The sequence below is a fragment of the Sorex araneus genome, chromosome 1 (assembly GCF_027595985.1).
Source record: "Sorex araneus isolate mSorAra2 chromosome 1, mSorAra2.pri, whole genome shotgun sequence".
Classification (NCBI taxonomy): Eukaryota; Metazoa; Chordata; class Mammalia; order Eulipotyphla; family Soricidae; genus Sorex; species Sorex araneus.
This window is the reverse complement of record NC_073302.1, coordinates 88,075,031-88,624,745: the sequence shown is the minus strand read 5'-3', so window position 1 is coordinate 88,624,745 and position 549,715 is coordinate 88,075,031. Positions and strand designations below refer to the sequence as shown.

The following is a 549,715-nucleotide window of genomic DNA, read 5'->3' as shown; positions in this document are numbered from 1 at the left end:
ACAACTGTGTTTTGAAACTATATTTGAAGGGCTGTTTTTCAAAACATAGGTCAGAAGTGAGCTATGAAGTCAATTTGCCCACTCAATACAAGCATGTTCCATATGTGGAATAGAAAAGAAGAGGACAAGTGAAGAAAAGAATAAGAAAAGAGAATAAAAGAAGTTGTTAAGGGGCTCAAAAGAAGTACAGCGGAGAGGGCACTTGCCTTGCATAGAGCTAACCCAGGTTCGATCCCCGGCATCCCATATGGTCCTCCGAGCATCATGCCCCAATAATAATTCCTGAGTACAGAGCCAGGAGTAACCCCTAAACAGTACTTAATGCCTGATCTGATAAGTATTGTTTCCTGAAATACTGCTTCAGTTGAAGTAATCTATCAGCTGTGGGTTTTGGGTCATGACCTAAATTGATTGCAAAGTGAAGTTCAGAAAGATAACACTGAAAGCCACTGCATAGGCGGCAGCGCCCCCCCAGCCCTGCCCCCCGTTATATAGAAACGATCTGGATTCTGTTGAGCCGCATCTTGGGTAAGGAATAGGTGCACAGCACAGAAAGTCCTCGGATTGTGAGGTTGTGAACACTCTGTATTTTTTTTAATAATTTTTATTTTAAATCACTGTGAATTACACAGTTACAAAGTTATTAATTAATAAGTTTCAGGCATACAATGCTCCAGTACATATCCCTCCACCAGTGTCCACTTCCCTCCACCGGTGTCGCCAGTTTCCTTTCTTCCTGCAGCCTGCCTCAGTGTCAGGCAACCCCCCTCATTGCCCTGGGGTTCCCTTCCCTGACATTCCCTATACCCCTGCCCCAGGCAAGCTCCCTGTCCATTGCCTCTGGGGATCTGTTACTCCTCTACAAAGTTTCTTTGTAACACATATGAGAGAAGTCATACTGTATTTCCCTGTGCCTCTGACTCACCATACTCAACATACTCTCCAGATCTGTCCATGTAGCAGCAAATTGCATGACTTTATCTTTTTAATGGCTGAATAGTATTCCACTGTGTATATGTGCCAGTTTCTTTTTTCAGTCATCTGTTCTTGGGCATTTGGGTTGTTTCCAGTTTTTGACTATTATGAATAGTGCAGCAATGAACGTAGGTGTGCAGATGTGCTTTGTGCTCTTAGACCCTTGGGGGATTGCTGGACACTTTCATCTTTAGAATATGAGTCAGCATGGCTCACATTAGTTCATCACTGTATCACTGTCATCCTGTTGTTGATTGATTCGCTCGAGCAGGCACCAGTAATGTCTACATTCGTCCCTGTTGCATGCTAGTGTAGCTAGATGGTGTATTGGGGGCTCTTTCAGGATCAGGGGAATGAGGACCGTCGTTGTTACTGTTTTTGGCATATTGAATATGCCACGGGTAGCTTGCCGGCTCTGCTGTGCAGGCGGGATACTCAACAATAGCTTGCCGGGCTCTCCAAGAGGGGCAGAGGCTTTTGGGATGGCCTCTAATCGCCTTACATTCGGTGGACAGGTGTTCCCAGTCCACCGAATGTAAGCTTTTGGTCAACTGGCATGTTGTAACTATCTGCACACTGACAAACATGCACCTGCCTTTATCTCTGGGCAGCACCTGGGACATCTGCAGCTCAGGTTGATCTCCTTGAGGTTGGTGGAGTGCTCCCGGAGGTTGTTGAGCAGCTGGCACAGCAGGACCCTATCGTGGAAGGTCTGTACCAGGTCGGCCACCAGTGCCGAGTCCCAGGACAGCACACCACAATGGATGAGGCGCTGTGACTCAGCCCGGCAAGACAGGCGGCAATGCTGTGCCCGCCACCGCAGTTTATCCATGCCCCGCCTATGCCTTTCCATTCATAGGTTTTTCTCTTCCAGTATACACTGTATATTACTAGAACCTGAAGAAGCATTGAAAATTAGAACTTTAGCCAGAACCCCACCCTCCCACACACTTCACCCACACCCCCTCCCCCCACACACACAAAAGAGCCCCAGGGTATCTCTGAGCGAGATGTTTCCTGATACCTTTGCAGTCCTTATACTGAGGACAGAAGCTCTGTTTCCGGTAAGTTGAATGTGCTCTATTACCTTACAGTTTTAACATGCAGATGACAATGGCCATTAAAAATGAGAAACTGAATAACAGCGTACATTCAAAAAAGAAAATGGCAAGTAGTGTTTGGGCGACACCAGCAAGCAGTGACAGGGGCATGGCCATTTCTATCCACGTCTGCTCCATAGGGCACATTCTGTAGGTCCTGAAGACTGATTCTGGAGCCTGGAGGCGGTGGGGGATGGAGGTGGGGCAAGGAACAGGCACTATCAACTGTTCATGCAGTACAGTGAAAAATGATTGGATTACTCAGTTCTGTAGGATTCAGATAAAAATGTAGGTAGCTTTTATTTTTCTGCAGGATTCAGCACAACATTTGCTCAATCTGGTTTTCTTCAGTGCTAATCTCTGTTACAGCACTGTTGGCCTTTTACCAACCTAAATGGTACCATGCATACTCCTGCCCGATCCTTAATATCCATTTAAAATTACACCTTACTAGTGATGCTAAACTAATCAAGTTAGCATTAATCCTTAACATTGCTATGATTCAATACTCTGTATTTTCAAACACTGACCACAAAACCATTAGTGCAGACTTTTTCCTGGTGCTTCTCTCACCATTGTTCTAAAGTAGTCCTTGAGTGGATGGATGAAATTAGCCCTTTTTTTAACTACTATGGCATTTCCCCCCAACAAATGAGCATTTTGTTTCTTTAAACAACTAGACAAAAATGTAATTTCAAAGTCTATCGGTTGAGTATTTGTAAATTTTGTTACTATACATAAATATCGATTGGTATTATGTGTAAACACAAAAAAGGGGCAGCAACGCTCTATCTTTCACCCGCCGCCCACATTCGGTCATCTCATGCCACTTCCCCCACCCCGGGGAGGTCGATGGCGATGGGCAGGCGAAGGAAGGAATGAGAGCCAGGCTGGTTGGTCTCAGTTGCAGTTTATTCCATTCCCATCTCCATTCTCCTCTGATTCTCCTCCTGCTTCTTCCTCCCCCATGCTACTTCATTCTCCTTCCTGCACTGGGTCTGGATCTAGATCCCCTGGATCTGGCACCCCCAGCCCACTCTTACAGCCTAGTTAAATCCCCCCAGCATGTTGGGTCGGGGCTTACACATAGGTGTGGTCACAATCAACAGGGGTAAAGTTCTTCCCCTCAGGGGACAGATTCCCTTTCAGCAGGACAACCCACCCAAGGATGGAATCCCATGGGTGTGTTTCTCCTCTCTGTCCAACTAACATATAAGCGTTCATAATATCAATCATTTTGTATGGACACAGTAAAAGATATATTAAGCTTATAGAATTGCTTTCTTGGGGTCATCTCAGTCTCAGACTACAGTGCTCAGGCCAGATTAGTCTTTTCTGTCCCTAGCAGGGTCCTAGTTTTGTCGTTACTTCTGGATCATGACAGCATTTGCCCATAATCGAGCTCTTAACTTATAGTTAAGAATCGTGGCGCTTTGGCCTGGCCCATTTCGATGCCAGGGTAGCTCACAGCTTACCCTGGGTCTCTTTAGTCCCTCGTCGGGACCCTACTTTTGGGGTGCTAGGAACTAAGGGCAACTGAGGCTTAAGTCGAGAAAGCAGATGCCCGGGAATGAATAATATTCAAAGCAAATTAAATCCCAAGTTACAAAAGCATAATATTGACTGTCTTCCTTTGTCCATACAAAAACGACATTGCTTTAAAGTAAACTATTCAAGACATAAGAAGAGGAGAAAGGCAATATTTCACTCGTACATATAAAATTATAGATTTCTGAGGAATCTGACCTTACAAGTTAACAGAGTCTGATTAGGGGGAAAAGATGATAGACCGGTTGGGGAAGAAAGCATAGAGAGGAGTTTACAGATAAACGCAGTGGAATGGAAGTGCCTCAGGAGCACTGTGATAAACCTAAGCTTCCTGTGGCAAGAGGGACAGGACAAATCAATGATATCCTACAGTATCATAGTTCAGTACCCACTATAATCTTGTCTACTTGAAATTTTCTGTCACTGAAAATTTATTATTACCTTATTAACATGTTCTTTCTCATGAAATCCTTCTAACAAGAAACCGTGAATGTTTTAATTAAAAAGTCTAATAAATATGCTAAGTAGAATATACTGGAAAACTCAAGTTTCTCTTTATGCCATCATACTACCAGTGTGATGTACCATTGGCTACCCCAAAATTCACAATTTGGAGCTAAAAACATTCTAAGAAAAGTGTAGATTACATTGAGGTGGCCTCAGTGTTAATTTTATTATACTTCATCAAAATGAAGTATAATTTAAGTATAATATAATAATATAAGTTTGAGGGAGTGGTTAATAATTTATTTCATTAATAAATTTAATTATTTATTTAGATTTTGGGTCACACCCAGCAATGCTCAGGGATTACTTCTGACTCTGCACTCAGGAATTACTCCTGGTGGGCTTGGGGGACCATATGGGTGCCAGGGATTGAACCTAGGTCATCTGCGTGCAAGGCAGTTGTCCTACCGGCTGTACTATCTCAGTGTTAATTTTAGCACTTTAAATGCATAGAAATTATCAGACTTATTGTAAGGCCAGATAGATTGTTGTACGGTTTTTAAATGATCATCTTTGTATTGTGAAGATGTATTTCACATTTTAAAAAATTCCTTGCATTTTGTTCAGGGAATGTGCACTTTGAAAAATACTTTCTTACTAATTTATGTACTGAAAATAGTGTTTCTGTGTCATGCTTTTTCTTTGATAAGAATCTTGTAAGAGATGAAGAGGTTTTTTTTGTTTGTTTTTAATATGTAATTCTGCCTAACTGCAACATTTTCTTCACTTTCCTTACGATGTGAACTCCTGGCCTTGTTGCGGACATAAACCTCTGCCTTGGGTCTCTGGCGGATAGTGAGATGAGTTTCTAGCAGTGAAGTGCTTGAGGTTCGTCTCAGTCTTATTCCCTGAAAACTGATTGGCCATGCTGAGTAATGACCCACTTTTCCCCTTGAACAGGAATTTTGTCTTGCTATTAGAATTAGATTGCTTGGTAAAATAAATGCCAGTTTAACAATATAGACCTTTTTCAAGTAGCTTGACCCCAATAAAAGTTTCTAACCTTCACTCTGACTCTTACTGTTATGGTATTAATATTGTATTATGTTATTATATCATTGTTACAGTGTTACCATTATGGTGTAATTGTTTTATTGTTACTATATTATTCTGTCACATTACTGTGTTGTTGTTTTGTGAGGCGGGTTGCTGGGGATTTGGGGGAGGTGTTTTTTGTTGGGTTTGTGGGGGTGGGTCACAGTGGGGGCCACACATGGCAGTGCTAGGGGCATACTCCTGGCTTTGTGCTCAGATACCACTCCTGGCAGGGCTCAGGGAACTATACGGGATGCCACGGAGATCAAACCCAGGTCCACCTCTTGCAAGGCAAATGCCTTACCCACTGTACTATTGCTGTGGCCCTGTTTGTTATTAGTTATTGTGGTATTGGCCATGAACTGTATTATTGTTTTATGTTCTTATGTTATTGTATTATATTATTTTTGTGTTACTGTACCACTATGTTGCTGTTTTGTGTTATTACTGTGTTACTGATTTTTGGTCTGTCATTAGGTACTGGGTAGAACTAGAAAAGTGAGCAGTGTGCCTTCCTTAAATTCCTCCCTGAATTAGTTTTCAATCCAAGTGGACTTCATTCCAACTTAGCATGGTTGTGGCGACAAATCCCTGCTGGTAATAGTAAATTCTTAAGCACCAAAAGTGTATCCCTTAAACTAGTTCATTTCATCAGTATCACTGTCATCTTGTTGCTCATCGATTGCTTGAGCAGGCGCCAGTAATGTTTCCATTCATCCCTGTCACTTGCTAGTGTAGCCCAATGGTGTCTGCTCGCTCCAGGAACATAAAAAGCATGTTGTTGTTACTGTTATGGGCATATCGAATGTGTCACGGGTAGCTTGCCAGGCTCTGCTGTACAGGCGGGATATCCTCAGTAGCTTGCCAGGCTCTCCTAAAGGGGTGGAGGCTTTGAGCTCATATAGCTGAGCCAAGGTGGTTTGTGGGTGTGTCTCCCACATACCTAACTTCTGGCTGCTTAATTTCTTGGTAAATTTGGCCCCAAGTTGTTGGGGTCTGGCCGAAGGCACAGCAGCAATTTTGGGGTATCAGGAAGCCTGAAGGCACCATCAGGTGCTGATGCACTCACCCCACAGGTACAAGTTGACCTGTTGGCGGGTGGGGGTGGGGGGTATTTCATCAGTAATGAGTATATTTTAAAAATTAGTTTTGTGGGGGCGGAGAGAGTACAGCAGGTAAGATGTTTGTTTGCTTTGCATGCAGCTGGGTTCAGTCCCCTGGATTCATCCCATACAGTCTCCCAAGCTCTGCCAGGAGTGATCCTGAGTGCAGAGCCAGGAGTGAGGCCTGAGCAGCACCAGGTGTGGCCAAACACAAACAAAAATTAGTTTTCTACATGTAGACTCAATCTTGGCACACATGTGATTTGTTTAGCACTAGTATAGAAGGATTAGCCCTTCCATGACTTAAGAAAATACTCTGGGGGCTAGAGTGATAGCACAGCAGTTAGGGCATTTGCCTTGCACGCGGCTGACCTGGGTTTGATTTCCAGCATCCCATATGGTCCCCCGACCACCACCAGGGGTAATTCCTGAGTGCAGAGCCAGCAGTAACCCCTGTGCATCTCCGGGTGTGACCCAAAAAGAGAAAAAGAAAAGAAAAAAGAAAATACTTCTCGTCTCGGAGATGGTTCAGCATTGCATGCTGTGTATAGGGCCCCTGGGTTCAATCTCTGCCACCATGTTCTCCGCCCCAGTGCCAGTTGGCAGTGCCATCCCAGAATAACCTTAATTTTTGCCACCTTTGGTTAATAAATGATTCAGTAGTGCTCCTACCACCACAAGGAAGACCACTTTATTTTATGCTCAAAGACTAAAAGCAACAAAAAATTGGGCTAGCACTACAAAGGACTTAAAAGTCCACATTGATTTCCACTGTGAAGGATTCTTGAGCCTACCTGATACTGATCATTCGATAGTAGTTCCTGGCCTTCAATGCATAGTTTCCCCAGTTCCATCAGCATTGTCTAGCTTTTTGTTTGTTTTTAGATAGTTCTTTTTTGTAAATGATGATTTCTTCATTGAAAAACATCCAAATGCGGGGCCCGGAGCCATAGCACAGCGGGTAGGGCGTTTGCCTTGCACGCGGCCAACCCGGGTTCGATCCCCGGCATCCCATATGGTCCCCCAAGCACCACCAGGAGTAATTCCTGAGTGCAGAGCCAGGAGTAACCCCTGAGCATCGCTGGGTGTGACCCAAAAAGCAAAAAAAAAAAAAAAATCCAAATGGGAAGTAGAAGAAAAAATGTTAGGTAAGCATATTTGTTAAGCACCATTAATTTAGATTTACTAATTATACTTTTCTTCTAATTTCAGAGCTTTATATTCATGCAGTGGTGTTAGGAAGCAGTGTGGTTTTTTTTTCCCCCCCAGTGTCCATTTTCTTGATAAAGCAATGTAAACAGCAGAAACATGTTAGTCATTTCCTAGCAATTGAGGATGTGGTAATATGCTAAATATTAAGAAACCAAGTGTAAGCCTAGTGTGTTTAGACCCAGAAATCTCTGCTCGCTGCTCCACCCTTGCAGGTGAGATAAATCTTCAGCTGACCACACGGGTACTATTGGGAACTGGAGGTAGATCCCCTGGGCTCTGTCTCTGCAACTTCTGCACACAACCTCCACCGTGTTTACTAATGAGCCCTGGCCTTCATCTGAACCTCTGCTTGCTGCTCCGTTTCCCCAAGTAAGATCGCCAGCTGACAGCGCTCGCCCCGTTTGGAACTGGAGGCAGATCCCCCACCCTCCCAGCTAGATCCCTGCACCTCCACACCCGACCACGTCATATCAATGGTCCCACACAACAACTGAACCGCTCCTGCCTGGAAAGTGAGATTAATCTTGGGCTAAAAAACACCCACTCTACAAGAAGGAAACAAATTTCTCAAAAGTTTGAACCTAGAAATCTTTTGAAAATATATACGTGCATTCCTCCTTCTTTGTCCTCCCCATGACGGTTAGTTGGTTCGAAGCAACAGCCCAGATCCACGGGCTACCTGCTAGTGAATCCTGAGAAAGTCATAAGCCTGAGTTCAGTACATGCACCTGGAGACCCCTGTTTCTCTACTGAAATAGTCTGTTACTTGTGGCTTGTGATTGGACGAGCAATGATTTATAACTAATAAATCCACCTGGAAGTCCTACAAATCCAGCCCTTGAACCTCGGTTTCACTTCTTGGTACTGAAATCTGTCATTCACAGCTTGTATAAGAACACTGCCCTGAGCAACAAGATGCCTGCAAATGAAGACACGTAGTAGTTATAAAAACCCTAAAAGCCCACTTCTTTTACCTGGATTCCACCTCTCTATGTTTTGAAAACTTTCATTTATGGATTTTACTGACCAATAAGATACCAGCTTGTGAAGCCACCTGTAGTTTTGCAAATGCAGTTCTACATGGATTCTACTTTTCTCTCTACTGAAATCCTCAGTAACCATGGCTCGTCAGGCACCATGTCCCGAGCATGGGTGCCTGCTGACGGAGCCAAATGGTACTCCTAAAAATCCAGTCTTTGTATGTGCATCCCACCTGTCTTTGTACTGAAAAATCCCATCATATTAGGCTGGTCCAAGAACACGATTCTGAGCAACTGAATGCCAGCTAATGAAGCCATCTGGTATTCATACAAATCCAGTAATTGTGCCTGTACTTGATCTTTTTTGGTACTGATTCTTTTGTCATTTATGGCTTGTCCAAAAATACTGTCCTGATCACTGCAGATTAGATTATGAAGACACAGGATAGTCCTATAAATCTGGTCCTTGTACCTGGATTCAACTCTGCATAGAAATAAATCTCCCTTATTCATGGCTGTCCAAGTATAGAGCAGTTGGCTACCTGCTTATAGAGCCTTATGATAGTCATCAGATTCTGCTCGTACCTGAATTCTAACCATTTTTGTACTTAAAACTAGCATCATTTTGGATGTACTGATGAGGGAATACCAGCTAATCAAGCCCCATGTTAGTTTACAAATTCAGTTTTTGTACTACATTCCACCTCTCTTTGTATTGAAATATTCTGTCACTTATGGCTTGTCCAGAAACACGGTCCTGAGTAAAGGTGTAACAGCTATGGCGGCACCATGATGATTCCAGTATTGTGTATCTGGATACCCCTCTTTTTATTGACATTTTGTATCATTTACAGCTTGTCCAGGCACATGGTTCTGAACTACGGGTTACCTGCTGCTGAAATGAAATGGTAGGTCTATAATTCTAATTAATATCAGTACCCAGGCCAAACTTTACTTTGTCCTGAAATTATTCATCTCTTATGATTTGTCCCAAGCAACAGGATACCAGCTATTGACATCTCCTCATAGTTTTACAAATTCAATATTCGTAACTAGTCCACTTCTCTTTGTACTGAAACCATCAGTAATTTATGCCTCATCCAAGCACAAGGTCCTGAGCAGTCTGTTAACGAAGTCACATGACAGTCATACAAATCCAGCGCCTGTATGTAGATTCTACCTCTTGTACGTACTGATTGCCTATCACTTACACCTTCTCCAAAAACATGGTCCTGAGCATCAAGCTGTCTGATAACCACATGGCAGTGCTTCAGATCCAGTACATGTACCTTGATTCCACATGTCTCCGGTCTGAAATCATTATTAATAATTAATGGCTTGTCCTGGCCATGAAGCAACATGGTTGTTATAGAAATCTATTCCTTTTAGATTGTGTTCCACCTCTCTTTGTACTGAAATATCTCATCGTGTGTCTTCTCCATGCCTCTCAGAGAGCTTGGCAAGCTAGCGAGAGTATCTCGCCCACACAGCAGAGCCTGGAAAGCTCCCTGTGGCGTAATCGATATGCCAACAACAGTAAGAACAATGGGCCTCATTCCCCTGACACCGAAAGAGCCCACAGTACGGCAGTGTTATGAAGGATGAGCAAGGAGAAGGACTAAAATGACTGTACTTTCAATGCACATACACTGGCATCAGAAGCATCCTTCGAGGACCTGATGGTGCAAGCGCAGGAGATCAAGTACGACATCACTGGTCTGACCAAAATGAGAAGGCATCGATCACATCACGCCATTTTCAACACTGGAGAAGAACTGTTCCGCGGAACATGCAACAACAGAGGCGTCGGTGGCATCGGTGTCCTTGTCAACACGAACTTGGCCATGAGCATTGATTCATTCGAATGCCTAACAACCCAAATCAGACGATTATGCTTGAATAGTGTGGCTCACTGCCGGCAGTTTCTATCTTCGTTGTCTATGCACCAACATCCAACTATGATGAAGAAGAAATTGAAAAGTTCTACATGGAACTGGAGACGTTCTATAACGTTACCATCCATGGTAACTCATGGTTTCAGAAGGCCAAATCTAAACATTGGACATGGGAGTCTCTCGGGGGACAGTTCCACAACAAAATTGACCACATCATATTCAATCGATGGTTTTGGCTGATCAATGTTGCTGTTGTCCCAAAATTCCAAACGGGATCAGACCAGCGTCTCCTTCGTGCAAAATTCTACTTCACGAAGTGGGGAGAAAGGACTGCAAGGTTTACGTTTAAGAAAAGAACTCTCAAGATGCTGCTTTGTCTAACGTTCATCGATTTAAAGAAGGCCTTTGATTCTGTTGAGACTGAAGCGGTCATTGAAGCCCTAGCCAAACAGTGTTCAGATTCAGTACATCAGGATCTTCCGTGAGCTGTACTACAGATTAACCACCAGGATCTCACCATTCTACAAGGAAGTAATAATCGACATAAAGAGAGGAGTTCGGCTGGGCAACACCATTTCGCCGAAACTCTTCAGTGCCACCCTCAAGAATGTCATGTGACAACTGGAATGGGAAGGAATGGGAGTGAAGATAGATGGTCAGCAAGTACACCACCTCTGCTTCGCTGATGACATCATTCTAATAACACCAAACATTGGCCAAATGCTGGCCAACTTCGACTGCGAGTGTGGAAAGGTTGGACTGAAGCTGAATCTCACCAAGACAATGTCCATGAAAAACTAACTAGTCCCTGACATAATATTTGCTCTCAACAGAACGAACATCTCCAAATGCAGCAGCTCAGTGTACCTGGGTCGAGAATTCAACATGAGGAAGGACTTGGCACCAGAACTGCACAGGAGGAAGAGAGCAGCATGGAATGCCTTCAAGAACGTCAAAGAAGTGGTTAAGAGGATGAAGAACCTCTGGCTCCAGGCACATCTTTTTGATTCCACCGTTCTTCCTGCACTAACATATGCCTCAGAGACCTGGGCCCTACGAAAACAGGACAAGAACGCTATTTGGGTCTCCCAAAGAGGAATTAAAATAGCCATGCTAGAAGTATCACGTTTCATTCAAGTGAGAGAAGGAATCCGGAGTTCTGACCTCCATCGACGATCAAGAAACAAGGACACAGTCTCGTTTGCCAAGGCATCAAAATTCAGATGGGCCAAACACATAATGCGATTTAGAGACGACTGCTGGACTATAGCTGTTACCAACTGGATTCCACAGGACATCGAAAGAATGCCTGGCCACCCATCTACAAGATGGTCAGACTTCTTCATCAAAACCCGGAACGAATGGTTTGAGGCTCTTCATGTTCCTGGAGCGAGCAGATACAATACACTAGCACACGACAGGGACGAATCTCCATTCATTACTAGCCCGCTTGAGCAAATCAAAGATCAATGGGATGACAAGTGACAAGTGATACAAGTGTCTTCTCCAACCACTCAATCTTGAGGAAAGGGTAATATGCTAATGAAGTCACATGAAAAGTTATACAGATCCAGTAGTGTACCTGGATTATACCTCTCTTTGATCAGAAATCTTCTGTCTTTTATGGATTATCCTGATCGATGAGATACCATTAATGAAGCCACACAGTAGTTATACAATTACAGTACTTGTATCTGGATTCCACCTTTCTGTACTGAAATCTTTCATTTATGTCTTATCCAAGCACACCATCCTAAACTATGGGACACCAGCTGATGAAGCCACATCCATACTTCTGAGTGTATTCTATCTACCTTGTGCTCAAATCTTCCAAGCCACAAATGCTGGAAGACTGGAGCAATGGGTTGCCAGATAATTTAACCATATAGTAGCTATACAAATTTAGAACTTGTTCCTGGATTCTGCCTATGATTGTTTTGATATCATTCAAATTCAGCATGTACCTGAATTCTACACCTCTTTGTATCAAAGTCTTTATCATGGCTTATCCCAGAACTTTCCTGAGCAACAGGCTTTGTTTGACATGGTAATCATATGAATTCAGTACTTATTTCTGGATTCCACCTATCTTTGTTTTAACTTTTTTGATTGATTACAATACTGTGATTTACAGTACCATTACTGACAATTTCACACGTTTCCGACAAGATGCTTTCATGTAATTCCAACACCACATCCATCACCAGTGTACCCACCTCCTTTCCCGAAGTCCCCATTTTATGCCATTTATTTTTTAATTTTATTTTCCCCTTATATTTAATGTTACACAGATTTACAAAGTTGTTCATGATGATTTGTTACAGACATTTAATGTATCAGCACTCATCCTACTACCATTGTATCTTCCCACCGCCATTATCTCCAATTTTCCCAACCACTCCCTTAAGCTCCCCCCATAGCAGGCCCTCAGTAATTTTACATTGCTTGTTATAATTTACTAAATGAATAATCAAAAAATGTTCCCTTAGAAGAAGGTCAGTGAAGATTGTTTCATCTCACCGTTGAGCCATTAAACCCTGCATAAGAGATTACTAAGATGTTGTTACAGGTTAAGCCTTCTGTGTTTTTATTTTGTTAATCAAGATTTGTTGCCTTCTGCATACATCTCATCCAATCTGGTGTGCTACTCCTGGTTTATCACTGTTGTAGAGTTTGAGATGTCACATGCACAGCCACATGCTCCAGGGAGTTCAAAATTTTTAATGAGGTGATGCAGCTGGAGTTAACTTTCTAACTGGGTGTTGCTTTGGTGTGTGTTTGTATGTGTGTGTGTGTGTTTGTGTGTGGTGACTGCTGAGTCTTCTGAAAGTACAGGAAGGTCGGGAGAGGTAGCCTATCCCTGACTGCGAAAGCCTAGAGATTTCAGACAAAAAACCCACATACCTGAGTTTCTCAACAGATTGATTTCTGGGTGAGGTTTGTCCTGAGTAGTGGAGTCCAGCCAGAAACATGGCAGCAGTTGTGGGGTGTGGAGGCTTTTGGATGCTAAGGCTCTGTTTGGGCATGTACTGGGCGTACCCGCCCATTGACCCCCTCTGGGGTGCCCCAAATGGCTCAGCCTTGTGCAGGATCCAGAAGAATCTCTGCAACTTGTTGATCTCTTTCAAAATTTATTTATGAGTCTCTGGATCATAAGACCCCTTTTTTGATCCCCTCCTTCAATGTGCCTCAAACTCAGTTCTGTGGATCAATTCTCTCATTTTGTTGCCTTGGGTTCTTTTTGCTGTCTTGTTGTGTATCTTTAAGTCCTTCAATAATGGATTGTCCTAGCATAGGGTCCTGAGCAACAGACAATAAAGTCACAGGGTAGGAAGTTGATTTTTGCATATTTTTTGCATATTTTTCAGGTATGGTTGATAATTATGAGGCTCAAGTTCTCATGTATTTTGGCAGTGTTATTTAATATGTGCTCTGGTATCTAGGGGGAAAAAGTGTGGTCTGTGGAGTTGCAGAGTCCTAACTCTTGCTTGTGACCAGCAGGGGGTAAGGGGGTGGCAGGGTAGAGAGTGTGTCTTGTGATCAGGAAGGTAAGTAGATTTTCTTTTATGTTTGCTTTTGACCACACCTTGTTCATGGCTTACTCCTGGCTCTGCACTCAGATAACTCCTGGCAAATCATGGGGACCACATGGGGTGCCAGGAACTGAGCCAAAGTCAGCCTGTGCAAGGCAACCAGCACCCTGCCTGCCGTACTATCGCTCCTGGGTATAACTGTAATACCCAGCAAGTTGGTGCTTTCATAATCTTTACCCTTGAGGAAAATTTTCTTCCTTGGTTGTCACATTATGATGTTTCTGACAAACATTACTTACTCAGAGATATCATCCCGTGCCAAAAGCACCACCAGTGGTAAATGTACCATTGAAACATTGTATGACTGAAACCCAGTCATGAACAACTTTATAACTGTGTATCTTGTGGTAACTCAATATAATTAAGGAAAAAACCCACACCCCACATGCCTAGAGAAGAGATGAAGCATGATCCTTTTCTCCCATTTATGGTGCACACAGGAAGTTTATTCCTGGGCTATGGCAGTGTGAGGCATCTCCTGACAGAGGAGGAAGTCATTCTGACCCCATGGCCACAACCTACAGTCTGCCATTCCCACTCTAGTTTTCATAAAGCACCCGTATATCCTGAAGCCAACAGACTCTCTGTGCCCAGTGTCCAGGGAATAGGACCTCCCTGAAGCCCCTCCCCAGAGCACTGGAGCAGCTGGGCTAGATGGTGCTTCAGACCCTGTGGGTAAGACCCAACTGCAGAGCAGAGACCCGCCCTCCCCCCCCCTCCTACATGTCCACCCCATGCCGTATGGACTCTAGCCCCTTACTAAGTGACACTAATGGGTCACCTTTGAGAGTACTGTAGCAAAGTTGCTCTTGTGCTGTCCCCTCTGCATTTCCTTGCCACGCTATAATCCGTACAAAGATGTCCTATGCCTCGGTCCTGCTTTAGGACCTTGGAGAATGTGATTTGCAGGTAAGTGGCTGTTCCATTCAAAGAAAATGAACTTTTCTGACGGAGTGAAAATGGAGTCACACCTGCCCTCTCCTTCATCTACACACAGGGTGTATGGAAGAACATGGAGTGGCAGGAGCAGCAGAAAGCACTGCAGTGCAGAGGGAGAGCTGCAGCCCATGGCCACCGCCTCCACTGTTGGCGATTCCTAGGTTGAGTTTTGAGAAGTGACTGTGTTTTGAGAAGAAAGCAATCAGCATGGCTTGCCAGAAGGAAATGAAAAACCACAGGCTTCACACAGAGGAAGTCTTCCGGCTGCTGACTGGGACCTGCCTCCTCCTTCAGTACTTGGCGGATTATCAGGAGAAAATACCTGGCTAGGAGCTGTGACTTGGTGACACTCGCCAAATAGGTTGAGGCACTGAAGAAACTCAAGTTTCCTTCATAATAAATGTGGAGCAGCTCAGAAGACGGCAGCACTGGAGAACTGGGTGGCCTCAGTGTTCCGCAGCTCGCTGCACTTCCCGTGGAGGCTTCGGGGAGAGGGACCCCCTCAGCTATTCTTTGGGGGCCAAGCTCCCAATCTCAGCTCCCAAATGCTGATGGACACAAGGCGAGGCTCAGGGGCGCCCTGCCACTCCCTGCGATCTCCCTCAGCTGTTTTCAGAAGATAAGGGGGTAGACTCTCATATCCCCACATCTGCCAATTCAGCATAAAGATAATTTGGAGCTGCTAAACTTAAAGAACCAGCAGGCAAGGGAAAAGCTTTGAAAACCGAACAAGTTACTCTTTCATGAAAGATAAGTACATTGTAAGGAACAGCGTCACATGCATGTGGACAGCAAACCTCTGAAGGTTGAGAGTTACCTTTTCATTAGACCTGCACATGATAAACGCCTGTTTCTAATGCTGACCCCCCTGCCCCCATTTCTCAGGATGACTATGTCCCAAGAGACTTGTTGGAATAGGCACCAGCTTTATGCATAAATAAACTTATTCTGTTTACTTTTCTTTTGGCAACCTCCTACAACTGGCATTTCACCTCCTCCCTCATTCATAGCTTTTTAGTTTGACTAAAGATGGTATTTAAGGTGACTGACGACCACGTTGAAAGTATCTCTCATGTGTATAGGAGATGTACCTGGCATGTGAATTGTTTTTCTCTCCTGTTTATTTCTGTAGGAAATAGATGGGAAATTTCTTTTTGCGTTTTCCCATTTCTCTTGTCTGTTTCTGCTGTGGTGCCCAGGCATTAAGCGCACGCGCGCGCGCGCGCACACACACACACACACACACATACACACAGTTGTGCCTGCACATGTGACCTCCGTGCCGGGCCTGGGCTCACTCCTGTGTGCTGGATTCCTGAGAATGGGAGGGTCCGAGGCCCCTGTGTGATGCCAGAGCCTGGGTCAGACCCTGGAAGAGCAGTACCCAGGACTGACCGGCCACAGAGGCTGCTGCAGGAACTGAGCTCGTGCCTCTCCCCACCAGGGGCTTCCTCTTTCATTTCTGATTCTGTCCATCCAACTTTCTAATTTATAAAGGTTTTTTCAAACCGGATTTTTTTTTAAACTGGCTTTTTATTTTTATTTTTTTTATGTTTCTGTTGGTGCATTCCACTGAAGCAGTTACTACTCCCAGTAGTGGCCCAGGAACATTATACAACGTTTCTGAGTCACTGACTGTCAAAACTGTGGACTAAAAGAAACAACAAAATCCAGTGCTAATGGCAAGTGGTGTATTCTCAGCCTCCACTGAAAGCTCCAACATGTGTGGTTCAAATAGCAAATCTGTGATGGTAGCAGAGTTTTGGTGGAAATTAAACAATTTGGAGTTTTAGACAATCCATAGGTGACAGGAACTGGAACTGAAGTATGTATATGCACATGTACATATATGTACACACGAATGTTTTTACTAGTACATGTCAGTGGAACACTACTGCTTATCTTCAGTCCATGTACCTACCATTTTTAACCTGTTTCAATGGTCATCAAATTGTAACAATAAGATGTTACAGTCATTAATTTAACATAGAAAGTTAACACAAAAACAATTTTTTTTAAAAAAAGCCCTGGTGGCATGTTAAAAGCATACTTCAGCATGAAGACAAATAATTTATAGATGTCTTATTTAAAAAATAAAAAGCGTGAAACCCATTAACATTTTTAAAGAAAATCACTCAACTTAATCTGAGAGGCTTCAAGGCATGATCTATAAATTAACAGGTCCCTCAATACATAGGTTTTAGTGGCTATTTTAAACACACTAATTTTAAAAAAGTAAATCACAATTCTTTTGGGGAGGGAGCCATGTGTAGCAGTGCCCAGGGATGGCGCCTGGCTCTGCACTCGGAGGCCACTCCTGGTGGTGCTCAGGGAAACTTCTGGGGTGCCGGGGATCAAACCCAGGTTGACCATGTGGGAGGCAAGTGCCCAGCCCTCTGTACTATCGCTCTGTCCCCTGCAGTGACCATTCGAAGCTGTATAAAATAGTGAATTCAGAAACAACAAACTCTTGCAGACAAAAGAGGGAGGGGGGTAGAAATGAAAGGGACTTGGGAATAAAGACTTTGGAACATTTTGCTGAATTCAAATATGCTGCAAACTTCACAGCCCTCCGTGACTTGGTGTGGCCCCCGCCGGCTCAGGCTGCCTGTAGGCTGTGCTGTGGGAAGAGCCTTTTGCAGCCCGCCCAGGGAGGCAGGGCGTGCACACTGGCCTTCAGACCAGGTTGAACTCCCTCAGGTTCAGCTGCAGGATCGTGTCTTTCACGGCAGCAAACACAAAGCGGATGTTCTCGGTGTCCGTGGCGCACGTGAAGTGTGAGTAGATGACCTTCTCCTTGTCAGGGTTCTGGTCCTGGTACAGCTTCAGTATGAAATCTCTAGCAGCTTTGACATCCCGCTTCGGGCCTAGGTGCAGTGCAATCAGAGGATTAGAGAAAAAGACACGTCACTGCAAGGCTCTCCCCCAGATCACTGTCCAGATCGTCTCTGGAATCTGGCTTTGATCTAGCTCGTTGCTAGAACACAGTTTACCTGGGATGTTGACTTTGTCGTTGTATCTCATGACCCTAAAGAAATTCATTGAAAGTGTCCAACAGGATCTAAATATTGCTTGATGAAGTGTGAAACAGTGATGCGATTCCAATTAAAAATTTTGGTTCTCATCTGTACCATTTTTGGAGGAGAGGTGATCCTTATTAATTCAGGCAGAAGTGGACGAGGTGAGGGGAAAGGCTAGCGGAGCTTCATGGGCCATCTGGTCTGATTTTAAAGCTTGAGAACTCTATACTACGAGGCAAGTGCACTGAAAGGAATGTTACTTCTTCACGAAATTTGCTTATAAATGGATAGATATGGAGAGTATCATGCTAAGTGAAATGAGTCAGAAAGAGAGGGACAGACATAGAAGGACTGCACTCGCTTGTGGAGTATAGAATAATATCACATGAAGCTGACACCCAAGGACAGTAGATAAATGAGCCAGGAGGATTGCCCCATAGCTAGAAGCCTGCTTCATGAGTGGAGGGGAGAAGGCAGATGGAATAGAGAAGGGGTCACTAAGAAAATGATGGCTAGAGGAATCAGTCGGTATGGGAATGTGTGCCCCAAGTAGATAAAGGACCAAACACGATGACCTCTCAGTGTCTGTTGCAAGCCATAATGCCAAAAGTAGAGAGTATGGGGAATATTGTCTGCCATGGAGGCAGGGGGAGGGTGGGAAAGGGGGTGTATATCGGGGATATAGGTGGTAGGGAATGTGCACTGGTGGAGGGATGGGTGTTTGATCATGGTGAGATTGTAACCCAAACATGAAAGCTTGTAACTACCTCGAAGTGAGTCAATAAAATTTTTTAGAAAAGGAATGTTACTTCTCTAAATTCTTAGATGCTTCTCTAAATATCAGTGCCAAACTGAAAGCAGGGCTGGAGACAGACTACAGTGGGCAGGGCAACTGTTTCCACTTGTGGCCAACACAGGTTCCATCACCGACACCCCATATGGTTCCCTGAGCCTCACCAGGAGTGATCCCTGAGCCAGGTGTGCTCCCCCAAAGAAAAGCAGACTTAGTTTTGCACCAGAAAAGAGCACCCAGTATACATCCTGCTAGCCTGAGTGGGTAACACGTCCAAAGAATGGGACTGGATAGCACAGAGGGCAGGGCACTTGCCTTTCACACAACCAACCTGGACTTGATTCCCAAGCACCACCAGGAATAAGCCCTGAGCACTTCTGAGTGTGCCCCCCGCCCCAATAAAAGGGGGAGAGGGCAAGTGGGCACGTGCCCAGCAGGAGTCCTTTCCAGGTTTGATTCCTGGCATCGCATGCACCCCTGGAGGCCCCCAGCACCATGGGGCTGACTCTGGGATCCAATACCACAGCGGGACCTCCTGGTCACCTCCAGGAGCACACCCCATTCCCACACTGGAGTGTGGCAGGGCTGCGCCTGGGTCTGGTACCGAGTACCCAGGAGAGGCCAGTTCTGGGCAAGCAGAGTCCAGTGTCTGCCACAGGAGCTGAGTGGAGCGGGCGTGGGGCAGCGGGCTGGGGCAGACAGGAATGCCTGGGCACCATGCGAAGGCAAGGAGAGGAGGCTGGTGGGCAGAGGCAGACCGGGTGGGAACGTGTGATTATGGGGGCCCTGGAGGTGGTCACTCACCCGTGTACTCGGGGAAGTAGCTGATCAGGTGGGAGTACATGATCTTCTCCTCCAGCAGGTCCTTCTTGTTTAAAAACAAAATCACAGACGAGTTCAGGAACCAGGGGTAGGTGATGATTGTCTTGAACAGGGCCTTGCTCTCTTCCATGCGGTTCTAGGTGGCAAGCACAGGACAGCGGGTGAGCCCGTGAGCACCAGCTGACCCCTAGCCTGCCCTTTGGTCCTCTCCCAGGCTCTGTAGTTGGGGTTCAAGTGGACCCCCAAAGAGTGTCCCTGCTTCTATATTCTCATCTGCCCCTCTCACTGGCCACCCCTCTTCTCACCCCTTCTCTCACACCTCAATGAACCCAAACCGACGGGGAAAGCAGAAAGGGACTCTTGCTGATATGGGGTCCCTGGGCGTTGTAGGCAGCCTGGGTGCCTGGAGCCCCCCATGACTGGCTGCGAGCCGCTGAGCCTGGAGCAGAGCAAGGCTGGTTCTTCCTGAAGTCTGGCAGTCAGAGGCACCGGGCTCTGGCAGTGCAGAGTTTGGCACTACTGCGCGCCCCCTCACCTCAGGCAAAGGGGTGTCCTGCTCCGGAAGCTTCGCCCAGGCCCGTGGATCAGAGCACAGCCTGGCTGCACAACATGGCAGCTGGAGGTACATGCTCGGGTACACGACAGAGGGGTTTGCCATGTGGGGAGGGGAAGGGCTGAGAGCAGCCAGTGATTCTGTCCCTGTGATTCCCTCACCTGCACTCCTCACCCAGGCCAGAAACATGGGAATTGGGGCTCTGGAATGCTCCCACTTAATTCTTATGCTTAGTTAAAACTTATAACAGAGCTAAGTGAAATGACTCAGAAAGACAGGGACAGACGTAGAAGGACTGCACTCATTTGTGGAGTATAGAATAACATAAGATGAGACTGACATCCAAGGACAGTAGAGACAAGGGCCAGGAATATTGTTGGAATTTGTAGCTGGAAGCCTGTCTCATGAGCTGAGGGAGAAGGCAGCTGGGATAGAGAAGGGATCACTAAGTCAATGATGGTTGGAGGGATCACTCGGGTTGGGAGATGTGTGCTGAAAGTAGTTAAAGGACCAAACATGCTGGCCTCTCAGTGTCTGTATTGCAAACCATAATGCCTAAAAGTAGAGAGAGATTGTGGGGAAATTTTCTGCCATAGAGGCAGGGGGAGGGTTAGGATGGGGGCTGGATACTGGGGACATTTGTTGATAGAAAATATGCATTGGTGGAGGGATGGGTGTTCAATCATTGTGTGACTGAAACTCAAACATGAAAGCTTTGTAACTATCTCATGGTGATTCAATAATAAAAAAAAAAATGATGGAGGGGCTTGAGAGAGAGTAGAGCGCGTAGGGCCCTTGGTCCCCCCAGCACCACCAGTAGTAACTTCTGGGTGCAGAGCCAGGAGTAACCCCTGAGTACCCCCAGGTGTGGCCCAAAAGAAGAAAAATAACAACAAAACAAACTTATTCTCGGAGTCAGAGAGACAGTACAGCAGTTAAGGTGCTTGCCTGTAGCAGACCTGGGTTTGATCCCGGGCACCCCTATGGTCCAAGCCCACCAGGAGCACATTAGTGATTCCTGAGCACTGAGCCAGGAGAAAACCCTTAGCACCACCAGGTGTGGCCCCAAATCAACAACAAAACTCATCACGATCAAATGAGTCGTGATCTCCAGAGGGTACCACTGGTGGGAACAACTGTTCCAGGACTCGAGAGAGAGGGGCCACACATGTCTTCCACAGGGTAGAGGCACTCAGGAACCTGCACGCTGTGTGCCCATAAGCTGGGGACAGTGTCTGGGGTCCCTGTAGACTGCGCTGAGGTGCCGGCCCCAGGGACCTCTAACTCATCCCACATGGAAGTGATCCCAGGAACCAACTCAGAGTGAAGGGTCCTGCTGGTGGGTGGATAGCCTTGGTGTCCGTGGGTGGGCGAACGTGGTTGGTGGTAGCCAAGACACACAGGCAGCGCAGGGGAGGGCATGAGGGGCCTGGAACCCAGACCAGGGAATCAGGAGTGCTGGACATATGCTCTACCTCTTCTTTTAAAAAAAATACTTTAAAAATCCATATTTTTATTGAATCACCATGAGGTACAGTCACAAAGCCTTCAAGTTTGAGTTTCAGACATAAAATTATCAAACACCCATCCCTCCATCAGTATACCTTTTCCACCATCAATGTCCCCAGTATCCCTCCCTCCACCCCATCTGATCCCACCCCCTGCCTCTATGGCAGACAATTTCCTTATTCTCTCTCTACTTGGGGCATTATGGTTTGCAATACAGATACTGAGAGGCTATCATATTTGTTCCTTTATATACTTTCAACACACATCTCCCAGACCAAGCGATTCCTCCAACCACCATTTTCTTAGTGATCTCCTCTCTATTCCAGCTGTCCTCTCCCCACCCGCTCATGAGGTGGGCTTCCAACCATAGAGCAATCTTCCTGACCCTTATCTCTACTGCCCTTGGGTATTCTACCACTTCTGCTTGCTCTCTGGTCTCTAGACAAATTTGCTTTTTTTTATTCTTAAATGTTTCCTTTATTGGGGCTGGAGTGATAGCACAGCGGGTAGGGCATTTGCCTTGCACTCGGCCAACCCGGGTTCGATTCCCAGCATCCCATATGGTCCCCTGAGCACGGCCAGGGGTAATTCCTGAGTGCAGAGCCAGGAGTAACCCTGAGCATTGCTGGGTGTGACCCAAAAAGAAAAAAAAAAAGTTTCCTTTATTTTTCAGCGTTTACTTCCGGTTTTGGGCCACATGCCAGTGGTGCTCAGGGCTTACTCCTGACTCTGTTCTCAGGAATCTCTCTTAGAGGGACTTGGAGGACCATATACATGCCAGGGATGGAGCTTGGATCAGCTGCATGCAAGGCAATTGCCCTACCCACTGTAACATCTCTCTTGCCCTCCTTTGCTTAATAAAAATTCTAAATTTGGAAGAGCTGAATGACAGTCAACTATCTATTCTTTTCACAATAACACTAGTGAATGAACTTAGCCTCTGCGAATGTGACTGTGCTCTTCAGAGAGAAGGCAACTCCCGAGAAGCATAAGATACCACTGGATCTAGCTAGACTTGCCATGGATAGAGTTATGGTTGTTGGTTTTGGTTGGTCTAGGGGCCATACCAAGTGGTGCTCAAGACTTAGTCCTGGCTCTGTAATCCCTGATGGACTTGGAGACCAGTGAGATGCTGTGGATGGATGCCATCGGCACCATGCAGGGGAAGTGCCCTCTCTACTGTACTGTCACTTCAAACCCTGAAGATTTCTTAGCTGACTTACCTTCATGCTCAGAAAGCAAAAGTAAAGTATTTTTTCAGATGTTGGTGGGGCAGTGTGGACTATTCACAGGCCTTACTTTTGGCCCTGTGCTCGAGGGGCCAGATGCAATACTAGAGATCAAACCCATGTAGGCCGTGGGCAAGGCAAATGCCTTACCCATTACACTATCTATCTGAACCCTGAAATACATTTATCTAATAGAGCGGGAGGTCTAATGAGAGAGCAGGGTCAAAAATACTAGGGAAAACATTTGTATTTTCCTGCAGAAAATACCCCCAACCTTACCTAGAAGGTGACTGAAGTGGTTCGCTCCACTTTTCACCTTCTAGTCTCCTCCAGATAACGGAACGTGGGCTGTTAGCACAGACTCAACCCTCCAGAGGACACTGGGCTCCCACCTGGGGTGAATGGTCCCAGTTCCCCTTAGCAAAAGCCTCCACCCCAAAGACAGGACCTGACATCTGGACCCGGTTCCAGGAAGCCCTGTGGGGCTGTGATTTGAGAATTACTGTGCTGAGACAGTTGGGAAGGTTGCTCTCAAATACGCAGATCAGAGATAGCCGGGCTCCATTGTGTAGATTAGGAAAAATGAAATCATGAAATTTGCTTCTCCATGGATGGACATGGAGAGTATCATACTGAGTGAAATGAGTCAGAGGGAGAGGGACAGACATAAAACAATTACACTCATTTGCAGGATATAAAACAAAAGCAGAGTGTGTGAATAATGCCCAAAGATAGTGAAAACAAGGTCCAGGGGGACTGGTCTATGGTAGGAGGCTTGTTACTAAAAGGGAGTGGGAATGCAGTTAGCACAGAGAAGGGACCACTATGACAGTCATAGGTGGGAATGATCACTCTGGATAAAACATAAGTACTGGGGCTGGAGCGATAGCACAGCGGGTAGGACGTTTGCCTTCCACGCGGCCGACCCGGGTTCTAATCCCAGCATCCCATATGATCCCCTGAGCACCGCCAGGGGTAATTCCTGAGTGAAGAGCCAGGAGTAACCCCTGTGCATCTCCAGGTGTGACCCAAAAACCAAAAAACCAAAAAAATATGAGTACTGTCTCTGTCACTGTCATCCTGTTGCTCATTGATTTGCTCGAGAGGGCACCAGTAACGTCTCCATATGAGACTTGTTACTGTTTTTGGCATATTGGATATGCCATGGTTAGCTTGCCAGGCTCTGCCATGTGGGCGAGATATTTTCAGTAGCTTCCTGGGCTCTCTGAGAGGGGCAGAGGAATCAAACTCAGGTCGGCTGCATTCAAGGCAAACGACCTACCCACTGTGCTATTGCTCCAACCCACATGAGTACTAAAAGGAGGTAAAGTGATATGTGTGATACCCTTTCAGTAATAATATTGCATAAAAGAATAGTGCCTAGGGGCTGGAGAGATAGCACAGCGGGTAGGGCGTTTGCCTTGCACGCGGCCGACCCGGGTTCAAATCCCAGCATCCCATATGGTCCCCTGAGCATGGCCAGGGGTAATTCCTGAGTGCAGAGCCAGGAGTAACCCCTGTGCAGAGCCAGGTGTGACCCAAAAAAAAAGCAAAAAAAAAAAAAAAAGAATAGTGCCTAAAAGAAAAGAGAGAGATCGAGAGAGAGGGAGAGAGACAGACAGAGAGAAGCAAAGTGTCTGCTATAGATACAGGCTGAGGGGGTGAGGTGGGATTGGGGGGGCAGCATAGGAGGGAAACTGTGGACATTGGTGGCGGGAAATGTGCACTGATGTTGGAATATATAAAAATAATTTTTTAAAGGTTGGCTTCACAGGGTTATGCATGAATATGTGATGGTGGAGTTGGGGAAAAATACCCCAACTCAAACTTGGGAGATATCAAAATCTACTCTGAGGTCCAAAATACAGTGTTTTTAAAAAACTGCTTAGGAGACCCCAGTATACAACCAAGCCTGAGAAAATGTTTTTCCAGACAATTCTAGCTTCAGTGACACCTTCTGTCGGCATCCCCACCAGCCCCATCCAGAACAAACTAGATGAGAACATCTGGGGCCGGACAGGGCAGCCGGGTTCTCCTGTGATGTCACAGGAAATTCAAGGTTGCGTTCACTTTGAGAACCAGAGTTGCTGACCAGGGAGTCTAAGACGTGGCTTTTTAAATTTGAATTCCCTGGTATCTCATGCAAATGGCTGAACTGGGTCATATGGGATCTGGTTTATCTGGTCTGGACTGGTTTGCGAGGCTCACGTGTCTAGCAGAAACCCCTTTCTGCCGAGCAGCTCCTGCCTGCCTGGCTGCCTGCGGACGACAGTGAGAGGCAAGATGCCAGAATGGCCTGACTTCTCAAACAAGTGCAGGACTGAAGCTATAGCACAGTGGGTAGGGCACTTGCTTTCCACGCATCAGACGAGGGTTGACCCCAACATCCCATATGGTTTCCCGAGCACCACCTGGAGTGATTATTGAGTTCAGAGCCAGGAGTAAGCCCTGAGCACCACTGGGTGTGACTCAAAAAAAAAAATCTCTGTCTCCTATAGACCAATAAGCCCTGCACCCACATACCTCATTGTCACACTCTGCCAGGACCTGGTCATATTCACTCAGAGCAACCAGGAAAATGATGGAGGTGACACTCTCAAAGCAGTGGATCCATTTCCGACGTTCAGATCTCTGGCCGCCCACATCCACCATCCTGTCCAACAGAAACTGCATGTGAAAGCTGGGACAAAGGACACGGCGGCTCAGACCTGGGGCACGGGGGGTGAGGGGCAGGGGGCTGCGCTCCCTCTCGGGAGCATAAAGGTGTCTGCCAGGACAGTGTTGGAGCACCAGCTCCTCTGGCAGAGAAGACACCGTGTGAGCAGGCCACTCAGGTGGCACCTGCAGGGAACACAGGCGGGGATTCCACTGTGATGATCACATCAGGAAGACGGGAGCCACCCCCGCCCACACAGCACCTGCAGGCATGCGCCTGCTCCCGAACTGTCTCTCCAGCAGAGCCGCAGCTCTCTCACGCACTGGGGCTGGAGGGAGAGGGCAGTGAGGAGGGTGTGTCCCTTGCATGCAGCTGAACCTGGTTCCATCCCCAGCCTCCCATAAGTCCCCCGAGCACCGCCAGGAGCGATTCCTGATTGCTGAGCCAGGAGTAACCTCAGCTTCGCAGAGTGTATCCCCACAAGCAAAAATGAATAAATAAATAGATAAATAAACGCTTTACTTCATTCCCCAGAGATCACCATCTCTTTCTCCAGGAAGACCCACATGCTCCCTGACTGACAGGAACATCCAGACCCCTCAGATGTATCTCTGAGTAAGACTTCAGGGAATCATATGCCAAGGAGGGCGAACTGGGAGTTTCAGGGTCAGGCAGTGTATGAAAAGGAGTCAGGGGAGTTGGGGGGAAGTGAGGGGCTTCCCCCAAGCCAAGAGCACAGTGGAAGGTTACCCGCAGCCCAGATAAGGAGTCAAATGCTGGAACCATGGGCTCCCAGCTGAGAAACCAGGCATCTAAAGCTTCCAGTGAATGCTCTAATTTTAAATGTCTCAAATCCCAAAGTTTTTCCCAGAAATCCAAGTGGATTGCAGAGAAAACATCTGTGAAAGTAGAGACAGATTTTGGAAGCTGAGAAAGTGTTTTCTGAAATATTTTGATCAATTTACCAGCACACAGGTACAGGACCCCAAAGATACGAGATGCAGAGGGCCCCCGTGCGATATAGCATTCCCCCAAACCACCAAGAAAATGGGAGCGGAGAGAGGTGGACCTGGATCTCACAGGCTAGAATTGTGATGTCTTAAATAGAAGAGTGTCTGAGACCTTTATTATGAGGAACAAGATGATGGATATAAATGGATACAAATCTATTCATGGATATAATGGCCATGAAAAGCTTTGGAATTTGCAAAGCTATGCTAAAATATCATGCTATTCTTTTTATTTTTGCCACAAATAAACGCAGAAAACATTTTCTTAAAGCATCGTTTTAAAAATGTCTTGGGCCAGTGGGTAGAGCACTTCCCTTGCATGAGGCAGACCCAGGCCCGATCCTCAGCACCCCACATGGTCCCTTGAACCCTGCCAGGAGTCATGTCTGAGCACAGAGCCAGGAGTAAGCTCCAAGAACTGCCAGTGTGGCCCAAAGCAACAACAACAAAAACAGCAAAGAAGAAACTACAAGCCAAATCTCTGATGATGAACACAAAAATATTCCACAAAGTTTTGACAAGTGAATCCAACAATATTTTAAGAAAATCATTCATTATCACCAATTTTTTTTTGCTTTTTGGGTCACACCCATCGATGCTCAGGGGTTACTCCTGGCTTTGCACTCAGGAATTACTCCTGGCGGTGCTTGGGGGACCATATGGGATGCTGGGGATCAAACCCGTGTCGGCCGCGTGCAAGGCGAATGCCCTACCCGCTGTGCTATCGCTCCAGCCCCTCTATACAGAAAATTTAAGAAGCAAAACTTGTTGCATTTCTGTACATAAAGTTAGAGGAAAGAAGTTAAAACAATCTAATTTACAATCATCATAAGGATAAAATACTTGGGAGTAAAGAAAGAAGGTCACAGACCTACACAATGATATCTATGCAAGAAGCTTAAGAGAAATAGAAGACACAAAGAAATACAGACATTATTTGATCATAGATTAGGAGACATAGTGTTAAGATGGTCATAGCACTTAAAGTAATTTATAGGCTTGATACAATTCCTGGCAATATCCCGATGCTTTTCCTCCAAGGAAACATAATAAAGAATTCCAAAAATAGGAGGAAATGAGAAGAGAAAACAAATGAAAACAAATATCAGGAATGAGTTTATATAGACAACTATCAAAAAAATTTTTTATCAAAACAAATAGCTAAAAATAATCCTAAAAATAAAAGAAGAAAAAATGGAGACTTCTAGGTCTCTGACTTCAAAGTAATCAGCAGGGCACTAATAATTCAAAAGGTGTGATACTAGAACAAAGCCAGATGGAGACCAATGGAACAGACAGAAAATTGTTCATATACATATATATATATATATATGAACAAATATGCCATAGGAGTCTCTTGCCCGCACTCCTGGCTGTCTTCTGTGGAACCCCTCGGAGGGGATGGGCTCCAGCTTCCCTCCCCACCCCGAGCAGAGCTCCCGAGGCTGAAGACCTCCAGAGCTCAGCCACAACCATGCTCAAGGCCCCTCTCCACACGTTCGGATGAGCCTCACACATGAAGGTACTGGCAGAGGAACCCAGGTGTGTGGGACCCGGGGCTGAGACCTCCATGCATGCTCGGATCGGGACTGGGCCTCCTCTGCCCAGATTTCCCATTTTCCAGTAGCTAGGTGGTCACGCCCAGGAACTGTCCCCGGTGCCGTGTAATCCTGTCAACAGACAGCATCCAGAAACTTAAAAGCAAGCTCCTGGAACTGCGAGGCTGCTTTGCGGCCGCGTGATATCTTATAGCCTACTTCTTTCTCTGGGAAAACCTGGCAAACTACTAAGAGTTTCCTGCCCACATGGGAGAGACTTGCAAGGTCCCCACGGTGTATTAATATGCCCAAACCAGTAACAATGCTGGGTCTCATTCCCCTGACCCTGAGAGAGCCTCCAATGTGGCATCATTGGGAAGGCCGAGTAGAGAGAGGCTTCTAAACTCTCAGGGCTAGGAGGAATGGAGACGTTACTGAGACCTCTCGAGAAATTCGACAATCAACGGGATGATGATGATGATGATGATGATGATGATGATGATGATGATGATGATGATGATGATGATGATGCCACAGGAGCTAAGGCCATATCATGGAGAAAGAAGTGTCTCTTTGACAGATGGCACTAGGAACCCTGGACAGCACATGCAAAAGTGACTTAAGTCAGTTTTCCTCCAGGGAGGCAGCTCAAAGGGGTGGAACACATGGTTGTCATTGTGATAGCCGAGGTCGATTGAGCACTGTGTGGCCCGCATAGAATGACCTGGTGTAGCCCTAGTGGCCCCCAACACCACCTCACCTAAACAGCACGGTGAGGCCACCCCAAGCACCAAACAATCAGAACCATAGGTCCAAGTATCACTGCAGTCATCCGCAGGGCCCTAAGCACCCTGGGGATCCCTTCTTGTCCCCTGAAAATAAAGCTAGAATCAGGCCTTAGTGTCCTACGCAATATCACACTCAAATAGATTAAAGACTTGGTATATAATGTACATAGATGAAAACACTGGCACTTTGAAAACCTTTGGGAACTTGCCCCAACAGTATAGGAAACAAAAGAAAAAATAAACCCACAAAAGACTATATCCAACCAAAAGGCTTTTGCATAGTGAAATAAACCACCACTAAAACCAAAGATGCAACCAAGTAACCTGTAGGGCATATTTTTACTTGCAATCATGTATTGGGCAGGGTTTAATAGCTGAATTTTATTAAACACTCACACACCCCAAGCACAAAGAAAAAAATAGGGAGGAGATATGGACACATACTTCCCAAAAGAAGATATTCAGGGGACTGACAGATTAAGAGATACTCATCCTCACCAAGTGAAGAAAAACTCAAGGAGCTGTCAGCTTCACAACAGCGAGAAAGGGAGATGTCAGAAAAATTGAAAATAGCATGTTGGTGAAGATGCCAATGGGCCCCCCTAGGATGCTGACAGGAAGGTGAATTGGTACAGTCACAATGGAAAAGGATATGGGAATTCCTTTAAAAAAGAAACCTAAAAACAGTGTCATATGATCTAGCAATAGCATTCCTAGGCACTTATACAAACATCAAAACTCAAACAGCAGAAAGATACACACAGCCCTGTCCCTAGCAGCCAGGTCCACACTAACCAGGTCAACCTACATGCTCCTTGACAGAAGACTGGACTCAGGACTCATCAAAACACTTCTCATCTCTCAAAGAAGATGAAGTTGTGTCTTTTCACAACATAAATGGAATGTGAGGTGATTATGCAAGCAAATTAAGTCAGAAAACTTAAGACAATGGTTTTTCTCACTTGTGGACTATAAGTAACCCAAGCAAACTATCAAAGCACATCAAAAACCACTCTGAGACTGTGGAAAACAGAACAGAGACCAGAGGGGAGGTGAAGGGGGGTGAGGAGAACAGAGGAGGCCAGTCTGAGGTCACTAGAACTTGGGTCCACAGAAAGGGCAAAGTTGGGCTCTCAAAGAGCTACAAGACAATGACACAATACCATTTTAATTAAAAAATAATGAACATTTGTTGTATTTTAAAAAACAGTTTATCTTATGCAAATTTTAATAAGCCTTTTATATTCATAGTTTTCCTTGCTTAGGGACAAATACTGGGAAAAGAAGGGAAATATTTGAATTCAGGGAGAAAACACTAGTTTGTTCAATTTATAGACCGTGGAAGCCTACCTCTGTATGGCCTAACAGCAAACCTGAAGCCACAAATTAGATGCACAAACTATAGGTGGAACACTTGATGATACTAAAGCTAAAGATATCGTCTATGATTCAATACCATTGGTCAACCAAAATGAAATAAAAATTAGTATATAGGACTATAGAAAATTAAGACACTTCTGCACCACAAAGGAAATGATGATAATAAAAATACACTCCGTAGACTTGGAGAGAGTATTTTTCCACACTCATCTAATAAAGGGGTGACATTCAAGATATATAAAGCACTAATAGAACTTTACAAGGAAAAAAAACATCAAAAAATGGGGTGAGGAGAGGATGAACAGAAACTTCCTCAAAGAAAACACACAGATAGCCAACAGGTGTGTGAAAAAATGCTCTGCATCACTTATCATTAGGGAAATGCAAATCAAAACAAGAATGAGGTATCATCGCACACCAGTGAGACTGGCACACATCCAAAAGAACAAAAACAGCCAGTGTTAGCAGGGGTGAGGGGAAACATTTACTGCTGGTGGCAATGTTGACTGGGTTCAGTATTTTTGGAAACAATATGAATACTTCTCAAAAAAGCTAGGAGTTGAGCGCCTATGTGACCCAACAGTTCCTCTTTTTGGCATCTACTCCAATGGCCCAGAAAGTATTCAGAGATCTCTGCACTCCCTTGCAGCCCTATGCACAATAGCCGAAATCCGAAAACAACCCAAGCACAGATGAGTAGATAATGAAGCTGCATTACATTTACACACTGGAAGCTTCTGAGTGCTTTAGGAAAAGATGCAATCACGAATTTGCTGCTACATGAACGGATCTGGGGAGCATCATGCTGAGTGAAATGAGTCAGAGGGACAAGCACAGAATGAGTTCTGTCACATGTGGGGTGTAAAGAAACAGAGCAGGGAACAGCAAATGGTCAAAGCAACAGAAACTGAGAACTGGTCATCAATAAGTTCATCCCAGTGAGGGGTCGGGAAGAGGGGACACTGGGACAATGGTGGGGGGAAGTGGATACTTTGGTAGAGGGTGTGGTGCTGGAATGTTTCATGAATATAAATCCTATAAATAACAGTTTTGTGGGGCTGGCGGGTAGCACAGTGAGTAGGATGTTTGCCTTGCGCATGGCTGACCCAGGTTTGATTCCCAGTATCCCATATGGTCCACCGAGCACCGCCAGGAGTAATTTCTGAGTGAACGAGCCAGGAGTAACCCCTGTGCATTGCTGGGTGTGACCTCAAAAGCAAAATAATAATAATAATAATAATAATAATAATAATAATAATAATAACTGTTTTGTAAACCACAGTACCTAAAATAACAAATAAAAAATAAAATTAAATTAAAATGTATAACAGACATAAATCCATGGTAGTAAAGTTTAAAAAACACAAACTAGCTCAGGGGATGGGGAGACAGTACAGCAGGTAGGGAGCTTGCCTTGCATGTGGCCAGCCCAGGTTTGACCTGGCACTCTGTGTGGTCCTCCAAGCACTGCCAGGAGTGATCTCTGAGTGAGGAGCCAGGAAAAAGCCTTGAGCATTTCCAGGTGTGGCCCAAAATTTAAAAAAAGATAAATCTCAGGGCTAAGAGAAGACTCACAGGGCTACAGCATGGGTATTGCACACGGAATCCCAGGTTCCCAAACTACCTGGTCCCTGAACATGGCTGGGAGTGACTCCCAAGCACCATCAGGTGTGACAACTTTGGAAAAAGGAAAACTGATGGCAAAAGACATCACTGAGTCATCTTTGCTATGGAGCACAGAAAGGCGAGTCTGTCACCCTTCCAGGACAGGAAATCTGCCCCGTGCTGGGCGTGCGGACCCCACAAGGCCACACAGGTGCTTTGGGAGAGAGTCAGCCCGACGCCATCTGGAGACATCCAAGCTGCACAGGTAGGTGCTTCTGGGGCCCGGGCAGGGAGAGGCTCTCACCGGAAGATGATGTTCTCCAGGTCAAAGGGATACTCGATGATGCCAGTCGTGGGCACGCGGACACGGAGCACATCTTGCTGAGTTGGCACGAAGGAAGGCTTGGCGATCCGGTCAATGTCAGAGAGATAGCTGTGAGATTGGGGGAAACGGCACAGGATTTGCTCCAGAGAAGGTGGGAATGACCAGGAGCCTGGGGACCACACTCAGGACCCCACCCAGTGACCCCAGAGCAAACCCAGCACCAGGCCCCTGAAGAGTGATGTGTCTGCAAAAGCAGCTTCGCAAGCTCTCAGGGAAACCCCTCACCCCGTTTCTTCTGGTTCTGCACTTGCTCACGGCAACAGGGCCGGTGAGGGAGACGGCAGGAGGCAGGGACAGGATGTGGGTCTCTCCGGCCTCTCAGCTGCCCCTCCCTCCCTCTGCTTTCCCCATCCAGAGCATAGAAAAACATGGATGTCAATGGTTGATGCTTTTATTGATGAATTTCTTTCTTTCATTTTATGGGGGTGTGTGAGATTTAGGCCATGCCCAGCAGTACCCCTGCCTCTGTGCCCAGGAATCACTCCCTGCAGTGCTCAAGGGACCATATGGGGTACTGGGGGTCGAATTGCCACCTCCAAGGCCAACCCTACCTGGTCTACTATCGCTCCCGTGACTATCTACCACCCTCAATGAGTGTGTATCTAAGAGAACATAAAAATCCTACAAGCCAATGGAAAGTTCCTCCGAAAAAACAAGAAAAACCTTTCCCCGCTACACTGGAAAACCAGACATCTCTCAAAATAACCCAGAATTTGTCTTGAATTATTTTGGGCTCTATACTGAAGTCCCAAAAGCTTAAAATAGCTCTTTTTTTCTCTGGTAGAAGCAGATACTTGAGAAACTAAACTGAACTGAACTAAAGAAAAGCCTGTCTAAGAAGCAGGTGTAAGTCACACAGTGGACTGGGACTTTGGCCAGAGGGAGGGTGGAGGGTGTGTGCGCCCGAGACCAAGGCAGGGTGGCCGCGCCTGCACAGACACCCCCTCCCGCCGGGCAGGAGGGAGGGCAGAGGGACAGGGTGACAGGCAGAGTGACAGGGTGACAGGGACAGCCCTGCTGCCTCCCGCCTCGCTGCCCGCGCGGGAGCAAAGGCCCTGCGGCCCGGAGCTGGGATCCGCGGCCCAGAGGCGGCCCGAAGGCAGGGGGCTGCCTGCCAAAAGGGGCCAGGCCTCGGGGAAGGTGGCCGAGGACTCGCAGCGGGGGTGGGCAGGAGCAGGACCCTCCCCCCGCCCTGACCACACCTGCCGACGGGCACCTCTGGGAATCCCCCCCAGGAGCGCTGTCGTCGCCCGTGGAATCGCTTTGTGCGGGGAATATCGGTTCGCACCCGCAGGGACTCGATCCTGGAGCTTCGCTCGTGATAGTGTAGGGGGGGGGGGGGGGGCGCTTGGCGCCGGGTCAACCGGGCACAGCACTGGGCGGACCGAGCCCTGGGCCGCACGGGGGTGCAGAGGCCCGCGCCCCCACTAGAGGGCAGCACCAGACCGCCCGGGCCGGGCTTCCCGCACGGCCGCTTCGAATTCTTGATTTTAGCTCTGGGCGCTGCTCCTTTGGACCAGCGAACCCCCAGGGCCGAGGGACAAGGGGCAGGAAAGCTCGAGCCAGGGCATTCCAACACCCGCTAACAGTCCCACCTTTGGGGCTGGGTTTTGTTCTGGCGGGGGGGGGGGGAGGCGGCACATCCAGCAGTGCTCAAGGCTGACTCCCGGCTCTGTGCTCAGGGCCCGCGGCTGGCGGAGTTCCAAGGAGGTAGGCCGGGCCTGCGGGGTGCAGGGGGGCCCCTCACGCCCATACTCCTCCAGAATCCCACGTCTGACCAATCCCACATGGATCCCACAGAACTCCACCCTGGGACGCTGCAAATGTCCCAGTCAGCAAGGGCAGGTCGGGGGCTCCCGGTGCAGGGGGCGCGGCAGGTCCTGGTCCCAACTCACTACTTGGCCGAGTCCGACAGCTGGTACTCCCGCCTCCTGTCGTAGCACTCCTGGATGCCGGGGTCCTGCCACAGCTCCTTGATGGCCTCAGCCTGGTCCCTGGACAGCGCGGAGACCTTGCCCACGTCCACTTCTCTGATCAGCTGGGCGTTCTCCTGCGGGAGACCAGGGCTGGTGTTAGGCAGCAGGGGGGTGCGGCTGGGCGGGTGCCGGGGGCAGCGCTGCCCGCTGGGCACTGCGCAGGGCGGAAGGGGCCAGCCTCACCTCAAGGACAGGCTGTGAGTTGCCATCGCAGACACGGCTGCGGACGGGGGCTGCTGACCAGGTGGGCAGTCACAGGGCCTGTGGTCCTTAGGACTGAGCCCAACACCCCCTCAAAGTGGTAGCCAGGCTTTCTCCCTCCGGGGGAGGTCAGCACAAGCAGTGCTTGGGGGCTGGGGGGACCCTAGAGCCGTTCCCAGTGACACTGTGAAACCAGGCGTCGTGATTTGATGCTTGGGCCAGTGGTGCTGAGGGCTGGGGGCCACTGGGGGCCCCCGGCTGTGCTCAGCAGTACCTGGGGGTGGGGCCATACAGTGCCAGGTCGGGTGTGGGGCCTTGCGTGCCTCTGACCCTTTCCCCGGCATCCCTCTTCATCACTGTCATCACTGTCATCCCGTTGTTCATGGATTTGCTCGAGCGGGTGCCAGTAACGTCTCCATCCGTCCTAGCCCTGGGATTTTAGCAGCCTCTCCTTACTCGTCCTTCCCAACCCCCTCAATTCAAGCACCTGTCTTGAACTACTATAAGTCAGGACAGAGCCAAAGTCTGATTGGTTCTCACAGCCAGAACCCAGCATAGGGCATCTGAACTCTCAGCCTACCATTCCCTCTCTGGGAAAAATTCATTGTGGTCCCTCATGGCACCCCCTCCCCAAATTGCCCTGCACCTTCTTTAAGCGAACAAACAGAAAGCCCCCTCCCTGCACTGCACCTGTGGTGCTCTCGACTCCCTGCAAAGACCAGCCAGCATTCCCCAGGGACATGAGGAGCAGTGGCAAAGCGCAGAGCCTGCATGTTACAGCTGCTCCCTCGGGACAGTCCAGTAAACACTGGCGCAAAGAAAATGCCTGTGAGGGAGAAAGTGCCGTTGAGATCCCTGCAGCACAACTCACAGAGTGACAGGACGCAGCGCTTTTCACAGACCACAGGTGAGGTGGGGTCTGGGCAGGAAACACTGGATCTTTCTTTCTTTCTTTCTTTCTTTCTTTCTTTCTTTCTTTCTTTCTTTCTTTCTTTCTTTCTTTCTTTCTTTCTTTCTTTCTTTCTTTCTTCTTTCTTCCTTCCTTCCTTCCTTCCTTCCTTTCTTTCTTTCTTTCTTTCTTTCTTTCTTTCTTTCTTTCTTTCTTTCTTTCTTTCTTTCTTTCTCTCTCTCTCTCTTTCTCTTTCTTTCTTTCTTTCTTCCTTCCTTTCTTCCTTCCTTCCTTCCTTTCTTTTCTTTTTTTAAAATCTTTAGGTACCATGATCTACAATATTGATGATGATAGGGCTTCACATGGACTGGAGCAACAGCACAGCGGGTAAGGCGTTCGCCTTGCACACGGCTGACCTGAGTTTGATTCCTCTGTCCCTCTCGGAGACCCCGGCAAGCTACCAAGAGTATCCCGCCCGTAAAGCAGAGCCTGACAAGCTCCCCGTGGTGTATTTGATATGCCAAAAACAGTAACAACAAGTCTCACAATGGAGACATTACTGGTGCCTGCTCGAGCAAATCGATGAACAAGGGGATGACAAAGCAGTGCAGTGCAGTGCAGGGCTTCACACAGACAACGTTCCAACGCCACACCCCCACCAGTGTCTGCTTTCCTCCAGCAATGCCCTCACACCTCAAGACATCTACCCTTCTGCATGCCCTGATGGGGAGCTCAGGTCTGTAGACCAGTTTTCAGGCTCTGTTGGCTTTGACCCTTTGTTGTTCCCTTACTGCGCTCCTTCACGTCTGCATAGGAGCGAGGTTGTTCTGTATCTTCCCCTCCCCTGACTTCAGTCAGCACGATGCTCCCCAGATCTGTCCTCAGAGCAGCAACTGCCTGATTTCATCTTTTGTTATCGCCGGAAGTGACCCATTGCGTGTATATACCGCGGGTTCTTTGTCCACTCATCTGTGGTTGCGTGTTCTGGGTGTTCTCCAAATGTGGTCCCCGGGGTTGTCAGTGTCTTTGGTCTCTGAGTGAACCCCTTACACTGGCGGTCCCTTTTTTAAAAGACGTGTTTCCCTGTTCATTTCCTATGAAACTGCTTCTTGCCAACAAGTAGGTAAGACTGCTTTAACAGGGGCCGTCCCTCTTAGCACTGGAGCATGGACCTGGCATTCACGGTTCGATCCCTGGCTCCACACGGTCCCCAAGCACTGCCAGGTGCGACTGGAGCGCTGCTTGGTGGTAACCAGCTCCCAGTACGGGAAAAAGATGGTTTATCAGGGGCGAGAAGCCACACCTCCCAACCTGCCAGCCCACTGCTGAATAAAGCCGTGTCTCTAGTTGGCTGGGTGGCCTGAGATGCCGTGAATATGAGCGTCACAGTGACAACACGATGCTGTTTGTTTTTATTCAGTGTTGGGAGTGCCAACCAGCCCAGGAGCAACTGCCAGCTATTTCCAGAGACCTGAGATGCAAGCCAAGCAAGTGCCCAGCCCCCTTCTCTTCCCGGGGTGCTGCGAACTTCAAGACAAGTGAGCCAGGAGAGCTCTGTCAGGCAAGTTGCAGGGTTCTGGCCCCCTATTCCCACCCCCTCCACACACACACTCCTCTCTCTCTCTCTCTCTCTCTCTCTCTTTCTCTCTCTCTCTCTCTCTCTCTCTCTCTCTCTCTCTCTCTCTCCTGTAAGACAGCTTTTCTATTCAAACAAAGGCAAAGGGAAGGAAATGTCAGATTCTTGAGTTGGTTCAATAACATCAGCCGGGGTCATTCAGAGTGGAAGGACAGGGGCTGGAGTGATAGTACAGCAGGTAAGGAGCTTGCCTTGCATGTGGCTGACTGGGGTTCAACCCCCGGCATCCCATATTGTCCTCTGAGCTCCACCAGGAGTAATTACAGAGTGCAGAGCCAAGAGCAACCCTTGAGCATTGCCAGGTATGGCCCCAAAGCCAGGAAAAAACCTTAGTATTCTGGGGCCCTTGATATCTTCAAGGCATCTGTCAAAGTCAAACCTCTTACAAGCAAAGGGTTTCTTTGCCTCTCCCAGCAACTCAAAGCTCTACAGATAGTATATATGTGTATATATATTCATATATATGTGTGTTTATATAAATTTGTGGGTTTGGGGCCTCTTCTGGCTGTGCTCAGGAACCCCGTGGGGTGCCAGAGATCCAGGCTGGGTCAGCCAAGTGCAAGGCTAGTGCTTTGCCCTCCACCACTGTGTTATTACCTCTCTGGTCCTTGTACAGATGTTTAATCAAGTTTCATGCATCCTGAAAAAATATGCCAACTTGGAACCCGAAGTGATAGTAAGGCAGGCAGGCAGATAGGAAAGGGCCCCTGGCTATGTAATTCCTGGGAAATAATAAAACCAATAGCCCTGAGGCTGCGAAAAGTCCACTTTGCAGTAACAGGAACTAAGGCTTGGTAAGGCGTCACCTGGTACCAAGAGACCGAAGAAGGGCTAGACCCCTCCTGAGAGAAGCTCTAGCAGGAACTAAGGCCAGGAAAGGAATTTCAAAGGGTACCATTGGCCACTCCCAACTCAACCCCCTTGACAACCACCTTAGCAATGCACCCCTACCTAGCTAGAAAGCCCCACGTGGGGCATCTTGAAAAAAACCCACCTTGAACAGAGGAAGCACTCACAGATGCTGCCCGAGCCCAGGTGCTGCTTGTGCCCACAAGCCAAGCCCACGTGGTGCTCAAACACACGTGTCACCCATCTCCCCTCTTGACCTTGTACTGGGGCTCTCTCTGCCCTTGAGGGAGCCCAAGATCTCTCTTGACCACACTATTCTCTCCCTTTGCTCCCCCTGGAAGGCCTAGGACTGACTTTCCTTTCCTGCAAAGAGCAACTCATCACTCCAGTCGGAGGCTGTGGCTCTCAAGAAATCAGGTGGTAGGGACCAACTCCCGCGTGGAAAGGACCAAGTGGACATCAGGTGTGACTCGATGGTCACCTGATGGAGCTGGCAGGGCTCTGGCCTGGGCTACTCAGGCCTCACCTGCACTCTCAGTCCTCGTCTTCCCCACCAGTCACAGGGCGGGAGAGGCTGAGTGGGAGAAGTGACCATCTCTCTCCTCTCTCCCTCACAAGCTGCCCATAAACACAATAGGACAGAGGATGTTTGCCTGGCACGAGGCCAACCTGGGTTCAATCCCTGGCACCACATTATGGTCCCCTGAAAAAAATCTGAGTGGGTCAAAGAAATAGTACATACTTATCCCTGGTTTGGTCCCCAGCATCCAAAGGGTCTCCTGAGCACTTCAGGATTGAGTCCCAAGAGCAGAACCAGGAGTACGTCCTGAGCACTCTGGGTATGGCTTAATACCAAAACAATTAATAAATTCTGTTTTTAAAAGCACGGGTGGCTTTGCCGCAGAACTTGTCCTCGGCTTACTTGGAGCGGGAGCTTGGTCCTCGCAGAGTACTTTTTCTTCCCCCCAGTGTCCTGGGGAGCCACGTTCTGGATAGGACAACACTCTGGAACGTGTAGAAAATGGCATCACTGCCCAATGCATGGCCCAGAAAACAACCCGGGAACAGGATCTGCTAAGCATCGGGTGGCAGAGAGGTAACAGGCGAACCCCACACGGAGCTGCAGGGCAGAGCTCTTTGCTGATGCTTAAAAACAAGCCACACAGTGCCGGGAATACAGCTCAGGAGCACTTCCTGTCACGTGTAAGGCCAAGAGTTTGGTCCCCTCACCCTGGCCCAGCACTGCCAAGTGCTCACTGTTGGCCTGAACTTGACAGCAAGTGGCCCTGCCGCCCATGTCCCCCACCCACCCTCATCACAGACTTACATCACAGACGTGGCCTCTGTTTAAAAATTCAAATAAAAAAAATCACGTACTTGCCCAATGAGTAGGTGAGTTCTTTGAGTCTTAAGGCCCGTTCTGAGATGCGGCGTCCAGGCCAGTATTTCTCTAGGGGGTTGTAGAGCCACAGTGCTGCCACCAGCCGCGTCCTACTCCTTCTGTCCCCTGAGTCACGATTCTCTTAAGTTGGAATTTGCAGATTGTTGGAAACTCCAGGACTCAGCCTGACTCAGCATGCAGGAAGCAATATCATCTGTGCTGGGTCTTTAAGAGGCCACCTTCATTTACAAGATATTTAGCCTTCACTGCATATATCTATGCTGAGCTGGTTGACTGGTTGGCAGGTTTTTATTTGGGGGCCATACCTGGCGGGGTTTAGTACTTGCTCTTTAGGACTTGCTCTTTTTAATTTTTACTTTCTTTTTCTTTTATTGAATTACATGAGAACAGTTACTAAGCAGCTTTCAGGTTTAAGTCTCAGTCATACAATGATCAAACACCCATCCCTTCACCAGTGCACATGTTACACTCCCAAGAACCCCAGTATACCCCCTACCCCACTCCCCACCCTGCCAGTGTGGCAGATGATTTTTCACTTTACTCTCTTTACTTTGATTACATTCAATTTTCGACAGAAAACCCACTATTATTATTTGGAATTTTCCTCCAACAGTCAAACCTGCTGAAAGGCATCATTAAATCATTTGTTTCTATTGTTGATGATGAAGAGCATACGATGTCGGCCACGATAGCGGCTGCACAGTTTTGGAATTCTGGTATCTTAATAATTAAGTCCAGAGGTATTTCTGCAGCAGCCACTGCATTCCGAGATTGGTCTGTGTGCCTCTGGGATCGTGGCTGTTCAGGAGCGGGGGAGCTGTTTGTGGGCGTCCTCTCAGGGTCTCTTCTTGGTTGGGAGCAGGGCCGGTCCTGCCCCCCACATCTCGAGATTAGGACTTACTCTTTTCTTTTTTTACATTTTATTGAATCACCGTGAGATAGATGCAAGTTTTCATGTTTGAGTTACAATCTCACAATGATCAAACACCCATCCCTCCACCAGTGCACATTCCCCACCACCAATATCCCGGGTATAGCCCCCCTTTCCCACCCTCCCCCCACCTCCATGGCAGACAATATTCCCCATACTCTCTCTCTACTTTTGGGCATTATAGCTTGCAACACAGACACAGAGAGCTCATCATGTTTGGTCCATTATCTACTTTCAGCATGCATCTCCCATCCCAACTGGTTCCTCCAGCCATCATTTTCTTAGTGACCCCTTCTCTATTCCATCTGCCTTCTCCCCTCCACTCATGAAGCAGTCTCTCAGCTATGGGGCAATCCTCCTGGCCCTTGTATCTACTGTCCTTGGGTGTCAGTCTCATGTGATGTTATTCTATGTTCCACAAATGAGTGCAGAGATTAGGACTTACTCTTGACTCTGCACTCAGGCCTCACTCCTGGTGAGGCTCAGGGGACCCTATTTGGTCCTGGGGATCACACTTGAGGCTAACTAGGTGTAAGGCAACTGCCTTTAGTCCTGTACTATTTTTCAGACCCACTCAGATTTTTTTAAACTATTCAATCAGGAGGGTTATGTGTATGACTGTGAGTGTGGGTATATGAGTTTGAATGTGTATATCTGTGTTTGTGTGTGTGAGTGTGGGTAATGGGTGAGAATGTGTGTATCAGTGAGTGTGTGAGAGAGTGTATATGTGAGTGTGTGAGTGTATGAATGTGTGTATGAGCATGTGAGTGTGTGAGTGTGTATCTGTGTGTGTGTGTGTGTGTGCGGGCCTGCCATATGCATCCTCCAGGAACAGCACCCTAACCTTTTCATTGACAAACACCAAGTACCTGGAACACCGACTGGCACGGACACTCTTTGAGTGAGAGCTCTTTTGTGGGGGGCAGTGTGATGGTGTCCAAGGGCTTCTCTCTGCTTTGTGCTCGAGTTGCTCCTGGCAGTGTTTGGGTAACCACGTGACACTGGGGATCAAACCAGGACAAGCAGCATGAAAGGCAAGCGCCTTCACCCCTGAACTATCCCTTTTGCCTGAATTAATAAATGTTACTTGAACATCTTAACATTTTGTCAATACTGACCAAATCTATTAACTTGAGGAGCAGGCCATTTAGCAGGATGTAACAACCTGCAGAAATGTGTGCAATTGCACACCATTTTTGAAATAGCTATGGTTTTGTGTAAGAATATACATTGAGGGGCTGGAGCGATAGCACAGCGGGTAGGGTGTTTGCCTTGCACACGGCCGATCCAGGTTCGATCCCCGGCATCCCATATTGTCCCCCAAGCACCGTCGGGAGTAATTCCTGAGTGCAAAGCCAGGAGTAACCCCTGAGCATCGCTGGGTGTGACCCAAAAAGCAAAAAGCAAAAAAAAAAAAAGAATATACATTGAATAACAGAAAAAGATGCCCGAAGCTATAAGAGGATCCCGTTGGCACAGACCCCCAGTAAAGCTAAGCAAACACCTGCTGTCAGACCCCACAGCCGAGACTTGGGAGGCCAGGAAAGGTAAGGCATGGCCCTTTTGGTCCATGGATCTCAGCACCACTCACTGAACTGGCTCAAACACACTCACAAGTGGAAGACCACACACAGACAAAAGCAGCTGATCGCAGCCCAAGCCAAGCTTGAAGTTAACTCAAAAGTAGATTAAAGGGACTGGGAGCATGCACACATGTTAGGGTCCCTTGAGCACCTTGTGGGTGTAGCCCTGGAGGCTCCGGGCATTGCAAGGCAGCCCAGATAATCTCCAATAGCAAAAGGCTGGCACATCTCTGCATCCAGAAGCCCTCACAGTGACCTTCCTGTCCTGATGGCTAAGATTGTCAGGGCATGGGGAGCAGAGGGCTGGGGGCCTTGCTTCTCCACCAAAAGGATGAAAGAGTTGGATGTCAGACTCTAAACCATGGAAGAAAGCAGAAGAGAAATTCTCTATAACATTGATTTCCACAATTTGGAGATTCAACTCCAAGGGCTATAAAAGCCAAAAAGAGAAAATGAGATTCTATCAAAGTAAAAACAACAGCATGGCAAAATGGTCACTGCGATGAAGAGCCATCCTACTGAACAGAAGGAAACAGAAGACTAATCTCCAGTGGGTATGAAGAACTCACACAGGGCCACTGAGAAGGCTCAGCAGGTGCGAGCCAGGCTTAGCATGCTAGAGCCCCAGGTTCAGTCCCTGGCACCACACGGCCCCTTAAACACGGCCAGGACTGACCCCCTTAGCATCACCTGGTGTGCCCCAAACCCTGTCCCCACCAAAAGAAGTCACAAAGCTCAAAAACAAACAACCCATTTTGCAAAATGGGTGCAAGAGTTGAACATAAACTCTGCTAAAGAAGACACACACAATAGGTAAGCGCCTGAAAGTACCCATCACATATTAGAGGAAATGCACACCAACATGACAATGAGATTTGTCCTCAGAACTGAAAAATGGCTATATCAGGAACAAGTGCTGGCAGGAATGTGAAAGAAATAGAATATTTTTGCATACTGTTTGTGGGAATATAAATTGCTCTAGCCTTTATGGAAAGCTATATGGATATATTTTTAATATTCAAAATTTATGATATTCAAAAATTGCTGTATGACCCAGCGATTGCACTCCCAGGCATTCATCTTAAGATCATAAAAACACTGCAGAGATAGTGCAGAGGTGAGGGTGTCTGCCTTGCATGTGGCTGACCTGGGTTTGATCCCTAGCACCCCCGATGTTCCACTGAGCACCACTGGAATAATTCCTGAGTGCAGAGACAGGAATAAACCCCTGAGCATCTCTGGGTGTGGCCCCCTTAAGAAAACCCCTAAGATCATAAAAATACTAAAAAACATGTATGTTTACAGCTCTGTTCCTGGCAGTGCTAGTTTACAATAGCCAAGATCTGGGAACAAGCCAGCTACCTAATGACAGACAGTGGACAGAGAGAATGGGGAGGACGGAGACAGCGGAGTGTTAGTCAGCTGGAAGAAGCGATGGGATCTTGCCTTTTGTGACAACGTGGACATGACGCTAGGGAGTCATGTTACTTAGTGAAATACATTAGGAGGAGGAAGAAATATTGGACAATCCCCCTTGTCTGTGAGATACAGAGACACAGAGCATGGGAAGAGACAAAATCCAGGGAGACACCCCCTAAGACTCAGACAAGGGAGCCGTGATGGTCAGAGTGGGCAGCGCCGGGGACGTGGATGGACTTGGGGAGGCGGCTAGTGGTGTGGGAGCATATGCTTTGGGAAGGTGTGAAACTCCCCCTAAAACACATACAGTTGTGCAAACCAATGTTGTGCCAGTTAAAAACATTTCCAGGGAGGAACAGGCACAGGTAATGGGCACCTCTGAGATTCTTCAGGTTAGTAAGAGATCATGTATGTGAAGGCAGAATATTCATTTCTCCACTTCCTTCCTGCCAACTGCTCTTTTCAACTAAAATTTTCTTTGGAATACAGATCTTTCTTTTTAATTTTCTTTTGTGGGGTGAGGTGGGAAGGTCACCCCAGCTATGCTCAGGGCTTACTCCTGGCTCACCTGGGGGCCCATGTGGGGTGCCAGCTTCATGCAAGGAAAAACGCTTGACCCTGGCACAATCAGTCTAGTCCTGGAATACAGACTTCAGCAGCAAAGCAGTCTCAAAGAAAATCGGGAGCGGGCTTTTGAGGAGAAAGGGCTCGGGAAGAGGGAAGCTCTTTCATGGGGAGTTGCCGAGAGCACTTAACACCAAGCCCAGGTGAGAGAACAACTGACTCCCACATAGAAGACTTGGAGGCAACCGGCATGCACCCCAACCTTTAGTCCTTCAAGGCTGTCATTCGTGTAACAAACTGGCCTTCAAGCCGGGCCACTACTGTGAGTGAAGCTTGCACAAACAGCAGTGACGGAGGGGAGGGGGGACGGGGAGAAGTCTGCCCACCTCTCAAGGGGCACAATTCATACCACCAGGCTCGTGGCGCCACCTAGTGGGAAGCTTAATTATTGTAAGTCCCTGAACGTGCACGCTGGTTTGGCTCCAGCAGAACCACAGGGTTTGTATTTTATCTTTAGATCTATCCCAAACATTCTTATTTTCTGGGACAGAGAATAAGAGGGCGTAAATAAAAAAAAAGAACGAGAGAGAGGAAAGGATATCCTTAGGACTATATTTAAGGATAGCAGAATTAACCATGGGAAGAACAGTTCTAAGTCCAGATTTTAGTTGTCTCTTGGAGTATAAAACAATGGCTGAGAAGCTAAGTTGCTTTGACCAGTCACAGGGATAAGAATTTCCCCTTTTCCCTGAGTGGTCCACACTACCTCCTCCATGCCCTGAGAGCTAGCCAGTTGGCAAGCAAGGCGCAATCCGTGTGGAAAGCACCAAGAGTGCATAGGGAAGCTGGTTGCCCATGCATACAGATGATTTCCTCTGCATACAGGAGTTGGTTCCCGCACATGCAAGATGCGATTTCCTGTGCAAACAGGAGCCTGTTCTCCATGCACACATGAAGGTGTTTTCCTGTGCCTAGCAGAAGCAGTGCGCGTGGCACCATGCTCCCCAGGGTGTGCCTTCATCGGGAATCTGGGCTGTGGCCATCCTCATCCTACCTTACACTTCCAAACTTTGCAAATACGTGTCAATGCTGCAGCACTCCCTTTCCTCGCTGTGGTTAATAGAGCAGATCTTCAAATAGCTCCATCTCCTTTCAGAGAGATGAAAGAAAGAGAATTCCGACAATAGGAAATGAAAAGACACAACCTGAGGACCTGGTTTCCTTATACATCGTTGCATGCAGCTGCCTTTCCAAGGGCCTCTCAGTGATGTTTCATGGGACTCACTCTATTGCTGAGAATGCAAAGCTGCACCCCACCCCACCCCCAGCTCTCAGCCCTCAAACAATCCCTTGCTCTACGTTCTTTTTCCTTTTGGTGTCTCACTTTTTCCATTCTCTTCAATGGCTTGGAAACTCACAAGCACACCACAACAAATATCTGGGTCACAGCTTGCTTTAATGATGTGCTTTCGAAATGGGAGTTTTCATCTGGACGCATTGTTGGTTGTTTTCCCTTTGCAGCAAGAACCCACAGGCACTGCTGCCCAGGAGTGGTGGCGGCAGCGGTGGGGGCGGGGGGGAGCCGGCACCGCCCATGGATCTTGTCCCAGTTCTTAGTCTTAAGATCCTTACAGGGATGTCCCCCGACTTCCTCAGAAGGATCCGTGGAGACAAGAAGGCTACCCCCGTCACCACAGCCCCTTTCTGTGCAGGTGACCAAAGGGTCTAAAGGGGGTGTCGACGGAGAGGTCCACGTGACCTGAGGGGCCTGTGGGAGCCACGGGAGTTTCATGTTGGCAGCAAATGTGGCAGTATGGGAGGCTTGGAGGGGCTCAGCCCGTCTTCCCCAGCCTATTCTCTTTCTGATGGGGCAAGGCTGGCACCACGCGGCCCAGGCGCTGCTGGACTACTGCACAGAATGAACCCAGACACCAAATAGTCGTCAGAGTGTAATCACCAAAGGAGAGTAGGTGGCATGCTGATAACCTCGCTCTTGTGAGGGACAACAAATGCTTTGTTTTTTGTTTTGTTCTGATGTGTGTGTGTGGGGGGGGGGCAGGGGCACCACTGCTGATGATCTGAGGTTACTGGCTCTGCACCCAGGAATCACTCTTGGCGGTACTTAGGGGACCATCTAGGCTGCTGGGGATCAGACGCCGGTGGGCAGCGTTAGCGTTAGCAAATGCCCGATCCACTGTACTATGGCTCCGGCCCAGCAAATGTTTTCTTGAAAGGTGCTTGCCTTTGAGAAGGACCCAGACAAAGTGTCTTTCAGTTGGCTTTAGGGCAGCATCATAGCAAAAACAGAAGTCAACTCAGGAACACGTTAATAGGAGTTTCCCCCGGTTTTTAAAGACAATTTGGCCCAGCCAGGCTCTCTCCTTGGGAGGAGAAAGCAGAGGTTAGTAGCCTGAATGTGTCGCAATGAATCTCAGCCCTGTTGGCGTTTCAGAAGCCCTCCGGGGGGCACAGCCTCTGGCCTTCATGTGGTCGCCACCGTATGGAGCCCCCTGCCCACCTGCGCACACCTGGGGCGAAGTAAGGGGCGCACAAGTACCTGGGCTTGGATTTGGTCACAGCGGGCGGTGCTCGGGACTCCCTCCCGACCCTGCGCTTGGGGCTCCCTCCCGGTGGGGCCCACAGGAACAGGGGGGCTGCCGGATCAGACCCAGGTTCAGCAGCATCTCAGCCTCTGTGCTATGCCCAGGCCCTGAGCCGTGCTCTTAAGGAGGAGACAATGGTCAGTTACAAGCCCAGCATATTGGCGCACAATGCACGGGCGCGGCGGGAACAGCGGGCTGCCCTGCCGCAGGTGGCTGCTCTGGGCACTGGCCCGCGCCACCCTCTCCCAGCCGAGCCCAGCCAGGCGCGCCTGCACCCAGCTCCTGCTACTTGCCCCCAGGCCCTTATTTTTGCTATGCACAGGCCCAGGGTCCTCTCGTCACCCATGCCACCCACCGGGCGCGCCTCTCCCCAGCCCCCAGCCCACCCTTTTGGCCCTGAGCAGCTTGCGGCCCCTTTCCCCCCCCCCGCCCCCGCCCCCTTTCCGGAGCCCTTCCCAACTCCTCCCCGTGGCTCCAGTGAGAGGCGAGTCTGGGGCTTTGATTTCTCCGCCTTCTATTTATGAAATATTAACAATGCTTGATCCCTCGATAATTTCCATGTATTTTTCTTTCCAAATGTCAAATCAGCATCCTAGTAGCCAAGCATAATAATGTGTCCTTAGTCGACCCCCGCAAGCCTGCTAGCAGGACCAGAGCTTTCCACACGCCCCCCCACCGTCCCACCCCCCTGCCCCCCCATGCCTGCCCTGCCCTCTGCCACCCATTTCCACGCTCTGCCCAGTCCTGGGGCTTCACAGTGTTCCTACCCCTGCAGCCCACCTGCTTCTCTGTCCCCCCCTTCTTAAATTCATTCATTTCCTCTTTGCTCTGGCATCTCCCCCGCCCCCCCCCCAAACATGTCAAATGACAGTGAGTTCAAGAGTGTCCTCACCGAGGGGCCTCTGTGAACATGACCTTGGGAGACTATCTTTGCAGCTATGATTTGAGGTGGGATGGGAAGAAGGTTCTCCTGGATCACTGTGTGACGTTCTTCGCAGAAACACGAAAGGACCATGAGGATCCAGGGATGAAGGCGAGAGGAAGATGGGGGCAGTGACGCACCCTCCCCTTTCAGAGAAGACAGCCAGGCCCACCCTGGTGCTGGTGCTCCTTCCCAAGCCCTGCGTCGGGCAGCACGGGAGCCGCCTGGGCCTCTCTCTCGGCCCCTTCTCTGGGCTGGCTTGACACCACCGGTGGAGGACAACTGCTGTGAAACGCACGATGCTTCCAGCTCTTCCAAAAGGAGGAAGCACTTTCTCGAGAAGACCACAGGCCTTCCCTGTATTCCCCCAACTTTGGCCAGGGGACACTCTTCTTACGACCCCTTTTCTGGACACGGCAAAATGGGGAGTTTCAAATTTCCCTGGGAACACCCACTTCCCCCACCAGATCTGTTGTTCCTCCCTGGAGTGCAGGACTGTGTGAAAGTGGGTTCCTTGCGGTGAAGGGAAGCTCCTGAACGGTCTCCTAACATAACCTCGTATTGATTTCAGCTCACGCCTGGGGTTGAAAGACAAAACTCTTGATCTTCCGCTGCTAATAAGACACATGCCAGTGAAGAACACATCGTTGAACTGAATTCCCTTAAATTCTAGGGCCAGGGAGAGTGGAATATGAGAAGCACAACAGTCTGACACTAGCACACAGACTCATTGGCTCCTTGCACGGGAGGACGGACTATGGCTCTCCAGCATAACCAGTGCAATGGAGCAGTTCAAAAGCATGATTTGGACGAAGTCAATAACAAATACTACCCCCCCCCCCACACTGCAGTCTTTCTCGAGAACAGCTAATGAGAATGGTTTGGAATCGGTTGGGGCTGTTTAACAGAGAGGGGAAAGGCTGTTATGCGTAGACTGGTCATTTCTGAGACAAATGCTGACCTTAGCTTGAAAACAACCTTGCAGAGCCGAACAGCACAAAGCCAAAAGAATTAGATATGGGGTGGGGGGTGGGGGGGACACTCCAACCCAAACACCCCAGATCTTTGTCCTTAACCTTTAGCTTTTAACTCCAGCCAAACATTTTTGTCCTTTAGAAAGTGTGATTAATGTTTAAGATAAGGGTGTTCTTGCTGTGTTCTCCTCAGCAGAGTGCAGATGCAGTTTCTCAAACAATAGCAAACGCTATGAGAAATGTCTTTAAAAAATAACTTCAGTGGCGGGGGGGTGGCATAATCATGCCAGATTCAACTGGGTAACACTCCATAGCCCTGAACGCCTCCAGGAAATCTCATGGTCGGAGAACATTCTGGCAGCTGGACAGAACGAGCATAAGTGAATGCCTAAAACTTAGGAAGAATTCTGGGGATTTCTGGCTTTTTGTAGGTGAAAGTGTTTCACTGATCCTTCTCTTCTAAACAGTCATTTCAAATATCAGAAAAGAGACAAAGAAAACAAAATAAATCATTATTTTTTTTCTTTTATCATTACTATACAATTACCTTTACTGGAGATCTAGTTTTGTTTGCTGTTTTTTTGAGTGTGGATGTGAATTACTATGTTCCTAGATTTCACCTGTAGAACTTTAGCTACAAAATCCCTTTGTTCTGAAAAATCTGGAAATATATTCATTTATTTTTAGCACTGTAGCACTGTCATCCCATTGCTCATCGATTTGCTCTAGCGGGCACCAGTAACATCTCCATTGTGAGACTTGTTACTGTTTTTGGCATATCAAATATGCCACGGGTAGCTTGCCAGGCTCTGCCATGCAGGCTGGATACTCTCGGTAGCTTATTGGGCTCTCCAAGAGGGACAGAGGAATCGAACCCTGGTCAGCCGCATGCATGGCAAATGCCCTACCTGCTGTGCTATCACTCCAGTCCATTTATTTTAAAAAACAATTTAATTCTTATATAATTGACATAACGATAGGTCTCATTTCCCTGACCCTGAAAGAGCCTCCAATTGTTGGGAAAGACGAATAAAGAGAGGCTGCTAAAATCTCAGGGCTGAGTGTAATAGAGATGTTACTGGTGCCTGCTCGAGTGAATTGACAAACAATGGGATGACAGTGATACAGTGATAATTTGCATACCATACAATTTACCTATTCAAAAATGCACAATTCACTATGGATTTGATCACTAGCAGAACCCTCAAATTTTCTTTCTTTTTTTTTTAAAGCAACCACAATGGTACATTTGTTTAGAATATGCAAGGAGTTGTGCAACCATAACAATATTCACTTTTAAACATTTTTATATCCCATCAAAGAAAACCTGTCCCTACTAGCAGCCTGAATGGGCTGAATTGTGGTCCCTTCATGGCAAAAGACATGTTGAAGCATGAGTGCCTGGTACATGTAGATGTCATCCCACTGGAAGTGAGATTGTCACAGGTGCCATAAAGTTGAGGTCATTAATTAATTCCTCATCCTTGTAAGAAGAACATTTGGACGGAGACAGAATGCTGTGGGTAGTCGAACACAGAGAGAGCAGGGACTGGAGTGATACAGCCATGAGTAAGGGGACATCTGGGTCACCAGAAGCTGGAAGTAGATTCGGAGGTGCTCATGATGCTACTGCCATCCTGACTGTGGATTCCCAGCATTCAGAAAATGAAGAGAATGAATTCCTATCGTGGGGTCAGAGTGGTAATACAGCAGGCAGGATGCTTGCCTTGCACGTAGCTGACCTTGAGTTTGGTCCCTGGCACCACACGTGCCCCCCTGCCAAGCCTGCCAATTGTGATCCCTGAACACAGAGCCAGGAGTAAGCCCTGAATATTGCCAGGTGTGGCCTGAAAACCAAAATCCAAAACAAATATCTGTCATCACTTACCCAGTTGGTGATACTTTGTTATGCCAACCCAAGAAAGAAACACGGTCTGCACTTTCCCTGTTCTAAGCAAGCAGCAAACACCCACCTCTCCCAGGTGTTCTCATTCTGCAGATTTGTACAAATGGAAGCCAAGAATCTGTGGTAAGACAGACTTGTTTTCCAGCCTGATTTCAAGGTTCATCCATATTGCAGCAATATTGGATCAGGAATTCATTTCTTTCTCCTGCATTGTGTGCCTGTCCCTCATTACAGAGCGTAGGCATCAGCTGATGGTGACCAGCTTCCCCCTTTGGGGCGGGGGTGGAGAATATGCTATGAGCATCATGTCGCAGTTCTGGGGTGGACGCATTTCGATTTCTTGTGGATATATACCTAGGAGCGGGGTTGTTTAGTAAGGAGCTGTCAAACTTTTCCAAAGTAGCTGTCCTATTTTTAAAATTCTCACCAGCCAGGTATGATTGTTGCTTCCCATTTGAAGTCATTTGGCTGAACATAGGATTTTTTTTTAACAGTTCATTTATATTGGCCTGTTGCCTCTGACCTTCACCTGTCAGTCTTACTGGCGTTTCTTTGCATATGATGAGTAGGTTTTCTCTCCTTTCAAGATTTAAGTGTTGTTGATGGTGTATATGGCTGTGGGTCTTCTTCACTCTATCCTTTTTTTGTTCTGGGAAAGACTGGTCACACCAGCGATTCTGAGAGCTTACTCCTGCCTCTGTGCTCAGGGATCACTCCTGATGGACTGGAGGGCCAAATGGGATGCTGGGAGTCAAACCTGGGTTGGTTGAATGTATCCACTGTGCTATCGTCCTGGCTCCCTGTTTATCCTTTTTGAAATTCACTGAGCTTCTTGAATATCTATGTAATCTGTTTTGTTTGTTTGTTTGTTTTGTTTTGGGGCCATACTTGGAGGTATTCAGGGGTCACTCCTAGCTCTGCACTCAGGAATTACTCTTGACAGTGCTTGGGGGATCATATGGTGTGCCAGATATTGAACCCGGCTCAGCCACATGCAAGGAAAATGCTCTACCTGCTGTACTATCTCTCCAACCTCTTTAATATGTTTTCCATAAAATCTGGGAGAATGTTAGTCTAAATATTTTGAATTAAAAAATTTTTTTCTCTCCTCTATCCTTGCATTGTCATTAGGTGTACATAAAAAGGCTTATTAACATTCCATACATTTCTCTAAGGTTCTGCTCATTTTTTTAAATTCCTTTTTCTTCCTACCTTCAAATTTTTATCATCTTAATTTAGCTATTGTCATATCCATTAATTTTCTCTCCTGATATTTCAAACTTACTATTGTGGCTCAATAGTGAGTTTATCAAGTAGGCAACTACAGTTTTCGATTCTGGAATTCTAACTGGCTCTTCTGCTGGGGGCCTCCTGCTCAGGCCCTCACTAATGTAACTGCACTGGATTTGTCTGCAGGTACTTAACAAAGTGCTGAACCCAGTAGAGATTCTGTAGCTCTTCAAGTGAGCCAGGTCCATGGTGGCCTCATCTTAGTACCGCTGTCTAACCAACCAAATGCTTATAATTAAATAACCTTGCAAAAATCACAAATCACGAAATCCTCGTTAATCGTCGATTTCTCAGCGGGCTCAGTAACCTCTCCATTCGTTCCTTCCCTGAGATCTTAGACATCTCTCTCGGCTCTGCCCTCTCAACGATGTTGCACTGGAGGCTCTTTCAGGGTCAGGGGAATGGGATCCAGCTTGTTACTGGCTTTAGCATATGAATACATCATGGGAAGCTTGCAAGGCTGTCCCATGTGGGCAGGAAACTCTCAGAAGCTTGCCAGTTTCTCCCAGAGGGAGAAGTAGGCTACAAGATATCTTCTGGGAGCTTGCTTTTAAGTCTCTGGGTGCTGACCGTTGATGGGATTACACACACATGGGTTCCTCTGCCGGTACCTTCATGCGTGAGACCTGTTCGAACGTGTGGAAAGGGGCCTCGAGCATGGCTGTAGCTAGGTTCCGGTGGTCTTCGGCCGCCAGGAGCTCTGCTCGGGGTGGGGAGGGAAGCTGGAGCCCATCCCCTCCAAGGGGCCCCAGGGAAGATAGCCAGGTGTGCAGGCAAGAGACTTCTTGCCTTGCAAAAACATGCATAAGCAATTCCCTTGAAAACTTAGAAAATGGGCAGTGGCACAATAGTTTTGTTGCTTTAAGCGGTTTTGAAATGTCATCATGGTGTATGTGTTGAGTGGAATCCTCAAACCATCAGTTTACAAAGCCACTCTCTTCGCTATTTCATGATTTCACTCATGGTTGTGGAAGACTGTGATTCTCAGCTCTCATAGTCCAACAGAAAACATTGCTCCAGAAGCTTTAGACAGGACAGATCAATTATAAAAAAAATAAAAAGCACCTCTTCCTTGCCTTCAGCATCTAGCGTTTAATGGTTCCTATGAAGTCAGTTTCTATCCATTTCAAAGGGATGAAGTAAATCTATGTCTATTCATACGCAATATCTTATACATGGAACATACTGAAAAGGATATATATTACATGTAATAAATATATTCAAAACTACCAGAACTAATAAATAACCAGCACAGATGAAAGATATAAGATCAATATAAAAAACTCTTCATTTTTATGTTTTACAAATAGCATTACAAAAAATAACTTCAGAAAATTATTCCATTTGCAACATCTAAAAAAATTAAATGCATAGATATAAATATATATTTTGCTTTTTGAGCCAGACCTCGTGATGCTCAGGATTTACTCCTGCTTTTTGCTCAGAAATCACTCCCTGTAGGCTTTGGGGAGTGTATGGGATGCCGGGATCAAACCCGGGTCAGCCATGAGCAAGGCCAGCACCTTAAATCACTGTACAATTGCTCTGGCCCCACAGTGCAATAAATTTAATAAAAATAAGTGGAAGGTTTAGATGCCAAAACTATCTCTTAAAAACTGTGGAAGGAATTAAAGAAAGTCAAAATGAATGTAATATAGGCACGTAGCCAGGGATGGCACCCCATGGCAATGGAATTTCTTGGGAAGTAATAAAACCAATAGCTCTCAGGCTACAAAAAGCCCACCTTGCAAACGCAGGAACTAAGGCCTGACAAGGCTTCATCTGGAGCCAACAGACCAGAGAAGTCTGGACGCCTCCTTCAGGAGAACCTCCAGCAGGAACAAAGGCCACGGAGAGGAATTTCAAAGACCATCAACCACTCCCAACCCTACGCTCTTGGCAACCATCCTAGCAACAGATTCTTACTTAGCTAGAAAATCCCATGTTGGGCAGCTTGGGAAAAACCCTATAAAAGTCAACTTGAACAAAGAAAGTGCACGCATATGTTGTTTGTACCCACGTGGTGCCTGAGCACATGTGTCGCCCGCATCTCCCCTCTTGAGATGTGTACTGGGGCCTCTCTGCCTTCAGAGCAGCCTGCGTTCTCTCTTGAGCATGTTACTCTCTCTCCCTTTCTCTCCCTTCTTCCCTTTCCTCAAAAAGCCTCCAAATGAAATATTCTTACTTCACTGCTTGCCTACTCCTGAAACCCTGTTCTATGAGAAAGACAAGGACCCAGATGCCCTGGGTAGGGCCTAGGACTAGTTACTTTATCAGTCCTAGCCTTCCCAGCTGGTTCCAGGATGGCAAAAGTGGGTCAGGAGAAAGTGGCCATCTCTGTCTCTGTCTCTGTCTCTCCTCTCTCTCTCTCTCTCTCTGCTTCACACAAGTCACCCTTGGGGGCCCACTGACTTCAAATGGAATCATCCATTCACCCAAATGAATCAAACATGCATCAAAATCCAAATGATTAGAATCACATTTACGGCTCTGAAGACATGATTTAAAACTATTTTTCATTGATTTGTCCTTGGTTCAATTTTCTACTTCTATGTCTGCACCAACTCACCATACTACCATTGAATATCTAGAGCCACACAACCTTCAGAAGGACCCTTGAGAACCAGGTGTAACCTGAGCACAACTGGCTGTGGCCAAAATTTTTGAAAAATTAAAATAAAATAAGCATTAGAGAGGATGTACTGAACTATCAATTCTCAGGTGCTCTAAGTGGGACTGAAAACTCAAGTGGTCACTTTGCAAAGCAGTTGAATCTGTCCTAATCAATTCTAAAATCACAAGAAAATATTTTTTAAATATCCAGATAAAAACCTTGCCTACTTCACTGCAGTACTATTCATAACAACCCCCAAAATAGACACAATACAAATAACTATTAGCTGGTGAAAAAAGAATTGGAATATTATTATATAATTTAGGCAATTGAGGTTCTGACACATATTACAATGTGGATAAATATCAAAAACATACTAATTTAGTCATGAAAGGTCAAGTACTCCATGATTCTATTTTGGCTCAATTTCGTAGTCTATAAAGACTGAGAGTTGATAAAGGTTGGGAGATAATGAGAGGAGTAGAGGAGTTTTTGAAAGGGTACAGTGTTTATTTTATGGGGAACAATTTTTTTCTAAAAAAAATTTAATTACATGATAAGGGAGATGGCTCAAAGGGCGTAAGTGCACACACTGCATGTGACAGCACCAAATTTGACCTTGGCAGCCACCTGGTCCCCCGAACACCACCAAAAGCATCCCACTCCCCTATGCTTGGGGATATTCCTCGCACCTCCTATTTCCGGTGCTAGGAATAACCTTTAGGCACCACAGGATGTGACTAGAAAGCAAACACAAAACAAAACCCTCAAAAGCACTTAACTGTGCACTTGCAATGGATAAATAACATATATGTATATGTGTGTGAAATATATACATGTATTTGGTTTGAGGCCACACCAACTGTAGTCAGGACTCCCCCTGGCTCTGTGCTCAGGGATCATTCCTGGGGATGCTCAGGAGATCATATGTGGTGTGGGATGGAACTGGGTTGGACCATGTGCAAGGCACAGGCCTTCACCCCTGTACTATCCCTCAGGCCCATTTAATAGAGGTGTGAAATTTTACAAGGTAATTTTAGAAAAAGAATGAGAAGAGGGAAGATCCAGAGCCCTGGAGTTTGGGCCATGGGGAAAGCAGTGGAAGCAGCAACGGAAACTAGCTCAGTGTGGACGCCGTCTGCTAGGTGTGTCCTGGCTTTGTGGGTTACTGAGACCTGATGGAGGCAGGGGCCAGAATGGTTATTCCAACAGCTCTCAAGGTGTGCTTTAGGGTCCAGCGCAGATGGTCCCCGGTGATTCTGAGTCACACCAGGGTTGAGAACTGCTGTCACACTCCAGAAAGGTGTACGTGACTTTTACCCAGCAGCCACTGTGTTGACACAGGCCCAGCGGCAAGGCTGGAACAGCTCAAAGCACCCGAGTGATGGACAGTCATATCAGGACACTGTCACTGTCACTGTCATCCCGTTGCTCATTGATTTGTTCGGGTGGGCACCAGTAATGCCTCTCATTGAGAGACTTATTGTTACTGTTTTTGGCATACCGAATATGCCATGGGTAGCTTTCCAGGCTCTGCCGTGCAGATGCGATACTCTCGGTAGCTTGCCAGGCTCTCCAAGAGGGGCGGAGGAATTGAAAACTGGTTGGCCGCGTGAAAGGCGGACGCCTTACCGCTGTACTATCGCTCCAGCTCTACATCAGGACAATGGGGAGAAATGAGAATAGTCTGACCTGGAAGACAAAGCACTGATAAAAATCCTCTTTTCCCATGTACCACTGCAGCAGTGGTGTTTTCCCACAGAATAAACAGTCAGATGGTTGCTGTGGGTCTTTTTGTTTGTTTTTGTTTTCTTTTGTGAAAGAGAAGCAGACACTTGTTATTCTCATCAAGAATACGTTGGCCCTTAGGACTGGAACTCTAGTAAGGCTGAACTGGATGACTGGTCTTGCAGTACTGACCAAACTGGCAAATTATAGACTTAACAGTTTTGGGGCTGGAGCGATAGTACAGCGGGTAGGGTGTTTGCCTTGCACGCAGCTGACCCAGGTTCAATTCCCAGCATCCCATGTGGTCCTCCAGCACCTCCAGAAGTGATTCCTGAGTGCAGAGCCAGGAGTAACCCTTGAGCATCACTTGGATGTGACCCAAAAAAGCAAAAAAAAAAAAAAACACGTTTATTGTATATGATCTAAAATGTATCTATGGGCTGTGGGAGAAGGCTTTACTTCCTTATTACCAGTGAAGTCCAAGGAGGGAATGAGGCTTGTGGGTTCTCACTGATTTGGCCACTGGGGAAAAGCTGAGAAGCGAGAGTGAAATCACTTAATACCCTTCCTCCCCTCTCTTCCAACTGGCATTTCTCCTCAATCTTTCTGCAAGCATTCTCCCCTCCAGGATCAGGCTGTAGCAAGAAGAGCATCCAGGGAACACAATCCAAGGAGGCACATGTGCACTTCAGACCGAGGGCACTGAGAAAGGGGACGCACGTGCCCTTCAGGCCCTCAGCACTGAGACAGGAGACCTGTGCACTTCAAGTCTACAGCACCTCAGGTAAAGGTATAGGAGGGTCTCTTTGAACAGGAAACTGGAACTTCTCTGGACACAGCAAAGCTTCTGACTAATGGCTGTCTTTGGAATAAATCAACTCATAATAAAGGTTCACACGCATAATAACATTCACAGGCAGGTGCTCAGGGCTTTCACCATGGGAACAAACAATGTTATAATGGAGAACAATATTTGCATGGAGGATGTTAAGTAGAAAGAATGTGGGCAGTCTTCCTCTGCATGCACACGTCTCTGTTATCTCGTCTTTTCGTTTGTTTGTTTGTTTGTTTGTTTGCTTGGGGGCCCTGCAGGCAGTGTTCAGGCTTCACTCCTGGCTCTGCCCCCAGGGCTCACTCCTAGCATACTCAGGGGACCATATGGATGCTGAGGGTTGAACAAGGGTTGGCCATGTGCAAGGCAGGAACCCTACTCACTGTACGATAGCTCTGGCCTCTGCCTCTTCTTTTACTTTGTGTGTGTGTGTGGGGGGGTGAGCAAGCATTAGTGGGTCACACTTGGAAAAGCTCTCATGGGACAATCTCAGGGACTTCTCTTGGTGGTGTTTCAGGGAACAATGGGTAGTGCCAAGAATAGAACCAGGATGGATGACATGCCAGGCTAATGCTTTAACTGCTGCCCTATTTTTCTGGCCCTGTCTTTTCCTCTTGTAAGGACACCAACCTAATGGATCAGACCCTCAACCTCTGATGTCACTTAGCTTTCATTTGCTCCTACCTCCAGTTTTGTCACACTGGGGCTTAGGGCTTCTACCTCTGAATTCTGGATGAATCCAATGATATGAATTAAATCCATAACACATGGTAGGTGTAAAGCACATTCACTCTCCTAAAATCTTACAAAAATGACAACAAAAACTCAACCCCAAGAGACAGGAAACGTGGGGGCAATGCATGAGAAAGTTGGGAGCTATGCAACATAGAGGTTCAGGAGAGAGATAAACACTTAAAGCCTAAAACAGGTAAAGTTTTGATCAACTGAGAGGGTCCCACAAAGAAGCCAGAAGGTTGCAAAGGCTCAGGGGTCCCTGGGTTGGCAGTCCCGTTGCTCAGAAAGGAGTGCCCCTGGGACCAGTGAACTGGCAGATGGGAAGTCTGCAAGGCCCGTGGCTGGGTCTCCCGCCTTCCAAAGCATCACACCCATGCAAATACTGAGAGATGCTCCTGGGATAGACCCAGGAGGCTCTAAAATCCCCCTCCCATTCAAGACTTTTTTACATGGGCCCGGGGAACATAAGTATACAAAACAGGTAAATAGCAATCTAACATTTATCAGAAAGAAAACAAATAAATTTATTTTGAACATTTTTGACCCCCACAAATATACAATCCCATACAGGGTCATAGCCCACAGTTTAAGAAGCTAGGAACATCAAAACTGGGGCCAGCGTGATAGTAAAGTCGGCAAGGCGTTGGCCTGACCCAGGACCCACACCACAGGCCAGGCCCTGCCAGGAGTGGTCCCTAAGCACGGAGCCAGGAATTAACTCTGAGCACTTCTGAGTGTGTCCCCAAAACAAAACAAACAAAAAAACCAGAACAGTCACTGTCACTGTTATCCCATTGCTCATTGAGTTGCTTGAGTGGGCACCAGTAATATTTCCGTTGTGAGACTTGTTGTTACTGTTTTTGGCATATTGAATATGCCACGGGTAGCTTGCCAGGCTCTGCTGTGCGGGCAAGATACTCTCGGTAGCTTGCCAGGCTCTTTGAGAGGGACAGAAGAGCCGTCCAAGGTGAACGCCCTACCGCTGTGCTATCCGAATAACCTCATCAAAGCATAGGGAGAGAAGGGGCCTGAGAGATAGTACAAAAGCAATGAGGGCGCTTGCCTTGCATGTGGCCAACCCGGGTTTGATCCCTGGTATTCTATATGGTTCCCTGTGAACTTCCAGGAATGATCCCTGAGCACAGAGCCAGGAGTAAGCCCTAAACACCTCAGGGTATGGCCCAAACACATTCAAACAGACAAATAAACAAAAATAAGGAAAGTAAATGAACAGACACTTCCTCAAAGAGGATATTTGATTGCCCAGTAGGCATATGGAAATATGTTGTGGTCACATATTACCTGGGAAATACAAATGAAAATAACCATGATATTGTCACCCACTAGTCAGACTGGCACAGAGTCAGACTGGGGACAACCAGTGTTGGAGGGAGGGCCTCTGACTCAGTCTTTATGGAAAGGAGCTTGGAGATTTCTTTAGAAATAGACCTTCCATATGGCCCAGCAATGCCACTTTGTCTAACCCAAAACATAAAAAATTAATTCAAAATGGTACTTGCATACCTCTGTTCACTGCAGCTTTTTAGTATAATCTTGCTACAGAAACAACATAAGCATCCCACCACAGATGAGCAGCTTGAAAAGCTGTCATATGAAACAATGGAATGAGATGCAGCTGTAAAGAAAAGATAAATCGTGCAACTAGCTGCAATGTGGATTAAACTGTAGGGTACAATGTTAAGCAAAATAAGTCTCTGTATACCGAGAAACAAGACACTAGATGCCAATCCCTTGGTTCTGTATTACAAATTTCAGGTTATCAGGCAGGGATGGGAGGTAAGGAGAGAGACTGATGCAACATAAGGACACTGGTGGAGAGACTGGCAGTGGTGAGAGGCAGTGATGACACATCAAGACCATAGACACTGGACAGAAGAACCTGCCACAGTCATGCCCCGGACCCCGCTCCAGGCTGTTTTATTTGGGGCAACCCAGAGGGGGGTGGGTGAGTTCCCCTCCCTGTCTCAACAGAGCTAGCCCTGGTAGCTGAAAACCTCCAGAATTCAACTGCTGCCCTGCTCACAGCCACTCTCCACATGCTCAGACGGGCCTCACCCAGGAGTGAATCTATTCCTGGACATCTCATACTTTTCATCACTAATATATCAAGAGTGTCACACTGCATTTGATGAAGCATAAAGCAGAAGGCAACCACTCTTAGGGGGAAATACATTTATACATATATAATTAGTATAAATTATATATAATTATATAATGGACTGAAGCAGTAGTGCAGCAGGTAGGGCATTTGCCTTGCTTGTGACCGACCTGGGTATAATTCCTCCGCCCCTCTCGGAGAGCCTGGCAAGCTACCGAGAGTATCCCGCCTGCACGGCAGAGCCTGGCAAGCTCCCTGTGGTGTATTCAATATGCCAAAAACAAGAACACCAAGTCTCACAATGAAGATGTTACTGGTGCCTGCTCAAGCAAATTGATGAACAACAGGACAACAGTGCTATATAGTATATTTACACATTATATATAATCTGTTATATATAATATATAATATATATAAAGATTATCTGTGTGTAATCTGTATATAATCTGTATAATATATAATACATATAATGCACTCAAGTTTCAACCTTTAACAACATGTTATTAATCTCTTTTAGAAGAGCTTAATGGTTTCTAGGTGAAATACAATCTTTACACATTTTCCTTTAAGAAACCTTTTTTGGATAATTTTTAGCGGATTATTTATAGCAAGCAATATAAAATTATTTCGGTTCTACTTTGGAGGCAGGGTTTGGGATTTGGGATGGAAACATCTGAAATATGGTGGTGGGAAGGTGTAATGGTGGTGGGATTGGTGTTTGGATATTAAATGTAATCGAATATTGTGAACAATTTTGTAAAAATTAAAATTAAATAAATTTCAAAAACATAGACATTGACGCTACTGGAAACATGTTGCCTGAACTAAAACAATAATAAGAAATGTTATAAATCAATAGATGCCTTTAAAAAATTCTTTTGTGCAAAATCAACTCGGAGTCGGAGGACACAGGAGCACGGAGTCTGAACAATGAGTGCTACGAAATGATCAGCCATGCTAAGTGAAGTGAGTCAGAGGGAGAGGGACAGGCATAACAGGACTGCACTCATATGTGGAATATAAAGTAACATAATAGGAGTCAGGAGGACTGCCCCACAACTTGATAGCCGATCTCACGAGCTGGAGGAAAGGTACCTGGGGTGGAGAGAGGAGCACTAAATAAATGATGGCTGGAGGATTGCTCAGAATAGTAGATGCATGTTGAAAGTAGACTATGAACCAAACATGATGGCTGCTTGTTACCTGTATTGCAAACCATAACATCCAAAAGGACAGAGAGAGTAAAAGGGATTGTGCCTGCCACAGAGGCAGGGGTGGGAAGGGGTGAGGGTGGGGGAGGGATACTGGGATCATTGGTGGTGGAGAATGGGCACTGGTGGAGGGATGTTTGACTGAAACGCAATCATGAAAGTCTGCAAGTCTATAACTGTATCTCATGATGGTTCATTAAAATAAAATAAAAATAAAATAAAATTAAGACATTGATGAATTTTCTTGGTTCATCAATGTCTCCTTGGTCCTGAAAAAAAAAAGAAAGAAAGAAAGTGATCAGCCAGGGCATCTGTGCTGGATATGAGTGGGCCCAGGTACGGCTGGGACATCTCCGGAGCAGAGCGGTGCTAGGAGAGCATCAGTGTGACAAATGGGAGAAACGCGAGCAGGAAGAGGCCGAGGCCCCAGTGAAAGGCATCCACAGGCAGAAAGTAAGATCTGTAAATAAGAGCTTGTTTCTATCACATGAATAAGAGCTTTCTATGTCTGTCTGAAATCTATAAGTCTACAACCAGGCAGAGCCTGGCAAGCTCCCCGTGGCATATTTGATATGCCAAAAGCCGTCTCAACAAGTTTCACAATGGAGACATCACTGGTGCCCGCTCGAGCAAATCGATGAGCAATGGGATGACAGTGCTACAGTGCAGTGCTATAGTTAAGTTGCACACATAATGCAGTCTTCTTCCCTGATTTGATCCTTAGCATCCCATATGGTCCCGGAATCCTGCTAGGAATGATCCCTGAGCATTGGGCCAGGAGTCAGTCCTGAGCAATGCTGGGTGTACCCCTTGCCCCCAGAACAAAATGTAATTATGATAAAGAATGACTCAGCGGTGAACATGATTTTATCTTAGAAGATGATACAACATCAAAAGCTGTGTGTGTGTGTATGTAAATGGATAGAAAATTGTTTCTGTAGTAGGAGGCAAGAGTATAGATGAAAGCTTCAAAATAAGTAATCATTCATGAAAGAGCTTAAACTCTAAACATGATCGCTACGAGGTGCAGGAATGAAATGAGAGGAAGGACAGCATGACTTTCCATTTGACATCTTGAAGTAAAAGATTTTAAAAAATATTACGTATGTTTGGGGCCTGAGAGTGGTGGGGAAGGGCACTCGCCTTGCATGCAGCCAACCTAGGTTAGAGCCTTGGTGCTCCCTGTGGTCCCGAGTCCTGCCGGGAATGACCCCTGAACACAGAGCCAGGAGTAAGCCTGAGAACCATCCGGTGTGCAGCTCCCACCCCACCCCCGCCTTCCAAACAAACAAACAAAATTCTGTTTCCTTGACTTCTGAAGCATTTAGTTGTTGGGGGAGCTCGACATCTATTGTGCTACTCTGGTTCCTTAAATGTAATGGTGAGGGCCAGGAGGCAGGGCTGCGAAGGTCTTGGGAAGCCTACCATGGAAGCACAGAGCCACAAGTTCAACTTCCAGTGCAGTCGCATGCAGTCAATGCACCAAGCCCAGTCCCGGCAAATCCCGGCAGCTCTGTCGTCGGCCATCCCAGCACAGCAAGTGATTTCCCACTATAGTGGCCAGCTACGAGCCGTGCCCAGCAGCACTGTGACTACTGAACAAGAGCAGGAAGTCCACTTCCTGTTGAACACGTGTGTAGGCACCAAACTCAAGGTGGGCAACGAAGTCTGGTGAGCACCCAGACACCTTCGGGAACACGCACGCTGAAGTGCAGCCCCCAGCAATCATGACGGCTAAGTGAGTGCAGTGGCAGCAGCAGCTGCGTGGGACTCTCGGCCACTGCAACAGCATCAGTAAGAAAGAGACGAGAGACCAGGGTGGAGAACAAAAAATCAGGTGAATAACCAGCTGCAATATTAGCCCTTTATGAATTTGATCACTGTCACTGTATCATTGTCATCCCGTTGCTTGAGCAGGCATCAGTAACATCTCCATTGTGAGACTTGTTATTGTTTTTGGCATAGCGAATATGCCATGGGTAGCTTGCCAGGCTCTGCCCGTGCGGGCGAGGTACTCTCAGTAGCTTGCCAGGCTCTCCGAGAGGGGCAGAGGAATCAAACCCAAATACCTTACCTGCTGTACTATGGCTCCAGTCCATGAATTTGATATTTTAAAGAATTACAAGAAGTTTCCAAGGCATTTGATATTTTTTTGGTAACAAACATTTGATCCTGGATTATAGAACTGAAAATTCCAAGTAAAGGGGAAATAAGCAAGGTGGAGGGTGGGAATGAGGGGATGAGGCACATACAATGAGGCAGGCATGCAGGAACAGGGGACATTGGTGAAGGGTCGTTGATGCTTTGGTGGTGGTAAGTGGTGTTCATCAGAACTGAAAATATGGGGTCAGAGTGATAGGATAGTGGGAAAGGCACTTCCCTTGCACATGGCCAGCCTGGGTTCGATCCCTGGCATCCCAGGATTAATTCCTGAGTGCAGAGCCAGGAGTAAGTCCTGAGCACTTTTGGATTATGGCCCAAAAGAACCAAAAGGCAAAAACCAAAACCAAACCATAAATGCTAACACTATTTCAAGCATATTATCCTAAGCTATAATTAAATAATCATTTAAAAAGAAAAGAATTCTGGGCACCTAACTGTACCTCCCTGAGCATGACCTAATTTTCTTTAGTTTCAGAAGAGACACCCGGGGTTACTGTCTCACAGGCAGGTCATCATTACCATCACCAATTCAATGTACTGAACATACTTCATTAGGAGTCAGTAAACTCGAAGCTAAGAGAGCCCAAGTGACATCACGTTTCCCTGCAGGACCACTTTCTAAGAGGGGCGTGCAGAACTTGGAAGGTGCAGAGAAAAGCAGACAAAACACTCAAAGCTGTATGTCTTAAAGTACATTCCCCCAAGCCTTCTGCTAGTCATGCTTTGCTAGAGAAAAATTTCATGCTTGAAAATATTTGGGAGATACTGAAGGGATGATTTCCAGAAACTCACAAAGCCGAAATCAGAAATTCACAAAGCCTATTAGTGTATGAGGAGAGCTAAGATGGCCTCAGCTATATGTTGTTCGTTATATTTCTCAAACATGTTTGACCTTCTTATTTTATTTTATTTTTTGCTTTTTTGGGTCACACCCGGCAATGCACAGGGGTTACTCCTAGCTCTACACTCAGGGATTACCCCTGGAGGTGCTCAGGGGACCATATGGGATGCTGGGAATCGAACCCGGGTCAGTCGCATGCAAGGCAAATGCCCTACCTGCTATGCTATCACTCCAGCCCAACCTTCATATTTTTGACTTTTTTTTTAATCACACCCAGTGGCACTCAGGGTTACTCCTGGTGGTGCTCAGCGGACAATATTTGGTGCTGAGGATCAAATCTGGCCCGACTGTACCCACTGTACTATTACTCTGGCCCTGAGATGTGACAGCTGTAGCTAATTAAGGAGAAACAATTCTCTTCTCCCACCAAAATACAGAACTAAGAAGCTTTTTGCAAGCCCTCTGAGCCACAGACGTAGGAACATGACGAAAGTGGCAGGGCACAGGAAAAATAGAAGTTGTATCTTTGAGTCTCCGCGCCAGGTTGTTTTCAGTCGGAGCGCCCCAGAGGGGGTTCGGTGAGAACCCGCCCCGCCCCAAGGGACCCAGTCCTGGCAGACGACTTCCACTACCCAACCGCTGCCATGCTCCAGGCTGCTTTCTAAAGACACATCTTACCTATTTTCCATAATTACCCCACCATACTTGATGGAGTTCAGATAGTAGGCAACAAATCATAGTATGAAATAGGCACAAATCATACATATATACTCATATTCTTGGAGAGCCTGGAAAGCTACTGAGAGTATCCCGCACGCACGGGCAGAGCCTAGCAAGCTACCTGTGGTGTATTCGATATGCCAAAACAGTAACGATAGGTCTCATTCCCCTGACCTGAAAGAGCCTCAAATCGTTGGGAAAGATGAGTAAGGAGCGGCTGCTAAAATGTCAGGGCTGGGAGATAAAGACATTACTGGTGCCCACTCGAGTAAATCAACAAACAACAGATGGCAAGTGATACAGATACAGTGATCACAGTGGGTAGAAAGTGTTTTGACTGGGTACATGACTATTAGATGTTTTGTTTTGTTTTTCATTTTGGGGCCATATCCAGCGATCAGAGGTTAGTCCTGGCTCTGGCTCAGGAATCACTCCTGGCAGTGTTCAGGGGACCATATGGGATGCCGAGGATCAAACCCAAGTCGGACACATGCAAGGGTGAGTCACTTGTATTTCCCACTGTACTATTGCTCTGGACCCACATAACTATTATATGAATGGGAATAAATGCTTATTACATGGCAGCACAGTGTTTTAATTGTTACAGTGGCTAACATTATGACTATTAAGCAAATATGGCTTCAGACTTTTTAGGGCTTTGTATAAGCCATTTTTTATAGTCTCTGCAAGTTTGAGACATGCCTAGACACTTTCATGATGAATAAGAAACCACATTGTCCTGTGCCGCTAGGGACTCAGATAAATTCCTCCATCGGTTGTAGTTTGAAAGAAGGAAGCAAATAGGAGCAGAGAAGCATATAGGGGAGATTTGCGCTGCTTGTTAGCGCTTGTCTCTGTTGCACCCGAGTCCCTCCAAACTCAGTAAAAGCTGCTGAAGCCGAGGAGAGATGGACAAGAGGCTCCCTGGTTCTCCCTGAGCACTGCACGGAGGTGGGTATAGAAAAATGACTCGACAAACGACTCAAAGACTATGTCACATTTATACCTTAACACTAAGTCCAGGGGTCTGAGCAGATATGGCCTTTATCTTGCACACAGACAACCCGGGTTCATTCCCTGGCACCCCATATGGTCCCTTGACCATCACCAGGAGTTATCCCTGAGTGCAGAGCCAATAGTAAGCCCTGAGCACCATAGTGTGTGGCCCCTAAACCAAAAAACAAATGAAAAGAAAAAAACACCTCAAAACAAAAGAAAAAAAAAACCTTATATTCCAGTGTGTCAGTTAAGAGCAGATAAGATTAACTGCAACCTGGAGCAGCACAAAGCCTGACCCCACATCCTGGCAAGCCGTGACTGGAGCAAGAGAGGGTCGCACTGCTCAGGGTCGCCACCCACTATCCAAGAACTCAGCGGGAGCCGGTCCAGGGACTAGCGGCGAGATAGAGTGAGCGCAAATGTGTGCCCCTAAATCTCAGGGACAAACTTTTAACCCTACAATGTCCCAACAGCATGTGGCTGAAGTTTTCTTTATCAATTCAACACTTTAACAGTATCTAATAGGTTGGGGTATAACAGTTTCTTATAAAGCAAGTTGTTTTGAGTTAGCCAAATGCAAATGAAAAATTGCATTATTTAGTCAACTTTCTTCCCAGAGAAGATAGTGTTTCATGAAGATAATTGGTAGGTTTGAGAACTTACCCGGTGTAGACAGAGGGACAGAGACAAGTACAGTGAAGAAACAGGAAAGGTTTATTGGGGTGTGCCCCCAGGCAGGCCCTACTGACCTTTGGTGAGGTGCGGGCAGAATAGAACCTGAGAGAGGCTCAGGGACGTTTTTAAAATCCTTTGGCACGAAGGACAACAAAGTGGTGGTTTCACTGGCATGAAGGGGATTAAGGGAAGGTGTGTGCTCTTTGGTGGCAGAGAGGTAGAGGCTGGTGTGGTAGATCTGGCATTCCTTTATCCTCTATTCCTTTATCCAGGGGGTAGATGGAACGCAGCTGGTGGGACACAGTTCTGTGGTCAGGGAGGAGGCAGGTGATCCTGAGCAAAGCTTACGGAAACAAAGTTCAAGAGAGCAGGAAGGTCCCTGATTCGCTCAGCAGGAGCTGGACCCAGGACAAGCGGGAGCAATGGGGATGTGTTATCTACGGTGTCCTTGGAGTCCATTTATTGTAGCCTCTAGAGATGAGTAAACAGGGAAGGAATTTAATGTTTTGCCCTCCTTTGGTAAATGATGACATTTCAAACATGATCATGGAAAAGTACTGTTTTGAAAAGCACACAGACTTTGAGGAAACTTTTATGGAATCTGCCTGCATGGGCAATGTGTGGACACTGGATGATCGATTCACTTAAGGTCATGGGTTTGATATCATGTTCTCATAAAACATGAAACACTGGTGTTTTGATTGATGGCTACTAAGTCTCTTCAAGGAGAGTTTTGCCTACAGTGCTAGACTGACTCAGAACTTCCAGTGTAGTCTGAACCCCTGAGATGCTCTTCCACAGCCTCTCTCGGGTGTGAGGCAGGGGCGGGTGAGGAGGTTCTCTCTGAAAGGGCACGAGTCTTGGATGACATCCATTCCTTTGACCTTGGTGCTGGGGGTGGCTCACAGCACTTTTTCTGTCACCAATACTCAGCTATGCTGCTCTGCCTAAGGAAGAAAAACTTCAAAGCTCTCAGAGCTCAAACTACCCAACAAACAACTGCCATCCCTACCCTCAGGGAATTGCCCTCTCCTTTGCAAACACTGTGGAATTCACATTCCCTAAGGCTTTGGCCTGCCAGGAGCACAGAGGTAAACAAAGACCTCGGGTTGGAGTGACAAGGCATGGACCAGCCAAGAGATGTGGCAGGAAGTCTTGGCCATTTCTTTTCAGTGGCCATGAAAATCAGATGTTTTCATGGAGGAACTGACCTTTGAGCGAGAGCTTAGAGTAACAATACACCTGCTCGGGAAAGCTCAAAGTATTTGAAGATCAGCAAAGTGGAGACATATCGGGCCAGATTCATGGCAGACCTGGGGCTTTGGATCAACTATTTAGAGCAAATAAAAATAGAAAGAATAATATAGCAAATATTTTCATATTCTCATAGTTTCTATCCTGCTTTGCCAAATTATAGCAAATTGCTGTAGGTCCTCAGGCTGTAGAGAATGTTCCCAATGGCCCAAGTAGAATCAAGAACTGTTTCTTGATTCCCTTTTCTCTCCGCTGGCAAACACACTCTTGCACTCCTTTTCTTCAGCTGAAATCCGTATCCTCTCCTTCCTACTTCTCATTGGCAGATGCTGACCGACTACTTCTTTCCTCCCCCAAACTCTAGGAGAGTTTCCCACCCAGGGCCCCGCTAGAGTGAAGCTGCCGTGAATGGTAAAACCCACTGGCCTGTCTCCAGCTCCAGCTTTGCTCAAAGAGCTTAGGACCTTTAGTTCAGCAGCTGGTCTCAGCCTGAGACAGACACTTGGGAAGATGAACATCTGAGGAGACAAATACCACACTAGAGTCACAGTTCAGAAACCCTCATTTCACACCAGATCTCCCCTAGCTTCTGGTGGTCTATGACTCTAGGCAGGACACTCAGCCACTTTGTCCATTTTACATACCTGTAAAACAAAGATTCTCTAGCCTGGAGTTGCAAGCTGAATTCCTCCAGGGCTGAATGTGTGTACACCTTCACTATGCCTGCCTCCTTAGGTCCTTGAACAGAGCTTGAATATACCTTGATCAGAACATTTCATGATGACGTCATAACGATTGACTTGCTCCCACTTCACTGACATGTGACCTTCTTGCGAATAGGGAGTATGGGCCTTATATGTAATAGATGCTCAATAAGTTCTGGGTGAGCAAAGCTGATCAAACATATTTATAACAAATAGATATAGATCAGGCCACCGTATCCTTCGTGCAAAATTCTACCTCACAGAGCGGGGAGAAAGGACTGCAAAGTTTAAGGAGAGAACTCCCAGAACGACCACCAACTGGGAGATTTTTGGCACTACTGCAGCAATATGGGAAGATGTCATCATTGACAACATCGACGAGGAATACGATCCACTGGTTCAGCACCTCCATGATTGTGCAAGGAATGCAGAGAGAGAGAAAGTCACAAAAAGTCGCCTGTCTTCGGAAACTCTCGAGCTCATTCACTAACGTGATCTGGCGCAAACCTCAGGCAATCACAAGCTAACGTCTGAGCTTGCAAAGCTGTGCAGAGAAGTGATAAAGGAAGACCTCAAAGAGAGAAGAAAAGCAGTGTTGGCCGATGCAGCAGAAACCACGAAAAGTATTCACAACACCACCTGTCCTTTGCCAACTATAAGACTAAGATGGCTGCCCCCAGATGTCCTGATGGATCTATCACATCTTTCAGAAGGTCAATGGAAAAGGTTATCCACAACTTCTACTCAGATCTCTTTGACAGCCACGTCTATCTGCCCACATACCAAATTCTGCAGGATGGATATGTCATCCCCAGCATTCTCCCGTCCGAAATCCGACATTCCATTTCATTGGTAAAGCACCCGGTTCAGACCCGAACACCTGAAGAATCTGCTGCCAGTACTCGTCAATACACTGGCTCGGCTCTTCACACACTATCTGTCCGAATACAAGACTCCATCCCAATGGAAAACCAGCAGGACCGTCCTGTTGTACAAGAAGGGAGACATCCACGACATTGGCAACTATAGCCCAATCTGCCTGTTGTCTGTCATCTACAAGTTGTTCACTCAAGTCATCCTGAATTGGATTGGCAGAACACTAGACAAAGGACAACCATGCAAACAAGCCGGGTTCTAAAAAGGATTCAGCATGATCGAACATGTCCACATGGTGACCAAGCTCATTGAGGTTTCACGAAAGTTCAAGATGCCACTCTTTCTAACGTTCATGGATTTAGAGAAGGCCTTTGATTCTGTTGAGACTGAAGCATTCTTCGAAGCCCTAGCCAAACAGGGTGTTCAGACTCAATACATCAGGATCCTCCGTAAGCTGTATTACGGATTCATCACCAGGATCTCACCATTCTAAAAGGAGTGATCATCGATGTAAAGAGAGGGGTTCAGCAGGGCGACACCATTTCACCAAAACTCTTCAGTGTTACCCTTGAGAATGTCATGTGATGACTGAAATGGGAAGGAATGAGAGTGAAGGTAGACGGTCAGCAACTACACCACCTCCGCTTTGCTGGTGACATCGTTCTCATAACATCAAATATCGGCCAAGTGGCACAAATGCTGGCCGATTTTGACCGTGATTGTGGAAAGGTCAAACTGCAGCTGAATCTCACAAAGACAATGTTCATGACTAGTTCCTGATGTTACATTTGCCCCCAACAGAATGAACATCTCTGAATACAGCAGTTATGTGTACCTAGGTCTAGAACTCAATATGACAAACGACCTCGCACCTGAACTGTGCAGAAGGAAGAGAGCAACGTGGAAAGCCTTGAAGAGCATCAAAGAAGTGGTTAAGAGGATGAAAAACCTTCGGCTCTGGGCACATCTTTTTGACTCCACCGTTCTTCCTGCACTAACATATGACTCAGAGACCTGGCTCCACGAAAACAGGACAAGAACCTTATTTGGGTATCCCAAAGGGGAATCAAAAGAGCTATGCTTGGAGTATCACGTTTCACTCAAGTGAGAGAAAGAATCAGGAGTTTTGACCTCCATCGACAATCAAGAATTAAGGATGCTGTCTTGTTTACCAAGGCATTGAAAATCAGATGGGCCAGACATGTAATGCGATTTAGAGATGACCACTGGACTAGAGCTGTTACCGACTGGATTCCACGGATGCCAAAAGATCACGTGGCTGCCCACCTATGAGATGGTCAGACTTCTTCATCACAACCCTTAACAAACGGTTTGAGGCTCTTTGTGTTCCTGGAGTGAGCAGATGTCATTGGGATACACTAGCATGTGACAAGATATAGATAGATGTTTATGGCCCGTAACACACACAAACCAGAGGGCCTGGGCTTAATATAGAGTCTCAGCTCAACACAAGTACTAGCTCATATCCTCTGAGACTGACACTTGGATTGTTGCCCCAGGAACAGCTCCTGAGACGGTGACCACATTGTCTGCCTCTGACACTGGGTGGCAGTCTGGGGTCAAATCCAAGGACTGTCAAAAACCTGTGATGGCAAACTACTTCATCTATTTCTTAGTTTTTCATCTGTAAATAAATGTAAATGTAAACAAGCTGTATCTAGACATGGATTTAGGTCTATTTTATTTTGGGGGGAAATCTATTCATTTGGATCTATTCACTTATTTAATAGCATCCTTTGATTAGGGTTGGACCCATAGCAGGAAGTCAATATGTAATAAGGATCATTGTCTTAACTCATGATCAGTTCCAGGACCTCACCTTGCAGGCTATACACGCACCTCTTGGAAGCAATAGCTTTCAAGAATGGTTCATGGTGCCAAGAAAGTGCCTAGTTACCGTTCAGTCTTGATCTCAGTATCATGACCCTCAGATTTTCGCATATTGAAAAAGGACACACACTCGGTATTCCCAGAGCACAGAGATCCATTGAAGAGGCACTAATGGGTTTTGGAGACCCGGCATGGGCAGTAAGGGGGGGGTGAGAATTTTTCTTCCCTCTACCCACCTCCCTATTCTGCCAAGGTTCCTGGGCACACAAGCCTCTAGCCAACTCCATAACTGCTTCCCAAACTAATGGAGAAATGCTAATGGCTGAGAGAAATCACACAAGTGGAGTTTCCTGGTGCCTCATCCTGCTGTGAGGAGACTAAATGTCAAGTATGTCCCAGATTGGGGAGAAAAACAGGCGAACTGCTACAATGTGGGTAATCCCACAGACACATTGGAAACACAAGTCGTTATGAAGAAAAGGGTAGTTTAGCCACTGGCTACTCAAAACCATTTGAGTAGCCTTTAGGATTACTGCTCTTTTAAATGACATTTGCAATTTTTCCTGATTTCAAAAAGTTCATTTCATCTTTTTCATAATTACAAAAGTTCATTGTAAAATTCTGGAAAATACCAAAATGATTAAAAAGTAAATATGAAAACTTCACTACCAGTATTTTATAATTTATATATTACTTTAAAAAACAAGAACTCATGACCATGATGAAAAAGATTGAAAAAAAGAGTGCTTTTCCATATAAACTATGGTCATATTAGCAGTTACTAAGCAAATGCAAACTTTTAACACTTTAAATATAAAACAAGACATGAATATAATAGATCATATAATATGTATATTTAAAAAATAAGTATCCAGAAAAATCATGGAATTAGTTCTTGTTGATGACTATTTAAACACATGGATATACCATCTGTGTTTTTCCATTTTGGTGCAAACTTTGGTAGATTCTCTAGGATAAATTTTTTAAAGTGAATCTCTGACACAAAGGATTTAAAGCCATTTTTAACTTAAGCTTTTAATTTTGACAAAATTGAGGATTTGCATGTGTCTGTAAAACACTAATAAAAAACCCTGTGTGCTTCCCCTAAATTCCCTCTAATAACCAGGAATCAATGTTCTAATTGTTAATATAAAGAAAACCCCATCATACCAGAATCTCACAGTGTCCTTATTTTATACAGTCCGGCCACAAGTATCCATCCCTGTCGCATCATAACTCATGACAACCGCCAATCTGTTCTCCAGTTCTATAATACTGACATATCTCGAGATAAGATCCGGAGCTGCTGCTCTTGAAACAGACCCTCTGCTCCTAAAGACTATGATCCAAGAGGTCTTCTAACCCATTTTGGCACCCAGAGCGGCTTCTTACAGAAATACATCTAGACTGTGAATTGTACTAAAATATTAGAAATCCAAAACCTCAGAATCTTTATTCTCAGCAATGAAAAGAAATTATCAAATCATGCCTTTTCAGCAGGCCTGATTGTTGGGGGGAAATTCCAAACAATAATAGTGAGTTTTCTATTGAAATATTGAATGTATTCAAAGTATAGGGAATAAAATGAAGATCATTTAAAAAAATACTGACATATCTCTTACCATATGCAGAAGTTAATTCAAAGTGGATTAAAAGCCTGAAAATTAAACCAGAAGTTGTAAAAAAATTGAGGAAAACATAGGCAGAACTCTCCAGGATATTGAACTCAGAGCTGTTTTCAATGATTTGACTCCAGTCAAAAATAACAAAAAATAAACAAATGGAACTACATCTGATTAGAAAGTTTCTACATGCCAGAAGAAATTGGGATTAAAACAAAAAGACACTTGGGACTGGAGCAATAGTACAATTGGGAGGGTGTTTGCCTTGCATGTGGCTGACCTAGGTTCAATTGCTGGCATTCCATATGGTCCCGAACACTGCCAGGAGTAATTCCTGGGTGCAGAGCCAGGATTATCCCCTGAGAAATTCTGGGTGTGACCCCTAAAAATATTAAGGATATAGTTTATTAAAAAAGACAACTAAATAAGAAAATAATCACACTGGAAACATTATATAGGGGACTCATATCCAAGACACATAAAGCAACAAAATCACCAATAATTCCATCAAAAAATGGGGAGAGGAGATGAACAGAAGAGGACATTTGGATGGCCACAAGGCATCTGGAAAAGGGTTCACTGTCACTTAGGAAAATTAAATGAGATTATAAAACGCAAATCAAAACAACAATGAGATATCTTCTCACACCAGTGAGAATGGCATACATCAAAACATATAGAAACAAGCAGTGTTGGCAGCGATGTGGCGAGAAAGGGCCCCTCATTCAGTGGTGGGAAATGTCATTTCGTTCAGCCTCTATGGAAAGCAGTATGAAAGCTTTAAAATTATGAATAGAGGTTCCATGTGACCTAACAAAGCCACTTCTTGGCTTCTATCTCAAGAATAGTACTGGACATACTGTCCTCCTGTTGTTCATCGATTTGCTTGAGCGGACACCAGTAACATCTCCATTGTGAGATTTGTTACTGTTTTTGGCATATCGAATATGCCACGGGTAGCTTGCCAGGCTCTGCCGAGTGGGCAAGAAACTCTCGGTAGCTTGCCGGGCTCTTTGAGAGGGACGGAGGAATCGAACCCGGGTCAACTACATGCAAGGCAAACACCCTATCTGCTGTGCTATTGCCCCAGCCCATCTCAAGAATATGAAAATATCAATTAAAAATATGTATGCGTTCCTGCATTCATTGCAGCACTAGTCCAAGAGCCAGCATACAGAAATAACCCACATTTTCAATGACAGGTGAATGGGTAAAACATTTGTGATACATACCCTCAGTGGAATACTAATCAGCTGTAAAGAAGGAAGAAATCACACACTTCACAGATGCATGGATAAAACCGGAGGGCATCATGTTAAGTAAAATAAACCAGAGGGAAAGTTCAAATGCCACCGTGATCTAACACATGTGTGATATACTATAGAAACAAAACTAAGGAAGAGAGAGTAGCAAATGCCAAGCGATTGGCCCTGGATTATAAATCTGAGGTGAGCAAACAGTGGAGGGGGTGCTGGAAGTTGAATTAAGAGGTGGACTAGGAGAAATATTAGGGCATAAGTGTTGGTCACATTGGTGATGATGAGGTGTGGTAACTGCACTACAAGGCCATTAGCACTATTATAAACACGTTCCCTCAACTACAACAAAATAAAAATCAATAAACAAAAATGAATAAATGGAATCATATAGCAAGTGACTTTGAAGATTAGCTTTACTCACTCAGCCTGACTCACACAGCTGCAGTGCATGTCCAACAACATAGTCATTCCTATTTACTGCTAACTAGTACTCCCCGGAATCGACACACCATAGTTTAACTACTGAGAAAGACACGTGCATTGATCCTGGGCTTTAGCGAATACAAATAAAGAGGTACAACATTTATGTGAACAAAACTTCTCATTTCTCTGGAATAAATGTCCAGGAGTGCAATTATTACATCTGATGTTAGTCACAAGCAGGTTTAAAACACTGACCAGTGGTTTTCTGAGCTGCTTGTAATTGTTTACGTTCCCATTGGCCATGTATGAGTGATCTGGTTTCTCCAGTTTCCTCATTTGACACAGCTGTTTTCTTTTTCTTTCTTTCTTTCTTTCTTTCTTTCTTTCTTTCTTTTTCTTTCTTTCTTTCTTTCTTTCTTTCTTTCTTTCTTTCTTTCTTTCTTTCTTTCTTTCTTTCTTTCTTTCTTTCTTTCTTCCTTCCTTCCTTCCTTCCTTCCTTCCTTCCTTCCTTCCTTCCTTTCTTTCTTTCTTTCTTTCTTCTTTCTTTCTTTCTTTCTTTCTTTCTTTCTTTCTTTCTCTCTCTCTTTCTTCCTTTCTTCCTTTCCTTCTTTCTTTCTTTTTCTTCCTTTCTTCCTTTCCTTCTTTATTTCTTTTTCTTTCTTTCTTTCTTTCTTTCTTTCTTTCTTTCTTTCTTTCTTCTTCCTTCCTTCCTTCCTTCCTTCCTTCCTTCCTTCCTTTCTTCTTTCTTTCTTTCTTTCTTTCTTTCTTTCTTTCTTTCTTTCTTTCTTTCTTTCTTTCTCTCTCTCTTTCTTCCTTTCTTCCTTTCCTTCTTTCTTTCTTTTTCTTCCTTTCTTCCTTTCCTTCTTTATTTCTTTTTCTTCCTTTCCTTCTTTCTTTCTTTTTCTTTCTTTTTTTCCTTTCTTCCTTTCCTTCCTTCTTTTTCTTTCTTTCTTTCTTTCTTTCTTTCTTTCTTTCTTTCTTTCTTTCTTTCTTTCTTTCTTTCTTTCTTCTTTCTTTCTTTCTTTCTTTCTTTCTTCCTTTCTTCTTTCTTTCTTTCCTTTAATCTGATGTACAGGCTTGCCTTTTCTCTGTTTCTCTCTCCCTCCCTCCTTCTCTTTCCCTTCCCTTCCCTTCCCTTCCCTTCCCTTCCCTTCCCTTCCCTTCCCTTCCCTTCCCTTCCCTTCCCTTCCCTTCCCTTCCCTCCCCTCCCCTCCCCTCCCTCCTCCCCTCCCCTCCCCTCCCTCCCTCCCTCCCTCCCTCCCTCCCTTCCTTCCTTCCTTCCTTCTTCCCTGCCTCCCTCCTTTGCTCCCTCTCTACCTCTCATCCTCTTTGGACCACTTGGCTTTGCTTAAGACTTACTCCTGACCACACTCAGGGATCACTCCTGGAAGGCTTGGGTGATCATTTGGGATGCCAGGGATAGAACCTGTGTCTGTTGTTCTATCTAGACAGTACAGATAGTATCTATATAGACAATATAGAAAGGTAGCATTTTGTACAATCTCTCCACTCTTATTCTTACCACTTTTTGCATGAATTTTGTCTTTCATTTCCTGAAGCCTCCCCTCTTGGGACCTTGGTAACCTTGGAGATAAGGCCTTTCCCAAACTACCTGATTCCTATAGAGAGGAAAAGACCATCACTGTTGAAGCAGCACCCAAACACAAATCCAGCCAACTCTAGAGTCTATACCCCAACAATCTCTTCTGTTGGGTTCATATATTTTGGGCCACTATTTCTTTGTCCTGAAGACCCCAGAACTAGGCATTGGACAACAGAGAGCCTACATCTTAGAGCCCAAACCCACTTATCTCTCACCTGTTCCTTCCTGGGGAGACCACATTGAAGTCCATCTTTACCTGATTACAATAAAATTCTGGGAACATGTAAAACCCAATGTGCAGTAGTAAAAGTCCTGACTCCTCACTTTGAGCAGGTCTTCACTGGGGGCTTCTTTTTCCCTGTCTCTGTTCTTAGCATCGTCAGCCTCAAGTATGGAAAAGAAGCAGGATGCTCAAGTCAGTATCTGTCCTTGGCTCCTGGGGTCCTGGTTTTTTTGGGAACATCAGGCAGGACCTTTCTTCCTCTTTCTACCTTTCAGTGTCTCCTTGGACTTGTTTTGTATATAGCATCTAAAAAGTATGAGGTCGTTTACTCCATCTCTCTGGGGGCAGAAGTTTCCACTTCTTTTTAATGAATACAAAATACGCTGAACATTAGTCCTCATGGACCCGCCAACTGTGCCCTCTGGGGGGTGTGATGAACACCAATGCTTGTGGATTCATCTTCAAGCAGTTTTATGGAGATATAAAGATGAGAAAAGAAAGGAGGTTAGATGTGAAGCATCCATTAAATATGCTCATGGTAAATGAACCATTTATGTAAAAGAGTCCACGAAGTGTCAGGTTTGTGGGGCTTCCCACAGACAGAGAGAGGAACTTGCTGACTGAAAAAGTGAGTTTCAGAAATAACGATGCTAATGTTTCTCCCATTTCCCCATTTCTTAGTTCTGGCCATGAGCTAGGTACTTGTGATGATCCTAAAAATGTCTCTGCAAAGATAATGAACACTTAAAGTGATTCAGTGAACAAGAAAGGTGTTTTCTTTCTATTAGGCTAGAAGAACAGACTTTTGACACATAATGTGTATACTCAAACAAGCATGCAGGGCCAGAAAGACAGTGCAGCAGATAGAGCACTTGCCTTGTATGCGGCCAACTCAGGTTCAATCCCTGGCACTACATATGGTTCTCTGTGCTCTCTCAGGGTGATCCCTAAGCCCAGAACCAGAAGTAAGACTTGAGCACAGCTGGGTGTGGTCCAAAAGCAAACACACACACAAAAATCTAAGTATGCGAAGTTGTCCATTGTTTCTGGTCCAAATTAACCATTCCTACTGACTTCATCTTTATTAAGTTCCCATTTGAGAATTGAGAATTCAAACAACTCCTATCACAGCCGACTTAAGTTATGAGTAATGGAAACAAAATCTCCCACCACTTTCCATCACACATTCTTCTCAGGGGCCCTTATAAACACTGTCGTTTTAAAAAATCTTCACCATTGGATCACTTGCTTGAAACTATACAAACTGGATCCTCATTCCATGAGATTCACATTCTCATAGAAAACCTGCTTTTTGTAGCCTTCTACTTGCAGGGAACCCTGACTAAGACCACACAGCTCTCTTCCAAATATCAAAAGTCAGAAATATTTAAGATTAAAAAATTCTCATTACCCAGACCCGTTTTTTTTAGCATGTTCTCAATTAAAAGAAACAACCTCCAAGAATATGATCTTTTTTCTACTAAAGAAAAAAACAATAAAGAGTTAAATTCACATTTAACTCAATTGACAATATCCTCTCTCAGGAAGTCAGAGCTTCCTGACTTAGGCAATGCAGTGGGTCTATCTGGTCTACCTAAAATTTACTGGATCTTAATAGGCTACAGTTTCTGACTCACCCTGTTCTGAGAGGCTATAGACTTAGAGCTATGGATACAAACAAAGGAATTTCAAAAGAGAACCTCTCCTTTGTGATAAAGCAGATTACTGAAATTGGTCATCAATAAGTAACCCCCATCTTCTTTTTCAGAAAGTAAGTCTGACCAGAGATTCAGTTTAGTAATGGACAAAACTGAGCTTAAGGAGACATAGAAGGATGCATCATGAATATATATTTATAAGATTCTTTTGAAAACACAGGTGAATAAGAAACTACAGCCAGCATTTGCCATCTTTCAGACTCAGTATAAATTTCATAAGGCTTCTCTGATTAACTATAAATAATCAAACTATGAATTACCCCCAAACCAACTCCCAGTCAGCTTCCTGTCTTGCTTTAAATTCTATATTATAAATTACTAATGTACATGACTTTGCCTCCTTTTTTACCTTACCCCAAATTAGGAATTCTGAGAACAGAAATGAGTAGTAATTCATCTCTGTATTTCAATGACACCACACTGCAGGTTCTGAAGAACTCCTAAGGTAAACAAGTACTGCATGAATAAGTAAATAGACAAAAGGTAAAGGAGAAAACTTTGAATTGCATTCTGCTTAGTAGCCAGAAATCCCACACATGGCACACAGGGACAGAAATGAATACACAATTTTCCAACAGGCCAGGAGAACTGCAGATGAAGCAAGCTCTCGCCACTTCACCTTATTTTTATACAAAACTTAGAAGTTTACAATTCTATAGGAATGCATGGCATGTAACACGACAACACTCTTTGATTTCTTTCTGTAATTTTATTTTTATAAAGTTGTTCACAATAATTTATTACATTCAATATTTCAACACCAATCCCACCACCATTACACCTTCCCACCACCTTTATTTCAAATTTTCTCACCACCACCCATGCCTGCCCTAAAAGCAGATGCTAAATTATTTATTTTGTATTGTTAGTTATGAAAAATACACAAAAAATGATCCAAAAGAACCTAGCAGTGAGGAGTCCAGGCCGGTGGGCACCGCAAGCCAGAGAATGCTCTGGACCACAGACCAGGTCAACAACACTGGGGTGCCAGACGAAGAAGGTGCAGCCAACCCGCCTTCTCCAGATGGAGTCCCGGCAACACTGAGCTTCTACTAACACGGCTCTGATATGTGGGACTGGGATATCTCTACAAACCACTCGGCTGCTTATGTGGCCGTGTGACCTTTCCTGATATACAAAAAAAAAAAAGTGCTCAGGAATGGCTCTGCCACCCCTGAGTGGCCATTATCCCAGAGGCACAGAAACCAATCTCGGAACGCAGCAGCTGCTGGCAGACATACTCCTGGACTCTGAACTAAGCTACGGCCCGTGCAGCCATGGGAGGGGAAGGGTTTCTGTCCCTCTGCTTTTTCCCCTTTGCGACAGCATGGCGACCACCACTGTTCAGAGCCAATTGGACAGAGAGGTAGGAGCTTGCAGTGATGGGACGCATGGGGAATTTCGCGATGGGGGGCAGAACTGATACTGCTTCCTGCCCAAATGAATCCCTGAGTGGCTGCCCACAAACAGCTCCTCTACTCCCCAACAGCCATGATTCCAGAGGCACACAAACCAATCTCGGAATGCAGCGGCTGCTGGCAGAAATACCTCTGGACTGAATACCAGAATCCCCAAACTGGGCGGCTGCTTTCTCGACTGTGCAACATCATATGCTCTTTGTTATCAACAATAGAAAACATACGATCTAATGATGCTATTCCAACAGGTCTGACTGTTGGGGGAAAACTCCAAATAATCATAGTGAGTTTTCTGTCAAAAATTGAATGTAATCAAAGCAAGGAGAGAGTGAAGTGAAAATCATTTGCCACAAAGGCAGAGGGGGAGTGGGAGGGGAGTATTCTGGGGTTCTTGGTGGTGGAACATGTGCACTTGTGAAGGGAGGGGTGTTTGGTCCTTGTATGACTGAGACTTGATCCTGAAAGCCCTGTAACTGTTCTCACAGTGACTGAATTTAAAAAAATAAATAAGTTATTTTTAAAAAAGGTTTTCTTAGAGGAAGGTATGTGAAAATTGTTGTATCTCCCCTCAGAGGCATTAAGACCTTATATAAGAGGTCACTAACATGGACAATATCCTTTCTTGTGAAACACTATTATTCACAAGTTCTGTGGATTTTATTTTCTCTTTCCTTCTTACTTCCCCCTCCTTCACCGCAGTGATGTTGGCGTGTTGACCAGGAGACGCACACGCAGCTGGTCATAGCGCTCATATGTTGGCCATGGTGATGGCTGGCGATCAGACATTAGGTTTCGGTGCTTGTGTGTTTGGCCATGTTGCTTTCTGAGGTTTGGATTACTGTAGTTGAGGTGCTTCACACGCACTCACTGTGGCAGGGTCACATTTCAGTGGTGGTACACACCTTCTGGCTGTAGTGATGGTCACTGCAGTGTTCACACATACATGTCAAGGTCCTGCTTCCGGGCTGTGGTGCTCATGCATCTTCTAATTGGTGGGGTTGCAGTGTTTATACCTACCAGGCTGCAGTGCATCCAGAAGTGACTTATGATGCTGGGGATCACAGACATCAGAGCTGCCCACGTTGTATTTAGTGCATGTGGGAGTAGGAGGGACTGAATTTGAGACCAGAGGCTTGCAGAGATGTGATCTGAGCCTCTGAGCTTAGAAGAGAACTATCTGATAGAATATCATGAAAGGTTTAGGGAAAACCTCTACTTATATCTCTTTTGAAATTAAAAATCAGCCACTAGAAAAAATAAACAAATAAACCAAAAAAGGGACTCTAAGATAGCACTTCAGTTTGTAAACAATATACAAGTTGGAGTGATAGTACAGTGGGTAGGATGCTTTGCATGCTGATACCTGGGTTTGATCCTCAGCATCCCATAAGGTCCCCCAAACCCACTAGGACTACTGATTCCTGAGTGCAGAGCCAAGAGTAAGCTTTGAGCACAGCCAGGTATGGCCTATCCCACCCCCAAAATATCTCAAACAATTTTTTAAATATAAAAATCATTGAGATATCTTTATTTCTTCTATTTCTATGAAGTCTCTGAAGTCTGATGCACATCTTGATATGAACAAGCAACATTTCAGAGGTCACACACTTAGTCAGACAGATATGTTCATCTGCAGAAACAGGTTTTGGCTTTGGTTCTAGAGGTGATCAACTCCTTGAGCGCTGTTCCAGGACTCAGTCATTTATTTAGACACTGGGGGAATGGGCAAAGGTGTGCCTTTTCTTGTACGTTCCCTTAAACCATTCTCTGGAAGCACGCAGACCACACATCCTAAGTGACAGAAACAAAGAAACAAAGTAGGCTGCTCCCCATTTCACTGATACAAAGCTGAAGTCCACACATGTGGCGGTTGGAGTCACATGCCAGTAAGAATAAGGCTACACTACTAAGATGGACCTTGGACACAGGCACTAGAATGCCTTTGTTTCTATCTCTCTTCAAATCAGAACACTTCATTGCAGAGCTGGAGATGAAGGCTGGGGGGTGGGGATCAGAGGACAAAGAGTTAAGTAAGGAGGATAAAGAATGTCTCATTTCAATATGCTTAATCCAACTCCTACACAGAAAGCCAAATGGCTTGCTGGGGTGAGGACGAGGTTAGGTCTCAGAAAAAGATTATTTCCCCTACTTGAAAGAGAGACTTGACTTTCTTCCAAAGGCAGGAGAACATTTTAAAAATAAATGAATTCCTCATTTGAAGAACAGCCTTGTAGAGCATGCATGCTGGATCAAATGCCACATCGGAGAAAATGTCACCATCAAAGCCAGGCCCAGCAACTGAACCTCACACACAGGATAAAATCTTATCGGAATTCATAAAAACCAGCTGTCTTTCCCTCTCTTTTCATGGCATCTAACCTTATGTACTCTTTCTTGTTTAAATAAACAAACAAAGCATTTATTCCAACAGTCAGAAAGCTAGATTTTTCTCCCAATTTTTTTCCTCCTTCCCTAATTTTTACCCCCCCCCCCATATATCTCTCTGTTTAGTGAGCTAAGCCATGAGAACAACTGAAAAATTTTTTTCTCTCTCCTTCATTTACAGTTGTTCACATTTCCCTACTGACTTCCCTCTCCTTCACCAGGGTAATCACTACCAATGCTTCAGCCTTTCAATCTCACTCTTTGCACCCACTAAAAAAAAGCCCAAATGCCAAAAGTAGGTAACAGACCAAACATGATGACCTCTTAGTGTCTGTGTTGCAAGCCATAATGCCCAAAAGCAGAGAGAGAGTATGGGGAATATTGTCTGCCATGGAGGCAGGGGGAGGGTGGGAAAGGGGGGGGTATACCCCGGATATTGGTGGTGGGGAATGTTGGTGGTGGGGAATGTGCACTGGTAGAGGGATGGGTATTTGATCATTGTGAAATTGTAACCCAAACATGAAAGCTTGTAACTATCTCATGGTGATTCAATAACATTAAAAAAATAATAATAAAATAAATAAAATTTTAAAAAGAAAAAAGAAAGAAAAAAAACCCCAAATGCATTTGCTACTGTTATGAATAAGCTGATGTGAATTTTATTCCTGTTGCTCTCTACAAAAATATTCGTGGCGCCTTTCCGGCCCCGCACGAGATCGACCCAGGAGGCAACTGAACCACTTTGGACACGAGCGGCGCCCCCAAAATGCCTCCAAACTGTGTGCTCGGAGCTTCTGGCCCAGGCGCTGCCGGCGGGGTATGGTCTTTTCTCTCTCAACTCTTTCTTTTTGAACGCAGGGAGGCAATAGCCGGTTTTTAGACTATGCAGGAAGCCCGGGAAAGCTGATGGGGCGGGACTTCCGGATCCGCCCCGTGCCGGCTGGACATTTAAGCGCAGAGGCATGTGGGGACGCTCCTTTCCGGCCCCGCGCGAGATCGACCCTGGAGGCAACTGAACCACTTTGGACACGAGCGGCGCCCCCAAAATGCCTCCAAACTGTGTGCTGGGAGCTTCTGGCCCAGGCGCTGCCAGCGAGTGATGCAATTACCAAAAGAATTTTCCCTGGACTTCATATAGAAATCCAGAACCGCACGGCTGCAATAGCAGCCGCTCGACCTAATATCTCTTGATTGTCAGCAACGTGTAAATGTTCCTTTTTGGCAGGGCTTATTTTTGTTGAAGGGTAAAAGATTGTAGTGATAGAATTTTAGGCAGAATTTTCCCTGGACGTTATATAGAAACCCAAAACCGCGCGGCCGCGGCAGCCTAATGTCATCTAATCATCAGCAATATGAAATGGTTCCTTTGTAATGGGTTGGACTTTGGGGGGACCATAATAGGGTTAAAGTTTGTAGCGACGTGTAATTTCTGGCTGTACTTTCCCTGGACTTTATACAGAAATTCAAAGCCACGAGGCCGCTGCCATGGCCTCGCAACCTATTGTCATTTAATCATCACCAATATGAAATGGTTCCTTCTTAACGGGTCGGACTTTGGTGGGAAATCCTAACAAGAATAGTAAGTCTTGTGCTGAAATATTGAAGGCTACCAAAGTGGTAGCCATCTCTATAGACTGAATTAAGCCATATCCCCATGCCGGCTGAGAAGAAATATCCTTCTTTCTCGGGAAGAAACGCGGCGTGGCGTTAACCATAGTATGATGTCCATTAAGCTGACATGGACCTGGTGGCGTGGGAATGGGATACAAGGGAATAAATTATTATGTACTTGGAACAGCGGGACGCTGGTGGAATCTCGAGCCGGGGCCGATACCAGCGTATTACTTTTGATTCCAGAAACTGCTTGCAGACATTCTACCAGACTATCAACTAAGCCAGAGCCCCACGCTGGCTGATGACGGGAAATAACCATCTTTTTTTGTTTGTTTTCCCTTTGTCAGGCAGCGTGGTGATTACTAAACAGGCGTGATCTCGGTGGCGCGGGACGAGGAGAGAAAAAATAGAAAAGTTATGTAACAAACAGCGGGACTTAATGTCTCTACATTCTCAGCAATGGAGAGCCATCAAATGCTTCCTTGACAGTGGAACTGTCTTCTCTTTTTTTGGGGGAAACCCTAGCAACAATAGTGAGTTATGTGTTGAAACATGGACTGTAACCAAGATAAAGCATAAACGAAGTGAAACTTATCACTTACAAGGGCGGGGACTGGGGGGGCGGGAGGGGGCGGGAGGTATAATGGGGTGGTTGGTGATGGAATATGGGCACGGGTGAAGGGAAGGGTGTTTGAGTATTGTATAACTGACATAATCCTGAGAACTATGTAACCCTCCACATGGTGATTCAATAAAATTTAAATTAAAAAAAATTAAATTAAAAAAAATATTTGTGGCATTGGTGTTATGTACTTAGAATTATTTTGTTACCTGAAGGATAGACTAAATATCAGAGTCCTTCAAAATCAGAATTTTCAGTATGGCAGAAGAGAGAAAACTATGAATTGAAATGAGGTAGGTGAAAAATGAGGCTTGAATTTAAGTTGGTGTCTAATGATGAGCACGTGACATAAATTACATAAACTTTCATTATACAACAAAATAAGTTGATATTTATATCTATTTGTGAGCATATAACTTTATTTTACTAGTATCCTCAGTAAAGCACGAGAGCAGTATGACAACCAAGTAGCAACTAACTCAAGATCCTGCTTTCTGACTACAGTTACCCTGTAAAATGAATCAAATTTTCTTTGAACAGTGGCTGCATCTAAGAGGGAATAAAAGTAGATCAAAGCCTCTTGTACCAGCAAACAAAGAAATAAAGAATGATGAAGGGCACCTAATGACCCACATCAAAAAATAAAAGACACTGTGATCAACTATTTATTAGAATAAAAAGGAATGAAAGAGAAGTCGGGGTTCTTTAAATATATAGGGAAGTTACCATCTTAGGTTATCATGCTGAGCGAAATAATTTGGAAAGAGTAGGACAGTTACAGAATGACTCACTCACATGCAGGATATAAAGAAAAAGAGCAAGGGAATAACTAAGGCAATAGAAACAAAGGGCAGGAGATCTGGACCTTAACAGGAAGCTTGCCATGAGGGTGTGGGTAGAGGTCGTTAGGTCAGGGAAGGGCCACTATGACAATGAGATGAGGAAGTGGTCACGCTGGTCATGCTGACCCAAAAAGAGTGAGAACAAAAGGGAATACCCTGCTGCAGAGGCAGGGTGGGGTGGTGGGGGATGGTGTGGGGATGGTGAGAGGGATACTGGGATCATTGGTGGAGGAGAATGGGAACTTGTGGAGGGATGGGTAAATGATCACTGTATGAGTGAAATGCAAACACAAAAGTTCATAAGTTTGTAACTGTACATCACAGGGATTCACTAATAAATAATTTTTAAAAATTACAAATAAAAAGAAGAACTGGGTGCTGAAAGAAAATAAAGTGACATGCATAATAACCGATCAGTAACAGTATTAAAAACTACAGTGCAAAAAGGGGAAGAAAAAAAGAAAGAAAAATATATCTGGAATAGAGGGAAACTGGGAGCGTTGGTAGATGGAGGTATTGGTGGTAAAGGGACTGATGTTAACGCCGTACACCTGAAACTCAATCAAGGATGACTTCATAATTTTGTAATTCATGGTGTTCCAGTATTTTAAAAGTTACCATCTTGGGGCTGGAGCAATAGCACAGTGGGTAGGGCAATTTGCCTTGCACGCAGCCAGCCCGGGTTCAAGTCCCAGCATCCCATATGGTTCCCCGAGCACCACCAGGAGTAATTCCTGAGTGCAGAGCCAGGAGTGACCCCTGAGCATCGCCGGGTGTGACCCAAAAAGCAAAAAATAAATAAACAAATAAATAAGATAAAAGTTACCATCTTAAACTCAGTGTCACTAAGCAAACTTATGCTGTTGAACAATTGTCACATTATTCATCTGTAAATCATCTTCATCCTTGCAAATCAAAATTCTGTGTATTAAACAATAACTCCATATTCTCATCTCTCCCTGCTCCAGGCTACTTCTGTGTCACTTTCTGTCTTCAGAGTTTGAAGAGTCTAGGTACCTCCTAGAAAGAGAATCAGTCCATATTTGACCATGAGTGAGTGGCTGATTCCACTGGTGTAACATTTTTTAAGGGTGAACCCTGTTGATGTGTGTCCGAATTATACTTCTTTTTAAGTTAACTAATTTTCTGATGCATGTATGTATCACCTTTTGTTCATTCATTCATCTCTCAGTGGATGTGTTATTCATTTTCACCTGTGTGCAGAGAACATGAGTGGACAAATGTCTGTTTTAAAACAATGCTTCTAACTTGGGACATATCACAGAAGTGGAACTGCTAGATTATGTAATCCTATCTTTCAGTTTTAAAAATAAAAAATTTTATTTAACTGATTTTTCTGTTTGTTTTGGGGACACACTGGTGGGCTTAGTCCTGGCTCTCCACTCAGGGGCCACTCCTAGAGGGGCTCATGGGAGTTTATTCAATGCCAGGGGTCATACCTGAAGCTGGCTGCAAGCAGGGCACGGGCCTCCTGGCTGGTATTATCTCTCTGGTCATGGCTTACATAGAAGCCTAGTGAGTTTTAACTAGACATACATGTGAATAAGGCGCCATAAATGTGTCTCATTTTGCATCCTTCTGTGTAACAAATCTTACTGATAAAGATCATCATCGGATGCTAATGTGAGAAGAACACAAAATGGAAAATGCAATTCTCCAGATCAGTCATGTTTTACTCAGATAAATCAGCTTGCAAGCCACAAAAGAAAGATGTTGCTACAGCAATGGGGTGACATGAGGGAACCATGTTGTCCAAGTGATCAAAGCTTAGTATCACCAGTGGTGGGTCCAGCTGACACCAGAGTGCACACAGGGAGGTTGAGGGCACCATACTAGAATTCTTTTTCTCTCTTTTGTCGCTGTTTTTGGGCCATGCCCGTGATGCTCAGGGGTTACCCCTGACTTTGCACTCAGGAATCACTCCTGGCACATGGGATGCTGGGGATTGAACCAGGTTGGCCGCATGTAAGACAAAGGTCTTACCTTATTTTGGACTATCTCTCCAGCCCCCGAACAGAATTATTTAGTTTGTAATAAGCTTGACATAGAATTAACATAATGTACACACACCCTATGCCATTTAGACTGCATAAATCAATGCCTTTTAGCATATTCTCAGATTGTGTAACCATCACATCAGTGACTTCGAGAACCCTTTCATCAGCTCCAAAAGAAACCAACTAGCAGTTACTTCCCATTTCAACCCCCAGTTTCTTCAATGTGACAAGCACAAATCTCCTCCACAACCCCCCTTCTGTGCCTATTCTGGAACTGTCATATCAATGGAAGTACACAATATTTGGTCTTCTGTGACTAGCTTCTTTCATTTATTAGAATGCAAGTTGTGACATGTTCCTTTCTCATTATTATCAAAGAAACTTCTATTATATGGGTATGCCACAATTTGGAAAATTTGTGCATTGACGGGAACTGGTGCTGCCTCTACTTGTTTTCTGTTATGAATAATGCTGTTATGAGAATTTATTTACATATTTTGTTCCATTTCTCTTGGTTATAGACCAAGGAGAGGAAATATGGAGTCACTTAAGTCTGTTTTAGTTCTTTCCACAGTGGCCTCTTTCCTTAAGTGGCTGTGCCATGCTACACTTCTGCCTGCAGCACAATTATTAGGTACGGTATTGCCCACACTTTTATTTGAAACACACAGCAGTGCTCAGGGGCACTCCTAGCTTGGTGCTTTAGGATCACTCTGAGTAGTGTTTGAGGAACCCTGCAATGCCAGTGATCAAACCTGGGCTTCCTGTATGCAAAACCTATGCTCCAGACTGTTGAGCTACATCCTCACACCACATAGTATTCTCACCAAAATGTAGACATTTAATAAAAAAAAACCAACATACAAATACTAACTATGGAATATTATATAAGACACCAAAATCAGGTCTACATGCTTCATAAACATCAATGTCACTAGAGACAAAATATAATTACAGGGAGGTTGTTGTAGTGACAAGTAAACACAATGCAAAGTGATTGATTTATTTCTTAGTTCAGAAGTAGAACCTGCAAAGGTTGTATGGGGATACATGGAGATATCTGAGTCCACATTTATACCTAATAGTATATAAGCTCTTGAGCAAACTTCCCTGGGCATGCTACTGTAGTTTTGATTATATAGGAGGTTCAGAGAAGACACATCAAGTATTTAGGGTTGATACCATGATGTCAAAGTTGACTGTTTTTACACCAGAAAAACAGGTATGTTTGTACACATGTATAAGAGGACAGAAGAGAGAATATCATAAAATATTAACAATTTGCCAAAGATAGACGAGTATTTATTGCTATTCTTTCACCATTTGGGCCTACTTTTGAATTTTTTCTTTAAAAAGATTGAAAGGAAAAGCTATTTGAATAACAGAAACAAAAATTTCTCCAACTATATATAAAGAGAATGCTTTTCAGATGTCATTTCAATTTATGATCTTATCTTCTAACAAGCTAATATTTTTAAAAATGCAGAACTGGAACTGGAGAGAGAGTACAGCAGGTCGGGCACTGCTTTGCACATGGGTTTGACCGCCAGCATCCCGGCTGATCTGCCATGTACCACCAGTAGTGATTCCTGAGTACAAAGCAAAAAGTAACACCTGAGCATTAAGGATGTGGCCCAAAACCAAAAGAAAAAAGGTAAATAAATAAAATTTTAAAACTGACTCACTTTAAGATTCATGCTTAGAATGACCTTTCTCTCATACGTGGAATATCAAGAAATGTAGCAAATGGCCAAAGTTAAGAGAAACTGAAAAATTGCTGCCAGAATGAGCTTGCCAATAGAGGCATGCTGGTGGTGAATGGAGACAACCATAGGATATTTGGTGGAGTGAGCTGTCAGAACATTGTACGCATGAAACTCTTTCATGAACAGTATTGCAACTCACATTGTCTCAGTAAAAATGGAGGCGGGGATTCATGTTTAGATCAATGCCATATTGACAAGCTAATGTGATGCTTTCTAGTCCAAATTTGGCACATCATTTGATCTCTTTAGACTTCATCTGTCTGACTCAGAAAAGGATCTGAGTGAGCCCAAGGTATCTGAGGGGACTTGACAATTCTCCATCACTACTACTTCTCTGACTGGTACATGGCATGACTCTCTTCTCAATGGGACAACACTTAGGTGGTGTATGTCACTGTGAACCAAGAATCTTTAATCACATTTAGCACATGAGCCTCTACACTTTGGGGTTCTTACACCAAAACACGCTGCCCCCAGGTGAATCCCACTGCACATTGAGATCTGGTTCTCAGTCAATGGCCTCTGGAAATTTCATCAATAAACAAGTCTCCACTCCATCCAGGACCGAGATGCCCTGAAGCAGCCAGGGAGACAAAGCTGGAATGTTCCCTTTGGGTCTTTCTATATTGGGCCTCCAGGATCTAACTAGGCAGCAGCTCCTAGAATAAATGTGTAGGGACGTTGGTTGGAAAGTGTCCACAAAGAGGAGGAGGAGAGGAGACAAGAGGCAGACTGTGTGAAGATGTTCTAGGATTCTAAGATTATATGATAAGAAATATTTCCTTATGGAAAAGAGGAGATGCATACAGAGCCTGCTCGAGTCAGGATAGCTGGGTGGGGAGGGCAAATTCTCCACAGATTGGACCTCAAATTTTTGGTACGAAGATCACAGGGTACCACTTTCATGTCTCAAAAAAGAAAGGTTTATCATTATTATTGGGCTGGAGCGATAGCACAACGGTAGGGCATTTGCCTTGCATGTAGCCGACCCGGGTTCTATTCCTCCACCCGGTAAGCTACCGAGAGTATCTCTCCCACACTGCAGAGCCTGGCAAGCTACCTGTGGCATATTCAATATGCCAAAAACAGTAACAAGTCTCAAAAAAAAACTGGAGACGTTACTGGTGCCCACTCGAGCAAATCTATGAGTAAGGGGATGACAGTGACAGTGATCATTGTTATTATTTAAATTTTTTTTGGTTTGGGGGTCACATCCAGCAATGCTCAGGGTTTACTCCTGGCTGTGTGCTCAGGGGATATGCAGTGCCAGGGATCAAACCAGCATCAGTCACATGCAAGGCTTACTCATTCTACTCTCTCTGTCTCTCTCTGTCGCTTTCTCTGGCCCCAGAAATGTTTATTTTTAAGGCAGGAGGAGTCTAAGTTAGATGAACCTTCCCAAGTGATCAGAATTGCATGTCTGTGTTTTATTCTCCAATTCTCAGGAGGATCTTCCATTCTCCTAAAGTCCAGAAGTTAAAGATTCTCTAGCTCCAGTATCACATGTTACAAAGAAGCAGATTCAGGGAGAACTGGCAACAGCAGACATCACCCTAAAGTCTTCGCCCAGATGTCATGGAGTCCACGTCTCCTTACAGGTACACAGATGGCAGACTTGCTCTTCTCTAGGACAGAAGGTGCCCATGACCATCACTGACATGCACCACAGATGGCAAAGAACATGGAGATGCTGCAGACTTGTGTGCCCCTTTGGGAGATGGGAGAGATGGCATTCATACCCCTCTGCTTTTTTTCACAAGTGAATTAAACCAAATTCATGAGTAGGTCAGGGACTCTGAAGAGAGAGGGGCACCATGAATAAAAATTTAGGATATACTTTGGTACATGATTCAGGCACAATATCAAAGCTAAAATGAGTCCTGTTAGCACCATCAGAATATCCTCCAAGTTTTATTTGATCATTCCTGGCTGTCTGCATTGGTTCCAAGGTCAAGGTCATGTTTTGATAGTTTCTATTTGCAAAAGACATTTGAAATGATCTCCTGCTTGCTCAACTTTTCTCTTCTAGGAAAATAAAAGAAAGAAAAACAACTATTTCCAACCTTCTTAGCAGAAAGATTTTCAATATTCCAACGTCTCCCCATGGCTACATTAATCCTTATTCTCTCTCTCCCTCTCTCTTTCTCTCTCTCTCTAAAATTGCATGATCCCTCTGCACAAATTTTGAAAGATAACAGTTTGTGAGGTCGATGAATACCAAGCAGAGACAATGACACTGAGAAAGAAAAAGGTGAGAGAGAAAAGCCATCACATATGCTGTTTATTGGTTTCATCTTGAACCCCTTGCTGGAAGACTCCCTCCCACTGGACAGCCTTCCATTCTTAGAAAGGGTGAATCTTTCTTAGGGAGGGTTCCTCCTGGGATGTTAGGTCACCTGTTCTGTGCTCCAGGCACTAACCTGTAATATCTGTATGCTCTTGGGCAAGTTTTTATTAATTCCCCTCCCCAGCCCCCAGTAAATCTCAGTTGCTCTCTAAAGTGGGAGCAGCTATGAGTAACCACACTGAGAAACTGTTTATTTATTTATTTATTTATTTTTTAAATTTTATCGAATCACCATGAGATAGTTACAAGCTTTCATGTTTGGTTACAATTTCACAATGATCAAACACCCATCCCTCCACCAGTGCACATTCCCCACCACCAATATCCCGGGTATACCCCCCTTTCCCACCCTCCCCCTGCCTCTATGGCAGACAATATTCCCCATACTTTCTCTCTAATTTTGGGCATTATGGTTTGCAACACAAACACTGAGAGGTCATCATGTTGGGTCCATTATCTACTTTCGGCACGCATCTCCCATCCCAACTGGTTCCTCCAGCCATCATTTTCTTAGTGATCCGTACTGAGAAACTATTTAACACATCACGACTTATCTTCAATAAAATAGAGTAAAGAATCACACTCATGTTTGGGTCCCAAAGTAAACACAATACTCACTCTTTTGGGGGGCAGTTTGACTTTGGAGCCACATCCAATAGTACTCAGGAGCTACTCCAAGCTCAGTGCTCAGGGAATCATGCAGTGCAAGGAATTAAGTCTAGGGCTCCTGGGTGCAGAGCATGGGTTCCGGACGTCATGCTGCCCCTTAGTTCACAGTCCCTATTCTGTGTATCTGATTGTTTGTGGGGCTACACCAGTACTGCGCAGGGGCTACTCCTGGCTCTGCACTCAGAAGTCACCGCTGGAGGTCTCTGGGGCCCAGGCGGGTGCCAGGCATTGGACCTAGGACAGCTGCATACAAAGAAAACATCCTGCCTGCTGTCCAATTGCTCCGGCCCCAGAAGTCCCTATTGTTAAGGAGTCATTAAGCTTGGGTAAAGAAAGGTCTGTGGCAAGTGCTAAGACACTGACACCAGTCACAATACCTGACCCCCTCCCTGAGAGGTCTCTCACCTGGGGAACACTTCCAGCCTCTATCCCTTCCATTTCCTTTTCTTCAGCACAGCAGAGGAGGCTGAGGTCTGACAGCACATGTGATAATGTTATGGGCAAGTGTCTAACATTCCTGGGGCAGTATTAGAAACGGTGACATGACATGACTCAGTGGTGAATCCCAGTCTTTATTCTCAAATTAAATAATAAAGTGTCATATGTTGGTCACTATAAGCTTGATTTTTTTTAATTCCTATGTCACTTTAGAACTGGGGGTGTTATTGGAAGAAGGTATTCCTATTAATGGAGTCATTCTCTTGACTCTTCCTTGCCAAAGGAAGACCAAAATTGCTGTCTGGTCATTTAATTTGTTAAGAGAGATGGCCACTGACCTAACTTCCATAGGCAGAGTGCATCTGCAGCTTAGTAGATAACAAGAGCTGAACACAGCCAGTGCCATGCTTCTTGTGTTGAAGTTTGAGCCCCAGGACTATGGCAGACTTCTTGGTTATCCTGCAACTCAAAAGAAATGTTTTCCAATGCCAAACATTTTCTTACAAGAAATGCAACACCTTGTGTGTTCTCTATTTTTTTTGCTGAATATCATAACCGCAAAAAACAAGTCATGAAAAAGAAAAGTTCAGTCATCCTCTGAGATTATCCCCCTGTAGACAAAATTCTCAGATAGATTTGGATATATGATATTATCTTCATGGGTTTTCATGCTATTTCATAAATAATATTGAGCCCCAAGAGATATACAGATAAACAGAACATGATTTCCAATCTCTAAAATATCCTAACCAGAAGTGGGAGAGATGCATGAAAAATTCAAATGTAATATGCTCCCCGCCCATAACAGCCAACATGTCTACTTGTTCACAGGCCCTGTTCCTCAGATTCATGAACTAAATCTACAAGGAGATGCAAGCCAAGTAGCTGAAAATCATAAACACAGGCTGAAAACTCTGGGGTACCCTTGGGAGGTGAGGTTCAAGTCCTTACCCTGCTGAGACCCCGTCTGCCGTACACACACCCCCTGCCGCCAGCACACCTACAGCTAACTCCATGCTTCACTAGGAATCTCTGCAGCCTCATCTCAGCTCTACAGTTCCTAAAGTTTCTGGACTGTGTGACCGTGTATGCCTTTAAATTCCTCAATATTGAAATTCCTGGAAGAGTACACCAAATTAGATGAGAAGAAAGTAATAGAGAAGCCAACTAAACTCAACAAACAAAAATAATAACACAGAAGTCTCAACAGGTGACAAATAGCTTAGTAAATCCTCAAAGACTCAGCAGCCCCTTATAGAGATATAACAATTTTCACAAATTTTCTTTTACTGAGTATTTTTGATAATTAATTTTAGCCATTTGGTTGTGACAAGCAATAGAAAACAAATTATTGTGTACCTGCTAAGGGGACAGACTTGGGAAAATGGGGACCATAGTGGAGGGGTATTCACTCCAGTGGAGAGATTGGTGTTGGAATATCAAAAGCCTGTAACAACTGTATTATGAACAACTATGTAAAACATGGCGTTTAAATAAAGTAAAAAATTAAATACAATAATTAAAATGTAAAGCGGCAAATGAGAAAACTATTGATCTACTGGAAAGCCTTCTGAATCCAAAGGAGGTTGTTACAGAGAGTTCATTATGACTTGAAATGCCTTATTCAAGATAAATAAACTTTGCTATTTATGAGTGTCAGGACATTATAACAGATGGAGAACATGAGAAAACAGACAGGCATGGGCTATGCGGGGAACCACAACCAACAGGGAGAGCAGACAGGGCTGGGAAGTTTCTCAGAGATAAGCTCAGGAAAGGCCAAAATGTAGCCTTAGTGTCACCTGCACGGTCTTTTCAGACAAACCGTATTCTTCTGCACCAGAAATCATTTCTTTTTGGGTAGTCTTTTGGCTAACTGGCTTGCACTATTTTACATATTTGAGCTAAAGAAGTAAGTGAAGGAGGCTGATGCATGGCCTTCATGAAACTTCCAATCCCACGAAGAACCATAAGAGAGAGAGATATCTTACTCCGGTTTGGATTTGGTGGTGGGATTCCCCCCATTTTTACTGAGGTCTGAGGGTTTACAATAACGTTAATGATCCTTTCATGCATACATCATTTCAATACCACACCCACCACCACTTTAGTGCCTACTTCCTCTACCAGTGTGCCCAAACCATTCTCAAGTAAGACCCATTCTGTAGTCCAGATTTCCAGTTCTTTTGTCTTTGGCCATTTGATGTTCCCTTTCCAAGTTTTTTTATGTTTCACATATTACAGATGTCATTCTGTACTGTCTCTCTCCTTATTGAATGACTCCACCAGATGATGCATGATATCCTCAAGTTCCACCCATGTGAGAAATAAAGCTCTCAGAAGAGAGCAACACAGAATGAAACACTGCAGAGATGCCTCCAGACTCCACACCAGGCTGTCTAATCCAGGGCAATCCAGAGGTGAGTGGGTAAATTCCCCTCCCTGCCCCAACAAAGCCTCAGCAGCTGGAAGCCTCCAGAACTCTGTTGCCACCATGCTCATGGCCACTCTCCACAAGCTCAGATAAGCCTCACCCATGAGTGAAGCTGCTGTATAACTGTATTTTAAATTTTAGAATTTCTGGAATGAGTGGCCACATTTGTGACTACAGGACATCTCATACTTTACACCATTGATGTACCAAGAGTAGTGCACCACATTTGATGGTGCTTAAAGTAGAAGGCAACCAATCTCAGGGGTGAAAATACACACACACACAAACTCATACACACAAGGCTTAACCTTTAACAATATACTAGTAATCTCTTATAGAAGGGATCAATGGCTTCAAGGTGAAGTACAAAAATCTTCACATACCTTCTTCTACTTCTTCTAAGGAAATTTTTGGTATCATTTTTAGCAGATTATTCATAATAAGCAATATAAAATAATCATTTTAGTTCTGCTTTGGGGACAGGGTTTGGGGTTCAGGGTGGAAACATTCGAAATAAAGTGGTGGGAAGGTGTAATGGTGGTGGGATTGGTGTTTGAATATTAAATGCAACAAATTACTGTGAACAACTTTATAAAGATAAACTTTTAACAATTTTTAATTTTTTTTTAATTTTTATTATTATTATTATTATTATTTTTGCTTTTTAGGTCACACCCAGTGATGCTCAGAGGTTACTCCTGGCTCTGCACTCAGGATTTACTCCTGGCGGTGCCTGGGGGACCATATGGAATGCTGGGAATCAAATCCGGGTCGGCCATGTGCAAGGCAAATGCCGTACCCACTGTGCTATCGCTCTGGCCCCATTTTTTTAAATAAACAGTTCCACCCACATAGTAAACAGCATGATTTTATCTTTTCTTAAAGCTGCATAGTATTTCATTGTGTATATATGCCACGATTTCATTATTCATTTATTCATAGTTTGACATTTGGGTTGTTTCCATACCCGGATATTATACTAAGCACTGTAATGAACATAAGTATGCATATGCATATTTACTCTTGAATTGATGTTTTGTGTTTGGAGTCTAGATGCCAAGAAGTAGTACTACCGGGTCATAAGGCAGTTTTATTCTAACTTTTTTCTAGGAATCTCCATAATACTTTCACAGAGGTTAAACTATATGACATTTTGGTGATAGTATCTTTTTAAAGTCAAAATGATGACAATTTGAGGCGTCTCTTGATGCCCACATAGAATTTTAAAAAGCAGCTTTTGGGTGGTCTCATTCCCCTGACCCTGAAAGAGCCTCCAATGTGGCACTGTTGGGAAGGATGAGTAAAGAGAGGCTTCTAAAATCTCAGGGCTAGGACGAATGGAGATGTAAGTGAGGCCACTCGAGAAAATTGACAATCAACGGGATGATGATGATGATGATGATGATGATGATGATGATGATGATGATGATGATGAGCTTTTGGGTGATTATTTTGCTCTGCCTTTATTGGAAAGCTGAAGGAAACAGACATGAAAACTGAAAGCTCTGGGTGAGCTGGATGCTAGAGAATAGTTTCATACTACATGGAGCGACTGGTGGTACATGGTCTAGGAATACTATGAAGTGTTAGTACTTAGAAGTCCTCAGGAAACCTTCAAGAGAAACAGTAGTTATTAAAATCTTTGAAGCTTTTTAATTCTAGACGACTTGTCCACCTCCTCAACTCCAAGTTTTCATTTAGACAAATACTATGCATTTGTCCTATTTATTCCACAAAACAAGCACATATCCAGTACTCTTACTATCAGCTGAGCCCTTATCTCTAACTTCCTAGATGGAATGAATATTCAGTATAATCAGTCATTCATATTAACTTCTAGTAGCATAAGTAGCACTCAGACCTCAATGATGAGCTAGTGATGAGCCCAGTGAGGATAGGAAAAGGAAGTGCATGATGAAAAATAAGAACCTAGGGGCTGGCAAGATATTAATACAGCTAGTATTCTGTCTTACAACTGACTGACTCCTATTGCCAAACCTTTCAGCAGAGAGGGAACTCTGCCCACCACCATCCTGAGAAGAACACAGAGTTTTAGCCTGGAAATGGATCTATCTGGGATGATTTAGTGGCTTGGAGACTTGACGATCTCTTTCTCTTATTTTTCAAACTTGTCATTAGCTTTCTTTTTAAAAATTATTTAATTAATTTATTTATTAATTAGTGAATCACCATGAGGATACAGTAATAGATTTACATATTTTCATATTTGTGTTTCCCTCATACAATGTTCGAGCACCCTCCCTCTACCAGTGTCCGTCCTCCACCACCAGTGAACCCAGTATCCCTCCCACCTCCCAATCCCATCCCCTCCTCCCTGCCTCTGTGGCAGGACATTCCCTTTTGTTCTCTCTCTCTCCTTTTGGGTGTTGTGGTCCGCAATAGGGGCATTGAGTGGCCATCATGTTCAATCTATAGTCTAATTTCAGCACGCATCTCCCTCCTGAGTGGGTCCTCCAACCAGAGCTTACTTGATGTTCCCTTCTCTATCTGAACTGCCTGTTCCCCCAGCACGTGAGGCCAGCTTCCAAGCCATGGAGCCAACCTCCTGGTACTTATTTCTACTATTCTTAGGTGTTAGTCTCCTACTCTGTTATTTTATATTCCACAGATGAGTGCAATCTTTCTATGTCTGTCTCTCTCTTTCTGACTCATTTCCCTTAGCATGATACTTTCCATGTTGATCCACTTATATGAAAAATTCATGACTTCATATTTTCTAACAGCTGCATAGTATTCCATTGCATAGATGTACCAAAGTTTCTTTAACCAGTCATCTGTTCTCGGGCACTCGGGTTTTTTCCAGGTTCTGGCTATTGTAAACAGTGCTGCGATGAACATATAAGTGCAGATGTCATTTCGACTATACTTTTTTGCTTCTCTGGGATATATTCCTAGAAGTGGTATTGTTGGGTCAAATGAGAGCTCAGTTTCTAATTTTTTGAGGAGCGTCCATATTGTTTTCCAGAAGGGCTGAACAAGTCGGCATTCCCACCAACAGTGTAGAAGGGTTCCTTTCTCCCCAAATCCCCTCCTAACTTTCTTTTACAAAAAAATCAAACAATTGGAATACCATGATATGAATTTTCCTGTCTTTTTCTGCCATAATGGTTCAAGTTTTCTTTCCATAGATGCTTTTTAGTTAGTGATGTGGTACCCATTCAGTCATTTGAAAATGGTATTTTGCTTCTTTATCCAAATGTGAACAATTTATAATATTACCAAACAGAGTCATCAATTGAAGAAATTAAAAATACCAAAAGCTTGGTGCTCCACTCAAGGTTGTTGAAAATGTCAGTGACTGACAGGATAGAAAATCAATTTCCTGTCAGTTATGGTCTCAGGCTCAAACACCAAGCTAATCTGGTCTTGAAAAGCAAAACTTCTTACTGGAGTAATGACAAACACTTGTGCAGAGCCCTGGATATCAACAGATCTAAATAAGGATGATGACAGTGTTGATAACCTGATAGAGAAAAGCCCCCACACACTTTGAACAGTTATACAAAAGTAAACAATTTACTAACCAAATCCTAGAAATGGCCAAGTTCAACACATACACCTGGACCTGTACTTCTCTTTACAGAAAGTGCCGAAATGCTAGCATGTGACTGAGGAATGCACCAAGAATCAGTCATAGTGTGAAAGTTATTTTATAATACTTTAGACAGATTAGTTGTTAGAAATTGAGATGAAGTACATGAGAGATGATGTCACAAAGTTCCCTGAAAGCATATAAGCTTCCAGATGAAAGATGAAAGCATGAAGAGCAACAAAACTAGCCAACTGGTAAGCTTATTAGTTTATGGACTAGAGAGACAGAACTGGGGCCAACCTGCATGTGACCTTGCTGCCGCCAACTCCTCAATGCCTGGCACCACACGGTTCCCTCGAGCATCATCAGCCACAGTCCACCAAGCACCACCAAGATGGTCCAGATCATTGTTAGCACCTCAAAGTACAAGTACTATTACATGGATCCACCAGCCTGGTTGGTTGAGAATCATCAACCACAGAATGGGGTCTCCAGACCTCCTGAACACTGTTTGGGAACCTCCCCTACTCCTAATAACAACAGTAATACATTTTAAATAAAATATATGTTTACTGGTTTAAAAAAGAGAAAAACAGGGCCAGGAAGATGGGTCCAAGGGATATGCTTTGCAATGCAGTGGCCCAGGTTCAGTGCTTAGGAACATGTTAGTCCTCCTCAAAACTAACAATTTTTGGTATGGCCCCCAAACCAAAAATAAAGCATAAAAGAAGAATTAAAAAAATGGACACACAGAACCAACTAAGCACACACAAAACTCTTAGCAGTTCACTTCTGTTGTATTTGTTACCAAATTCCATTTCCCCCTCATACTCTGTACAAAGCTCTTAATAGTTACACAGTGCTCTCTAGAATGATTTGCCTAGCATAATGTCATAGAGCTTAGCAACCAGTTACGGAGAAAACCACCTCCAATTTCAGTATTCCCGTGATTCCCTTGGAGGGCTGGACAACAAAATGATCAAGAAGGCTGGCTGGTTCATTAGTGAAGAGAATGTACCCAGAGGCAGGACACACTGCGGTGTTTCCACCATCGGTAAGGGAGAATGCAACTCTACTAGCAAGAGCCAACTGTGAAGGAATTTACATCTAAGAGAACTTCTCCAGCATCACCAAGTATAATTTGTTAAGGAAAATTGAGTTTGTTAAATAGTTCCAAATCATGAGTGTGTTCATAGTTTTCCTCCTTTATATTTGAGTGTGAGGTTAGTTCTGTATGTCTTTTATATGATATTGGACAGAGACCAAGTACAATGCAACTTAAAAAAAACACTCAAGGCAAATAGTTCGCAAATGTTGGATGAACAGATAGGGGGTCAAAAAGATCAAGAGTCACTGGACTTTCTCGGTGACAGTTCTTTTTGAGTTTCTGCTTTTCTGCATTTTTAAAAAGTATACTTTTGGAGTGATACTTAATTTAAGTGAAATGTTGACCTCACCTTGAGGTAGAAGGGGAAGAAAGTAATATTCTAAAGATAACACAAATCTTATTACTCATAGTTAGACTCAAACCTTTCTCATCTCCCATTCCAGGGTTCATGGGTAGTGGGTGGTCAGATTTAACTATAATAGTGATTAAGGAGAAAACCAATTATTCATCTCAATGATTATATTTTCTCAACACTTACATTTCAAGTTTTGATTATAGCAATTTTCACATTAAAGGAAACATTGATTCATTGGAGAAATTTTGGAATGAACAGGGGCTTCCAGTCTAAGATTTTGATGGGAAATTAAATGTTGTGGTCCTATCTAAAAGCACAGTTTCTCGGTTAAGAGAAAAACATATCACCCAATTTTCAACATTCATTGGGAAAGGAAAGAGCTTGAATTTCACATGTGCCAAAAAAAAAAAAGAAAAAATTCTGGGCTGCACCCAAAATCCAAATGTTGATCTCCTTGTTCCCAGAGACTCATACGAAAACCAACTTTTCATGCAGAAGAGGTTGGGACTGAAAAAATATTGAAAAGGGTGATTTAAAAATTAGAAAGTAAGGGGCTGGAGTGATAGCACAGAGGGTGGGACTTCCTTCACATGCTGTTAGCTTGGGTTTGATTTCTTCCATCCCAAATAGTCTTCTGAGCACTGCCAGGAATGATCCCTGAGTGCAGAGCCAGAAGTAACCCCTGAGCATTGCCAAGTGTGGCCACAAAACAAACAAACAAACAAACAAACAAATTAGAAACTAAGAGACTCTTAAAATACTTCAAGTCATGCCAGAGAAACTGATATATAATGAAACATAAATAATCTATTTTCACTATGTGCTTTATCTCTTCATGTGAATCTGAAAAATCATTCTAGAATTTCAGTTTTTTGCTTTCTGCTAATACAAAACTGGAAGAGTGACAGATACATAGATACAAAACATTGCCAAAGTCGTTTTTGGTGTTAAAGGAAATTTAACCTCCTACGATTCTGTCCCATACAGACTTCACTGCTTAAAAAGTCAAATGAAATATTTAATGTCTATTTATACTAGATGAACTACCAACTCAATTGTCTATTAAGGAATTAAGGCATTCAGCCGTTTACTTTCGTAGTGTTATGTGCTTGTCCCACACTCACAAAATTATAAGATATTTAGTAGGTACTATTATGTATTACTATGCTGTCAGATTAACTTGTAGCCCCGAGTCTTGGCTGATCAATAAGAAAGTATAATTTCTACTGGCAACAGAAAGTAAAGGAGGGTGAGATTGTCACCTCAAAGAATGAGATACAGCAAGACTGTCAAGCCCCCATCACCCCATGATGCTGGTCTGGACCCCGAGAAACTTAAAACAAACAATCCCTGAATCTGCACTGAATTTGAGGATATCATCTGGAGCAGCTGCCCTGGCCACCTTCCCTACAGCTAACCCTATAGCTTGGTCTAACCTAGAGCTTGGTGGGGTCAGAGAAAACAAATGATTAGTGCTGCTGACTGCTGAGTTCTTAGGGTAGAGACCAAATAGGATGTTCCATAGGAAAGATAGCCAGATGTCTCCTCCTCCACCTGGGGAAGATTGCTCCGAAAGCAACGTCCAAGCTGAACTGATCCTGGTGATGTTGTAACAGACACAGCTGTGGTTTGACTGTGGCTGTCTAGTGACTGTCATGTGACGTTAGTTAGTCCCAAGCTTCGGCTATATTGCTGGATGTGTAATTCTACCTCACAGGCAGTGGATCCTGGAGTCACGGCGAACCAGCCCCTGGTGATGCAGATGTCTCTACCTGTGAAGCTCTGTTTGCAATATCCCATTGCCAGACAGACCCACAGACATTAGCTAGGGCACGCTGAGGAAGAAATGGAAACTCCAAACACAGAGGGGACCTGAAGCCAGGAGTCATTTGTTTGACTCTAAAAACTGCACGATTTCACAAAGAATGATCACGGATCTTGTGTAGCAATTCAACTGGAAAAAAGAAATCTTTTGATGGGTGTGATTGGCAAGATGGCCTGATCCAGGAGTCCACTGCCACAATGCAGTCCAGTGCTCACTTGCAGTGCTCAGTGTGCCAGAAGTCACACATACTGTGGACCTCAAATGTCAGAGCATCCAAGATGGCACTTGTGGACCCCAAATGTCAGAGCATCCTGATACAGCACGTGAAGCGGTATCAGGCATCTAACACACTGCCTCATAACTGCAAGGTGGGTGTGGTACCAACAGAGCTATCCTGGGACGCCAAGATGCTTCTCAAAAAGAATTTCAGGCTTCACACTTCTAAGCAACATTAAGTTCTAAATTAAGTACTTGGAGTGAAATGGCAGGCAAAAATATTCCTCTAGCTGTTTAATTGTCAAATCTCCTTAGGGAAAAAAAATCATGTTTTTCAGCAAGGGCGAAAAAGCAACAGTACTAGAGAGCTGGTCTAGGGAATTGAGCCTACAAGGATGGGTGGCATTTGGATGGGAGGGGTCCCTGTGACATTGGTGGAGTAAGCGGGCACACTTGTGGTGGGGGTGAGGTTAGAACTGTGTATGCAAGAAGCAGTCACTAACAGTATTGCAAATCACAGCACCTCAGTAAAGATTGGGTGGGGGATAAAATGAAAGCTAAGTAAAATAAGCTGGTTTTGTGATGAGCCTTGTGGTTAAATTTGCACGATTCATGCAAATACATGACCTCAGCATGGTTAAGAGCTCGAAGCACAAGTGCCAGAGAGACTCTGAGATGCACAGCTGAAGAGACCTGTCGACCTTATTTTTTCCCTAGGGAATCACACACCACCTAACCAAACTGATTGTAAAAGTCTGATGCCCTTGGACCTCAGAAATTCTTTATCTAAATCATCTAAGATAACTCTGCGGTACTTTTAAGAAGATCTAGAAGATTTCTGTCACTTACTGTAGGGACAAAATGAGAATTTCCTAAGCTAGACATACTGAAAACAGCAAAAAAAAAAAAAAAAAAAAAGAATTTCTTTGGGTTTTTAAGCTCAAAGAAACAATCATTGGAGAACATGAGTTATAAGCTAATGCAGACTTGGAAGTTCTGCCATTGAGCAAATGCCTTAGCAACATTTAGTCAGAAAATCATAAATTCTAGCACCCGCGGCTGCAGGCCTGCTCGGAACACCCCAGCCCCGCTTGGCAGGTCTCAGTCATTCGCCCACCGCGCCTGACCCCTGCCTCCTGTGTCCGACAGGTATATTGGCTCTTCCCCTTGGAGACCCCGTGCCACCCGGAAAAGCGCTCCCCGCGTCCCGTGCCCGCCCGAGGCTGCGGGCCCGCTCGGAACACCCCAGCCCTGCCTGGCAGGTCTGTCATTCGCCCACCGCTCCTGACCCCTGCCTCCCGTGTCCGACAGAAAATCATAAATTCTAGTATATACTCATAAGAAACTCTTGAGAAATTCATAAAAATTAAGTCTTATCAGCAGAGTAAATTCATATGAATATTTTTTTAAAAAACACAGGTGTATAAAAGATAATCTTCAAGATTACATCTTAATTGAAAAAATATGTTGGTTAAAAAACAAATGCTGACCATTTATTCAGATAAACTTTGGTTTTTATGTAGTCTGTCAAGTCAGAGACAAAGGTTTTTGACAACCTCTCTGAGAAATAATTGCACTGAAATTTACAATAAAGCTTTCTAAAATTACATTTTATTCTTTCTACATGCTCATAAGATAATGTTCCCAGGTCTGAAAATACCAAATAATGGAAATAAATGCTCAACAGTAATAAGTAAGGGCAAGATTACACCACTGAAAATATCAAAGCTAGATAAGATTTTGTTCATTTCTATCATTAATCAATTGGCTCAAGTGATACGATCCTTTGTAAAGAGGAGAACATACACTCCAAGCCTGAGCCTCATTACTTTATATTACTGCTTGATCATTTTATGGCCAGCGCTTGGGAATTTGTTTCGGTTTCACATTTGGAATGTAGACAAACCCACAGGGGGAAAATGATTTGTAAAACAATAAAGAAGGAATGGATGCCCATGACCTAAAGGACGGACAGAAGAAACAAGGAGTTTTGGGGAGTTCTTACTTTGCTAATGCCATTGGATGTGCAAAGCATTTCCTCTTGTTGGTGAATGAAGTAGACAGATGTGTTGTCTGTGTTTGGCTGACAAGGAAATCCAACATCATAGGTGTTATCTGCTTTTGCCTGGGTTTGACTTGGCAAACTAAAGCCTGTGGACTCAGTCCACTTGCAACCTGTTCTGCGGGTGCCATGGATTAAGAATGTTTCTACGTTTTGCAGCCAGAGTTAACATGTGTGCTTCACTCTTCTTGTTTCTTAACTATTCAATGCCTGTAGTTGCATTTGTTTTATCACTGCAACATGGAAGGTTTGCAACAGAGACTGAAGAGAAAAATGAAATTCTGCCCCAGGATAACGCCACCAAGCAGTGTTTTCTAAAGTATGGTGATACTGGACCACAAGGGCCCCATTTGTGTTTCTATCATTACCATCTTTCATTTCCTCTTACGCTTGTGGCGAATGTCTGTTTATTTAAGACCTTTCAGGTTTTATATTTCACCATATGTCCAGGTAATTGCTCCATTTTCTCTTAGTCTCCTATGAGCCCAAGGTCTGAAGCAGAATTAGCAGTATTGGGGGAAATTTTAAACTTACTCAGTCTCAGAAAGAACCCAGAAATTTTGAGGAATGTTTAAGATATGGAATAAATACAGCTAACATGGGGTCACTAGCAGCAGCTGGCAAGGGGAAACTGAGACTCCCTCTATCAGTATATCACTGTAAGGACATTCCTGACATACCTTTTATTGGAAATGAATGTACACTGGTGGTATCTTGCATTGGGGACCGTGAAAGACTGGCACACATTCACAAAGGTAGTCAGCATGCCACAAAACCAGCCTTCTCTCACAGAATCGTCACACTCATTTCTAGAACCTCCCAATGACTCAGGACGTATTTCTCACATTACTGGGCACAAGATGTACTAAGGATAAATTCCACCCTTCCTGACTTCCCTTATGCTACTCTAGCCAGAGCCAAACTCTTTCCAACATAACAACATTATTGACAGTTGTAGGTAAGATACATCTCTTTATTTCTTCAAAAATTCAAAGAAAACAAAAGGCCACAAACCATGAAGTAAGTGCAAGCATTGGCACACTCCATGCTTCCTTATAATCGAGTCACCCAGGACTTCAAAACTTTTATTTCTTTGACGGCTTTGGAACTCCCAAGATATCAGTTGTAAAAATATCTCTGAACACAGATGGCATGAACTAACCATACAAAATTATGTTGGGGGTTCATATTAAAGCCCAAGCTAATATTCCTTAAACATTATAGAGATTCAATGCATTTCACATAAGGATACCCATGACATTTTTCAAAGAAACAGATCAAACATTCTGGAAATTCATATGGAAAACCAAACCCCTACGAATAGCTAAAGCAATCCTTGGGGAAAAGAAGATGGGAGGCATCACCTTCCCTAACTCAAACTGTACTACAAAGTGGTAATAATTAAAACAGCATGGTATTGGAATAAAGATAGACCTGCAGATCAGTGGAACAGAGTGAAATATCCTAACACCAACCCTCACCTAATCAATAATAAAGGATCAAGAAAAATAAAGTGGAGAAATGAAAGTCCCTTCAACACGTGGTCCTGGGAAAACTGGGCAGCTACATGCAAAAAAAAAAAATGAATTCAGACCTCTTTTTAATGCCAGGCACAGATCAAAATGGATTAAAGACATCAATATCAGACCTGAATCCATAAGGTACATATAGAAAAATATGGGAAGAACTCTCTATGACACTGAAGCTAAAGGCATCTTCAAAGATGAAGCGCCACTAACCAAGCAAGTGAAAGCAAAGATAAACAAATGGGACTACATTAAAGTAGAAGCTTCTGCACATCAAAAGAAGCAGTGACCAAGATATAAAAGCAGCCTACAGATGGGAAAAATTGTTACCCCAAACCCATTTGATAAGGGGTTAATATTCAAGATATATAAGGTACTTGTAGAACTTTACAAGAAAAAAATGCAACTCCATAAAAAAATGGGGAGAAGAAATGAACAGAAACTTCTTCAAAGAAATACAAATGGCCAAAAGACACATGAAAAAGTGCTCTGCATTGTTAATCATCAGGGATATGCAAATCAAAAAAAAACAATAAGATATCTCACACCACAGAGACTGGAGCACATCAAAAAAGAACAAGAGCAACCTCCTTCATTGGTGGTGGGAATGTTGACTGGTTTACTCTTTTGGGAGAACAATATGGGCATTCTTCAAAAAGCTAGAAATTGAGCTTCCATATGATCCAGCAATACCACTTCCTAGAATATTCCCTGGGGGCCCAAAAACACACAATAGAAATGTCATCTGCACTTATATGTTCATTACAGCACTATTCACAATAACCAGAATCTGGAAACAACCCAGTGCCCAAGAACAGACAACTGGTTAAAGAAACTATGATACATCCACACAATGCAATACTATGTAGTTGTCTGGATAAATGAAGTCATGAAATTCACTTAAAAATGGATGGACATAGAGAGTATCATGCTGAGTAAAGTGAGTTCAGAAGGAGAGGGACATACATAGAATGATTGCACTCATTTGTGGGATATAAATAAACATTATATGAGACTAATACCCAAGGACAGTAGTAAGAAGGACCAGGAGGATTTGTCCGTGATTGGAAACCTGCTTCAAGTGGTTGGGAAAGGCAGTTGGGATAGAGAAGGAACCATTATGACAAGGACAGATGAAAGTGATCACTCTGGATATGAACTGTGCTGAAAGTAGATAAGAAACAAACATGATAACCTCTTAGCATCTGTATTGCAAATCAGAATGCCCAAAATATTGAGAGAGAGATAAAAGAGAGAGAGAGAGAGAGAGAGAGAGAGAGAGAGTATCTGCCATAGGGGTAGGCTGGGGGTGATGGGGTTATCGGGAGGGAAACTGGGTCACCAGTAGTAGAAAGTGTACACTGGTGAAGGGACAGGTTTTGGAACATTGATGACTAAAGTCAACCATGAACAGCTTTGTAACTGTGAATCTCACAATAAAAAAAAGCTAAAAAGACTTTAAAAATATAAAGCCCAAGCAATTCTGGTGCCTGAATCTTTTTGAATAATAGACCCACGAGAGACTGCCTTAGATAGAACTTTCCTTTTTATTACCTCATCATATTGTATCTTGATCTCAATGATTTTAAATGAATTTGAATTCTAATTTTAACATCTAAATTTAGCATCTGAATGCTGAATTTGGGTATAGTATTTTCCAAAATATTTGCATTTCAACCAAGCTTATTTTTTTTTAAGTTTTTTTCCCCCTTCTGCCTCCTTCTCCCCTGAATCCTTATTTTCCTATCACCGTTAAAGATTTGTATTTTTAATAACAGGTGGCAACAGGCCAGCTCATACCAGCGTGGTTTCTTTACTTTATGAGGGTCATTGCTAGCTGGAATTCGCAATGGTGGAAAATGACTAACCTCCAGAGAAGGGCTAACTCTTCAAATCAACATGCAACACCTGATTTTCTCTGAGCAGTTCCAGGTCATTTTCAAAACTATGTCCTAGAACAGTTAATTATTAAAAGTCAGCCATTGTAACCCAAGGCTTTTGTTACACCAGTGAAGAAATTACCCTGCTAACTTAGGTGAATGAGAAAAATTGTTGATTTTTATTTCTCAGCAACTAAACGAAGCAACATAAATGTCTGGCCATATTCTGAGTCCCTGCAGAATTCTTGCAGAACACCTTGGGTTGTAGAAATCCATCACATGACCCTACACCTGGGGTATTTCTCCTTAGCAATCTGAATTCAAAAGCTTCCTTGGGCCCCTCACCGCTTAATCAGATGTTGACCCAAGTAGGAAGTTGTGCATTTGATGGATGGGTCAGAGCGGACCATGGGCTCTAGCACGCTCACCTGATTCTGTGGGCACACATACTGTATCCTCAGCGTGTCCATGGCTCTGATCATAGCCTGCACAGCTGTGAAGATGTTTTGGTAAACCAGCTTGGTGAAGCCCTTTCTGTCTTCATCACTGTAACCTGAGCCGTGGATAATTCTCATCTGCTTGATAAAGGTGCTTTTGCCACTCTCACCAGTTCCTAGAAGACAAACCAAAGGAAAACCGGTGAGCAGAAAGGTATACCAATGAAATAAGGCCTCTGGGCAGTGCTGGTCCATAGTCTGATTATAGATCAGTGGGGTGAACTTGGAGGGGCATTACTGAATCCTGGATGTGGTTTTAAACTGTGGGGTGAAGTTGTCTAAGATATGGGCAGCACAGGATTCAGATTAGTCTGAGCTCCAGAAAGTCTCAATCTCTCTATACATCACTAACACTCTCAAAGGAGAAACAGAAAATGAACTCTCCATGTCCTTCCATAAGTACCATTGATCCTGACACAATGAAACACACACAGGTTCCAGCTAGTCAATTGATAGTTTCCAGCACATCTCTCATTCTTGGTACACTACACAGGGCAACAGAGGAAAAGTTTAATTAATTATTGAAATATCAAGTCATTTTAATTGCTATCAAATGTGCATAGCTGACTACAAATAATATGAAAATAGGTCTTATATTAATGAATGAGGATATACTGCTTGAAAATACAACAATAATTATATGGAATTCCATATTTTATGTTGTGGTTTACCCTGTGAGCATCCATGCTGATGTTAGAATATGATATACACATGGCCCATTTCCAAATGTAAGTGGGACTTTAAGGATTTCATTAACAATTCCACTTGGAGTGTCTTCAGAAAAGCAGAAATTCCTCAAATCAAAGTTAATTAAAAAAATCTTTCAAAACTAAACTGGCTCAAGAAACAATGTATGCCTTCAATGAATGGACTGTATAGTTTACAAATTATATTTCAATAAAGCTGTAGCAAAACAAAAAAAACTTTCCATATTTAAAAAAATTTTTTAAATTTTATTGAATCACCGTGAGATAGTTACAATCTCACAATGTTTGGGTTACAATCTCACAATGATCAAACACCCATTCCTCCACCAGTGCACATTCCCCACCACCAATATCCCCAGTATATCCCCCTTTCCCACCTCCTCCCTGCCTCTATGGTTGACAATATTCTCCATACTCTGTCTCTACTTTGGGGCATCATAGCTTGCAACACAGACACTGAGAGGTCATCATGTTTGGTCCATTATCTATTTTTGGCATGCATCTCCTATCCCAACTTGTTCCTCCAGCCATCATTTTCTTAGTGATCCCTTTTCTATTTCATCTGCCTTCTCCCCTCTGCTCATGAAGCAGTCTTTCAACTATGGGGCAATCCCCCTGGCCCTTGTATCTACTGTCCTTGGGTGTCAGCCTTATATGATGCTACTCTACACTCCACAAATGAGTTCAGTCCTTCTATGTCTGTCCCTCTCTTTCTGACTCATTTCACTTAGCATGATACTCTCCATGTTTACCCACTTATAAGCAAATTTCATGACTTCATCTCTCCTAACAGCTTCAAAATATTCCATTGTGTAGATGTACCAAAGTTTCTTTAAGCAGTCATCTGTTTTAGGGCACTCGGGTTGTTTCCATATTTTGGCTATTGTGAACAGTGTTGCAATGAATATATAGGTACAGATGTCATTTCCACTGTGTTAAAAAAGCTTTCCATATTCTTGCCTCACCTGACATTTAGCTACAGAGATGTGTTTCTCATGGTGAAGGGACAGAACAGACAGTAATTTGTGCTCCTGAAAAGGACCTGTCAGGACTGAGCTCTGGGGAATGTAGTCCCCATTTTGCTCTCATCAGGGCCCTACAAGCTTTGGGCTGGTCTGATCATAGACAACCCTTCCAGCTCCAACGTGGATATGGAGACAACTTATTTGATAAGATTATTATTTTTTAAGATGTTGTACTTTATTCAGAAGCTAATCAAAGTGTTGGTTTTACTTAAAAAATCTTGTTCTTAACTCAATCCAGTTATGAGGCAAAGTATCTAAATTTCAAATAGACTTTACTTCTGTCAGAAATATCTATAATTAGATTCTCGTCCTACTTGAACACAGAGCAGTGGTCAAAATAATGAATTATGGAATGGATGGATTCTGAGCTAAAATGCACAAAAACACCCTGTACAGAAAGTCTTCAGAGTGCCCAAAAACAGATGACTGGTTAAAGAAACTCTGGTATATCTATACAATGGAATACTACGTAGCTGTCAGAAAACATGAAGTCATGAAATTTGCATATAAGTGGATCAACATGGAAAGTATCATGCTGAGTGAAATGAGTCAGAAAGAAAGAGACAGACATAGAAAGATTGCACTCATATGTGGAATATAAAGTAGCTGAGAGGTACAAGCTTACAATGATGCAATTTCTGGCAGATATTTCTCTGGACTTAGTTACTAAAATACTAAAATACAGAAATCCAAAACCGTGCGGCTACTAATGCGGCCACTTGACCTCATATCTCTCCATTCTCAGCAATAGAAAACAAATTACCAAATGCTTTCTTCTCAGCAGGTCAACTTTAGGGGGGGAGAAACTCCAAATCAATAATAGTGAGTTTTTTGTTGAAATATTGAATGTAATCAAAATAATGTGAAAGTAAAGTAAAATTTACCAGTTACACATGTGGGGTGGGGGCTGGGGAGCTTGGGGGGAGGGGGGAGGTATACTGTGATTCTTGGTGGTGGAATATGTGCACTGGTGAAAGGATGGGTGTTCGAGCATTGTTTAACTGAGACTTAAACCTGAAAGCTTTGTAACTTTCCACATAGTGATTCAATAAAAGAATAAATGAAAAAAATAAATAAATAAAAATTACCAAAAAAAACAGAAAAAACCAAAATATATTTAAATAAATTTTATGTTCATGTAGTAAAAACAAATATTAAATGTAAAACAAAAACTAAAAGGAAAAAAAAATAGTCTCCATCCTGGTCATCTTTGTTCCTAGGCTGACTTCCAAGGAGTTCAAATTCCTCTATTCTACAACTAAGTAGTTGTAGCACCATGAACTTCTCTTTGTATCACTTGTTCCAGCTGCGCTTGTGCCCACTAATGTCCTGCTCCATATAATGTCTTGCTCCAACTAGACTGCATGTTTCATCAGGGGAAATAGGGGCTGTGTTATTGTGACTTAATTTTAATATAGGCTTAGTCTTTGTTCTTTTTTCTGGCAAAGAGTTTTTAAATCTCTTTGAAGATCCTAATATTTGAGCAACAAAAGAGTCTCTCATTGGGGTCAGAGAAATAGTACACTTGCCTTGCGTATGGTTCTATCCCCAGAGCCCCATATGGTTCTCTAAGCCCTGTCAGGAGAGATCCCTGAGCACAGAGCCAGGAGTAAGTCCTGAGAGCTGCCAGGTGTGGGCCCCAAACAAACAAACAAACCCAAAGTGTCTCTTATTAAGTCAACAAGGTCATTTGTGGAAAGCACCTAGATGGGGAAATTGGTTGCTAGAGGAGCCAATCACGTGAGTTTTCTGTTGTAAGAAAGAGAGATACTTGAGAGGAGGGGGGTCGGAACTTCAGTTGAATCCCAAGTTTCCCACTTTTGGCTGTATCCATCCTGTCTCCCTCCTCCTACCTCTCAGGTAACCTTATTTCTATTACCACTGTACACCGGGTGATCATGTATAACATCTTTCTAGTCTTAGAATACACAGGTGGAAGCATCCAACAATTCTTTTTCTTTCTGATTTATTTTATCTTGCACAATTCCTTTGAGTTCCTTCCATTCTATTGTGAATGGCAAAACCTCATCTATTGTTCATAGTTGATTGATAACATTCCACTATACACGTAGACACATTTTTATCTAATTATCTTCCAACAAACACGACTTCAGTTGTTTTCATGTTTTTCTATTTTAAATAATGTTGTCATACACAATGAAGTGGACCAAATTTTATGACAATGTTTTCATAGTATTCAGCCAGATGCCACTGAAAGTGAGACTGTTGGATCATATGGGAGATCTTCAGCTTCTTGAGGAAGTGCCATAGGGTTTTCTAAAATGACTGGGTCAATTTACATTCCCACCAGAGAGCACAAGAACTTTCTCTCAACATTATCTCCAAAGTGGTTATTGCTGCTTTAAATGTAAGCCACCCTCATAGACATTAAGTCGTATTTCATAGTGGTCTTGGTTTGTATTTCCCTGGAGATAAGTGATGAATGTTTGTTTTCATAAGGATAGCCCTACTTGTCCTGTCCTCCTCAGGGAAGAGAGAATAGTCTCTACTGTCAAAACTTCATACAAACTTCTGGACACATCAGGTCTCTGCGCTCATAGTCTTTTGGTCCCTGCACTTCCTCTCACCACACTGTATTCTATTCCACCCCAGCGGGCTTGAACTCTGGTTCAGTGTTATCTCCTAAACAAAGCGTAGCACTACGCAAGCCACAGATCACAAGACTGATGCAAATAGAAATATTATGTATCTGTCTCATGGCAAGTTGTGATGAGAGCCCTGAAGTCAGAAAAGTCACTCCAGATTGAGCCCAGTTCCATGCCAAGGTTGAGGACTGTTTTGTTTGTAAAGGCCATTCAAAGACACCTGCCCACCAGCTCCAAATACTCTCTTCAACAAGTCATTGAGCTTTGCTCTTGGACATGGATAATTGAAAAAGAGAAAAAGGTTAAAACCAATTTTAAAACTCAGATGAAAAACGAGGTATAGTAGTATCTGAGCGATACCAATCATTTAGATGTCCTTCTGATTTCTGTGGCAGTTACTTGAAGAGTAAAAACCAAAACAACATAGAGGAGAAAATGAAGATGAGAGGCAAAGAAGTGAATCTTGGTGTAGAAGGTCTTCTTACTTTCATGTCAGTCTCAACAGAACCCCATGAGTATCATTGTTCTCCAGAAAAGAAAGTGAAAGCCAGAGAGATTAAATTGTTTGTTTAAGCTTTGTTCAAGGCCATTCAGTTTGGGTCTTAGGTGAATCCAGATCTATGTTGGCTAGATGCCCAGCATTATCCTAAACAAACGATTAAATCATATCCCACTGTCTGCTTAGGTACAGCTCAGCTGGTACTGAGACTGCAGTACTTGGGACTCAATCTTCTGAAGTCTAGAGGAGACAGTTCCAACAGCAGAGGGAGGGGGAGGGAAGGGGAGACAGAGCAACAGCAGATGAAGGATTCATTTTTTTTTCTCATAATGGCACTTGTAGGCAGGGGGCTCATCAGCTCAAGCTAAGGGTCTGAATTGAGTTTCTCACCTGGTCTGGGCAGAACCTCAGCACGGAGTCCAGCATTGAGTACACATTTATTAAGTGGGGGAAAATGAAAATAATACAATTTTGCAGAGGAAAATGATTATTGATTTGACCACTCTTCGCATCTCAGCAAGTGATTCAGTCATCTGAGCCGTGGCAGGCTGGAGCTGGTGGGAGCTGATGGTGGGGGAAGGGGGGTGGTCGGGGAGGGCACACTCAGGAAAGGCTGAGCACCCGGACCTGATGCTGAGCAGGACAAAGAACAGAAGAACAGTTCCATTTCTGCTTCTGCTCCAAACATAAATGGGGGAAAGGGCTCTTTCCTGGTTAATTTTTTTGGGGGGATCACACCCGGTGATGCACAGGGGTTACTCCTGGCTCTGCACTCAGAAATTACTCCTGGTGGTGCTCGGGGGACCCTATGGGATGTTGGGAATCAAACCTAGGTTGGTCGCATGCAAGGCAAATGCCCTCCCCACTGTGCTATGGTTCCAGCCCCCATAATTTTTGCTTCAGTGTATTTGGAAAAAGGAACAACACCACCATGTTCATAAGTACCTTGAAATTTTTAGGCAGGGTCTGCTGGTTCCCACCCGATTGCATCAGGAAGAAAATCCCGTTCTGTGGAAGACACTTTGCTGGGCAACAGACACCCCAGTGGCCTGACCCCTTCTTGGACATGGGGTTCTGTGACTCAGACAGGAGATCAATTGAGTTTCCATTCCTCCAGGAATCTCTGACTCTACACATGTGCCCTGGATCCCTTGCACCCTCCAGCACCTTGACTGTGACTTATTTCCTTTCTGGCACTGGTCTGGGTGATGGTGAAACTGAACGTAGACAGCACACTAGGCCCAGCACAGAGCAAACCCTTGTGCTAAGACTCCCCTGTTCATCACACACACACACACACACACACACACACACACACACACACACAGAGACAGAGGCCCCTACTTTATTGCAGTGTGTACACCTTGCAGGATGGGGATGGGATGGGGCAGAGCTCTGCTCCTGTATGTCTACTCCTGGCAGTCATTTAACCTCTGTTTCCCCAAATTCTTTCATGTGCTTCTCAGCCTTGTGACTTTTTATCCTACAAGGATGCCACCTGTATGGTTGTATAATGTTTTTAAAAGTATTTCTATTGCTTGTTGCCAAAGGAAACACACATGTCACAATAAAAGGCTTGCTTCACTTGTCCTAGTTTATCAAATGAATTACAATAAGAAAATCAAGAAAATCAGAGATATTACAACTATAAAAAACTTCTATTGGGGCTGGAGTAATAGTACAGTGGATAGGACATTTGCCATGCACACGGCCGACCCAGGTTTGATCCCCAGCATCCCATATGGTCCTTGAGCACTGCCAGGAGTAATTTATGAGCACAAAGCCAGGAGTAAGCCCTGAGAATCACCAGGTATGGCCTGGGGCGGGGAGAAATTTATTATCAGTAATCTAAGTAACCCATTTGGAAAACCGTGGACACACATTCCAGTCCCCTTCCTTGCACGAATGTACGCTTTCACTTTCCATCCTTAGAGGAGCTTCGCCTCCTCTTTCTCTCTAGGGGCCTCTCAAATTCTACCCATGAACCTCCCCCATACACAAAAAACCCAAGATTTGAATCGCATGACTCTGAAAAGGGTCAAAAAATGGCTTAGCACTAACATTTAAAACTTGGCTTGGTAATCCACCTAGAGAACAGATTATGGATTCAGTTGCAGTTTAGTTTTAAATACACAGAAAGTTTCAAGGCAGTGTGGGGAGTGGGGGCTGCTTTTTAGGAGCCAAGAGGGACCTGAGGTCAAAGCAGAAGAAATCCTTCCAAGGGATACACCAAGAGCCAATTGTTCTCAAAGTTTGCTTCAAACCTCTAGTGAAGGCTGCCTCCCTGTGAGCAAGAGCTGATGAAGTTTCCCAGCCGGGCAGAGCTACCTCCATGAGTTGGGAATATTTTCTGCATTCATCTGAGAGCAGCCCTTGTTTCCAAGCCCAGTGGAACAGAACACAATGTAAACAGAACACTGTATAGGCAGAACGCAAGGAAAACACAATTCTGGACTCTGGGCGAATGATTGATTTGAGCCCAACGAGCAGAAGAGCAAAGACAGAGGTGAACGGGGAGTTGTGAGGCATGAGCAACGAGTGCCCTGTAAGAATAGGGCCCCGCCTCACTACTGCCCTGCCAGCCTTGAAGCCAAGAACGGCAGCAGGAAGAATGAAACCTCTAAAGGTATCTTAACTGGTGAGTGGATCTTTACGGGCCAAAACGAACAGTATGAGTACTCTTGGGCACCTCGGAAGAGGCAAGTCAGAACAGCACAGATTATTGGTGTACAAATGAGCATGCATGGGAGCAGATGTTTTCCCACTTAGCTCCCCCTAATGAGAGCACGGGACCAATGCCAGCCCCACAGAGAAGCTGGGGTTCTGCAATCAGGTTTCCTGATAGCAGAGGTAGACGCACTAAGGGATTTTCACCAGGAAGGAGGTGCACCCACTGTTACTGGCTGGGCTTCAAGGCAACCCTGGAGGGCCCCGTGGGACTTGATGCTGGCCTTGGCCAGCAGCCACTTCCTACAAGTAAGAATTCTGATGCCTACAAGTGTTCTAACCCTGACACCTGTTTTTCTCAAGATGCTGATATTTTAAAAAGTAGGGAAACACTTGCTCACGACACTACATGTTTCAGGTGCAAAGCCTCCCCCAGGACACATGTGTATATGCCTGGGGTCTCCACAGTGGTCTTGCTGTCATGGCCGCTGTTTAATTTCCCTCTTCGCCCTTTACTCCCTTCCTCTTGGGTCATCACCAGTCTTGGTCACAGTTAAGGCTTTGTTTTCTTTCTGCTTTGCTTGATTTGCTGTATTCCACGTATCAGCAAAATAATATGGCATCTTTCTCTTCCTTCCTTCCTTCCTTCCTTCCTTCCTTCCTTCCTTCCTTCCTTCCTTCCTTCCTTCCTTCCTTCCTTCCTTCCTTCCTTCCTTCCTCCCTCCCTCCCTCCCTTTATTTCTTCCCTTCATTCTTTCTCTTTCTTTTTATTTCTTCCCTTCATTCTTTCTCTTTCTTTTTCTTCTTTTTGTCCTTTTGTTTTGTTTTGGGGCCATGCCAGGCAGTGCTCAGGGCTTACTTCAGTTTCTGTGCTTAGGAATCACTCTTAGAAGGCTGGGGTTCCAGGGATCGAACCTGGATCAGGCACATGCAAGGCAAGTGTCTTTTTCACTATATCATCTCTCCAGCTTCTGTTTTTCTCTTTTGGATTCATGTCACTTAGCATATCACCTTCAGGTTCAACCAGATTGTAACAAATGACAACTTTTCATCTTTTTGTTGTGTCCAGCACCACATCTTCTTCATCATTCATCTGTTTATGGTCACTTACAGTGGCACATGTCTTGGCTATTGTAAATAACGCAGCATTAAAATGCAGGGGTGGGGGAAGGAAGCCTCAGACACTGGTGGTGGGAATGTGGGTTGGTGCAACCACTATGAAAGTGTGAGATTCCTGGAGATACTCATTTGTAGATAACATTGGTTTGTCCCTTCTGCCTTGCCACAGGGAGTTTAGGTTTTTTTGGTTACTCCCATCACAGTGCTCCCATTCCTCTGTGTTTATTTGTAACCTCTTTCTTTGTGCTCTGTTGACTTGTAAATATTGGTTTTCTCTTCTCCTTAAGTCCTATGCATAGTTAATTTAGAGCAATGTCCTTTTTGTATAGACACAGAAAGACAGCTAATGCTATGCTTTTGTAACTTGGGAGATAATTGACTCTGAATAATATTCACCCCTGGGCATCTGTTCTCTCGACTTAAGTCTCAGTTGCCCTTACTTTCTAACACCCCAAAAACAGGCTCCTTACAAGACACTGGATGAAGCCAGACAAACTGTGAGCTATCTAGCACCAAAATGGGCCAGACCAAAGTGGCATAATACTTAACTGTAAGTTAAGGTCACGGACAAATTCTACCATGATCCAAAAAGTAACAACTAGATAGGACCCTTCTAGGCTTAGGAAAGATTAATCAGGCCTGAGCACTGTAGTCTGAGATCTATAGCAAGATGTCTCCAGGAGAGTCACCCTACAAGCTTAATGTATCTCTTATTGTGTAAAATAACTAATATTAAGAAGTAGAATTAAGATATTAATTAAATTATTTGACTAAGAAATACCCCTAGGTGATATCTCTGCCCTTGAGCCTGATGGGCGATCAGGAAGGGCTTTTGATATGTTGATTGTGCTACTGGGCGGGGAGGGGAGAGTGGGGCCTGTCTACCCCCAATGCTGGAGAGTTGGGGAGAGACTAGAGAGAGAGGGAGCACGGAACCATGTATGATATAATGAGAAACTGATACAAATCATCTCTGGTTATGGTGAAAATATTGGCGTTTCCATGGGATGCACAGCCTTCACTTCTCAGTAGGATCATGATGGAGCTTTGTGCTCTGAGTATGACCCATTATTGTTTTACATTCCAAAAATACAGTTTGTAAGAATTATAGTAAATGGTTTCTAGAATCTTTCACAGGTCAGTGATCCTCCTGAAGACATTTTCCCATTAACATTTAACATTAACATTTCCATTAACATTTTCCCATTCTTACAGAAATGTTCATAAAGGAATTGTAACAGCTATGTATACTGGTAAGACTTTGACTTCTCAACCTTTGTAAAAATATGAGGAACAATAATATAATACTTATAATGATGAATACAAAATGTGTCTAAAGTAAAAAATCATTCCCGTACAAGTTGTGATTGTCCAAAGTTTTTTTTTTTTCAGGTGAAAGAGTCAAGAAAGACAAAGATTACTTAAAGGAAGAGAAAGAAGTTCTAGAAGGAAATTTGACACAAAAATCCTGAAATCTCAATAATGGGAGGCAAGAAGACAGGGAAGTATTTAAAATACTGTTATGTTTTGCTCAAACACAGCAGTTCTTCTATCCATCCACCCCCAGCTCCAAGATAAATGGAAACGGAATAAGTTAAATGTCAGTTAAACAAAAGTAGCTTCTAGTGCAATTAAATGTAGGATGAGGTTAAGAATGAAAACACAGGCATTGCAAAACTGTAGGATCTAAAAGTAGAATGCATTATCATTCACCTTAGAGAGTTTTTAAATGAAAAGTGTTTCTCTCACCATTCCAGCAGAATATGAACTTAGTTGTGTTCATATTTAATAAGCATGAAAATAGGTAAATGGATCTTTTGGCTATTTTGTCTTGTTGTTTGTTTGTTTGTTGGGTGGGCCTTCCAAGCTGTGCTAGGGGCCCAGTCTCAGCCAATCAGACCAGGGTTCAATGCTAGGTGCTGAGGATGGTGGGTTCTGCAGGTCCAGCGGTGCTTGAGACCACGGGGGCCATTCCACAAGTGCTTGGGAGCCTCAAAACAAGCCCTGGGATGCTTAGGAGTCATGTGGTGCCAGATTGACCGCAGGCTCCCCTAACACTACACCATTTCCCAACCTGGTATTTGGACTTTCAAAGCTTGCTGCAGGGCATATACTGCCTGAGCCCATGTGCTGCTTGCACCCGCATGGCCAAGCACATATGGTGCCTGAGCATATGTTTTGACCACATCTTCCCTCTTGAGATGTGGACTTTTATACTTTCCTAACTAACACTGAGCCTCCTGCCCCCGCGCCTAGCTGTTTTCACCGGGGCCCCTCAGAGGGGGGGTGGGTTGAGTTTCCCTCCCTGCCCCAAGCAGAGCCCTGGCAGCTGAAGACCTCTGGAACCCAGCCACAGCCACGCTCAAGACAACTCTCCACATGCTCGGTGAGCCTCATGCATGAAGGAACCCACAGAGGAACCCAGGTGTGCGGGACCTGGGGCTGAGACCTCCAAGTCTGCTCGGATTGGGACTGGGCCTCCTCCACCCAGATCCCCCTTTTTCCAGTAGCTTGACAGCCACACCCACAAACTGCCCCTGGTGCTATGTAATCCCATCAATGGCCAAGATCCAGAGACTATAAAACAAAGCTTCCGGAAGATCTCTTATTGTCTAGTTCTCTCTCTTGGAGAACCCGGCAAGCTACTGAGAGAATCCTGCTCATACGGCAGAGCATTGCAAGCAGGTAACAATGATGGGTCTCATTCCCCTGACCCTGAAAGAGCCTCCAATGTGGCACCATTGGGAAGGACGAGTAAGAGAGGCTGCTAAAAATCTCAGGGCTAGGACAAATGGAGATGTTACTGGTATCTGCTCACAAATCGATTAACAATGGGATGGCAGTGATACAGCAAAGCTGGCTTCTAAGATCCAATTAAGTGAATTTATCTCCGAAAGCTGCAGTTTATTATCAAGGTATTGGCAAGACTACATCAACCATTTAGAACCAGGGCCCTCCATTTTTGCTTCCTGAGGTTCACAGGCTGACTTGTTCAACTCATTCCCACATCTTTTTTTCATGAGTGCCCCCAAATTCCCTAAAATTAGTGTCTTCCTGATGTGACCATATCCTTAAGCACCATGGTAGCTGCAAAGCCACAGTGCTCTCTTCATCTGTAGATTTCCTTTAATTTTTTTTTTTTTGCTTTTTGGGTCATACCCGGCAATGCACAGGGGTTACTCCTGGCTCTGCACTCAGGAATTACTCCTGGTGGTGCTCGGGGGACCATATAGGGTGCTGGGATGGCCACGTGCAAGACAAATGCCCTACCCGCTATGCTATCACTCCAGCCCCTGTAGATTTCCTTTAGATTCATACTTCTACCACCGAGTCCTGTGCCACACCTGCCATAGAGAAGGTTCCCAATGAATGTATGTTTGAAGAATGAACAAGTATTACCTCCCTCAGCACTCACTCTTCATCTTATCACTCCACAGCCCTATAATCATTTCTAATTTCCACTAGGTACAAAAGGGTCTTTCCCATTGGAAAAAATTCTGAGATACAGTCAATAAAACGGTAATCACAGGGATCTAGGGGAGGAGTGAGGGTGTGAGAAGGGGCCTTGGGATAAAGGTAGGGGATCCTGCACTTTGGTGGAGGAGTTGGTCAACAGCGTTTCACATGTAAAATAATAATATTAGTTTGGTTCTTAAAAGCAAAGATAGATAAATTTTAAAAAATTGTAAAGGATGGTCTTTGGGCCACCTAGATCCAATCGTTGACACTACATCTGGTCCCCCTGGTGCTGCCAGAAATGATCCCTGAGCACAGAACCTGGAAAAAGTCCTGAGCACCATTGTGTATGATCCCACCTGAAAAAAGACCCTAAAAACAAAAAAGGGGACTTCCCCAATGTAAATCAAATCTCTCCCCCCTTTAATTCTCTTGTTGCCTCAAAATCAATGATTTCATACCTTTGTGATTCTCAAAGGTTTATCAAATTTGTTTTCATTATGGCTTCATCCAATGATAAAGAGAAATTTCTTTCTAGTGTATAGCTGTGAATTAATTAATGGCACATTTCGTTCAGGACTCACTTACAGTCATTCAAATAATTGCTTATTGAGCATTATTAAACGCTTCATCTGGGAACCAAATCAAGGTCTTTTCCACCTTGCAGGAAATACCAGTTGCTCATTTTCTTTTCTTCAAGGCTTTCTTCCTCCATGGTTTTCCCATAACCATGAGACGCAGACTCTGACAATTTTATTTGGGAGTCATATCTAGCAATGCTCAGGTATTATTCCTTGCTCTCAGGAGTTACTCCTGTAAGTGTTCTGGGAACCAAATGGAATACAGGGACTGAACCTGGGTCAATTGCTTACAAGGAAAATTCCCTACCAACTGTACTATTGCTCCAGTCCCATGAGATACAGACTTTTCTAATTTGTCTTTTACTTATATCCAAAAATGTTTTCTAAATTTGACCTATATAAACATAGACATCTGCAGGTCTAGCAAGAGTTTTTTATGCGTGAGGGTATTTTCAAAACTAGGCCAATCTACTCTCAAGAATGGTTAAAAATGACCACAAGTTTTTAGATGCTCAGTACAACCAAGATCATTATTCCCAGCATCATTTTGCATGCTTCTTTTATTTGTTTGTTTTCAGTGCTCAGGAATCACTCCCGGAAGGTTTGGGGGACTATATGGGGTGTCAGGAATCAAACTTGGGTCAGCTGTGTGCAGAGTAAATGCCCTACCAAGTGTGTTATTGGCATGGCTCCTGGATCAATCTTTTTGTACCGCACATTTTTTTTTTTTTTGCAAAACAAGAGATTTGGTTTAGACCAGTATTTTCCAACTGTGAGTCATTCGGTTATGGGATCCCTAGGATATTCCAAGGGTGTTAAAGGGAGACCAATAATATGAAACTAAGGGGATAAGTGGCAGTACAGGAAGGCTTGAGAAAAAAACAAGGTTGAAGTGGCTACACTCAGTATAAGGTTAAGAAACACTGGCTGAGACAATAAAGCATGTCGTTAACCAAAACATAACTCTATTATGTTGGAGTTCATAGATATTTTGCAGCTGTTTCAGGCATTGCAACTCAAATTTAAAACTAAATAATTCAACCAAAAATAATAAAATTCATAACCAATAAAATTTTCTTTTTCATATCTCCACTTAACAACAACAACAACAACAACAACAACAAAGAGTTCTTAGGAAGACAAATTGTGGGTATTGATGATAAATATCTTATGTTGGAAGGATGTACTTGTTTTCCTTCATACAAATCAACTGAAAAACATAACAAAACTAGCTGCTTTGATATAGAGAGTGGAAAACATATGCATAAGTGGTTATATCAACTAAAAGAAATTTCTTAATGAGATAGCTATTATCTGTATTAATTTTATCTCCAATGACCTACTTAAGGGGGAAAAGAACTTTCCACAAAAAAGCCAATTCGATATATCTTTAAAGGCTGTAATTAAACACATAAAAGAAATTCTATTGTTACAAGGAAATAAAAAAAGAAGGAAGATGAGCTCTTTTATCTTGTTCTATCATCCACTGGGTTGCCATTTTTGTAATTATAACGAAGGTTATTCCACCAAAGTGTGTGGAAGCAAAGAAGAATGAGGGGAGGATTATTCCCATCCTACCTCAATAATGAGCGAGTGAAATAAGTAATAGAAAGTTACTGACAAGATTATATCAACTACTAAAACCCAGATCATACCACACTTGACTTCATTTCTTTCTTCCCATGACTGCCAACTCCTGAGTCAACACATCCAAATCATACTCACTTTTTCTCTCTGGCCTTTTCTCTGGAGTAAAGAAGAAATCAGTAGTCAAAGCAATTCTATCTAGATGCTCCATTTTGGGTTGAGCAGTTCTGGTTGTTTTTTTTTTCTTTTTTTTTTTGGATCTTAAAGATCTATTCCATGCTAGAACTACACCTCAGACAAACTATTTAAACTCTTTGAGTCTGAGCTTCCTCTCCAGTGAAGTGGGCAGGAAAATGGCATGTCCATCATTATTTATTATGAAAATTAAAATTTCTTTAATTCTAGAAAGCAGTATTCAAATGCTTATCATTATAAGTGACAAAGGTGATAAGTGTGGAAATGGAAATAAAGAAGGGAATGTAATGGTTTAGAAAACTAAATGGCTTTGCAAGAAAATTAGGAAGGGGAATTATAATCTCTGAGACAAAGAGCTTGGTAGCATTTCTAACAATAGTGAAGTTAGAAAGGGGTGGCTGGAATAATTTCCTCGGACCCCATAAGTGGGGGGCTCACAGTAGATATATTCTCTCACCAAGGACCTGAGGAAGTCTCTTCTTGCTTCTCTCCCGTTGCCTGGAGTGAACCTTGCCATTCCTTGGTCTCGGAAACATAACCTATGTCCTTGTGTTTCCCTGATTCAGTCCTGGCATGTGTCCATCTGCAAGTCTGAGACATCTCACAAGGACACCGGTCACACTGATGTAGGGTCCACAGCAAGTGACCACACCTTGACTTGGTCACAACTGCCACGACCCTATTTTTAATAAGGTTCAGAGTTCATCATGGATTGAAGGAAACAAAGACCAGGGCCCACTTGGGAAAGTAGGTTAGAGGCTCAATAGTCAGAGAAGCTATAGATAACTACAATTGGTAGGATTTTACAGTGGTGAAAATAATAGAATATTCCCGCACATTTTCCAAACAGCAAGAATCACTACTCCCATTGTGAAAGAGGAAAGGGCTCTCCATTGCTCACAACTGTCTTAACCATCACTTATACTCTTTCTAAGCTGCTAAAAAGTTTTCTAGTTACTTCTCACTGATTTCCTCCTTTAACCAAAGTTCCTTTATGGGGACTTGTAGGCAATGTAGGCAAAACATCTGACATTGACATCTGTGTCAGTGCAGCAGCTTCACTTGAATGTCCCCTTCAACAAAGGAGACACTTGAAATCAAAGATTCCATCCCCTTTCCATTTGGTTGGTATGATACTCAACCTTCTTACCTGCTGAGCTTTCATTTGTTTCAATTCCCACACTTGCTGTTGCTGTTGGAATGACCTGAATTATCACTGAAGATCACACCTTCGACTGTGTGCTCTCACTCCTGGCTGTAATGTGCTGGAGACTACACACTTGTGGTCCTGGGGCAAGGGGAGCAACCAGCGGAGCCCTGGGGTCAAGCTCAGCACATATGAGTGGCACCAGGGATCTCACTGGTTGCCTCATGCTTTCAAGACAGCTGCTTTTGTCATTGAGCTATATCTGGATGCCAGTTTTTTTTTTCCTTGAAAATTTTTGTTTGGGTATGGAGAGTTCCCAGTAAACTTAGAATTGAACTGCATTGTGACCCAGCTACTCCACTTTGGGGCATATATCCTCAGGATATAAAATCACTCTCTCAAAAGGACACATGCACACCAGTATTCATTATTGTTCTCAGTACAATAGCTAAGATATGATATCAACCTAGGTGTCCAAGGAGAGATGGATTACAAAGATATGGTATATATACACAATGGCATACTATGTAGCTGCAAGGAATGATGAAATTAGGCAATTTACTGCAACATAATTGAACTGGAAGATATCATGTTGAATGAAGTAAACTAGAAGAATAAAGACAAATGGGATGATCTTATTTAACTGTGAAATCTAGAATAATGGATAATAAAATGTATTGTAGGGGGTGCCTTGAAGCCAGTGTTTAGAGAGGATATGGACAGAGAAGCAAAGAAATTAATGTTTGTGGGGGGGAGAGAAGAGAACAAGAAGTAATGGGTGAATAGCCATCAATGCTTCAGTTGAATCAGTGATATGAGGGTATAGCAATTTATCCAAAACACAGACTCAACAAAACTGAAGACATGAGATTAAGCAGCAAACACTGAAACTTTTCTTTTTTTTGGATTTTTGGGTTACACCCTGGGCGATGTTCAGAGGTTACTCCTGGCTCTGCACTCAGGAATTACTCATGGCAGTGCTTGGGAAACTGTATGGGATGCCAGGGATTTAACCCACGTTGGCTTCGTGTAAGGCAAATGCCCTACCTGCTATATTATCACTCAGCCCCAAGCACTGAGACTTTATAATGTGCCACTCAAGCCAACAGGTGGGTGGAGTGGGGCTTGGGATGGGGAAGGAATCTGGGATCACTGGTGGAGGGAAGTTGATACTGTTGGAGGAATTGGTGTTGAATTATTGTAACTTTAACCAAAACAACAGAATTTTGTTTTGTGTTGTTTTGTGGTCACAATCAGCAGTGCTTTGGGGCTACCTCAACTTGGTGCACAGGTACAGAAAAGTCATTCCTGCAATGTTTGTGACCCTCTGGTGCCAGGAATCAAAATAGGATCTCCTGCATGCAACACACAAGCTTTGGCCCTGGGAACCCTCTCATCATCCCCTTTTCATTTAAGCATCTTTGGAGGGGGTAATTTTTTTCCAGTTCTATGCAAACTTCCCCAAGTTCCCTCCCTAATTTCTAATGCATTAAACCAGATCCAAGTATACATTAATCTTACACACTGGGGGTTTCTGACCCTGAACCCCAAAGTCTCAAACCCTCATTCACCCTGAACCAGTCCTTAAGTTTCTCCAGCGAAGCCTGTCACTTCAATACACTTCACCCCAAGCTCCCTCACTTGACAGAGACAGTTTATCTCCTTTTCCTAGTTTACCAGTTGTCTTGTTATTCTTGACTCAGCTTTTGTCTCACCCACAACTAAATCAAAAATAGCTTTGTGTTCTGTGTCCTCCCACAACACCTAACAATCTGCATGTGGCAAACATACAAACAAGTGTTGGCTGAAAACGAAAGGGCCAGTGAGATGATGCCTTGTATTTAGGGCTGGGCCCAGTGTGCTTGAGAGTGGAACACAGACACTCAGACTGTAGGGTTCTCTCATTGCTCCCCACCCAGAGCCACTGGGGCGAGGTGATTGAGAACCTGTGTGTGCTCCCAATCTCATCACACACTGCAGCCTTTGAGATGCTGAAATATGGGTCTGGACCCAAGTGTTCCAGCCCACAGCCAGCTCCTATCCATCTTCTTGAGAACCAATGGGCTACAGTATGCACATCCCTAAATCTGAAGGGTTACTCAGGTGTTTGTGAATGCTGGTAGGGAGGATATGAACAAGGATGTGCTGTGCTGACTTGAGCTGTGTTGGGGAGGAGACTGACCAAGGGACACTTATCAGAGGTATTTATCTTTCTTCTTATCTAGATCCTGCAAATGTTTGGTGCTAATCTTGTTAGATATGCACACAGGAAAATGGCAATGGCAAAATTCTATTCCTATTTTTTACCTGACACACGCTTTCTCAGTTTGGGCACTGGAAAAGATCTACCCAGAAAAGAAACATTTGAATTTCTATTCTTTACTAAAAGACTGGCAGACTGGAAATGGAAAATGCTTATTTGCAGAGTTTGTAACGACTGGAGACTTCAATGGAACATGTAATATGACTTGGAGTAATATTACTACTAAGTATCGTAATAGAGCTCACTATTAACCAATTATGTAAGAACTCTTCTGAGTTAGACAGTGTTTCTGAACTAGTAATATTTTCCAGGGCAATCTCAGGACAATGTCTTGTGATCACATTCAACCCATGAGCCAACCAGAAATCACCATTAGCATATCTAAGTTCCAAACACAAAGAGTACTGTAAGTACATTCAAGTTAGACACTATAGCATTAATTGTATTTATCAACTCTAATTAAATGCATATGTGAAATATTTCCTAGGTGGTCATTAAATCACACTTCCTATATTCTCCTACAGTCAACCATTATCTACTCTTTGAGGTCTAAGCATGAGAGATGGAAATGAGATGGCATTGGTGGGTCCCAATCACCACCATGCTCATAGCCAACCCTCATAGGCTTCCCCCGAGACCCCCACACATGAAATTGAATCTGCTGAAAAACTCAAGTATGAGGGACATGTGACTGAAATCTCCAGGCTTCCAGAGTTGGGAATGGGCCCCACTCCACCCTCTCCCTGTGCTTCTGATTTCCTGGCAGTCATGCCCACAAACTGCCTCTGGGCGCCATTTAAGCACATTAATGGCCATGACCCAGACTCGCAAATGAATCTTTGAAGAGAGCAGCAGGCTTCAGATATTCCTCAGGACCCCCAAATTACCATCCAGTTAAAAACATTAAATCCTGTTGTAGCACCCTACAAAAAAATTGTAAAAGTTCAGGACATTTCATACAATTTTGCCACTGATACAGAGCAGTACACCATATTTGTAAAACAGAAAACAACCAATCTTGATATATATACATACATATATATATGTATATATATATCACAAGACTCAAACTCTAATAACATGTTAATGATCTCTAATTCAGGGATATAATGACTCCAAGATGATATACAACAATTTTCACACACTTTCCTCTAAGGAAACCTTTTTGGATCATTTTTAGTCAATTATTCATAAGCAGTACAAAATAAATTATTTAGCCTGCCCCTACAAAACAGTTTTTAGCAAAAGTTCTTTGATACAATTTGTTCCCCAACTGTTCTTTTTCTCTTCTCCGTATTTTAGTTTTCAATTCTGCCTTTGGGACAGGTTTGGGTGGTGGTGGGAAACTTGGAATGAAAGTGGTGGGACGGTGTAATGGTGGTGGAATTGGTGTTGAAATATTGAATGGAATCGATTAATGTGAGCAACTCTTTGAAAATTAAAAATAATTAAGTACAAAAATAAATAAATAAATAAAATGATCTCTCCACAGTCACACTCATGCACTGGGACTTTAGTCACATTAGTTTCCAAGATTAGACTTGAGACTTTTTAGCTTAGCTGTTTATAATGCTTTGGGTCTAATTACTGCTCTAAATCCTCCCTGGGAATGAAGCTCTGATTTTCCTGATGAAAGCATAAAGGATTTCCAAGTAGTCTGCCTTGTGTTTTTTGGCCTCCCCCTACTCATCCAACATACATAGATACATTTTTTTCACCATAGACTCAAGAGGAAAAAATGTTCAACTTCTGGAAGATTAACAGAGTTTCTCATTAAACCGTGCAGAATGCATATGCCTACAAATCAACAACAATCCAAATCAAAAGGCCTTGGCTGGGGACCAGGGAGATGGGTCCAGGGGTGGGAATGCTGGTTTGGGAAGCTCCCAGGTTTCCTCACACTACAGGTCCCCAAACCACAGGCTCCAGCAGCGCATTGTCAGCCCTAAGAATGACACAGTCTGGTCCTCATGCCAGGTTACATGTCACTGGCTGAGCCCCCACCCCACCCACACCAAGGACCCGGCAGACTACTTGGAAGTCTGCCCCTACAAAACAGTTCTTAGCAAAAGTTCTTTGATACAATTTGTTCCCCAACTGTTATTTTTCTCTTCTCCATTTTTTAGTTTTCAATTCTGTACTTTTTTAGGTTCCAGGATAATTCACTTTCTACTTACCTACTAGTTTTCTACAACTCTGACTCTGACCTACAGACCTAGAAGGGTTTCCCTGATCTTTCCTTCCCTTTGTTGCTGTGGCAATGTTTTTGAGTCCCACGTTTGGTTGGTTGGATGGTCACTGGGGTCACGGCTGTGATGCCGGGAATCATAGAAGTGTGGCGGGGATGTCCCTGGATAATGTGGGGCTGTGACTGGGATCAAATCTTGTGCATATGAAGCAGGTGCCCTACACCAGCCCAGAGACCTGGCCCTAGGCAGGACTTTTCACCTTTTCCCTGTGCATTGTGACTTATGGTCAGCTACTAGCTGATATAAACCCACCCTCTGTCCACCCTAACCTGCCCATTCAAGCCCAAGGGAGAAATCTGCAAAGAGTTATCAGAGACTTGAAAAACTGGGATCTCACTCAGACATCCACGTGTGCTCACCCACCTCTGAACAACCTCAGATTATTTGTTATTGGCATCTAAAGCTGCACCCAGATGGCAAAGGAAACCTCTTACATGGACACCCCCCTTGCACCTAGAGTTTAGTGAGACACCAACCCCACAGAAGACAAAAAAAAATGTGAAAAAACATGCTGGAGAGAATAGTCTAATTTTTTAAAACCACATCTGGAGACTTTATAGTTAATATTAAACTTAATGTCAAATGGTTCACTTCAGAATTTGAATAGGCATTGTCCAATTGTCAGAGTCACCAAACCCTCATCGTTTGTTAGCTACTGGAGAGCAAGGAGGCCATAGATATTTTTCTTACCTATGCATTAAAAGGTCAACAAAGGTTTATTCCATTTTATTATGAGCATATTAACTCTATTACTTGCTTAGTTTTAAACCAAAGAATTTTTGATTTTTTTTTTACAAAATTTAAATCAAGTTTACCATCATGAAGAAAAGGAGTAGTCTATTGTATTTTCCTCTCTTTTAATGAGACTGCTTCTTATCCAGAGGCTATTCAAGTATAGAAGTTATTCACTTCACATGAAGTATAATATTAACTATTAATACTCCAATAGACATATTGAGATAGCCAAGATAATTGTGTCAAAACAACCTCTAATAAACCTTTGATTGAAAATGTCAATGCTTAAAAAACAAATAATTGGGCCAGGCAGATAGTACAAGGCATAAGTCTTACACATGGCAAAAAGAAAAAAAAAATTCTTACACCTGGCTGACCCTGGTTCAATCTTGGGCACCACATCTTGTCCCCTGAGCATAGAGCTCTAAGTAAGCTAGGTGAGGCCCAAAACAAACAAACAAAAAAACAGTGAACTGAGCTGCATTTTATTTCCTACCCAATTCTTTACAAAAGTAGGAGCACCAGCCTTGCTTTAAACTGCTCGCAGACATGTGGCTTATTGCTCCGTGCTGAGAGCCAAAGCTGGGATCTCATTTCTACTTCAGCAATTAAAGATAAAATTCTGTGTTCCAATTACAAGATTTTTGTGTCCGAGTTTTCTAAAATGCACATGTAAAAGTAACACTTCATCCATCTGACAAGTAAAAATTCAAGTTAGATAAACTCTTGGTGAATTCGTGGGTAAGTTGAAATTCTTGTGCTTTGTTTTTGGGTACAATAAATCAGTACAGTTGCTCCAGATAATTTGGTAGCATTATTTAAAATTGAAATATGCATATTCTAGATTCCTACTATAGAACTGGAGCTGAAGGGATAGCACGGAGGTTGGGTGTTCGCCTTTCACGTGGTCGACCCGTGTTCGATTCCTCCGCCCCTCTTGGAGAGCCCGGCAAGCTACCGAGAGTATGGAGCCCACACGGTAGAGCTTGGCAAGCTACCCGTGCATATTGGATATGCCAAAAACAGTAACAATAAGTCTCTCAATGAGAGACGTTACTGGTGCCCACTCGAACAAATCGATGAGCAATGGGATAACAGCAGCAATGACAGCAGTGACTATATAGAACCAGTATTTTAGGAGTTAAGAGATTGTATGGATGTAAGAGAATATCATGCTACTAAGAGATCAGTGAGGGGAACTGGGAGATAGTATAGTGGTTAGGGTGACCACCTAGTCTGTGTCTGGCCCAGTTCATGTACCAGAACTTCCCCCAAACACCACAAGACGCATTTTTGGAGACCCCAGCACCAGCAGGGACCCCCAGCATTACAGACCCCAAGTAGCATCCCATTTGTGGTCCTTTCACTAAACCACCAGGCCAGTCAGCCCCAGGCCTCCTAAGCAAATCAATGATTGAATATTTAGGACTGAGTTCTGTTATACAAAAAAACCTAACTGAACAAACTAAGCATACACATATATTTCCTTCTGCATATATACAGAGGGAACCTATAAATATGTACATGTGTGTCTGTGTACACAGGCAGAGTGCTATGGACTGAATACTTGTGTTACTCCAAACATCATAGGTGGAAGTCTAACCCCAATGATATGGCATAGGATGTTGAGATCTGGAGGGTGGCGCCCTCCTGAATGGGGCCAGGCATTGACTCCAGAGAGCTAAGCCACCCCCTTGCAGCGTGTGAGGGCACAGTGGAAAGATGCCGTCCACAAGCCGGTAAGAGTGTCCTCACCACCACAGAGCCTGCTGCTGCCTTGGCCTTGGGCTTGGTAGTTACCCTCCAGAACTGTGCTGAATAGATTTCTGTTGTCTACAGCCACTGAATCTATGGCAATCTGCTACTGCAGCCTGGAGAAATATGTATGGGAAGGGAAAACATATAGTAAAATCAAAGAATCTGTTGATTTATAGCAGAGAAAAACCAAGGATTCTTGGTGCTTTAAAAATTTTTATATAGGTCTGCAATTTTGCAAAACAAAAAATTTTGTTTGATAACAAAAAACGGTGAGACCTTTCAATGCATGCAAAGTAACATGCATGATAGCACCATTTTTAACTGACGATTTGACAACTGCCCATATGTCCAAACAAATGTATGTTTATTGAATGAAATATTTTACAGCAATATAGAGGAATGCACCATACTGATAAAGGAGCCACCTAGATGGATCCTTTTTTTTTTTAATTGAATCACTGTGACATACAGTTACAAGCTTCATGATTGAGTTTCAGTCATAAAATGATCAAATACCCATCCCTCCATCAGTGCACATTTTCCATTTTCCACCACCAGTGTCTCTAGTATCCCTCCGCCACCCCCCTCGACCATCTAGATGGATCTTATAAAGCAATGCTGACGACAACACGAATTACTGGAGAAGAGCAGGCTGCCAAAGGAGTTTAAATATTTATTTGAACATTCGTTTTTTGTTTGTTTGTTTGCTTTTTTTTCTTTTTGGGTCACACCCGATGATGCTCAGGGGTTACTCCTGGCTTTGCACTCAGTAATTATTCCTGGCGGTGCTCAGGGGACCATATGGAATACTGGAAATCAAACCCAGGTTGGCTACGTGAAAGGCAAATGCCCTACCCGCTGTGCTATCGTTCCAGACCCTGAACATTCATTTTTAAGTACATACAAAATATATTCTTTCGAGCTGCATAGCTTAGAAATCTATGGAGAATGTATTCTGAGGACTCATGAAAGATACACAAAGGCAACTGCTAGTGGTATGAGGTTGTGGCACTAAAAGAGGAATCACAGCAGGATCCAAAGACAATATAAATGAAAGCAATCAGATTCTGGGCACTAAATCCAGCAGAGGTTCTTTATGTTTTAACTTCCTGGAACAAATGTCTTAGAAAAGAATAAAATGAACTCATCATAAAAGTGAATCATTTCACTCAATGTTGTTTCCCAAGCAAACAGAAACAAAGATAAGTAAATGGAACTACATCAAATTAAGAAGCTTCTGCACTGCAAAAAAAGAGAGAGAGAGAATCAGAAGAGAAAGACAACCCTAGACATGGAGAAAAATATTGACCCACCACTCATTGACAAAGGGTTAATATCCAAGGTATATAAAGTGCTTGTAAAACTCAACAACAAAAATTGGGGACATGAGATGAATAGAAGTTTCCACAAAGAAGACATAGGGATTTCAATAGGTATATGAAAAAATGTTCTGCACTGCTGATCATCAGGGAAATGCAAAACAAAACAATATTGAGATTATCATCTCACACCAGTGCAACTGGCACACATCAGAAAAAGGGGGGAAAAAAGGCAGTGTTAGCCTGGATGTGATGAAAAACGAATCCTATTTCACTGCTGGTGAGAATATCAACTGGTTCATTCTTTTTGGAAAATGATATGGACTCATCATATCAAAAAATTAAGAATTGAGTTTATTATACGACCCAGAAATTCCACTTCTTGTTACTTACCCTAGGGGACCAAAAACTGTTCAGAAAAGACATTTGCACTCATTGCAACTCTACTCACAATCACCCAAATCTGGAAACAACCAAGTATTGAAGAACAAATAACTGACTAAAGAAACTATTGTACAAACACACAATAGGATACCACTCAGCTATAAGAAAAGATGAAATAATGAAATTTGCTGCTACGTGGATGGATCTGGAGAGTATCATGCTGAGTCAAGTTAGTCAAAAGGCGAGGGGCACGTACAGAATGATCACTCTTATGTGTGGGATATAAAGAAACGTAGTAGGGGAATAGCAAATGCCCCAAGGCGACAGAACCTGAGAACTGTCTACAGAACTGAGCTTACCACGGCGGTAAGATGGAAGAGATGGAGTGGGGGTTGGGGAGAAGGTTGGTTGAGGGAAGCAGATACCCTGGTGTTGGAACACTATACTCAGAAGCCCTGCTGTTGACAGTACAGTAAATCATGGTTAAAAAAATATTAAGGCAACCTAAGTCAAAACAAAAATAAAACTGTCACTTTCAGCTACCACCAAGTTATCACCATGTATCACCATGGGGTGTGTTTGCAAATTCCAGAAAATCAAGTCCACCCCTTCTTTGCAGGTCAGTCCAACCTCAATTAGGATTGACCTATCCCCCATTTCTCTCATAACCAACCCCAGGTTTCCCAAACTGGGAACTAGTTTGGAGACTACCATGCAAGTAATATGTCCTCATACATATCCCAAAGGGCCTTTACATTTGGTTTATGTGACTAAGAAAATTCTTCAAGGCAATGTCATTCAACTCTTCATTTTGATGTGAGCTATGGCCAATCTAGAGCTTTACAGCAGGCCCCTCTGTACCTGGTGGCAAGAGGAACATAAAAAATGTATTGATAAACAATAACTGATTAAGTGAATGAGAAATGAGAAAGAAAAGAGAAAGAAAAGGGAAAGAATGGGAAAGATAAAAGCAGGAAAACAACATTTGGACTACGGTGCTCTAGTAAGGCTGTCACATCTTAACAGATGTATCACACAAGAGTAATGCTGGTCCAGTGGGGAAAGAAACACAACACAGTTTGTATCAGCAAAATCACAGTGAAATCAGGAAGAAGGCCACCTTGCTCTTTCTGGTAATTTTGTGTTCTAGGGCAAAAACATACATTTTCTGAGTGCTCTCACTTCATAATTACTCAGACAATATTTAATTAAGAATAAAATATTGGTTAGTAGAGAATGTGAACAGCTTCCACAAGGGAATCTTTTTAGCAGGAGATAAAACTGCACTTCAAAATAACTACAAAAATATGATGAAAAAACTATACCAAACTGGGGAAAATGGCATAAATAAATAAACTAAGTTTGAACTAGTCCTACTCTAGAAGATCAGTGGGTTCAGTGATGTGTGATGATTATTTCATGGGAGAATATGGTACTATAAAAGGTAAGTTACCTTTAGCTTTCATCACAAACTAAAATCCCCAATAAAGAATGAAGAGGAAATAAACTTTTGCAAACAAACTATATCACTAGCTGTGTAGACCTTATCCTCAGTGTCTCTGTGGGTGAAGAGTTTGAGGGATGGGGGCAGAAGCAGTTACTAGAGCTGCTCAAGTCAATAACCACAACTTGTGTCTGTTGGCCCCATCCACACAATTCTAAAAGTGAAGAGGCCAGAGAGCTTCTCCCAAGAGGGCACTCTCCTCTCCACCTCTTAAAGCACATCCAAGCAGTGCCAAGCAGTAAATATAGGATGGTGTTAAAGTAAGTTAACTTGGTCTTCTCTACCCCACTCTATTGTGTTAAAATCCCATCCCACCCAGTCAGATGAATTTGTTTCCTTCAACAAACTCTGTTGTAGAGGCACCAAAAGGATAAGAGACTTCTAAAGGGAGGGAAGAGAGAGGCCAGAGCACAGTACAGGGCATTTGCCTTACACTCTGAAGACATGGGTTCAATCCCTGGCATTTCATATGGGTTCCAGAACACCACCAGGAGTGACTCCTTTGCAGATCCAGGGAGCTCAAAAGCAAACAAAATTAAAGAAAGGAAAAGAAAAGAGAGGGAAGAGAGTAAGTTAGAAAACGAAAACAATAAAGCGCTGTAAGCTAGCATGAGTGGCATCAATATCTCATAGTTTAAAAGTCATCAATCCATTAACAGATGAATGAATAAACAAAATGTGATATCTGCACACAGAGGAATACTCAGAAGCCTTCAAGAGAAGAAATTCCGAAAGAGGCCATACATAAATAAGCACCAAAAACCATAAATCAAATGATAGGGGTCAGACATGAAAAGGCAAATACATGGTTCCATTTACATAAGAATCTACTTGAATAGGCAAATTAACAGAAACAGAACATGCAATAAAGTTTTCCAGAAGGCTGGGGGTAAGGGAATAGAAAATTATTCTTCAATGAGTACAGAGTTTCTCTGAGATATCAAAAAATTTCTGCAAATGCATAGAAGTGGTGTGGTGTAAAATTGTGAATGGATTTAACCACCAAGTGATCTACATAAAAAAATTATTAAGGTTGACAATTCTTCTGTGTCTATTTAACCACAATGGAAAATTTATTAAAAGCCCAGGAAAAATAGCTTGATGGCTAATGGCACTTCCTGGCAAACACAAGGCCATGGTCAAACACTGGTGCCCCAACATGCACTGAGGTGCTGAGGCCAATCCCTCTATTTGTGATGCCCTGGAAGATGGCTCAGTGGCATAGAACTGCCTCAACTTTCTCTCAACTGTGGGACCCTCCTACCCTGTTTCCTTCTGTATTCCCCTTACCCAGTTGACTCCCCAGTCTTGTGCTATGGGGCCCATTTATACATGTGAAATTTGCCTACTGGGCCCTGGTTATCCTGGACCCCAAGTGAGAAACAGTGGCTTTAAGTGCTCCCCCAGTGAGTGCGAGGCTAACAGTTCACATTTCAGTTGGGCAGGAGCCTTGGTGATTCTGACTAGCCCTTGGAAAAGGAGCCTCCTCATTGGCAAAGGAAAGAACGTGCTCAGGGCTGGGGAGATAGCTCAACATGGTGGGTTACATATTTTTCACTGATTGACCCCCCCAACTACAGGGTACACTGGTGGCCCCAAAATTGCTGGGCCTGAGCACTGAACCGTCAGGTCTATGTCACTAGGAATGTCCAAGCAGTTGGGAGATCCATATAACACTGGGTTGTCCTTGCTCCTCCCACAGGGAACTTAGGTTTATTGAATTACTCCCACAACAGTGCCCCTGAATTGGGTGTCAGATCAAATTCCATCAAGCACTAATAATCCTTTATTGCTTTTCTCTTCCTTTATGTCACTTGCATAGTTTAGCAATGTCCTTTTTTGTATAGACACAGGAAGACAGTTGATGCTATGCTTTTGTAACATGGGAGTTAATTGACTCCAGATAATATTTACCTCTGGGCATCCACCATATTTACCTGACTTAAGCCTAAGTTGCCCTTACTTCCTAACACCCCCAAGAGGAGGGTCCCAGCAAGGGACAAGGATGGACCCAGGGCAAGTTGTAAGCTACCGTGGCATCAGAAAGGGGACAAGCTAAGTGCCATAAGAAGTATAGTAAGTTAAGTGCACGATCATGGAACAAACTCTATCATGACCAAAACAGAAGTAGCTGAATGAGGACCCTGCTGGTGTTGGGAAAGACTAACCTGACCTGAGGACTACAGTCTGGGATTTATAGCGAGATGTCCCCAGGAAGAGCCAACCTTTAAGCTTAGTATATCTCTTACTGTGTCTTAACAAAATGACTAGAAATATTAGTAAGAAGTAAATTTACTATGATTATTTAAGTAGATTACCTGCTAAGGAAAGGAGAAAGCAATGCACCCTAGATGGAATCCCTCCCTTGAGTACTCTTAGTAATCTAGAGTGCTCAACTCTTAGGTGAGATTTAGTCCTTGAACCTTCAGATGAGATCTTGTCCTTGAGTTGATCTCCCAGAACTTCCCCTGAAGGAGTGGCTTTACATCTGTTTGTTGTTATTACAATGTTCAACCCCACCTACGTGTGCCTCCACCTTTCATGATTTCTATATAACTATTCTGTAAAGGAAAGAGAAAAGGGGAGGCTAAGGGCAAGGGAAGCAAAGGGATACAATGGGGAAAGGAAGAGAAATTATTATGATGCAAGGGAAAAGATGAGAGGAGACTAGAGAAAAGGGAAGAGAGATGACTATGAAGACAATGCAGAAAAAGGATAAATTACTATGCCAAAATGGGAGAGATCGACCTACGTTGTGGAGGAGAGAAAAAGTTTATATAGTTTATATCTACCAACCAGCCTGGGCCCCTGTTTCTCTGTTCCTCTGGTCCTTTGTCCACCCATAGCTGTGGGCTGGATATGGGAATAGCTCTTGGCCACTGAATGCTTCAGTCCCTCGTGCCCACACTCGTTTTAAACTAATATATATTCATACATATTTTAATGTGCTACATCAGTATCTTCGAACTCATAGGCAATGATTGGAACAATTCCTAGGATTTTATTATATTCTCCTTATAAGGCTAAGATTACTATAGTAACACATCTAAAATTCTCTATCTTGATTGGCTAATGGTTGGAATCTACCACAAGTGTGTGGGGGGCGGAGAATAGGTAAGATAGAGAAGGGCACAGTATGACAACAATTGGAAATGATCACGCTGGTCAAGAACTGATGTTGAAGTAGATAAAGAGCGATATATGATAACGTGATAACCTGTCAGTATCTGTTCTGCAAACCAAAATGCTCAAAAAGAGAGAGAGTGCAAGAGGGAGAGGAAGAGAGAGAGAGAGAGAGACAAACAGAGGTATGGTAGGGGGTGATGGGAGGGAAACTGAGAACATTGGTGCTGAGAAATGTACAGTGGTGGAGGAATGGGTGTTGGAACACTGTATGAGTGAAATCCAATCCTGAACAGCTTTGTAATGCTCTATGTCACAGTGATTCAAAAAAAGTTTTTTTTTAAATTCTCTATCTTATTTTCTTATTGCCTAGTGCCTACCAATCTAATAGGGCCTACAGAGGGCCTTTAGTAGGAAAAGTCTCATCATTGTACATCATCTTCTTTTGGGTGATGAAACCTAAACAGTAGTGAGTTTCTTTGTAGAGTTTCAAAGCCTGGGAGTCTCAAATCCACACTGAAGGTTTTGGCCACATGAAACACCCAGATTTTCCAGTAGTAATTCTAATATCCTCTAAGTCAATCGATATTTCTTAAATAGTCTCTCATTAATTTCACTAAATCAGCCAATAAATAATATCTCACCTTAACAAAATGTATTAAGAAAACTCAGAAATCACCTCAGCAAAATTTGACAATTGGATTTTGAGATCAGGCAACGTGAATGAGTAGCTTTGTGCTAGGGTCCCAAAGATATGCACTGATACATATACAGAATGGAATGCTATAAATTTATTTTTAAAGAGGATGAAATATTTCCTAGTTCAAAACCAAGGATGGAACTAGAAAGGGTCATACTTATACAATAGAGGGAGAAAGATTATCCTCAGATGACCTCACTCATACATGGCATACGGAAAAACAAAGAAAGGGGGCTGAACATGTCTAACAAAAACAAGCTATGAGACACCGATAAGAGAGCTGAAATGTCAGTGAAGAGAGCAGTGGCTGAAAGAGTCCAGTGGACAGTGGTGGATGTCTTAGCCGCTGAGCATGGTGTGATAACATTGTACCCCTAACACCAAGACAAGTGTACTGTGGTAAAGCAATGGTACCTCTGGGGCCAGGGACACAGTTCAGCAATAAGGTTCACACAAAAGGAGCCAGGAATAGGACTCAGCAATTGGGACCCGAGAGCTTGAGATTCTCTGCCCTAACGTGAACCATCTGGGCTGGTTGGCTGAGTATTCCTGAGAGCAGGCCTCAGGCCCACTGAGCACGACTTGGGAGCAACAAGTAGTACTGCCCTAAAAATGGCGCATGAGCAAAAATAAATTTTAAAAAACTGAGACTTACCAACATTCATGCTTATGACAAGTGTAGTTATATATAGTTAAGAATTAGAGGAGCTTGAGCAATACTACAGAGGGCAGGGCACTTGCTTTTCAAGTGGCCTGTCTGGGTTCAACCTTCACGTGGTTTTAGGAGCCCATCAGGAGTGATCCCTTGAGCACAGATTCAGGACTCAACCCTGAGCACTGCCGGGCGTTGACCAAAAAAGGAAAAAAAAAGAGAGTGACACCAAGCTCAAATTTATTCATACTAGGAATTTATTCTAGAAAAACACTATGGAAATGGGAGGCTGAACCCTAATGTGGCAGAGAAGGGGAAGGTCTGGATGGACGAAAGCCCAGGTTCTAGGAAGCAACTATGAGCTATTAAATATTCTGCAGAAAATTTATAATGAAAAATGCAACACTTATTTCCTACTTGATGCCACCTGTATTTTCAACAATTCTTTACAGCATCATAAATTTTTTAAGACCAAATAATTTTGTAATTTTCATTTTATTTTTCAAAATGAAATTCCAGTGGTGTCACTTCAGTCTCCAGTACTTTGCTATGAAATAACATGTCTCATTCTAAGTGGACCTTTTTCCAGAAGTGACCATCTTCAGATTATGGGGCTTTAACTTGTTTTTTACAGCCTCAACCAGACTTAGAGCCAAGCATTAGATTTCTAGGCTTCTAAGAGCACCTGGAAGCTGTTTTCAAATGTTTATCAGAGCCTGTATAAAACTAGCCCAGTATTTGGGTTGTTGACACAAATGTAGTGACTCAGTGGCAAGGGATTAATGAACCAAACTTCTAAGACCCAGTAAATGTAAACCTAGAGATTTAACCCAAGTCAGAGTAGCGGAGCTAGAGGACGCCACCATCTCAGCAATGGGAGTTAATGTAAATTTCTATTTTTCTTCAGAGCTCTTGCTACATATCATTAGGAAGGCGGTACTGAATCCATTTCCTTAGGATGTGAATCTGTTTCCATGGTGACAGAAGTGTGTGCCTTTAAACTCCAGGACAAATGAACAAAAGCAATTTCTGGGTATTTTCAAAGCATAGGAAAAGACAGACAATGGCTATAAATCTTGCCAGACTATGATTTGTTTCATTCTAAGTGCAAAGGAAACTGAAGAACATAGAAATACAAGAAAACTGTGTCCAAACAGTATTGACCTTGGTTCAAGGGTAAAATATGTTTGGTTTTCTGGCTTCCTGAGGGACTTTCATTGCCAAATGAAATTATGTTGGTAGCATTGACAGTGCTTTGCAGTTAGAGGAAAAATTTGTTTAAGACTTTTTCTATCATTAGTCCAACTGAAGTGGTGCTTTCAAAATATCAAGACTGGTTAGCATTATCTTTCCAAATGGTGATAATAAGATAGTAAATTTAAATGAGCAATTTTAAGACTATCATTCTTTCTTTTGAAAATGTCCTACTCAAAGAATTCTCTGAGTACATCGTTGGGCAAGGGGTGGGGTGTGGTCTGTGTACTCTGTTCATTTGTTAGACTCTGCCTTGAATGATTCTAAAGAACAGCATGATCATGACAGACTATCTTGGCTAAATTTGACATGCAATTGATAACCAAGAATAATAAAGTGTCTTTTTTTTCTTTTTGGATAACACCTGGTGATGATCAGGGGTTACCTGGCTTTGCACTCAGAAAGTACTCCTAGTGGTACTCAGGTGACCATATTGGATGCTGAGGATAAAAGCCTGGTTGGCCGAATGCAAGGCAAATTAAATACTCTACACACTGTACTATCTTTTCAGCCCCAATAAAGAGTCTTGTAAGGAACTATAGTAGCCATAAAACAAGAACATATCTTTCTGTTCATTTAATTTGTATTTTATCTTTAATATTTGCTTACACTCAACAGAAGACCCTTACCAGACTCCATGTTCAAACCAAGATCTATCAGATCCTTATTAAATTTTGCTTTTCAAGAAATGTTCACAGAGAGATGCTTGAAGTACACACAGTCTACATCCTTTCTTCATCTACACATCCAGTCACGCTTCAAAACCAGAGAACCTGGCAGAAGTCCCAACCAGGGACTTTGATTGAAATGGAGCAAGATGGAAGTTGGAAGGTTCAAGATGTTTTGAGAAAGTTCCCCTGGTAGATGTAAGATGCAATCCTGGGCATGAACCAACAACATTAGGGGCTAGAAATGTTCAGCTCTAAACAACTGACTTTCATAGAACTTACTATACAAGTCATACAGGAATACATTTCTCCTCGTCAAAAGAGTATTAAAGTTAAATTTGGCCTCATTATTTTTTATTTGTTTGTTTCTGGGCCACACCTGGCAGTGCTGGGACTTATGTCTAGTTTTGTGCTCAAGGATCACTTCAAGCAGTGCTCAGGGGATCATTTGTGGTGCCACAAATAGAACAGGGATTGGCAGTATGAAAGGCAAGAGACTTACCCAGATTCTCTATCCCGCTATCTCTCCAGCATTGCATTAGCATCATTGTTATTGTTCAATCACTGTCATTTAAAAAGTTGTTCAGGTATATAATGTCCGAACACCAATCCCAGCACCAGTATAAACTTCCCCCCACCAACATCCCTCCCACTCTACCTCATTATTTTTAACTGTGCTTGGCATGGACATGCCACCATTAATTTTAAGAGTCATTACACAAACTAGATACACCAATGTGGTAACCACTAGCTACATGCAACTCTTGAATGTTTGAGAGAGGTTGACATGAACTACGGTGTATTATAAGTGTAAAATATATATGAAATATTAATACTTCTTTGAGGATCATATAGCACTGTCATCATGTTGTTCATCGAGTTGCTCGAGTGGGCACCAGTAACGTCTCCATTGTGAGACTTGTTGTTACTGTTTTTGGCATATCAAATACGCCACGGGTAGCTTGCCAGGCTCTGCCTTGTGGGCAGGATACTCTCGGTAGCTTGCTGGGCTCTGGTCTGAACTCGGGTCAGTTGAATGCAAGGCAAGCGCCCTACCCACTATGCTATCACTCCAGTCCATATCATTAATAATTTTAATTGATTACCTGTGAAAAGAAGAAGGTGTTGGATGTACTAGATCAGATATATTGATCTGAGACTTCCAGCAAACACATTGGCTGAGTGTGCGAACACCACAGACAATGTGCATGACACCTGATGATTACAACAACAAAGGGGGAAGGAAAGGAGAAACATCCCCTGAAAGGCTGTGAGGTTTGGGGAGAGGTTCAGGACCTGGGTCGTGTCCCCTGTAGCAGGAGCCTGAGGAGCCTGTTCTTGGTCCAAGCACCCATGGTCTCCGGAACATGCCAGGAGCAACCCCGGAACAACCTGAGCACTGACAGGCCCCTTACCAAACAAACAAAGACAAAACAGGTTTTTTTTTTTAACCTCAGAACAGAATTCATTTGGGTTCTTGGTGAACTGATATAAAATAATAGAAACAAACTAATTCATGCATGTAAGTATGTACACATATATACCTACGGGTATATATTTATGTACACATATATTAGCCATATAAACTATGGTCGAAACTTGAATCTTGGAAGAATTGCAAGCATTAAATAATGTGTTGTTGCAAAAAATTTATTCACATTTATTTCACATTCAGGTTTATAAAGCCCTCTCAGCTTTCCCAGTCAATGCTGCCCTTGAAATAACCTACTTGCAGAGTAACTGATAATACAAGTTCTGTGCCGGGATCAGGTGTTTGCTAACACACATACTATATTTTTATTAGTGGAGATCTTGCTAAACAAATCAGCAAGTAGAAATGCACTACGGATCTCAATCTGTTATTGAATTTAAAGATAAAACCATATAAAATGTATAGGTTGCTTAATTGCACCCTGTATCTTTTGCCCCCACGCCTGCTGAGGAACCCAGGCATGCAGGACCTGGGATTGTGAGATCTCCAAGTCTGCTTGCATTGGCACTGGGCCTCCTACACCCAGACCCCCATTTTCCAGTAGCTTGGTAGCCACACCCACAAACTGCCCCCGGCACTGTGTAATCCCATCAACGACCAAGATCCAGAGACTATAAAACAACGCTCCCAGAATCAACCTCTTATATCCTAGTTCTCCCTCTCAGAGAACCAGGCATGATACCAAGAGCATCCTGCCTGCACGGCAGAGGCTGGCAAGCTCTCTGTGGCATATTCGATATGCCAAATACAGTAGAAATGATGGGTCTCATTCCCCTTACCCTGAAAGAGCCTCCAATGCGGCATCGCTGGGAAGAATGTGTAAAGAGATGTTGCTAATATATCAGGGCTAGGATGAATGGAGACATTACTGGCACCCACTTGAGAAAATTGATGATCAATGGGATGATAGTGATAGTGATATATTTTTTTAAGGATTTACCTTCTTCAATTTTTAATTTCAATATTCACAAAAAATAGAAATCATAGTAAACAAGGCTCATGTTCCAAAAATTTTGAGGGCAAGTCAAATGCTAGGTACTCTCCAACCATAGAGCTTTCGAGGAGTGTTATGACTCATTTATAAGCTTTTTCTCTTGTGAGCTACTAATAAAGAACTAATTTTAACTTTCTTCGTGGAATGAATTTGAATCATGAATTCATTCTCAGATGACAGCATGAAACCAAGATGCTTGCTAGAAACAGTTATGATTGATTTCAACCAGTCACTACCTCTCACTGTTTCCCCACTTTAAAAATTTTCTGTTGTGGATGGTGGAAAGATACAGGATTTGGGGGATTTCCCAGCATTCGGCCAGAACTGTCTGGCTCCCCAAGCTCCTCCAGGAGCAACCTCCAAGCACGGAGCTGGAAGTAGCCCCTGAGCATCCGCAAGGTATTGTCCACCCCTCCCCCTAAATGTTTTGAGGGAGTTTTTTTTTTCTTTTTGGTCATACCCGGCGATGCACAGGGCTTACTCCTGGCTCTTCACTCAGGAATTACTCCTGGCGTTGCTCAGGGGACCATATGGGATGCTGGGAATCGAACCCGGGTTGGCCGAGTGCAAGGCAACGCCCTACCTGCTGTGCTATCGCTCCAGCCCCTTGAGGGAGTTTTCTGAGTAAAATTATTCAGGCTAACAGAGGTGGGGATATGGAAGTGTGGCAGGAGGGAAACTGGGAACATTGGTGGTGAAGAATGGGCACTGGTGGAGGGATAGGTACTAGATCATTGTATGACTGAAACGTAATCACAAAAGTTTGTAAGTCTGTAACTGTATATCACAGTGATTCATTAAAAAAATAAAACTTAAAATTAAAAAAAATATTCAGGCTATGATTAGTAAGAATTGTGACGGTTTTCACCATGTCTTGATCTAAACTTGTATTTACTGACTTTCATATTTGGGCTAAAAGAATCTATCTGGATAATTAACAAAGAAAGGGAGGAGGTAGAGGAGGAAAAGAGAGAGAATGGCAGTGCACAGAAGAGAGAGAATGGTCCTTGTTTATCCTGCCATCTTCAGCTCTTAGGTCCTGGCATAGTGAATATAGCGCAAATACTTGACTAAATAATATAACATTGGGGAAAAAAAAGGTTACACAGATAATCCAAGAGTAAGTCCTGAGTTTTGTCAGTGCCACCCCCCAAAAAGAAAAGAATAGATCTTAAGATATCTCCACCCCGCCCCCGCAGAATCTCTCTCCCTCTCTCTTTCTTCCTCAACACACACACAGACACACACACACACACACACACACACACACTCTAACTCTGAGGTGATGAGTAGGTTAATTAATTTGATTATGGTAGTAATTTCACAATGTATCTCAAATCCACACAGTATACATTAAATATATTAAAAATATTTTAATGAAAAATAATTAAAATTATTACACTATACTAAAATACTTTTAGCTTGCTTCAATTATTCATTTAGACACCACGGTTTACAATACTGTTAATACTAATGTTTCAGGAATACAATATTCCAACACCTCACCCACCACCAGTGTCAGTGTCCCTCTACCACTGCCTCAAGGTTCCCTCCAGTCATCACCCCAGTACCTATCCCATTAGTAAACTTTGTTCTGAACATCCACAAATCACAGCTCAGAAGAAGTTCAAACACTGGCTGCCCTGAACTAGATGCAACAAAGTGGCCAATGACTGCTGAAGAAATGATGCCTCATTGAATCCAGTCTGAGTGTGGGGAACAGTGAAACGTGACTCGGAGAAACAGAGACTAGAAAAAGCTTTAGAAACCAGACTCAGAAAATACAATACATGGCAAAGTTTGCTTTTTACTACAATGAGAAATTAATTTAAAAAAACACCACTGTAGCACTGTTGTCCTGTTGTTCATTGATTTGCTCAAGCAGGCAACAGTAATGTCTTCATTGTGAGACTTGTTGTTACTGTTTTTGGCATATCGAATACACTACAGGTACCTTGCCAGGCTCTGCCGTGCGGGCAGGATGCTCTGGGTAGCTTGCCGGGCTCTCTGAGAGGGACAGAAGAATCGAACCCAGGTTGGCCGCGTGCAAGGCAAACGCCCTACCCGCTGTGCTATCGCTCCAGTCCAATAAAAAAGACCAACAAATATAAATAGTGTCATTGTCATTTACATTCAACAACATAAGCAGTAAGTATCAGTAAGTATTTAGTCAACTTATTAGTGGAAACGGACGTGGAAATATAAAAATGATGAAGCAATTGAGATCCCTTAACCTTTGTGTTTTTCAATTATTCTTTCTTTCACTTAGTCACTTTGCTGAGTCTTAAGAGGCCAGGTTCTAGAGACTATGAATTGAGATGTTAAAGTAGAAGCACATTTCATTTAACCGAACACTATGCCCAACCTAAAAGGTTCAAATCCAATTAAGTTGAAGACTCTGATTACCATCATAACAAGACAGTCACTTCTCCTTTCTCTCTATGTCTACAAAAATGTCACAAAGGAACCCAAAAAAGAGAGGTCTCCTTGACCCTAATTTAGGGTTTTGTATTACTAAAGAATCTGTCTTCTCTTGGTACATATTTATGGCATATAAATGTTGACACTCTAGCAACTTTGGAGAGTATAGAAAGAGTGTGGTGGCCAAGATTAAAAAAAAAAAAAACTAGCAGGAAAGTCTGAGCAGCATGAGAAGAAAAGACCATGGGAAAATCTGCAAAAAAATCTGGTTCTTTGTAAAATGAAACTTACTCTTCACAGGCAGCATTGATGTTTTAATGAGCAACTGAAAAGGAATTAACAAAAGGAACAATATTTTAAAAATATCCAGACATAAATTCCATCATCTTCCTATCATAAGTCAGTCCTATCATCAGTCCATAAAGTGAAAATAATATAAACATCTTCATCCCAAAGAACTTGTAAATAGGGTCTAATTCTAGTATACCCCAAACTCTATGTATAAGAGCAGCTTTGTTTCGAAATGCAACACTGATAAACAGTTATTTCAGAATTACAGCCTGTAATTAGAAACCACTGTGATCTTGGACTCCAGGCTCAACAAGACCCAGAAACAGAGAGCCTCTGCCTGCTTCCCCCAATCTCTAGCACCCGAGGGATCATACCCAGATGACCCCACCCTACCTGCACCAGATAAATACCTCATCAGCCAACCCCCACTACCTCCACTACCCAGCCACCGCCACGCTCCAGGCCGCTTTCCATCATAAGACATTTAATACTCATTTTCCATAATTACCGCACCATATTTGATGAGGTTCAAATATGCTGTAAATCATGGGAACACCTGTAAGGGTGATTAGAGGCCGCCCTAAAAGCCTCCATTCCTCTTAGAGAGCCCGGTAAGTTACCAAGAGTATCTCGCCCATGCAGCAGAGCCTGACAAGCTACCTGTAGTGTATACGATATGCCCAAAACAGTAACAACAATGGGCCTCATTTCCCTGACACTGAAAGAGCCCCCAATATGGCAGCGTTAAGAAGGATGAGCAAGGAGAGGCTGATAAAATCTCAGGGAAGAACTAGACTGCCAAAACAAAGAAAGATTAAAATGATTGTCTGTACTTTCAACACATGTACACTGGCATCAGAAGCATTCATTGAGGATCTGATGGTGCAAGCACAGAACATCACGTACAACATCATTAGTCTGACCAAGACAAGAAGGTATTGATTACATAACGCCATTTTTGACACTGGAGAAGAACTGTCCTTGGAACATGCGACAATAGAGGTGTTGACGGCGTCGGTGTTCTTGTCAACACGAACTTGGCCACGAGCATTGATTCATTTGAATGCCTAACAACCTGAATCAGACTTGAATAGATATGGCTCACTGCTGGCAATTTCTATCTTCATCATCTACACACTCTCTTGGAGAGCCCGGCAAGTTACCGGATGTCGACCCAACTACAATGAAGAAGAAATTGAGAAGTTCTACGTGGAACTGGAGAAATTCTATAAGAAAGAACACACCTTCTACAAGATCATTGTTGGTGATTTTAATGCCAAGAAAGGACCGAGAAGGTCACCCAAAGAACTCCACATTGTAACCCATAGCCTAGAATGAACAAACAGGGTGAGAGACTGTCTGAGTTCATCATGTCGATCAAAACCATCCATGATAACTCACAGTTCCAGAAGGCCGAATCTAAACGTTGGACATGGGAGTCTTCCGGTGGACAGTTCCACAACAAAATTGACCACATCATATTCAATCAACGATTTTGTCTGACCCATGTCGCGGTTGTCCCAAAATTCCAAACAGGATCGGACCACCATCTCCTTCGTGCAAAATTCTACTTCACAGAGCAGGGAGAAAGGACTGCAAAGTTTAAGAAGAGAATTCCCAGAATTACCACCAACTGGGAGCTCTTTGGCACTATTGTGGCAACATGGGAAGATGCCATCATTGACAACATCAACGAGGAGTACGATAGACTGATTCAGCACCTCCATGACTGCATGAGGAATGCCGAGAGTGGGAAAGCCACAAACAAATGCAAGTCTTCGGAAATTCTCGAGCTCATTCGCCAACGTGATCTGGCGCAAGCCTCAGGCAATCATAAGCTAACATCTGAACTCACAAAGCTGTGCAGAGAAGCGATAAAGGAAGACCTCAAAGAGAGAAGAGCAGCAGTGTTGGACGATGTGGCAGAAGCCGGGAAAAGAATTTGCAATGCTCGCCTGTCCTTTACCAACTACAAGACCAAGATGACTGCCCTCCGAGAACCTGATGGATCTATCACATCTTCCAGAAGGGCGATGGGGAGGATTATTCACGACTTCCGCTCAGATCTCTTCGACAGCCATGTTCACCTGCCCATATAACCTAATTTCGCAGGATGGATATGTCGTTCCCAAAGTCCTCTCTTCCAAAATCTGACACACCATTTCATCAGTAAAGACGTGTACAGCACCCAGTCCAGACAAGGTCAGATGCAAACACCTGAAGAATCTGCCGCCAGTACTCGTCAATACACTGGCTCAGCTCTTCACAGGCTACCTGTCCAAATGCAAGGTTCTGTCCCAATGGAAAACCAGCAGGATCGTCCTGTTGTACAAGAAGGGAGACATTCAAAACATCGGCAAATATCGCCCATTGTTGCCTGTTGTCCGTTGTCCACAAGTTGTTCACTCTAGTCATCCTGAATACAATAGGCAGAACACTAAATGAAGGACAACCATGCGAGCAAGCCGGGTTCCGAAAAGTATTCAACACAATCAACTATATCCACACAGTGACCAAGCTCATTGAAGCTTCATGAGAGTTCATCAATTTAAAATGGCCTTTGATTCTGTTGAGACTGAAGCAGTCATCGAAGTCCTAGTCAAACAGGGTGTTTAAACTCAGTACATCAAGATCCTCTGCGAGCTGTATTACGGATTCACCACCAAGATCTCACCATTCTACAAAGAAGTAATCATCAACTTAAAGAGAGGGGGTTCAGCAGGGTGACACCATTTCACTGAAACTCTTCAGTGCCACCCTCAAGAACATCATGCGACAACTGGAATGTGAAGGAATGAGAGTGAAGATAGATGATTGGCAACTACACCACCTCCGCTTTGCTGATGACATCGTTCTCGTAACACCAAATATCAGTCAAGCGGCACAAATGCTGGCCGACTTTGACCATGAGTGTGGAAAGGTCAGACTGCAGCTGAATCTCACAAAGACAATGTTCATGAAAAACAAACTAGTCCCTGATGTTCCATTTGCCCTCATTGGAACGAACATCTCCGAATGCAGCAGTTATGTGTACTTCGGTTGAGAACTCAACATGACAAACGACCTGGCACGTGAACTGCGCAGGAGGAAGAGAGCAGCATGGAACGCCTTTAAGAGTGTCAAAGAATTTATTAAGAGGACTAAGAACCTCTGGCTCCAGGCACATCTTTTTGACTCCACCGTTCTTCCTGCACTAACATACGCCTCAGAGACCTGGGCCCTACGAAATAAGATGAGAACACTATTCTGGTATCCCAAAGAGGAATCTAAGAGCTCTGCTTGGAACATCACATTTCACTCAAGTGAGAGAAGGAATATGGAGTTCCGACCTCCATCGACCATCAAAAATCAGGGAAGCTCTCTCGTTTGCCAAAGCATTGAAAATCAGATGGGCTGGACACGTAATCCAATTTAGAGACAACTGCTGGACTAGAGCTATTACCAACTGGATTCCCCAGGATGTCAAAAGGCCATTTGGCCACCCACCTAGGAGATGGTCAGACTTCTTTGTCAAAACCCTGAATAAACGGTTTGAGGCTCTTCATGTTCCTGGAGCAAGCATATACCATTGGGCTACACTGGCACGTGACTGGGACAAATGGAGACATTACTGGCACCCCCTCAAGCAAATCAAAGATCAACGGGATGACAAGTGATGGCAAGTGAGACAAGTGAATTAGAGACTAGAATGAACTATCTGCAAATAAAAAATCAATTAAGGAAACTCTCCTCAGTTAAGGTGCCCACAAGAGCACCTAGGCCAGAGGGGACTCCTTCTAGTTTTAGAATCGCACTGGAAGTAGAACTCTAGTCCAGGACAGGCACCAATGCAAATCCTCCCCCCCAGGTACAGCAGCAGGGTTGGTGGCCATGGCCTCTGGGTAGTGGCTGCTCACTCACCACAGTTACTTTCCCCTTTCGTAGCTCTTTGGACTCATATCTCAATCCCCATTACCTAATTCTTAGGAGACCAGTCTGACTATCCCAAATGCATTAGGCCAATAGTCCAGGAGCCTATCCAAACAAAATACTCTACAAACTCACTAAAATAATGGGGAACACAAGAATCTGAACAAGCTTAATGTAAAAGAACACAACCTATGAAGCTGCACTAGAGTCCCCACATAAGTCACAGAGGAGCACAAAAAAGGAAGTATTCTTGAAGGGGGAATAGAGACCACCATCAACTGAGCTCATCCAGAATCCTCACTTTCAGCAAGAGGGGGACACTGAGAGTGAACTGGAGGGATCCATTTCCATATTACAACAACAACATGAAGAAACAGATCCCCACAATGAGGAGTGGATGAAGAAAAGAGCCCAGAAGCCTCAATAGGTAATACCCACAAATACAATCTCTCCGATACAGAATTCAGAACTGAAATGTTGAGGATGTTCAATGAGCTCAAAGAAACGGTGGAACAGGCTTCCAGTAAATTAAATGAGGACATGAAAGAAAACAGTGGAATGGACAGCCAATAAAATACAGGAAAAAATGAGAGCAGAAATAAGAAAGCTACAACCAGAAGTGTCATTAATAAGGAATTTGGTAGATGAAATTTAAATTTCAGTGGGAACCCTCAACGGCAGAATGACAACATCCAAAGACAGATTTAGTGAGCTTGAAGATGAGCTGCAGATAGCATACAGGCAACAACATACAATGGAACAGATCTCAAAATATCTTACGGGTAAATAAGATACCTAAAGTATTAATTCAAGAGGAACAAATAAGAATCATCGGAGTATCAGAAGGACAGGGAGGCAACCCCAATGAAGTAGTAACAATTAAAGATATCATTGTTGAGAAGTTTCCAGAATGGAGGCATCCATATCGAAGAAGTCCAAAGGGTACCAACTAGAAGAGACTCTAATTAAAAGACTCCAAGACATCATAATCAGAAAAAAAGATATATCATAATCAGAACGACAAATACCACAGAGTATTTGTCTGCAAGCAGCAAGGTCAAAGAAGGAAATCACATACAAAGGAGCATCCTGTAGATTTACAGCAAACTTATCAGAGGAAACCATCTGAGACTGAAGACAGTGGTGGGATATAGTGAAAAAACTCAATGAAATGAACCTCCCTGAAAATACTTTATCTGGCTAGACTATCACTCAGACTTGAAGGAATATTACACTATCTCATGGATGACCAGTGACTCAGGAACTTCATAGACTCAAAACCAATCTTAAAAGAAGGACTAAACGGCTACTGTAAGACAAGACAAATTCCACAAGCACAACAAACCTCTACAGAAAGATGGGACAAAACCCCATGACAATAATCTCTCTCAATATCAAAGGTCTAAATAAACTACAAAGAGACACAGAGTGGCAAAATGGATTAAAAAATTGAATCCAAAATTCTTCTGCTTACAAGAAACACATCTGAACAATCAGAACAAACACAGACTTAAAGTCAAAGGATGGTAAACAAGTCTTCAAGCAAACAACTCCCTCACAAAAGCTGGGATGCCATACTAGTATTCATAGATTATACATTGAAAAAAGGTTAGAAGGGACAGCAAAGGCCATTTTTTAATAATCAAGGGTTATGAACATCAGGAAGAAATCACACTCCTAAACATATATGCACCCAAAGAGGGGCCAGCAAAATACTTAAAACAACTGTTAGTAGATTTCAAGGAGGACATTGTAGTAAAACAATAGTAGTCAGAGACTTCACCACTGCCTTATCACCTCTTGGTAGATCAGCAAGACAAAACTCAGCAAGGAAGTACTGGCTTTGAAGGAAGAAATGGAAGGAGAAGGGATAATGGAAGGACAAGGCTTTTCATCCCCCCCCAAAACTGAATACACATTATTTTCCAGTGTACCTGGAACTTTTTCCAAGATAGACCATATACTGGGTCACAAAACATACCTAAATAGAATCAAGAAGATAGAAATTATATCAACTCTCTTTTCAGATCATGATGCAATGAAGATAGAAGTTAGTAACACACAGAAACAGAGAATCAAATCAAACACCTAGAAATCAAAGAACTCAATGTTGAATAAGGAGTCAGGGAGGAAATCAAGGAAGAAATCAAAAGATACCTGGAAGCAAATGAGAATGAAGACATGAGTTACCAGAACTTGTGGGACACAGCGAGAGCAGTGTTAAGGGGAAATTTTATAGCTCTTCAAACATTTATCAGGAAAGAGGAAAGGGCCCACATAATAACTTGACTTCACAATTTAAGATCTTAGAAAATGACTAACAAAAGGAGCCCAAATTAGGCAGGAGGAAAGAAATAATAAAACTTGGAACAGAAATCAACAAGCTGGATTCCAAAAATTAATCCAAAAGATCAATGAAATCAAGAGCTGATTCTTTGAAAAATAAAGAAGATTGATAAACCACTAGCAAAACTCACAAAGAAAGAGAGAGAGAGAACCCTGATAAACTGAATCAGAGACGAAAAGGGGGACAGCACAAAAGAAACCAAAGAAACTCAAAGGATCATCAGAGATTACTTGAAAGTCTGTATGCCATGAAACAAGAAACAAAAAATGAATAAATTTCTGGATTCCTATAACCTCCCAAGGCTGAACCAAGATTTGGAATACCTGAGTAGACCTATCACTGACAAGGAAATTGAAACAGTATTCAAAATTCTTCCCCCAAACAAAAGCCCATGTACCTTTTGGCCATTTGTATTTCTCTTTTGAGGAAACTTATGTTCATTTCTTCTCCCCATCTTTTGATAGGGTTGGAGGGAGTTTTTTTTGGTATATTTTTTATTGTACAATTCTACTAGTGACTTGTATATCCTGGATATTAACCCCTTATTAGATGGATATTGGGTAGATATTCTTTCTCATTGTGGGCTCTTTCTGTATTTTGGTCACTGTTTCTCTTGAAGTGCAGAAGCTTCTTAATTTAATGTAGTCCCATTTGTTTATGTTTATTTTCACTTGGTTGGTTAGTGGTATTTTATCCTTAAAGATGGTTTTAGCTTAGGTATCATGAAGGGTTCTGCCTACATTATCCTCCATATGCCTTATGGATTCAGGCCTGATATTGAGGTCTTTAATCCACTTTGATCTGACTTGTTCCTGACATTAAAAAGAGGTCAGAGTTCTTTTTCTTATTTTTTGCAGATAGCTGTCCAGTTTTCCTAGCACCACTTGTTGAAGAGACTTTCCTTGTTCCACTTCACCCTTTTTGCTCCTTTGTCAAAGATTCACTGTATCAACTGTATCACTGTCATCTCGTTGTTCATCGATTTGCTCAAGCAGGCACCAGTAACATCTCCATTGTGAGACTTGTTAGTTTTTGACATATCAAATATGCCACAGGTAGCTTGCCAGGTTCTGCTGTGCGGGTGGGATACTCCTGGTAGCTTGCTGGGCTCTCCGAGAGGGACGAAGGAATCTAATCTGGGGCAGCTACGTGCAAGGCAAACACCCTACCCGCTGTCCTATTGTTCCAGCCCTGTCAAAGATTAAATGATCAAATATTTGAGAGTCTATGAAAGAATATTCAACTCTGTTCTATTGGTCTGTGGGTGTTTCTAGCGCAATACCATTATGTTTTAATTACTACTACTTTGTAGTACACTTTGAAGTTGGGGAAGGTGATGCCATCTATCTTCTTTTCCCCAAGTATTGCTTTAGCTATTCATGGAGGTTTAATGCTCCATATGAAATTCAGGAGTGTTTTGTCTATTTTGTTGAAAAATGCCATGAGTATTCTTATAGGGACCACATTAAATCTGTATAGTACTTTGGGAAGTATTGCCATTTTGATAATGTTAATCCTTCCTATCCATGAGCAGGGGATGTGTTTCTATTTCTTAGTGTCCTCCTTTATTTCTTGAAGTAGTGTTTTGTGATTTTCTTTGTAAAGGTCCATCACCTCTTTAGTTAAGCTGATTTGAGGTACTTGATTTTCTGAGTTACTATTGTCAACGGGATTATTTTTAAAATATCTCTTTCTTCTCCTTTATTATTCACATATAGGAAAGCTATGGACTTTGGGTTGTTGATTTCGTAGTGCCACTTTACTATATAAACCTATTGTTTCTAAAGGCATTTTTGTACAGTCTTTAGGATTTTCTAAGTATAGTATCATATCGTCCACAAATAGTGATAATTGACCTTTTCCTTTCCTATTTGTATGCCCTTGGTATTGTTTTCTTGTCTAACTGCTGTGGCCAGAACAGGATGTTGAACCAATAATATAAGAGGTTAATATCAAAGATACACAAGGCACTGGTTGAACTCTACTACAACAACAACAACAAATCCAATCCCATATGAAAATGGGGTGATGAAATGAACTGAAACTTTCTCAAAGAAGAAATCTGAATGACCAAAAAGCACATGAAAAATGCTCTTCATCAATAATCATCAGTGAGATCAAAGCAACAATGAGATATCAGCTCACACCACAGAGACTGGCACACATCCAAAAGAACAAAAGCAACCAATGTTGGCATAGATGTGGGGATAGAGGGGCTCTCCTTCACTGTTGGTGGGAATGCTGATTGGTCCAGCCTTTTTGGAAAACAATATGGACGTTTCTCAAAAAACTAGAAATTGAGCTCCCACTTGACCCAGTAATACCACTTCTGGGAATATACCCTGGGGGCCCAAAAACACACAGTAAAAACACCATCAGCACTCCTATGCTCATTGCAGCACTATTCACTATAACCAGAATCTGGAAGCAATTTGAGTGCCCAAGAAAAGATGAATGGATAAAGAAACTATGGCATATTTACCAATGGAATACTATGCAGCTGTCAGGAAAGTGAAGTCATGAAATTTGCCTACAAATGGCTGAATACAGAGAGTATCATGCTGAGTGAAATTCTACTCTCTCTCTCTATATATATATGTATATATATATATATTAAAAGAATAATATCCATGGCCAGGGAAGACAGGGGTAAGGAGGACAGGTCATTGGTTGGAACTAATCACAAGTGTGTGGGGGGCTGAGAGTAGGTAGGATAGAAAAGAGACGAGTATGACAATAATAGTTGGGAATGGTCACACTGGAACAAGATCTGAGGGTTAAATGTAGGTAAGGGATAGAGATATTCTGGATAACCTTTCAGTATCAATATTGCAAACCACAATGCCCAAAGGAGAGAGAGAAAGAGAGAGAGAGAGAGAGAGAGAGAGAGAGAGAGAGAGAGAGAAGAAAAGCACCTACCCATAGATGCAGGCAGGGGTTGGGGGTCAGAGGTGATGGGAACACTGGTGCTGGGAAATGTACACTGGTAGAGGGATGGGTGTTCAAATACTGTATGACTTAAATGCAACCATGAACAGCTTTATAATGGTCTATCTTACAGTGATTCAATAAAGCACTGTATCACTGTCGTCCCGTTGTTCAGCAATTTGCTCGAGCGGGCACCAGTAACATCTCCATTGTGAGACTTGTTGTTACTGTTTTGGCATATCAAATATGACATTGGTAGCTTGCCAAGCTCTGCCATGTGGGCGGGATACTCTCAGTAGCTTGCTGGGCTCTCCAAGGGGGATGGAGGAATCGAACCTGGGTCGGCCGCATGCAAGGCAAATGCCCTACCCACTGTGATATCACTCCAGTCCAATTCAATAAAAAGTTTAAAACATCAAGTTAGTTTTAATTAGTAAAAATGATGAAGTCTATAGAAGAAATTAAATATTTTAATGTATTAGGTAAAGAAGTGTCCAGGCTTTGCAAATTTTGCCAAAAATCTGTCATCTCAAATGTCTCCTGAAATCTCTGCACATATTAAAATGAGACCAGACCAGATCCAATTAGAAAGGTACTAACAGGATAACAGGATGATTCTGAATATTTTGTGGTCATATATTAATTAACTACACCAATAATTTAGTGCCTATTCCATTTATGCAAATCATATTGCATGGAGATATAGCTCAAGTCTATAGAAGTGAGTGGTTTGGAATTAGGCATAAACCACCGACAAGAAGTCAAAGACTTACTGTTAGTTACAAATATCTATTAGAGTATATCATTTTCTACTATATTTAAATTATAGGTTACTTTAATATATGGTTTTGAAATTATTTTCCTCAAACCTGGAAACTTTACAAATATTAGTTTAAACTAAAATTTCTGTAAAGAATATTGACATTGCAGGATGGGGGAATCATTCATAATTCAGATAGAAGTTTTAGCTTCCACAGGGATTCAACTGACCTATGCTCAAAGGACTGAATACTAATAAACTGGTTCTATTTCTCCAAAGCATCCTCAGAGCCTAATGGAGTTGGGAATGAGTGGGAACGGCACACAATGAACAAGAGAACGAGAAACATCTTTCATCACAGGCTTTGAGATGATAATGCTAAGTTCAGGTGTGGAATCTCCAAGATTCAAAGACAGTCAAGGATCAAAAATGTATTAGACTGCCTGTACCATGAGGCACTTTGTTTTTTCAAACTGCATCTGCTTTTTTGTGGTTATTAGACTAGAGACCGAGGAAACCTGGAGTGTTTGCATGTTACTAACTTCTAGCTCAGGGTAGAAGGGAATACAGCCCACATCCACTGAGCACAAGAGAATGTACAGGAAACACAAAAGATATCACTGGATACAAACAAGCGTGTGTCATGCAAATTCTCAACAACAAAACCTTTAACTTAACCTTAGGAGTGTTTAAGATATAAAAGAAAAGGGCAAAGCAAAAAAAAGTTTGGTAATTCCAGGTGAAATAAAAGTTGTTTTTGAAAAAAGTTTTAAAAAATTAAATATGATTTCACAGGTTGCCATAAATCTGTAGAAGTGGTTAAAGGGACATTACCACTACTAATGACTAATCAAAGAAAACATGCATAGATATTTACATATTGTATAAATAAATGGAATGCACATGTTAATTTTGTTGTTTCTCCTCCTGATCCAAACAGACAGAAACATAGGATTCTCATCAGTGAACATAACCAGTTGTTCCTTCATCTTGACAGTCTCCTTATGTATGATGAACAGTGGCATCACATCAGACTCAAATAGCTTTTTTGATTTATGCTCAATTCAGTTAAGACAGGCAGCCCTCCCTGTTGAAACTATGCAACCATGCGACCCATAAAACTTTGGGGCACTGAAGAGTAAAAGAGGGATGTGAAAACTCAGTGTAATTGCCAGAATGGTAGAAAAACTAAATGAAGTGTGCAGAATATCCGGTAAATACTGACTCATGTTTCTCACAAACTCCCAGCTCATTAAAGAAAAATGAATCAGCTAAATTTGTAACTGTACCCTCACGGTGACTCACTAATTAAAAATAAATAAATAAATTTAATAATAAAAAAGTATAAGAAGAGGTTAAAATTCTAGTCTTTTACACTAGAGTGATAAAATTTAAAGAAAAATGAAAGCAACTCATAACAGATGAATTAGGACTACCATTTGTTTTGTCTGTCATTCTATCCACACTGCTTTACAGTATGTATTGTTACCCTCGATCTACAGATGAATGCACTAAGCCTAAGAAAAGATTATATGATCTAGCTAAGGATATTAAAGCTGATAAACTCAGGTTCCTTTGGTTCTAATACTAGATACTCACTACCTTATCTCTTTGATCATTCAATTCATATGTCTCAAATATTTGCCACTGGGCAAAAATATGGACTGAAAAGCAGTATGGATTTGTGCATGCTTCCTCCCAAGGTGGGAGACGTGCCTGAAAGCATATTTGGCACATAACTGACATGATTTGAACTATATTGACTTTGGGCAGAAATAAGATAGACATAAAGCAAATATTGATCAGCTTTTTAATAACTCTTATCTTGTTTCTAGAACCTATTATCTTTTTCAATAACTTTCTGCTTATTTGCTTATGTATCTTTGTTTATTTTCTATTTAGAATACGCGACTTTCCTGTGCAATTTGAAAGGTGTGAAGTGGAAAAAAACAACATGTAGAAAAACATAAAAAAAAAGAAATCAGCCAGACAGCCAGCCCACAGGGGGTAAACTCAGTGAGGAAAAATAAGAAATTTGAAACTTCTCCAGAGAATACTTTTTATGTTTCCAGTGTTAGCAGGACTCAAAAATGTTTGCAGACAAGTTCTAATTCAGTTATGATTCCACGCTTCATTCTCTTTTTTTTTTTTTTTTGCTTTTTGGGTCACACCCAGCGATGCTCAGGGGTTACTCCTGGCTTTGCACTCAGGAGTTACTCCTGGCGGTGCTTGGGGGACCATATGGGATGCCGGGGATCGAACCCGGGTCGGCCGAGTGCAAGGCAAACGCCCTACCCGCTGTGCTATCGCTCCGGCCCACCACGCTTCATTCTCTTAACCCAATAGTTAATGTGGGTGTTGGTTCAGACATTGAGCAGTTTATAGCTCTTGAGTCTTCATTTAATTTTAAATTTAGTTACATTACAACTATTTCAACCTCGGGTCCAAGGCAATGTGAACTAGACATTGCTTTCTTATAGAAGGTAAGATACCTACTTCAATATCAAAATTGCCTAAACTGTTCATGGAAAGAAAAATTTTAATTACAGGTCTATTTTTATAATTATCAGCCTTTATAAATTAGAACTATCTTGAAAGTATTTTTTAAATATTTCCATCTCAAATGCATTATAATGTTTAGAATTTTAAGTTACCTGGGAAATCATAAGAAAATGAGTACAGTAGGTAAGGTGCTTGCTTTGTATATAGCCAACCCAGGTTTGATCCCTGACATCCCATATGGCCCCCACAGCACCTCACAGAACAACTTCTGAGGCCAGAGCCAGATGTAACCCCTGAGCACTGCCGGGTGTGTCCTTCCCCAACTTGAGGACCTCTATTTTAGAAAAAAGTTACCTATTTCTTATAAATTGCCACTTTGTATTGATTATAAAAGTAGAAAATGTATAAATGCATCCCTGCCTGAACTCAGTTCAGATATTCTGATTTAGCTGATCGGTGGTTGGGGCTGGACATTGGGATATTTAGAGTTTTTTGGGTCTATTCAATATATAAATTTCTCAGGTTATTCAAGTATACCAATATGCTTGACTCACATTTGAATAAGTCAAGATTTGTAATTTCTTAGCAACACAGCCATCTGAAATTTCTCTCCTCACACCAGACCACTGTCTGATTAGATCAAAACTGAGGAGGGGGAGAGGAAGCACTCATGTAGCTATCCATGGTCCTGAAATGTGACTGCCATTATTCATTTATTTATAGAGAAGATGAATATTTATTTTGAGATGGTCAAACAAAATTCTCTACTGTTGTGTATTTCTGATTGATTGCAACATAACTTCTATTAAGTTTTGAACTAATTATCTGTAAATTTTCTTTCTACATTAGTACTATCTTCTACTTTGATATGGGAGAGAGAATAATATAGTGATGGGGAGCAAGAAGATAAAGATACTGAAAGAGGTTGCTTTGTTGTTTATTGAGAGATAAAACCAGGGAAAGATAACAATAATTTGATTTTTGAAAATTCATGCATTTTTTAATTTTTTAGCTGAATGATAGCACCCTAAATTTTTAAGTTTAAAGAATTCTAAAAACATATTTCCCATTTAAAATTCAAAAACACAATTTTTATTTTTATGTTTAAGCTATAAGTAATATTATCTTGTTTTCACAGAACATCTTAATCTTAAGTGGTTTAATAAATCATAACTCTGAAAGTTTCTTATTGATATGTTGTGTCTATTTACAAAAAAATCAATTAACAGAGTATTATAGCCACAATAATTAGATATAGCTTAGAGGCTATGTTTTACACCCTCCTCCATATTCCTTACATTATTAACAAAACTGAGTTGACTACACAGATATTTATTTCTCCATAGGTTAAAGCTATGTTTATTCCACAAACATTTACAGAGATGCTGTTTATTCCACAAATTCCTTCAGTATCAATTCAGTAACAAAAGTTCTGGGTAAATGTTTTTAACTTTCTTCATTATGACTGTTCTCAGAAAAAGGAAAAGGGAGAGAAGTTTTCTGGTGTAAGTGGCCTTATGAAAATATGAGCCTGACTTGCTAACCTTAAAATGTCACATATCTGAACCTCACCTTATGAGCCAATTTCCCCAAAACATATCTCTCTTCCTTGATCAATTCTAGCATTTCCCATAAATCTAATAAATCATACAGAATATGTTCTTAGACTCCTAAAAGCAATTGTAATGCAAGAACTTTAGGCCAAATTCAAGTCATTGATGATTTCAGACCCACAGGCAGTTTGAAGAGATAATGGAATGGGGAGGAAAGTATTTATCTTACATTAAAATAACTCGAGAACTGATTTTTCTCATTATCAAGATCTGTGCTCTTGTACTCTTCAAGGTACTGTTTTGGACAAAAAGGAAGTACCTGTATTATATTTTCTTAAATATTACAAATTTCAAAGAATGAGTTTTACAAAGGTCAGGACAAATGGTCCAACATTGGAAGCGTGCCTTAAGGACTAAGGGAGAAGGCAGCTGGGATAGAGAAGGGACCATGGTGACAATGGTAGTTGGAAGGGATCACTCCAGATGAGAGATTTGTGCTAAAAGTGGGTAAAGGATCAAAAAATAATGGCCTCTCGGTATCTGTATTGCAAACCACAATGCCCAAAAGGAGAGAGAGAGAGAGAAAGGAGGAGAGGAGAAGAAGGAGGAGGAGGAAGATGACTACGTGCCATAAAGGCAGGCTGAAATAAGGGTGGCAGGAGGAATATGGGGGATATTGCTGGAGGGAAATGTACACTGGTGGAGGGATGGGTGTTGGAACACTGAATGACTGAAACCCAATCATGAAAGCTTTATAACTCCATCTCACAGTGATTCAATAAAAAATTAATTTAATAATAAAAAGAATGAGTTTCATATAAGACACACCTACCTCAGGACAATAGAATAGCAGGTTGAGTGTTTGTCTTGCAGTTGGTAAACCCTAGTTTGATCCTTTGCACTCCTGATGGTCCCCTGAGTACTGCCAGAAGTAATTCCTGAATCCAGAGCCAGGAGCAAGCCCTGAGCCTTGCTAGGTGCAGCCATTTTTTTAGACCTCCATACCTCTATATGAAATTTCAGAACACAATAATAAAATAGAATACAGTTAAAAGACTGTGGTCAGAGCATTTATTTCTCATTTACTCAGACTTTAAATAGTGGGTCTGGTAGTTACAAGTCTTTCATTATATTCAGATCAAGATGCTTTAAAATATATACAAAATATATACAAGAGTTTTAGCACTGCTAGGTGTGACCACAACAATAAAAATTTACACAAACCCAATCACCTTCCATTGGAGACCCTGAACCCCTAAAGCTGTAAGCATCCAGATAAGACTTACTCACCAAATGAATTCCAGATAGGAGTGAGTTTACTATCAATAAAATTAAAATAATTTTTGTAAAGTACTTACAATGATGAACAACAAAAAAGTCCAAAAATTCCATAAAAAAATGGGGAAAGGAAATAAACAGGGAATTCTCTAAGGAAGACCAATTGATAGTCAATGTGCACATGAAAAAACACTCATCATTACTAATTATTAGGGAAATCCAAATTAAAATGACAACGAGATATCATCTCACATTAATGAGAATGGCACATGTCAAAAATAGTGGGGACCATCTGTGTTGGCGAAGATGTGGTGAAAAAGGAACTCTCATCCACTGCTGGTGGGAATGTTGCCTGGTTCAATCCCAGTGGTATACAGTATGGAGGGTTCTCAGTAAACTTAAAATTGAGCTGCCATATGACCAAGCAATTCCAGTTTGGGAAATTTACCCCCAGGGCAGAAAAATTTGTTCAAAAGGACATATGCACACCATTATTTACTGCAGCATTCAATATGATAGCTAAGATTTGGAATCATCTTCAATGTTCAAAATAGATCAATGGGTCATGAAGATTGTATATAAACACAATGGAATATTATACAGCTATAAGGAATGATGAAATTATGCAATTTGCTGAAATATAAGTGGAACTGGACGATGTCATATTTAATGAAGACAGAAGAAGGATAAACACAAGATGATATCACTTACAGGTGGTATTTAGAGTAATTGGATGAGGAAGCGCAATGGTTTAAAGGGGAGATGCCTCAATCACCCTTGGTCTCAAAGCATCCAGAGGAGAGGGAAAGAAAATGAGTAGAAGGTGGGTGCTGGAGCGATAGCACAGCGGGTAGGGCGTTTGCCTTGCATGCAGTCGACCTGGGTTCAATTCCCAGCATCCCATATGGTCCCCCAAGCACTGCCAGGAGTGATTCCTGAGTGCATAAGCCAGGAGTAACCCCTGTGTAACTCGGGTGTGACCCAAAAAACAACAACAAAAAAAGAAAATGAGTGGAGGGTGGGGAAGGAGAGACAGGTGAAAAGCAACAAAAGGCAAGGGTTTAATGCACGTTGGTGGTGTGAATGAATGATAGAGCTAAAAATCCAAACTACAGAGACAACAATACAGAAATTATAAAACCAAAACTTAAACAAACTTGAAAGAGTGCCTATAGAGTGGCAGGCTAGAGTGGGAGGGAGTGTGGGTGGGTGAAAAGGGAACCTGGGAACACTGGTGGATGGAAGATAAACCTGGTGATGGCATCAGTTGATGGAACATTGATGTCTAAAACCCAACTATGAATAACTTTGTAAATCAGAGTGCTTCATAAAATAAAATTTGGGAGAAATTGTTTTTTATAAAAATAATCATTTTAATATAGTTTCCTTAGGCTTCCTATAATTCCAGTCTATAAATGAAGCACTCTGTAAATCTGGCTATTTATTGGCCCTTTGTGAAGAAGTCTCCATAAAATCTAGAAGCAAAATATGTGGGAATGGGACCGAGAGATAATAGTCTAAGGCTCTTGCTTTGCACACAGTTGACCTGGATTTTATTCTCGCCACTATATATGGTCCTCAAGGTCCTCAAGCATCCCCCAAATAAACCCTTAACATCAACAGGTATGGCTCCCCAAAACAAAACATAGAAGATAGAACAGATACTCTGGAGTCAATGGCCACACTTTCTGGGTTCTGGAGACTGATTTGAGGGAGGTGCACACAACTTTGAAAGGTGCTCCCAGCACTCAAGTCCCTGGTTCTGCTGCTTAGGCAGAATTGTGAGAAACTTGTTTTTCCAATAAATGATCTTAAACCTCTTGTTCTCCAAGAAGCCATGCTTCTCATTGAAATTAACCAAGAAAACAGAAATACCACTCTCTTCTCATTAAGACTGCATCGGATTGTTGTGTGAAGACATTTATCTCCAAACACACACAGCACATCAAGGGTAGATAAAATGAAACAATGAATCGGGTAGATCCTGCTGGCATTTATGGTTTGGTTCCTCATATCTAGAGTCAAGGCCAGCTTCATATCACTTGTTAAACTTGTTTTAAACTTGCCTCATTGTGTTTCCAGTACAAGTCAGTGGTTGAAGTAGGTGCAGAGGTGAACCCTATCAATCTTAGAACATGAGGAACAAGTTTACTCACATGGTGTTACAATCTAAGATGCAGATTAACTACCTAAAGCTCAGAAAAAAAAATTTGAAGTAAAATAGTTTTACTTAGAAAAACATAAGGATGTGTGTCTGTCTGTGTGTGAGAAAATGTGAGTACACACTGCAGTTGTGATGAAAGCATCGAAGAGAAGGCACTGAATTATTTTTTAAAGAAATGAGGATGAAATAAATTTTCTATTCAAATATGTCTGGAGCCTCAGTTTAGAACAGGTGACTGCTCTTCTAATACTTACGCATGTAAAATCTTATCTTTGTATGATATTTTGCTTAATGTAGCCAAAACTCTTATGTACCTCGTTTCTGCACAAATAATTCTGTCCTCATGAAGTAATAGGTTTAAACTCAAAGCAGCTTAATTGCCACAAAAGAGTGTAATAGTTTGTTCACTAAAACAGTAAAACTAGAAATCCACAGCTTTCCTAAATGACAAATCCCCCTTCCATACTCTCATTCAAGCACTGCCTTATGGATCTAGAATGGAGGCTCCCAAACTTATTTGACTACTGACATCTTCTCAGAAATAATATTACTACGTAGCCCTCTCAGAATCTTCCTTCTTTTAGCAAAGAAACAGAAAACACCCTTTAATTTGCACCTGTGGCTACTACCATCCCTCTGATAGGGCTGAGGATCCCCAGGAAATGGTATCACCCATTTTGGGAAAGAATGTTCTAGAGAGTTACCAATCACAGCCTTAAGATGACACTCGTTAAGAGATTTGAGGCAATCAGTCCATTCTTTTGACTCTTCAGCCCTGTGAGGTGAGATGGAGATGCAAGCAATGGGATAGGATATCTCTACCTGGGGTCTCTGAGATTTGGGGCACAGCCCTACATTGACCTTACAATGTTAGGCCACCATACCATATCACTGGCTATCAAACCACCTGGAAAAAGTATGGGTCTTCATTCTGAGTCTGGGGACACCTGCAAACACAGAAGCAAAGTTGAAGACAATGTCTTCAGGTGAGAAAATTTTGTGCCAACATCAACAACTCATACCAAAGTACCTCCTGCTCCCCCAAATCCATGCTACTGAGACAGGTCCTAGAAAAGAGTCACCTAAGTCCTGTTCAAACAATAAACCAGGACAAAAACGTGAGGTCAGAGATGAATTACTTATCCGAGATCTGCTTTCATGAGTCATGTGTGACCTTAGTGCACATTCTTTCAAATTACTGAGCACAAAGTGTTTTAGTTTTATAAAGCAATTTCAGCTTTGCAAATTCAAAGGAAATCTTAATGTCTGCAATACCTGGCAACACGTTTTTCAAAGACCTATTAATACTCTTCTAGCTATTTAAGATGTCTTTGTGACAGGAAATGCTGAGTGAGCTCCAATTTCCCCTCAAATACAGGAATTTTGGTGATAAACTCACCAAGAGATGCAAAATCCAGCTGGATTTAATGCAATGTTCTTTGCATCTGTTGACTAATTTCTTCCAGTCAATGGCAAGTACTAACTTGTCCATCTGTGACATGCTTAGATAAAAGTTACTGCTAAGAGTTGTGATTTTCAGCTATGTCTCTGCTTTGCTCCCAGTAATTAATTTCGACCCTTCTCCACCCACCTCTTTGGGACAAACTGAAACCCACTAATTTATTCATTCAAAATCTATTAAACACCGATTATAAATTAGGGCAACTAGGATTTGTAATTTTTGTTTTACTTTGGCAGCTTGTAAATATTATGGGTCAACTCAGGGTTTCTTCTAATTATCACATGATATATAACAACAAAGCTATAATATGTAACATATAATCTAGTCTTACATCCTGGTTTTCCCTGGACCTTGCTAATTTGTATCTTTGTGTGAAATGTATATTAATAGTACCCCTTTTCACTCTCAGATTGGTGAGTTGGCATGATAAATTGGATGGGCACCCTATAGATAAATATATTCACCAGCAGTGCCAGCAAGCTTTGTGTGGGGTGTGGGAGGAATGGGAAGGCAAGTGAGAAAAAGAAGGACCCACATTACAGAGGCCACATGTAACCTTAGTGATTTGCTAGACTATGATAGACTGTTAGAGGAAACGAAGAAAGTTGCTACCACCTATAAGAAGACTGTTTAGAAATCATTTCTTTTCAGAGACAGACAAATAAGTTGAGAATAGATTCCAAATCCACCCTTGCTGGCATTGCCAGTTCATAGCTATGTACATAGTGGCAATCTCTCTGCATCTCATTTCCCTCAGATGCAAAATGAGGAGAATAAAATCATCTCTTCCAAAAAGTAGTTGTAAAGATAGAATTGTACTGTAGCACTGTCATCCGGTTGTTCATTGATTTGCTCGAGGGGGCATCAGTAACATCTCCATTATGAGACTTGTTGTGACTGTTTTTAGCATATCGAATACACCACGGGTAGCTTGCCCGGCTCTGCCATGCAGGTGGGATACTCTCGGTAGCTTGCCAGGCTCTCCGAGAGGAAGACGGAGGAATTAAATCCGGGCCAGGCACGTGCAAGGTAATGACTTTTTCCCTATGGCAAATGACCACAAACTTGATTATGTAAACCAATAAAAATTAAGGATCTAGAACACTGGAAAACTGTAAAGAACTATTGCAACTCAAAAACAAGAAGAAAAAAGTTGAATTAAAAAAAGGGAAAATCTCACCCATTGAATGGATCTATCCTTGGACATCTCATACTTTACACCACCAATATACAAAGTGTAGAAAACCACACTTGATTGGGAAGGCAACTAATCTTAGGGGCTAATATATTTATACATTTATACATATACATATACATATATAAGCACACAAGGCTCAACCTTTAACAATATGTTACTAATTTCTTATAGAAGGGCTAAATGGCTCCCAGGTGAAAACCAACAATTTTCACACACTTTCCTCTAAGAAACCTTTTTTGGTCTCATTTTTAGTGGATTATTCATAACACACAATACAAAATAAATTATTTTAGTTCTGCTTGTAAGGCAGGGTTTGGGGTTCAGGATGGAAATATGGTAGTGGGAAGGTGTAATGGTGATGGGATTAGTGTTCCAATATTAAACGTAATCAAATACTGTGAACAACTTTATAAAAATAAAATTTAAAAAATTCCCACGAAAAGGGGGAAATCCTTAGACATTTCTACAAATAAGTTACAAATAGACATTAAGTACACAGAAATCATTTCTCAGAATCATAAATCATAGGGAAATACAAATAACTGTCATGGTAAGATAGCTTCTTATAACCACCCAGATTATTAAAATTAATTATAATAACAGTGTGTTGAAAAAGAGTAGAGTTACTAGAACTCTTGTATATTACTAGTAGGAGTGTAAAATAATTAAGTTGCTCAGGAATATATTGTGGCAGTTCACCAGATAGTTGAACATAGCTTTCCCATTATCCATCAGTTTCAACTCTAGCATTAACCTTAAGTAACTAAATAGAGTCACTTTTTAAAAGGCACATAGGCATTTGTATTTGTACCAGCACTATTCACTAAAGTCAAAAGCTCAAATGACAACCACTGGATAAATGAGTAAATCGACTGTGGTATATCCATAAAGTAAAATATTATTTATCCATAGAAAAAGAACAACGTGCTGATAGATATTACAATATATAGATGAACCAGACATAAATGGTCATAAAGTGGATGTTTCTATTCAGAAGAAATGCCTGGAGCAGCTAAATCCACAGAAACAGAATACAGTTTAGTGCAGGTCACCCAGGAGAAAGGTAAGGGTGGAAGGGCACAACAGAGTTGTGGGCACACAACTCGACAAATGGCTTAAAGACCATTTAAAATGGCTGATTTTATCTAATGCAAATTTCACCTTGATAAATACACACAGAGAAGTGCTCATGCATAGATATATAAGCAAACTTAACATCTCCCAGCTCTAGGGATCGGAAGTCTAAAATAAATGGCCTCATGTCCCCTGGAGGCAGCAAGGAAGGGTTCGGTCCTGCTTGGCTTCTGCAAAGTCCCTTTCCCATGACACTCAAGTCCACAGGCTTCAAGAGGCAGCTCAGAGACACATCCTGGGAGTTGTTATTTGATCACCCTGTGTCCTCTTACTTTGATAAGTTCTTTCTTTTGCCTAGGTTAGAGAGCATCAACTGTCTGTAGCTACAGACAGCTGTTTGTATTTTTTATATTTCTTTTTTATATTTTCTGTTTCTCAGCACTGCATTCTGAATGAGGGGATCTGGGAAAGCAGCACTGGGAATTTGGCGATTTCTCGACCATAAAGAGAGAACAATATATAAATCTATATAAATTTTATGCCTGACACTGTGCTTTATAAAAATAATTTATTAAAGAGCCATTATTTACAAAGCTACTGATAGCTGCATTTTAGGCATACAATAATCCAAAACCAATCCCTCCACCAGTGTCAACCTCCCCACACCGTACTCCCGGATTCTGATCCCCTACTCCACCCCCACCTGCCAACTTGACAGTCACATTTCATTGGCTGCCACTTAGATCTCATGTTTTTGATTCTATGCTTTCCCCCCAAGAACAGAAGTCAGATGAGCAGAACAAAATATCAAAAGCTGAAATACAGCATTTAATTGGGCTGTAGAAACTGCACTGAAACACGCCAAGAAGGAGGCAAATGTATGAACTGAAAAAAGCTACAGCTCTCACATATTAGGTATGGGGGTTGGGAGGCTACCTACCCACCTTTATTGGGAGACACCCTCCAATTGTCGAGACTAACGCTCAGAGGGGACCAGGGGACCTCAACCCCAGGACACCCTCTTCCCCAGACAAAATTAAGCATTTTTCTCCATTTCACACTAAGGTCCTAAGTATCCCACAAGCTGCCCTTAACTCTCACAGTCGCTGTGAGATTTACTAAAGAAGACACATGCTTTAGTTATCTCTTGGCCACTGCTTAGCAGTACCCAGCATAGAAAACCTAAGCAAGGCCTCATGCCAGCAAGTCCACAGAAGAGCTGCTGTGTTTGGTAGCCATGAGCACTCAAAGGCATTTCCATTTGCATTCCATCTTCACTCAGATTTTGATTAGTATCTGGAAAATCAGGTTTGCAATCACAAACCCTTCAGATGACCCAGCAACCTCTTCAGCTCCTTAACTTTCAGATCAGTTGGCCAGAACCTGGCATCAGTTTTCAAAGGTGCATTTTTTTAAAGTCCTGCTGGCTTAGTGAGCAAATGCTAAGCTGTAAGAACAGTCTCACCTTCTGGTGGGCCAAGGCATTGGGTTCTCCTGAGCCTTTATGGGCAGTGTTATTTGACTGTCTCTGCCTTAAACAAACTATTAATGTTGCCAACTCATTTGACTTTGACCTAGAAGTTTTATTCATGCAAAAATGGAGTGAGCTAGGTTCACACACGGAAGTCAAGGTTCCTGGAAGAGCAAAGGACATTCTTTGTTCAGCGTATCATCCTGGGATTCAGATAGCACTCATATTTCATTCTTAAAAGCCATTGCATGAGTCAGTCCTGCTTTATAGATGTGTGTTTGTTGAGAGGGGAGGAGGGTGTTTGCTCGCCTAGGGTGGAGAAAGCACTAAGGGAAGCAAAATATTACTTTTCCACTCTCCTCTTGCACTATAACCTTTAGTCAGTACACACTGCATCATGTCAGCTACCTAAAACAACACTGATAGTCCAAGTTGCCTGTAAAGCACATCATGTAGGGTTTCAATTTAGTGCAACTATCAGTTATTCCCTTCTGTACTAAGAACCTAACGATGCTCTGTGACGTCCATCCTTTAGAGTCAGGACAGTGTAAAGACTAAAACTACACTTCTTTACTCCCCGAAATCTAAAAATGCAATGTTAACACTAAGGAAACCCATATAGTGTCAGGTTAATCTCAGCCAAGAGTTTCTTCTCACAAGTTGTAGTCACTTTCTTTTAAAAAATTTTTGTTTGTTTTTGGATCACACTGGTGATGCTCAGGAGTTACTCCTACTCTACACTCAAAAATTACACCTGGCAGTGCTTAGGAGACCATGTAGGATGCCAGGGGTCAAAGTCAGGTTGGATTAGTGCTTTACCTGCTGTACTATCTCTCCAGCCCCATGTAGTCACTTTCTAAACATTTTCATTGGGCAATACAATTTCTGGCTAGAGGCTTTTCACTGAAAGAAACTCCCATATCCGTGTTGTTGGGTAAATGTTAGAAAACTCACAAGACTAGTAGAAATCTCACAAGACAAACAGTGGAAGACTATCCAGTCTTTCCATGACTCATAAAATTGTCCCTCTTCTAACAGATGACTGGCTAAAAAAACTTTGGTACATTTACACAATGGAATACTATGCAGCTCTCAGAAAAGACAAAGTCATGAACTTTGCATACAAGTGGATCAACATGAAAAGTATCATGCTAAGTGAAATGAGTCAGAAAAAGAGAGACAGACATAGAAGAACTGCGCTCATCTGCGGAATATAAAACAACAGAGGACTAACACCCAAGAATAGCAGAAATAAGTACCAGATTTGCTCCATGGCTTGGAGACCAGCCTTACATGCTAGGGGACAGGGCAGCTCAGATAGAGAAGGGAATACCAAGCAAAAATGTGGTAGGAGGACCCACTCGGGATAGGAAAGGCTTGCTTAAATCAGACTATAGACCGAACACATTGGCCACCCAAGACCTCCATTGCTAACCACAACGCCCAAAGGGAGAGAGGGAACAGAGGAGAATGCCCTGCCAAAGAGGCGAGGTGGGGAGGGGGATGGGGTGGGAGTGGGTGGGAGGGACAATGGGGTCATCAGCGGAGGACGGGCACTGGTGGAGGGATAGATACTCAAGCTGTATATGACTAAAACACCAACAAGAGAATATGTAAACCTGTATCTGTACCCCCACAGTGATTCATTAATAAAAGAAAAAAACTGTCCCTCTTCTTTACTTCTCCAGTAGGGAATAGGCATGGTAGAGTGACCAGATGTCCCACTTTCTCCTATTGTCCACTGAGAGTTGTTCAAACATGAGAGTTAGTTTCCACCTTGAACAAGGATCAAATCTAATGTAGCACAGAGTGGGGAAAATAAGCTTTCTAAATATTCATTACCCATGAGGACAGGTCATGATAATTCTTGGCTCACATACTTTTGTTTGTTTGCTTTGGGACTACAATTAGCTATGCTCAAGGCTTACTCTGGGCTCTGTGCTAGACTATTACTCCGGGTGGGACTTGAGAGACAAATGTGGCCCCAGGGATTGAACCCATGTTCACTGTGTGCAAGGTGGGCTCTCCAATTCACACACTTTTTAAATAAGAAAAGATCATGCACAAAATCACTAGGAAAATACTATGGCTAATAATATTATACATATTAGCATTGCTACCATTGGCCCATATTTCAAGAATTGAGACATTCAAGAACTTAAATGTATCTTATTCATTCCAACTGGCAGAGGAACCCAGGTGTGCAAGGGACTGAGATCTCCACGCCTGCTCAGATCGGGACTGGGCCTCCTCTACCCAGATCCCCCATTTTCCAGTAACTTGTCAGTCACACCCACAAACTGCCCCTGGCACTGTGTAATCCCATCAACTGTCAAGATCCAGAGACCATAAAACAAAGTTCCTGGAAGAGAGCAATGCAGAGTCTCTTGCCCCCGTGCCTGGCTGTCTCCACCGGGGCCCCTCAGAGGAGGGCAGGTTGAGTTTCCCTCCTGCCCCAAGCAGAGCCCCCGCAGCCAAAGACCTCCAGAACCCAGCCATAGCCATGCTCAAGGCCTCTACTCACACGCTCAGACAAGCCTCAAGCATGAAGGAACCAGCAAAGGAACCCAAATGTGCAGGACCCAGGGCTGAGATCTCCAAGCCTGCTCTGATTGGGACTAGGTCTCCTCCACCCAGATCCTCCATTTTCTAGTAGGTAGGCAGTCACACCCACAAAGTGCCCCCGGCACCATGTAATCTCATTAATGGCCAAGATCCAGAGACTATTAAACAAAGCTGCCAGAATACTACCTCTTGTAGTCTAGTTCTCCCTCTCGGAGAACTTGGCAAGCTACCGAGAGTATTCTACCCACACTGCAGAGCCTGGCAAGCTACCGTGGTGTATTTGATATGCCAAAAACAGTAACAATGATGGGTCTCATTCCCCTGGCCCTGATAGAGCCTCCAATGTGGCACTGTTGGGAAGGACGAGTAAAGAGAGGCTGCTAAAATCTCACGGCTAGGATGAATGGAGATGTTACTGGGCCCGCTTGAGCAAGTCGATGAACAATGGGATGACAGTGATACAGTGATACAGTGAACATTGCCTACCATTGGCCTGTATTCCAAGAATTGAGACATTCTAGAACTTAAATATATCTTATCTCATTCATTTTTCAAGAAACAACTAACAAAATCCAGCATCCAAATAAATGAGAATAATAGGTTATAGACCTTCACCATCTTTTTTGAAAATGTTCACATGCAAGAATAGGTGATCCTTGTCCACCACAAAGCAGTCCCCACACAGCCATAGCGCATTTCCCAGACAACCATCACCCAGTATACTGAGAACTCTCTCGAGAACTCGGAAGACTCCTGATCACTCCTCCCACACCAGCTTTCTCACTCCTACAGTGAACTGTTTCCACATCAGCCTTCCACCGAGCACTGAATGCACCATCTTTGCTCTTAGACCCCTGCATATCTGATGATAGTATAGGTTAATAGGCACTAGCTGGAATTTTGTGATTTTTTAAAAAATATGTATGTTATGTGTGTCCCCATTTCTGATGAAGGGCTCCTAAAATTCCCAGAATTTCCTAAGTAATAAGAATGAAAAAAAGGGTCTTATGTCTTTGAAGCGATTCCAGAAAGTCTCCAGATAATCAAAGAGAAGGGGTGATCTGATTGTTCCTGAAGCACATGATTAGAAGGCTGGAATTTTTCAGGCTCACATCCCTTGATGTGCAAGGGAGAGGTGATGGAGAGGAAGTCCAATCACCAATGGCCAACGAGTTCATCAATTATCTTTGTATAGATATGTGGGCTTGAAGTGCTTCTGGGCTGGTGAGTGTGGTAAGGTTTGGAGACAGTGGGTGATCTCAGTGGGATAGGAGCATCCTGTCCTTTCCCTCAGACCCTCTTTGACACTTCTCTTCCCTCTGGCTATTCCAGAGTCACACGTTTTCATAATAAACCAGTGGTCCAGGAAAATATGCTCTGAGTTCAACGAGCCACTTTAACAAATTACTGTAACCTCTAATTTACACACAGGAAACAACCTAGGTTTGTGGCTATTGCCTTGAATGTATGGTAAGAGGCAACATCTTGTAGGACTGAGTCCCTGCCCATGGGGATGGCATTATCTCTGGGAAATAGTGTCAGAATTTATTTGAAACTATTGAACAATGGGATATGCCATGGGATCTGAGAATTGCTTGGTTGTGTTGAAAAAAACCTACCACAAATTGGAGTTGGCTGCAGAATGATCACAAAATTAAAAGAAATAATTGACTCTCCCTCTCCAGCCTTTTACTGAATCCAGAGAGGATAAACATACAGGTGTTCGCCTCAAGAGTTCCTGGATTCAAATCCTAGCATCTCCTGCAGAACTGTGAGATCTCAGGACTACCAGAGCCTTCATCTTCTACTGCATTTAGTTAACATTACTAACCTCTATATTTATTGTTAAGATTTGATGGTATAACTTCTGAGAAACATGTAGCTCTGTCGCCTATGATTTAATCGCGCAATGTACAGCTTTCTGGCTTAATATATCTACTCCTGAAAGTGAATCTAGTTATTCAACCATCTAGTAAATCCACTTACTCAAAAACCTTCATTGTTTCCTTAATTTGAGAGGATCAGGCTCAAACTTCCTAACTGGCACTGAAGGTCCTCTGACCTGCTTTCCAGATAAATTTCCCACAAAGCCCTTTTGAAACGTAATGTCCCAGCTTCCTGTGAGCCTCTCAAGTTTCATGTTCTCTGTGTTCCCTCTGTGATTGCAGTGCTTGAATCTATCCCCTAACTCAGAGATTGTAATCCCAAAAAATTATGTATGTCGCTATCTATTCTCATGAAATATTAACTTTTAATTAGTTGTTGAGAAATAGAACATTTCACCCCCAGGAACAAGTTTCTACATGCTCATAAAATATAAGACCTGGCCACTTTGGGTCTCTATTCCCAAATGTCACCATTCACTTGGCCTATGTAAGGGCCATTCCTTCATCAAAAGCAAGTCTCTAGTCTACACACCTCACATAGTATTATCTAGGACTGATTTATTTACTCACCAGAGTTCCTGCTTGGCACTCTGAAAGCAGTTTGCAATCCCCAATGGAAATCTTACCATCCTGAGTCATTCACTGTCTTCCTTAAGGCTTCTGCATTAGTATTCATTTTTCTTTTTCTTTTCAGCTCCTGAGTTGCATTTGTTAAAGTGTGTGTCATTGCAGTACAGCAGTGCATCATGCTGTGTTATCAAACTTTATATTCTTGCTGCCTTGTACTTCCAGAAACAGAACCTTCACTCCATGCAGAACCCATGAGGACACACGGTACCTGGCTTGGCACCAGATCCATATAGGTCTTGAATTAATGATTTTAATTGAACAAAATCTAGGATCTTGTTTGGCAGTTGGTTTTGCTTTATGTTTGAGGGCCACACCTATTGGTGCTTGGAGGCTACTCCCGGCTCTGTGCTTGAGGGGAGTTTGATTTCCAGGGGTGCTGAGATACACTGAGGTTCCAGGGAATAAATCTGGGCCACCTGAATGTGAAGCATATGCTCAGCTGTGGGGAGGTAGGGTGCAAATAGGTGTACCAGTATCAGCCCTAAACTGCCTTTTCTCTTACAGATGTCAACCCATTAGGAAGAACGTTGTGGAACTGTATCCATTCTGCCTCATGCATCACTGTATCACTGTCATCCCGTTGCTCATCGATTTACTCGAGCGGGCACCAGTAACGTCTCTATTTCTCCAGCCCTGAGATTTTTAGTAGCCTCTCCTTACTCGTCTTTCCCAACGACCGGAGGCTCTTTCAGGGTCAGGGGAATGAGACCTATCATTACTGGTTTTGGCATATCGAATACGCTTGTCAGGTTCTGCCCGTGTGGGCAGGATATTCTTGGTAGCTTGCCAGGCTCTCTGAGAGGTATGTATAATATATATGTACACACACACATATATATATATTACTCTCTATGATTTGTTGCCTACTGTCTGAACTCCATCAAATATGGTGTGGTAATTATGGAAAATGGGTAGGAAGTGTCTTTATAATGTGTCACGCGGCCACTTTGCGGCCACGCTGTCTGGAAAGTGGCCTGGAGCATGGAGGTGGTTGCGTAGTGGAGGTTGGCTGCTGGGGCTGGGTCCCTTGGGGTGGGGAGGCTTCTCACCCACCCCCCTCTGGGGCGTCCCGAGTGAAAACAGCTTGGCACGGAGCCTGGTGGCATGGCTATGAGGGCCTCATTTTATACTCCCGTCTGGGAGGAGCAGCCCTTGAGATCTGAGGGTGGCCAATGAGGAGGCTGGGTGTGGCAGGGTGTGGCTTATGGGTGTGGTCAGCGGAGATTGGGGGATAGCAGGTCTCATGCATATGAATTTAAATGTCCCGCTCACAGTATGGCCTCCCTTGCAGGAGTCGGCTTCTAAGGGGAAGAGAGAAAGAGTGTATCATTAGACTAAATGATAGACAATGCAGCAAGAATATAAAATCTGATAACACAGACTAAATAAATTTAAAAAACAGAAGGAAAGGAAACGATTAAGGTGCATCAGGCTGCTATCGAAATAGGTTCAAGAAGGCTCGGAGTTTGAGAGCTGAACTCATCTACTTGAGTTTAGAAACCTACTTGAATGTAGGTCTGTTTTCTCCGCAATTCAGTTCTTCTAGTCCCTGGCTTCTTAACCGTGGGTCACAATCCCAAATGAGGGGGCTCATGAAACTTTGAAAAGATGTCTTTCAAAGTAATGTTTTGAGATAGTTATTGTCAGTAAATTATCTATATACCTATTTCATATGCTTATATACCAAGGGTTGCATAAAAGTTTCTCGGGGGGGAAAGAGGAATTGTACGTGGAAATGCTTAGGAAGCTTTGGAGCAAGGAAGAGAAGCTGTGTGCCCCACTGAGAGGGGTGGACCTGAGTCTAAGAGCCCTCTCACCTGGCTCAGGGGGTCCAGGCAGCGGTAAGTGTCTCAAGATCATCCTGCTCCTCTGTGGTCCACTTAGCAGCAAACAGGATCTCAAGCAAAACCAAATCACAAATGGCTTGGCTGTGAGGTTCTCAAGTAAGGTGACACTTAAGATGAAATGGCCCATCAGACTTCCTCAAATGTCCATCTGGCCTCTCAACGTTGAAAAGGGACCTGCTGCCCAATTAAGGAACTTACTACTTCTTATATTTGTCCAAGTTGTAAGGAACTGACTCCCTGGCCACCAGGAGAAGCTCTCTGGAGAGGGCTGCTAGACTGGGTCTGCAAACCCTTTATTAGCACCCCATTCTTACAGAAGCAAATTCTGGCCTGCAAGGTGCACTCAGGGTCCAGGCAGCCCCTCACCCACGCCTCTGCAGGCTATCTTCAGCAAGTCCACACTCACGCCAATCAACTCTGCTTCTGCTTATTGCAAGAGGATATCTGTGTGCCACGAAAGGGAAGAAATCTGTGGCCCCTTGGGAACAGAAAATAAACAAGTATTTTATGTGAAACCACGGTTAAACTCAGCCTTTAATAATGAATATTGCTCCAGCATTTCTACCACCCTGCTTTGTTTCTTTGTGTTGAGGCCACATCTGGCGATGCTCAGGGATTGCTCCTATCTCCCCAAACTCAGGAATCAGTCCCGGCAATGCTCAGATGACCGTATATGATGCCAGGTGTTGAACTGGAGTTGGCAAGACAAGTACCCTACCTGCTGTGCTGTATCTCTCTGGCCCCACCATGACCACTCTTTACCCTCTTGCTTGCTTCTAGTTATGCCCTGTCACGCCAGGGTTGCCATGTTTAATGCCTCGGATAGGCTACTTGCCACTGTGCTCACATCTTTCATAGTGCCATTCTGCATAGTACGGGGTGTGATCCCTGAGGACACAGCTGGGGCTCGATGAGTATTTGTAAGTATCTGGATTCATGCCTTGGTGAGTTCTGAGGAGATCATTGAATGAATAGCAGATGGCAATGCCTCTCCTCTATCCAAAATAGCTCATCACAGCTTCACAAACCCAGGCAAGGAGTCTTAGTGACAAATGCATCTCAAGCTTTGTTACAGCTTATTCTGCCTACACAGCTGCCTCCCATTCAGTGAGATTCTATTATGGACAATGTGGGCTGCTGAAGACATAAGAACCCACCCTGCATATGGTGGAACCAATGGCTCCATAACATCTCTGATCCTGACACCACACCATGAGAGGGAGACAGCACTGTGCTTTGCTTCCAAGCCCCTGTTTTTCTTTGGGGGTGGGTAGGAACCACACCTGGTGATTTTCAGGTGTTACTCCTGGCTCTGTACTTAGGAGTTATTCCTGGCAGAGTTCAGGGAATGATACAGGATACTGGAGATCAAACCCAGGTCAGCCATGTGCAAAGCAAGCACCCTGCCCCGCTATCCTATTGCTTAGGCCTCTGCTTTTATCCAGCCCCTCCTATTGCTCCCTTCCTAAGCAAACACTGATTGTGTGATTATAAAACACCACGCTTCTCATTTCCTTCTCACTTCCTGCTGCTCTCCACAAACCCACGTTATCACTCAATGAGCATGAAAGTATAATCAAGTCAATGTGGACAGCCCCACAGACCGGAAATGAATTTTACTGCAGCAAAATTCAACCTGCAAGCATTTTGACAAGAGAAAGACAAAAAAAATCTTTTACAGTGATGTTTCCAAAAGACAAGTGCTTCCTCAAGGACTATGACTGATTCTTAAAAAAAAAAAAAGACAAGATATGAATCCTTTTGGAAGAGTTCCGAGCACAGGGCTATGTTTATCTCCCTGGACAGCATGCAGGGCTCCCTCAGGCCTGCAGAGAAGGAGGTGTTACATCTACCCCCAGGCCCAGAGCCATAAATATTTCACCAAGCTCATTGTACAAAAATGCCAGCACCAAAAATGTGTCTGAACAAGCAAAGTTACTTCTCCCTGAATTTGAGCAACAGTGAATCTCAGGGTCAGCTGTACGCACCAAATCTCCCTGCCCCAAACAAACAAATGTTGGGACTGATGAAAAGAGAGGATTTTTTAGTTAAATTAAAACTAATTTTCAAAAAAAGTTTTGAATCACCATGAGATACACCATTACAATGCTGTTCATGACCAGATTTCAGGCACACAATGTTCCAACGCCCATCCCTTCACTGGTAGTACATTTACCACCACCAATGTCCCCAGTTTCCCTCCTGCCACTCCCCAGAGCCACCCCCCAGTTATTCTTTCTCTTAAAAGAGGACATTTTTAATGATTGAGATCAAGTAGCTTATTAAACTGATTAGGAAAACCTAGAAAGGTTAGCAGGATTTAATATCAATTTCTTTGTTTCTGGCCAACACACACACAGACACAGACACACACTTACTGCACATAATAATATGATATTGCACAGTTATTTTTCAGCTTTGAGCAAGGAAAAGAAATAGAGACCAGGCTGAGAGATGGCAAAAGACCGTTTAAGGAACCTGCTTTCTCCTAACCTCTTCCTGCCAGTGGTATTATGCTGAGTTTTGTGTCTTACTCAGTGGATGAAATGCTCTTTGGGTGTGGGACCCCTAGCACAGTGGGTTGGGTGACTGCCTTACAAGCAGCCCCCTCAACCTCAGTTATATCCCCAGCACTCTATACAGTCCCCTGAGCATTACCAGGAGTAAACCCTGAGCACAGCTGGCTATTAACAAAAATGTCCTTCCCCCAATTTTTTAATAAAGAAATAAGATATTTCAGGTGGTAGCTTCAAGAGGATGGAAAAGAAATGAGACTAAATGGAACCTGTGGGGGGAAAGTTAGGCCACCTTATCTTACTTCAAACCTTGAATTTCAAGCTTGGTTGAATTTACTGGAGAATAATTTTACAGCTACTCGCAGAACTTCAAATACAACATTCCTCAGGACCTAGTGTGATGCATCAGAACTGGCTCAACAGATCAAGCATTCTTGTCACACACAGGTCCCTTGTAAAGATGCTGCATTTGCAGCATGCCAACTTTTTTGGTGTCACAGCCTCCACTTCTCTGGAGAACTGAAAAGCAAAAGTTGCAAGAAAAAAAATAAACATAAACATAAAAGGAGAGGCCTGCAGACATATGGCTATGGAAAGAGCCTTGTTTTACTTGTGAACCAACCTGGGTTCAATCCTGGCACGACATATAGTCTTCCAAGCCCACCAGGAATGATCCCTGAGTGCAGAATCAGAGGTAAGTTTTTAGCACTACTGGGTATACCATCCCCCTTTCTCCCCTTCTCACTCCACAAAAAAACAAAAACAAAAGCAACACCAGAAAGTCAATGAAGTTAACTCCTGTTAGTTTGCAGAAGAGGGAGAGAGGGCGGAGTGAGAGTGGGACTTCGGTGGTAAGAGTGGGGCGACTGCACTCCTATAGAATGGCAACGCTACTCTCTGGAAATACCCAAGTGTTGTGAATCAATTAAAAACCTATCAAACCTATGGGGCAACCCTCCTGGCCCTTGTATCTACAGCATCTGTGTTGCAAGTCATAATGCCCCAAAGTAGAGAGAGAGTATGGGGAATATTTTCTGCCATGGAGGCAGGGGATTACCTGTTTTGATTATCTGTTCTTTTTGAGAGTGAATACTCAGTTTCCTTACATCAGTGCAGACATTCCCTATTCAAATTGGGAACTTCTCAGCTATTCTTTCAGCAGCCATTTTTGTCATTTCTTTACTCCCATTTCCTGGAATGCCTGTGATATTGATGTTGCCCCTCTTGCGATTAGGAAACAAATCTCTTAACTTCTCTTACCTTGAAGAATCTATTTTCTTTTATTAGGGCGTTTGCCTTGCACACAACTGACCCGGGTTCGATTCCTCCATCCCTCTTGGAGAGCCTGGCAAGCTACCAAGAGTATCCCGCCAGCACAGCAGAGCCTGGCAAGCTACTCGTGGTGTATTTGATATGCCAAAAACAGTAACAACAAGTCTCACTTGGAGACGTTACTGGTGCCTACTTGAGCAAATTGATGAGCAATGGGATGACAGTGATACAGTGATGGAGGCAGGAGGAGGGTGGGAAAGGAGGTTTATACTGGGGATTCAATAAATTTTTTTTAAAAAAAACTTATCAAAGGTATTTTGCAACAACTAAAATAATGAAATTTGAGATGGGTGTGACGTTATTTCTGTTGCTTCTGATTGTGGGCTGCTGCAGAGACTAGAGACTGTCACAGGCACCGTGGACGTGTGAAGGGGCCGCTGCTTCTTCCCAAACAAGGGCTCCTGGACAAAGAGGCTGTGCCTTCCGGGTGTCAATAAAATCTGTTCTATTATTACTCTGGATCACCGTATCACTGTCATCCCATTGCTCATCAATTTGCTCAAGCAGGCACCAGTAACATCTCCATTATGAAACTTGTTGTTACTGTTTTTGGCATATCCAATGCTATTATTACTATTATTTTAAAAATTCTACTGGAGGAGCTTCCTAAGCAGTGGTTAGGGGGTCCTGAGGGCCACTCCCAGTAATACTCAGACAACTGGGCCTGAAGGTTCAATGCTAAGGGCCTGGGACTGCATCTGCTCAGGTCTATGCATTGCCAAGTGCCACCCCAGCAGTGCTCAGAGCCATAAGGTAACATCCAGAGAAATGCACCTGTCTTTTCAAAGAGTACAGTCTTAGTTTTATTACAGGGTTCCTTTTCTGACATTTTCTTCAGTAAGGTTTGTGGAGAGCAGCAGTGCTCTGGGGCCCAGTAGTCACTCACAGCCATACTTGTTATGTGTGTCCGATGGTTTGGTAAGTGATGCTGGGATGGATGGCTCCGGGAGGTCACACCTTGAGGTCCTTGCGTGGTGGGGATGCACAGAGGTAAGGACAGAACTCAGAGATCCACAACGTTCAGTAGATAATGGACCCAACATGATGGCCTCTGTGTTGCAAGCCATAACGCCCAAAAGTAGAGAGAGAGTATGGGGAATATTGTCTGCCATGGAGGCAGGGGGAGGGTGGGAAAGGGGGGGTATACCCGGGATATTGGTGTTGGGGAATGTGCACTGGTGGAGGGATGCGTGATTGATCATTGTGAGATTGTAACCCAAACATGAAAGCTTGTAACTATCTCATGGTGATTCAATAAAATTTTCCTACCAATCACACTCACAAATCAAATAGGTATATACCCACCAGAGCCATTTCTGTAGCACAGTCTCTGGGGCAGAACAGGGACACTGAGAAACAAGTGTATCTTAGATGAGTAAAGAAACAAAACTCCTGCTCAGTAAATAAGGCTCAGAACCACATCCACGAGGACATGGCTGTGATGCTTTCTGACCCCTCCAATAAATGCTCATGCTGCTTTCAGCTACCAGTCCAGTGAGCACTGCCAGTTTCATCATCATCATTACCCCGTTCATCATCGAATTTCTCAAGTGGTCTCAGTAACGTCTCCATTCGTCCTAGCCCTTAGATTTTAGAAGCCTCTCTTTACTCGTCCTTCCCAATGATGCCCCATTGGAGGCTCTTTCAGGGACAGAACTTTTGAACTAATATCTGATCTGATCACAAATGCAGGCAGTGGAGAAATTACACTGGGATCCGGACCAGGACAACAGGGCTCTGGCCTATGTATCCCTGAGCCTAATGAGCAGGGCCTGGGTGTTTCCCCATCTAAGTGAAAACCTCACAGTGAGTACAAAGGGCAACTGCACTTCATTCAACAGACATCTTGGGATCTATGTGCTCAGCACTTATTCATGTCTGCATAATCAACCATGAGCTGAAAATATAAGAAATGAGCACCACCACCTCTCCCGCAAGAGGTACAGTCCACTGGGGGTGATGACCTTGGAAATATTCACTAAGCATTATAACAAACATGAAAATATTTGAACTATACTATATACTAAGTATTCTGAGAAGGCAATACATGGATCATAAGGAAATTTCTCATAGAGCAGTTGATAGTAGAATTTAACACTTTGCAAGGTGAATAGGGTTTTTCCCAGTAAGGTGGGGAAGCAGTGTTTAGGGCAATAAAAAATGGTATTGGTCATTGTTCCAGTTCACAGTCTGGAACAAATGTGATTTGTTCCTCTCTGAACTCATTAATGGTGCAATTAAGTCATTCAGAAAATGAATGCCTGGAAGAAGAGTCACCCCAACAGAGGATTGAGAAGGGGCAGATTGGATGACTGCAATATGACAGCTTAGCTCTGTAAGAAACTGTGGGCGGCTCTCCCCCTGCAAGAAGGGTGATGAGCAAGACTTAAATCTGACCCAGAGGATCAGCACTGAAAGATAACCTTCTACTTCCCACAAGGGCACAATATACACTCCCGAAACTCTGTGGGTAAACAGAATTTGGTCACTGTGCAAAAAAAATTAAATAAATATAGGAGTGGGACAAAGGCCACCAGTGTTGTGATTCAGATTAGCCTAGTGGTAAGAGAACAGCATTTGCCAAGTCCAGGGATCTTGTTATCGTCTAGCGTGGCCTATTATTTATTTCCAGTAGAGTGAAGTTCATATTGATCAAGCATGACCTGAATACAGAATTCACACCTGCCACTGCTCTGCCTTCAATCTTCTATTGTTTGTTTGTTTTTGGCTACATCCAGCAATGCTCAAGTCTGTCCACAATGCAGGTAAAGTCTCTAGTTCTGTTGATCCTGGGTTTATTGTTTTGTTTTGTTTTGTTATTATTGTTTATTTGTTTTGGGGCCAAACCCAGTATTACTCCTGGTTCTCTGCACTCAGGAACGACTCCTAGCAATGCTCAGTGGACTATATGGTGCCAGGGATTGAATCCAGGTTGGCCATGAGCAAGTGCCTTACCCACTGCACTATCTCTCTGGCCCCTGCTCAACCTTCAGTCTTTCTCCCTGGGAAAAGTCCCTTCACCTCCTTCAGCCCAAGTAATAATCAGGATTAATATGACAGATGACACTATACTGGCATGGCTAGTGACAGAAATAAGGGAAGCGACATTTTGGAAAACTAGCGAGTTGAACGGTGGCACATGCATCTGCACAAGAAGCATCTTGGTGCTCAACGCTCCGTACTTCATTAAAAGAAGGGCTTGAAGTGGTCATGAAAACCCTTATTTGAAGGGATTTTCACACATACCTTTTATGTTTTGGTCTCAGAAACCTCAAAATGAGGTTTTGGGCTGAAGAGATAGTACAGAGGATAGGCCGCTTGCCTAGCATTTGGCCCATGAAGGTTTGATGCCTGGCGTCCCATATGGTCCCCTGAGCACCGCCAGGAGTAATTCCTGAGTGCAGAGACAGGAGTAACCCCGGAGCATCACTGGTTGTGGCAAAGCCCACCCACCCACCCCCAAAAGGAAGAAGGGAAACTAAGAAAGATTTTTCAGTAAAGTTAATTTGGGGGTATTTTTTTTTCTTTTGGCTTTTGGTTCTGGGGCTATCCAGCTATGCTCTCTCTTGATAACAGATTTCCCAATGCTGTCTCTGGAACCACTGCCAAGTCCTTTCCCAAAGATTCATCTATTAGGGTAAATAGAAGGTTCAGCTGTGGAAGGGTTTCACTCAGGGTTACACTGCGCTTTTAATGGATCTCACTTTCTCTGATTCTCTAAGTTATCACTACTTGTCAGATCCTTTGTGCAGGCAGACACCTTCCCATCCTGACCCAGTTCTGCTTCTGGGTGGCCTCTCATCCCGTCAACATTGTTACTGCATAAATAAATGAGCACTGCATGATTCCTATCTGCAATTCTGTTTGAATGGTGCTCACAGCCTTTATATTTCACAGATGTTCTACTTCACATCTCTCTTTTTAATAATTACCAGTTCATTCATTGCCAAAATCTATAACATATACCAAAATGTATCTTCCCAAGTTTTAATGCATTGATGACTTTCCTTTTATGGCATATTTTTAAATCGTGCCATATTTTTAAATGAACATTTGTTTTTAAAGTCCAGACTACATAAAATTCATAATGGAAAGAGATTTTAGTGGCAAGGCAGAAAGAGTTGGGGTGAAACTGGTAATCAACAAAACAAATAACCAGTCTACTTCATTTTCCAGAACATTCACTAGCATTTGATTATAGCTGCAAACCCTTGCTGTGTAAATAAGACTTCAGATGACTCTGGTCATAAATATGTCCCGCTTTCCTGGCACTTGTAATAATCACAGATATATTGTTTCATTTTAAGGAGTTGATGATGAGTGTTTCTGCCCTATTGCACTGTGTGAACCTGCAACTTTAATGCAATCAATAAAGATGCCTTTCCTCTCTCTGTCCTAGAATCTGGAATGCAATTTTCATTATTAGAACTGGCACACAAAATAATTCTTGCATAGCTTGGAGATGAAAAATAACTTGGCTATAAGGCAGACTGCATAGTTAATTTTGTGAACTGTTACTTGGGGAACAAGATGTTGTTCTCATGCATTTCCCTTAGGTCTATAAAATCACATGAAAAAGTAGTGCAGGAAAGTACAGTATATAAAAATGAGTACCACTTTGGAGCCTAAGCCATTTGGGATTGAATCCCGTCCAACTCTCACATACTTTGAAATAACCCTTAATTGGGGGCCAGGAAGAGCGATTGGCAGGCAGGGGCTCATGCCTGGCATATGCCCAGAGAAATGCAGGAATTGGCAAGGTCAACCTCAGTGTGAGTGACAGCACTGTGACAGATTTGATGCATTATTCCTTATGCCACAGAGATTAATATATTTCTATACCTCTTATTACTTGGCATCTTTTCCCCAGGGATCTTTGCTCTTGCTGCTGCCTGTGTAAAGGGAAATGGAGCCTGTCAACAACCTCACAGCTTCCCCTCAGCCCTGCTCAGGATGGGAAAGTGAACAGGGGGCCTCAAATCCTAATAGTTTTCATTTTCTCCTCAGCTCACCCCATACAATGGACCAAAAAAGTACAGCACCCCTGAGTCCACGAAGCAGGGGGTTGATTGGATACTACACGAGGACTTCGTTTTGGAGAATTCTACTGTGCTACTGTTTGCAATAGCCAGAATTTGGAAAAGACTCGAGTGCCCGAGAACAGATGACTGGTTAAAGAAATCTTGGTACATTCCATCTACACAATGGAATACTATGCAGCTGTTAGAAAAGATGAAGTCATGAAATTCGCATATAAGTGGATCAACATGGAAAGTATCATGTTAAGTGAAATGAGTCAGAAAGAGAGGGACAGACATAGGAAGATTACACTCATTAATGGAATATAGAGTAACAGAATGGGAGACTAACACCCAAAAATAGTAGAGATAAGTACCAGGAGGATTACTCCACAGCTTAGAAGCCAGCCTCACATGCTGGGAGAAAAGGCAGCTCAGATAGAGAAGGGACCACCAGGTAAAGAGTGCTAGGAAGATTCGCTCAGGATGGGAGATGCACGCTGAAAGTAGACTATAGACTGAACATGATGACCATTTAATACCTCTATTGCAAACCACAACACCCAAAAGGAGAGAGAGAGCAAAAGGGAATGCTCTGACACAGAGGCAGGGTGGGGGTGGCAGGAGGGATATTGGGACCATTGGTAGTGGAGAATGGGCACTGGTGGAGGGAAGGATACTCAATCATTGTATGACTGAAATGCAAGCATGGAAGTTTGTTAAGTCTATAACTGTACTTCATGGTGATTCACTAATAATAAAAGATAAAAATATAAAAAGAATTCTACTGTGCTAGAATTTGGGAGCAGTCTGGGCATCTCTTGTTGAAAAGACCCAATAGTTTTTGACTTGGAGAAATCAAACCACTTTTAAAAAACAATTATTGTAGTTTAGATGACAGTGGAGTTCACTTTGATGTCTTTGATATACAAGGTCACTTCACCTCTCCCACCATCCTTACATCACTTTTAGTCCTCTTCTTCCTCCCACCCTTCCTCTCTCCCCATTGTTTGGATACTTCAATTTTGTAATCAAGAGTTAGGAAAGCCAACTTTGAAAGTCCGGCTTAGTTCTGTAATTCTTGGTGTGTCCAGTGCAAGAATCCACGGGCTGGAAATGATCCTACTAACACCAGCACCTGAGGCGGGGCAGCAGCACGTCACAGGCATGTCACGTCACGTCATCTGGCCCACGTGGCCCAATATCATGCAGAGCGCCCCCTGACGCTGCCACTGAGTCCCCCACATAGTCCTGAATGCCATTCTATATTTTATTTTTAATTTATTTTTATTAATTAAAACTCTGTAATTTACAAATTTGTTCACAATTGTTTCCGGCATTTAGTGTCCAACAGCACCAGTGTGACGTTCCCTCCACCAATATCCCCAGTCTCCCTCCCAACCTCAACCTGCCCCCTTAGACAAATAACAAATTTGCTTTATATTGCTTGTTCCAACAAAATTTAAGGAAACAGCAAATAGAATGATCAGAAAATAAATTAGTAAGAGCCAGTCTGTGATGGTATATGATTTTAACCTAGGCAAATAAGGAAATTAAAACCATTTAATACAATATAATAAAATGAGCCAATATGCATATGAAACAGTACCAGATGTTGCCATACTATTAAGTTCCCGTCCTTTTAAAAGACATTGAAATTTCAATTCATAACAATTCCGTGAATCCATACCCTAGTAAAAAACGTTTTCCAAGATGGACAAAGTAGTTATAAGCCATTCACTGTTCTCTGACCTCAAAGCAAATGCAACCACATATGAGCTTCAACAAACAATGTGAAAGACAACCTTAAAATGAATTAGCCAGCCTGTATTTTAGACAACCTTATAATGAATTTTAGCCAGTCTGTATTTTGTGCATATACTTTTCCCCCAACTTGGCGAGTGCTCAACAGCCCTGAGCAGAGTCCTGGTTCATGTCTCTGAGGCCTGCAGCTTCATTCTCACAAGCCTTCACCAGCACCGTCTCCTCCTCTGCAACACGGACTTTCCCAATTTGGTTTTCCCAGTCAATCAAATAGACAACGGTGCACAGTTTCTCCTCCTTAGCTGCGTCTCAGGCTTGAGCTGATTTGCTTTGCTGTTGCTGTCTTGAAATCCTCCATTCTTGCCCAAGGCCCTGCAATTTCATTTTGTGTTGGCCTATAAATCATGTAGTTAGTCTCACACATGTTAAACTATCACCCACCTCATAAAATCCCTATGCACCTTAGACTATCTGTCCTTATTGCCTCTCTTTATTGCCTTCTCCCAAGTAAAGAAAACATATGGTCTTGCCAGGCCAGATCATTGGCAAACCAATGATTCTTAAAGTCCAGCCCGCAAAGCTTTTCACAAAACTGGAAACTTGGGGTAATGTCTGTTAGGTGGTCACACTTATATTCTTATTTTAAAAATTTTATTTATTTTTTAATTAGTGAATCACTGTGAGGGTACAGTTACAGATTCACACATTTTTGTGCTCATGTTTCCCTCATACAATGTTCTAGAACCCAACCCTTCACCAGTGCCCATTCTCCACCACCAATAAACCCAGCATCCCTCCCACCCTCCAATCCTATCTCCCCCCACCCGACCCTACCTCTATGGCAGGGTATTCCCTTTTGTTCTCTCTCTCCAATTGGGTATTGTGGTTTGCAATAGGGGTGCTGAGTGACCATTGTGTTCAGTCTCTTGTCTACTTTCAACATGAATCACCCTTCCCCCGCGTGGTCTCCAACTACATTTTACTTGGTCTTCCCTTCTTTATCTGAGCTGCCTTTACCCCGGAATGTGAGGTCACTTCCAAGCCATGGAGCCAACCTCCTGGTACTTATTTCTACTATTCTTGGGTGCCAGTCTCTTACTCTGTTATTTTATATTCCACAGATGAGTGCAATCTTTCTATGTCTGTCTCTCTCTTTCTGACTCATTTCACTTAGCATGATACTTTCCATGTTGATCCACTTATATGCAAAGTTCATGACTTCATTTTTTCTAACACCTGCATAGTATTCCATTGTATAGATGTACCAAAGTTTCTTTAACCTGTCATCTGTTCTAGGGCACTTGGGTTTTTTCCAGATTCTGGCTATTGTAAACAGTGCTGCGATGAACATATAAGTGCAGATATCATTTCGACTACACTTTTTCGCTTCTCCGGGATATATTTCCAGCAGTGGTATTGCTGGGTCAAATGGGAGCTCAATTTCTAATTTTTTGAGAAGCCTTCATATGGTTTTCCAAAAGGGGTAAACAAGTCAGCATTCCCACCAGCAGTGTAGAAGGGTCCCTTTCTCCCCACATCCTCTCCAACAGCGGTTGCTTTTGTTCTTTTGGATTTGAGTCACACTTATATTCTTTTTCCTTGAACAATCACATTGATATTAAAACCAGACATTGCCTCCAATGACTTCAAAAGCCCTTCCTCCAACTAGACCCCTTTGAATGTGTGTGTGAAAAAAATAGAGAGAGGGAGGGGTAGGAAATATTTTTGTCTAATGATTATAAATGTCTAGGGAGCACTGGTGCAGACCCCCAAACCACACCTATTTGTATTAATCAGGAAAGTTCCCAGGGTCCTACAGTCCTGGGGAAAGTGGAAAGAATAAGTACCATCCGGGGTCTGTGTCTCCCAAACCGGGGAAGATAAACCAGAAGCAGAGTGCTAGGTTCCCAGAACTGTAGAAGAAATGTCTACAGAGCTGATATCACTCACTGGAATATTATCTCTAATGGAGGAATAAATTGCCTTAGAGCATAATGTCTGATCGCTACTCATTTTTGTAAATACAAGCTCAGAGATATTTCCTGCTGAGCTATTATTACTTGAGCTTAGACCCAGTCCTTCCTTTCTTTTCCTCTGCAGCTGAGGGCACCTGGTGAAGAATTTTGAGATGCACTGTTGTGCTAGATCCCAAGCCACAAATAGGACATCATGTCACAGGATGACAGTCCCACAGTCTGTATTTAAAGTAAAGCAAGTATCCACTAGAAATGTGTATCTCTAAATCTGAATAGAACTTGGAACAGAACTTACCGGAAGCGGAGGCTGTCTTTGTCCTTTGGGGAGTCTTATCTGGGGTGTCCAAAGTCAGCCAAGACCACTGGAATTTAGTGTGATCACTCTCCTTATACAGACATCACCAAGGCAGAGCTGGCCTCACTGGCAGCAGAGCCAGCTGGTCCTTGCTCAAGTCTACATTTCCTTGAATCACTGTATCACTGTCATCCCATTGCTCATTGATTTGCTCCAGCAGGCACCAGCAACATCTCCATTGCGAGACTCACTGTTACTATTTTTGGCATATTGAATACACCTCTGGAAACTTGACAGGCTCTGCTGTGTGGGCACCTTTCCTATACCTGGAACCCTGCACCAATCATAGCTTCTACCATTTCCCCAGTGGACTGAAGAGATTTTGGTAAGTTTGAGTCACTGGTTTTCCTTCTCTCTTTCTCCCTTTAATTCTTTCCTTTCTTTCCTTCTTTCTTTCCTTCTTTCTTTCTTTCTTTCTTTCTTTCTTTCTTTCTTTCTTTCTTTCTTTCTTTCTTTCTTTCTTTCTTTCTTTCTAACATATTGGTTTGGGGGCCACATCCGGCAGTAATCAGAGCTTACTCCTGATTCTGCACTCAGGGATCACTGCTGGCAGTACTCAGGACAATATGAGGTGCCAGGGATAGAACTCAGGTCAGCTGTGGACAAAGCAAACACCCTACTTGCTGTACTATTGCCCCAGCCCCTCTTCTTTTTTTAAGAGTGTAACACAAGACTGATTGCTTCACGTGATAATCAGACTGTGATAATCAGACGTTGTGATGGTAATTTGACCCAAGAACCAACACAGTATCCAATACAAAGGGATATTCACTGTTGGATGTTTGTGTAATTTCCCCAAAGGTCAAGATCACAATGTTACAGTGGCATGTTTCGGATATCTCTGCATCAAGGAGAATACTCAGAGGAGAACTGTGGGAAAGTGTTGCCAGGAGACTTGCTGTGCTGTCTCTGGAGTGGCCTATGAGTGAAACACAGCTGACAGGAGTTGTAAAGATAGCTTGGTGGTAGGGCTCATGCTTCACATTTGTCAGGCCCTGAATTTGGTACTTGACACTATATAATTCCCCCTACTGGCTGAATTTGACCTTGGTGACTCCTAAGTACCATATCTAAACGCTGAACCACCAGACCACATTTATGGACCAACTATCACTGGAAGTTGCCCACCCATAGCTCCCTATTTTTAAACAATGACAGTGAGAGGTGGACAGGAGAGGGGCTGGAGAGACAGCACAGTGAGTGGGGAGATGGCCTTGCACAGCCAAGTGGGGTTCAAACTTCAGCACCACATATGGTCCACCCAAGCATTACTAAGAGTAATCCCTGAGCACACAGCCAGGAATTAGCCCTGGGCACTGCCAGGTATGATGCAAAACCCAAAGAGAGAGACAAAGAGGTCACTGGATATGAAGCATAGCAACCACCTTCATGGCCTATCCAAAAGTGGGGACAGACCCAAGCTGGGGGCTAGAAGCCTTTACCCCAAGTGGCAAAATCAGAAAGCCTCCACAAAAACAACTGTGGTGGCCGTGCAGTTAGATGGGGGCAGAGCTTAGGGGCCTTGACTCTAGAACAACCACTGGGTCATACACTGCCAGTTGAGAGATTGACAAGTTGACCCTTATTCATAACTGTGTTTTCTGCTGCCTCTCAGACTCAGCAGCTGATGCTTGGACAGTTGTTGGTGTGGTCACTTATCAGCTTGGTCTCTGCAGCATTCTCCTGCGCAAGTCTCTGCTGCACGCCCAGCTGCCAGCCTTTTTAAAAAGATGTGCCACTGATGGCAGGAGGATCCAATGGCAGGAATCAGAGTGACATGCTGAGGACCCACGAAGGAGGGAGGATCTAATCGTACCCATAGCAGGTCAGAGGGTAAAGCAGTCCTTTGCCCTTGGGGATGTGGGGCGCTCCTGTATCTAAGGCTGTGTCCACGCTACCTACCTGAGGGGCGTCACCCAGAAAGAGGATGTGCAAGTCACCACTGACCCTCTCACTTTGGCCTGCAGAGGTTCGGGCAGCAGAGGGTGAGTTTTCTGGCAGCCATGGCCACTGTACCATCTGGGCTTGAGAGCCAGATGCTCTGAGAAACCAGATTCCCAAACGCATCGCTGCTTTTCTGCCAAATCCCTGGATGCAAGGGTTATAGGATACAACCAGAGAGTCACACAGTGCTGCAAAATTCAATAAAGTTTGACCATAAAACCCCATATTTTTTGCCTGGTTTGTTGTAGGTTGCACCTGGCAGTGCTCAGAGCTTAGTCCACCACTCCTGGTGTTGCTTAGGGAACTACACGGGTTGTTGGAGATTGAATCTGGGACAATCATATGCAAGGCAAACATCAACCAGCTTCAATGGGAAAAAATTTTTTTTAAAGAAATATAGAAAGGAAATCAATATCCTGAGTGAGAAATTTCACTGAGCTGGAGCTCAGAGAGACTTGGCTCTAATTCTGAGTCATCACTAAGCACAAGTTTCTCCTCTTGGTCAAGTAACTGTACCTTAAAACAATGCAGTTAGGTTTGATAGTTCCTGAAAGCAGCATTGTGACTCCCTTCCAATTCAGAACTAGATAGAGGGCTATCTATTGTTAAAGAGCGATTCTTAATAGCTTACTGTGTTCTGCTGAGATCTTCTCCCTTTCCTGCTAATAGGGGCAGGGGAGGGGATGCCAGTCAAACAATGAAGCAATTCTGGGAAAGTTTGCCAGAACTAGAACAAATAGATTTTGGGTTGGGCAGCCTTGAAGTTTAAAAAAAACATTATAAGAGCTCTATTATTGTGCCTCAAAGGAGAAAAGCTATTCTCTTCTTTTAATGTCTTGACCCAGGAGAAAGCAATCTAGTGCGTTTTGAGGGGGGAAAAAAACAATTAAAAGTTATTCTTTTCAGAATGCAACAGAAGCTATCACCTACCAAAATTCCAAGAAGATAATTTTCCAGTTACTAGAATTAAAGAAAAAAAATCCCATTCTCACAATCCTTCTCATACAAGTATATGTACGAAACTCTCTGAAATTAAGGCCATTTATCCCTTTAGGCCTATTAAGTTGGTTGGTTCTCTGGGAACAAATTAATGAATATTATCCTCTGATTATAGAAAACCAGAATCTCAACCTTTTGGATACTCTCTTCATTAATCTACATAGCTCCCTTCTCCTCTGGAGATGTATCACTAAAGCAGGTTAAATGAGGGGTTGGAGAGATAATGCAGCAGGTACGGACTTTGCCTTGCAGGTGGTTGACACAGGCCCAGTCTTGGGCACCTTGTATGGTCCCCCAAGCCCTGCCAAGAGTGATTCCTGATCCCTGAGCAATGTCAATGGGGGTGTCCCAAAACGTTAGGAAAAAAATAAAAGCAAGTGAGATGAATAAATAAATATCAAAGCTGAGAGTCCTGGCTTTTCAGATCTGAGTTTGCAGAACATTTACACAGCACGGGAATCTCACAAATTGCTCAACAGAGAACTGCTGCACAAAAGCTGCCATGAAAAAGGGCCACTAGAAAAGACTTGGTTAATGAATGTCCACATGGGACCAGATTCTTGGGTAGGTGAGTTAGGAGGGGAAAGGCTGAAGGCTCTACAACTTCATCCCTGCTAGGTATCTGGTATTGCAGTTTCCCCTGAATCCAAATGTCTATGTTGAGGCCCCATGCCCCATTGTAATGCTAATTGGAAGGGTGGGACTTTGTGATGATGATTGGCATAGAGGTGGCCTTGGGGTAGAGCTCCCATAAGAGAATTGGTGAGCTTGGGGAAAGATACACAGCTTTCTCTCTCCATCCCATAAGGATAAATCAAAAAAACAGTCGTCTGCATGTCAGGAAGAGGCTTCATGACAGCCTCCTAACTCCGCCATGCTACCAGTTTGATTCTGGACTTCTCAGTACTAGAACCAGGAGGAGGAAACATCTTTTATTCAACTCTCTCTTACTCTGAGCTCCAACTGACTGTGACACTTCTTTCCTCACCTTTACATGGACTGATCTAAGACTCTGAGAATCAACTGTCTAGGAAAATTAAAAGAAAGGGCCAACTGTCAGGGCACTAGAGCAACCGCATTTTAAGAGAATCATTGGTTCAGACAGATCTAGTGATATGCTGAGAAAAGAACATAATCAAAAGCTGATGCGTCCTGAGAACAGAAACTACCAAAAGTCAGTTCTCCAGATAGTGATTGAAGCATTCCTTCAGCAATATCTCTAGGAAGCAAGCTTTGGGATTAGAAGGCTTAGGATGGTTGTTAGGAAGGGCTGGGTATCAACCCTGTTGATTCTAGGTAAATTTCCTTTAATATTGGTTTCCCTTAATGACAAACATTCTTACCAGAATCTGAGTTAATAAACTTAAAAGATACGCATCACTCCACCCACCTTCTAAGGCCCAGACACATGTCCTGTCCTTCTCTGTGTGGCCATCACACAGGGTCAGTGTGACCACCCTGTGCCTGGGACCTTCCAGGTCCAAGTCCCTGCTCTTGGTGCTTTCAGTATATTTCCTCATAAATCCTGGTGTTCCCTTCAGATCCTCACATTCACATTTAAATAAACACAGCAAAGTACACACTTCGAGCTTCACTTCTTTCTCAATCTTTACAAAATACCAAAGAGGAGGTACAGTTTTAACTCCTGAATTTCTCCTCAGTATCTTTCCTGCTCTCACCATTCCTCTAAATATCAACCACTCAGGGGCCAGAGAGATAGGTCAGTGGGTGGGATGCCTACCTTGCACATAACTGACCCAGGTTTCATCCCTGACACTCCATGAGCCCACCAGAAGCGATTCCTAAGTACAGTGCCAGGAGTAGCTGGATGGATCCTCCAAATCAAATAAAAAATAAACTAAAAATACACAAAACTTTTTTTAAAAACCTGGGGCATTGTCCACATCCTGGAAACATATAATAGAAACAAACATAATTCACATGAGGGGGCTGGAGCAATAGCACAGCGGGTAGGGTGTTTGCCTTGCACGCGGCCGACCCAGGTTCTAATCCCAGCATCCCATATGGTCCCCTGAGCACCGCCAGGGGTAATTCCTGAGTGAAGAGCCAGGAGTAACCCCTGTGCATCACCGGGTGTGACCCAAAAACCAAAAAAACAACAAAAAAAAAAAGAAACATAATTCACATGAAAGATCAATAATTGTTTTAAAAGTGACCAGTGCATGAAGGTGATGTTTTATGATTTTACATGGCTTGGCCCTGATCTACCAAGGGTGGAAGCATGGATGACAATCAGAAGATTACAAATGCACAGACATGGTTTAGGCACCAACCCATTCCTCTGTACTAACTGCAGTGGAGCCAAGCAAGTTGATGGCTGTGAGACTTACTTATCAGTTGCTAAGCAGAGGTGAGTTCTGGAGCATTCCAGAAAGGATGCCCTAATGGCAAGATTGGGGAGAAGGCACTCAAACTCCTGGCCATGTACCTATTAGCATCAAACGTTGCCCCACTCAGCACCTCATTCAGGCAAGCTCTTGCTTCTACCTGATTCCTAGAGATGGACACACCTCCTCCCAAGCACGGCATACCTTTTTATTTATTTCTTCACTCTGGGTCCTGTTTCTTACATCAGTATCTGAAGCTACATAGGTTTCCTAGAGGCCTTTCATCCTGAGGTTGGAAAGCCAGAGCCAGTGATTAGACGCAATAGTGACTCCACTCCCAACACACTCCCAACTCTGCATCAGAGCAAAGGGCCCTCTAAGACCAAGATAATGAGGGCCAAAGACTAAATCTCTCTGCCTACAATTTTTCTTAAAATCATTACTATCCAGGGGGACATACTGATCTGTAAATGTCTATATAAGAACTGTGGAGCCCCTGTTCTCCCTGCTGCCAAAGCCCGCTTCTCCCTGATTCTCACTCACCTCAATAAACTACCTAGCCCTGACTCTGGTTCCGAGCTAGTCAACACCAGCTCCAAACATGCTCCAAACCTAACCGCTTCATTCAGTCTCCACAATCCTGGTGTACCAGGACAGGTCACTTGGACACTTTCTGTATCTGTAAGAGTGATATCTGAAAGAGTGAAAGCAGAAAGACTGATTCAAACTCTGTCCAACAAATCAGTTTTCTTTTTTAAGAAGCTAATCAAGGATCCAGAAGATGACTCCAGAACAAACACCGCCTGCCTTGGAAGTATGAGTCTATGAGTTTGATTCCTGGTACTTCCCACCTGGGCCAAATGTGGCCCTGTGAGCACTGCTGTTTGGGATCCCTGCACTGCAGCGAAGGGTGTGATCCCCAGCACATGGGGAGGTGTGTGTGAACACTGAGGCCAGGAGACCAGCAAGGCTCTGCCACCATTTTCAAGCTGGAACCGAAGTATGTTCCCCCAGCCCACTTCACGGTAAGTCCCAGAGCCATGTGTGAGCACCTCAACTATGTGTGTGGATGGACCGCACAACCAAACAGTTGCATACTGCCTGCTCATTGCAACAACAGCACCAAAGGAAAGTAAAGAAGAAAATTTTAATTAAAGAAACAAAAAATACAAGGATGTGGCCAACCCAGTTCAATCCCTGGCATTCCATATGGTCCCCTGAACACTGCCAGGAATAACCCCTGAAAATTGCCAGCTATGACCCAAAACCTAAAAAAAAAGTTTAAAGATAAAATTAAAAAGACAAATCCCTTCTCACTTTCAACAAATTCTCTTCCCTGGGCCTACCACGGTATTTGAGTTGAAATCCAAGCCCCTACCTCCCCAGTGAGGCTTCCCAGTATCCTTTTGCTAACTTAGTTGCCTTTAAATCTTCCTCACTCCCTCTAAGCCCACCAAAGCCTCTCTTACTGGCCTCGACAGCTGTGTCTTCCCAGCCCCGCTGTTCCCAGGCTCTTCATGGAGCTTCATGTAGTGTCTCCCAACCTAATCTCCCCTCCATAGCTCCTCCCAAGAGTCTTCCCACAAACCCCACACACCTGTGCCCTTGGCTTGAGTCTCAGCTCCCCAACTCATGACTCTGCTTTGCTTTTCTTCATGGCTCTTACCGAACACAAATTGCTCTCCATGTCTCATTAATCGGCATGTTGCAGTGTAAGCTGCGTGAGGATAGATGCTTTGAGTTGTTCTGAATCCCAGAAGCGTAGATCAGGATCTGGTCCCAGCTATTTGTGGAAAATACTTGATTTTTTCTCCACGAATGCATGATCATTTCTGAAAATCTTTCTTTGGTATGTAGACATGACACTGCTCTGAGATTTCCCTTTTGGATTTTTCAAATAGGGGTCACTGCTCCTGTACACCAGCACTGCAGGATGACTCCCTGCAGGAGCTCGTGGTGCCACAGTCCATAGCGCTGGGGACCTGTGGTTCAAAGATGGGACTCGGGCTGCACAGACGCCATGTTCTTTACTACTTAGATGATCTTTCCAGCCCTACCCCCAGGGGATTCTTAAAGAATAGTTTCATTACTGAATTCTTGCAATAGAATGAATGCTTCTTCAGTGGGAAGGAAGGACTCCTGTTCATGACAAGCTACCTAAAAGTCATCTGCTGCTCTCGTCGTAGATTCCTATAATTTTAGAACTGATGGTTCATATTTTTATCTTAGTTGTATTTATATATTTAATTTTGGTTTTGGGGGGGCAAACTCAGATGTGCTCAGAGCTCATTCTTGGCAGGCTCTGGGGACCAATATTGGGTTAGATTACATATTAAAATAGATTCCACCTATTCCTTTTTAGTAAGAAAATGTGACTTCCTGATGCCATTCCCATTGGCCAGCATGGATTTAACGGGATTAAAGAGCCTGTGGGGGCTCTGCAGCATGAACCCCACCTCTGCTCACACTTCCCCTCCACTGCCCAGCCCAGCCTGGACACCAGTCAATGATCCTTAGCAGGAGCAGGACAAAGGGCCATGAGAAATCTCTGGAGCAGCCCATGTGCCACTCAATCTCAGCTCCACACGCAGGATTTTCTGACACTGGGCTACTAATTCAAGTTCCTCTTTATTACCTCAGTTTCTCCATCAGTAAAATAAACAAGTCTATCCTGATCTCAATAATACCTAAATATTGAAGGAACGAGTAAGTAGACATAAGACCCCTACCCTTATAGCTGGCATAAAGGGAAGGGTTGTCTGAGATTACTGCTATTATGATTAAAGATTCAAATACTTTGGAGCCTGAGGGATAGTACAGTGAGGAAGATGCTTGCCTTGCATGCAGCCAAGCTGGGTTCAATCACATGGTCCCCCGAGCACTGCTAGGAGTAATTCCTGAGTACAGAGCCAGGAAAAATCCATGAGCATTACCAGGCGTGTGGCTCAAAGATCAAAATAAAATAAAATTACAATTCACTTGCTTTAAAGGAAAATGAAGGGCATAACATTTTAACATTTTTTAGCTAGTGACAAATAGTGTGAGTTCCAGTCATTTTCTGGTCAGCAAATATTTCTTCATTCAGAAGTCCTCCAGCTCAATGCATTTCTGCCTGGATAAACCTGTTCTGGTACACTGAGGAACACATGGAAAGTTTCATGTTATGTGTAAATTTGAATGTGGTTAGAGAACAAAGGTAGAAGAACTATTTCTGCTATTTGACACTAAGGCAAACAACCACTAGATTCTGTTTCCTCATTTATGCTGGAGGCACACACACACACACACACACACACACACACACACACGACATCTGCCCTGAATAGCCAAGGTAACATCAAGGTCATCAATGCTCCAACATTGGCTGGAGTTGCCATGGAAACTCAGGGTGGGAGGAATCAATGCCCCATCCACCCAGTCCTAGAGGACTGAATTCAGTCCCCTATCGGACCAATTCCCACCCCCATTTACCCAAAGAGTCTCTATATTTAACAACAGGCCCAAGGTCAGCATGAGAGGGAATCCATACTGGAACTCAATTGAAAATGAGACCGAAGATTTTTGGAAACTTGTCCAAAAGGCTTTAGATAATATCCAGCTCATTTTTTTAGGTAGAAGAAAATGTAAAGGGATTAAAGAAAAAGCAATAAATTAAACAGACAATGAAGAAAGTATAAGTAATATTTAGAAATCGGGAAAAAATAAAAACAGAAAAATAGTGTTTCTAAATCTGGCTCTAGCAGATGTAATTATGGTATTCCTTCTAATCTTACCACAATGGTCTCAGAAGGAGCTCCAAGCACCACTTTGGTGTGGCCCCAACAGAAAACCAAACAAATAAATAAATAAATAAACCATCAAATGGAAATATTTCATATGATCAAGATGGATACTTTACTAAGTAAAGAAAAGATTTTGCTTGGGTACTAAGTTTTGTGATCATGTTTTGTTTTGCACCAAGATACAATTCCACTGTTTGGGACCAGTTTAATTATCCTAACAACAGATTGCCATGCAACTATAATTGATTTTAAACTATCTGGTGTGGTGCAAGTATATGTATGGGCACACATAAAATAAATTAGCTTCATTGGAAGGCATGGCTGATTGGTAGACATTACCTTTAGCGTCCAATCTTATCCTGATGGGTTTGTGTTAAGTAAACTAAAAGAACTTTCTCATTTCCTCCACTTCTCCATCTCCTAATGCAGACACAAATTAAATTATTTAATTTAATAATTAGGCACAGAGAAAAACACTTCTTCATTGCCCTAAATGAGTGGTGATTTGAAAATGGTCAGGGAAAAATCAAATCATTTCCTCATGCATGAGCTATCTATGCAGAATCTACTATTCCCACAGATATGAATACAGAGGCAGACAGAAGGTATTAAAGGGTGTGACTCAGTCAACTTTTAGACATTTTAAAGCTATGAAAAAGCATTTAAAACCAAATGCTTATTCTGAAGTCTTGCAGCTGATGGTGTTTTTGGCAGGCTTAGAAGTTTGTAATTAAGGCTTTATGTTTAATTCACTCTTGAATCCTTTTTTCTCCCTCAATTCATTTGAAAATAGCTTAATGTTTCCAGTGAAAAGGAAGAAACACATATAAACTAAACAAGATTGATAAGATGTGTTCAAATACAGGCTACCCAGAACAGAATAGTGTAGTAAACATGAAGAAACAATCTCAAGAGGAGGGAGATAGCACTGGGGTCCAGCTCAGTTTCCACCCCTGGTACCACGTGTTCCCCCAAACATCACCAGGGAGAGATTTGAGGGTCCCCAGAATTGTTGTGTGTAGAGGTCCCAACCACCATTCATCAGTGCTGGTTGTCCCTAGCACCATGGGGTCCACATACCACATACTCCAGCCTTCCCATTGAACCGCTCACCAGGTTGGCCAGTGATCAGAGTGGTCCCCGGGTCCTCTGAGCACTACTTGGAAAGTCATAAAATAAAACTAAACAATTGTATCTCTCTTGTTTCTTAAATATAAGACCTAAGTCTTTTTTGCTTGCTTTAAGGCAAGAAGACGGGGGGGGGGGGGCGTGGGGCATTCCAGGATGGCTATTCACTACAGAACTATTCACAATAGGCACGATGTGCTCCCAAAACCCAAGTGCCCAACTGTGGGATAGATACACAGCCGAAGAGTCCTCTGTCACGAAAGATGAAGAAATCTTGCCCTTTGTTATAAGGACAGAACTGGAGTGCTGGGGCTCAGCAAGACAAGTCAGAAGGTGAAAGGGTAGATCCAGGAAGATCTCACTCCTACAGGGTGCACAAAGAAAAGAAGCCGGGAAGCACACAAGGCCCAACAGAAGCACACGCTTGGATTGTGACTGCAGAGCTGAGGTTAGCCAAGGGCCGTAGATTGGATTGAAAGGTAGAGGGCATCGGTGGAATGGGGTGTAAGGATGCTGGTCCTTTGGCAGGTGGACAGGGTACCCTAAAACATATCAACATTTGTAGCCTTGTAAACCAATGCTACCTCAATAAAGTTCAATTTTATCAAAGAACAGAGATGAAAGAGACAGTAACTTCGAAGAGTAAAATCTCTTACACCCAAGTTAGGGAATAAGTAATAAGCTACCACCTCAGATAAGGAGGGGGCTAAGACTGCACTTCATTAAAATTAGACAAAAATTCTGATAGTTAACGTTGGGATAGAGGAAAAAATGATGCTTTCATTTGTAAGAAAACGTGTAAGTTTGAAACATCATCTTAACTCTTTATTAAGACGATATTTTCTTCTTGATTGAATGGGACTTTGTGGGCTCCATGAGAAAAAGGAAAAGAAAATGTACATCATAGGGCCAGAGATAGTACCGTAAGTTGAGCACCTCCTTTCCCCCTACTCCCTGGATTCATTCCAGGCAGCATGTAGAGTCCCCAGAACCGCACAAGGAGTGATCCCTGAGCCTGAAAGTCAGCCATAAGCCCAATTCCAGTGTGCCTACAGTAATAATATTCTTACATTCAATTTAAGAATATGTACAGTAACTATAAATCAGCAGTGAGATGCTTAAAAGAATTTCAATCTGACATTAAACAATCCACTGTGGCTAACAAGAATCCACTGTGGCTAACAAGAATTGACAGCATAAACATAATTATTTCATTTGATTAGTTTTAGAAATACTTCGTTACATTTAGAGATAGTATTTGAACATTTAAAAGCATTTGATTAACTTTATCGCTTTCACTTTATGAAATCTACTTGGCTTTTTTTTTTGGCTTTTTGGGTCATGCCTGGCGATGCACAAGGGTTACTCCTGGCTCTGCACTCAGGAATTACCCCTGGTGGTGCTCAGAGGACCATAAGGGATACTGGCAATCAAACCCAGGTCGGCCGCGTGCAAGGCAAATGCCCTACCCGCTGTGCTATCCCTCCAGCCCCAATCTACTTGGCTTTTAAATGCTTGGCTTTTTCTTGTCAGCTTTGCCAAGGGCTTGAAACATTGAGGGATAACCAAGTTTTTTAAATCTTAAAATATCCAAAGGATGTTTCTTCATTTAATTCACTAAACTAAGTGGCATTAACTTAGTAGCACATTAAAAACTAATCAATAAATTAAGTGCAATGCACAGTAATTTAAAAAAAAAAACAAATTGTAATTTTGGCCAAGATAGATAGTACACCGGGTAGGGCATTTACCTTGCACGCGGTCAGCCTGGGTTCAATCCCGGGCATCCTATATGGTCCTCTGCGCACTGCCAGGAGGAATTCCTAAGTGCAGAACTATGAGTAACCTCCGAGCATTACCAGGTGTAACCAAAAAAGAAAAAATACTGTAATTTCTCTCTTTCTCTCTCATGCTGTGAACTGAACCTAGGAGTGCAAAATGCAAAACAGTACTTCACAACTGAGCTACATCCAAAAATGCAGTGGGTTTTTCAATACCCATCAGATAAGGGGTTGATATCAAGGGTATATATAGAGTTCACTGGTTGAACTCTACAAGAAGAAAACATCCAACCCCATTAGAAAATGGGGCGAAGAAATGAACAGAAACCTTCCCAAGGAAGAGATACAAATGGCCAAAAGGCACATGAAAAAGTGCTCTACATCACTAATCATCAGGGAGATGCAGATAAAAACAACCATGAGATACCACGTCACACCACAGAGACTGGCACACATCCAAAAGAACAAAAGCAACCCCTGTTGGAGAGGATGTGGGGAGAAAGGAACCCTTCTACAATGCTGGTGGGAATGCTGACTGGTTCAGCCCTTTTGGAAAACAATATGGACGATTCTCAAAAAAGTAGAAATTGAGCTCCCATTTGACCCAGCAATACCACTTCTGGGAATATATCCCAGAGAAGCAAAAAAGTATAGTCAAAATGACATCTGCACTTATATGTTCATCGCAGCACTGTTTACAATAGCCAGAATCTGGAAAAAACCCGAGTGCCCTAGAACAGATGACTGGCTGAAGAAACTTTGGTACATCTATACAATGGAATACTATGCAGCTGTTAGAAAAAAAATGAGGTCATGAACTTTGCATATAAGTGGATTAGCATGGAAAGTATCATGCTAAGTGAAATGAGTCAAAAAGAGAGAGACAGACATAGAAAGATTGCACTCATCTGTGGAATATAGAATAACAGAGTAGGAGACTAATACACAAGAATAGTAGAAATAAGTACCAGGAGGTTGGCTTCATGGCTTGGAAGCTGGCCTCAAATTCTGGGGAGAGGGCAGCTCAGATAGAGAAGGAAACACCAAGTAAAATGTGATTGGAGGCCATGTAGGGGAAGGGTGATGCGTGCTGAATGTAGACTAGAGACTGAACACAATGGCCACTCAACACCTTTATTGCAAACCACAACACCTAATTAGAGAGAGAGAAGAAAAGGGAATTCCCTGCCACAGTGGCAGGGTAGAATGGGGGAAAATGGGATTGGGGGAGTGGGAGAGATGCTGGGTTTATTGGTGGTGGAGAATGGGCACTGGTGAAGGGATGATGGGTTCTCGAACTTTGTATGAGGGAAACATAAGCACGAAAATGTATAAATCTGTAACTGTACCCTCATGGTGATTCACTGATTGAAAAATAAATTTAAGAAAATTTAAAAATAAAAAATGCAGTGGGTTTTTTAAAGCAACAATGAGCATTGGCAGTGTAGGAAAAGTAGGTTTTAATATTTTTCATCTTTAATAAACTCATTACTTAGGCAGAAATCTCCATGGACTGAACCTAGAGAAGTACTCAAGAATGAAGCACCATTGGCCAGCAAGTACAAGCAAAGATAAACAAATGGCAGTACATTAAACTAAGAAGCTTCTGTACTTCAAAGGAAATGATGAACAGAATACAAAGACAGCCCACAGATGGGGGGAAATTATTTGCTCACTACTCATCTAACAAAGGGTTAATATCAAAGATATGTAAAGAACTCTCTAAGTAAAAACATCAAAAAGTGGAAAGAAGAGATTAACAGGAATATCTTCAAAGAAGAAATATAAATGGTTAAAAAAATAAAGCATGTAAGTAAAATTGTCTATATTACTAACCATCATGGAAATGCAGGTCAAAACAACAATGGGATATCACTTCACACACTTCACATCACAGAGACTGGTACTCATCAAAAGAATAACATTAATCAGTTTTGTTGAGGAAATGGGGGGAAGGGACCTTCATCACTGCTGGTGGGAAAGTAGACTGGTTCAGCCTTTTTAGAAGACAATATGGACATTCCTCAAAAAACTAGGAATTGAGCTTCCATACAGCATAGTAATTTCACTCCCAGGATCATACTCCCAAGGGCTCAAAGCAAACTGGAGAAAAGACATCTGCATTCCTATGTTCATTACAGCGGTATATCCAATAGCCAAAATCTGGAAACAGCCCAAATGCCCACAAACAGATAACTGGATAAGGAAAGCATAGTTTACAAGCAACAGTAGTGAGAAAAGATAAAGTCATGCAATTTACCGCAACGTGGACAGATCGGGAAGAGTGGCACATTGGGTGTCACTCAGAGCAAGAGAACAGGCTCAGAATAATTCTCTCTGAAATCCTTTGGAAGTAATCAATAAATCAAGTATATATATATATATATATACGTATATATATGCATATATATTTAAAGACTTTTAAGAAAAAGAATGATCTCTCTCATGTACGGGATATAAAGACACCTCAGAGTGGATTATCAAATGCCCAAGGGCAGTGAAATGAAGAGTAGGAGAACTGGTCTCCAGTAGGAAGCCTGGCATTGGGACAAGGTGGACAGATAAGTTAGGAAAGGGAACACTAGGACAACTGGGGAGGGGCAAAGGAAACCGGGGACATTGATAGAGGGCCGTGGACACTGCTGAAGGGATTGGTGTTGGAACAATTTAGGCCTGAAAAGCAATAAAAATGATCTCTGTGACTTTGTAATTCGCGGTGATTCAATAAGAAAAATAAACTCATTGCCAATTAAAATCACAAGCAGAGGCAAACGTTTCTGTGTGCAAGGAAGAGTCCTAACAAGCATCTGTGGACTGTAGCTGCAGCAACTACAGGCAAGTGTCGAGAGTATCACTAGATTGTTGACGATGGTGGAAAGAGACTTACATAAAAGTGCTCTCACCAGTTGCCCAGTATCAGCATTTCACCCCAACCCTACATTCTCTTTTGTCTGCCTTAAAATTGGGTTTGACTGAGGAAGAAATCTCAGATAAGATTGTTGAGTATTAAAAAGTTAAGTGCAAGGGCCAGAGTGATAGGACAGAGGGTAAGGGGTTTAACTTGCACTGGGCCAGCCCAGGTTAGATCCCAGGCACCCCATATATGGTATTCCAAACCCCACCAGGAGTGATCCCTGAGCACAGAGTTGGGAGTAAGCTTAGCACTGCCAGGTGTGGCCCCAAAACCAAAATAAAATAAAATAAAAAGTTCAGTGCAATGCATGTATATATTTTTTTAAACCAGAGTACCTGCTATTTTTCTAAAAGAGCTACCCTTAGGGTTTTTTCCTTGCACACAGCCAAACTGGGTTTGATTACCAGCATCCCATATGATTCTCTGAGCCAGGAGTAACCCCTGAGAATTGCTGGATGTGGTAAAGAAAAAAAAACCCTCCAAAAAAAAAACAGAGCTACCCTAATGCCTCCATTACATCAAAACCAGCTACTTTAGGAGATCTGGGGCAAAACCTTTTCCATCCTTGCTGCTTTTTCTTCTTCGACCCCCTTCTTCCAGATCCTGGTAGAAAATGGTAGCCCAAGTTCCTCTTACCAATCAGAATCCTTCCCCAGAGAGGGAAGGAATGCTCTTTCCTTTACAGCCACAACCCAAAAATTGTCTATATGACCACAGTTTGTATTCCATGGGCTAAGACTTAGTCCAATGTCCATGCTGCTCACAGCATGTAAGCCAGGAAATACAGTCTTCAGATGCTACATGATCAGATAAAGCTTATCCTTTCACAGGTGGGGAAGAGGAGAGAAAGATGGTAGCAATCTCTGCTATGGATATGCCTTTTTGTGGGGAAGGGTCTTGGAGCACTCCCTCCCATCTGTGCTCAGGGGTTACTCTTACTTCTGTGCTCAGGCATCACTCATTTGTGGTGCCAGAGATAGAACTGGGATTGGCTACATGCAAGGCAAGTGACTTGCCTACTGTACCATCTTGCCAGCTCCTAAACATGCCACTTTTTGTTGTTTAAAAAAAGATTTAAAATATTGCATGCCCATATCTGTTCACTCAAAGAAACATCTGAAATAGTTCGACACAAAGATGCATAAAATAAGTTAACTAAATAAAACTTAAATGAATCATTGTTTACAGAAAATCAGATCACAGTCCAGCTTCTCTCAGTTCAGAATTGACAGTGAGTTAGTCATATAAAATGGGTCATTTGATGTAAAATGGACAACCTCATAAAACTTAGATTAATTTTTGGTTTCAAAGTGAAATATTCTTACTTCTTTAAAAATGTTGGTGCTAAATGGGAATACCTTGATTCTTTCAGCAAATGTTTCCAGAAACTCCAGGTACTACATGATCCACACTGGACGACACAAGAGTTTCACAGCCTCTCGTGGCACAGCAAATTTAGAGTCTAGAGGAAGACAGAAAGTCCCTGCAGCACTTAGAGTTCTAAAATAGCAGAAACATTACTTTTATAAATAAACTTGGGATCTATGGTAGACTCTTGGGGGCGGGGGACTTAATTTGACTTGGGGAGTCAGACAAAAGATGTATTCTGAAAATGAGTCATAGCCAAAAGACACTGAGAGCCTAATTCCAGGTGGACATGGGGCATGGGAAGAGCCCCCCCAAGAGGAAATAAATGGCCTCACTGAAGGTAGTAGGGGCAGCCTGTTAGCTAGGAATGAACAAGCATGGGGACCAATGAGAGAGAGCAGCTGGATTTGGGCTGAGCAATCAAGAGAAGATGTCCAACAAAGAGTTAACATCCAAAATTTGTGCAAAGAACTCACACACTCCATGAAAGCTTGTAACCATCTCACGGTGACTCAATTTAAAAAAAAAAAAGCAAGACCAATTAAAAAATCAAACAACTGGGGCTAGAGCAATAGCACTTACCTTCCATGTGGCTGAGCTGGATTTTTTATCCCTGGCACCAGGTGTGATTCAAAAATGAAAAAATAAGAGGCAAAAGACATGAGTAGATTCTTCTTCAAGGGAGAATGGCCATAGATATATTATTTAAAAATTCAATGTGGAATATTATTAGGGAAAGGCAAATCAAAACCACAATGAGATATTGCTTCAAACCAGTGAGGGTAACCTGTAGCACTCTTGTCCCGCTGCTCATTGATTTGCTCGAGCGGGCACCAGAAACGACCAGTAACGTCTCCATTGTGAGACTTATTGTTACTGTTTTTGGCATATTGAATACGCCATGGGTAGCTTGCTAGACTCTCTCATGTGGGCGGGATACTCTCGGTAGCTTGCCAGGCTCTCCGAGAGGGGCAGAGGAATCGAAGCTGTGTCCGCCATGTGCAAGGCAAATGCCTATTTCTCAACACCGTTCTACCAGTGAGGCTTGTAGCGGCCACCGTTTCTGAGCCTACTATGGGTCACCCAGACCCCCGGTGTGTCCAGAGTCAGAGATGACAGCTCTCCCTGGGCAGGGTGTGTGCCCGAAAGAGATGCTCTCCACTGTCTGCCTGGCGGGATGGGAGACGGGCTGTCTGGACAGTCTCGGGAGCTGCCGCTGAGCTCAGAGTGCCTCAGTGGAGTCAGCCACATCGTACTGCCCACCTGTCCTGACAGACAGGGTCCCGCCCAGGGCAGGGCAGCCCCAGATGTGTGCACTGGCCGAGAGTGTGGCTCAGAAATGGCCCCGGCATCTACCCCTGTCGCCTCCGCTGTGGTCTGTGGGCCTGGCCAAGGCCCCACCTGGCCTGCACAATCCAAGCCAAGGGCGTTGTGAAGAGAGCGCGCCGGGACCCTCCTTCACTGGGGGCCAAGTCCGGCTAAGACACCCCGGATTCTTGACTTTTCCCACCTCCATTCGGGATTTCGAGTGTTATCCGGTGAGGCTACAGAGAAAAATGAGCCCTGGTATACTGCTAGGAATGTACATTAGTGGAGCCTCTATAGAATCAATATGAAGGGTCACTAGGGAAAACAATGGAGTGGTGCCAAGAACAAGCTCAATGGACTATGTGTAGGCTTTGCATGCAGGAGTCCTGGGTTCAATCCCCAACACCTCACAGTTCTCTGGACACCGCTAAGAGCGACTTTGAGAACCAAGCTGGAAGTAGACCCTGTGAACTGCGGGATGTGGCCCAAGGTCCCACCCTCACCCCCCATGCCAAGAAAAAGAAGGAAATTACATATGATTCAGCAACTTCACTCTAAGGCATTTATCCAAAGAAAACACAATAATTTGAAAGTTTGCTTGTACCTCTATTTTCAAAGCAGAATCCAAAATGGAATCAACTTAAATGTCCATTGATAGATGTGTGGATGAAACTGATGCAGATATATTCACTGTAATACTACTCTGTCATTAACGAGGATGGACGTATGACTTTGGGGCAAAATGAATAGATCTTGGGGACAGAGAGACAATATCGGGTTAAGGTGATTGCCTTGCACTTGGTGGATCTGAGTTTGACCCCTGGCAATGCATATGGTCCCCTGAGCACCACCCGTAGAGATTCTCTGAGAGCGGAGCCAGAAGTAAGCCCTGAGCACAGCTGGTGTGCACCCAAAACCAAACTTGGCAACACTGGATTGGTCTTGAGGTGACTGTGAGAACATTCAGGAATAATGAATAAAGGGGTCTTTCTGTTGGTGGCAGTGGTGACAAAGGAAGGTGCGAGGCTAACCCCCTGAGCACCATAATTTCGTAAACCAGTGATAAGTCAATAAAAAGATGAAGCAAATAAATAAATAAAAATAAAAAGATGAAGCACTGAATATTGTGAGAGCTCCAATATATGCAAATATGCTACTGTTTGCTTCACTGTCCAAGTAACTGGCCTGACCACATAGAGAACCTGGTAAGTCTAGGAAAGGGCCAGAGTGTCAGGAGACAGGGAGAGCATTGGCTTTCGATGTTGCTGACCCAAGCTCAATCCTGCTGCTCCAAAGAAATCCCCAAACCCCGCCAGGAGGGATTCTTGAGCTTAGAGCCAGGAGTAAGCCTGAGTGAGCACTGCCAGGTGTGGCCCTGAAACAAAACAAACAAGCAAAAACACCCAAACCAAACCTGTAAGTCTAGCAAAAGTCTCTCACAAGACCTTGAATCCATGAGCTCTTTGCAGGACCACTGATTCCAGAGTGCTCAGCACGAAGCCTGACTCAAATATTGACTGAATTTTAGTGTATGTTTCTTGGGAGCCATGGCGATGGTACAGTGAGCAGGGCATTTGCCTGAGTCTAACCCCCGGCATCCCAGATGGTCTCCCAAGTACTGCCAGGAGCAATTCCTGACTGCAGGCGTGGGAGTAGCTCCTGAGCATTGCTGGGTGTGACCCAAAAACAGAGCAAAAAGAATGGAAAAATAAAAATGTATGTTTCCCTGTGCATTGTGGTTTGTATCAGACTCCAAATGAAAGGATAAAGGCTTCTTCACAGAAGCTCAGTCTCCAGCGTGGAGTGATCTGGAAACTTTCATTAAAAAGAAGGCAAGATTGGCTTGGCTGGGTCTTTAATAAAGACAAACTGATAATGTAAGCACTTTTAAATACCCAGTGAATTGGCCAATTACTCATTTGACTATGTGTTGAGACCAGAATTAGTGGTGTCAGAATAAGAACATAAAGCCTAGATTCCAGGGATAAAATGCTATTTGGAAAATATATTCCTTTCATTTCGATAGACTTTTCTAGAAACTAACAATGATATGCAACTAGAACTGTACCTGACAAATCTGCTAGCTATTCTCCTCAGTTGTTTTACTTCTAAAATAATTTGAAAAATTAAAAACTTAGCATGATATCTTTGTAGCTTTTCCAAATATACAGCAGGTCTACCATATAATAAAAGGATTATATCTTCTGGATATTTATAGGCCCATATCACACTTAATTTTTGGATAAGAACATTGAAATTTCTAAAAATAGAGTCTGTCATTTCAAGATTTCAATCTCTGAAGTTTAACATCTAGTTTGGTATATTAACCTATACAGTAACCTGAACGCATTTTATAGAAACTTGAACCTTTTCTGGGCAACAAACAGAAATATATACTGTCCTACTCGGGATACTTGAGGAGCCCAAATACCATGGTATTTGTTGATATAAATATTTTATTGGTGTTATTACTAAATAAAAGCATTTTTCAGGATTCTTAAAAATTGTAGAATTTTTAAATTTGTGTTTTAAAAAAATCTGGGCAACTGAAAGGAAATATCCATTTAAAAATCTTCAGAATGAGTGGGGCTGGAGCAATAGCACAGAGGGTAGGGCATTTGCCTTGCACATGACTGACCCAGGTTCGATTCCCAGCATCCCATATGGCCCCCTGAGCACAACCAGGGGTAATTCCTGAGTGCATGAGTCAGGAGTAACCCCTGTGCATCGCTGGGTGTGACCCAAAAGCAAAAAAAAAAAAATCTTCAGAGTGAGAATATTAAACACATTATAATGCATGCCTTGGAAAAAAGCATTAAAAGGGGACATTAAGGCATGGTCAGAAATTTCTGTCTTAATATATTTAGGATAAAGCAGACAAAGCAAAATTGGGGATCACCCTTCTCTCTCTTGAGTCATGCACTTCCAGCTCCATTTTTATTGACATTATTAGTTTATGATGTTACAAAATGATATTGCAAAAAATATTAGAGAAAGCAGAGGCATAACTCCACAATTGTCTCTCTCTCTCTAGGACCCAGTTAGGGGTTGGAGAAATAGTACAGCAGGTAGAGTGCTTTCCTTGCATGCAGACGACCCAGGATCAATCTCTAACACTCCTTATGGTCCCCCGAGCCCACCAGGAGTGAGCCCAGAACACAGAGGGCCAGGAGTCAGTCCTGAGTATTGCTGGGGTGTGCCCCAAACAAACACCGAGACAAACAAAAAGACCCATTGTACCTACCATCCAAGTTCCAATGGCATTCCACCCCACAAGACTCTTCTCTCCTTAACTCCCACATGCGCCTTTGACCCTCCAGTAACCACTATCATTTTTCATTGAGTCTAGGAGCTAGCTTTGTTGCTGCTGTCTGCCATTTTGTTTTCTTTAGTAATCCATGTTATGCATATGAGTAAAACCAGGTGGCAATTGTCCTTTATTTGCTTATTTCACTTTTGGTTGCCCTTACATCTTTACTTAACCTTCTTTATATATGGCAGCCCACTAATGCAGAAAGGAAGTATTTTCAAAGTCTGATTTGTGTCAACTAAGGTAGAATCGAAGGAAAAAAGGGGGCCATACACAGAGGTTTCTTTCAGCGTACCACCAGCACTGAAATTGGTTTCATGAAACCAAATGCTAGGTCAGTATCTAAACAAGTTTTGCTTTATTTTAATTGTTTACTATCCAGTTGTGGTGAGAAGAAAATGTCACTTTATAGTCATCATCGCAAAACTTTCTTCCATCCAATGAATATTTCTAAACTAGGAAGGCCTTTGCATTCATATGGCATTTATTACAATGGATTGCTTTCCTAAACTGCTGTTTCCAAAATCAGTGACAACTCCTACAAACAGTCCTGTTTTAGTTAAAGAAATCCAATAGAAAGTGTCGGACTGATTTGATAAAAAGAATGGTTTGAAACTCAAAGACTGGATGACAAGCCTCAAATCTAAGGCCAATTCTCTACTACCCTCCAAACTGTGAGGTTTCCCAAGTGACCTTCTGCATAAAATGAAGGGGTGTGTATAAGTTTTCTTCTCACACTTTTGGTGCAAGGAACCCAGTTTTATAAATCTCTCTCTAGGAACTGGAGCGATAATACACTGGGTAGGGAGTTTGCCTTGCATACAGCAGACCAGGCTCAACTCACAGCATCCCTGAGCACCACCAGGAGTAATTACTGAGTGCAGAGACAGAAGTAACCCCTGAGCATCATCAGGTATGTCCCGCTTCCCCCCTCAAAAAACCAAATTTCTCTTTAATTGAAAAACTAATACATTAGAAAAATAAAAGCATCCTTGAATACCACGACACGGTTAATTTCTGAACAGTGTCTACTTGCTGACTCTCAGTTTCTCTACCTGTGACATAGATAAACTAAGCTCACAACTGCATCTTGAGTGCCAGTGTCTTAGGATAGTAGGACTCACAATACCTAGTGCATTTGATGATAATTCTGCAAAGGATTCGTCCCCTCCATGTACCTATGCTGATTATTAATAGTATAAGCTTAAACTTCCTAATTATAGAGTAGCTGAGGAACAGAAACCAAAACTCCAAGGCATGGGTTACTCAAAAATGAAGGTATTCTTCATGGCAGATAGGAGAACACTAAAGTATACATCACTCAGGTAAGGGTCAGAAAATAACTGACCTACAATATGAAAGGCACTATCCAGACAAAAATAACAAAAGTGCAATTTCCTTTTTTCTTCCCCCTTTACTCTCCTGTCATTTGCTTTAAGTTCAAAATAATAACTTATCAGTTACCTTTAGAAGGTGTTTCTAAAGAGGTTTTTTAGAGGGTGTGACGCTTTGGATTGAAATCTCAGGTTATGTTCGTTGGAGGCTGCATTTCCAAGGGGAAGAGTGACATATGATGGCTCACACTTGCATATTCTTCTTCCTCATCATTTAATCCATGATAGAAAGAAACTGACTTCATGAACATTATTCAGGTGCTCATTGCAATTTATAGGAGCACATTTTTCTTAGCAGTTCATCAGAGCACGAGGAGAGGTGCGTGCAAATGTGCACACTCAATGCTTTTGTAAAGACATCTGCCAAAGCAAAAGTACACAACGCTTGCTCACCCACCTTGCCCACCAGCCTGGTACAGGGGACACAGTCTAAGAGAGACCTTATGATCCAATGCAGACAAATGATCCAGTGCAGACTCTGTAGGTTCTCTATCGTCGCACCTACCTTCAAGAAACACTGCATGCAGCAGGCACGTGGGGCCCAGAGCTTCCTACACAGATGCTAAAATATTCACCTTGGTGCCTAGCATGGCTGCCAGAGGGTCCTGTCTGCAGGCAATGCTAATGACAGACTCCAGGGCCTGACCCAGTATCAGGATCATCTGGCTCATACCAACATGCAGCTGTAGTCCAGCCCATGCTGAGGCCATGATAGGGACAGAGCCTGCATTTCTAACAATTTTTCAGGACACGCTGATGCTTCCTGTTCTGGGAACACACTTTAAGAACCACTAGTATAAACCATCTGGTGATGGTATTAGCAAAACCACAGCCATCACCTGATCCAGGGCTTTCATTTTCCAAGGCCCCTGAAGTCCGAGAGAAGGTCCTGCTTGGATCTCCTCAGAGGTCCAAGCTCAGAGATGATCCCATCCCTGAAAATCCATGCTTCTGTCCTCCACGCCTTAGTGTGCTCAGGCTAGTGAAGTCAGGGCCATGCGGCCAGGCTGCCCTCTCTGAAAAGGGACATCACAGACACCACATTCATGCTGGACGTCCCGGGGACCCTGATTCTTCCCTGCAGGCACTGTTTCTTGCCAAGATCTGAAGGCTGGCTCTGAAGGTCCTGCTCTTCACTCTCTGCTCGCCACGCCCTGCCTGCTCCCTGGCATTTGGGCATGATCAACTGGCCTCGGTCTTTGAAAAGAGATCGAAGGCTAGAGACATAGCATAATGGGTAAGGTACTTGTTGCAACCAAGCCAGGTTCGATCCCCACGACAGCACATTGGGTCTTCAGGGCTCAGATCCAGAAGTAAGCCTTGAGCACAGTGAAGAGAGGAGAGAAAGGGAGGAGAGGGGTGAGGAAGGGAGGCTCAGGCACACACTGAGGACCCTCAGTGGCCCTCAGCTGGCAGAGTTTTTGCTGTGTGTTTGACAATCTGGTCTAATACAGGAAAGTTAAGCTTCTGTGGATCTTGTCCTTTGACTAAATCTGTGCTCCAGTTTCTATTGGTTTTTACAAATTTCTCACTTCCCCTCCAATAAGTGGGGCTCCTGTTTCAATGCTCTGAGTGCTAACTCAAGACAGCGGTCTGGTCCGTTACGTTCCACAGTGCCCCCACCCCCTCCCTCTGCTGCACCTCCCTTCTTCACAGAGTTCCCTTCAGAGCCCAGCTGCACCGTCAGGAGACAGTCCTGGGCACCAGGCACCGCCCCATGCCAGGATTGATGGATCCTGGGGGGGGCTCGATAGTCCAGAACAGGCCGCAGAGGCTCTTGGGGGCAAGAAAGAAGCTAGTCCTGAGAACCAGCACGGTGCCTCCTCTTTCCCATCTTCATTATGTCGCTGCTTCCTATTGGCTTCCAGTTTAATTTTCTTTCCCCCCCCTTTCTTTAAAAGTTAAGGCACGGTGATTTACAAATATCTCCGTAACAGAGTCCCAGGCATACGGTGTTCCAGCACCAATCTTACCACCAGATCGACTTCCCTCCACCAACGTCCCTGGTTTCCCTCCCACCTCCACAGATCTGCCTCCTGAACAGGCACAGTTTTAAATTTAGTCATTGTCATTTGGGTCTCCTATTCATAGTGTGGCTGGCTTCGTGGTTTGGATACAGAGACACACCACACACTCTACACCACAGATGTGACAATTACCTCCCATCTGCCTCTTCTAGAATCTCAGGTAAAGATGGTCTAGGTACCTCTCCTTTCTTGCATTCCCTCATCCTGTTATTCTATACAGCCCAGAATTGCTTCCTTGAAATGCTCCAATCGAGGATCCTCCCAATTGAGTCGCGGTGGCCTGATTTCCACGGCTCCCCAATGGCTTAGTAACTCTGCTTCCCGATCCCCGGGAAAACTCTCCTCTGCCTTCTCATGCCACCTGCTCCTTCTCTACAACCTCATGCAGCCAGTTCCTTATGGTTTACACTGGTAACCAGGTATCAGGGAAAAAGAGAACATGAAATGGCATATAGACAAAAAAGCACATTTCTGTTTTTAAAAAAATGACCCTGGGGCTGTAGCAATAGTACATAGGGTAAGGCACTTGCCTTGCACAAGGCCAACCCAGGTTCAATCCGGAGCCATATGACCAAGCCTACAGGAGTGATCCCTCAGTGCAGAGCCAGCAATAAACCCTCTTGTCTCTCCTCCTTCCCATCCATGCTGCCCCCCAAGAAAATTCTTTGAAGGTAAAGACATTTTTCTGCATTGTTTTTGTAAAACTCTCCACTCAAATTTTCCCATCTTATTTTATTTTAGCTTTTGTGACTACACCAAGTGTTGTCCAGGTTTTACTCTTAGCTCAGTGCTCAGGGGTCATTCTTTTTTTTTCCTTTTTGCTTTTTGGGTCACATCCGGCAATGCATGGAGGTAACTCCTGGCTGATGCACTCAGAAATTATTCCTGGTGGTGCTGGGGGGACCATATGGGATGCTGGGAATCGAACCCAGGTCGGCTGCATGCAAGGAAATGTCCTAACCGCTGTGCTATCACCCCAGCCCCAACTCAGGGATCACTCTGAATGGGTTTCAGGAATCCTATGAAGTGCTGGGGATAGAACATCGGTTCAGCCACAGACAAGGCAAGTGCCTTCCCCACTATACTATCTCTTGGCTCAGATCTCTCCCAGGCCTCTTTTCTTATCTGATCACAGACTCAAAACTTTCATCCTCTAACTCTATGCTTTAGGGATGAGATTCCACAGGGGCTTAATACTAACAATTGATTTGAATTAGTGGACTTGCTATCTTGGTTTCAAGTGGCTTAAACACTGAAAAGAAAGGGTACAATTCTCTATAAAAGTCACCAAGCCTGGAGTAGGAGAAACACTACAGGAGGAAGGGCACTTGCCTTGCAGGCAGCTAACTCCAGCCTGATCCTGACACCACACAGGGTCTCCAAAGCCCCACCAGGAGTGATTCTTGAGCACAGAGTCAGAAGTAAGCCCTGAGTATCACCGAGATTTGGCTCCAATGTCTGACCTCACTCCACGCCTGTGAAAAATGGCTAAATCTTAGAGCAGGAAGGATGGATACCAGGCAAACTTGGCATGGAGTTATGCTAGGAAGAAAAGAAATGATCAGGAAAAGGGGGAGGAGGGTGGCGAGGTCAGGGCGACCTTGTTTCAGGAAAGCAAGAATCAATTTCAAGGAAATCTAATCATGGAAACCAATGCAAGTTTTGAGCACCAATATGATTAAGAACAGCATTGAAGTTTGAAAAAAAAATCTCAAACACCACTAGTTACACAATATCCAGTGATTCTTGAGCTTACTGCATAAGAAGCACAGAAATGGGAGCTGAGACTGTTCTCAGCAGAATGCCCAGCCCCCCACCGCTGAGCACTGGGAGGGCTCAGTTTGGAAATCCTCAGCCCAGAGCCGTGTGCAGGCTGGATTCAGAGTCATCAATCAGGGAGAGATTTTGATGAGAAATAGGACACTTGTCTGCTCTTCGTGTCTCCACACAAATTAGACAGTGGGGGGAAGGGGAGATATGAATGGGGGATCAAATTGAAGGTGACTCCTGGTACTTCGAGCGGTGACTCCCTAACCTGCATAAGGAACAAAGCATCCCCTCTAAGTCTCTCCAGAGCTCAGCAGAGCAGTGTCTGTCGTGTGGATCCCTGGCACCACCCCACGTGCCAAAACATTACCCCTGCAGTTCCTCCTATGTGGCCTCCCTAGGGCCGCAACCAACATGTAAGAGCAAGCTCATCACACCCCATCACACCCCAGTCTACATGAGCACCGGCCAAGCATGTGAACACAACCAAGTGTGTGACCCCTCGGGAGCACTGGGTCAGGGTCACGAGCAGCACAGCTACAAGTGTGTGATCTCAGTTCATCACAGAGGTGACAACAAAGGGAAGTGAGGCAGGGCTGGAATTGCTCATCATAAAGTCATTGCCTAAACCCCAAATGAGGAAGCTCCTGTTTAAGAAGGTGGAAGGAACGACGTTTCACCAAAACCCAATCTCCCAAAAGCAGAGAGAGCCACTGGGAAACGCTCTTGGTATATGGAAAGTTCTGTAGTAGGAGAATCTCACCCAGTGCCCCAACATCCACCAGACAATCTGCCCTGGGGAATGAGACAAAGGTTCAGATTGACAAAAGTGGCATAAGGATTATAAGGCAGACAAAAACCAGTGTCATGGCTGCAGTTGTTGAGGCATAGTAAGAAGACTGTGCTCAGGGAACAGATGATCTCTATCATCAAGTAAAACCAAAGTACAGAACAAAAACTGGAATAAGAACAATGATGTACATAACATTTCCTCATATGCACAAAAGAGCACAAAAACAAGAAGAAAATGGGGGAAAGTTGTCTGATAGATCAGGTGGGAAATGGGCATACCTCTATGGTTCTTGCAAACTGTTTGCAAACAAAAGTTCCATCTGATTTCAGAAGGGGCTGGCTGGCAAAAGTGCAGGGAACTTTGCAGGTAAAAACAATGTTTTATCACGACTGTTAATGCATGCACAGATTTCCATACTGGGGGAAATACCTTGGTTGTACACTAAAGATTTGGAAGTTTTATTGGAAGTCGCAATACTGATATCACAACTATGGCTGTTGGAAAAGGCCTGGACAGGCAGAGAAGACACGAAAGCCCCTGTCTCAAGATGCATCCAGAAACTGCTAGCTGTATATCAGATTCTCACCTCTGTTCAGTGAGGGCCGTGTCTTACCAGCCAGTATGCATAAAATTACATAAAATAAAGCATAGTCATATTAAGATCTGGTTGCAGTGGACACAGTATCTACATGGCTAGTCAAACACCAAAACCACCATGAAAGCTCGACCAAAGGGGCTTCTCTATTATTCCAGGTCCTCAAGGCTGCTCGCTGGGAACAACAGATGTGGATGGGGATGTATTTCCCCCCCAAAAAATAAAATATAGACTGAATTTGGCATGTAGCAAGTACTCAAGTGCAATCAATTCCTGCCCAGCTGGAATCTCCAGAAAGCATCCCTGCCTCCGTTTCTCAGACAGCAACTGATAGGCAGATCCCTCTATTCCAGAAGTGGAGATGGCCCCAGCACCAAGACCAGTGCTGATTCTTTGAAAAGGCTGCTGGATAGAGCAAAGAAGAGAGGAAGGAATGAGGCCCATTTCACTCCCTTTCCTTCTCAAAGAACCAGAAAATGCTGCTGCTTGCGACTGAGAACTCTCCCTTCTTCATCATTGCCTCTAATGAACCATTTCAGGCACCTGCCAGGTAGCAGAGTGGGCCTGCATTCTAACCCGTTCAACAAAACGCATTGGGAGGGGGTCTATCAGTCGATTTTAACATTTGGGTTATGGCAGGAGCACAAGTCTAAAATCTGTTTATAGATCAGAAAACAGGAGAGGAAACTCAAAACAAAAGCTGACTGTGAAAGCATTCAAAGAATAATTTAGACAAGGTGCTATGCCACCTATAACTGAGCCCTGAAATGTACAAATAGCACCTAGTGCTTTTAAGTGGCTCAAAAACTGGGGCATTGAAGGCTACATTTACTAAGAATTCATAAACAAAGAGCATTGAACAAGTGAGTCCAAGGCATGGAAGGCAGGGGCAAGGTTTGAACACCTATGGCAGGCTCGCTCTCTCTCTCTCTCTCTCTCTCTCTCTCTCTCTCTCTCATTTTGGGCATTATGGTTTCATTACAGATACCAGATACTGAGAGATTATTGTGCTTGTTCCTTTACCTATTTTCAGTACTCAGTTTCCTACCCAGTGTGATCATTTCCAACCATCTTTGTCATAGTGATCCCTTCTCTATCCCAACTGCCTTTTCCCTAGGCACCTGAAGCAGCCATTCAACTGTGGACCAGTCCTCCTGGCCCTTGTTTCTACTGTTCTTGGGTATTAGTCTCATATTATGATTTTTTGTTTATATCCCACAAATGAGTGCAATCATTAAGAACTCAAACTTTAAACCCCAACCCTAGCACAATTATCAGGAAGCTTTTCCAGAGCTTTCCAACATGAGATATTTTCAAAATGAAGCCATCAGCACCAGAGACACAATACAGCAGGGTAAGGTGCTTGCCTGGCACACACTGACTCAAGCTCAATCCCAGGCACCACACATGGTTCACATGGTTCACCACATCCTGCCAAGAGCGACCCCTGAGCACAGAGCCAGGAAGAAACCTTGAGTGCAGTCTGGGAATCACCCTCAAACCCAAAACAACAACAATAAAATAAAATGAAGCAATCGGGGTTGCTGCAGGTGTTCGGGCGCATCACTACACAACTCTTGCGTCCAACTTTCACCTTCAAGCAACCAAACATAACGTTTCCCTCTATTTATCTGCTATTGTGTGAAGGCTTTTCCTCCTGATGAGCCCCAATTTTTTTTGGCTTTTGGGGTCACACCCGGCGATGCTTAGGGCTGACTCCTGGCTCTGCACTCAGGAATAACTCCTGGCAGTGCTCGGGGGTCCACATGGGATGCTGGGAATTGAACCCGGGTAGGTTGTGTGCAAGGCAAATGCCCTACATGCTGTACTATCTCTCCAGCCCCTGAGCCCCAATTCTTATCAGTCCTCCTCTACGTCCTACTTTCAGGGATGAACTGATATGGACTTTCTTTCTATGGACTGCAACCAGCTCTTTCACTCCCTCATCTCCTTCCTCTGCAAAGCTGCAAAGCTGCAGTTTTCTCCCCATTACAAGCCCTGCACCAACAATAGCCTTGTCTTTCCCAGCAGGCAGCAACCCAGGCCTTTTCCTGTGCTAGGATACTCCCCCTCCTAAATGCATTGGCTAACATTCTCAAGCCACAGCAAAGGACTTGGCGAAGGATGCCTGCTTTGCGAAAGAGCTGGAGTTCTTCTGCACGTCACCTCCCTCGCAGCCCCATGGCTGAGCAAGCTTTGCCACCCAGGGCACCTGACCACTGGCCCTCTTAACTGCCCACTGCTCTCTCAAATGGTGTGACTTCACACAAAATAGTACCCATCTAGGGCAGGAGAGAGACTACATTGGGTTAGGTACTTGCCTTGCATGCTGCCAGCCGCGTTCTACCCGCTGCTACACCTGGCTGCCATAGGCCAGCAGGGGTCATTGCTTAGCAGAGGTGGGAAGAGCTCCCAGTACCAGTGGAATTCGTCCACCCACAACCCCTATTTCCTGTATCTGCTGAGTCACTGCTGCCTCCTGCAGCTTGAGAAGAAACAGCGGAGTCCACACTGCCTTAGACAGTGAAAGAAGTCAAACTCCCTGGAGTTCCTGGCAGCTGCAGGTGGTCGGAAAAGGTTATAGAGCTGGACACAGTGGGGGATGCCTCTGGGAGACAAGGAAATCGCCACAAGGGCTGAAAGTGGTGAAGAAGGTACTTCAGCCACAGAGCTTAGGATGACTCCCAGGGCAAACAACTCACTCATAGTTCCTTCCTGATCTGAGTATGGACGCAAACAAACCTGTGTATAATCCAGACAGTAGGGCTCTGTTCACTGCCTCGTCTGTCCTACGGAGAGCCAGTACTTGTCCTAGTTCTTGGTGTATTCCAAACACTGTGTTTCATACTCTGACACAAATCAAAACAATTCAAAATGAAATATAGTTCAGCCTGTCCTGCAAAACGTGTGCAGCTAAAGCCAGGTCTCTGCAAGGAAACAAATGCAAGACACGTGATTTCTTTTAGGTTTTGGTTGGTTGGGTTTTTTTTTTTTTGTATTTGAGCCATACCAGGTGGTGCTCAGTATTTACTCCTGACTCTGGACTCAGGGTTCACTCCTGGATAGCTTCAGGGGGCCATATGGGGGTGCCAGGGATTGGACCCAAGTCAGTCCCGTGCAGACAAGCACCTTACCTGCTATATGATCTCCCTGGCTCTCTAAGTGACTTTTAATACTATACACGCTAATAGACTGTTCCAGAACCCTCTCCCTTTGACAGAGATACCTTCATGCCTGTGCCAGAAGGCCAGGAACGACTCAGAATGCCCGGAGTGGTTATGCAGTGTGTAAGCTACTGGCCTCTCATGCAGCAACCTGGGTTTGATCCCCAGAATCCCATCTGGTCCCCTGAGCCCGCCAGGAGTAATTCCTGAGTGCAGAGCCAGGAGTGAGCCCTGAGCACTACAGGGTATGGCACAGAAACAACACCGAGAGTCCTCACAGCCCTCAGATTGAGTGACACCAGGCCTGGGCAATGGAGAGATCTCCCTTCTTCCCCAAATAAATTCCATCTGTCCCTCTTGGAATGAGCCCCAGTCCATATTTCTGAGCTCTTACACACACACACACACACACACACACACACACACACACTATATTGCCCTTTGGGGTCCTCCTGGGGGCTGAGGTCTTATCGTTTCTAGCTGCACAGTCCCTGGGGCAAACTTGAGGACTCGCGGTGTGGTATTCCCACCCGTCAGCAGGAGGGAGGGACTCTGAGTGAGCAAAGCCTGTTTGGAGGGTCAATGGCCGCAAAGAGGAGAGCTGGTGTCTGAACCCAGCAGGGTCACTCTACCAGGTTTGAGGTCTGTCTATTTATTTTTTTTAATTTATTCTTTTATTGAATCACCATGTGGAAAGTTACAAAGCTTTCAGGTTTAAGTCTCAGTTATACAATGCTAGGTCTGTCTCTATTTAGTCCTAACTAAATCCACCTTTTTTCCCTCTCTTGAAGCTTTGTGGGAAGCTTCTCATATATTAGAGCACCTCTATATCAGAGATGAGTAAGCTGGTCTAAAAGAGGGCTCCGCCAGCTCTGAAAAAATAGGATGGGAAAAAATGTTGAAGTACTTGCAAGTTCCTGGGAAAGATCAATCAGTGAATACCCAGATCATAAAAACGAGCAAGGTCCTTAAGTCTGAGGAAGACAGAAGAGGCCGGAGGTTTGCCTAAGGAACAGGTTGGGCAAGCCGGGAGTGTTTCCCTTTGCTTCTCAGAGTGGAAACAGCAAAAACAGCTTCCTGCCTGGCCAGGGGTCTGAGGGGGAGCTGCGGAAGGCAGCAAACTTGAGCCCTTGAAGGTGAGCACAGAGCCCAGCTGGAAGGACGCGTTGGGCCTGGCGAAGGGCAAGGCGGGAGTGGGTGCTGGCGCGCAGTCGGAGAGCGCTGGGGCTCCAGCTTCACCCCTACAACGGAGGGAACACCTGCAATGCCTCTCACGGCTCAGGACAAGTCTGCCACCTTCCCAAGCTTGCATTTTTGAGTCTCTAAAGGTGCGACCGTTAGATCCATCCACAGCCATCAGCACAGACACCCGCTCCTGTAGCCTGGAACCGATAAAGGAAGGTTCTTATCAGAACCGAGCGCTCCGGGGTGCGGATCCAGAAGTCTTTCCCGCCCTCCCCAGGACCCCAGCATCGGTCGGGTTCTGCAGACGCTGCACCCAACTCTGCCGGCGTCGCGGGGCTGCCCACACTCACCCAGCAGCAGTAACTTGAGCTCGCGACGCGCGTCCTTCTTGTCCCGGCGGAGCTGCCGCTCGATCTCGGCACTGATGCGCTGTGACTCCTTCTCTTCTGCCGACAGGCAGCAGCAGTTGGCCATGGCCGCTCGGACCCGGGACTTGCGACGTGCGCGCGGGCGCCCGGAGAGCAGAGTCGCGCGCGCGCCCGCAGTCCTGCGGGAAGGCGTCGGGCGCTCCCGGGCTCAGTCCGTCTTCGGAGTCCGGGTAGGATGGGCGAGTCCCAAGCCCCGGGATGCTCTGCGGCTCCAGGGACTTCGACCTCGTTCTGGAGAGACTCAGAAGGAGCCTGACACCCGAACGGGCAAGTGGCCCGCGCCCAGCTCCCGGTCCCGTGCGCGCTCGGCTGCAGTGCACCAGGTCGGGGCTTTGGAGAGCAGAGGCGGAGCGCGAGCCCGGGGGCAGCTTAGCCGTGCACGGCGCGGGGACAGCGGGACCTCGGGGCGCGCGGGTCTCCCCGCACTACCACCGTCCGAGGGAGGCGCAGGACGGCCCCTCTCACCCGTGCCGGGAAAGGTCCGAAACTCCCAGAGCGCGGGGCCGGTCCTCCGGGTGCTCGTGCTCCGAAGGGCCGGGAGAGGCCGCACGTCGCCTAGCCGGCCTTGGGGACACGCCGAAGTGAGGGCTCCGGAGGCGGTGGGGCGAGGGGACCCGTGTCCGCGAACCGCACCCACCCGGCCCGACGGCCGAGCGCGCTGAGGCAGGCGCGGCCGCAGCGTCGGGCTGCTGAGGGCGCTGCGCCCGGGGTCCGCGAGTCCCGCACGCCTCCCGCACACCTGCGTTTTCCGGCGGGGCGCCCGCTTCCCCGACCCCCCTCGCCGCTCGGGCTCCGCGGGCGCCAGAGGTGTGCCAGGCAGCTGCCGCGACGTCTGGCTCGGCCCGCGCCCGCGACACCGGGCCTGTTAAGTAGGCGATATTGGAGAACCTCGGGTAAACACCTCCTTCCTGCGTCGCCGGACGTGGGGCGTGGAGATGGCAAGAATGTAAAACAGCCGGCCAGTTTGCATTGGCAAAACCCGTGCTTTGCTCTGTCCAGCCGCACCTGGCACGGCCTGGCAGGCACCTTGCAAAGGGATGTCTGCCCCGCCGCACTGGCCCGGGCCCTGGCGGGTCGGGTACACGGCTGAGTCGCAGAGATGGAAACTTCAAGGGCTAAACATCACGTTTTTGTACACTCCGCTGGCACGACGGGGCGCACGGGAGGACAAGGACAGCTACATTACGTCATCAGAGCAGATTTTGAGGCAGAGCAAGATGAACCCCACACGGAGAAGGCAGGAAGGGGTAGGTGGAGAGAGCGGCACTCATCCGACGCCCGGTCGCTGCCCAGGAAGGCACATGTGTGTCCGTTCATCAGTGCGTGGCTATTTCTCTCCTTCAGGCCACTGAATCCGCATGAACACTGACCCCTGCAGGGAAACTCCTGTATTTTGCCAACTGAATTTAGCCACATCTTTCCTCCCCACTTAGCCCGCAAGAGGAGTGATTCTGTGATTCTACAATTTGAGAATAAGACCTCTTGTCTTCTTTAAAAATTTTCCTTGGGGGCTAGAGCGACAGCACTGCGAGTAGGGCGTTTGCCTTGCATGCGGCCGATCTGGGTTGGATTCCCAGCATCCCATATGGTCCTCTGAGCACCACCAGGAGTAATTCCTGAGTGCAAAACCAGGAGTAACCCCTGTGCATTGCCAGGTGTGACCCCAAAAGCAAAATAAATAAATAATTTTATTTGCACCCATAATTATTAGTATTTTTTTAAATTTTTTGAATCACCATGTGAAAAGTTACAAAGATTTCAGGCTTAAGTCTCAGTCATACAATGCTCAAACACCCATCCCTTCGCCAGTGCCCATGTTCCACCACCATGAACCCCAGTATACCTCCCACCCCACCCCTACCCCCGCCTGTGTAACTGATAATTGTCACTTTACTTTCTCTTTATTTTGATTACATTCAATATTTCAATATAAAACTCACTATTATTATTTGGAATTTTTCCCCCAAAATCGAACCTGCTGAAAAGGCAGCATTTGATAATTTGTTTTCCCTTGCTGAGAGTAAAGAGATATGAGGTCGCACGGCCGCGAAAGTGGTCACGCAGTTTTGAATTTCTGTGTTTTAATAACTAAGTCCAGGGAAATTTCTGCCAAAAATTGCATCATTGCAAGCTCGTACCTCTGTTTAGTGGGTCTTATAAGATGGTGGTTGCCACGCCATCCCCCGCCCCCCGAAAGAAAAAGCCAAGAGAGAAAAACCTTTCCCCTCCTGGGGAAGCATGGGGCCGTGGCTTAGTTCACAGTCCGGAGGCATTTCTGCAAGAAGCTGCTGGTGCCGAGAGTAGTTAGTTGGCCTCCGGGATCATGTTCAGGAATGGGGGGGCTGCACATGTGCGGCCGCTCGGATCACCGTAATTATTAGTATTTTTAAGAGATTAACTGGGGATAAATTTGAACACCAAATTAACTGGCATAACTGACCTGTTGGGGTCAAAGTTACTAGGGTTTCAAGAGACACATTCCTGGAGCAAATTTGTGTGACATTGTCAGGTGTCCAATTTAGGATACCCAGGGCAGTGGCAGAGCACATACTGCTCATTCAGGAGAAAGTTATCCCTGGAACCACACACGCAGTTTCTTTACCAGTGAGGCCCCTGAAGGAACAGTACAGTGGACACAGCTTTATTGGCTCTCGCCTATGACCCACCATGGCCGGTACCTGGCGCCCTGTCTAGTTCCCCAAGCTCTCCCAAGAGTGATCCCTGAGCACAGAGCAAAGAGTAATCCCTGAGCACTGCAAGGTGTCCCCCCCTCCAAAAAAATAAAAATACTGATGAGAGAAGCCATGATCTGTAGGCAATGCTTTCATTTCTGTTCCTTATTTGCAGTGCTGGGAGTCAGGCCCAGGTCTCACAGCCACAAGTGGTAACACACGGAGCATTACCACAGAACTGCCTGTCTGGCCTGCCGCTCATGTCTAAGAACTGAGAATAATCTACACGTGCCACAACAGTGGGGGACAAGTCGGATAAAGTGTGACATTGATCCGATGAGACAGAGTAATCAACGATGCAGAGATGTGGGCAGCATATGTCAGTTTCAAAGATGGGGTACCTCAAAAATATATGGAGCTCAAAAGGCATACATGAGGCATAATAGGATGGAAAGGTTTTAGGGAGTGTCCCTAGTGTTGGGCTGGGGCCCCGGGGTCACTACTGGGGATGGTGAATCTGTCAGTGCAGTGCTTGGACCTCATAGTATTTAGGAATAGGGGATACTTTTGGTGGTGTTAGGCAGTCCCAGTATCAAACTTGGGCCCCCCCACATGATAACCATTTGAGTTATCTCCCCATCCCAGGATACAACTTTCAGCATGAAAATACTCAAGTCTTTGGGGAAAGGACTCCTAATAGTGACCAGCCTTATAGCCAGAGGGTTCAATACTGGGAATTATACCCCCCCACACATCCCCACAGTGCTGGAGGCCACCAGGGCCCACAGGCATATTTGTAGGACTCTAAAGGGGCATACAAAGAGAAGGTAAGTCACTCTGAGTCATAGATTTGGGCTGATTTTAATTTTCTCATCTAAAATCATTTGAGGGAAACTTGCATTATCTTAACCTACTTTCTTTCACAAATTAAAGGAAGGGATAAACCACCAAAGCTCCCATTCCTAGCCCTCCAGGATTTTTAACATTTTATTCTTTTTCCTTTGAGGATTTTTACACTTGTAGCATTTTTAGAAATGCAAATCTGAAATTATTATTGAAGAGCGGTATCTAGTGAGAAGGCTAAAATAGGGAGATCTCAAGACAACTCTTCCTTTCCTTTCTTTCTTTAGTCCATGGCTCTGGTTTAAGAGGATAATTTTAAGGTTTTTTTTTTATCTGCAATATCTTTGCAAGAAGGGGTAGTTTTGAAAAGAACTCTGAGTAAAAACAAGCGTACTTGTTCGCCTAGGTTATTTGCTAAGTGCTACAATTTCATCTTATTCCTCTTGAAGATCAAAGCCAAACCTGGTCTTCAGTTTCAGATGCGCTCAAAGGTATAACCATCATCCTCTAAGTCTATGGCAGGATTCAGAGGACATATTTCAGCTTTAAGTTGGTTTCAGGAATAATAGTAATAAAGACTAAGAGTCTGAGAGGCTGAAATGTGAATGGCTCTGTTCCCTGCTCTCTCCTAGAGAGCCACTGCGAAGAGCAGAGATTCCCCTGCAGGGACACCTCTCAGGAGTCCAGATGTGCTTGCCTGCTTCCCTCCCTCTGCTCAGCCTCAGCTCCTGTCATGCCAGCACAACAGACAAGGCTCCTCAGTTATGAGCTGCTAAGGAATGCCTCAGTTAAACCAGAACCTTAACACAGAAGGGTTAGCTCGCAACAACAGCTTAGTAAACTCTCAGATAAGGACTTAACGTTCCGTGGTGAATTACAACAATTTCCCCAAATTTTCTAATCCTGAAGTATTTTTCAATCATTCTGTTAGCAATTTATTGTTAAAAAAGCAATATAAAATAAACCATTGCGGGCCTGCTAAAGGGGTGGGTTTGAGGGGTGTTTGAGAATATGAGGACGAAGGTGGAGGGAAGGTGACTGGTGTTGAAATATTGAATGCTTGTAACAAAACATCATGAATTACTTTATAAACCTAAACCACGGTGTTTAAACGAAATGGGGTGGGGGAGAATGTTTCAGTTATAACAGACTAGCTGGGGGGGGGGCAAAGAAATAGTACAGTGACTAAAGCATTTGCCTTGCATTTGGACAACCCATGTTTGATCCCTGGTATCCCATATGGTCCTGAGAATGTCGCCAGGAGTAATCCTTGAGTGCAGAGTCAGGAGTAGCCCCTGAACATTGCCAGGAGTAAACCCCACCTTCTAAAACAAAACCAAAAAAAAGCAGTTTCTAATTCATAATGAGTTACTGGTTCATGGAGAAAGTGGTTTTCTCATTGCTCCTGGCGTTATGACTGATTGCAGTGACCAGTTGATTCCACTGATCAGGCTGGTTGGGCCAGTACCTTCCTCCCTCCCTGCTCCATGTGGGTCACCCACATTGTCCCACCCCCAGATGTGTGCTCCCTGGAGAAGACCCCTCTCCTGCCAGAGACTGACTGTGCTTCAGGAAAGCCCAAGAGGACTGCAGTTCTCTGCTTCACCCCCCGACAGCTCTCAGACCCAGGCCCCAGAGAGGGTGGTTCCCAAGTCCCTACTGCCTCTTCTCTGAGCTGTCATTATCCCAGAGCATGAATGCTGGCAGCAGCCTCACGCATCTCCTGTGGCTGTAGATAATGTCATTTTCCCTCGTGCTTGATTTCATCTCAAAGGTCTTTTGCTCATTACAGCCCCCGCCTATACAAAATCCTTTGCTGACTGTTTATTCACATAACAAGGAAATGGCCTGAAGATGTGTTTCTGCAAGTGTCGCCATCCGTGGCTAAGTGACATGTGTCTGCTCATGTTCTGACCAATTCTGAGCCTTGTCACACACTGTCGCCTGTGCTGACTATGCCACCTCTCAACCCAAGCGTCCTTAGGTGCTTTCCCCAAACACATCACTTGGGAGAACCAAACACCCCTTCACACCCCCTCCACCCCCCCACCCCATCCCCTGCTTCTTCTCAGGTTTCTCTGCTGCCTTCTGCCTTCTCTGCTTCTCTCATCAACAACTCTATTCTACTTCTTTCCATAACCATTACTTGCTCACAGGGAAAGCGCTTTTTCTCATTCCTCTCGGTACTATTAAACTAATAAAAACATTTAGCTGACTATGTCCGGTTCAGATCAAGAAAACTTAACTTGAAATAATAATACAAAAATTCAAGAGCAGCTTCTTACTATAGGAGACAGTGAATAATCAGGGTCTGTCTTATTAGAAAGACTTTTGCAGAGACCCTCTTGTCCCCTTGGAGTTAAAACTGCCCTTTCTAATTCTGTATCCTGAGGAAATATGCTTGGGAGAAAAGAAAAGATGCCTTTCTCTTTGATAAAAGTCAGCAGTTATGAATTTTAACAAGTAATGTTAAAATCACTACAGCTTTGTTTTACCATGACTGTTAGCATATTTGAACCTCCCCTGCCACGCCCCCACCCCAATTCCCTGCCAAGTCAGGACCAGGCCTGCAGGAAGAGCACATCCGTGTGGCTCACAAGCTTATAGCCAGGCCCCACCCACCCAGAAAATACAAACACACACACACACACACACACACACACACACACACACACGAGATATACCATAAATCAGATCCCCAGCTCCACATGGGATTTGTGGCTGTGCTCAGCAGCTATTTTCCTAAAGGCAGTCAACATGTCAACATGTTGCTCCAAAAGATTCTCTACCTGAAGACCAAAGTCTATTTATTAAATAGCTTTACTGAAAGGGCAAAAATGATTGATGGTGAGACCTGCTTTTAAGCTCCTGTACTCATTCAATCAGCATTGATTGTTTCAGAAACCTACTTTCCAGGTTGTTATGGTAGCTCAGGAATTTTAGAAAGGGGGATGTGACATGGGGGGATGTGTTGCACACAAAAAAAAAATAAGATAGTACCACAGATATAAGGAGTGTGCCTTACATGTGATGGACACAGATCCTGGGCACCCCATGTGACCCTCTGAGCCCTGTCATGAGTGATTCCTGGCTACAGAGCTAAAAGAAGTGAGCCCTGAACACGGCCAGATGTGACCCCAAAATCAAAAATAAGAAAGAGAGAGAGAGTGAACTTGAGAAGTGCAAAACTTTAAGATGAGGAAGTTGGAAATTCTGATTTTGCTTCTTTTCTTTTTTTTGCTTAAGTTCTCCCCTCCTTTATATCACTCTCCTAAATTAACCAATGTTGGAAGCCTGCTTTAAGTGCTGTGGGGGAAAGCAGTTGGGATGAAGAAAGGACCACTGTGATAATGATAGTGGGAAATGATCACTCTGGATAAGAACGATGTGCTGAAAGCAGGTAAAGGAACAGACATGATAGCCTTTCGGGACCTATATTGCAAATCATAATGCCCAAAAGGAGACAGAGAGAGAGAGAGAGAGAGAGAGAGGGAGGGAGGGAGGGAGAGAGAGAGAAAGAAAGAAAGAGAGAGAGAGAGAGAGTGAAGAAAAGTATCTGCTATAGAAGCAGGCTGGGTTGGGGATGGGTGGACAGGCAGGTGGGGACGGTGACAGGAGGGAAACTGGGAACATTGGTGGTAGGAAATGTATACTGATATGTTAAAACATTGTATGATTGAAACTCAACCATGAACAGCTTTGTATCTGTGTATCTCACGGTAATTCAATAAAAATAAATAAAACAAAATTTCAGTTGCCTCCCCACCCACCCCCCAAATTAACTAATGTCAATAGCCTGCTATCTTTTCTTTATCTGCATGCTCTTTTCATCACATGTAAGCATATAATCCCTCAAAAATCTACTCAGGGAATTTGTCATCATTGGTGTAAAATGGGACCCTATGACATGAACTCTCTATTTTGGTGTTTTCATTCAACTGTGCCATGAGGTAATATAAGTAAGCAGGCTAACTCTGGACTGATTTTTTTATATATTCATACATAATATGTGTGAATAATATGTGATATGAAGAATTATGTTTCATTACAACCTTTTCACTTTGAAGAATACTTTTTTATTTCAGATTTTTACCACTATACACAGATTTGTCCTAGCATTTCTATATATAAATCTTCATGTGATAATGCTTTTATTTCTGTGTGACATATTCTCAGGGGAAAGATGGTTCAGTTGAAGGATATACATACATTTTTTCATTGTAATATGCGGGGCCACATTCCTTTAAAGAACAAAAAAGTCATAGTTCCATCAAAATATAAACACCAGCAATAAATTTTATCACATTCATCTTTGGTTATATAAAGGAATTAAAATAATATATAATTGCATCTCTCTAACTTCTCATTTTTATATATATTTCTTCTAGTTTGTTAGTATATGCACTTGCTTCTCTATGAATTGCCTTTTTTTCCCTTTGATTTGTTAGTTTTGGGGCCATGCCCAGCTGTTGGAATATTTCCCCTTTTTCAACTGCCTTCTGGAGATAATTTCAGAGGCAGTTTCCCTTTTGTCACAGAAGCCTAGCTGATCTTTGACAACGCAGATCTTAGGTGCTAGCCAGGCTTGACTTGACATTGTAGATTCCAGGCTCCAACCCAGCCTGGTCTTTGGGATGTAAATCCGAGTGCTTTCAGCCCAAGGAATGCTTCAGTTTTGGTTTTGTATCTTCTTTCTGGGGGGCCTAGATTAATGGCCTGCAGATACAAGAGAATTATGTTGCCTCAATGTTCTTCCTGTAAAATCTTTTGGTGCCTTTGGTGACATCAATGTATTGCGCCCTTTGGAAGGGCCATGATCAATAAAAGGGGTTCGGAGAGAAGGTGAGGGGGCGGAGAGTGTATAGAGGGAAGACTGGAATAAACTGCAAGTGAAACCAACCATCTTGGCTCCGTTCCTTCCTTTGCCTGCCACATCATCGCAATCAACCTCCCCGGGGTGGGGAAGCGGCCGGAGACTACCGAACTCTGGTGGCGGGAGAGACAGCGCTGCTGCCCTAGGCTCTGTGCCTGGCTCGGTGCGGTGAGGCATCCCTTCCCTCGCCCTCGCCTTTTCTTTTTATTTTTATACACCCAGCTGCGCTCAGAGCTTCCTCCTGACTCTGGACTTTTTGCTCAGGCAACACTCCTGGCAGTGCGCTGGTGACCATTTGTGGTGCCTAGGGTAGAACCTGGGTCACTGTATACAAAGAGCCTTACCAGGTGTACTTGCTACCACTCCACCCCTGGTAAACAATCTTTAATGTAGGTTGCTCATTTTTAAAAACTATGTCATTTGGTGTTTTTTTCTTGACAATCTAAAAATCTTCAAAGTTATACTTAAATTCTATGGTCAATTTAAACATTTTCAAATATATTGCCTGTCTTTTGCCATTTTAATGGAATCATTTGAGTTAGAAGATATTTTACTTGTTGGCCCAAATATCTCTATTTTCTTCCTTTAATATCAGAATTTCTGTCTTCATAGGAAGATCTCCCCATCTCAAGACTACACATACAGTATCTCAGAATTTCCTGCAGCTTTTATTATTTTGTTTTTAGCATTTAAATGTTTAATCCATCTGGTGTTTATTTTTGTAAAATGTGTAAGATAGGAGACCAATTTTATTTTCTTCCAGATGGCTAGCCAGTTGTACCAACATCATTCATTGAATGCTGTATGTATCCTTTTCCCAAGGAATGCAACTTCAATCTTTATCATCTATTAAACCCTCATACTAAATCCTCATATAGACTCACCTTCATTTCTCTGAGTCTGTTCTATACCAGTGGGATACTTATAACTATATTGATGTCACCTAGATTGGATTATAGGGGTTCTACAGAATATTTCAACATCTGGTAAGTCGTATCTCCCTTCAGTGTTATCAAACTCTTTTAGTCTGTTCAAATATGTATTCTTCCATAGCAGCTGTATCACTTATCAATTATTTCTCCATTGAATTTCAAAGCTTAATCTTAATCCGTATGCCAAGTGTATCTTTCTTCACAAAATTGATTATTGCATCTGGACATCTTAATTTAACAAGCCCAAGACAAATCCCTTAATTTTTCTCCAAAATCTTACCTTCCTACTCTCTTTCCCATCTCAGTACTGATTGTCTCTTTTCCCTACCTCCCCCACCTAGTAGAGTGATTACAGACTCTTCCTTGAAAGCACACTTTATCTTGGCCTTGTTTTCACTGCACACCTGTTTGAACGCGGAGCAGCTCTGGCCCCGTCACACATGTGGAATCTTTGTGAATGAGTCTCCCAGCATCGTCCCCCACATGACAGTGGTTACTGAGGTCTGTCCATTGCTATTTTTGCTGCTTTCTGACCAAGCCAAACTCTGACATGGAGGTTTTGTTTAAGTGGGTAAGTATGCATTTTAAACAAAATAATTATCTGACATCCAACCAAATAGACTAATATTAGCAAATTTCTCTTTGTTCAAAATGAAAAGAAAGAAGGGCTGGAGCCAGAGTACAGCAGCATCAGCTTGGAAGCAGTCGGCCCAGGCTTGATCCCCAGGGTCTCGTATGATCCCCTGAGTCCACCAAGAGTGATCTCTAGGCACACAGCTCGAAGTAAGTCCTGAGCACCACCAGGAGAGGCCAAAACAAAAACCAAACCAAAAATGAGAAGAAAGAAACAGGTAACTTTCACCCATGCAGAGCTTTTCCTCCTCTTCCTCTGTTTGTGGTGGTTGTATCAGACCAGGGGTCACAGCCGAAGTTACAGTGTGTCAGCGAGTTGTGTCACGGGTGTTTCTGCTACCACTTCCACCCACACCCTCTTTTTTTTTGAGTGCAGCCAGAGCTTCTAAGTGTTTGGAGGACCCAGGACCTTCTTTCCAGCGATTCTCTCCAACCTGGTGATTAAGTATGAGACCTGAGGATAGGTGCTTCTCGGATCCTGTGGTGCTAGGATGACCCAGGCCATCCAGATCCAGCAGTGCTCGGGGACATCCAAAGCTGTACCTGGTGACACTCCATAGACCATGTGGTGCCAGAGATCAAACTGATGTTGGCCATAGTATGCAGGCCATACGCCTTAATCCCTGTAATATTTCCCTGGCAGCTCCTGCTTCCACCCTCGTCTCTTCAAAATTCAGTTCACCCAACAAAAAAGAAATCAGCCTAGAAATCTAATGAACTACTAGAACCCTAAAGAGATCCCATAATTCGCTAGCTTAAAATCTTCCACAGACTCCCATAAGAAAAGAAAACTTTCTTGATCGAGACCATGATACTTTACAGGGGAGGGTACCACCTTTCTCCCTAATTTCCTATCTTAACATTCTTCTTGTTCAAATATACACTGGTCACAATTGCACCTTTCCTTCTGTAGACACATGCCATGGGGTTTGCATGAAGAGCTCTGCTTCCTGAACCAAGCTTCCTCCACACCTGGAAATACTTGGTTTCTCCCTGTCAGGCCAGTGCAACCTTACTAACCCACCTGGCCTCACACACTCACTCTTCCTTGCACCATCCATTTGATAAAACAACAACAACAACAAACTCTCCAATTTTCATTATAGCATTTGCCACTACCTAACTTCACTCCTTGCATTGCTTCATTGTTTACTTACCCTCTGCTGCTACCAATCAAAAGTAGGTGAGTTCTCTGATAGCAAATGTCAGGCTGCCCTATTCACTATTGTACTCTAGGGTCTGAGTTAGGGTAAACCACTTCACCTTAACCTTGTACCACTGCCACTTCTCAGATCCCATTCAAGTCGAGCTCAGAAAAATCAACAGCAAGTATTTGTGGTGTGATCTTTTTCTGTTTTATACTACATTATGTGAAAGAAAAAGCAATTCTCTAGAGGACACTTGGTTTGTGTAGATAGGGCCCTCTCTGCGTTTTCCAGGACCCATTGATTGCAAGCAACAGAGAACTGACATAATAGACTTAAGTTAAAAACAGAGATGATGATCAATTTGTAGGACCACGAGGTTCAGAAAAAGTCTTAATCTTAAGCAAAGAGCTTATATACTTCTCTGTCTCTGCTGGGAGCCCTGGTGACACAATTTCTGCTTCCAGTTGCTCCCTGAATGTCAAAATGATTCCAAATGATTGTGCAAAGTGCAGACTCTCTTTTCTACAAGGGGTACATACTTGTCAAAGCTCAGTGGTTACTCCTAAGCAGACAAGCCATAATTAGTTAGCATTTGTTGGATTTGTGAATGAATAGCACCTACCTCATGGGATTGTTACAAAGATTTTAAGACAACATAGAGATATACACCTACACAAAGCCTTTAGCACGTTCCTGAATTTAGGAGTCACACCTAATTTTATAATAGTAATTTGATTCTAACTAAATTTTCAACACAGATTACTGTTACGATCACTCTGCTCTGCAAGGAAGAGAAGAGAGAGTGTGCACTTTGCACAATCATTTGGAATCATTTTGACATTCAGGGAGCAACTGGAAGCAGAAATTGTGCCACCGGGGCTCCCAGCAGAGGCAGAGAAGTAGATAAGCTCTTTGCATGGGCTGTCTGGCTCAGATAAAAATTTAGTCAGCGAGTTCTCTTAAAAATAAATATTTATTTTTAAATATCTGAATGAAATATGCAGTGCTTTTAAAGGTCATAGCAAAAGGAGCAGACATCATAGCATGTTCCCAATTTTTTCTTAAGTACATTTTGTATTTTTTGTTGTATTTTAAAAACTTATACACCTAAGTGTAGAGAGAGAGAGAGAGAGAGATATCGAGCTGCCTACTATCCTCTTATGCACTGAGATTAGTCTTTGATGCCTTTGGACTGATGGAAGTCCATCCTCTTAATTTTTCATACCACTGTGATGCACTTGCATGATCAGAAGTCTGGAGAACAAACCCTTCTGGCAGGTGACGCCTCTGCTGTCTCCTGTAGAAGAGGACAGTCTCTGAGCTGGGGGGGCTGCTGTGACAAATGGACTGAAGTGTAAATGATGATCTTTCCAAGACCAGGCCTTCCATTTTCTTTCTTTTGAATTCCTGAAGCCCTGAGCTACCGTATAAAGGATCTGGGTAGATCATCTGGAGAAACCTAAGCTCATCCTTCTAGCCAAATGCACTCAAGCTGCCTGAGTTTTGAACTGAAACACTTAGAGCCCCCACCCACCCAACTGGACACTACCCAGTGCCCATATAGAGTAGAAGGCCCACTCAGCTGAGCCTGTCCTCCTTCCTAGCCCACCAGTTTTGAAAAATAATAAAATGAAACTGCTCAAAGTCATTAAGCTTGTTTGTTATCCTGTTTTAATGTGTGTGTGGGGTGGGGAAGGGATACATATTTGTCAAAGCTCAGTGGTTACTCCTGGCTCTGAATTCAGGACTCCTGATGATGCTTAGGAGACCATATCAGATGACAAACCCAGGTCTGCCACATGCAAAGCAAGCTCCTATACTATCTCTCGAGTCTCTGAGTCTTTAAGTTTTAACGTAAGTGACTAATTAGCCAAAGGTAACTTGAGCTCTCTAGCAAAATTTCACAGTTAACAGTGACTAGTAATAATAACCTGCTAACTCAGCTTACTTCCTAACTGATATGGGGCTAGTAGATCACACTCAAACTAGTCAAAGCCAAGAGGGTTGGACATCATAAACAAGAGTGTAGGCATTATTTCATCGGCAAGCACACTGAAGACCAAGCAAATTCGAGCAGCCCAAAACAACTTTGTATTCATAAATCTTGTAAGCACCCACTAAAATGTATTAAGCACTAGCAGTATTCATGTACTAAGGTAGCTGTAAGTGCTGGGGCATGCGTTCAGCCAGTTGGAGGCCTCCAGGTTGCCTGAGGACTGCCACCAGCAACCTCCAGTAGCATGTCAGGAAGTAGCACGATGGCCAGTGTGTCTCTAAAACAAAGTAGAGAACGTGTTGGGATTAAGAAATTTGGAATGATCTCTTGGTTTTAGGCCCTGCTGGACTCAGGTGCTCAAATACTGTCATGACACACCAACATCTCTCATCTTTTCTGACTGGTTTTCTCTGAACTATTCCCCAGTATGTGGACTATGCTAGAAACTCTGCTCCCGGCCTCACTCACCACTAATCTCAACGGAAAAGCAACATCCAGTCCCAATATTCCAGCATAAACTCCAGGACTGATTGATTAAACTCAGCTTGAATCCACCCTTCTCCCTTCTAACTAATTACATCTAAGAGAGCAAAATATTCTGGCCAGAGAAAAGTTAAATATTTTCCCCTGAAAGGTGATTTATTTTAGTGATTTGGGGGTGGGGGTGGAAGTCTCCCAAGCAGTATTGGCGGGGTGGTGGGAGGCAGTTCATACACTTCCTACAACTGTGCAGGTAGTTCAATGCAAGGGCCTGAGGATGCAGTGCTGCTGGAAGCTCCCTAGGCGACCCTGAAGGTGATCAGAGCCTCCAGGCAGCATCCTGAGCATTCAGGGAGCCATACGGTGCCAGGGATTGAGCTGAGGTTGGCTGTATGCAAGGCCTTAATCACTGTACTCCCTCTCGAACACCTAGCAATGTCTTTTATTTAATTCAATATTTTCAAAATATTGTCAGGTATTTAATATTAAAATTTGGAATGATTCTTTATATTGACATTAAATTGGAGTTTTATAGGGGATATTTTCCATTTATAGTTATCTCCACTCAAATTAGCCGCATTACAAGGGTGAACTTAGGAGAAAAAAAAGAACATATTTTCTTTCAAGACTGGCAATTGACCAAGAAAGATATGTTTTGACTATGTTTACCCAAGATATACTGGTTTATAGAGGAAAGCTTAAGATAGAAACTAAGCTGAGATATAAAATATAAGATTATATGGAGCCAGAGCAATAGTATAGTGTAGGATAACATTGGGTTTGTCCTTTCAGCCTTGCTGCAGGGAACTTAGTTTACCTTAAAGCAATGTCCTTTCTGTATGGACACAGGAAGACAGTTAATATTATGCTTTGTAACTTGGGAGCTGATTGACTCCAATAATATTTACTCTTGGGCATCTGCTTCCTCAGTTCAGTTGCCCTTAGTTTTTAGCACCCCAAAAGCAGGGTTCCGACAAGGACAGAATGGACCCAAGGCAAGCTGTGAGCTAGCCTGGTATAGAAATGGGCCAGGCCAAAGTGCCACAATACTCAACTATAAGTTGAGAGCATGGTCATAGACAAATGCTGTCATGATCCAAAAGTAACGACAATACTAAGACCCTGCTGGTAGAAGACTAACCTGGCCTGAGGACTGTGGACTGGAATATATAGTGAATGTCCTCAGGAAGAACCAAACTTTAAGTCTGATATATCTCTTACTGTGCTCATACAGAATGACATTGCTAGAAATATTAGAAGTAGATTTACTAAAACTATCACTATCACTGTCATTCCCTTGCTCATCGATTTGTTCGAGCGGGCACCAGTAACGTCTCTCATTGAGAGACTTATTGTTACTGTTTTCGGCATATCCAATATGCACGGGTAGCTTGCCAGGCTCTGCCGCGCGGGCTCGATACTCTCAGTAGCTTGCTGGGCTCTTCGAGAGGGGCGGAGGAATCAAACTCAGGTTGGCCGCGTGAACTCGCCCAACCACTGTGCTATCGCTCCAGCCCATAATACAACTAGTTAAATGGATTACTACCTGAGGAAAGAAGAAAGCAACACACCCTGGATGGGATCCCACCTTTAAGCGAATCTCATGGTAATCTGGAGTAATCTCCTTAGAGGAGATTTTGTTAATCTCCTGGAGGAATGGTCTTACCCCTCTTTGTTGATTTGTTAATGTTCAACCCACTTTTGTGTCACCACTCTATGTGATTGCTATATAAACTAAGACTGTAAGGAAGAAGACACAGAAGGAGAAGACACAGAAGCAAGAGAGAAGACACAAAAGAAGCAGAGCACAGAAGAAGGGAGAAAAGAAAGAGGGGAGAAGACACAAAAGCAAGGGAGAAGACATAGAAGTGAGAGGACCCTGGAAAGAGAGATCAGAAGAAGAGAGATTGGAAGAGATCAGAGGAGAGACGACAGTGACAGAGAGGTCGGAAGAGACCAGAGGGGAGACAACAGAGACAGAGACAGAGATAGAGAGACAGACAGAAGGGAGCACAGCAGCACAGACAGAAGCAGAGCACAAGGAGGAGCTATCACGATCTGGTCCATACACAGTGATTCAAGAGCACCAAATGCCAATGGAAAGAGAGAGAGAGAGACAGAGAGAGAGAGAGCCCCGCCCCGAGAGCCCTCGAACAACACACATCACATCTTTGTATTTTTTACAGTGCATGCGTCTTTGTATTTTTTACAGTATAGCAGATTAGGTGCTTGGTTTGCATGTGGCCTGCGAGGTTTAATCCCTGATATCCCATCTGGTTCCCCAAGCACCATCAAGAGTAATTCCTGAGTGCAGAGCCAGGAGTAATTCCTGAGCATCACCAGGTGTGGCCCCCCCCAAAACCCTGAGAATACAAAAATAAAATAAAAGCTTATATGTCAACCTGACAATATCACACCTTAAACATAGTAAAACTCTCTAGGTACCCAGCAAATAAAATTGCATTCCTCCCCCTGCAACCATTTTTATTGTGGCCACTGGTCCCAGCCCCATGACTCCAGGAAAATATTTTTCAATATCTGGAGACATCGAGGGGAAACAGGAATATAGCAGAAGATCTGCTATCACAGGACATCCTCCACAGAGCAAAGGATCTCCCAGCACAAATCGTCTGTTCTGCCCAAGAGACTGAATAACAAAATGGAGATTTTTGAGCAGCATGGGGAAAGTAAAAGCAAATCCTTTCTTTCCTTGTTGGAATAGCCTGTCACAAAGAGAAGGCAAGCTCTGGGGCTGAGCATAGCTGAGGTCTCAGAGCAGCCAGTCTGGGGATGGAGCTGGTCCAAAGGTCAAGGCCCCCAGGACCTTCCGTTCTGTCTCTCTCCCAACTCTCTCCTCCAAGAAAGAACCTTCCTACCCACAACAGAGGCAATCGATGCCAAGAAGAAAATACTGAGGTGCTAAGTGACTGCGGAGCATTTCTATTCCTCTGCCTTCTTGGTCAGAGGTAAAGGCCTCCACACAGGTCGCAGCTGTCACAGATTTGCTTCCTCTTTGCTTGGGACACCCAGGAGAGCCTGGAAGAATAGCATCTTACCCATCACTGTCCTCTCTGTCTCTTTCTCTCTCAGGCTCTGACTGGGACATTTCATTTCATAAGTTTCCTCCCCCTCCCCTCCCCTCCCCTTCCTGTTCCTCCTCCTCCTCCCCTTCCTGTTCCTCCTCCTCCTCCCCCTCTTCCCTCTCCTCCTCTTCCCCCTCCTCCCCCTCCTCCCCCTCTCCCACCTCCTCCTCTTCTTCCTCCTCCTCCCCTCCTCCCCTCTTTCTCCTCCTCTCCCACCTCCTCCTCTTCTTCCTCCTCCTCCCCTCCTCCCCTCTTTCTCCTCCTCTTCTTCCTCCTCTTCCTCCTCCTTCTCCTCCTCCTCCTCCTCCTCCTCCTCCTCCTCCTCCTTCTTCTTCTTCTTCTTCTTCTTCTTCTTCTTCTTCTCCTCCTCCTCCTCCTCCTCCTCCTCCTCCTTCTTCTTCTTCTTCTTCTTCTTCTTCTTCTTCTTCTTCTTCTTCTCCTCCTCCTCCTCCTTCTCCTCCTCCTCCTTCTTCTTCTACTCCTTCTTCTTCTTCTTCTTCTCCCTCCTCTCTCAGTCTTTGTCCACATTTGCTCTTTCCTACTGCAGTGGTTTTGAACTATTTTTCCACCTGTACTCCAGCACCCATCTGCACGCCAGTTATTGAAAACCACACAAGAACAGGGCCTCTCTCATATTCGTTTTCGATGAGAAACATCTGGAGAGCTGGGTGAAGCCTGGCTTTCTGAGATACCCTCTGGAGAGTCTGACTCAGCAGATTTAGGGGGCAGGTTACACAATATGCAATATGTCCTTGCCGACAGTCCCAGCATTAGTCCTGACAACCAGCCTCCCCAGCACATGCTGGGTCAGCGTGGTCACCCTCGGTAGTGTCCACAATTTTGTATCTCTAACAGCCTCTCAATGGGGGTGGATACTGACAATGTCTTTCCATTGAATGTGTCCTATACATCTCACCCATACCTATTGCAAATTAAATCATCTCCAGAAGAGGTTCCAGATGATGCATGCCTCATCCCCGCCCCAGCAGCAATTAATAGCTTTTCACACTGCCATTTGATGAATTTGGTGGTGAATGTTGGTTTTTCATGCTGACATACTTCAAGTTTCCCTCTGGGAAGAAGTCACACCCTCACATATTTTCCACTGCTATGCAAATCCAATGTACCAAACATATGCTAGGTCCTACATATATTTAAAATGAGCAAATCTAACTTGCAGAATGCTTACGAGGCTCCATGTATGCTGCTAAACACCTGGCAGAGTTTAATTCATGTAGCCCTCACCACAGCATGGTGTGATAGTGCTATATCTACAACCCTCACCACCTCCTCGGCCAGACATTTTACAGATGAGGCAGGTAACATACAGAAAAATGACATGGCATGTGCGCAGTACCAGAAAGTGGTAGACTAGAAATCCTAACTGTGGTCTGATATCAGAGCACACACACTTATAAATCTTTGCATCACACAATGGATATATAAGACAGTCTGATACAGGTACTGTTACTATTGTTTCTGTGACCTCCAACCTCACTAAGTCTAAGGGTTTGTAGATAACTGCAATCAAGCAGGCAGTGGGGGCAGGTGACAGGAGGAATATGGGGGCTTTGGTGGTAGAAAATGTACACTGGTGGAGGGATGGGTGTTGAAACATTGTATGACTGAAAATCATGAAAGGTTTGACATAAGTAGCAGAATATCTCCATAATAGCACTAGTTTATGTAAACGGAAGTAACTAGAACTTCATTTGCCTGATCACTGATCTCAAAGATATGGAACTTGTAGAATACTAGCTCATGACCAAAACTTTTTGTTTTGTTACATAAGCAAAGTTTATGGACATACATAAACTTTGTGTAAAGTAATGAATTAAATCAGTACTCAGATAATTCAGAATCTAAAACTCAACTGTTAGCAGCCACAAAATTCTTAAAGCAATGGGAAAACAAAGGAATTCACCTCCACTGGTAGACAGAGACAGAAGACCCAGCAAATTCTCAAGCTCAACAAAAATCTCTAGTTTCTTCTGGAGGAGAGGGTAGTTGGGACAGAGGAGAGACCGTTATGACAACAATGATTGGAAAAGGTTGTTCCAGACTGAAGATTTGTGCTGAAAGTGTGCAAACGACCAGATATGATGACCTCTCAGTATCTGTATTTCAAACAATAATGCCCAAAAGAGAGGAGAGAGAGAGAGAGAGAGAGAGAGAGAGAGAGAGAGAGTGCAGGAGGGGCAGGGATGGTAGGGGGGGATACAGGGGTATTGGTGGTGGAAATTGTACACTGGCAGAAGGATGGGTATTAAACGTTGTATGACTAAATATCATGAAAGCTTTGTAACTGTATCTCACCGTGACATGGTAATTCAATTAAAAATTATTTTTTAAAAAAGAGCTTAAACAGTTAACACTGGCTTAAAATAAATTACTCTAATAAACACAGAAACTTCACATCTCAAAAAAAATTCTCTGGGGGGCTGGAACGATAGCACAGCAGGTAGGGCATTTGCCTTGCACTCGGCCGACCTGGGGTTTTATTCCCAGCATCCCATATGGTCCCCTGAGCACCACCAGGAGTGGTTTCTGAGTACAGAGCCAGGAGTAACCCCGGTGCATCACAGGTGTGACCCAGAAAGCAAAAAAAAATTCTCTGGTCTTGTAGAAGAGGATCTTAAATCAATATTCCATGCAATGGCAATGAAATAAAGAAAGTACTGGAAAAGAAGTTCAATCAACTCAAGGAAGAACTGATTTAAGTATCAATGAGTTAATAAAAACGGAATTGACAGAGTTAAATAATACAATAGCAATTCTTCATGCTGATAACTTATGAGAGACTCTGAGGGGAAATACAAGTTATCAGCAATAATGAAGTAGAAAAAGCAATAGAAGAGAATTTAAGGTTCTTGATGGATAACATAGTGTCTGAATTATGGGAATGCTTAAGGAGAAGAACAAGGAGAGGAACAAATAAAGGGGAAGAATGACTGGTTGAAGAAATAACAGAATTCCCTGTCTTTAGAGAAAAGTTCTGCATAAATTCAAGAGGTCCAAAGAAAACCAAGCAAAATAGATTCAAACAAAGCAACACCAAGACACTTAGTAACCAAAATGGTTAAAGAAAAGAATACTATAAGCATCAGAGGGAAAGAAAAACATCCAATAGAGGGGAAATAACATAAGAACCACAACAGATCTCCCATAGAATATACCAAATGGCAATTCGAAATACTGAATGAAAAAAAAAAAAAGCCTTTCAACCTAGAGTTCACTACCCTGCAAAGCTGTCATTTAGATTTGAGGGAGGGATAAAAACATTCTCAGACAAACAGAAGCCATCAACATTTGCAAGAACACAAATCAATTCTGCAAGAACGACTGAACAGCTGCCTTTTATTTTTAAATTTTATTTTTATCTTTTATTTATTTTTTTTAATTTTTTATTAGTGAATCACCGTGGGGTACAGTTACAAACTTATGAACTTTCATGTTTGTATTTGGTTTACATCCCTCCACCAGTGCCTATTCTCCTCCACCAATGATCCCAGTATCCCTCCCACCACCCCACCCTGCCTCTGTGGCAGGTCATTCCATTTTGTTCTCTCTCCTGTTGGATGTTGTAGTTTGCAATAGAGGTATTGAATGGCAATTATGTTCGGTCTATAGCCTACTTTTGGTACGCAGCTTCCAACCCAAGTGGGTCCTCCCAACATTCTCTACTGTGTTTCCTTCTCTTGAACAGTTGCCTTTTAAAAGTAAACGGTCACCTGCAAAAATAACTTAATTCTCTCTCTCCCTGCCTACCACACAAATTACAACACAATCCTTTATATAAATAATATATCTTAATGCAATGAATTAAACTCTCCTTTTAAAAGGCATAGAGTAGCTGGATGGATCAGGAAAGAAAACATACTTGCTACTCACAGGAAACTCACCTAAACTCACAGGACAAATACAGACTGAGCACAGGCTTGGAGTGAAAGGGTGAAAAACAATTATACACAGCAAGGTAAGGAAAAAAAGAAGGGACAACCATATTTACATCTGAACAAATAGAATTCAACATAAAGAAAGTAATTAGAAACAGTGATGTACATAACGTAGTAGTGAAGGGAACAATAAATCAAGATTTATCAATATTTATGCACAAAATGAAGGGTCAGCAAAGTTCATAAAGCTTCTGTTCACAAACCTAAAGAAAAACATTGACAGGAACATAGTAGTACTCAGAGACTTCAACACTCCACTTATCCCAGTAAATAGATCAACCAGATCAGTAAAGAGACAAGAGCCTTAAATGAGTGCCAAAAAAAACTGTGATTATTGGACATATACAGATCACTTCATCCACCAAAGCTGAATACACATTCTTCTCTAGTACACATAGAAAATTTCCCAGGATATATAACGTCCTAGGGCATAACTCAAGCACATATAAATTTATAAAATTAGAAATCATACAAAGTACCCTCTGAAACCATAATGCAATTCAAGTAGAAATTAACCACAGAAAGGAAAAAACTTCCAACATTTTGAAGTTGAACAAAACACTGTTAATTAACAACTTATCAAAGAATAAATCAAGGGAGAAATTAAAAGATTCCTTGAAACTAATGAGAATAAGATACAAGCTATCAGAATCTGTGGGATATAGCTAAAGCTGTACTAAGGGGAAAATTCATAGCAATGAAGGTCTACATTAAGAAAGAAGATAAAGCTCGGGTGAACAACCTAAACACACACCTCAAAAAACTGAAGAAGGAATATAAATGAACTGAAAGGGTAGTAGAAGGAGGGGAATAGTAAAATCTTGAGCAGAAATTGACAACATAGAAACCAAGAAAGCAATTCAAAGAATCAATGAAACCAGGAACTGGTTCTTGAAAGAACAAATAAGATAGACAAACCTTTAGTCAGTCTCATGAGGAAATAAATAAAAATGTCTAAGCAAATTGTATGAGAGAAGAAAAAGGAGAAATTACAAAAGACCCCTCAGAATTTCAAAATATAATGAGAGGTAACCATGTACGTAGAAACTAGAAGAAATGGATATATTTTTAGAATCATGTAATCTCTCAAAACTGAACAAGGAGGAAGTAGAAATCCTAAACAGGACACTCACAAGCAACAAAATGGGCACACTAATTAAGAATCTCCCCAAGAACAAAATTCCTGGTCCAAATGGGGTCACTTGTGAGCTCAATCAAACTTTCAAAAAAGATTTGCTGTCTTTACTCTTTAAGTTCTTCCAAAATATTGAAGAAAACAGAAATTCTTCTTAGCAACTTCTTTGAAGCTAACATTATCCTAATACCAAAAAGCAGACAGAGACACTTCTTGAAAAGAAAATTTCAGACCAACCTCCCTGATGAATATTGATGCAAAAATTATTAACAAAATCTTAGCAAGCCAAAACAAGCTGGGTCTCATTCCTCTGACCCTGAAAAAGCCTCTAGTACAGCCATCGTCGGAAGGATGAGTTGAGAGATGCTTCTAAAATCTCAGGGCTTGGATGAATGGAGATGTTACTGAGATTGCTCAAGAAATTCAATGATCAACGGGATGATGATGATGATGAGGAGGAGGAGGAGGAGGAGGAGGATAATGATGATGATGATGATGATTAAAAAAACTCGCAACAAAATAGGGGTGGAAGAATCTTCCTCAAGATAGAAACAGACATCTATAACAATCCCACATCCGGTATTATTTTTATTCTTTTGTGTTTTTTGAAGTAAATGTATTTTATTTGAAAGGTTTTTTAAAGTGTGTGTGTGTGTGTGTGTGTGTGTGAGAGAGAGAGAGAGAGAGAGAGGGAGAGAGTAATGCATTCACAAGAGAATGCGGGTTTCCCCAAGGGTAGAGAGAGAGCCCCTATACACATACCAGAATTAGATAGGAAAGCATGAAAGTACACATCTCAAGAGGGGAGATTTGGGCGACACATGTGCTCAGGCATCTCATGTACTTGGCCACACAGGCACAAGTAGCAGTCGGGCTCGGGCAGCATATGCTCCCAGTGTTATTTTTAATGGTGAAAAATGGAAAGCATGCCCTCTGAGATCAGGCAAGGCAAGACAACTATGTCACTATCACCACTATATTCAATAGTCAATATTAGAAGTCCTAGCCACAGCAATCAGGAAAAAAAATAAATTAGAGGAATCCAAATTAGAAAAGAAGTAAAATTATTGCTATTTATAGATGACATGATAATATGCATAGAACACACCAAAGAGCCCACAGGAAGACTCCTAGAATCAATAAATTAATATGCTTACATGCCCAGTCTACAAAGTCAATACACAAAAATAAAATCACATTCTTATATGGAAATAATGAATCAGAGGAAAAAGTGATTAAAGAGTCTATATCATTCAAAAGAGTGTCTAAGAATATGGAGGAAATTGCCTGCCATGGAGGCAGTGGGAATGTGGGAAAGGTGAGGGGTCTACCGGGGATATTGGTGGTGGGGAATGTACACTGGTGGAGGGATGGGTCTTTGATCATTGTGTTATTGTAACTCAAACATGAGAGCTTGTAACTGTATCTCACGGTGATTCAATAAAAAAAAAAAGAAAAAGAAAAATTTCAAACAAAAAAAAGTGTCCAAAAACATCAAGCATTTCGGAATAAAATTAACAAAAGGCCTGTTAGATTATACCATGGAAACTTCATATAACTTAAGAAAGATCTAGAGGAAGACCTTAGGAAATTAAAAGATCATCTATGCTCATGGATAAGAAGAATAAATAATATAAAAATGATCATTCTACCAAAATTATTATATAGATTCTATGAAGTCCTTGTCCATTTTCATATGATATTCCTCTAGAATGTAGAGAAGTCAGTAATAATGTTTGTATGGAATCATATGAGACCCCAAATAGCCAAAGCCATACTGAAAAAATAAGAAACTGGGAGGCATTTCATTACTTAATTTGAAGCTATATTTAAAAATTATAATATCATTTCGACTATACTTTTTTGCTTCTCCGGGATATATTCCCAGCAGTGGTATTGCTGGGTCAAATGGGAGCTCAATTTCTAAATTTTGAGAAGCGTCCATATTGTTTTCCAAAAGAGCTGAACCAGTCGGCATTCCCACCAGCAGTGTAGAAGGGTTCCTTTCTCCCCACATCCTCTCCAACAGCGGTTGCTTTTGTTCTTTTGGATGTGTGCCAGTCTCTGTGGTGTGACGTGGTATCTCATGGTTGTTTTGATCTGCATCTCCCTGATGATTAGTGATGCAGAGCATGACATCTGCACTTATATGTTCATTGAAGCACTGTTTACAATCTGGAAAAGAACTGAGTGCCCTAGAACAGATGACTGGTTAAAGAAATTTTGGTACATCTATACAATGGAATACTATGCAGGTGTTAGAAAAAATGAAGTCATGAACTTTGCATATAAGTGGATCAACATGGAAAGTATCATGCTAAGTGAAATGAGTCAGAAAGAGAGAGACAGACATAGAAAGATTGCACTCATCTGTGGAATATAAAATAACAGAGTAGGAGACTAACACCCAAGAATAGTAGAAATAAGTACCAGAAGGTTGGCTCCATGACTTGGAAGCTGGCCTCACATGCTGGGTGAAAAGACAGCTCAGATAGAGAAGGGAACACCAAGTAAAATGTAGTTGGAGACCACGTGCGGGAAGGGAGATGGGTGCTGAAAGTAGACAAGAGACTGAACACAGTGGCCACTCAATACCCCTATAGCAAACCACAACACCCAATTGGAGAGAGAGAACAAAAGGGACTACCCTGCCACAGAGGCAGGGTGGGGTGGGGGGAGATGGGACTGAGAGGGTGGGAGGGATGCTGGGTTTACTGGTGGTGGAGAATGGGCACTGGTGAAGGGATGGGTTCTTGAACTTTGTATGGGGCAAACATGAGCACAAAAATGTATAAATCTGTAACTGTACCCTCACGGTGATTCACTAAATAAAAAATAAATTAATTAAAATAAAAAAGGATTAATGGAAAAAATGAAATTATAATAATCAAAATGGCATTTTGATTTAAATTTATACATTTAACATATAGTTACTGGAATAAGATTCAACTCTCTGACTAATGGATCAGAATTGAATAATTAAGGCCAAATCTCTGGATCTATGGTCAGCTAATTTTTGACAGAGGCTGAGAATATGAAATGAAGTAATGATAGCCTCTTTAGCAAACGGTGCTGTGGAAAAATGAATAACTATGCGCGAAAAATTAAAGCTGGATCCGTATCTCAACCTTACAGAAAAATCAAATCAAAGTGAATCAAAGACCTTGATATCAGACCAGAATCTATAAAGTACATTGAGGAAAATATAGGTAGAATGTGCTAAGATTGATCCTCAAAGTCTTCAATTATATGACGCCATTAGAAAAGGCAACGGAATCAAAAATAAACAAATTGAACTACATCAAATTAAATAATGTCTGGCAAAAGAAACACAGGCTAAAACTGAAAGACACTTACCTACCTGAATGGGAGAAATTATTTGTACTCAGCACATCAGATATATAGGGATATTGAGGATATATAAAGTACTCAGAAAGATCAACAACAACAACAAAAATTCAAAAACCCTGTCAAAAAATGGGGAGATAAAAAAATAGAGAGATAAAATGAAAAGGCACTTTTCTGAAGAAGACAGATACTGCTCAATAGGCATGTGAAAAAGTGATCAGCATCACTATTAGGTAAAAATCCAAATCAAGACAACACCAGTGAGAATGACACATATCAAAATACTAAAAATAAGCTGTGTTGGTAAGGATGTGTTAAAAAAACCTCTCATGCAATGCTGGTGGAAATATTGTCTGGTTCAACCTCTGCAGAAAACAATATGGAGATTTTTAAAAAATAATAATTTTGGAGCTACAGTCAGCAGTGCTTGGAGCTAATTCCTATCTCTATGCTCCTAGCAAGCCAGGAGACCTGATGCTTGGGATCAAAGCCAGGTCAGATGAACACAAGGCAAGCATTTCATCTGCTATACTATGACTCCAGCCCTGGAGAGTAAAGAATTAAGCTTTCATTTGATTCAGCAATTTCACTTCTGGCATCTACTCCCAGAACACAAAAGCATTCATTCAAAAGTGCGAATCACACCATTATTCATTGCAGCACTGAGTACAATAGCTAAGAGATGTAGTCAACCATGTGTCCAATGACAGATGAGTGGATTACGAAGTTGTATCACTGTTGCACTGTCATCCCATTGTTCATCGATTTACTCGAGCGGGCACCAGTAATGTCTCCATTTTTGAGACTTGTTGTTACTGTTTTTGGCATATTGAATATGCCACGGGCAGCTTGCCAGACTCTGCTGTGCGGGCGAGATACTCTTGGTAGCTTGCCGGGCTCTCCAAGAGGGACAGAAGAATCAAACCGTGGTTGGCAGCGTGTAAGACAAACACCTTATTGCTGTACTATCGCTCCAGCCCATGAAGATGTATACACAATGGAAAACTACGAAGTTGCAGTAAATGATGAAATCATGTAACTCACTGCAACTTTGATGAAACTGGAGGATATCATGTTAAGTGAAATAAATAGAAGAATAAATACAGAATGAGTCCACTTATTTGTGGTCATAGGATAACTGGATAATGAAATGTAAGGTATCAAAGGGTGGAACAACCTGATCAATTGAACACAGAATATAGGAAGGAGGACAGAGATGTGAGAAATTGAGGGGGTAGAAAGAAGTAGGTCGGAATTGACAGGCAACAGGGGTCAAGGGCCTTGGGTGCTTCCGTGGTGTGGAAGAGAGATGTTGCTATACAGTAAAACCACAGAATCAAAACTACTAGAAGCAGGAGATCCAAACCACAGCAACAAAACTTTAAAACATGCCTGTCAGGGAAGTAGGTTAGGATGGGGGTGGTGGAAGGAAACATGGGGACACTGGGGGAAGGTGTTCAAGCACAGTATGGGACTTAGTGCATTTAACACTTAACTATGAAAAACTTTGTAAATCACTATCTTAATAAAAAATGAAATAAACAAATGGAACTGTATCTATCTAAAATTTTTGCACTGCAAATAAAATAATGGATAAAATAAAAGACTGGGATAAAATATCTTCATATTCAAGCTATATAAAACATGACCAAAATTCAACAGCCTCATTAAAAGTATTTAGAATATCTGAACAGATACTTCCTTAAAGAAGACATGGAAAGGCCAATGTCATATAAAAAAGTGTTTATAAACACTTATTATCAGGGAAACAAAAAACAAGTGGCAATGGCATATGACCTATATCAAAAAATCTAGAACAACCAGGAATATGGTGAACAAAGGAACCTTATTCACAATTGGTGGAGCTGTAAACTGGTTCAATTTCTATGTGAAAATATTGTGGAGACCTCAAAAAATTAAAAATAGAATTGTCATATGACTCAGCACTTCCTACTACTTGATATCTTTTCCAAGTACACAAAAACATTAGACATATGTACACCTATGCTCACTGTGGCACTTTTATAACAGTCAAGATGTGGAAACAACCCAACTGTCCAATGACAGACAAGTGGATAATAAATGCGATTTATAAGCACAATGGAATACTACTCAGTTATAAGAAAGAATTAATCCTGCTTTTTGCAACAACTTGGATGGAATGAGAGGGTATCATGCTAAATAAAGTAAGTCAGAGAGAGAAGGGCAAATGCCGGCTGATCTCACCCATCTGTGGAATATAAAGAAACAAAGAGAGGGAATGGACTATAGCCCACAAAAATACACCCTTGGACTCTGATAACAAAATCAAGTTTACAAAGTTGGAGAGAGGAGTAGTTAGAATTGGGGATAAGGCAGACTAGGAGTCACATAAGGACAGTCATCAGCATCATCCCGTTGATCATCAATTTTCTCGAGCAGTCTCAGTACCGTCTCCATTTCTCCAAGCCCTGAGATTTTAGCAGCCTCTCTTTACTCGTCCTTCCCAATGATGCCACATTGGAGGATCTTTCAGGGTCAGGGGAAGGAGACCCATCATTGTTACTGGTTTTGGCATATGAATATGTCACGGGGAGCTTGCCAGGCTCTCCCATGCGGGCAGGAAACTCTCAGTAGCTTGCCAGGTTCTCCGAGAGGGAGAACTAGGCATATAATAACAGTAGTGCAGGGATATTAATTTGTTATTATTATTTTTTATTGAGTCACATAAGATACAGTTACAATGTTGTTCATGATTGTATTTCAGTCAGACAGTGTTCTGATACCTGTTCCTTCACCAGTGTATGTTTCCCATCATCAATGTCCCAGTTTCCCTCCTGCCACACTTCCTCCAGTCTACCTCTATGGCAGGCACTTTCTCTCTCTCTCTCTCTCTCTCTCTCTCTTCTTTTGGGCATTATGGTTTGCAATAAAGGTATTGAAGGGCTATCATCTATATCCTTTTACCTACTTTCGGCACTCAGTTCTTGTCCAGAGTGACCATGTCCAACAATCATTGTCATAGTAGTCCCTTCTCTATCCTAACTGCCCCCACCCAACTTGTGGCAAGCTTCCAACTGTGGGCCAGTCCTCCTAGCCCTTGCTTCTACAGTCCTTGAGCATTAGTCTCATACTGTATGTGTGTGTGTGTTTGTGTATCCCACAGATGAGTGCAATTATTCTGTCTGTCCTCCCTCTGACTCATTTCACTCAGCATGAGAGTTTCCATGTCCATCCATTTATAAGCACATTTCATGACTTCTTTTTTCCTAATAGCTGCATATTTAATCCATTGTGAAGATGTAGCATCATTTCTTTACCCAGTTATCTGTTCTCAGTGCTCTCAGGTTGTTTACAGATTCTGATTGTTGTGAATAGTGCTGCAGTGGACATAGAAGTGCATGTGGTATTTCTGCTATGTGTTTGGGGGGACCCCCGGGTGTACTCCCAGACCAAGATACAAAGACAGTCCACAGAATGGGAAAAATTATTTACCAAATACCTATCTGATAAGGGGTTACTATAAAAGATATATAAGGCACTGGTAGAACTTTATAAGAATTTATATCCAAATTCATACCAAAAATGGGGAGAAGAAATGAATAGAAATTTCCTCGAAGAAATACAAATGAACAAAAGGCAACATGGAAAAAAATGCTCTACATCACTAATCATCAGGGAGATACAAATCAAAACAATGAGATATCACCTCACACCACAGAGACTGGCACACATCCAAAAGAACAACCCGTGCTAGTGCCGACGTAGGGAGAAAGAAACTCTCCTTCATTGTTGGTGGGAATGCTGACTGGTGCAGCCTATTTGAAAACAATATGGGAATTCCTAAATAAAACCTGGAAATTGAGCTTCCATACAACCCAATGAAGGGTTTTTAAATTTTGGTTTTAGTTTGGTGTTTGGGTCATAGCCGGTGGTGCTCAGAATCACTCCCAACAGTACCCACTGAGCTATCACTCTGGTCCAGGGGTTGAGAACGTTTGGCATTTAATGGAGTGGAGGTGTGGTACATTTGTATGTGAATAAACATTAAAATTATTTTAAATCTTGTTACCTCAACTACAGTAAAGCAGATTTTGCTTGTTCTTGGTTCACTTCTGGCTGTGTTCATGGATTACTGAGGGATGACTCCTGATGGGGATTTGGAGGCCATGTGGGATTCTGGGGATTGAACCCCAGTTGGCCACATGCAAGGCAAGTACCCTACCCACTGTACTATCTCTCTAGACCCAATAAAGCAGAGTCTTTTTTTAAAGTATGCATTTATAAAAGTTTTAGGTGCTGGAAATTCACAAAATTTTACAAATTGGAGTCAGAAGTAGCTTAAATGGTTGTACACATGCCTTATATCTTGGGGACTCTGAGCACCACATTGCCATTCCATTTGGTCTCCACAAGAAGAATAATATTTTTTCTGAGATTGTAAGGTATTCTTTATTTATTGAATTTCTTCCAAATCAATTCTCACAATAAGCTGCTTCTCTTTAATATGGCATCAGTTAATTATTAAAATGTGTATGCCTAAATCACGATTGTTTCATTGAATTCAAAGTAATATAAGAATTAAGAATATCAGGCAGGAGTGATAGCGCAGCAAATAGGGCACTTGCCTTGCAATGGCTGATGAGAGTTTGATCCCTAGCACTCCATATGGTCCCCTGAGCCTAGAGTGATCCCTGAGCCAGGAGTAAATCCTGGTACTGCTAGATATGACCCCCAAAACCAAAGGGCAGGGGCAGTATTGCCAATACAAGCACTGTAGAGTTGAGAGAGCAAAAACAACTTGGTAAATGACCCCATAATCAAACTCAATGACCTCAGCCTGACTGCTTTGCTTCTGTCCAGATGATTATTTAAGTGTGCCCTGATTTCCTTGGGGCTAGTCCCCTTATTTTCTTTCACTCTTTTTGTATTTTTAATTTTTATTAAAAATCCATGATTTACAAAGTTACCAATAGTCAAAATTTAGGTCTCCAATAATTCAATTCCTCCACCCCTTTCAACTTCCCTCCACCAGTGTCCCCAGATTTCCTCCCCACCCCAACCCCCACTCCACCCCTGCCTGTCAACTCAACAGGGACATTACAAAGTTTTGGTGGCTGCTGCTTTGACTCTTTTATTACTCATTGTGATCCCTTGGACTTCCCAGGACCCCAAATGAACTGTATTGCCTAAAAATGAACTAACAAGTTTTTTAATGACCTCCTTGCCAGTGCAAACACATCTGACAATTTGGTGACCCACATTAATGTTGAATGGGCCAGGTTCTTCAGCAGGAGGTGGCATGGACTATTCCTGATTTTAGATTCTAACTTTTGCTTTAAGACTATCTTCCAAACTTCTCTGATAAATGCCCTCACTCAGTGCCTGGGTTTTTCCTTTTTTCTCAAGTGTCCATTGGGACTAAACAGCAGGGAGGGTCATAGTAATGAATGAAATCCAATCTCTCTTCTTAATGGACCATCTGGCCCTGTCAAGGAGATAGTTTTCCAGCACATTTACATCATACCCGAATGTGCGTAGCTAGGCCAAACAAACTTGAAATCAAGATGTAGAGAGGATTGGTATTTTCTCCAGTACATACATATCTTCCTGCTCTATGTATCCTTCCTTAGATATGGTCCATTATAGAATACCTGAAAATAAAATAAAATATTTGTGCGATAAATAGCTCTAATGGGACTGAAAACATCCTTAATTTTTATTTGGAAACTTCTTAAACAGACAGAAAATCTGAAAGAAAGTGAACACAACTCTCACCTAGATCCACCGATTGTTAACATTTCCCCCATGTTTTCGTTTCTGCTTTCTTGCTCTTTCAAGCTACCTATTTGCTAAACTATTTGAAAGTAAGTCGCAGATGATGCTGCGCTTCTCCCTGTTACCTGAGAAGTAGATTCAAGAACCCAGTAAGGAGATTCCAAAATATCCAATATGGGGGCCAGAGCACTAGAATGGCAGGTAGGGCACTTGCCTTGCATACAGCTGACTCAGATTCAATCTCTGGCACCTGATATGGTTCTATAAGTTCCAACAGAAATGATCCCTGAGTGTAGAGCCAGAGTTAGCCCTGATCACTGTGGGTGTCGCCCCGAAACCAACAACCAAAACCAAAATCTAGTATAATCATCACATCGATGGGCCCTATGAGTCCAGCAGATTTAACTTGCTCTTTAAGTGTCAAGCTGAAACTTGTGGGTAGATAGCTGAGGCGGCCTGAGGTGGCAGTAGGTGGTGCTGAAGAACACAGGAGACAGCTGACGGCCACTACAGACCCTCGATGCAGCCCTCACGGAAAGACAAAAGAACACAACAACAGATCCTAAGGTTCCCAAAGAAATGACCCATGCTCAGACACTTCCCTGCTTCACCTCTCAATGTTCCCTGTGCCCTTGCTGCAGGGAAATGTCCTTGGGACGATCCTGCTGTCGGGGGAATCATGTCTGTGTCCTAAATAATCCTGCTGCTTTTCTGCCAATAAGCAGGATTCATTGTCTCCTAGCCTGCCTAGTTCTGACCCACGGTGCCTGAGAAATGTCACAACATCGTCAAACAAATAACTGCAGCATGTTGTTGACTTCAGAGTGATCACAGGGATGGGGCAATAGCTCAAAGAGCATGTCTGGCCTTTAAGACTCCCTGAGTTTGATGCCCCAAGTACTTTCATGGATAGCCCTGGAGGCCTCTGAGCACCATAGACCTGAGCAGTGCCACATCACTGGCTTGAGCCCAGACACCATCTGGTCTGCATAATGGCACTGGGCTGAGTGTCTCTGGGAGGGGCCCCTGGCCCTAAGCAACCCTGGGGAGATCCTGCTCCTTGCCCTCCCATGCGCCCCAAAGATAATAATAATTACTGTTTTATTTGTGGAAAGGAAGAAGTTCATTTTTCAGAGTCAAGGGCTGAGTGATGCTTCAAGGAAGCAGATCAACACTGAGAGAGATCTCTGGGGAGCTGCTCCGGTCCTGCCATCCCCTGCTCCATTCAGATACAGATAGAAGACACAGGCTAGTCTCCTTAAAAGAAAATCCTTATACATACAAGGCAGCTTTGGGGGCATCAGCTACCCATTGGCCACTCTATGGCCTTTTTTTCAATGCAATTGTCTCACTATTTAAAATTATTATTATAATTTAGTTAACATGGTCACCCCTACTGCTTGGTAGTCTCAGTTTCATAATCCAAGACCAAGAATTTGAACAATATTTAGAACTAGCTGTTCCCTTGTGTTGTCTCTTTATATTACACAGATGAGCAAGATACTCTGGTATTTGTTCTTCCTCTGACTTATTTCGTATAACGTGATAATCTCTGATTTCACCCACATGGCAGCAAAAACATGAAGTCACCTTAGTTACAGCTTCATAATATTCCATTGTGTTTATATGGCACAACTTTTTGATACATTTATCTCTTGTTGAGTATTTAAATCATTTTCATATCCCAGGTCTGGTGCTAAATCCTACAATGAACATAGGTGTGCATATATCTTTTTCATATTGCTGTTACATGCAAAACTTTTCTTCCATTCATTGGGATGCATTTTATTTAACTCATTTCCTTTGCCATGCAAAAACATGTGGTATAGTTCTGTTTATTTTTATTGTGTTTTTTTTGTCAGTGTAGTTTATTTATTGGTGGCTCCTCTAAGGTCCATATACTGCAGAGTTATGCCTATGTTTACTCCAATGTATTTCGATAGATTTGCATGGAATCTGCAAAATGCTATAGGTAAGATGGTCATTTTGATAATATTAATTCTTCTAATGAATTAATGTGAAATATTTTCTGTTTCCTGTTGCCTTCTTCCATTTGTTACAATGGTGAGAGCATTGTTCTGTCTATCACATCCTTAAATTGATTTGATATTTCTGGACACTATGTAAAATGGGGTTGTCTTTATTATTTTCTTATCTTTCAGTTCATTATTTGCATACATTTTTTAAATGTATTACTTGTGTAGCGTCTTACTTTTCTGTATTGATTTGTTTTTTTCTAAGAGCTTTTTAGTGTACTCTTTAGGGTTATCTATGTTTTCAAAGATCTTTTCAAAGATGGATTGAATGTCCTTTGAGTCCTCTTGTTTTAGCAAATACTGGTTTGGGTTGGGTTTGTGGTGGGTTTATGTCGATTTTGATTGGGTTTTTGTTGTAGCTTCTTTAAGAGGATTTTGAGTGTCTTAACAGTTTATTCTGTTCCCTCCCAGGAGATCTCATCACCTGGATTTGGGTCATTAGTTACCCCCGAAGGTAAAAGTGACTCTGACTCTGGAGCAGATCCAGCCATTTCCAGAGAAGCCATTTCTAACCCTCAGGAGTGTTCTGGTGGAAACTGAATTTCTAATTGTCCTGACAAGAATGAGATGACCATGACTTGTGTGTTAAATTCTCAGAGAGAGTCTTGGCCAGGGAGTGGGATTGGACACTCTGGCAAATGCAGAAAACTATGTTTCAATGTGCCATTCTAAAAGATGGTCTATTCCAAACTTCTCCAGACACTTCAGTAATCGAAGTAGTGTTTTTTGTTCTTCTGTTTAATTTAGAATGGAGTAGGTGTTACCTGTGTCTCCTAGAAAATTAATTTGTTAATGCCCATTCTCAACTGAACCCAGAGCAACAGTGGAAAAATGGAGATAAGGTGCCCCAGACCCATGGGAGCTCCTGGGAGCCCTCACTCATTGTCAAAATATTTATCCTGGGGGCCAGAAAGGATAGCTTAGAGTTAAGAGGTATCACCTAACTGGGTACCGCCTTGATACCTTATATGGTCCCAGGAATAATCTCTGAGCATATAACCAGTAAGCCCTGACCACTACTGGGTTTTGCCCACGGCCACCACCACCCTCAGAACAAAAACCACCCAAAACTATAACAAACTGTTTATCCTGTTTGGCCACCTGGAGGCCTACTTTTTGTCTCTTTTGTGTTTCTTGTCTTTTGAACAATGTTTTCTCCCTTGCCTACCACCACCAACAATAACAACATCCTACCTCCTTATTGTACACACACGATTATTTCCTAGGGGATATTTATCTCTTCCAGATGATGCCTTCTATCTAGGATGCAGCATTTTCCCCTGAGAGCTGCAGTAAGAAACACAGGGCTGTGCTTTGCATTCTTCTGCCTGGTCTTCTATTCCCACCTATTACGGAGTGTGAGAGCCACATTCTCAAGTTGGGAAGGATTCATTTCTAGAGTCCTATCTCCCATCTAACTTTTGGCTTTTGGAGTTTCCATCAAATACCTGAAACACTTTGTGCTACAAAAGTCATATTGACCATGGCAGGTTTTTGGGCTTCAGGGTCAGAATCAGTACACTGCTGATAAGCCTGATGAATTCTTTCTAGGAATGCAGAGAGGTTTTTATTTAGTTTTTATCCTTTCTTTTTAAGTCCTTATTCCTTTGTCCTTATTGGGATATCTCTTAGATATCCTTATCTCAATAAAGATACTGACATTTCCTTACACTTATTGAGACTCCTTTGTTTGGGACTCCAGTCTCTAGAAATACCAGGATACACCTCTTGTAATGCCCTTTAGGGTAGGGGACTGTACACCATAACTGGCTGTGCTCAGGGTTTACTCCTGGTTCTATGCTCAGAGTTCACTCCAGGTAGTCTCAGGAGACCATACAGAGTACAGAGGATGGAACTCAGGGTGACCATACGCAAAGCATGTGTTCTACTCACTGTCCTATTGCGATGATCCCTCTTGTAATGTTCTCAGTGAAGTTCACATCATTCACATTGCTCTGTACTGGGAACCACTGCGGTTAAGGTATTATTGAACTAGCACATTTCATCTTCATCTACTAGTTTGTATATAATTATTATATATATACAATATATTGTATTCTATTATATATTATATATAGCTATTTATATATTAGCTTTGTATAGAATTATTCTTTCTTCCTCACTAGTCAACATGAGACTCATGAATATATAGTTCAGCCCACGAGTCCCTCCAGTAGTGATCCCGGAGCTCAGAGCCAGGAGTAAGCCCTGATGAGAGCCAGGTGTGATCCATAAACAAAAACATGTAGTCATTAGGCTTTAACTGTCACATATCTACTTACTCAAGAGTAGACCTGATGGGCTCTCTTTTTTTAGAACCAACAGTAAATCCCCATACCTAAACAGACACACAAGTGGCCACACACAGGTAGACCAAAAAAAAAGGCATAAATTCTACGTAACAGTTCTATATGATTCCTACTTCAAGAGAGCAATTGTAGGATTGTTGCATGTCCAAAGGTCGAGGGTGACCAAACTGTGGAAGGGGAGTTCTCAGAAATGTATCCTAAATACTTAGACACAGACTTCACTGTACACATGTGCTCAATTGGCTTCAGTCAATTTACCTTCAGCTGTTTCTCTGATCCATCCAGAATGCATGAGAAGTAGTGGGCACAGAGTTGGGAAAAAAGGTGCATCCCCAAGGTAGAGAGAGCCCTGGCGGTCTTATAGGACATAACTGAAACTTACCTGGTCAGCTCACCAGAGCAAAACTCTGCTCTGGGCTGGCTCACCAAATCATTGGCACAGAGGTCATCTGGTTCCAACTGAGGGCCAGTCAAGGGAAAGTGAAGTCAATTATGGTCTCAAATTGTCAACAATTGGGCAGGTGGGAAAATGATGCATGCTTGTGCTCAAATTAGCCATCTTTCCTTCGTGACCACAAAAAGCATTTTTAATAGAAAAACAGTTTTAGAAACAGCAGTTTGCAGATTGATAAGTGTCAGGGTGATCAATCAGTTTCCTCTGGAGGCAAGCCTCTGTTTTATCTAATATATATATATATATATATTTCTGATTAAAGTTTCAGCCTTTATTCCTTTAGAACAAGATAAGGTAGACATTCTTGAAATTTCTAACCATACCTACACAGGAATGTTTTCTCATTTTTGATACTGAGTTTAGCTCTTTGTTTCTATGGCTTGGTTTTACACCAGCATGCAGCTCTTGCAGGTTCTTTCCTATAGATATCTGAACAACTGCAGTAGCTATAAGGATCAGACCAAATGTCTATCTAACCAAAATATCTTCTCATCAATCATTATCAGCTAAGCTTTATTTCTGCTTACCTACAATGGTTTCTGCTTCATAAATAAGAATATCAAAATCAAAATACGAGTTTTCCTATTCATCCATAATATTAAGATTTCTATATACTCATCAAAAACAAAGGCCTTGTCACTTTCACAAATACTTTAATATAGGATATCATTGGTTTGTCCTTTCTCCCTTGTCAGAAAGAGTTTGGGTTTATCTGGTAATAATCTCTAAACATTTTAAGACATTGATATGTCCTGTTCTCCTTGCCACAAGGTATATCGGGTCACACCCATAAATGTGCTCCTGAGTCACTCCCATTCCTTTGTCTATCTGTTACCACTCCTCTATGCTCTCTTCCCCAACCAGTTAATCAGTTTTTCCCCCTAATCAGACTCTGTTAATTTGTAAGGTCAGACCTTTCTAGGACACTGAACTTGTATTGTAAGTTAATATTGCCTTTCTCCTCTCCTTGTGTCTTTTGAATAGTTTACTTTAAAGCAATGTCCTTTTTGTATGGACAAAGAAAGACAGTTGTTAATATGCTTTAGTAACATGGGATTTAATTGGCTTCGAATATTATTCACTCCCGGGCATCTGCTTTCTCGACTTAAGCCTCAGCTGCCCTTACTTCCTAGCACCCCCAAAGGCTGTGTCCCGACGAGGGACGGGACGGACCCAGGGCAAGCGGTGAGTTATGTGCTACCCTGGCATCGAGATGGGCCTGGCCAAAGTGCCTAATGCTTAACTATAATTTAAGAGCTTGGTCATGGACAAATGCTGTCATAATCCAAAAGCAACGATGAGACTAGGATTCTGCTAGGGATAGGAAAGACTAATCTGGCTTTGAGCACTGTAGTCTGAGATTGAGATGACCCCAGGAGAGCAATTCTATAAGTTTATTGCATTTTTTGCTGTGTCCATACAAAATGATTGATATTATGAATGCTTATATGTTAGTTGGACAAGGAGAGGAGAAACACACCCATGGGATTCTGCTCTTGGGTGGGTGTCCTGCTGAAAGAGAATCTGTCCTAGAAGCATCCCCTGAGGGAAAGAACTTTACCCCTATTGATTGTGATCACACCTATGTGTAAGCCCCAACCCCCCTGCTGGGGGATTTAACTAGGCTGAAAGAGTGGGCTGGGGCCCGGCCAGTCTCAGTGCCAGATCTAGAGAAGCTAGATCCAGATCCAGATCCAGAGGAGAAGGAGAATGAAGTAGCATGGGGGAAGAAGAAGCAGAAGGAGAATCAGAGGAGAATGGAGATGGGAATGGAATAAACTGCAACTGAGACCAAGCAGTCTGTCCTCCGTTCCTTCCTTCGCCTGCCTCATCATTGCCATCAACCTCCCCGGGATGGGGGAAGTGGCTGGAGACTACCAAACGCGGGTGGCGGGAGAGATAGAGCACCACTGCCCTGTGCCCAGTGTGATGCCTCTCCCTTCTTTTTTGTGTGTTTACACACTTTAATGTAAATTTTCTTGTATTGAGAATATGCCACCTGTCTCAATAGTGCAAGGAACATGATTTGCATTGCGGGTGGGGACAGAGCTAACCAGAATTCATCATTAACCTCTTCTTCTGGACAGTCCTAAACTCTGAAAATATAAATTGTTTTTTCTTTCAATCATACTCAGTGATATTTTGCATTAGTAAATAAGGTGGGGATGCCTCTCATGACCCAGAGGCATCAATACATGTTCTGATGGTGGCTATATGCAGTAGGACCCAGGAGCTTTGGACATCTGACCTCTAGAATCAGGTCTGGTTCTGGAGTCTCTGTTTTAAATCACTGCTTCAAGCTCCCTGGTACTCACAGCCAAAAATCAACCTCTAGATGTTACACTATTCAAGGGAATTATTAACACAGATTTGAGGAGATAAAATGCAATAATATTCAAAAATGATGACACAGATGTATATTCACGTTTTGTTTCTTTTGCTTCATTTATGAGTTTGCATAAATGTACAATGTGAAATATATTCTTAAACTGCGTGTGACAAGAGACAATCGGGTTTACTCCAGAAAACTGTCATAAGGGGAAAAGAATCCTGATACAGAGCATTTTCATTAACATTCTTGGATCCACACAGAGGCAAAACTACACATAGTTTGCTGCATGTAAGGATTATCTCCTGTTAATGAAAAATGGTGAACAAAGGAGTATCTGTCACAAATGTTTTTTCTTCTCACATGACAGTAATCCTAGTCCCCTGGATGGTTCATAATCTTAGTTAATTCCTTTAGAATTGATAGGAAAAATTAAAAAATGTGTATGTGTGTTTCAAAGCACCTGATAGCATATATCGTTCCAAATTATTATGACCCTTGTTCTAAAAACAATTTGAGATAGTTCATCAGTATCAACTTTCTTCACCATTCGAAACTGGCCTTGGAAAAGAAGAATTTTTGATTTTTAGCACCTGGCTTCTCAGCTGGATAGAATTAATTCCTTCTTGGTTAAATTAACTTCTCACTTATCTTTGAAGCTTGCCCTCACCCCATAATATAGGTGGTAAGCGCTTATATTCAGTAGAAGGCTCATAAACAGTTTCTCAGTGAATCTTTTTATCGTTAAGCACTAGACCCATTCGCAGGGGGTGCCCAAGTTTTTGGTAAAGATCTATATAACAGATAGTTTAGGCTTTATGAGTTGAGGGAATGTATATTACACAGGCACTTTATAACCATTTGGTATGTTACTGTTTAAAAACATAAAATTTGCACTACATATAAAATAGTACTCTATTACATATAAAACTGAAAGCAAACTTAAACTTAAGAGCTAAATCTGAAATAGAACTCTTAGAAGAAAACATAGGTGTATCTCTCTATGACCTTGGAGCAGGCAGTAGTCTCAGACACGTAGACAAAAGTAAAAGCAACAAAAGAAAGCAATAGCTAATTGCAACAGTTAACAGCAATAGTTAAGAGACGGAATGACAGAAGAGCAGAAAAGGCATATGCCTTGCATTTGGTCGATCTGGGTTCAATCCCTAGCACCACATAAAGTTCCCAAGACCCACCAAGAGTGATCTCTGAGTGCAGAGCCGGGTGCATGCCCTGAACACCACTGGCTATGGCTTCCAAAACACAAAGTAAGCACATGGTTTGTTTGTATGCTGGAAGCCCAAGTTTAATCCCTAGTACTGTGATTCCCTGAACGCTTCTGAGAGACGCCAAAGCACTGAACCAGTAGCTCTCCCAAACACGTCCAGTACAGAGAGAAACAAAGAAAGAAAGAAAGAAAGAAAGAAAGAAAGAAAGAAAGAAAGAAAGAAAGAAAGAAAGAAAGAAAGAAAGGAAGGAAGGAAGGAAGGAAGGAAGGAAGGAAGGAAGGAAGGAAGGAAGGAAGGAAGGAAGGAAGGAAGGAAGGAAGGAAGGAAGGAAGGAAGGAAGGAAGGAAGGAAGGAAGGAAGGAAGAAAAAGGGAGTAAAAAGCAACCTCCAGTATGGGAGAAAACATCTACATACATGTGATAAGTTCAGTTTCTAGAATAATTAAGGAACTCCTGAAAGTCAACAACAAACGGGGGGAAAGAAGCAACGGAACTTTTAAATGGGTAAAGAATTTTATAAAAATTTCTCTAAAGATATTTAAATGGCCAATAAGTGAATGAAAAGATGCTCAGTCACCAGAAAAATGCACATCAAAACCCTCTTCACACTAATGAAAGTGATACTCTTTACATTCACTGAAACAAGTTGATTTTTTTGGCAATTTGTTTGTTTTATGACCACACCCAGTGGTTATTCCTGGTTCTGCATTTATGAATAATTCCTGGTGGTACTCAGGGAACCACATGGGATGCCAGGAATTGAACTCGGGTCTCTAGCATGCAAGGCAAGCATCCCACCCACCATACTATCTACCTGGCCCCCAAGTATAAATTTTTTAAAGAAGGAAAATAGCAAACATTTAGGGAATATGTGGAGACAGTCATGCATTGTTGGTGAACATGTAAAATAGTGCAACTGCTGAGTAAACCAACTAGGTAGTTCTTTAAAGAACTATGGAGGGTCAGAGAGATAGTATAGGGAATAAAGTACTTGCCTTGCATGCAGTTGACCCCAGTTTCATCCCTGGTATCACATATGGTCTCCTGAGCCCCATCAGAGATGACCCCTAAGCACAGAGCTAGGAGTAACCCAGCTTTGAGTGTGGCCAAAGATTTGTTGAAACATAGTATGCCTGAAACCCAATCATGAATAACATTGTAATTTTACTGTGAGTAAATTTGTTAATGAAAAAAAGAGATAATTAAACATAGAGTAACAACATTTCCAATAACCCCACACCTAAGTATGTTGATGCTCTTCACTTATGTCATTGCAACTTTATTCACAGTTGCCAAAGGTGGACAGAATCCAAGAGATCCTAAATGAATGGCTAAGGTTTTTCATAACAAACAATACAAAACATATTATTTTGGTTCTTCTTTGGGGCAGCGATTGGGATTCAGTGTGGAAACATCTGAACTATGATGGTGGGAAGGTGTAATGGTGGTGAGATTGGTGTCCAAATATTAAATGTAATCAAAAATTGTGAACTACTTTATATAATAGAAAAAAAATTATTTTTTTGGGTCACACCTGGCAATGCTCAGGGTTATTCCTGGCTCTGCACTCAGGAATTACTCTTGGTGGTACTCAGGGGACCAAATGGGATGCTGGGAATCAAACCCGGATCAGCCAAGTGCAAGGCAAATGCCCTACCTGCTGTGCTATTGCTCCAACCCCCAAAATAGAAAAAAAAATTTAAATAAAAAAATTATAAAAGCATAAAAAAATAATGGCTAAATAAATGTGTTGTTTGTGCTTATGTCTATGCAGTTATATTATTTAAATATAAAAATTAAGCTTTATGTATGTCACAATATGAATGAGCCTTGAAATAATTATTCTAAGTGAGGGGCTGGAGCGATAGCACAGTGGGTAGAGCGTTTGCCTTGCATGTGGCCGACCCAGGTTTAATTCTCAGCATCCCATATGGTCCCCAGAGCACTGCCAGGGGTAATTCCTGAATGCAGAGCCAGGAGTGACCCCTGTGCATCGCCGGTGTGACCCAAAAAGCAAAATAATAATAATAATAATTATTATTCTAAGTGAAATAAATCAGACATAAAGAGCAAAATATGATGCCATTTCACTTTTATGAAATATGTAGAGTAGACAAGCTCAGAAGGACAGAAAGCAGTTTAGAAGTTACTTTGGCATATCAAGTATGCCAGGAGTAGCTTGTCAGGCTCTGCTGTGCAGGTGGGATACTCTCGGTAGCTTGCCAGGCTCTCTGAGAGGGACAGAGGAATCAAACCCAGGTTGGCCATGTGCAAGGCAAACACCTTACCTGCTGCACTATCGCTCCAGTAAACATTTATTCAGTCTTAAGTTAGATTTTCTCAACAAAGTGTTACGGATGCTTTTGTGTGTTATGGATTAAACATAATTATTTTGACATCTGCATATTATTCCTTTCCACCACTGTATTATAATTTCATACTGCTAGAGATGAAACCTAAAAACTTATTACCTCTGAAACAACTCTCAGACTACACAATAATTTAAGATAATATTCTCCATTGGTTATTTCCAAAGTAAACATGAAAATTGAAATTGTGTGTATCTATGTTTATATCCTCAGCTGATTTTTTTCTCCTCTAGGTCTGTTTCTGGAAGGGGAACTCATGAATGTTCAGGATATATGTTAAATTCTTTGACAGCTTCACCTTCAAGAAAGGTTGGACCAATCTACACTTCCTGGACTTTGTATGATATTCCGATTTATACCACTTGCCCGAGGCACTCCTGAGCTCTATTTACATCTGGACCAAACTAACTAATGGAAAAGGATGATATATACTTATGATTAATGTGCACGGTTCAAGGTAAAGCTGAATATTTTGATAACATGCGTACCTTTGTTTATAATGCTTTGCCTTTCTTTAATGACCTGGAATCAATGCAGTATAGTGATGTTTAAGAGACCACAGTTCCCTGCTGAGTCCTCGTTGGACCAATATTCCATATTTCTGATCAGAGGTGAGTACAAAAGGGTTATATGCCTTAAACAAACTGCTACCAGACCTTTCCTGTGACTTAACAAAAGGTATTTATTCTTGGAGGGCTCTTGAACTGCAATATGTCAACTACGGAGCTGAGAGAATGAAGTATACTGTCCACACCAACCCTCGAAGGTGAGATCTGGAAAAATATGAAATACTGTCTTGGGAGGGAGGGAAGTGAGGGAGTGGGAGATAGAGACTAAACATTCAGACAGAGGAGAGATTGGTCTGTTTTCCCCCTGACATTGCACTTTTGGTTCTGGTGTACATGTGACAATCTGACTCCTATGTTCATATAATAAATTTCCTTCTTTATGTAAGCAGTCTGAGTGGTGCCTGATGCTTTCCATTTGATGCTCCAGATTGAAGTTCCACCTCTGTAGCCCATTGCTTTGCGGGAGCTGACTTTTGTGGATTACTTTAATGTGTTACCTTGCCCATGGGCTCCTGGTTAATTTGGTCAAGGGGGTGCCCTGACGGAATTTCAATGAGTCAGAGGAGAGTGAGATAGAATTAAATATTTTTGGCTTTTCCCTCATGGGTTACTTGCCACTGTCTTTGCCCTTTTATCTTTGAACCAGAGATTGGAGCACTTAGTAGCAACTGAGTTAGGAAAGTTCTTCCCATCCCCTTCATCCCTCGGGTACAGTATTGCTAGCCCAGGGATGCTACATCATCACTTGCTACTTTTCCCTGGTCTGCCTTCCTTCCTTCCTTCCTTCCTTCCTTCCTTCCTTCCTTCCTTCCTTCCTTCCTTCCTTCCTTCCTTCCTTCCTTCCTTCCTTCCTTCCTTCCTTCCTTTCTTCCTTCCTTCCTTCCTTCCTTCCTTCCTCCCTTCCTTCCTTCCTTCCTTCCTCTCTTCCTTCCTTCCTTCCTTCCTCCCTTCCTTCCTTCCTTCCTTCCTTCCTCTCTTCCTCCCTCCCTCCTTCCTCCCTCTCTCCCTCCTTCCCTCCCTCCCTCCCTTCCTTCCTTCCTTCCTTCCTTCCTTCCTTCCTTCCTTCCTTCCTTGCTTCCTTCCTTCCTTCCTTCCTTCCTTCCTCCCTTCCTTCCTTCCTTCCTTCCTCTCTTCCTCCCTCCCTCCTTCCTCCCTCTCTCCCTCCTTCCCTCCCTCCCTCCCTTCCTTCCTTCCTTCCTTCCTTCCTTCCTTCCTTCCTTCCTTCCTTCCTTCCTTCCTTCCTTCCTTCCTTCCTTCCTTCCTCCCACCCTCCCACCCTCTCTATCTCTCTCAGTCTCTCTCTCTTTATTTCTTTCTTCCTTGGTTTTGGGGCCACAACTGGTGATGCTCAGGGGTTACTCCTGGCTCTTCACTCAAGAATTATTCCTGGTGGGTTTGGGGTGACCCTATGTAATGCCAGCGTTCAAATCCAGGTCAGCTGCATGCAAGGCAAGCACTGTCTGCTATACCCTGTATCTCTGGCCTCTCCCTGACTTTTCTAAACACACTCTCAAACTGGCAGACCCAGAGCAGGAGTATGAAGCGGGGAGTTGACTACCCACCCTCTCTCCTCACTCCAGGGCTCTATTCTGCACCATGCTGAGGCTCGAAGCCCGCACATTTCTCCCGAGCAGAGAGCCCTTCTGTTCCTCAGCCCTCTGGTGGGTATATGGAGATGCTCTCCACCTGAAGGAAGTAGGCGACCATGCAGGAGGTGGACATAGGCTTAAGGTATGAGTCTTTGAAGCCTCCATTCTCTAACTCTGACTTTCACCCCCTGTAACAGAGAGAATAGCTAAGTGAGACTTGGCATGGATGTGGTTGCTTGAGCTTAAGGGCAAATGGGATTAGTCACACTTTTCAAAATGATTCCTTCACCAAAGGCTCCCCACTTAATACATTTGAGAACCATCTGTTTCTTATTGGAACCCTGGGTAAGACAACTGTGCTTTTTGTTGTATTTAACCTGAGTCCTCACCAATATGTGAACCCTTCGCAAAGCTCCTTCAGAAGCATGGTCTCTGATTCTTACCACACCTGAGGATGGCTGCAGAAATAGTGCAGGGTCCAGGTGTTGCTCTAGCATTGCACAAACGCATTAGGGAAAGGGTCTTGCAGCCACAGTAGGCTCTGCTGGAGAGACAAATGTGGGAGGCCTCTGCCAAAGTCAAGGACAAACTCAGTGCTGGAAGGACTCGTTCTTCATGATGCAGCCAAATGCTGAGGACTGGCTCCAGAGAAAATAAATGAACAAGGGAAGGCTGTTATGCATTAATATGATCAAACTGCATGATTTATTTGCTTAAGGCTTGCGGGAAAAGAATATGGTGTTTAACCATTCCCTGCTCAAGTCTTGTGTAGATCTTTTCAAATTCAACCAATGAAATGATCTAACAGAAAATCCTTTTAATTTGCTACGATTCAAGTTAAAAATATAATAATAAGCTATAACACTGATCTCAACAGAATAACGTGGTATGATTCTATTTGTATGAAATGTCCACAACAGACCTATAAGAAAGTAGATTAGTGCTTGCCAGGAGCTGGTAGGGGAGAAAGAACGGAGAGTGACAGATAGTGGGTATGGACCTTTTTGCAAGGGGGTGGATATAAAATCTCCAAAATCTTTATTATAGTGATGATCAAGTAACCCTAGATATACTTTGAAAACAAACACTGAATTGTGCATTTTGATTTGTTTATTTTTTGTTGCATATTTTATTTATTTGTTTATTTCTGTGTACACCAAGCAGAGCTCAGGGAGGCCACTCCCAGAAATACTCTCTCTAGCCGTGGAGGTCTGATAGTCTTATGCTTGTAACTGGTGTGTGGGCTGCTTGTGAGACCCAGTGGTGATGGGGGCCAACAGGGCTGGGGCAACCTAAGGCCGTGCTGGGGAGGATACAGTTCCATGAATTGAAATAGGGAGCCCATGGCAACCAGGGGTGTTCCCAGCCTTTTGAACCATCTCCACAGGCCTGAGTTGTGTCTTCCCAAGGCACATTTCATGCCTTGTAAATTGTATCTCAACAACATGCAAAAAATAAAAAGAAGCAACTCACAGAAACCACTGCCATTCTGTTGTATTTCTCATTAACATTAGGATGTAACTCTATATCCTAATGTCATAAGAAAAACAAATCACTTTTTATTTTATTATTATTATTATTATTTTTTAGTGAGTCACAGTGAGGGTACAGTTACAGATTCACATCTTTTTGTGTTTGTTTTTCCCTCATGCAATGTTTGAGAGCCCATCCCTCCACCAATGAAGCCAGTATCCCTCCCACCCCCCCCCATCCTATCCTCCCCACCCCACCCCGCCTCTGTGGCAGGGCATTCCAATTTGTTCTCTCTCTCCTTTTGGGTGTTGTGGTTTGCAACAGGGGCATTGAGTGACCATCGTGTTCAGTCTCTAGTCTATTTTCAGCATGCATCTCCCTCCCCGAGCAGGATCTCCAATCACATTTTACTTGGTGTTCCCTTCTCTATCTGGAATGACTTTCCACCAACATGTGAGGCCCACTTCCAAGCTATGGAGCCAACCTCCTGGTATTATATACTACTATTCTTGGATGTAAGTCTCCTACTCTGTTATTTTATATTCTACCGATGAGTGCAATCTTTCTATGCCTGTCCCTCTCTTTCTGGCTCATTTCACTTAGCATGATACTTTCCATGTTGATCCACTTATATGTAAAGTTCATGACTTCATTTTTTCTAAGAGCTGCATAGTATTCCATTGTATAGATGTACCAAAGTTTCTTTAACCAGTCATCTTTTCTCAGGCACTTGGGTTTTTTTCCAGATTCTGGCTATACAAATCACTTTTTAATATCAACTATGTGGCATTATGTTATTCATTTATTACTAGTAAACAATAACGATTTTTGCTAAGTAATTACTAATTATTATTCAATTAACTCAACTATACCTAACAGGAAGCATAATCATGATCCCATTTCAGACATGAAGAAATTGATGGTTCAAGAGTTTTCATCATTTGTTCAATTTACATATCCCCTGAAAAGGCTGTATTGCTGGGAATTAAATCCAGATGTATTTGATTCCACAGATTTGAGCTTAAATTCTTGTTTTATTCTTTAACTATTTGGAGGTTTTTATTTATTTTGGTTTTGGGGCCACACCTGTCAGTGCTCAGGGCTTACTCTTGGCTCTGAGCTCAGGGATCACTCCTGGGAGACTCAGGGAATTATATGGGGTGCTGAGGATTGAACCTGGGTTGGCCGTGTGGAAGGCAAGGGCCCTACCTGCTCTGGTCCCTACTCTTTATTTGCGTTTTTGTTGGTAGTGTTGTATGGTAAAGATTGTACACTGAAAATAGGCAGACACTTCTTTGCTTCTGAAAAATCCTCAATTCCATGTCTCAATGAAACCCTTGTTTGCCATGCCATCCTTCTAGAAATACTTTGTCAACGACTGTCTGTATGTGGCAGAGGACTGAATCATTTCATTTCAGTCTAAGGGGATGAAAGAAAGAATCTTCCCCTGAATGTGCAGGGTTCTGATTCACCTTTTTTCTTTTCTTTTTTTCCTTTTGTAACCTTTAGTTCAGTTGTCTAGGGTTTTTATCTAAAAGTCAGCCTGTCATTGCTCTGCCTAAGCTCACACAGCTCCGGGCACCCAGTTTGGATCAGATTGTACTTTAAAGGTCTTTCTGAGCTAAACATTTTGTCCAGCCTCTGCCTACACTGAAACTCTTCAAGGTTTCTGTGTTTCAAAGACTAACCATTCTGGAACTTGCTAGAGAGACTCCCTCACATTTAATAAATAGAATACATCTGACTAATATACATCGAATAGATAGTACATGTTGGAATATGCTAGTTCTCTCTTACTCTATGCTAAATGCAAACTGGGATTTATAGTCTATAAGAGGTACTGTTTAAGGAATGCAAACTCTGTCTTCAATTTCCCCATATTTGGCAATGTAGTGATCTCCCTCTTTCTTCCTCCCCTCCTCCTTTTGCAGATTTCAATTGCACTTCATAGATGATTTTCAGCTGGTCTTTTTTTCCTGTTATATAAACTTGACCATGACTATTTGGAGGATGTTTCAAATCATTCTCCCTTGAACTTCAACCACCAAACACTGTTTCAGAGAACCAGAGCCTTAGTGTGCTTCTCTACCAAATTTGAAAAAAGCTCACCTGACACTTTCCAATGCCAGAATTTCCAGTAATGTGCAAGAGATTCAAGGCATAAACAAAAAGGACGGAATTTCCAAATTTCTGAAAGTCCAGAGACCAAGAAAGAGAAATGTTGGCACTGAACAATGTCAGGTTGTTTTTTTCATTGCTAGCCAGTAATAAAACCTCCCTCTCACTGAAAGAAAGAGATAGATGAGCTTGAAGCCCCAAACTCTGGAGTATATTTTAGAAACCGAGTTCATACACCAGCACTGAGAGACTCAGCTAGTGCCTACTGATGGAAAGATTGAACAAAGTCACAGCACTCAGTTCTTGCTGAATAAAAAAGTCTATTTTTATATTAGTTGCAAGTAAGAAATGTGAAGAGTGTATATGTGTATGTTGAGGGTACAGGAAGAGTTGGAGAGTTGGGAGGGTATGACCCATGTGATATCAACTGCCCCTTCTCCCTTTAGTGACTATATATATTTTACCTAATGAGTCTTTCCAGAAAAAATCATTCATAATTGTATGCTTTTAAATGTTAATTCATATTGTAGTTCAGGTAATATGGTTGCAATAGCATTAATGTTTATGGGGTTCGGGGTTCAAAATTTTGTTTTGTTTTGGAGCCATACCCAACTGTGCTCAGGGCTTACTCTTGGTTCTGTGCTCAGATGTCACTCCTGGCATACTTGGAAAGACATAAGAGGTGCCAGGGATTGAACTGGGTTGCTCACGTGCAAGACAAGCACCTATCTGCTGTACTATCACTCCTGCCCCTGATTATGAACTTATTAGACAAAGTAACTGCACCAACACCAAAGTGTGCAAGACCCTCCATGGTCCCTTTTTGGAGTCTAGTTTGCCTCTTCCTCCCCGAATTTCCCACCCCCGCTGCTTAGTCATCTCAGTTTTGTTGTCAAAAGACAAGGATTAATCCTCACTCAATATTGTCCATTCCCTTGCTTTGTTGCATCTAGTTCAGTGAATATTTACCACTGGGCAGCTGACTGTTGTTGAAACAGGTGCCAGTTCTGAATAAGGAATAAAGGGATTGAAAAACCATGACTGTAAACAGAATTAACACACATCAGGCTGCTTTTCCCTGAGAACTGCACATATCTAAAGACTATGTTTGTGACTATGTAAACAGGTCTAAGAGCTGGACACCCACTGCACTTACAGGGAGGGTGTGTATGAGTCATTTGTAAATTCACAGTGGAAAGATTCTAAGAGTAGACTGTTTCAGAGAGAACTCCTACATGATTGCTTTTCTGTTATATCTTCTGGCTGTGAGAAAATATCTTCTTTTAAATTCTTTTTTGCTTTTTGGGTCATACCCATCAATACAGAGGTTACTCCTGCTCATGCACTCAGGAATTACTCCTTGCGGTATTTGGGGGACCATATGGGATGCTGGGAATCGAATCTGGGTCAGCTTCGTACAAGACAAATGCCCTACCCGCTATGCTATCGCTCCAGTCCCTGTGAGCAAATATCTTAAATTGTCAGTTGTTCATCAAGATTGATGATAGAGTCAAGCTATAATATATTTAATATTGTAGAACTTTGATGAAAAGAACTTTTTGTTCTCTGCTCTTCCTATAAAGCCAAATCAAGTTTATATAATATGAACATCTCTATATACATATATTTACATGTATATACATATGGGTTTGGGGCTGCACCTGGTAGTACTCAGGGCTTACACCTGGCTCTGTGCTCAGAGATCACTCCTAGCAGACATGGGGGACCATATGGTGTGTTGAGAATCAAACTTCGATTGGCTGGCAAATGTCCTACCCATTGTACTATTGCTCCAGCCCCTCAAGTTGGTATTTTTATTTTAATTATTATTTTTTTTTAGATTTTTGGGTCAAACCCAGCAATGCTCAGGGGTTACTCCTGGCTCTGCACTCAGAAATCACTCCTGGCGGTGCTTGGGGGACCATATGAGATGCTGGGAATTGAACCCAGGTTGGCGGCGTGCAAGGCAAATGCCCTACCTGCTGTACTATTGCTCCAGCCTCACAAGTTGGTATTTTTAATACTGTTGTTTCCTCTTCTTTCACTAAAAACTAGGACACCTGTGCAATAATAAAACCCGAGAGCTGAATGTAGGAAAGTAATGGGATTATGGAAGAGAAGAGCATTTTCACTTCAGAGATGAGAAAATGCAAGTCAAAGTGGTAAGGTAGCTGGCCTGAGTCACAGAGATCAGGGTGTGCCTGGAGTGGCCATTGAACTCATTTGCCTGCATGATTGATATCCCAGTTTCCATACCATGGCAATCAGAACTTTACTTTCATTGGCCCACAAGCTGTTGCATGCATGGAGGAGTTGGAGACAGTAAAGCAGAGCACTCCAGATTGATGGGTGGAAGTTTTAATAAACAAGGGATCTTAGGAGGCTTAGAGAAGCTCCATGGGGCCCAGTCACAAACTGAGCCCAGACAGATGGCCTCAGAAACACATTATTCTCTGAAAACGGCCTCCTCTGACCCACACTGGTGTGTGAAGAATGGATCAGAGTGATAGTAGCATGTAAGGCACTTGCCTTATATGCAGCAGCCCACCGAGATTTTTTTAAAATTTTTAAAATTTTATTGAATTACCGTGAGATAGTTACAAGCTTCCACGATTGAGTTACAATCTCACAATGATCAAACACCCATCCCTCCACCAGTGCACATTCCCCACCACCAATATCCTGAGCATACCCTCCCTTTCACACCCTCCCCCTGCCTCCGTGGCAGACAATATTCCCCATACTCTCTCTCTACTTTTGGGCATTATGGCTTGCAACACAGACACTGAGAGGTCATCACGTTTGGTCCATTATCTAGTTTCGGCACACATCTCCCATCCCAACTTGTTCCTCCAGCCATCATTTTCTTAGTGATCCCTTTTCTATTTCATCTGCCTTCTCCCCTCTGCTCATGAAGCGGTCTTCCAGCTATGGGGCATTCCCCCTGGCCCTTGTATCTACCGTCCTTGGGTGTCAGCCTTATATGATGCTACTCTACACTCCACAAATGAATGCAGTCCTTCTATGTGTGTCCCTCTCTTTCTGACTCATTTCACTTAGCATGATACTCTCCATGTTTACCCACTTATAAGCAAATTTTATGACTTCATCTCTCCTAACAGCTTCATAGTATTCCATTGTGTAGATGTACCAAAGTTTCTTTAAGCAGTCATCTGTTTTAGGGCACTCGGGTTGTTTCCATATTTTGGCTATTGTGAACAGGGCTGCAATAAATATATAGGTACAGATGTCATTTCTACTGTGCTCTTTTGCATCCTCGGGATATATTCCTAGAAGTGGTATTGCAGGGTCATATGGAAGCTCAATTTCTAGTTTTTGAAGGACTGTCCATATTGTTTTCCAGAAAGGCTGGACCAGTTGGCATTCCCACCAACAGTGAAGGAGCATCCCTTTTTCCCCACATCCATGCCAGCACTGGTTGCTTTAGTTCTTTTGAATGTGTGCCAGTCTCTGTGGTGTGAGATGATATCTCACTGTTGTTTTGATTTGCATCTTCCTGATGACTAGGGATGTGGAGCATTTTTTCATGTGCCTTTAGGCCATTGTGTGGGTTTCAGGCACACAATGTCTCAACACCAATCCCTTCACCAGTGTTCACTTCTGTCCATCAGTGATAATCCATCACCCCCTATTTACCTCCCATCCACCCATCTACCTCTACGAGAGGCACTTTTTTTTGTCACATATAACTTTTGGCACTGTGGTTTACAGTACTGTTACCCTAGCTTTAAAATCCATTACCAAGTGTGTAATGGATTTTCATAGGCTGGATTTTCAGCTATTCTGTTGTTGGGAGATATGGGGCTCCTCTTACAGCCAACCGTGGTTCAGGGAGTGCCCAGTGTTTTTCTAAACCTTTTCTTGGCTACCCAACTTTCTATTTCTACCCAACTTCCTCTTCCTCTCTCCTTTACTTAGGATGGTGTTTGCATCAAATCTGATGGCAATCCTAGCTACTTGAATGTCTTTTTCTAAAGTGATTTTACTAATAAAATCCTTGCATGTTTAGTCTTGCCTTGGATTGTTTTTTAGAGGCTCTTAATGAACACAGCAATTTCCTGACTAGTCCAGCTTCAAGTGTATGGGAAAGGGACTGCTCCCCCTTCCCCTGCCTCCCCCACCCCCAGCAGAACAGGGCAGCCTGGCTGTTTTTCTATTTTGGGAAACAATAATACTGTTATATTCATTTTGTGTGTGTGAACGCTAAGTATTTCTTTTTACGGAATAAATACCCAGGTTTGCAATTTCTGGTAGTTGCTTGTTTAATTTCTAGGTAGCTACACATTAGTCACTGTCTCTCAGAGAGGCTGAAGTTTCTTCCCTTCCCCGAAGCACATGTAAGTACTCTAGTTCCTCACATTTATTTGGGAGTGTCACTGTTTTTATTTGGGGTGGGCATGCCCAATGTTGCTCAGGAGTTACTGTGACTCTGTGTTCAGGGCTCAGTCCTGGCAGAGCAGGACTGTATCTCAGACTGGGTTTCGAACCCAGTCTGTCCATGCAAGGTAAGTACTTGACCACTATACTATCCCTCCAGCCCCCAGTATTTTATTGTGCTGTTCTCTAGGTGTAGAATCAAAACTCATTTGTGGCTTTAGTTCGCATTTCTTCGATAGCCTATGCTGTTAAACACCTTACAGTGAGTTTATTTCCCACCTCTACGCCTTTTTTTAAAGCCGCCTACCCTTGTCTTCCCTTTGTTATCATGCCAAGTGTTGCTGTGATGGCCAGTTTTTGTGACTGATCTGACCATGGTGTTCATACTCTCATGGTGTTCATACTCTGTCAGCTATGGCTTCTGGGGTCTGCCCCTCAGGCTGCAGATCACATACTCAGTTGCTCCCTGAGTTGTGTGCTCTTTTAGTGTTCTGCATGCGCACGGGCTTACAAGGGCTTACAGTATTAGTTGAGGCACACAAGCCATGGCTAGAATACTCACTGGGGCTCCTCACTGTGCTCACACAAGTGCTTGCCAGATGTTGCTTTCTGGTGTGGTGCTGGAATTTGTTTTGAGTTGTGGTGCAAGACACACCTGGCTGCAGTTTTTGGGGAGCTGCTCATGGAGCTGCAGGCCAGACACAAACTGCACTACTTGGCCTCTGTTCAGCACAGGTGGGACTCTGAGAACTGAACCCGTGACCACACACTTGCAAAGAAGCACTCTAAACCATCCACTTTGTTTCTTTCGGCCTCCAGCTGTATATCTTTTGGAGTAAATATTTCTTTATGACTTTTGAACATGTTATTTATATTTTTAAACAGGCACATAATTTTTTATTTTGTATTGATCACCGTGAGGTACAGTAACAAAGCTTTCATGTTTGAGTTTCGATCATACAGTTATCTAATACCCATCCCTTCACCCCCTTCACCAGTGTACATTTTCCACCACCAAAATCCCCAGTATCCCCCAACTCCCATTCCACACCTCCCCCTGCCTGTGCGGTACACACCTTGCACAATACTCTGTTTCTCTACTTTAGTTACCTCTGGTATTTCAAGACCAGTCCCCCACCACTCATACCTGCCAAAAAGGCAATGCTAGACAATGTGTTCTGTATTGTTTGTTATGGATGCAGTATAATGTCGCGTGGGCATGAGAGCAGCCAAATGCTCTAGGAATTCTAAAATTTTAATAACTCAGGTCTGAAGAGATCGCTGCAGCAAGTTGCCCGGGTGCAAGGTTCGTTTGTGGGTCTCTAGATCCTGACTGTGTGGGAGCTTAAGGAGACATCAGCCAGGTGTGGCGTCGTCTCAGAGTCCCATTAGGGCGGGGAAGGAGAAGGGTCCACTCCTTCCCTGTCCAGTGAGGCCTGGCGTTTGGCGCCACCGCTGCTCGTACCTGGAGCTTATCTCTGACTTCTAGAAAATGGTGGTCCCCGGAGTTCCTAGGGGTAAGTGGAGGGAGGCACCAGCCCAGCAGAAACGGCCTATTGCAAAGTCCAGGGCCATCTCTGTCTCTGCAGCAAGTTGCTCAGGTCCGGCGTTCCTTCGTGTGTCTCACTTTTGCACATTTTAAAATCAGACTATTTCATCATTTTTCCTTCTTTTGTATTCTTAATTCCATTTCTACTAGATAGTAGTGTTTTGTCACAGATGTGGTTTGCAGATATTTTCTCCTAGCCTCTTAATCTTCTTACAGGTCTTTCTGAAAGCGAACGATTTAGTTTTGATGACGTCTGGTTTATTAGTCTTCCTAGTATAGGCTTTATTTTTTTCTTCTAAATTTTTTGGCCACTCCCACTCGTGTGCAGCCATCACTTTTGGTGGGAATGAGGGTAGGTGGTGCCATGGATTGAGTTGGGTCTCCTGTGTGCAAGGTAGGCTCCTTACTCTATGTATTGCCTTTCTAGCCTCTCTCATAGATCTTGGTTTTGGTGTCAATCATCTTCAAGGTTTGATCCTATCTTTTTATAAAGATTGTATAGCTTTATATTTTGCATTCATCTGTGATCCATGTTTAAAATTAATTTTTACATGATGTATGAGATGTAGAAGTTTACTTTGAATATCTAATGACTCCAGCACTCTTTCTTTTTTTATTCCAGCACTCTTTAATTGGCCATCATATCTACATTGAACTCCTTTTCAACCTTTTTCAAGAAAACACTAGACATATTTGAGCGAGTCTATTTTCTGAGTTCTATAATTCACTCCACTGATTTGCATGTCTACCCCAACCCCAATGCTACATAATCTTGATTAATGTGGCTATAAAATAAGTCAGACTATACAATTGGTCAGGCTTTCCCCCCCCACTTTATTTTCAGATATGCTCATGCTATTTCACTCTTTTTGACATTATATTAAATTTATCTTATTAAAACTTTAAAACCACAATATAATTATATTTAGAGCTGAGACCTTTGACAGAGAGAGTGAGATTAAGCCATGAGAAACAGAATAACTGTCATGAATTTTCATCAAAAACTAAACAAAATGGAGCTGGAGCAATAGCACAGCGGGTAGGGCGTTTGCCTTGCACACAGCTGACCCGGGTTCAATTCCCAGCATCTCATATGGTCCCCCGAGCACAGCCTGGAGTAATTCTTGAGTGCATGAGGCAGGAATAACCACTGTGCATCACTGGGTGTTACCCATAAAGCAAAAAAAAAAACTAAACTAAACTAAATGTAGTAGCCAAGATTCCATTCCTGTGTTACCAATAACGGACATCATAAAGAATCTGCGAGACTAAAATCTGAAAGCCTCTTGGTCTTGGCTTGGATCAAGTCAGGAACAATGTGAACTATTGCAGAGGAAAATTAATAAAATGATATATAGGAGGCAAAACATTTTCTATGTAGATGACTTTACCAAAGATACGACTTTCTCTCTGTATGTCATAAGGCATTCATAGGATTTGTACCAGATTGAATGGCAGAGAGAAGCAACACATGACATAAGATCTAGTCCCCACACTCCCTAGAACACTTGGTTTAACCCAGATGGTCTATTCTGTTATGTGTGAAGCAGAGGGATCACAATATACTCCTCAAAGTTCTCTAAATGAAGCTGAATTGATTATAAGGTGTCATTTAAACCAGAAAAATCATTCAACCACCTCAAAATTTGCTTTCATGAGAAAAGAGGTTTCTAACTTTAAAGATATACTCTATGCAAAAGTGACTTGTTTGGGAAAGAAAAGAAATGTGATCTAGTTTCTATATTCTTCATTAGTCTTTGTGCTTTTATCGCTAAGATTCTCAAAGTCATGGGGTCACTTCTCCATGGTGACTAAATTCCCTTTAGAAAAAAACTCCTGAGTTTTTATATTCCTGACTCCTTCTCTGGCAGAATTTCTTGCCCCCAAGACAGGCTGTCTTCACCGGGGTCCCCTCAGAGGGAGGCAGCTTGAGTCTCCCTCCCCACCCCAAGCAGAGCCCCGGCAGCCGAAAACCTCCAGACCCCAGCCACAGCCATGCTCAAGGCCACTCTCCACATGCATGAAGGAACCGGCAGAGGAACCCAGGTATGTGGGACCCAGGGCTGAGATCTCTAAGCCTGCTCGGATCGGGAAAGGGCCTCCTCCACCTAGATCCTCCTTTTTCCAGTAGCTTGGCAACCACACCCAAAAACTGCCCCAGCACCGGGTAATCTCATCAACAGCCAAGCCCCAGAGACTATTAAACAAAGCTCCCCAAAGAGAGTGATGCAGAATCTCACATGGCAGAGCCTGGCAAGTTACCTGTGGCGTATTCGATATGCCAAAAACAGTAATAATGATGGGCCTCATTCCCCTGACCCTGAACTGTACAAGGATGAATGGAGACGTTACTTGTGCCCGCTCGAGCACAGTGATGAGCAACGGAATGACACCGATACAGTGATATGGTGACTCCTTCTCTAACTTTGGTCTGGCTCAGCTCAGGAAGTTAATAGGAGTTCTGTATGTCAACCACAGATTAGTGCAAATTTAACAATAATGGTCCAGCTCTTTTCTCTGTGAAAGAGTAGAGTAATTTCTTAAGTTGATTAGGCTAAGATTCTTTCTCAAAGGTCTATGTTTTTGCTGGTGGTAGCTAGGGGAATGTGCCAGGGAGAATGTTCTTAGTTTTATATTCAAGAAAGGTGATTTCAAAAGGTAAAGCCAGGGGCTGGAGCGATACCACAGCGGGTAGGGCATTTGCCTTGCACGTCGCCAACCAGAGCTCGATTCCCAGCATCCCATATGGTCCCCTGAGCACTGCCAGGAGTAATTCCTGAGTGCAAAGCCAGGAGTAACCCCTGTGTATCGCTAGGTGTGACCCAAAAAAGCAAGAAGAAAAAAAAGGTAAAATCAAATAGAAGAATTATGCCCCCGCCCCCCTGGCCATTAGTTGTGTTAGCCACTTGAGTTTTATTTTATTACCTAAGTGACATCAGGAAGGAAGGGGTCACATGAGCTGTTTCAGAGTTTAGCAAGGCCAGTCGAGCAGTGGAGCAGTGAGTCAATAAGGAAAAATCAGTGTTTGCTTAATCCATTCAATGCTTTATCATTTCAAATGTCTTAATAGTTAAAGAATGTGCTTCACATAGTTTGCTTTTTACATCATTTTCTTTTCTCAAAACACATCTATCTCTTGGAGAATTCATGGCTTCCAGATTTTACTTCTGGAAAGCCTGAAACTACTTACCAGCCACGAGTCCATCTGTAGAAGATTCCAACTGAGGCAGAAGTCTTGATCTCAAAAGTTCTGACACGTTGCCAAGTGACCTGAGGGATAGTGTGATTAAGTCAGGCCAGTAACCAGCTCCAAGTTGATCTAGGAAACCTACAAGGGGGAAGGTGATGGAAGGCAGTACTAGGTGAGGCTCTCAGGAGAAGTCTCAAGATCATTTCTGATTGTGACGCTTCAACTGAAAGAAGATCTGGTTGAAAGAATATCAAGGTTGAGATTTAATCAGAGACAAGTACAGCTGACAAGGGCGAGTGCTGATGCTTCTGATTAGAATCTTGCTAATTGGGAAGGTTTTGATTGTGTAAAGCAGGTGATAGAGAATGTGGGTACAACAGGGATTCAGAGAGTTAGAGAGCCAGTTGTTACATGTTTGGATCCATGTACACTTATTTTTAAAAAATAACCTTTTAACTGAATCACTGTGAGATAGACCATGAAAAAGCTTTTCATGATTGCATTTCAGTCATACAATATTCCAACACCCATCCATCCACTAGTGTACATTTCCCAGCACCGGTGTCCCCAGGTTCCCTCCCATTACCCCCTACCCCCACCCACTTCCTGCCTCTATTGAAGGCATTTTTCTTCTCTCTCTCTCTCTCTCTCTCTCTTAAGAAGTCATTGATAGACTTAAGTTGGGTAGAGGAGGGGATTCCATAAAGTTACTTGAACATTTTTCACTAGTTTTTTTTTTAAAGAAAGCACATTTTAAGAGCCACTAAATGAATGTCAGGTTGACAAGACATACTAGGAGGTTATTTGTAGCGTGGAGGAGAGAAATCTTGGTATCTTAAACCAGACCAGTAATGGTAGACACAGATGTGCATTATAGAAATATTTAGCAGGTAAAATCATGCTGACATGATGATGGAATAGATTTATTACTGTGGGAGAGAGATGATTTAAGGAACATTGGGCAAAAGAATAAGACTGTATTTCATATCTGTTGACTTTGAACTATCTTTCATCCACCTACACAGCATGTAGACAGCAAGACATATGAGTCTGGAGTCAGGCGCATAAAAATTAGTTTAAAAACCTTTGGTGAATGGGTAGTAATTGAGAGACTTTCTAGAAGAGACAAAAGAGACTAAGAGTAAATTCCCAAGTTATCCAGCTTTTAATGACATGACAAAACTATGAAGGAATTACTATAATGGAATGTAAAAATAGGCTAAGGTCTATGAAGAATATATTTCTGCATTTAGTGATCACTGCTGAGCTGTTTAAGAGTTCTAGAAGACTGGGAAGTCACACTAAAGAAGGCTGAAGGTGAGGGAGAGTGATGAATAAAAACAAACAATGACAATTCTTTTGAGTGATAGTTTTGAAGCAAAAAGAAAGATAGGTGGAGATTGGAGAATTAGGCTTTAAATATGAATGGAATTCTTAGAATCATGGGTATTTAGAGTAATGGTGTCTTCTTGATGAATTATCTTCTTTATCATTATAAAATGTTCCTACTTATGTCTGACACTATTCACTTCTTAAAATTCTAAATTGTTTTATTGTGCTTGTCACTAAACCACCTTTAATAAATATAAAAATAACCTGATTACAAAGCCAGTGAATCAATATTAATAAAGTACTATGAACTAATCTGTAAACCTCACTAAATCTCACCAGTTGCCTTCTAATGTCCTGACATATACTTAAAATTTTTTTTAAAAATTTTCTAAAATTTTATTTATTTTTATAAAGTTATTCACAATAATTTATTACATTTACTGTAAAAAACTAAGGCTCGCCGAAGGGCGCGCGCACTCGCAGGCTCTCCGGGCGGCTGTCTCACTGCCCGAGTTCGGTGGGTACCCTGGAACCACTGTGTGTGCTGGTGGTCAGGGGCAGGCGATGGAAGGAAGAAGGCCAAACTGGTTGCTCGATCAGTTTATTTCATTCTCTCTCTCTGCTTCTCTCCTGGCTCTGGATCTCTTTCTGGATCTCTCTCTGGATCTCTGGATCTGGCCCCCAACCCACTCTTACAGCCTAGTTAAATCTCCCCAGCATGAGGGGGTTGGGGCGTACACATAGGTGTGGTCACCATCAATAGGGTTGAGGTTCCTTTCCCTTAGGGGATGCTTCTCCTAGGACTTAATTCTCTTTCAGCAGGAGGATCCACCCAAGGGCGGAGTCCCATGAGTGTGTTTCTCTTCTCCTTAGCCAGCAAACATATAAGAATTCATAATATTAATCATTTTGTATGGACACAATAAGAGATGCATTAAAGCTTATGGAATTGCTCTCCTGGGGTCATCTCAATCTCAGACTACAGTGCTCAGGCCAGATCAGTCTTTCCTATCCCTAGCAGGGTCCTAGTCTCATCATTACTTTTGGATCATGACAGCATTTGTCTATGATCAAGCTCTTAATTTATAGTTAAGAATTAGGCACTTTGGCCAGGCCCATCTCGATGCCAGGGTAGCACATAACTCACCGTTTGCCCTGGGTCCGTCCCGTCCCTCGTCGGGACCCTGCTTTTGGGGTGCTAGGAACTGAGGGCAACTGAAGCTTAAGTGGAGAAAGCAGATGCCCGGGAGGGAATAATATTCGAAGCCAATTAAGTCCCAAGTTACAAAAGCATAATATTGTCTTCTTGTGTCCATACAAAAAGGACATTGCTTTAAAGTAAATTATTCAAAAGGCATAAAGAGGAGAGAAAGGCAATGTTATAATATTCAGTGTCCTAGGAAGGTCTGAGTTTACAAATTAGCAGAGTCAGATTACGGGAAAGCCACGGATTAACTCTTTTGGGGAAGAGAACATGGAGAAGTGATTATAGCTAAACAAAGGGATGGGAGAGATTCGGGAACACCTTGATGGGTGTGACAGGGGTAAGCCTAAACTCCGGGAAAAACCAGGACAAGCTACTCATGGCAAGGAGGGAGAGGACAAAGTAATGTCATCCTACAATTTACTATTCCAACACCAATCCCACCACCATTATACTTCCCATTACCATATTTAGAATCTTTCCATCTGACCTCCAAATTCTGTCCCCAAAGCAGGACCAAACTAATTTATTTTGTATTGCTTATTAAAAACAATTTGCTAAAAATGGTCCACACACTTGGAGGGAAGTGTGTGAAGATTGTTGTATTTAACTCAGGAGCTCTTAAGCCCTTGTATAACAGATTACTAACATGTTGTTAAAGGTTGAGACTTGTGTGCTTATATATAATTTTAAAATTAATTAAGTACTTTTTTCTCCCCGAGATTGATTGCCTTCTACTTTATACCCGTTATACAGCTAAAGTTAATTTATTTTTTTTAACTGGATGGTGACTTTTGGCATCTCTGTAGTGTGTTGCTCTGTGTTGTTCTCTTCTGAGACATTTATTTGTGAGTCATTAGCTCACTGCCTCTGGCGCCATATAAGCTCGTTAATGATAATATAAGCATATATGGCGCCAGAGGCAGTTCGAGGGCATGACAGCCAGTCTACACCCAGCTCAGGGAGATGGGGGACAGGGAGATGGGGGACGGTCACCCATTCCCAGCTCCATGCAAACCTGGAGATTTCAGTCATAAGTCCGGCACACCTGGGTTTTTCAGCAAATTCACTCGTAGATGAGGTTCATCCAAGCCTGTGGAGAACAGCCGTGAGCAAGGTGGTGATTGAGTTCTGGAGGTTTTTGGCTGCCAGGGCTCTGTTGGGGTGGGGTGGGGGACCTACCGGCCCATCTCTGTGCTGCCTGGATGAGACATCCTGTGCGGGGTCTGGAGTGGCACGTTGCTCTGTGTTGCTCTCCCCTGAAATCAACTTCTTAAACTACCAGTGCTGATGTAATTACATGGCACGATTTCCTTTTTACTATTAAAAAAGGACATTTTAGAGCAGTTTTAGATTTTAGATTTCTGCTCCTGAACATATATAGCCTTTCCTATTGTCAGCATCCTTCACCAGATCAGTGCCGTTGTTATAAACGATAGAAAGACATTGATGTGACACCCACAGGCCAGTTTCTATCAGGGTTCACTCTTGGTGCTGTATACTCAATGAATCTGGTGAAATGTATGGTGACATGTGGCTATCATTAGAGTATCTCTTAAAAACTTCACTATCCTAAAATTAATCTGTGTTCCTTCATTAGCATGCAAAGTTATTCATCCCCCTTACTTCCTACTCCTAGAAGCCATGAATCTTTTTTACTATCTCCTTAGTTTTGTTCTTTATAGAACGTCACATAGTTGGAATCATATACAGATGGTATGTAGCCTTTTCATATTGGTTTCTTTCCTGATAATATTTCTTTCCAGATATTTCCTGATAATATCATCTTCATGTTTTCCCATGACATAGTGAATTTCTTTATAATTCTGAATATACCCCAGCTCTGGATGTTTCACAGTTTATTTATCCCTTCATCTATTTGGACGTCTAGAATCCTTTCAAGTTTTGATAATTACAGAGGATGTTTCTAAAAACACACACAGGTTTTAATGCTGATATCAAAACCTTGGGGTTGATGCCAAGAAGTGCAGTGGATAGCTTTATGTAACACTATGTTAAATTTTGTAAGATTGTAAACACTGTCAAACGGGAGTGGTTGCAACGTGTTTTATTCTCACCAGCAGTTAACAAGAGTTCTTTGTAGGGCCACATCCTTATCAGTACTTAATGTTGTCATTGATTTGGATTGTGGCCATTCTATTAAAGACGAAGTGGTATTTCAATCTTGCATTAATTTGTCTTTCCCTAGAATTTGCATTTCCTTAATGATATAGAGCATCTTTCCTCTACTTGGGGGGAGCTGGGAGGGAAGAAGTAGGCCCACACCTAATAGTTCTCAGGGATATTTCTGGCTCTGTTCTCAGGAGTGACCCTGGCAGTGTTCAGGGGACACGTGCAGTACTGGGGATCAAACTGTGGTAGCCACATGCAAGCCTTTTCTCCCATGCTATCTCTTTGGCCCACTTTCCCCTGTCTTTATTTGCCATCTGAATATATTCTGGACACTATCCTCTAGTGATGAGTCTGTTAAAATCTTTGGCCCATTTTTCAATTGGATTGTTTGTCTTCTTTTACTGTTGAATGTTAAAAATGCTCTGCATGTCTTGTGTAACAGCCTTTTGCCACATGTATCTTTTAAAAATATGTTCTCCTGATCTATATCTTGTTTTCTCATTTGTTTGGCAGTTGGGGGCAGGGGGAGCCAACACCTGTCAGTGGTTTGGGGGTCACACCCAGCACATTGCTCGGAGGATTGTCAGAGACAGGGACTGGGCCCAGGACTCCCTCTTGGAAAGCGAAACTCAAGCTCTTGCAGTTTCTCCCTGTCCCTAAAAGTTTAAAATTTGAATGAAGGTTAACTTTTCAATGATTTCTTTTCTGGTTCCTAAAGGTGCTCGCCACATCCTTACCACACAGCGTGTCTTGTTTCTTATATTATCTTCTATGAGTTTTACAGTTTTGTACTTTCCATTCATTCAATGGTACATTTTGAGTGAAGTTCTATAAGTGGCATAAGATTCATTCATAAATGAAGTTATAGTCTTTTCTTTCATGTATGGATGGCAAATTTGAGCACCTTTAAAAAAACTATTATCTTTTCTTCTTAGTATTGCTTCTGCTTCTTTGCTGAAGGCCCATTGAATAGTTATTCGAGCCCTGCATTCTGTTCCATTGATTTATTGATCCTCTTCTGTTTCTGTTTTTGGGTCACACCAGGTTCAGGGATCAATCCTAGTTGTAGTGGGGCTATCATATGGGGTGCTGGATTGACTCCGGTGAGCCACACACAAGGCAAGTGCCTTTCCCGCTGTACTATCCCTCTGACCCCTGTCTCCAAATATTTTAGAATATTCTTAGTAAATAAATACATAAACCTATGGTAATAAGTTAACCTCTTCTGCCAGTCGGATGTGCCCTTCAACATCCCAATGGTTAGCCCCTAACCTCTGCAAACTATGCAGGAGTACAAACAGATTTTAAGTCAACAATGCCCAGAATGAAGACAATAAAAATTGATAATTTTATCCGAGGTCTATTCTATGATGATACTTCATATCTGGTGACCTGAATATAATCTACAATTCTCGGCAATTCAATTAATCCTCACAATAATTATAAGAATATTTAAAACCAGATTTTCTGAGTTTTTGAGAAATGTTTTATTTTAAATAATGCTCTTAACTCTGAAAGGAGGTCCAAATAGGGAAGAATGTTCTCTTTATTTGGTGGTTCTGTGGGTACCCCCGCACTCACATTCTGACAATCTTAGTTGTGTTTTTCTTGGAAAGGATAATTAGTTAAATAATATCAAAGCGTAAGAAATGAGGGAGAGGTCTCAAAGAGCCACTTGAGTAACTGAGATGGAACCATATTTAAAAATTAAAAAGTGATGAAGAAAAGAATGAGTTATGACAGGTTGTTCAGTGGAATGGAGAGAAGTTAATATTGTCAGAAATTTTCCTGAATAACATTTAGAACCATTCAAGTAGTCTCTTTATAGCTACATACACAAAAATTTCAACTTACTCTACTTTCTTTGAATTCTATCTTATGTTCCAGGCACACTGGAACATTAAAAAAAAGTGGAGACTTTGAATATATTTCCCCTGTGATATATTAGTCATCAACAAGATTTTGTTGTTGCTTTATTTCTGGAAATCTCTTTTTAGAATTACACCAAAAAAGTGTTTGGGTAAAAGAAACCCAGGGCTGTGAAATAATTTGTAATCCCGATAGCATTTTCTAAAGATCTGATTTTGAGGAAAATTCATTTGGTTTTGTACCATCTCAAAACACACAGCTATGTAACCCCAAAGTCAAAAGTTCATTCCTTCCTAGTCTAGCCTGAGGACTTACTTAGTCATGAGATAATAAAATACAGTATAAGTACACTCCAGCATATTTTAGACAAGATACTCAGACATTAGTACAAAATTGGGGAGTAATAGTTTTTACATTGGCAGAATCTCTGTTTTGAAAGTCCTGTTTTATCAACATTTGAAGCAGTTGCCATCATATCTCCCCTCCCCCAGATGTACCTTTACAAACAATCAAAAATGAAGAAAACCATGTTTAATAAAAGGGTTATAATCTTACAGAACATGGCTTAGAGAATAGGCTTTTTACCACTGTGATTGGGCTGGAGCTATAGCACAGCGGGTAGGGTGTTTGCCTTGCAGGTGACCGACCTGGGTTCAATTCCTCCGTTCCTCTCGGAGAACCTGGCAAGTAACCGAGAGTATCCCGCCCGCACGGCAGAGCCTGGCAAGCTACCGGTGGCGTATTCGATATGCCCAAAACAGTGACAACAAGTCTCACAGTGGAGATGTTACTGGTGCCCGCTTGAGCAAATCACAGTGATACCACTGTGATCATTTTCAAAGTATGTTCCCTTTTCTGAAATTTCCCTGACAACTGCATGTCATCAAAGATGACAAGTCTCTAGAGCATTCTTTTCTTTCTTCCTCTAATGACATCAGCAACGTAACAGAATTTGTTATTTTCAAGGAGGCAGCTGAGCCAACACCTGTGCCTTCAGCCGGACTGAGCTGGGGGCTCATTCCAGAATCAATAGTGGGCCTAGGAGAGAGCAGAGCAGCTTTTGAGCCACACGGAAATAAAATTAAACTGCCGTTATCATTTTTCTTTAGCAATTGAAAATGGCTCTTTAAAAATTCTCTGTGCAAGCTTGTAGGAGTCAGGTCATTTGAGACAATATAGTGTTATTGCCATAGAGTCTTAATGATGTTGTTATTTGCTTTTGTTTTGTCTGGGAGGCCACACCATGCTGTGCTCTGAGCTTATTCCTGTTTATGCACTCAGGGGTCACTTCCAGGGGGCACTGGGGGGACTGTATGTGGTGCTGGGGGCTGGAACCAGGTTGGCTGTGTGCTAGGCAAATGCTCTACCTGCTATGCTATCTCTCTGGCTCTAGTGGGATTTTTTTTTTGTAGCAAAATCATTTCATGTCAGAGTTCCAGGTACTGATTTGGGGTGTCACTCATGAGCTATAGAAAGGACACACAACATGGATCAATTTTAGCTGTGCCAGTCTCCTGGGAAGTACCATGGGTACTTCCTTATATATGAACAAACACATTCTGTAATGCTTTGTCCTTTTAATTGGGATTCACCACTGCAAACAGACTGCCAAACTTGCAGGATTCCGGTGGTTGATATTTATTTGAAAGGTTATTCCAGAAAGCTAAGCACGAGAAAGAGAGAGGAGGAAAGAGAAGCAGTGAAGGTGACCACCAGTGGATTCTGTTCCAGTGGGAGTGGTGTTTGGGGGCCTCCAAGAGCGAGCAGAATAAACCTGGGGGAATGCATTGTTTAACCCTCAATTCTTGTCCAGCAGGACTGAGTGTCACTTCAGGAACATTGATTTTGGTGTCAGTGCTGTGGCTAGTGAACGTTAGAAGAACGCAGAAACCCCTGTACGGATGTGGGACACCATCAACCCTTTGAAGGATGACAGACCATGTCTAAAACTCTCAGGAGAGTCTAGATATTTGCAGGCATTCATGTGCCATGGATCTGGGATTCTGGCAGGTCACATGCTTCTTGGGAAGCGAGCCATGCTCCCAGGGAAAGCCTGATTCCGGGGTTCAGGAGTGGAAGTGGTAATACTGAGTAACGATTGAGAACCTAAATATGTACGTCTGACCTTTTCCATTCTACCTCCTCAGAGACCTACTCAAACACCCAAGCCCTAGGTCAGCTGCCTTCAGTGAACCTTTATTTTTACCATAGTAAGGTATTTAGATTTCTGTCCCTGATGGAAATAAGATGACTCTGGAAAGACTAACAAAAGAAAAAAATAATGGAAAAGAAACTAGTAGCTGTGCATGCCATGGTATTTTTTAATCCTGATAATGTCATAACAATATTTGGTTAAGTATGAACCAGGTCAGAGCAATAGTACAGCAGATAGGGCACTTGCCTTGTATGTGGCTGTCATGGGGTTGAATCCTTGGCACTTCATATGGTCCCCCAAGCCTACTGAAGTGACCACTGAGCACAGAGCCAGGAGTAAGCCCTGAGCATTGCAAATGTGGACCCCCCCAGACCAAAAATAAGTTAACTAAATATGAAGCAGTCTAGAATAGTCTGTGAGCATTCATGACAATTTGCAAAGTCCTTGCACATTTACATCTGTACAAATAATCAAGATTGAACCACATATACCCATAAGTGTAGTCCTTTTTATTTTAAAGGGATTTGGAACTAATTTTATCACCTACTGAATCTAATATTTGTATTTGGCTTCATAGAGAGATTTCACAGCTCACAGCATACATACACACACACACACACACACACACACACATACACACAACTTCTCAATCATGAAATGTCCATCAATCTGAAATCCAAATTGATTTGGCATCCTTGTGGCCCAGCTTCCTGCCTGCCCAATGCTGCTTTCTTTGATGGGTTTACAAATTTCAGACTCTGACCAAGCTGCTACTTCCCTGAAACCTGTCCCCAGAGGGTCTTCTTTGACAGTGAGTTGCAAACCTCAGGAGAGAGATGCATGTGTTCTGGGTGCAGGGGCCTTGTCCTGTCACCTCCCCCAGAAAGGTTGTGTCTTATGGGGGTACAGAAGCAGCTGGAGAGAGCCCAATGCTCGTATCTCCTCTCGGTGCCCTTACATGGCAGCTAAAGATTGAGTCTGGAGGGTGTTTTTATAGCACGGAAATGAGCACACACTTCCAATCAGTGCCCCATCTGGACCCTCCACTGGCCACACCCCTATTGATAAGCTTTTAACAAGGGGGGGCCCTTTTGTTTTCTATAGCTGACAAGGGCCCTTTTGCTCAAGGTGCTCTGATCCCTGCAGCCTCAGGTGAGGTGTTGCCAGACCAAACACAAAGGTGACCTTTGTCAGCAGCTGTTTGCTGCCCCTTGCAGTTGGGCCCACTATGTAATTCTCAACTGCCCACTGGTGGGCTTGGCAAACTTCATCTCTCAGAGTTCCTTTTTCTGAGCTCCAATTCCAGAAGTGCTATGAAGATCCACTTTGCAAGTCTCCCGATTTCCAGCCCCAGCCGGGCCTTGCCACTGCCCTGGCAGGTTTGGGGTCGGGGAAGGTCACAGTTCTCTGAGCTGCCGATCAGGGCACAGGGCACTGCACAGGGCCTGGGGGAGGAAACTGGTGCGGGAGGGTGGGGGTGCTCCAGTCAGATCGTTGTTGAGAGTTCGATTATTTTAAAACAGGTACTTGCTGCATGTGACCCCATGCTTATGGGGTAGTAAAATTAATCAAGGCTTTGCATTCTTGAAGAAAACAGGAAGAGGAGGAGAATCAACAGAGACCCAAGTTCAAGCATTGGGGCCTACGGATTCAAGGGAAAACATTTTTCCAGAACTCCCTATGCACTTAGATATTAAAAGAATCAATATTTTATAACCATAGCTTTGTTGAGTAGGGGGCGATGGGCCTCCCCTAAAATGAACTTAGTATAGTTGCTTGTAATAGCTGCATCTGTGGGTTGGATTAGCCACGGAAATAAAGGAAGAGCTAACTAAATAAACCCACCCCTAGAAGCCACTTGTAGTTCTCCAACCCTGACCAAATCCCAGTAAGGACCGTCCAGGAGAATGGTGATGCCTGAGAATTGGTCAACAAAAGAGAAAAGCAAGACAGCAGAAACGGCACGGTCTAGCCATCAATGGACCCACTCAGGCGCCTAAGCATCCAATTGGATAATCCCTCTGTTGGGGTTGCCTTGGTTTTCCAGCAGTCACAACTCAAGGAGAGGGTGGCTGGAGAGGGGACGATGAAGGACTCAGCCCAGCAGTCTTCAGGTCACACTGCTGTCAGGCTTGGCACAAGCAGAGACCAGACGCCTCCCGAGAAACGCAGCAGGACGGTCTGCTGTTGGTGCAACAGGGAACGGCTTTTGGAGCACCCACTGTTATGAGAGCCTGGAACTTAGAAGTTGCTAAGTGAAAAAAAATTCCATGTTCTTCTCTAGAGCACATAGATGCAACGTTATCCTGGAAAAAGATTTTTCTAATGGGGCCAGAGAGATAGTACAGCAGATAGGGTGCTTGCCTTGCACGCAACTGACCTAGGTTTGAGCCCTGGCTCCACATATGGTCCCTCGTCTCATCAGGAGGGGTCCCTGTGCAGTTAGGAGTAAGCCCTGAGCGTGGGGTGGCCTCCCGTAAAGGGCCAGGTTGTTAGGTGGAAAAGCCAATAGTCAGAACAGATTTTGTCTTTCATTAGGATTTTAAATCTCTGCATAAGTACTAATATTCTAGAAGACTACTTCCACCACCAACCCTAGCTAGACAAAATTGCTAAAGAAAAGTTGCTTGTAGGGCGGAGGGGCAGCTAGAGAGAGAGTACAGCCAAGTGCCTGCTTTGCACGTGGTGTACCAGGTTCAATTCACACACAGCCCCAAGCATTGCCACTCGTGATCCCTAAGCCCTGAGTCCTGCTGTATGGGGCAAACCACTCTATCCCTCCCCCTCCCCCGCCCAAAGTTAGTCTTCAACTGACTTCCAAAGCATCCGTGTGTTCCTAAAAGCCAGACAACTTTGACAACTACCCCAAGCCTCCCTGACCCCCATGTGGGGTGGGTTCACTGACTGCAACAGTGCATGGAACTCGGAGTTAGGCCTGGCCTGTCTGCCAAGGAACTCTGCCCGCAGCAGAAGATGCTGTAGGCTGGGGGAACGGAGCCTTCCCGAGTCCTGAGAAGCTGTTTAGACTACACTGTTAATAACCGAAACAGCACTTTAAAGAACAACAGCAACTCATTTCATAAATGCGATCAGCATTTTCCACTGAAGGAGACAGTGCTGTATGGCTATTTATAGCAGGGAAACCATTTGGAATTGTCTAGAAACTTATCTACGTGGGAAAAGGTATGTGCAGCAGAAAGTACTTTTAAGAAAGAAAAGAGTTATTCTACTATTTTTTATAATCAAAAACATTCTGAGAAAAACTCAGAGACTTCAAGAGAAGTAAAACTCAAGAATGAATACTGTAGTACAAAATTATGGCCAAAAATACTGTATTTTTAACCAGCAAGATCATTGGGGTATTATTATACAACAATAGATTTTTTTTTTTGCAAAACTAGTTCCCATCCCCCAAACAATAGACAATACATGCATTTGAATGACATTTTAAGAACAGTAAATATGATTCTTTTAAATACTGCAAGTTAAAAATGTTTTCTGACAAAACTCCCTAAGTACATTGGTCTAATAAGGGTTTCCAACAGGATGACAGGTGAGGAATCCGGCAAAAGCTGCATTTATAAGTTCTTTGAGGAAAAAAATTCCACCCAAACCATGTTTCAGTTCAAGTGACCTACAAAGTTACATAGTAATTTTCCATTTTATTTCCCCCTAAATTTTAAAATATTCTACTCAAGAACACCTTCCTCCCTGTTATTATATATATGTATATGTATACATATATATATATATGTAAAACCCCCCTTCTACCACGACTAATATGTCAGAATTCCTTTATGCAAGACAGATCCAATTTTACCCAATAGTCATTTTTATAACCTACATGTTATTTACTATTGGGTTGGAACCATATGGGGACACACACAATCAATGCGGGCATAGTGAAGGAAACCAATAGTTGAGCACCTACTATGTGCCAGGTGAACAGGTAATTTCAGAGGCATGAGTGTTATTGAAAGGGCGCTAGCAATTGGGTAGACAGCAGGAAATGTGATGCTACTCAGTGAGAAAAACAAACAAGTTTAGACTCTGGACTACATTTCTACTAAACAGCAGGTGTCTTGGCTCTGAAAATCTCTAGCTAATCATATACAGCTAAGTCATTTCTTTCCCTAATTTGATGGAACCAAATGAAATCCCAAAGACATAGTTACCAGGAGAGATCTATTTACGCTACATATGCTGGAAATATGTAGAGACATATAGTATCACTAGTTTTAATTGTGTGTGTGTGTGTGTGTGTGTGTGTGTTGAACCAAAGAGACATCTTTGGAAGAAAACAATGGATACCGAGCACACCTTATTTGTATCAGTTGAGATGTTGTCAATGACCAATTAAGTGGTTTGAAACCCTTATTTAATTTTAAGAAGAGCAGCAATATACATTACAATATTTGGGTACACTTTATTTTTATATGGGTTAACATTCTACTATATTTCATTCGTTCTTTTTGAGAAACTGAAAACAAAGGGAAATTAAAGGATAATTTGAAGGCTGTTTCCAACCAATTTCTGAGTCTTGCAGTATCTCATTATGCAGCCCTTTCTTCCCATTATTTATTTATTTTTTGCAAATAAGTCACTTTGACCCAAATCTAGCATAAATAGCTTTTCATCAAATCCTAACTTAAGACAACTAAATTTACAATCATGTGGCAGTAGAAATGTTAAAATTACAGTTCGTACACCTTGACAATCAAAATAGTCTGAAGTACAAAAAGTAAACTGCCCTTTAGCTGAATTACCTTTTTTTTTTTTTAAAACATTAGGCCTGCTAGTTATAATATACACACAAAAAAGACAAGTTTCAGGTGTTCTTCAAATACCTCTATTGATGTCAGCTGATAGAACACAACAGCTGTGCATGCCTACGACCCCCCTCCCTCACCTCTCAGGACATTTAACAGAGCTCTCTCTATGAAAATGTCAACAAAACAAAAAACCAAAACTGTGAGGGGCTTCATTTCCCTTAGAGTGGGTGAGTGATTTCCCTTTGTTTCAGAGATGAGGCACAAACTTCTGAATTTAAGCTCTGTAAGGCATAGTACAAACCCCCAATTTTACAAATAAGGAATTCTCTGTGCGTGGGTTCAGACTGCCGCATCCTGAGCCAGGGGAGATGGTCTGTAAACTGGCACACTGCAATGGATTTTGGGAGGGAGAGTGCAATGGGTGGTCGCTCACCTTGGTATGCTGAAGATGCGTCTGTGTCTTGTGGTTTTCCTTTTTGTGTTTGAATAGGTATGCCCAAGTCACCATGAAACTTGCCACCGGCCTCCATCACCTAAAGCATTAATAATCTGAGCCCGGTAGCACACACGCTTCTAACATTTGCAATCACAAGAGAATAGAAAGCGTGAGTAAACTCTGTTTTTATACAAAACAGAAAAGAATCCCTTCCCACCCCTCGCCCCTTCAGTAAAACCCCGAAGAAACAAAAAAGAAAATCCTTTCGCTTCGATTGACTAGTGTGGATACAATTAGGGTTCTAGGCCTCACTGCAGCTAGGGTGATCAATTTTTTCCATTCTCTAGAGAAGGGATCTTGTCATGCACCCTACAAGGAGCAGAGAAGCCACACACCTCAATTCTGCATAGCAATTTCTCCCCAGCTTCAGAAAGACAAATAAAACAATCTTTCCCTGTTAACTCGGCTTCCTTGAGCTCTGAGATCAGGTTTTAATCAACTACATCTACTATAGCTTTATTAAATAGAATATCTTGATTCCCTAAAACTGTAACACTTATGAGCTTGTAATGAGGTTATCTCTATACACACTGTAGACCTTCAAATTTTGCTTCCCCCCCCACCCGCCCCCGCTGCACCAAATTTCAGATTGCCCTTCCAGGCATGCAGTGGTCTCTAGCTGTGAAAATATTTCCTTAGTGGATCACCATAGCTTCGAAAACTGCCTTTCTAAAAAAGGCCACCAGAGAGGGAATACTAAACTGCATTTGCCAAATAAGAATATGAATTGTATAAAAGCTCATATTCCAATCCTAGGTCAAATGGCAAAAGTTCTACAAAGTTGGTTTCCATGTTTGTATAAAAGCTCCAACTGATTGTATGTATTTTACTATGAAATTACCTTTGGGTCTTATAATCAGTATACCTCTACTCAGGAATGTGCAAATGATTTTATACAGCACAATGCTAGTACCGCTCTGTACGTTAGTACGGTTTTGTTGTTTTTTTTTTTCTTCTTCTCTAAATGGAAAAAAAAATCCCTAGTCAGAAATAAACTGACAAATTTACATTCTCCTCTCTTAAAAAAGTAAATAAAATAACATTATTCAAAATGTGAATTAGCTATGAGACATACAATACAATTACATAGATACATTATCAATACAGCACATTCAATCTGCCCAAAAATTAATGATTACAAAGCCAGTATGGATGCGGCAATACCAAGAGAGAGATGTATGTACAATGATTAGAGCATTCATAACTGCACTATGCCTGCTGGCTGTCTGTTTCTTAAATTACAGGTGCTTTCTTAGTAAGAAGAAAAACAAATTTGTGTAGCTCGAGACTGGGAGAGTAAGAATGAGAACATTCCATTACTGCTAAGTAATTCTGGTTCCTATCTAATAAGCCATTAATTTTCTCTCTCATTTATTGTTCCAAAAGAGTGATTCAGATGGAAGTTTAGACTCATGCCAGACAGTGCTTAAAAATGAGACCGTCATTCTAACTTCCCAGCCGTTCTGAATCAGTCCTGACCTGTTAAATCACATTTCGCCTCAAACTGAAGCGATTTATTAAATCAGGCTGCTTGACAGAAGTCCATCAATACACGTGCTATGATTTTTTTTTAACATCTGTTGAAAAATTGCACGTAAATAATTCCAAACATCTCTCTTAGCAGGTTCAGTGACATAAATACATGTTTTATAGAAAGAACACTGAGAGGTTACTCTGAAGTTCACAAATCCTCCTTGAGTTCAACTTAACCAGTTTTCAGGGTCAGGAGATTCCAAAGGTGGTGAACCAGCTGTAACCAGAGTTTTACAAATGAAAGGCATCAGAATACTATGAGGCAATGTTCCTGTCAGACCTAAATGACCTTACAGCACAGAGAAAAAGCGTAGAACTGGCTTCAGATGAAGAGTGATAAGCATATTTCATGTTATATGACCTGGGACTGCCATTTGGACACTTGACATGGAACATGGACACAAAACAATGTGCTCTGAAGGGCAAAGAGAAGAACAGACCATGATAATCAAATCTACGGTCACCAACTGTTTGGCAATTGGCATTTTCAGGTTCATTCTCAGCCAATGATTTTAGGCTTCACAGTCTAACTCTCTCATTGTAAGATACTGGCTTTTAACTTGTGATTTTTAAAAATATTTTTATGTCTTTCATTTTGTAACAAAAAGCCAGTTTTGGCAATAATACCCATGATAAGTCATTTTTAAAAATTGTGGCCTAAACACTAAGAAAAATCGGGAGGAAAAATTGAACTGTGGGGGAAAATGAATCACCTATGAAGAGAGAATGGGTAGCAGCCATTGGAATAATGTAGTGTCTTTTGGCATAATTTTTGGCATCTGTAATTGAAAGAAGAGACGGTGAGAAAAAGAACAAGAAGAAAGGAAGGGAGGGAGGACAATGGCACATGGCATTTCAAAATAAAGGACCCCCAGGTCTTGGCCCGCTCTACTGACTTCAAACTCATTTCTCTGAGCAACTAAGTTATGGCTGAAAGTCGAAATTCCAAAGAAATGACACATAACCATTAGATGGACATTTAATTGTGCCAACCCCAAGGGAGGCAAGACAGTAGACTGACATATTCTAGAAAAATTGGGTGTTCATTCAGACCAATACATGGAAAACACTAATATGAATACTTAAGACTTTTTGTCAAGAAGTAGAGACGGATAAATCAAGCTGATGACAATGGCTTAGATCAAATGATCTTCTCTTGAATGTGTCATTCGAGAGAAAAACTTGACCGAGAACTAGGGGAAGAGGCCCTTGTATTCTGGAAAAAAATCTGAAGGACGGGTAGAGGTCAGGTAAAAGGGTAATCAGCTTTGCTCCGCTCAATCAGAGAGAGAGAGAGAGAGAGAGAGAGAGACAGAGAGACAGAGAGACAGAGAGACAGAGAGACAGAGAGAGAAACAATTTTTATCTTTGTGAGTGCATGAGAGTTTAAAATACATTTGAGTCTCAAGGTTTTGTTTCCCCCCCAAGACAGAGAGAGAGAGAGAAAGAGAGAGAGAGAGAGAGAGAGAGAGAGAGAGAGAGAGAGAGAGAGAGAGAGAGAGAGAAAGAGAGGAAATGTGCTGGGATCTGTACTTCAGCTCCTGTTTTTCCTCTGAGTTTAAATAAAATCATAATATTTACTACAAACTCTGCAGAGGCGCTCGCAGAGTTCAGGACGGCAATAAATTAGTATTATGCAAACTGTTTTCCACAGAACCGCAGCCCCTGTGCCCAGCTTCCATGGCGCCGCGGGGCAGCGCGAGGAGGCACAGTCACACCAGGTTGTACTCCTTCAGGTTCAGCTGCAGGATGGTGTCCTTCACGGCCGCAAAGACAAAGCGGATATTCTCGGTGTCGGTGGCGCACGTGAAGTGGGAGTAGATGATCTTGTCGCTGTCTGGGTTCAGGTCCACGAACATCTTCAGGATGAACTCCCGGGCGGCCTGGGCATCTCTCTGGGGTCCTGTGGGCCAAAGGGAGAAGAAGGCTCCTTGGTCAGGGGGTCTGTTCATCCACTGGCACCACCTGGGGTTTCCGGGTCAAGTCTCTAGGGGTGCCCTGATGGGGGGCACCCTCATCGCCTGACATGGTCCTGGGGCTTCGCTTTTCTGCATGTGTCGCTGCCAGCCATTTACCCCCCCACGAAATGTGACTCTGTGAAGCCGGCAGGGGGCTTGATGACCAGATCAGTCCCCTCCCCGCCAACTCTTTGGGGTGACAGAGGTAAGTAAGCGCTGGTTCTTAGAGGAGCAATGGCCGGGAGGCATTTCTGCTGGACATAATTTGGCTGTCCCGAGCTGACAGTGCTGGCTCCCCCTAACTGGACACGACAGAGGCTGAGGGGCACCCCTGGGAGACCTGAACAGCGGTCGCTGTGACTCTCTCTGGAGGCACTTTCCCTACAACAGGACTGTCTGGTACTCACTGTACCAGGCATCACGCTAAAATGCTGCCCCCCGCCCCCGCCCCCAGTCCCACACTGCAGTTCACAGGGCACCTCTCGAGAATGGCTGGAGCTAAGAGAAACTGAGCACTCTGCTTGCGTTTCTGCAAAGAGTGAGGACCAGGGCTCTGAAGCTGGGCAGACTCCAGAGCAGAAGCTCTGGACCAGTGTTCTCTCTCCAGAGAGAGCAGTGGGGATGGTCACACAGCGGGAGAGGAAAGGAGGATAACCGACCGCGCGATCCAGAACTGGTGTTTTGTGCAGGAGGCATAGCACTGACTTACCGTCATACTCTGGGAAGTAGTCAACGAGGTGGGAATACATGATTTTCTCTTCTAGAAGATCTTTCTTGTTTAAGAACAGAATGACAGAGGAGTTCTGGAACCAGGGATACGTGATAATTGTTCTAAAGAGTGCCTTGCTTTCCTCCATGCGATTCTGGAAATTTAAAAAAAATAAAAAAACGAGGCGTGAAATACAGGCTCACTCAAACTGTGAATTGAGTTCATCTTGCAAGTCCAATTCAACTTATGCACCCGCTGTCTGGAGCCTTGGGCTAGGGTCAAAGCCCCTAGAAAAGTCTGTGTGCAAATATTTCAAGACACACACGAGCCATTTCTATTCCCCAAGCTCCTCGTAACAAGCAGAAGGTGAAGCAGAAGCACGTGCTGAAGTAATTTTAAAGTTAAGAAAAATTAAAACGTAGGGAATCATGATGCATTGGACAAAAAGTTTTAAGTTCCAGCCAGCATTTATTCACGATCAAATACTAAAGAATCAAAAGCCAGGCTTAACTGGGGTATTTCTTAAGCTGTGTGTATTTGGGAAAGTATTATAGACCATAAACTTCCTATTTATTGGAGTTTATACTTTCTTTGGTTTCTTTTAGTCTTCATACAGAATTGGGGAGACTAGTATATGAAACGCCCACCTCCAGCACTTATGAAGGTTCTCAGCCTGAAACTATACCTTCACGCCAGCTTTGATAACAGACAACTTCCATCAATTCTCAAGGAAATCTGCTTGTTAAGACAGGGATCCAGGCTACTTATTTCCGAGTCAAACCACTCTTAAAAAGTCTACCATTTTCGGGCTGGAGCAATGGCATAGCGAGTAGGGCGTTTGCCTTGCACATGGCCGACCCAGGTTTGATTCCCAGCATCCCATATGGTCCCCTGAGCACCGCCAGGAGTAATTCCTGAGTGCAGAGCCAGGAGCAACCCCTGTGCATTGCTGGGTGTGACTCAAAATGCCAAAAAAAAAAAAAATTACCATTTTCCGGCAGAAGATCCAGAAAACCTTCTGGTTTCCCCCATGCCTCTTCACCAGCCTGTCCTCTCAGAGGCCTCGAGATCATTCCCAGCTCTGACAAGACACGCCAGCCTGTCCGGGGAGCCCGCCTTTCTGCAAGACCCTCCCTAGCTGGACACCCCGAGGCCGTGGGCCAGGTGGTTGCTGTGGAAAATGACTCACCTTGTCCTTCCCCAGGTCCTTCCTAAGCCTCACTGAGGCCTTTGTCACTGGGTGCTGGCTACTGAGCTGCTAGGGGCCCCTCAGCACCAGCGGGCGGCATTGGGGTTGACACTGTGGCCATGTACCTACCAGTCATGAGCTTGAAGTCACCAAGCCACTTCCCCAGCTCTTCTCCCCACGCATGACAAGCATCAATCCCCACCACCCGTCACCCCTGTCCTGCTCACTGCATGGCCAAGGTCAGGACCTTGCTCATGCCACAGCCATCTTCTGGGCCCCCTTACTCCTTTCCTGGGCGCCTTCAGTTATAGGGGTTATAACTGACTGAGCTTTGGGTAAGGACTGAAGCCCCCACCTCCCCCCAACACACGATGGGTTCCGTGAGTCCCAGAACTTGCACGTGGAGCTGTGGGGCAGTAAACCTTGCTTTCATAAAGACTACAGATAAGCAATCATGGGCTTCCCATGTGAGGTTGCACGTGGCCAACCCAAGTTCAATTCCTGGCACCCCATATGATCCTCTGAGCTCCACCAAGAGTGATCCTTGAGGTCAGAGTTAGGAGTAAGCCCTGAGCAGAGCCAGGTGTGGTCCCAAAACTGAACTAAAAAACAATGGTGTGTGTAGGAGGGACCCAAAACCCAATTCTGCATGCCTGACTTTAACTTCTTGCTCAAACACACTGGAACTTGGTCTATGGAATTTTAGATCACATCATCCAATAGATACCTATGGTATGTTTACATACACTGAGCTTTGCTTCCGTTTCTAACTAGCTAAAATAGTTCCCTTTGATCGACTCGGATGTACAAAGAGGAGAGACCATATAATGTGTAAGGGAGAACAGCAAGATTTGGGGGCCAACCTAGGAACACTGTGCTCAGATTTTTGTCTTCCTGTACGATTTTTCCTTTTGCCTCTTAGAAGAGGGACAAAGCCAAGCCCAAGTCTCTGGAAACCCTGCCTGCTATTGTAAATTCTCTCCAAGAACTGCAGCTGGAGTGACAGCACAGTGGGGAGGGCATTTGCCTTGCATGTGACCGACCCGGGTTCAATTCCCAGCATCCCATATGGTCCCCCGAGCACCGCCAAGAGTAATTCCTGAGTGCAGAGCCAGGAGTAACCCCTGAGCATCGCCGGGTGTGATCCAAAAAGCAAGAAAAAAAAAAAAAGAACTGTAGCTCACCAAGGATGATTTTCTGGATTCTGAATAGGCCTCGCCCTGGTCTCTGGTAAGTGGGTGTCTCCGATCGAGGTGTAGAGGCCCACTTTTCAGAGAGAGCTTCCTTAACCCTGGCCGGGCCAACCTTAGCCAGGTCTTTGACATTCACACTATGCAGACAACTTCATAGACAGTGAACTACGGATGAGGCTCGGGATCAAGGGACATTTATCTTGCTGTATCCCAGCCTCTTCTCTGCAAATGATCGGCACAATTCTGAAAAAAATATATCCTCTATTTATATATGCCTCTTACTTGCTATCATTGCCAGCAGTGACTCTTAAGGCCTGGAGGCAAGAGACACTGAGAAATGACATTGGGCAGTTTCGGATTTTATAGGCTGGGAACTTCAGAACTGAAGGAAAGCGAAGGCCCTAATAAGAGTGGAAAGAACTGGAAAAGAACCCAAAGGTTAGTCCGTCACTGGTGAGAGGGTGGGAGTCGCTGTTTTACTCCCAGGGAGCTATTTTTACTCTGGCCGTCTAGGGGGTGGGAGGCTGGATGGCTGGCACCCCGCTCTGCACCAGGACGACTGCCCGCTCCCTCAGGCTGTGAAAGGCCTTCCCAGGGACTCCCCAGGGCAGGGTAGGTTTCCCGCTGAGGTGCCTGAGAGAAAGTGGCCAGGGGTGGGGAAAGGGCAGAGCGGGGGTGCTCTGGCCTCAGAGAAGGCGTCTGAGACAGCCCTGAGGCGCATTCCAGACTGGGCTGGCACTGGAGTGTCAGACAGCGTCCGCAGGCGGTCAGGAGGGGACAGAGCCCCGTGCTCTGTTCAGACAGGCCTGCCCAAGCCGGCTCCCCCGCCGGGAGTGCTCATATCGGCTTGGCCCAGAAATGCCTTTTTAAAAATTAATTCATCGATTTTATCAAGTAGTTCACAATATCTGATTCCATTTAATATCCGAACACCAATCCCACCACCAGTACACCTTCCCACCGCCATATTTTGGATGTTTCCATCCCGAACCCCAACCCCTGCACCAAAGCAGAACCGAAATAATTTATTTTGTATTGTTTGTTATGAAAAAATGCAAAAAATACTCCAAAAGAGTTTCTTTAGGGGAAACAGGCTGCACGACAACTCATACCTTAGCCACCCGTACTCCAAGAGCACCGCGCCACATCTGATGGGGTTTAAAGTAGGAGGCTACCAACCTGAGAGGGAGATATTATTTTTCACAGATAGACACACATATATATGGATATATATAAGCACACAGGCTCAACCTTTAACAACACATCAGTGATCTATAGAAGGGCTTACTGGCCCCATGTACCACGAGTTGCACTGACTGTGGCCAGGGCTTCTGGGTCCGGGTGAAGCATGGGAAGCAAAGAATGAAGGCTCATCAAGGAGCGGCAACCTGGTGGGCCACCGACAAACCCGGAGCGTGGCCCCGGGCCTGCTCCCAGCACAGCAGGTGCGGGCCCTGTGGAACTGCTTCTCCAGGCTTCCGTGCATCTGAAGCCATGGGGAGCTCACCAGGTCTGGATTCTGGAGGCCGGGAGGGTGCACAGGGGTGACGGTGCTGACACAGCCCACATCACTGTGGAGGACCCTGCCACGGAGCCACCAGCTCAGCAGTCACATGCTGTGGGGGTGGCCTCCAGGCTGGAGAACAGCACCCCCAAACCGGTGTAATCAAACATTAGGGAGTCCCACTGAAGGCAACATGTGGGGTGTATCCTGGTAGCCCCCAGAGAGGCTGAGCTGCAGACTCAAGGTACACATTGCTTGTTTTTGTTTTCTGGTCACAGGTGGCAATGCTCAGGGGACCACATGGGACACTGGGGATTGGACCCCAGCTGGTCACATGCAAGGCAAACGCCCTCCTCACTGGGCTATCGCTCCAACTCCTTTGAGCACACTTGGAACTGGAAGGAGCCAGAGGCTTGCTGGCTCACTGCAGCCCACCAGGAAGTGGATCCACCATCCCAACCTGTGGCTGGTGATGCTGCCACACTGCCGTCACAGACTGGCCCCGTGTGCCTGCCCTGGCCCCGGCCTGCTCATCCCAGGGTGCCAGGGGCCGGCACTGCCAGACTGTGAGGATGGGGCGATACTGGGGAGATCCGGGGGAAAGCACACATGCTTCACGTGTGCTCAAAGGAGAGGTTGGATGGTGGGTGAGAACAGAGAGTTAGGTCACAGCAGACGGAGCGATCACAGAGAGCAAGGGAGAGAAATCCATGAAAATCCTGTGTGAAACAGTTGGCCAAAGATTCTGATCTCTGTGCTGGGGCATCAAGAAGAGAATTCTCAACAAAGACACAGACCAGGGAGCAGACAGTACTAATCCAGGGCGACCCTGGGCCTGGGGTTAGTACTGACAGGCCTAGGTGGGGCAAGAAGAACGGAGTGGAAGGGGCAGGAGAGCTGTGGGGTACACAACTGCACAGCAGGACCAGCAACACCAACACAACTGCAACTGTGTTATCCAAATGACACCACGGTTCTCTAAGGGATCCAGTAATTCCACTTTTTGGCATCTACATCAAGGCCCGAAAGCTGTTCAGAAAAGCCATCTGCACCCCGATGTGCATCACAGCACAACAGTCCACGTCTGGAAACAGCCCGAGCGTCCGGGAGTGAACTGTGGTGCAAATACACACTGGAGGCCGACTCGTCTGTGTGGAAGGACAGAGTCAGGAAGTATGCATGCTCAGGAAGTATGCTCTCCTCACCATTCAGTGACACGCCATCAGTTTACAGCGGTCACCTGAGCGAGAGACCCCGGCTGCGTTGTCCACCCCGGGTGGACAAGGACACAGAATGATCTCTCATACACGAGATACACAGAAGCACAGCAGGGGAATCTCAGATGCCCAATGGGAACAGATCCTGACCCCTGGTCTCCAGCAGGACCTCAGCACAGAGGGACAGGAGAGGAGCAGGGCTGGGGGAGGGGCAGAGGGCAGCAGTGGGGAAGTGGAAACTCTAGCAGGGTGTGGGGGGATGACTCTGCAGGAACCCTCCCATCAGTATCACTGTACACTGCAGTGCCTATAATAACATTACAAAAATTGTTTTAAAATACAATACAGAAAAAAAAGCAAAACACTCCCGCCTTATTCGAATCCTCTGGACTGGCACAGTCCAAATCCGGAATAAGCCCCATGAAGAGCTCAAGTCCTCTGCCACCACCCAGAGAGCCTGCTGGGCTTAGCAGTCATGGTGCCAGCTTATCGGGCAAGTCCCAGTGCTGTGCCAGTGCCAGCCCAGGGCACTCAGGGAAGCTGGCATGAACAGACCAAGAGGCTGCTGCTTCCTCTCTGAGCCACATACAAACCCCACTGAGAAAGGCGAGACCGGGGAACCATGACTCCCGCCCCCAGCTGGAGGCCAGCTCTGCCATGCTCTGAGCTGGCCAGTTTCCCTCTGGCCTCAACGGACACACACTTTGCCAACACTGCCACGGAGAGTCTGGCGTCTCTGCAAGCTGTGGGTCTGACCCTCCTGTCAGATTGGCACTTCCCTGGGCAAAAGCCAGCCCTGAGCCGAGACTGAGGCTCCATTGCTGCGCCTTCTGCCACCTGCCACCATCCCCACAATCACTGATGGTCCATCTTACAAAATTCACTGTTCTCTCAGCATTTAGACATGGCCCTGATTTTTTTTTTTCTCAGAAAAGTCACTCACCTGCCAGCCTCTTTCTGCTGATACTTTCCTCTTCTAAAATTTTTGGCTTTCACAACACCCCAAAGGAGAGAAAGTGTAAAAGGGAATGCGCCTGCCACAGAGGCGGAAGGTGGGGGGGTGGGAGGAATACTGGGAATATTGGTGGTGGCGAAAGGGCACGGGTGGAAGGATGGGTGCTCAATTGCTGTATGACTGAAACATAATTGTGAATCTATAACTCTACCTCACAGTGATTCATTAATTTAAAAAATAATGTAGGGGCCAGAGCAACAGTACAGTGGGTAGGCCATTTGCCTTGCATTAAGCTGACCTACTTCAATTCTCAGCACCCTGTATGGTCCCTGAGCCCTCTAGGAGTGATCCCTGACTGCAGAGCCAAAAAAAAAAAAATGTGGTTCTGTTTTGGAGGGACTGGAGCGATAGCACAGTGGGTAGGGTGTTTGCCTTGCACACTGACCTAGCAAGCTACCGAGAGTATCCCGCCCACACGGCAGAGCCTGGCAAGCTACCTGTGGTGTATTTGATATGCCGAAAACAGTAACAACAAGTCTCACAATGGAGATGTTACTGGTGCCCACTTGAGCAAATTGATAATCAATGGGACGACAGTGATACAGCACTGTGTTTTGCAGCCACACTGAGTGGTGCTCAGGGCTGATTCCTGGCTTTGTGCTCAGGGTTAGCCCTTGTGGGGCTTGGGGGTCACTTCTTTGTGGTGCCAAGAATTGAACTGGGGTCTTCTGTGTGCAAGGTAAGTGCCTGACCTCTGTACTATGCCTCCAGCCTGATATTTCCTCTTATCAATACTTCGGTAAACCATGTTGACTGATCCCCTTAGCCCCAGAGATCTAGGCAGATCTGCGGTCCTTACTGCAGAACTGGGTGCTCAAGGCATCAGCTCAGCAGCGAGGGCCCTCGGCCGCTCTCAACCCCATGTGCCCTCCTGACATTCAGTCCTGCTGGGGTACTCAGGATGGAGGGCCCCCAAATTCTTCCACAGATTCTCTGTGGGCGGCTTTGTAGAGCCACACAGGGCCAGGTATACCCTCATCATTCAGTGACACATCATCACTGTTCACAGCTGTCACCTGAGGCGAGAGACCCCAGAGAGCCACTGGACAAACTGGCATAAGCTGTTTGGAGTCAGAGTGGATTCTGAGAGTTGACTTTGGCAGCAGAGCCCCCAAGGTGTGTGTATGGGGTCGGGGCGGAGTGATAGCACAGCAGGGCGGGTGTCTGCCTTGCATGTGGCCAACCCAGGTTTGATCCTTGGCACCCCACTTGGCTCACAGAGCACCGCCAGGAGCTATTCCTGCGTGCAGAGTCAGGAGTAAGCCCTGAGCATTGCTGTTGCCAGGTGTGGGCCCCAAACCCAAAATACAACAGCAAAATTCCCCCCAAAACCAACATATCTGAACCATGAGCTGGCCAAGGCACTGTGCTTCCAGAGCCTTAACCAGGATGCCAGATCCCCCTCAACTGTGGGGTGCACGGAGCATGAGCACAGGAGCACTTCCGTGCAGTTGGTACACAAAATGGAAGACAACCGTTTGCCGCTTGCATTACCAAAACCTTGACTTGAGGCTCAGTTGCTGAAACTCTGCTGCACATTCTGAGCAGGGCTCACGTGCAGGAGTCACGGGACTCTGCACACTAGCTGTGGTGAGAAACGTGCAGCCAAGGTGCCCGACACCGGCCCCCATTTACCTCAGCACCGTTTCTACTTCTGGAATTTATCAAGAATGGAGAGAGTCAGACACAGGATTTGGGGTGGGTCGAACCCGGCTGGCCACATGCAAGGCAAGAGTCCTCCCTGCTGCATCACTGCTCCAGCCCCTCAATTACTTTATTTAAGATCATTTTGAAGGGAGCAAGTTGGATTGATTTTTAATAATGATCTTGATGAATGTAAAGTTGAAATCCAAACAATAACTCATCACTAATCAAACACTGAACATTTGGAAACATTACCACTTCCAGCCCGGATATGCATTTATTCCATAAATGTTGCCAATGGGAGTAAGTAAATGCAACCATTTGAAAAGATGACACCTTATTTTAAAAAAAAATGAAGTTCAGACTTCTGCTCATTTCTTTCCTCAACTGTTTTCGGAAAATGCTTGACATGTATGTGTGTGTGTGTGTGTGTGTGTGCGTGTGTGTGCATGTGCATGTGCATATTTGTGTGCATCTCCCCAACAGGATAACAATTTTCTTCATCTGTCCTAAGATAGCAACAATAGAGAATGCCACCAATTCCCAATCATGGACACTTCGTAATTCCATGGTGACTGAATTTAAAAAAGTTGAAATAACACAACAGAACACAACACACACACACACACATACACCCCCCCCCCCCAACAGAATTCCAAACATATGGATGCCAAACTCCTGCTACAGGGAACAGAGAAGAGGCGGGACCATGAGCTGGAAAATGAATCACAAAGACACGGTTCTGTCCAACTGTGCAACTCTGGGCAGGTGACCCTTGCTTTCCTCATATGCCCATAGGGTCTGGATATGTGAGTAGCCCACAGGAAGCGCGGCTGCCCCAGCAGACAGCAGCTTCCAGGGTTTCAAGGCAAACTCACGGGGCTGGAGTCACCTGATGGTAGAGGAGGCTGAACCACAGCACACAGCGATCCCTCGCACACAGCCAAACTGGGTTCCACCCCCACCACTGCAAATGGTCCTGGAGCCCTGCCAGAGTGATCCCTGAGCACAGAGTCAGAAGGAACCCCCGAGCTTCTCTGGGTGTCCCTGAAAAACCAAATCAATCAATAAAAAGAAAAATCATTATGTTGGAACCTCCCGATAAGGCATCTGCTCGCCCATCTCTCACCAAAGTGTCCAGCTAGTGGGATTCCCTGGACCCACACAACATTAATCTATCCACGATTTCCCACCTAGGTGCCCAGCTGCTTCTGTCACAACCTCAAGTTAGATTAGTGACCGGAAAGGGGTCATGCCTCTTTCCTTTCAGACATGACGTCTCACGGCCACAAGCAATTGCTCTCACCATCCCCACCTTCCAGACTTGCTAGACCACACCGCTAGACCCAAACGTGTTCTCTTATCTGAACTCCCTCTCTCCAGAATAGGAAATTGGGGGGAATGGGGGAAAGCAAGATTTTCCTCAGACTTTGCCCAGTTTTGCTCCTGTCGTGTTTCTTCCAAAGATCTTCCATATGCTAAAGGGGAACAAATATGTTCAAAACCTCCGAAAATGCTCCACGGTCAATCCCACAGCTGGTCGAGAGGATGCTCTGAATGGATGGGGTGCAAAGTGAAGTAAACACAGCCCGGCTTCCTCCCTCCACCCTCACACTGGACAACAGGGACAGAAACGATGAGGTTGGTATTTCCGGACTCGGGCAGGCGGCAACATCATAGTTTCCTTAGTCTTTGCAAATCTTTGCAAGTGGTTATTTGAAATCAAATTTGGCATAATCTCCTGGGCTTGAGGAGTTCCTGAGAGTTTTAATATGGTAATTTCTGTCTCTGTGTCAATGTATTCTACCTGCTCAGGATGTTTAGAGAAGCCAAGGACATATTTGCCTGTTTCAACCAGGTCTAAGTTGCGAAGCAGTGAGCTGATGTCATGCAGACAGACCCCTGCAAAGCAAACGGAGCTGACTTATATTGGACAGGAGACGGGGGAGCACTGAGGGGTGATAAAGGGGTGGCAGACCTGGACACTCAGTCTTGACATCTCAGTTCATATTGATTTTTTTCCCTGCTTCTGAGCTATACCTGGCAGTGCTCAGGGCTTATTTCCGGCAGGCTCAGGGGACCATCTGGGATGCCTCGGATCAAAATCCAGTTCAGCTATGTGCAAAGCCAGTAACCTACATGCTGCACTATTTCTCTGGCCCAGGTCAGTTTATACAGAGAACCACAATAAGAATGAAAGAAAAAAATCATCCATGGAGAGCACCCACCCCTTGACACGGAGGCCCGCTAAAAGCTAGACAGGCCCGGGTTACATCACTTACTGTGTCCTACTATTTTAGTTCTGGCCAAGTAATCAAGTAGTAGTTTCCTTCTAGAGTGTATTTGATCAGCATATTGATCTATTTACAATGACCCTATGCTGCTATTGTGCTAACCGTATGCTTCTGTGTTAAAAGTCAATCCTTACCAAGGATCTTTATGTTTAATTTACACGAATATAAATATCTATATATGAAGATTGTCGGTTTTTTTCTTGTATACATTGGGCCATACCTGGAAGTATAAACTCCTCACTTTCCGAGCAAGGATTCAGTGGTTTTGTGTCTTGAACATTTTTGCCACCAACTTTTAAACTCATTCTCTTCTGCCCACCATTCAGTGTCAACTTACTCAGCTCCCGAGAAATACCACTTCCTGTTCCCTGATCTGCTGTTTCCTGGCCAAAAGCTATCACTCCGTCATTCTGCGCCACCCCTAAAAACACTTGTTCTCTCACAGCCACCTGAGATCCTGTGCATCACTTCCACGGAAGCCCTTCCTCCTCCAGTAGGAATCCAGGCGCCAAGTAATTTCCCTGAGCTGGAACCAGAGGCCTTTTTTCTTTCTTCTGTCTACAAGGACCAGTTCCTTTCTTGTCTAATTTGATAATTTGTTTGTTCTGGAACTAGGGAGGGAAAAAAAAATCCACAAACCTTTAATAGGATTTATATCCAGATACCTGTAAATCTATACGCACAGAGAACAATAGCTCATCTAGTATTCTAACCTGCTGCTAACTCCTGGGGCTCTGGCCCCATTCACACAAAATAGTATTTCTGCAGCAAATGGATGGTGACTCAGTATGCTAGTCATCAAGATAGACTTATCTACAGAATGTGGCTGAGATCTGATGGCTGGGCTCTGATGCTGGCGCCAGGGAACCCACAGCATGTGTCAGGATCTAAGGTACAATGTGTTTGAATGAATATATATTCCCACCACATCTGAAGCCTTTTATGCATACATTGCTCACTTAACACAGACTATTCTGTGTGTTCCTGCTAGATTTTGACAGAATAAGAATACCAGTGAAAAAAAATTTTTGACTTCTTTTTGGGTCATACCCGGCAACATTACTCATGGTTCTGCACTCAGGAATTACTCCTGGCGGGGCTTGGAGGACCATATGGGATGCTCGGGATTGAACCCGGGTGGGCCAGGTATAAGGCAAATGCACTACCCACTGTACTATTGCTCTGACCCCTAACACAAATAAATTTTAACAGGGAAAGAGAGGTTATTTCCAGACACTGGGCCCTCTCCTTCTTTCTGAGGACCACTGATAAGGCACAGTGAGTATTACATGCTGGTCCCAGCACTCAAGACTCCAGCTGTAACCCACTGCTTGGGAATTGTGAAGAGTAAAAGGCAGAAATGGTGGTGATTTTGTCAGTTAAGTGAAACTGGTCATTTTGAAAAGTAGTTGGGTGCCAGCTCCTCCAAGATTGAACGTGTATCCCATCCTCTAAGGAATGCCCTGACTTTCTTTTCTCTGGGTCCAACCTGAACGGAACCAACATCAGCGACCCAAGCCTTAATCAGTTCCCCTAGCTATATTTGTATTCATTCCAGGCATTTAAAATAAAATTCAATGCTTTTTCTCTACTGTAGCATTGGTATGGTGGTGGAATATGTGCACTAGTGAAGGGATGGGTGTTCAAGCATTGTATAACTGAGACTTAAGCCTGAAAGCTTTATAACTTTCCACATGGTGATTCAATAAAATAAATTAAAAAATAAATAAAATATATAAAAAAAGAAGAATCAAAATACAAAATTTGGAGGGAAAGACAAGAAAAATTCCATGGTTTATTGCTTTTCTGATCATTTAAGTTTTCTTGCAGTGTTTGAACTATGTAGTTTGGGGGTTTCTTTCACGTCAGTGCTATGAAGAAGACCTTCCTGAGATTATGGAAAATCACTTTTGTCTCTTTGCTGTTCTAGTTAGAAGTCAAACACTCTAAAGGGCTACTAATTACACTTGGATGGTAGTTAATTCAAGTGAGGACATGTTTTTCAATTTCATTTATCCATGATGTAGTCATGTGGGCCTGTGGTTACTATATTAAACAACAGTTTTAAAAGATTATGATTATCTTGTACATAAAATATAGATCCTGTGTTTTGTTCAATTTTACATCCTAAGATTTTTGTTTAAAATTCTTCTTAGAATTGCTTCAGAAGATCAAACAAGTTTAGCTACATTCCTGGTGTTAAACAGTTTCTTTAAACCATGATAAATTAGCACTTGACTTCACAACTCTGGGTGTAATGATTTTCAGAGTGAACATTTCCTGTCAGCATATCAAAGCTTATAGTGAAGAGCGAAGCTCTTAGCAGACCATAGAACAGCTTCACAGAAGAGCTGAACAAACCGAGCACTCCAGGAACAAGTGTGCGGCATGGCTCAGCTCACGGCGACCTCTCAAGGAGCGTGTTGGACCCTTGCAAAACCTCTGCATCAAATAACACAGCTCACGAACAGGTTCAGTCATAATTTCACAAAACGATTTGGTAACCTGTAGGATAGTCTCTGTATGGGGACTGCTTGCTTATACCAACCAACAAAGATTGTCTAAGCAGTCTGATTATCGATTGGTATAAATTCCTTATAAATCAGCTACTGGCCTTTATTATAACTTTTCTTATTGACTTCTGGGTTATTTGGCATTTTAGGTATTTCAAGGAAATATTCTGGGACATGTATGAGATCAGATTAAACGAGATTCAACAGTTCTATAAGAAAACATTTTATTGTAAAAATCAAATTTCAGTGTCTCAATAGGTCTTTTCCATGAAGTCAAACTGGTTTCTGTGTCCTGCAGCTTGTATGGTTAATGGAGCTGGAGATGGGTCTGATGTAGTTCTCTGCAAACTGTGCCAGAGCTTTGAGCAAAGAGCAGAGTGTATCTGAGTATCTATGATGGCATGTCTGAGAATTCACACTGTGCCTGAGTATTAACGACAGCCTGTCTGAGTACCTGCACTGTCTATCCGAGTATCAATGACAGTGTGCCTGAGTACCAGTAAGATTATGGGTGTCTATACTGTGTGCCTGAGTCTCAGTGACAGTGTGAGCATCTGTACTGTGTGTCTGAGTTTCCGCACTGTGTGCCTGAGTATCCAGACATTGTCTGAGTGTCAGTGGCAGAGTGAGCATCAGTGAGTGTGTCTGAGTATCTGCACTGTGTGTCTGAGGATCAGTGACAGCATGTTTGAGTATCAGTGAAAGCATTTCTGAGCATCCACAGTGTGTCTGAGTATCAGTACTTTCTGCTTCTCTGTCCCCTTTCTGACTGCACGCTGAGGAACAAGCTTGGCTAAACTGCTGAAGACTTCAGATGGAAAGAAACAGAAACAGTACAGGCAACAGACTGAAATGAAACGGAACTGGGCTATACACTGAGTTTGGAAACTGCTTAGTCTGAAAAGGTTCAGGAAGAGCCGACACACCCACAACCCAATCTGAGCAAGTGCTTAGTGTTACTGCCAGGGTTAGCCCAGGGAAAATGAAGTAAGAGGATACGAAGGAAATGAAAACAATTTTGGTAGAGCATTTCTTTCATGAGCCTCAACTTTTTTTTAATGTTAATTTGGTTCACTCCAAAGACATGTAACTTCCTAGTTGCTATCTGCGCTGGGACAAGAATTCGATTTGCCTGTGCTCAGAGAGATCAGGTGCAAAGGTTGCAGAAAGCATCTTCCTGACGTGATGACATGCCCTCAAGTTCTAGTCCTCAAGGCTGTTTGTCAGTCTCTCTCCATTTCTCCAGCCCTCAGGGACTGCAGGGGCAGAGATCCAGACCTGACAGGAAGAGGAACTGGACAGCAGAGGTCCAGAGTTAAGACAGCTCTAAGTTACTGAGATAAAACCTGGCCAGGAGAGCAGGAAGCAGGTCAACTGTTCAACTGGCAGAAAAGTGAAGAAAGAAGATGCAATCACTTGCTGGTGAGAGAGATTTCTCTGCAGAGGCGGGAGGGGGGGGAGGCAGGGGGTCAGGTATCACAACATACCCCACACTTCAGCACTCCGGAGGGACCTGTGGCCCCCAACACCACACCAATGGGAGACACAGACCCTCAGGCACAAGGAGTGAAGTGTCTTGCCCAGCTGTGGGCACTGTCTCAGGAGTGGCCATGGGTCTTCGTGCTCCTTGGGAAATGCCAACCCTCCAAGAATAATGAAGCTTCTCTCGCAAAGCACATCTAGAATATTCTGAGTATTCTTTCTGTAGAAATGACAGTTTTTCTTCCTCTCATATTTTCAGGGTCAATACATGCTGAAACACTTCAGAATTTACACGTCTCTCTTGCTATGGAAACATTAAAAGTGATTTCACGTAAAGTTTAATGTTATTAGTGGTAAGAGCTAACACTTGCTTGGTGTGAATATATATATATATGTATATATATATATATATATATATGTGTGTGTGTGTGTGTGTGTGTGTGTGTGTACTTTGTTTTTGCAGGCCATGCTGGCTGTGGTAACCACTTCAGCTCTGCTGCTGAATAGGAAAGCCCTGAGTGGGGCTGGAGTGACAGCACAGCGGGGAGGGCATTTGCCTTGCATGCAGCTGACCCCAGCAGCTGACCTCACAACCCATATGGTCACCCGAGCACCGCCAGGATAAGTCCTAAGTGCAGTGCCAGGAGTAATACCTGAACATTGCTGGGTTTGCACCCCCTCCTCCCCCAAGGAAACAGGAAGTGTTCCCACATGCTCTATTACTTGGTTTTTTAGCCGTTTATAAAGCTGCACAAATGCAGTGCCTTAGCACAAGAAGTGGTGAGTGGGCCCGGCCCTCGGGCATGGTCCGATGAACTGTGGTTTGGTAAAGCTTCTAGTTCTGACACTAGCTCAAACCAGTGAGCATTCCCAGGATTCTGAATTCCTACGTGGAGATGGTGAAAAAAAAATGTCAACATCCTCAACATGTAATTAAAAAACTGAGACTGTCAGCAACACAGCAAACTTGACTCTAGATGAACATCTATGTTTACACACTGACCTAGGTAGGAATTTGAGCACTTGATTCAGAACTTACATTGAGCCTTTATAATATGTGAAGAAGTACCTATCTGTGAAATAAAAGCGAAAGAGACTCCTGCCTGCCAGTCCTCTTTTTATTCTTATTTTTTTCCAAACTCACTCCCCCACATCGTTCTTAGGAGCTTCTAAATATATTTCTTTCTATTTCCAAGGCAAAAGCACCCGATTTCTTTCCCAAACACAGAGGACGAAACCTAAGAAAAGGGAATCAATATTTCAATTTATTTGCTCAATTCAAGTGCCAGGGCAGTCAACAGACTCACCCAGATGGTGCACACAGGTTTTCATAACATACATCTGGCATATCTAGTCAGAAAATGTATTGTGAAATCGTCCTCATTTAGAAAAGATAGATTTGCATGTTACTTTAAGGAGCCTGAATCAGTTTCCTAGGGAAGGTCAAGGTGAACTCCCCTGTCCCCGTGCTGCGCTCAGCAGACACCTAATGACAAAGGTGAAAAGCTTAAATCCTCGGCTTCGGTTATGGGACTACCTGAAGGTGTGCTTCAGGGATCTTCTGGGTGAATTCTTGGCTCCAATTCTGCTGGACAATTCCCTGTCATTCTTAATGACTTTTTATCATTGCTCAATGACCTGTGGTTTCCTTTGATCGTGAGGCAGAACAGGGTCCTGGCACCTTAGGAAATCACTGATTTGTTTCCTTGTGCTGCTTTAAAACTTGACCTCCCATCCTGCAAGACATACTGCTATGTACGAGAAATTCCCTCAAATACATGGAGGCGAACTCAAAAGATCCCTCCCAAGCTGAAAAGGGGCTGGAGCGGTAGCACAGTGAGTAGGGCGTATGCCTTGCACACAGATGACCTTGGTTCGATCCCAGGCATCCCATATTGTCCTCCATGCACCACCAGGAGTGATGCCTGAGTGCAGAGCCAGGAGTAACCCCCGAGCATTGCCAGAAATGGCCCCAAACAAAAGCAAAAAATAAAAACAAAGGAAAACTGAAAATTCTCAATTCTGTGTTCTGTGCATGAATGTGCTTTGAGAAACAATGGGCGCCTACTTTTAAAATCTGTTTTTATTTATTTTTTGGTTTGTGCCCACAGCTGGCAGTGCTCAGGATTTATTCCTGGCTCTGTTCTCAGGGACCACTTCTGGTGGGCTTGGGGGACCAGACGGATGCCAGGGATCAAACCTGGGTTGGCTGTATGCAAGGCAAGTGTCTTCCCTGCTGTATCACTGTTCAATGCCCCCCACCCCAACCTGTTTTAAAAACAAGTCTTTAAGAAATCGAAATAAAAATTTTCTAAACTTAGTATTTTTTTAAAAATCAAAAATAAAGATATTTAAATTTTCAAGTCCCCTACTTGCTGTACTATTACTGCGGCCCTGATGGCCTTTTACAATCCTGTCTCTGAACAATGCACACATGTAACACACACTGACACTGAAGGTACAGAGACTACCGTAAGATTCACAGAGCCCCTTTCCCACCCTTACACAAAGAGATCCAAAGATTGCACAGTGGTTAGGGCACAAGCCCAGCATATGTCTGACCTGGCTCTGATTCTTGGACACACAGACCCAAAGAGCACGGCGTTCTCAGGCGCCTGCATGGATGCACAGGCCCGGGGGGCTTACAGTCCCCAGGAGCCCCCATAGGTCTCCTAAATACCTGCTGAGCACTCTCCCTCCACCCACCACCCCAATAAAGCATCAACTACATAGACAGGCGCCGAAGAACAGATGGTAAAATGGAAAGTGTTGATATTTTACATTTGAGAAGTGTTTTCTTCTTTCCTCTTTACTTTTCATAAAAACGTGCTACATGTTGAAAAAAATGATTTTGAAATGAAGAGTTTACATAGAACATTTATAATAAGGCCTGACTATTAAAATTGGGCAGTCAGACAAAAATAAATGGAAAGAATCAGTGGCTCCTGCAGTACAGAAAATTGCTCTCGAGTACGAGCGAGTAAAAGGCCTTGCCGAGAACCAAGTGAGATCAGAGATAAGGCCCAAACAAGCCCCTTCGTTACAATGAAGGCAGATTAAAATCACTTAAAATTGGTTTCCTCCCTGGGGAAAGAAAGGAGGCAGGAGCCGGAGGAATCAGGCGCCATGGAGAGAACAGACTCTGAGCAGCAGAGGGCGGGCGGGCAAGGGTAACGTGAGCAAACAATCATCGCTCACATGGAAAATTCTGTGCCTGTGGTCAGACATAATCTTTAGACTCTATCACCACGTTACTATGGAGATGGGGCGGGGGAGGGGGCTGGGTTTGGCAAAAAAAAAAAAACCTTGATAAAAAAAACTCATATGATTTAAAACCTTTTAGGGGAAATGACTTGCCAGCTCTCAGAACAACAACAGTAAATAGTAAAATGCAGCGGAAGAGTAAGAACTCCCAAGTACACATGCACTGGGGATGAGAGAATCTGAACCCAGGCAGGAGGAGAGAGCAGCCTGGTTCCGATGGGAACGGACCAGAGGAGGACAACGGCCACCTCAGATCTCAAAACTCCCAAAGGTGACTGAGGCAGGACGACTCAACTGCTTAGAACGGACACTGCATCTCACTGCAGGAGCAATACATCTTTTTTTTTTTCTCCTCTCGGTGCTTGGTTGGTGAATGACCCTGCATCGCAGAATCATCACTTGATGACTCTGTAAGTCTCGAGCCTTGAGAGAAGCGGAGCTGAGTGCACTCAGGGGGGGGGCCCAGGGAAGTACATCTGTCTGTCTGGGCCCTGCCGGCTGAGGCTGGTGCTTGCAGGGCACGCGTGCCTCCTGTGTGCATGTGTTTCTGAGCGCCATGGTACTGTCCTCCACCCCAGGAACAGATGGGGGAGCGAGGGGAGCGGGCTGGCGGGGGCAGCGGCAGGGCTAAGTCAGGGGAAAGGGCAAGACTCTGCCTTCCTGGACTGTCCAATTGTGCAGCGTGCTAGGACAGAGAGCACTTCCTTCTGATTGTGGGTAAATGTAAGATTAATGATTCCATGGGCTTCAAGTTGAAAGCATTATTTTGGACTCTCCAAATTTAAGGGATATTCACAAAGTATTCCAGGCATTCTAAATCTGGAACCAAAGGGCAGTTTAGTTGTTAGTGGTTTGCAAGCAATATGAACAAAACTAAAAAAAAAATAAAATAGTTGCACCTCCCCCCTTTGTATGAATTTTGCAATGACCGTACAGTGAGGCGTAGTATGCTGGGAACCCGTGAGCTCTGTCTCCAGGTGACACTCACCCTGGGGCACGGTCTCTGACAGCAGACATGCTCTTCTGGCACTTTCCCTTTTTCCTGCCTGTCACGCAATGAGGAGTCTGCCCAGCTTTAGCTGTAGCACCTGGGGCCACACAGCCAGGGCCTGTGGCTGCTAGTGGATGTGCCTTTGATGGCAGTGCGTGCACATGGGCTCAATGCGTGCTCACATGCGTGCCCACCAGGCGTGGCACTTCTTAGTTGCAGTACTCCCTACTGTTCTCACGTCCTGTCTTGTTATTCTGGTGATGCGCCACCCCTGGCTGTGCTCAGTACCAGCACTCTATGCAGGGATGGCTCTGGCAGTGCTTGGAGGACCACGCGTGATCCGAGGACAGAACCTGTGTTGGCCACATATCGGACAAATGTCCCACTCACTGTACCATCTCTCTGCCCTCAGCCCCCAGCTCCCCTCACCCTACCCAGGTTTTGGGATGCTCAGGGGCTACTTCTGACCATGTGGGTGTTGGGGAGCACTGTGAGGTGCCAGAGATCACAACCGAGCACCTTCCCATCACGGAAAGCCTGCACTCCAGCTTACAGAGCTCTCTTCAGAACTCGCACCCTAAGGCTCCTATAATAATGTGTGTGTGCGCGTGCGCACACACAAACAGACACAGACACACACACACAGAATAGCTCAATACACCCAGGAATTGTTGGTGCCACCAGAGATCACAGACAGCAGAGCACATGTGGGTCACCAAGGACATAAACTCAGGGCCACATGCCTTGCCTAGCAGGTGCTCTAAGCCCCAGAGATGTTCCTTGGGTCGGCTCCGTGTTTAAAATACAGAGGGCATTTCTAAAGGTTCACAACCTTATTAGCAAACTGGTGCTTTCAAGTTTAGGTTTTATTCAGCTCTAAATAGAGTGCATGAAGTTGCCTGATCTATCTCCTCCACCTCCACAGGCTGGAGTCCTACATGACAAGTCCTACACGAGGCAGAGTAAAGGAATACTGCCCCACTGCCTCTGAGCTAGCTGAACTGCCTACGACCGACCAGATGTTAAAACTAAAATGGGGAGGGTTTGGGGGTGAAAGGTGACCAAGGACTCTTGAACAACATGATAGAAAAAAAGAGGCACAGAGATATTAGGTATTTCTGCTGACTTCAGGGATGACTTAATGGAATTAGGTTCTGGTGCAAGGAAGAAATCACGGACTTGATGACCGTCAGAGAACGCTTATGCACACCCATGGACCATGAGTTCAGGTGGTCTTTCATGTGCTGGCTCAGACCAGGGCTCCGGAGAGGGCAGGAGGTCATGGCTGTGCTGGTGAAAGCCAGATGGCGTCTGCTTTGTGGTTGCAGCTTGCCTGGTCGAGCAGGAGTCCTGCAGCTCCCGGGGAATGCTCACATGAAGTGAAGCCAACTCCGGGAACAGACGGGTCTGCTTTCTGTCTCATGATTTCACTGCATCCTTTCACTCTATACAAGGTAGTACAAAGGCTTCTGCAGAAGGGACATTCTCTTTCTCCTCTCCTCTCCCCTCTTTCTCCCTCTTCCTCCCTGTTTCTCCCCCCACCTCTCTCTCCACACTTCTGCCTTGTCTGGTTGAGTAGCTGTAACTACGTGGTCATAAATACACGTCTGATGGTCCTGTACTGTGTGAATCCATAGCAAGCATATCTCTCCAAAAGAGTGACACAGGTCCTGGAGGATTTACACAGCTGCAAAACTACGATTTGGATCACTATCTGATGTGTTCTGATGAGGGCAAAAAGGAACTTTTAAGATCACTGTGACTGCCAAGTTCAGCTTTCCCATGATCTAAACATTAAAAAAGACAGAGTGGGGATATATCTGGGGTGGAGGGGGAGGTGCTGAGAAACACACACACACACACACACACACACACACAGAAAAACAACCACCCATACATAAAGGATATACTGACTTGCAAGAATTACCATCATGTTATGCTTAGCAGGTACTAAATGAAAAGAAAAAAAAACAGGAAATGATTCAAAAGTTTAGAGATATGCCAAGAGTAACTGGGATTTAAAGAAAATTTTGGCGAAAGATGTTATTTATATCATTGTTTCCTGAGACCCTCGCAAAATGAAAGCAACTTTCAAAACCCAGCAAAGAAACTGGGACGAAACTCCAATCATAAACGTGGGAAACTATTGGTCAACTGCTGGCTGAGGTGGACCCAGGCTGACAGACTAAAAGCAGCCCAACACCTGCCTGAGGTTTCTGTGTCTGAAGCTGAATCCAGGGGAACTCCAGTGACAATCTGGTACTTGGAACACAGGAACGGAGGTGTGGGCGGGTCCTGGCAGAGCCCCAGAGCCCAGGGACACTCAGTTCCATGGTCAGGCTGAGAGAACAGGTGAGTTTGTGCTATGCAAGTCCCAAAGCCAGACTCTCAACCAGAGAACTACCCACACAGACAGCCAGGGGAAGAAAGATGCTCAGTGTCCTTGGCTGCAAAATACCTAGAAACACCAAATATTTTTTAAAAATTTCCGGTGTGAAATATGGACACCTAAGCAAATAAACAGGGGAAGGCTAATAGGGGTGGGGGTGGGGTGCGGAGAAAAATAAAACAGAAGAAAGGAATCATCGTGGAAATATGAAAATATTTGGAAAGGGGGAAAAATCCTGTAAGAAGATATCCCTGAAATAAAAACAGGATATTGACCTTCAAAATGAGAAAATGAGAACAGTTATGGAATAAAGGGAGCTCTTAGAGCTTCAAAAAGAAAATTTATGAATGCAAACAAACAGAGTTGGGAAGAGAACTGCAGGCAATCTGACAGGAAGTATAAAGAAATGGAAAATTGGAAAGAAAAGTTCAGAGAGAAAAGTCATAATAGTTGTTCATTTGGCTAAAACAAGCTGTGGCAGGAGAAAATGGGGGAAAGAAAAATTTCAAACAAATACTAAATTTGTGCATAATTCTATCTTGGGGTCACAGCTCAAAACGCAGTTTCCGATTAAATCCAGAATAAGTAGGACAGAAAAGCAAGCAAGCAAGCAAGCAAACAAACAAACCAAAAGGCCATGAACAAATTTGAAAACTTTTAGAGAACAGGTCACATAAAAATAATAAGCTAGCAGAAGAGCCATCGAATGTTGAGCGGTTACAATGGCACACAGGAGTTCTTGAAAGAGTGTGCGGTGGAGAATTCTACATCCAGCCAACGTGCCTATCAAGCTTGAGAGCACAATCTGTTCACTTTGTGGGGGAGAAGCTCAGGGAACTTTGAATAGTTCTGGAAGAGGGACTAATAGCCAAGGCCAGGGCAAACAAGAGCGAGAAGGACTGGTCAGTAGTTGGAAATTACCACAAGTGTGTGTGGGGTGGAGGGTAGATAAGAGAGACGAGAGTCCAGTGTGACAATAATAGTTGGAAATGGTCACTCTGGACAAGAACTGTGTTCAAAGTAGGCCAAAGGATATATGTAATAACCTTTCAGCATTGTGTGTGTGTGTGTGAGAGAGAGAGAGAGAGAGAGACAGACAGACAGACAGACAGAGACAGAGACAGAGAGAGGAGGTACTTGCCATAGAGACAGGCTCCAGTGGGGGGAATTGAGGGTGGGATGGTAGAGAAACTGGGGACATTGATGATGCGAAATTATACTGGTGGAGGGATGCGTGTTAAAACATTGTATGACTGAAACCCAATCATGAACAGCTTTGTAGTGCTCTATCTCATGGTGTATTCAATTAAAAAAAAAAACTTGTCACTGTCACTGTCATCCTGTTGCTTATCGATTTGCTCGAGCAGGCACCAGTAACGTCTCCATTGTGAGACTTGTTGTTACTGTTTTTGGCATATCGAATATGCCACGGGTAGCTTGCCAGGCCCTGCTGTGTGGGCGAGATACTCTCGGTAGCTTGCCGGGCTCTCTGAGAGGAGCGGAGGAATTGAACCTGGGTCGGTGGCGTGCAAGGCAAATGCCCTACAAAATTAAAAAAATTAAAATTAAATTACAAAGAAAAACCAAAAAGAATGCAACCAGATCCAACCCCGATCCAAATCCACTTGGCTGTGCTACCTCAGTGGGTGTAACTGCGCTCTGTGACATTCACACAACCACGAACACTCATTTCTCAGGACAAACCCTTACTGCATAACTGCATTCCTGTGGCAGCTCTATTTCCCATGTTCTCTGCTCATGTAGCTAACACAAATTCTCTGAAGAAAATTTTCAACTGGGGAGATGGAGGCCTCACTGCGTCCTGGCATTTCTGAGTCTCTGAGTGTTCCTGGAAATCCTCTCTGATAGCAGACTGTGGTTCACTGCTGTTCTTATTCCCTGGAGCCCTGCTGACTCCGCCCAGACAGGCAACCCCTCCCTCCGAGCTGGCTTCCCCTCTCAAAGGGGGCATCCTGGCACCTTGCATTTGCGATGATAATACCTTGTTATCTCAACTTGGAGCTTTTGCCATTTACTGAGGATCAAAGTCTTAGAGGACAGGATTGAGGTCACATTTGAAAGTTCAGGTTCCACCCTGACGAGATTTGGCAAAGCTAAGCTTGCCTATGAAATAATTCCAGTGAAATGGAACCTCTGAGTTAAACTCTGCAAAGGAGAAACATCCTGAATTTTTTTTTTGCATGCTGCAATTTTTTCTTTTTTAAACATTTATTAACTTTTGTTTTTTAGCCGAATCACTGTGAGAATAGTTACAAAGCTTTCATGATTGAGTTTCAGTCACACAATGATCAAACACGCATCCCTCCACCAGTGTGCATTTTCCACCACCAATGTCCCCAGTATCCCTCCTGCCACCCCCATCCCATCCCACCCCCTGCCTCTGTGGCAGGCACCTTCCTTCTTACTCTCTCTCTACTTTTGGGCATTGTGGTTTGCAAAACAGATACCGAAAGGCTATAATGTTAGGTCCTTGGTCTACTTTCAGCACACATCCCCCATCCTGAGTGATCTCTCCAACCATCATTGACTTAGTGGTCCCTTCTCCATCCCAACCCTGAAACTTTGTCAGATTGCCTCCTGAGAGATGGGGCTGGCACACAGGGCTATGCACTCTGCTGGGGCGGCACCCTCAGGGGCTCAGAGAATAGTCACAGATTAGTGCTGCCACTTGCCGGCAACAAACTAGTCTTCCTGAGACCTGCAAATAACCACTAACACTGACCAGGGGAAGTATTTCTTCCCCACATTTCCCTGGTCACTCCTACATTTCTAAAGTCATTTTTCTGCCTCTTCCTTCGATCATAAACCTGTCCTTCGAGCAAGGAAACCGCACCTGGCTCTCTAAAGAACTCAGTATCTGCTCCTCTTGGGCGCAGTTCTCAAATTCTCACCTGGAGAGAAAACATCCAATTCAGTACCTTGTGCTGTGCCGATGGCGCCACGGCCAACACCAGAAAGCTCTCACCGAGTGCTGGGCGGCAGCTGTGGAAAAGCCAAACCCACCACAACCACATCGGCTTCCACCAGCTCCGGGAGTGCAGAGTAACATAACTGTCCTCCAAGGGCGTCAGCGCACACAGACCCACCCGCCCATCACTGCCTCTTCGACTCCCAGCTGCTCAGTGTCTGGGAAAACTTGAAAGCGCATTTTCAGATTCCTCCTAATCAACCCACAACTCCCCAGTAGGCAGTTATCATGCCCACAGATGCCCATGCATCCGCCGGCTACATCCATGCCTGTTCCCAATGTCACAAGCCAAATTCTAGGAGACACAGACACCAACTGACCCGATGGTTAGACTATGAAGGAGTCCAGTGGCACGACAAACCAGTAAGCTGAGTCACAGAAACTGCACCTGAAAACCCAGGAGCGAAAAATTATTTCCTCTCTAGCAGCGGGACCATCTTGGTTTTTGTCTTTTTTCTTTTGGTCACGCCTGGCAATGATGGGGGGCTACTCCTGGCTCTGCACTCAGAAATTACTCCTGGCAGTGCTCGGGGGACCATATGGAATTCCAGGTATTGATCCCGGGTTGGTTGCATGCACGGCAAATTACCTCCGCTCTGTGCTATTGCTCCGCCCTCCTCTTGTTTTTTAATTTGGGGGGCTGGTGAGGGATGTTCCAAGCAGTGCTCAGCGGGGGTCTCTTGGGAGCCACATGGTTCCAGAGAGCACTGGGAATGAGCCAGCAAGGCACACGGTGCAGCCCCTCCTCAGGCTCCCTGGGCCGGGGACCAGCCTTGTCTAGCCTATCCTTTCTGAGTTTATTTTTACCTGTTTTCCAATGACCTTTCCTAATGCATGCATGTGCATTTGTTTTTCTTGCAGGGGATGGGGGGGCAAGGCGAACACCTGGAGGAACTCAGGGGTTGCTCCTGGTGGTGCTGGGACTGAATCTGGGTCAGCTTCGAGCAAGGCAAACACCTACCCCCTGCAGTCCCTCTCTGCCCCCACACGTGTTTCCTTGACATGTTCTCCCTTCAGCCACCCAGCACACGCAGTGACACAGAAGAAAGCAGCAACTGAAGAGTGCTGAACTATGCTGTGAATGTCTTAGGAAATACATTCACCAACATTGAACTACGAAAAAACAATCCCCAAAATTAAGTGGCATAAGTTGCACATACAATAGAGCTGTACCTTGGTGCTGACTGAAAGATTTAAGTACTGATTCCTTCTACAAGTTGTGAGCCCTTAAAATGAAAACAATCACACATGGTATCAAAGTTTTAAATTAGAAACAATGACAACAAGCACAGACTGAGGTCAGGGATGGCCAAAAAGCTGGAGTGAGGCCTGGGTCTGGCCCCCTACCCTGCCTGAGCTCTGGGCTCTAAGAATTCAAGTTCAGGACTTCAAGGGCCATGAGGTGCCACCCTGGAGCCTTCCAGCCCCCATGTCTACCAGGAGAGCTCACAAATAGACAGACACAGAAATTCTTTCGTCCCCAGACCCATTCTGCTCTTTATCATGAGGAAAAAAGTTCATGTACATATAAAACTGTAATGTTCCAAAACATGGGAAGTTTAAAATGAACAAACGCATATTGTACGTGTTGCCCATCCTTCACCTTTCGTCAGGAATTCCCCTTTCCGACTATTCTATGCCAGCACATGTCTTAGAGTCAGCCATGTTTTAAAGAGCCTGAGCAGCTCTCTGAGTCGGCCTAGAGATATGCCTTCAGTCTCCTCCATCTCTGCAGGCAAGTGCTGTACAAATGCACTCAGGCAAGAGAAAGTGCCGGGCGAAGAACGCGCCTGGTCAAGAACCTGGAAGGTAACTCCCACTGCTTTCCAAAGAGACGCTGCGTGTTTTGAAAAACAAATGATCTTATTTGGAAAGACTGAAAACAGCTTATTAAAATAAATAAGCAGAAATAACTAAATGGACTCCACTGTATCTTTACGCTAGGAAACAACTTGGTTATGAACAAATTCACTAAGATGTGCTTTCTCGGCAGGATTCCACAGACCCTCATGAAAATAGACATTTTATTTTGCTTGCTGTTTTGGGGCCAACCAGCTAAGCTCAGGGCTCAGTCCTGAGCACACCAGGGGACCCTATGTGGTACCAGGGAGCCAACTGGTGTGGGTCACACACCAGGCAAGAGCCTTAATCCCGGTACTATCTCTCCAGGCCTGATATTTCATATTTCAAAGCAATGTAAACATGGCAATGAAAACAACAACCTACTTATTTCCCAATATTCATCTGAATCCAACGTCATGTTCATAGGAAAATGATAACTTTCGACAGGATAGAAATAGTAATCTTTAAAAGGTTTAGTAAATTATTAAAAAAAAAGTACCGATTTACCAAACCATTTAAAGATTACTATTTTTGTCCTGCCATAAGTTATTGTTTTTACTATGCATGTAACATTAGATTCAGATGAATATTGAGAAATGAGCATGATATTGTTTGTACTGCCATGTTTACATTGCTTTGAAATATAAAACATCTTGGTTTTTTAAATAATAAGAAAATGTTTGGGTATTAAATGAGTGTGGATTCCATTTTTTTGTGGCGGGGGGATTGTTTTGGGGCCACACCCAGCCGTGTTCAGGGCTTACTCTTGGCTCTGTGATCTTGGAAAAACTCAATTCTGGGGCTGGAGCAATAGCACAGCGGGTAGGGCGTTTGCCTTGCACGAGGCCGACCCAGGTTCCATTCCCAGCATCCCCTGTGGTCCCCTGAGCACTGCCAGGAGTAATTCCTGAGTGCATGAGCCAGGAGTAACCTCTGAGCATCGCTTGGTGTTCCCCAAAAAGAAAAAAAAAACAAGAAACAACTCAATTCTGCCCAACGTGAACACGGTTCTAAGATAACAGAAATCTCTCCCCGCAGAGCAGATATTCAGAATCACGCTCAGTTCCGCTCCTTTAATCAGCAGGATGTGATCAAGACTGCTCACTGGAAAGCAAACCTCAGGACAGCTTTAAAAAGCCTGGGTGGGGACAGGAGCAACGGTACAGCAGTAGGGCATCGGGTCCCGGGTGTCCCACTTGGTCCCTGAGCACTGCCCGGGGTAATTCCTCAGTGCAGAGCCGAGTCACCCCTGAGCATCACTGGCTGTGCCCCCCAAAACAAAACAAATTAAACTAAATTAAGGAAAGAAGACAAAGGCTGGGTGGATCAACCTCTGCTCCCTCTTCCAACACACCCATGGGTGACCTGTGAAAAGATCAGACGTCAATAAAGATGCTTGCTGAATACCTGGAAAATGAAAGGAAAAAGCTGGTGGAGCTAACTGGAAATCTCGGTGTAGAAACAGAGCCCCAAGTACTGCTGAGAGACAGTAGCAAAGGGGGAGCAGTACCTCAGCTGTGTCGGGGAGGGCTGTTGGGACGGAAAATTCAGCTGCTGTCCAGCTGCACTGCTGCCCCCCCCCCCCCCACCCGCCTGGCCCCTAGACAATACCCTTGACCCTGGCTTCTGGGATTGTGGCAAGGGCTGCGCTTCTGACTCTTTTAAGAGATGGCGACTGTGTTGGAACCCACAGTGAAAAGACACCAGCCACAACTCACTCCCAGGAGAAGTAGCGAGTGTGACTCTGAACATTACTGAGCTCTAGAGATCGAGAGGTGACCGTGCCGGGGGTGACGCTGGGCCAGGCAGACGCCGGAGGGAGGTCAGGCTTAGGGGAGGGACCAACGGAGAAGCGTGGTGCGAGCCTCAGCAGCAGCCCAGACCCGCCAGCAGCCAGGCCCTGCCCCCTGCAGCGTGGGAGGAAGAACGTGTCCCTTGCAAGTCCTGCGTAGCTGCAGGCTCCTGCACTCTCAATAAGGGTTAGCACCAACTCCAGTGAAAGCAGCGGAGTTTGAAACTGGTTACCTGGCAGCAGATTTCATTGCACAACAAAGACAAAAGGGAAACAGGAATTTCATCCACTTTACCACAAAAAAAGAAATGCAAAGTGACTCTCCAAACCCAAGAAGGAAGGTCTCCTGGGGGGCAGCTTCCTGTTTCATAAGGAAAGCAAAGCAGTTTAACCTGGGGAGGGGGGATTGGAGGGGTGGCTGCTTATAGGAAAATTGGTGGAATAAGCACAGCGGGTAGGGCATATGTCTTGCACGTGGCCGACCCAGATTCAATTCCTCCATCCCTCTCAGAGAGCCCAGCAAGCTACCGAGAGTATCCCGAACACACAGCAGAGCCTGGCAAGCTCCCTGTGGCATATTCAATATGCCAAAAACAGTAACAACAAGTCTCACGATGGAGACATTACTGGTGCCCGCTCGAGCAAATCGATGAGCAATGGGACGACAGTGCTACGGTGCTAGTCATTTATGTACCTTTCAGGAGAGTCTGCCAGTATGTCCGTCTGCGGAGCGTCCTTGACTCTGGAAAGCAGGGGTTCTGAGCACAGTCTGGACACCCGGGCAAGGCTGGGGAGTGTGGCTATGGCACCATGCGCCCAGCCTGTACCCCAGCCGGGACCTGTCGCCCTGCACACAGCCTCATCGAGCTCCTTATCACACAAGAACACGAGATCCAGTCGAGTCCTCGTGGCTAACATTTCATAAACGTGGTTCGTTTTCCCACGTTGAAACAAAGGCCCTGCACCTGAGAAGCAGTGATCTGTTGGCAACTGAGGGACTGGCCTCGGCAGGCGGCCCCGCCTCCGGGATGGAGCCATGCTCGCCACCTAGTGGTCATCTGGCCAATTTGTTTTGTAGTCTCTGAAAACTTGCAGTTTACAGAATCCCTGGGAAGAGCTGTTTGTCTGACGGTTTGGGTGTTTTTTTTTTTTTTTTTTTTTTACATAAATTATTTTCGTTTGGGGAGCCACATCTGGTTATTTTCAGGGATTATTCCTGGCTATACATCCAGGAATTACTCCTGGTGGTGCGTGGGGATGCCAGGGATCAAACCCCGGCCAGCAAGGCAAGTGCCCTAGCTCCTATGCCATCACTCATGGCTCTGTTTGTCTATTTAAAAGCAACCGAAGGTGTTGAAACATTCAAAGATCATATGGCTTATTTTCCATGACTTTAGGAAAGGTCAAAACAATTATTATCAACATATGTGAATCTCTCTTCTCAATCCTCAAATGAACAAGCACTATTCTTTGGCATGCTAGAAAAATACTTGCTGCAAGCAATCGATAACTTATGGAAAGGGAAAGAAATGTCTGTATATAATGCATAGGATAAGGTTTTAATATCTAGACTACATAGATAACTTGTGCAACTCAACAAGAAAATTTCAACACAGCCCAAAATGGTGAAACAACTGATAAGATGCTTCTCTGTAGAAGAAACACAAATGATCAACAGGAACAGAAAAAGATGCTCAATATTACAAAAGGGAAATCAGAGCCATGAGCAGATGTCGCTTTATATGCATTAGGGGGCTATCAATGACAACAGAACCAGATAGAAAAACAGTGAATGCCTGCAAGGAAACGCCAACCCTTATGCATGGCTGGTTGGGAAAATAAAATGGTGCAGCCACATTCTTCGAGAAGTTAGAAGAAAAATCACCATAAAATCCAGCAATCCTCCTTTTGGTGGAAGAGAGAACAAAAACCAGGAATAAAAAAACAGCACCTGAAATGGAAACCGTCTACCCATTGTCATGGCACAATCACTCAAATGACCAAAAGGTGGGTGCAGAGCAGCCTCCGGGAACAAAGTAAGGGTGAAGGCTGCACCCCCAGCTCGGGCACTTCAACCCGGCCACTCCCGACAGTGTGGCCAGTTTTCTGCCCTGTGCAGAGTGGGACACTGAGCAGCCACCCACCGCCAGCAGTGTCCTCCAGCTGTGAGGCCCCGAGTGGCCCACTGGGGAATGCTTCCCAGGGGCAGCCCTGGGACTCAGGGCTCTAACACACCCTGGTCAGCTGCTCTGCCACCACGCATCACCTGCCAGAGTGCTCACCTCGCCATGTCCCTGGGGATGCAGATGGACACTTGTACTGTACTATTAGGAACAGAGACCGAGAGACAAGTGCTCAGGCATGCAGACCCCGACAGCGAGCTGTGTCCCACCAGGCGTGGCACAATCTGACAGAAGGTGGATGAGAATGTGGAGCCCACACTGAAATCTCGCTTCCTCTTCAGGGTAGGGAGGGTCCTCCCATGGTGCTGGGGACCCCTGGCTCGGTACTGGTGGTGACTGGGAGGCCATGCAGTGCCCAGGGTCCTGGGCATGCCGGATGTACACAACCAGCCACCACCTTCCTTTCCTGGAGATGGCAGCGGAGAGTGGACGAGACAGAGACTCCCATTTTCATGTCTGAGATGCAAAACCCCTCCCCTTCCTACACTCTCACCCTGACACAGGATCAAGACAATGCTTAAGATAATTCCCAAATACCCACCGCTCTGTTTTGCTCTTCTGCAAGAGAAAGAAAACAAGCTCTGAAGTATCTGCCAAATATAGCCAGCTCACTGAGTGTTAATGTCTGGAGGCGACTGCCTTTATGCTCTGGGCTCCACTTACGGCGAAAATTCCCAACGGTGGGAGAACTGTCTGAGTCCAGGGTTAGGGATGCCCACCCTCATGATCCCGAGTCTGTCCCCTCTGTTCTGTGCCACAGACTATGCTGAATACTCGACAAACATGAAGTCCAAACACTTAAAACTCCCGAGCAGCTGTTGGCAACTGCACAGCTGATTCCCCGACTGCAGTGCCGGGAACTGAACTGGGGCTGTTGGGTGCAAGCAAGGCAAGTACCTTCGCCCCCACACCGCCTCTCCGAGCACCAGCAGGTGCTCCCTGCGTGTATGGCCAGGAGGAAGCCCTGAGCACAGTCTGCTGTCCCTCCTCCCGCCACGCAACAGTCTTTGAATATAAAACAAAACAGAACCAAAACCCAGAATATATGGAGACTGCACTTGTGGGTGATGGTGTCTCAGGAAGCGCTCATTTCTTTTTGTAATGCTGCATACTGGTTAATGGGAATAAATAATTGGTATCATTTGAGACATCTCCTGGGAGTTTTAGAATTCAGCATATGGCCTGGAACACTAAAAATTCTATGTTCACTTCAGTGTTTAAAGTGACAGCTGCCACTCAACAAGATAACGATGAACACATAGTTTCGGTTTTTAAAAGGCCCTTTCCTGAGATAGGGGCTGAGAGGACTGTGCCGACGGATGAACAGACACTATCTAATGGTAAAGAGTCATTTTTAATCCAGTCAGATGTCGGGTGGTTGAAGAGGTGCCCGGTGCCAAGAGGCGCTGGGGAACGGCAGGTGAAATATTCCATTTCCATTTCAGGGCGCCCTCCGCCCCCAAGACAACCTCAAACGAAACCGGAGATTAGAACCTGCCGGACTCACGGACAAGGGCCTTATTATCAGCACCAACAACAGCCTTTTGTCAGCGAGATGCCGCCCCGTGATTCTCACTGCCATCTGTCCCTCTGGAGCAAGGACCCGTCCCTGTGCGAGGGCTGGTCTCCGAAACTCCAGCCCGGGAATCATGTGGCGGGTGCTTTGGGCGGCCCTGAATGCTCACTGCGGTGTCCTCATTGGCCTCGTGGCTGGTCCTGGCCCAGAGCCAGGCCTTGTTGATCTCCCCCTCAGGGGCAGAGACAAGGGGACAGCAGGGCTGCCAGGTCACCTGCAGGAAAGCAAATGAAAGCCGGACATTTCTGTAACTTAGTAGAGTTCATTTCCTTTGGTTTTCTTTTCCTTTCTTTTCTTTTCGGTTTACGGGGCACGGCTGGCTGTGCTCAGAGCTTACCCTGGCCCTGCACTCGGGCCCAACCCTGCAGGGCTGGGGGACTCTCTGGGAGGCAGGGGATCAAACACACCGGAGACAACCCTGTGCTATCTCTCTGCCCTGACTACCTTTTTCTTTTTCAACACATGCAAAGAAATCAGCTGAGTGCAAGGCAATTTGGAGATGGGATCACAGACCAAAAACAAATCTTGAAAGATTTAAAAATAAACTCCCTCGGTTCTGACACCGGGACAGGGAGCCCAGGCAGGGCCTGGGGACAGCGGTGATGGGATGCTGACAGCCGGGTGCTGGGTTCCATGCGGTACAAATCGAAACCCAGGAACATAAGCCCTTTCACCTGTGAAAACCAGTGTGCTCTCACTACATCACAAATATGTCTAAAAGAAAAAGAAAATATTGTTCTCGTTATTTGCAGTGTTTAGTACTTGGGTCTTTTATTGGAATGTGGGCGGGTCTGGCCATCATTCCAGATCACTGGGCAACTCTAGGATGAACTGGAACAGGGCAGGTCAGAACTGGCCGGCTGGTACATCACGCGGGTGCCAGCCCTCCTCGGCACTTGCCGCCTCTTCCCTGTCAGGAGGCTGAGGGCAGTTCATGGGAGGGGGGGTGGCGCAGGGAGTGGATGGACAGACAGGCTCTTGTGTGACTGGCCGCCACGGTCCCCAGAAGTGGTTTCTGACTACCCTTAGGACATGCAGCCTGGCCCCCTGGTTAGGAATGACCACCCTTACACCGTGAATCACAGCCTGGTGACAGTCTGCAAACGAACCACAAACTAACCCTTTACAAAGGAGAATGACAACCAAGCGGCATCATGTGTAACAACACTCAATAGAGTCGAAGGGCCACGGGGATGAAGTGGCTCGGGGGCAGAGTGCCAGCCTTGCGTGGGAGGCCACGTGTTTGAACCCTGGTTCTAGCCCTCGAGGCCAAAGGCCATCAGGGGCCCTGCCCTTGCGATCTCCAGCACCAGCAGTGACCTCTGGGGCACTGAGGACCAGGGGTGGGGAGCTTCTGCCTCCTTGCAAGTACCACCCACAGAGTGTGACCCCCACCCCACCCCACCCCACCCAGCAGCGAAAGCACAGTCATGGAGGCAGGACAGCGAGACAGTTTGTCCTGCATGTGACTCCTCGGCACTGAGCCAGGAGAGAACCCCGAGCACGGCAGGGGTCCAGGAGGACCACAGGCCCCGTGAACACAGGTGGGGACTAAGACTGTCCCTCATTCTTAGGCACAGGGAAAATCCTGTCTAGTCACCAGACTCTCGGTTCAGCGTTTAGTGGACCAGGCTGGCTACATAACTTCCAGAGCTTGGCGAAAAGCAGAAGTGGGGGCTCTTGCCAATACACTGTCCAGGGGGCTGAAGATGATTCAGCTAACAGTGCCTGTGTGGCGGGGGGAGTTCTGAGGGCTGCCTGCCATGGATGCTGCCACCATCCTGGCATTTAGGACTCAGCCAGCCCACGACGAGCACCCCGTGAGCAGGCATGGCCCCAGGGGCAGGCACCGGGGAACACCAGGCCCAGGAAAGGGTGTGGCCTCTGATCACAGCTGCCAAGGGAAGGGGAGGGAAAGCAAGGCAAAACAAGAGCCCGTGGTGGTGGCACTCTTAAAGATGCAAAGCCCCGCTGTGTGGGCGGGCCGGCCACGGCCGAGGTTCCCGTCCTGTGTCCCACCGGGCTGCAGCATGCACCCAGTGCCACACGGGCTGCAGGGGTGCCGCTCCCTTTTGCTGAGTCCCCAGAAAGAGGAGGCTCTGCTCTCTGAATGCCCCCGCCCAGCCCAGAGCTCCTTTGTCAGGAGGCACGGGACAGGCACGGCCCCTCACGCTGCCCAGTGCCACGCAATGCCCACTCACTGCCAGGGCCTGGGCTGCAGAGAAGGCGCACAGGAGCGAGCCACGTGCAATGCAAACACGAAGGCTGGTCATGGCTACAAGCCTGCTCCACTCTGAGACACACTCGAAATGCTACGTAGTGACCCATCATGCACACACACACGCACACGCGCACATGCACGTGTGCACACACAAACATATTTCCGGAAAGGATTCTTTGCTGGCAATGCCCTAGGAGACTCTATTTTCATTTCCTCTCTGCCCTCGGGTGCTCCTGGGAATACTTGGCCTGCAGTGCCCGGGACCCGGCCACGGTCCTGCCTGGGCCAGGCAGGGGCTGCTGACCTCTGCCCTCACTCCTGGGTCACCTAGAACACGGGTCCCTGTTTCCCCTGCAGCCCACGGCCTCGCCATACGGTGGTCGTCCTGCGCCTGGCGGGGCCACCGCTGGCAGAAGGGCTGCGGCCCTCCCCACAGGGCCCAGCCAGGCCTCCCCCGGCTCTGGCCACACCCTGTACCGAGTCTTCCCCCACACGGCTTCTGGCGCCTCAAGCTGCTTCCGACCACGGCTGAAGCCGGCGTACCCGAGCCAGAGATCGTCAGCTTGGACGTGGGGTGGAAACGCGGGTTCCCCGGGGGCTGGTACCGGGAGCATATGCTTCCCGCTGTGGGAAGGCAGAGCGAGCCCCCCCAGTCAGACCCCGGGAAGGCCCCACAAGGCGCCGTCCTGGCCGCCAGAGTCACCGTGTGCCTCCTGGAGTTTGCGACGATTTTGGTCTCTTCAACCACAGCGCCATGACTCATACAAACACGCGATAAGGAGACCATGTGAGCAGACGAGGACGTCGGCATTATGCAGAGCCGTTTCTTAAAAGCCACACGACATCTTTTCTGTGTTTTTTTTAAACTGTCTTTAAACTTTTTTTTTTTAGCTGTCTTTTCTTCTATTATTGTAGAAGGACTTAAAAAAAAAACAAAACCACACACGCTTCCTTATGGGGCCCCGGTATGTGGCTCATTGGTGAAGCCGCCATCTGACAGGCTCAGTGGGGTCTGGCTTGGCCGAGTTGCTAAGTACCACGCCTGTGTGGCTGTGAGGCACAGCTGCCCCCAGGGGAGTTCTCAGGCTGAAGGACTCTGGGGCTCGGGGACAGCCCCTCCTCCCTCACCCACAACAAGCGGGATGTGCCAGCGGATGCCCTGTGCTCCCAGGAAGTTGACTGGGTGCCCAGCCCTAGCACCCGTGGGATACTCAGAGATGAAGCACACCTTCGCAGTGTGCAATGAAGCTGAGAAACAGCAGTACTTCGCTCCCCCTCCCCCCGCCGACCAACGCCCTCTCTCTGGAGACGCTGGGCACTGCATCCTCCAAGGAAGCCTGGAGTGCTAGCAAACAAACGATTTCTTAGGCAGTAACAGACCCACAGATCTGCAACTTCACAGAACACAGATTCCTCCACTATCCAAGAAAACGCAAGAGAATCTACCAGAACTTCAGAAGGGCCCAGAGGATGAAATGTGGCCACCCAGACGGCCTTGAGATTCCTCTGGCGGGGAGCCCACGGAACGTGCATCGGACTAGCTTAACCCAGATCATATTCATCCTGCAGAAACTCAAGAACTGACTCTCCAAAGAGTCCCAAGGAAAGTGCTGCCCCCTCAGAAAAGCCAAGGTGGGAATCAGGCGTGGCTCTAGAAGCCACCCAGCTGGAGAGGCGCAGGCAGGGAGGGAAGGTGCCGGGAGGAAAGCGACCGCCCACGACCTCTGCACCCCACAACACTATCCTTCAGGACGAAGGGAAAAGTAAAGGCTTTCTCAGGCAAACAAAAGCTGAACAAACTGTTTCAGGGGCAAACACAGTAATGCTCAGGGGTTACTCCTGGCTCTGCATTCCTGGTGCCAGGGATTGAACCTGGCAAGTGCCCTACCTGCTGTACTATCTTGCCAGCTCCTGAACAATTTTTTTTGTCAGCAGAAATGTGGCTCTCAAGAGATATTCAAAGAATTTCTTGAACACGCTGGTGTCAAAGCTGCAATTTACGCTTCTTGTCATCCTGTGGCTTTATTAAATAAAGCCCACTTTCTTTCAATAAATACACCTTTCTAAAACTATCAATGAGGAAATAAATTTTCATCTAGACAGCCATTACTTTTCTATTTACTGGGTCAACTTAATTAACTTCTGTATGCATTTGGAGGGACAGACTGTATGAGGCAGCATCTAAGTGTCAGTTGTGATGGTACGTGAAGCTGGCAACGTGTTAAGAAGGATATCACACGTGAAGTGCAGATCTATACGAGTGATATTAAAAAAAGGAGTGTGTGAAGTTAAAATTGATTTTAATTGCTCAATAGATTAGTTTAAAATTTGTAGCACTAAGAGATCTGACCAGGTGCACTATGTATATATGAGCCTAAGAACTCTTTTTTTTGTTGTTTTATGGGTTTGTTTTTGGGCCACACCTGGTGGTGCTCAAGACTTACTCCTGGCTCTGTGTTCAGGGATCACTCTTGGGGGGCTCAGGGACCGAATGGGGTGCTGGGGATCGAACCCAGGTCAGCCACATGCAAGGCAAGAGTCCTGCCCACTGTACTGCTGCTCCAACCCACAGGCACTCTTATGTCTACGTGGAACCAGCAACAGCAATGACACAAGAGGTAAAAAGGAGAAATCAGAATTATTTTATTATAAAGGCAGTCACACAGCTGAAAGCAGTACAGTATCATTTAAAAGTTTCTTATGTTAGATGTGTCATCTCCCACTAGCTAGGCGGTCACACCCAGGGACTGTTCCCGGCTCCGTGTAATCCTGTCAACGGCCAGCATCCAAAGACTTAAAAGCCAGCTCCCGGAAGTACACGGCTGAGATATCTCATAGCCTACTTCTCCCTCTGGGAGAACCTGGCAAACTACTGGGAGTTTCCTGCCCACATGGGAGAGCCAGGCAAGGTCCCCATGGTGTATTCATATGCCAAAACCAGTAACAACTGGGTCTCATTCCTCTGACCCTGAAAGAGCCTCCAGTATGGCATCATTGGAGGGACTAGTAGAGAGAGGCTTCTAAAATCTCAGGGCTTGGACGAATGGAGACGTTACTGAGACTGCTAGAAAAATTCGATGATCAATGGAATGATGATGGTGATAATGATGATGATGAGTTAGATGTCAATATATAGTAAATTCTATTTGCAACTAGTAAATTATTTCTTTTTTTGGTTTTGTTTTGTGCCATATCTAGTGGCTCTCAGAGCTTACTCCTGGTTCTCTATTCAGGGGATCATTTTCAGTGAGTTCATGGGACTATATGTGGTACCCAGGATCAAACAGGGTTTGTTGTAAGCAAGGCAAGAACTTGATCTGCTGTACTGTCCCTCTAGCCCCAAATACATTTTTTAAAAGTATAACTGATAAGGTAAGCAAGTGAAATCCCAAAGTATATACAATTAAAATCAGAAGAGGCAGAAATAGAGGAAGACACAAATAGATACAAGGAACAAGAGCAATAGGCAGAAAGCAATACAATCAGGGCAGGTAATAATCCAACTACATCAGTAATCATTTTAAGTGTTACCAGTTTAAACATACCAATGAAAGAAAGACACTGTAAAAATGGACCAAAACCCAAGATCAGTGACACACTTTCTATAAAGATTCACCTTACTTGTACAACAAACAAATGGATGGAGTAAGAAGTCAATGTGATGCCAGGGGCTGGAGCGATAGCACAGCGGGTAGGGCATTTGCCTTGAATATGGCCAACCCGGGTTTGATTCCCAGCATCCCATATGGTCCCGAGCACCGCCAGGAGGAATTCCTGAGTGCAGAGCCAGGAGTAATCCCTGAGCAGTGTCGGGTGTGACTCCAAAAAGCAAAAATAAACAAATAAGTAAGTAAGTAAGTAAATAAATAAATAAATAAATAAATGCCACATTAACACTAGCTGAAACCAAGCTGTGGTAGTCACATCCATCCTGGCAGATCAAGGGAAGTTAACAGGAGCAAGAATCTGGCACTAAGATAAAGGCACTGAGTCTCTAGGAGACATAATCAGCTTTGCTGTCTAAGCACCTACAAATGAGCATCGCATGTGAGGCAAAAACTGCAAGGAAAAACAGGCGAATCCACTGTTCAAATGAGCTGAACAAACCTCCGGAGAGACGGCCAGGTCCAACCATCCTTAAGAACATAACTGACCCGAAAGGACCAGCCACAGCGGAAATCATTAATGTCAAGGACTCCATCCACGACCACAGCTGACTGGGTTCACGAAACAGCCACCCAGACAGAGCACCTTCTGGGTGAGAAAAGTATAGCCTGGCCACTTTACAGGACAGGAAGGACAGACATGCTAGTTTCAGGCCACAGCGGAATTAAACCAGAAATGAAGAACGAAAAAATAGGTAGGGGAAAAAATAATGCCCCAAATATGTGGACGTGAGAAAACTTATTTCTAGATAACACAGTGGTGAAGGAAAAATTTCAAGAGCAACTTAAAATTATTTCGACCAACATGCAAATGAAAACATAACTTACTAAACTTCCTGGGGGCCCAGGGAAGGCAGTATCCAGAGCATCCATGAACAGAAATTAAGAGAAAAGGAAAATTGGACAGGTCAGGAACTCAGATCTGCACCAAGAAAGCTAAGCAGAGATTCTGCAGGTTAGTGGTACTGTAGCGTAAGCTGAGCGAGGCAAACTCAGCAGAGGAGGATGCTAATCGGGGCGTCTGCGTGAGGCAGGTGGGGATCTATGCGCCTTCTGCTTCACTCTGCTGCGAATCTGAAACTGCCCTAAAAAAACAGTCTATTTATAAATAACAAACAATGATGTGTGTACAATTCTATATATACATGTGCGAAAATCCACCGAAGGGTACACTGAGACGATGAATTTGATGGTAAAAGATTGTATTTCAGAAGTACCGAAATTCAGTCTTTCCTACTTCCTGTGTGGGGGGCTGGGGGACCTCAGCCAACATGCTTGGTCTCTGGGGCACTTCTGACTTAGGATCTATGGCCCCAAATACCAATTCATAGGGAATACAGAAATATTTCAAACTATGATGCACGTAGTGATGACGTCTCAAACAGAAAGAATTCAAAGAGTGTACAAGCCTACAACCAAACTGGGATATTTAAAAATAACTCCTCAGTGAATGGGGAAAAAAACTCCCCAAAACCCACAACTGTTTTTCAAATTGCTTTATTTTCTTCCTCTCTCAAAAGTGAATTTCCCCTCTTCATGGATTCATTTCTATATATGCTATAAACCAATTATGCTATGTAAACTTTTAATGGATGTGATTAGTAAACTGATAAATATACTAGACATAAATTTTGTTATATCTAAGACATATGTCTAAAAATAAAAGCATCTTATTCTCCCCAATGTTTTCATGTTGTAAATGGGCAATTACTATGTAAATTTTTTCTTTTTTCTTTTCACCTTTTGGGCCATAGTCTGGTGTTGTTCAAGATTTATACTCTTGGCTCTGTGCTCAGGGATTGGTCCCAGTGGGGCGAGATGACCACACCTGAGTGAGCTGAGATCAATGTAAAAGCCCTACCCACTGCACTATCTTTCAGGCTCATAAGTGATTTTAATACCAAATGAAAAAGACACAGTTTTGGTTATTACTGTATCACTGTCATCCCGTTATTCATCGATTTGCTCGAGCGGGCACCAGTAACGTCTCCATTGTGAGACTTGTTATTACTGTTTTTGGCATATCGAATACACCATGGGGAGTTTACCAGGCTCCAGCTTACCATGTGGGAGGGCCGAGATACTACATGTGAAAATTACTATCCAGGACCAGAGAGGTAGTACAGGGTTTCTGGCACTTGCTTGCACGTGGCCAACCCTGGTTATATCCCTAGCACTGACACGGTCCTCAGATCACAGGCAAGAATGATCCCTGAGCACAGAGCAAGGAGTATGCACCGGGTATATGCCAGGTGTGCTGCAAAAAGCAAACAAAAATTTCCTCAGTATCCAAATTCAATCTCATTTATGTTTATAATATTAAATTGCTGGTGTTACTATGAGAGTACTTTGTTTAAAACTTCTGTTTTGAGTGAAGAATCCTAGCCGGCGGGCACCACACAACAGAGAATGCTCCGGACCCCAGACCGAGCCAATAACACCGGGGTGCCCCAGATGGAGAAGGTGCAGAGTCCCTGTTTTCTCCAGATGGAATCCCGGTGACACTGAGCTTCTATTAAGATGGCTCTAGTATATGGGGACCCAGATTATTTCTCCAAACCGAATGGGGGCACTGGAACGGGGAAGTTCTATCCTGGCCTCCAGCCTGCTCCTGACCCCGGAAGTCACGCCCTCAACCCGCCATCCCGGCGACACTGAGCTTCTACAAACATGGTTCCAGTATGTGGGGACCAGGACTATTTCTCTAATCCGCATAAGCAGCCACGTGACCTTTCTTGATATACAAAGTGAGCCATGGAAAATAGATGATCTAGGGGGCTGGAGCAATAGCACAGTGGGTAGGGCGTTTGCCTTGCACGTGGTCGACCCGGGTCTGATTCCCAGCATCCCATATGGTCCCCTGAGCACCACCATGGGTGATTCCTGAGTGCAGAGCCAGAAGTAACCCCTGTGCATTGCCAGGTGTGACCCAAAAAGAAAAAAAAAAAAGCAAAAAAAAAAAGAAAAAGATGATCTAGCATCTGCCCCCAGAAGACAGGCTTGAATGGTGGTGTTGAATATCTAAGCAAACATAATGCCAAAAACTATAGAGAGAGCCCCAGAGGCACAAAAACCAAGTTCAGAAACCAGCGGCAGAAATCACTCTGGACTTAATTACAAAATACCAGGAATCCAAAATCATATATTCTTCATTACCAGCAATAGAAAACAAATTATCAAATGATGCCTTTATGGCAGATCTGATTGTTGGGGGAAAATTCCAAGTAATAATAGTGGGTTTTCTGTCCAAACATTGAATGTAATCAAAGTAAAGAGAGAGTCAAGTGAAAATCATCAGTCACACAGGCAGGATGGGGGATAGGAGGGGGGCATACTGGGGTTTTTGGTGGTGAAACATGTGCACTGGTGAAGGGATGGGTGTTTGATCATTGTATGACTGAGACTTAAATCTGAAAGCTTTGTAACTTTTCTCACAGTGATTCAATAAAAAAATTTAAAAAGAAAAGAAAAAAAATGTCTGTTTCCAAAATGCAAATGTTATGCACAGTTGGGGGGAGGGTACCCAAGGGGCAGTGCAATGAATGGGTAAATCTCAGAAGATTAATATATCAAGCAGCATTAAAAGTATAATTTAAAGTAATGAAAAATCAAGTTCAAAGTGGCAGAGGTTCTTGGCTAAACAGGTAACTCATAGAGGATTTATATTAAGAATATACTAAAGATCATGTTAAGTGAAATGAGTCAGAAAGAGAGGGACAGACATAGAAAGACTGCACTCATTTGTGGAATATAAAGTAACAGAATGGGAGACTAACACCTAAGAATAGTAGAGATAAGTACCAGGGGGATTACTCCACAGCTTAGAAGCCAGCCTTGCATGCTGGGGGAAAAGGCAGCTCAGATAGAGAAGGGACCACCAAGTAAAGGGTGCTAGGAGGGCCCGCTCGGGATGGGAGATGCAGGCTGAAAGTAGACTATAGACCAAACATGATGGCCACTCAATACCTCTACTGCAAACCACAACACCCAAAAGGAGAGAGAGAGCAAAAGGGAATGCCCTGCCACAGAGGCAGGGTGGGCGAGGGGGGATGGGGTGGGGGTGGTGGGAGGGATGCTGGGACCATTGGTGGTGGAAGATGGGCACTGGTGGAGAGATGGGCATGCGATCACTGTATGACTGAAATGCAAGCACGAAAGTTTGTAAGTCTTTGACTAGTAACAAATAAATAAATAAATAAAAGACTATAAAGAATATACTAAAGTGTTTCTTTTTTAGTCTAAAAAATTTTTATTTGCTGCTTTGGCTGCCTAAGCAGTGCTCCGGAGGTCAAGCCCTGCACTGGTTCAAAGTGAGAGCCGGAGGCTGTGGGGCTGCTCGGTGCTCCCCACTGCCGCCCCCACAGTGCTCAGGGCTCCCCAGGGTTGAAGACCCGCAATGCTCCGGGACAATGAGGTGCTGGGACAAACCAGGCTCAGCCACATGCAGTGGTTTCATTAAAGAAACCTGCTTGAGGAGAACGATGCAAAGGAAATGTCACTGTTTAGAACTATCAGCTCGGTGACAGGTCACACTGAAAGGCGTCGCCCAGGGCCTGGGTGCTGCTGTAGTCTGAGCTGAACCAGCACTCAAAGGGAGACACGCGTTATTTCCGTCCCCCCCACCCCCGACGACAGGCAGATACTTTTAAAGAGTCCTCTCTCCTCGCTCCAATTCTGCCTCTTATTTCTGGAAGATACTATGGGGAGATCAAAAACTAGCCAACAGGCTGTGGGGCCATGGGTGGGCTCCAACTTGCTTGCTGGCCACCTCAGGGCTATGATGCAGGCAAGAAAGCCTGATTTACCTCAAAGGGAGGATAGCTAAGGAGAAGCAAATGAGCAACGAATCAATAAGCTCATTCTGAACAGGCATAAAGTACTAAAATGGTGCAGATGTTTAGTCTCATGGACTATTCTGTTTCCATTAACTGAGCAACTCCAAAAATCAGCTTTGAAAAACCACAATAATGGGATCCAAGGCTGGAAAATCCATGCTGGTTCAAAGGAGGGCTTGGGTCCAAAGAGTGATTTTTTAAAACTGTTTTTTTAAAAAAAAAAAGATTCAAGAAAGGAACGAAGGAGGAAAGGGCCTAAGTTGTTTTTATTTTTTGTGACTGGATAAGAGCTTTAGTCTTTTTCCTCTTCCTCCTCTTGTCTTTGGGCTCGCCTGAGAGTGATGAGGGGTTTCCCCCAGTCTGGGGCTTTCCGATCACTCCGGTGGTGCCGGGGGTGGACCCTCCCGTGTGCAACCTGAGCAGCAACCCTCTCAGCTCCATCCTCGGTGCGGGAGCTTAGTCTGTTCGAGAAAGCATCTCTGTATGAGTCTTCAGTCACGAGGTGGAAAATGAATAAAAATGAACAACGATAAAGAGAAAAAGGTGAGGGTTTGGTTTGGACACACGCTGACACACTGAAATATGTGATGGGGTGCATTATGGTGTGCTTGGAGGGATCACAGCCACACACCTCTGTGCTGGTGTGTTATCACGGAAGCCCACGGGCCCAGACGGCCCTCGGCGAGCTCTCCGCACACTCGGAGAAGGCATTTCATTCTTCTGCAGCTAAAGCACTGACGCCCCAGATCCTAGGAACAGTGAAGTCAAGATGGAGTGGCATACGAATAAGAAATGTTAGAAATACTGAAGGCGAAGGAATGGTCTGGAACATCCCCCCAAGCTGCTTTTGCTCGTCATCTCTAATGCACTTTCCCCAGGACCCCAGGCAAAGGGGACGCTGATGGCACCCACCCCGAGGTTTCTCCAAAAAATATATACCCCAGGGAAGTAATAACAAAGTCCACTTTGGATTCAAGTTTGGACAAAAACTTCTAATCAAGAACAAAACACTTCTGGGGTTTATTTGAGTGTTGTCTCACCAAAAATAGAAACTGGGGAAAGTGGAATATTAGAACTCAGAATTTCAATTTATACATATGTATATTTTCATACACACATATATATACACACAATGAAGAAAAAAACAGAATAAAGGTGACTATACTTCCAACACCGAAGGGAAAGGCATATGCAGGTAGGGGAGGGGAGAGGAGAGAGGAAGGGGAGGGTGGACCAGAGGGCAGAGGGGACGGAATCTAAAGGGAAGGGAAAGGGAGGCAGAGGAGGGAGCAGAGGAGAAGGGGAAATGAGGGCAGGGGAAGGGAGTAACAGAAAGAGGAGGGGATGGGAAGGGGAGGGGTGAGGAAGGGGCCAGATGATTGAATGCAAATATCCATATTGGAAGAAAAACATTTTATAGAAAGCCAGAATTATTAGGTATCTAAAAAATGTACAGTATTCTAAGTATGCCAAATCTTTCCAGAGGCCAGCTCTTATCTTACGTTTGCTTTTAATTTTGGGTTTGTTGTTGCTGTTGTTGTTGTTTTTGAGCCATACCCAGCAGTGCTCAGGGCTTGTTCCTGGCTCTGTGCTCAGGGATCACTCCTGGTGGCCTCAGGGGCCATATGTGGCACTTGGGATTGACCAAGCTGGCTGTGTGCCAGGCCAGTGCCCTCCCTGCTGTACCATGGCTCCAGCTGACTCGCTCTCACTCCAGTCAGCGACTTCCAAGCCTCTCTGCTCTCCACCCTGTAAGAAGGCTGGCTAGCAGTTTCTGGCCAAGGTCCTTCTGCCATCCCTGCCTCCTTACAGCTGTGTCCAGCATCTCCTCCGCTGCTGGGATGTATGCACACCACAATTCAGTTCAAAGTCAGTTTCCTGTGGCCTGTGAACCCCCACTGATGAACCAAGACTGATGCATCAGTGAGACTTTTGCAGCCTCAACATCTGCTCCAACCTTCTGGGTCTTCACTGATGGAGAAATTCCAGGCCCAGGCCAGGTTCCCGCGCAGGTGTGCCCTGGAAACTTTCTCAACCCCTCACTCTTAGCAGAGATAAAATGCAAATGACCCACAGAACTCTGTGAGGACAGAAAGGCCTCCCCCCCACCCCTCACCCTGAGATCTTCACAACAAACTGAATCACACAGCAAGTGTCGAATCACTCACATTTGCCAATGCACATTTCAGGGACCCACTAAGTAACCGAACCAAAAAAAAAAAAAAAAAAAAGGAGGAGGACTGAAGCCCCCCAGTGCTCCTGACTCAATCCTGCACCATCATGGACATGAAAGCATCCGAGGACTCATTCAGGAAGCTCCACAGTATCTGCATTTCCAGAACCTCTATGGCTCTCAGAGTCGCAAATACGGTTTAGAACAGAGAACCCCAATACTTTCTGTAAAGGTAGTGTGGGAGATTAAAAAAATATAACTCACCAACATCTAAAAAGTATGAAGTCAGTTTCCCCCAGACCCCCCATTCAACTTGTTTTCATTTATTTGTATGTGGTACCAAAATGATTTGTGCAGAGAACACAGACCTCATTGTCAGACTCGACGAGTACTTGGTCGTATTCACTGAGGGCGACTAGGAACATGATGGAGGTGACATTCTCAAAGCAGTGGATCCATTTCCTCCTCTCAGACCGCTGGCCCCCCACGTCGACCATTCTGCAAGGTGAATGATACTCATATTAATGCACAAATAGAAGAAAATCAGAATATGATTTTACTTTAAGAAACTAAACTGTCTGAAGAGAAAATGCAGTGAGTTCTTAAGGAACATCTCCTTTTCTTTTTAACAACCGGAGCCAAGAAATTCTGGGTGGTAAAAAAAAAAGTTTCTAAATGTATATGAAAAGTATAATCTTGCTTAAAAGAAAGCAAGCCCTGTGCCAAGCCACGCAAACTAGTGTTTTATTTAATTGAATTTTATTTTATTTTTTTTTAATCAAGCACCGTAGAGTCAGAAATAGTTTTCTGTAAGACTTAACAGGAAATACTGACTTTTCCTTTTTTCATCCTGCAAAACAGAAATGAAGAGACTCAGGATTTGTTTTCAAGGATGCTGGAAAAGGCTGCCTATACATTTAGTTATTTTGTTTTCGTGGGGGTCACATCTAGTGGTGCTCAGAGCTTGTGTCTGGAGATCATCTGGGGTGCAGGGATGGAACCCAGGCAGGCAGCCTGCAATGCCCGCATGTGCCTGCTGCACAGTCTCTCTGGTCTGCCTACACATTAACCACCAGTGAAAGATACACTTTCAACGGAGGTGTGACACTTATGGAAAACATAAGCACAACTCTGCTACATCAGCAGCGTAACTGTTTGGGGGCCATTTTCCCCTTGCAATGAGTGTGATACCTTGAGACAGGTGTGTCCATATTGAGCAACATTGTTCAGCTGCATCAATTCAAACCACAACCCCACCTTGCTAACATGCCATGTGTTGCAATCAAAACATCACAACGGCACAAAGACCAACACTGGACACACTTCAGGTACTGATTTTTAACACCCAGCTCAATCCTGAGTTCAGGAACTAATACTGCCATCAATTCATCTGACGGGTAATATATATCATCTTGAGACAGAGTGAAATAAGAAGCTGACGAGCAGTACTTGGTATGAAATTTAATTCTTTAACTGTTGAACTCAAATTTCAACTAAAACGTGAGCAATGGCAACAGGGTAAATTACTTTCACACACTGACAGTTTTGGGTGCAAAACACTTAATAGGTTTCTTTATATGTTGGCTGAAAACTTGGTTTGTCTTAGTGTTTTTCTGCCTCTAAACGATAAAATTAAACTGAGGATTTTAGAAGAGATGGCTTCTAAAAGATTAAGGCTTGGAAGAGATGCCTGAGGGGTTAAAATAAAGGATCTAGCAAGACTGATAAACTATGGACTAAAACTAGAACCCTTAAGTCTTTACACAGATGTTAAAATGCTTGCTCTCCCTGATGACTGAAGTCATGTGTAAGTCACTCATATACATGAAATGCTCATTCTATGACATCAGAAAAGCTAAGCCCTATCAGCTGCTTTTGATTGTGGCACGAAAGTTTTCCTAAGTCTTACTTCTACTATAAGGGCGAAACAGATCTTCTCAAAGTGCTAGTACACAGAGCACAGCAGAAAAAAAAAAACCCAAAATACTATCACCTCCTTTCAAAACTCACTGATTATAAAGCAATTAGGAGATGAAAAGCTCCACAAACTGCTGTATTTTGTAACACAGGGCACCAGAGCTACAAGGAACCTTGATGATCACCCAATGCAACTGTTTAATGGGAGAAAAAGCCACGTCTCAGAAACCGTTCTAACCGATCATGTGCGGGATGGGCCTGTCTAGAAGGATGCATATGGCGGCAGTCAGCCACAGAGCAGGAATGGTGAGAAGCCAGCTCTGAGCATGGCAGGAGGTGACGAGACCCGCTCATCAGGAACAGTGGCCGCACAGGACACGGGACTCGGACTCTGCAGCCACTGACTGCATAGGTGATGCTTGGTGGGAGTGATGAGTTCTCTGAGGAACTCGGCTCCAGACACTCACACTAAGGCCTGGCATTCGGCCAACTGGGTTGGATCCCTGTACTTCACCAGGAGTGAGTCTGGCCAGATAGACCCAACACCTGTGTATGCGTATATCTCACACACACACACACACACACACACACACACACACACACACACACACACACACACACACACACACACACACACACACTTGCATGGCCTCAGCTCCCAAAGCACCACGTAGCCGTGCTCTAAAAATACAACTGTGGGATTGTATAATGAAGTGCAAATAAAAGCACATCCAGGTTATCATTATTATTCTCTTTCTAAGGAAAGAGAATAACTGCTAGAGTGATAGTACAATAGGCATGGCATTTGCCTTGTGAGTGGGTGACCCAGATTTTATCCCTGGCATCCCATATGGTGCCCTGAGCACAGCCAAGAGTGATCTCTGAGCACAGAGCAGCAGTAAGCCCTGGGCATAGCTGGGTGTGGCCCCCCAAATCAAAACCAAACCAAAAATAAAAGAGAGAGAAAGAGAATGAGAGAAAAGAAGAATATATCTACTGAAGATACAGCTAGAATAACAGTAGTGAGGAAGTAGAAAATCTTCATTCTATTTTCTTATGTCTAGTTAGAATAGGTTTGGCAAACTCCCTGTGGCATATTCAACATGCCAAAAACAGTAACAATAACAGGTCTCATTCCCCTGACCCTGAAAGAGCCTCTAATCACTGGGAAAGACAAGTAAGGAGAGGCTGCTTTAGCAGGGCGGGGACAATGGAGACATTATTGGTGCCCACTCGAGTAAATCGATGGACAATGGGATGACAGTGATACAGTGATACAGTTAGGTTAATCAATCTATTTTCAAAACCCTATATTTAATTTTTTCAGCTTTATTTAAGTAATACATAACATTCAGTATTTTTATTCTACTGGAAAATTTTGTATTGATACCAGGAAAAAAACATGCATGTTTCTAAAAACATACAATTTCTACTATTTCTGGTGTCACACAATCTTCACATTTTATACAAATTTAAAACTATGTCCTTCATGCTCAGGTAAAGCAACTCCAGATACTGTCAAACCAACGTTTGAATAAGTGATTTTGCTCAACCACCAGTGAAGTACCACCAGCAAAATACAGTTGCACTGGTCTGAAGAGAAACCGCTCTTCCATCCTTACTCTGCCTACTCCACGTGTGTACTCAACCATGAAAATTGGTGGGAAGGTGATGCTGCTTAAAAGTTTACATGGTTTCACTGTTCGGAGTTGACCAGACCCACGCAGGGCATACGGACTGTTTCTAAGTAATCACATGCACTCAGATACTACCTGAAAATGACACTTTGTAAGTCAAAGGGGTATTCGATGATGCCCGTGGTGGGGACTCGAACTCGAAGTACATCCTGTTGTGTAGGCAGGTATGTCGGATCAGCAACTCGGTCTAAGTCATTCAGATAGCTGCAAGGAAGAGGAGAGACACAGGGAAGGTCAGAGACACACCACACTTAACCTCACACCTGACTATCATTTCCCGAGATTTTGCACACACATTATGAGGGAGTGTAGGTCTATGATTCCTTATCGTATGTGGAGGGCCAGGCAATCATGACCAGAATGAGAATACAGGAGTACAGGCTCTTCTTCTTCTTCTTCTTTTTTTTAATATCACCACAAAGAAGCTGTCTTGTGCCACCTCTCTGAAGCCTAACCCTTGTCAGTCATGGATCTCTTCTCTATCAGTATGATTATGTCATTTCACAAATGCTGCACAGCATTCATTTTTCTTGTGCTTCAAAGTGTAAGAAGTAATTTGCAACATTTGGGAATGATGTTATTTAATATAACTGGAAAAAGTGACTATTCTGTGCACCAGCCTTTTAATTTCTAAGAATAACCCCATTCTCTTTGGAAGGCTGGTGCACAGATACAGTACTGAAACATAAAACTACAACATGTATATGTAGAGTAAACATAATGTGTGAAAAGGAAGAAAAAAATGGAACCATGAACAGGGTCAAAGGCATCAGATTCTCAATCTTCGTGTCCACAAACCATGCAGGGAGTACTAAGACAGGACCCAGAAAATGCCCAGCATAAGCCTGGTGAAACTCAGCAGCCACAGACTTAGCTGACACGACTCTGGATAAGCACTCTGCCCTACCCTTCATCACTCCTGCCTTGGTACTTCCACATCATTTGTTGCATGTTGGATTTCCCATGTTGAGGTTCATTTTTGGCGTTATTTAAATACCATTCTTGCTAAGTAGTATTTCTGTATTAATGATATTATATTTAAAACTGAATGTTGAAAACAATTTTAACATTGTCTTTGAGTTTCACGGAATAATAAATCTAATTTGAACAAGAAAATGATATTATTGTTTGTTTGTTTTGTTGTGGGGCCATACCCTGCAGTGCTCAGGGTTTACTTCTGGCCCTGATTGAGGGTCACGCGTGGCGGGCTCAGGGACCATATGGAATGCCAGGATCACACACCTTACCTGCTGTATCACTGCTCTGACCCCAGGAAATGATATTATTGCCCCTCTGAGGCATATCAATACTTTAAGACAAAATAATTATCTGCCTGGGCATTCCTCCCACATGGCAATAAGTCCTCACACCAGACACATCAGCGATGGCTGAGCTGGCAATACACTGACTGTTAACTTGTATAAATATTTCAATATCTTTATCATATGACTGGCTGGGGGACTGAGGAAAGGGTGCCAGGAGACTCTGGACACGACAGACAGAAGATGTAAACATGGCTCTGAAAAACTCAAACATCTATTTGGAAATCCACGAGACCACCCTCACCATTTAATGACCAAATCCAAACCCTGAATTCGGATCAGAGACTCAGGGAACTTCTCAGTTCACCAGGAAGCGAGCTCAGAAACCTGTTTCAACGCAATGCCAAGGGCAGGGTGAGCATCAGCGGGTTGAAGATGCGTGTGCGGGGTGGCGCCCCGTGGGAAAGCTGACCGGTGGTTGGTTTCGTGAGGATGAATGGACCATGCACCAGTGGTTCTCACTCCCTTTGCCCGGGAAGCTTTCAAGAACCCTCACTGGAAGTGAGTAATGACAGTCACAATGCACTTCAGCATCTCCCTCCACTCTTTTCGAGTCAGAGGGCAGACAGAGCGCCCTGAACATACGGTGGTGAGACGGAGGCGGAGTGCACACAGTCCCCGAAAGGACTCTCAGGGCATCTGCTCCACCGTGTTGCCAGTGACGCTTTGCGCGAATGCAGGTGCATCAACTGACGGGAGCATCGCTGCAGGCAGGAAGACTGTCTTGAGGATGCCCTTTGCTCCTAGTTAATGTCACCACAAGTCACAGAGTCCAAGGGCTCCATAACTTCTACTCCCTGACACCTGCTTGCTGGGACTGCAGTCTGCCCCTGGCTCCCAGGACAGCCGTGATCATGGAAGCGCCGTTCCCCATAGGGCTTCAGGGCCTGGCCCTACCTGAGCGGTGCAGATTGGTTCTCTGCACTCGCTTCAAAGGGAAAGAAAAAAAAAAAAACTAAAAGGAGGGGCTGGAGAGATAGCACAGCGGGTAGGGCGTTTGCCTTGCACTCGGCCGACCCGGGTTCAAGTCCCAGCATCCCATATGGTCCCCTGAGCACGGCCAGGGGTAATTCCTGAGTGCAGAGCCAGGAGTAACCCCTGTGCATCGCCAGGTGTGACCCAAAAAGCCAAAAAAAACGAAAAAACAAAAAAAACCTAAAAGGAGCTGTTTCAAGGTCCGCCAGTTATCATTTACAGCAGCTTGGAACTCAACCCAACCAGGAAGAAGGCAGAAACCAAAGAAACCATCTCCTGCAAGCAAACATCAAATGATCTGCTTCCCTGAGGAGCTGGGCCCGGCGGCAGCAGTGTGGACCATCTGTGCGGGCAGACAAACAGGCACAGGGAACTGCTACCCCCAGCCCAAGGCTGCACTAGTGCTGAGGGCACTTGCACCATCATCCATATTCCCCATTCATTTTCGGAGGATTAAAATCTGTTTAATCCTCCGAAAATGGGAGTTGTGGCACCAAGAGGCCCAGCATCCTTTGTTGCTGCTCTTGTCGTCTTCGGAGAGAAGGGAATGGACAGTCCCATAAATGAACTGCGGTTTGCATGGAAACTCTCCATATTCTGAGGAACAAAGTGGGAGGGGGGAAGGGGTTTGCGGGTTCGTATCGAATTATTCCATTCACTAAACCTTGCACAAAGCACCACCGAGGGCTGAACGCATTTAGACCGCAGTGTAAATTCAGGGAGTTAATTTTAGCTCTGCTTTGTTTTGTAGGACTGGTTCTGAGTGGCTGCTGAGGTCATTCTCAGGGTGGTGCTATGGTGACAGGCGCAAGGTCCATTTCCAGGCCGTGGATGTGTGACAAGTAGCTGGCACAGCATTCTCCAGGGTCAGGAAAAGCTTTGTGGTATCACACACAAGACTTACCGAACTGCTCGGAGACAAGACACAGTGAAGGATCCACTAGAAATGGGCTCAGCTGGCTAAAGTCACTTCCCTCTCCCTCTGACCACTCACAGGGATGGAGCATCCTGCCATGGCTTTGAGACGTTTAATAATCGATAACTTGACAGCTGATTTTAAAAATGATTTTCTTCTGCATGTGATAGACCCTAACTGGGCAGGGGTCCATGAGTCTTGGCTGGTCCATCAATATTCAGCTGGGGCCAGAACAAAGCAAATACATAACATGAGATCCAAATCAGAACTTTTATTTGGGGAGAGGGTGGATTACTGTTGTGGTCAGAAGAGCAGCTTCTATACCTTGTAAGAGAAAACAAAGGCTCTGACAAATTGTGACTATCTTTACACAATTAGCTCTCTGGACTACTACGTGCGTGTGTTATGGAATAAGTAAATTTTGAACTAAAATGCTTTTGATAAATATGAAGACGCTGCAGAAAGGAAAAGCAGCATTTGTTTTTATAATAACGGTGCTTCCTGTTCTTCTTTAGGGCCTGGCTAAATTATGTAATTGATATTATCTGTTTATACCCATCGTTCTCGAGTTGTTAGGCCTTGGAATCCCAATTCAGGGAAAACTGAGGGAGTAGTACTATGGTAACAGACAAATTCTGACACATCTGCTTTAATGGAACAGAGAGAATGCTGAAGGGTTTTGGTGAAAAGCAATGCAACAACAAGGATTTATGGAGCAAATAAAAACCCAACCATCTTTTTCCTGTCATGCCAGGACCCCTGCAATTTAACAGCACAGTCTGGCCATGACATTCCAATAGGGACCTGGGCTAGAAAATTCCCAAGAGAGGATCCCCGCCTGCAAAACTTTTACCAACTCCAAGGAAAAAAGAGGGTTATGCGAGGAAGAGAAATGATGGGATCGATTAGGAATGGCATGAATGTTTATACTTTTTTTTGATAGTTGTTTTCTAAGAACCTCTTTAAACTATTCCTAATACTTGGTGATAAAACATTCTTCTCTCGTGTAATCTGCATGAAACAATTAAGGAAATCATGCCACCGAATTATAAATAAATATAAAACTGCTACTTTCTTTATACATATTACTTCAGAGTCATGTCTGACTAGAAGAAAAAAGAAATAATTATGGGGATATAAACCGTGACTTCAAAGGATGAAAAATATAGAACAACTTAAAAGTCACAAAAATATTATGTTCAAATAACATTAATGTATTTTCTCTCTTGAATGGTTTCAAAAGGAATTCCAATTGTTCTTTAGTTTTAGTTATCAGTAACAATTTCAAAAAGACCTTCAAATTTAATTTAAGCTCCAACTTCAGGAGTCTGCTTAAAATTTTTAATCAAAAAGGAACAGACACAGGGATAGAGAGAGAGGCCAATGGGCAGGAGTACATGCAGTGGGGTACCTGAACTCTCGGGTCTGCCTGGACACCCCCCAAAGCATGCTGGGAACCACGCCCAGCTCCTCCAGGAGTGACCACCTGACACTACCATGCGTGCCCACCCACAAAACCAAAAGAAAAGGAAAATGAAAAGGTAAATTAGTAAATAAATGAAAAAAAAATCCCACCACCTATGACTGGCAAGAGAACTGAAATCTAAATCATGAAAACTTTAAATCAGGGAGCTTGTTTTAGTATGGAAGAGAATAAAAAATAGCAAAGCTAATGCGACAAGCGGAAGATGTTTCCCTGAAAGTGGGGTTGAAAACTTAATGCAAGTAATAAGCATACAACCCTCAAGAATTAAGGCCTCTGGGGCAAATACCTGTGGGTGGTGAGTGGCAAAAACAAAACAAAAAGCATAAACTCTGACATTAGCAATCAGCCCAAATAAACAGTGTGAAAATAAAAATGGCCCATTGGGCATCAAGAGTAGCATGTGCTGTGTGACTGGGATTTGAACGCTTCCATTCAGGCTTCCAATTCAGAGCTGAAGTCAGCTATTGGATGCCGCTGTTGCATCAAAAATTACTTTGGGTAGAAGTTCACATTTTTAGTTATTGAAAAGAAGGTTAGGAAAACTAGGTCGACTTCATTTAAAACATTTTTTATGAAGACCTCATTGTGAGCGCATGAGTCTTCTGGGAGCTGGAAGCTAGATCATGCCATGAGAGCTGACAGGACACTGTCACAAGCCATAGAAGAGAAGAAGAAACCAGAAGTACATGGTCACAGCAGAGTGGTATGTGACCACAAAGATACAAATGGAAAAAGCAAAAGATGATCAAAGGTCAAAGGGAACTTAAAGGGAAACAAGGTGCCCTCAGCGGGCGGACCCCCTGGTCCTGAGAAGCTGGCTACTACGCTGACTAACAGCGAAGGGTACTGCCGGCCCTGCTGCTTTCCATGGGTCACACCTAGTACTGCTCGGGTGTGACTTCTGGCTCTTGCACTCAGGGATCACTCCTAGAGAGCTTGGGGGACCTTAGGGGATGCCAGGGATCAAATCTGGGTTGGCTGTGTGCAAGGCCCTACCTGCTGTACTATCTCTGGCTCCAATTCTTATGACTCCTGAAGAGCTACTTGTTTTGGGTAAATCAAGCACAGCAGATAGGGCGTTTGCCTTGCACGCAGCCAACCCAGGTTCAACTCCTCTGTCCCTCTCAGAGAGCCCGGCAATCTACTGAGAGTATCCTGCTCACACGGTAGAGCCTGGTAAGCTACCCGTGGTGTATTCAATATGCCAAAAACAGTAACAAGTCTCACAATGGAGACGTTACTGGTGCCGCTTGAGCAAATCGATGAACAATGGGACGACAGTGCCACAATGCCTCTTAATACCTGGCATACCACGGGCCACATTTAGGAAGTTATGGTATTCGTTAGATAATGTTTCCAATACAAAACTGCATGTTTAAAACAAAAATGATTCATGGGGAGCAAGGAAGTGTCAATCTCATAGAGAAGAATGAAAATTGCTCAAGGGAGAATATTCTACAGATACAATCATGCATTCATTTTGATCTTTTTTCTTTTGCAGGGGTGGGTGGGAGGGTTTGGGATCATACCCTACAGTTCTCAGGAGGCCATATTGGGTTGTGGGGATGGAACCGAGTTGGCCAGGTGCCAGGATACAGCCCTCCTGTACTGATTCCCAGGCCATAGACATTTCAACTTTCCTTTCCCAAAGAACTAAACCAACACTGAAAGTCAGATTTTTAGATCAAATTAAACATGTCACATGAAGACGGTACAACTTTATTTGTAAGTACCTTCAGCATTTTGTGAATCTTCTATTTGGTCCAAAAACCTAAGCCAGAGAAACCATCAATTTCAAATGGGAATCAGGTCCCACAGTTATGTGTCTCTCAGCACTGGCCACAGTAAACAGACTCTCCAGGATATTGTCCAAACAAATAAGCTGACTTTATAACTAAAAACAAGAATAAGACAAGAGATGAACAGATATAAAGAAGAGAGAGGGGTGCTGAAGGACTATATAAGGGTAAGACATGCGCCTTGCAAAAGACAGAGCTGGTTTCATTTCTGGCACTGCATATAATTCTAAGGTGACCCCTGAGCACAGAGCCAGGAGCAAGCCCTGAGCACAGCTCAGTGTGACCTATCCGCCTCCCAACCAAGACAGAGAGAGAGAGAGAGAGAGAGAGAGAGAGAGAGAGAGAGAGAAGAGAGAGAGAGAGAGAGAGAGAGAGAGAGAGAGAGAGAGAGAGAGAGAGAGAGAGAGAGAGAGAGAGAGAGAGAGAGAGGGGAAGTTTTGAATTAGGTGTCTTTTCTTTTGTTCATTTATCTATCTCTTCCATAGTAACTTCATTCTGGATATTCTGTTCTGTTCTTTGGCCACACCCAGTGGTGTTCAGGGAACCACATGGGGTGCTGAGAAACCAAACCCGGGTTGGCCATGTGCAAAACAAACACCCTACCCACGATACTATCTCTCTGGCCCTTATGTTAACTTCCAAAGCTGTTCTCAATTTTTGTTTGTTTTCAGGCCACACCAGGAGGTATTCAGGGCCCAATCCTGGCTTCACACTCAGGAATCTCACCCGGCAGAGCTTGGGGGGACACATTGGGAGGCCAAGGATCAAACTTGGGCGGCTGCCTGCAAGACTATCTCTCCAGCCCCGCTCTGTTAACTAATTTTGACACAATTTTATGTTTCTAAATCATCATAAAGAACATTAGAATATTCTTCCCCGACCCCCCCCATCAGTCTTGAAATGCAATGGCAATACTTAATTCATTTATTTTACACATGCTGTCGACAATCTGTTACATATTAAATTTAAAGCATTGTGGGTGTTGGGTGATAGAGCAGGGGGGAGGTGGGCACAGGGGCTTGATACAAAACATGTATGTGCGTATGAATATGTATTTGCCTCTGGGGCCATCAGGCTACCTGGGAAATGACGACACCACAGAAGAATCAATTAAGAAATAATGAAGTGCCAAGTCATGGGCCGTTAACCAAGGATGTGGTAAGAAGGGAAAGAGACGACAAACAATGGCACTGAAGGGTGCTGCAGAGACAGACGTGGCGAGGGCACGGGTTGCTCCTGCAGAGAGAAGGAACCTGGCATCGGAAGAGCGGCAGGAGAGACGGGAGACGGCAAGGCACCACGTGCACTCAGCCCTCCTCACTCAGAGTCTCACACACAAGGCACCGGACTCGGTGCCGGGAAAAAGCTCAGTGGAAGCCAAGGGAGGACTCGCTCCTCGAGGAGCCCGTGGTCTGGCAAGGGACACACCCAGGGCCAGTGGCCAGCAAGTTCCAGTGATCAGAGCCTCGAGTAAATCAGAGCAGAAGGGGGCAGAAGAGAGCCTGTGTCTCACTCTGAGGCCGTCCGAAGCAGGGTGCTGGTGCTCTCGGGACAGAAGCCTCCTCTGGCTGGGGCTGCAGACAGAGCCGAGGCAGGGTATCTGGCCCCACACGCAGCGACTCTGTTTCACCCCACATGGTCCCCAGGGCCTGCCAGGAGTGAGCCCTGAGCAGAGCCAGGTGGAAGGCAGACGTGGTCCCAAACAAAACAACAAAAGGGAAGCTTCCTTTAGTCAGGATGAGCAGGTTAAACTCATTACTAAACTAGTTACAAATCAGGATCAAAAGTTCACTTTATATCAAGAAACCATAGAGATGATGAAGCACATCAGGATCAGACAACCAGAACCGGGCTTGGTGATGGGAGTACAAATAAAGGGAATGGGGCTCTCTCTTCCCCTAGATAAATCGCGCACCCTGACAGAAGCCTGCCAGTCTTGTCCTGGGTTATTAAAGTCATTACTATTAAAACTTATTATTATTAAAAATTAAGTTCTTAAAACATATTTGACTCAACTGTACTAGCTGGAGTTCATTGTGGAAGACACTGGATTTAAAACAATATATTTTGGTTTTTCCTTCTGCTTGCTTGCTTTACTCCTGCAAAGTCCATTAGGAAATAGAACTTATTAGAAAACAAAGTGAAACAAAAATAGAATACGTCACCGCACTGAAAACTGACACCCTGTGTTATTAGTAGCACTTTAAAAGAAAACCAACATATTCAAAATCATTGCCTTCATCACTGCTCAAGACCCATGTTTAGGAATTCATAAACAAAATAATCTACTTGTTCCTGGTGATCACAGTGAATGTGGAGGAGGTACTGGGTTTCCACTGGATTGCACACAATAATTCTTTTTCAAGAAAGGCAGTTTACTGTAAAATAATTCAAGGATTCTGGGATTCCGAAGAATCGAAGAATCCAGAGGTTGCAGACCAATGTGTTGCCTGCTGGAAATGCGGCTTCCGTAGCTGAAGGACCAGAAGCAGCAAATGGGTGGGGGGAACTGTATCTGCGGCCTGGCTTTGACCTAATGTTCTAACATGCCTGCCTCTCTAGTCGGCCTCCTGAATCTGCGGCAGGTCTATGCTTCTGTCTTATCATCACATGAGCAGCACGACTGGGATTGGGTGGACATGAGTCAAAGCTGTGGAGTTCAAGTCTGATTCACCAGTCAGGAACTCTTTCACAAGGTTATCACTTCAAGAAGGATTTGGTCTGGTAGGAAGTAGCTGTGCTAAAAATCTTAAAATTCCATTTGTGGGGCCCGATAGATAGTGCAGGTGTTAGGGTGCTTGTCTTGCATGTGGAAGACCCTGGTTTGATCCCGGGCCCCCATATGATCCTCCAAGCCCCGCCAAAAATGATCCCTGAGCATAGATCCAGGGTAGCCTGGAACACCACTGGGTGTGGCCCCCAAATCAACCTGAATGCTCTTTGCATTTTATTTTACTTATTTATTTATTTATTTATTTATTTATTTATTTTTAATTTTTTTAATTTTATTGACTCACCGTGAGATAGTTACAAGCTTTCATGATTGGGTTACAATCTCACAATGATCAAACACCCATCCCTCCCCCAGTGCACATTCCCCACCACCAATATCCCGGGCTCATTGCACTTTAAATTCAACATTCAAATTTCCTATGCATTTTGAAAATTAAGAATAAAGTTATAAATAAACTCCAAAGCCGATTCATGTCTAAGTCAATTTATTCATGGACTTTGGATTTCTGGGCTCAGAAACACATGAAACTTTGAAGGTTTCTGATCAATTAACTCCATGGAGGACTTCAGTAAAACAACATGAGGGGTTATTTGGTCTCTTGCTGTGAACACGGACACAGCGGCCTTTCTCCACAAGCCAGTGGGAATTCTCTCTTTTTGCTACATGCCAGACTGAGAACTGTTGTCTGGGTAATGTCAGAGAGTTTGGGTACTGTAGGCAGTGGACTCATCTGACCTGCTGTCTCATGATATTAGCAGCTGGTGAACCCGAGAAAACAAAAAGGGTAAACCTACAGCCATCTGTTTATTATGCACTTTATCTAAACATACTCAAGCCTCTAGGACTTTTCTACCTGGGTTCGATGCTGGCACCCCATATGGTCCCCGAGCCCACCGGGAGTGATCCTAAGAACAGAGCCAGTGATAAGCCCTACGCACTGCTCGGTGTGGCCCCAAAACAAAGCCAACAAAACCAACAGGCTGGGGTTCTGGGGCTGGAGAAGGTGAAGGCACTTGCCCTTGTGTGTGGCTAACGGGGTCCCATCCTGGTACTGCACAGCCTATGCTAACTGGGAACGAGGGAGAACCCCCAGGGCTTGCTCCTGAGCACTGTGAGGTGTGGCTAAACTGCCTGAACCCTCAAATGAAAAATAAAATTGGTTTCCAGGGACATCAAGTTTTCATTCTAGTGCTGCTCTGTTTACCGCTGCATGGCCCCGAGCAAGCTGCACCGTCTCTGAGAACTGACTTCCTCCTTGTGTGAGGGGACAGAAACAGGCTTCCTTCTCTGAGAGAGGGCTTGTCAGTGACTAGAAGCGAACACACTGTGAGTGACCAGACACTCTCAGGATTTCGCAGACCTCTGAAAGCAGTAGGAAAACACCAGGATGCTCTCAGCTCTGAAAATTCAGTTGATCTACGAAGTCAAAAAGATACAGTGCCCACATTCTGCCCACAGAAGAAATGGCACCCGCCCATCAGTGCACTATGGGGCAATCACTTATACTGGGGAAACAGAAGCAGCAAGAAGAGGGTGGAGGAGAGGAGCCTGCAGCCAGCACACAGACACACACACACACACACACACGTCCAAGGCAGACACCAAGTGGCATGATGTGTGACTGGCTCACTTGCTCCCTTCAGACCTGGCCTTCTGGACCAGGACCTGAGGCAGGAGGGAGGGAGGGGAGTGTGGGAGCAGGGTGGGGGTGGGGGATCCAGCAGAGAGACCAGCACAGTGTGCGCAAGGTCTGTTCACTCAGACCATGGCCTTTGGACAAGGGTACGGCCAGGTCCAGTTCAGAGTCCAGGAAGCAAGGTGCGCTCTTGATCTACAGCCCAAGAAGAGAAGACTGCGTGAATGATGGTACATCTACACAACGGAATATGATGCAGCCACCAGGACCAGCGAAGTCATGAAATTTGACAATAAAGGGACAGACATGGAGAGTATCATGCTGAGTGAAATGAGTCAGAAGAAGAGGGACAGACTTAGAAGGACTGCATTCATTTGTGGGATACAAAAAACACAGCATATAAGACGAATACCCAAGGACAGTAGAAACAAAGGCAGGAAGGACTGGTCCATGGTTAGAAGCCTGTTCCCAGTGGTTGGAGGGACGGCAGTTTAGAAGAGAGAAGGGACCACTGTGACAAGGACAGCTGGAAATCAGCACTAGAGAACTGAGAGTTGAAAGTAGGTAAAGAGATAAATACAATCATGTTTTAGTACCTGTATGGCAAACTATAATGGCAAAGGGAAAGAGAGCAAGTGAGAGAGGGGGGAGAAAGGAGAGGGAGAGAGGGAGACAGACAGGAAAATAATGAGAGAGAGAGAGAGAGAGAGAGAGAGAGAGAGAGAGAGAGAGAGAGCACCAGAAATGATGCAGGAATGCAGAAAGTTGGCTTCCATTCCAAGCCCCTCCATTCGCTCTCAATCTCACTCTTTCACTCCTTACACTGTCCTAGAAGTGATGAGTTTACTTACAAGAGAGAAGTCAGGAAGGACAAGGGTGGCACAAGCGCTGCAGATAGAGGAGGGAATTCCGCCCAGTTGCTCTGGGACAGTTAGTCGGGATCTAGAAGTCAGAATGTGCCCTAACAGCACTGCCTGCAGAGGACCACAGGGCAAGGCACAGGGGGCCCTGGAACACGCTGTGAACACGGCAGTGACCCGGCAACAGAGAGCTTCCTGGCCAGAGGACGGGACTAGCAGGGGAGACCACAGGGGTCCCAGCCGCAGGCTGCCAGGCACAGGGTCCCGCAGCAGGTGGCCAGGATGCTCAGGTCTGTTCTACAGTGATGTCTGCTGAGACACCCAGGACAGAGCGGGAAGCTGGTCTCCTGGTACAAATCCTCACATAACTGGCAGGCTCACACGGACTCTGTTCTGCATTAGCAGAGGCTTCTGGAGAAAGTAAAGACAATAAAAACAGAGACCAGAGCGAAGGTACAGTGGACAGGGAGGGCACTTGCCTGGTAGGCGGCCGACCCACGTTCAAGTTTTGGCACCCCAGATGGTCCTCTGTACTCTGCCAGAAGTGATCCCTGAGCACAGAGCAAGGAGTGTGCCTTGAGCACTGCCAGATGTAGCCCCCAAACAATAACAGCAACAACAATAAATATAAAAGAAAAACAAAACCCCCAGAAAACAAAGTAGTTGCTACCTAGTTTCAAGCAGTTCAGAGAAGCAAATGTCTTTGCTTGTCTACAATTCCCATAAGTGATAGGAAACCCCCTTTCAGGGACTCTCCTTCACTGCTGGTGGGAATGCCGACTGGTTCAACCCTTTTGGGAAACAGAATGGACACTTCTCAAAAAAATTAGAAACTGAGCTCCCATTTGACCCAGGAATACCATTTCTGGGAATATAACCCAGAGAGGCAAAAAAGTATAGTCAAAATGACATCTGCACTTGTATATTCATTGCAGCACTGTTTACAATTGACAGAATCTGGAAAAAACCTGAGTGCCCGAGAATGGATGTCTGGTTAAAGAAACAACGGTACATCTACACAATGGAATACTATGCAGCTGTTAGAAAGGATGAAGTCATGAGATTTGCATATAAGTGGATCAACATGGAAAGTATCATGTTAAGTGAGATGAGTCAGAAAGAGAGGAACAGACATAGAAATATTGCACTCATTTATGGAATATAAAGTAACAGAAAGGGAGAATAACACCCAAGAATAGTAGAGATGAATACCAGGAGGACTGCTGCACGGCTTGGAAACTCACCTCACATGCTGGGTGAAAAGGCAGCCCAGACAGAGAAGGGACCACCATGTATTGGGTGCTTGGAGGGCCTGCTCAGGATGGGAGATGCATGCTGAAAGTAGACTACAGACCGAATGATGGCCACTCAATACTTCTATTGCAAACCACGACACCCATAAGGAGACAGAGAAAAAAAAGGAATGGCCTGCCACAGAGGCGGGGTGGGGTGGGGGGAATGGGACAGGGGTGGTGGGAGGGATACTGGGATCATTGGTGGTGGAGGATGGGCACTGGTGAAGGGAAGGGTACTCAATCATTGTATGACTGAAACATAAGCACGAAAGTTTATAAGTCTGTAACTGTATCCCATGGTGATTCATTAAAAAAAAAGAAAGAAAGAAACATAGCTTATAACCACCGTTCTCCCCACCAACCCCACGCACTCTTAGGAATAAATTGCACTTAAAATTCAACAAACAAATAAACAAACAAAAAAAGAAACCCTTTCACTGAAAAGGTCCTGATCTGCCCTGACTAGACAGTCGCTGTAAGTTCAACACCTAGTCAGTTTAATGAGAGAACTGACAGGTCTACCTGTCCCTGGGAGATGCATTTTAGGACAATTCAACAGTACCAGATGAGGAGAAACCAGAAGCATGCCCACAGCGCAATCTTTAAAAATCCCTAGCTGGAGTCAGAACCATGGAGGGAAGAGTTGGTGGGGAACTGGAATCATTCAGTGACCACGTAACTACATATTGTCTCGGTGGCACAAGAAAAAACACCACTTTATTACAGAGGGTGTCAGTGCCCTAATACTGAACGGAACAGTCTTTGAAGTGGATTCCATTCATAATGCTACACTGGATCTATGCAAATTTTTCAATGTAAATTCATTCCAAGAGAATCTTGGATTATAGCAAGCCTAAGAGAAAGATGAGCAATTTAAAGATCACTTTCCTGGGGCTGGGGTGATAGTGCAGCAGGCAGGCATCAGCCTTGCACGCGGCTGCGTGCGTTCCACCCCGGACAGCCCAGAGGGTCCTTGGAGATGATCCCTGAGCACTGCCAGGTGTGGCCCAAAAAGGGCAGTAGAAAAACACAGAGAGATGAAGATGAGGGTGGAGGGGCAGCCGATCAGGGAAAGGCCAGCAGGCAGGAACAGGGACGCAGGCACAAACCCGACCACAGCAGGCGGAGCGATGGAGTGTGAAGCAGCAAGGGAACAGAAGGACGGGGGGCAGCCAGTAAAAGACAGACAGCTGGTCAAAGGTTGAGGGGGCAGATTTTGGAACAGACGAGAGCTGAGAGCATCTTTTCAGCTGCAGTCCCAGCAATTTCAAGAGTGGGAGCTCGGGAAGGAGGGAGAAGAGAAGGAGGGCGGGGAAAGCAGCAGGCGGAGGAAGACAAGGGCTGCGAGTTAGACAGGAGGCAGGAGGTGTGGACGCAGGAAACAGAGAATAAGGGAGAAGCCAAGCTGACATTTGGACACCCAGAGAGGGGAGGAGGGGGGAAGGCTACGCAGGCCGCCAGGTCACACCCCAGCCTTACCCGATGCACAGTCAGGGCAATCAATGAGGCCTGTCGAGACCAACATTTGTGGCTGACTTGAAACAAAGCCTCTGAGTGCCTGGTACTAGGGTCTGAGCAGGCTCAACTAGACTGAAACAGGAGAGTGGAACCATGCGTCCATCTCTGCTGCCTCAGACGCTCCTCGCCAGGGGTGCCTTCCCTGCTTGTCCCACAGGCGCCGTGCACCCACTGGAAGCCGCCGAGGTGGATGCTGGGTCACCATCACCAACGCTGACAGACATGCGGCTACACTCCAGCTCGGCATCTGTTAGCTAGAGCTCAGGCCACGTGAATCCAACAGGCAAGCCTTTACCTTTCCTGATCAGTGAGATTCAACCTTCAGAACTAATGGACCTTCCTGGGCTGTGCCTCTCCGCCAGCACGCGGATCCTGTTGGGTAGCTCAGTGAAGAATTCGGGAATGCACGCTCAGACCCTGTGTGATTTTCCTGCACAGACAGACCCATCTACTTCGTATTAACACAGAGCACGGTCAGCCTCTGGGTCTGGACGCTCCCAAGTCTGAAGTGTTAGGAGCCAGAGCCAAGCCTGTTTGCAGTTCTCCGTGTGGGCAGCTGTTTTCTAACATGCAGAGAAGGAAAGAACTGTTCTGAAAGATACTCAGACACAGTCTGGGTCCCAGTGGTGTATGTGCTAGAGGCATCACTAGTTACAATCTGGGGGAGTTAAATGCGGTGCTGAAGGCAGAGTCCAAGTTCTCAGCTTGTTTTTACAATAGAAAACAAAGAAATACTCCCCTCCACCCCCCAGCCCGTGACTCAAGACATGGGTCCCTTACAAAATGGTCTGGCCCAGGCTTGGCACCTGTGTCCGAGGCAGAGCCAGACATGACAGAGCACAGATGACAGGGGCCTTAGCAGCAGCACAGCAGGTAGGGGACAAAGGCCGCCCGGTGGATACTCACTATTTGGTAGAATCAGACAACTGATATTCTCGTCTTCTATCATAGCACTCCTGGATCCCCGGGTCATTCCACAAACTCTTTATTGCATCTACATACGGATTCTCAAAAGCAGACACCTTCTCCACATCAACTTCTCGAACTAACTGCGCATGAGCCTGTTAAGAGACAGAGAACAATAAACAATAGCAGTTTGACTCTTCTGCCCGTCACGGAAAACTGCACACGAGTAAGGCGACACATTTCCTTAGCCAGGTGCTCCAGCCAGCTTATGAAAGTGAAAGTCCAGCCCCGTGTCCTTCCCTCTGGGGAACCCTGGAGTGCTCTGAGGGGACAGAGGGAAACGAGGGGGTTGGCTCCCCTCAGAACAGCGTGGCTGTGTGCCCCATAAGAGCACTGCTGAGGGATGCAGACAGGAAGTGCAATTCACACTGATGTTTAGTTTATTAAAATCAGGTCCCCTACACCCCCCAGGCCCCCTCCCCCTGTATATTATGTTCTGGCAGAAGCGCACCCTGCTCAACTCCTCAGGATGGCATCCGGAGTTTAATTTTAACTAAGATATAAAGTGATGAGGAAGAACAGTTAGTACGGATAATTTGAAAGACAGTAATCACTTATTCCCTCCATTTACACATATCCCAACTTTAAAAATATTGTACCTTAATTATCTGTACTATCAGATTGAGGATCCTAGTCAATATTTTTAAGGAAAAAATGGTTTTCATATTTTCATTACTCATTTTGAGAATAGAGGTAAAGGGATTAATTTATTTTTCCTTAAGACTGAAGGGGCTGGAGAGATAGTATAAGGGGTAGGGCACTTGCCCTGCGTGTAGCAGACCTGGGTTTGATTTCCGGCACCACATATGGTCTCCCAAGCCCTGCCAGAAGTGATCTCTGAGCACAGTGGTGTACCACTTCCCACCTCCACCCGCAAAAAATTTCAAAAAGTCTGAACTAAAAATGCTATATATGTCCGGACAGATAGTACAGCAGATCAGGCTGCCTGCTTTGTGTGTAGCCAATCCAGACTCAATCCCAGGCACCTACTATTGTTCCCAGAGTCCTGCCAGGAGTGATTCCTGAGCACAGGATCAGGAGTAAGCCTTGCATGTACCCGGGTGTGGCCCCAGAATAAATTCAAAACAGAAAATGCTGTATGATCAACCCTCAAATGAAACAGCATCACTCACTGCCTGAAAATCTGAGTCAAGTGCCATAATGTAAAGATAGAGGCAAATTATACACACACATAAATATGCAAATCAACATAACCATTAACGGCACATTTAAGTCGAAGGGCTGGTAAGTGACAAAAGTCTTGATTTTGTACAGAAATATAAACGGCAAACTGGGGTAGTGAATGGCTTACATAATCACATGATAACCTAATTATTAGTTTCAAAGTTAAAAAAACAACAACAGGATTTTGCTTTTTGTTTTCTACTTTGGGGCCACACCCTCCGGTGCTCGAAGTTTTTCTGGTTCAGCATCAGGAGCAGGATGGGGTAGGGTGCTAGAGGTCATGGAAAACAAAGCCAGCTTCCACGGGCAAAATACGCACCAGAGCCCTTCCGGTTACCTTCCTGGCCCTACCCAGGGACTCTGCTCTCCTTGGCTTTGGTTGGGGGCCGCACCTGGCGGAGCTCGGCTGCCCCTCCCGGCCAGTGCTGGGGGCTGCGCCCCACGGTGCTCAGGAGTTGGTGCAGTGCTGAGCCTGGGAATCCCGCCGGCAGATGTCTGCCCCGGTGCTCAGAGTCTTAATCAGCTCGACTCATGCTTGGCCCTGCTAGGCACTGCCTGGACCGTGACCGTAATCTCGACTTAAGTAAGGTGTCACAAAAGCCCCACCGCAGGGCTGGAGAGAGAGTGCAGTGGGGAGGGCATCTGCCTTACATGGAGTGGACCCAGGTTCAATTCCCAGCACCCCATAGAGTCCCTGAAACACCGCCAAGAAAAGTTCCTGAGCGCAGAGCCCAGAGCAACTCCTGAGTACTGCTGAATGTGGCCCACAGCCCAGCAAACCACAACAGAAAGCCCCACAGCTCAGAGCTGACCCAGATGCCGGGAGCCCAGCGGGCACGGGCGAGGCCTGGGCTTCACACCTCATACACTGCTGGGAGCTCCAAGAGTAGCCCCAAGCCACATAGATGGTCCCCAGAACCCAAACCCAAGACGCCCGCTCCCTGACCCCATAGAAACACCCATTCTCACTAAAGCTGCTCTCCAGAGACCCTGAGAAAGCAAGTGTCTGGAGCCGGAGACACGCCCTCCATCCCGGGCTCCAAAGCAGGCCCTCAGTGAGGCCGCTGGCCGTGAAAGATTCTCACAGAAAACTCTGAGGTACTCCCGCCACCTCCTGTCACCAGGGGTTAGCCAGAGACGGGCCACACACTAGCGGCCTCTCCGGCGAATCCCAGGGAACTGCAAATCCTCCCTCTGATGCCGTGTCAAACTCCGTGAGTCAGAAACTCTGAGGATGAGGCCTGGAGGCCAGTTTTAAGACGCGTCCAGAGGACCCTGAGGCCTGCAAAACGCTGAGAACCACAGAAAACACGACATGCCGAGGTCAAGGTGCTGTGACGGTGACTGACTCAGTGCTCTCAGACGACCGGAAACTGCCCAGGAAGACAGCAGCGGCTCTCTGGGCAAAGGAAGCTCGCAAGAGGGGTGGCTGCACCTCTCCAGGAAGCCCAGGAAGGCGTGAAGCAGGCTGGGCCCAGGGGCAGGGTGGTGGGGGCTCAGGAGAGGGGCAGGCATGGCGCTCACTATGGAAGGCAGCTGCTGAGCAGCCCTCAACTGCTGCTTTTGGAATCTAGGTCCCAGTGTGGCCACGGCTCCCAATTTTTCTGGGGAAGCTATAAAGGTCTACGCATCTAAATGGAAAGCGATAGAGCACGCACTGGATGGGGCCGGCTGAGACCTGCCCACCACAGCCCCACCAAGAGCACCGCAACCCACTCAGCCACCCCGCAGGCTCACCCCTGTCCCCGCTCACGAATACTCTGAAGAGACACCAACCTGCGAATAGTGTCCGGTACGGGGGCCTGGGCTGAGAACTCTGGTGCTTTTTTCGAAGTCTGGTGGGAAGCCCCCCAGCCCCCCATACTTCCTGCAGCCCTAGCAGCCATGCCCACCTCCCACCGCTGCTGCCATGCCCACTCTTCTGGACCGTGTGTCCACATAAGCAGCCACACGACACCTCCTAGAGCCACACCCATCTTGATAAGTTCTTAGACAAGGCCCTAACAACCCTGTGATCAGATATAACAATGCTCACATGAATTGATTTTCCGGATCTATTGATTTTCATATCGCAACTCTGTTATCTAAACAATTTAAATGACAAAATTGTAAAAATATATATATTTAAAAAGACTGAAATGTGTACAATAGATACAAACAAAAAAGAGATCTACACAGTTAAATGAAATATCTCTAATTCCCAATGCTGGCCACCCTACAAAAATAAAGCAAATGCCTACCTCATCAATATAAATAAAGATAGACTGGGGGAGGGGGGCAGTTGCTTTTGCTATTTGTTCCAACATTCTTCTCCATTCACCTCCTTACCAGAGGTGACGTGACACACTGCACACAGCCTAGAACACCACGGCTGGTCACTGCTCGGAGGATTTTCCAGCACTGCCCAACCATGAGCCTGTCCACAGGAAGAGCTGTGGCTCTCCCAGAACTGGCCGAAGCCACTAGTGACATAGGTCAGGACACGAGTGACTCTCCCCAGTGAGTCTGGTGCTCTCTCTGCTGCGCTGGCCACACTGTTTGGAAGTTCTACCTCTGTTTTCCAGAAAAGTAAGTTTTCGCCAGAGAAAAGAGTTTTGGCATGCCAGACACTTTTCACTAGCATGACTAAATGTTTATTGGAGCACAATGAGATGCGAGGTGATGTAGCAATCAGAAAATTAGACACAGTTCCTGTGGGGGTAAAGCAGTGAGGGCGGGTCCACAGACCATAGCCAAAGAAAGCAAGGGATTATATGGATGCCACAGGAGAAGAAGCTAGAGAAAACATCTGTATCGCCTCCTACAATGCCTTCATATTGAGGGCACTGAAATAGAACATTCTCAGTAGTTCGGAGTTTTAACTTTCTACCACATGCCCACTCCTCTAAGATGAGACTAACTTTTTATCTTTTTGTTTTTGGGGCCAGGGCTTGCTTCTGAGTCTGGGCTCGGAGATCACTCCTAGCATGCTCCGGGGACCATGTGGGGTGCCAGGGACTGAACCCAGGTTGGCCCAGTGCAGTAAGATGAGACTAATTTCTACTGCCCCAGTTAACTAGTTCCTATAACTTCCTATCATCCATTCCGTTTCTTCTTCAGGCTTTATTTTCTGCCGGGGCTATACACCACATTACCTCGAAAAGGCACTGACTTCTGCTTTCACTCCTCTCAAAGGAACGGGGTCTTGACATTTTTAAAGCCTGGTGTGGTCCTATCTGGCTTGATGGCAATAGTTCTGACCTGGCTCATCCCTGCTCCAGCCGCAGAGGTAGAGATGACTAATTTCTTCAAAGCTGAGCACAGAGCAGACAACAAATGTTTTGTCTGAACTGCAGTGAAGAAACTCCTCTCCGCTGTGCGCCTGACAGTTTCTCGAGGAAGTGGCCCGTGCACTTCCTACTCTCAGCACGAGACCATTCTAAACACAGATCCTCCAAGATGTCCCCAGTGTCTTGCTGAGAGAACTGCACCATGCCATGGAGGGCCAGGCAGAGTTCTGGTCAACTGGCAGATCAACGAGGACTTGTCAGATGAAGGATGAAAGCAGGGAGGGACGAGTGAACAGTGCTGTCTGGAAATCTGCACATAGCACTGGAGCCTGGCCTGACACGGAATAGTGGGTATTTAGCCATCATGCGCTGGAGGAGCTAATTTACCTACTTATCTGTCTACTTCCTGGTTTGCTGACCAGGCCCAGCAGTGCTCGGGGGACCATATGTGGTGCCAGGGATTGAACCAGGGCCACCTGCATATGAGACAAGCACCTTAACCCCTTTACTACCTCTCCAATCCCTGGTTTACCAACTCTTTACATTGTTTCCTTGTCCATAAAATGGTATTAAAGGACCAAATCATCTCAGATTTCATTTAACCATAAATCCAATGCTTACACATATGCTATAAATATGTGTATACACATACATGTGTATAAATATGTGCTATAATACACAGTACCCAAAGGCCTAAGCCCTCCCTCCAGGAACACAGTTGCTTGCGGCCTCTAATGCTTTACAGTTTAATTCCATCCTTGCTGTTCGGGAAAAATGTTACTGAAATATAATCATCCATCATTTGCATTAATGTAAGCTTTCTCCTGAGTCCCACTCAGTTATTTAAAAGGATGAGAGGAACTTAGAAAACATACACTGAATTTTAGACTATATACATGTACCCAAAAGAAAGCCAATCCTCTCTGTTTTTTTTCCTACCAAAACATCCTGGATGTGGAAAGAATATTTTTGTTTTAGAGTAAGAAGATAAATTAGACACTGTTCAACTTGTCCAAATAGGAACCATGAATAGTGGCAAACATCACACACGATGACATGAAATTAAACAATTACTGAGGAAAGGCGCTATGATGAACAGGGAAGTCACTTCACATTGCAGGACAGATGACACGTCACTGCAACGTACAGCCCTTCTGCTTCCAGCACTGCACAGAAGCAGCAACACAGTACTGACCACATCCACAAAGAACACCAATATACTCTGCTTTCTTTTTCAGCTCTGGCTAGCGGACTAACAGACAGCAATATTCACTAGGGGCTTCCAGCAGCGCTGGGGAGTCTCACAGGAACAGCAGGACAAAGCAGAGTATCAGGAAGAGGGAGAGTTCTACACAGAGCCACTAGCCATGTCCCTGAGGTGATTACAAGTGAGTCAGGTGCACCTCAGAGAGGTGCCGGCACTTGCCCAGCTGCCTCAGCAAAGACAGGGTCTGAGTTCCCACCGCCTGTCCACGGGAGCTCAACTCTTCAGAGGGAACTTTTTTTGTTTTGTTTTGTTTTTGGGTCACACCTGGTGATGCACAGGGGCTACTCCTGGCTCTGCACTAAGGAATTACTCCTGGCAGTGCTCGGGGGACCACGTGGGATACTGGGAATCAAACCCGGGTTGGCCATGTGCAAGGCAAACGCCCTACCCGCTGTGCTATCACTCCAGCCCCCAGATGGAATTTAAAAAACATTTGGTCACTCTGGGAGGATTCTTCCAACAGGGCTGCCTCCGGCTGGCAGGCCACGCCTACTCCTAAACTTGGAAGCAGAAAGCCCCGTGGCAACCCCACATCTGCAGGAGCACTTCCACAGGACCGTCCCACCTAGCTTAAGTCACAGCTGCCCCCGAGCAGTGAGGCCACCGCAGTCGGCCACTCCCGCCCGCCCAGGGGCTCACATGCTCTTTCATTCCCTGGGCGCCTACCACCATGTTGGCGTCTGATTCTCTAAATCAGAAATGGCAGATTCTGAACTAAGTCGGAGTGGGGGCCGGGGAGAATCCCAGGCCACTGCAGCTTTGTTCCTCTGCTCAAAGGCAATGGGGGGGTCCAGTGAGGGGCACTGGTGCGGGGGGCTGCCGTGCTACATCACAGCCACCCAGCCCTACTCACCTGTTTCTGCTGGGGTGGGGGCAGGGAGCATACCCGGGACCACTTGAAGAACTCACAGTCAGGGGCAAGGGTACACACTCACAGGCAGAGCCAAATAAGACTGCCAATTATTCACGGGACCAGAGCAACCCTAACGCTAGGATACAGCCTTATACGGAGCCCACATGGGCTTAATCCCCAGCACCCCACATGGCCCTCAAGCCCTAAGCACAGCTGGGTCTGCCCCTCGGAGACAAACTGTTCAAAATAAAAGGGAAATAGCACATAAAACAGAAGCCACGGTGCACAATCGACTAGCTTCTGTGTCTTGAATACAGCAGGCAAGGAAGGTCCAATGGCTCAGATGGGAAGTAACGCTCTGGAGGTCACCCTGGGCGCAGGGTCTGAGCCCTCACACGTGCAAATGCCTCTTGGAATAACAGTTGCTAAGACAATGTGGACAGGAACTGGCACTTCCCAGACCCCCTGACCTCCTCTGACAGTGTCTGCCCGCCTGGGTCACTCTCCCTCTGGCGCCCAACACAGCCGGGCCAGGCCTGAAGGATTCCTGGGTGTGTGACAGAGCAGCAGAGCCACTCTGAGCTGCCGCTGGCCGTGTGCCCAAGCTAGTGACTCACTCCCACGGAACAGCCTCTCCACACTCACGACTCAACGCGGCTGCAGGACCTCGCCCTCGCAAGTGCTCACGGAAGGCGGCGCGTCGTGCGTGTGGGATCTGTCGGTACAAGGGGCTGCCGGTTCCCCCCTGCTGGCCACTCTTGTGCTCTGTCCACCTGGGCACCAGGAGGAGCCAACCTTGCCAGTGAATAATGGGGAGCGAAGATGCACAGGCGCCATGGCTGGCGAGCACCCACGTTTCCGTCTCACACTCTCCTGTCCACCAGCACTCGGCCCCTGTGCGGCAGTGGCCCTGCCCTCTCTGGGAGCGAGAACGACGACGAGGGCCACAGAACCCTCTGCTACCCCAAAATGACCACAGTGTTAATTTGGAAAATGTTTATCTGGAAACAGAGGACGTATTATTAAATAGAATGTTCCAGATAACAAAATACTAGACTGAAAATTTATTACACTGACACACTTTCGGGTTTAACAAATTAATCATTCCATGATGCAATCTGCTCTTCCATGGTTTATTTTTTAAAAATTAGGGGTCACCTCCTGAGGTTAAGGGGGCCTGGGCTATCCCCAGGGACGCTCAGCAGTGCCCCCGGCTGGCCCAGCACGGATGCTTAGTGCTTGGGGACAGTGTTGATGCTGGGAGGGACTGCAGTGCCCAGGGTGGGACTCAGGGACGCCTGTGCCAGACACGAGTTCTACCACTAGAGCCATATTGAGTTTTTGGGGATGGGACTGAGGGGAGGCCACACCCGGCAGTGCTCAGGGTCACTCCTGGCAGGGCTCGGGAGACGGGGGCGCCTGGGGCTTGACCCTGGATCAGCTGTGTGCCAGGGCTCTACCCACTATACTCTCTCTGGCCTGATTCTTATTTTGAATCTCCATTTTGGTGTCTGTCCACGCAATCAATACAATAATTCAGACAACTGCTAGAACTCTCTCACTGTACCTATTCATATCTACATACACGTGTGCCCATATTATCATCTGGGGCTTCCTCCCAGGTACAGGAATAACTGTCATGGCTTATCTTTCTTCAAAGAAATTCAATCTAGCCTAACCACAGCCATGCCTGCCACGCATACCCTCACCTTCTCTACCTGCCCGTCACTTCTCCAGGTGACGCTGGTCTCCTGGCTGACACCTCCAGGACCTTTGTGAAACCAGAAATTGACTCTCTTCCTTCCACCTGGGCCTTCAGCCTACACGCCCAGCCCCATGCAGACCCACGACCACGTCCCAGGCCTCTGCTTGCTCACTTCCCGGGCCCTGTTCACGCCTCACACCCAGAACTCCACTCACTGCTGCTGCTTGTACCCTGAGCCACACAACCACTGATGCATGAGAGTGCTTTTCACTGCACACACTTCAGCAACCTTTACCAGGCGGGAACTAGCAGGAAAGGAACAGAGCAACACTCAGGCTACCCTCAGAGACCCCCGTGGGGGTGAACTGGAGAATCACTCTCTGAGCGCAGCAGACAGAGTGTGGAGGCTTCACAAGACTTCACCGAGCTCAGTGAGCGGAGGCTAACAGGTGGCTACCAGTACCAACCAGCGCTAGCCCTCTCAGACAATGGCTGCAGACACTGTGACAGTGATTAACGGCTCAAAGAAACCACGGTACTATTCGTAAAACAGAGGGATGTGCAAGAGAAGAAATGAGAAAATGACAGTCAGAAGTAACAGAACTAAAGAGTTTGGCTGGTGAAATTAAGAAAACTCAATAGAAGGCCTCCGCAGCAGAGTAACAGCAGCTGAGGGAAAAAAAACAGTGAGCACCAATATGAGACACAGGAACCTCTAGGAAACATCGGAAGATGGGGGAAGCCTGAGAAATTCACCAGAACACCAGAGAACTACGTAGAGGATGAGTTCAAAAGGACGAGTATCAAGTCTCTGGGGAACAGGGAGGGGGACTTGCCAAAAAAAAATCAAGAACGAAAAAACAAAAAACATAGAGCTGGAGAGACTGTAGGTTTGATTCCTGGAACTCCATGGCCCCAAGAGCCCACCAGGACTGGCCCTTGAATACAGGGCCAGCAGTAACCCCTGAGGTCTGCAGTGCATGGTCCCCAAACATAACAAAACTAACAAATACAACAACAATAAAAATCACTAATCAAACAAACTGCATTTAAGAATTTCTTAGAGCGAGCGTGTGCACTCAGATAAAGAGGCCCAAAGGGTCCCAGCAAAAATACAGACCCACGATAAAAAACCCAAACAAAACAAAAAACCCTGGGACGAACTAATCAGAATGAAAGAAGCCGAAGACTGAGAACACTGAATGCAGCAAGATCAGAGGAACTCAGATCTAGGGGAACTCCCGTCAGATTCACAGCAGATCTATCAAATCACTCTACAAGCCAGAAGAGAGCAGTGGAACAGAGCAAAGCTAAAAAAAAAAAAACACCTTAGTGAAATGATTACTCGATCCAGCTAGATCATCACGATCATTCAGGTCTAAAGGATCGATACCAAATTTGATGGATACAAGATAGCTTAGGAAGTTCACAGCCCAGGACACCAGATTTTTGAGATGCATTAAAAGAGTATTTTTGAAAGACAAGTTACATAGGTGTTTTGGGTCACACCCAGCAATGCTCAGGGGTTGCTTCTGGCTCTGCACTCAGGAATTACTCCTGGGAGAGGCGTACCTGGCAATGCTCTGAGATTGCTTCTGGTTCTGCATTCAGGAATCACTCCTGGCATTGCTCAGGGGACCATACTGGACATTGGGGATTGAACCTGGGTTGGCAGCATGCAAAAGTAAGTTTTATGACTGTATTACCTGGCCCTTGTATCTACTGTCCTTGGGTGTCAGCCTCACGGGAGATGCATGCCAAAAGTAGATAATGGACCAAACATGATGACCTCTCAGCGTCTGTGTTGCAAGCCATAATGCCCAAAAGTAGAGAGAGTACGGGGAATATTGTCTGCCATGAAGGCAGGGGGAGGGTGAAAAAGGGGGGGGGTATACCCGGGTTATTGGTGGTGGGGAATGTGCAATGGTGGAGGGATGGGTGTTTGATCATTGTGAGACTGTAAGCCAAACATGAAAGCTTGTAACTATCTCACGCTGATTCAATAATTTTTTTTAAAAAATTAAAAAAAAAGAGATCTGAGTGCTTCTGGTTCTCATGTAAATAAAGACTGTTAATGTTCCTCAAAAAAGAAAAAAGACTGTATTACCTCTCTGGCTCCACAAATAACAGTTTCTTTCAGAATAATTTAGGCAAAGTCACAGTAGTAATAAAAATATTAAAATAGGAATTCTTCTGCAGACATGCACATTTTACAAAATTCAGAGTAATTAGTTATGCCAGGTATGGAACAGGCACTTTCAAAGATTATTTGAGAAACTTCAATCACTTGGGTGTTTATTTGAAAACTGGGTCCTATAGTCAAAGTCTGTTAAATATGGAAAACAATACTCAGGAAAAGTCCAGCAAATGTCTGCAATGCAGATTGAACCTTCTTAACCTGTGGCATAAGGAACCCAAGAGTGGGGAGGGGGCTAGTGTCACACACAACTCCTAATCTTTTTCACCATGGCTGCCTTCCCCCTCAGATCAGCCCAGGGAATTGCTGGCCTCAAGTACCACATCTGGAAAATTACTGACCCTAGAGCGAGAAATCCAGCAACCACTGGGGAGTGATTTTCACAAACAAATCAACTGGCTGGTCTGAGTCTCCCCCACCCTGGCCCGCAAATAAAGCACACCATCTTCATTTCTGAGATCCCATTTGCCGGTGGCTCATTTCCTGAGATTACATCTTAGGAAACAAACAAACAAACATAATCATCTTAGCCATTTGCCTTGCCTGTGCCCCTACAATCTTATTAACCACAAATACACTGCTGCTGGTTTTGGCTTTTGCTTTGTTTGACAACAGGAAAAATGGAGAAATTCTCCTGTTCAACTTGGTTTGACTTTCAAAGTCCCAAACCTTGCTCCTTCATGAAGAGGCCCAGATGCTCCAAGGAGGTTCAATGTCGGGGGAGAGAATCTTTCTGGGATAGTTAGCGTGACTCATGACCAGCTAGAGGCTCAGAAACTGCTCAGGAGAACTGAGAACTCACGACTCTGGGCCTCACGATCTTTTTTCAAGTCAAGAAGTTTCTAGAGTAACTGTTTGGATTCCCCTATTAGCTGTGAGAACGAAAAGCTGTTCCAACACAAAAATAAAAAAAGAAGTGAGAGTAACGGCAACTACTTGTACTGTGGGACAAAGTAAAGGATTACAAGTGAGTGGAAGGAGGAAAGGAAAGAGAATCCACACACCACTAGGCATTTTGTGGGGTGCAAAACATAAGTACATAATTTTGGGGGTGGGGTGGCTCAGGAGACGTGGATTGGAGGGCAGAGTTAGAGAAGATCTTCTGGCCATTATCAGCCAACTAGGCTCAAGGCAAGGGCCCAAGAACACAGTGTTTCTGGCCCCTGCAATGATGGGGAGCACCAGGCTTCCCCAGAGACGCCCGGGGCCCTCTCGGGCCACACCCAGCATAGCTCAACGGGCCCTGCAGTGACAGGGGTCAAACAGAGAATAATCTAAGGCAAGTGCCTTATCCCATGTGCTCTATCTCTCTGGCCCCAAATCTTATGCCACCACCACCACCCTCTGAATTCAGAAGATCACAGATAAGAATCAACCCCAGAGGTCCTCACTCATCTGCATATGGCGAGAGACCAAACAGGAAACAGACAGCACCGAGCAGTGGCTGCCCCTTGGCTCTGGATTACCAAAATTCTGGGGAGGCAGGGTTGGGGGGACGGAGGTCTGGATGAGGTGACACTGACAGTGGAGGAGGGGGTAGCGCTCTGGGGGTTGGGGGGTGACTTAGCCAGCTAGACTCAGCACAGTTGCAAAAACGTGGCCTGAATTGTCCTCATAATACATTCATACGTATAGAACCTAAAATACCACTTTTCCTTGCCTCGCGCATAGCTCACCTGGGTTCAATCCCCGGCACCCTAGATGGCCCCCTGAGCCCATCAGCTGGAGCCAGGACTAACCACAGAGCACGCTGACTGTGGTCCCCAAACCCAAGCCCAAAAGATCTCTCTAGAGGCTGAAATAACTAATAAATTCAGAACAAATCCTATTACATAGGGTTATTCTCAATCATTTTTCAGATGCAAATATGTTAAGTATTTCCATTCATATTCTTCCACAAATACTTTTAGACCATGAAACATGATCGTCAGATTACCAAAATTTGTATGTAACCAAGACTTATGTAAACCATAGCGGAGTGGCAAGCATGTTATTTTTTGATACGCTTTGTTTTTATTTTACTTTGGGATCACACCTGGCTTTGTTCAGGGCTTCCTCCTGGCTCTCTACTCAGGGGTCATTCCTATTAGTGTCTGGGGGAGAGAATTGGGTTCGGCTGCATGCAAGGCAAACACACATCCTTGGACTATTCTCTCCAGCCACTGAAAAGCTTTTATTCTTTTTTTTTTTATTGAATCACTGTGAGATGCAGTTACAAAGCTGTCATGTTTGAGTTTCAGTCATACAATGATCGAATACCCATCCCTCCACCAGTGCACTTTCTCCACCACCAATGTCTGCAGTATCCAACCCCATGCCACCCCTCCCCCTGCCTCTATGGTGGACAGTTTCCCCCATACTCTCTCTCTACCTTTGGGTATTATGGTTTGCAATACAGATACTGAGAGCCATCACGTTTGGTCCTTTATCTATTTTCAGAACACATTTCCATCCCTCCAACCATCATTGACTTAGTGATCCCTTCTCTATTCCGGCTGTCTTCTCCCCCAGCTCCTGAGGCAGGCAGGCTTCCAACCATGGAGCAATCTTCCTGGCCCTTGTCTCTACTTGTCCTTGGGTGTCAGTCTCATAATATATTCCACAAGTGAGTGCAATCCTTCTATGCCTGTCCCTCTCTTTCTGACTCATTTCACTTAGCATGATACTCTCCATGACCATCCACTTATAAGCAAATTTTATGACTTCATCTGAAAAGCCTTTTTAATAAATGTCGTTCAATGGCACCATGTTCCAACAAGAAACGGTTTAATGGAATTGTCACAGAAATATTTTTTATTCTCTACCAATTTTTTGTGAAGTAGGATAGATTTTATTGAAATCTATTTATTTAGAAAGATGTGAGGGGAAAGGGAAGAGTGTGTATTCAAGAGAGAACACAGGTTTCTCCAGAGTGAATACAGACTCGAAAAGAAACAGAAACGAGCAAAATCACTTACACAGGAAATGAAGATAATGACAATGATATCATTTATGTAGAATGAACTTCTACAAACTTCAACTTAACCCCATGAATTAAGGTGGGCGGTGGGGTAGGAAGTAAAATCACCAACTATTTGCAAGTACTCTGACATGATTAACATCAGTAGTGGAAGTACTTTGTTGCTGCTGGGGTGATTTTTTTTTGTACATGCATGAGAAAATTTATAATTAAAATGAGCTACCATATAACTTGGAAGAAAAGTTGCCTGATCGACATGAAAAGTCATCGTTCCAAAGTGACATAAAATTGCAGCCGCTCGTGCCAACGGATCAGCTTGGCGCATCATCCCTGCAAATGAATGCCAACTCTTAATGAGAGACGAATGCCTCTTCAGCAGAACTATGTGATTTGATTTCTGTGTGGTTGCTGCTATCACTGTGGCTACGATGGTGGAAATGCTGGATGCTAAAGAGTGACAAGTAATGAATGACCTTCTTGAGCTACAACAGCTCTCTGGCAATTTCCTGTTGGCCCAGGCCCCCACCCCCAAAGGTTGGGGGTCTGATTGGCCCCCTGGGAACGAGGATCTCAAAGCCTGGGTCTGGCTTCTGGTTTGGCTCATAACCACCGGAAGAAGGCGGGGCACATCATACCCTCCTTCGACCTTCCCAGAGACTGAGGATGGGCTGAACCTGGTCCTGCGGTCTGAGTTCACGCCACACTAGCAATCAACGGCCACACACTGTCTGCACTGGGGCAGGGCTGGGAAGAGTCAGCTGAGGGCTATAGTGAGAAATCTCCACTGCTCCAGCAACTTCTCAAAGCACAAGGTGACAGCCTGTCAGCTTCATCCTGGTTTTACTGCAGCTACTAACAAGGATGTTTGTTTAGAAAATAAGATTTGACAACAAGTGCTAAATTGGAATGCTAGGACAAAGGTGCTGGCCACCAGAGTCCTGGGCAGAGTGGGACTTAAGCTCGGTCTACGCATGGGGAGACGTGGGCAGGGAGGGTCCAGCAACCCAGAAGAGAGGTGGCCATCTTCAGACCGCACTGCCTGTGGGGTATGTTCTCAGTCTGATCCAGTTTCTAACGAGTAGTCAACATCTGAAATAGCGAGCTTTCCCATCAGACAAACAGGACCAGCTTCTCCTGATGAGCAGAAAGTTACAGCCACTCCGTCCCCACATTCCATGAGAACAAGAGGTTTATGGGCCAAACAGGCTATCATCAACTACTGTCAACAACAATGTAAGAGCGCGTGACTCTTTCTTGAAGTGAAGAATACGGTCCATGTTCTGTAGCACCCTAAACTGTTCAAAGAACAGAGCTCAGTGCATAAGTAGTTTGACATGACACACCATTGCCTACATCCAATGCCTAACAGGTCTGGAGAGGGAGAGGAGAGGGAGAGTGAGGAGGGGAGGAATGGGGGGGGGGGCGGGAGAGGGAAGAGAGGATCTTGACCAGAAAGCTATAAAAATGGTCCTAGAGTCAGTCAGATCCAGTGGTGTAATTTTCTGTTCCTTTTATGCAAAATGCTTGTATTTCACCAAACTCTCTCTCTCTCTCTCTCTCTCTCTCTCTCTCTCTTTCTCTCTCTCTCTCTCCCTCTCCTTCTCCCTCTCTCTCTCCCCCCTCTCCTCCTCCTTCCCTATCCAATGTTTCCCATGCATAACAGCACAGATCCACAGTTACACTGAACTTTGAGTTCTACTGTTACGTGTTCCAACGCACTCAGTTCTGACCAAGGGGAACAAGACGTGTGCTGGGCGCCCAGGGTTATCAGGAGTTAGCTCTGCTGGGTTTTTGGGGGCCGTCATTACCATGAGGGTATAATACACAGTGTGGCATAATGCCTGTGGCTCCTGGGCATTGTGTGTGTTGGGGGTGTGTTGAGGTCATTTTGGGGTATGGTAGGGGTGAAACCCTGACTTCCCATTTGCCACCATCTGCTTGTACTGGAAGCACCCCACTGCTCAGCTTCTTTACCTCCTAGCTGGCTATGAATCAGAATCCCAATCATGACATAGCAGAGTGTGGGGCCAAGAGAGGGGAGAGTGGGTAGGGTGCTGGCTTTGATGCTGCCAACCTGCCGAGATTCCCAGCTTTCCACATGGTCCCTGAGCACTGTCAGAGCGATTCCTGAGTGTGAAGCCAGGAGTAACCACTGAGCACTGCCAGTGTGATCCCAAAACATAAACAAAATCCCAAAACAAACCAAAAACCTCAACAGTGTGTAACAAATACACATTTATGGTTCAGTTTAGAGAGACAATACTCCGTCTGTCTTTCAAGTACAATTCAAAGGGAATGGATTTTCATATCCTGTGAAACCACTCTTCCCCTTTTTTTTCTTTACATTTGTGTGTGTATGTATGTGTGTGTGTGTATGTGTACGTGTGCTGAGGTCATTTGGGGGGTATGATAGGGATGATGCTCAGCTTTTGGTAAAATGTTCCAAATACTGCAAAATAAATCATTTTTTTCCTACCAACATGCTATCAGTTTTAATTCTTAGGGAAATGCTATTTTAATTCTTAAATTATAAATACTACATACATATATCATTGTATGTTAATATATAATACCTTAATATTGTATATTAGTTATAAAATTATTACATAATTAACATACACTAATTAGTGACCACTGGTGATGATTTTACAGTTATAATAGTTTTTCAAGTACAAGTATGTTTAGTTTAACTCAACAAAGGAAAACCCAAATACACTGCATTCATCTCAACACACCCTGAAAACAGGCAAAGATCACAACAGGACTAATTGTGACACTCTTCTAACACTCCCAAATAGAGAGAGGAAGAATTTATCAGATCATCATCAGATGTTCTCCTTCCCTGAAATGCCAATGAGCTTCACACAAGAAGCTCAAGTGACCTGTGATGTTGTAGGGGCATGAATAAAATGAGACCAAGTCTACCTTTATACAACTAAAAAGGTTCTCCAAATTTTTTTTTTTTTTTTTGCTTTTTGGGTCACACCTGGCAATGCACAAGAGTTACCTCCTGGCTTTGCACTCAGGAGTTACTCCTGGCAGTGCTCAGGGGACCATATGGGATGCTGGGAATCGAACCTGGGTCGGCCGCGTGCAAGGCAAACGCCCTACCCGCTGTGCTATTGCTCCAGCCCCAAAGGTTCTCCAAATTGCAATGCTTTTTCAGGAAGATGAAAAAAGAAATAATGTGTATCACCCCTTTTAGGTGTACTTAGCTACAAACCTATTTTTGGTTTGCTTTCATATAAGCTGCTATATTTAACTCATATGAGCTTTTATTTATTAGCCTTTTTTATTGGGCCATCTGAATCATGGTCCATCTCTGCTAGCATTTTACTATCGCTTCAAGGAACTTACTTAGAAAGGGACCCACAGAGGAAGCCAACATGCTGCTCACCTGTCTGGGCTCTGGGACGGTGCAGGGAAACCACGTTCTTCCCTGTACAGCTTTCCTGTACCCCTACACTGAGTGTAAAACTCCTACACCTCACTTTGTGGGTAGCAGGAAATAATCATTTTAGGGCCTCAAGATCTTTCATTAAAACAATCTCTTGCTAGAACAATGCGTGAAAAGAGGATATTAATTTGTTTTCACAGCAAAATCACAAGAATGAGGGCAGAGACAACACAAAGAAGGGACGGTGGAGAGTGTGTGCACGAGAATAAGGTTAAAAATAATAAAGACAGAAATTTTGGAATAATTTATCTGGGTTAATTAGTATTCTAAGAAAAGGCTCTTTTCATTTCAATAATATCAGATTTGAGAGGATAACTTACACAGGGATCTTTTTAAAAATTAAAATGCTAAAAAAACACTTAAGCAAGAAAAACTTCAAGCAGTAAGTTAAAGGCTTTAAGCACAAACAGTCTGAAATATGGGGCCAGGAAATATGACACAGAAATATGACATTTAAAAAGGTAACCGGATGGGGCTGGAGCGGTAGCACAGCGGGTAGGGCGTTTGCCTCGCACGCGGCCAACACGGGTTCGATTCCCAGCATCCCATATGGTCCCCTGCGCACCGCCAGGGGTGATTCCTGAGTGCAGAGCCAGGAGTAACCCCTGTGCATCGCCAGGTGTGACCCAAAAAGCAAAAAAAAAAAGGTAACCGGAGGGGGACCAGAGATTTAGTACAGCAGGTCGGATGCTTGCGTTGCAGGAGGCTCACCGGTTTGACCCCCGGCACCCGCATTATTCCCTGAGTCACAGCAAGAGTGTCCCTGAGTGCAGAGCCAGTGAGTCCTGAGCACTACAGAGTGTAGGCCAAAACCAGAAATAAATAACTCAAGTTTTTTTAAAAAAAAAATCAGAAACCAAGAAAAGGAATGGTCAACAGCCAGTGAAACCAACCCGTTGCACAAGGCCACATCACTGAGGATGCAAACCTTGGGGCTGTGGAGGGGGAAGGCACTATTATCAAAAGGTAAAAATATCAATTACATTTTTTTAAATAAATGCAAAAATAAATTCCATTAAAAAAAAAGGTAAGAGAAAGGGAATTAGGCCAGGAATACAATTCAGAGATAATTTCCTTACAATGTATATGGCTTTGGCGCAATCCTGGCATCACCAATCACTGATAACGAGGAAATCTTTAGTGACAGATACCTAATTTGTCACTAATGATTTACAGCCCCCACCAGAAAGCCCACCTACAGATCTGCTGAAGAAAGGGCCTGTGTTTGGCTTCACGACTTCGAAGAATCCTGTGCATCCACACACATGAGCCTTTCCTAGGCGTTCTCCCTGCCCGGGTCCCGGGAAGGGCCTTTGCACGGCACTCTGTGCGCTCTGTGTGTGGCAGTGTCTCCGGGGCAGGTCGCACGCCTGACCCTTCTATTTCAGCAGGGCGCTTGGGCAGTGCAGTACAGATTTCCCGGATGAAACAATCTTCCATGCTGAGTGCAGCTGTCCCTCAGGGTCAGAGGATGAAGGACTGAGAGTGGGCAGAGGAAGCAGCACCGCGGGAGGCCGTGGGGCCCTCCTGCCCAGCCTCTGAGCCTCAGCCGCTCCTGCAGTGGTTCTGTGACCGACGATGGCTGGAGGGCCTATTCTGACGGGTCTGCACTCCGAGAGCTCCGGGAGGTGGGGGTGCTGGAGAGACAGCACAGCGGGGAGGGCGTCTGCCTTGCACCACACCCCAGAGCAAGGAGTGACCCCTAAGCACTGCCGGGTGTGGCCCCAAACCCAAACCCAAACGCCCTGGGACAGTCTGGGCCTGACCACAAAGAGCCTGATGCCCGCCCTTTCTTGCCAGCCCTGCCACCAGCCTCTCAGCCGTCGGCCGCAGAGAGGTTGGGCATGTTCCAGCACAGTGCCTGGCTGACAGGGGTCACGCCCCACCCCCCGCCCCCCAGCTCAGGACAGGGACAACTTTGTACTTGTATATCTCATGATGATTCTATTTAAAAAAAAATCCCAGCCTGTGACAGATACAATTATACAGTTTTCATGGATTAAATAAGCAAAACATAAAAAGCAAACTATGGTGATGTCTTAGGGGGTTCCTGGAATACAATCATCATTATTTTCACTTCGTTTGGGGTGGGAGTCACACCTTGTGGTGCTCCGGGCTTACTTCGGGCTCTATGCTTAGCGGTCACTCCTGGCAGTGCTCTGGGGATAATGCACAGCTGAAGATCAGACCAGGTCAGCTCCACCATCGGAGCACCTCACCTGTGGACTCTTACGCCAGCCCCTGCGGTTGCTGTTTCCATACCCCAATTCAATTCAAAACAAGCTTGAGGTGGCATATGTACCAAACAGAAAGGATGGTAGACTCTATGGATACAATGACTTAAATAAATCAGTTCGAAGAAAATCAAACAAATAAATAAATGCAGGCCTGCGCACCTCCACCCTAAAAGAGTTGTCAGGGACAACTGGCCATGTTTTGTGAATCCTCTTAATGGACAGTCCAAGAAAACGCTGAGACTAGTCTGAAGAGGGGGGATCTGAGAACGCAGTCCCTCCCCCGCACAGGAAGGACCGACCATACCCTGCGCCTGACAGGAAGGCAGAAAGAGCCCCGCCATCAGCCATCACTGCCTCGGGGGCAGATACTGGTGGTAGCATCCTTGGCGGTATGACAGTGGCCATGGACAGGCCCTGCAGGGAGAGGGAAGGCCCTGGAGGGGCGTCCACTCCCTTCTGCACCTCCAGCTCATAGACACAGGCCCGGGAACGGCACAGTCCCTACCACCTCAGAGATAACGGTCCTGTCAGGAGCTGCTCACAAGAAGGGGGAACAGGCCCAAAGAAGTTGACGAGTGATGGAATGGCAGGCGCAGGGCACTGACTGCGTGGAGATGAGCCGTCATTTTCTTTCACAAAATGACAGGGGTCCTGAGTCACCACGGGGGCCAGGAGCAGCTGATGCCGCTGTCCCCTACGAACCGGTGCTGGCACAGAAAGGAACACATGGCCAGAGGGTATGTGACAAGCAGGAAGAAAACTGCTAAGGAGTGTGGTGGAAAGGGCAGGCACAGAGCCGGGAGTAAGCCCGAACACCCCCACCCCGCAGAAAAACCCTAAATCAACAAATATGAAACTTACTAAGACAAAAATCTTGTCTCTATGTCTCCTCTATGTCCCCAAGTACTACCCACGTATAAGTCTTCTACATGCCTTACTAAAACCATTTTTTGTCCTCTACTTGCTATTCATAATAAAGATGAATGGAAAGCAACTTTTTTTAAATAAAGATGGAAAAGCAACTTTTTTTTTTCATTTTTCCTTAAACACCGGCACCCAATAAGGAAAGTTTGCAGTAGTCACTAAGTTACTCGGGCTGGAAGTTTTCGGACAGCAGGTACTAACTCCGCCACCCTGGACACTCCCTGAGGTGCTGGGTGGGGGGAATGGCCGACATGGAGCATGTGGAAGGAACAGGGCGGGAGAGGTCTGGAGTCCAGAGAGAGAGAGAGTGAGAATTAAGTCCCCCGGGGAGGGAGGGGCACAGCACCCCAGTCCTTAGGGAAGTGTGCCTGGCACTCAGGAGCGCCCTGGTGGCCGCGTGAGACAGGGCAGGAGTCTGGCTGGCCCAAGCAGCTCCCTGGCGAGGCCCCGGAGGCACTGGGAACCAGGAGAACCGACAGTCCAAGGGAGGAACCCGGAGGGAGGAGGGAAGCCCAGGCTGCCCTCCAGACCGTGGCTCCCGGCTGCTGCCTGCTCCATCAGCACTTCCCTGCCGGCCTTGGGACAGGCAGCAGCACCACCGCCCCTAACGCTCTGGGGAAGTCAAGGCTGCTGGGAGTCCTTCGCTCAACCAGGCCAAGGAGCTCGAGCAGCGCGGTCACTGGGTGCATTTCTGCGCAGGGCTCTGACCCCCCGAGCCCCCCATGCTTCAGGAAACATGAAGCTGCGGGAAGGACAGGCGCTGGTCACGCCCCTGCACCCACCAGCTCACCAGCCTCCTGTTCTGTCTCCAAGGAGCTTGGACGGCACCAGCCACAGAAGCACAGGCTCGGGACTGCGTGTCCTGGCTGCCCCCTCCAGACTGTGCCTCTCTCCCTCTCTCCCGCGGGCGGTGGCTCCCTGAGACGCTGAGCTCCAGGAGTCTGGCTCGAATTTGGTTGAGAAGTAGAGAGGTGAGCTACAGAGGGTCAGGACTACCCACTTTAGGCTCATGACAATTCCTCAGGGTGTGTGATAAAAATTCCACCACACAACTCTTTCTCTCCTTTCTCCTCTCCCTCCCCCCCCCCACACTGTTCTTGAAAAGACCAATGTATATCGTAGGCTTGTAGTTTAGTGTCTACTTGTTTAGGTGCCCTAGAAAAGAAGAATTGGGAATGAAGACATTTTCCTGAGAATCTTCCTACAGAAGTCCTATTTCCTTAGGACATAGGCAATAAATCCATCTCTCACCGGCTTCCCACCCCTACATACACACACACACACATTCACACACACACATCCCTTTGCACTGTGCATCCTACTACAAAACAAGAAATAAATTCTATACTTGCAACTCTTCCTATAGGAATAGGATCTCTACAGAAAGAAGCTGATTCAATGGTTCAAGTATGAAACTTGGCTATTAGATAAAAAGTATTTCCTTCCAATATCTAGGCAAAAACCACTTCCAAAATTCCTACGGTCTGATAAAATGAAAACCACATGGAAAAATCTGTTGTTCAGTGTTTTTTCCCCCACAGAGAAGAATATTTTTAAACAAGCAATAAGCCATCAAGAATATGGGTACTAGATACCAATTAATAGTACTGTTCTTTAAAAATTATCGACATGATTCTGGCTGTATCAAACAGTAAAGAAGCACTAAGAGTTGTGCAATAAAGAATCAGGGTTACAGTACAAATACACACTTGTACTTAGTAAAATCAGGAGAGCGTTTTGACGGTTTCTGCTCAGCCTATAAAGCACTACAGTAACTTTAAAGGCTGGTGCTTAGTCTAAATTCATTTTTCCACTTACTTTGCCATTAGCAAACTTCTTAAGGGGCACTGGTCACTGGGAGATTAATCACAACACATATTTAGAACTATTACTATATAGCCATAAATCTATACACATACATACTATACTCGTGTGTGTATGTGTGTGTGTGTGTGTGTGCGCGCGTGTATGTGTGCATATATCTGTTTTGCCAGAGTTCGAATAACCCAGGCATGCAAGACAGCACTTTCCCCCTGAGCTTTATCCCTGGCTGGGGTACTCTGCCTTTTTCAAATTCACTTGTTTAATGTCTGTGATTCTTCGCAGATGATTTCATGCCTTCAGGCCAAATGCAATTGCAATTTTGCGGTTTGCGGTACAGAATTTCTAATACATTATGACTTCACCTTTTCTTTTCCCCCAACCATGGAGCTCTCCATCATTAACCACACATGATGTCTTTAATGTCTCACACCCCTCAACGCTGGCAGATTTTTAAAGGAAAACTGCAAACCTTCCTCAGAGAACAGAGCCTGGCCCACATTTGTTCAACTACCCTGATGGCCTTGGGTTTCTGCTGGAAACGCCAAGAGGTCAAGATGCTGCCTAGCCGTGCACAGTGGGTAGAGACTGCAGACATTCGGAAGGACGGAGGCCTTGGGATAGATAAAACTGCGCCCCCGCACCCCCAAATGCCTTTAAAAGAGGGGAGAGGCCTCACGAGGGAGCTGTGAATAGTGAAAAGCTACTGAGTTTTAAGAGAATGACACAGCAAGTTCTGCCATGGTACTGGTTACTGAGTCCGAGTCTTCACTCCAAACAACCAAGCAAACACATTACAGGTGATGCAGTGCTGCTCTCGGTTGTAAAGGAAAGCCCCTGCTTCTCTCCCTGCCCCTCCACCGATCAAATAGCTACTTGTTTTAACACACCTCGTGATGTAAACGGCTACTGAAAAAATGTTGTCAAGGACTAGGAAAAATGTGCAGCTTTTATTAGTGCCATTTAGAGCCTAAGGAGAGAGCAATGTCTGCTAGCACAAAATCAGATATAACTACATGCAAATGACTACCTCTGAGCACTTGTCTGCTGGGTAAGTCTAAGTACCTAGAGTCTGCGTTGCTCTTTCCAGCACCCAGGAAGCACAGCACTGTCTCCGGCTCTCTTTAGGGGAGGAGAGGGTAACTGTCAAACAACTTGCTCAAGTGAGTGCTGTACAAGTGTCACCCCAGGAAGGCCGCCTCTACCACTGAGGTACTGCAAATGTCAACTGTCTGCGCAGAGAGAGACTCAGGATACGTAAATCTAGGTTACTGGCACAGAGGGAGTGTTTCCAAAGGAGACTGCAAACTTTATTTTCTAGCAAGATGATTTTAATACGCCGAGAAAAAGGGAAACAAATCAGAATATGCAGTCTTAGAAACTACGGCCAAATCAGCCAGCCCTGCAGCTGTATCTGGGAAACATGTGCTTGGAACAAACATAGCCGGAGCTCTGGCACGGAAGCCATTAGGTGAAGTAAATTAATTCTGCATAATATTTGTCCTGTAATTTTTTTCTAGCCCCCCTCATTTCATAATAAGTGGCTAGACCCCCTCCCCGCCCACAGCCGCTGCCCCATTGCCATCTGTCATAGCTCCCTCTTCTAATTCTTGAGAAAATCCAATATACTTCCAGATGTCTACTGACTACTCAACCTGGTCAAGTTTTGAAAGTTGCAAGAACAAGAGAATAAGTGGTAGGATTTTTCTTCTCTATTGCTAACTTTAGGGCTGGAGCTACAGCGCAGCAGGTAGGGTGTTTGCCTTGCACAAGGCCAACCCGGGTTCGATTCCTCCGTCCCTCTCGGAGAGCCCGGCAAGCTACCGAGAGTATCCCACCCACACGGCAAAGCCTGGCAAGCTCCCCATGGTATATTCAATATGCCAAAACCAGTAACAAGAAGTCTCACAATGGAGACGCTGCTGGTGCCTGCTCGAGCATACCGATGAACAACGGACGACAGTGCTACTGCGAACTTTCATACCAGCAAACATGAATTTGGAGACAGGATTAGAGAGTGAGTAGACAGGTAAGTCATCTGCCTTGCTTGCGACTAACTGCAGTTTGATCCCTGGTACCACATCTGGTCCCCTGAGCACCACTGGGTATGACCCTTGAGCAGAGATCCTGGAATAAGCCCCAAGCACTGCTAGGGGAGGCCCCATCATAACAACAAATATTGTTGCAGGACAGGAATATCAAGCCAGGCTCAGTAACAATCACACTGGGCTTCCGTCACCTCCACAGCAATTACCTAGGAGGGATGGTAGCAAGATTGACCACAACAAGAAAGGCTTATCAACAAAGGTTCTTAATAGGCAGAAGGGAGAGACTATGGCGTGAGTGACTCTTGAAACAGTGCACACAAAACCCAAAGATGTTTAGGTTCATCTTGTTCACTAACACAAAGGCATATCTTATGTAAAACATTAAGATGCTTGGGGCTGGAGCGATAGCACAGCAGGTAGGGCATTTGCCTTGCACGCAGCTGACCCGGGTTCGATTCCCAGCATCCCATATGGTTCCCTGAGCACCGCCAGGGGTAATTCATGAGTGCAGAGCCAGCAGTGACTCCTGTACACTGCTGGGTGTGACCCAAAAAGAAAAAAAAATTAAGATGCTTAAATTTTGCATAAAACATTAATCTGTTTTACATTACATTAATTCTGCGCTAAGAACAGCAAACCCCATCTCTATTAGTCCTGCAACTAAAATCGTGGAACTTATTTGTACAGACATATGAATATTATTCATGTTGATTATGTAAGAATACTACTGTAACATCGCAACTAAAAGGCCGATGAGGAAGGAGCAGGAGATAAAGGCTCTTCTGGTCTGTGGTTTGTAAGCTCTGTGCTCAAGAGTGACTCCTGGCGAAGCTCTGGGACCATATGTGGTGCCAAGTTTCAAACCAAAGACAAGCAGGGCAAGTGCTGTAACCCCTATACTATCCCTGCAGCTCCCACAATGTTTCGAGTTATTAGAAGGTAAACAGATGAGGCCAGAGCCCTAGAACACTTGCCTTGTATGGACCCGACCCAGGATGGAGTCCTTGTATCAGGTATGGTTTCCCGTTTCCCAGTCTATCAGAAGCGATCCCCAGGCAACGACCCAGAAGTAAGCCCTGAACACCACTAGGTGTGGATCCAAGACAAATAAACAAACAAAAGCAAACAGATGAGGCATACTGAATGTACAGTTTCAAAAAAAGAATGACTTCAAAATTACTTGAATAATCTTCCACTGTTCATTACCGCATGATCAAAGCCTGAAATTCAGTGACTTTTTTCAATGTCTCCATTATGACTTCTTAATTCAAGTGACCTTGAGTTAAATAGTTAAGTACATAATATGAACATGGCAAGAAGAAATAAAATAAATCAGACTTTTCCCCAGTTCACCAGATGCTGCTGGCTGCTACTCCTTGGGGTTATTGTTTTTGGAGAGAGGGTTTCGTAGGTTCCTGGAGCCCAGGGACCACTCCTAGCAATATTCAGCCTGGTATTATGAACCAGGTGACTAGGTGCTCAAACAGTGTCGAATGGGGGGTGGGGAGCAGGCACACAGTGCCAGCACCAAACTCCAGGCCTGGCACCTCAGAGCTGGTGTTGCATCCCTGGTGTGACCTTTGAAAGTTACCCCTTTTTATGAGTCATTTAAGGGTATATCTGATGAGACTGGGCACATTCAGGGTAGTATGGTCACAGGATACTGGGAAAACTGGACAGCTACATGCAAATAATGAACTCTGACCTCTGTCTAACACCAGGCACAAAAGTTAGATCAAGATGAATTAAAAACCTCACTATCAGACCTGAATCCATAAGGAAGTATGGATAGAGGAAAATGTGGGCAGAATTCTCCATGACATTGAAGCTAAAGGCATCTTTAAAGATGAAACTCACTGATCAAGCAAGGAGAAGCAGAGATAAACAAATGGGATTACATTAAGCTAAGACACTTCTGCACTTCAGAAGAAACAGTGACCACGATACAGAGACAGCCCATGGAATGGGAAAACTTACTTACCCAATACCCATTAGATAGGGGTTAATATCCAAGATATACAAGGCACTGATAGAACTTTGCAGCACTGTAGCACTGTAGCACTGCTGTCCCACTGCTCATCAATTTGCTCAAGCGGGCACCATGCCAAAATCAGTAACAACAAGTCTCACAAGTCTGGTAGAACTTTACCAGAAAAAAAATCCAAGCCCATCAAAAAATGGGGAGAAGAAGTGAGTAGAAGCTTCCTCAAAGAAGAGACAAATGGCCAAAAGGCAGATGAAGATTGCTCTACATTGCTCATCATCAGGGAGATGCAATGAATTATCACCTAACACCACAGAGACCAGCAACATCCAAAAGAACAAGAGCAGGGGGCTGGAGTGATAGCACAGCGGGTAGGGCATTTGCCTTGCTGACCCAGGTTCGATTCCCAGCATCCTATATTGTTCCCTGAGCACCACCAGGGGTAATTCCTGAGTGCAGAGCCCTGTGCATTGCCGGCTGTGACCCAAGAGAAAAAAAAAAAAAAGGAAAAACAAGAACAACCAGTACTGATGTGGATGTGGGGAGAAAGCGACTCTCATTGCTGGTTGAGATGTCAACCGGTCCAGTATTTTTGGGAAAAAATATGGGCATTCTGCAAAAAAACTGAAAATTAAGCTTCCCTCTGACCCAGCAATACCGCTTCTGGGAATATACACCTGGGGTGCAAAAACACGTAGTAGAAATGACATCTGCACTTGTATGTTCATGCAGCATTATACACAACAGCCAGAATCTGGAAACGACCCTAGAGCTGAAAAACAGGTGACTAGATAAAGAAACAATGACACATCTACACCATGGAATGAATACTAAGCAGCCACCAGTATAAATGAAGTCATGAAATTTGCTTTATAGATGGATGGACATGGAGAGTATCATGCTGAGTGAAATGAGTCAGAGGAGAGGGAGAGACACGGAATGATTGCACTCATTTGTGGGATATTAAAAAACAATGTATGAGACTATTACCCAAGAATGGTAAGAAGACTGACTAGTCCTGGATGTTTGCCACAAGTTAGGGGAAAGAGGGTAGTTAGGACAGAAAAGGGACCATTATGCAATAGGACAGAGAAGGGACAACTATGCAATAGTTAGAAACAGTCACTCAGGACAAAAACTGAGTGCTGAAGGTAGGTAGAGAGACAAACATGATAACCTGATAACATGTATTGCAAACCATAATGCCCAAAGGGGGGAGGGGGAGGGAGAGAGAGAGGGAGAGAGAGACCTATCTGCCATAGAGGTAGACTGAGAGAGAGGTGATGGCAGGAGGGAGACTGGGGACCTTGGTGTGATATGTACAGTGGTGAAAGAACAGGTGTTGGAACATGACTGAAACCCAATCATGAAAATATTTATTTTAATTTTATTAAATCACCATGAGATACACACTTGGCTTCTCCGGCATGCGCTGCCCTGGCCCTGACTACGTCTGTCCGGAAGAGCAGAGGGACCCCCTTCCTGTGGCAAAACCCAAGACAGGCTTCGGGGGCTGCCCAGAAGCATGGGCCTGAGCATGGGCCTGTTTCAAGCGCAACTATCTCCCTCCATGGCGAGTCTAAAACCCAAATATCACGCACACAGCCGGGGCCGGAGAGCTGGCGGGTACACAGAGTGCTGTGTCGGTGAACAGGCTTTCTGACCCCCTAGCTTTCCCCTGCCCAGATCCCGGTACTTGGCCACACCCGTGGTGCTCAGGGCTGATTCCTGGATCTGCACTCAGGGAGTCACTCCTGGCAGTGCTCAGCGGACGTTATGGCATGCACAGGACTGAACCCCGGGTCAGACGCATGCAAGGCAAAGGCCTCCCTGCCAGACCCTCGGCCCAGCCCCTGCATGCCATGTTCCGATGAGAGCTCGGCTTGAGGCTGCCAGGACAACTGTGAGGACCACGTTCAACTTCTGACTGTTTGACTTTTCCCACTGGCAACCAGAGAGTGTCACTGTTCCAAATGACACAGGGACTCATCTTTGATTCATCTTTCCTGCCTGGGCACCTGGACATTTTTTTCTCTGCAAGTGCTCAAGACACTCACATTTCATTTTTAAAGAAAATGTGAACAGTTCTTCATCCACTGTTCTAAAGGCAAACTGCATTCACTCAATGGTTGTTTGGGTAAGGATTTCTTAAAAAGGCATGAGCCTAGTGATCTGAATCCACAGACTTCTAAAACAGGCTATTTTCCCCTTAGCGCACGCGCACACATACACACACACACAAAAGCAGAAGAAATTAACATGGAGGTGAGCTGCTGCCTGCTCTCACCATAGATGGGGAGTTTGGCGCAGATATATGCATCTTATTGTGTTTTACAGATATTTATTACAGAGGCTTATGTCAGACCAAACGTTTCAAAAGAAATGAGAGGAAAACTAGTCTCCTATTAATTCCAAGTCGGCGCGTCAGGCCCAGGAGACAAGATACTTGAGTGAGGGCGCTGGGCTGGCAGGTCTCTGCCTGTATCCTGAACTCAGCAGCATGGTTAGGCACTTGTGTTGCCTCAGGGACAGCACCGGGCGGGCACCTCGTGTAAGAGACTGGGGGTGGGGTTGATGGACATGTGCGGTATGTCATGTGTGATCATGTCACTATATATACAAATGGGGCATGTACTTCTGGGCTATGCATGTGTGCTGTGTGTATATGAACTGTGGTGTGCATGGAATATGGGGTATGGCATCTCTGTGTGTTGGGTGCAGTGTATACTCTGTGTGTTTACATACTCTATGTGTGTGTATGTGCAATGTGTGCATGGTGTGTGTGCATGTGTAAGGGGTGTATGAACATGTGTGTGCTATATGGTGGTGTATTCTGTGGTGTGTCTGTGAAGCTGTGTGTTGTATGTGCAGTGTGGGGGTGTTGTGAGTGTATGGTGTGTTGTATATGGCTGTGTGTGTGGTATTATTATGTGGTGTGTGTGTGTTGTGTGCTAGATGCATAGGGCATGCTGGCATATGTGGGTGTATTGTGTGTTGGGATATGGTGTGTGTGTGTATGTGCATGTGCACGCACACGTGCAAACAGAGCAGCAGGCAGGGAGTACAGACCCAACCTAGCTACTCCGGAAAACAATGGCTTCAAATGGCCTCTGGGGAGGGGTGAGGTGGGGCAGCAATATTGTTCCGACAGCAGAGGGATGGAGCAGTCTGATCCCATTCAGTGCGTCCCTCCCAGACACTGTGCCCGATGCACTCATGCTTAAACAAGAAAGAACTCAGCCCAGCCAAAATGCACCAACGTAGGAGCGCGCGCGCGTGTGTGTGTGTACACGCATGTACTTTCCAACATTTTTTGCCCCCTGAAAAAATTTATGCTCACCTATAAAGGAAAAAAAAAATCTCTGTACATACAACACATACACAGAAGAACCTTTCTGAATTGTTCTGTGCTAGGAGCTGGCATTAAAAATAGACACTGGCAGCATTTAAATAAAAATGTATCCAGCTGCTCACACCGGAGTTCGAATTCTGCACTGACATTTTCTCAAGGGCCACTGGGAATAAAAAAGCTTAAAGCTTTCAGCATGTATTTAAAACAGCATGGTCACAGGGAAATGATTGGCAACGGAACAATCATCATTCTGCAATTTTCACACAATAAATTGGGAAAAATCACTGCAATTTGTGATAAATGTTCCTTTTTGCATAGCCTTCTCAGAGTGGGCATTATTTTATGTGCTCTTTTTTTCTCCTTCCCTAAAACTACGTTGCATTTCCAAACGTTTATTTAAAGGAAATTTACAATAATCATTGTTTTAGAATTATCCAGGGTCCTGCACCTTCGTTAATACACACATGAACAAACTACATATAAATCATGCCAATTTCTTTGATGACCCACTATAAGGCACCCTGACAAATGAGCTCCGTTTCCTAAATGACTCAACTAGGACCCCTTCCTTAATACAGATTGCATTTTGTCAAAAGGGAAGAACTGGGTGTACACTGCAACAGAGTTGCCCACTGGTTTCTGGGTGAGGTAGAGATTTGTATTCTGTGATTTCTGGTTGGAAATCGCAACTAGATTTTGTGACTGAGAAATAGCTCTTTTTAAGATTTTTTTAGTTTTATTTTTTAAATTTTAGGTGCTGTGGGCTACAAAACTGTTCATGGTAAGGCTTCACGCGCAAAACATTCTGGCACTGCAACCTCATTTGAGATCCTACCTCCTCCCCCACTGTCCCATCGTGTGATGAGTGACCCGCTGAGGCCCAGTGGCCAGGCCCTGCTGCCTGTGGGCAGCTGTCCTGCCTCTCTGCTCTCCCCACCAGAGAGAGATCACTCTGTGTCTGCTCCCTCTTCCTGACTCGCCTTACTCAACCCAGTACTCTCCAGATCATCCACGTAGCAGCGAACTGTCTGGTTTTGTCTTGTCTTTTAGCAGAATAGTATCCATAGGAACCGTCATTTCTGGATCCAGCAACTTGTTCCTGGATACTTGGGTTGTTTCCAGACTTTGACTATCAGGAATAGCTCTATGATGAACACAGGAGCGCAAATGTCTTTTTTGGATCAGAGTTCTGGAGACCCTGGGGTAGGCGCCAGGAAGTGGAACTAATGCACCACGTGGAACCCTGGTTCCCAGGTTTCTGAGAAGGCTCTGTACCGTTTTCCTGAAAGGCTACACTAGCTGACGTTCCCCCCAGCAGAGCACGAGGGTCCCTCTTTTCCCATGGCCACAGCAACACTGGCTGTTTTTGTTCTTTGTGATGTGTGCCGGAGTCACTGTTGTTTGGCTTTGCATTTCCCTGATGCAGAGCATGTTTTATTGATTGATTTTTAATTTTGGTTTCTGGGTCACATCCAGTGGAGCTCACAACTTACTGCTGGCTCTGCACTCAGAGGTAGTTCCTGGCACAGCTCAGGGAACCACACAGAGTGGCGAAAATCAAACCGGATGGCTGCATGCAAAGCAAGCGCCCAACCCACCATACTATCACTTCGGCCCCCAAGCGTCCTTTCATTTACCTCACTCTTATCCCAAACGAAAGCATCAGTTCTGGTATTCAGTGAGTGCCATCTGATCTATGCTAACGTGTGAAGGATGAAAAGAGTCTATTCAGCTGCCAGTGTATCCAGCTTAGAATTGTTCTAATTATCTGATTTGGAAGTTTCATTTTCTGTAAATTAAATTCTCCAAGGGGGACTTGCATGTCACAGAAAAATATATTAGGTCAAATTCCTTTCCTACCGCACCCCCTCTGCCCCCCTATAGACAGGCATCAGTGAAACTTAACAAGGGCACTCAGCACCCCCGAGTCCGACCCAAAAGTCACAGGACGGGCTGGGGCATATATACATGACCACAAGCTGCATCCCAGACTCCAGCCGCCTCTGCAGTGGGGGAGCTGGGCGGACAGGCAGCTGTGTGACCCCCATACTGTGCATCGGACTCAACAGCACAGAGGGGTCAGAAAGGCCGAGTTAAGATGCAGCTTTCTGTATCCGAGGAGGCGGGCTGGCCTTTCATCAGGCCAGAGTCGGGGCGGGCTAAAGGAAGACACTGGATTATGGTGGGGGCAGGATGAGTTTTCTAAATTCAACTGTTTGCTCTGTTCTGAGATGTTCTATGGCAGATGATCTAAGAGAGGCCAGAAGGCCCGATCAGGCAGGGCTGGCTTTGGGGGTCTCGGGAGACAGTGATGGGGAATGGAACCTTCCTCAGGCTGCTCTCACTGAAAGGCACGGCAAGGACACTAGTGATTTCTAGTACCCAAGTCCCAGAAGGAGAAATGGCCGAGTGACTGTCTCTATCCCTCCATCCCTCTGCCCCTCCCCCTCACAGAAATGATCTCAAACAATAGCGTTCTTAAGTTCAAGGCTTTTAAGTTAGATCCCTAAAGGAGGAAAATGCAATGTCAAGTGTGATGTCTGAGATTATAGAGTTAGTAAACAGTAATATAAAGAAAAACAAAAAAGAAAGGAAAACGCAAATGTGAAACACACACACACACACACACAACTACAGGCTCCAGATTCCAGTCATGTTTCCTTGATGCACCATAGCCTTTTAAGTAACATCTACAAAACAAGAATGAGATTTCTGGGAAGCTCTCAAGCCCATGGAAGGTCAGTGAGACCCGCCCTTAGGCACAAAAGGAGCACTGGGCCCAGAGTGATGACTTTCTCGCCCCTCTGGGTCTGTTTTCACTCCAGGAGTAGAGGGGGAGAAAGTGGCATCAGTAGGGGACTGCCCAAAGCCCAGCCCTCCGGCAGAGTCTGAAAAGAGCACCCCCCCCCCCCGGCAGCAAGGGGAACTTTTCCCTGGCGTGGTCTTGAATCCAGCCAGGAGGAACTGGCAAAGTTCCCGGTAATCAAAGTTCATCAGGGATGAACTCCTATCCCGAGACAACTGGTCCTAGACCAGGAACAAATGCAGCCCGGAGTCCTTCGTTTGGCGAAAACAACAAAAATGGGCAAGATTTTAGCTTCTGCCCTAGCAAACCCACTGCAGGGCAATGTGACAAGCCCCAAGCAAACTGGAAGAAGCCAGGACGGCGCCCACTCACGCCACCCACGCCGACCCTTCTATTCACACCAAACAGAAAAGGATCCGTTCAGTGGACCTCGGGGATGTCCATGTTCAACTCTCTATTCTCTCGCCAAGGGACACCTGTGTTCTCACCAAAGACAAACACAGAGAAACAAAAGAAGTCATCCCCTACTCAGGACCCAGGATTCCAAGCTGGCATCTAAGTGCAGGGTGGAATCCCAGTATTCTGGCAACTACACACCGTCGGAAGTGACTGAGAATATGAAGAGCCATCAGACATGTACGAATGGGGGCAAAAGCCGAGGATGATGGGGCTCTCTGCGCCCTGGGCAAGTCATGAGTCGTCTCTGCCATCTATTTCTAATGTATGAGAGGAAATAAGAAATACTGTAGAAAGCTCTTTGACCGCCCTCCTCCGGAAACTAGGATGAAGTGAGATACTACACAGGAAACAGTTTTCAAGCTGCAAAGTTCGAGTCTGACATAAACTCTGTGTGTGTGTGTGTGTGTGTGTGTGTGTGTGTCGGGGCGTGGGGGGAGTGGGGGGGGGGTAAAGTGGTTACCATTTAAAGACTGACTAGTTGCAAATACAAGCTACAAGCCTACAGATTCCCATCAGGAATCTACTGTGGCACTGTGCTTCCTGTCCTCCAGAACACACTCTTTGCTCCCATGCCAGTGGCCTGGGTCAGGGATGGTTGCTAAACCCAAGCTGACACTAAGACTTCCTTCTTTTGAACAGAATTTTCCAGTGATGGATTCCTTTAGTCTATCATTTCACTGGAAGACTTGAAATGGAAATTTCTTACAATCTGGCAGCAAGAAAAGGCGTCAGTGAGATGGTGACTACGCACAGGGAGTGTCAGGGCCTCGACCATTTTAAAAAGGACTGGTGTCCCTCAGCAGAGTGCCCCGTGGACCCCTGGGCGTGCCCCCCACAAATAAGAGAATAAAAATGAAAAGCAGTTTTGTGTGACATGATTACAGCTTCCCAGAGATGCCCAGCGCTGCATCCAGAAAAGCAGCTCTGATTCAGAGAGCAGTAGGGCGGGCAGGGCACCTGCCTCGCAGGGTGCAGACCAGGGCTGGTCCCCAACAGCCTATCTGACCCCGCAAAGGCAATTGGGAATAATTTCTGACTGCAGACTCAGAAGCTTCCCCTGAGAAACACTGGATATGGCCCCAAACCAACTTTTTTTTTAATCATTTCACGCTTACCACAGAAAGGGAAGATTGCGGACACTGCTCGATCCCTCCCTGCCGCACAACTGGCCTTTTGCTGTGAGGATGACCCGCCGTCCAGAAACAGAGCCAGCGGCATTTCTAGGTGCCAATGGCTGGAATGGCTGCATAGTGCACCCCACCTGAAGAAGAGGATCGACCCGGCGACCCCACCGGCAGGGACGTAAGCACAGCCAAGCCCAGGCAGGTGTGGAAATGAGGCATGTGGAGGGCGTGTGATGGGCGTGTGAGGGGCATGTGAGGGGCATGAGGGGTGTGTGATGGATGTGTGAGGAGCATGTGATGGGCGTGTGAGAAGAGTGTGATGGGAGTGAAGGGCATGTGATGGGTGTGTGAGGGGCATGTGATGGGCATGTGAGGGGAATGTGATGGGAATGTGAGGGGCGTGTGACGGGCATGTGAGGGGAGTGTGATGGGAATGTGAGGGGCGTGTGATGGGCATGTGAGGGGAGTGTGATGGGAGTTTGAGGGGCGTGTGAGGGGCATGTGATGGGCACGTGAGGGGAGTGTGATGGGCGTGTGAGGGGCATGTAATGGCTGTGAGGGGCGTGTGATGGGCGTGTGGTGGGCTTGAGTGGAGCTCCTGGGTCTTCAAAGAACATCACCATCAGCTACGGAAAGAGCTATTTGCCAGAAGTGAGAGCTACGTTATGACACATCAAAAGGAATGGGGGCTGGGCCAGGTGGGGGCTATAAGTCATGCAGCAGGTAAGGCACCTGACTCCAGCTCAGTCTCTAGCATTCTACAGGGGCCCCTGCGCATAGTATCGCATTAGTAAAAATCGACTGAGACGGCTTCCAGTATTAACAGCAGTGACTCTTCATGCAGAAATGCTGAAAACCCAAGCGATGGATGGTCAAGGGCCCGCGGTTCCACGGGGAGAGGGCTGGCTGAGGAGAGCTGCGGCTGCCACCCCTGCCAAGGGGCGTCCGGGGGGCCCCCGATGGCCCTCTCTACAGCTGCCCGTGAGCCTGCGGGAATTTCAGCTGCTCCGAGACCTGCAGGCAGGCCAGGCGGCAGAGCAGAGGCTGGCAGGTGTGAAGCCCGAGTTCCATTCCCAGCACTGCCAGAGCTGCCCAGCCCCCTGGGGGAGGTCCTGGTATCCCCAAGTGACCATGGGGTCTGAGTACCAAACTGTCAGCCCCCCACCACGGGGAATGGCGCCCAGGCCCCTAAAGCTGCTCGCTGTGGTCCCCCAAAAGTGAGAGAAGAGAGAACACAGCAGGCAGGGTGCTTGCTGTGCCGGGGCCAGGGCAGGTGTGACCCCCTAGCCCCGATGGTCCCTGCGCCCAGCCAGGAATGTCGCTGAGCACAGAGCCAGGAGGAATTCCTGAGCACCACTGAGAGTAGTCCCCAAAGCAAAAAGAACAAAAGAAGAAGAGAAGAGAACAGAAAACATAACAGGAAGGACGGAGGCCTGAGGGTCTGACGGGTCTGCCCAGATGCCGCGCCTGTGCCGTGAGGCTGAGACAGAGCAGCTGGGCGCACGGGGATGTGTAAGAGCAGAGGGATGCCACAGCGCTTCCTGTCTCACTTTCTCCTTTTCAGGAGGGAAAAACGCTGTGATGAGTAAAACGCTTCCTTTTGAACTGAAATATGGCAAAGAAGGCTCCCTCCTTGGCTGCCCCCCCACCCCCAACAGGCGCGCTTCTTCGGAGCCCACTAGAAAGAAGCTTTTTTCACTGCTTCCGAAGCATCAAAGTACTGTACATGGTCTTTGATGTACCCATAAACCACAACTGTGTGAGCTGAACATCAGCATGTCTGCGTGTCACCTCTCTGTGCCTGAGAAATCTTCATGCAACCCCCACGCAGCAAGAACAGGCTTATAAATCCAGCATTCGCTCAAAACAAGACATAAATTTTAATTTTATTTTTAGAAGGGGCTTGGGTCCACACCCACGGGAGTTCAGGAATCATTCCCAGAAGGATTCAGGGGACCCAGTGAGGTGACAGGGACTGATGTGGTCGCATCATGTGCGAGCCAAGCACCCTAACCCCTTCCCGTGTCTCCGCCCCTAACCGTAACTGATAAAAACAGCATTTTCCTTCTTGGAACGCTGGTGCTGGGAGGCAGGCGGTCTGGCGGTGGGCGTCGTGTGGGAACGCTGGATACAAGGCCCCCGCAGGAACAGTGTTATGCATCATGGTACCTCGATAAAAGTGGGGGAAACTCCCATGGTCCCCATGTTCTGTTCCATAACCCCACAAAACTGCTATGAATTCCTTCTCCAAGTTTAAGAAGCTAGAAGCTAGGCAGGGCAAACAGCAGGTTAGACCCCAGGAAAACTGATCGAGTAGAATGCAAACGACTGCAACCACCATATCCCACACATTCACAGCCCTCAGCAGTGGCCCTGGACCGGAAGGTCTGCAGCCCTTCTGACCTGCCCGGGCTACTGTGCTACGGCCCACGTGGGCCTCGAAGAGGTCTGGGAAATTTCCTCTGCCCAGAATCATCTCTCACTGCACAGACCCCACCCCCGACCTCACAGCGCCAGACATGCGCTCAGCCTGCAGGGTGGGGGCCAGTCACGGTAGAAACATCCCTTATTTGTTCACGAATGTCCTGCAAATATTTTGGCAAATAAATCCAGAAAGCCGGAAACGGTAATTATTAGGCAGAGTCAGACCCAGAGTATTAACACAAACAACAAAGTGCCTTTTCAGCGCAGCTATTCAATGTGCCTTCCTGTTGCCCGTGCCACAAAAAATACGCTGGGAACAGCCTGGAGCAGCCGGACGCGGGAAATGAGTCCTTTAAAGATCGCGTCCTGTGGCACCGGCGAGCCACACCATGTGCTAAGCGGCTCCTGGAAAGGAAGCGCGGGCACAGGGTCATCTGCAGGGGAGCCGCTCAGAAGCGGCACGGAGGGACCCCGACAGCTCGGCAACGCAGCAGCATTCGCCTCTGAGGCTGGGAGTGGAGTGAGCAGGGACAAGGCTGTGAATTCCCTTGAGCTGGGTTCTGTGCCAAGATGATGCCTCCGGAGGCCCTTGGTCCCTGTGGTGTGGGCCCGCCTGACGCTCAGGCCTGGCCCAGCGCCCTCCGCGGCAGGAGCAGCGCCAGCCCAGCACAGGCGGCCGCCCTGTCTGCACCGAAACGTCTGTGTGCTTGCAGCAGGCTGCGCCTGAGGGAAAGGCCTGGCCCTCCAGCTCCAGGGCCCACACGAATCAGGGTGGGGGCGTGGGTTCGAGAGCCAGCTTCCCGGAGCCCCAGGCGAGGCAGCTCAGTAGCATTCCTAGCTCACTTCCTCAAGCTGGCCCACCGTAGAGAAACCCACCAGCCCGGGTTCCCAACAGGACCACGGGGAGAAGGGTCAGGGTGTCCAGACTTGTCCCCGGCAGAGTCTGCTGTGACCCAGGCCAGAGTCCTCACCACGCGTGCTCAAAACCAATGAACAGCAGCAACTCCGTGGTAAGGGGAAGACGCCAGTGGTCGCTGTCACTTCCCAGCAAGGCACGGACTTTGGGATTTTAGATGTTGGGCCAGTTTTTGAGCCACGCCCAGTAGTGCTCAGGGTTTACTCCTGCCTCTGTGAGGAGTCACTCCTGGAGGGGCTCAGGAGTCCGTATGTGGTACCAGGGATTGAGCTCGGGTGAGCAGGTACCAGGCAGGAGCCCTGCCCACATGCTGTGCTGGCCCGGCTGAAGTTCACAGGATGGAATGAACCCCAACCACTCTCAAGGGTCCTCAATCTGCACCACATTCTCTCCACAGCCCCCCCAGACAGCCTGCCCACCCCCGCCCTGGCAGGCTGCCCCCAACTTCCCGCCGGGCTCCAGACTCCAGCCAATCACAGCAGGAAGAGCTGGCAGCTCACTATATCTTGTGGAGATGGCCTGGCAGGGGCCTCCTGGCACAAGTGCTCGCAGAGCTCTCTGAGACGACAATTAATTAGCCTGGCGGGAATTCGGGCCAACGACCTAGGGAGCAGGGCTTTTGCCCTCCCAGGCCTGTGGTACCCAACTGTCACCAGAGCAACACCCGCATCCTACGACACAGACGGTGCCTTATGCCTCCCCCATGTCCCCCCACCCCGCCAGTGTTGCTGTCTGGGGGGACACGCTTGTTGCACGTTGCTCGGGTCACTCCGGACAGTGCCGGGGATGGGACCTGGGGCTCTCTCACACAAAGTGACTCCCTGGGCCCACCTCACTCCCCGCACCCTTCCTGATGGTCCTGTGGGCCTTCTGGGGGGGGCTCTCGTGGGGCAGAAGGAGCCCCACGCAGAATTGAACACGCAGCTCAGAACAGGGTAAGCCGAGGCGGCAGCTGCATTCGAGGATGCAAGCGGAGACTCGGCCCGAGACATAACGAAGGGCCAAAGGATATGTGTTTCATTCAGAGCATGACACGAATGACACGAAGGCGACTGTGTGGCGACGGCGCTGGGCTCCATTGAAGAAAATTGGAGCCTGGCACCGGTCCCTTCCGCAGGCCTTCTGGGGCGCCCGTAAGTACATTCATGGCTCTACGCACCGGAGCAGAAGGGGTGAGTCACCACGCACGGCAGTGAAGGGCAGCGGTGACTTCACCGGGGAGAAGATGACTGAGGATTCCGGGGCTTCCAACACGGGTGCCGGACCAGGGCAGGTGCAGGTGAACGGCAACGCAACTCTCCCCACTAGCAGCCAAGGGGCAGAGCCACGGCGCAGGGTGGACGGCACTCGCTTTGCACGAGGCCGTCCAGCCTCAATCCCGGGAACCATCCACGGTCTCCCAAGCAGAGCCAGGAGGGCTCCCTGGGAGCAGAGCCTGCTGTAGCCCTGAGCACCACCAGGGAACAATGTAATTTTTGAAAAAATGAATTATTTAGCAGCAACGTCCAGTCTTGTCAAAAGACTTTGTTTTCCTAAGCTTCTGAGAGACATTCCTTGCTAGTAAAACCAGGGTTTGATGAGTGGTCACGGGGAGGCTGAAAATAAAAAGTGGGGGCAGGGAAAGAGAGCCCCAAGTGCCTGGGGAGAGATCCTGGTAGTTTGGGCGGCGGGGGGGGCGGGGAGGGGGAAGTGTAGCAGCATCCAAAATGCAAAGCAAAAATACCGGTGCTATGATAAAAAGAAAATGAAATTAAAACAATAGCAGATGAATTCTTGGGGAGGGACACCACAATTCTCAGCTCACTCCTGGTCCTGCACTCGGGAACTCCTGTTGGGGCTTGGGGATTACAGGAGATAACGTGGATAGAACCTGGCGAGCCACGTGCAGGGCAACCGCCCAGCCCAGCACGATCACTCCGACTCCACAGCCAATAAGTGAATGACAAACAGTAAGCATGGCCCTTCCTGGCCCGCCAGACTGCTCATCACACAACAGTGCCTGGGCCGGTGCCTGCCCGTCGGTCTCCTGCACCCACCAGGAGGAGGGTCCAGCTCAGGGCTGCCCTACCCAGCCCGCCTCTCCTCTGTCCTGCCACTCCGCCCCGTGGCGGGGATTCTGCTGCGGCACTGCCGTGACTGGGGTGGCAATGTCCAGAAGCATGAGCCCCACCGGGCTGAGACCTGAGACTGAGCCACACCCCTGCTGAGCTGCCAGGTACCCCCGCCCCCCGCCCCGAGTGCCCCTGGGATCCCGGAAGGCTTCCGTCTTTTCCTCTGTCGCAGGAGCCATGTTCCTCTCACAGGGGTCTTCTGTCGGAGACCCAGGTGACACTGCCCAAGGTCTGCTGGGAAGCCGCGGCCCCCACCTGCACCTTTCTCCAGCCCCAAGGCCGGCCGAGGCCGCTACTATCAGAGGGGCGGCTTCCCCACTCACAAGGCTGCCTGAGCCCAGATCCCGGGCCACCCCAGAGCTCCAGTTCTCGGCAGTCACGGATGACGGGGTTTCCGTCCAGCCACTTCCCTCTGCTGCTCTCACAGGTTCCCGCGCTCCTGTGCCTGCGATGCCAGGCTCCACTCCTCACCTGCGCCCGCCCCCTCCTTCCCCACACCCAGGCGACGCCGCTGACCCGTGACAGCCCTCAACCCTCCCAGAGTCTCCCTTCAGCAAAGTGAAGCCTCTCCCCCAACCCCCCCCCCCCGCCCCAGTAGCCCGGGCTCGCTCCTGGGCCCTTCTTCCTGCAGCTTTGCCTACACAGACCCAGGCGCCAGCACACACCCCTCCCTGACACCATCTCCTCTCTCTCCTGCATGAAGAGCTCAGCATCTGTGGAGAGCCAGAGCACTCTGGGGGGCGGGGGGCGGGGTAGGGCAGTCACCATCCCTGAGGACTCTGTGCGTCCTTTCAGGGACAAGCAAATGTGCTTGTGCAGATGGATGCGATGCTCGTATGCAAGTTTATTTCACCAACCGGCCATAACCCATCACTAGCTCTTGCCCAGCCTGGGAAGGACCACGATTGTGTCACCTCCTAAACTCCAGCAGGCAACAATTTATTCAGACTCAGTTTTTTAGATTAAAAGGAAAAAAAAAAAGTCATTCATTTGGACAAAAGGCTTCTATACTGAATCTCCCACAGAAATAGGGTGCTGCTGTAAAGGCTGTGCCCGGCTGCCCTCCACAGAGAAATTTTCACTAGCAGCAGGCCTTGAAGCAGGTAGGGCAGAGAGGAAGGGCCCCATGGCAGTGAGTTCCTAGGAAGTAACAAAACCAACAGCTCCAAAGCTGCAAACCCCCACCTGTGAACACAGGAACTAAGGTAAGACCTTTACCTGGAGCCAGCAGGCCAGAGACGGCTGGACCCCCTCTGAGAGAGGCTGCCAGAGAAGGAATCTCAAAGATGACCATCCACCACACCCAGCTCCACCTCCCTGGCAACCGCCCTAGCAACAAACTCTTAGCTAGGTAGAAAGCTCCGCTTGAAGCAGCTTGGGAGAAACCCTATAAAAGCCAGCGTGAGCGAAGGAAGCACACGCATATGCTGCCTGAGCCCGTGAGAGCATGCGGTGCCCGCGCACACGGTCGCCTGCACTCACGAGGGTGAGATGTGGACTTTGATACTTCATATTTAAACCTGGGGTGTGTGCTGGGGCTCCCTCGCTTCTGGGAGAGGCCCGTGCTCTCTTGGGTGTTTCTCTCTCACTTCCTCTCTGTCCTGTTCCTCAAAGCCTCCAAATTAAACCTGGCTTAACTTCACTGCTTATCTCCTCATGAAATCTCTTCTGTGAGGGAAAGGAGAGGTCCCCAAGGCCTGGGTGAGGTCTGGGACTGACTTTCCGTTCCTGCAAGGAGCGAGGCCCACCACACTCTTATCAGCCGAGATTTCCCATCACTCCTGGGTGGCCAAGGTGGAGAGAGGGAAATGGCAGCTTCCCTTCTCCAGCCTGCAGCCTCTCTCCTCCCCACTTCACCTGGCGACCCCTCCGCCATCATTCTCAGGAGTATCTCTAAAACCTGAGTACTCAGGTATTTTTTGTTATGTGCAGTCTGTGGTTCCCTAGAGAGAATACAAGACTCAGAAGTGAGGCTGATTGGCACAGGGGGATAACATCAAGCAATTTTCTAACAGGACCATTCTAATCGCACTGCCATTTTGTTTTGTTTTCAGACCACCCACTGGTTCTTGTGGGGTTTGGGGAACCTCAGGGGCGAGGGGGGATCAAATCTAGAGGGCCATATGCAAAGCAAGCATCCTGTCCACTGTCCTATCTCTCTGGCCCTCTGCCTTTGCTCAGGACTTCAGAATGTGCCTGGAATCTCGGAGCTGTGTCCCTGCTCGGGCCCTCTGACCAGTCTCCAAACAATAAGCCCCTTCAAGATCTGGGAAGCCTGTGTGGTGTCCGGTGCTGGCAGCGACCACGGACGCTGGCTCTGTGGCTGGCACTGGGCCGCCACTCACGGTGCTCTGTCAGAGTCACGGAATGTGCGCCCTTATGCTAACTAAGCATGGCTGGCGTCCGCCCTGAGACGCTGCTTCAGAGGAAGACTGCCACTGCTGCTGGGCACACACAGCTTGCCCTTGCAACACTGGGCACCATCAGAGACCGCCGGAGTACCCAGGGCACAGGAAATAAGAGCATCTGTCCCCTGGCCCCACTGCCCACTGAGAACAGGGAACTCACACTTGGTGGAGCGAAACCAGGAGGGAGAGAGTTCTAACTTGCAAAGGGCAGCGGGGCGTCAGTTACCACGTGTACGCTCTTCCCCTTGCTGGAAGACAGCTCACTGCTCTGCCCACAGTCCTCCTGTCCCCAAGGCCACCAACCTTGGCCAAGCCCTCTTTGCAGCTCTCACAGTACAGAAGCATCAGAGCTCCAAGAAATGCAATCGAGGGTTGGGTGGGTGAGGCAAAGGGTCCGTGGCATCTGCTCTGTTCTGTGAGCCCACACACCCTCCACCTGTTCCCTGGAGCCCCCGTGAGCTCAGCTGCAGGTCAGGGAACATGTGCACTCAGCAGGCTTGGTCCTCCCCTGCATCTGAGTCTCTGTCCTGCCACACACAGCACCTTCGAAACCTGCTCGGGGTGTTCTAGCAGAAGACCGATGCCTTATGCTCATCTCAGATTTGCAACGAGGCCTTTTCTGAGGCGCGCAAAGAATGTGCTACCAACCCATGATGAGTGCTTTGAGAGTGAGGAAGAGGGATCCTGTCATCACCTGACCACTGAGGGAACTGAGGCTCTTCCAGCACATTCCTTCAAGCACACAGTCACGGAGAACAGACTTTGCAGGTAGACGCGTGTGAGAGTTTGCTTCTTTCCATAAGTATTGGGGCATTTCAGAAAAATAGGAGAGACAGAGCAGTGAAGAATTGTTATCGGTGAGACTATTTTAGGAGGAATATGTGTTTTTGCTTGTTTTTGTTTGGGAGCCACACTGGGCGATGCTCAGGGGTAACTCTCAGTTCTGCACTAGGAATCACTCCTGGTGGTGCTTGGGGGACCACATGGAATGCCAAGGATCTAACAGGGTCAGCAGCATGCAAGGCAAGTGCCCTACCCACTGTCTATCTATCTAGGCCCAGGAGTATGTTTTCAGAAAAGCATATTCTAAAAAAAAAAAAAAACAACAAAATCAACCCAGAAAAATAAAGAAGATTTGTAAAGGGAGGGAAAGCCCAGCTGAAGTTGGGCGACTATTGGCTTTCTGAGCCTGTTTCAAACTTCATGTTTCCTGTGGAGGGAAGGTCTCACTGGCGGTGGAAGTGGTGTGAGAACACTGAATGCCTGAAACAACTGTATTAGCAAAAGCTTTGTAAACCACGGTGGTTAAATAAGAGTCTTAAAAAATAAACATCATGTTTCTCATCTAAAAATAGCAAAAGTCCTTACCTTCAAGAGACGTTTTGTGCACGAAACAATGTACTCTAACAGTATAGCACAAGCAAATGGTGACTACTACTTATTCTTATGAACATTACTAGATGAACAGCAGAGGATGAAATCATCACAAATGTATTAAAATTAAAATAAAATTATTTTCAAGGCTGTTCACCACGAAGGAAATGGTTCCCGACGAAGAACCAGACCTCTCTCAGACAGGATGGATTTTTTTCCAATGGCTCAGCAGGGTTCTGGCAATTCTCAATTCTGCATCCACTCCTGAGAGACTCCGGACAACCGGCACTTGGCAAATCAAGGCCCTGATACCTGTCACTGTGTCTCCGACGCCGATGGACAAGCCAGGCCGCAGGCACGTGAGGGGCAGCGTGGCTCCTCCCGCGTGCCCTAATAGTCTACTAAATTTCAATTTAGGACCTTCGCAAAAGTAAGACAGACAAGCCAAGGCTATTTCATTAGAAAAAAGCAATTACCTTATATCCACCCTGTCCCATTTCTAAGAATCTTCCCACTATTACATAAACCACCTAAATGGCTTCTGGAGCAGCCCTGGGGCAGGACGACGGAGCCCGCTGAAAGGTGTGTCCGAGCGACAGGCCACTGCTGGCTATAGGGGAAAAAGTTAGGAGTTCGAAATGTTTTCTAACCTAAAGAATCCCTTTTTAATTTTTATCCTTATAAGATTAAATATACGGTGACTGTTTCATATGGATCCTATACCATTATATTTAATTCTGCACATTTTTATAACTCAGAAATAACCCGTAAGTACACAGGATGGGCAAAGTAGTGGAGTTTTTGTTTGGTTTTTGGTTTATTTTTTGTCTCTCCCTCCCCTCCCTGAAATCATGTAGCCCAGAGATAAATGTATTTAAAGAACAATTAAAATGCCAACAGCTAAAGAGCACTGCCTGATGAGAATGATAATGAGTCTCCTCGGAGACTTAGAGGCAATCCAGCTCACTGGCACTCCCCACTTCTTAGGAATGAAAGGTCATTTCCACTTCCAGTTTAAAATTCTGAAATTACTTGCAATGAAAATTACCTGGAAGTGTCCCAAAGAGAGACACAGGGATGATCACCATGGGGCCAGATGAAGCACGGGTTAAATGTCAGACTGAGTACAGAACCAGCAGTGAGCGCTGAGCCCCACTGGCTATGGCCCCCAAACAAGCAAGCAAACAGAAACCAGAAACTAGTGTCAGGGCCTGCTCTGGGAGAGCTGAGTTCATCCACTGCCCGGGTCTAGAGGCCCACAATCGTCTCATGGCCCTGCAGCAGAAAACGAATCAGCAAGGTTTGAAAACGTCTGATTTCCTCTGCCCAGGACTGCCCTCGGAACTCAAGTACCAGCGTCTGGATGCCTTTTCAGGAGACAGGGCCACGGCTAGCACCTCCCCTCTGTACCGACACGCGAGCACTTCACCTACTTGTTCTAGGGGCTCAGGCCCAGAGTGCAGAGCCTGCGGCGTGGGATGGCACCATCCCACTTTCCGAGTGCGAGAATGTGACACGGAAGAACTGCTGACTTGCAAGTCCTGCGCTTTGTAGAACCACGGATCTAGAGAAGGAGCTGTTGAACTTAAATTTTCATTTTCCGTGAACAAATCAACAGTTCCACAGCCTTTCTGGGAAATGGGACTACTGGATATAGTTCAGCCGAGAGCTGACCAGTCACCTTCCCAGTGAGTGGCACAGAGAGTGACTTCAGTGACAGGTGACGAGTGTCACTATTATCCCCGAGAATCATGCACAGTAGATCCTCTGAGCAGACAGATGGCACTGCGCTCAGAAATTTCTCCAAAACCAGCAACAAAAACATCAAAGGGAAACAAGAAGTGGTATGAAAACTGGTGAAATGAGGGAGCAAAGCAGGAAAAAAATTAGGATTGCACAAACAAAAGCAATTAGAAAGGATACAGAAAAAGGAAAAAGACTCAAGAACCTTGTTTAAAAAAGTTTGTGTTTTGCTTTGCAAAATTCCCCTATCATAAAAAAAAAAAAGTTTAAATCAATAGAAGCAAACTAAACCTATAGTTTTTGTTACTTTTGCTTATTTTTTGTTTGGGGGCCACACCGAGTGGTGCTCAGGACTTATTCCTGGCTCTACATTCAGGACTTACTCCTGGCAGGGCTCGGGAACCATGGATGTCAGGAATCAAGGCAAGTGCCCTACTGGCTGTACTGTCTGTTGATACATTTTAATCACAGCCTCCAAAGAATTATGTTCTATGCTTATATTTCAACAGTGCTTGTTTTATCTATTTTTAAGTAGCTCATTCTTTTTTTGTGAAATGTTTATTTTGTATGAAACTACAGAAATTCTCTATCACAGGAATATAAAAACCTACAAGTATATAGCTGGAAAAAAGTACAACTAGACACAGGAAAGAAACAAATATCCTCACTGGTTAGGTTAACCTACTGAAATGCTTTAGGGCAAAGATGCTAAATTTTCATTTCCTGGTGAAAGTTCCATTAGCGACCAACAAAAAGCAACAAAAATGAAAGCTGAGGCCTTCTGCCCTTAACCCTAAATGTCAGGAGTATGAAGTGTGACATGGAAATGGTAATGGAAATATATCAAAATAGTTTATGATTCCCTTCCACAGAAAAACAATGGTTCAGTTCTCATATTTAACAAATACTTTGGTCAAAACACACACACACCTTTCAGTCAAAAGCATCCCAAAATAGCACGTTACAATTCTATTCCTGGCATAAGGCTTGGCTTATGGGCTTAGTTTACTAAATACTTGTTGAATGAATGATGTACACAGCCTTTAGATTTGCTCTCTATCTTGGCAGAGACAGTGCCAGCTTGTCACGAAAGCACTGGGCTGGTGCAGATGTTCAGTGTCTGACTGGCGTGGGGCGGGCGGGGGCTGACTAACACATACGGTCACCCACGCGGAGCCTGCAGACACTAAAGATGGGTCCAGTTCTCGACCGCTCCCTAAGAGGGCCAGGTGCAGTGCCCCAGATCCCAGGAGGTCCTCGCTTCTATTAGAGCCACTGGCGTGCTGCAAAGTGCGTTTCTTTGGGAGAGAAGGATGGCCCACATGTCTGTGAGTATGTGTAACGAGGCAGACATGAGAAGAGTCATCTCACGATACCTTGTGGAACTGACAACTTAAAATGGGCGTCAGGCAACATCCCAGTGATTTCTTTTTTATACAGAAAGCACGGTCCCCAGACTTCCCTTAGGTGACATCATAGGATCAGTCTGGAAACAAATCAAAAACTCTTCCAACATAATTATGGCAGAAAAGGAAGGACAAAATCGAGACTAGGAGAATTAAGAAGACTTTTACAATTACTTTAAAATTATTTTCCAGATATATTACTTTCAATGCTTTCTAAATGGGTCTGCTTAGCAGACAATGGGCAATCATTGCTGGGGTGGGTAGTTGACCTATGTGTACCACAAAACCTGTTACTGTTTTCAATATTTTACCTTGAGAGCCAGTGACGTGAAATGTAAGGGATTGTAAAGCAATGTCTTGTGAGCAGTTCTCTTAAATATCTGTTTTACTGAGGCCCAAGAAAAGCTCAGAGAGGATGGAGCCAGAGGTGTGAGTGCCATCTGGATTTGCACTCCTTCCAGATCCCTGTTTCAGCCCTGCCTTGCTCTTCCTGCAAAACAGAGAGCTGACCTCCGCCTTCCTGCCACCTCCTCTAAGAACCCGAAATGCTGAGGAACTCAGAGGGCACTGCCCACCAGAGGGACACCGAAGCCCACACAGGTTCCAGTGCAGTGGGAGCACAGTGCTGGCAAGGCCTGGTCAGTTGGCAGGAGGCCCTCACCTCCACCAAAGAGGCCCCTGCTGCAGTCTCCTCCAAGAGCCCTGCAGAGGGAAACTGCCTGCCTCGGTTTTGCGGACTGAGCAAGTAGGGCCCAGTTCCCTGAAGCACGTCTGCATCTCTGCGTCTCTGACCCAGAACCCAGGCGACCCGCTCCAAGACAGGGCACAGTTACCCTGGGTGGGAGGAACAAGCTCTGCAGACGACGCTGAGGCCTGTGCACTGTAAAGGAAACGCCCTTTCTCCTTTGTGGCAGACAAGTATCCTCTCCTGCTGGATCTAACAATGTGGTTCAGGGAGAGTATCAGCGATAGCATTCGCAGTTTCCTTTAAGGGGAGCACTCAGGCTGCACGTGTCATGGAGCATTCCGGTTTCTCCGTATTTCCCCACACAGTCCTGGCTTGTCTTAAGACACAGCTGTCCCCGTCTCTGACTTACGAAGGGCTGGGGTCCGGGCTGGACCAGCAGCAATTCCCTGCTGATAATCCAGCTGGGGCCAGGGCAGGGCACAGACCACTGGGAGGGCACGGGGACATTCGCAATGGCCAGCGGGGCTCTGCCTGCCTGCTGCCCTGGCTGTCCAAGCTGTGTCCTCTCCTCTGGCCACCCACCCCCAGCCCAGCGCCCACCCTTCGCTGAGGAGGCACCAGACCTAACCGCGGTTCTGCTGTGGGAGTCTGAGAGAGCAGAGGGTAAGCACACGAGAGGTGCCCGGGAGCACTGCCCAGCCTGGGCCAATCGCAGGCCCACAGCAGCGGCCCCAGCACTGCCGTCTGCAACCCCTGTTCCCACAGGCTCTCACCGGCTTCTGCCCAGGCGTGCCTGTCTCAGCTTCTGCCTGCCCTGGCGCTGGGCAGGGCCCTGTGGCCATCAATCCCTCCGGGTGATCTCTTTCCTCTGCCCGGCCCGGACGCAGCTGCCTCTCCTGCCCCGACACTGGACCACTCTTCCTCTGCAAGCTATTCAAAGAAAGTTGTTTTAGGTAGCGGCATTTGTGAAACTGTTCAGGACAGGGTTTCAGGCATCAGAGAGCCTCTACCCAGTGCCTGCCCACCCCCAGCCTGCTCCCAGCCCCCCACAACCTCACCCCCACAGCTCAGTTCCACAGACCAGATCTCAGGCTCGGCTGGGGCACCTGCTACTGCCCGACTCCATTCCTCTCTATCCTACACGAGAGATCACTGTGTCTGTCCCCATCCTCTGGCTCCCGTCCCTTGGCATGACACCCTCCAGCTCCATCCATGTAGTAACACCCATGTAGGCACGGTTTCCTCTTTCCTTAAGGCTGGGTAACCTTCCACTGCATAGACGTACTGTAGTTTCTTTACCTGCTCACCTGCTCTTGGGACACCTGGTTGTGTCCAGAGTTTGTCTACTGTGAATCGCGCCGCAATGAACACGGGGGCGCGAAAGTCTATTCAGGAGAGACTTTGGGGATGGCTGGGATGGATGCCAAGCAGGGGAACTGCTGGCCACACAGAGTTTTCCCGTAAGTGTCCATACTGTGTTCCGAAGGGCGGCCGGCGGTGTGTGGGGGTTGTCTCCCTGCATGCCTGCCACACTGGCCCTTCTATCCTGTGCACCATGCCCAGTCTCACCGTGTCTCTGTCCTTCTCTGGGCGGCAATTCTCACCAGCAGACAGGAAGCGCCTGCATTTCCTCCCCAGCCCGCTCCCGTCCTCGCTCAGGAGCCTGCTCTGGGCAATGGCCGCAGGAGTGATGCGGCAGTGCAGGACCAGCTCATCTCCTTCCCACCTCCAGGCGCCACGGCTGCCTCATTCTCCGCCTGGCTCAGCTCCAGGGGCAGTTTTTTTGACAGCACAGCGGGTAGGGCATTTGCCTTGCACGCAGCTGACCCGGGTTCGATTCCTCCATCCTTCTCGGAGAGGCCAGCAAGCTACCGAGAGTATCGCGCCCACACAGCAGAGCCTGGCAAGCTACCCGTGGCGTATTCGATATGCCAAAAACAGTAACAACAAGTGTCACAATGGAGATGTTACTGGTGCCTGCTCGAGCAAATCAATGAGCAGCGGGGCAACAGCGGTGGTGATGACAGCCCCATAACCACAGCGCCAGAATCCTGCCAACGCCCCCACTCCACCCAGCCGCAGCCTGAGCCAACACCCAGGACCGTACCCCGTCCCGAGCACACACACCTGCCTCACCATCACCTCCTCCACGTCTGCTCAGCCCTCCGTGAGCACAACTTTATCTGGCCCTTGCACCTGGGCATCACGGGAAGACACGTCACACACAGCAGCAGAGACCGGGCGAGAGGAGGCCGGAGGCTAAGCGCTGGCGGAGTGAGAGCCACACAGCCCGACTCCCGCAGCCCCCGGCCCGGCAGGGTCTTTCCCTTCACTCCTTTCACAGGCTTCATTTCACTATAGAAAAAGGGAGGTGTAAAATGATGCTAAATTGGATAACTTCATGAAGTCAATCCCACACAAAGTGTGTAATCAAGCTATCCAGTTTATACAGCCATTAACATGAAACTTGAAACGATGTAAAAATCCCCTCCAACTGCATCCTTCGGCTCGTCGGAACAGAGGCTGCCGCTGAGTTTAGGAAACCCACCGCAGCACCGACACCTTCGACTCCCAGAGGGCGGGCTGCACAGGGAGGACGGCAGGGCGGGGTAGCGGGCTCCTTCGGCCCGCCAACCACCGGGACACCTTTGTAAGCCCTCGGCAGCAGGGCGACACACGCCTCTTAGACTAAGTGGGTCAAAAGCATGAAGACTACAAATTTTCATTTTCTTTCTTTCTTTTTTAAATTAAAACTTAATCTTGATTTACTATGGGTGGCGGGGTGCTGACCCGAGGCAGGGGCATGCGAAGCAGCCACAAGGTGGGAGTGGGCCAGGCCGAGTGGGTGGTTCTGGCAGACGGTCCTACTAGTATTTCAGGAAACCAGCAGGGCTGGAGTGTCACTGCTCTGGGCTCCACCATACCCCCCCACCTCCAAACAAACCAAACAACAACAGGAAGTCCCCAGGTTGTAACAACATCCAATTTTTGAGAGAAGTCAGTCCACTCTGAATGGGCCTGTGTCGAGAGATGCAGACAGATGGCACAACAGCACTTTTGCAACTCCAGGGAAGATTCTGAAGAGCCCCTGGATACAGTGCACCTGGCACCCGGGAGGATGCAGTGGGGAAACCGCCCCAAACTGCCTGCAGCCAGGTTGGGTCTTAAAGGACTGGCGCTGGCACCGGCCTCAGCAAACCACTCAGTGACTGGGTAAATTCCACTTTTCCCCTGGATGCAGTTAAGTCTATCGTGTTGAAGACATGCATTGTTTAAGTGTGTGGGGGGGAGGGGGGAGGGTGGCCCAAATAACTGAACAACAACAAAAAATAATCTGTTGATTCTTCTCTGTATCAGGAAGGCCCAGAAGGAATGACGGAGTAAGGGCAGTTTCGGGTGCACCGTATCAGAGAGACCCATGCTCTCTTTCCCATACTGATGGAAGCCGTGAAATGCAGCGAGGCTGAGGAGCCCCACCGAGTTCAGGAGCAGAGCGGGTTTCAAATACATACTGGGGCCGGCCGAGAGTCCGGCAGCCTCAGAGGAAGGGTCGGACTGGGAATCTGCTCTGTCTGGCTCCCCGGGGAGCTTCCACCCTGCGGCTCTGCCCGCCCACTCTGCCGACCAGCTTCCTGTCCCACAGGAAACGGTGGGACAGGAGACCCAAGCACGCCGACCCAGCCCAGAGCCCGGGAAGCAGCGTTCCTACTGTTCCTGGTCTGCAACTGAGCAGAGCAAGACAGAGGGAAGGGAGGAAGCACGCCAGGCCCGGGAGGCCAGTCAAGGTGGGTCTGTGAGAAACAGACATCAAACTGCTACAGCCCTTCTATTTCTGCTTGATAAACCCTGGCTGGGAATAACTCTTTACCACGTGCTGATAGAATTAAGTAAAATAATGAAACCAAGCCAGCTCACCACATAGCTTGTGGCTAGCTGTGTTCTCTTGTCAGTCCTGACTGATACTCACAGCTCCACGGGCGAGCGAAGCAGCAGCTGTAAATAATAACCACATCGCCACAAAGTTCACCACTGCCTAGGAACTGAGCACTCCATAAACGGCAGATCACAAACCCGCATCTGGAGTTATGAATGATCTAAGTTTAGAAATTAGACATGAGAGTCCATGTTATTTTCTAAATTAAAGTACTTTTAAAATGGAGGCATCTAAAGTTATTACTTGATTGAAAGACTCAGTTTTTTCCAAAATTTACTAATTTGTTGTCTGACAAAAAAAGCTACCCTGGTTTGCATTAGATGCAAACTATTATAAGAGGCAGAGAATGATAAGAGCTCTCCATATCATAATTATTTTTTTATTTCAGAGCCACACCTGGCAGCACACAGGAGTGATCCCCAGAAGGACTCAGGGGGCCATATGTGGCATCACGCATGCAACGAAGTTCAGCCACATGCAAGGCAAGTGTTTTAACCCTGTGCTACCTCTTCAGTCCCTCCACATCAGATTTTGAATCAGGTAGTTACGAAGTCTGGAGAGCGTGCAGTTGAAACAGCTCCACGTATAGGTGTTTTTGCTTACTTTGGGTGCTTGCCCACCCGGCAATGTTCAGGACTGACTCCTGGCTCTGCACGCAAGAATTACTGCTGATGAGCTTGGGGGACCAGATGGGATGTCAGGGATCAACCCCAGGCCAGCCACATGTAACGCATGCACCCTGCCCACTGTGTGATCCCTCTGGCCCTGCGGAGTTTATTCTCACACTGTAAATGCTTGCCAGGCCCTCCAGCCCCCACGTAACTCTGCACTCATCACTCACGTCCCATCTGAAACACTCATTTGGCCCCTCAACATGGAGATTTTTCCACTAGTTTGAAGTTTCTTTTGCATTCCCCTTGACTAAACTAGAAATTCCTGAAAAGCCAGCACCAGTCTCCAAAATTTCTCGTGTCACACATTCTGCATTTCTTTTTCCGAATCACTTTTAATTGGTGTGATTTCACTCCTTGTAAAATTCAAATGTTTGGATGAAGGCTGAGTATATAACTAAGCAATTGTTGATAAGGACCAGTCTAGGCGTGGCAAGGTCTAATAAGATGTAATTAACTGAATGGCTTACTTAAAATGTCAGCACTGGGGGCTAGAGAGAGTGCAGCGGGGAGAGAGGCACTCGCCCTGCTCCAGGTCAACAGGGCTCTGACCTCCAGCACCCCAGATGGTCTCCCCAGCACTGACAGGAGTGACTCTGAGTGCAGAGCCAGGAGGAAGCCCTCAGCACAGTCGGGTGTGATCCAACCCCCCCCGCCCGACACAAATAAGAAATAAATCCTGTGACCTGATGGCAAGTACCTCCACGACTGGCGCCAAGGTTCACCAGCACTGCCTGGGGAAGGCGCCCTCAAATAGAGATTATGTATTCATTTGAAACGAAAGTCAGCATGCCAGCAGGATAGAGCCAAGGGAAGGACCCAGACGCAGGGAACTCTCAGCTCGAGAGGCGAGCGCCCTGCTCGGTCCCGGGGAGGGGGAGAGACAGTAGCAGGAGCTGCCTCGCACGTGCGTCCACAGAAGGAGGAAAGCCGTCCTGACCCAGAACCAGAGTTGGTTCTGTGGATCAAGACTATGTGGCCCAGGAACTGCCTCCTGTAATCTGGATCTCTCCTCAAAAGAGCGGTTTCGGAAGGTGAATAGAAGCAGGTCAAAAGGAATGTAGGGAAATAAGCAGAATTTTCCCAGAGTTCCTCCAAAGGGTTAGACAGTCACTCACCAACCAAACCTCAACAAGGAAACTCTGTGATGTAACCTCGGAACATGGAACTGCTTACGAGCATAAATCTAAGTCCTTCTAGATCGCCATAAAATATTTTCTTTTTGCTTATGATGATCAGTAGTTATAAGTTACTAATACTCTGCTCTTATCACAGATGTAGTAGGAGGAAGCATCTACATATATTAGTAAATACTTGTCTGTGCAAGCATATTCCCAGACACTACAGAATAATACACATGACCCCATGTTTATTGCTTGGCAACAGGACAGTGGCAAATGAATTACTAAATCACTCTAGAATCATTTTAGTGGCCATATTTTTCAAAATAACCCAACTCCATTCAAACCACACCTCAATGTTGACGATGACCTTTGTTCTCCATCTGCAAAAATGCTTCCCAAATGAAATGCTGTGATTCATTTAATTAAATAAAACGTTATCTATATGAACCAAGGGACCTAATTGTTTAAGGCATCGCTGGAATTACTAACTTTCTTTTCACAAAGAAACAGTTAAATTTCTTCTTAAATAATCATTTTCCCAAATTTTGCTTTAAATATACAACAGTTTGAGAATCATAAATACTAACTACTAAAATCCCAGGAACAGGCGATGAAGAAGGCGGGAGGCAGTGCTGGCTGGGACAGAGCCAACGTGCAAACACATGCTCTAGCCTTTGAACTTCCTGTCCAGCCCTCGAGCTCTGTGTCTTGACACAGGCCACGCCTTTTCTTTTATGAACGTTATTTTTAATAGCCTTACCAGTGACTGTCTGTGTCAATATTAACTGACATGAAATCTTATGTGTAAATAAACCAATCATGTAATTATTCAACTATATTTCAGTAAGGAAAACAGCACATCCAGAACTGGCATTCCGACCAGAAAATCCATCAATATGATTTGCACTGGAAGCCTGGGTGAATGACATCCTCCAGTGGCATTTTCTACTCCTCAATATACAACATTTGGCTTTATTAGGGGAATAAGAAAACATTGTAAGGATAAAGACAAAATGAACAAACCATGGTTTCCTGTGTTTGTCACAGTCTTTGAGACCATCTACAATATTTATTTAAAAAATGAGTACCGGGTGGAGAGACAGTATAGGGATTAAGGCATTTGCCTGGTATGCGGCCAGCAACCTGGCACTACATGGCCCCTGAACACTGTCAGAAATGACCCCTGAGCACTGCTGAGTGTGATCCCCCTCCCTTGGAAAAGAAATGACTGCAAGTACAGGAATATAAACCTTTGCATTAGGAAGGATAAAGAGGTGCTGGAGAGACAGTCCAACAGGCTGGACATTTGCCTTGCATGTGGCCAACCTGAGTGTACTCCCTGGCACTCCATAGGATCATACAGGCCTCACCAGAAGTAATTTCTGAGCACAGAGCCAGGAGCAGTACCTGAGCACTGCCAGGTGTGGCCCAACCCACTCCCCAATAAAAAAAAAAAAAACCCAAAACCATAAAGAAGTATAATCAGCTTATGGGGAATTCAGAATTATCCCCTCTTAGGAAATTATGGTTACCTCATCTGGTAAACAGCCATATTTCCTACATGAGACAAGTGGAGAGTAAGAGAGGAATTAAATCTTTTTTTTGAAATTAAATCTTCTTAAATGAGCCTTTAATGGCATCACTGCTTCGATTAAAAAAAAAAAATTTGAGCTGCTTTCAAACGCTTTCAGGATAAAATTCAACCTTCACAATAAAGTCTACAAAATGCCTTTAGTCTAGCTCCATCCTGCCTATAGCACTGTACCACTGCCATCCCATTGCTCATCAATTTGCTCGAGCAGGCACCAGTAACGTCTCCATTGTGAGACTTCTTGTTACTGTTTTTGGCATATTGAATACGCCACGGGTAGCTTCCCAGGCTCTGCTGTGCGGGCAGGATACTCTCGGTAGCTTGCCAGGCTCTCTGAGAGGAGTGGAGGAATCGAACCCGGGTCAGCCGCGTGGAAGGCAAACAGCCTACCCGCTGTGCTATCACTCCTCATCCTACCTATAAGCTTTTATGGCACACAGCCCATCAGTAGGTCTTGGTTCATTGTCTTCTGAATGGACCTCAGGGCTCTGTCAAGGCTCAAGCCCATTCCCTCCCGAAACTCCTCCCTACTCTCTGTGCTCACTACCCAAGGCACAGAAACAAAAACAATATGTAGAAATTTCTGGATGGATGGAGAGATGGATGATGGATATATGGATGGGTAGATGAACAGCTACATGTATGTATGGATGGACAGATGATGGACAGATGGCTAAATGGATGATGGAGAGATGAACAGATGGATGAACAGACTGATGGATGAATAATGTGTAGATGGATGGATGAGGGAAAGACGAAGGACTGGATAAATGGATGGATGGATGATGCATGGATGATGCATGGATGGACGGATGATGAATGGATGGCTGGCTGGGAAGATGGATGGACGGGTGGATGCTCTTCTAAGAAATATCTTGGTATTTTATTTTGTGACCTGTGAATCACTGTGATCACAAACAGTAGAACAGGATAAATCACCATTGATTCATCACTTGGTTCTTTTTAGTAACTCTTAAAGTATTATGCTGCTCGGACAGTTTTTTAGACAAGGATAAAAAATGATCCTCTTGGTCAAGAAGGTTAAGAGATCGGTTTAATCAGCTAATGAGGAATTTTTGAAGTTTCCTTTGGGGATAATTCAGTTGTGTGAATGGATAAATGCTGCTGTTATGTATAAGCTATAGAGGGCTGGAGGGAGCACCTGAGTTGTTTACCGAAGTTACAGAACATCTTACTAGATTATATGTTATTCAGCCTTTCTTGAGTATCAGTCCACCTTGAGCAACACATGATGAACTATGGGAAATGCAATGCAAATGTACTGTGGTTAGCTTGTAAAGTGTGCACTTTAAATAAAAATCACTTATGGAACCAATTACTTGCGAAAATTCCTAAAATCACTATCAAATTACCTTAAAGGAGTGGGAGTGGAGTTCTTGAATGCTGAACCGCCAACAAATAATTTCTTTGTAGCTATTAGTGTTTCAACTATGGTGTTCACACCCAGAGAGCCATAAAAGCAGAAGCTACACTCACGAGGGGCTTTGTGGAAGCTGAGTTTACCACAGGCCAAACTGTGTCTCTGATTTAGGTCACCCATGTAAGAGACAGGTCCTGACTTCAGAAACCCATGCCATGAACATACATTTCACACGAGACACTGATCACAAAGCTCATTTTAACCCCATTAGCAGACTGTGAGGGCTGAAGAGACAGTGCAGGGGCAAGGCTCTTCCCTGGCGTGGAGCTGAACTAGGTTCTCTCTGTACCACTCCATATGGTTCCCTGAGCCCTGCCAGGAGTGTTCCCTGAGCACGGAGTCAGGAGTAAGTTCTAAGCCCCACTGGGTGGGGTCCAAAAACCAAATGAACAAACAAAACCCCAAGGCATAAGCACACTGCTCCTGGCCCCAAGCCTGCCATGACTGGCGTGGAAGAAACGCTCTTTCCCTTCAAAGGTGGAGATGCCACAGTACAGAGAAGTGACGACAATGTCCAGTCACGCCCAGAGAGATTCTCGGCTGTTTCTGACTTCAACTTCGGGAATTTCACGGAACACCAGGCCCTGTGAATGTATCCTGGAGCGGAATGTGGAAGGGGTTACGTGTACGTGAAAGCAACGCAATGTTCCTGGACACTTAGCAATTGCAGTGTATTCTGTCCCAGAGGTGAGGGACAGCGAAGAAAACCCACGGCGGAATCTGGCAGCATGAAGACTGACTGGGCTTAGAGGCGCAGGAGAGGACATTCGAGTCCCCAGGAACATTCCCCCAGGGGCTCTCTGAGGCAGGAGCAGCTGCAGCTTTGCTAGGCAGGAATAATACACTGGGGAATACAATGAAGAGGGTTCTAGATCCTGCCCGTGGGGCCTGATGCCAATAGTGCTCCAACACCCCCCAAGGCAAGGGGAGCTGAAGAAGAGAAGTGCGGTCACAGGAATGAAGCAAAAAGGGAGTGAGCTCCTCATCAGATTCACTGTCCTTTTCTGAGCCTGAACTTTACCCTAAGGGAAATGAGTGCTGTGTCTTCTCCATCAGCTCCAACGGCAGAGATGCCTCGTTGCTCGCAGAGCTCCCTGATGCTGGCATCCTTGCTCCAGCCGTGCCCCCATGGAAGCACCAGCAGTGGGAGCCAAATGACTCAACTGGTCTTGCTGCAAATAATGCATTTAGGAGTCTGTGGGCAGGCGCCCTCTCAGGGCCTTTCCTGAGACACAGGAAGGGATGGGGCGAGCAAGAGGAGGGATCTGGGGGAGATAATCAAAGGCTGCTGTTGTCAGGGTGCAGGTGGCCAAGGGGGACGCAAGACATCCAAAAGTGGCCATGTGCCTAGGCAGTAAACAAATTAAGTGCATGAACAAAACAGTGATTGCAACTGTGTTCCAATTTCATTAGCATGGGTGGTTTACAATTATGCAGGGAAGCTTCCACCCCTTCCTTTGTCTCAAGTCCAGAGTCAGGCAACGAAAGGATTCACAAATTGCATCAGGCCGAGCAGAACCGGGGCCCAGTCCCTGAGGTCTTCAGTGGTCCCACGTCCTTTCTCAGGAGCTCCTGCCGAAACCAGGGTGGCGGCCTGTGCCCTCCTCTCTCTTCTTCCACCTCTCCATCTCATTCCAGCCCCTCTGACCACCACGCCCAATGAGATGCGCAACAAAAGCCCAAACCAGGAACCCCAAAGAAAGACACCCCAACTTCCCCATGTTCCCTCACTGCTTCTAACAGTGAAATGCCCCTCAAGCCCCTTAAATCTAAAAATACGCAGCTGCTCACCGCCACTGCACCCCCGATCCCAGAATTTATTTCCACTTGAGACTGACGATGAGTTATCCCCTAGACAACTAGTATAGAAACTCTTCAGCAAGGGCAGGGGCCTTATATTAGCGTATCTCTGTCTACAGAACATGTGTGAGCAGCAACACGACAATCGGCGTGCCGACTACTTCCAAGGAAACCAGGCGTCATCGCAGATGCACACGCTTCCAGGTCCAGAACCCGAGGATTCCTAGCAGGCCGGCCCTGCTGATCGGCACCCCCTCCCACCCCCCCCCCCAGTGTCTCCACAGAGCTCTGGGGAACTGGATATGCCCCAAATGGTGTCCACCGCCACAGGTGAGCGACCACCTGAATGGCAAGAAGGCTCGCAAATGGCTCCCCTGTCCCCGTAAACAGTAGATTTCAGAGCTGGAAGGCTGAAGCCATCACTTTCTGCTTCACCAGGTAGACACAAGCAAGTGCTGCAACAGGAAGGTCACGTAGGGTCACAGAAACCACATCACTCGAGGGCCTTCCCCAGAATCCGCCCACGCTTCATGCAAACACACCCACAGGATGAGTTCAATTATTCGGTGGAGAGCCGGAGGGTCCCCGTCTGGCTAGGACGAGGGGAAGACGGGGGCGGGGGGGAGAGAGAAGACCACTTGGGGTGACAAGCAGTACACAGGGAAGCACTTGCCTCAACCCTGTCGGTCACAGGCCACCCACACGACCTCTGCCCAGACACTGCCACCGGCCACCAGAGGACTGTTTCTTTCACAGTCTGAAAAGATACCTCTGCCATGGGCTACTCACGGCAGAACACAGACCACAGCCCAGGTCACACAGTAAACATAATGGCACAGCACTGGTTCAGCCCTGGGGCGGCAGGGACAGTGACCCCCACAGGGCTGAGACCAGCTGCAGCTTCAAGGACGGAGCGATCCTGCGCAATCCCTCTGTCCCACCAACACCACATACCTTCTCAAAGAAGCTGCAGGTAGCACAGGAAGTGACAAAAGGACTTCACATCTGGCACCTCTGCACAATGCACGATACTTTTCACAGATGCGGCCACTACCCACTGAAACTCAAAAGTGACAAGCATGGACGGGGCCGCAGAGACAGTACAGCAATGAACGCTCCTGCCCTGCACGCAGCTGACCCAGGTTTGACTCCGGACACCACATGTGGTCCCTCGAAGCCTGCCAGGAGTGATTCCTGAGCACAGAGCCCTGAGCACCACCAAGTGTGGCCCAAAGCAAAGAAGAAAAAATCAGAAAACAAATGAGAAGCAGCACACACAGCACTTGCATTGGCCTGCCCTGCGCCCTGGCCTTCAGCGAGTACTTAGGAATCTCCTACTCTGCACCAGGCACGGCTAAGCATCGGACGCTAATTCTCAGAGATTCTTAATTATTTCCAGGCATCCAATAACCCTGCAAGGTAAGACGTGGCAGTGTCTCTGCTTCTCTTAAGAATAAAATGGGACATGCCCCAGGCCATTCGGTAATAAATCAGCAGGCTGGCTTCCCCCCAGTCTCTGTGCAAGGAATTAAAGAAGGGCGGGAGCAATAGCACAGCAGGGAGGGCGCTTGCCTTGCATGCGGCTGGCCTGGGTTTGATCCCTGGCATTCCATATGGTCCCCGACCCCCTGTAGGACCCCTGAGCATCGTCAGGTGAGTCTGAAAGAAGAAACAAAACTTACACAAATGGTGTGTAAGCTAGCTGCCACTATCATAGCCTCCACTTGAATTATGTGACCCTTTAACCGCAAAATAGAAACTTAAAAGGGCGAAATCTCCACATAGAGCAATTGGGGGTGGGGGAATCAGTTATTTATTACATTTTTTAATCAAAGTAATAAAAATCCTTTTAACTAAATCCATTTTTGATGTATTAGTGCCCCCCACCCCCCCAATTCCTACTCGGAAGTGGTCGAGCTGAGGCGTCAGCATCCTGCACATTCCACACTGACCACCCAAGGACAAGAGAGCCCTGCAGGGGAGTGTGTGGGCGCCTGCCCCTGCCCGGTCACGCGGCTGAGATGGCTCTCGCGGGACAGCTCACTCCCAAGGCCAGTTAGTGTACGGCAGCCACGGAAACACCCTGTCTCTGCACACAACCTGCAGGAGGGCCCTGTCCCGTTTCCCCGAGGACATGCCCATGACACTCTTACTCCTAGTCTTCCGAGAAGGCTGTTTCTGCATCACATATCCCAAGGGTCTCGGTCTCAGCCACAGACCTCGGCCCTCCGACAGCCCTCGCCCCAGTGAACACACACCAGTGGCTTCCAAGGGGGACTAGAACGTGGAGCTGAGCCGGGTGACGCATCAGCAGAGTGATGGCTGTGCTAAGGGGTATGTGTCCGGTGGAGGAACACGTGGGTCATCAAGATTATCCTTCCACAGGAACCCTGAGATGCAGAGTAGACTACATCTGAAAGGCAGGTGCTGGGCCGAGACAGCGCCAGGTGTCAAGAAGGCAGCCCAGCGCCCCCGGCGCCACGCCACCCAATCCCCAACGCCCCCAGCACTAGCTCCAAGAAGCACCCGGGCCCCGCCCCCAATTCAAAACAAAGACAATCAAAGGAACTGGTTGGCATTTAAAATTAAATTTCACAACCAAGTTTTAAATGACTCTTAAAATTTTAAATCCTATGGCAATGATCATGAGCCTTTTTTTTTTTTTTTACTTAAAATAGCCAATGGTAGTAACACATTTTTCTGGAGAAGCAGACAGGAAGAAAAGTGAGTTTAAACTGCAGGTCTGGGTCTAACAGCATCACTGGAGTGTAACATACCAAGGAAAACACGGCTGCTTCCCGTGCCCCCAGCTCAGCCCCAAAGGAGGCATCCCAAGGGCCCACAAAACCAAAAGTCTTCTTGGGGTGGATCCCTTCTTAACAGACGGAAAGTGTCCATCCTTCCATCACAGCCCAGTTTCTGCCTATTCACAATTTCCCAGTTTCACAATTTCTATTATTTTTATACTTTTTTTTGGCTTTTGGCCACACTGGCAGTGTCTGAGGTCTGCTCCAGCATGCACACAGGGGTTGCTCCTAGAGGTGCTCTGGGCCAAACCTGGGCCTCCCGCATACACAGTGCACCACACACACACACACACACACACACACACACACACACACACACACACAAGCCCATGCACACGCACACGCACAAAGGGCCAGGGTTAGGATTAGCCTGGAGTGCTCTACTGGGCCTGAAGGGAAAGCCTGATGGGTCTGTGTTTCAGATGGCAGAGCTGTGCTAAGGGGGCTGTGGACTCACACTAACAGTGCTCAAGGATCTATGCAGGCACACTTGGCAGCACTCAGGGGGCTGTGCAGGCACACTTGGCAGCACTCAGGGGGCTGTGCAGGCACACCTGGCAGTGCTCAGGGGGCTGTGCAGTCACATCTGGCAGTGCTCAGGGGGCTGTGCAGGCACACCTGGCAGTGCTCAGGGGGCTGTGCAGGCACACCTGGCAGTGCTGGGAATAGGAGTAGGTCGCTATGCGGTCACACCTGGCAGTATTCAGAGCCATTTGGTCACACCTGGCAGTGCTTGAAGACTTGTGGTCACCCCTGGCAGTGCTGAGGGCAGGGTGGGGAAGATTGTGCAGTCACACCTGGCAGCACTCAGGACTGTTTGCTCACCCCTGGCAGTGCTCGGAGACATGTGGTCACACCCGGCAGTGTTCAGAGCCGTGTGGTCACACTACCAGAGCTGGGGGAGCAGGGACGGTGCACGCACACGTGGCAGTGCTGAGGAGCCCGCTATGTGGTCACGCCTGGCAGTGCCCGGGGGCACTGTCAGGAGAGCCTTCCCGCAGTGTGAAGGCAAACGCCGCGGCCGGAGGAAGTGCAAAGCCCTGGAGAGAGGGCTGAGGCACCTGCTCCTCGAGGGCGCTGGGGACTCACTGAGAAGCTTGACACAGGAGGTCAGCAGAACAGGTCCTCCTGACACTCGGGCCCACCTGGGTCCTCTCCCTTCCCCAGATGGTATATGAGAGAAAAGGCATCAGCAATGGCGAAGAATTACTGTTTCAGATCTTATACTCGGTCCTATAAATTGAACCGAGAAGCCCAGAGAAGTCACTTTTGAGGGGTGGGGCATAAGCTTCTGCCCCCGAGAAGAAGACTCAGAGGAATTCCTCTGAAGGCTGCTGTCAAGCAAATACAAGGTTCTCGAGAATCCCACAGCCCCTGTGCTTAAGTGAGAGGCAGTCAGAGGCAATGAAGTTGTCTCAGGACGAGGGCTGGTCACATCCGCTGCGGGTAGGAAAGTCCCTGGGCTGGGGATGGTGGCTGCACGTCTTGGGCAAGTTTGCACTGAGTCTCAGACACGGCAGGAGGAGACCCCCCGCCCCCCGACAGGAGAGCAAGGAAGGTGGGAACACGTAAGTCTATCCAGAAGGACACTGAAGGTGAGTTTGCTTCTTCCTTTTCCCTTGTACCTTCAAATTATTTTTGTAATAAAGAAAACACTTTTTAATTTATTTTTATAAAGTAGCACTGTAGCACTGTCGTCCCATTGCTCATCAATTTGCTCAAGCCCGGCCATCGGGACAACAGTGCCGGGAACAGCCACCACTAAGAGGAAAAAAGCAAGGCAGCACTCGTAGGTGCGGAAGCAGGGGAAACTAAACGTTCCCCGGGTTCCCAGTGAGATGATTCCTCCCGAGCTTGGTTCAAAAGGCTCCAGGGGGGGAGCCGAGTCCGTTCCCCGCCCGTCTGCCCAGGAGGGGACCAAGCACAGGTGGGACATCGCAGAGCAGCCAGAGGGTCCCACGCCTTCTTCATTCTTCCCTCCTGGGAAAGAGAAAAGCCTGAGGGGCTGGAAACCCCTGGCCCTGCTTACCCAGTGGGGAGAAACCCGCAAAGCAGTAAGAAAACAATGAACGAAGCAAGCGGCAACAAAAGCTGACCCTGCCCAGAGATCCCGGCTCTCCCCCCCACGAGACTTCAGGGCTGGACAGTGTCCCCAGGGCGGTCCCTGACACTGAAGCCTCAACTCCAGCCCGTGGAGCTTCTGTCTTCGCCCTAGGCTTCTGGGGGACACTCTCCTCTCCTCTCCCAACACTTGGGGGATCCCACTAGTCCCCCCTAAACTCCTGCTGGCTCAGGAGGACTGAGACTGCCCTGGGAAGTGCCTCCACCAGCACAGGAGCCGGTCAGCAGCCACAGGCCAGAGCCCAAAGGGTGATTCGAGGGAGGGGTGTTAGGCAGGGGTGCTAGGCAGGGTAGCTGCTCATTGTGTTGTGTGCTTTTTTTAACTGATTCACCAAGAGATACACAGTTACAAAGTTGCCCACCATTGGCTTTCAGTGTCCCAACACCCCTCCTTCATTAGTGCACATTTCCCACCACCGAGTCCCCATTTCCCTTCCGCCCCCTCCCCACCGCCTTCCCCCTCTAGGGCAGACACTCCTCCGTCCCCCTCCGCCCTCTCTCTTTCTCCTCTCTCTTCCTCCCTCCCTCTCTTTCCTTTTAGGTACTGTGACTTGCTACACAGGCACTGAAGGTTTATCGTGTTTGTCCCTTTCCCACCTTCCGGCCCTCGGTTCCCGTCCAGAGTGATCATTTCCAACTACCACTGTCGTGGTGGCCTCTTCTCTGTCCTCACTGCCGGCCACCACCTGTGGCAGGCATCCGACCGTGGGCCGTCCTCCCAGCCCTTGCTGCGACTGTCTCCGGGCATTAGTCTCATGCGTTTTTATTACTATATCCCGCAAATGAGTGCGATCATTCTGCGTGTGCCCCTCTCCTTCTGAGGCGTTTCTCTCAGCACGATACGCTCCGTGTTCGTCCACACATAAGCAGATTTCATGACTTCGCTTTTCCTGGCAGCTCTGCGGTTTTCCACTGTATGGACGGACTCCAGGGTGCTGCTCACCGGAGCTGAGTCGTCGTGCTCCCGCCTCTCAGGTGAGCAGAGCTGGTGGTACTCGGTGACGCGGGTCACTACCCAGTCACCGCTGTCCCCACCCCTACTTTCCCCTCTGGCTCTATTTAGTTCAGGGCCTTGCCTGGCTTCTCCTCTGGTGCCTAGGGCAAGGCTGGTCACTTCGGCAGCGCCTGAAAACCCCACCCGGGGCTGGAGGACTGAACCCAGGTCGCCTGCTCGCAAAGCCTGCGAGGTGACCTCCAGAGCTATTCCCAGCCCTCTGCTTCCACTTTCTGTCTGGCCCAGAAGTAAGAATCATGACAGCTGCTTCCGGGAAGAAACCAGGCTTTTACTGTGCATTTATTTTGCAGCAGGGCGGGTACCAGCAGGAGAGATCCGCAAGGGTACTCGGATGCTCGGGAAACCCAGGGGCCATGCCCAGTGACTCCAACCAGCTGGGCTGGAGTCCACGAGGAGGGCTGGAGGGTGCAGTGCAGCCTGGCCCCACAGCGCCCTGATGAAGTGCTCTGGGCCACCCAGGTCGGTCTGCAGGTAAGTCCTGGAAACCGTCCAGGTCACAGCCATCTGTCAACGTCCAGATAACTATGGACAAGGATCCGTGGTGGGTGTCCGAAGTGGGCCCATTTGCTAGAGCTAGGACACAGGGTCACTGCTGACTTCTTTGGTGGCAGGTTCCCTACGAAAGAAATTTCGTGGGGCCAGAGCAATAGTACAGAGGGTAGAGCCCTTGCCTTGCACATGGCCAACCCAAATTTGATTCCCGGCATCCCGGATTCCCGGCATCCCAGTACTTTCGAGCACTTCCAGGAGTAACTCCTGAATGCAGAGCCAGGAGTAAGCACTGAGCATCATGGGTGTGGCCTCAAGTACAAGGAAAGAAAGAAAAGAAAAAGGAAAAGAAAGCACTTGTCAGGGGAAAGGAGAGGCAGAGAGGTGGGAGCAGGGGCCACTGTGCCATCACGACTCCCAGAGCATCCCCCGGGGGCACCATCTCCTGGGTCTAAGCCGAGATTTTCAGCAGTGACCACCATCTTCACGGAATAGGAAGTCATTTCTAAGATTCCAAACATTTCTCCCAGTGAGTGGAAACATGAACAGGAGTTACCGAATAGAAGGAATGGTCCAAACACGCAGGACAAATTCTGAACCCATCAGCTATTCTTCTGGATAATGCACTCTGCTGGATTTCGGCAAGAGCAATTTAAAAAAAAAAAAAATTTATTAGTGAATCACTGTGAGGTACAGTTACAAACTTACGAACTTACATGTTTTCATTTCAGTCATAAAGTGATCAGTGATCGTTTACATCCCTCCACCAGTGCCAATTCTCCTCCACTAATGTTCCCAATATCCCTCCCACCACCCCCACCCCAACCCCCACCACCCCACCTTGCCTCTGTGGCAGGGCATTCCCTTTTGCTCTTTCTCCTTTTGGGTGTTGTGGTTTGTAATAGAGGTACTAAGTGGCCTTCATGTTCAGTCTATAGTCTACTTTCGGGATGCATCTTTCAACCCGAGTGGGTCCTCCCAACACCCTCTACTTGGGTGTTCCCTTCTCTATCTGAGCTACCTTTTCCCCCAGCATGTGAGGCTGGTTTCCAAGCTGTGGAGCAAACTTCCTGGTCCTTATCTCTACTAATCTTGGGTGATGATCTCCCATTCTGCTACTTTATATTCCACAGATGAGTGCGATCTTTCTATGACAAGAGCATATTTCCCAGGCAAGATTGAACTTTTTGGGAAGTTCATGGGGCTGAGGTCCCCTAAGGCACTTCTGCCAAGATGGTGCTCACACAGGAGAGACGACGCCAGGACTGAGCCAACAGCCTCATGCTTGCAAGGTTCTACCACTAAATTCTCTTCTGTTCCTCAGCCTATAATTTGCAGAAAAAACTGGATTTAATCTTTTTTTTTCCTTTTGAGCTTTTACCCACTATTTTTAATGGTCAACCATGGACTGATTTTTGTTTGTTTTGTTTGGGTCACATCTGATGACGCTCAGATCATCAGCGGTTATCCCTGGCTCTGCAGACACAGATCACTCCAGGCACTGTTGGGATGCTGGCATTGAAACCAGGTTGGCTAAGTGCAAGGCAAATGCCCACCCGCTCTACTACCTCTCCAGTCCATGGACTGATTCTTAGGCTAGAAAAACCCTTTCTATTCATTTGCTTTTTTTTCATTTCATTTACTCCCTAAACTACCTGACCTAAAAACAAGACAGGTTTGTGGTCGCATGCATAGTTTTATCCTCATGAACATAAGTCTTAAAAAAAAAACAAAACACATGACAAGTTAGGGAAATTTTGCAGAGATGCATGGCAAATTAATCTGTTCTGGCACTCACAGCTAGAGCAGATAATTTAGTCTCATAATCCTCACAATTAAAGTAGAATGTCCTTCCTGTGATATTGCACATATTTATAATAATAGTGGTGACAATGTTTTAATACACTGGTCTACGCACTGTATTGTACTGGTACATAGTAACTGTAGTACATAATGTTATTCTGAAAGTACTTTCCTTACAAGGACAGAAGTATTCTAATGTGCTCTGACTGAATTTTATGTAATAACAGGTCATTCACACCATTTAGTAAATAAGGTCTTACTAGTGAGTTACTGGAAGCTAAGTCTTGGCCCTGTGATAATTGTATTTCTTATCAACTGTTCTAGATCAGCAGTTCTACAGGTATGATCTGGCTGTCCCCGGAATTGTCAAGAGAACTGAAGAGGCCCAGGAGGCCGAGTCACGACAGCCACTAAAGGCCTCTGCATATGAGGGTCTTTTGAATACTAATTTTGTATTACCTTGTGTTTGGGCTTCTGTCTGACAGGTGTGACAAAAAAAGGAAAGGAAAGGAAAGGAAAGGAAAGGAAAGGAAAGGAAAGGAAAGGAAAGGAAAGGAAAGGAAAGGAAAGGAAAGGAAAGGAAAGGAAAGGAAAGGAAAGGGGAAAGGAAAGGTGAAAGGGAAGGGAAGGGAAGGGAAGAGGAGGGGAGGGAAGGGAAGGATGCTAGGAGCATTGAATCCACTGCAACACAATGACGGCCAGTGTGTCCCAGAAGTGGAGAAGAAGGCCAGTGTCTGCGGCCAGAATGGAGTCTCCAGCCTGGGCTTTCGAGAAAGGGGCGGGAGCAGTTCTTGTAAAGGAGCAGAGCAGAGTGGAAGCCTCCGGCCCAGGGAAGTCCCTGAAGTATCTGCCGACACCAAGCACTAAAGCCATTTGCTCCTGGGTGGGTAGGAGCCTCTTTCCCCTGAGACTCTGAGCTCAATCCAGCAGATACAAGGCAGCCAATCAGAGTAAAGCCCATCCCACTCTTCCGATCCAGGGTCTACATACCCACCTGTCACTCATCCTTCACAATGAGCATCACCCCAACCCACAGTGATGGGGCCCAGTCAGCCCAGAAACACTACCCCCAGCTGTATGGACCAACTGGCGGAGGCAGAAGCTGGTGCGTGCACTTGGCCTAGTGGTGTTGGAGCAACAGGGCTAGAAAGGAGGGGGTGGGGGAGACACTGGGAACCGAGCTGGGGCATCGACAAGCTAGCACACACCCATTGGACCAGTAGCCCTGACCACCCCTGCCAGGTATTTCTGACTTGTTCAACTTAGTTGAAATATACCCACCTCAAATATGTACTTCATCCTAATACGCCATAAGGATGGACACTTACACATTTCTGATGTTTCAGGACTGTGCCTCTGTCTGCAAATACACATCCCAGGACTGGCAGATTTCCCAAGAAGAAACTTTATCCCAGATCTCCCCGACCTACTGGCTGCAGGATGTGGGTCGCTGTGCGTGTCCGGTGCCTGCACTAGACCTTTCACCCAAGGCAGAATAGGAGTGCCTGCCCCTGTGGACTTCTCTCCCTGCTGTGTTAAATGACTTTCCTTTCCACTATCAAAACAAATCATCATTAGCCATCATTAATGCCAAAAACAGTAACAGCAAGTCTCACAATGGAGACATTACTGGTGCCCACTCAAGCAAATAGATGAACAGTGCTACAATGATGTTATGCCATTTTGAAAGTTTGTCTTGATTTTTGGAATAGTTTCCCAGTTGTGAGAGGATGCTTGAATACAAAGTAAATTCATATTCATTTATCTGCAGAAACTCTATATAACACACCCCGTATGTCTGAACTAAAATATTTTTAAAAAAGGAAATATTTAGAAATTAGTTGTTCCTTATACTTAACTGCAAAACACATAAACTGAAATCTTCAAATAGATACTGGTTTGTTCCACTGACATGCTTTGATATGCTTTAAAGAGCTTTCTACTAAAATTCTCATTCAAAATTTTAGTTTTCTTTCCAATATACTAAACATTCTCCTGGAAGCAATGCCCCTTGAATGAATTCTGTTCCCAGTATACTGCCTATCTGCACAGATCCTTGTGGCGATGTCTCAGGTGGCAAACAGACCACCACACATGGAGTTTTCTGTAGATAAAACACGCCTAGAAAGACTTCTGACACTGACCCCAGCCATCCACCTTCACTTAAGCTGTGCCCAGTTTGATTTTAATTTTTACAGCAGCCACTTGATCCATAACCAGCTCTGCTCGGGGATTACTCCTGGTGATACGTGTTGCCAGGATTGTCCATGGTGGCCGCATGCAAGACAAGAGCCCTGGGGTGTCCCATCCCCTTCTCTACATTATTTGAGCCCATTTGACCTCACCATGTTTTATTTCTTATTATCTTCTGTAACTAACAGTTGTTTTTTTCCTCTGAAAGTTTTAATAGTTTCTGTTTTTATTGGATTCTTTATGCTGCTCCCAAACAGAATGTTTCTTGGATTTTTTTTTTTTGGGGGGGAATGTATGTGAGGGGGGTAGGGGGCAGAAATGCCAAATGTTTTGAATTTTAAACTGCAAAAGTCAAACAATTTGCTTACCTTGCCAAGTGCATATGCCTAGAAAACACTAACACTTAAGTCCTTATTGCAAAGTTGGAGCACAGTGCATAGGGCGTTTGCCTTGCATGCTGCTGACCTGGGTTCGATTCCTCCGTCCCTCTCAGAGAGCCCGGCAAGCTACCAAGAGTATCTCGCCTGCACGGCAGAGCCTGGCAAGCTACCTGTGTATTTGATATGCCAAAAATAGTAACAGTAAGTCTCACTTGGAGACGTTACTGGTGCCCACTCGAGCAAATCAATAATGAACAACAGGATTGCAAAGTTGGACCCTCATACAGCCACTGCTCACTGCCTTGTATTTTTTCAGTAAAATGTTTATCTATGAGTCATCCCTTTCAAGCCTCCGAATACACAACCCCCCCACCGCCCCACCCCCGTCTGACGGCCCCAGGCCCCACAATTAAGCTATTCTCCACCACCAGCCTGGCTCCTCTTGCGGACTGCTTGTTTCACTACTGTGGAACTGCACCTGATTGTTTGAGAGGGTCAAGAGCAGCAGGGCTGGGCATGGAGGGGACAGATCACAGAGTCACAGCTGCACCCAGGCTGGAACATGCAGGCCAGAGCCAGAGGCCCATGTGCCTTCTTGGTTCTCTCACCACGGCTCCAGCCGCGCCCTGCCTCTGCCAGCTGCTTCCAGACAACAGTACGAAAGGCGATTTTCTCTCTCCACTGCCCTCACCCCAGAGGCCGGGGCTCAGGAAGCACTCAGGTGTGCTGCCTGTCTGCTCACTGTGACCTGTCCCCGCCTCTTAGAGGGGGAACCACGACCCCACATAGAGAGCACCCACCAGGAGTGCCGTCCACACTCCCATGTCACTGCAGCACTAGTCACAACAGCAAACACCTGGAAACAACCCAAGTGTCTAAGCACAGATGACTGGGTAACGGAACTATGGTACTTGGGCACAACTCAGTCACAGGAGAAGATAGAAATCATATAATTTGCTGCTATGTGGATGGATGCCAAGTTTAGTTAGAAGGAAAGACACAAGATTCTCTCCCTCATTTGCGGGGATAAAGAAACACAGTAGGGGGATAACAAATGGCCACAGGCAACAGAAATGAATGAGAGAACTGGTCCCCAGTAGGAAGCCTGTCACAGGGGAGAGGAAGGAAGGGAAGAGACCGTCGGACGAGGGTGGAGGGAGATGGTCAGCGGGAGGAAGGTGGGGTGGGAGGTGGTGAAGTGCTCCCGATGAGACCTATCAGTAACAGTGCTGTGAATCACAGTGCCAAATGTATTACACAGGCAGGACGGCGGGCAGGAGGGCAGCGGAGAACACTGGTGGAAGGATTAGTATTGGAACACTGTATGCCTGAAACCCAGCCAGGAGCAACTCTGTAATGCAGCTGACCAAATGACATTCTTTCACAAAATAAACCTTCATCTTGAGATACTTATTATTAGTAAAATTTTTTTTTGTGTATCTAATTCATATTCCTCTATACCTGGGACCACACAAAAATCGCCCAGACGGTGTCATAAGTGGAAAAAGTCTAAAGAATCCAGGTTATAGCGTATTCTAATATTCCCTTCCTCTCATTTTTCAGTTGTTCTGATTTTGGCTCTCCCCACCCAGGCCAACTTCTTTGATGCTGGGTCAACTGACCCTTCTGGACAGATCCCTTTGAGTTAGAGCTTTGAAGCCTGGTTATCACCCCAGGCATGAAGTTGATGAGAAATAAGCCTTTGATGACTAAATTGCAGCAAATTGCCTTTTATTCAGACGCCAGGTTTCTGTAGCCAAGTGGCCTCCCCCCACCACCACCACTATCAACTTGCCTTCTGAAAGTCTCGAGGACCAAACTTCTTACTGAAAGATGTCAAAGATTTGACTCTCACAGTCAAACATCACAGTCTTTCTTTGGCATCAAGGGAACTTCAAATCCACTAAGTCATTACCAGATCTTCCATGCATTCTCTGAAACACCGCCACGCCCATGGCAGACAGCTGTCCACACTTCTACAGTCAGGCTTCCCGGCCTATGGGCAGAAAGTGCCCTCCTGAGCATTCCCTGCACCAACACCCATATCTCCCACCATATTAAGTCATATTAAGTCTGTAGTAAGCAGGTCAATGGTTTTCCCAGGCCCCTTGTAACTGATCATCAAAGCAATCATGAATGCAACTGTGTGGATATCATGGTTTCAGTGCTGGTTTGCCTCCTGTCCACACTGCTCTCTCCTCTTTTGTGGCTCATTTTCACGGACATCATTCAGAGGGTTAACTACTCTATCTTCCAAGAGTGGATTTCAAAACTACAGCCCATTCACTCTGATCAAGTCGCTCAATGTTGCAAAGAGTGATTTTTAATAACAGTCATGACTAATGCTTTGTTAGAGGCCCAAACGGAAAAAACATTATCAAGTACCAGCCAGAAACCTGAGTTTTATTCTCTGGTATTAGTGATGTGGAAATAAAGCAAATGCTAGCTATTCTTTTTTGGATAATGCTTCATTTAGGGGGTACTGAAAAGAATACGAGTGAGTTCAATATGGTGAATGATCCCTTTTGAAAATACTATCTGTACAGAGTCTGAAAGGATTGAAAACCTCTAGCATTTTATCAAGATTTTCCTTAATCTCTTACATAGGAGAAAAAAATAGCAGCGGCCCAAACACATGGCTGTCTGAAGGCAATGTGCAAGAGCCACTGCTGATGTGTCCAGCAGTCTTCGTCGTCCCAGCCTATCCCCTGGGAGCTGAGGAGAACCCACCCTGTTGGTGGCTCGCCCCGGAGCCCCAGGGCCAGAGGAGCCCCAAGTACACACACGCTTCAGCAACCTTCATTCATGCTGCCAGTCCCTTGAGAAGAATCTCAGAAAGAGCCTGGCAGTCCCGGATTCTGCCCAAGCAGCGGCCTCAGTGCCGGACTCACAGCTACCCCTGCCTGGGGGAGACTGACACCGAACAGGCCACTGGCCACACGCCTCTGCCACCCGAACAGCCCTTGCAGGGGGCATCATGAACTCCTGCTGCTAAATACATTCCCAGGGATTCTCTGGGGTGGCGCGGAAGGAAGAAAGTTAGCGCTGTGACCCGGCTCCAAAGGCGCCTTTTCCAGAATGCTGGGCTGTTCATGGAGCTCTCAACACCACATGTGCTTTGGAAGTAGGGCCTTTACTGGACCCTTGAAGCTGGGATTTGAACGATCTAAATTCTCACAGACAAGCAACTGAACACTGGTATTTTGATAATTCCGTAGCAAAAAGACAAACTAAAAGAATGATACTGCCAGTAATAAAACAATTTAAAAGAATTTCTGTGTGTGTGTGTGTGTGTGTGTGTGTGTGTGTGTGTGTGTGTTTGAAGTGTCCATGACCAGTGCTGTGCAGGAATCAGGAATCACTCCTGGCTGGGGCTGGGGGTCAGATGTGGCACTCAGGTGAACCCAGGTTGGCCACATGCAAGGCAACCACTTCACCTGCTATACCTTGTCTCTGGCCCCAAACAATTATCTTGATATCACAATTTCTGCCTGGTCTGTATAAAAATTTCCTTAGTTGTCTAAAAACGAAAAAGTTTTGTTCAAACTGTATCCAAAGTGCCTTGTATTTTATCTTTGATTCCTCTTCTATAAAGCCATTGCAACTTCTTTTTATAATTTCATTCCCTTAAGGAATAAACTAGCCCCCTTAAAAACTTTTTTTACTCTTCTCATGCCCAAATTACTTTCTACGTCATCAGCACAAAGTGAACCTAATTTATTCCTCTCAGCTTCTGGGTTGTTTCTTGGCCCCTTCCTGCTTTCCATCTTTACAAACCACCCATGACACATCCTTGTGCTCTGCCTTCCAGAAGTTTCTTTACTACAAGGACACTGGATGCTTGAGAGGTGACTGGAAATGTGCCATGCCCGAGTGCTACCCTCAGCTCGGAGCCGCCCAGGGTGCATCTCGGACTCTGGGGCGAGCAGATGTGCAGACAATCACACTGAGGAGAGTCAGTTTGCTGGGCCAGAGAAGGTGCATGGCTCACTGTCTCCGTCGGGGCTTTGCAAGTGTTTGTGAGGAAGCGCCTCTGCACCTCTGAGGAACACGGAGCCCTGCAACAGGACACCCCCGAGTCCCGCTGCGCACCCAAGCTGCCGGCCATGTGGGTCTGGGCTGTGCACACCCTTCATGCCCTCCTCACTCACAGTCCACAAGCTCAGACACCCAAACAGGTGCTCCTGCCTGGCGCGAGGCCACGACCCCCAGGGGACTGCCTGGTCCACTGTGGGTAGTGCAAAGACACAGGGTCCCCCCCAGCACCCCACAGTAATTCAAACCCAACCTTCGATTCGAGAAAGGACCGTGGTTTCCAGAAGACAGCAAGGGGGAAATCAATCAAATGTGTGTTTCCCTCTGAAAAAGCAAGTGATGTAAAAGGTTCAAAAGGAAGAAAGAGAAAAACGCACGTCATGGGCCTGCGGAGTGTCACCCCACACAGCCACTCTGAATGCTGAATGGCCAACAGTCCTGCCCCTCGCATGCTCCCCACGAAGTCACTGTCACACACTGCCCGTTCCCTCCTTGGCGCCGAGAGAGGGGGTCCCGTCCACAGCAGCAGCACACGGACGTTTCCTCCAGAAGCTTCTCTAGGGCTCCGAGGGCACAAACCGCGTGCCTGAGTCAGCCGGGGTCCGCAACAGTGGGCCCTCACAAACAACTGCCTTCGAGGAAAAGGCCCAGGAGACTGTTGATCCCCGCCAGCAGACGGTCGCCGGACTACACGTTCCGCACAGTCGCTGTGTCACGAATCCGCTGTTCATCTGCCTAGGCCCCACAGAGCCGCTGAGGCAACTCAAGAGCATTCATTTATTTTTTATCACATATGTGATATTATAATGCCTGACATATAAGTATCATTGGTTAAATATCTTCAAATATCTAATGGAATGAAGGAAAGGAGGGAGGGAAGGAGGGATGCGGGGAGGAAGGGAAAAGGGAGAAAGGGACACAAACAGTGAGGGAGGAGGGAGGAAGAAGTGACACAGATCAAATACACAGCTAAGAAGTACACTTGTTCCCAAGTACACAAGATCAAGGAAGCAGAAGCTGATTCTGATTCCACAGCCCTGAACGAACTGTTACTAAAAATTCACTGTTTAACAAGGTATAGAGAAGGGGCCAGTATGACAATAACAGATGGAAATGACTATTCTGGACAGGAAATGAGTGTTGAAAAGTAGGTAAAGGGATATACCCGATAACCTTTCAGCATCTGTAATCACAAGGCCCAAAAAGGGAAGAGAGAATGTGTGTGTGTGTGAGTGAGAGAGAGAGAGAGAGAGGGAGAGAAAGAGGGGAGAAGAGAAAGGGGGAGAGAGAGAGAGAGAGAGAGAGAGAGAAAGAGAGAAAGAGGGGGAGAGAGAGAGAAAGAGAGAAAGACGGGGAGAGAGAGATAGGGAAAGAAAGTGGGGAGAGAGAGAAGGAAAGAGAGAGAGGGGGAGAGAGAGGAAGAGAGAAAGGGGGAGAGAGGGGGGAAAGAGAGAAAGAGGGGAGAGAAAGAGAGAAAGAGGGGGAGAGAGGGATAGAGAAAGAGGGAGGGGGAGAGAGAGCGAGAGCGAGAGAGAGAGAGAAAGAGAGAGAGAGAGAGAGAAGTAAAGTGTCTACCATAGAGGCAGGTGGGGGGGAGGGAAACGGGGGGCACTGGTGGTGGGAAAGCACACTGGTGAAGGGATGGATGTTGGAACATTTATGACTGAGACTCGATCATGAACAACTTTGTAACTGTGTATCTCACTGATTCAATTAAAATTTCTTTAAAAATCACTTCTGAATAAACATCCTACATATGGACATAAAAAAATATTTCATCGTGGAGGTCAAGAGAGGTCATTCAGGACAGGCCCTTGCCCAGGTGCAGCTCACCACGGCTCAGTGCCCCGCACACCACCAGGAGCCAGCCCTGGGCATGGAGCTGGGAGTCCGCCTCACCCCCCACCCGGCATGAAGGAACCCGCCCCTCCAAATGCATGACGGGTCCCAGGAATAGCTGGCTGGCAAAGGCGCTGCCAGGCAGGTGTGCAGCCTCAGTTCCGCCCTGCACCCACAGCACTCCGCAGCCTGCCTTCCCCGCCCTGCGAGGGTCAGGGCCATGAGAGACCGGCCCCAGCCCCGCCCCTGGAAGGTGCAACACCCCCACACTAGTGAGGGCAGCCCAGGGCAGCACAGCGTGCGAGGACGCACAGGAGAGGTGCGGGGACCATGCAGGAGGCATGGGCAGTGCAAAGGGCGGTGGGGGCGTGGCCAGCACGGAAGGGGCGCAGTGACCACGGCGGCTGTGCACGCCTTCAGAGGCGCAGGCACCAAAGAAGGTGTGGGTGCCCAGCGGAGGGTGGGCACCACCACCAGCCCTGACTGCGACACCCAGCAATTATGAGGAGAAGGGGAAAACCCACTGTCAGTCCAGTTTCATATTTTTCTGAACACTCATCACACATGTGTTTAGGGATTTCTAAATTATGTTTTCCAAATAAGATTATGCAAAACAGTGAGCAACTTTCAAAAAACACAAAGCATCCAGTAAGTTTACTGTGTCTCACTCCCAGACGATTCGTATAAACCGCCTTACTGCTTGCTTCAGCTGCGTGTGACTGCAGAGTGACGCAACACAAGCTCCTTCTCGGTGGCTATTTGGGGCATCTCCAAGCACAGCTTCATTGTCAGCACTACCGGACTGAAGCCCCATGTGAGTCTGAGTGTGTGTGAGGAGTGTGTGTGTGGGGGGTTGAGTCTGAGTGTGTGTGAGGAGTGTGTGTGTGGGGGGGAGGTTGTGAGTCTGAGTGTGTGTGAGGAGTGTGTGTGTGGTGGGGGGTGTGAGTGAGTGTGTGCATTTGTGTGCGAAAGTGTCTGTGTGTGAGTCTGAGTGTCTGCGTGTGTGTAAGTGCCTGTGTGTGTTTGAGTGTAATTCTGTGAGTCAGCATGTACATGTGAGTTGAGTGTGAGTATGTATCTGTGTGTATGAGTTTGTGAGTCTGAGTGTGTGTGTGAGTTGTGTATGAGTTTGAGTTAGTCTGAGTGTGTGTACAAATCAGTGTGTGCGTGATTCTGTGAGTTGTGTGTGGGTCTGCATATGAGTTTATGTGTGTGAGTGTGTCTGAGTTGTGTATGAGTTTGAGTGTCAGTCTGAATGTGCACGTGAGCGTGTATCTGAGTATGTGTGTCAGAGTGTGAGTTGTGCATGAGTTTTGTGAGTCTGAGTGTGTGTATGAGTCAGCATGTGCGTGATTCTGTGTGAGTTGTGTACGTATGTGTCTATGTGTATGAATTTGAGTGTGAGTGTGTGTGTTTGTGAGTCTAAATATGTGCCTGAGTGTGTGTCTGTGTGTGTGAGTGTGTGTGAGTGAGTGTGCTTGTGCGTGTGTGTGAGTGGGCACACTGGACCAGCTACTGGACCAGCTAGGCAGGGCCATGCCGGCGAGCAGTCACGAGATGCCTCCCGGGAAGAGCAGAGCTTGTGAGGGAGACGGACATTATTCAAAGAATTCCACTAGCAACCATAATTACGAAAGGGGAGAAGTGCAGAGAGAAAGGAACAGAGTCACATGACGGCTCTGGGAGCCGAATGTGGGCAGCAGCGAGGCCCAGGGCGGGCAGGAGGGGGAGACCATCTGGCTGCAGCTCAGAGAACACCCGTGGGAACGGTGTCTGCGTTTCTATGACACGTGTGTCAGGCATGTGTCTCGCAAGTCCGCGTGGACACATGCTACAGGCCTGAAGGTGCGTGGTCCGTGCCAGCTCCTGTGTCCCCTCCATCGTCCCCCCGCTTTCAGAGTCCCCGAGTCAATCCAGCCACTCAGAACTGCTCCTGAAAGAGGAACTGCGGGCTCAGTCTCGCTGCGGGGTGGCCAGCAGATGCCACGGGCGTGCTGCTCCCTGCCGGCCCTCGGGTCCCGCACGCCCTTCCCAGCCGGGCTGGATGCAGCAGCCCAGCAACTGCGGGGTCCCACCCGTGGACAGAAGTGTGCGTACAAACGCTGCGGTCCAAACAGACTCCTGACATGCGGCCTTAGCGGGCATGAAGGCACATTACTGCAAATGCCACTTATGGCTAAATGAGGCTGGAAGCATCTCTAAATGTGAATTATTCACGTCGGACCTGCTCTCGCTTACCATGGAAAACTCGGGGCGGGCAGCAGGGTGAGCCGATAGGATCTCCCTGCCCGGGGCCGAGGGGAAGGCCCGGCTTGGCCAGCCTCACCAACCCACCTCTGCCTCCGCACTTGCCCGCGCCAGGTCCCAGCGCCCAGCACCCAGGCAATCTTCTGCCTTTGTTCCTCCCCTCTGGACGGCCCATCTGCTCCTCTTGCTGCCCTCTGCCTCAGTGCCTCCTGCCAGCCCACTAGGACAGTCCTCAAGGCTGCCACCTCCTGATCCCCGACACAGGCCCACCGACTCTCGCTCCACTTCTAGTTCAAGCCGTGGGTCCCCTAACCCCAGAGCCTGGCTGTATTTCATGTTTTCCCGCTTGTCAACAGCATCCCATTTTATGGTCTCATTTTTCCCAGTGCTCCTCCTCCTTTGAGAAGGTGCCACAGGTCACACTCCCCCACCCCCGTTTCAGAGACAGAAACTCAGGAATCCCCTCCCCCAGGTCCTGGGTGGCCCTGCCACTGCACCCACCGCCAGGACTCTCCCTGCACCCTCCCAGCCTCACTCCCATCCACCCCATCCTGCAACCCTCCCTACCTGTTTCTGCTGCCTTTCACACCCTGCCGCGCGGCTGACCCTGGACTCCACCTGAGCCCCTCCCCCTGCCTGTGCACATCACCACCACTCACGGGGGCGCAGTCACCAGAGTGCCTTGAGGGCTGGTGTCCTCCCAGGGACACTGTGACCTCAGCCCTTGGGTGGTCTGTGAACTCCGCACCTCTCAGTGAATGGTGCTGACTCACCCCTACATTGCTCACACAACTGGCCTGCAACAAACTCTGGGATTCTTTGTTTCGTTCTCTTACTTGGGGGGTTGAGGGCAAGGGGTCAGGAGGTCAGGGCCTCCCTGCTGATTCGTGGCCAGGGGCCACCAGTTTAGCACAAAGGCCTGAGGATGTGGCCCTGCCCTCCTGGGGATTCCCAACATGCTGGGAGCCCTCAGGGCCAAGACCCACAGTGTTTAGGCGCCACACAGCATCAGGACTCAAACCCGGGTCAGGCTCATAACTGCTGTGCTACCTCCCTAGTTCTGGATCCATTTTCCTTGTACTTTCATAAAATCAGCCACGTTACACAGCTTTTCTGAACAGAGCTTATTTATCAGTCAAAAGGGTTAATCAAGCCTATACCTTTTTGTATTAATTTTTTTTAATAATTCCCCCCTAATTCATTGGGGGAAACCAACTGAGACCTTCAAGATTTTCTTACACGTAAAAAAAAAAAAATTCAAATATATACATAGTAGGAGTGTTTTTTACTTACTACTGTCCTCACAGGTCATTTCCAAATAATATATTTGACCCACTAGAAAAAAAAATATCTTTTCCTCATATTTGTGGTGCATGGCTGTTTCACCAAACCTGCTTTTCATTAATATAACCTAAGCTATAAATATTAGCATCCTCTTTAATGAAATTCTTACTCCACTCTTGGCTGCAAATTTCCATGATGAAAACTCTGCTGTGTTAAAACAGGCCCAGGGAAAATCTGAACAGGTTTATATACAATATCAGCGAATAAGGAACCTGCCTGATAGGGCACCGCACCAGGAACAGATGACTGGGGTAAAGAAATTCTGATACATATACACAATGAAATGTGACTCAGAAAAGATAAAATCACACAATTTTCTTTCTGCTACGTGGATGGGTCTGGAGAGTATCACGCTGAGTGGAGTTAGCCAGAAGGCGAGAGAGACACAGAATAATCTCTCATAAGTGGGATAAAAAAGAAACACAATAGGGGAAAATCAGATGCCCAAAGACAACAGAAACCAAGAGAACCCCGGTATTCAGTAGGAAGCTTGCCAAAGAGGAGGGATGCGGAGACAAACCAGGGGTGGGGGATGCTGGCACAGTGACAGGGGGCGGGGCATTTCAGAGGAGGGTGAGGCGTGGTAGTGTGTTACACACGTAGCCCCACCACTAACAGTATTTAAACCACAGTGTCTAAAATAAGATTGCTTTCAATTGTTTTTAAAAAGGCCATTAAAATTAATGAACAAGATAATGAATTTACTTCTAAACTGCAAGAAAGAAAACGAGTGTTAAAAATAAATAAGAGCGATCTTGATTTGATGAGCAACAACCACCACAGCTTACTGAGGATGGGTTCTCATCTCAGACTCAAGGTGGGATTCAACTATCTGTGACCTGGAGGATGTGACACGTGGTGGCGTCTCACCCAGGCTCTCCCCAGATGACACACAATCCACCAGTCCATCCGTGTTCGGGAAGTCGGAGTCTTCCCAAGGCCTCCTCCGGCCCCTCCACCTAACCACCATCCCAGAGCTAGCATCTGTCATTCCACAGCCGGGCACTTGCCTCAGGACCACGCAAGGCTGCTCCCCAGGGGCGCAATGAGATGCAGCTGACCCCAGGCTCCACTGGGCACCACAGAGTGAGGTGGACAGGAACCGACGGGAAGGTCCAGCCCGCATGAGGCGAGGCAGCACAGGAGACCAGGAAGCATCGCCAGGCAGGCTTTGCAGGGGAGAAGTTTGCCTCTATCCACGGGGCTGGGTCACGGACACAGGACAAGGCAGCGAGATGCGAGAGGCAGCTCATCCTGAGTTGCTACAGACCTAGATGTCACTGGCCTCGCCAAACCTGCTTCCTTGTCCACAGAAGGAAGAAGCAAGCAGCAGAGAGTGTGGGGATAAGAGGGGTCACTCAACCAAGGACAGACCAGCAGCCACAGAGCCCCGTCATCTGTATACAAAATGTCTCCCAAGTGACAAGTGCCCTCTGCCCTTTGAGTCCCCCAGGACCAAAGGTGACATTTCCACTTTACCACTATCTGCTTTGTAGACAAAGAACCCAATGGTGGCAGACAGGCTGGAAGGTTAAATCACTGGTGACTCTGGCATTTCTAGCCCAAAGCTACAACAGAACGTACATAAATCAACTTTATTTTCAAAGAAAAAATCAATGGCATGTTGTCATTTTTCTAGGTTCTAGGATTCCTGCGCCGTCACCTGAAAATTCTTCCATGCATTACAGGACAGGGTCCAACAGAATCCAAACTTTGCGGCTGGAGGGAACAGGCAAGTGCCATTCCAAGGACAGCGACGACATTATCTCTGTGCATGATGGGGCACACATGCCAGATTTGCTCACGACGAGGGTGGATACTGACTGGACACATTCAGAGAGGGTAGACAGCAATCACCCGGATAGACTGTCTTGCCTCTCATCCTGTTTAATTTGGTAAATAATCGACCAGGCAGATCAGAAATCACCAATGTCCAGAACACACAGCATTCGGGACAATGGCAGATGGCGGTTCATATTTACTAACAGTTTTAAAACAAAACTCATAAAACCATTAGTGCTTGGTTCAAACCAGGAACCAGTCTTTGGAGCTGACACAAATGGTAATTCTTTCCCATTTATTTGCTCTGGAACTCTGAAAAAAATGAAGAGTGCTAAAAATAATGCAAACATTTCTGCTTTCTTGCACCCATTGTTAGGAACCAGATTTGTTACGGAAACTCCGAGGCAAAAAAGCTGGATGCTTTACAGGTTCGCTTTAAAAGAGACACAAAGAAAGACACCCCAAACTGGAAGAAAATGAGATGCAAACTCGAACAGAGAACAGTAAGATAATGTCAGTAAGAAATGTTCTAATTTGTCTGCAGTATTTTACTCCCAACGAAAGAAAACTTCAAATACTCATTCTCTATTGCCAAGAAATAAAATTTGATCAGATATTAGGGATAATGAAACCACAAGTCCTTCATTCATTTGAAATAAAACCGACTCACTGGGCAATCAAATGTATTTAAAAGATACTGTCATACAGCTATCATAATAGTACCTATATTTGCAAGTACAGAGTAACATCTGTAAGTATTAATTAATTAATGTCTATAAGAAATAACCTGACTTCAATGGGGGCAAAGGGGCTGGAGACAGTCAAAGTCACAGAGGACACACCCCACAAGCACGAGGCCCTATGCCCAACCCCTGGTCCCACACAGCAGCCTCCACATTGGCCTGTGTCACTCACACAGTCTGCCAGGAGTAGCCCCTCAGTAATGCCTGGGTGCCCCCCCCAAAGGGAAAACACAAACAGAATCACAAACCAAAGCCAGGGCGGGGCTTTTCCCAGTACGCCCAAGAGCCGCTGCAGTGTGTGCCGGGTGCTGGGTCAGGGCTCAGCCTGGCAGCCCAGCTCCCAGGGGAGCCAAACCTTACGGTGCCTGAGAACCAAGAAAGATCTCTGCTCACCCAGCTGAAAAACTGACAGAATCAAACCGCAGAAGTCCCCTTTCAGGAAGGCGGTGCGGGGTGCAATTCTTCACCTGTCAGAAATCTGTATGAAGCAACTGGACAAGGCCATGGGCAGAGGCTGACACACTTGCAGTGACCCTGCAGTGGAAATGGCACTGGACATCCCTTTTGCCTTCTGGAAGCTTCTGTACTGGTGCATCTGGACATGAGTCCTCACCGGGCGTGCTGCTCTCTACCTGTCCATGCCACAGAGTCCAAGGAATACACGGAGGAGCCATGGCCAGAAGCGAGCAGACACCAAGGGAGACCTTTGGTCCAGACCGCCACTCGCCTGCTCAAGGTAGGAAGCTGCCATAAGCTTGAACGCACGAGGCCCGGGATCCTATCCCCCGCATCGCAAACCTGCACCAATGCCGGCACCACCACGTATGGCCCCACACTGAGAACGATTAATTCACTGGGGTCAGAGAGATGGTAAAGAGTTAAGGCACTTGTCTTGTACACCACCAACCCGTGTTTGATCCCCAGCACCGCATACAGTCCCTGACCCCACAGGAGTGATCACTGAGCACAGAGCCAAGAGTAAGTCCTCAGCCACTATAAACTGTGGCCCCCAAAAACCAAAAGACTAATTCATTGATATAAAAAAAGTTGATGAAGTGACCAATACAAGAAATGGTACTGAGTATAGAATTAGTACCTCAGGAAACATTTTATGATAACAGCTCCAGTTTAGTGATTTGGGAATGTCCCAATCTCTGAGCTGAATCTTGAATAACACTTATGACAAAATTCAGCTTGAATAAGATTCAACACTTATGACAAAATTCTACCACTGGAATTAAAATATGTCCAGTCTCAATTAGGTCACACCTGAAAAATTTTTAAATTCAAAAAAAATGAGAGCTGGCAATGATAATGGCAAAAATAGGAGTGCTGTGACCCGACACTAAATTGGGAATAATCTTTCTGGGCAAGATTTTAACAATCTTCATCAATGGCTTAAAAATACCATCACATGCTTCACCACAACATCCTTCTTCTGGCCATTTATCCTGCAATTCATGATACGCAGCCAAGAAAAGTGATCAGAATTTATGAGTAGTCCCTTAGCTATCATCTGAAATCTCACAAGTTCTAACTGAAAGATTTTATTTGTATGTGACTGGTATATTGATAAAACATGGCCTGCTATGAATCCTAGTAAAGATGAACATATTTTGTGGCTAAAGTGTTCAATAATCTCATTATAGGGGACTACTCATACCTCAACGGGAGCTTCATAAAATAGCATTTCTGTACTATCATTCTAAAATCTAAAAAGAAAAACTCCAGAACTCAGCCACAGCCTTGCTCAAGGCTACTCTCCACACGCTCAAACAAGCCTCACCCATGAAGGAATCAACAGAGGAACCCAGGTATGCGGGACCCGGGGCTGAGATCTCCAAGCCTGCTCAACTCAGGACTGGGCCTCCTCTACCCAGATCCCCCATTTTCCAGTAGCTTGGCAGTCACACCCAAAAACTGCCCCCAGCGCCCTGTGTAATCCCATCAACGGCCAAGATCCAGAGACTACAAAACCAAGCTCCCGGAAGCCTAGCCCACTGATGTACCTAAAGCAGCACACATGTGTTTGGTTTTAACATACTTGCTTGTATTCTCTTATATACATTCTCCTTCCCTCTTGGAGAGGCTGGCAAGCTACTGAGAATATCCCACCGCATGGCAGAGCCTGGCAAGCTCCCCGTGGCATATTCGATATGCCAAAAGCAGTAACAATGATGGGTCTCATTCCCCTGACCCTGAAAGAGCCTCCAATACAGCACCATTGGGAAGAACAAGTAAAGAGAAGCTGCAAAAATCTCAGGGCTCGGACAAATGGAGACATTACTGGTGCCCGCCCAAGCAAATCGATGAACAACAGGATGACAGTGATACAGTGAAATTTTCTTCTTACGGTGATGGAGCAATAGCACAGCAGGAAGGGCTTTTGCCTTGCACACAGCCGACCTGGGTTCAATCCCCCAGCATCCCATATGAGCACTGCCAGGAGTAATTTCTGAATGCATGAGTCCGGAGTAATCCCTGTGCATCACCAGGTGTGACTCAAACAGCAAAAAAAAAAAGGAGCAGCTAAAGGGAGTGTGTCTTTGGTTTTCAGGCAAAGGCTTCACAGGCACAAACATCATGAGGGGAAAATTAACTCTAGAATGTCAACTGCAAAGACACTGGTCTCTACTGTCCTGACCCCCAAATAAAAATTTCTTCTTACAATGAGCTTACTTATTGTTGTATTTTAGGCAAGTCAATAGATATCCACAAATCATTTCCACTAGGAGAAGGGAAAAGAAATAAGTAGCCCCTATGATAATACCCAAATTAAGAAAACCAAATTTCTTAATTTCATGTATTCTAGCTGTGTTTTACTACAAAAGGTCAAGCAACTGTTCTCTGAAGCTTCCCATCACTTCCTTGAGCTGTGCCGTTTGGGAACTCATTTCAAGATCCAGCTCCCTGACTCTACGAACTGCAGGATTTCAGACGTGCATTTGACCAGCTTCCCTGTGTGCCAGCAGAGAGCTCCTAGCGGCACCTCAGTTCTGGGCCATCTGGAATCAAACACTGGGTCAGGTCCAGAAGCACTTGGCAAAGGTTCTCCCCACTTCCTTCCCAGCTTTTCCTTCTCCTTCCGGGATGGGCTGGCCCCTTGCACTTGCAAGCACCCTGGGGCCGGTCATCAGAGACAGGTGACAGCCCCCAGGAGCCCCTGCTGGTCCCCAGCACCACCTAACACTCCAAAGCGACCAGCTCCGGGCTGTCTCGGGTCCTCACAGAGGCTGCCTGAAACCACGAGGGCTCCTGAGAGGGAGCCCCGGCCTCGCCCTCAGTTGGTGCCTCGGCAAGGTCTGACACGGCAGCAACTCTCAGAGAATCTACACCCAACCCGAGCAACTCGCTTTGCCCTGACTCCGTATCTTCAGGGAAGACACTCACCAGACTGATGTTACAGTTCCAAATGTCTGCGTCTACACTGTACCATCTGCACAGGTTTTAAGGGGCTACCCATCTGCAAACAGCGTTTGGCAAAACAATGGTCACTGTCCAAAGGAAACAGCCATTCACCCTGAGACTCATATGACTCCCAAGCACAAACTGTGTGTGTGACATCTACACCGACCGGCCACAAAGCACCTGGCACTGGCCCTTTTATGCCCACACTGTACTCTTTGAAGTGAACAACCTATCTCCTATTGGCATTATACCTAGCTGTACTGAGGCCAAAACTCTAAAGATTGCTGATAGTAACAGAACTGCTCTTACCATACAGGATACAGAAACAAAGCCACGTGAAAGACAATGAAATCCAAAAGCGTTTGACCACCAACCCCTACCTGGGGTTGGCCACAGGGCACCATGACCAAAGAGCTACAAATTCTGGTCCCTCAGCCATGAGCAGAGTCTATTACCAGGCAATGAATGGATTAAAATAGGTCAAGGAGCCGCAGAGATAGTACAGGGGGTGGAGGGAGCCTTTGCCTTGGATGAGACCAGCCCAGGTTCAATACCCGGCATCCCACACCCCAAGCACTGCCAGGAGTAATTCCTGAGTGCAGGGCCCAGAGCCCTAAGCGCAATCAGGTATGGCCCCAAAACCAAAATAAAATGGGAGAGGAGGGGAAAGGTCAGGAAGATGGAGAGACGCCTGTGGCCAAGACGGCAGAGAAGCCAGGCCCGAGCTTGCCCAGAGACTCACGCGGCACTGCGTGGCACCTCTCCGGCCGTGCCTGCCTTCGAGGTCAGGAGAATTCCTCAGGAGGCCAAGGCCACTTCACTTCCAACACAGTCATTCTCATTCTCACCAGGTGTGTCCACTGACTGATCGGCTCTCATTAACACTACCCTCGTGCATCTTAGCATGCAGTCAGGTTTTCTGACGGGTGCTGGCAGAGTTACTGGAAACGTGATTCCTCCGAACCATTTTTCATCTTAACTACATTTAAGAGGTAAGAAATTGCATGATACTGTTACAAGGTACAGTGGCAACAACGTAACAGTGTCCTCTTAGCAAATTCCCTAAGAGAAATGTCAAGGTAGGAAAATAAAGGTGAAAGTTTACAAACACACCAGCTAATGCCACAATACAGGGCACTGCATGTACCAGGTACCACTGGAAATCCCGAGTATATCAACAACGTTCTGCGGGAAGGCACCACGGTGCTACTGTCCCAACCAATCTAAAAGAAAAGTGACAGACTGGAGAAAAGAAAGTAACTTCTTAGAAACAGCAGGATGCTAGGCCTGGGTACCTGTGAGGAGGAAGAGAGAAACTGGTGAACAACGAAGGCAGCTGGGGCAACTGCAGCTCCACGTGGCAGGAAACAATGCGAGAGCCCAGAACAGAAAGGATTTCTTCACTGGATTAGAAAATGAGGGAAAGGGCCAGTTTCTCCTCTGTTCCCTGGATGTCCTCAGACTTCATTAGGCATCCACTCTCCTTGGTTCCAATAAGTATGTTCTGCTTTTCTAATTGGAAATAGATGGGGATATAAAATATGAAAGGGAAAATCATGCACTACTTGGTTGAAGAGAACAAGGGAAGCATGTGTGTGATGCTCTGCCAGGAGTTAACCAAGAACAGCCAAGTGGCCAGATTCACAGCTTCCTACCAAACGTGTCAGACTGTGCCACATGGATGTGTCCTGGTAGCTATCAGTCCACAGCCATCCAAGGCCTGAGCACCCAAAAGGGAGCAAGAGGAAGGGTTAAGGGAGAGGGCTCTGTATATTCGGGAAATCAGTAACGCTCCCTAGAGCCTTGCTTCTTAGACACTGGTCTCAACCTCCTATGGGGCCACGTGACTGCACGTGGGCTGTGAGACAAGCAACGGTGAGAGTTTCTGAACCTGCCATGACCAAGGATCAAGAGCAAACACATTACGAACCAGGTGTTTCTGGTAGCGCCTACCTGTGTCTTATGCTCTGACGGAAGGTCTCTGGGAAGAGCTAGCGGAGGCCTGTCCTTTAAAGCAGGAGAGGAGGATACTTAGTATTATCTACCGAGTAACTAAACAGGGGTGAGGTGCTTGCCGTGCACACGACTGGCCCTGGCTGGGTCCCAGGCAGCACATAGGGTCCCTGAGTGTGGAATCAGAAGTCACCTTCAGCACTGCCAGGTGTGGCCCGAACCATGCCCCACAGAGAACACCAGCTCCATTTAACAATGAGCAACACTTTCCCAGGCTGTGTAATTAATTTTCGCCAAACACTGTGAGGTAGACACTATAAACATCACTACCTTAAAGGGAAACAAATTTGGAAATCAATCTATTCAGCGTCATAGTGATGTTGATATAAAGCTACACTTCAAGTTGCTTTTAATTCTGACCCTAACAATTGAGTTCTCACATACTATACCACCTAGACACTAAACAGCAGGTAGAGCATTGGCCTTGCTAGTGGCCAACCCAGCTTTCACTCCCCAACACCCCAGACAGTCCCCCGAGCCCCACCAGGAGTGATCCCTGAGTGCAGAGCCAGAAGCAGGCCCTGCGCACTACCGGGTGTGGCCTGAAAACCAGAAAGAAAAGTTCAGCACGTGAAAACAAATGTTTGTTTATTCAGCAGAGTAGAACCATGTGCCAGATGCTGGGCTACGCTTCAAGAATCCAAACCCAGGGGCTGGAGTGATAGCACAGTGGGTAGGGCGTTTGCCTTGCACGCGGCCAACCCGGGTTCTAATCCCAGCATCCCATATGGTCCCCTGAGCACCGCCAGGAGTAATTCCTGAGTGCATGAGCCAGGAGTAACCCCTGTGCATCGCTGGGTGTGACCCAAAAAGCAAAAAAAAAAAGAATCCAAACCCATCTCTATCCTCAAAGGGGACTGTTCTTTCTCCCGTCCAGTCCTCAGCAATGTGGCTCAGCGGGAGACAACTCACCCTGGGCCGAGAGCAGAGGGCACTGGTGGGCAGGGACAGCCGTCACTGATGGACGATGCAGAGAGGCAGTCCCCATCAACAGTGTGCAAAGGCCACCTCTGATGTGCGACACCCACAGACAAGGCTGTGTCTGCACACGGGCAGAGACGTGAACATGGCCAGCTGCTCTAGGCTTCCAGCCCAACTTCCGGACAGCCTCTCCGAGACTCAGACGAAAAATGAATCACTGGCACTGACCTCTGCCTATGGCCGGGGGGCCTGTCTCTACCGCAGCTGAAGACCACCACATCACCACATCCCAGCAGTCTGCTAAGTTACTCCCACACCCTCTGAACAGTCAGTCCACCAAAGAAGAAAAGTGGTGCCAGGTCAGTGAAATCAGAGCAATGACTTTGCCCCGAGATGATGTGGCTAAAGGCCCACTGTGACCTGGGTCCCACTCACGCCACGGGAAGTGCTCAGAGGGAAGAACAGCTCCTGCGGCTGACAGACACCCAGCGGGTCTAGCACCCCTTGCAAATGAGGCGACCAACAAGGATCATCCTGTCACTAACCCAGAAGGCACAGAAGTCACTGTACTAAGCGATGCAGCAAACAGACTCAATCAGAAAAACAAACAGCTCCAAAGAAGGGAAAGACAGTTGCATGACGAAAACAACTGCAATATGTGTATCTGCCCCAGGCAATCAAACCATTCATTAATGTAATTTCTTAAAAAGACCTGCTGTATGACCTTTAAGAAAACCAAAGCTGAATGATTTATACTGCCCAACTTTAAACTTATGTAATTTTTTTATTAATAGAATATAATACTGACACAAAGATATGCCAAATAAAACAAAAGATCAGGATCCAAATAGAGCTCAGAATCAAATCTAAGCTACCCTAGATTAGTTATTTAAAATATATATATATATATATATGTCAGATACCGCATGGAAGCAGGCGGAGGGTGGTCTTTTCAATAAATGAACTGGACTAATAAGACTCCCATATTGAAACAAACCAACCCCCATGACTCCCTACCTCACAGCATTCTCCAGCACTCACCTGAAAGGACTTTAGATCTGAGTGTAAAACAACAAAGAATTTAGAAGAGAAGCCAGTAGATTATGTAACCTACATGATTTCTTGGGGGGCAGGGCGGGGGAGAGAAGGGGCCCACAGCACTCAGGTCTTACTCGTAGCTCTGTGCTCAGGGATCACTCCTGGTGGTGCTCAGGGGACCACAAGGGGTGCCAGGAACTGAACCAGGGCCAGCTGTGTGCAAAGCAAGCTCCGTCCCGAGCTGACACTCCTCAACTCCACACGTGATCCACCCTGTTCCCTCAGGCCAGCCCCACCAGCACTGGCCCGCCCCGTCCCGAACAGGCCGAGGATAAGAACTCAACTGGAGACCAGCCTAGCCAATGCCACGCGGAACCACAGGGTTTGCTGTCAGCGTCCATGAGCCATTCTGTCCTGAAACGCCCAGAGATTCACGTGGCACCAAGCCCCTCCGTCAGTAACTGCCCAGGTTTGCTCCGACACAGGATGCCAGGCCCAGCTCAGCCATCGGAGCACTGGCCTTGCAGGCATGAGGCAGCAACGTGCTGATGTGATGATGTGATGATACGGGGGTGACGTCTGCCCTGTCCAGGGAGCACGCCCCAACTCCCGACGAGACGAGGCAGTGAGTGGGTCACTCAGCACCGAACGGGCCGAGTCTGCATGGTCAGGGAAGCAGCCCCTGACCTGCTCCTCTGAGCAGCTTCCTCACCACAGCAGCCTCCAAGTCCCCTCCCCTCTCTCTCTGTTTCAGCCACCAGGGTCACTTTTTGGTGCAGACTGACAACACACGTTTGGCTAAATAGTAAAAACGGCATCAAACTCCCACTCCTGGGTGCAGAAAAAAAAGCCAAAAGTGCCACTGGGGTCAATGAGGCCTCCCCTGGGGCTCTCTCACTCCTGGGAAAAGCAGCTGTGCTGTAGGCGCCGCCCGGCCCTGGCCATCGGGACTGGCCAGGGGCCAGAGAGACAGCACAGTATGTACGGTGCTTGCCTTGCACGCGGTGGACCCGGGTTCAACCTCCGACATCACGTGTGATCCCCCGTCACAGCCAGGAGTAATTCCTGAGTGCAGCAACATCATCAGGACTGGCCATCTGAGCAGAAACTCTCCACGACACGGGGAGGGGCACGCCATGCTCTCACGGGTCACTGCGTAAGGCCAGGCAACGGGAAACCAGCCTTGCACACAAGAGGCAGAGATCAGACCACGGTGCCGCCATGGGCCCCACCTGATCTGCGGGATCTCCAACTCAAACGGGAGAGGCCCCTGTGAGCACCACCATGTCATCAACAGACCACTGTTCCCAGGACAGAGAAAACAAAGGACCGTCCCGATGGGAAACTGCAGGCAAACCAGAAACATTAGAGACTGATGGCAAAGGTGAAAGAACATCAGGCGCTGCGGCTAGAGTATCTGCAACACTCCCCAACCAAGGCCTTCCCCTGAGCCATCAGGCACGACACTGGCGGCTATGAACTGATTTCCAAGGAGAATACGGCACGCACAGGTGAAGTGGCAGCGACAGGCGACACAGGCAGGGCACCAACGGCCAGACTGGGATGAAAGTCAGCAGTCCGAGCTCTGACTGGGCTCCCTGGCTGGCCTTCAGGGGGTTCCCCTCAGGTCGGCAGAGAAGCGTTTTCTCACCTCCCTTTTGCTAAGGGCAGGGAATGGTCCCAAGAGCACATGTGCACGAGAGAAAGCCCTAGAACGCTAGCAGTGAGAGTCCTGTGACGAGGGAAGCCGCGTGCTGGCCCCACGTGTACCCTCTGCCGAGACTAAGCAGCAAGTGTGGCCCTCCTCTGACAGCCCTCACTCGGGGTGCTCGGGGACAGGCAACGTCATATGCAGAGTAGCAGAGCCTCTAGGGGACCATGCTAGGGACATGCTCTCGGACCCGGGCCGCATCCATGCTGCTCTGCTTGGCCCGCAATGGAAATCCGAGAAGAGCACCATGCAGACAGACAGCCCCTCCTTTCTGGGGAAAGTCGCCAGCCATTGGGAACCAACGCTAGTTCATCCGCTGGCCTGGACGCTGACCGCGGCAGACTGACTCAGAAGGTACATGCCGCCCCCTCCACCTGGGGCGGAGAACGAAGCGAGGCCTTCCCCGACCACGTTCTCCGAGCTACAGAGGAGGGAGGGCTGAGAATCAGTACAGGAGAAAGGCAGGAGCCCAGGAAACCCCCGTCGCCTCACCTGGCAGTCCTGTCACCAGAACCGATTTCACAGCACGTGTAACAGTCACGGGATTCTAGGCCTTAGAAACGAGGCTTGTGCCTTACAGACACAGGAGGCGTGAGGAAGCAGGAATGGCATCAGGACTAATGGTATCAGGAGACATCGTGTTGCCGTGGTCCCAGGAAGCGCATGCCCCCATGGGGTAAGAACGGGGACCTGAGCCGGGGCCTACACAGGCGAGCTGGCATGTGCTATGGGCCCTGCTGCTCACGTTGGTTTGCTTCACTTAGGCAGCTTCATGGATTATGGACTGACCGCAAGGAAGTTTTAGGAGATCTACGTGGTCATCTCTTTTAACTTTAATGTCACAAAAATTATTTTTAAAAAATCAGAATGTGCTTCCAAGTGACAGCTAATCAAGTGCAGACCAAAGCCTTTATCCAGTGGCTAGGCCGGGACGACCAGGCGCAAGTGATCTCCACTCAACAGGTATAAACACAAGAAAACAAAATTTAAGCTTCTTCACCTGGATTGAAAAGCTCCTGCAAGCTCATTCACAATACTTTTTTTTAGTTCTCGCTTCCCGCTTCTCCTCTGCAGATTTCTGCCTGGGTGGAACAGCCAGTTCCCCCTGCATGCTCCTTCTCCTGTCATTCTGCCCGCCACATGTCCATCCCCCAGCTCTGTCCTGGCCTCTTTCTGGATCACGACCACTGCCGCAGCTGCAAAGCCCAGACTCAATTTCAGCAACCTGCCTTGCATGAAACAACTTCAAAATCTACTAAAGGAGTAAAATATTCATTCCAACCCATAGGGGGCAGAAGCGGAAATTATCTACTGTTTAAGCCCACCAATGACTCAAGCAACTCACAAAACAAGTTTCTGTTCCGTTTTGTGTTTGAGCACCTAGGATGCCCAACCTATGATGCCAGAGACAGAGAGGAGTCCTGGGATAAAACACAATTTACTTTCAAGGATCTACACATCATCCAGATAAAAAAAAAATATCAAAATGCAAAATCATCATTAACACCAGTTAGACCACCACACCCTATTCTGAGCTCTGCCAAGGGAGTGTGAGATAGCACAAAGGCAGGGTGCAGAGACAGCAGCAATCCAGCAATTGGCTGACCAGGAAGAAGACGTTTCCTCAACAAGACTGCGGAAGGCAAAGAGGTCAGAGCTCAGGAGGAAGGAAGCAAGAGAAGGAAGCAGGGAGGATTCTTAGAATATGCAAATGTTCAGTGCAAAATAGAGCAAATGCGAACGCATTATGAATACTTGCATTATATTACGAATGAAAGGGGGATAAACACTGAGGAATTTAGAGGTCAGTATACACAAATATCACAGTATTTCTCATTATGTTAAGCAACTGAGATACAGGAAGTTTTCACAGGATAATTACGATAGCTGAGAAAAATGGTATTATTCTAACTTTTGATTATGTTCATTTGCAACTGAATGCTATTTGTCACAGAGGAGTCTATTCAACCAGAATTGATACAAAGAGCTCAAATAATACATGGTAAAATATTCTTTCGGGGGCTATACATCTTCTAGATTACATACAAGATAAAAGAAGTGCTCTTCTTGTAACATCTAACCCCAAGACCCCAAAGAATTCTTCTGATGTCTTCGCCCATGTATACAAAGATATTTTAATTTGGGAGATTATTGCTATCTATAATGTGTAAACTGGCAGTACTTGCGCATACATAAATGTCTAATATATAACATCAATCATATCATGCATGTAACTCAGCCAGGATCCATCAGACCCCTGTACTAATTAGAGATTGTAAAACTATAAAAAAGTCATTGATGTTGAATTTCTTTTTTTTTTTTTTGGCTTTCTGGGTCACAACTGCAATGCACAGGGGCTACTCCTGGCTCTGCACTCAGGAATTATCCCTGGCAGTGCTCTGGGGACCATATGGGATGCTGGGAATCGAACCCGGGTCGGCTGTGTGCAAGGCAAATGCCCTACCCGCTGTGCTATTGCTCCAGTCCCTGATATTAAACATTTTTTTAAAAAGGGAAGAAAGAAATGCGGGAGGGAGGGAGGGCAGGAGAGAAAAAGAGTAGTCTTCAACTCATTTCTCTCACAGTTCACGAGGAGAAGCATGACACCTATTTCAGAAATGCTACAGGGAAATTTCCTGGGGGAAGTGGTGTCCATGGCCCGACTCATGAACTCAGACTGCCCGAAGCAGCAACATCTTCAGATCCCATTTTCCCACACTCAAAGTCATGTCCCCAGGCAAGAGGGACTGCACGAAGGGCGACAGGGTGACGGCACCTGCCTCGCCTGCAGCCAGCCCCATCCAGTCACCAGCACTCCAGGGTTGCTGGAGCACTGCCGGGGCGGCCCCATAAACCCAGAACCACAGGGCCCTTGCAGCACTGCCAGGGGCAGGTCCAGGATGGTTGGGAGGGGGCCGAAGCCCCCAAACACCAGTGGGAGCCTAAACCTCACCCCCATATCCTGCCTTTTTTTTTTCAGAGTCCTAGAAGCAGAATGATGATTCCCGTTACCCACAGAGAAACCCTCCCGCTGCTATAGGAAATTAAGTGTCAGAGGATCAGACAAGAAACATCCTGTTAGTACCATCAAGGAACCATCCAAGAAACAGAAACGCTGATGTTCCCGTGATCGGCCCTATAATTAGAAACTTTGAGATGGTAACAGAAGTGGAGGTGCACTGAGTGGTTTTATCCGAGCTCTGACTCATCTCTGTGAGTTAAGTCTCGTTTATGAGTCACCGTGGCTATGCCGGCTTCATGCTATTCCCTATTGATCCCGGTAGATGGGAAATATCCCTGAGCTGATCACTGCAGCTGATTGAAGGTCCTAAAATCACCCGCAACTGTCACCAAGACCAGCACGGCTGAGCACTGCAGACCCGAGACAGCTCGTCAGCCAGTCCGTAGGTTGATTATCAGAAGAAAGAACAGCAGAAGACAGACAGAAACGCAAGGTGTGTCTACCTGCAGCCTCCGAAACATGCCCTCCCCGCGCCCAATGTGCCCGAGGAGGTACCACCCTCCCCAGCCTGGCCTCACATACCTCACACAGCCAGCGGCCAAGTGCTCCCCACATTCACTGTTTCCTGAATAAATAGCCCAGCTTTCTTTCCCCTGAAGAGATAGATCTTCATGCATGGTACCGGCAACATTTGCTTGTTTTCTAAAAACGCCAAACATGCCACTCCTATCCCTACATCCTTTCACAGGAATCTTAAGGTTGGCACCACTTTAACACGACTACAGGGAAGCGTGTCTGCAGGGTGAATGGAAGCGACAGATGGGTCTGTCAGGAAACAGAACCAGGCCTGAGGTCCTGCTGAAAAAGAAGCCACCAAACCCCACATCGCTGGACACAATGGTACTGAGCTGGCTTTGCTCTGCCTTTTTGCTTTTCCAAGGAAGAAGGCTGGGGACCTGGGGGGCGGGCAAGCCCACTGCCTTGTCTGGCTCCCGCTCGGACCCAGAAGCAGTGCTGTATGTGTCCCCCGAACCCTGCGCCCCAGATGTGGCCAGCATCCCTGCGCCTTCCAGGGTGCACAGAACACAGGCCAACACTGTGCACAGCTGCGGCTCAAAAGACAGGAGGAAGACGCTGACCAACAAGGTGTGCCGCCACAGAGCGCCTGCGGAGGGGGACCTGGCAGAGGTCACACTCCCGAGGCCGTGCCGGGGGCTGTGGGGCGGGTCGCGCGGTGCACCTACCTTATTGTGCTCATACTTGTAGGGGATCTTGAGGGTGTCCATGGCCCGGATCATGGCCTGCATGGCGGTGAAGATGTTCTGGTACACCAGCTTGGTGAAGCCCCGCTTGTCCTCGTCCGAGTAGCCCGACCCGTGGATGATCCGCATCTGCTTGATGAACGTGCTCTTGCCGCTCTCTCCCGTCCCTGGAAGACAGACGCAGAACGTCAGACGGGCCACCCGTCAAGGGGTCGGCAGGGAACCTGGCACAGTCCCGCCCCCAGGGCCCCCGGTCAGCACTGGCCTCAGGGAGGAATGCACCGGGACACGTCGCCCTGCACACAGCCGACTCAGGGTCCGTCTCCAGCGTCACCTACAGTCGGTCCCTGAGCCCCACCAGGAGGGAGCCCTGAGCACAGCTGGTGTGGCCCAACAGCAAAACAAAGAAACGCACCTCGTTGGTGGACGCGTGGAAGGCTTGGAGGGAAGGGCCACGGCGGAGACAAAGGTCAAGAAACAGGGCCACACAGGAAACCGCCCAGCACTGCATGGAGAGTGTGACCAGGTCACGGACAAGACACAGCACAAGAACAGCCCTGAGAGAGTGACCACCCACGAAGGCTTTCGGCAGGATTCGGACAGGACCATGTAGATGTTCACGAAAAGTGAGGAGGAAAACACCTGAGCAACCCCAAGCATCCCCCTACTCCGAAACCCAGTGAGAGGGCAGCAGGGCGTGCGTGTGAGACTTAGGCCTGCGTCCTCCAGGGCACTGACACCATCATGGGCAGCAGGAGTGCCCAGTGGCTTCCAGGCCCCGGAGCACACTTAGAGCCCCAGGCCCCTCACCTGCCCACCACAGGGAGAGAGACAGAGACACAGTGACAGGGAGACAGAGAGACAGAGAGAAACAGCGAGAGAGAGGAAGAGAGAGACAGACAGAGACAAGGAGACAGCGAGATAGCGAGAGAGAGAGACAGAGATAGAGCCAGGGAGACAGAGACAGCAAGAGAGAAAGAGACACAGACAGAGACAGGGAGACAGAGAGAGCGAGAGAGAGAAAGAGAGAGATACAGAGACAGGGAGACAGAGAGACAGAGAGAGATAGCAAGAGAGAGACAGAGACAGGGAGACAGAGAAACAGAGACAGGGATACAGAGAGACAGAGAGAGACAGCGAGAGAGAGACATAGAGACAGAAAGAGACAGCGAGAGAGAAAGAAAGAGAGAGACAGAGAGAGAAAGATTGGGGGATGTTCTGGACAGTGAACTGTCGTTGCTTCAGGAGGACGGCCTCAGCTGGTGATGCCCAGGAATCACCTACTCAGAAGAGCAACCCCATCCCATCCTTCCCTCAGCTCTTGAGTGATCATGGGATACAGAAAGACGTCATAATCTGAGGCAGTTTTCTGCATTGTCTCAGACTTCCCTTCTTCGGTATTTCTTCCCTTTTCCTATAGGCTTGAAGTTAAATCCCTAATAAAGTCACACATGACCCCAGGAAGAAGATGGGAGAGATCATTGCATGGGATTCTACATCAACAGCAAATACGAGTAAAAAGCTGCATTTTTCTGAATGAAGCAGTTTTTCCTTTTTTTCCCTTTTTTTGGGGGGTGGGGGGCTGGTGGTTGGTGGTGACTGGTCAAAGCCAGTGGTATGCAGGGGTTATTCCTGAAGATGTGCTCACGAGCACCCCAGCAGCACTTGGGGACCACGTGAGGTGTTGCTGACCAACCCTGAGTCACGGCCACTGCATCTGCATGCAGCAAGTGTCTTCCCTCCCCTGCCCTCTCTGTCTGTCCTGGAGTCGTGTCACTGCATTTCGGAATAGCTCCCACTGCCAAATTTCCATGAAAGTTTAAGAGCAGTAGATATCTCTGCGTCCCCTGAACAATGCAGGAAAGTGCTTACTTCATAGTTTACATTCTCGTGTATCTTTTAAAAAGCAGAGATGACTTTATGACCGGCTTCCATGACCATTCCACTGATCAGGCATGAAAAGGACGCCAGCTGCTACTGACAGAGCACCTGTCATCACTTCATTTGGCCTTCCCGATGGGCCGACCTCACCGCTCCCCCCACAAAGGAGCTCCCGTCGGCAGGTGAGCCTCCAGAGCAGCGTCCTGAGGGCTGGGGCATCACCGTGACACGAGCCTCACACATGCAACAGAAAACACTTTCTCGCCCCCACAATGCCGCAGTTGATCCTTCATTTCCTTTCAATAAAACGAACGGGAGCCCTTCAAAATACACAATCGACACTACAATGCGAACCGGAATCACCCATTACAAACAGGACAGAAAAAAAAAGCTTAAAAAAATCTTATGGTTCCGGGGCTGGAGCGGTAGCACAGTGGGTAGGGCGTTTGCCTTGCATGCGGCCGACCCGGGTTCTAATCCCAGCGTCCCATATGGTCCCCTGAGCACCGCCAATTCCTGAGTGAAGAGCCAGGAGTAACCCCTGTCTATCCCCGGGTGTGACCCAAAAACCAAAAAAAAAAAAAAAATCTTATGGTTCCAACCATGAGCACTAGGTGGGGAAGTAAGCAAAACTCTAGCAGAAATCATCTCTCAGCAACTTTGAGGAAGAAACTAAGTAACCGTACACTGTATGTCAGTGACTGAAAGGAAGGTCAGGGCTGGAGAAACAGCTCGGGCTGGGCAAAGGCTGCACTCCATGTAACTGCACTGCACTGGCACCAGCACTTCGCTCCATGTAACTGCACTCTGCACTGGCACCGGCAGTTCACTCCATATAACTGCACTCTGCACTGGCACCGGCACTTCACTCCATGTAACTGCACTGCACTGACACCAGCAGCAGGGGGGGAGGTTTCATGGCAGGGCAACACCAACCCCCTGACAGATGCTCAAGCATGAACCTGCAGTAAATTCACAGAGAACAACAGGCCAGGTAGGAAGGAGCAGGCTGAGTGCAGAAGGCAAGAACGGGACAGGACTGACCCTGTACTCTGGAGGTAGCTGAAAAGAGCATACACGGGCGAAGACATCAGCAACAACAAAAACAACTCGGCCTCCTTGCTCTGCAGACAGAGTGCTACCACGGAGGCAAGTCACCCAAGCATGTAACTATCATACTTCTGGGCAGGCAGTTTTTGGTTTGGGTCTTTTGTTTTATTGCAGTATGGGGGCACAACACCCAGTGATGCTCAGGGGCGTACTCCTGGCTCTGCGCTCAGGGATCATTCCTGGTGGTACTCAGGGGACCATACAGGATGCCAGGAATCGAACCCAGGTCAGCCTCTGGACTGGTATTTTTTGTTTTCTTTTCTTTCCTTTCTTTTTGGGTGGGGGTGGGTCACACCTGGTGATGCACAGGGGTTACTCCTGGCTCTGCACTCAGGAATCACTCCTGGCGGTGCTCAGGGGACCATATGAGATGCTGGAAATCGAACCCGGGTCGGCCGCATGCAAGCAAACGCCCTCCCCGCTGTAGTATCGAGGGGGCTGAGAGGGGTTCCAAGCAGAGCTCGGGAGGCCCCGGCTTCTCCGGAAGCAGCTCAGCCGGCTGAACCCGATGGCCCTACGGCAGAGACAGGGACGCGAGTCAGCAGGGCCTCCGGTGGTGCTGCAGCCTCCAGGGCAGACCCCAGTAGCACTCCGGTGGGTCTGTGACAGCAGGGACTGAACCAGGGCCAGCCCCTCTCCCAGGAAACACATACTCAATGTAAGGAACAACAGCTACTCCCGACTCCAGAAAACACACAGAGGGCCACTGCTTCCGTCGGCCACAGCAGGAGAGACATGACAACTCTACCTGCTGCATGAAAGTACTTTTCTACCAGCAGCCTGGCCATGGATCCAGTGGCGGAGGCACTTTCCACGGCACAGGATGGAAATAACTCTTGACACATCGGAAGAAATACAAGGCTGTCTTTTCCCACAGTCACTGATAAAACAAACTCCAGCACTGAAAGCCTTTCTTGAAGTCCCCTGGGTGGAGAGAGAGCACTCCTTCTGCTAACTGGAACATACCTGATCGACTCGTGACTTTACCAAGCACTGGCACACACATGTGCACTGAGTCTCAGTGGTTGAAAACACTTCCCGGTGAAGCATCTGTATCTCTGGACAAGAACTTGGCCTTTTCCTGTCCCGGCTGACCACGACAACAAAGGAGCCAGAGAGACATCTCAGGAGGGAAGGTGTGCGTGCACAAGACCCACCTGCATCCAGCCCCCGAGCCCCGCTAGGAGGAAGCCCTGAAGTTACCAGAAAGGCCAGAAAGGCAGTCCTGTGGTAATACTTCACGCGTGTAAGGGTCTGAGCTCCAACCCCACCATTCTTCACCTGCACCCCCAAATACAAACAAGACTATGCTATTTAAAAAGTCACTTTCACGCAGCACGCATACTTGGCTATGAGGAATACTTAAAATTTTCTGCTCCCCTACCAACTGGATCAGGATGAAGCAGGAGGAAAAATGCCCAGTTCATTTGGCACACCCTTTTCCCATCAGAGCAAACGGAGTGTGGGGCCCAAGGCCTCTGTAGCACAGCACTTCACAAGCTGCTGGGCCGCGTTGGATTAAACATACAAGCCTGCACGCACACGCACCATCAAAGCTCCAGACTGGGCTCTGCCAAGATTTTTTCAACACAAGAACATTTCTGCCTCAGCCTCTGTCACAAACCGTTTATGCTGCGACACTGACTCACACGGAGCATCTACAGGTTGATGTGGTATTCGGCCACTTACATGAGGTCATCTGGAAATAGCTCTGTCCAATCGCTCTCTGAAGGCGGGGGGGAGCGGTTCTCAGCCCACGCAAATATCTAAATGATGGGTTTTTAACCCACAAAGATTTTTTTTTTTAATTAAGGCACCATGATGTACAAACTTATTCACAGTTGAGTGTCAGGCATACTGTATTCTATCAGTCCCCCCATTAGTGTCAACTTCCATCCACCAGAGTCCCCAGGCTCCCCCCACCCGCTCCAGTCTGCCTCCCTGACTGACACACTTTGCAGCTTGGTGCTTGTAGCCTGGGTCTCAAGCTGTCCATACTGCTGTCTGTGCGGCTCAGATATATGCATATACCACACCTTGACATCAGTGATGTGCCAGAGACCCTGACCACACCAGTCAGCTCCGGCCCCCTCTTCCTTCCCCGTCAATTCCTTTCCTTCACTCTCCTTCCTATACTCTAGACTTCTTTGGGGGTTTGGGGGCGTTTTGTTTTGGGGCCACACCAGCAGTGCTCAGGGCTTGCTCCTGGCTCTGTGCTCAGGGTCACATCTTGGGACCATCCGGGATGCCAGGGTCAGCTGTGTGCAAGGCAAGTGCCCCACCCACCGTACTGTGACTGCAACCCATCCATCCTACACTCTAGGGTCAAGGGTTACCTTGGTAATTCCCCCTGCTTCAACATCTTGCCTTCCTTCCTGTTACTTTACATGCCACCGATGAGTGTGATGCACCTTCCATCCATATCATCTGGTATCTGCTCCTCTTCTTCTGACTCAGTAAGCAGAGAGCCTCCCGTCCCATCCCAGTTGCAGTGACCCGTGTGATTTTTATCGTTCCTCACAGCACCATAGCACTCCATTGTGGATGCCTTCCACACCTTCAACAGCCACTCCTGCATTGTAAATCTATCCTCAGCGGCAACCGCGGGCCCGTAAGAGCTGTCTCCCCAACCCTGGCTGGCTTCTCAGGCCTATTTTTATCAGAAGAGCTGCAGAGTACATCCCACCCAGGCACGAAGGCCTCTCAGGGCCAGAGAGATGCCACCAGCACTGCCCCTGCTCTGGAAAGATGCGCCACAACTTCGCCACCAGGGCCAGGCTGGATGGCAATCCCCAGGTCCTGAATCAAAGGGATTTCAAAGGTTTCCACGCTTCGTTCCCTTCATCCTGAAAGAAAGGCAGAAAAATCTATCTTCTCAGGGCTGCTCACAAGCTGAACTAGGCCCACAGCACTGCTACATTTTTAGGCGCCCAGGGGAAGAGAGAAAGAAATACCAAAACAGTTATAAAAACTGTGGTATTTAAAATTGTACAATGAATATATTCGCTTCATCCTGGCAGTGCCTTTCATGACTGTATTTGGACATATTGTCAAGGCATCAGAAGTCTCCATCTGAAGCCTTTAATTAATGTGAAGGTCCCGGCCAACCCCCCCTCCCCACCCGCCCCCTGCCTTGCCTGCCTGATTGGCCTGCACCCAGAAAGAACACAGCAAGGAACAAACCCAAGATTCATGGGGCTGGATTACAATTCAAGTAACTGCTTCAGGTTCCAGGGTCAAGGCCGAGAGCCTATGGAATCTCAGCGCCAATAGAGCTCAACTCGGGCTGCTCCCACAGAAACTTAGATGCAGCAGAAGCAGAAATTCCAAGAAAGTATTTCCTACCCACCAGCACACCACCAACCCACACCTGCAAAGAATTAATAGCCCGAGATAAAAGCAATTTAGTAAGGCAGAGTTGGAACCTAAGCCATGTGCATATGTCGTCCACATTCCAGGCTCAATGCTATACACAGATCCCGCCTTCTCAACATAGTCCTCCAGCACAACTGGAGAACGCACTGGAAACAGCATCGGTCAAACCAAACGCATCGTAACTTCTTCACCTGAGTCTTTCGAGGTGACAGAACTGAAGCCTCCCTTCATCCCCAGCAAGGCTGCAAAATACTCCTTTTCAAAATACAACACAGAGATGGGCTGAATTTGGCATCACCAACTGTGAATGGTACTGAGTCACGGAGTTAAACTATTAATGACCTTAATGACCTCATCTGTGTTTAAAGACCAGACAGGCACTGGGCCAGAGCGAAGCAGGTAAGACCCTTCTTGCCTTGCATGGGACTGAGTGGGCTTCAGCCCCTGCCAGGAGTGGGCCCTGAGCACACAGTCAGCAGTCAGCCCTGAGCACTGTGAGGTGCGCTTCCTCCCTTCAAAGAGATGAACAAATGGCACTGGAATGTAATTGACTGAAAATGTGGGGGCCCCCTGTCCCTGGGGTTGTCGGCAAGTAGCCCCCCAAGAGAGGTGGCTCAGAGAAATTCTGCGGTCCAAAACACCGAGCACTTCCCTGGTGTGTCCATTTCAGCACAGAACATACACAGTCAGAAGCAGGGCAGCATCCCCACACCAAGCGTCTGCAGCCAGGGCTGAGTCCCAACACCCAGACACCAAATCACCGGCCACCAGCTGGCCCATCTCCTGGTTTTAGAGCACTAAAGTGCACTCTGTTGAGGGGCAACTTTCAGAGTAGCTTAAAAACCTTTCCATTTTGTTTTTCACTAAAAAAATGAACATCCACATGTTTTGGAGATAAACATCTGCACACATTTTTACGCTAAAAACTTTTCAGAAGGGCCTGCTTCTCCACCCGCAGGAGCAGAGCCGTCAGTGAGGAGTGAGGAAGGAGACGAATCAGGATCTACCAGCATCCCCATCTGCCGAAGGTTGCACTTATTTCCGCATAAACTCCATTTAATCAAAACATCTTCCCAAGGGCCAGAGCAATGGCACAGCAGGTAAGAAGGCACTTGTCTTTCATGTGGTGGACCAGGGTTGGGTCCCTTGCACCCCATACAGTCCCCTCAGCATCAACAGGAGTGATTCCAAAGCACAAAGTAAATCCTGAGCAAAGACACCAGGTGCGGCCCAGATAAAGGGGAAAGAAGTATTTTCAATTTACCAAAGTTTTTTTAGAAGTTTTCAATGTAGAACTTTTTACTATGTTTCCACTCACCATTTTTAGGCAGAATTTTTAATTTTTGCTCTAAAATAAAACTGGAATAATACTACATTTTTCTTCTTTTACTTTCAGGTGATGTGATGCTCATTCCAAAGTTCTGGCTATTCTCCAAAAATAGTTGACACTGATTATCTGAAAGGCTGTCATAAAAGACGTGTGATAATTTAACAATCCCCTGTCATAAAACATTCAGGTATTTCTGATTTCTCATTTTTACAAATAATGTTGTGATAAGCCTCCCTGAATAAATATCATTTTGAGGGGACAGATTATGGGGTGCAGGTGTGGCATCTGAGCCACACCCAGCTGTGCTCAGAGCCAACTCCAGACTGCTCAGGTGACCACATGGAGTGGTAGGGTAGCATGCGAGTCGGCTGTCTGCAAGGCCCATGCCCTTCCTGCTGTACTACCTCTCCAGCTGCAATCTCTCCCCGTTTAAAAATGCAGTTGGACCTAAGGGTAGTAGAGATTAGGGCCAGGACGGTGGCCCCATGGCTTGGAAGCTGATCTCATGTGCTGGGGGAAAAGGCAGGTGGAACAGAGAAGAGAACGGTGAGCAAATGATGGCTGGAGGATCACTCAGGATGGTAGATGCGTACTGAAAGTAGACTATGGACTGAACATGATGGCTGCTTAGTGCCCAAACTCCAAACCATCACACCCAAAGGAGAGAGAAAGTAAGAGGGAATGTGCCTGCCACAGAGGCAGGGGGTGGGAAGGGGTGGAGGTGGTGGGAGGGACACTGGGTATACTGGTGGTGGAGAGTGGGCACTGGTGGAGGATGGGTACTCAAGCATTGTTTGATTGACATGTAACCAAGAAAATTTGTAAGTCTGTAACTGTATCTCATGGTGACTCATTAAAATTTTTAAAAATGGAGTTGGTTTTTCTTGTCATTGCTAAGTTTTACAAGTGCTTTATTTTATTTTGTTTTATTTGGGGTTTGGGACCACATCCGGTGGTGCTCAGGCTTACTCCTGGCTCTGCAGGCATGCAACTACCCTGTGTACTCTCTTCGCCCTGAAGGAAAATCTGGCCTCAACAATCTCTACTCTCAGAGGGTTTCACAGGAGAAACGGCAGGAGGAGAAGGAGCCGTGACGGTGGGGCCAGCCTGGAGATGTACCAGCCGACACGAGCATCAGTGCTCGGCCCATACCCAGCGCACTCAGCATTCGCTCCTGGATTTGCGTCTTTACACATTTTTTTAAAAAACTGTTTCATAGTTTATCATGTGTTCTGTGGAACTGGCCTTTCTTGTTAATTGTTTACTGTTCCACTGATTGGGAGTTTTGGGGGAGATAGGGAAGAAGGGAAGGGTGCGCCCAAGCAATGCTCAGGGCACCCAGCAGGAGCCCCAGGACTGCTCAGGTCGGCCAGGGGAGACTCAGAGCTGAGGGGCGGGGAGGGTCATTCCCTGCAATTCTAGGGTTGGCCAGAGGGGGCGTGCTCCACCCCGTGCCATCTCTGCCGGGGCTCCTACCAGGGTTCTGGTTCCTGTGTCTGCGCATCTGCCCATTCCGCCTCTCTGCTGTGGCCCCTCATCCCAGCCTAACTGCCGGCCCCTGACAGTTGCTCCCTGGACCTGGCTTCTTTCCGGTCTCTGCATGCTACATCTTGACTGTTCAGCCATCAGTTCCAACTACTCTAAAGGCCTTGTCCAGCCCCCAGACGGAAGCAGGCTGTGCCAGAGCCCTGCGCTCCATACTATAAACCGCCAACCCCTGTCCACCTCCTGCCTGCCCTTCTCCATCACCAGCCCCTTAGACTCGTTACCACCTCTATAAAAGCAGACCTTATACTCTACCTTTCCATGTTAAACTTTGTTTTGTTTTCTTATTGTCTGGATGCCATGCCAGGATGTGCCCAGGGGACCCTCCTGGAGGGGCCCAGGGAACCACCTGGGGTGCTGGGGATAGAACTAGGTTGGCCGCATGCAAGCAAGAGTCCTGCCCTGCTGCGTTCTCTTTGGTCTCATGCATTTTAATATAGACTTTTTAAAAAATATTTTTAAATTCCCTTTCCATGCTCCTGCCTCTTTCAGGGCTTGCACCCGGTTTCCAGGCCCATGAGTTGCACCTGTCACACCCCTGATGGCTGCCCTGCTGGAGCCAGAGACCCTCGCTGCAGAGCCTGGGGGGCTAAGCACCCCTGCTTAGTCTGTCTTGCGAGGCAGGTGTCTGTCCCCTGCAGCTGTCCCCAGGCCCCAACCATTATTGTTTTAATGCCTAGAAGACTATCAGGCATGTAGTTTGCACCTGACTAAAGTATAAATGAAGAGTCAAGCTGGATGTCTCCAAGCACTGATTCAAAATTCTGAGCTACTGACTAAAGGTGACTGTCCCCATCGCTGGGGACTGCGGTGACTGATGTACAGTCTCTGCCGCCAGGTTAAGGCATGTTCCCAGTGTCAGCTAGCACAGGTCAGCACTTTTGTGACCTGTCTCTGCATTGCAAATGGCTTTATCGACATGGCTCTAGATGCTGATTTTTCTTTTGATTAGTGTGCTAAATGTTTCTCCTGATCACAAAGGTTTTGCTAATCAGTCTCCGTCTTTGCCCACTTCATCTGCACGGTGAATTTTAGAGTGTTTTTTCCGTCTTAGTCTGAGCCACAACCTGTGCTTTCCTTGGCCTGTGTTCCTGTCAACAGAGTGGTGTCCACTGCAGCCTGGGAAGGGCTTGGCTGACCAGGTGAGTCCACCTAGGCCACCAAGTTGGGGAGAGGAGGGACCAGCTGGGCAGTCTCTTCAGAAAACTGGGTGAAAATGAGCATATGAGGCGGGAGAGACAGGTCTCAGCAGGGACTCTTGGCACAAGGGTCAGATCTTATGAAGCAACCAGCACTGGTTCAACCCCTGACACCATGGAGGATCCCCGAGTCCTATCAGGGCAAGACAAACACCAATAAATAAAATCAGAATCAAAACTACTTAAAAAATCACAAAGGAAAATAAGGATGAATGAATGAAATAGAAAATTTAAGTTTATGTACCAAGTTTTCCAGTAAATGGCAATAACTGGTTATGGAAATATTAATAACCAAGCACTCCTTTTGGTTTAAAAATGCAATTATCCTGGAGCCAGGGAGATGTGGAGTTAAGGGCACAGGCTTTGCCTACCAGGCTCCGGGTTCGGTCCCCAGACTGCATGGCCCCCGAGCATCTCTGGACACAGAGAAATGACAAGGCCACTTGTGATGCAGTTCAGATTGGATTTTATTCTATGGGCACCCACAGCACTGGAGAGCGTCAATCAGGAAAGTAGCAAGTTTGACCTACTCGAAGGATGAATTACGAGAACAATCTAGGGAGGAATTTTATAATTCCAAGCGAATAGAACGGGATGCGGTTTAGCAGTTGCAGGCAATATTACTCGGTGGCCGCTCGTAGTAGTACTTGGCAACAGAGAGTGCATGTGGCCCTGTGTTCTGTCCACGGCACCAAGAGAAATCATCCAACAAAATACTGGCCTTTGATTCCAGATGGCAGGCATTTGGTGGGGAAAGTGGAAAGCTCTGGAATCTAGTCTGAAGACAGATGAGAAGAGGGTGACAGGAGGAGATATGGAAGGAAGCTGAGTCTCAGTTCTAAGGCTCAGAAAACCCTGAAGAACATTTTTAAACTGAGAAGCACCATCATTTAGAAACACCTATTCATCCCAACCAGAGCTACTTTGGGGTTTTGTTCGTTTACAGGAAGCCAAAATGTGTTTAAGTGCAACAGCAGAGAACTGTGGTTTGGGGCGAGGTTAGAAAGTTAGCGAGAGCAAGTAGGGTGGCTGTGTTCACCATCAGATGCAGTCACAGGCAGAGGCGAGGCAGTGCTGGCAGGAGGGGGCCCAGGCTCAGAAGCAGCTCTTGGCACCGTCATGCACCTATGAGGCCCTCGACAGGAACATGGAGAACACCAGTGAGGAAGTCGCTGTGTCTACTGTGCCCTGTGCCTGCAGCAGCGGGAAAACAGCCCTGAGTACAGCGCTGTCACCAGGGAGTCAGAACACAGGACAGCAGGGCAGCGTCTCACTGCCTGTGCAAGTCAACACACACACACACACACACACACACACACACACACACACACACACACACACACACACACACGGTCATTTAAAGAGTGGCTGCACTGCTCCAAGCCTGTCCGAGGGAGGAAACCAGGACTCCAGTAAACACTGTAAGGAGTGTACCAAGGTACCCCGAAACATCGAGTCCAAAGAACAATGTCACCCTGAGATGTAGGAGCCCTTCGGAATCTTTAAACACTGACCAGAGAGTAAATGCTGCTTATGCGCAGGCAGTCGGGTGTGAGGGGGCCCTCCGGGAGCTGCTGGCACACCACAGAGCCCTGGGCAGGATACACCAAGCACCGGGACAGAGCCTGGGAGGTCCCATAAGCCCCCAAACCCTCCCTGGGGACAGAGGAGCCGGAACTGGCCTTTCCCATCCCATTTCCTATTTAGCAGGAAATGATGTCCGGGCAGAGGCATGCAGGCAAAGAGCACCCATGCCAGCCAGGGGCCCTCAGGGCTGCCACGAAGATACCCTGTGTGCAATCGGTAGCTTGGGCCCTGAGGGCTAAAGACAATGGACCCACGCGATAGCCTTGTGTGTTCCCGCAGTCACTGATTTCTTTGTTCCTTTCATTCTCTGAGTTGTCTGGCACTGAAAACCACTGACTTCTCATGATTCAAATACTAACGCGCAGTTAGAAACATCGACTCATTCCAACAGGAACTACTTTTGGGTTTTCAGTAGTATGAAACTGTATGGTCTTCCTTCAAGGTTAGTATGTCAAGGATTTAATTCTTTCCCCCCACTTTTACTCATGTGGCTCTTTAAGTCTCCAAAAATAATGGAGGTAGGGGAATTAGGGTGCAGGGGGAGCAACACTGCTCCAATTAGAGCAGTCAGTCTGGGCTGGCAGGCAAAAGGAAGGGTATTAAGATTACCACACATCACCAGCCTCTGAACTAGCACCACCCCAACATTTCATAAAACACCGGGAATACTAAGAGGAGCGTGATTCATTCCAAGCCTGCCTCAAACTCAGGGAACTCTGGAGGGACTTTAAAGGGGGCATGCTAAGGAGAGTGCTCTGTCTCTGCTCCTGGGGGTCAGGAATCGCGCTAGTGGGGGCTTCCGGAGCAACTGAGATGTCATCAAAAGAAAAGCTCAACTCAGGCTCCCCCTTGTCAAAAGAGGAAGACTGTGACTTCAGAGGCATGCGCTCAGGCCAGATAAGCCTATAGGTCATTCCCATTTGGACAAACTCCCTGACAGGGGAAACGCTGGCGTTTATCACGAATCCCCTTCAGGAGGTCACCGGAGAGGCAGAAGCACCAGCCAGCGAGGACTCACACAAATCCCCTCCAGCTGGCCAGATGGGGAGGGCTCAACAAAGACACCGGAAATCAGGCCAGTCTTACTTCTCCTGAAGGCGTGAAATGACAATATTATTTTTAAGATTCAGCTCTTTTAAAAAGCTGGAGCATTTACCAATGCAGGGTGGGGTGGGGTGGAGGGGGGTGTTTATCTTTCATAGTCACTGTTTAGGGAACGCTGAAAACAGGACATGAACTATTTCTACTCCTTAGATTTGAGTCACTGCAGATGGGGTATCCACGGGCACCAACAAAGAGACGGGCGGGGGCGGGGGGAGGGGCAGGGAACAGGGCCAGACACCCCGCTGATGCCAGGACAGCCCCTCAACCCTGAAGGAGCTGTGAGGGGGTCCTTGCTTTCACCCGAGCTCTGTCCTCTAAAGCTCTGCCTAACGGCCTTATTTCTCAGGCCGTCACCATAGTGATGGTGACAGACGCATGCCACAGAATGACTGAAAGGGCTGGAGATAGGACAGTGGAGAGGGCACTTGCCTAGAATGTGACTGACCTGGGTTCTATTCCTGGCACTACTCCTGGTCCCTGTAGGAAGCACCAGCAGTGACCCCTGAGCACTGAGTGGGGAGGAAGGCCTGAACACCCCAGGTGTGGCCCCCAAAGCCAAAACAAACAAACAAAAATGAACACAGAATTAGGTTCGACCATCTCCTTCTTTCCCACTCTAGTTTCTTCAGAAACAGGGGTGGTCAAGCTGAGTCTGTCATAAGCAAAAAGTATCTTTTTTTCGTGGCATTCAGCAAATTACATAGGAAAAATATCCTTTCTTCCGATTCAACAGACTCTGCTCAAAAGGCTCCTACCCGAACATGTATTAGCAGCAGGCGAGACATTTATGAAGAACACACTTACACCGGGCTTGCTCCTCAAGAAAATAAAATTAGAGAAAAGCAGGTTGGTGCATTTTACTCATTTTCAGTAAGGCTTCCTCGCTGATGACTTCCTACCATTCCACTGACAAAAGGGAAGTGAAACCAATTACCCTCAATTTACAATGAGCCACTCTTCTTGCTGTGCAATCCATGGAACTATTCCAAGAAAGAAAAAATTCAGATGAAAGGGGAAGAGGTTCACAGTACAAGAAAATGTAGGATTATTAGAATGGATCTTGGTTTGAGGCAACAAGCCTTGATTGTTGTCCAAATTATGTTAGCATACAGTCAGACTTTCTATAAACTGACCAATAATACAAAAACAATGTTTAAGGCTATGTAGTAAGAGGTTTATGTGAGAAAAACTACCAAAAAAAAAATCAATGGCTTTATGTACAATATTCTTCTTTAAATACTTCAGCATAGAAAAGATAGAAAAGTCATTAAGGCAAGTACGAGAGCTGCCATGGGTGACACAGCACTTGCTTACGTGAACCAATAAAGAAGTCAGCAGGGCTCGGAGCACAGCGGGAAGGGCGCTGCCTGAGCAAGGACGCCGGGGTTTGATCCTGGCACCACACAGGGCGCCCCAAGCCCTGCCAGGAATGATCTCTGAGCAGATCCAGGACTAAACCCCTAATATCACCAGGTGTAGTTCCCTCCCCGCCCCCCAAAAAATAAGAAATCAATAGAAATTAAAATGTCTACTAAGTGCAAAATATTGAAATAATTCTTTTAAAAAGGAAATACTGAATCACTGGGAGTGGTATTTCCGGGCATCTGAAAATTCAAACAGAGAAAACAAGTGACCCGCAGAGAAAATTAGCAAAGGCAGAGCTGGGGCTGGGCTCAGAGACCGAAAGCCTTCAGGGCCGGGGAGACACCGAGGGGACCCGAGTGTGACTGCGGACCCAGGAGCACCCAGCAGTGACTCCTGAGGGCCAGGCCTTGAGGACAGCCAGGTGTGGCCCCAAAGCAGACAAAGAACCTTCAAAACCGTCGGCAATACTGGAACTAGAAGAATGGTTGGTCTGTTCTACTGTCTGCACAGCTTTCTCAGGAATACTGGCCTTCTTTTTTTTTTTTTTAAGCCAAACACAATACCTATCAATTAAATGGAGGGTCTACTGCAATATTCTGGATAGCCCACATGGATGCAGAAGACAAAGGTAGGAAAACCTCCCCAGACCATATATTCCTCTTAATAAATATGAGAGAGCTAAGGTGACTACAGGTTAATTCACTGCTTGTCTTGCTCTGCAACAGATGCCACCAGAAATTTATAAAGGACAGTGAACTTTCTACCAACTTTATTGAGACACAACTCATATACCCTACAATTCACCCAATTACAGTGTGCAATGGTTTATAGCCCATTCACAGATGAATGTAACTATAACTACGGTCAGTTCTAGAACATTTCTTAATAAAACTTTGATGAGCTGCCAGACAGCTAACTCTCCCAAGCGCCACGCTTAAGTTTAGAAGCCCACTGTTAAATGCATTCCTGCCCCTTTAAAAAAAAAAAAGAAAGAAAGAAAAAGTCCATAGTATTTCGGGGCTTTGTTGTCTCCTCTGCTTTGTTCCTCACACAGTAACACGCAACACATGTCCCAGAGCTCGGATCTGTCTCCACAGCCTTTGAGGAGCCCCTGAAAACTCTGAGCAGAGAAGGATTTCACTGCTGGACTCTCCCCAACTCGGGCACGGCCCGAGTGGAGCCCAGATTGGAGCCCAGACTGGACAGCAGAGAGAGCAGGCAAAGGGAAGCAGGACTCAAAGAGGCCATTGTTCCGGCAGGAGGGCCAAGCCCCAGCTGAAAATGGGTCGGAGGGAGGCTGAGAACTTTCCAGAATGGACAGCACTAGGCAGGCGAGTTCTGGTTAGGGGTGCAGAGGGACGGGGTGGGGGGATGCCTGGGCAAGGGAAAAGTGGGGCCCAGCCCATGGCCGACATGGTGGCTGTGGCCCTTGGGAGAGGGGCTGAGCCGAGGCTGGGAGCCGGAAGCAGCCAGAGCCCACCCCGCAGGGACAGGCTGGGACCGGGGCTGGGGACGGGAGGGATGCTCCGTGCCCCACGCCCACGCCCGGAGCTCACCCAGGACAGCAGCTCTGGCAGCAGCACCCAGCAAGCCATGGGTGCCCTCACAGGGCATGTCGCATCTTGCTCACGCCCTCTGTCCCTGCAGCCCAGGAACGGGGCGAGGAGAACTCTGAAGTGCTGAGACTCGGTTCTTCAGTGGGAGCACAGCCTCCGCTGACACTCAGGGCACCTGGCTGCAGTGACCCCAGGGGGTAGGGCCCACCACGCGCAGGGCAATGGCTAGTGTGCGGGGCGCACGTGGTACACAGCCAAGTCCTAAGTGACCAGAGATTCTGTCCAGCTAGGATGAGCAAGTCCCCAGGTTCAGACGCATGATGCCAGAAAGAGAACCGCAAAAAAAAAAAAAAAACAAAAACAAAAAAACGGTATTTCCATGTTTTCTTTTTGTAGAGCTCAACCAGTGCCTTGTATACCCCTAATCGGATGGGTATTGGGTGATTATCCTTTCCCATTCTGTAGATTGCCTTTGTATTCTGGTCACTGTATCATTTGCAGTGCAGAAGCTTTTTAGTTTAATATAGTCCCATTTGTTTATCTCTGTTTCCACTTGGTCAGTGGCATGTCATCTTTGAAGATACCTTTAGCTTCAATATCGTGGAGGGTTTTGGCAACCATGTCTTCAATGTACCTTATGGTTTGTGGTCTGATGTTGAGGTCTTTAATCCATTTTGATCTGACTTTTGTGCATGGTGTTAGGTAGAGGTTTAAGCCCATTTTTTTACATGTGGCTGTCCAGTTATGAAGAAACTTTCTCAAGGAAGAAATACAAATGGCTAAAAGGCACATGAAAAAATGCTCTTCATCACTAATCATCAGGAAGATGCAGATCAAAACAACTATGAGACCTCACAACACAGAGACTGGCACACATCCAAAAGAACAAAAACAACCGCTGTTGGCGTGGATGTGGGGAGAAAGGAACCCTCCTATACTACTGGTGGCAATGTCGACTGGTTCAGCCCTTTTGGAAAACAATATGGACGCTTCTCAAAAAATTCGAAATTGAGCTCCCATTTGACCCAGCAATACCTGGAAATATACCCCAGAGAAGCAAAAAAGTATAGTCAAAATGACATCTGCACCTGTATGTTCATCGCAGCACAGTTTACAATAGGCAGAATCTGGAAAAAAAAATGAATGCCCGAGAACAGATGACTGGCTAAAAAAACTTTGGTACATCTACACAATGAAATACTATGCAGCTGTTAGAAAGCATGAAGTCATGAAATTTGCATATAAGTGGATCAACATGGAAAGTATCATGTTGAGTGAAATGAGTCAGAAAGAAAGAGACAGACACAGAAATATTGCACTCATATGTGGAATATAAAGTAGCAGAGAGGTACGAGCTAGCAATGATGCAACTTCTGGCAAAAAGCCCTCTGGACTTAGTCACTAAAATACTAAAATACAGAAATCTAGAACCTCACAGCCGCTACTGTGGCCACACGACCTCATATCTCTTCATTCTCAGCAATGGAAAACAAATTATCAAATGCTTCCTTTCCAGCAGGTCCAAATCTGGGGGCAGGGGAGGGACTCCAAACAATAATAGTGAGTTTTTTTGTTTGTATGTAATCAAAGTAAAGAGAAAGTAAAGTGAAATTTATCAGCTACACAGGCGGGGTGGGGTTTTGGGGGTGGGGGGGGTGGGAGGGGAGGTTTACCGTGGTTCTTGGTGGTGAAATATATGCACTGGTGAAGGGATGGGTGTTCGAGCATTATGTAACTGAGACTTAAGCCTGAAAGCTTTATAACTTTCCACATGGTGATTCAATAAAAAATAAATAAATTAAAAAAAAAAAAAAGTATTTCCAGCCCTGCCCCAGGCTTCATGGGCGCATAAGAACACAAGACCAGTAACAGACAGGTCTAAGGATTCTTTTTTAAGTCAAATGAAACATGTGACTGTGACTGAATTTTCAAAATCTCACTGACGTCCTGACACTAATACTTGACCGAACCATCCCCAAATGGGTCTTTTAAAGTGAAAAGAATTTTATTAAAATTATGCTAACACATTATGCATAAACTGTGTTAGCCTCAGGTGAACTCGAAAATGAGTGTCCCAGTAAAACTGTAATAAATGGAGAGAGGGGAGGAACTAAATCCAGGTCACTTTATGCATTTGTGACACTTTACAAACTGTCAGATTACAAGCCCTGGCAAATGTACCTTGGAGCAAACTCATGCTAACACACTTCTAAAATATGTTTATTACCGCACAATAAACAATACATTAAAAATGGCAACATAGGGGGAGAACATAGTTGGAAGAACTGCAAAGTATTCAAAGTAAAATTCACAACAAGTACTTATAAATGGCATTTTACAAAAAGAAAAATCTCTCAACAGTGAGCTATCAGGGGGAAAAAATCTCAAATTTAAATGGTAAGGATATGGTACTTTTTAAGCTGGCAAAGACAGTTTTCAAGCTATTTTAACTGAGTCTCAGAAATCTGGAGACAAGTAGCATTTTATAGACCCAGGCAGGCACAGATACGGCTTTCAGGGAAATGCAGAAAAAAGTTAACATGCCTATCAATATTACATATACACCTTTCCCAGTGAACACACACACACACACACACAATTTTAACCTAGTTAATTTCAAAAATAGGGATTAGGACTTTTTTTAATTTTTTTTTTTTTTTTTTGCTTTTTGGGTCACACCCAGCAATGCACAGGGGTCACTCCTGGCTCATGCACTCAGGAATTACCCCTGGAGGTGCTCAGGGAACCATATGGGATGCTGTGATTCGAACCTGGGTCGGGTCGGCCAAGTGCTAGGCAAACGCCCTACCTGCTGTGCTATCACTCCAGCCCTGGGATTAGGATTTTTAAACAGGATTAGGATCCCGTTTTAAATGTTTCATATCCTGATTCCCACCCCCACCCCACACACACACAGTTTAGGCATAATGTGTTAGCATAATTTTAATAATATTCTGTTCACTTTAAAAGTTACCTACGCATTTGGGGATGGTTCAGTCAAGCATCAGTGTCAAGACATCAGTGAGACTTGGGATTTAGACATTTAATAAAACACTGCCCATGATGAAAGAAAATGGGAATAAAACTGTGACTGTCACTGTCATCCCGTTGCTCATCGATTTGCTCAAGCAGGCACCAGTAACGTCTCCATTGTGAGACTTGTTGTTACTATTTTTGGCATATTGAATACGCCAGAGGGAGCTTGCCAGGCTCTACCATGAAGGCAGGATACTCTCGGTAGCTTGCCGGGCTCTCCAAGAGGGAGGGAGGAATCGAACCTGGATCAGCGGCGTGCAAGGCAAACGCCCTACCTGCTGTGGATCATAAATCCATCACTAAACTGCATGCCAGCTCTTAAAAATCTACACACACGCAAATACAAATCTATACACGGAGAGAAGTAGAGCAGGAAAAAGTACAGTGAGGTAAGAAAGTGATGTGTTCTGATGATGGCACAAATAATTTTTTTCTTTCATTCTAGAAGTATGCTTCCTCAGTTCACAAACTGAGCAGAAATTTGTAGAAAGATGAAGTTCCTGAAAACAGATGGAATCATTGCCCTTACAGAAGCAATGGGACCATGAAAAAGTTCCAAAAGCCCAGGCAAGCGTGCTCTCTCCAGAGTGCTCTCTCCAGATTCTCCCCGAAAGCCAGTCTGGGAAAAACAGAAGACAAAGGGCACAAGGCAATCCCAAAGCATGGCCAAGCGGGCCATGAGAGGGGGATTCTACTCAGTGATCTGCCGTGAGCGGAGCTCGATGCACCACCTTGAATCACACAGCAACAATCCGTTCCTCTGCTTCTGCCTCGTGACGATGTGCCAAAGGAACCCTGGGCCGCGTGTGAAGAGAACTAGAAGTTGGGTTAGAACTAGGGCCCTCACTTCATCAGCCTTCATCAGAGGAAGAAAAAAGTAATGGGACACTCCCAATTAGAGCCCTTGGAAACTTACCCCAAAAGCGGGGAGGAATGGTAATAAATGTTCACTTAATCTTCACTTAATATGTCACGAAGAGTCCTCGATCTCAAGGCCTGTCAGGGTGTAGGTTCAAGAAGAAAAGTTGGTCAAGAATTATTTTAGGGGCTGGAGGGATAGCACAGCGGGTAGGGCGTTTGCCTTGCACGCGGCTGACCCGGGTTCAAATCCCAGCATCCCATATGGTCCCCGAGCACCGCCAGGAGTAATTCCTGAGTGAAGAGCCAGGAGTAACCCCTGTGCATCACCGGGTGTGACCCAAAAACCAAAAAAAAAAAAAAGAATTATTTTATACTGTCCCCTGAATAAATGCAACAGCTGTGTTTGGGCTGTGAGGATACTGATGATATTATTTTGTGTTTGTGAGAATACAGATCATGTGATATTATTTTGTGCTTGTGAGAATACAGATCATGTTATGATTATTATGCTCACACACTTCCAATGAATCTATTTATTAAACTCAACTGATCCTTTGCAAATTCCAGGACCCTATTGCAGTTGGAGCCATTCACTGGTTAGGGAACTGGTTAAGTAACTAGAACAAGTGGGTTTACTATATAAGTTTCAGGCTATTTGTGTTTCTCAAGAACAGATGCATTTGATCGCTGACCATAGACACTGAAAGCATCCTGCAGAACAGTCAATGATACTTTGTGAGTGATGCCTTTTTGGTTGTTTTGTTTTGAGGCCACACCAGGTAGTGCTCAGTTACTTCCAGCTCAGTACTAGGGACACTCCTGGCAGCTGCTCCAGTGCCAAGACTGAACAAGGCTCTGCCACCTGCAAGGCAGTCACCTTAACCCCTACACTATCTCTCGAGCCCAAATGATGAGTTAAAAAAAAAAAAAAACAAGCCACAAATTGTTTTATATTTTTTGGTTTGAGGTCACACCCAGCAGTGCTCAGGGCTTACTCCTGGCTCTGCTCTCAAGGATCACTCGTGGCAGTGCTCGGGGAACCATATCGGATGCCAGAAATCAAACCCAGATAGGCTGAGTGCAAGGCAAGTGTCTACTATAGCTCCGGCCTTCAAGTGATGACTTTAAAAAAATGGGTAAAACACAATTTGTTATACTAGTTTAAGGCTAATAACCTCAAGTGGCCAATATCTCACACTGTAGATGCCAATTCTGACCTCAGAAACCTCCAGAGCTAATACACAATATGATAAGTTTTTACAGAATCAAAGACAGAACAGAGATGACACCTTGGGGGTTGGGCTCATGAGATGCAGTCAGCCGAGCCGTCAGCTCATTTTAGAGCCAAGCCACAAACCACAAACCACACACACACACACACACACACACACACACACACACACACTCAAAAGCAGAGACTCAATGACAACAAAAAAGAAGTGTGGGAAGGGCCAGAGAGAGTACATGAAGTAGGTACGGCACTTGCCTTGCATGTGGCTCACCCGGGTTTGATTCCCAGCACACCACAGGGTCTCCGAGTCCCTCCAGGGGTGATCCCTGAGCACAGAGCAAGGAGCCAGCCCTGAGCACCATGGGGTGCTGCCCAAAATAATGAAATAAAATAAAACCTTCCTCCTAAAATATCAAAACTGAAAAACACCAAATACAGCTTCCATGTGATGTAGCGGTTCCATTGTCCAACATCACCCTACCCCCCAGAACACACAACTGAAGAGACATGGACACATGTGTCCAATGCAGCACTTGGCACAACGGCCAGAACATGACACCGCCTACCTGTCCACAGCAGATGAGTGGACGGTGAAGCTGTGGTACATATAGACAGAGGAAAACCAAGCCGCTCGAAGAGAAAATGAAACTGCACCGTCCTCTACAGCATGGATGGAAAAAACACGTCGGAAGAACAAATCCTGGGTGAGGTCACTCCTCTGTGGTGTACAGAGAAATGAGGGAGCAGACAGCACGGAAGGTAAGAAACCTCGGCAGCCCGGGAGTAGAGCTGGGAATCCCATGGGGATGGGGGCAAGGAGACTGGGAGAAACATAAAGGTACTGGTGGAGGGCACTGGACACTCTGGAGGTGCTGAGGGGAGATAACTGTGCATCAACTCTCAAATGCTACCACTCTCAGCAACATGACCTAAAATACAATGAAATACTCAAGAGAACATATCACATGAAAGAGGAAGCAGGCATCCCTCCGAGGATGTTCTTTCAACACAGGATCTGGCTGGACATACAAGTGATTATTTTCGTCCTCATCTGCACTTTCTCAGTTTGGTACTTGAAAATTTATTACTTTTATAATCAGAAATTGCAGTAAGAGCACTTTATTTTAAAACAGCACTTAAGAATTTTTCTGCCAGTGCTCACAAATCTCCAGTTTCACAATATAATCTGGCTCCATTTCTCTTCTCTCTTGATTCACTCAGAAGCAGACCTTGGGCGGAGGGCATCTGAAACAGCTCTGGGTGAGACCCAGGCTGTCAGCACCTTCCCAGGCACCCTCAGACTGTGTGCTCCACCCCTGAAACCAGACCAGCGCTCCTCTGGCTCCCCAAGGAAGCTGAGCTGGGCAACGGCCCAGTCCGGGAGGCCCTGTCAGGGCAGTGAGGAAGGGCGTGTGTGTGTGTGTCCAGTGGGGAAAGGGGTGTGTGTGTGTGTGTGTGTGTGTGTGTGTGTGTGTGTGTGTGTGTGTGTGTGTGTGTGTGTAAGAGGCCAGTGGGGAAGTGTGAGTGTGTGTGTGTGTGTGTGTGTGTGTGTGTGTGTGTGTCAGGCCAGTGGGGAAGGGTTTGTGTGTGTGTGTATCAGGCCAGTGGGGAAGGCTCTGTGTATATGTGTGTGTGAGGCCAGTGGGGAAAGGGGTGTGTGTGTGTGTGTGTGTGTGTGTCAGGCCAGTGGGGAAGGCTCTGTGTGTGGCCAGTAGGGAAGTGTGTGTGTGTGTGTGTGTGTGTGGCCAGTGGGGAAGTGTGTGTGTGTGTGTGTGTGTGTGTGTGTGTGTGTGTGTGTGCACGCTGGGGGCTGGGGGAGATGGTTGATTTCAAGCTGCCACAGCGTGCGAGTATAGGTGTAGGTATAGTATAGGTATAGGTGTACATGTTGGGGCAAGGAGAGGGTTGGTTTGACGCTGCCACAGCGGGGAAGGGTTTGTGTGTGTGCTGGGGGCAGGGAGAGGGTTGGTCTGCAGTTGCCAACCCTCTGAAGGTCCCTCAGACCAGCTGCAATCACTGGGAATCCACTGACCTTGTCCTCTGCTGAGGTTTGACCCCCTGCAGTGAAAGGTGCAAAGCACCCCTAGCCCGTGCAGAGAAGGCCTGGCTGCCGGTCACAGCACGGGAGAACGTCACAGGACACACTGTCTCTTCAAAGTCAGCACACCTCCGGGACCACCAGGTCCTGCCCGGATGACAGGGACACCTGAACAGTACAAGTATTCAGTCTACGCACATCTCTGCACGCGCCACTCCTGCGGTGGGGGGGGATACGAATCACAAGCAGACACAGAAGGTAATCGGGTACCCACCACATCACCACTTAAAATGGCTGGGACTGGGGGGTGGGTGGGGACCCATCCCCGAGCCCCCACACCTGGTCCTGCATGGGCAGAGCTCAGCACACAGCTGCAGCGACAAAGATCTGCAGCTTTCCTATCCGTCCCTGCCCACACAGAGACGCCCCCCCCCCCGTGAGTCCCCGCGCCTCGCACACACATGAATTCCCATGTTACAAAGACAGTCCACGGGTGAACCCACGGGGGTCCTGGGCCACCAGCTGCAGCCGCTGTCCTCTGACAGGGCACATGTCACCTCCAGGGTCAAGCTCAGAGCACCCTCATGGGAAGCCAGGGCCCAGCATGGACAAGCCACCCTCCTCTGCTGCCCAGCCACAGGGCTCTTCCAGAGGAGAGCACACAGACTCGACAGCTGAGCTCTCCGGACAGTGCTCTTCGCGCTGCCATGGGCCATGGGTGTCTGGGACGTTGTTCTCCATGTTTGGTATGTGTGGCTTTTCAAGAAACTGCAAAATGGTTTTTCTGTATTTATGGAGAAGACAGAAAAAGCTCTTCCACTTTTGTAAAAAAAGAAAAATGTTTCATTACTGAGGTGAGAGGCAAACTACATACTCCAGAACGAAAAATAGATCCTCTTAGGAGAGGGAGGGAAGAAAAAAAGGCTGGCCTAATTACACACAGATGATCTCATTAACTATCATCCAGGATTCATTAAGGCTATTAATACGCTATAGACGGGAAAGGGACCACGGAGTGAATCCGCGAGTGCTGAAGCCTGCTAAGAGGTGGCACGGCCTGAGGAGGAGAGGCCTGAGCTGAGCCTCCTTCTGGGGGGCTCGGGGGGCTCCTCTGAAGGCCCGGGCTCGTCCCATGCAAAGAATGACCCGAGTGCGGGTCCTCCCGTGAACTCCCCGGCCCAGAAGGCTGTCTCTCCCACCCACTCGACGGTGCCTCGGCCCGGGAGGCGGAGCGTCCTAGAGGACAGTGCCTGGGTGCTGCGGGCTTGTGAAACAGCTCCAGCCTGGGCCGTGGGCTTCTGGAGCAGCCTGGCAGCGCCCTTGGGTGCAGGCCACGCCAGTGCCGGGTGTCCTGGAGCCACCAAGAGGGGTGGGAGGGCCAGGTGGGCCAGTTCATCACTTTAAATGTCACCCTATGGGAAGTCTCCAGGCAATGGGATGGCTGGGGAAGCAGCAGGAGAGACCAGGAAGCCCCAGCCAGGCAATGCTCTCTCCCTCCTTACCTGTGCCCAGACAGATGGCAGGACAGCAGGGACCTCACACACGCACATGGGGTAAGTCCCAGAGAGGCCAGCGACAGGTGACAGAGCAGCAGGAGCAACAAGGACGCAGGCGACAGGGCTCCGGCTGCAGCTGTCTGGCCGGGAACACGTGCACTGGACAGAGAAGGCGGAGGGCCAGGGCCAGGCCATCGCGCACTGGCGGCCCGCAGACGGTGAGGGACAGACTTAGGAACCCAGACTCCAGACCAGGCAGCGAGGGAAAAGAGGAGAGATGTCTCATAGAGTAGGGCCTCAATCCTGGGGGGGTGCCCAACCATCTGCTCAAACCGGACAAGAAACTCTGTCTTCTTTTTTGCAGGGTGGGCGTGGAGGGTTAAGCCGCAGGCAGTGATGCTCAAGGCCTCCTCCTCACTCTGGTGCTCGGGGACCCTACAGGATGCCGGGGAGCAGAACCAGCTCTGCTGCATGTGAGGGAGGCATCCTACCTGCTGTGCTATTGCTCTGGCCCCTAAACCCTAACTTCTCAAGCTCCTGAGTTTTGCCTGTAAATCCTTCACACAACCCTCAAGAGCTCAGGAGTAAATCCTATTCCACAGGAGCCCCAGCTCCACAGGGTCCCAACACTGAGCCACCTGCCCAGCCGGCGGAAAATCAGGAGCAATCCTCAGCCCCTGAGCAACAGCTGGGAGACAAGGAAAGTGAACTGACGCACGGAAGTCGAGGCGGGTGCATCAGGAATGACAGAGCAGCCGCACTCCTCTTCAATACTACATGAAGGGACAAGAAAAAAGAAATCTGAATGCCCAGTGTGCCTAGAAAAAAGTTCATGGGAATATTAAGGCATTTAAAATATCTTCACTGCTAATATGCCTACTGAAAGAACATTTTAGTTTTATTTTTAAAAGTCGCACATGACCGAGACAGCAGAATAACTGGGTATTGGTAAAGGCAGAACCAATCACCTCTCCAGCTTTCTTCCTCGTACGGGTCCATGTTTCTAGGTGGCCCCAAAGTGCAGGAGCAACAGAAACTCCACACAATAGGAGCACAGCGCAGTGAGTATAGAACCCACCGGCCGCCCCACGAGCACCCCCGGAATACTCCACCAGCATCTGCTGGGCGGCGCAGGAAACACATTCCCTACAAATAAGGGGTGGCAGGTCACAGAAACACTCTGCCCACATGTCCGTCTCACACCGGCACTGCCCGCACAGCTGGATGAGTGAGTCGAGACCAGGCTCCAAGACCACGCGGCGTGGGCATCGTGAGGGAGTCTGGGGCTCAGGGCCAGGCGCTGGTCTTGGCCAAGACTGCAGCCACCCAAGTACAACGGACGCAGGCAGGACGGGAACGTCTCAGCACCTTTGCAGCCGGAAGGCTCCACAGAAGGCCAAGGGCCAAGATTAGGAGGGTGTGGCCTGTGCTGGGACATCACAGCATCCAGACAGCAAGGCCCAGCCATGATCAGGCGCTGGGCGGGTTCAGCGGGGAGTGGGGACAATGGTGGATCAAGTGCAACAGCCACGGGCCATGGCTGCCTCCTCCTGCTCATCCATCTCACACCGGAGCCCCGCGCCCCCCCCCCCCCCCACACACACACAGCTCCTGGGGCCCAAATCTGGAGGCTCCTGGAGGGACCCTGCTCTGTGGCGGGTCCTGGCAGGGGCAAGTGCTGTCTCAGCGCAGGACAGGAGGCTGACAGAGGCCACACACGGGTCGGCAGGCCCAAAGGCTTGGTCACACCAAGATCCCACCCTGCTCAGCAGGAGAGCCTGAGAGTTCCCCCAGCGAGCCAGATGGGAACGCCTGGCCCCACTCCCCACCTCTCAGGGGTGGGGGCCAATCCCAAGCCCAACAGTCAGGCATCTTCTGTGTCTCTGTGAGGGGTTTGTGAGGGCTTTTTGTTTCGTTTTGTTTCTGGTCTGGTTTGGGTCAGCGAAGAGCACCCCTGAGCGGCAGCCAGGAGCGTCAGCGGGGGAGACCAGCTGTCCTCGGGAGAGCCAGGCGGATTCCGACGGCTTCTCAAGTGACTTCTGATGTGCCTCACAGGGCAGAGCCCTCACTACTCCCTGCTGTTTCTCACCATGATCATCTCCGGTGCGCATGTCATTCCTGCTGTATTATGTGGAATGAACCGCCCGCATGCTGAGAGTTCTCTGGTGTTTCCAGGCCAGAGCCGGAAGTGGGTGTGCACCAGATGGGGGAGGTTGAGGGGGGAGATGGAAGGGAGGGACAGCATCAGATGGCGGTGGGGGTGTTTTCCCTCCGAGGGTTCCAGGGCCACAGGCCTAGGAGCCAGTCCAGCAGCATACACTACAGAAGTGCAGAGGCGGGAAGACCCCTGCAGGCCCCCCTGCCCACTGCATCCTCACACCCTGGCTCCACAGCAGGCCTCCTTCTCTTTCAAAACACCAAACCCAGGTGGACTCGACAGCTTGGCGTGTGCTGGCCTTGTTCAGTGAAGCGAGCCTCTGGCTGCATCCCGCTGGCCTGGTGTTGCAACAGGTAGCAGACACAGTGGCTAGCAAAGCTCGGGAAGGAGGTCAGATAGGGTGGGGGCACGGACCAGGTCCCGTAGACTCTGGCACCAGCGGTCTGTGATGTCTCTACAATGGCCTTCTCTAAAAGCCCAGTGGGGAAGCTGAGGACAGGGAGAAAGTCAAAGGCAAGACCACATACTCTGCTCAAGGCAGCTCCAGTCCCTGGCACAGACGGCACAGCCCCGGAGCAGCGGCAGGTGCAGCCCCTGGAAGGCCCTGATCAGACGCCAGCACGGCATCCCGTCCATAGCCACTGTACCACCAGGTGTGGCTCAGGGCTCCCCACCCCCCAAAAAATGTTTGCCCTTGGATTTTCGCTCCCCAATACAAAATAATACTCACCACTTCTAAAAAATTTTCACTAAGTCATCCCATTCTCAGTACCACAAAGATTTCCTAGTTCTCCATCTGCATCAAACTCAAAAGTATCCAATCACCAATATCCTCAATCTCTCTTCACCACAAAATGCCCCACTTTCCTCCAGAAAAGGGACACTTAGCATGTCTGAAGCTGTATGACGAAAGGATTGGTTTCATCTTCCTCTCAACCTCATCTGTCACGTCTTCGTGAAAGCTCCCCCTGCACCCAGCGCCTGCCACCAGAATGGGGCTCTGCCGGCCAAGCGCTCTTGGAGATGGCTGGTCCACCGCGTGTCCCATGCTCCTCCTCGCCGACTCACTCAGCTCTCACACACGCCAAATGGTGGCGGAGAATTCCAGCTAAGGCTAAGTCGGTTTCCTCTCACTCATTCAGTGTCGGCGCCAAGGAAGGCGTGTTTACTGGATCCCCAACAGAGCCCCCGAACTACCACGTTCAGACTTGGACGAAGCGTGAGGGCAGCGAAGGATGCTACCTGGAATCAGACTGAAGAATGCCTCAACACACACCCAGCCTGGAAATTCCTGGACAGTTTAACATCAAATCCAAATTAGCTGAGAGCAGCAATCAAGATAGGTCTCCACTGAAGCACTGTTGGAGCTAAGGGAACAGGGAATCAGAAGTTGTGAGTTGCAAAAGGCCTTCAAGACCCTCTTGGAGGACCTTAAGCGCTCACCTTTATTGCAGATACAGGAACTAAGGATGCTCTCAGTACCTTGCCAGGCTCCGAGAGGGAGAACTAGGCTATAAGAGGTCGAGAGGCCAAGAACCAGGAGCATTGTTTTATAGTCTCTGGATCTCGGCCATTGATGGGATTACACGTTGCCGGGGGCAGTTTGTGGGTGTGGCTGCCAAGCTCTCTGGAATATTCAATATGCCAAATACAGTAACAAAGATGGGTCTCATTCCCCTGACCCTGAAAGAGCCTCCAATACAGCACCGCTGGAAAGAACAAGTAAAGAGAGGCTGCTAAAATCTCAGGGCTAGGACGAATGGAGACGTTACTGGGCCCGCTTGAGCAAATCGATGATCCACAGGATGACAGTGATACAGTGATACAGTGACACAGGCACTAAGAGAACAGGCTCCATCCAGAGCTAGAGAAGGCAAGAAAAGGCGGGCCACAGAGCAGCTCAGCTGACAAAATGTCCCCAGCCATTCTCAAGCTTCCCACCAACACAAAAACAGAGTCCCCCCTCGCATGGCAACAGTGTAACCAGAACTATGCCATCATAGTCCTCGGAGATTATGCTCAATTTTTTAATCAGTTTGCCCATGACTGTTGCATGCCTTCTATTAAGCCTTGTCTCTGCTACGTAATTACAGAGTGCTATGTAACTAAGGAATACTTCAAAATTACAGAATAGCCAGTAGCTACACAACACTATGTAACTAACTGCAGGATTACTTTCTCACTACAAAATGACAACTGGATCCCAGTAGTCCAGATACTAAGCGGGAAGACATGCTCCCTTGACGTCAGCAACGCTGACAGTGTTCAAACCATGCAGGAAACGCTCCAGAGAAGTGTGTTGGGGGATGAGTGGGATGGGAACTTCCAGAAGCCTGGATCTTTACTGAACTTATTCAAGAAAGGAGCTAACCTCAATTTCTACTCACACACTTCTACTCAGAGCAGCAACACTCAACTTCTACTGACCTCCAAAGCAAATCTGAGTAACTGTGACAACAAGTCCTATTAATGTAAGATTTAGAAGTCATACAAGTATTTTATTAGGTCTCCAAAGCTTAAAGTGATGTTACATTTAACTGGTCTAAATATGAAAAAATTAATTCAGACAGATTAATTGAGCAGCCTCTAATCACTTTGATGAATGCTAAGGATTACCCTAAACTTGTTTTTATCCATATTACAAACCATTAGGTTCATAAGGTCCTTAAAAATAAGCATTTAGACATACAGAATATAAAGGAAATACTCTGTTGGTGTTACCTTTGCCTGAAATACTCGGTAGATTTTTTTTTTTTAATTTAGATTTGTCCAAAATCGTCATGATGCAAAGCTACTAGGTACACCATACGACAGCAATCCCTGCCATCACTAAAGGTATGGCCCTTGTTCCAAGAGGGCTGTGTCTCCTGACCTCAAGACCCTCAGCTTCCTTCCACGGCCGGTGACCGAAGTGTAGGAAGGGCACACCACGAAACATCACTGCCTTTCTCTCACCCAAAATGGTATCGTTTTTCGCTGTTAAATGAACAGCAGCAATAATCCAATGTGTGCTAAGTACCTCTATGTACCTGGTCTGGCCATGAACCACTTTCCTTCCATCAATCAGCTCTCTCACCTTCACAGCAACCTGAATCAGAGCACCTGGGGAGAGCCGCCCCGCTCCGGCTCAGACTTCCCAGGCACCCAGTGAAAACGCACAGCCCTCCAGGCGGAGCCTTGGAGGGAGCCAAGGAGGGGTGCACACTGACTCTCCGGACAAATCCACATTCCCAGTGATCCTGCTAGGACCATGTCATGATCCTGTGATGTACAACAAACACCCCGCTTCCTTTCTCATGTCCTGGAATGTGGGAAGGGCTGAGAAAACGGTTTCCAACTGCAGGAGGTGACGGTTGCCTTTCTGTATGAGGGGCATTCCCTTCCTTCTGTGGCTGCTAAGCTGTGCTCCGCTCCCGTGGCGGAGGCGTCCTGGGACCAGCAGAGCTGCATGTCGGTGGCCTGGATTCTAACCGCCCGCCTCCATCAGTGCAGAGGTGGCCACAGAGAAGGGACAGAGGGGGCACCACCCTCTCCACCAGAAAGAGCGATGCACCCACTAGACACAAACCACACACCCCACCATGGGGGCCCCATTTCTGCAAGGCGCACTGCACACAGGGTGCATCAACTGTGCCCATTCAGAGAGAGCCCCTCAGGGCCCACTGCCAAACCCCTGAGGGACACTTCTCCGCCCACTTCTCAGGGGCAGCTGCTGAGGGCCGGACCCGGGAACAATACAGGGCACTGCAAGCAGGGACACACTTCGGGACGCACCATTTATTCTGGGATCTGAAGGAGGAACAGACTTTCCCACGTGCCCAACTGGACATCTGCAGGGGACAGGCACAGCCTTGCTCCCCGTGCTCTGACAGGCCGGTGCAGTCTTGGGGTAGGGTGGGGGCGAAAACCAGGCAAGTGGCGGAATCTGAGCGGCTGGGTGGAGGCGAATGCTGGCCGCATGGGAAAGACCATGATGATGCCACCATCTCCGTGGCAAAGGTCCTGCCACTGTCCCTGTCTGGCTGTGTGCTCCCGCCCTGGCGGGGCCTGTCTTGCCAGGGAAGCAATTACTGAGGATCGGCTGTCGCAGCAGGAGAGAGCGTGCGGGGAATTGACTCGCTCCTTTCCAACTAGGTCAGATGCAGAGACAAGGGCACGCCTCCCTGGCGCTGTCCCGCCGCCTGCTGCGACCACCGAGAGAATGACACCTGTCCCTGCAACACCCGCGCCTGACCACACAGGGCCTAACGGAAAAGGCACTTTGGCAGCCATAAGCTTTAGAATAAATGGTTGGCAATTTAAAAAAGATATACATTTTATGTGGCCAAAGTGATAGTACAGCGGCTAGAGCATTTGCCTTACCCCACGGTCCCTGAGCACTGCCGGTGTGGCCCCAAAACAGAAAAAAGTCCTAATGAAATCTAAAATGCGTTTTTGACTATGCAATATGGATTAGTTTTTCACTGCTGTGAAAAACTAATTAGGGCCTCCTCTGAAGGTTATGAGATTGAAGACAGTCAGAGGGAAGACCCCACACAATGCTTTAAAGAACAAGCAGAGTGGAGATGCTTGCTAAGGTCAGTGAAACTATTCTGAACTGGGCCATGATTTCTAGGCCAAGTCTGTCACTGAGACTGTGCCGGTGTGTGTAATACGAAGTCCCCATGTCCCTGGTTTTCAAAGGTCTATAGGGTACAGGGAGACAAACCCAGAGAATCGGCATTTCATACACTGCCCTGGTGACTCTTCACCAATTAAACTGTGTTTGCTCTCTGACCACTAGCTCTGAACAACATCAATATTCACATCATTAGCTGAGTTCTATTCTATAAAGTCTCTTGCTTCCTAACTTACATTCTATAATAAAGTATTTTTTTCCTCTAGTGCATCCAAGGTTTTTTTTTAAAAAAATCACTTGTCTTGCAGTCTTCTGCAAGTGTAATCTAATTTTCTATGCATTATTTTTTTATTATATCACTTGTAGGGCTGGAGCGATATAGCACAGCAGATAGGGCATTTGCCTTGCATGAGGCCGACCCAGGTTCAATTCCTCCATCCCTCTTGGAGAGCCTGGCAAGCTACTGAGAGTATCCCGCCCACACGGCAGAGCCTGGCAAGCTACCGGTGGCGTATTCGATATGCCAAAACAGTAACAACAAGTCTCACAATAGAGATGTTGCTGGTGCCCGTTCAAGCAAATCGATAAGCAATGGGATGACAGTGACAGTGGCAGTGAACATCACTTGTAAAGATAACGTGAAATTTGTTTTCTAAACACATGATAGTCAAACCCTCCATACAAATGAGTCTTGAACTGAAACGAGCACAAAACAGGGTCTTATCCCACTGACAGACCTTCACGGGATCACTTGGAAATCTTACTCTGCCTGAAAACTTGCTCTTGAAGAAATGGCACAAATCCTTCTAAATGTTTATCGAAAATAGAGAGCTGCATCCCTCCATCCTCTGTCACAGTCCTCACTTATGTTTATTCTGATAATTACTAAGTCACTTTTTCCTACTTTCCACCATATTTAGCAGTTCACAAGTATTTCTCTTCTTTTAATTTTTATTAGAGAATCACTGTGATGTACAGTTACAAACTTATGAACTTTTGTGTTTGCATTTCACTCATACAGTGATCGTTCACCCATCCCTCCACCAGTGCCCATTCACCTCCACGAATGATCCCAGTATCCCTCTCACCACTCCTACCCCATCCCCCACCACCCCACCCTGCCTCTGTGGCAGGGCATTCTTTTTTGTTCTCTCTCCTTCTGGGTGTTGTAGTTTACAGTAGAGGTGTTGAGTGGCCCTGTTCAGTCTATAGTCTACTTTTAGTTCGCATCTTCCAACCCGAATGGGTCCTCCCGACATCCTCTACTTGGTGTTCCCTTCTCTATCTGAGCTGCCTTTTCAGTTTACAAGTATTTCAAGGCAAGGATGATCTTAAAAAGTAATCTCTGAATCAAGACATCTCTCTGGTAACTGCTGACCAACCTAACCACATGCGGATCAATGTCTCTATACAGATATTCCAAGATTTAGACCCCATGAACATGGGGTACCACGATCCCTACAGCCTGTACGTTCTACCTGGGGTCTCCTGCCCGGGGCCGAGGGGCTGTATATAGAATATAAAGGGGGCTGCTGCACTACCTCCTCCCGCCCATGGAGGGCGCAGGTGGGCGAGGGGATTCTTGGCTGTTTTCCTGAATACAACTGATCCTCCTACATGCAACTGACCTGAGTGGAATCACCAAGTTCAGTCTGAGGGGTATTAGAGTAGAAAGGCCTGGAGTTCTGACTCCCTTTAAAGCTCAGGACGAGGAAGTTTCATTCTGGCTAAACCACTCATCTGATCCTTCTGCCCTTTTTTTCAACTTCTTGTCCTCATTTTCTCTAATCTCTCCTGACTCCCATAACCTCTCTCCAGCCTCTTCCTTCTCTTCCAGTGCCCCCCCAAAAGCAACGGACTGGCCAAAGAATTTATTTGGTAGGTTATGACAACCATAAAGTTTCATTCTTCTTTTTTTTTTTTTTTTTTTTGAGTCACACCCAGCAATGCTCAGGGCTTATTTCTGGTTCTGCACTAGGAATCTCTCCTGGTGGTGCCCAGGGGGCCGTGTGGGATGCTGGGGTTTGAATCCAGGTTGGCTGCATGCAGGAAGCACCCAGCTCACCAAACCAGCTCTCCAGCTCCAGCATAAGGCTTCTTGCACTGTTTCAAGTCCGGTCTTATCATGCATGTGGCTTGTTTATTTGAGGAAGTGAACTTGAATACCTTTGTACGTAATTTTCAACTGTTTTAAAATAACAGTTGAATTTATTTGGGGTGGGGGGAGGAGCGGGGCTGGAGCAACAGCACAGTGGGTAGGGCGTTCACCTTGCATGCAGCCAACCCAGGTTCAATTCCCAGCATCCCATATGGTCCCCTGAGCACCCCCAAGAGTAATTCCTGAGTGCAGAGCCAGGTGGTCGCCGGGTGTGACCCAAAAAGAAAAATAAACAAGTAAATAAATAAACAAATAAGATGTGCCTTGGGATTGAGATACTCAGGTGTAGTGAGAACACAGTCAGAGGCCCCTGCCACTGGGAAGCTGGTGTGTCACGTGCACCCCAGAAGGACAGTCAGGGAAGCGCTGGAGAAGGAAGGCCGGGCGGGCTCTGTTGCAGGTCTCACTGGAAGAAAGGCAGATGGGCCAGCAGGTGGGGAAGGCTAGTCTGAGTCCCTCTGGCAGGCTCAGAGGTGCAGAGACAGCTCCGCACCACTGGCACCCGCCCCTGGGGGCAATCGGGACAAGAGGCAGTGGCTGACAGTGACACTCGGGTCTCAGTTGGTGTGAGAAGTCTGGCTGCAGAGCTGTGGGGCCCCAGGACACCGGAGAGAGGCCATCTCTCTGACAAGCCTGGCTCCCCCAACAGATGGAGTCAGGGCCGGAGGGTCTGCCTGCACAGGACAGGGACTACACAGGACAGGGACGGCACTTGCAGGTGGTCACAAGTTCACGGCCTACCCACAGCGAGTAGCAGAGTTGAAAACCAGATGTGAGTCAGGGCCCAGAGACGAGACAGCCTCGTCCCGCCCACCCCCTCAGGCACTGATTCTAGGTGTGCGCTCTGGAACTGACACCAGGGAAGAAGCAAGCAGCGGAGTGAGGAGCAGACTCGGGAGACACCGGCCAGGTGTGCCTCACCCCAGCAGGATGGGGGTGCCACAGAATAACAACCAAACAGTGAGAAAGCTAACAGGAGCAATCACTCTCACTATCATCCCGCTGATCTGCAATTTGCTCAAGTGGGCCCAGTGACGTCTCCATTCGTCCTAGCCCTGAGATTTTAGCAACCTTTCTTTACTCGTCCTTCCCAATGGTTCCGCATTAGAGGCTCTTTTCAGGGTCAGGGGAATGAGACCCATCATTGTTACTGTATTTGGCATATGAATACAACACGGGAGCTTGCCAGGCTCTCCCGTGCCAGCAGGAAAACTCTTGTTAGCTTGCCAGGTTCTCCGAGAGGGAGAACTAGGCTATAACATGAGCTATCGCCAGCAGAAGATGAAGTCAGCTAAGAGGACTGCAGTGTACACAGAGGTATTTCAGCCTCGCCTCCCAACTTCCCGTAGAAAAATAAGAGATCTAGGTTCTTTTCATTCAATTTTCATTCCTAATTTTCAAATGTGGTCCTGAGTAGAGTGAGCCTGGAAATCACTTTGTACAATCATTCCTAGTAAACGTTGCATGAGATCATTCTTCTGCATCATTACTGCACTTCACTATTTGAAATGCATAGTTTAGAAACCAACACATGAAACAATTCCAACTTCTGAAACTTTTCCCTTCTATGCACCCCTAACAGAAACAGAAATATTTGAATAAAACACTCTTTCCTTTAAAATTAACCTGCTAATGTTTTATATAAAATGCAAATAACAAAAATAAAGATTCCAGAACCTAAATGATATCAGAATTTATACTCCATACTACAAACAGTAAGAAAGGAGGAAATCAAATGAATGCATGAAACAAATGTTGTAAGACAAGGATAACAGGAAGCAAAGGAACACAATTAAGGTTAATCCTGGGACTGCTCCCAGCAACCTGAAACTGAAAGTGGTTTCTACAGAAAAACATGCAGAAACAGAGAAGGAAGTTCTGGATGAAAGAACTAATAGGCCCTGAACAAACACTGGAAGGGAAGTACAGGGGGCTGGCACTAGACCCAAATACCGAGGGGCTTGGGAATGCACAGATTCTGGCATCGTGAGGACCTAGGGAAGATCAAGGGTGGCACTTCCTACTGCGTGGAAAGCCTAGTTTCAAAGGCCGCAGTGTTCCCCCAGAGTCATATTCCAACCGAAAAGGATGAAACACAGCCAGAGACCCACCAGAAGGGTACATGATGGAGGTGGTGTGCAGTGAAGACAAAGTCTGCCAGACCTTACAGTTTACTACGTAGTACAGCAAGAAGATATCAAAGGTGTTATAAAAAACCACAAAGACTTCCTAAATTATCTTTCACTTGGATTGCAGGACGTACAGCTAGAATGTTCCTTTATGGGTTTCTTTATGGCATTACTAAGTTTCCAGGAACACTGGAAACTTGCTTAAGGTAATTACAGTCCCCAGAGGAGCAAAACTCATTTTGCCTGGGTTTGGTTTACTACAACAAGGCCTCACTAGTGCTGGGACATGGCGTCTTATTACTAGCCCAAACTTCACCCTCAGGACAGCAAATAGGGCACTAATAAACATTAAAACAAAGTTTATTCATCATCAAGTCAGGAAATGCAAAGCTAAGATACCCATGGGGGGGTAAGAGATAATGAATTTGTGAAAAATAATGATATTCTGTGTGTGACTACTGAATTCCCTTCTGAAATGTCAGTTTTCTGATTTCACCCCTTGGCCCTCTGTGCAGCCAGAGTCCGTTGTTGATGTCAGAGGAGCCTGGGGCCCTGCCTCTCCCCTCTCCAGGTCTCATGGACCCTGCACTCAGCCAGCCTCTGACAGGAGCTGCCCGCCACCTGCCCACACAGTCACTGCACTCCGCTCACTGCTGCTATGCAGCCATCAATCCCGGGCTTGAACACGGTGTCCGCTTCCGCCAGCGCCCCTGCTGCCCCGGGTGTGCAGAGGGGGGACACCTGCACTGTGTGCTGATAGCGAGCAGGACAGGCAGATGCCTGTCCAGATGTACCAGAAGGTACAGCTTCTGGGCACAATTCCACTCACCAGGAAAGTCCAGCATGGCACCAGCATGGCACAAGCTCGGGCATAAAAAGCCAACCCATGAGTGTCAGCGGCTGGGAGTGACGACTGCAATTTTTTTTTTTTCTTTTTGGGTCACACCTGGCAATGCACAGGGGTTAATCCTGGCTCTGCACTCAGGAATTACTCCTAGCGGTGCTCAGGGGACCATATGGATGCTGGGAATCGAACCCAGGTTGGCCGAGTGCAAGGCAAACACTCTACCCACTGTGCTATATATAGCTCCAGCCCTCTAGCCCCTGCAATGGTTTTGGGGGGCAAACAAAGATACTCTGGAATTAGACAGACGAAGCCATACAACTCCGTGATGCGAATACACTGAAGCAACAACACTGTTTATGTTAAACTGGTGACTTATGTCTTAAGCTGTATCTCGGTGGTTAAGATGTTGTTGAAGGCTTTATAAGAAATGAAACTGTACAAAGGCAGAAGCAAGAATAGCAAGGATAAAGTATTTCAGGACTGCTTCAAATAAATTTAAGTCCTTCGATCCAAAATGGAAGGTAAATTATCTCTTTTCTCTGCAGGAGAACCAAAAACTAAAGATTTCTTTAAAGTGTTTTTCAATTTCCGTAGCAAAGAAAATAAACGTATCCAGATGCCTAAATGTTCATTTACCAGAGAGTTTCCTTCCTCTTGGGCGCTGAAGTCTCCCTGAAACAACTTAATGCAACAGCAGAAGAGAAAGTCATTTAAATGACGCTATTAGACAAGGCAATGACATTTGGCGCATCTAATGTATTTTCCAGACACTATCTCAAACGCTTCCCACTTTCCAATCAACAACACTGCTCTGCGCTAACAGATCTGGCCATCACATGTGCTCGGACTTCAATTACATTTCAATCTAAATTAACCTTCCTACGTGTAGCAAGCAAAGGAAGGGCACCACAGCCTGCCAAAGCAGAGACACGCCTATGCTGAGCCCCTTGCAGGAACCGGGAAGATCAGAGGCAGAGCTGACTGTGAGCGTTACCCAGCAGCAGGGCAGGCCTGGGGCACCACCTCCTGCGGCCACCGAGCCTGGAGAGGCAAGGCCGCCAGCAGCTGTAGGGTGCCCTGGTTTGCCACCCGCAGAGCAGCCTCGAAGGAATGCTGGCATCCATCGGGCACCTCTGCCCGCAGCCTGCCTCTCCCTCCACCTCCCCGAGACCCCCTCGGTGCCTATCTCTGAGCACTGGGCGGGGGGGGGGGTGACACCTTCCTGAAGCAGCATCAGGTCTTCAGTGTGATCTTTGCCACCTGCCTCCAGAGCACTGCGGGGCTACTCGGTATGACCTCCCCACTTGGCGGCCATGGATGGTGCCCCCAGGAGTGTGGGAAATGCTGCGATTCTGTCATTTCCCACACTTCCGGATCACCACCCAGGGCCTGTGAGTGGCGACTGAAGCGTTTCTGCCTCCAAGTCTCCAGCTGACATCAGGAATGAGCCTGTTGACTCTGTACAGTGAGTGGGACGATGCTTTTTAACACTGCCTGGGAATGAACGAAGAAGGAAATTAAGATCAACTTGTAAACCAGGAAGCCTACACACCAGTGCCTATGTCCGGCAGTAAAGGAGACTTCTTGTCCCTCGGAGGAGCACGGCAGTGACAGTGAGATGACACATATGCATGGGTAATTAGATACGTAGATAAGTATATGCTAAACTTTAGAAATATACCAAGAATCTTAAATGCCACAGAACAAAATGTCTCATCTTTTCAGAAGCACTGAAGCATGTGTTACTCTACTTTGTAGTCAAACCGACCACTTAATCCTGGGGCTGTCCAGGACCAAAAGGGCCAGTTCCTGGCTTACGCACCAGAAGGCACATGGCATGGCCCGGGCACCTATGAAAGGTGGGGAATGGCGTTTCTCAGACTCAAACACAATTTCCAAACGTGCAGAGAGCAGTGCTCCATGTCCACAGCTGACTGTGCGGTTGGAAATGGGTGATCCTGCCCACGCCCCCACAGGAACCATCCAGGGGGCAGCGGGAGCCCCCATCGAGGTGAGGGTGGGTGCCTAGACCCTCGGGCAGCAGGACTGGGCCGTGGCCCACACTTGAGAGGTTTCTCTCCCGCCGCTGGTTTGAAGGGGAGGAGGGGAGGACAGCCACGGTGGCTACGGCAGGGGTCACAGTGCGCCAGGCTCACGCCACACAAATGCCACAGCAGCTCCCCAGGGAACAGAGAGAGCAGGGGCCTGGCAGCCTGAAGGATGGCTCAGCCCTGCACTTGGCGGCAGAGCTGAGGTCACAGAGAAGTGGAGGCCAGAGACCAGGGAAGAGCCTACTCCAGTGACAGGCCATGGTGGTGGCACAATCCTTGGCAACAAACACACCAGAGTTAACACTAAGGCAATGACACTGCATGAACAAGAACATCTGTGCTTGTTGGGGTCACACCCAGTGGTGAGATCCTGGCTCTGCACTCAGGGATCACTCTGGGCGGGCAGGGTTACGGGACCGGGGACGTGCAGGTACCAGGGTACGGGGATTAAACCCAGGTCAACCTATGCAAGGCAAGTGCCCCACCCAGGACAGTATCACTCCGGCCCAACAACAACAGTTTTGAAAAGAATCTCTATGTCCTGATCCAGACACAGAACTCCAGTACAGCAGGCGCTCAGTAACTCATATTAATTTAGGACCTATCAGATTAGTCCCTTTTTTCAAGCCTGGCTTTCTGAGCTATTTTTCTTTTTTTAATTTTTTTTTTTTTTTTTTTTTTTTTTTTTTTTGCTTTTTGGGTCACACCCAGCAATGCTCAGGGGTTACTCCTGGCTTTGCACTCAGGAATTACTCCTGGCAGTGCTTGGGGGACCATATGGGATGCCGAGAATCGAACCCGGGTCGGCCGCGTGCAAGGCAAACGCCCTACCCGCTGTGTTTTCAGAGCTATTTTTCTAATGGAACAAATAACAAGTTGCTAAGCATGCTAGTATAGAGCTTTACAAAACAAATTATAAAACCCCTGATCTCCTAATTTTTCCAGTTTCAATGATTCCACCTTTGTCAAACTGATGCAAATACTCTTTATCCAGTTCCTAGAGCACTTGGCAGTGATTCTCCGGTTCACTGATCATTTCAAATGAAGTACAACTGAGAAACAAAATTTTTCATCTTTACTTAAATTTAAATAACTTAAATTTCCATTTCCTCATGGAGCTAAAAGCTACCAGGGTGAGACAGGGTTAGACCGAAGGAGTCTCTGAAACAATCACGGAGTTGACAGGTTTAAAGCCAGCTCCTTGGGAATTACTGCCGCCTCACCCGGAACAGGCTACTTTAATTCACTCTCACTTCCCAAGTGTAAATTAGCTCATTAGGAGGAGAAATGAAAGGAATTAAGGACCTGGAGGAAGCAAAGCCCTTTTCATTTCCGACAGATTCCCAGCTGTCGTTGATCAGAAGACAGGGCCCCCCGAAGCCGTAACACATGATGGCGCCAGGACAGGGTCCAGAGCGGCAGACGCCGGCAGCCAGCGGCAGTTTGTTCCTGGAGAGGAAGGCTGGAAACGCCAGAGAGGCACATCTCCATTGTACATGCTCCTACACTCCTTGAACTTTTCTCCCTCGTGTGACAAACATGATTTTGGTTTTGAAACAAAAGCTATTTTAAGTGTTGCTCCAAGGTTTTGACTTTTTCTTTTACTGTTTTGGGGGGGAGGTCCACACCCAGCAGTGCCCAGGATACGCCTGGGCCTGCACTCAGGGATCCCTCCTGGTGGTGCTCAGAGGGACCCTACGGGATGCCGGGGCCAAACCCAGAATGCCCGCCCCGCTCTACTGTCACTCCCACCCCACGTTCTGACTCTTTCTCCAAGTATTCCCGAGACAGGGACAGCGGCACAACAGACACAAAAAAGATTTCTGTCATTTACCCTGCACAGATTTAGGGAATGCGTGTGGGACCAGAGCCAGCCTGTATGCTCAGACGGCTCCAAGCCAGCGCCAGGGGGCCCAGATGTGAAAATCAATCCCGTGACCCACTGGCCAACGAGCAGGAGGCCAGCTAAGCACCACTGCCTTCCACAGGCTGTCAGAGACCACCAGAGGGAAATGACCCTCACACACCTAACTGAATGGTGTTTCTGGAAGGCAATCTGACAAATGTGTATTTAAAATACTGTCTTTGATACAACATCACAATTGCTGGGACTGGAGAGATAGAAAGGGCTGAGGTGCTTGTCTCACATATGGTCCCCCAGCACCACCAGTATTTAAGCCCAAAGCACAACTGGGTGTGGCCAAACCACACCAAAAAAATTACACTTGAAGGGCTCTGCCACATGGCAAAATGGTAGGTCAGTTTTAAAATATATCTATATTGTCATTTTATGCAGTAAAGATATGTAGTCAAGTATGGGGACAATCTAAATATACAATAAAATATAACTGACTCAATAAGTATTTCTAGAAAAAAATACTATGCAACCCCAAACAATGTAGCAGATTTATTTACTGATAGAGAAATTGTTTTAAAAGTGACAAAATAGGAGCTGGAGTGATAGCACAGCGGGTAGGGCATTTGCCTTGCACGTGGTCAACCTGGGTTCGACCCATATGGTCCCCTGAGCACTGCCAGGGGTTAATTCCTGAGTGCAGAGCCAGGAATAACCCCTGAGCATCGCTGGGTATGACCCAAAAAGGAAAAAAAAGTGACAAAATACATGTACAGTAACCATAATACTTATTAAGACCTACTGTGATTTATGTATGTTGTGTGCTTTTATGCAGAGAAAAACTTTTTTTTTGCTTTTTGGGTCACACCCGATAGTGCACAGGGATTACTTCTGGCTCATGCACCCAGAAATTACTCCTGGTGGTGCTCTGGGGACCATATGGGATGCTGGGAATAAAACCCAGGTCAGCCTCGTGAAAGGCAGACGCCCTCCCCGCTGTGCTATCGATCCAGCCCCAGAAAACTACATTTTAGAAGGACAAAAACCAAAAGGTTTAAGTGCTTTTCATGGAGGCAGAGACTCACCGAGGTGATCTGTCTAACTACCCATCCTCTGTCCAATGTTTTTAATAGTGGCAGAGGACTGAACTGTAAGAAAGACTGAAGAGTAATGAAAAGATGCTTGTCACTGGAGTCAGCTCAGAGGTGAGCTCTGCCAAACCACAAGGGCCATGTAACTTGTACATGGTCACACGGTTTCATAACATAGCAAACAAAATTCATAATTCATTTTATCAGACTAGAATAACAAAAATACATTTTTAAATATATATAAAAATAAAAAAAAATGAGAGAAGTGATTCAGTAAATTCAGTAATTTGGTACACAAATACCAGCAACTATTCTCGTAGTTCAATAAAAATCAATTTATCAAAAAATAATTCAAATGCAGAGAACAGAAAAATCATGTCAACTATATGTCTTGACTTGGATTTTAAAACAAAATAATTGTATTAAATCATGAAAAGAACTATATTTATTTGTTTTTCTGTTTGTTTGGGGAGTTCCAGATCTGATGGTTATCAGGGGTTACTCCTGGCTCTGTGCTCAGTGCCTGGGAGACCATATGGGATTCCAGCAATCAAAATCGACAAGTCGCATGCAAGGCCAATGCCCTACCCACTGCACTACCGCTCCAGCCCCAAGAAGAACTCTCTTTTAATGCAATTTTTAAATTAATAAAACTCTCAATTGCCAGTGAGAAACAGATAATGAAGTACTGTCATTATATTCAGGGAAAAAAACAACAATGAGTACCCACTGAGGCAACTGTCACCAAACAAACTGAAAGTTCTAACCAAAGTACCAAAGATAAAAATAAACCAATACTAGAAAAAGATGAAATTGTTACTAGCTAAGAATATCATCATTTTTCTTTTCTAATTTTTGACTTTACTTGTCTGAGTTTTGGGCCACAGGTTAGGGCTTACTCCGGGCTCTGTGCTTAGGGATCACTCCTGGTGAGTCTCGGGTGGCGCTAAGGGGTCCGGGGGATCAAACCCAGGTCAGTCTGCATGCAAGGAAGTGCCCACCCTGCCGTACTATCGCCCAGCCCCCCACCAGAGAACTACTTGAGAACCCCCTACAGGGTGAAGAGTGGAAGGATGCCGCACAGACACCCATCGAGCAGCCGCTGTGGCACAGGCTGAGGGCAGAGCTAGTGAACACAGGAGACTCGGCCCAGAGCATCACTTGCTCCGTGAGCCAGAACCCCCGTGAGAGAGGGGCGGAGGGACCCTGGGCACGTGTAGGGCCGGGCAGAGAGCAGGGTGCAAACCTGTGTTCCTCAAGCTCTTCTTTGCTCCTGTACCCAGGAACAGCACACATGCAAATGAGACCGGTTTCCATGTTCCGGCAACTCAGTAAACGGGCTTCAGAAAACCACTAACAAGTGCACAAGCTCAACCGCTGACAGAAGCAAGCAGCACGGCACGTCATCAGTGAAGGCGCCTATTCCCAGCAGCCGCAGACAATGTATCAAATATATATCTAGGAATAACAGAAGGAGGTGTTTGAAAATCAAAAATGTCCCTTAGTTGTAAATGGGGAACATTTTTCCAAACTTAAGCTGTATATTTAGTGCAAACACATTCAAAATACCAGTGGAATTTTTGTGAAGAAGAGGGCAGAATGACTCAGCACTGGGGGGAGGAGGTTGGGGGGCCACACCCAGCCGTGCTCAGGTGACCACACAGGTTGCGGGGGGCTGAACCCAGGTTGGCTGCATGCAAGGCAAACACCCTATCTGCTGTGCTATTCCTCCGGCCGCTCGACCTTTGACCTGGAGAATGAACTGAGGGAATGGCCAAGAAGTTCCTGCTCTCAGGGAAATGGTGAGCAGCTGCACTCGAGGCACGGGGGCGCCACGGTGCATTTCCAGGCACAGGGCGCTCGGCCACACAGGCGCTCTCACTCATGTCTCTGCAGCCAGGAACCATCCCCCAAGACGGCGGCAAGAACCAAACACCGCCCGCTCAGACAGAGCACAACCAGGCGGCATCCGAAGCCGACCGCGGTCTGGGCTGTCGTGTGACGAGCACGGAAGGAGCCCAGTGGAGGCATTTTCTAGTTTTACAAGCTCAATAGTGAAGATTTCCAGGAAACACAAACACTGAGTAATCGATAAAAGCCTTTACTGGGCTATTGTAAGACCATCAATTTCCTCAGATAGGAAACACTGTATATATTTGGGCTCCTAAGAAACCCTGAGATCAATCATTTTACTAGTTACACTGACATCTCCGTTACTGCTTAGTAATAATATGTAATTCTTCATGAGCCTACCCAGTTCCCAGTCAGGACCTCCCTAAGATGCTGTCCAAATAACATAAATAAGTCCAGCATGCAGCAAGCACAGGGGCGAAGCCTGTTTTCCAGACAGGGACCCACTTCACAGACTGAAGATCTCGCCGTGCAACACAGAACAGCCGACTGCAGCTGAGGTGAGGGCTGACCTTCCCATTTCTGAGTCTGAGGCAGGGACCCTCCCAACTTCCCCTTCCGTTTCATGAGGCAAGGCTGGCCCAGTCCAGATCCCACGTGGTTCCAGCTACAAGTCTCTTACTCTCTCCCGCCTGGTCCTCTGTGCTCTGGGCCCGCACTGAGGCGAGGGCAGTCTCCAACACGCGATACTGACTGGCCCTGAAGCGCGAGTATCACCAACGCCGCGGGCAGGCCCTGCTCTGAGGCCTTCAAAGGGCCTTCAGCGTGTGATCTTCTCAGCACGCCTCTGTGCAGACTCCGCTCCGGCCAGAGCCCCGCCAGCAGGAGGCGGCTCTCAGAGCAAGCCCAGGGCCCAGGCCTGATCCCCAGAAGACAGGACCTTCCCAGCACAGCTGCTGAGGCCCCAACACAAACACAAAACAACAACAACAAAAAAAATTATCACACCCCACTCCCAGAGGAAGAAAGATGCTCAAACTAGCAAACAGTGGAGCTGCCTGCTGGGGGCCCTGCTAGGGACAGAGATGCAGGGCTGTGTGCCTCAGTGCCTGCTGACACAACCCCCACCCTGCCCTCCGCTGGGAAAACCCACTCTGCCTGTGGTCAGGGCGACCTAACAAACTACAAACTGGAGCTGCTGCCCCATTCCTTCCCTGATTCACATCAAAATACTGCTCGGGTGGGTCCAGCAGGTAGGGCACCTGCTTTCCACAGAGCTGACCGGGTTCGGCCCCTGGCACCAAAAAAGGTTCCCTGACCCGTCTAGGAGTGACCTGTGTGAAGAGCCAGGAGTAAGCCCTGTGTACTTCTGGGGGTGGCCCAAACCCCCACCCTTGGGGGGAGGGGAATCCGTCACCAATTCTCACTATCCTTTGTGGACAGCTGGAAATATTCCAGAAAGTGCTGAAGTCGACCACGTACTGTATATGATACCACCTGCGGCAACGTCTATTTCCACAGCTAAGGCTTGCCTTGAATTCCCTGGCCCTGCACTCTTTGGCACATTAATCTCATTACTCAAAAGGCAAGTTCAGTTCCCTGGATGCTGGGAACATCCCAGAGAACCTTGCAAAATCCTTTTTGTTTGCCAGCCCCCCGTATTACGTGGACAGTCATATATTGTGACAGGAACACTCCAGTCCTGTAAGTGTATCTCGGGACAGGCACATTAAGTCATTCTGATGCTTCCGTTTCCAGGCTAGCAGTGTCTCTGACTTGCTGTGTGTATGGAATTCTCACTGAGCTCCAGGAGCAGCGAGTGCTCTGTTCGAACTGAACCACTCAAGCCACACAACTGTCCAGTGAGTCCTGACATCATGCAGATAAGGAAACTGAGGTTCAGAAGGTCCTACCTAGAAAGAACCACCTGACTCCACTTTCCCTGACTTGTCCCATGCCCACCTTGTCCTGGCTCCCTCCTGCATCAGCCCATGTCTGAAACCCAAAAGGTCCTTATCTGTAGCTGGGACTCCCCGTCCCCTCTCCCTGCAATGTAAGTGGCCTTTCAACGAAGGGTGACGAGCTAACAGGCTTAGAATAGTCCCACTGCTCCAAGGGCTATCACCATCTTTGGAAGTTGTGGGGGTCGAATCACAGGCCTATACTAGGCAGTACTGAGGGTGAAACGTATGCCATGCCAGGCACACGCTCAACCATTGGAGCCATACCCCTGCTCCCGGCCATGAGGATTCCTGGGAAAGTACCTGGCGCCTTGTGGTATACCACACCTCTGCACAACTCTTCTTCTACAAACACTAAGAACTGCATGGCTGGTGGATCTCTGTGGTAAGCAGGTTTCTGGAAAGTTTCCTGTCCAATCCCCAGTCTACTGAAATGCTTGTTACACACGTGTGTTAAGAGCCTCACTCGGTTCCTTTCAATGTCCTCTGATGGATTCTCCTGCCTGTATCCAATTTCCACTGTCTCCTGTGTAACAAAGGAGCTTTAATCTGCCTTGGGGACAGGATGAAATGCAAATGAAGCTCATTTTTCATGGTCAGGCAGCAGTGGGGGGTGGGGACAGGGTCAGGGAGTGGGGGACACAAAGCCTTCCCCAGAGGAGAGCCCGCGGCTCGCACTCTCTCCATCACAGACTTGTGCTCTGGGTCTGGAGTCGGCCGTCGGCTTTCTAACTCAGTCGGCAATATCTAAAATCCCGGGATTCCACACACAGCTACACAGTTCTTGTTTTTCTGGACAAACTGGATGCTCGGAAGCCTCCCGCCTGCTCTCCCCATTCAGGGCCACATGAGGAAGGCTCACATTTCTGCCCAGCACACCGGGGCAACCCATCTGAAGTGCACCCCCCTCGCAGACCAAGGCCGCAGCTGATGCAGCCTGAACTAAGGCCAGTGACTCCCAAGGGAGAGGTCAGCGGGTGCCCCTGCTGGTGGACACAGCAACCTCCAACGCTGGATGGGTCAGGCTCAGCTGGAGAGGGCTGAAAGGGGCCAAAGGCCAGGGGCACCTCCTCCAGCAGCTCCTAAGGCGGCACCCCCTGGGGCTGCAGGCCCTGAGCCTTCGTGAGCCCCCTCACCCCACGCAGGGGCTACTGAGACAGGCTGGTGTGGGGCAGGCCCCACCAGGCTGCCTGCTCCTGGGTCCCACCTTGCCAAGCTGCCAGGCCTTCCCTTCCCACCTGGAGGCGCCACAAACGCAACAATCCAGATTTCTCAAGGTCAAAGCCAAGCCCACGGGTGTGCTCCAGCCATTGTTCAGCCGGACAGGCCTGGGCAGTGCTGGAACAGAAAAGACCGAGTTTCCCCGGGCAGGAAGTTCCTGGAAGGAAGCTGGCGCTCTGCTGCGCGGCCCCTCCTGGACGCAGAGAGAACAAAGGCCACACCGGAGTCTGGCCTCCCCAAGGGCTGCCGCGCCCTGGCCGGGGACAGGGCCCAGGGCAGCATCGCGGCCAGCCCAGCCCAGCCCAGGGCTTCCGGGCAAGCTCCGGCCGGGTGCACTTCAGCTTCAGACGCGCTGATGTCGCTGGTATCCAAGCCAAGCCTGGATCGTCCAACTGGACATGTGAATGGAACCGACACTCTGAAGTCTCGCATTTCCACAGCCCGATTCTTGGGCCCCAGCGCCAGCACCACGGCAGCCCAGAGAGCCACAGAGCAGACCGTCTGGACACAGGCCTCCAGGGGCTGACGTGCACAAACCCTAGACCCGAGATGTCCGGGCGCCTGAAAGCCATGCAGGGCGGAAGGACTGACGGGGCCTCAGACAGCGCCTCTGACCCTGCGACCCATCAAACTCCTCCACGCTTCCACCACCTCCAACCTCCCTGGTTTCCTGCACTGTGCTGTTGGCAGTCTGCTCTGTTCCTTGGGGCGGGGACAGCATCACGCACCATCTCTTGCTGTCCCGGCACTTAAGAACAGGAAAACTGCACCCCAAAACATCACCCTCATCCTGCAGAAACCCGGAGAAGCTGTTTAGCTGCCCTCAATTCAGAAGCTGGGCAGGTGAGGCTGGGCAGGGGAGGAAATCCTGGCTAGAGGGCCGCGAGAGGGAACAGAGACACTTGGTTGCTCTCCTTGATGAACCGTGGCACAGTACCTGGAATCACAGGAGACCCTGTGATCTCGGGGAGAGAGTTGCTGAGCAGCTGAACCAATCCCACCAAGCCACAAAATCAATCCCACCCCTCCCCCTCTCTCTTCCCCACCCCCTCTCATTCTCTCTCTGGAAACGGGGCTGCTGTGTGCGTTGTATCTGGCAAAACCTCACAGTCAAATGGGTTCTCTCTCTCACAGGCCATGAAATGCTCAGGCTGCTGCACACATCACATTCCATTTTCATATTTGTTTAAGAAGCACATGAAGCGCTATATAACAGCCCTGCTACTATCGTCCATGTTTGTGTTCATGTCATGTGTTTATTTCATCCAAACACCATGGCTCACGGACTCGAGGAGACAGAACAGCAGGTGGGGCACTCGCCCTGCACGCGGCTGATGCAGCCTCGATCCCCAGCCCCACATACGGTCCCTGCGGACAGCCAGGAATGACTCCTGAGCATAGAGGCAGAAGGAAGCCTTAGCACAGCTGGATATGCCCCCTCCAAAATATAACTATTTTTTTAAAAGCCCACCCCACATCCCACCACTGCAGCCCTGTAAGCGTCCACCAGCCTATTCCAAAGACTCATAAATAAACCTCAGAGGAGATCGCCTCGCCACAAAAATGTATGGGGTACCTGGTACCAGCTAGGACCTCCAGGGTGACCTCGGGAGGGGAACAGGCCAGGCTCCTGCCCTGCCACAGCCCTGACAGCCACAGTTACCCCCCACAGCTTCTGCCACGCCTCTGGGCAGATTCCGCCACCTCACCACTGAGCCCTGGGCATGCTAACTTGCTGAATATTCCAGGTGCACTGCGGCTTTTCGGCTGAAAACACTCTGAGCCTTCTCAGAGTCAGGATGGGTGACTCCCTCTCACCTCCCTGTACTTTCTGAAGCCCCAACAGTGAGCCCAGGACCACCACCACCACCGCAGGGTACGCTCACCTACCCACCTAAAGCCAGAGACTCATAATTAAATCTCAAAAGAGATCAATGAGCTGTGAAACATCTCTCAGACAGCCATTCCTGGCTTGGAACCCAGGAGAGGAGCAGGCCATGCTCCTGTTGACCCGCGCCCTGGCCACACTCACCCCCCAGCAGCTGGTGCCACGCCCCAGGGGAGCTACCCAGTTAGATGCTTGAGATCCTCGGAGCATGCAGCCACAGTCACAGCCACACAACTTCTCCAGACCATCATCCCAGGGGGAGCACCAGACTGGAGGAATATAATGCAGAAGCCAACTGATCTCCACAAAAGCATAGACGCAGAAGGCTTAACTTATAACAAGAGCTTTAGTAAGCCTCAGACAAGGACTTAATGTCCCCAAGGTGAAATACAATCGACAAATTTTCTTTTACTGAAGTGTTTTTTGATTGTTTCCTTAGCCATTTAATGGTAACAAGCAATACAAAATAAATTACCATGGGCCTGCTCTGGAGGCAGGTTGAGGGGTGGTTGGGAAAATGGGGACAGAGGTGGAGGGAAGGTGGCAGTGGTGGTGGGGTGAGTATTGGGATATTGAACACCTTTAATAAATCACCGTGAACAACTTTGTAAATAAACCATGGTGTCGGGGCTGGAGCAATAGCACAGCGGGGAGGGCATTTTCCTTGCACACGGCCAATCCAGATTCGATTCCCAGCATCCCATATGGTCCCCTGAGCACCACCAGGAGTAATTCCTGAGTGCAGAGCCAGGAGTAACCCCTGTGCATCGCTGGGTGTGACCTCCCCCCCCAAAAAAAAAACATGGTATTTAAATTAAATGGGGAAAAAACAAAAACATCCATTCACTGAAGCCCAGTCATGGTAGGTGTTCATTCCTTACTAATAAATGAGTGCACGTTACTGGGAGCGCAGGGGACCAGTTATTAAGTTGAACAATTAGTCCAATGAAAAGAACCGTTGGGGCCCAGGGCTCCGAGGCACAGGCCCAGGGGAGCGGCACCAGGGAGCAGATGAATCCTCAGCAGCTGACTTTCTCTGCCGGGTGTGGTGACACTTCCTGCCTGCCATGTGCTGTGAGAACCACAGCGGCAAAGGCCTGGGGCCACTCCTGAGGCACGAGCTGGAGCCCCTCAGGGGCTGCCTGAGAGGCCCAGCCCTGGAGCCCACCATGCTGGCGTGCGGCCCCCAAGCCAGCACCAGGAGCCCGGGGCTCAGTCGCCAGGCCCGGGGCTCAGGACACAGGCAAGGACGCGGTCTTGGGGGCACCGATGCCAAGCCCCGTCCGTTCACAGGGCAGTAAAGGGAGAGCAAAGAGGGGCAGCAGGAGCCTGGAAATCCCCTGGCACTGAACGAAGTGCCCGTCAGACCAAGGAGAGAGCAGAGGCGCGCTGGCACCGTCTGGGGGCTGAGTGGCGTCCCATGGCAGAGGGGCACGTTGCGCAGAGATGGGCTTCTTGGAGAAGCGAGGGGCTCCTTCCCCTGCAGGGGACCAGGGCTCGGGGGCTCTCGGAGATACTTCCGAATCTGCACATCTGCACCCCACTTTTGCAGAGATTCTGCAGCGGAAGAGGCCACGACGGAGGGAAGCCTCTGATAAATCAGTGCTGGGATCTGTCACCGGCATCCTGCGCCCAGGATCAAGTGTCTCTCAGATTAACTACGGCAGATGCAGGCTGGCACGGAAGCGTGTTCTTCCAGCCCGAGGAAGGAATGGACGGGCAGGCTGGCACTAGTAAGACTCTTGTCACAAATCTAAAGAAAATGCATAAAATGAGGACAAAACACACAAGAGCAGACAGAAATTTGGTGATCTGGTGAAGGATAATGCAACTTCAAGATTCCTCTACAAATACACGGTCCGAAATGTTGGCACAGAGGGGACACAGCCGGCTATGCTCAAGGTCACGCCTGGTCGTGCCCAGGGCCCATATGCAGCCGGGACGGAACCCCAGTGGGCAGGCACAAAGCAAGGCCCTCCCCCACACACACTGTACTGCCTCTCCAGCTTCTCTGTGAAACACTTTTTTAAACCATATAAGACACATAGTTACAAAGCTGCTCAGGATTGGGTCTGTGAAACACTTTTAAGGCCACTTGTTTGAGAACAATTCTAAACTGGACTTTTGTAAGCAGAGGCGAACTGACAAATAATCCACACATTAACACACCACTTGTCATTCCACGTGGCAACTCAATGCTTGAAAAATATCGGTAATTCACAACTTACCAACTTTAGGGAAATTCACAATTTACCAAATTTAGGGTAATGGAAGGAGTTAAACATGGCCTTCCAGGACTCCTCTAGAACTGGCTGCAGACTGGGGTGTCCAGGCTTCGGGGGACGCCTCCTCCCACACCCCTTCTCAAGTGGTGAGGCGCCAGGATCCAGACCAGGCCTTCCTCACCTCTCCTGACCCCCTGGGTTTACTTGCTGGAAAGGCCCTTAGACTCCTGTTGTGCCCCCTAGACTCCTGTTGTGATCTAGACCATCATTTAAATGCATGGAACTTTCCAGATGCCTATAATTATACTAGTAGATACTATCAATAAGTTTCTTAAAATTCACTGGGTCTGTGTGACTTTGTGTTTGGTGGCAGGCTCAAACCCAGGCCCACAGGAGTCCCATCCATGTGAGACACTGGCTCTGTCCCTGAGCGACATTCCTGGCCCCAGACACCCTCAGTAAAGGAATGGCAAACAGAAAGCCGGCCCTCTGTTTATGAAGGTTCCAACGATTTCAAAACATGGAACCTCTGAACACTTCTTCCGTCAGAAACAAGTGACAGACCCTTAAGCTTTGGTGGCTAGGAGGTGGGCAGGGAGCAGGTGCCACTGCAGACGAAGCAAAGCAAAGTTACTGTGAGTCAAGCAAGGGCCTGGCTGCTTTCTGTAACCAACTAAATGTTAGTTAACTGCATTAGTTTTCCAACATTTTCCCTTCCTGACAGTCTTCAACCTCTTCCATCCTGTCGTAAGGAAATCTCACAGGCGGGCTGATTCATTAGCCCTCCAGGACCCGCATCCTGTCCCACAGCACAGAAGCCACTTGGTTTCTGCTCTGCTGCTCAATTCTGCCTCGATTCTAATGCCACGTCATCCGCATATGGATACTGAACTGCCCAGCCTCGCCTAACGGGCTACTACAAATGATCAAATGATGGGATTATCGATGGATCCGTTAAGGACTTGATGGGTCTCCGACAAAGCCAAGAGTCTGTGCCTTCCTGATTCTGGCTTCCCCCAGGCTGGGCCAGGTGGGCATCAGCCCAGGTTTGGCGTGAAGAGCCACCCTCCGCTCCCGCCTAGCCCAGAAAGATGACACAGCCCTGCTGGTGTGGTGAGTAGCGCTGGTGGCGCTGCACAGACACACACTGTGCTTGGCGATGTGCAGGCGGAAATGTCTTCCCTGCAAAGCGTTTTTAGTAAAGCAGCTCACTATTCTCAGAAAGAGCTTTTTCATAAAAAGGAAATGATTCTGGTCTTTGCAAGGAGGCGTAGGCTCAAGCTCCACTTCTGACATACAAAGTTTAAAAAAAATAAATTTAAGAGTCATTCAGCCACAGATGCTAGCAGATATGCACGTGTGCATGTGCACACACATGAACACACACACACACACACACAAACCTATAGTCACTCAGAGTAACGTGTGCGATCTGAGAAGTGGGCAGGATAACGGGCCATCTGTTGTGGTCACAGCAACAAGGGTTCCTGAAACCCACAGAAATAGGAACTGCCCAAGCGGAGGGCAAAATCCTCATTCACAGGGTTCCAGAATGTAAGGATCAGACATATATAACATGGGAGAAAGAGAAACCAGAATCATACCTCCAAATTATTATACAAATATGAATAGCACTTACTGAGAGTAATGCAAAACTACCAGAAAAAGCTTATTTTGGAAGTATTTACAGCAACCAAGTACTAATGCTTAATATCTTAGTACTTTGGAGTATCAATAAATAAATAAATAAATAAATAGATAAAAGAGTCATTGCACAGTAGTAGAAGATGTATTCTCATTCATGAATCCTCTGCCCAATCCAATGTATGATTCTGTGTCGTTGCTTTTTCAAGTCAAAACCAATATAAGTGTGAACAAGATAAATATTTTTAGAAAAAGCATCATAAACACATGAAAGAAGAAAAGCCATACATTCTGGTGATACAGAGAAGACGAAACTGTGCCAGCACTTCCCACAGAGATAGAGGCATTTGGTTTTTAACAACACAGTTCTCTGTAACAGCATGAACTCATGATGGAGTTCAGGTCATGGAAATAAGAATTTTGCCGAAAAATTGCAGCTGCACCATTTTATAAAGGCCCTTCAACAAGATGGACAATGTTTTAGTTGCTGGCTTCACTCCACTAGCTTCCGCCGAAGCCCTCCTGAGTCTGGCTCTGAGCCTAGCAGATTCTTTAGCTCATTTCCATGCATTCCATGGAAATGACCACAGATACATTAAGCACCTCTGCACACACAATCAGCAGCAGGGCCATATCTGGGGTGGTGTCAGTATTTTATGGGTAGAATTGGGTGACTGAAGTGACATTTGCTGCATTTCAATCTATGAGTCAGGGAGATCCTTTGGTGGAGAGTCGCAGTCTGACTTACTGGGAGTGGGGAGTGTCTACCCTGGGACGCGAGGGGACAGTGGGACTGGCCAAAAGTGGCCTGTGCCTCCCTCTGCTTGCTGGGGAAGGGTACAGAAACAGAAGCCCTGACCCTCTATTCCTGCATCCAAAGACTACTTCTCTTGCCACTGTTTAGCCCTGGGTCACTGTCACACAGGAAAACAGAGGGAAAGGGAAAACAAAGCAGCTAGACTGAAGGGAACCAAGAACAGCAAGGGAGGCTGACCTTCAGGAGGGCTGGCCCCAGAAAGCTGACCGCTCCCACATGCTACAGACGACTGAAGTAATTAAAAGTACTCGGGGAAAAAGTACTGAAATAAGCAAGTACTTGGAAAACTTAAGATTCAAAAATGGGTGATCTGACTTTTTAAACATTTTCTTTAAGACATTTTTGCCGGGCTGGAGAGGCAGTACAGAATATGGGACACTCACCTTGCACGAGACTGACCCAGGTTCAATCCCTGACACCACATATGGTCCCCAAGCCCCACCAGGAGTGATCCCTGAGTGCAGAGCCAGGTGAAAGCCCTGAGCACAGCCAAGTGTGATCAAAAAAAGAAGAAAAATATCTAAGTAAATTTTAAACAGTTTTTCTTCATTAGTATACTTTTACTTCCTGAATTATCTTTTTTTAAAGAAACATTATGAAAGAGGTTCTCTCTGGGACCCTATTGCTACAACTTGGCAAATGGAGAACAGAGGGAACAAGTTAGCAGGTCTGTGATGGAAAGAAATTGGGTCAAAATATGAAGAAAAACAACTCAAACATCCTAGCTAGCAATTACAAGTGGAGTGCAGGGCCAGGCCTCTTCAGACTGAGTATGGGGGCCTATAAATGAATGTGGGGTTGTGAAAAACTTGGCAGCAGAGAAAGGTTTCTGAAGGCACGGAACCAAAGACCAGCTCAGAATCAGCGACGTAAGGGTGCCAAGGAGTTTCTGGCAATGCTGGTGTGTGCTGTACTTCGTAGGCAAAAAGCGGTCACCAGGGGCAAACATTCAGAAAAGCCTGGTCTGGGGCCCTAAAGTAGGTTTGTTCAAGCTTCTGATGGCCTCTAGCACCACAGAATTGCCATAAAAAGGCTCGGATGGGCTGGAGTGATAGCACAGCGGGGAGGGCATTTGCCTTGCACATGGCCAACCTAGGTTCGATCCCAGGCATCCCACATGGTCCCCCAACCACTGCCAGAGTAATTCCTGAGTGCAGAGCCAGGAGTAACCCCTGAGCATTGGTGGGTGTGACCCAAAAAGAAAAAAATGCTCAGATGTGTGGGATGAAGTCATGATAATTTCAGTCCTGAGGGTTGTGAAGCAAAGCGACAATGTGTGGGGGTTGGAGCGGCAGTTTAGTGGGGTGGGGGGTTGCCTGCCTTGCCCGTGGACAACCTGGGTTCAATTCCCAGCAACCCCCAGGGTCCTTCAAGCACCTCCAGAAGTGATTCCTGAGGGCAGAGCCAGGAATAACCCCTGAGCTTCGTCATGAGTGCCCTCCCCCAAGGCAAAAAGAAAAAAAAATAGACAAAAAACAAACACCCCCCCTAAAAAAAAAAAAAAAAAACACAGAGCGACAATGCTGGTAGAGTTGTGTAATGAAAAGCTCAGGTCTAGGGCCCAGACCTAGAGGGTTTTTTGGTTTGATCTGTTTTGGGGTCTCCCAAGCCCCATGCACCCACACCCCCAACTGGGCGGGAGGTTCTGTGTGCGGCCCTGTGGAGCAGGACCAAACTGGAGCTGACCACATGAAAGACCTATGCCTCAGCCCCGACCCCAGTTACTTCGTTTCCACAAAGACCACCCCTGCTCTGACACAGACACTCCGAAGCAGGCATTCCCCCACTCGAGAGGCCACTGGGTGGGCGGCTATCTGAGGGTCCGGCACCGCGGCAGGAATGCCACAGCCACGGCAGAGACCAGCATCCTTCGGCCTTCCGACTGGAGGCTTGAAGACCACAGGCACCGACAGTGCCAGCTGCCCCTGGGGCCTTTCCCCAAGTGTGGCCTCTCGTTTAGGTTTGCCCTCCCACCTGGGAAGGCCGCAGCACGCCACATCACGGAAGAGGAACAGTAAGACAGTCAGCACCGGAGGCCACTTTCTACAGAGCTAGAGACACTGTGGCCAGGGCCGGCCCTCAGCAGCGGAGCACATCACACCCACCCCACGAGGCACTGGACTGGATGGACAACAGCAAAATAAACCAAAAAAAAAGAAGTCGTGGCTCATTTAAAATAACACACACACACACACACACACACACACACACACACACACACACAGAGCTATTAGTACATGGCCCTCCCTCGTGATGCATACAGATACAAGCACCTGTGTGTTGTTTCCAGATTACGCGAAGTCAGATTTTCAGTTCTGTAACTGTCACTGGAATCTAAATTCCAGTAAACAGTGATCTGACTCGGCTTGAATGCAATCACTGTTCTTCTGTTCGGAATGCTGTGACTTTAGACTTGTGACTTCAGGCCTCGGGATCTGAAGCACAACTACAGACACTCACTGAAACGCTAAGATCCATCTACTGCTGTTGCCAGTAACAAGCTCCATCAGTGTCTGTGTCGTGTTGGGCACAGCTGGCAACAGCCCTGCCCTCCTCACAGCTGCCGCCAGCACACCGGCTCTGGCACCCACCCTCTCGGAAATGCTGCACAGACACAGCCCTGCCCCTGTGACCGGGGGAACAGGTAGTGAGAAGGGGAATGTGGCCCCAAGGAGTCACCAGGGCTTGGTACGCCAATGAACCCAGTGACCCGGGCTAGGTCAGATGACCTGGATGACCAGACGCCAGAATATAGTCATCTCAGCATCCTCACGGGTCTTATGGCCCACCTCCTCTGAAGCCAACCCAGAAATGCTCGCCTAGTTAAAATGGTGTAAAAGAAAAAAGGCTTCAAAGAACCTGGCTTCGGGAGACCCCTCGCATAATAACGGGGGTTTCCTTTCCTTCTTTCCCCTTCCCTTAAATAATCTCTAAATTCAGCCATATATTTCAAAGGAAGAACCTTGTTCCCTGGGGCTGGAGCAATAGCACAGCAAGTAGGGCATTTGCCTTGCACGCAGCCGACCCGGGATCGATTCCCAGCATCCCATATGGTCCCCAAGCACTGCCAGGGGTAATTCCTGAGTGCAGAGCCAGGAGTGACCCCTGTGCATCGCCAGGTGTGACCCCCCCCCAGAAAAAAAAGAACCTTGTTCCCAAGCACCCAGGCATGCTCTAATAGTGCTGTATCAGAAGGGCTAACGCGCTAACCATGTCATGGGGTAAATATTTTTAATTATTCTTTAGCAAATGTAACTTTTCTATACAAAAAGCTTTTTCTAAAATAGCCTTAAGAACCCGTGCTTCATTTGATAGGCACACCCTGCTTCTTCACACCCCATCCTTGTCCTGCACGAGACCATGGGTGCCATTCCTTGCCCCCAGAAGGGCGCCGTTATTTCTACCTTTCTCCGTCAGGCAAATCAAACACCACCATTGCCCTGCAGCACCAACTGCCGGCAAACACCTTCTCCTTCACCCCTGCCGGCAAATACCAACCCAGGGCTGGGAGGGGGACAGACCGTGCACAGGACTGCTGGGGACACTCTGCCCCGGAGATGAGGGCTCAGTCCCCAGCACCACACGGTCCCAACAGCAGCCCCAGGAGCAATCCTGGTCGGAGCACTGAGGTCCGAGTAGCCGCGAGCTCTGCTGGGGGTGGCCCCCACACAAACAACACTCTAGCCGGGTTAGGGTGCCCCGCTCTTATCCACTCGCGCAGGAAGCATGCATGGCTGTCAGTTCCGCGCCCGAGCCCACGGTTCTGGTGGGGCCTCCCGAGTCTGTCTCGGAGGCCGGTGGGAGTGACCGGGAGCACTAACCCCAAAAGCGGCTGCGCCCAGGAAGCAGGAGAGGAAAGGCCTTCCGGCCCCCGCCCTGCAGAGGACACACCGCGGGCAGCCAGGCGGCCAGAGCCAGCCCCGGGCCCCAGCCCTGGGCATCCTAACATCAAAGAGCTCATGGCCCAGAGCCAGACTCCGGAGGCCACGGCCCCAGCGCCTGCTCACACCCGCCCTCAGAAGTGATTCCTCAGGCTCCGGGTCCGGGACTCCTGAGCGCCACACGTGACGTCACATTCACACAGGTGAACAAACCCAGTTCCCTCTTAATTCCTCCTCTTCATCACTCCCTTCGGAAAATCATTCTTGTTGGTGCTGGGGGGGTTGGGGGCCACACCTAGCCGTGCTCAGGGCTCAGAGACCATTGCTGGAAGGTTCAGGGGACCCTGTGCAGTACCAGAGATTGAACTTGAGGTCGACTGTGTAAAGGCAAGCACCTGCCCCAGGACTATCTCTCTGGTCCCTAAAAACCATTTCTAAGCTTCATGAAGAGGCTGGAGATTTTGAAAAATAATGTCTGTGTTTTGATTAAAGTTGGAGATTTTGAAAATTAATGTCTGTGTTTTTATTAAACTTAGGTATATGTTGGATTGGTTATTTACAGAAGCTGAGGAAAACCGTGTGCCCACATACGTTCTGAAAACATTTCTATATAAAGGCTGGGGAAAGTACTGCAACCTAGGAATTGTTTTTTGGATCGGAGGCATGAAGGCCTCTGAGATCACAGAGCTGCTGTTGACGGAGGAGCGGCCACCGCCTCAGGCCTTCCCAGCGGCATCAGCTGCTGCGAGCATCACGTCTCAAGAATCCTGGGGGCAATGCATGTCTGTGCCTACGTGCGTGCATGCGTGCGTGCGTGCGTGCGTGCGTGCGTGCGTGTGTGTGTGTGTGTGTGTGTGTGTGTGTTGCTACCACGAACAGCAGCTCAATCCCTGGAAACAAATAAGGCAGGAAAAAGTGGGGGCCTGGGGTTGGGGGCACTCTGCAGCAGGGGCCTCCCAGCAGGCACAAAGACCCGCCCCACATGGGGCTATGGTCCGAAGCACGATGGTCTGGGAGTCGCAGTCAGTGGGACGAAACTATGCTCGTGTGACCTCACGCCTGCCCCAACCACATGCATGTGACCCCAGCATGACAACAGAACATGCGTGTGACCCCATCATGACATGCGAGCAGAAGGGAACACCGAGCGGCGTCAGTGAAGGGTTTGGAGCCTGGAAGCAGTGTCCCGTCAGTGGCGCGCCTGCAGAGGGGCCCCGGGTGCGGCCAGGCACGGCTGCTGACAGCCAGCATCCCTGAAGCGGCACACACAGAGATGCCTTTACGCCTCTCCTAGGTGCGCGCCCGGAAGGCCTGGCCTTGCAGATCTCTGCGCTGACGTTATTTATACGTTCAGAAGAGAATCTCCACTAGAGATAGTTATCTCAGCACCAGATAAAGATTCTTCAAAAGCAGATTTAATAGAGGGGTCAGAGAGACAGTGCAAGCATTACAGCACTTGCCCTGCGCGTGGCCGCGATCCAGGCTTGATCCCTGGCACTTGGTCGGGTCCCCAGAGCGCCTCCAGCCGTGACCCCTGAGTAGCGGCAGGCGCAAGCCCTGAGCATCCCCAGGGGTGTCCCGGCACACCCCCACCACCAAGATGGACCTACTAGACAGGCCTATTCACGTCAAGGCAGCTCACACACACAACCCACTTTCAAATATCCACAACAGCAGCTTCACAGAGCGAAATGAAAAACCCTGATGGACAAACGGCTCCTATGCCAGCCAGAGATGCCTGGTCACTGGGAGCTCGCACACCGGTGCTCAGAGAGCCCTTCCTGGCAAGGCAAGCAATGGGGAAGGAAATTCAGGAGGCCAGGAGGTGTCTATGTCTCTCCAGGCTAAATTCGTCGCCTCTAGAGAGCTACACCATAAAATGACCTATTTCTGCTCTAAAAATTTCCTGAGCGATGTTCCTCTCCAGCCCGGAAGGGCTATGCTATGCAGGGCATGGGCAGCGGTGCTGGTACACCAGAGTGAGGCCTATGTCCACAGGTAGGGCTGTCCCCGCTGGGCCAGCAGGTGTCCTGCAGCAGGCGCGGGCCCGTAGGCGGCTCCATGTCTCTGGTGCCCTGCCGAAGTCCGCCCCACGCCGCCCTGCATGAACCATGGTCTTCCCATCCCACCTGGCCTGAATTCCTCTTGTTCTGCTGCACTAGCAATTGCTTTTACTTCCTTTTCCCCTTTTTGAAATTATTACCTCCCTTCTTCTAAAGACTTTAAATGTCACTTGGTTTTTGCAGGCCCCATCTATAAAAAAAAAAAAAAAAAAAAAAGCCCACTTCAGACTTTGAAAAAAAAAAAAAGAGAGAAATAACCTTCAACTAAATGGCAGCTCGAGATACAAACTCGGGTTCTATGGTTCTAGAGTCAAGTGTCCCTACTGCGTCTCTGAATTTTTGCAATCCAAACGAGAAGTTTGACCAATGCTGTTATAACTGATGGCATCACCCAAAAATCCTCAGGGTACGAAACTAAGGTGAGAGGACAAAGCAAAGGACAGTGGGAGCACACTCTCCAGGAAGACAGACAGACAGACCATCAAAGTCTGGCAACTCTCCGCCCCAAGAATCCATGAGACTCCAAGTGTCCTAAAATGACAACCTGTTTATCCAATTCCTCCCAAATGGAAAACAAAGGTGAACGCATGAGGCCCATCCTGAACACTTCCCATGTGCGTGTGGAAGTGTGCAGACACACTGCTTCACAGAGGAGGACACCCAGTCCCACAGACAGACACGCTGCCCCAGGCACAGCAGGGCAGACAGACCAGGACGCGTGACCTGGACACTGGGCTGCTCCCTAGCGCCCTTCCAGCCTCCCTGTGCCCCAGGAGTCACGTAGACCAGCACTGACCAGGACGTCAGTCTGTTTTATGTTCCCATCATGAGAAACGGGCCCATTTTCATGACAATAAGCACCGAAGCTATGACTGGTCTGGAGTCACTGGCATCTGACTATGAGGAATAGGAAACAGATCAACTAAGATTTTAAGCTTTTCCCGTTATCACACACAGTCAACTTTATCTTACAGCCTTTATCTTTCACAAAAAGAATCCAGAGGCAGGGGCTGGAGAGGATAAGGCCCTTGCCCTGCTCACACACGGGACGCCTCAAGCCACCCCCCAGCTCAGTGTGTGCCCCCAGCCAGAGCAGACCAGATCCCAGATCGACGCGGTGGTGCCCTGCACCAGCAGCACGCAGTCCCCCAAGTCAGGAGCGCTGGGCTTCTCTGCCTGTCAGTCAGGGGTCGACAGCAGCCGCATGGAGCCATCAAGGCTCACTTGGACTCAGCACTGCCAGGCCCGTGAGATAGGTGGGACAGGGATCACCTCACCCTCATGACTCCCGGGGCTCAAAACAGGCGACTGAGACTTGGGAAGGCAGAAGTGACAGTCACATTCATCAGCAGAAAGCGGCCGCTGCAGCCAAGAGTCCAGCTGGGCACTGTGGCCACCGGCCCGGCCGCGCCTTTGGCCACCACTCTCTTCATCCTCCGAGAAGTGGTGCCCGGTGTCTCCTCTCAGCAAGGGACAAGAACCTGAGTGCGCCAGTCTCGGCGTGCCAAGTCTCTCCTCTCTGAGAGGCCAGCCAGAGGGGTGACTCACTGCCACCCCAGCCACTCACCTCCACACGCACCACTCGCCTGCCACTGTGCCACTGGTCATGGGTCCGGGCTGTGTCTGTCCCCAGGGGTCCTGGGGCATCACCGCCCCAAAGAGAACCCCAGAAGTGACCCTCTCGTGGCAAGAGCTGTAGCCGTACGTTCCTTGCACCAAGGCGTCAGGCCAAAGGATGCTCTGCTGAATCCAGTCCTCACAGTCACACCAGAACGGCACTGCCATTCAAAGCTGGGGGCAGCCTCCAGCTCTCGGACCCCACTCCTGCAGCAGCCCTGCTGAAGGGCTGAGCCCAGCCAGTCCCGGCACCAGCAGCTCCTCACAGCAGGCAGTGGGAGCATCCGGGGAGTCTCAGTGCATGAGCTCTCTGCCCCGCTGCACAGGACACCAGGAGCAACTTCTCAGAGGAGGAACCGCTGGCGGCCCAGGTCAGGGACTGGCTGAACAGGAGGTCTGAGGCACTTCCGTGACTGAAAGATGACAAGAGCAGAATCGGGGCTGGAGCGACAGTACAGCAGGGAGGGAACTTGCCTCGCACATGGCCGACCCGAGATCTATCCCCAACACCCCACCTGGTCCCCAGAGCCCCACCAGGAGTGGCCCCTGAACACAGAGCCAGGAGCAACGCCTGAGCACGACCAGGTGTGCCCCTCCTCAAAAAAATAATAAGGAAACAAAAAATTTAAAAACTGGGAACAAACAGGGGGTGTAGTAAAACAGAGTGGAATCAAAGAAACTCCTCCATCTCCCTCCCTCTCTCCCTCCTTCTCTCCCTCCTTCTCTCCCTCCTTCTCTCTCTCTCTCTCTCTCTCTCTCCCTCCTTCTCTCTCTCTCTCTCTCTCTCTCTCTCTCTCTCTCTCTCTCTCTCTCTCTCTTTCTCTCTCTTCCCCACTCTCTGCTAAGGAGACCCGGAAAAAGTCCCCCGCCCACTCCCCCAGTCTGTGGGGGTCGAGTGGCCATGACTCGCAGGAAGGGCAGGGGCCAGGCAGGGGCTTGCGGGAGTTCATTTCCACTGGCTGATGGCCAGGACACACTCATAACTCAGCAGCAGGACAGAAGCCAAAGAAAGAGAGAGAGACCCAGCCTCTCTCTTGCTGCCAGTTTTATCTGCGGTTTACACACACACACACACACACACACACACACACACACACACACACACACACACACACACACACGAAGTTTACATTGTACCAACTTTCCAACCTGATTTGAAAAATCCGGTCCCTTTCAAAGACCCCAACACAAGCTGCATGTGCCGAGGCTCCCCTGAAATCACCTCGCCCAGGACTCCCTGGGAACCCTTCAGGATTCCTAGGCCACACGAAAGGGGGCAGCATCCCGCCCTCCACTGTTCACTGCTGCCCTCCACATCTGGACCATCACCGCGGCTCCCTGTCAGTATGACAGTAAACACCAGGTCAGAACCTGACCTCTCAGAACAGACACAGATACCACGTGCACTATGGGAATTCTTTCCACGCCTCTCAGCAAAGCCACTAAGAAACTTTTCTCTAACCCACTGACTTAGAGAGAGAAGCCACTAGACGAGATAAACATTACTGAAAACCACAGAACCAGCACTGAATACGACTGTCAGTATTACTTGGTACTGAACAAGTCAAGAGCAGTTACTTGAGAACCTGTGAACTCGGGGTTGGGTCGGAGGAGAGCAGTGAGATCACCCACCTCTCTCGGCCCAACAACGAAAATAGAGGCAGCAGAGGGGAGGGGAGGCCAGGGGAGGCCAGGGGGAGAGAAAGGGGAGGAGAGGCAGAGGAGAGGAGAGAGGAAGGGAAGGGGGTAGAGGGAGGGGGAGACGAGAGAGCGAGACAGAGGCACCGAGAGAGGAGAAAGTTTCATTTCACTGGAATCACCTAAGGAAAAAACTGACTCCACAGGGGGAAGTGTGGGCAACTGACATGGCGAAGAAGAATCTGAAATGGAAAGATTTCCTGATTTAAATACATCTCTTCCGGCATGATACACAAATGTTTCTGCATTTCTCTAAACCCAGCCTCATTGTTTCAAAGGCAGATAGAGACATTCACCCAGAAGAGTCTGCTGTCCCTGAAAATGTTCTCCAATAAGGCAAAGCTACAGAATGCAAATCTGCATAAGAATGAAGGAATCAGGCCTCCCAAGACCAAACTGGGATGAAGAACTCCTTTTCTTGCCAGGTGATGATAGCACAAAGGAAAATTCCAAACACGTCTTCGGGAAGCTCTCTGTTTTCACAGACATGTAGGGACTCTCTCTCCTGCACCTAGGAAGGGCTGGCCGGGCACATACAAGGTGAACAGGAGTAACGAAGAAGTAAGTTTCCTACGTATGCTCTATGACAATTCTGAAATCACGCTGCATGCACTATCCTCCCCAAAACCACCAAATATGGAATACTGCAAGTTGGTACAAAGAAAGGGCAACTTCCTAGAACATGGGGCTAGTTTCCTGGGGTGAGGGTGGGAATGGAGGTGGATCTCGTACAGATCCCTCACAGATCTCGCACAGCAATGCCTCATCAGCACTGAGGCTTCCTAAACCTACAGATTCCTCCCTCAGGGGTGTCAGATCAGAACTCAGGAGTAAGCTTGGAAAGTACCAAAAGCACACGAACAGAGAAGTGGAACAGGGCACTTTATTTCAGGAAACTATCTCAGAAGGCTCCAGAATATAAAGAACATAAATTCTTCATAATCAAACTCGACCCCATCTTAAATGACAACTGAGAGAATTACAACTAACAGCCAAGAAGTAAAAGACGGCAACGAGTAGCAATCACTTCAACAATTCATTTCAGTTTCTTCTTCCCAGAACTGAAGAGCCAAAGGAAGAGTTACGGGGACCACACTGTGCAACAGGAACTTTAGGGCACGCTTCTGGAGAGACGTGAGTCTGCCAGTGAGTCGACAACCCAGACAAAGCAGAGCAGGAGCTGTCAGGGGCCCAGGCACCTCCGGAAGGTCTCAGAAAGGGATGATTCTTGTCAAGGGAAAGTGGCTGCTGCTAAAATAACCACAACTGTAATAAAAAGCCTTGTTTGATGATACATGCCCAAGACAAAGAATAAGCAAAAATGAATACATAATTACAAGCTGCCACCGTACCGACAGAGATCACACCAACAAGCGTAATAATTTGCTAAGATTACAGACCAATAATTACTCTTCCAGCGTAAGGCTGATAATACATAGTTCCATTAGTTTAAGATTATTTTAGAAAATAACTATAAATGCTTGCTCAAGTAGAGCCAGAAACAGGAACCAGGCAAACTCTTACTATTCTGCTTTTCAAATTTGGAAGAATTTACAAAAATAACTATTTCTCTCAAAAGACTTTTCCTAAAGCTCTACACAGAAAGGTGTGTTTAAGAGTATATATAATCCCCAGTGAGATTAAAACATTTAAGAAAAAACATCACACACATACCCAATCAGAACATAGAAATCAGCCAATCAGAGAAGCAGGGGATCAGAAAACAGAACCAAAAAACAAAAGCAGAAATAAATGTTGTGGCAACCTCATGACCCATGAGGATCCCAGAAGCATCTGTCAGAATACAGCAAATCAAGAATACTCGAGGGCTAAGGGCTAGCACATGGGGCAAGGCACTTGCCTTGCACATGCTGGCCGGGTCTTGACCCCCGGGAGTGATCTCCGAGCAGAGAGCCAGGAGTAAGATCTGAGATTCACCAGGTGTGGTCCCTTCACCCCACCCCCAAAACAGTGACGAAAAGCAGGGGCTTGGAGGCCAAGGCACAGTGATGCCTCCCTGTCAGTGTGATGTCAGGCTCAGAGATGTTACGGCTGCCCTGCAAGGTGGGCTCCTGTATCTCTGGCAGTGCACACTGTATGTCAGAATCTCACCCGCCCACCCACTTCCCCCCCCCACACACACACACCGGAAAAAAAGGAAATAAATGAAACTGGAACTGAATAGTAGGGTGGAAAATAACAAAGAAAACCAGTTCTTGGGGCTGGAAATATAGTACAGAGGTACAGCACTTGCCTTGCATGCAGCCAATCAGGTTCAATTCCTGTATGGTCCCCTGAGCATCACCAGGGGTGATTCCTGAGTGCAGAGCCAGAAGTAACCACTGAGCATTGCCAGGTGTGGCCCCAAAACAACCACTTCTCCCTAGTTAGCACTAAATGCACACGACAGACTTTTTAGCATTTTCAAATTCACGATCTTGGGGCTGGAGCAATAGCACAGCGGGTAGGGCATCTGCTTTGCACACGGCTGACCCGGGTTCAATTCCCAGCATCCCATATGGTCCCCTGAGCACCGCCAGGAGTAATTCCTGAGTGCAGAGCCAGCAGTAACCCCGAGCACTGCCGGTGTGACCCAAAAAGAAAAAAAAAACAAAAACAAATTCAGGATCTTTATTCCCACTTAAATGATTGTGGGTCAAAAGAAAGTCTCCCTCTCCTCCCAGTGCTCCTAGAAACCGGAAATAAATACTTAGTAGTTAAGAGAGACATCAGAAAAGCTCCATATCAGGAAGCTTTCAACTGCTGGCTCTCATGAGGCAGAGAAAAATTTGAAATCTGAAAGATTTCAAAGACAAAAGAAGTGCTTAAACATTTAAGAAAATTGCACAACCAGATCAAAGATTTGTTTGAATTGATGTGATCAAAAAACCAAGCTTTCTGCTTCACACAGGAAGTCCATCCAGAGAGGAAACAACAGGCACGAATGCGCGAGGAGAACTGTGCCAGGGAGCTGGAACTGACGGGGAATGAATGAAACCAAGGGGGAAGAGCCCAGCACCCCGCACACTCCCAGGTGTTCTGGGCAGAGCTCTGAGGCTTCACCTGACAAGAGCCCCAAAGCCTCTCTCACACCACACACGCGCTCCGACACCTGAGCGTGCCCACAGGGACCAGGCCACTGTCTCACAGGGCTGCCGCACCCTCTGAAGTCCTCCCCTGAGCCCGGAATGACAGCTCCGGTGGATCCCCACGAGATGAGACACGGCGGCAGACTCACTGCGCCCACACCCGGCTACACAGGGGCAAGATGAATCCCGGGGCTGCCACAGGGGCCGGGCGTCCTGCCTGTGAGAGACAGGAGTGTCTGTGATCACGAGGGGGTCAGCGCTATCTGGGCCACTCCAAGCGGACTGCCAGTACAGAGCACTGCGCCAACTGGCCCGAGTTCTCTTCCCAGGCCCCTGGCCCAAAGAGCCCCCGACAATCACCATCTGGGTGGATGACCTCCAAAGGCACGCAGTGAGCCCACACCAGCAGTGCTCAAGCAGAGCCAGCCATCACTTGGCAGGTCAAGAGAAACGCCAACTCCATCTCAGGCCAGACTCGAACTTGAACCCTGCATGCAACAAGCTACAGCACAGCAGGTCTGAAAGCCTCACACGATGGCATCCCACCTCTCTCGGCCCAGCACAGGGCTGACCACCGTCCACGCACCTGGGCAGGCTGCCCCCTCCTCCTCTCGCCTGGCACACACAGACCCGCAGCAGAGATAAAGCCTTGCGGGAGGGAGAAAGGAAACTCCACTCACATGCGAGCAGCCATGAAGATGCACCCTGCAAAAGCCAGGCTGGGGCGGGTGGAGAGCAGCCTGGGAGCGCGGTGAGGGAGGGCAGCCACCGAGAGGGCAAGATGGGAAGGGAGACTCGGGAAGGGCCTGTCTTACGGAGCACGGATGTGTGAAGGCGAGCCGTCAGGAAGGGGCTAGAAGGAAGGGGTTGTGAGATGAGCGGGACTGGCCCGAGTGTTGTGGGACATGGGAAGTAACAAAATAAGCACTGACCAATGCCACCCAGGAAGACCCCAGGAGCAGGCGCCAGCCTTGCATGCAACAGTCTCAGGTCCCACCCTGCAGCAGTGCAGGTGTGGCCCACAGGCCAGGGGAAAGGTCCTGGTGAGTCACGGGAAAGGCGTGAGGGCAGAGAGGTGGGGGCTGGGGCGCAGAGGAAGTGATGTCTCCAAAGGGTAGACAACAGGGGCTGGAGCGATAGCACAGGGGAGGGTGTTTGCCTTGCATGAGGGCGACCCGGATTCAATCCCCTGCATCCCATACGGTCCCCCAAATACCGCCAGGAGTAATTCCTGAGTATACACCGAGGAGTAACCCCTGAGCATCGCTGGGTGTGATCCAAAAATTTTAAAAAAGGGGTAGACAACAGGCAGTGAGCCAATGCTTGAGGAAATGGACTTGAGGGAAAAGGAGAAGAGCATCGTCACACTTAGCAGGGCCCCACGAGGTGTTTCCAAAGAGCTCACACAAGCCACTTTCCCCTCTGCTTCTCCTGATAGCCCTAGCACAGGCCACAAGCCGCTGGAAAGAAGCCTGAGGTTGGGGCCGGAGCAATAGCACAGCGGGTAGAGCATTTGCCTTGCATGCGGCTAACCCAGGTTCAATTCCCAGCATCCCATACAGTCCTCCGTGCACTGCCAGGAGTGATTCCTGAGTGCAGAGCCAGGAGTAACCCCTGAGCATCACCGGGTGTGACCCAAAAAACAAAAAAGAGAAGAATCCTCAGAAGTTGAAGACAACGTCGCCAAAACCACGCAACACTTGACTCCTTAACAGTGGACTCAGGGCTGTGATTTACAGAGACAAAGAGAAAAGGTGCACGGGGCAGAGTTTGGAGGAAGGAACGCACCTGCCAGGATTCGGGCACCCGGGAGGAGGGCGGATGTCCCCAAGAGACACGTGGCTGCATCCCCGGGGCACAGTGCTGAGACTGAAGGTAATGCTCAAGCCACGGGCAGAACGCCAAGCCAGGGCTGGTCCTGCAAGCAAGCCCCTCCAAGGACAGCAGCCAGCCCCGAGGTGCTCTGCCCACAAAAGCAACGGTCAGGGAAGCTCGAGAAGCGTCCAAGCTACCAAGCCCAAGCACCGGCTACTCTGCAAATCCCCATCAAGACGCATTCTGAGAAACTTGGAGGGCTGGATGTGTGAGACACAGGCCACGGCACACACCTAAACATCTGGCCCGAGCAGGTGCACAAGCCCTGCTCACACACATCTGTTCTGCCCAGCTGACTGATCTCAGAAAGCAGCAGGATGTAAGCCAAATCCATTACATGTGCGTAATAAGAAACGCAATTACCTATTTCCACCCGGCCACAATTATGTCAATAAAAAAGAAGCATGTAACTCCTGTCCTGCAAGATCCTAATTCATTAAAATGGTTTGTTTCCGCAGTACCAGTTAGACAGAGAATCTTTCAATCTTGTGTGTGTGTGTCTGTGTGTGTGCACGCATGTACATTTGTGCGTATGTATGTATATATACACACACAAACTCTACAGGACAATAAGAGTGAACGCATCTTTTTTTCATATGTAACTGGTACTGCCAAACCAGTAAGTGCTATGAAATCCCTAGAACATTCCTAAGCACCATCACACTGAGGCGATGTTGCTTCCCCCAACAATACCTGAAGATCGTAAAACTTCTCTGGGTAACTGACTGCGAAGCTATGGGAATATGCTAGAAAAGATAATGAATGCTAGAAATGGAAATAAAGTTTAAATGACTTGCTCTTAGAGGGAGATTCCCACAGAATCTGGATGTGATTCATTCAGTAGGAATAAGTACACTCAGCAAATGGGGGGAAGAAAATGCACACAAATATATGATCAAGGGAAATGAGAAAAAAACAAAGTCCTGTGTGCATTAGGGTTCAAAACACAGGACTGCAATGAAAAGAAAAAGTGATGGAGAGAAAAGTCAGAGGGAGGTTTCTGCATGCAACACAACTCTGGTTGCTGGAAAGGTTCACCCAACAAAGATTTCAAAAATTTTATCAATCCACTCAGGAGAAGACAGAGAGAACTGACTGACTTCAGAAAGCTGCCCCTAAATGTTGGTCCCACGGTGGACGGCACACGTGCAGCAGGGGCGAGGCCTGGGGTTCACACCCATCACCCTGCGGCCCCACAGCACCACCCAAGCACCCCTGATCCCCGTAGCAAGGCATCATGGGACACAGCATATGTGTCCCGGGAGTGAGCCCAGACTTCCAGGTCCACCAAAAATGACCAGAAAAAAAGTCAAGCGCAGGCACTCCATGAGGCCAGATCAGTGACCTGACAGTAGATGTCCTCCAACACATTCCAGACCCTCCCCGCGCCCCCCAAACACGTAAAGCCCAAGCTGAGCTTTAGGCCAGACTCAGCTCAGAATATCACATCTCCTCAACAAACAGCAGCCCTAGAGAATAGATTCCTCCAGCTAGGATGGCTGTGCCACTGACCGTAGGGAAGAATCTAACAATTAGCTGACTCAACTAAGGTGCGCAAGGGGTAGATTTAAAGCACATTTGTAAGGGAGATTCTATCATTTCAACTGCATGTGAAAGACTTACATGTGTTAATTATAGTCATCAGGACCCACAAAACAGACTTCCTGGAAAGAAGGCAAAGTGCTCCTCAAAGCAGTCACGACACTGACAGCAGAGAGTAGTCTTCTTCTCTGATCAGAGCTAAGAACTTCTCAACTCGAAGCAATACAACTGGATGGAAAAGAGAAAATGTTGGAGGTCTGGACACAACTCACTATGTCCTTAAAATTGTGCAGGGACACAAGGCGCACAGTTCTGATGCACTCACTAGAATCCTCCAACTCGAAAGACAAGATCCTTGTCTTGAGGAACTCATATTTCCTACCTATCCAAGGGTGTATGACCCCAGGAGAAACTCCAGAGAGAGCAGATCCCAGAATCCCCGTCCGGCTTGGCTTGTAAAGAGCAAAGGCTGAGAGTGGAAAGCAAGCTTACTATATGCAAAGTGACTCAAGAAGGCAGAGACACGGGCCCGAGAGAGTCACAGACCATCAAGGCCAAGGACCATTTCGAACAATTTCTGAAAAAAAAAAAAAAAAAAAAAAAGCAGCTGACGCATCCCAAGGAAAAGGGAAAAATAAAAATGGTTATAAAACACAGCAATGGCCAGAGAGCACAGGAAATAAGGCATTTGCTCTTGCAGGCCACCGACCCGGGTTCAATCCCTGACACAGCACAGGGCCCTCGAGTATAACCAGAAGTGACACTGAGTGATGTCAGGTATGGTCCCCCCAAATTCATAAAGGCAAAGCACCATGCTAAATAGATTTTTCTAAAAGCAGCTGGCTTACCTCAAAGAAATGGAACAAACAAAATGGTTATAAAACACAACTAAAGTAATAAAGCTAAAATACTGGATGAAGCTACCAATGCCCCAACTCCTTGCTACCATCCTATACAGACCATATAACAGGATAGTGGGGAAACAGAGAAAGAGCGACAGAGAGAGAGAGAGAGAGAGAGAGAGAGAGAGAGAGAGAGAGAGAGAGAGAGAGCATATACCTTGCAGCACTCAGAGGAAGATGCAAAAAAACTCAAGACAATAGAGAAGTATGGATCCCACCCACACTATTTTTGGACAAACTGTAGGGCCACCCAAAAGTTGGAACAGATCTAGAAAGAAATGAAGAAAAGGCACAGAACAGGCTTAAGGAAAATGAAAAGAACATCTTGGAAGATTTATCCTTGTAAACATGAAGGAGGGAAGAAAAGAAACAAGGGAGGGAGGGGGCACAGAGGGAAGGGTTGAGGGAGGAGGGAGGCAGGCAGGCAGGCAGGCAGGCAGGCTAGTTGGCTGGCTGGCTGGCTGGCCTACTTTGTATTACCTAAATTTTAAGAAAATGTAAACTGGGGTGGGGACAGGTGGCAGAAGGAAAACTGGGGACACTGGTTGTAGGAAATGCACTGATGAAGGGATGGTATTGCAACGCTGTATGACTGAAACACAATCATGAACAAGTTTGTAACTGCTATCTCACAGTGATTGAATTAAAAAAAAAAAAGAAAAGGTGGATTGCTTATATAGGCATTACAAAACAGAATAAGATGAAGGAAGGAAGGAAGGAAGGAAGGAAGGAAGGAAGGAAGGAAGGAAGGAAGGAAGGAAGGAAGGAAGGAAGGAAGGAAGGAAGGAAGGAAGGAAGGAAGGAAGGAAAGATTCAAAGAAAGGAAGCCAAGGGGCCAGGGCCATACTACAGTGGGTGTGGCATTTGCCTTGCATGCGGCCGATCGAGGTTCGATCCCTAGCACCCCACATAGTCCCCTAAGCACCAACAGGAGTAATTCCTAAGTGCAGAGACAGGAGTAACACCTGAGCATCGCTAGCTATGACCCAAAAAGAAAAAAAAATTAAAATTAAATTAAATTTTTTTAAAAAAGGAAGCAAAGGGGGCAAAATGGTAAAAATGAATTCAAAGCCTCAAAAACTTAGAGCAGAAACTTCAGTGTAAACCATTATCAGCACCTGACATATGCCAACCATTGCCCAATCAGCGTTGCAGTGACGAAACTTGGGCAAATCACACACGGAAAAAGGAGGAATGAAGTCTCTGGAAGGAAACTAGCAGCCTGGTAAACAGAAACCCCAGCTATGAACGACTGGCGTGCCAGAAGGAAAAAAACAAAAAACAAAAAACTCCCCGTGGAGCAGAGAAAAATCAATGATGAACTGAGGGAAATCCTTGCAATGAAAAGTAACAGATGTGAGAGGTTTGTGTTTGCCGGCAAATAATAAAGAACATAAACCCGGCGAAGTTCTTCCACGTTCAGGAGACACACGGAGCAGTGGTCCCCGGGAGAGCGGTGGAGAGACTAAGGAATCCCGTCAGAACCCTGCACACAGAACACGCAGCTGCCCCCGGAGAAACTTGCCCAGACAAGAGGCGGGCAGCGAGGCAGGATTCCAGAGTGCACACCAGCCCTGGACCGTGTGCAGGCCACGGAAGGTCCCCTGCAGCACAGCGTACAGACACGGGGCCATCCCTGTACCCTGTGAAAAATCTGGCTGAAGGTATAATCCAGCTGACTACAGGAAAATGGAAATAAAAGCACACAGAGGACCCGTCAATAAGCACTCTCATCAGTAATACTCAATATCTGTAGTTCAACTGCAGATACATGCACATAGTACCAAATTTCTGAAGAAAAAGAAAACAATAAGAAGCAAGAAATATACAGCGAGATCAAAGAGTTTCAGAAGTAAGCCAGAGATATGGCTGAGCGGCACTGCTGGTGCCTTGAATGTTTGAGGCCTGGTTTTCATTCCCAGCACCCTAGGAAAAGAAAACAAAATAGAAGAAAGGCTAAAATTACACTGACTCTGGGCCGGAGCAATAGTACAGTGGGTAGGGCATTTGCCTTGCACACAGCAGATCCTGGTTCAATCGCCAGCATCCTATAGCGACTCCCAAACCTCACCCGGACTAACCCCTGAGGGCAGAGCCAGGAGTACAACCTCAGCACCATAGGAAGTGCCCCAAAACAAAAATAAGTAATTACAAAAAGAATAAAACAGATGAATAAAATTATGAGCATGAAGGTAAGCAGCTGGCTGAAAGGGCTACAGCATATACTTTGAAGACATGGGCCCGGCTCATCCTGTGGCATCCAACAGTCCCCCAAAGACCACCCCAAGGTAAGCCAGGAGTGACTACCAATAATCTGTGGTTACAGCATCTCCACAAAAAAAGCATCTATAATAAAAAGGAAAATAAAAACCTGCAAGCAGGGCTATGATCCTGAAGATCACAGGAATGCCTCTCATTCTGTCTACACAGATATCCTTTTTGTGTGTGTATGTGGATTCTTTTTTTTTTAATTTTTTATTAGAGAATCACTGTGATGTACAGTTACAAACTTATGAACTTTTGTGTTTGCATTTCACTCATACAGTGATCGTGGTGGAAGGATGGGTAAACAGATATCCTTTTTATTCAAACTGAGCTTCATACTCAAAAATTTTAAATGCAAAGATGGCTCCCCATATGTTTAAGCCTTTCAATGACCTTCAAAAACTTTGACAGACTTGAACCATTAGAAAGATGTCCTCAGGCATTTAGACAAGTTTATGTCGTCCTTGTCAGAGTCCTGCTCTTCTGACTCATATCCCAAACTGTTGCCATATAAACAAGCATCCAGCTTCACTCCCAATCTCAGAGGGGATGTGGGCCATGCCACTGAAATTCACGGGTACACAGGTACATGGGTCATTAGACTGAAAATTCTCAGGCGCCCTCAGGATAGAGCAGGCCAAGTTCAAAGCAACGGCAGCCACCCCCATGCCCTGCAGCCACCAACATGCAATGGGCCCAACCTCAGTGCTTTCATGACTAATCTCTGCAGAGACGCCGAGTTCCAACTCCCAGGCACACAGATCCTGGAGCTCCCGTAGTGCCACGTACACAGCCTCGTGATACTGCCAAATCTCACAGTCAGGACAGCCCGGAGGAGCACAGCAAACGAGATGGGAAGGTGGCACAGAAGCCCACGACGCACAGTAAGCGAGAGACTAACACAGAAGGCTGACCTAGCAGCAAGCCAGTAAGGAGACCCTAGACAAGGCTTTCAGTAACACAGCTACGACATACAACAATTTTCACAGACCTCCTTTTACTGAAGTATTTTTTGATAATTCTATTTACCATTTTGTTGTAATAAGCAATATAAAATATTGTGTGCCTGCCAGGTGGGCAGGCTAAGGGGGGGTTGGGCGAGAAACTCGGGAAATGGTGGAGGGAAGGTGACAGTGGTGAGACTGGTGCCGGAACACTGAATGTATGAAACAACTGTATTATGAACAACTTCGCAGACCACATGTTTGAATAAAGCTGAGATTTTTAAAAACAAAAAACGTTTGCTATTGAATAAACTTAGCAGTCTCTCAGAAAGCAGCTAAAGAAAACAAAATTTGAAAAATGACAAATATGCATAAAATAAAGTTAAGAGAGCCATTTTAAGTCTGATGTCTCTAACTTATCTGTATTATAGTTAACTTTTCTAAACATTACATTAGTGGTAAAAATATTCAGAGCATGCAGCTACCAGGAAAAGCAAGCACAAAATAATAGAGATCAAAGTAATAGAGATCAAAGGTTGGTCCATTATAGTCAGAGTGCCAAGTCTAGTTGATACCTGTTTTTCTAAACAGATTCTGAGGGCCAGAGAGACAATACAGCGGGTAGGGTAAGGCCATGCCTTTGCAAGTGGCTTGATCCAGATTCGATCCCCAGCATTATGTCCCAGAGTCCTACCAGGAATAAGTCCTGAGCACAGCTGCGTATGGCCCAAAACCTAAAGAAAAAAATATATTTTACGCCAGAAGTATTTAATATCTTTGCACCAAGTTTCCTGACCCCTGGCAATAAGTGAGCAAATGCCTCCGCTGAGTAAGAGAGGAACAACGAGTACTAATTCATCTCTGACAAAGTGGGAAAAAACTTAAAGACACTAGTAAAAGTAATAGAGACTCCTAAGAATAAACTTTAAAACCCTACTTCTTTTTCAAATGATTGGGAGTGGCAAACACACGAATCCTCTTCCTGCAGGAGCAAAGATGGGAGGAAGAGTACTGCGGCCTCGGGAGTCAGAAATCAGGTGCAAAAAAAACCCAAACAAGTAGAATGGACATGACTGTTTAAGGAAAAATACTCTCAAGTTGGGAGGGGGAGAAAGCTCCAACATGAGCAAGCACCCTTCCCATGCAAAAGCCCCAGGCCTGATCCCCAGCACCATGAGGAAGTGACCCCAGAGCACAGAACCAGGAGAATCCCTGAATACGGTCCAAGACTCAAGACAGAATACAGGAGGTAATGCTAGGCTGATGAAAACAACCTGGGAGGTATTTTATATACATCCCAGAATACTGATACCTCAAAGTTGAATTTTCTGGAAAAGGAGAAAGTGCAAGAAGTAGTAGAGCAATGGAAGTCCAGCTCAATTTTCAATACTGGCGGAGTTATAATATAAGCAAGGTAACTAGGCACAAATATAGGCTACAAAGAATCTGAGAACAACCTGAGTAGCCAAGAACAGATGAACAGATAAAGAACTATAGCACATCTACACAATGGAATACTATGCAGCTGGAAAAATAAAGTCATGAAATTTCCTATAAATGGATGGACATGGAGAGTATCATGCTGACTGAAATGAGTCAGAGGAAAAGGGACAGATATAGAATGACTGCATTCATTTATGGTGTACAAATATATATATGGGCTGGAGTGATAGCACAACGGGTAGGGCATTTGCCTTGCACACGGCCGACCCAGGTTCGATTCCTCCACCCCTCTCAGAGAGCCTGGCAAGCTACTGAGAGTATCTCGCCCACACGGCAGAGCCTGGCAAGCTCCCCGTGGCGTATTCAATATGCCAAAAACAGTAACAACAAGCTCACAATGGAGACGTTACTGGTGCCCACTCGAGCAAATCAATAAGCAATGGGATGACAGTGACAGTAATACAGTGATATATATATATATATGTACACACGTGATATATATGTATATATATATACACATATATATACACTAATGGAGGTTAGGAGGACTGGTCAGTGGTTGGAACTAACCACAAGTGTGTGTGGGACTAGGAATAGGTAAGACAGAGAATAGACCAGTATGACAATAATAGCTGGGAATGATCATGCTAGGCAAGATCTGAGGGTTAAAAGTAGGTAAAGTGATATTCTTGATAACCTTTCAGTATCAATATTGCAAACCACAATGCCCAAAAAGAGAGAGAGACAGAAAGAGGAGAGAGAGAGAAAAAAAAATTAAAGTGCCTGCTACAGAGGCAGGTGGGAGTAGGGGGTGGGGGTGATGGTAGGGAACCTGGGGACACAGGTGCTGGGAAATGTACACTGGTGGAGGGATGGGTGCTGGAATACTGTATGACTGCAATCCAATCAGAAACAGCTTTATAATGGTCTATCTCACAGTGATTCAAAAAAAATTTTAAATACATATATATATAGGCAACAAAATTAAGCATCATGTATATATAAATTTTAGGTATACAGAAAACAAAAATTGACCATATATTACATAATAAATCCCCAAAAGTAAAAACAGATCATATTCCCCTATCAAAATGAGTTTAAGAGTAGGAGTAAGGAAGAGCTGGAGAGACAGGAAAGCAGATAGGGTGCTACCTTACACGTGCAGACTCAAGTTCGATCCCTGGCATCCCATATGGTTCCAAGCACTGCCAGGAGTAATTCCCGAATGTAGAGCCAGGAGTGACCCCTAAGCACTGCCAGGTATGGCCCCAAAACCAGAGAGAGAGAGACAGAGAGAGAGAGAGAGAGAGAGAGAGAGAGAGAGAGAGAGAGAGAGAGAGAGAGAGAGAGAGAGAGCGAGAGACTAGGAATAAGTGATAGTGCACCAGTTCAGGTTCTTGCCTTGCATGCAGCCAACTGGGGTTGGATTCCCCAATATCCCCAAATGGTCCCCCAAGCACCGTCCAAAGTTACCTCTGAGATTAAGTCATGAAATTTGCTCATAAATGGATAAACATGGAGAGTATCGTGCTAAGTGAAATGACTCAGAAAGAGAGGGATAGACATAGAAGGACTGCACTCATCTGTGGAGTATAGAAGAACATAACCTGAGGCTGACATCCAAGGACAGTAGAAACAAGGGTCAGGAAGACTGCCCCACAGCTGGAAGCCTGCTTCATGAGCAGAGGGGAGAAGGCAGATGGAATAGAGAAGGGATCACTAAGAAAATGATGGCTGGAGGAACCAATTGGGATGGAAGATGCATGCCTAAAGTAGAAAATGGAGCAAACATGGTGACCTCTCAGTGTCTGTGTTGCAAGACATAATGCCCAAAAGTAGAGTTGAGTATAGGGAATATTGTCTGCCATGGAGGCAGGAGGAGGGTGGGAAAGGGGGGATATACCGGGGATATTGGTGGTAGGAATGTGCACTGGTGGAGGGATGGGTGTTTGATCATTGTGTGATTGTAACCCAAACATGAACACCTGTAACTATCTCATAGTGATTCAATAAAATTAAAAAAAAAAAAGTAGGGCATCTGCCTTGCTCATGACCGACCTAGGTTTGATTCCCAGCACCTCTTATGGTCCCCTGAGCCCACCAGAAGTGATACCGAAGCACAAAGCCAGAAGGAATCCCTGAGCACCACTAGGTATGGCCAAAAAAAAAACCAAAAAGTAACCAAACACTTCCTGAGCAGCTAACACAACCCTAAGAACCAAGACCAAAGCATTGCACTCTCTGACTTCATATTACAATAGTATAGCTGCCAGAACATCAGGGTACTGAAATAAAGCAGAGCCTCAGGCCAAAGAACAGAATCAAGAGTCCTGGACAGAGGCTCTCTGTGGGCTGCTCATTTAAAAAGGCGAGTCCAAGAGCATAGAACAGACAAAGGAAAATTTTTTCAACAAACGATGCTGGGAAAAATAGATGCAAAAAAATGAAGCCAGGACATTCCATTATTCAATCTACAATAAATATTTTCTTTTGGTTTTGGCCACACCCAGTGATCCTCAGAGGCACTCCTGGTACTGCACTCGGAAGTCACTCCTGGCTGTGCCTGGGGAACATATGAGGTGCCATGGGTCAAACCCATGTTGGCCGCATGAAAGGCAAGCACCTACCCAATGTATTATAGCTCAAGCCCCATCGATTAAAAAGAAATACTGAATAAAACACAGGCAAAAACATCCAGGAACTGGTTTCAGTACTGTCTTCAGCAACTCAGCTCCACTGGCAATGAAACCAAAGCAAAAATAAGCAAAGGAGATTACATCAAGCAAGTAAGAAAGCTCTGCACTCCAAAACAGTCACTGAAACAAATAGAAGAGAAGAAAACATTTGCACCCCACATATCTGACAGAGGTCCACTACTATCCCAGATACATAAGGAATTCACAAGACCACACAACAGAAAGTATCAAAAAAATAAAAATATTAAATGGGGAGAGACCCTGAACAGACACTCCTGCAAAGCAAACAGAGGGATGGCCAAGAGACATGTGAAAATGTTCGACCTCCCTGATTTCCAGGGAAACGCAAATAATGTTATCAACTCACACCAGTGAGAACAGCCTTACAAAGTGCTCAGAAAGGCTGAGAACCGCCTGGGATGAGGGGGAGAGGAACCTCACTCACTGCCAGCCAGGACGGCTAGCCCTGCGGAAACAGAACGGGGACTCCTCAAGAAAGGAAAACTTTTTGAGGAGTATCCCACAATCCATTCCTAGATACCCACCCAAAGAACACAACACATTCCGCCAGAAAGCCACAGGCTCACCTCTGCCCACTGCAGTGCTGTCCATAATGGCCAAGGCACAGGCACAACCCAGTAACAAGGACAAGGGAGTGGACGAGGTTGTGGTGTGGACACATTGGAACATTCCTCAGCTATCAGGAAAAATAAATCTGAGCCATTTGCAACAACTTGAGTGGAAGTGGAAGGAGTCATGCAAACCGAAGCAAATCAGAGGGACAAATAACTGGTGAGATCATTTTATGTGGTATATATTTTTCAAAAGGAAATAGATCCTGTGTGCTAACATCTCCTTGCTCTTGACCTCAAAAGCAGAGTCAGTGAGCCAGAGGCGGGCAGTGAGTTGAAGCTGTGACAGGCTGAGGTGAGAACTGGACAGGGCCCTATAGTTGTGTGAGCAGAACAGTCATGCTCAGTCAAACAACTAACCTTATCACTTAAAAAAACAATGAATTAGAATGGCAAGACCAATAAATACGGCTTCAAAGTCATTCAAAACTTCTGCATCAAATAAGAAAAAACAGATTTAATAAAAAAAGTAGGCAAGTTATTTAGCTATTTGCAGTTTCACTTCTGTGTTCAAAGCTCCCAAATGAGAGCCAGTAGGGCAGGTAGGACGCTTGCCTTGCGCGTGGCCAACGGTGGTTCCATCCACCCCAGTCATCTCTGGGGCCAGAAATGAGCCCAGAGCACCACAGGGTGTGGCCCCCACCCCCACTCCCAGTAAAAAGCTCACAAGTGGATAAAGAAAATCACAGAAAACATGCAAAATAAGAAATATGACAAGGAAAAGAAACAATCCTTCTCACAAAAAAATCAAATAAATTCAGTTTAAATCATGGACCACTTTTGCCTACAAATTTACTGATATCCGTACTAACTGAAAAATGCGCTTATTTTAATCTGCTCGAGCAGAACTATCTCTCTCCCAAGAAATTCTTCTCAGCATTATTCTGAAATTAAAGAGGACAAACTGAATTTTGAAAACAATTTAATAAGTAATTGAAGTGATAAAACAACCTCTAGTACAGCAATTCCAGTTATCAATTAGAAATCATATTTAAAAAATTACATAGAGGTAACACAGAAAATGCATACCACACAGCAGTCCTGAAGTGGATAGTCTGGCCACCTATCCAAGAAATGTTTGATACACACTGGGGAAGGGACATACAATATTGGAACATTGTATAACTGATACTGTATGACTGAAACCTAATCAGGAGTTTGTAACCCATGATTTATAGCTTTGTAACTGAATATCAGGGTGATTCAATTAAAAAAAATTTTAATATTTGAAAATAAAACACTAATGAGGAGGATTTAAAAAGCACGTCTCCGTTAAATGGTTATATTTTGGACAAATTTATAAATAAAGCATCTTTAAGGTTTTTTTAGCTTTAGTTATATTTAATTTGGGACTCTTATGACACATCCAGCAGTGCTCAGGGGTCACTTCCACCTGCGCTAGGATGCAGCCCGATGCATGGAGGGAAAGCAGTCTCTCTCCGGGTCCATACAAGGAAAGTTTTAGATGGCTTAAAACACTTATTATTTATAAATTTTCAAAATTATTTTAAAATACCAAAAAAAGTCACTAACACCTAATATAAGAGAAATTAGGGCCTGGGAATGGCTTAACTGGCTGGAATGCACATTTCCCACAAGAACCCCAGATATCCATCCCAGCACGGGAGGGCCCCCTAAGAGAGCCTCCAGGGCCCTGATCACCAAGCCAGGAGCAAACCTCAGCACTAACAGGTATGGCACACAAACAGATAACTATTCCTAAAGAATATTTTAAGAACAGGATAGTCCAGGGGTTGCATGCGGATGACCCAGTTTCTATTCCCCGCACCTCACACGGTCTCCGGGGCCCCTCCAGGAGTCATCCCTTAAGAGCAGAAACAGGAGTAAGCCCTGAGCACAGCCAGGTGTGGACCAAAAATCCACATATATTTATAATAGAAAACATAAGTCATTTTTAATGTGTGGCCCTATAACTCATGATCAGGGATGCACCACGCACTAATTCTGGGAAGATCATATAGTAATTTAGGCAGCGATTCGCAGACAATAGTCAGAGACTTAGAAAACCTACAGCAGAATCTCTGAGTCCACAATGCAACTGGGCTAGATCAGAAAATTGGACCAAAAAATGTGCTTCTCAAAGAACACAGCTGGTGGCTTTTATGAACTTATTTGGAGTCAATATTTCCCTAAAGAAACATTAACAAAGTCACATCTACACAATAGAATACTATGCAGCTGTTAGGAGAGATGAAGACTTGAAATTTACTTATAAATGGGTAGACATGGAGAGTATCATGCTAAGTGAAATGAGTCAGAAAGAGAGGGACAGGCATAGAAGGACTGCACTCATCTGTGGAGTATAAAATAACATTACATGAGGCTGACACCCAAGGACAGTCAATACAAGGGCCAGGAGGGTTGCCCCATAGCTGGAAACCTGCTTCATGAGCAGAGGGGAGAAGGCAGATGGAATAGAGAAGGGATCACTAAGAAAATGATGGCTGGAGGAATCAGTTGGGATGGGAGATGCATGCTGAAAGTAGATAATGGACCAAACATGATGACCTCTCAGTGTCTGTGTTGTAAGCTATAAAGCCCAAAAGTAGAGAGTATGGGGAATATTGTCTGCCATGGAGGCAGGGGAGGGTGGGAAAGGGGGGGTTATACCCGGGATATTGGAGGTGGGGAATGTTCACTGGTGGAGGGATGGGTGTTTGATCATTGTGAGATTGTAACCCAAACATGAAAGCTTGTAACTATCTCACAGTGATTCAATAAAATTTTTTTAAAAAAAGGAAATATTAACAGAGCACCCCCACGCCTTCCGAAACCCCCAACACCACGCGTGCCTTGCTGGGAGGGGAGGCCCAGGCTCAAATATCAAAGAGCCAGTCTACTCCCCATGAAAACGCCAGATGCGAGCGTCAGCCGCAGAGAACACCTGAAGAGCAAGTGCAGAGCGCTGCTCTCAGCTCAGTGGGAAAAGGAACCCCAGAGGCGCGGGCAGTGAGGGAAAGGTCTCCGGTTGGCAGGAGCACCAGGAGGGCGGGGCCGAGCACTGGGCTCTGCTGGCAGGAAGAGGAGGCCTGCTGATAGGACAGGAGGCCTCTGATACGGCTCCCTGGGAAGGCAGCAGGCTATCAGCTGCACGCCAGGCGCGGGCCAACGGGCCGCAGGTGCACGCACGGGAGGGTGGGGAGCCAGCAGGCACCAGACCTGTCCGGGCCTCTGCCTCTCCCCGCCCGAGACAGCTGGGCATGTGCCCCTCGGCCAGCGCGGGGGCTGAGCCAACACTGGCCAGGGTGTGAGAGCTGCCAAGGCAAGCTAGGAAAGCCCAGCCCTAGGCAGGAGCGAAAAAACAGCGGGCAGGGCGTCTGCCTTGCACACAGCCGATCTGGGTTCAATCCCCGGTGTCTCAGAGGGTCCCCTGAGCACCACCAGGAGTAATTCCTGAGTGCAGAGCCAGGCGTAGCTTGGGAGTATTGCCAGGTGTGGCTCAAAAAGAAAAAAAGCAAGCCCCGTCCTGAGGCTTCCCAGCTCTGTGGGGGAGGACCCCACAGTCTCAGCCTGGCTCACAGCCGGGGGCAGGAGCAACTTACTGCAGGTTCTGGAAACAAAATCAAAACTAAAGAGCAGTCACTTCTTGAACCAGACCAACATGCAGAAAGCCGCCTGGCAAATGGTTTTCCACGACAGGCCTGTTCCCCAAAATCTATCACACACTCACAAGACAAGTGAGTTCTTCAACCCCTGAGGACGGCGGCATTCTTGAAAGGGCAGGCTCAGAGCAAGAATTAAAGTCATCCTGCGTTACTGGAACAAGGCACAGGAAATGGGTCAGCTATTTCAATCAAGAGGAAAACGCATGTGCCATCTGCAAAGGAAACTTATCATGAGGGGCGCTCAGAAGCAAGGCCTGAAACATCAATTCACATGGCAAGAAAATATTGTAAGCGCTGCCCCTTAAAGGGGGTGGGGGGTGCAGACAGACAGAGACCTCAGAAGGCTGAGTATAGCCTTCACATGGACACTGCCAGCCCCAGCACTGCACATTCTCCCAAGCATTTCCGGGAGTGAGCCTGGTGGTCACCCCAGGCACCACCATGTGCCTAAAATGAAAGCAGAACACCCTGGGGGCCTGGGATGTAGCTCAGTGGTTAGAATACACAGCTCTCAGGGACTGAGGCCTGGCAACCTATCGACTCTTCCCACTAGCACCACCGCCAAAGAAAACATAAACGCCGACTCAGATTGATGAGTTGGTTTTTTTGAAAAGGCAGGGGTGGAGGGGGGTGGGCACTAGGAGTGTAAGGCGTTCACCTTGCGTATGGATGATGGAAATGTCTCAACCCCTGGCGCAGCACAGGGTCCCCTGAGCACCACCAGGGCCGACCCACGGAACATCAATGGGTGTGTTGCAAACACCAAACTGATGACTTCAAATGTGAAGAGCAAAGGCCATTCCCGCCACTCTCCCTACCCATACAGACATGCAGTCACAAGATGTTTGAACACCCTCGACTAATCAAGAAGAGGACGTTCAGCCAGCGCGAGGAAGGAAGGTGCAGCCACTGCACAGCGGCGCTCTGGTGTGCAACGCAGTGGCCCACGGGAGCTGTGCAAGGCAGGCTCGCCCCGGCTCTGCAGCTCACCCCAACCAATCTCTAGAAAAGGAAGGGAAAGTGGAAATTTTGTTCACAATGCACTCTGTTTTAGAAATAAAGTGTTGCTAAAGAACCATAATATTCTCCTAAAATCGCACTCACAACTGTCTTTGTTTTAATATTTCAAAGTACCGTGGGACCAAAGAGAGAGTTTGGGGTTGAGGCCCTGCACTAATGGCTGTCAGTCTTGTGCTTGGCCCATCATGGCTTGGTCCCCAGCACCAGATATGGTCTCCTGAGCATCACCAGGAGTGACCCCTGAGCACAGAGCCAGGAACAAGTCCCAAAGAACATCCAGTTATGGTACAAAAATTTAAAACAAAAGCAGTACCCAATTCATCTCGCTGGCTCAAAGCAAGAGGATGTTCGAGGGGCTAGAAAGATGGTAGAGCGGGTAAGGCAGAGCATGCATCCAACCTAGGCCCAATCTCTGACATCCCGTATTCCCATATGGCCCCCTGAGCACCGCCCAGGGAGATTCCTGAAAGCAGAGCCAGGAGCAATCACTGAGCATTGTTGGGTGTGGCCCCAAAACCAAAACAAAACTAAAGAAACAAAACTGAACAACAGCAAAAAGAGGATGTTTGAGAGACGCACCATCTAGAATTTCCTGACCCTTAGAGAAACATGGAGCCCTGGAGTATCTGAGTAAGGCGCCCCGGTGAGAGAGTAAGAAGGAGCCCACTGAAAGTTGAGGTCTCCTGGGAGGAGCGTGGCTGCAAATCACTGGATAGACTGCTGAGTCAAGGACGGGTACGATGCAGAAGCCTCCCCAATACAAATAACTAACTTGGTGCAGAAACCAAGAAGTCCATAGAAGATGCCAGCAATCGCCCTGCTCCCCCTAAGAAAAGGGAAACGAAAAACCAAACTATTTTTAAACAATTTTAAAAATGCCTTTAAAGCATTAAAAAAAATAAAGCAGCAGCAAATAATTTTGATTTTCATTTAGCACGTGATGGTCATCAAAAAACAGGTCAAAATCTGTCAGGAACAGATCAATTCCTGATCTCACTTCTCCAACAGGGCAAGAGCAAGAAGCCTGCTCTCAGAATGAAAATGAATCCGTGTCTTAGTATCACTGCATCACTTCCCACGGCACACCCAAAACTGCACTCTGGCTCCTTTTCTTTCATTTGTTGATCAGTTATTGTTCCCTTCTGTGAGATTTCAGGAATATGATGGCATTAATAGCGTTCTAGTTCCCCCAAGTACCGCAATCCATTACACAACTTCCTTTGAACAACGACTTTGTTTCAGAAGCAACTGAGTGGCTCCAGCGCCAAGACTGATCCTGCAATAAAGGTGCAGGCAATGTTCACATTCAAAGGGCCTGTGTGTTTCTAACCATTTCCCACTCAAACCACTGGATAAACCACACTGGCTTTTCAACCTGAGACAGAGACAGACAGTCAGAGACAAAGACATAAGGACACACAGAGAGAAACAGAGAGAGAGAGAGACAGAGAGACAGAGAGACAGAGACAGAGAGACAGAGAGAGAGAGAGACAGAGAGAGACAGAGTGAGAGAGAGAGAAAGAGAGAGAGAGAGAGAGAGAGAGAGAGAGAGAGAGAGAACATTACACACAGTGAGAGAAGGACGAATGACGAATGAGACGCAGCCAAGCAGGCAAAGGCGCTTTGGTCTTGGGACAGAATTTCCTTTCTGTGTGTCCCAGGTGAGCCACAAAAGACCAGAAGATACAAATGCAGAACAGATGGGAGATGCCCACTAGAAGGAAGCAAGTAGTTTTCACTCCCTTTTTCCAATTATCCAGCTTTCCTCTGGGCATTCAACGGCCCTCTGCTCCCAAGGGAACCTAGATAACTGCACAGGTACTGTGCTCTGGGCTATCTTCAGATACAAAGAAACAAGAGTCAGGCTGCACTGGCCCCAGCCGGTACTATTGTTCAACCTTCAGCACCACATTGGGACACCTGAACTCAGGAAAGACCCCTGAACAGAGAGCCCGAAGAACCACCAAGCATACCCCAAAAAGGCAATTAATAAAACCCTCGGGCCACATTGAGAGTACACTGGGTAGGGCATCTGCCTGCACTGGGCTGGCCTGGAGAAGGCATCCCACACGGTCTCCCGAGCCCCGCCAGGAGTGAATCCTGAGTGCAGAGCCAGGACCAGTCCGGAGCATCACCTGGTGTGACCCCAAACAAAAAGAACCAAAAGAAAAAGGAAAAGAAAGACCAAAGCCGGGAAGGATAAACCCAGAAGTGGGGGCGGGCGAGCAGTACTGCGGTGAGGCACCCGCCCTGAAAGCAGCAGACCTGAGCATCACCACGTGAGGCCCAAAGCCAAAACAGGATTTAATTCCTTTAAAACTCAGAACAAGTAAGTATCGAATGTGAAAGAACCACAAAAAAAAGTCGCAGTCTTCCTTGCTGGCAAATAAAAGCTCACGCGAGTGTGGCATAGCACATCATCACACACAGTAGGCGCGCACTTTGCTCACCTGAGCCATACTCTCAAGACACGCCTGGTTTTTAAAAAAGTATATTATTTAAACCAAAAATGTTTCTTTCCAGTAACTGGCAAGTGTTCCTTGAATATGAGAATTTAAAGCATCTAAAAATATATTTTTTAAGTATTACTAATATTGTTCCAAAAACTGAACCATAAAGACTTGCACTTTGTTGAGAAATGATGACTAGGTGTAAAAGTTCACCCCAAAATATTTAGCAAATTCAGATTTGTTTGTTGTTTGGTGGGTCTGGGTGCCTTATCCAGTGACCCTCAGGGATTACTCCCTGCTCTGCACTCCCGGTGGGTTCGGGGAACTATTTGGGGTACAGGGATCAAACCCAGGTCAGTCGCACGGTCACATGCAAGGTGAGCGCACTACCCACTGTACTATCTCTACGGCCCCACAGATTCAGATTTTGCTTCCCAAGACAGATATCTAGGTTGGCTCATCAAGTCAAAATTCCAGATCACCTAGCACAAATGAACTCATTTCCATCAACATGCTTAGGTCCTGCTTCTAGATGTTAAGTAAGACAGTGAATTTTACTGATCAGTAATTTTCCCTATCATCAAAGGTGTACACTGAATGGGCTCCTATAATTCCATTAGGAACAGCTGTTCACACAAAGGAGTGTTTGGGTCTGAACACAGCTCTTTATTTAATGTTGCTTCCATCCGGCAGCACGAGAGAAAACATTCACTGTTTACCGTAGTCGGTTACTGCCACAGATTTAATTACCAACAATCACACATATTAACTTCTATTGCTATCACACACTTGCCGGGGATTAATTCAGCAGAGATCTTAAGATTGCTAAAAAGCCATCAGGAAACTTTCCCCCACTGAAAATTGTCTGCTCCCCCCAACCCCCTTCAAGCAGGAAATCAAACTTTAAATTTGCTGCTCCCGATACCCGCATTTCTCTCGCTTCAAATCCCAGAAGAATGTGTTGGAAAGACTGCCCGCGCCACAGTTTAGCGGGAAGGCAGACGTCACCGTAAAATGGCTTCTCTCTCCCAAACTGTAGCTCTGAGCCTCAAAGCCTGGAACTTTCCCTCTAGATGTCCTGATCAATGGCAACAGACCATCAATTCACACCGAGAGAAAAATTCATATAAATGTGGAATCAAGATCAGTGCCAGAAAATCCTGCTCATTACTTTTCAAGTACAAGTTTGCCTGGATCAGGAAGAGAAATCTGTTCCCTTTTTCTGCTAAGTTTAGCACACCACGCGGCCTCACCACTGCAAAAGCTGTTTCTTGTCCTTAAAATTCATCTGTAATAAAAACCGTAACTATATTTAATAGGCACCTCTGCAGAGTGAACATAAGATGGAGTGGGGTTTGTTTCTTCATGAGAAAGTCTACTGGTTTTATTTATACTAAACAAAATGGCCACTCTTCTGCTTTTTTCCAAACTTACCTAGAAATATTTGAATATACATGTGTGGAATAATTTCACTGTTCCACAGGGCTTTAATATGTGCCAAGGCTTCCGAATTAAGAAATAACATGGAAATTCAGGATTGACAATTCAGTTTCAGAATTACAATGAGACTATATAGTTCAATGAAAAAATACATATCGTCTGATGATTCAGTTATATAGTCAGATCCACATATCTGAGTTTTTTAAAAGATGAGGAATGCCCCCACTTCCTCCTTCATATATAAACTTGCAATACTCTGTCTTAAGAGGAATAAGAAGGGGGAAATGCATCCCAACAAATTCTGACATCTAAAAACATATTCAACACTTGGGAGCTACAAGAGTAGAAAAAATAAACCAGCGGGCCTTAAAGCTGCCTCAGAAGCAGGGCATTCTGGGGTTTCCAGAGAGAAGCGGTGACTAGGGTTGCTTACAGGGATGCTTTTGTTCGGCAGTTCTGAGTTGGCTCTCTGGACAACCAGTGACCTCAGGTTAATTCAGGCACTCAACATGCCCACTGTTTCTCCGAGGAGCCCTGAGGGGACAGCAGGGGCCCCAGGCTCCAAGTAAAGCCTGCAGACAGCCTGCATCTGCTGGAGTCCCCAGTCTCCTGCCCCAGTGCCGCGGAGAACCGTAGTCTACTGACTCAAGCCAGACACACTCCATCAACAAGTCCTAAAACTCTGCGACAACTGCGGTTCTCCCAGTCTCACTGCACAGGTAGATGCTCAAGATGTGTGTGGTCCCCACCTCTCTCTAGAGAAGCCAACAGTTCACTGGGTGCACTGTGGGGGAGGGCGGGACGCAAATTAATGGGCTGAAAAGCAACAGGGAGGCTAGGGGTGAGGCTCTGTGGCAGAGAACTGTGTTCCCGAGCGAAACCCTAACTTCAGTCTCCAACATCTGGGCAGAGGAGCGAGTGGGCAGAGCAGAATCAGAAATGGAATAGTCATTTTTAGACTTTTATTCTGGACTGAAGCAATAACACCGCGGGTAGGGCAGTTGCCTTACAGGAGGCCAACCCGGGTTCGATTCCTCCATCCCTCTCGAAGCCCAGCAAGCTACCGAGAGTATCCTGCCCGCACGCCAGAGCCTGGCAAGCTACCCGCGGTGTATCCGATATGCCAAAAACACTAACAACTCACAATGGAGACATTACTAGTGCCCACTCGAGCAAATCTATGAGCAACGGGAAGACAGTGCTATAGACTTTTATATTTTTCCTTTCCTTCCATTTTTGGGCCACATCCACAAGTGATCAGGGCTCACACCCATCTCTGTGCTCAGGGATCACTACTGACAGTGCTCAGGGGACCATATGGGATGCCAGGGATGGAACAAGGGCTGACTGCACACCAGGCAAGTGCTCTATTCACTTTGCTGTCACTCCAGTCCCCTAGATTTTCAGACTCTGATCATGTCATCACTCACAGATGATGCGCCCAGCCAATTGCTGTATGACACTGGCTGGACAGAGGAAATAATCCTTCATTAGCAGGTCCTTCACTGGAACTCATTTGTAATCAACTGGTTCAAAGAGTTACAACTTTTTTAAGATCATGACTTCACAGATTGAAACATTCCACAGGCTCTTTTCTATGGTGTACCCATTAGTTTATGGTTCCCATTTTTAAGAGGAGGAAACAAATCTACTTATTTGGCAAGTATTTGCTGAACAAATTTTATGAGTTAAGAGTGTGATGGAAAGGGGCTGGAGACAGTGCGGCAAAGACGGTGCCTGTCTTGAGTGCGCCAACCTGGTTCCATCCCCCGGGTCCAACTAGCAGGAATTTCTGAGCACAGAACCAGAACCCCTGAACAATGACGGTGTGTCCAAGAAATAATGAAAGGGAAAGAAAGAAAGAAAGAAAGAAAGAAAGAAAGAAAGAAAGAAAGAAAGAAAGAAAGAAAGAAAGAAAGAAAGAAAGAAAGAAAGAAAGAAAGAAAGAAAGAAAGAAAGAAAGAAGGAAAGAAAGAGAGAGAGAAAGAAAGAAAGAAAGAAAGAAAGAAAGAAAGAAAGAAAGAAAGAAAGAAAGAAAGAAAGAAAGAAAGAAAGAAAGAAAGAAAGAAAGAGAGAGAGAAAGAAAGAGAGAAAGAAAGAGAGAGAGAGGAAGGAAGGAAGGAAGGAAGGAAGGAAGGAAGGAAGGAAGGAAGGAAGGAAGGAAGGAAGGAAGGAAGGAAGGAAGGAAGGAAGTAGGGAAGGAAGAAAGAGTGTGAGAGAGGGGCCAGGGCAATAACACACTTGGCCTGTACTTGGCAAGCCTGGTTCAATACCCAACATTGCATATGGTCCCCAAGCACCATCAGGAGTGAGCCCTAACACCACTGATGTGGCCCAAAGAAAAAGAATGTGACAAAATTGAATAGTGAATGATAAAACATGATCTCTATTCTCATAAATTTCCACTTTAAAATAGGAATATTATCAAATTATGTATATAATTTGTTACAAAAATCAATAATACACATTCTTTCATCTAAGATGGGCCAAAACTGAAACAATCAAATATTTTTTAAGTGAAAAAATAAAAAATTGGGGCCCGGGATGTAGCTGGCCCAGCAGAACAGCACAAACTTAACATGTAAAAGGTTTGATACCCAGCACACACACAAAAAAAGGCAGGAAACAAAGATTTGCTTAATATCCTTGTTTGAGGATTAAGATCTGAAAATTGAGGATTTTAAAATCAAAATCATGTGAAATTAAAGAATAGGTTAAAAGAGAAAAAAATCTTCATGTAATTGTAAGAAATTCTCAGATGACTATCTATGACTAGAGGCAGATATTCAAAGCCACCTGTTTTCAATATGTATAAAGATAATAGTGTGATCTATGTACCACCAAAAGAAATACTCAATATTGGTGGTGATCAATAAAAAAAAAAAGCTCTAAGGCTAGAAAGCATTTTTTAAAAAATCATACTGAAATAAAATATTTTTGCATATATATTTGCTTACAAAGTTTTCTTGAGATATAAAAAAAAATACCTTGGGCCAGAGAGCTAGATCAATTGGCTGGAGCTTATATTCTTTATGTACGAGGAGGGGAGTCAATCCCAGACTCTGCACGGTCCCCAGCGCCAACAAGAGATACCCCCAAGCACTGAGCCAGGAGTGGTCCCTGAGCACTTGGTGTAGCTCCACAAAACATTAATTTTTGTAAATTTTAGTAATTTTTGTAAATTTTAGGGGCCAAAGAGACAGTACAGCACGTAGGGCGTTTTCCTTGCATGCAGCTGACAAAGCTTTGACCCCCAACAACCCATATGGTCCCCCGAGCACCACCAGGAAAGGTCCCTGGGTGCAGAGCCAGGTGTTACCCTGGAGCACTATCAGGTGGGGCCCAAAAAAACAAACAAAAAAAATTAACCGAATGTAAATAAATTCAGAGAGGAAACAGGAAAGGATTCCGAATTTAACACACTTTATGGTAGTGATTTCTGAATTCACTTGAAAAGGGAGTAAAAGGCAAAATAAAGTAAGTACAGAAGAATAAATGTGTAACGCAACAGCTTACATTTATTACTTTTATTTAGTTAGCTTTGAGTTGGGGATGCCACACCCAGCAGTGCTCAGGACTTATTCCCAGCTCTGTGCTCAGGGGTCACTCCAGGCGGGACTGTAAGCAGTGGAGGTGGTCGAAAGGCTGTTGGCCACATGCAAGGCAACCAATCAACTGCCTTCCCCACTGTACTATCTCTCTCTGGCACTGATTCAATTGCTCTTATACTTGTGTGAGGACATGAATCAAAATACTTCTATTTTGTTGCGTTTTGTTTTGTTTTGTTTTGTTTGGGGATCACACCCAACACTGCACAGGGCTTACTCTGGCTTTGCTCTCAGAGGACCACAGATGGCGCCAGGGCGTGAGTGCTGGACTCTCTCTCCAGCCCAATGCAGGTAACCACTGTTTTCCTTCTAGGGGGGGGTGAAAAAAAAAAAACACTGTTTTCCTTCTCTACTTTCTTCACATCATTAGCCTATAAAGTTAAGTATGTAAACAAATGCAAGGGTGTACACTTAACATCCCTGTCAAACTGTTCTACATTTCTATTTCCACTAAGATGAACCCACACCCTGTACTGAAATTTAGTTAAAAAACATTTTCATACTAATTTGTCACTGTCATCCCGTTGCTCACTGATTTGCTCGAGTGGGCACCAGTAACATCTCCATTGTGAGACTTCTTCTTACTTTTCGTGGCATATCAAATACGCCACAGGTAGCTTGCCAGGTTCTGCCATGCGGGCGAGATACTCTCAGTAGCTTGCTGGGCTCTCCGAGAGGGGTGGAGGAATCGAACCCAGGTCAGTCGCATGCAAGGCAAACACCCTACCCGATGCGCTATAGCTACATCGCAATTAAATATAGGAGGGATTCCCCAACTTAAAGGAATTTAGAAACTCAGGGTGGTAAACCACTGAACCAAACAAGGTTTCATTCCATAGCCTACCTTGGAGAGGCGACAGAAGTGAAGGTGGGAACTTGAAGAAGTCACCAGACAGCACACTAAGAGTCCCGCCACACCCCACCCCCCCCCTCCTCCGGCCAGAGCCACCTTTATTTCTCTCCTGGACTCAAGACAAAATGAAGGTAGGGGCCCACATACACCCCCAGGCCAAAGTGCTTGCCACCCTGGGAGGCTGCCAGAGTCTGGGTACAAAAGCAACAGACTGATCTCTGACGCTGTAGCAATTTGTGTCTGTCAAGGGCCTGTGGAAGCTCTTCATGCTGTTAACAATGCAGGTGCTAATACAAGGTTACCGCTGCTAATGGGTCAGGTCTGGGCGCTAGTGCTTACAAATATCTAGTAAGGTGGGCAAGGGTGTTCATACCACCCGAGCAATGCAACTTTCGCTCCAATCTTTGTTCCCCATAAAGCTATTTCATAGCACGTGTTGAAAAGCTTCGCATGATTCTGAAACGCACAATAGGTAATTAAGCAGCCCTATCGGCCCTCCCCTACCCCCACCCCAAGCCGGCCTCTGGGACTTTCAAATCTAGGCTGCAGAGACAGAGTTGGAGGTTCGGAAGGGAGCAGCCAGGACAGCCAGGGCTGATCCACTTCAGGGAGCTGCAGAAGCCGCGGCCGCCTCCGGCGCTGCTCCACAGAAGCCGAGACTATCAAATTTTAATAACTTTGCTCTCCAAAACACAAGCCCTTCCCATGAATCATGAATTCAGGCACTCCATACATATATTCTACTGCCTTCTCCGTTTCCCTCTTAATCTAGCGACTTCACAAAACATGCAACTGCACATTTTCCAGTCATTAGAAGGAGATCCAGATGAGAGGGGGAAATGATCCACAGAAAACAAATCTCCCGTATCCAAGTGCCAGGTCCGCTGCCCAGCATCCTCCTCCACACCGAACTTGGGCGTGGGCTCTTAATAAACCTGTGGACACAGGTCTCACCTGATATCCACAGGAAGACCTAAAGTCCCATGTGGGACTTAACCCTCTGTACCTGCACCAACTGCGACGGCTCTATTTCATATTCCTTCTGGAAACTAACCCAGTCCCTAAGCTGCTCAGTTCCTGAGCCGAGAACTGCAAAGCCCGAGGCCGAGAATACTCTGCTCGCCAACCCTCCCTGATAGCGCTGTCTGCTTTTCCGGCAACGAGTCTGAGCAAATATTCCACGCGCAAGTGGCCAGACACAAGTGCAGACATGTTTTGGGGCCTGCTACTGCAAAGCTGTCTGCGCTCCCACCACAGTGGCGCCGCCGAGCTGGGTGGCAGGCAGTTCGGTCTGAGCAGCCAGGGAGAGTCAAGCATCGCATCCCCTATAGGAGAAATGGCATGTTCTTGGCCACTCGGTGTGAAGGCGGACCACGGGGTGCGGGTGGACGAACTGCCTGCACACTTCCGCGCGTTTCAGCGAGGCCAGGCTCGAAGCTAAAAATGCTGTCCGGCTCAAACAAAAGGTTTCTATTTGTTTCCAAGCCAGTCTCAGAGCAGCCCTCAGGGTTGCAGTATCCTAACTGCTAAATTCAGGCCTCGAGGGGTGCGTCTCATCAAACAAAAGATACCCCGAGTTCCCTGTTCCTCACTCATTATCCATGGAGGAGGGCAGAGGAAAAACCGCCTGTCACCCTCCAAGACCAAGACTAGTATCAGGGTGGCTCCTTAGGGTGGCAGGTGGTCCTGTCACTGTGATTGGGGGCTTGCCTCCTCACCCCCCAACTCTTAAGGTCCCTTCTTTGCCAGGTCAACCCCTGGGGCCTCCTCCAGGAATGCAGTCTCGAGGGAGCCCGTTCCCTTCCTTCTGGACCCCACAAAACTCTGTCCATGGATGCTGATGAGCCACCTGACCACACCAACCCCAAAGGTGCTCCCCCAGGCACAGCCGCTGCCCTCCCCCGATGGAGCGTTGTGGCTGATACCCAAAGTTCAGCTTCTCGGCTGATACCTCCCCCCAAAAGAGATGCACATGTAACAGATGCATGGGGCTGAATGCTCACACCGAATTCTCAGCCTTTGGAGTGCACACAAAGGTGCATTTGGAGAGCTGGACCAGGCAGCCTGCACCGTGTCTCTCTGCGCATGCATATCCGCATGTCTGTTGTGTGTGCATATGTGTGCGTGCGTATCCGTGTGTGCACGTCCATGTGCGTGAGCATCTGTATGGACGGGTGTGTGTGCATGTCGGTGTGTGCGTGCAAGTGTGTGCGCATGTCTGAGTGTGTGGGGAGGTGAATGTGTGTGCATGCGTGTGCATGTGTGCTCGTGTGTGCGCGCATGTGCCTGTGTGTGTGAACGCGTGCGTGTCTGCGTGTTCTTGTGTGTGCGTGCACGCGTCGGCATATGGGTCTGTGTGTACACGAGCGCGTGCGTACGTGTGTGTGTGTGTGTGTGTGTGTGTGTGTGTCCGTTCGCGTGTCTGCGTCCGTGAGTCCGAGCGGGTCCGCTTCGGTGTGCGCGCATGTCCGTGCACGCGCCCGCGCGGGGGCGAGCCGCGGCCGCCGGAGGCCGGGGGGCGGGGAGGGGGGCCGGGGGCCGACCCGGGCGGCGGCACTCACCGAGCAGCAGCAGCTTGAGCTCGCGGCGCGCGTCCCGCTTGTCCCGGCGCAGCTGCCGCTCGATCTCGTCGTTAATCCTGCGGGCCTCCTTCGCCTCCTCGCTCAGGCAGCACGCCATGATGGACTCCAGAGTCATTCTCCCCCGGTGCTCGGCCGCGGCCCCGCCGGCGGCCCCGCTCGCCCGCCCGCCCGCCGCCCGCCGCCCGCGCGCACTCGCCCTCGCGCGCGGCTCCCCCGGGGCCGGCGGCGGCCGCGAGCCCCCGGCGCCCGGCGCGCGGCCCGGCCCGGCCGGGGGGGGGGGGGCGGCCGCGGGGGGCGCGGGCCGCGGGGGGCGCTGGCTCGGGAGGCCGCGCCCGGCCCCGCTCGGACGCCCGCGCTGCGGCCCCGGGCCCGGGCAGGGGCGCCCGCCTCGCCGCCGCCGCCGCCGCCGCCGCCGCCCTAGGCCGAGCGCATCCGCCGGGCCGTCCGCGCCGCGCCCCGCCGCCGCCGCCTGCTCCGGGCCGGGCCGCGCGCTCGCCCCGCCGCCGCCGCCGCCGCCGCCCCCGCCGCCGCCCGCCCGAGTGCGCGGCGGCTGCTCAGAGCCCGGCCTCCCGCCGGCCGCGCGCGCGCATCCCCGCCTCCCCGGGCCGGGCGGGCGGCGCGGGAGGAGCGCGCGCGGGGGGCGGCGCCGCCCAGCCCCTCCGGGACGGCTTTCCGGGGCCCGCCGCGCCGGACAGAGGCGGGGCCGGCGCTGGCCCGGCCGGGGAACCTGCGCGGCGCGGACATGGCGGCGGCCCCGGCCCGGCGCCCACCCACTCACCCCCGGCGCCCCCCGGCCCGAGCCCCGGCGCCTGCGGAGGAGGCGCTCGACGGCGCGGGCGGGTCCCGGGCACCAGGCGAGGGGCGCGCCGAGCGCGCGGACGGGCCCCCGGGAAACGCGGCGTCGAGAGGAGCCGTCCAGGGCTCGCCCCGACCCCGACCGGGACGTTGCTTTCGCGCTGGGGGCCCGACGCCGTTTATTTGAAATTGTCCGGTTGCTTGGGGACGTGAAGAACACAAAATCGGGGTTTTTGCTTTTGCCATAACCCTCCCCGCCTTAGCGAACCCGGAGTGGACAGTAAGAGGCGCTTTATAAAGACAATCTCTCGGAGGGGAGCGGGGGGGGGGGGGGGCGCGGTTAAGGCACTTGCCCCGCACGCTGCTTTGGGGCTTTCATCCCTGGCATCGCTCACGAGCCCCCGGAGCCCCACCAGGAACAATTCCTGAGCACCTCCAGATGTTGTTCCAAAGAAACAGAAAAACACGGGGGGGCGGGGCGGAAAGGCTGATAGTACAGGATTTAGAGTGCTTGCCTTGCGCGCAGCCAACCTTGGTTTGATGTCAGGCATCGCAAAAGATCTCCTGTGCCCCTCCCCACCCGCCAAAAAAGAAAAAAAGGAAAGAAAAATTTTTAAGAATTTTGAGGAGATGATACAAGGGTTTAGAGACTTGGATGCTCGCGACTTTTAGCGACCCCTGTGTGATCTCTGGCACTTCCAGGAGTGACCCCTGGACACTGGTAGTGGGTCCAAAAACGAAAAATAAAAATTCTTTCTGGGGCTGGAGAAACCCCTCGGGAGGGATCCGCACGTTGCGAGGTTCAGTTGAGTTCCTTCCTGGCAACGTTCCCGTCACATTCTGGGTGTGCTCCCACCCCAACACAGAGCCTAGTGTGGCCCCAAAACCCAAAAAAAAGGGGAGGCAGGGAAATAAAGATATCTTCTCTTATGCTTTGTTTTCTCGGAGATGCTCTGGTGCAAAGGACTCGAGAGTATAAAGTGTATCTTATGGCCATTGCTCTGGGGCAAGACTACTGCATGGGGCACATGATTGACAGTTGGCGGACTGCCTGCCCATTTTTCCCGTTACACCCAGTCCCTCTCTCTCTTCTCTCCCCCTTTCTCTGCTCTCTCCCTTTCTCCTCTCCTTTTTTTTTTTTGAGGGGGGGTCACATCCTGTGATGCTCAGGTGTTACTACTGGCTCTGCACTCAGGAATTACTCCCGGTGGTGCTGGGGATTGAACCTGGGTTGGCCTCTTGCAAGGTAAATGCTCTAGCCTGTGTACTCTTGCTCCTCTCCTCTTCCTTCCCTCTTCTCTTCTGCCTAAATAAGTCTCTGGCATATACAGCCTGCATATTTGACCCTATTTAGGGGTGGCGAATGTCCTACCAGACATGAGAGCCTGGGTCCATTCTTTCCACCAGAAAAATTAATAAAAGACAATTTGGCATAGAAACATTTCACCTTGGCCAACAGAGACTGTAAACCTCACCCTCATCCCTGTGATCAACAAAAAGCTATCAGTCTTTCTATGAAATTGAAATTTTAAATGGAGGGGCTGGAGCAATAGCACAGAGGATAAGGCGTTTGCCTTGCACGCGGCCAATCCGCGTTCGATTCCCAGCGTCCCATATGGTCCCCCGAGCACTACCAGGAGTAATTCCTGAGTGCATGAGCCAGGAGTAACCCCTGTGCATCGCCGGGTGTGACCCAAAAACAACCAAAAAAAATTAAATGGAGGGGCAGAGTGATAGTATAGCAGGTTGGGCTTTATCTTGCACATGGCCAACCCAGGTTTGATTCTTGGCATCCTGTATGGTGTCCCAAGCAACACCAGGAATAATTCCTGAGTGCAGAGCCAGAAGTAACCCCTAGTAACTGCTGGGTTTGACCCAAAAAGCCAAAATTTAAATAAGCTTAAAATTTTTAAATGAAGTAACTAATGAAACATTAGTTTCATTGAAATACAATATGCAGTGGGGGCTGGAGCGATAGCACAGTGGGTAGGGCGTTTGCCTTGCACGCGGCCGACCCGGGTTCGAATCCCAGCATCCCATATGGTCCCCTGAGCACTGCCAGGGGTGATTCTTGAGTGCATGAGCCAGGAGTGACCCCTGTGCATCGCCGGGTGTGACCCAAAAAGCAAAAAAAAAAAAAAAAAGAAAAAGAAATACAATATGCAGTAATAATGATATTCAGGACAAAAATGATAAGTTTGTGTGTATATATAATGTCAGTTTCAGAGAGACAGAAAACACTAGAAAAATCAAGTGACAATTGAAAACATTTGGTTCTAAAGATTGTCCAACATTTAAAAAGAATGGATTCTCAAACTGTGCCATCGAGGTGTTGGATAATTCTGCTCCACTGACTTGGCCTATTTTATTTGATGAAAGATATTAAGCTGTTCCAACTATATTGTAGACACAAAGTCTGTGTAGTCACTCTGTATTCTCAGCCTTAGGAACACTCCTTTCTGCGTCGTCGATCAGTGAGTGGATAAGGAGAGTGTTCCTCTGTTACTGGGAAGAAATCAGACAGCAAGGGAAACCAATACTCCACACTGAATAAGTCCTCTGTGTGTGACCAGAATGGCATAGGGAAAAAAAATTCCAAACTTGAGCCCAGATCTACCCAGAAACTTGACGTCTGTACATGGGGAGCATTTGCCAAACAAATATCTATAAAACCCAAGTCACGCCAACAAAATGCATGGAGAAGCAACAGACATTGTTGACCATATTCTAGAAGCAAATACCCTAACATGCACTATGAATGTGAATCATGTTGCAAAGTGCCAATTCATTCCATTGATATTTATTTCCTGAGTTTATTATTTACAGATAATGACATGAGTGTGCAAGACGAGAGAGAAATACTAAACTGAAAAAAGGTAACCCTTGCCTTCAAAGTGCTTTTAGTCTTAGATATTCCACTAAGTCTTGGGCTCTGCACAGCTATAATAAAACACACACTGTGAGCCCAAGAGATGGTAAAGTGGTAGGCTGCTTGTCTTATAAATGGCTGATCTAGGTTCAACCCCTAGCTCCCCATATGGCTACCAAGTCCTGCCAGGAGTGATCCCTTACTGCAGAGCCAGGAGAAAACAAAAAATTAAAAATAAGTCAAACTGCAACCCTTACTAAAGCTATGAAGGAAGTAACAAGATGAAGGTGTCCAAAGAAAGGAATAATTTGTTTTGTTCAGAAAATCTGAAGACTTTACAGGAACAGGAATATTTGGATTTGTCCTAAAGAATAAATAGGTTTTCAAAAAGTATATTATCACACACATCACTTAAGAGCAAGTCAGTAATTCCAAACAACAAAATGGATAATAAAGACTTTTTAGACTTAGAGGACAATCACAAGATAGCAGAAAGACGAAGCACAAAGCCCAGTAACCATTGGATGCCACAGGGAACTGGAAAGACAGTTATCTTTCTATGCTGCCTGGCTCTGTGTATATCTGATCTCAGGAAAAGGCCTAATTCTGTCTTCAGCATCGATCCTAGAGTCAGACTGAGGCCACATTTGTCCTGGTTCCAGACACTTAGCATCACCCGCCGTGCTGATGTCACTGACCTGCCTTTCCTGCCTCCCTGAGCCCCTCCCAATATTAGGAGCTGCCTGAGAGACAGGACCTTTATCTTTCATGGCTACATTCAAGCAACCCAAAGAATGTCCACCATAAGGGGACGGGGTGGGGGTAGTAGGAGGGATGCTGGGACCATTGATGGTGGAAAATGGGCACTGTTGGAGGGATGGGTACTCGACCATTGTATGACTGAAACACAAGCATGAAAGTTTGTAAGTCTGTAACTATACCTCACAGTGATTCTCTAATAAAAAATTTAAAAACAAAAAACCAAAGAATGTCCACCATAGAAGAGATTCTCGGTAAATAATCATAAGCAGAGGAACTGTGACACTTGTATCAATAACAAGCACACTTACAAACTGACAGCCACTATGCCAAATATTGCAGGCAAAGATGTCCTTCAGGGCCTAATAATTTATTTGCACAAGCTGCCCAGATGCATAAAAACAGTACGATAAAGAGCAATGAGGAATGAGACACACTCACTCACCCACTCACTCACTCAACCTCTAATAAAGCTGGAGAACATCAGAGGAAGGAGCAGTTATCCGCGTCATCTTTCCAAGCCATCCCCAAGGAGGCCATGGTGGTCTTGTGTGAAAACAACTAGTCAGCCTGAAGCACTGAGAGTCCCTCAAGAGCTGAGACAAGCTGCTCTCCACAGAGCTGCTGACACGTCTCCCTCCCACCCAGGAATCCAGATTCTCTGCCGAGAAGGAAGCAGGCCCCAGGGACTCTGGAGAGCTGCAAATGGTGCCACCTAGAGGAAGATTCTTAGAAAAGTCAGAAAGGATGATAAATGGAAAGTCTCAGGGTCAACCAATGGAAGATAAAAAGCCAGGGTAAAAGAGGATCCTTGCTTTGAAAAAATAAAATACCCTCAAAAAAATGAATAAATAAAAAATAAAATACCCTCACCAAAAGCAAGCCACTAAGCAGATATTCTAGATGACTAAGTTCTGAGCTCTATCATAGAATTTTTCTTTTTATTTCATTTGTTTCAGACGGTCAGACCCGAACACCTGAAGAATCTCAGTTCTCATCAATACTCTGGCTCACCTCTTTACGCGCTACCTGTCTGAATGCAAGGTTCCATCCCAGTGGAAAACCAGCAGGACCATCCTGTTGTACAAGAAGGGAGACATCCACGACATCAGCAACTATCGCCCGATCTGCCTGTTGTCCGTCATCTACAAGTTGTTCACTGTCATCCTGAATAGGATTGGCAGAACACTAGATGAAGGGCAACCATGCGAGCAAGCCAGGTTCTGAAAAAGATTCAGCATGATCGACCATATCCACACGGTGACCAAACTCATTGAGGTTTCACGAGAGTTCAAGATGCTGCTCTGTCTAACATTCTTTGGTTTAAAGAAGGCCTTTGATTCTGTTGAGACTGAAGTGGTCATCAAAGCCCTAGCCAAACAGAGTGTTCAAATTCAGTACATCAGGATCCTCCACGAGCTGTATTACTGATTCACCACCAGGATCTCACCATTCTACAAGGAAGTGATCATCAACGTAAAGAGAGGGGTTCATCA

At 46.0% G+C, this 549,715-nt stretch overlaps 2 protein-coding genes across 2 annotated transcripts; both read right to left on the bottom strand.

The window, feature by feature from the left end:
• Positions 1–16,201: 16,201 nt before the first annotated feature.
• On the bottom strand, positions 16,202–219,407 carry GNA14 (G protein subunit alpha 14). The gene is made up of 7 exons (XM_004612962.2): positions 219,154–219,407; positions 106,997–107,181; positions 34,071–34,225; positions 32,095–32,223; positions 25,337–25,466; positions 19,505–19,658; positions 16,202–17,754 (listed from the first exon to the last, which is right to left on the bottom strand). The coding sequence occupies exons 1-7, from the start codon at positions 219,275–219,277 to the stop codon at positions 17,564–17,566; spliced, it is 1,068 nt and encodes a 355-aa protein (XP_004613019.1). The 5' UTR covers positions 219,278–219,407; the 3' UTR covers positions 16,202–17,563.
• Positions 219,408–288,797: 69,390 nt separating this feature from the next.
• LOC101557809 (guanine nucleotide-binding protein G(q) subunit alpha) lies at positions 288,798–543,977 on the bottom strand. The gene is made up of 7 exons (XM_055124190.1): positions 543,776–543,977; positions 450,325–450,509; positions 356,892–357,046; positions 341,520–341,648; positions 338,199–338,328; positions 293,860–294,013; positions 288,798–293,095 (listed from the first exon to the last, which is right to left on the bottom strand). The coding sequence occupies exons 1-7, from the start codon at positions 543,909–543,911 to the stop codon at positions 292,905–292,907; spliced, it is 1,080 nt and encodes a 359-aa protein (XP_054980165.1). The 5' UTR covers positions 543,912–543,977; the 3' UTR covers positions 288,798–292,904.
• Positions 543,978–549,715: the final 5,738 nt, after the last annotated feature.

Coding starts and splice junctions, on each gene's coding strand:
- LOC101557809 (XM_055124190.1), bottom strand. CDS start 543,911: ATGACTCTGGAGTCCATCATGGCGTGCTGCCTGAGCGAGGAGGCGAAG. Junction 450,510..543,775: donor GCTCAAGCTGCTGCTGCTCG/GTGAGTGCCGCC, acceptor TCTGTCTTCCAG/GGACGGGAGAGAGCGGCAAG. Junction 294,014..338,198: donor TCGTCGAGTCTGACAATGAG/GTCTGTGTTCTC, acceptor TTAAATTTCCAG/AATCGCATGGAGGAAAGCAA.
- GNA14 (XM_004612962.2), bottom strand. CDS start 219,277: ATGGCCAACTGCTGCTGCCTGTCGGCAGAAGAGAAGGAGTCACAGCGC. Junction 107,182..219,153: donor GCTCAAGTTACTGCTGCTGG/GTGAGTGTGGGC, acceptor TTTGTCTTCTAG/GAACTGGTGAGAGTGGCAAA. Junction 25,467..32,094: donor CTGGAGAACATCATCTTCCG/GTGAGAGCCTCT, acceptor TCTGTTGGACAG/GATGGTGGATGTGGGCGGCC.